At 46.2% G+C, this 509,170-nt stretch overlaps 4 protein-coding genes across 5 annotated transcripts; 3 read left to right on the top strand and 1 right to left on the bottom strand.

Moving 5' to 3' along the window:
* Positions 1–50,602: 50,602 nt before the first annotated feature.
* Positions 50,603–108,395, top strand: LOC137532113 (serine protease inhibitor A6-like). The gene is made up of 5 exons (XM_068252268.1): positions 50,603–50,631; positions 64,005–64,603; positions 78,958–79,231; positions 93,039–93,126; positions 108,126–108,395. Exons 2-5 carry the CDS (start codon positions 64,027–64,029, stop codon positions 108,315–108,317), a joined length of 1,131 nt encoding a protein of 376 aa, XP_068108369.1. The 5' UTR covers positions 50,603–50,631; positions 64,005–64,026; the 3' UTR covers positions 108,318–108,395.
* A 31,692-nt stretch (positions 108,396–140,087) lies between these two features.
* Positions 140,088–162,338, top strand: LOC137533624 (alpha-1-antiproteinase-like). The gene is made up of 4 exons (XM_068254967.1): positions 140,088–140,670; positions 149,065–149,335; positions 152,721–152,805; positions 162,070–162,338. Exons 1-4 carry the CDS (start codon positions 140,088–140,090, stop codon positions 162,265–162,267), a joined length of 1,137 nt encoding a protein of 378 aa, XP_068111068.1. The 3' UTR covers positions 162,268–162,338.
* A 28,496-nt stretch (positions 162,339–190,834) lies between these two features.
* ITPK1 (inositol-tetrakisphosphate 1-kinase) lies at positions 190,835–398,981 on the top strand. The gene is made up of 11 exons (XM_068254616.1): positions 190,835–191,167; positions 218,954–219,145; positions 269,089–269,113; positions 297,776–297,901; positions 323,536–323,653; positions 373,368–373,466; positions 377,349–377,389; positions 383,738–383,903; positions 385,283–385,350; positions 388,730–388,892; positions 397,764–398,981. The coding sequence occupies exons 2-11, from the start codon at positions 219,051–219,053 to the stop codon at positions 398,051–398,053; spliced, it is 1,191 nt and encodes a 396-aa protein (XP_068110717.1). The 5' UTR covers positions 190,835–191,167; positions 218,954–219,050; the 3' UTR covers positions 398,054–398,981.
* A 16,787-nt stretch (positions 398,982–415,768) lies between these two features.
* CHGA (chromogranin A) lies at positions 415,769–465,513 on the bottom strand. 2 transcript variants are annotated; one of them, XM_068254614.1, is made up of 9 exons: positions 465,445–465,513; positions 465,218–465,331; positions 450,656–450,702; positions 441,336–441,429; positions 436,419–436,487; positions 429,950–430,048; positions 423,153–423,536; positions 420,504–420,886; positions 415,769–416,393 (listed from the first exon to the last, which is right to left on the bottom strand). In XM_068254614.1, exons 2-9 carry the CDS (start codon positions 465,261–465,263, stop codon positions 416,310–416,312), a joined length of 1,206 nt encoding a protein of 401 aa, XP_068110715.1. In that variant the 5' UTR covers positions 465,264–465,331; positions 465,445–465,513; the 3' UTR covers positions 415,769–416,309. The 2 variants fall into 2 exon arrangements, with proteins under 2 accessions (XP_068110715.1, XP_068110716.1); XM_068254615.1 differs by having other exon boundaries at positions 416,304–416,393; positions 420,436–420,886.
* Positions 465,514–509,170: the final 43,657 nt, after the last annotated feature.

The following is a 509,170-nucleotide window of genomic DNA, read 5'->3' as shown; positions in this document are numbered from 1 at the left end:
TAGAGGTTAATAGCAAAGCCCCCATACAAGCTATTGCTACCAAGATTGCTACCGATGTTAACCAGGATAGTGGGTATAAGTCACAAAAATAATTTTTCAAAAAGATATTGTAGTTTTTGAGAAACTCGATTTTAAAAATGCAAAGACAAATGGTTTTTAAACTGTCATTTTTCTCAGTTTAAATACCATTTTTTACTTGCATATTTAAAATCGAGTTTCTCAAAAACTATAAAGTCTTTTTGCTAAATTATTTTTTCGACTTGTACCCACAATTCTCCTTAACATCTGTAACAATTTTGGTGTCAATAGCATGTATGGGGGCTTTGCTATTCACTGCTAAAGTCGGTACCTAATTATGTGAAATTTTGCGAAATTTTATGCGAAATTACGAATGACTACACAAAATCAATTGAATTTGCAAACCGTAATTACGTATAAACGTACATTTAGCGAAATCGTAATTTGTTGATTACGATCATCACTAGTATACAGATCCCTTACTACCTGGGATGATATGTTCTGGGGGTCTTGCGGCCCCCCTGCACACCTGGGCGGAGCTACATATAGCAAATCAGATTTCACCCATTCAACTCAATGGAAAAAATGGAAAAGGCTGCCATTCTCACAGTAATCAAGCCAGAGTCCCCACACTTGGCACAGTTGGTCACTTGGTGACAGAGGTTACAAATCCAGGGAAAGTGGGCGGAGCAAAAAACAGCCAATCAAATTTCAGTCATTCATTTTAAATGGCAAAATGTAAACTGCAGCCATTCTTAGACTGTTAGGGCCCGTTTCCACTATCGCGAATCCGCATGCGTTGCCCGCATGCGGATTCGCACAGCTAGTACAAGTGGATGGGACTGTTTCCACTTGTGCGTTTTCCTGCACGTTTTTCTGTGCAGAAAAAATCTGCAGGGTAGGGCCCTCAGAATTCGCCTGCGTGTGGAATGCAGGCGAATCGCACGCAATGTATTTAATAGGGAAATCGCATGCGTTTTCCCCATGCGTTTTTTGCCGCGATTTCGCATGCGATTTCGCATAGGTACCCATGTTAATTCACACAGACAGTGACATGGTTAAAATTGCATCACCCTAACCTATGCGAAATCGCATGCGAAATCGCGGCAAAAAACGCATGCAGAATCGCACCCGCATGCGATTTTCCTGCGGTGATTCGCCGGCGATTCCGCAACGCTATAGTGGAAACGGGCCCTTAATCGCAGGGTTCTCAAACATGACACCGTTGGTCACTGGGTGAATGAGATTAAGATTCAGGAAAGTGGGTGGAGCCTACAACATCCAATCAAAATTCATCTATTGATTTTCAAAGGGAATATTTAAACTGCTGCCATTCTTAAACTGTTAATGGCAGATGCTTCCAACTTGCTACAGTCGGTCATTGGGTGACTGGGGTCCAAATTCACTAAAGGGGTGGGGCTTCAAACAGTCAATGAGATTTCCTTGGTGGATAAACTGCTTCCATTCACACATTTTTGATGCCAGGAACCTGAAAGCTCATAAACTTGGTCATTGACTGACTGTGTGTCAAGGTTACAAAAAGTGGGCGGAGCAAAAAACAAATTTCCCTAGGAAAATATAAACTGCAGCCATTCTTACACTGTTAATGGCAGGGTTCTCAAACTAGGCAGAGTTGGTCACTGGGTGACTGGGATTATTATTCAGAAAAACGGGTGGAGCCTACAACAGCCAATGAAAATTCATATGTTGATTTTCAAGGGGAATATTTAATTTGCTGCCATTCTTACACTGTTAATAGCAGATGCCTCAAACCTGGTACAGTTGGTCACTGGGTGACTTGGGTCCAAATTCAGAAAGGGGGCCAATCGAATTTGTTTAATTTTAATGGGAATATACAAATTATTGATACCAAGAACCCCAAAGCTGATAAACTTGATAATTGAGTGACTGTATGTCAAGGTTAGAAAAAGTGGGCAGCGCCAACAACAATTACATTTTTACATGGGAAAATATAAACTGCAACCATTCTTGACTTACAATGTAAATGGTTGGGTTCTCAAACTTGACACAGTTGGTCACTGTACGAGTGGGATTCATATTTGGAAATGTGGGTGGAGCCTACAACAGCCAATCAAAATTCACCTGTTGATTTTCAAGGGGAATAGTCTTACACTGTTAATGGCAGAGGCCTCTCAGCTGATACAGTCGGTCATTGGGTGACTGGGGTCCAAATTCAGTAGGGGTGGAGCCACAAACAGCCAATCAGATTTGTTAGATTGATTTCAGACATTCTGTTATTGGCAGGGTTCTCAAACTTGACACAGTCAGTCACTGGATAGCTGGATTTATTATTCAGGAAAGTGGGTGGAGCCTACAATAGCCAATCAAAATTCACCTATTGATTTTCAAGGGGAATATTTACATTGCTGCCATTCTTACACTCTTAATGGCAGAAACCTCAAATCTGGTACAGTCAGTGACTGGGAGACTGGAGTTTAAATTCTGAAAAGAGGGCGAGCCACAAACATCTAATCAGATTTGTTTAATTTCAAAGGAAAATTGCAACTTATTGATGCCAAGGAGCCTAAAGCTCATAAACTTGGTCATTGAGTGACTGTATGTCAAAGTTAAAAACAGTGGGCGGAGTCAACAACAACTTTTTACATTGAAAAATACAAACTGCAGCCATTCTTACACTGTTAATTGCAGGGTTCTCAAACGTGACACAGTTGGTCACTGGGTGACTGGGATTACAACAACCAATCAAAATTCACCTATTGATTTTAAAGAGACTCTGAAGCGAGAATAAATCTCGCTTCAGACCTCATAGTTAGCAGGGGCATGTGTGCCCCTGCTAAAACGCCGCTATCCCGCGGCTAAACGGGGGTCCCTTACCCCCTGAAATCCCCTCCGTGCAGCCGGGGATCTCTTCCTGATTGAGGCAGGGCTAACCGCCGCAGGCCTGCCCCACGCCCGTCTGTCAGCGCGTATCTCCGCCTCTCCCCCGCCCCTCTCAGTCTTCCCTCACTGAAAGGGGCGGGGGAGAGGCGGCGATGCACCGCTGATAGACGGCGCTGAGAGGCAGGGCTGCAGCCGTTAGCCCTGCCTGAAGAGCATCAAAATCTATAACCAATTTGGTCGTTGATTTTGCGGGGGGGGGGGGGGGGGATTGGGGGTGAAGGGACCCCCGTTTAGCCAATGGATAGCGGCGTTTTAGCAGGGACACACGTGCCCCTGCTAACTATGAGCTCTGAAGCGAGAATTATTCTCGCTTCAGTGTCTCTTTAAATGGTAATATTCAAACTGCTGCCATTCTTACACTGTTAATGGCAGAGGCCTCAAACCTGCTACAGTCGGTCATTAAAGGGGCACTATTGCTAATTTGATCTTTTTCAGACCCTTTAAGACAAGACAAGACAAGACAAATAACATTTATATTGCGCTTTTCTCCTTGCGGACTCAAAGCGCCAGAGCAGAGCAGCAGCCACTAGGGCGCGCTCTATTGGCAGTAGCAGTGTAAGGGAGACTTGCCAAAGGTCTCCTACTGAATTAGTGCTGGCTTACTGAACAGGCAGAGCCGGGATAACATACATATGTCTCTTTGTAGTAATGTTATGGCACAGTATATAGTCCAAGATAAATGTAATTGTTCACTGCCACTAATGATTTATAGCCAGGCAGTCACGTCAGTAGCTTTCCCTTTCCGACGCCAATGCAGGACTATACCATTGTATAGTAGGGAGGCATCTGTTATTGATGGTAAGAGCTGCCGTTATTTGAAAGCTGCCAAAGCTTATTTACCTTTCTCCGCCTTGTAACTGCACTAATGTGCAGTTACTCTGCTCACAGCAGCTGCCGTAAAGCGTAGGACGCAGCCTCCTCCGTACAGCGCTGGCTGTGTGCGCTGTGTGGTGATTCGCTGCCCGGCCGCCAAGGACTGTGCAGTGCTGAAGCCGATCGGGTTGCCATAGAAACGGACAACAATAGGTGTCCGTTTCATTGCCAGCTTAGTGAAAGGGGTCCTTGGCGGCCGGAGGGTGCCGCTCAGGCCCTGCTGGGCCGATTTACATAATCTTCTTTTTCAAGCACGCAGCTAGCACTTTGAACGGGATTTCCTGATCGAAGCGGGCCTTGGGCTCGCTACATGATTTGAAAAAAAACAAAAAACTGCTGCGCTGCCTCCTGGCGGAATTTATTAGAGTACTGTGGCATAGATGGCTTAGTTCTCCAGCGCTTCAGCTCCTGCTTGGCTGGCCAGGGCTGGATTTACAACTAAGAGGCCCATAGGCACAGGCATTCCAGTGCCCTAAACTCCCCCCCCCCCCCTGAACACAGGCCACACCCCCAAGTAAAAATATTCTGAACTCTAATCCAGATATCCCTGAACCTCCCAGATGTGCATGTCACTGTTAACCACACTACCATTCGCCCTACCTCTCAAGCCCGCTGTGTGGGTGTCACCCTGGACTCCGAACTTTCCTTCACTCCCCACATCCAAAACCTCATAAAGTCCTGCAACTTCCACCTTCATAACATCTGTAAGATTTGCCCTTTCCTGACCTCTACCACCACCAAACTCCTCATGCATGCCCTCATAATTTCCCGCCTTGACTACTGCAATGCCCTTCTGTCTTGTCTCCCTATGACCCACATAGCCCCACTGCAGTCCATCATGAATGCGGCAGCCAGAATTATCCACTCCTCCCATCGCTCCACCAGGGTGGCTCCCCTCCGTGAATCCCTCCACTGGCTTCCTATCCAGTCCAGGATCAGATTCATGATATTGTGTCTGACCTACAAATCCGTCCACAAATCCTGTCCAAACCTACATTTCTGATCTTACTCAGAGGTACACACCTAGCCGCTCACTCCGCTCCTCCAATGAACTTCGCCTGACCGTCCCCCGCAACACCCAGTGCCATGCACGCCTCTAGGACTTCTCAAGAGCCGCTCCAACACTATGGAACGCCCTACCTCCACCCATTAGGGCAGCCACCTCCTTCAACACCTTCAAGAAGGCCCTCAAAACTCACCTTTTCAATCTGGCCTACCACCCCTCACAATTGCTCTAAACCCACAATGGAACTCTGGTCCTACCTTTCGTGTCTCTACCTCTCCTTTTAGATTGTAAGCCTTTGGGCAGGGTCCTCCTCCTTTTGTGTCCTACCTGATCGTGCACCTCCATTACTGTGAACCCATGCTATGCATCTGAGTGAACCTAACTTGCCTAATCTCCATGCTCCATCCAGCGACTGACGAAGCATTACCTGGTACTCATACTGTGCTGCGTGATCTGGTTTTCTTGTATTCCTGTACTGTCATATTGCTGTATGTCACCCCTAAATATTGTCTGTAACCTAAATTAATGTTCAGCGCTGCGTAATATGTTGGCTCTTTAAAAATACAATAAATAACAATAATAATAATCCCTTCTTTGTCACTAACTGTCTTTAGAATCTTGCACCCTAATCACTGTCTCATATTATCCTTAGTGACATGAGACAAGGATTAGAGTAAAAGTGTCTGAGGTTAGTGCTTTGAGGCAGGGATTAGACTGTAAGCTCCTGAGGTCATTGATCAGAGGAGGTTGAGGCCGCCTTTCCCACATAAGGCGCCTGTAGGCAAGTGCCTACAGTGCCTTATGGAAAATCAGTCCCTGTGGCTGGCAGAACATAAAGGATGTCCTTGGGGCTTTTTATGTCCATTTCTGTACTGCGAAAGGACAGTGTACCTCAGGGCTCAATGCTACACCCTCTGCCATTCACCATTAGTGATGATCATTAAATCAACTATTTATTATTTATTTATTTACTGTATTTATGAAGAGCCAACATATTACGCAGCGCTGGACATTAGTTTAGGTTACAGACAATGTTTAGGGGTGACATACAGCAATATGACAATACGGGAATACAAGAAAGACCAGATCATGCAGCACAGTATGAGTACAAGGTAATCACTGGAGGGGAGCATGGAGATTAGGCAAGTTAGGTTCAGTCAGATCCATAGCATGGGTTCACAGTAATGGAGGTGCATGATCAGGTAGTAGTGATGTCCGGTTCATGAGTGATTGGTTCATTTGAGCCGGTTCTTTCCTATGAGTTGAGTGATCTGACTCATCATCACACTGAACCGAATCAGTTCAGTGCATAAGACAGGAACTGCAGCTGAACAGGGTCCTTTTCCACTGCAAAAGGCATGTGTTTGCTTTTTTGGCCAATCTTGATGTGCGTTTTTTATGCGTTGGCGTTTTTGACCAATTTTGATGTGCGTTTTTTTGTGTTTTTATGCGTTTGCGTTTTTCTGATTGGCAAGTGTTGTGTTGATTTTTGAAAATAGATACTAGTAGTTAAATCAATACCAAACGCAAACACATTTCTATGCATTTTTCATGCGTTCCTATACTTTACATTGAAACGCAAAACGCATCATAATCACACAGACATGCGTTTTTTTTTTTTTAAATCGGAACACAGTAGTTGAAAAGGCATCCCAGGATTATCATTTTAAATAGGCTGCACTTAAAGGGAAGATCCACGGAAAATAAAAATACTAATCCACTTATCTGGGGCTTCCTCCAGCCCGTGGCAGGCAGGACGTGCCCTCGACGCCGCTCCAGAGGCTCCTGGTCTTCTCCGATGGCTCACCCGACCTGGCCAGGCCGGTTTCCTGGTCGGGCTTCTCCTTGCGCTCCAACGTGCGTCTCACACCGTTGCGCTGACGTCATCAGACGTCCTACGGACTGTACTGCACAGGCGCAGAACTACTGTGCATGCGCAGTACAGCCTGGAGGACATCCGATGACATCAGTGCAACGGCGTGAGACGCACGTTGGAGCACAAGGAGAAGCCCGACCAGGAAACTGGCCTGGCCAGGTCGGGTGAGCCATCGGAGAAGACCGGGAGCCTCTGGAGCGGCGTCGAGGGCACGTCCTGCCTGCCACGGGCTGGAGGAAGCCCCAGGTAAGTGGATTAGTATTTTTTCTCTCTGTGAACCCTCCCTTTAAGAATCAGCAAACGCATGCGTTTTTGGCAAAAAACGCAGCTAGTGGAAAAAGGGCCCCAACACACAGCTGAAGGAGAGGGAGCCAGGAGGAGGAATAATAGAAGTCTGGGCCAATTAGCAGGGGAGGGGAGTGACTAGCAACAAGTTACTGCTAGCCACACCCTCCACAGTGAAATGAATCAAATGATTTGGTTCATGATCCGGTTCTTTTTAATGAATTGAATGAAATGAATCTATTCATTGAAAAGAGCCGGACTTCCCATCACTATTAGGTAGGACACAAAAGGACTAGGACCCTGCCCTGAAGGCTTACACTCTAATTACGATTACGCAAAATTTCATGCTTGGTGTGATTTGCCTTCTTAAAACAAAAGGAAACTTGCAATAATTCAGCTATAAGTGAACATTTGTGGTTACCCACAATGCACCGCTACTGAATATGCAAATTCAGTGCAGCTCGGATACCACATTTCACTATCTGGATCTAATTCGGATCTGGATACCCAGATATCCGAAAGGGATTTTTGCCATTGAAGGTGATTTTGGCTTTTGCTCGGATATCTGAACTAACTATCCGCCCGGATTTCGGATTTCAGATGGGAAATCCAAGTTTGCTCGGATAGTCTATTCGGATTTTAAAAAATATCCGAATTGCTATTTAAAGTTCGGATAGTGGAAAAAGTTCGGATTATCTGGGTAGTTCGGATATCCGGAATCCTGATGAGCACCACTGTGCAAATTATCTCTTTTATGCCTCTGTAGCCAGGCAAGCATCCAGAACCACTGGTGTATAGCAAGCCTATAGCTTTGAATTTTACACCTGCAATTACCAGTGTAAGAATGGCTGCAGTTTACATTTTCCCATTGAAAAGGAATTGCTGAAATTTGATTGGCTGTTTTATGTTCTGCCCACAAATTTTTCATTTTGGTCACCAAGTGACCACTGACCAACTGTGCAACATTTGGGGACTGTGGCTTTATTACTGTGAGAATGGCAGCCTTTTACATTTTTCCACTGACATGAATGGGTGAAATCTGATTGGCTGTTTGTAGCTCCGCCCAAGTGTGCAGGGAAGATGCAAGACCCCCAGAACATATCATCCCAGGTAGTAAGAGATCTGTATACCAAGTTTCGTTGAAATTGGTAAAGGTGTTTTCGAGTGATCGCGGCACACACACACACACACACACGCACACACACACGATTTTATATATATATAGACTAGTAACCTTAGGGCTAGGTCTGCCTGCACTCCTACAGGGCGCCCGCATGCCGCTCGTGCACGTGCCCGCATGCCCACCGCTCATGCACGCGCGCACACGCCCGCCCCTTCTGGCCCCATCCTCCCTCCGCTGTACACACAGTTTTTGCGTCCCTGCCTGCACGGACACACACACAGGAAGTCAGGCACAGGGACGCAGAGACACTTGCATATTATTATAGAGGATCTGTTGAATGAATGTTCCCATTCATCGATCTAAGCCCCTGGTAGAAAAACGGCTTTTCAGAGGCCGCGGTCTTTCTGAAAAAAAAAAAAAAAACATGGCCTCCTTGTAGTTCCTGTGAGCGAGCGTGAGCGTGAAAAACAAAGACTCACTGTGGCCATCTTGTGGCCAAATACCGTATATACTCGCAAGCAAGCCGAATTTTTGACCCCCCAAAAGTGGGCCAAAAGTTGGGGGGTCGGCTTGCTTGCGAGTCATGGGTGGATAGGTGCTGTCCCTCCCCGCTCCCCCCGCGGCCGCCGCCGCTGCTATTACCTTAGGCGGCGCCGCTTCCTCTATCCCCGTCCTCCTCCGGTAACTCATTCACAGCAGCGTGCCCCCCGCTGCTGTGATGACGCAGGAAACCATAGAGAGCTGTTCCCATAGTAACGGCATCGCCGCTACAGGAAGCCGCTCTCTATGGTTTCCTCGTCATCACAGCAGCGAGCGGCGCGCTGCTGTGAATCAGTTACCGGAGGAGTACGGGGATAGAGGAAGCGGCGCCGCCTAAGGTAATAGCAGCGGCGGCCGCGGGGGAGCGGGGAGGGACAGCACCTACCTACCCACCCATACTGGGGCACTATGCTAGCTATATGGGGCACTATGCTAGCTATACTGGGGCACTATACAAGCTATCCTGGGGCACTATACAAGCTATAATGGGGCACTATACTAGCTATAATGGGGCACTATACTAGCTATAATGGGGCACTATACTAGCTATAATGGGGCACTATACTAGCTATACTGAGCACTATACTAGCTATACTGAGCACTATACTAGCTATACTGAGCACTATACTGGCTATACTGGGCGCTATACTGGGCACTATACTGGCTATACTGAGCACTATACTAGCTATACTGAGCGCTATACTAGCTATACTGAGCACTATACTAGCTATACTGAGCACTATACTAGCTATACTGAGCACTATACTAGCTATAATGAGCACTATACTAGCTATAATGAGCACTATACTAGCTATACTGAGCACTATACTAGCTATACTGAGCACTATACTAGCTATACTGGGGCATTTTACTAGCTATACTGAGCACTACCTACCTATACTGGGCACTATACTAGCTATACTGGGACATACTGGGGGGATCACGCGGCCAGCGTTTCCTACCCCCGGCTTACATGAGGGTCAATCATTTTTTCCTGTTTTTTGGGGTAAAAGTGGGGGGGTCGGCTTACATGCGGGTCGGCTTGCTTGCGAGTATATACGGTAGTAAAACTACATGCACATACATTGTTAATACAAAAAGACACAATGAGTTCCATTTAAAATTAACTGTTTACCTCCCACACCCAAAAAATACCCAAATAAAATTTTTAACTAAAAAAAAAAAAAAAATTTAAATTAAAAAAAAATTAAAATAGTTACCTAAGAGGCTGAACTTTTTTTTTTATATGCATGTGAAGAGGGAATACAAATAACAGTTTTTAAATTATAAGCTTTTAAATAATGATGGACGCAAAACTAAAAAAATGCACCTTTATTTCCAAATAAAATATTGCCGCCATACATTGTGATAGGGACATAATTTAAATGGTGTAATAACCGGGACAAATGGGCAAATAACATATGTAGGTTTTAATTATGGTAGCATGTATTATTTTAAAGCTATTATGGCTGAAAACTGAGAAATAATGATTTTTTTCCATGTTTTTCTTAATATTCCTGTTAAAATGCATTTAGAACAAAAGGAAACAAATTATGGCAGCCTCCATATGTCACTCCCTTCACGTGTCCTTTAGGCCTTTTTTCCATGAACTGTTGATAGCCAGTGCAATGCCTTTCAAACTCTCACAACTGCTTGCTGCGGCCTGGTAACTTAATGTATTTAGGTGACTATGGGCGCTCCTCAAGGAATAACTAAAAAACAAGTGTGACCTGTGTATACAAAGCATACAAATATATACCAATATGGGTTGCCACACACTGGAAGTGGACTCTCCCTTTAAACCAATATGATAAAAATGTGCAGGCGCTCTACATATGACACAACACGTATGTAAGTCCAATATATAAACAGTCAATGGTCGTCAGAAAAAAACTTCAGCTTCAAACAATGATTCCACTAAATCCCTTACCAAATGAGATGGCTGATATATATTACAGATCAGCATAACGGGCAGCTCATACAGTTCCACAAATCTTCTGGTTGTTGCAAGTATCTGAAACTCAAGCAGATGGTGTGGACATAGCGTAATACAGTTTCAGAAGATGGATAAATGTGACTGATATCCCTCAGCCTCACACCTGTGCCAAATTTCAAACCACTGAGTGTTCTCACCACCGTCGGTGCCAAAGGTATAACTGTACGCTCACCAGATACAGACGCTGAGTCACCTTACAGCAACATGCGCTTATTCAAACAAGACCTCCTTGGCTTCAGATTCCTTTAATGTCACTTTGAACTCAAACAAAAATGACAACATAGCGTAATACTGTATTTATTAAAAAAGTTAAAAGCACACCATTACACTCAGAAATTGGTAGATCATATGCGCATATATAAAAATCCTCGGAAGTCCCAGAGAAGAGCAGTCTGAGGCCTCTGATGAGTCACGGAGTGACGAAACTAGTAAGGCGTGGCCTCTGGCGGAAGTCGGACTGGGAGACGCGATAGGTCTAACCTGCAGGCTGCTCTTCTCTGGGACTTCTGAGGATTTTTATATATGCGCATATGATCTACCAATTTGTGAGTGTAATGGTATGCTTTTAACTTTTTTAATAAATACAGTATTACGCTATGTTGGCGTTTTTGTTTGAGTTCAAAGTGACATTAAAGGAATCTGAATCCAAGGAGCTCTTGTTTGAATAAGCGCATGTTGCTGTAAGGTGACTCAGCGTCTGTATCTGGTGAGCGTACAGTTATACCTTTGGCACCGACGGTGGTGAGAACACTCAGTCGTTTGAAATTTGGCACAGGTGTGAGGCTGAGGGATATCAGTCACATTTATCCATCTTCTGAAACTGTATTACGCTATGTCCACACCATCTGCTTGAGTTTCAGATACTTGCAACAACCAGAAGATTTGTGGAACTGTATGAGCTGCCCGTTATGCTGATCTGTAATATATATCAGCCATCTCATTTGGTGAGGGATTTAGTGGAATCATTGTTTGAAGCTGAAGTTTTTTCTGACGACTATTGACTGTTTATATACTGGACTTACATACGTGTTGTGTCATATGTAGAGCGCCTGCACATTTTTATCATGCTGCCTGGTAACTGCTCACTGCTGCCTGGTAACTGCTTGCTGAGCACACAGTTGAGCAGTCTGAGGAACTCCAGTGAAAATAATGTAATAAAAAAAGTGCTTCATTTTTACAATAATTGCGTATAAAAGATTTAGTCAGTGTTTGCCCATTGTAATATCTTTCCTCTCCCTGATTTACATTCTGACATTTACCACATGGTGTGACATCTTTACTGCTGGCAGGTGATGTCAGTGACAGGAGATGCTGCATGCTTTTTTGGCAGTTGGAAACAGCTGTAAACAGTAAAACAGCTATGTCCTACAATGCAACAAGGTTCAGGGGCAGGAAACTGCCAGGACTATGGTCCTCACAGTTTCCTGTGGGAGGGGTTTCACCACAATATCAGCCATCCAGAGACCCCTGATGATCCGGGTAGCAGCTACTGATTGGGATGAAGTTCAATTCTTGGTCACGGTTTCTCTTTAAAGAGACACTGAAGCGGAAAAAAAAATATATGATATAGTGAAATGGTTGTGTACTATGAATAATTACTAGAAGAATAGCAGCAAAGAAAATATTCTCATACTTTTATTTTCAGGTATATAGTGTTTTTTCTAACATTGCATCATTCTATAATATGTGCACATTACACAACACTCAGCATTCAAAATGATTCTTTCAGAGCAGTCTGTGAAGTAATGACCTCTCCTCTAGCAGAGAAAAAGTAAATAGTCCAGGAACAGTTGAGATAATAAAAGTCAGATAACAGCCCTCTCCACGACTAACTTAGTCGGAGAGCTTAATGGCTTGTTTGCATAGAGATAACAACTGGAGTTTCTCAACTCTTCCTGTACTGGAAACAATTACACTGATGTATCTGATCTTAATGTTTTATTTCTTAGCTGTGCTACACATACAAATCATAATATCATCATTTTTTTTTCGCTTCAGTGTCTCTTTAAGGAGTAAAAACACACAAGCGCATTTCTGTGTTTTTACATCTTAAAGAGAACCTGTACTGAGTAAAAATATTTAAAATAAACACATGAGGTAACTTCAAATGAACATTACATAGTTACCTTGCCATCAGTTCTTCTCAGAAGCTCACCATTTCCTTCTGACAATAATCCCTTCCAGTTCTGACAATATTTTGTCAGATCTGAAATATATCAGTTGCTGTCAGTAAAATATCAGTTGCTGTCAGTTATAACTGAGAGGAAAACTGATGTACCAGGTAATGTCCATGTTTCCCAATGGCTCAAGTGGGCGATGTTACAGTTTAACTGTGTGCTGACCAGAAAGCTGTTATGGGTAATGGTCATTTTCAAAATGGAGGTCGGAAAATTCCCTTGATCACAATGAACAAACAGGACGCAGGACAGGAGAAAGACACTGAGGAGTAGACTACATGGAAGGTAAGTATGAGTTGTGTATGCTTATTTTGACTTTTAATTTTCATTTAAGGTTTTCTTTAAGCATGCAGATCAGGTGCTCTTACTGAAGTCAGACTGGATTAGCTGCATGCTTGTTTCAGGTGTGCGATTCAGCCACTATTGCAGCCAAAGAGATCAGCAGGACATTCCATGGCAACAGGTATTATTTAATAGGAAACATCCATGTCCTTCTCAGTTTAGGTTCCCTTTAATTTGTAATGTCAATATGATATAGTACTGTTATTTTTTGAAACTAAGGGCTTGTAATTAGTGATGGACACGAAACTGAAAAAAATGCACCTTTATGCCATACATTCTATTAAGGAAATATTTTAAATGTTGTAATAACTTGGACCAATGGGCAAAAAATAGGTGTTTTTATTACAGTAGCATGTATTATTTTAAAACTACAATAGCCAAAAACTAATAATTTAAAAAAAATAAAAAATTCTTTTCCATTTTTTTTCTTATGATTCCCTTTAAAATGCATTAAGCATAAAACAATTCTTAGCAAAACATCCAACCCAAAGAAAGCCTAATTGGTGGCGAAAAAAAACAAGATATAGATCATTTTATTGTGATCAGTAGTGATTAAGGTGAAAAGTGCTGTAGTTCACATGAGGAAAAATCTCTCAGTGGTGAAAGTAATTAATTGTATAGGTATTTTACTGGGAAAAATCTGCATAAATGCAAAAAAAAAAACCACATTTTTTTTTCACTCTTCCTAATTTTCACACGACAAGTGCCAGAGTTAGATGTTGTGAACACAGAATTTTCCGTTCGCAAGCGTGAACCTCCACAAATGTTCGTGTACATGCGAACCGCAGTGGACTTCAATGGGCAGGCAAATTTTAAAACTGACAAAGACTATGGCCTCAATTCACTAAGCTTATCTCCTGTCTTTAATAACTCTTCTAGAGTTGTTACCATGGTGATAAGGCATGTAGTATTCAGGAAACATTTTACCTCAGGCAAGCCTAAAGTTAACTCTTCTGTCTTTAAATTAGCTCTCCAATCCTTAAAATAACTCCAGAGTTAAAGACAGGCTGTTAATTAACTGCGTGTGAAATTAACTACAGAGGAGGTAAATTAACTACAGAGGAGATAAATTAACTACAGGAGAGGTAACTTAACCCCCTTGGCGGTATGAAAAATACCGCCAGGGGGCAGCGCAGCAGTTTTTTTAAAAAAAAAAATTTTAAATCATGTAGCGAGCCCAGGGCTCGCTACATGATAGCCGCTGCTCAGCAGCATCCCCCCGCCCGCTTCGATCGCCTTCGGCGATCTCCGATCAGGAAATCCCGTTCAAAGAACGGGATTTCCTGGAGGGCTTCCCCCGTCTCCATGGCGACGGGGCGGGATGACGTCACCAACGTCAGCGATGTCGGGACGTCATTGGGAGACCTGATCCACCCCTTGGCGCTGCCTGGCACTGATTGGCCAGGCAGCGCACGGGGTCTGGGGGGGGGCCGCGCGCCGCACCGGATAGCGGCGATCGGGCGCGCGGCGGCGGTGATCGGGGTGCTGGCGCATCTAGCAAAGTGCTAGCTGCGTCCAGCAAAAAAAAAAATTATTTAAATCGGCCCAGCAGGGCCTGAGCGGCACCCTCCGGCGGCTTACCCCGTGTCACACACGGGGTTACCGCTAAGGAGGTTAAGGAATGAAGAGGTAAGATAACTCTCTCACGTGTGGAGGTAAGTTTTCTCTTGCTTTATTATCTCTAGCATGATCTTAGTGAATTGAGGCCAATATCTGGTAACAAAAGTGATGGAAAAGTTGTTTCAAGGGGTCTAACACCTGAACTGGGGCATATAGCGTGCCATTATTGCCAGTATATGCGTCTGTAGCAATTGCATATGATTGCCAGAGTGCAGAGTTTAGGGACCCCAGTGCTGTACATTTGCTAGGGAATAGGAATGCAATGCATCTGTACAGCATTGCGTCCCTGAACTGGCACGCCAGCAATCACATCCAATCGCTACTGACCATTACAGGTGTCCTAGAACATTAAGGTACAAGAGGTAGGGGTTAAAGGGTTACTTAACCCTCCTGGCGGTATGAAACATTCCGCCAGGAGGCAGCACAGCAGTTTTTTTTTTTTTTTAAATCATGTAGCGAGCCCAGGGCTCGATACATGATAGCCGCTCAGCGGCATCCCCCCGCCCTCTTCGATCGCCTTCGGCGATCTCCGATCAGGAAATCCCGTTCAAAGAACGGGATTTCCTGAAGGGGTTCCCCCGTCGCCATGGCGATGGGGCGGGATGACGTCACCGACGTCGTGACGTCATTGGGAGTCCTGATCCACCCCTCGGCGCTGCCTGGCACTGATTGGCCAGGCAGCGCACGGGGTCTGGGGGGGGGGCCGCGCGCCGCAACGGATAGCGGCGATCGGGAGCGGGGCGGCAGCGATCGGTTTGCTGGCGCAGCTAGCAAAGTGCTAGCTGCGTCCAGCAAAAAAACATTATGTAAAACGGCCCAGCAGGGCCTGAGCGGCACCCTCATACACGGGGTTACCGCCAAGGAGGTTAAAGTAGAGTGACCAGATTTTTGTAGGTCCAACCTGGGACTGGGAGGGGGGGTGCAGGGGGGGGGGGGCGGCGAAAAGTGGGGAGGACTGAAGAGTGCACAGCGATGAAGACCGGGGGGGGGGGGGGGGGCTGCGCGCCGCGGTGAAAATGGGCGTGGCCATGACATTGTATGGGCGGAGCTAACGTAATGATGTAACACCGAGGCATAAGAAAGCAGTGTTTACGCCATGATGTGGACAAATGAGACTTTGCATCATGGTTGTGCAGAAACTGTGTGATGCTAATAGTATACCGTAACCACAAAGCAGCAAACATAGCCACCTATGACCATTAAATAATAAATGCAGTAACAGTTACCCCGGACACCAGAAACTAAATGCAATGGGCAACATGTCAGCACAAAATAAACGCAATGCGGGCAAACATGTCAGTACAAAATAAATGCAATGCGGGCAACATGTCAGTACAAAATAAACGCAATGCGGGCAACATGTCAGTACAAAATAAACGCAATGCGGGCAACATGTCAGTACAAAATAAACGCAATGCGGGCAACATGTCAGTACAAAATAAACGCAATGCGGGCAAACATTTCCCCAGAAAAGAAACGGAATGCGGGCAAACATTTCCCCAGAAAAGAAACGCAATGCGGGCAAACATTTCCCCAGAAAAGAAACGCAATGCGGGCAAACATTTTCCCAGAAAAGAAACAATGCGGGCAAACATTTCCCCAGAAAAGAAACGCAATGCGGGCAAACATTTCCTCAGAAAAGAAACGCAATGCGGGCAAACATTTCCCCAGAAAAGAAACAATGCGGGCAAACATTTCCCCAGAAAAGAAACAATGCGGGCAAACATTTCCCCAGAAAAGAAACAATGCGGGCAAACATTTCCCCAGAAAAGAAACAATGCGGGCAAACATTTCCCCAGAAAAGAAACAATGCGGGCAAACATTTCACCTGAAAAAGAAAGCATTTACTCACCTGGCAGAAGTCTCCGGCCTCTGGCGCGCTGCTCCCGGGACCACCTTCCTCCTGAAGTCTCCCGCGCTGATAGCCTGGCAGAGCAGGGCTATGGCAAGATGGCGCCCGAAGCCCTGTACTGGAGACAAATAGTCGGGACGTTTCCCGGGACCTCATGCAGCCTGGGACAGCGGACCCCGAATCTGGGACGTGTCCCGGGCAATCCGGGACATCTGGTCACTCTAGTTAAAGAGAACCCGAGGTGAGTTTTAAGGAGGCTATTAGCATACAGAGGCTGCATATCATGCCCAGCCTCTGGTGCTATACAGTTCCCCCCCACAGGCCTCCCTGCGCTCTGCTTGCCCCCCATAAATCACACGCCGAGCTAGCGACACACAGACGCAGCCGGCTGTTTACCTCTTGATGTGTCACTCTCGCCACTCCCCCTGCCTCCTCCATAGCGCCGGTCCCCGCCCACATCCCTTCCCTCCAATCAGCAGGGAGGGAAGGGACTGGCGCTATGCAGGAGGTGGGGAAGCGGCGACCCAGCCTCTGTGTGCTAATAGCGTTCTTAGAACCCACCTCGGGTTCTCTTTGAAGGAGTCATCAGGAAAAAAAATCCTCCCCCCCCCCTGCTCTACTTACCCAGGGCTTCCTCCAGCCCCTTGCATCTGACATGTCCCATGCCACAGCTCCGCGCTCAGCCGCCAGCCCGGGGTCCCCGTCAGTGCAGAGGTTGACCTCCTCTAGTGCTCCTGCGCGAGTGCCGCTGTCAATCAAGTCCATGTAGTCCGCCGTGTACTGCGCAGATGCAGTAGTTCTGCACCTGCGCAGTACACCACAGACAACATGGGCTTGACTGACAGCGGCGCTCATGCAGGCGCAGTAGAGACGACCTCGAGGTCGCCCTCTGCACCGGCGGGGACCCTGGGCCGGCAGCTGAGCGCTCTGTGCATGCGCAGTAGAAATTTTTACATATTGCATATGTGCGGAATGCTCCCATGACTACGGAAGCACTGTTAGGGGGCGCATGGTCAGCCAGCTTTTTAGGGGTTGCCGGTGCTGGCTGGAGGGACTCAGACCAATGTTGTGGGCACAGAAGGAGTCCAGGGGGCTGCAAAACGCCCCAGGTAAGTTAACCTCCTTAGCGGTTAGAGTCCAGCTCGGAATGGAAAAAACAAGCTAGGAGCAGTTATCCCGAGCTGAACTCGTGGAAGCTGCCGGGAGGTCTATGCAAAGCAATGCATGCAGTGGGTGTTTCAACTCACCTCCCGGAGGATCCTGATGGCCGCTAAACTCATCCGGAGCTTATCACTGATTAGAACAATTGTGCAGAGAGCATAACGTTTTTCCTCTCATGTTGGGAATACATGGGCCGACTCTGGCGCTCGATTCTGCGCCCAATCATTTTGCCCACTCAATTCTCTTATATTCCGCTCATTTTTCTTATCTTTTTTTCAATACACTTCAATGATGAATCGAGTGACAATGCGATCGAACAGTGATCGGACATGTCGGAAATTATCTATCGAGCCATCTTAATGGCTCAAAATCGAGCCGTGTATTCCCAGCATGAGTGCCCTTAGTTGTCAGTCTCTCAGGACAGGGAAAAGACACTTCTACCTCCTGTGGCTTTTGGGCCCCCCTGCGGCTGCATCCTTTGCATGGTCTATTGTTACGCCTGTGATGTCAACTTGATGAATGTGATCAGCAAACATCAGATTGTATAAATTTAATGCTGGGAATAATCAGTGAGATTTTTCAGCAGATTTAAAGAGACTCCGTAACAAAAATTGCATCCTGTTTTTTATCATCCTACAAGTTCCAAAAGCTATTCTAATGTGTTCTGGCTTACTGCAGCACGTTCTACTATCACCATCTCTGTAACAAATCAACTTATCTCTCTCTTGTCAGACTTGTCAGCCTGTGTCTGGAAGGCTGCCAAGTTTTTCAGTGTTGTGGTTCTGTGATGCATCTCCCCCCTCCAGGCCCCTCTCTGCACACTGCCTACGTATTATTTAGATTAGGACAGCTTCTCTCTTCTCTTTTATCTTTTACAAGCTGGATAAATCCTCCTCTGGGCTGGCTGGGCTTTCACATACTGAGGAATTACATACAGGCAGAGCTGTCTGCACTCTGCAGAAAGGAAACAGCCTGACACTTCAGTGGAAGATAGCTGCAGGGGGAAAGAAACACACAAATGATCTCTTGAGATTCAAAAGGAAGGGTGTATACAGCCTGCTTGTGTATGAATGTATTTTCTATGTGTGGACATACTGTACATCAACCTACTTCCTGTTTCAATGGCCATTTTGTTTGTTTATAAACAAACTTTTTAAAACTGTTTTTAACCACTTTTAATGCGTCGAGGAGCGGCGAAATTGTGACAGAGGGTAATAGAAGATGTCCCCTAAGGCACTGGTATGTTTACTTTTGTGCGATTTTAACAATACAGATTCTCTTTAATGTCCCATCGCTTTTTTCCGATTGATTCTCCAACCATTTTTCCGATTGATTTCCAGTCACTTCTATGAGAAAAAGATCAGAAAAACGACCGAAATTCAGATCAGACATGTCGGAAATTATCTATTGAACCATCTATCTGTCAAAAAATCTCATGGTGCATTCCCAGCATAATTCTCACAGAGTTTTAGGTTCCTGCAGTACACAAAGGCATTGAGGCTTTCCTCACATCTAATGCTGGGAATACACAATAAGATTTTTCAGCAGATTTACTGTACGATCGTTTTTTTCGCCCTCCCGGCGCTCCACTGCGTGCTACAATTTTGTGCAATCCGTTTTGTCACTTTTGAGCGATTCCGTTTTGTCACTTCCTGACGTCAGTCAGGAAGTGAACTCTTTAACCCGGGGAAGAATAAATACAATGTATTTATTGTGAACGCAATCGCTGCATAAAGTGATTTCGTGAGCGTTTTGTGCTCTTTCTATACCTTCCATTATAGCCAAAATGCCCCAAAAATGGTACAGGCATCGCTTTGCGCAAAGCGGACAAAATGCACTGATGTAAACCTTCTCATGGAGAATCATTGCACAAGCGTTTTGTGGGCGATTTTAAAAATTGCCTCTGCTTGAAAAAAGGCCGAAAACGCCCCTAGTGAGAACGCGCCCTTACACTTGGCTATTGCCACTCGTGCGACTGCGCGCAGCAGAGAATGATTTGCTGTTGCTGATTTTTGTCCGGAGGTCCCAGCGCTGAATCCGGCATTTGAGGAGGATGAGGAAAGCCTCATTAGGACCCAGAGGCTTCCCCCTCCAGTGGTGTCAGATTTTTTTATTTTTTTGAAGTCACAGGTGTACTTTAATTGCCTGCAGAATTCAGCCATCCATAGCCTTCAATCCATAACCTTGATCTGTTATGACCACACCCACTCGCATTGCCCCCCCCCCCCCCCCCCCCACACACACACATTTATTCTGCACCGGGGCCCACTGTTGTCTGCCACTTTAACATGTAGATTCCCATGCAGAGGTCATGTCAGCAGTCACCCAGTGTGAAGGGTCATTTTGAAAGCATCACAGACTCATGAGCTTCGTTACCGTCTGGAACTGATTGTATGCGTTATGTCGTATGCCTCTGAAGAAGCGGCTTTGGGCCGTGAAACATGTGACCGGCTATCTTTGGCCTCTGCATTTGAAGCGTCATGTTATTCCTCATTCTGTATGAACTTTGAAGAATTTTGTGAAATAACGAAGGTAATGCTATTTGACTCATTTTGAATTTGATGCCATTTGAATCAGTGTTTGCTCCATTTAAAACCACAATTTGGAATCTCGTATGTGCTCCTACTCATGACCATATGTACGTCTGTACGCCAGATGTCTCTGTCAATCACTCCTTCTTTCAGCTGTTGCATAGGCATGTTCAAAGCTTCACATATGCCATCTATTCATCTTGGCATCTGCCGTCCTCTTTTTCTTTTGCCCTCAATTTTTCCAAGCATCAGGGATTCATCCAAAGAATCTGGTCTTCTCATTATGTGACCAAAGTTTTTGAGTTTTAATAGTAGTATCAACTCTTCTATTGACTGGTTAGATCTTCTGGCAGCCAGAGAACTATCAGTAGCTTTCTCCACAGCCACAATTCAAAAGCATCAATGTTGACCCTATTGATAGTCCAACTTTTACAGCCATGTTACTACTGGGAAGACCGTGGCTCATATACGATTAACTTTTTGGCAAGTTTTCTCCTAGGAGATAATTTTTCATCTCTTTAAAATTATTTTTCAGCATATCTCAATAAAAAAACAAAACAAAAAGTAGGTGAAAAAGTACTATCAAAATGATTTTGAGTATTTTCTTGCTTGCTGTGGATTCAAAGGCATTTTATTGACAATGGGCTTGATTCACTAAACCGTGATAATTCATATCGCGGGCGTTTTAACACAGACTTTGCGATAATTCGCAATTGCACGCAAACGCAGAAATGCACACGAAATAGCCCGTGTTATGAGTTATCACGGTTTAGTGAATCAAGCCCAATGTGTGAAAATATCACCTAGGAGAAAATGTAGGAGAAACAGTGAATTGCATATGGCCCCATGGCTTTAAACTCTTCAGCCTATCTGGACGAGTATACTCGTCCAGATAGGTGTCTCTCAAGTCTCACTGGACACATATCCGTGTCCAGTGTTTAAGTGCCAGGTGCGTTCTTATGCGCATGCGAACGCCACTCAGACTCAGCAGTGTTTCCATGTCAGTGGTTGGGGAAGGGATGCAAGGCTTCCCTGAACCAATTGCAGTGTGTGTAATGAATGGACATGACCCTGATCAGGGGCCATGTCTATTCATAATAAAGATTGTGAATAAAGGGAAAAAAATGAAACACTTCCTGGTAATCCAAGGAGTGTTTCTATCGCCATCTAGTAACGAAAAGTTAAATTACACACACCACATACACATATTTGTAATTTAAAAAATTATTTAATCAATCCCTTCCAACTCCCCCCCCCCCCCCCCTACACACACACACCACCACCCCCACCCCAGATACCAAGGAGTTGTATAAGAGAAAAAAAAATCCATAAATAGTTGCCTTAGGGACTTTGCTTTTTTATTAAATATGTATGTCATGAGGGTGTATTACTGTTATTTTAGTGCATAAGAGCTTACAAATGATGGGACTAAAAAAAAAACCTTTAACAGAAAAAATACACCTTTATTTCCAAATAAAATATTGGCGCAACACATTGTACTAGGAACATAATTTAAATGTTGTGATAGCAGATAAAATGTGTGGGTTTTATTTATAGTAGCATTGCTTATTTTAAAACTATAGGTGATGGAATTGGAGAAATAGTGTATTTTTTTCTTTTTTTGTGGATTTGCCAATAAAATGCATATAAAATAAAGTAATTACTGAAAACAAGTATTACCCACAGAAAGCTTAATTTGTGGCAAAAAAAAATAAAATAAAAAAAATAAAGATCATTTACTTGTGATGAGTAATGATAAAGTTATTGGCAAATGAATGGGAGGAGCGCTGACAGGAGAAAAATTGTTTCCGTCCTTGAGGAGAAAACACCTATAGGCTGAAGTGGTTAACTATCCTGATTTTTGTTGGTAACATGACATCCCTATCTGGTAGAAAACAAAAGAAAAAAATACACAGGATACATTATATGTAAACACAGCAGCTATGCATTAAAATGCAATAGCAGCTTGCACAGCAGATAAACTGTACTTTGGGTATTTGTAATTTGTAAACGCACAATAATACTTGTGCATAAAAGCAAATATGAAAACAGTACGATGTCAGACGGTGTCAGAGTTTAATCCTGCTTTAAATTTGGAGTTTATGCAATCAATTTGGTTGGCTTTGAATTACTGCAATTTCAAACATCTTTAAAAATAATCATAGGAATTAATATATAGAACAATAGATATATAGATATATAGAGGCACAGGGTTAAACGGTGTGCTATAGTCACCCCTTCCCCCCTCAAGAGCAATCATCCTGTTTGCTGAGACAGGTCATGACAACCTCTTATTGAATGTGATCAGCAAACAATTTCACAAACTGTATAAATGCCAGGATCACTGTTTATGCCAATTTCCAGACAAGTGCTAAAAAATAAACCGGCTCAATGCTTCAGCACTTTTGCTGAAAGCTGCAACTAGCGCAGGGCTTATGCATGAAATCTTCAGATAAACCAGGAAGAGATCATTATGTCATTATGGTGTGTATTTACTAAATACAAAGACGTAACCGCTTCCTCACTGCTGCTACGCATATCGATGCCCCTTAAAACTTCACTTGAAGATATGCGTGCATATACATAGTTACCCGTTCACTCGCAATTGCTGGTGCACTCTGGTTTGTTTCCGTTGCCATCCTGCCGGTCTGTGATTGGTGAATGGGAACATGAATTCCCAAAGCCAATCAAAGTGTAAGTTGTGAATGAAAACCGGTGCAATGGCAGCTTTGCTGCCTACTTCACTGCAATGTGCAGCATATTGTGCATGCACAGTGTATTCTCAATTACAGTTCACCTTAAACTCTTTAAATTGTAAGCCTCCTACACAAAACCAAATTTTTAGGGTATGGAGGGGAACACAGTTCCTATTCACCAATCTATGTCCCTGTGATCAATGATCACCAGCATCAATGAGATGCTGTGATCATTGACAAAAAGAAAGTAAAAACATACGCACATTACTTCCTGTTAGCGGTGTGTGTGTGTGTGGGGGGGGGGGGGGGAGGCATATAGTGGCAAAATAGTAAAAAATACTCCATACATACATTAAATTACACATACTACATATATTCCCATTAGAATTAAGGAATATATATATATATATATATATATATATATATATATATATATATATATATATATATATATATATATATTATTGTCACCATACATTATACTAGGAACATAATTTAAACATTGTAATAACCTGGAAAAATCACAAATAAAATATGTGGGCTTTAATTACATCAGCATGCATAATTTTAAAACTATTATTGCTGAAAACTGAGAAATAATGATTTTTTTTTCCATTTCTCTCTTAGTATTCCCATTAAAATGCATTTAAAATAAAATAATTCTTAGCAAATTGTACCCCCACAGAAAGAAGTTCGGTTCGCCCCATAATGCACTGAGGGTCAACTTTGACCCTCTACATCACAGTCAGCAGGCCCAGTGTAGCCAATTAGGCTACACTAGCCCCTGGAGCCCCACCCCCCCTTATATAAGGCAGGCAGCGGCGGCCATTACGGCCACTCGTGTGCCTGCATTAGTGAGAGTAGGGCGAGCTGCTGCAGTCTCTCATATAGGGAAAGATTAGTTAGGCTTAACTTCTTCCTGGCTGCATACCTGTTCTGTTCAGTGAGCCCTCAGCCCACTGCATACCTGTACTGTGATCCTGCCACTGCATACCTGTTCAGTGATCCTGCCACTGCATACCTGTTCAGTGATCCTGCCACTGCATACCTGTTCAGTGATCCTGCCACTGCATACCTGTTCTGTTCAGTGAGCCCTCAGCCCACTGCATACCTGTACTGTGATCCTGCCACTCCATACCTGTTCAGTGATCCTGCCACTGCATACCTGTTCTGTTCAGTGAGCCCTCAGCCCACTGCATACCTGTACTGTGATCCTGCCACTGCATACCTGTTCAGTGATCCTACCACTGCATACCTGTTCAGTGATCCTGCCACTGCATACCTGTTCTGTTCAGTGAGCCCTCAGCCCACTGCATACCTGTACTGTGATCCTGCCACTCCATACCTGTTCAGTGATCCTGCCACTGAATACCTGTTCTGTTCAGTGAGCCCTCAGCCCACTGCATACCTGTACTGTGATCCTGCCACTCCATACCTGTTCAGTGATCCTGCCACTGCATACCTGTTCAGTGATCCTGCCACTGCATACCTGTTCTGTGAACCCGCCACTGTATACCTGTTCTGTTCAGTGGACCCGCCACTGTATACCTGTTCTGTGAACCCGCCACTGTATACCTGTTCTGTTCAGTGGACCCGCCACTGTATACCTGTTCTGTTCAGTGGACCCGCCACTGTATACCTGTTCTGTTCAGTGGACCCGCCACTGTATACCTGTTTAGTGAACACGCCACTGCATACCTATTGTGTTCAGTGATCCTGCCACTGCATACCTGTTCTGTGAACCCGCCACTGTATACCTCTTCTGTTCAGTGGACCCGCCACTGTATACCTGTTCTGTGAACCCGCCACTGTATACCTGTTCTGTTCAGTGGACCCGCCACTGTATACCTGTTCTGTTCAGTGGACCCGCCACTGTATACCTGTTCTGTTCAGTGGATCCGCCACTGTATACCTGTTCAGTGAACCCGCCACTGCATACCTGTTGTGTTCAGTGAACCTGCCACTGCATACCAGTTGTGTTCAGTGAACCTGCCACTGCATACCTGTTCTGTGAACCCGCCACTGTATACCTGTTCTGTTCAGTGGACCCGCCACTGTATACCTGTTCAGTGAACCCGCCACTGTATACCTGTTCTGTTCAGTGGACCCGCCACTGTATACCTGTTTAGTGAACACGCCACTGCATACCTATTGTGTTCAGTGATCCTGCCACTGCATACCTGTTCTGTGAACCCGCCACTGTATACCTGTTCTGTTCAGTGGACCCGCCACTGTATACCTGTTCTGTGAACCCGCCACTGTATACCTGTTCTGTTCAGTGGAACCGCCACTGTATACCTGTTCTGTTCAGTGGACCCGCCACTGTATACCTGTTCTGTTCAGTGGACCCGCCACTGTATACCTGTTCTGTTCAGTGGACCCGCCACTGTATACCTGTTCTGTTCAGTGGACCCGCCACTGTATACCTGTTCAGTGAACCCGCCACTGCATACCTGTTGTGTTCAGTGAACCTGCCACTGCATACCTGTTGTGTTCAGTGAACCTGCCACTGCATACCTGTTCTGTGAACCCGCCACTGTATACCTGTTCTGTTCAGTGGACCCGCCACTGTATACCTGTTCAGTGAACCCGCCACTGTATACCTGTTCTGTTCAGTGGACCCGCCACTGTATACCTGTTTAGTGAACACGCCACTGCATACCTATTGTGTTCAGTGATCCTGCCACTGCATACCTGTTCTGTGAACCCGCCACTGTATACCTGTTCTGTTCAGTGGACCCGCCACTGTATACCTGTTCTGTGAACCCGCCACTGTATACCTGTTCTGTTCAGTGGACCTGCCACTGTATACCTGTTCTGTTCAGTGGACCCGCCACTGTATACCTGTTCTGTTCAGTGGACCCGCCACTGTATACCTGTTTAGTGAACACGCCACTGCATACCTATTGTGTTCAGTGATCCTGCCACTGCATACCTGTTCTGTGAACCCGCCACTGTATACCTGTTCTGTTCAGTGGACCCGCCACTGTATACCTGTTCTGTGAACCCGCCACTGTATACCTGTTCTGTTCAGTGGACCCGCCACTGTATACCTGTTCTGTTCAGTGGACCCGCCACTGTATACCTGCTCTGTTCAGTGGACCCGCCACTGTATACCTGTTCTGTTCAGTGGACCCGCCACTGTATACCTGTTCTGTTCAGTGGACCCGCCACTGTATACCTGTTCAGTGAACCCGCCACTGCATACCTGTTGTGTTCAGTGAACCTGCCACTGCATACCTGTTGTGTTCAGTGAACCTGCCACTGCATACCTGTTCTGTGAACCCGCCACTGTATACCTGTTCTGTTCAGTGGACCCGCCACTGTATACCTGTTCAGTGAACCCGCCACTGTATACCTGTTCTGTTCAGTGGACCCGCCACTGTATACCTGTTTAGTGAACACGCCACTGCATACCTATTGTGTTCAGTGATCCTGCCACTGCATACCTGTTCTGTGAACCCGCCACTGTATACCTGTTCTGTTCAGTGGACCCGCCACTGTATACCTGTTCTGTGAACCCGCCACTGTATACCTGTTCTGTTCAGTGGACCCGCCACTGTATACCTGTTCTGTTCAGTGGACCCGCCACTGTATACCTGTTCTGTTCAGTGGACCCGCCACTGTATACCTGTTTAGTGAACACGCCACTGCATACCTATTGTGTTCAGTGATCCTGCCACTGCATACCTGTTCTGTGAACCCGCCACTGTATACCTGTTCTGTTCAGTGGACCCGCCACTGTATACCTGTTTAGTGAACACGCCACTGCATACCTATTGTGTTCAGTGATCCTGCCACTGCATACCTGTTCTGTGAACCCGCCACTGTATACCTGTTCTGTTCAGTGAACCCACCGCATCAGTGCGCATACCTGTGCAGTTAAGTGAACCCACCTACCTACGTGAGTGCACGCAGTGTGATATACCACTCCGTGCATACCCAATATGGACAAAACAGGTAGAGGAAGAGGAAGAGGTAGTGGCAGAGGCAGAGGAAGGCCACCCGGCAGGTCTGCGCGAGGTCGTGTAAATGTAATTTCGTGTGGACCTGGCCCACAGTACAGTGCTCGGAAGAAGGCACGTCCCATCACCTCCCAAGATTGTCAGGACGTGGTTGAGTATTTAGCGACACAGAACACCTCATCTTGCTCAGCCACCAGCGCTACTACTAGCACCACTTCCGCTGCATTTGACACTTCGCAAGAATTATTTAGTGTTGAAATCACTGATGCACAGCCATTGTTGTTACAGCCAGATGAATTTTCACCAGCTAATATGTCTGAGTTACGCGGCAACACTATGGATGTAACGTGTCAGGAGGATGAAGGACCTACTGATGGTGCAAGTTTGGATTTGTCAAGCGAAGCTGGGCAGGATGACTACGATGATGACGGTAATAGGGATCCTCTGTATGTTCCCAATAGAGGAGATGAAGAGGGGGACAGTTCAGAGGGGGAGTCAGAGAGTAGTAGGAGGAGAGAAGTTGCTGAAAGAAGCTGGGGCAGCTCTTCGTCAGAAACAGCTGGTGGCAGAGTCCGGCACCATGTATCGCCACCTATGTACAGCCAGCCAACTTGCCCTTCAGCATCAGCTGCTGAGGTCCCCATAGTGCCCACATCCCAGGGTGGCTCAGCGGTGTGGAAATTTTTTAATGTGTGTGCCTCAGATCGTACCAAAGCCATCTGTTCGCTCTGCCAACAAAAATTGAGCCGTGGAAAGGCCAACACTCACGTAGGGACAAGTGCCTTACGAAGGCACCTGGAGAAAAGGCACAAACAGCAATGGGATGGCCACCTGAGCAAAAGCAGCAGCAGCACACAAAAGAAAAGTCACCCTCCTTCTCCTCTTCCTCCTTCAGGTGCATCATCTGCTTCTGCCGCTTTCTCCCTTCCACCTTCACAGGCACCCTCCTCCACTCCGCCTCTGCCCTTGAGCGGTTCCTGCTCCTCTGCCCACAGCAGCAGTCAGGTGTCCGTGAAGGAAATGTTTGAGCGGAAGAAGCCACTTTTGGCCAGTCACCCCCTTGCCCGGCGTCTGACAGCTGGCGTGGCGGAACTGTTAGCTCGCCAGCTGTTACCATACCGGCTGGTGGACTCTGAGGCCTTCCGTAAATTTGTGGCCATCGGAACACCGCAGTGGAAGATGCCAGGCCGCACTTATTTTTCGAGAAAGGCCATACCCCAACTGCACCGTGAAGTTGAGAGGCAAGTGGTGTCATCTCTTGCGAAGAGCGTTGGGTCAAGGGTACACCTGACCACGGATGGCTGGTCTGCCAAGCACGGGCACGGCCGCTACATTACCTACACAGCCCATTGGGTGAACCTGGTGGTGAACGATGGCAAGCAGAAAGCGGCGGACCAAATTGTGACACCTCCACGGCTTGCAGGCAGGCCTCCTGCCACCTCCTCTCCTCCTGCTACATGCTCTTCGCTGTCCTCCTCCTCCTCCTTGGCTGAGTGGCAGTTCTCCTCTCCAGCTACACAGCCCCAGCTCCGCAGGGCCTATGCTGCATGCCAGGTACGACGGTGTCACGCCATCTTAGACATGGCTTGTCTCAAAGCGGAGAGTCACACTGGAGCAGCTCTCCTGGCTGCTCTTAAGAAACAGGTGGATGAGTGGCTGACCCCGCACCACCTGGAGATAGGCAACATGGTGTGCGACAACGGCAGCAATCTGCTTGCCGCTTTGCATATGGGGAAGCTGACACACATACCCTGCATGGCACATGTCATGAATCTAGTGGTTCAAAGATTTGTGGCAAAGTACCCTGGCTTAGCGGATGTCCTGAAGCAGGCCAGGAAGTTCTGTGGGCATTTGAGGCGCTCTTACACAGCCATGGCACGATTTGCAGAAATTCAGCGTAAAAACAACATGCCGGTGAGACGCCTCATTTGCTATAGCCCCACTCGCTGGAACTCGACCCTGCTCATGTTCTCCCGCCTGCTAGAACAGAAGAAAGCCGTCACCCAGTACCTCTACAACTGGAGTAGAACGAAACAGTCTGGGAAGATGGGGATGTTCTGGCCCGACAACTGGACACTGATGAAAAATGCATGCAGGCTCATGCGGCCGTTTGAGGAGGTGACCAACCTGGTGAGCCGCAGTGAGGGCACCATCAGCGACTTAATTCCCTACGCGTACTTCTTGGAGCGTGCTGTGCGTAGAGTGGCGGATGAAGCTGCGAATGAGCGTGACCAGGAACCGTTACGGCAGGAACAGGCATGGGACCAATTTTCATCAGACCCAGCTGTTTCCTCAACACCTGCGGCAGCACAGAGGGGGGAGGAGGAGGAAGAAGAGAGGTCGTGTGCAGAAGACGAGTCAGACTCAGAGGATGATGAGCAAGGTGTTTCTTTGGGGGAGGAGGAGGAGGAGGGGACAGCGGCAGGAGAACAACCGCAGCAGGCGTCGCAGGGGGCTTGTGCTGCTCAACCTTCCCGTGGTATTGTTCGCGGCTGGGGGGAGGAGGTTGACTTACCTGACGTCACTGAGGAAGAGCAAGAGGAGATGGAGGGTACTGGATCCGACTTTGTGCAGATGTCGTCTTTTATGCTGTCCTGCCTGTTGAGGGACCCCCGTATAAAAAACCTCAAGGGGAATGAGCTGTACTGGGTGGCCACACTACTAGACCCTCGGTACAGGCACAAAGTGGCGGACCTGTTACCAACTCACCGGAAGGTGGAAAGGATGCAGCACATGCAGAACCAGCTGTCAACTATGCTTTACAATGCCTTTAAGGGTGATGTGACGGCACAACGCCAGCAAGGTACCACTGCCACTAATCCTCCTCCCGTGTCCACGCAGTCAAAGACAGGACGCTCCAGCGATCTCATGGTGATGTCGGACATGCGGACGTTCTTTAGTCCAACGCCTCGCCGTAGCCCTTCCGGATCCACCCTCCACCAACGCCTCGACCGGCAGGTAGCCGACTACCTGGCCTTAAGTGTGGATGTAGATACTGCTGTGAACAGCGATGAGGAACCCTTGAACTACTGGGTGCGCAGGCTTGACCTGTGGCCAGAGCTGTCCCAATTTGCCATCCAACTTCTCTCCTGCCCTGCCGCAAGCGTCCTCTCAGAAAGGACCTTCAGCGCAGCTGGAGGCATTGTCACAGAGAAGAGAAGTCGCCTAAGTCACAAAAGTGTTAAGTACCTCACCTTTATCAAAATGAATGAGGCATGGATCCCGGAGGGCTGCTGCCCGCCCCAAGACTAAGTCAGTCCCCGCACACACAGCATCTCTGCCTGCACGCCGTGTGACTGGCTGCCTGGCCTGCCCCAAAAAGACTAAGTCGCTCCCAGTCCCTCCACACAGCATGTCTGCCTGCAGGCCGCTTCACTACCTTCTCCGCCACCACCAACAGGGTCCGGGACTCCAGGCGGATTGCTGAATTTTTTAGGCCGCTGCTAGCAGCGGCCGCTGTAATAATTTTTATGGTGCGTGTACATGACTGCCTAATTTTTCTGGCTGCACTGAGGGCAGCTGCAACAACAAAAGAAAAGGCATGTACATGCGCCCATTCCCCTTCGTGATCATTACCTTGCCGTGGTGAAGGGGCTTGCGTATCACAATGAAGCAATGACCGGCGCCTAGATGAGTGTCTCGGGGGGCACACAAAAGATAATAAGGTCGTTGCTTCATTGTGGTCAGACCAAATTTGATCAGCTGGACAGTCACTGTTCTGTCATTCAGCTACATCAGCCAGGCCGACCATATGGGCTGTAAAGCCACCAAAACCTGCACTCTCGCCATGGTGCGCACCAGTCCAGCACGGCCGTCACTAGTACAAACAGCTGTTTGCGGTGCGTTACACGGTGAGTTTGGTGTGTCAGTGTGAAGCAGTACCTTAATTACACTACCTGATTGATGTATACACATGCAAGATGTTTGAAAGCACTTTAGGCCTGTCATTTAGCATTCAATGTGATTTCTGCCCTTAAAACGCTGCTTTGCGTCAAATCCAGATTTTTCCCGGGGACTTTTGGCGTGTATCCCACTCCGCCATGCCCCCCTCCAGGTGTTAGACCCCTTGAAACATCTTTTCCATCACTTTTGTGGCCAGCATAATTATTTTTTTTTTCAAAGTTCGCATCCCCATTGAAGTCTATTGCGGTTCGCGAACTTTAACGCGAACCGAACGTTCCGCGAAAGTTCGCGAACCCGGTTCGCGAACCTAAAATCGGAGGTTCGGCCCAACTCTAGTGATAAGTAGTGATAAGGTTATTGGGGAATGAATGGGAGGTGAACGTTGCTTGGATGCATAAGGTGACACTGTAGGCTGAAGTGGTTAACCTATCGGTTAATAGCGAAGCCCTTGTATGTGCTAGAAACACCACATTTTCAGGGTATGTTGAGGAAACTGGACACAAGATGAACTAATAGTAGTTTGTAGCTTGTAGTTTTGTGTCCTACCTGATCATGCACCTCCATTACTGTGCATCCATGCTTGCCTAATCTCCATGCTCCCCTCCAGTGGCTGACTAAGCATTACCTTGTACTCCTACTGTGCAGAGGGATCTAGTCTTTCATGTATTCCTGTATTGTCGTATTACTGTTTGTAACCCCTAAATATTGTCTGTAAATTAATGTCCAGCGCTGCGCAATATGTTGGCGCTTTATAAATACAATAAATAAATGAACCCCCCCATGGTGTCGTCGGGCCCCCACTTCCTCCTGGGGTACCAGAGGTGGGGAAGAACCCCTTGTCCATGGATTGAACAAGGGCTCTGGAGGAGAGGGGGAGGCTTGGCTGCCCCTCTTTTCCAGAGCCCCCCATACCATGGACCATGCTGGCTGGTAAAGACCTGGGTGCAAAGCCCCACGTGGCCTGGGCTCCGTAATTCTGGCTATCCCAGCCTGCATGGAGGACAAGGGGTTAAAGAGGCTTGGGAGGGAGGGCCCAACGTCATCTTGTCCTTTGATTTCCCACACTCGGAACATTTAAAAAAATAAATAAATACATTTATTTACATGTTGATACATTATTTGTCATTTTATCACATTTAAATATAGACTTTTATCCCTCTAACTTTAACATTGATTTTCTCAAAAACTACAAGGTCTTTTTTTTCCTCTTGTTCCCACTGTCCTCCTTAACATTCCCTGAAAATGTGCTGTCTCTAGAACGTACCAGGGCTTTGCTAATAATCGCTAAAGTCGGCGGGCATTGACTTAAATGTGAAATATGAACACAAATTTTTTATAAAAATGTTCGCATTAAAGAGAACGCATAAATGGCCAATATTCGCCAAGAACCATTCGCTAGCCATCATTAGTATGTATATTCCCCACAGCACCATCTAATCCCTCATCTTCAAATGGAAAGAACATTGTACCCCAACAAAGAGGGCCACCCACCAAATCTCACCGGCCAGACAACAAGGATGTTATTCAGAGAGGCAGCACAGAGACTAAAGGTAACCCTGCAGGAGTTTCAGAGTTCCACACCAGAGACTTCAGTATCTGTTCTTAGGACCACAAAAAGCCATGCACGCCCCAAATGTATGAAGGAAGGTGCTCTGATCAGAAGAGATTAAAAACAGAACATTTTGGTAACCAAGGAAAATGCTGTCTGGTGCAAACCCAACACATCCCATCACCCCAAAAACACAATTGTAACAGTGAAACATGGTGGTGGCAGCATCATGTAGTGGGGCTGTTTTTCAGCAGTAGGTACCGGGAAACTGGTCCGAATCAAGAGAAAGGAAGATGGTGCTAAATTCAGGGATATTCTCAAGCAAACACTGGCCCATACGCAATTATTTTTTCCTCCTGAGTTTTCTTCTAGGTGATATTTTAACACCTTGAAAATAAAATGCTTTTTAAACCACCGGTAAGTGAAAAAATACTCAAAATATTTTAATAGAAGTTTTTGATCTACCTTATTGCACTTTTTAAATTGCAAAGTGCAGAAAAGTTATTTTGAAAAGAAGTTGAAAAATTATCTTCTAGGAGAAAAAGTTAATTGCATATTGGCCCCCGTGTCATATGGGCCCCCGTGTTCCAGCAGCGAAGCAGGGCTTTTCAGCGCCTGCTGCTAGACCACACAGCACCGAATGCTTGGCGTGGCTATAGCAGTAATCTTAGAGTCCGCACCCCATGCACTGGGCAATTACAAAAAACAAATGACTTCTACCACCGAGTTGTGATGACTCAGATTGGGAATAGTATTTAATAGACACCAACCCTGTCCCCTGCCCACCAACCCCCCCACCTAGAGATGAGCGTAATGACCTAATTACGATTTCTTAGTGTAATTACGATTATGGCCGTAAGTACATAATCGTAATGAAGAAGGATTTCGCGAAATTTCGCGTAAGCGTAATTTTCACGTAATTTTCGCATTACAATGGTTATTTGTTCATGCCGTAATTTCGCATTAAACGCTACCGTAATTTCGCGTTAAACCGTAACGCTCCGTATAATATAAAAAAGCCGCCGACTTTAAGGGTTAATAGCAAAGCCCCCTTAAATGCTAAGAGCCTCAAATTTGGAGAATATATTAAGGAGATCAGGAGGAATAAGAGGAAAACATTTTTTTTTCAAAAAGACCTTATAGTTTTTGAGAAAATCGATGTTAAAGTTTCAAAGTAAAAATGTATACATTTAAAAACCCGCCGACTTTAACGGTTAATAGCAAAGCCTGCTTAAAGTTTAGGAACACCAAATTCCTAGGGTATATTAAGGGGATCAGTGGGAATAAGAGGAAAAAATTTTTTTTCAAAAAGACCTTATAGTTTTTGAGAAAATCGATTTTTAAGTTTCAAGGGCAAAAATGTCTTTTAAATGCGGAAAATGTCAGTTTTTTTTGCACAGGTAACAATAGTGTATTATTTTCATAGATTCCCCCTGATGGGAAGAGTTTTACTTACTTCGTTCTGAGTGTGGGAAATATAAAAAAAAAACGACGTGGGGTCCCCCCTCCCAGACCTCTTTAACCCCTTGTCCCCCATGCAGGCTGGGATAGCCAGAATGCGGAGCACCGGCCGCGTGGGGCTCCGCACCCTGACTATACCAGCCCGCATGGTCCATGGATTGGGGGGTCTCGGAAGGGGAGGGGCAGCCAAGCTTTCCCCTCCCCCTCCGAGCCCTTGTCCAATCCAAGGACAAGGGGCTCTTCTCCACCTCCGATGGGCGGTGGAGGTGGAGGCCGCGATTTCCTGGGTGGGGGGTTCATGGTGGAATCTGGGAGTCCCCTTTAAAAAGGGGTCCCCCAGATGCCCACCCCCCCTCCCAGGAGAAATGAGTATAGAGGTACTTGTACCCCTTACCCATTTCCTTTAAGAGTTAAAAGTAAATAAACACACAAACACATAGAAAAAAGTATTTTAATTGAACAAAAAACATAACCACGAAAAAAGTCCTTTAATATTCTTAATTAACCATTAATACTTACCTGTCCCTTTAAATAAATGATCCCACGCAATATCCTCGGACATGTTCTATCAGTTACAATGTAACAAAGTTATTACAATGTAACAACTTTGTTACATTGTAACTACGCCGCACCCGACGTCACTCGCCGCTCACCCGCCGCATACACTTACACGTCCTTGCAGGACGCTAAGTCCCCGCAGCTCCCGCTGTCCACCCCGCCCACATCTGGGTGGGAGAGGCGGGGAGGGCAGCGGAGCCGGCGGGGACTTAGCGTCCTGCACGGACCCGACAGAGCTCTGAGCTATATAGCTCAGAGCTCTGAGAAGCATCTTTGTATTTGGGCTCCAAGGAGCCCCATTGGTCCTTAGCAGACCAATGGGGTTCCTTCAAATCAGAAGGAACCCCATTGGTCTGCTAAGGACCAATGGGGCTCCTTGGAGCCCAAATACAAAGATGCTTTCGAGAGCTCTGAGCTATAGCTCAGAGCTCTGCCGGGTCCTGCAGCACAGACACGGCGGCGGCGGCGGCGGTGAGTGACGTCGGGTGCGGCGTAGTTACAATGTAACAAAGTTGTTACATTGTAATAACTTTGTTACATTGTAACTGATAGAACATTTCAGAGGATATTGCGTGGGATCATTTATTTAAAGGGACAGGTAAGTATTAATGGTTAATTAAGAATATTAAAGGACTTTTTTCGTGGTTATGTTTTTTGTTCAATTAAAATACTTTTTCTATGTGTTTGTGTGTTTATTTACTTTTAACTCTTAAAGGAAATGGGTAAGGGGTACAAGTACCTCTATACTCATTTCTCCTGGGAGGGGGGGTGGGCATCTGGGGGACCCCTTTTTAAAGGGGACTCCCAGATTCCACCATGAACCCCCCCACCCAGGAAATCGCGGCCTCCACCTCCACCGCCCATCGGAGGTGGAGAAGAGCCCCTTGTCCTTGGATTGGACAAGGGCTCGGAGGGGAAGGGGAAAGCTTGGCTGCCCCTCCCCTTCTGAGACCCTGCAATCCATGGACCATGCGGGCTGGTATAGTCAGGGTGCGGAGCCCAACGCGGCCGGTGCTCCGCATTCTGGCTATCCCAGCCTGCATGGGGGACAAGGGGTTAAAGAGGTCTGGGAGGGGGGACCCCACGTCGTTTTTTTTTTTATATTTCCCACACTCAGAACGAAGTAAGTAAAACTCTTCCCACTTGGGGGAATCTATGAAAATAATACACTATTGTTACCTGTGCAAAAAAAACTGACATTTTCCGCATTTAAAAGACATTTTTGCCCTTGAAACTTAAAAATCGATTTTCTCAAAAACTATAAGGTCTTTTTGAAAAAAAAAATTTTCCTCTTATTCCCACTGATCCCCTTAATATACCCTAGGAATTTGGTGTTCCTAAACTTTAAGCAGGCTTTGCTATTAACCGTTAAAGTCGGCGGGTTTTTAAAAGTATACATTTTTACTTTGAAACTTTAACATCGATTTTCTCAAAAACTATAAGGTCTTTTTGAAAAAAAAAAATTTCCTCTTATTCCTCCTGATCTCCTTAATATATTCTCCAAATTTGAGGCTCTTAGCATTTAAGGGGGCTTTGCTATTAACCCTTAAAGTCGGAGGCTTTTTTATATTATACGGAGCATTACGGTTTAACGCGAAATTACGGTAGCGTTTAATGCGAAATTACGGCATGAACGAAACGCGAAATTTCGCATTGAAAATTATTCTTACGGTATTTTCAATTACGATTTTAATGGCAATTTCGCTACGCTAATTTCGCATCGTAATCGCAAATTTCGCATGCGTAATTATAGTAATGCGAAATTACGAAAATTTCAGCTCAACTCTACCCCCCCCCCCCCTCCCTGAATTTTTGTGTGGCAGCAGGGTTAACCGTCAATCTGCGTCGCCCGGCTTCAAAAAGATTTGCCATGGACACCTTAACTTTGGAAACTTTTACTGACCGATCTTAGTTCTTACAAACCACCCCTCGAAGACAGAAGTGCACAGCTAAATCTTCTGCAGTCCGTCAATTGTTTTGCGCTACATCAGAGCATTTTCCATGACAAAACATTGATCCTTGTCCACTCAACGTGGTACTTCTAATAAGCTGACTCTCATTATTCGGAGCATAGGCTCCATCTAGTGGTGAGGAGAAATATTGCTTTCCCACATGGATTTAGGTGTAGTTACACGCTGAGGTCAATGGGTCCAATCCAATTCACTTTCTCCTAGGAGATCATTTTTATCTTCTGTTTAGAATAACTTTTTGCCAATCTGGAATTGAAAAGTACCAAAAAGTAGGTGAAAAAGTACTGTCAAAATTATTTTGAGTATTTTCTTGCTTGCTGGTGGCTTAAAAGACATTTTATTGAGAAGATATGAAAATACCATCCATGGGAATATTTAGAAGAAAAAATGAACTCAATAGACCCAATTGGCAATGGTCCATTAATGCCAGAAAGCTAAGTTCCGATGTACACATTTGAGACCACAGCTTTGTCTTTGAAAATGTGTGAAATCAGCATGAAACAATTGTCAGACTGCAGAAGATTTAGCTGTCTATTCCTGTCTTCAAGTGCTGGTCCGTAACACCTAAGGTTGCTCAGTAAAAGTTTTCACTGTTAACCGGGTGTCACAGATAAGAATCTTTGATAAAAGTGATAATTTCTCCTTTCTGGCTGTTCATGTGCGAAGTTTGATAAGTTATTGCTTTTTACATCATTTAAATATTTAAATATTGTAATGGCCTAGTCAAAGTCCAGACCTTAATCCAACAGAGAATCTGTGGTCAGACTGGAAGATTGTCGTTCACAAGAGATGGAGATGGAGCAGTTTTGCCTTGAGGAATGGGCAAACATCCCAGCGGCATGATGTGGCAAGCTCACAGAGATTTATCCAAAGCGCCATGCAGCTATAATTCCCGCAAAAGGTGGCCCCACAAAGTACTGAATTCAGGGATGTGGATGGAGACAGGTCATTTCAGCGCCCTCTCAGCGCCATGCTGGATTTGGGCATAATCCATGCTGGATTTGGATGTAATGTTAATTATGGCTATAACAGTGCAATGCTCAATGTATGCTCTCCGCCGCGGGCTCTTGGCTCAGTGCCAATCACTGAAGGTGGTTCATGTTTCATTGGTCGGCAGCGCTGCAGGGATCTAATTGGCTGTTGAGCTGCATTTAAACTCTAAGGGCGCATTCTGTCATTGCCTGTGATGCAGTGCTGGGCTGAAATTACGCATTAGCGTAATTACGCATCGTAATTCACTACAAATGCACCGTAAGCGTTACGTGTAAGGTTACGGTATTACACGTAATTAATTACGCGTAGACCGTAGGTTACGTTATTACGCGTAACAAATTACGCGTAAGACAGTAAACTCCTATTGAAATTACACAGTCTGCCGTAATCGCGTAATATTACGCTCCCGTATAATATAAAAAAGCCGCCGACTTTAAGGGTTAATAGCAAAGCCCCCTTAATTGCCTAGAGCCTCAAATTTGGAGAATATATTAAGGAGATCAGAAGGAATAAGAGGAATTTTTTTTTTTTCAAAAAGACCTTATAGTTTTTGAGAAAATCGATGTTAAAGTTTCAAAGGAAAAATATATACATTTAAAAACCCGCCGACTTTAACGGTTAATAGCAAAGCCTGCTTAAAATTTAGGAACACCAAATTCCCAGGGTATATTAAGGGGATCAGTGGGAATAAGAGGAAAAATTTTTTTTTCAAAAAGACCTTATAGTTTTTGAGAAAATCGATTTTTAAGTTTCAAAGGCAACATCTTTGTATTTGGGCTCCAAGGAGCCCCATTGGTCCTTAGCAGACCAATGGGGTTCCTTCAAATCAGAAGGAACCCCATTGGTCTGCTAAGGACCAATGGGGCTCCTTGGAGCCCAAATACAAAGATGCTTAGAGAGCTCTGAGCTATATAGCTCAGAGCTCTGTGGTCCGTGCAGGACGCTAAGTCCCGCCGGCTCTCGCTGCCCTCCCCGCCTCTCCCACATGTCACCTATATACATGCTGGCACCCATGGGTGCCAGCATGTATATGGGTGACAGGTGTGGGCGGAGTGGACGGCGGGAGCCGGCGGGGACTTAGCGTAAGTGTATGCGGCGGGCGGCGGGTGAGCGGCGAGAGACGTCGGGTGCGGTGGAGTTACAAAGTAACAAAGTTGTTACATTGTAACAACTTTGTTACATTGTAACTGATTAGCCAATTTCCGAGGATATTGCGTGGGAACTGGCTTTTAAAGGGACAGGTAAATATTAATGGTTAATTAAGAATATTAAAGGACTTTTTTCGTGGTTATGTTTTTTGTTCAATTAAAATACTTTTTCTAAGTGTTTGTGTGTTTATTTACTTTTAACTCTTAAAGGAAATGGGTAAGGGGTACAAGTACCCCTATACTCATTTCTCCTGGGAGGGGGGGTGGGCATCTGGGGGACCCCTTTTTAAAGGGGACTCCCAGATGCCACCATGAACCCCCCCCCAGGAAATCGCGGCCTCCACCTCCACCGCCCATCGGAGGTGGAGAAGAGCCCCTTGTCCTTGGATTGGACAAGGGCTCAGAGGGGGAGGGGAAAGCTTGGCTGCCCCTCCCCTTCCGAGACCCCACAATTCATGGACCATGCGGGCTGGTATAGTCAGGGTGCGGAGCCCCACGCGGCCGGTGCTCCGCATTCTGGCTATCCCAGCCTGCATGGGGGACAAGGGGTTAAAGAGGTCTGGGAGGGGGGACCCCACGTCGTTTTTTTTTATATTTCCCACACTCAGAACGAAGTAAGTAAAACTCTACCCACTTGGGGGAATCTATGAAAATAATACACTATTGTTACCTGTGAAAAAAAACCTGACATTTTCCGCATTTAAAAGACATTTTTGCCCTTGAAACTTAAAAATCGATTTTCTCAAAAACTATAAGGTCTTTTTGAAAAAAAAATGTTTCCTCTTATTCCCACTTGTCCCCCTTAATATACCCTGGGAATTTGGTGTTCCTAAATTCTAAGCAGGCTTTGCTATTAACCGTTAAAGTCAGCGGGTTTTCAAATGTATATATTTTTCCTTTGAAACTTTAACATCGATTTTCTCAAAAACTATAAGGTTTTTTTGAAAAAAAAAATTTCCTCTTATTCCTTCTGATCTCCTTAATATATTCTCCAAATTTGAGGCTCTAAGCAATTAAGGGGGCTTTGCTATTAACCCTTAAAGTCGGCGGCTACCTAACATTGATCCATGCGTCAACTTTTCCTCTTGGGAGCATGGCCTTACGCATTAATTGCTAGTAGGAAATTACGCGTAAGGCAATAACGTAACAACCTGCATTACGGTATTCTTACGCGTAATTGCGTAAGGGCTATGCGTAATTACAGACATGAACCGTAAATAAATGTCTACGCCGTAAGCGTAATTCCGTAATGCGTAATAGCGTAAAATTACGCGTAATGATCCGTAAGCGTAGTTTTTTCCATTACGCCCAGCACTGCTGTGATGGCGTTAAGGAGCTAGAACTAGCTGCTGGGCTACCTTGTGTTACTTGGTTTTCCTATTACTATCTGCCTGTATTCCTGTCTGACCATTTGCCTGGTACTTGACCATTCTTGCTTGCCTCCTAGACTGACCTTTGCTTCTGATAGATTGTATTCTTTTGTATTCTGATTTATATGCATGACCCCTGGCTTGTTGCCCCTGAGATTAGTTATGAATACGACTGACAGACACTTGATATATGTGTATGATTCCTGGCTTGTTGACTCTGAAATTGTTTATGGTTAAAACCAGCAAACATCTCATTCATGTACAAAACACTGTAGGAGGCGCCCATAGGTTTCAAAGTATATAGTACTGATACCAGTTTTTCAAGGAAAGAGTAATAGGTCTTACCTGATAAGAAGACTCCTAAACAGAGATAGTGGTAAACAATTTTTTTTTGCACTATATCTGTTTAGGAGTCTTCTTATCAAGTAAGACCTATTACTCTTACCTTGAAAAACTGGTATCAATACTATATACTTTGAAACCTCCAACAGTGTTTTGTGCTAGACGTTTACCCCACTTGGAGGGGTTTGCACCACTATAGAAATATAGGGTGTTCTTTTTCCGGGAGCAGCGACCTACAAGGCCGAGTGGAGACGGATATTCTCCACATGCACTGATAGTGGTTGCCTTCAAAAGCAACCCACAATTGTGAGTATATTATCTACGCTCGACTAGATATTTTTACGATAATACACGATAACGGGCTCCCGATGTCCTTGTGTTTTTTGTCTCATTCATTTGTACGACCCCTGGCTTGCTGGCGCTGAGATCATGTCCAACGGTGCTAACCACTATTATGGTAAATACATTTGCATTGTATTATGTGTCTCTTGAGCCTGAGTTTAGCTTTGTGGGGGCTAGCAGTTCTATTGTCTTATGGCCTTCAGTTCCTATACCTTGCGCACATCATTGCCTGGATGTAGCCGTGTGTTGGGATGACGCACTGGTCGTCCCTTGACTGACCGGAGATGCCACACATAGGGTTAGTGGCTGGCTAGTGTACTGGTTAAAGCGGTATTGTCACCATAAAAATCAAATTTCAACAGCAACTGGTCTGAGTGTATTAAGTGATAAAGATGCTAATCCTGCATTCAAAACGTTTTCTGCTGTTATGGTTTGGCGTTATCCCATACTTTAGGAGCACTGGCCCTAGTGCCAAACAGTTGAATGCTGGGAGTTCTTTTGAATGCTGGGAGTTCTTTTTATCTATAATATATTCCTCCTCTTCCATTTATTTCCCTGCCTAGCTGATCACTTGTTGTCAGGAAACGGCCCGCGGCACGCCTGCGTATACGGTTCCCGACTGCGGGTTTGACCAGATCGAGAGGGGAAGCAGCCTTAATCGAGCTACCACAAGGCTGTGACCCCTCAAACACTTCTCACTGCAACCACTAGCTGCTGCTAGACACACTCCTCACTCTGACGTTGAGCTACTCGCACTGGCGTTTTTGTACGTTGGGTCAGTTGCCCGCTTTAGGCCAACGTATGACACACGCCTCACACACACGCACAATTGCAATCCTACACTGTAGTGAAGCAAAACCACTAACAGTCATTCCGAACGATACTGTTAGCCACTCGGGACTTCCCACTCTGCTGTCGAGCGCAGAAGTGCCCCATACACACAATGCAATTACAATCTTGTACGGTAGTGTTGCTAAATCATACAATCAGGCATGGACTTATACACAGTTACACATCAGTCTCTTCTAGGCTATGAGTGTTAGTTTAGTACAGCAGAAGTCAAACTTATTAAATAACGAATTAATATTCCAGGAAAAAGAAGTGGAACAATGCAGAAAATAATATATACAAAAGATTTACAAAAAAACAAAGTAACAGTTACAAGATAAAAGTTACAAAGATACACACAAGGCTATTTGCTTACCAAAATAAACAGGGATCAAGGTAGAAGAACCTTGGACTTGTGTTTTGTGGACGGGCACAGTTCTGGTTGGACCAGGAGCCACTTAGCTTGGACCGGGAGTCCACCCAGCTTCAGCTACCGTCTACAGCGGACTGATTTTAGGTATCTGCCCCTGCCTTTTATGCTGGAATATTTGCCTTGAGGCTGCAAGCCCGTTTGGACGGGGGAACTAGTTTAATTAAATCTCAGACATAATTCAATTTCCAGAGATCTAACTTCCACATGTAAAAATTGTGTGTTTTGACCAACAGGCAGCCGTCTACATTAATACAAAAGATCAAAGCAATGCACAGCATTTGCAGTATGCCAGACAAAAGGGAACCTAATTACCTGACAAAAGGGAACCTAATTACCTGTTCCTGGCTGTCCAGAGGAACTGTATGCTAATGTCCAAGCTCCCTGCTTACAGAGGAATTCAATGTAAATGTAGGTCTATTGACACCCACACTCAATCATATTAACAGTCCATGAAGCTAGCCTGGCATATCTACACCTTTGACATAATACACAGCAGATAGAAAACTGATAGAATATGTTTCTGTATTATCCTAACATCATAACTAGCTGCTATATCATGACACTTGTGTTTACAAGCAAGGCTGAGGTGACTGGATGTGTAAATAAAAAAAAAAAAGACTCTGGGAGGAGGGCAGCTAATGAATAAACAATGAGCAAGAGAAGGGAGGGGGGGCAAACAAGAGTCAGGGAGGATATGATGTTAGCATTAGCTTGGCAAGATGGCCACTGCCTAGAATAGGATTCTCTGCTTTTCCATTGCAAAATTCACAGGAATCATTACGTGGGTAGCACAATACATCTGTTATGTAAGTAGAAGTAGTATTTATCTACTTATATACTGTATGTGTTTTTTATTTCTAGGTTAGCATGGGTGTCGCTTGTTCTTTAAGGGCACTGCCTGTGATATGGGAGACCAGAGTTTCGAATCCTGGCTAGGGTCAGTACTTATTCAGTAAGGAGTCCTTGGGCAAGACTCCCTAACACTGCAGAGTGGCCTCTTAAGCACGTCCCAGTCACTGCAGCTCTTCAGCGCTTTGAGTCCGACAGGAGAAAAGCACTATACAAATGTTTGTATTCATATTAAAGGACATCCAAGGTGACATGTGACATGATGAGATAGACATGTGTATGTACAGCGCCAAATACACAGATAACTATGCTGTGTTCCTTTTTTTTCTCTCTCTGCCTGAAAGAGTTAAAATTTAGGTATACAAGTGACAATTTCTGTGTGGGTCGGGAACAGGTCGGACTATAGCATAACCCTAACTGATAAGGAATTACAACCATAAAACACTTTGCTGGCAGTAAATGGCTTTTTATAGCAGGAAAGAGATAAAAAATGGTCAATAGATTCATAGATAGGTTCATAGATTGTAGCTCTGGCATGCCATTGAGAAGAGCCCATGAAACAGTAAAAACTTAAAAAGTAGATTTAAATTTAAAATAACACTATGGGCCCTTTTCCACTAGCAATCGCTAGCGTTCACGCTAAACGCTAGCGATTGCTGAATCGCAAGTGCAGGAAACTTCCTGGCGATTGCGTTCACGATTTTGCTATGCAATGCACTGCATAGCAAAATTGCGGCAAAGATCGCTCTGCGGTGCGATCGCGTTTGAGACAAAAACGAATCGCGGTAGTGGAAATTACCTACCGCGATTCCTATGTTAAAAAGCAAACCGTAGCGATTTCAAAATCACTAGCGGTTTGCGATTTTGCGATTCAGCATCGCAAACGCCGCTAGTGGAAAAGGGCCCTATGGGATAACTAAAAAAAGTCATTTTTAGAAGGAGGATAGATACAATTGTTTATCTCAGTTTATTTTCACTTTGGATGTCCTTTAAAGAGAATCTGTATTGTTAAAATCGCACAAAAGTAAACATACCAGTGCGTTAGGGGACATCTCCTATTACCCTCTGTCACAATTTCGCCGCTCCTCGCCGCATTAAAAGTGGTTAAAAACAGTTTTAAAAAGTTTGTTTATAAACAAACAAAATGGCCACCAAAACAGGAAGTAGGTTGATGTACAGTATGTCCACACATAGAAAATACATCCATACACAAGCAGGCTGTATACAGCCTTCCTTTTGTATCTCAAGAGATCATTATACACAGGCAGTGTGCATAGAGGGGCCAGGAGGGGGGAGATGCATCACAGAACCACAACACTGAAGAACTTGGCAGCCTTCCAGACACAGGCTGACAAGTCTGACAAGAGAGAGATAAGTTGATTTATTACAGAGACTGTGATAGTGGAAAGTGCTGCAGTAAGCCAGAACACATTAGAATAGCTTTTGGAACTTGTAGGATGATAAAAAAACAGGATGTAATTTTTGTTACGGAGTCTCTTTAAGACTGCATTGGGATATAGGAATTTATATAAGACAGTGGATCTGTTGGTTCTAACAGTTTGTATGTTTTGAAGCAGTTTCATACATAGAAGGGTAAGCTAACCTTTGTTCTTTTTGTCCTATCTTTATCTTTTCAGCCTTATCTTTTCCTGGACACTTTTTTGGCTGCTCCCCCTCTTAACCCCTGTGTTACACAGCAGCACTCCTGGACCTCTCATTCCTCCTAGTCCCTAGTTAGGTAGTTGTTAATTAACCTTCCGCCTGTTTGTCATGTACCGTTGTCTTTATATTATAATATTTTATATACTATGTTGTTGTTTTCTGATACACTAGCTGTACGGATCCATCTGAAAATGGCGCCTGCAAGGCTGCGAATAATGGCGCACGGTGTTGCCGCTAATCCGTTTGTCACTTATCGCTATTTAACGTTAAAGCCTTATCGTTATTTAGCTATGTTTATTTTATTGAAAATTAGCGTTAACATTGAATCGTTATTTATCTTTGTAAAAAGGGGTGATATAAAAGGTATACCTAACCCTACTCTCATACAGAACCCTCTCTGTACCTATCCCTAACCCCTAGACCCCCTGGTGGTGCCTAACCCTAACCACTCCCCTAGTGGTGCCTAACCCTAACCACCCCCCTGGTGGTGCCTAACCCTAACCACCCCCCTGGTGGTGCCTAACCCTAACCACTCCCCTGGTGGTGCCTAACCCTAACCACCCCCCTGGTGGTGCCTAACCCTAAATCCCCCCTGGTGGTGCCTAACCCTAAATCTCCCCTGGTGGTGCCTAACCCTAAGACCCCCCTGGTGGTGCTTAACCCTAAATCTTCCCTGGTGGTGCCTAACCCTAAGCACCCCCCTGGTGGTGCCTAACCCTAAGACCTCCCTGGTGGTGCCTAACCCTAAATCTCCCCTGGTGGTGCCTAACCCTAAGACCTCCCTGGTGGTGCCTAACCCTAAGACCCCCCCTGGTGGTGCCTAACCCTAAGACCTCCCTGGTGGTGCCTAACCCTAAGACCCACCTGGTGGTGCCTAACCCTAACCACCCCCCTGGTGGTGCCTAACCCTAACCATCCCCCTGGTGGTGCCTAACCCTAACCATCCCCCTGGTGGTGCCTAACCCTAAGACCCCCCTGGTGGTGCCTTACCCTAACCTTGACAGTGTTAAATTAAATCCATTCACCGTTTTGCAGTTAAATAACTTCTGCAGTTTGGCTTATGTAGGTTAGCTATTGGTAAATAACGTTACTGTGCGCAATAACATCTGCTGTTTGGCATATGAACAGCGCTATTGATAAATAACGTTACTGTGTGTCATTTTTCTTATTTTTTTTCCCTGTGCGCCATTATTATGCAGTACTAACGATAAATAGCGATAAGCATATCTTTTTAATGCGGTACCATTTTTATGCATATGCGCTATGCACCATTATTCACTGATCCGAGCTGTACTGATTATCTGCACCCTCCTGGTACCCAAATCCTTTGATTATATATCTGTGTGCACAAGGGAAGGAAGCCCCCCACCAACAATCACACACACGCACACACACACAAGCGTTCAATGGTGAGATGGTGAGAACAGGCAACAATCAATGGTAACTATTGATTAAATTAAAAATATGTTTATGTTAACAATTTACTGTAGTAAACTTACACCAGAAGACACCCAAGTTAGGCTTCACCAGACCTCCCCGCTGGTTCACACATAAAGGGCCTGATTCACAAAGCGGTGCAAAGTGTTTGCACGCCAGTGAAAAGCCCTTTATCACGCCTAAACTCAGTTTAAGCATGATAAAAAGAAACTCGCGCGAATTTTCCGCGCGCAAAGTTTTGCTTGCGCAGGCGCGCGCGCAGCGCCCTGCGCTTCGTGCGCAGCGCCCATTAAGCCCTATGGGACTTTGCGCACACGCATGCGCGTTTGCGCGTGCAAAACTTTGCGCGCGATAATCAGCACAAAGCGGTGCTAACTCAGCGGTGCAAAGGTTATCATGCCTAAAGTCTTTTAGGCGTGATAACTGAGTTATCACCGCTTTGTGAATCAGGCTGAAAGGGTCCTATCTGTTTCAACACACCCTTACCAGTCCCATCTACTGCCCTTTAGATCCGCCAATGCCTTTGCCTAACTGTCCAGAAACCAGAGACAGCATCAGTGCTGGCAGCGCACTACCCATATGTCGTGCTTCAAATCAAGTCTTATCATGACCACTAGGCACTAGGCAGCACTACTCCAATCCTGCTCTAGTCTCTTTGTAAACAGCAACCTCTAGTTAGTTAGGGAAAACCTCTCTACCCTCTACATAACCCACACTGTAGAGTAAGGATCAAGACTTCATTCTGGGCAAATCACCCCAAAAAGTTATGGCGCTCATTTAAGAGTGAAGGCTGCCCTGTAAAAGAACCCTGCTCAGCCACCCTGCCCAAGCCACACGGAAAGCAACATGGAGGAGACCTCCTGCCCACGATTCTTAATGCCTAACCCTTCACTTGGGCCTGCAGACTGAATAGGATGAAGACAGTCTGGTCACAGGCAAAAGAAAGTCCAAGGCACAGCAAGCCCCTAATTGCAGCTCGGACAAAATGGAGTCTTCCCCACCCACAGGCTTTCAAGAACACATCCAGGTGGCAGCCATGGCTTACCTGCTTCCTCTATGCAAATGGAGATGACCAATATTCATTTCAAGAGATACCACACATTTAAAAAAATGTACCTAGCCTTGAAGTAGCAGCGTCCAATGCTGGACATACATCTAGCGATTTTGAGGCCTGAACGCCCATCTGATTAGGTACATTTATTGAACCAGATTAAAATCGGTGAAGCAAGCATGCCTGTTTAATGACTATATCAATGGAGCATGATGGGAAATCTCAGGCCGACATGGTTGATCGGGTGCATGGCAGTATAAGCGTACAATATTGTGATGACTATAAAATGCGATGGTACCCACAGCCGCTGTCCCACCAAATGTAAATGTGCCCCTCCAGGTGCCTGTGCATTTGAATCTCACCTGCTCCTGCTGCTATGACTGTTCAGCTGCTCCTGGTCTTGTTTGCTGCCTCTCTGCCAACAGGAGTGTGTGTGTGTGTGTGTGTGTGTGTGTGTGTGTGTGCGTGCGTGCGTGCGTGCGTGCGTGTGTGTGTGTGTGTGTGTAACATCAAACACGTGCTACACGTGCCTCCTATGGCTATCATTCATAAATGTGTTGTCGGTAAAGAGAATCTGTGCGGGAAAACACCGCTGTCGGTGTTTTAGACTTCTGGCTGCTCATTCATTAAAATGTATCCAGTTGCGATAGCAGTGCGGAGATTCCCCGAACTAGGCTGGCGGTAGGCAGGCGGTAGGCTTGCGGAAGCACAGGAAGCTGCGGAGTTGATACATTTCTCCGTGTTCCGCTCTACTGCAGCTGCCTGGGAGGTCTGTCACTACATTCACTTTACATTAGAGGGAGCGGTACTTCCCGACCTCACACCGCTTGCGTAATTCTTTATGAATTAACATTTTGTTACATTTGTTACGAAAATCACCGCACAAGGCGGTGATTTATCGCTCTACTCGGTAACGTCAGCTTTTCATGCGGAAAGAGCCTTTATGAATGCCGAATTTGCTAATTGTTCGGTAAAGTCAGCTGTTTTAAGCATTTCCGCATGCGGAAATGCTTTATGAATGATAGCCTATGTGGGGCGCTCATGAGAAGCAGTGGACGAGACTGGGAGCAGCTGGGCAGCCATGGCAGCTGGAACGGTGAGATTTTAATGCACAGGCACCGGGGGAGGGCATATTAACATTTGGGGGGACAGCAGCCAGGCGGCGAAGGCACCATCAGGAGGCTGGTTTCCAAGAGATTTTATGCTGAAATTGATCAGGAATAGGTCTGCGGTGTTTGGGCAGGTAACAGATCTCTCTCTGATCAGGTTAGAGCAGAGAGAGATCTGTCTCTTGGTTGATCAGCCCATACATCGTTAGATGCATGGGCACTTTAACTCTCTCTATGTATGAGCTTGAACAGCTTAGCAAAGAGATGCACAAATTAGTCACTAGAACCAGTGAGCTAGAAAACTGCATGGATAATGTGGTCAAGCCATCAAGGCACAGGAGGAAGACCTCAAAAAGCGGTGTTGGTATTAAAATTAGGCATATTGCTTTCAGAAAGCTGAATACTTAAGCAACACAACACTTCAGCACTAATTCAGTAGCGAACAAGCAAACATGCCAAAGCATTGCCAGTTCCACCGGGTTTCCAGGTGGTCATTATGTACTGTGTACTGACCAGAGCCGGGATGAGGTCCCCCAGCACCCAAGGCTGAGACACCAAAGTGCGCCCCTCCAACCCTCCCACCCCAGCCAGCGTCGCACACACACACACACACACACACACACACACACACACACACACACACACACACACACACACACACACACACACACACACACACACACACACACACACACACACACACACACACACACACACACACACACACACACACACACACACACACACACACACACCTTAATCTCTAGTTATCTGGCTTGCAGTCGCTGCCATGTATGCCCTTTTCTTATTTCTCTCTGCTTCAAACAATAGGGGAATGATAGCTGAGTGAGCTGTGCACCCCCTCCTACACTGTGCCCTTAGGCTGGAGCCTCTCTCGCCTCTGCCTCGGACTGGCCGTGGTACTGACTACCTGGAAATCCTGGCAGGAAATTCACTACTCTTTCTTTTGATTTTACACTAAATTTACACGAATGAAAGGTAGAAACAACACATGTGTAATTTAACTGCATTTAAAACATTTTTTTCTTAACGTATCTTTAAGATTGCATTTTCTCAAAAACTATGATGTCTATTGAAAGGATTTTTTCCTCTTGTTCCCACTGTTCTCCTTGAAGGGGAACTTCAGCCTAAACAAACATACTGTCATTAAGCTACATTAGTTATGTTAATTAGAATAGATAGGTAATATAATCTCTTACCCACCCTGTTTTAAAAGAACAGGCAAATGATTGTGATTCATGGGGGCAGCCATCTTTGTCATGGGGGCAGCCATCTTTTTGGTTGAAAGAAGGTGACAGGGAGCAGGAGACACAGTTCCAGCTGTCCTGTGTTCTGATAACCTCTCCCAGCTGCACACTAGGCTTCAAATCTCAAATCCAAAATGTAAAAAAAAAAAAATTTGCACCAAAACAGCAGAACGAGAACAACAACATCAGAAATCCCATCATGCTTTGCACAGCATCAGGGGAAAAATGCCTGGGCAGTTTTCTTCTGTGCAGCTAAAAATGATGCTTTGGTAAGATAAACAAAGTTCTGATGCTGTGAAACTGTTAAAAAAACACCAAGCCTTTTCAGTTCTGCTGAGTAGATTTTTAGTCCGGAGGTTCACTTTAACATACAATGCAAAGGTGGTGATTCTTACATGTATGGTGGCTTTGCTAATAATAACTGCTAAAGTTGGCAGCATTGATGTTAACTCATTAGCAGCTTCAAAGTAATTATCTCGTGTGAGATAAGCGTGCTGCTTTTGATCTCAGCCAGCAGAACTCTTGCTGTAAATTCTTGGAATGCTTAGATGTCTCTCTACTAGCAGAAAATACAGAAACTGAAAGCAGAAGTCCTCTGTTATTGCCTCACACTGCCCTCTAGTGACAAGTGACCATAAATACACATGACACCAGTACTAATTAGTAGCAAGGAAATGTAATAAATAAGAAATAAAACATGTGCTAAAATATATTAGCCTGGAGCACTTGCAAGCCTCTAAAAAAAATTGGCCGCTAAAGGGTCACAAGGCGAACGAGAACATCTGGGCAACACCCGTTCATGTAAATGCAAATGGCAGAGCATTCTTTCGCCACAAACATGGCAAACATCTTCATCCATCACTAATGCTTAGCTATTCAAAAAAAAAAAAAAAAAAGGAAAAATGTAGATTTCAAATGTACGTTAATAAACACAATATATTGGCCCCGAGCCAAAGATCCAGACTTTTCTCCTAGAAGATCGTGTTTTATTTTCTGTTTAAAATAACTTTTCAGCACTTGCAATAAAATAAAAAAAAAATCAGTTAAAAATTCCTGTCAAAGTTAGTAGTATTTTCTTGCTTGCTGCCTGGCAACTTAAAGAGGAACTCCAGTGAAAATAATGTAATAAAAAAGTGCTTAATTTAATATTATTATTATAATAATTATGTATAAATGATTTAGTCAGTGTTTGCCCATTGTAAAATCTTTAAAATCCCTGATTTATATTCTGACATTTATTACATGGTGACATTTTTACTGTGGGCAGATGATGTCACCGGAAGTACCTGCTGCTTGCTTTTTTGGCAGTTGGAAACAGCAGTAAACAGCCATTTCCCACAATGCAACAAGGTTCACAGACAGGAAACTGCCAAGAGTACGTACTCAGAATTTCTTTGTGGGAGGGGTTTCACCACAATATCAGCCATACAGCGCCCCCTGATGGTCTGTTTGTGAAAAGGAATAGATTTCTCATGTAAAAGGGGTATCAGCTACTGATTGGGAAAAAGTTCAATTCTTGGTCGGAGTTTCTCTTTAAAAGGCAGTTTATTGATAAGACTAGTAAAAAAAAAGGCCCGCACGTTAAAAAACGGGCGCTAGGTCACAGCCGCTACCCCCCGCAATGCGCGCACATTCGCGTCCCGCTTGCTCGTTCCCCACCACTGTCTGAAGTACATGCACACCGGGAGCTGCTTGCTTGGCAGTTGGGAAAAGCTGTTATTTCCCACAATGCAATGAGAACCTCTGTAAACCACAGACAGCAGACTGTCAAGTCCGGCCCTGTGTCCTAACTGCCCTGGCTGCGCACATGCTCAGTACAAAAAAGCCAGGGACACACCGACAGGAAAGAGGATGACGCAGGGACAGTTAGGTTTTATTATAGAGGATGTGATATCACCTAGTAAAAAATGTAGGAGAAAAGGGCAATTGGATCAAACCCACTATATACTGTCAGAGTATTTCAACAGGAGGGGCTTGCCGCTGCTATAGCACCCCATAGCTAAGCAAATTTTTTTTCCCTTTAAAATGCACATAAAGAAAAATAATTCTCTTCTTACCCCCCAGAGCATCTCCACCATTAATGGAGATGCTCTGTAGGTAAGATAAAAATTATTTTACTTTATGTGCATTTTAAAGGTAATAAGAAAAAAAATATTTCTCAGATTTCAGCCTTTATAGATTTAAAATAAAATGTGCTATAATAGACACGTTTTATTTGCCCATTTGTCATGGTTATTACAGCATTTAAACTGTGTTCCTAGTACAATGCTTGCCGATAATACTTTATTTGGAAATAAAGGTGTATTTTTTCCATTTTCTACTATATCAATAATTACAAGCCTTTAGTTACAAAAATAACAGTAATAGCCCTCATGACATACATGTTAGAAGTTCCTGAGGTAACTATTCAGGTATTTATTTATTTATTTTTTAAATTGTGTAATTTTTTAGGGAGTAACTATGGGGTAGGGGTGAAAGGGGTTAAAAACTAATAAAAATGTATTTATTTTTATACATAATAGTGTATGTGGGTGTAGTTTTATTTTTTTGTCCACAAGATGTCACCACATGTAATTCCAGTGTATTGTGAACAGTAGAGATGGCCCGAACCTCCGATTTTAGGTTCGCGAACCCCGTTCGTGAACTTACGCAAAAGGTTCGGTTCGCAAACCGCAATAGATTTCAATGGGGAGGCGAACTTTGAAAACTAGAAACATTTATGCTGGCCATAAAAGTGATGGAAAACATGTTTGAAGGGGTCTTACACCTGGAGGGGGGCATGGATGAGTGGGATAGATGCCAAAAGTCCCGGGGAAAAATCTGGATTTGACGCAAAGCAGCGTTTTAAAGTGAACCTTAAGTGAGAAAAAAAAATTGAGTTTTACTCACCTGGGGCTTACCTCAGCCCCCTGCAGCTGATCGGTGCCCACGACGAGTCGCTCTGATGCTCCGGGTCCCGCTGGCGGCCACTTTCGGTTTCGCCGTCAGGACCCGTCAGGCTGGGGAACGCGGCTGATACTACGCGTTCCCAGCCAAAATAGCACCCCTATGCGGCCATATGTCCGCATAGGCACCCGTATGCGGACATATGGCCGCATAGGGGTGCTATTTTGGCTGGGAACGCGTAGTATCAGCCGCGTTCCCCAGCCTGACGGGTCCTGACGGCGAAACCGGAAGTGGCCGCCAGCGGGACCCGGAGCATTAGAGCGACTCGTCGTGGGCACCGATCAGCTGCAGGGGGCTGAGGTAAGCCCCAGGTGAGTAAAACTCAATTTTTTTTTCTCACTTAAGGTTCACTTAAAGGCCAGAAATCACATTGAATGCTAAATTGCAGGACTAAAGTGCTTTGAAACATCTTGCATGTGTATACATCAATCAGGTAGTGTAATTAGAGTACTGCTTCACACTGACACACCAAACTCACTGTGTAATGCACCGCAAACAGCTGTTTGCGTAGTGACGGCCAAGCTGGACTGGTGCGCACCGTGGCGATAGCGGTTTTCAAGGCCGTATGGTCGCCGGGCTGTGGTAGCTCAATGATAGAACAACAGTGACTGTCCAGCTGATCAAATTTGGTCTGTCCACAATGAAGCAACAACCTTATTATCTTCTTGTATGTAGGTAGGCATAGGTAGGTGCCCCAGTATAGGTAGGTACGCATAGGTAGGTGCCCCAGCAGTTAGCTAGGCATAGGTAGGAGTCCCAGTATAGGTAGGTAGGCATAGGTAGACGTCCCAGTATAGGTAGATAGGCATAGATAGGTGCCCCAGTAGTTAGCTAGGCATAGGTAGGAGTCCCAGTATAGGTTGGTAGGCATAGGTAGGTGCCCTAGTATAGGTAGGTAGGCATAGGTAGGTGCCCCAGTAGTTAGCTAGTCATAGGTAGGAGTCCCAGTATAGGTAGGTAGGCATAGGTAGGAGTCCCAGTATAGGTAGATAGGCATAGGTAGGTGCCCCAGTAGTTAGCTAGACATAGGTAGAAGTCCCAGTATAGGTAAGTAGGCATAGGTAGGTGTCCCAGGATAGGTAGATAGGCATAGGTAGGTACCCCAGTAGTTAGCTAGGCATAGGTTGGAGTCCCAGTATAGGTAGGTAGGCATAGGTAGGTGCCCTAGTATAGGTAGGTAGGCATAGGTAGGTGCCCCAGTAGTTAGCTAGGAATAGGTAGGAGTCCCAGTATAGGTAGGTAGGCATAGGTAGGTGTCCCAGTATAGGTAGGTAGGCATAGGTAGGTGCCCTAGTATAGGTAGGTAGGCATAGGTAGGTGCCCCAGTAGTTAGCTAGGCATAGGTAGGTGCTCCAGTATAGGTAGGTAGGCATAGGTTGGTGCCCCAGTATAGGTAGATAGGCATAGGTAGGTGCCCCAGTAGTTAGCTAGGCATAGGTAGAAGTCCCAGTATAGGTAGGTAGGCATAGGTAGGTGTCCCAGTATAAGTAGCTAGGCATAGGTAGGTGCCCCAGTAGTTAGCTAGGCATAGGTAGGAGACCCAGTATAGGTAGGTAGGCATAGGTAGGTGCCCTAGTATAGGTAGGTAGGTAGGCATAGGTCCCCGTATAGGTAAGCAGGTGCCCCAGTAGTTAGGTAGGCAAAGGTAGGTGTTCCAGGATAGATAGTTAGGCAGGGCCTGGCTGGCACAGTAATAACAATTACCAAGGTCCATCTGCAACAGATAGGGCTGTATAATGCAGTGTCAGTGGGCAACACAAAAAAAAAACACATTAGGAGAACATTAGCTCTCAAAAGAGCTGTTGTGGGGTGCTATTTTAGCAATAACAATCAGCCAGGAGCAAGCTAACAAGCCTACAAGAGCCTAACTAATCGTTCCCTATGAGAGTCTGCCAGCAGCTGTCCCTTCACTAAGTAATGCAGGCACACGAGTGAGTGTAAAGCCCGGGGCTGCCTGCCTTTTATAAGAGGGTGGCATGGCTCCAGGAGAGAGTGTAGCCTAATTGGCTACAATGGGCCTGCTGACTGTGATGTAGAGGGTCAAAGTTGACCCTAATGGCGCACTATGGGGGCGAATCGAACTTCCGCAAAAGTTTGCGTTCGCTGGCGAACGCGAACCACTGAAAGTTCGCCTGGAACCGTTCGCATGCAAACCATTCGGGCCACCTCTAGTGAACAGCCAGTCGATGCTACCCTGCCAGTGGATCCAGAAACTGCATAGTATCCTCAACAAAAAATTCCTGGAGCCTGTATTTCAACATTTTCCAAAGTAAACTCTTGCGATCACAGTAATTGATAATGACTGCTTTTAGCATGAATAGACAAAAGTCCGCTTTAATCATTATTATTATTTATTGGATTTATATAGCGCCAACATATTACGCAGCGCTGTACAATAAATAGGATTACAGACAATGATAACAGGAGTGGCAGCACAATACAGGTAATAGACATTAGATACAACAATACAGGTAATAAGCAATAAGGTACAGAACACAATGCAGATAGTAGTACAATACCAGATCATTCACTGGAGTGGTAAGGTCTGTACACACGCCAGACTGGAGGCAACGACTGGTCCGTCGTCACCTCCCGCTGGGTGGGCGTTCCAGCGACAGTCCGGCGTGTGTACAGTCTGTCTGCAGACTGATACGGCTGTTTACAGATCTTATCTAAGTGCTGTGGAGCGCAGTTCCCTTCTTGCCTCTTGGGGCATTATTGATTACATCTAATGATATCGGTGGAGCGGTGGAAACGAGCGAGTGAGAGGGATTTGAGAATGATGAACAAAAACAGTGATCATTCTGGTCGGACAAGTACGGATTGGTTTACGGGACCTCTGTCCCTGTCCACCAATCCCCCCCCCCCCCCCCCCCCCCGTCACCAGGAACATTGCGATTGCGGCCTTTCGCTCGCACGATCATCAGGCATGATCAGAAGAGCCCATTTCCGTCTCCGGGACAATTCCGCATACCGTCATATCAAAATTCCGCATACTGGCACATTCCGGCGGTATTCCGTGGTATTCTGCGGTATTCCGCATGTATTTTCCGTAATTTTTATCCGGACTTCCGTAATTTTAGAATGATTGTGTCTATGTTGTCTATTTGTCAATAAAGTTGTTGTATATTACGGAAACGTGATTGAAAAGTGTACTTTCGTAAATTTCAGCCTTTTTTTACGGAAATGCTGTTTTTTTTAGATGCGCACTGTTTGGGGGGTGGCGCCCAGGCGGAATTTCGCGTCCATGAGCTTGTTGTCATGATTGGTCAACTCATTCCGCATCTCCTGATTGGTCAATTCATTCCGATTCCGATTTTCCCGGGTTCCGCATTATTCCGCATTCCGGTTTGACGTTTCCGGATTCCGCGGAACAATGCGGAAACCCCAATTCCGGCGGAATTTCGGAATTTTAGCTTCCGCGGAATTTGGAAGCTCATGCCTGACGATCATGTGCACAGCTAGTGTTGGGCGAACAGTGTTCGCCACTGTTCGGGTTCTGCAGAACATCACCCTGTTCGGGTGATGTTCGAGTTCGGCCGAACACCTCATGGTGTTCGGCCTTTTAAGTTCGGGTTCGCCCCGAACTTCTGTATGCCCCCGAACAGGGCCGAACAGGGCCCCTGTTCGGGCGAACAGGGCCCTGTTCGGCCGAACAGGCCGCAATACGGCCCCCCTATGGGGTCGCAGGCATAAGGGGGGAGCATGCCCCGATCGCGGGGGGGGTCGGAAATTCCCCCCACCCCCTCCGCTAGCGCTCCCCCCTCTGCCCGCTTCCCCATTCAAAAGTTTCAAGAAGTACCTGTATAGCGGATGGCCTGGCAGTGGCACTGTGGAGTGAGGAGGAGGAGGAGTCCGGAGAGTGACGAGTTGAGGGAGGCCGGGCAGCGGGCGTGAGGTCAGAGAAAGGGCGAGTTCCGCCCTTTCTCTGACCTCACGCCCGCTGCCCGGCCTCCCTCAACTCGTCACTCTCCGGACTCCTCCTCACTCCACAGTGCCACTGCCAGGCCATCCGCTATACAGGTACTTCTTGAAACTTTTGAATGGGGAAGCGGGCAGAGGGGGGAGCGCTAGCGGAGGGGGTGGGGGGAATTTCCGACCCCCCCCCCGCGATCGGGGCATGCTCCCCCCTTATGCCTGCGACCCCATAGGGCCCCCAAAATAGGGATGTTCGGGAAGTTCGGGGTTCGGCCCGAACATGCCGAACATCTCGGCCATGTTCGGCGAACTTTCCCGAACCCGAACATCCAGGTGTTCGCCCATCACTATGCACAGCCCCACAGACTGCATGGACAGGAGTCTCACGTCACTGCAGCTACAGCAGCACCAGCCGGGGACGTGAGACTCATGTCTGTGCGGCTGAAATGGTTAAACAAAGAAAAAAGACATAAAATCACAAAATCACACTCACTGCTCACTTGTTGTTTACTTAACAGTTTTAAAAAATATCCTGAATGTCCTTTTTGCGGGGTCGGGTCATGACAACCTTTAAATGAATGGGATCAGAAAAAAATTAGACAGTAAATATAAACTGCAAAGTGCAAACTCGCAGAGATCCATTTTCTTTCAGGAGGAGAATCAAAGCATTTACGCTGGTAAGTGACTGAAATATGAGATGGGGTGAAAGATGGACAGAGAGGATTTGAGAGGCATGAGAAAAAGTTGTCTGACCTGATAAAAAAAACTCCACCCTCCCCCTTTATTTTTATTAAAGGACAACTGACCTTGGAGGGATATATATATTTTTATTGCCTTTTAATAAAATGCACATTGCCTGGCTACACTGCTGATCCTCTGTCTCTAATACTTTTAGCCATAGACCCTGAACAAGCATGCAGATTCGATGTTTGACTGTATTTTCTGAAGGCTTGTTTCAGGTGTGTGATTCAGACACTACAGATGCCAGAAAGCTCAGCAGGACACCAGGCTACTGGTATTGTCTATGGCAGCTTCCATATCCCTCTCACTTCAGGTGTTTCGGGTTATATTAGAAAATATTTGCGACTGTTACTCTTTAAATCCCAAACTTTTGTATATAACGTAGTCGGAGCCAGTCTAGCAAAGCAGAGGTGCGCTCTTTGCGTATCTCTGCAGCAGTGTATGGAGAGATACGTAGAGGGTGCATTTCTCCTGCGTAGCGCGGCTCCGATGACGTCAGCGACGGGAGCCGGTTCTCCTAGATGCGGGCAGCGGTGGACGGCGGCGTGCGAGCGATCCGTGCGTATGGGGCTGGAGGAAGCCCCAGGTATGTATAATAGCTTTTGTTTCCATTAGCTCTGGTTCCCTTTAAGTGGTTAAATCATGGTTTAGCTCTCCTTATCTATTTATCTCATGAATTATCTCTCCTTATTTGTTTATCTCCTGCATTAGCACTCCTTACAGTTAAGGTGAAAAATAAGTAACCTTTTTACGGAGTTTTCCGTTAAAGGTGCTGCTCATACATCTAGGTATGGGAAGATTCAACTAAGAGACAGATCTCTCTCTGATCGAACATGATCAGAGAGAGATCTGTTGGCTGCCCATACACTGCAGGCTGGTGCCTGAAATAATTAACAGATAATAAATTACAGATAGAATCGCTTTTCCGATTCAAATCCAGTTATGAGCCATTAAAACATTTCCCACACTCAGATCAAGAACTTTTAAATCAATTTTCTCAAAAATGACGAGGTTTTTCTTTCCTATTGTTCCCATAGTCCTCCTTAAAGGGACACTTAAGTCAAACAAAAAAAAAATGAGTTTTACTCACCTGGGGCCTTCCAATAGCCCCCTGCAGCTGTCCGGTGCCCTCGCCGTCTCCCTCCGATCCTCCTGGCCCCGCCTGAAGCCACTTCCTGTTTCGGTGACAGGAGCTGACAGGCTGGGGACGCGAGTGATTCTTCGCGTTCCTGGCTACAATAGCGCCATCTATGCTGCTATAGCATATATCATATACCATATAGCAGCATAGAGGGTGCTAATGTGTCTGGGAACGCGAAGAATCACTCGCGACCCCAGCCTGTCAGCTCCTGTCACCGAAACAGGAAGTGGCTGCCGGCGGGGGCCAGGAGGATCAGAGGGAGACGGTGAGGGCACCGGACAGCTGCAGGGGGCTATTGGAAGCCCTAGGTGAGTAAAACTCATTTTTTTGGTTTGACTTAAGTGTCCCTTTAACACACCCTGCACATTGGGTGTTTCTAGCATGTACAGGGGCTTTGCTATTAACCACTATACTGTATATATATATATATATATATATATATATATATATATATATATATATATATATATATATATATATATAAAATGGCAGTTATAATTACGTCTCGTAACTCGGAGTTACGGGTCGTATTTGAAAGAAATTACAGATGCATTCAGAATCGGCATATGTGATCACAGCAGATCATTATTATTATTATTATTATTATTATTATTAATAAAAATATTTATTGTATTTATAAAGCGCCAACATATTACGCAGCGCTGGACATTAAAGGGAAGGTCCAAGCAAAAAAAAAAAATGAGTTTCACTTACCTGGGGCTTCTACCAGCCCCATGTAGCCATCCTGTGCCCATAGTAGTCACTCACTGCTGCTCCAGTCCCCTGCTGGCAGCTTTCTGACCTCGGAGGTCAGGGCCACATTGCATACATTTTTACGCATTCCAGCTAGTGCAGGAACAAAAATTTACGTGTTGCACCACTAACGCGTAAAAATGTATGTGTTAATGTTCCTGCACTAGCGGGAATGTGTAAAAATGTACGCAATTCGGCCCTGACCTCCGAGGTCAGAAAGCTGCCAGCGGGGGACTGGAGCAGCAGTGAGTGACTACGAGGGCACAGGATGGCTGCATGGAGCTGGTAGAAGCCCCAGGTAAGTGAAACTCATTTTTTTTTTTTTGCTTGGACCTTCCCTTTAATTTAGGTTACAGACAATATTTAGGGGTGACAAACAGCAATATGACAATACAGGAATACAAGAAAACCAAATCACACAGCACAGTATGAGTACCAGGTAATGCTTAGTCAGTCACTGCATGAGAGCATGGAGATTAGGCAAGTTAGGTTCACTCAAATGCATAGCAGGTAGGACACAAAAGGAGGAGGACCCTGCCCAAAGGCTTACAATCTAGAAGGAGAGGTAGGGACACGAGAGGTAGGGGACCAGAGATCAGCTGTGGGTTTAGAGCAATGTGAGGGGTGGTAGGCCAGAGTTAAAAGGTGAGTTTTAAAGGGCCTTCTTGAAGGTGTTGAAGGAGGGGGCTGCCCTAATGGGTGGAGGTAGGGAGTTCCATAGTGTTGGATTGGCTCTTGAGAAGTCTTGGAGGCGTGTATGGGACTGTGTGACAGTCAGGCGAAGTTCATTGGAGGAGCGGAGTGAGCGGCTTGGTGTGTATCTCTGAGTAAGATCGGAAATGTAGGTTGGACAGATTTTATGGACGGATTTGTAGGTCAGACACAATATCTTGAATCTGATTCTGGACTGGATAGGAAGCCAGTGGAGGGATTCACGGAGGGGAGCCACCCTGGTGGAGCAATAGGAGTGGATAATTCTGGCTGCCGCATTCATGATGAACTGCAGTGGGGCGACCAGACAGAAGGGAGGGAGACCAGACAGAAGGGCATTGCAGTAGTCGAGGCGGGAAATTATGAGGGCATGGATGAGGAGTTTGGTGGTGGCAGAGGTCAGGAAAGGGCGAATTTTACAGATGTAACGAAGGTGAAAGTTGCCGGACTTTGTAAGGTTTTGGATGTGGGGAGTGAAGGAGAGTGCGGAGTCCAGGATGACACCCAGACAGCGGGCTTGAGAGGTAGGGTGAATGGTAGTGTGGTTAACAGTGACCTGCACATCTGGGAGGTCCAGGGATGACCGGGGTGGGAAGATCATAAATTCCGTTTTGTCTAGATTTAATTTCAGGAACCTAGCGGACATCCAGGAGGAGATGGCAGATAGGCAGGAGGAGACTTTGTCCATGGTAATGGTGGATATGTCAGGGGTGTGGAGGTAGATTTGGGTGTCATCTGCATACAGATGATAGTTAAAACCCATGGAGGAGATAACCTTGCCAATGGAGGATGTGTATAGGGGCCCAAGGACCGAGCCTTGGGGGACTCCCACTGAGAGGTGGTTGGGGGTGGACGAGGACTCATTGAAGGCGGTCATGAAGGAGCGGTTGGAGAGGTAGGATCAAAGCCAGGCCAGGGCGAGATCGTGAATGCCCATGGATTGGAGGGACTGGAGGAGTAGGGGATGATCTACTGTATCAAAAGCTGCAGAAAGGTCAAGGAGGAGGAGGATGGAGTATTTACCTTCGGCTTTAGCTAAGGCAAGGTCATTGACCACTTTGGTGAGAGCCGTTTCGGTTGAGTGGGCAGGCCGAAATCCAGATTGCAGTGGGTCTAGTAGTGAGTTGGCATTGAGGTACTGGGTCAGGCGTTTGTGAACCAGACGCTCAAGGAGTTTTGAGGTGAAGGGGAGGAGGGAGATCGGGCGGTAGTTGGAGAGTAGCGAGGGGTCGAGGGAGGGTTTCTTGAGCAGGGGCAGTACTGTGGCCTGCTTGAAGTCTGATGGGAAGGTGCCTGTGGATAGGGAGAGGTTAAACAGGGTAGTGAGGACTGGGGCCAGATCCGTGAAGTGAGGCTGAAGTAGATGAGAAGGGATAGGGTCAAGGGGGGAGGTAGTGGTATGGGAAGTCTGCAGTAGGTGGTTGACTTCCTCAGTGGTAGTAGGAGTGAAGGAGGTGAGGGGAGGATAGGGTGGAGGAGGAGTTGGTTGTGAGCGGGTGGGAGGTGAAGATTGAAGAATGGATATTTCCTGACGGATGGAGACTATTTTGTTGGTGAAGTGGGTGGCTAAATCTGTGGCAGAGAGGGAGGAAACAGAAGGTGGGGGGTGGGTTTAAGCAGGGAGTTGAAGGTGCCAAAAAGACGCCGGGGACTGGAAGCTTGTGCTCCGATGAGCTTGGTAAAGTATTCCTGCTTCACATGAGCAAGGGCAGTGTGGAACTGCAGCAGGTTAGTCTTGTACTGTAAGAAATCCTGGTTTAGTCGAGTTTTCCTCCATTTTCGTTCAGTGGCACGTGTTTCCCTCTGGAGGTTGCGAGTATGGGTAGTGCGCCAGGGCTGGGGGTTAGGGGATCGGTTGCGGCGGAATATTGGTGGAGCAGCTTTCTCTAGGGCTGCTGAGAGAGTTTGGTGATACTGAGCTGCAGCAAGATTAGGACACTTTGGGGTGGGGAGAGTGGAAGAGAGGCCATGGAGGGAGTCAGCAAGGACCAAGATCATGGATGACAATTCCGATGTAGTAATTGCTCAAATTGGCCCGTAATTACGAGGTCGTCATGAGCATCCCTGACGGTGTCTGCATTTCATATTTGTGGCAATGGTTTCTGCATTTCTTATATATTTAGCATAATGTTTTTTGCATTTCACATCCCTGATAATGGTTTCTGCGTTTCACATCCATGGTACTCGTAATGGTTTCTGCATTTCGCATCTGTGGTAACGGTTTTTGCATTTCACATCTACTGTAACGGTTTCTGCATTTGCAGTATGTGGTGTAACAGTTTCTACATTTCACATTTGTGTGATAACAGTTTCTGCAGTTGACATTTGGGGTAAATGTTTTTGCATTTCATATGTGTGGTAAAGGTTTCTGCATTTCACATGGGGTAAGCGTCGCTGCATTTCCCTTGTGTAGCAATAGTTTCTGTTTTTGACATTTGGGGTAAACATTTCTGCATTTCACATGTGTGGGTTTCTGCATTTGACATTTGGTGTAAACATTTTTGCATTTCACGTGTGGTAATGGTTTGTGCATTTTTTGGGGTAATCATTTCTGCATTTCATATTTTAGAGTTACATCTTGCTAGTACTGAATTGGACCCTTTTTGCTTTCAGAACTGCTTTCTTTCTATATGGCATTCCTCAGATTTTGGTCATAGGGACATGATAGCCTCACTCTGCATTGTTGAGTGTTTTTTTAATGGGGGAAATGCTATGCCGTCTTATTATATGTGTGGTTTTTAAGGAAAAATGTTGTCTAGTTACCTTTGGGTCTCTTTGCCTAAATGTGTTTTGGGAAAAAAAAACTTGGGTCCTTTTGCGTTACACTATTACATTACAGTTGGCTACAGCCACATCATGGCCACGCCCATTTTCCTGGTACCCATGGCATTTTTATACCTTTCTCCCTGGTGCCCTAAGGCAGGGGTCCCCAACCTTTTCCGGCCCGGGGACCACTTTCTGACCAAATTTTTCTCCGGGGCCAGCGGGGGGTGTAGCGTCCTAGTGGACAGCGTCGTGCACAACGGGTTACCGGGGGGGGGGGCATAGCTAGCATAGTTGCCCCAGTATAGGGAGTTTAGTTGCCCCAGTATGGCTAGTACAGTTACCCCAGTATAGCTAGTATAGTGCCCAGTAAAGCTAATATAGTGCCCAGTATAGGTAGGTAGTGCCCCAGTATAGCTAGTATAGTGCCCAGTGTTGGTAGGTAGTGCCCCAGTATAGCTACTAAAGTGCCCAGTATAGCTAGTATGCCCCAGTATAGCTAGTATAGTGCCTCAGTATAGCTAGTATAGTGCCCAGTATAGCTAGTATAAGTATAGCTAGTAGTGCCCCAGTACAGCTAGTATAGTGCCCCAGTACAGCTAGTAGTGCCCCAGTACAGCCAGTATAGTGCCCCAGTATAGCTAGTATAGTGCCCCAGTATAGCTAGTAGTGCCCCAGTACAGCCAGTATAGTGCCCCAGTATAGCTAGTATAGTGCCCCAGTACAGCTAGTAGTGCCCCAGTACAGCCAGTATAGTGCCCCAGTATAGCGAGTATAGTGCCCCAGTATAGCTAGTAGTGCCCCAGTACAGCCAGTATAGTGCCCCAGTATAGCTAGTAGTGCCCCAGTACAGCTAGTAGTGCCCCAGTACAGCCAGTATAGTGCCCAGTATAGTGCCCCAATATAGCTAGTAGTGCCCCAGTACAGCCAGTATAGTGCCCCAGTATTTGCTAGTAGTGCCCCAGTACAGCTAGTAGTGCCCCAGTACAGCCAGTATAGTGCCCAGTATAGCCAGTATAGTGCCCCAATATAGCTAGTAGTGCCCCAGTACAGCCAGTATAGTGCCCAGTATAGCGCCCCAGTATAATACCCCAGTATAGCAAGTATAGTGCCCCAGTATAGTGCCCAAGCATAGCAGCCCCCACCTCCCCCCCGCGGCCGCTGCAGTTACCTTGTCTTACATTCCCCTCTCTCTCTCGCCGGAGTGTAGGTCACAGCAGCGCGCCCCGCTGCTGCTGTGATGGAGAGGGAGGAAGCAGGAAAGAGAGAACGGTTCCCATAGTAACGGCGCGCCGCTACAGGAAGCCGCTCTTTCTCTCCTGCTTTCTCCCTCTCTGTCACAGCAGCTGCAGGGCGCGCTGCTGTGACTCACACGCGTCGCTGACAAGAGGGAGAGAAGGGGAATGTAAGATACCAAGCGGCCCGCCAGAGATAACAGCAGCGGCGGCTGCGGAGGGGGCGGGGGCAAGAGGACAGTCCCGCGGCCCAACTGAAAGCGTCCTGCGGACCACCAGTGGGCCGCGGACCACAGGTTGGGGATCCCTGCCCTAAGGTGCCCGGCATCTTTTAGGATCCTAGCAACGCTCCTGACTATCACTATCCTCCAATTAAACCTTTTACCAATTACACATTGCTCTTAATAAACCTGATCCCTGGGGCCTGGGAGCTCTGTAACGTATTAACTGCCCTGACTACAGGCATATCAGACCCTGTAGCATAATGAAAGTGGGTCTATCAGATACTTAGCCATGTGCCTATTGTCTACGTTCCAACAGGATTGAAACTGAAGAGAAAAAAATGAAGACCAATCTCCTACTCTGGGTAACCATTTGTCTGACCCTCGCGTATCACGCCAGCAAAGCGAATGAGAGATGTGTCCAAGATGACGTGTCCATCGCCATTGTGGAATTTGCTGTGGATTTATATAAAAACGTTTCTTCCCGAAATGCAATCAATTTAGTTATTTCACCCATCAGCATTTACACCACCCTGGCCATGATGGCCGTCACGGCCCGACCAGCAACCCGGAAGAACATTCTGGAAGCCATGTTTCTGAATCCGGAGAAGACCAACGAAGTGCTGCATGAAGACATTAGTCTGCTGATCAATTCAACCATCCGGCGTAAACAAAGCGTAGTCATCAGGTATAACAATGATATCTTCATGTCAGGAGATGTTCATCCAAACTTTGAGGGGAACGTGACCAAGTACTACAGGGCCAACATTCACAAGATCAGCTTCGACAACCCCAAACAAGCGGTGGATGACATCAATTCGTATCTCAACAAGACAACCAGGGGCAGAATAGAGAATCTGATGGAACAGCTGAATGAGAAAACGACTATGGTCCTGCTTAATTATTTCTTCTTTAATGGTAAGCTTATTTTTATTTTTATTGTTACCTAAGTTCCAGAGATCAAAACTAAATACAAAAAATAGTTAACCAGTTCCAGATCCTTGGTATGTGTATATAGATACCCCTGTTCACCTCGCTTGCAGATCAGGCGCGTATATGTATGCATTGTTTCCATTCACAATCGCTGTATACCCGTCCAGAGCCGGTACAAGGTCCTCCAGCACCAAAGGCTGAGACACCAAAGTGTGCCCCTCCATCCCTCCCACCCCAGCTGTCACACACTGATTGCTATTAGACTAAGAAGCGCCCCAGGGCCTCCAACACCTTAATCTCTAGTTATCTGGCTTGCAGTCACTTCCATGTATCCCCTTTTCTTATTTCTCTCTTCTTCAAACACAATAGTGAAATGATAGCTAAGTGAGATATGTGCCCCCTCCTACACTGCGCTCTGAGGCTGGAGCCTCTCTCGCCTCTGCTTTGGACTTGCCCTGTTCCCATCCTTCCATGATTGGAGAATGCGAAACAGCTGTTCTCAACCCCGATCACCATGCTTGTGATGAATGGGAGAGGGACGCAGCTCTCATTCATAACCAAAAGAAAACTGTTACACACACATTAGTTCCTACTCTTAACAGCAGACGGAGAACTAAGTGTAGTGCCATCCTGTGGCCAAAAAGTAAGATACACCCAAATACACTTTAAAGTGGACCTGAACTCTTGCACAGGACAGAATGAAAACAGAGAAATGCTGCCTGTATATATTTAGAGAGTTTAAAGTAAACACAGGAAATTCTAATGGGAAAAATTTAGATACTTACCTCGGGAGAAGAAAGGTGTACGTATTAGTATGCCGCCGGTGAGCTGGGCACAGGGTGAGTTGAATAAAGGCTCACCCTGCTGCCACTCAAATCCCTGGTGGCGTAAAGTACTATTCCCCCTCCGAGTCATAGCAACTCAGAGGGAGGTGTAATGGGGGGGCCAAGTGACAGGCACAATAAAAGTGCGGGGATCACGTCCTAGGAAGCCACCGGACCCAACAGGGTTTAGGGCTGGATTAAAGGAGCGGCCATTATTTTAAAGGAGCGCACGTAAGTTACCAGCGCGCACGCTACGCAGCACTACCACGCGTAGTGTGCGTGCAGAGAAACCCATATTGTTCAATTTAAGTGCAACTTAATGAATCAACCCCCATATTTGTTGAATTGTAGATCTAGAAAAATTAGATTGCAATGCAACAATTGGGGGTATTTTTAAGCATAGGCATTCCAGGCCACTGCTTGAAGTGCCATTGGTCCTGGGGGCTCCCCAGATTAGGCCCCGCATACCTAAGCATCATCTGAGCTAAGCCCCACCTACCAAATTAAGCCACGCCCCACGGGTATTTATGCCTCCTTTTGTCTCCCTTTGTGCCTCCTTCTGTCCCCTTGCACCTCCTTCAGTCCCTCGTGCCATCTCTGGCTTCCTGTGTGTCCCTCTGTCCCACTGTGCCTTCCTCTGCCCCCCTTTGCCTCTCTCTTTCTCCCTTTTGCCTCCTTTTTTCTTGTGCCACCTTCAGGCCCCCTGTGCCACCTCTCCCTGGATACCTACTATGCGTATTGCTGCCTGCCCTGACCTCTTGCCTGGATACCTACTATGTTTATTGCTGTCTGCCCTGACCTCTTGCCTGGATACTGACTATGCTTGTTACTACCTGCCCCGACCTCTTGCCTGGATATGGATTACGCCTATTGCTGACCTATTTTCTGGATACCGACTATGATTACTGTTCTGCCTAGAGCTGGACTTTGAGATGACTCTGCACTGAGGTGTCACCATTCTTTCAATCACTAGCTGAAGTTATCCTAGGTGTGACCTGGTTGGCACTTGGCTTCTAAGTCCAGGGCAATCCCCTCGGGTCGTTATTGGCGAAGACCCATGGTCACCTAGACTCCACACATGGGTAATGCTTTGCTCACTAGTGGAAGGTTTTACAGTACTCTAAATCCTAACAGATTAGATAGTCAGACCCATTCCCTTTATAGATAACCAGATGTGCCCCCAGTCCCTCCCCAAGTTAGATAGCCAGATCAGATCCAGGAATTAGCCAGCCCCCGGCATACGTATAGTACGGCTGTTGGTGAGTTGGGCGGAGGGCGAGCCAAATGAAGTCTCTCCCTGCTGCGGCTAAACTCCCCGGTGGCGTTAAATACTATTCCCCCTCTGAGTTGTACAACTTGGAGGGAGATGTAATTCAGGGTCTGTTGATTGCCAGATCCCCAAATTACTCTTGCGTGGGGCGTGCATCATAGCATTGCTGCTATGACGGCGTCCATCTTCGGCGCTTAGCATTAGCGCCGAAGTAACCCGCTTCGACCCCCTGTCCTTTCCCAGTTCAGATAGACAGATGTGTTCCCAATATTAGCCAGTCCCCTCCCCAGTTTAGATAGCCAGATGAGCCCCCGGTTTAGGCAGCCTCCTCCCTAGTATAGATCGTGACAGTTAAAAATGGCGCACAGCACCAGGGGAACGAAAACGGCGCCGCATAGACTTGCATTATATAACGCTATTTAGCGTTATAAGTGTTAAAAAATGGCGCAGGCAGTGTGCTTTATACTTATAACGCTAAATAGCATTATAAATCTTAAACAATGCAGAGGCCAGAGGGGATCGGGGGGAGAGAGACAGCGGGACACTGGAGGGAATAGGCATCGGGGGAGGCTGTGTGTAATATACATACATTACCTTGTCCTGGCCGCCGATCGCTCCTTCCCTCCGCTCCTGCACTTCTTCCATTAGTTTACTGTAGCCGGCCAATCACCATGTGGTTTCAGTCTCCGCATGGTGATTGACTGGCTGCAGGACTACAAGCAAACAAATGGAAGAAGTGAAGGAGCGGAGGGAAGGAGCGATCACCGGCCGGGACAAGGTAATGTATGCATATTACACACATCCTCCCCCGATGCCTATTCCCTCCAGTGTCCCCCCAACCCCCGCTGCCTGTACTAGCCACCAGCCCCCTGCATTTTTTAATGGCCCACCGTTCCACAATAAATGTATCATAAAACGCTATTTACCGTTTTAATGTATTTACATTAAACCGGTCAATTGCGTTTTATGATACATTTATCAGTAGAACGGTGCGCCATTTTTCTCCCTGCGCCATTTTTAGATGGACGCAGTATAGATAGCCAGATCAACCACCCAGTATTCGGCAGCCCTTTCCCCAAGTTAGATAGCCAGACAAGTCCCCAGCATTAGGCAGCCCCTTACCTTAGATAATTACATATATAATCATATAAGCCAACAGTATTATTCATCAGCCCCCTCCCCAGTATAGATTGCCAGAAGAGCCCCCCTGTATTAGCCAGCTCCCTTCCCAAGTTACATTGCCAGATGAGTCCCCAAGTATTAGGCAGCCCCTCCCCTAAGTTAGAGAATCATATTAGCGATATGTTTATTCTTCTGCTGTAGAGAAAAACCGTTACTTCTTCCCAGCAGGCCTGGTTTCTCCATGTAATGACTCCTTGGACATTCTCTGATACATACTTCCCAAGAATAGTGATAAGGATTTCAGGAAACCAGAAAAACAGATTCCTGTCATAAATTGCCATAGCAAAATTCCCCCATATCCTGTCGAGGGAAGAGATCGAATCAAATATTCTTTATTAAACCTAGAAAAAAATAATATTTATTTCTACTATATTTCTATCCTTTCTATAAATTCCAGTCACATCAAAATTATCTGGATGGTCGCTGGACTTAACCTAAAGGTGTGCAAGCAAGATGCGTTCGTCTTCCACCTTCTGTCACAAAGATATGTTTTTGTCTAAAATGCGACATAATAATTAACCCATGTCTGATATCTGTGAACATAAGAGAACATTCGGAATCCACTGCTACCATACTCTGTTTGATCGGATGAAATGCCCCAGAGATATGATAATTCCAGATATTTCATATCTCTTTCTCCCTCTAATGACAGGGGTGGAACTGGATCATGTGGCAGAGTCTGCCCATCTCTCATTACAATCTCCACCCCCCAGCAGAGAAAGGGTTATATTGCTGGACACAAAGACTGTCGGAGTTGATGCCAATCCATATCAGCATGGATTTGCTAGCCCAACTGGACCTGGGTTTTTATCTTTGGACTATTAACCACAAAACTTTCCTTCTTCTTTTTGGGCTTACAATTCCCAAAGGACATGGTAATTTCATAGAGTGCTCAAATTCTATCCAGTTACTATTTCAATTTTTATTCTAATTTTTTTTACTATATTATTCTGTTCAATGTTACATACATTTTGTCATTTTTGTGTGATCTTTTGTGCATGTATTTTACTGTAAGTGCTTGTTCTGAATATCCTCTGCAAACAATCCTGCCTTTTGGAGAAAACGTTACCATAACTGTTTTATTGTTATATATTGTTATCTCTAGAGAGGTTGTTGAACTAACCCCTTTTCCAACAGGTCCAGCTAGGTCTAGAACAGCATATTTGCATGCTTATGCGAATTGGTGGCAGTTTACCTAATCTCTATACGAGATTGTAGATTGTATCAACTGTACATACAATCCAAATTGTATTGTGTGTGGATTCACTAACCAATCCAAAAGGCTACTTTGCCTGCAGTGCTGAATGCCTTCAGAATTCCCTCAGTGTCTGAGGGTTGAATGGTGATCTGCGGGAAAGGGAACAGGAATTTTAGGGTGATGTCATAGGGGTGGGCACATAAGCACCCTCAGGGCTGTGTGTAGTGTTGGGCGAACACCTAGATGTTCGGGTTCGCGAACGTTCGCCGAACATCGCCGCAATGTTCGGGTGTTCGCGCCGAACTCCGAACATAATGGAAGTCAATGGGGACCCGAACTTTCGTGCTTTGTAAAGCTTCCTTACATGCTACATACCCCAAATTTGCAGGGTATGTGCACCTTGGGAGTGGGTACAAGAGGAAAAAAAATATTTGAAAAAGAGCTTAAAGTTTTTGAAAAAATTGATTGTAAAGTTTCAAAGGAAAAACTGTCTTTTAAATGTGGAAAATGTCATGTTTCTTTGCACAGGTAACATGCTTTTTGTCGCCATGCAGTCATAAATGTAATACAGAGAAGAGGTTCCAGGAAAAGGGACCGGTAACGCTAACCCAGCACAAGCAGCAGAACACGTGATGGAACAGAAGAAGGCGCAGGAGGAGAAGGCCACGCTTTTTGAGACACAACATCCCAGGCCTTGCATGAGGACAAATAGCGTGCGGATATAGCAATGCTTTTTGTCGCCATGCAGTCATAAATGTAATACAGAGAAGAGGTTCCAGGAAAAGGGACCGGTAACGCTAACCCAGCACAAGCAGCAGAACACGTGATGGAACAGGAGGAGGCGCAGGAGGAGAAGGCCACGCCTTTTGAGACACAACATCCCAGGCCTTGCATGAGGACAAATAGCGTGCGGATATAGCAATGCTTTTTGCCGCCATGCAGTAATAAATGTAATAAAGATGAGAGGTTCAATAAACAGGGACCGGAAACGCTAACCCAGCAGCAGCAGCAGCAGCACACGTGAGGGAACAGGAGGAGCCGCAGGAGGAGAAGGCCACGCTTTTTGAGACACAACATCCCAGGCCTTGCATGAGGACAAATAGCGTGCGGATGTAGCAATGCTTTTTGCCGCCATGCAGTCATAAATGTAATAAAGATGAGAGGTTCAATAAACAGGGACCGGAAACGCTAACCCAGCAGCAGCAGCAGCAGCACACGTGAGGGAACAGGAGGAGCCGCAGGAGGAGAAGGCCACGCTTTTTGAGACACAACATCCCAGGCCTTGCATGAGGACAAATAGCGTGCGGATATAGCAATGCTTTTTGCCGCCATGCAGTCATAAATGTAATAAAGATAAGAGGTTCAATAAACAGGGACCGGAAACGCTAACCCAGCAGCAGCAGCAGCAGCACACGTGAGGGAACAGGAGGAGCCGCAGGAGGAGAAGGCCACGCTTTTTGAGACACAACATCCCAGGCCTTGCATGAGGACAAATAGCGTGCGGATATAGCAATGCTTTTTGCCGCCATGCAGTCATAAATGTAATAAAGATAAGTGGTTCAATAAACAGGGACCACGCGGCAACGCTAACCCAGCAGCAGCAGACGTGATGGAACAGGAGGAGGCGCAGGAGGAGAAGGCCACGCTTTGTGAGACACAACAACCCAGGCCTTGCATGAGGACAAGAAGCGTGCGGATAGCATGCTTTGTACCGCCATGCAGTCATAAATGTAATAAAGATAAGTGGTTCAATAAACAGGGACCACGCGGCAACGCTAATCCAGCAGCAGCAGACGTGATGGAACAGGAGGAGGCGCAGGAGGAGAAGGCCATGCTTTGTGAGACACAACAACCCAGGCCTTGCATGAGGACAAAAAGCGTGCGGATAGCATGCTTTGTACCGCCATGCAGTCATAAATGTAATAAAGATAAGTGGTTCAATAAACAGGGACAACGCGGCAACGCTAACCCAGCAGCAGCAGACGTGATTGAACAGGAGCAGGCGCAGGAGGAGAAGGCCATGCTTTTTGAGACACAACAACCCAGGCCTTGCATGAGGACAAAAAGCGTGCGGATATAGCAGCAATGCTTTTTGCCGCCATGCAGTCATAAATGTAATAAAGATAAGTGGTTCAATAAACAGGGACCACGCGGCAACGCTAACCCAGCAGCAGCAGACGTGATGGAACAGGAGCAGGCGCAGGAGGAGAAGGCCATGCTTTTTGAGACACAACAACCCAGGCCTTGCATGAGGACAAAAAGCGTGCGGATATAGCAGCAATGCTTTTTGCCGCCATGCAGTCATAAATGTAATACAGATGAGAGCACAATTGAAGGTAAAGAGGCGCCCTGGTTGAAATAAAAGCATCTAAAAACAGCTTAAAATCGAGGAAATAATATGAGGTGGCTTACCTCAATAACGAAATCCTTGTATATGGCAAAAGATTTTTATTTAGCACAGGCAACGCGTTTCGCGGGTCCAAGCCCGCTTCATCAGGCCAATAAAAGTGCCAAATGAACAAGTCGATATGGCAAAGGGAGCCTCCCTTTGCCATATCGACTTGTTCATTTGGCACTTTTATTGGCCTGATGAAGCGGGCTTGGACCCGCGAAACGCGTTGCCTGTGCTAAATAAAAATCTTTTGCCATATACAAGGATTTCGTTATTGAGGTAAGCCACCTCATATTATTTCCTCGATTTTAAGCTGTTTTTAGATGCTTTTATTTCAACCAGGGCGCCTCTTTACCTTCAATTGTGCATAGCTATACCCCCAAACAATCTGTGTTTGAGGGGTGGTGACAGACCACCTGTGGGTGCCCCACAGTGGACACCTGTCCCTACTTTTTCAAGGAGAGCGACCACATCCAGGTCCCGGCTGGGACTACCCCGAGTGGAGTCGGGTTTATGGTCTCCACCTGCTTCCTACGGTTGGTTGCCCTTGCAACCTCCTTTTGTGAGTAGTAATTTATTGAAATTTCTTTTTTCAATTGCATACTAATATACTACACTATTGGGCTCCCGTATTTGTCTCCTATATTTTTTTCCCTGCAAGGTGCTGAGACACCCCCACTACACTACATACAGATGAGAGGTTCAATAAACAGGGACCGGAAACGCTAAACCATCCCAGATGTTCATTGGTCATGTTACTTGGTTGGGGTCCTGGAGTGTTGCGTAGTCGTTTCCAATCCAGGATTGATTCATTTTAATTTGAGTCAGACGGTCTGCATTTTCTGTGGAGAGGCGGATACGCCGATCTGTGACGATGCCTCCGGCAGCACTGAAACAGCGTTCCGACATAACGCTGGCTGCCGGGCAAGCCAGCACCTCTATTGCGTACATTGCCAGTTTGTGCCAGGTGTCTAGCTTCGATACCCAATAGTTGAAGGGTGCAGATGGATTGTTCGACACAGCTCCGTCATCTGACATGTAGTCCTTGACCATCTTCTCCAGGCGATCGGTGTTGGAGGTGGATCTGCATGCTTGGTGTTCAGTGGGCTGCTGCTGCATGGGTGTCAGAAAATTTTCCCACTCCAAGGACACTGCCGATACCATTCCCTTTTGGGCACTAGCTGCGGCTTGCGTTGTTTGCTGCCCTCCTGGTTGTCCTGGGTTTGCGGAAGTCAGTCTGTCGGTGTACAACTGGCTAGAGGAGGGGGAGGATGTCAATCTCCTCTCTAAAGTCTCCACAAGGGCCTGCTGGTATTCTTCCATTTTGACCTGTCTGACTCTTTCTTCAAGCAGTTTTGGAACATTGTGTTTGTACCGTGGATCCAGAAAGGTATAAACCCAGTAATTGGTGTTGTCCAGAATGCGCACAATGCGTGGGTCGCGTTCAATGCAGTCTAGCATGAATTGAGCCATGTGTGCCAGAGTCCTACCAGAATCCTCATCATCCTCTTGTGAGCGTTGTGATAGTTGTTGTGATGCATCATAGTCGTCACCTTCCTCCTGGTCTGCTTCTGCTGACCATTCGCGCTGAATTGTGGAAGTCCAACGTGCACCGCTCTGGCCCTCATCAGTGGTGGCAGGAAATTCCTGCTCCAACTCCAGCTTTTCCTCCTCCTCTTCTTCGTCATAGCTGCTGGGGCCAGCGTTCCCTGAGGCGGATGGCCTGATGTTGGTACCATCACGCTGATCGTTTTCTCCTTCAGATTCCCCCAGTTGCATCATGACAGCTGTTTCCTTGATTTTCAACATCGACCTCTTCAGTAAACACAGCAGTGGTATGGTAATGCTGACTGAAGAGTTGTCACTGCTCACAAGCAACGTGGATTGCTCAAAATTTTGGAGGACTTGGCAGAGGTCCAACATGTTGGCCCAATCGGATCCACAGAAGCTTGGCAGCTGTCCGGATGCGCCTCGGTACTGCTCCGTCATGTACTGGACCACTGCACTCTTCTGCTCACAAAAGCGGGCTAGCATGTGCAGCGTACAATTCCAGCGCGTAGGGACATCACACAGCAAGCGATGGTGGGGGAGATTGAAGCGCTCCTGCATCTTGGCGAGTGCCCCCGAAGCAGTACTGGAATTTCTACAATGTTTGGCCACTCGACGCACCTTCAACAGAAGATCGGCCACGCCTGGGTATGTCCTCAGGAACCGCTGAACTACTAGGTTCATCACGTGCGCCAGGCAAGGGATGTGTGTCAGCTTAGCCAACTTTAAAGCGCGAATGAGATTACTCCCATTATCACACACAACCATGCCCGGTTTCAGGTCCAGTGGTGCCAGCCACAAATCCGTCTGTTCCTTTATTCCCTTCCAAATGTCCTGCCCTGTGTGCTGCTTATCCCCAAGGCAGATCAGCTTCAGCAACGCTGCTGACGCATGCCAACAGCTGTGCTGCACTGCTTCCACGATCCTACTGCTGCTGGTGCTGGGTTAGTGTTTCCGGATGAGGTACAGCTTTGAGATGCGTTGGAGGAGAAGGAGTCAGAGAGGTAGGTGCTGCTGTTGTTATCCAGTGGGAGGGACGGCGGTGCAGCTGTTTGCGGCGTGGGCAACACCCGCGCCGTAGCAGGTGAGGAATCGCTGCCAGGCTCCACAAGGTTTACCCAGTGCGCGGTAAGGGAGATGTATCGACCCTGGCCGAACGCACTCGTCCAGGTGTCAGTGGTGAGGTGAGCCTTGCAGGCAACGGCATTCTTCAAGCTTCAGGTTATTTTGCTGACCACGTGCTCATGCAACTCAGGCACTGCAGAGCGCGCAAAGTGGTAGCGGCTGGGAACCACGTAACGTGGGATGGCCACTGACATCATGCCCTTGAAGCTGTTTGTCTCCACCACTCGATATGGCAGCATTTCGCAGGCCAGAAGCTTGGCTATGCTGGCTGTTACTGCCACGGCCCGGGGGTCATTTGCTGGCAATTTCCTCTTGCATTCAAACATCTCCGACACAGACAACTGAACCGTAGCGCTGCACACGGAAGGGCTGTTGGTTGTTGTGTTTGATGAACACTGGGAGACCTCAAGAGCACTACTCCGGAAAGTGACAGTGTCAGCGTCGTCTGATGTTTGTGAATGTTGTGAACCACGCAATGGCTGGGCTACTGCTGCTGCTGAGGCGGGTCTGGTGGTGAGTCTGGTGAACCCAAGGGAGGCAGTGTTGCTGGTACCCTGTCCTGCCGCGTTTGCCCACAGAGTGGGATGTTTGGATAGCATGTGGCGGCTCATGCTGGTGGTGGAGAGGTTGTTAATACTTTTCCCCCTGCTCAGGCGGGTCTTGCACACCTTGCAAATCGCCATGGTAACATCCTCAGTGCAGTCTTCAAAGAAAGCCCAGACTTTGGAGCACCTGCCTTGCTGGCGATTTCTGTTTGCTCCTCTTTTGCCTCTCACTTGAACTTCCACGCTTGTGGTGCCTGAAATTTCGCGCCGCCTACCTTGTGGCACAAGGCGAACTCGTGCAGCAGTGGGTTCTTCAACAGACTCATCTGTGCTGCTGCTACGACGGCGATGTTCTCGTTCACAAACAAAATCTGGGTCTCTGTCCACATTGTCCATACCCTCCTCTTCCATCTCCTCAAACTCGTCATATGTCATTGTGGGGGGCCGCCGCCGTGGAGTAGAGCTCCCCAGAACAACCTCTGCGCAGCTCACTCCAACGTCGTCTTCCAGATCTTGTCGGCCGACCTCCTGCAATTGCAACCCCTCCTGCCCAACTTGCTCTGGGATTTGGGTTTCTGAGTCCTCCTCGGACTCGCCTTGTATTTCAGTGCGCGGTGCATTTCCCACAGTTAATGGTTGTGAATCCGGGCACAACATTTCTGGCTGTTCCTCCATTGACCTTTGAAAGGTGGAAGTTTGTTGGGCTGGGAATAGCTCCTGCGAATACCCCATTGTGTCCTGAGGTAATTCATCGGACTGGTTATCTGGCAGTTGTGTGCGTGGTGTCGCTGCCGGTTGTGTCAGCTTTGTGCCCACTGGCTGCTTGTAACTGGCTGAGGACTCGGACCTCGTGCGTGATGTGCTGGTGCTGCTTAACCCACTGCTGGACGCTTGAGAGGTCATCCAGTGGCAGTACAGAAATGCTATACAGTGGCGGGTGAGCGGTGTACCACTATTCCCAGCAGCGACACAGAGCACAATGCTATACAGTGGCGGGTGAGCAGTGTACTACTATTCCCAGCAGACACAGAGTGGCGGTAAACAGAATGCTATATAGTGTGGCTGAGCGAGGTACACAGAGTGGCAGTAAACAGAATGCTATATAGTGTGGCTGAGCGAGCGGTGTACTACTATTCCCAGCAGACACAGAACAGTAAACAGAATGCTATATAGTGTGGCTGAGCGGTGTACCACTATTCCCAGCAGCGACACAGAGCACAATGCTATACAGTGGCGGGTGAGCGGTGTACCACTATTCCCAGCAGCGACACAGAGCACAATGCTATACAGTGGCGGGTGAGCGGTGTACTACTATTCCCAGCAGACACAGAGTGGCAGTAAACAGAATGCTATATAGTGTGGCTGAGCGAGGTACACAGAGTGGCAGTAAACAGAATGCTATATAGTGTGGCTGAGCGAGCGGTGTACTACTATTCCCAGCAGACACAGAACAGTAAACAGAATGCTATATAGTGTGGCTGAGCGAGGTACACAGAGTGGCAGTAAACAGAATGCTATATAGTGTGGCTGAGCGAGCAGTGTACTACTATTCCCAGCAGACACAGAACAGTAAACAGAATGCTATATAGTGTGGCTGAGCGAGGTACACAGAGTGGCAGTAAACAGAATGCTATATAGTGTGGCTGAGCGAGCGGTGTACTACTATTCCCAGCAGACACAGAACAGTAAACAGAATGCTATATAGTGTGGCTGAGCGAGGTACACAGAGTGGCAGTAAACAGAATGCTATATAGTGTGGCTGAGCGAGCGGTGTACTACTATTCCCAGCAGCGACACAATGACTGGGGGGACCCTGGCTAGTGTGGCTGGAGCGCGAACTACCCTGCCTGCCTACCCAAAGCTAAACCCACAGACAAATGGCGGAAATATGACGTGGTTCGGGTATTTATTTACCTGAACCACGTGACAGTTCGGCCAATCAGAGCGCGTTCGGGTCCGAACCACGGACCCGTTCGGCCAATCACAGCGCTAGCCGAACGTTCGGGGAACGTTCGGCCATGCGCTCTTAGTTCGGCCATGTGGCCGAACGGTTTGGCCGAACTCGAACATCACCCGAACAGGGTGATGTTCTGCAGAACCCGAACAGTGGCGAACACTGTTCGCCCAACACTAGCTGTGTGCCCAAAGGCTAGTGCCTTCCCTGCCTCAGCCTATCCCTGGTCATTCCCAGGATGCATCTCTTCTGGATATCATTTTCAACATTTGCTCATTTTCAATTGCTTAAATTCCGCGCAGGCCCGGATTCACCTCACAAGAGCCTATAGGCACAGATGTTCTGGCTTCCTGGACTTCGCCCTCCATGAACTTACAGACACCCACTGAATCGCACCGCAAGTGCACTGGCTGGCTCAGCTGTCACTTTTCCCTTATTTCCCTTGCCCATCATAGGTAGCTACACGTGCTCCTTAACCACTTGAGGACCGCAGTGTTAACCCCCCCTAGTGAGCAGGCCATTTTTAGTTCAATAGGCCAATGCAGCATCAAGGCCAAGCTGCAGGGCCGTACAACTCAGCACACAAGTGATTGCCCGCCCCTTTCCTCCCCACCAACAGAGCTCTCTGTTGGTGGGGTCTGATCGCCCCCCCAATTGTTTGTTTGTTTTTTATAAATATTTATTTATTTATTTGTTATTTTTTAATAAAATCTTGTTTTTTTTAAATTAATGTTATTACCCTCCCTCCCTCCCCCCACCAGCTAATCAGCACGATCGGCTATGATAGGCTTCAGCCTATCACAGTGGATCGCTTTCCTGTGTCCCAGGGGGACAGCCGTGTCACACGGCTGTCCCCAGTACAGGGTTTCTGCGGATTGCAGCGCTGTACAAAGTAATTAGACGGCGGTTTCGCCGTCTAAGTCTCCCGAGGGCGCGATCTCCTGCTAGCCCCATAGACAGCCGTTCACGCCAATGGGCGTGGAGCGGTCCTGGGGCTGCTGCACTGCTCACGCCAATTGGCGTGGAGCAGTCAGCAAGGGGTTAATATTGAGGGTACTTCTGGCTACCTAATACTAAGTAGCTAGAGGTGCCCATAAGTATTAGGTAGCTAGGGGAACCTCAGTACTAAGTAGCAAAGAGGTGCCTCTGACTGAAGGGAGATCTGTTTTTTTACACACGTCTGATTTTTACTATACACACAGTTGTGACCCTGTTTTGAGACAATATTAAAATATAACTTTTAATTCATAATAAAATAAAATAATCTTTGATATATAGTATTTGTTTATTTTTCCTTTTATTTTGTTTTACAAATATCTGGTTGTGCAGCAAAAATTGTGTATTCCCCCCATGGAGACCCTATGTACAGCTAGGTCGTCTGGGGTTTCTGCCCCTTACCAGATAGAAATGCTAATAAGATTCTACATAAATAAGAAAACCCTCCACCTAAACCAACATGTTTCGGCTCATAAAGCTAGAGCCGTCGTCAGGGCATGAATAAATAAAGTGCTAGGGTGCAAAGTGCATTATAGAGGAATCATATAGCCAGTTATAAATGCATAGATAAGGAAAACAACAAACAAGAGATGTACTCTCAGGCTAAGTCAGCCATCCTTAGCCTGAGAGTACATCTCTTGTTTGTTGTTTTCCTTATCTATGCATTTATAACTGGCTATATGATTCCTCTATAATGCACTTTGCACCCTAGCACTTTATTTATTCATGCCCTGACGACGGCTCTAGCTTTATGAGCCGAAACATGTTGGTTTAGGTGGAGGGTTTTCTTATTTATGTAGAATCTTATTAGCATTTCTATCTGGTAAGGGGCAGAAACCCCAGACGACCTAGCTGTACATAGGGTCTCCATGGGGGGAATACGCAATTTTTGCTGCACAACCATATATTTGTAAAACAAAATAAAAGGAAAAATAAACAAATACTATATATCAAAGATTATTTTATTTTATTATGAATTAAAAGTTATATTTTAATATTGTCTCAAAACAGGGTCACAACTGTGTGTATATGAAGGGAGATCTGGTCAGTGGAATGCCAAAAGCAGGGTAAGTAAATGAGAGGCATTTACACTCACATCAGGATTCTGTAAAGGGAAGGAGAGAGGCACTGTGGGAGAGGAGTGAGCAGCCTTTCCAGCATAATGCGCCTGCAGGCATGTGCCTACAGGGTGTTAGGGTAAATCCGGCCCATCGTGTGTACGTAGCCTTAGTAGTTTATGCAAAGTGTAAATATTGCAGTTTTCTGTAAAGTTTCATCACCAGAACAGATTATTTGTTTCTCCAGCTAAATTTACAAAGAAATTCGATCTGCATAAAACAAAAGATGGGATCTTCCAGGGGAGTGATGGCAAGAATGTCACCGTACCAATGATGCACGACTCAGGATACTTCAAAACGTACAGAGACTCTAGGAACAGCGACAGCAAGGTCATACAAGTGCCGTACAGTGACAACATAGTCCTCCTCCTCATTCTGCCACCAATGGGCCGCCTACGTGAAGTGGAAACCAACCTGACTTCTGGCACTATAAGAAAATACCTGCACTCATCACGTTACAGGTGAGCAGAAAGGCTGCTTAAAGTGTACCTGTAGTGAAAAAATGGGCACTTACGTAAGACAATCCAGTTTGCCCTGGCCCCCTCCACATTTTGTTCCAGCGTTGGGACCCCTTGAGGACCATGGACAATGGCTTGTCAACAGAGTCCAGCCTCACTGTATTTTTCCCCCGAACCTTAACGGTGCCCCCTACCTACTGTGCAGGCGTAAGTCATCCTGCCTCATCCTGATGTTATAGGTCTTTGGTGCTGGTCTGTGGGTCGACTCTGACTGTTCTCACCATTTGTCGCTTCTGTTTATCCGAGATTTTTCTTAGTCTTTTTTTTTTTTCTTAGTCTGACACTTCGAGCCTTAACTTGAACTGAGCCTGTAGTCTTCCATTTCCTCAATATGTTCCTAACTGTGGAAACAGGCAGCTTTCTGTATCCTTCCCCTAAATCATGATGGTGAAGAATCTTTGTCTCCAGGTCATTTGAGAGTTGTTTTGAAACCCCCATGTTGCTACTCTTCAGAGAAAATTAAAAGAGGAGGGAAACTTACATTTGACCCCCTTAAATACTCTTTCTCATAATTGGATTAACCTGTGTATGTAGGTCAGGGGTCACTGAGCTTACCAAGCCAATTTGAGTTCCAATTAGTTCTAATAGTTTTGGAATCAATAAAATGATACCTGCCTAATTTTATTTAAACAATTATTGCACACTTTCTGTAAATCCAATAAACGTCATTTCACTACTCAAATATCACTGTGTGTGTCTCCTATATGATATATTTAACTGACATTTTTTTACAACCCACGATTTATACAGGAAAATCATGACAATTAACAAGGTTGCCCAAACTTTCGCATCCCACTGTATAAGTAGATAAATACTTGATCTACTTACATAACACGGGCTGGATTCCCAAAGCGGTGCTAACTATTAGCATGCCTGTGAAAACCCCCTTAGCAAACCTTACGCGCGCACTGCACAGAGCGCAGGGCGCTCCGCGCGAAGCGCCCATTAAAGCCTATGAGACTTAGCGCGCACATAGGACTTTGCGCGTGGAAAACTTTGCGCACGGTACTTAGCACGCGATCTGATTGAGAAAACCGGTGCTAACCTACTCAGCACCCTGGTTAGCACGTCTAAAGACTTTAGATGTGCTAAGTAGGTTAGCACCGCATACTGAATCAAGCCCATAATGTATTGTACTGTCCATGTTTTGATTTCAGAGAATGTTATATAGTAAATGAAGAGAATACTGTTCCTGGTGGAAACCATGTCTTTTGCCCACAGTTTGAGGCTAAATACTGATGTCATTTCTTCCCTTAACTTTTTTTTCTCTTTTCTTCCAATTGCTGAGTCACCTCAGCCTTGCTTGTAAACACAAGTGAGCAGAGGATCATGTTTCAGCTAGGCAGCTAGGCAGGGAAATAAAGGGAAGAGGAGGAATATATTATAGATAAAAAGAACCCCCAGCATGCAACTGAATGGCAATGGCCAGTGCTCCTAAGGTATGTGATAGCTCCAAACCATAACAGCAGAAAAAGTTTTGCAAGTTTTGAATGCAGGATTAGCATCTTTATCACTTAATACACTCAGACCAGTTGCTGTTGAAATGTAATTTTTATGGTGATAATACCACTTTCAAGCGAAACTAAATAGTTAAAAAACACAAAGTGTTTCACTTACCTGGGGCTTCTGCCAGCCCCATGCAGCCTTCCTGTCCTGCACCGCTCCTCCACAATCCTCTGTTCTCCTGTTGCCAGCAAGTTTCAGGTTGGTTGATGCGGCAACTGCTCCTGCGCCCCGGGCCACGCGTATCTTGCTTTGAGTTCCCACCCACAATAGCATCCTGCGCTATTAGCGCAGGATGCTATTTCTGGCTGGAATGCGAAGAAAGATATGTGTGGCTCGGGGTGCGCAGGTGCAGTTGACGGTAACTAAACTAGCTAGCGGCGGGAGAACAGAGGATTGTGGAGGACTGGTGTGGGACAGGAAGGCTGCACGGGGCTGGCAGAAGCCCCAGGTAAGTGAAACACTTTGGGCTTGATTCACCAAAGCGTTATAACTGCTATCACAGCAGTTATCACTAGTGTTGGGCGAACACCTGGATGTTCGGGTCCGTTCTGCCGAACATGGGCTAGATGTTCGGCATGTTCGGCCCGAACCCCGAACTCAATGGAAGTCAATGGGACCCCCGAACATGCCGCTTTTGGGGGCCCTATGGGGTCGCAGGCATGAGGGGGGAGCATGCCCCGATCGCGGGGGGGGGGGGGGGGCGGAAATTCCCCCCACCCCCTCCGCTAGCGCTCCCCCCTCTGCCCGCTTCCCCATAAAAAAAGTTTGGGGAAAGTTAATAGTACCTGGTGGCTGGCTGGCTGGCTAGCTGGCAGTGGTGAGATGAGTGAGGAGGAGTCCGACTAGGAGACGCGTTGAGGCCGGGCAGCGGGCGGTTCAGCGGTAGTACCCTTGTGGTACTTCCGCCCTTTCTCTGACCTTACGTCCTCTACGTGATGACGCACGCGAGGGTACGCATGACGCGTCTCCTAGTCACTGCCAGCCAGCCAGCAGGTACTATTAACTTTCCGCAAACTTTTTTATGGGGAAGCGGGCAGAGAGGGGAGCGCTAGCGGAGGGGGTGGGGGGAATTTCCGACCCCCCCGCGATCGGGGCATGCTCCCCCCTTATGCCTGCGACCCCATAGGGGGGCCGTATTCGGTCGAACAGGGGCCCTGTTCGGGGGGCATTGAGTAGTTCGGGCGAACCCGAACTAAAAGGCCGAACACCATCAGGTGTTCGGTCGATCTTGAACAGCACCCGAACAGGGTGATGTTCTGCAGAACCCGAACAGTGGCGAACACTGTTCCCCCAACACTAGTTATCACGTACTAGCTGCTATCACAGCAGTTATCACGTACTAGCTGCTATCACAGCAGTTATCACGTACTAGCTGCTATCACAGCAGTTATCACGTACTAGCTGCTATCACAGCAGTTATCACGTACTAGCTGCTATCACAGCAGTTATCACGTACTAGCTTCTATCACAGCAGTTATCACGTACTAGCTGCTATCACAGCAGTTATCACGTACTAGCTGCTATCACAGCAGTTATCACGTACTAGCTGCTATCAGGGCCGGATTTGTACTTTTTACCGCCCAAGGCCAAATACAGTATACCATCTGTATGGTTGTTGTCTCTGTGTGCCCCAATGAGAAATCTACTTACTTTCTATCATTGGATGTTACAGACAATAGCTATTTCAGTAATATGTGTATAGATTATAAGTTATGTTTTCCTTAAGAACTCTTATGTTATGTTTGCCATCTCATTAATGATGGACCCATTGTGTCTCCATTTGAGTTAGGCTGATGTGTACCTGCAGGATAGAGCTTACAGGACTTGCAGGGATGACACAAGTACAGGACAGAGAGTTCAAAGGTTAAAGCTTTCCTTGTAGATAGGGATGGCTGCATAAAACAGCTTTACTGCCCCTCACTAAGCCGCCCCTAAATTTCTGGTGCCCTAGGCCATGGCCTATGTGGCCTTGCCAGAAATCCGGCCCTGGCTGCTATCACAGCAGTTATCACGTACTAGCTGCTATCACAGCAGTTATCACGTACTAGCTTCTATCACAGCAGTTATCACGTACTAGCTGCTATCACAGCAGTTATCACGTACTAGCTGCTATCACAGCAGTTATCACGTACTAGCTGCTATCACAGCAGTTATCACGTACTAGCTGCTATCACAGCAGTTATCACGTACTAGCTGCTATCACAGCAGTTATCACGTAATAGCTGCTATCACAGCAGTTATCACTTAATAGCTGCTATCACAGCAGTTATCACGTAATAGCTGCTATCACAGCAGTTATCACATACTAGCTGCTATCACAGCAGTTATCACGTAATAGCTGCTATCACAGCAGTTATCACGTACTAGCTGCTATCACAGCAGTTATCACGTACTAGCTTCTATCACAGCAGTTATCACGTACTAGCTTCTATCACAGCAGTTATCACGTACTAGCTTCTATCACAGCAGTTATCACGTACTAGCTGCTATCACAGCAGTTATCACGTACTAGCTTCTATCACAGCAGTTATCACGTACTAGCTGCTATCTCAGCAGTTATCACGTACTAGCTTGTATCACAGCAGTTATCACGTACTAGCTGCTATCACAGCAGTTATCACGTACTAGCTGCTATCACAGCAGTTATCACGTACTAGCTTCTATCACAGCAGTTATCATGTACTAGCTGCTATCACAGCAGTTATCACGTACTAGCTGCTATCACAGCAGTTATCACGTACTAGCTGCTATCACAGCAGTTATCACGTACTAGCTGCTATCACAGCAGTTATCACGTACTAGCTGCTATCACAGCAGTTATCACGTACTAGCTGCTATCACAGCAGTTATCACGTACTGGCTGCTATCACAGCAGTTATCGCGTACTAGCTGCTATCACAGCAGTTATCACGTACTAGCTGCTATCACAGCAGTTATCACGTACTAGCTGCTATCACAGCAGTTATCACGTACTAGCTGCTATCACAGCAGTTATCACGTACTAGCTGCTATCACAGCAGTTATCACGTACTAGCTGCTATCACAGCAGTTATCACGTACTAGCTGCTATCACAGCAGTTATCACGTACTAGCTGCTATCACAGCAGTTATCACGTACTAGCTGCTATCACAGCAGTTATCACGTACTAGCTGCTATCACAGCAGTTATCACGTACTAGCTGCTATCACAGCAGTTATCACGTACTAGCTGCTATCACAGCAGTTATCACGTAATAGCTGCTATCACAGCAGTTATCACGTACTAGCTGCTATCACAGCAGTTATCACGTACTAGCTGCTATCACAGCAGTTATCACGTACTAGCTGCTATCACAGCAGTTATCACGTAATAGCTGCTATCACAGCAGTTATCACGTACTAGCTGCTATCACAGCAGTTATCACGTAATAGCTGCTATCACAGCAGTTATCACGTACTAGCTGCTATCACAGCAGTTATCACGCGCTCTGCCGCTCGCAAAAGTTTACACGCGAACAGCATTAGTTCACGTAATAAACTAAGGTTATCGCGCGATCACGTGCGCGTTTCATGTGAAAAGCGTACGTGATCGCGCGCAAATGTTCGTTTATCTAGCTTGATTCACTAAACCCTGATAAGACAAATATCACACCTTATCAAAGTTATCACACCTTATCAAAGTTAACACGCCTTATCAGAGTAGCATAGCGAGCGCTACGAACCTGCAGGGGCTCAGGACAGGACGAGTGACATTGCCAATTAGCAGGCATAAGTTCGTGGTGCTCGCTATGCTACTCTGATAAGGCGCGTTAACTTTAATAACGGGCTTTATTCACTAAACCGTGATAACTCATATCATGGCTGCACCAGCGTTTTCTCGCACGTTTTTGCAAATTTTCTCGTGCAATCGTGGCCAAAAACTCGCAATTGCACGTGCGGCCATGATATAAGTTATCACGGTTTAGGGGGGAGGAGCTCACCATGAGGGAGTGATCGGTGTGTCTCCCTATCTCCCGTCCCAGCGTGATTCTAGCGTCTGATCCCCGCACCTGGAGCCGAGGTCGCTGAGCCTGGAGCTGGAGGCTGAGTCGCTAAGTTGGAGGGCTGGTGAAGTGTGGACCCTCGGGAAAGCCTGTAAGCGAAGGGCTGGAGGACCGTGGCAGTAGCAGGCGGAGAGCGGGAACTTCCGGTCGGGCGGAACACTAACGCCGCAGGCTGTTTCCAGTACGCCGGAATAGGCGCATGGACTGGGGAAGGCTGCAGACTGAGGAGCTCGCTGCAACGCCGGAACGGAGCACGGAGTGACACACGGGAAGAGTTGAGTGACCCCCCGGAGAGTAAGGCAGCCTGGAGACTGCTGCTGGCTGGCAAAGAGGAGGAGGCTTGTTTGTCCTGGCGTGAGTCCAGCGTCTGTCCCCCACACTTGGAGCTGGGGCTGTTGAGTCTAGAGCTGGGGGCTGGTCCTCAGGTTTGAAGAGCTGGCGGAGTGCGGTCCCCTGGAATCAGTGTGGGGGGCCCGGCAGTGAAGGGTTGGAGGCTGGAGGTTTCTTCTGGTGGGCGAGGAGGAGGAAGCCTGTGCTGTGTGGGACCCCTGTGGAGTGTGGGGCAAGAGACCAAGCAGCTGCAATAGCAGCAGTGCCTGTAAATCAGAGCTACAGTCCTGAGAATCCCCCTAAAGGAAAATGGGAAAAGAGAAAGAGAAGGAGAAGGAAAGGAAAGGGAAGAATCTCCCTAAAGGGACAACCACCCCAACGCAAAGACCTGTGAGTAAGTTTTTTGCCCAAGCAGATAAGTCTGAGTTGAGTGGGCATGGGGACAATTTATCTGTATCTGGTATAAGCTCCCCGGGTTCAGGGGCAGATCAGGGAAGGAATCTTGAGGAAATATGGAAATGTTTAAAGGATCTGCCAACAAAGCAGGACCTGGCGGCTCAAACTGAGAAGATAATGGCATTAATGAAAGATGAGATTAATGAGATCAAGGAAGACCTGAGCAACTTACAAGTAAAAACTGGAGCTATTGAAGACCAAGTTCTAAAGTTACAGGTGGAGGTGGCTGAACTTAAGAAGACAGGTGAGAAACAAAAAAACTGTAATATTGCCCTTAGGAATGAAATGGAAGATATTCAGAATCGTGAGAGACGTAATAATTTAAGGGTAAGGGGGGTCCCGGAGACAGTAAGAGAGGAGGACATTACTGGACATATACAGGCGATTTTTAATGTGATTTTGGGTCGACCAGAGGAAGCCACGATTAAATTAGAACGGGTACATAGGGCCCTGCGGGCCCCTCCACAGGAAAAGGAACCACCTAGAGACATTATATGCAGATTCCATAATTACAGAATCAAGGTGGACATCTCGACAGCAATAAGGCAAAAGGGGTCTTTGGAATGGAAGGGAAATACGATAACGATATTTCAAGATCTGGCCCCCTCAACGTTGTTACAACGTAAAGCTCTTAAACCACTATTGCTGGTATTACAGCAGAAGGGGATACCTTATAAATGGGGGTTTCCGTTTGCATTGATTATTATGAAAGATCATCGTTCATTAATCTTGAGGTATCCTGAGGACTTGACAAATATCTGTAAGGAATTATCTATACCGGAGATGGAACTGCCAGAATGGAAAATGGATGAACTGCAATGGGGGGGCCTTCAGAGGGGTAACAGAGATAGGCGCAAGAGATAGACTGTGCATGTTGGAGATGTGATGGGGGGGGGGGGTTGGTGGGGGAGGAGGGGGAGAGAGATTGAGGTTGGAATAATTGAGATGTATATATAAAAAAAAAAGTGTTTTTTTTTTTTTTTTCCCCTCTCTCTTCCCTGTATAATGTGGAATATGCATGATACATAGAAAGTGTATTATTGATCATGACAGGTCTGCGGATTATACATTTTGTTAAGTTAGAGGGAAAGGGGAAGGGAGGAGGGGGGAGTGGGATAGTCACTAAAAACACTGTTTTCTTGCACAGAGATATATATCCGCAGAGCTGGTCTGGATAGGGTATAAATGAGGGGGAGCTGGGGGAACTGATGGCAGGCCTCCAGTCCCTGCCCCTCCTTATGGGGATAGGAAATTGAACACATGAAATAATAAGAAAGTAGTGGTGATAAGGTAAAAGGATTGTATTAGATGATCTTAGTATATTGATGTATAGATATGGTGTTGGAAAAATGTATATAAGCATACTGAAGTAAATTCACAGAGTGTGGAGAGAGGGTATTGGGTAGGTCCTTCCCTATATAATGTGGAATATGCATGATACATAGAAAGTGTATTATTGATTATGACGGGTCTGCGGAATATATATTTTGTTAAGCTAGAGGGAAAGGGGAAGGGAGGAGTGGGGAGTGGGATAGTCACTAAAAACACTGCTTTTTTTGCACAGAGATATATATCCGCAGAACTGGTCTGGATAGGGTATAAATGAGGGGGAGCTGAGGGAACTGATGGCAGGCCTCCAGTCCCTGCCCCTTCTTATGGGAATAGAAAATTGAACACATGAAATAATAATGAAAGTAGTGGTGATAAGGTAAAAGGATTGTATTGGATGATCTCAGTATATTGATGTATAGATATGGTGTTGGAAAAATGTATATAAGCATACTGAAGTAAATTCACAGATTGTGGAGAGGGGGTGTTGGGTGGGTGGGGGGGGGGGGAGGCGGGAGGGATAGGTGGGAGGAGATGAGGAAAAGTGAAATGAATGGATTTGGTGCAAACTGAAGTATTAAGATAATTTATGTAAAGGGTTTCCCTTCCGCCCCCCCCCCCCCCCCCTTTTTTTTCCTTTTTTTTTTTTTTTTTCCTTCTTCTTTCTCCCCCCTCTCCCCCCCTCCCCCCCACCTCTTCTTTTTGTGTATTCGAAGTGGGATATAGAATTGGTGCTTCGCTGGGTACGGGAGGGGAGATGGGGTTATCGATTACTTAAGAAGAATGGTAGTTTACTACCCTAGGGTGTTGCAGCACACCAAGGGAACTGGGAATTGGTTCCCAATGGAAGGGTTCCATATTAAAAAAGGGGTATCAGAGGATAGTGGGTGGGACTATCAAATGTGGGGTTGCTGCAGGGTGGGGGTAAGAAAGAATGAGGATGAATGGGGGAAGTGTGTAGGGAGTTTGAATGGGAAGTGGTGTTGTGCCGGGTCAGTTCCAAGGATAAGCATAGGAAAGAAAAAAGAGAAAAAGGAAAAATAGAGATGGGAGATCTTAAGTTTCTGTCACTGAATGTCAGGGGATTGAATATTCCGGAAAAAAGATCGTCCATCCTCAGACTGTGCTATAGAGAACGGGCTGATATCGTATGCTTCCAGGAAACACACTTTAAGGGTCCTCGGGCATCACGAATTTATGATAAATACTATAGAACAATATATCTTAGTAGTTTACAACCTACGAAAGTATGGGGGACAGCTATCTTAGTAGCAAGGAATGTCCCCTTCATTATAAAGGAGGAGTACGCTGACCCACAAGGTAGATTTAACTTGGTAAAGGGTGAATTAAGGAATAGGATGATTACGGTGGGATCATACTATGCGCCAAACGACGGACAAGTCTCAGCCTTGAGAAGATTTATTAATAAATTGGAATGGTTTATGGAGGGAGGTGTAATAGTATGTACAGATTTAAATCTTCCCCTAGATACTAGGTTGGATACTTCGATGGGTAGAAGTTCGACACCCTTAATGGTCCAGAGGAGGAGTAGGGAATTGTTGCATAAGCTGCAGCTTGTGGACGTTTGGCGTGCGTGTAACCCCACGGTGAAGGACTATACATATTATTCGCAGGTCCATAAATGTTTTACTAGAATTGATTACATAATGGTCTCACATGACATACTCTCATTGGTAAATAACTCAGAGATAGGCCCGACGACTATGTCAGACCATGCACCTGTAATGATGAAATTAAAATGGGGGGAGAAGGTAAAAGGCCCTATAATATGGAGATTAAATAATTCCTTGCTGAGGGATGAGGAAATTGCTCAGAAGATAGAGGATGAACTTAAATCATATTTTCTTGTGAACTCCAGGGGAGAGGTATCAGAAGCAACAGTTTGGGAGGCCCATAAGTGTTACATCCGGGGTATATGGATACAGGAGGGGGCCAGGAGGAAGAGAGAGAGAGATAAAAAAAACATACAAAATTCATTGGAAAAAATAAGAATCTTGGAACAGCAATATAAAGAGCAAAATATAGAAGATACTATGATTGAATTAAATAAAGAGAGGGAATACCTTAAATCTTTGTTGTTTCAGGGGGTTAAAAATATGGCGCTTAGATGTAGACGATCTTTTTATGAGTATAGTAATAAATGCAGCTCTATGCTGGCTAGGGCATTAAAAAAACAGCAAAGAAATAATTATATCCCTTGTATAAAGGATAAAAAGGCTAAGTTGGTTTATGGTCTGGGAAAAATTGCTGAAGAGTTTAGAGAATACTATAAAGGGTTGTATAAGTTGAAGAATGGGACAATAGGGGTTAACCAAGGAAAGAGAAGAGAAGATATTAAAAAATATATAGAAGGTAGTGGTATGCCTAGGCTGTCGGCGGAAGATGCCATCTCCCTGGAGTCACAAATACATGAAGATGAGATTAGAATAGCAATTAAACAGATGTCACCGGGTAAAGTTCCAGGACCGGATGGGTTAACAACAGATTATTATAAAAGATTTAGTGGGCAATTAGTGGAACATTTAAGGGAAGCATTTAATGGAATGACAACAAAAGAAGGGGAGAATCAGGAATTTTCGCCCCGTATGCTGGAGTCCTATATTTCATTACTACATAAGGAAGATAAGGATCCAATGCAGTGCCAGAGTTATAGACCCATTGCCTTGTTAAATGTAGACTTAAAAATATTTGCTAAGATCATGGTTAATAGATTGGCACCGTTTATGAGTCAATTGATTCATGTTGATCAAGTTGGATTTATGGGGGGTCGGGAGGCCAGAGATGGCATTATCCGCACGCTGAACTTCGTGAATTGGACTAGAGCCCACTCCAACCCTGTCGTTTTTCTATCTACAGACGCTGAAAAGGCCTTTGACAGGGTGGAGTGGGCTTTTGTAGAAGGGGTATTAAAACATGTGGGACTATTGGAGATTATGCGTACTAGAATAATGAATTTATATACAAACCCTAATGCAAGGGTGAGAGTTAATGGTATTTTGTCAGAAACATTCGAAGTTAAAAATGGAACGCGACAAGGTTGTCCGCTGTCCCCACTGATTTTTGCTCTGGTGCTGGAGCCATTCCTGTGTAGGGTGAGGGGGGACTCCAGCATATGGGGTTTAGAAGTGGGGGGACAAGTACATAAGGTTTCTGCATATGCAGATGACATGTTGTTTTATTTGGTAGATCCCCACACTTCGGTGCCAAATTTGATGAAGGAATTTGAGACTGTGGGGAGGTTGTCTAACATGAAGATTAATTTTGATAAGAGTGTTGCAATTATATGGGGAATGGGAAGGAAACAAAGGGAACAGCTAATGGGATGTTTTCCCTTTAAATGGCAGAACAGAATGATGAGTTACCTGGGGGTGAAGATTGGATTTGATTTAAAAGAGATAGTGACTGAGAATTACTACCCCTTATTGGGGAAAATAAAACAGGATTTAGAGACCTGGGATCGCCCATGCTTCTCGTGGTTTGGCAGAATATCTATTATTAAAATGAACGTGCTTCCACGGTTCCTCTATTTGTTTCAATCTTTACCAATTTTAGTCCCCTCCTTATTTTTTAAGCAATTGAGAAGTATTATAGGCAGATTTATTGGGAGAGGACGTAGGACACGGGTTAATTATAAATTACAGACAGCAGATAGAGAAATGGGAGGACTTGCTATACCTGATTTAAAATTATATTATGAAGCTGCCTCCCTAGTCCGAATTATAGATTGGAACAGGAATGGAGTAGAAAAAAGATGGGTCTCCTTGGAGGAGGGAATCCTAGGGAGGCCCATTGGTGATATTCCCTGGACTCACGAGAAGTGTGGTAGAGGCATTCATAAAAAGGGGACTGAATTGATTAAAAATACATTGAAGATTTTTGGTAAGTGGAGAAATATACCAGAGATGTCGCCTTGGCCCACTCCATTGATCCCTATTTTTGGTAATGATAGATTTCCGGCAGGGATGAATTTTAATAACTATCCACATTGGAATAAGGAGCAGACTCTTAGGGCCAAGGATATTGTGGTAAATGCAGAATGGACCCCGATTAGGGATTTGGTAGATATTAGGAGAAAGGGATATTTGGACGATTGGAAATATGCCCAAATAAAATCTTTTTTGAGAAGTTGTGGAACCAGGGAAGAATTGGTTTCGGAGTTAACCATGTTCGAGAAACTATGTAGAGCAGGGGGACAGATAAAGGGGAGTTTGTCGAAAGTTTATAAGATCCTTAAGGGGAGGAGGGATAACACCTTGAAAGTAAGGGAGAAGTGGGAGAGGGAATTGAAGAGAAACTTCTCTGAGGAGCAATGGAAAAAGGTGACATCTCTGGCTAGTAAGTCAGCAATTCCAACGAAAGGACAGGAAGCTGGATATAAGATTTTTGTCAGATGGTACTACACACCAGACAGGTTGAATAGGATGTTTCCGGGTACCTCATCATTGTGTTGGAGATGTGGGGAGGATAATGGAAACATGTTACATGTATTCTGGGGATGCAGTAAACTTAAGAAATTTTGGAGGGAAGTTAGGGGTTTTGTTAACCAGATTATGGGATCAGAAACACCAGAAGATCCAGCTATCTTTCTACTTCATTGTAATGACTGGTCAAGTAAACAATATAAGAATTCGTTACTTAAACTTCTGATTAATGCAGCTAGGGTCTTGGTTGCAAGACACTGGAAGTCAACACAAAGCCCTGATATACATGAATGGTTTAGGGAAATAAATGAAATACAAAAAATGGAAGAACTGACCAGTTATGTGCAGGGAAGAGGAAAGGCGCATGAGGATGTATGGGCTCAATGGGAGCAGTTTAAGAAATCAGAGGAATATGAAAAAGAGATGTGGGTTGTGAGAATGTTGGAGGGAGCCGTGGCTTCTGTGACAGAGATAGGAAACTATTGAAATGTAGATAGAGGTATATGAGGACTGACCCGGTATATGAGTGAGTGGTGATGTGTATGGGGAGAATGGTATGAGGAAGTATTATGAAAGGTTTGTTTAGTATTTGAGGTTTTAAAAGAAAAGGGAAGGGGAGGGAGGGAGGGGGGGGGGAGGGGGGGAGAGAGGGGAAGAAGAAAAGAATAAGCAGATATAATAAATGGAATCCATAAGATATCGAGACGAGGATATGATGCATAGCAAGAAAATGTATACTGTATATTGTATCTAAGTCTAGCAGGGGAGATAAAAGAATTTGGTAATGGCTTCCCATTGAAAAGTTTGTTACTATATATTGCTTGTTGAAAAATTTTGTACAAATAAAGATATTTAAAAAAAAAAAAAAAAGTTATCACGGTTTAGTGAATCAAGTGATGCTTTCATGTGAAACTGTTTGCGAGCGCCAGTTCGCGTGATAACTGCTGTGATAGCAGTTATCAAGCTTTAGTGAATCAAGCCCTTTGTGTTTTTTAACTATTCAGTTCCACTTTAAAGAACAAGTGACACCCATGCTAACCTAGAAATAAAAAACATATATATAAGTAGATAAATACTACTTCTACTTACATAACAGATGTATTGTGCTGTCCACGTAATGATTCCTGTGAATTTTATAAAGGAAAAGCAGAAAACCCTATTCTAGGCAGTGGCCATCTTGCCAAGCTAATGCTGACATCATATCCTCCCTGACTCTTGTTTTCCCCCTCCATTCTCTTGCTCATTGTGTATTCATTAGCTGCCCTCCTCCCAGAGTCTTCAGACACTCCCACTGAGGTGTATACTAACAACTACACTGTCACCTCAGCGTTGCTTGTAAACACAAGTAATAAGAAGGTGTTTCTGATAAGCAGCTAGGCAGAGAAATAAATGGAAGAGGAGGAATATATTATAGATAAAAAGAACTCCCAGCATTCAACTCTTTGGCACTGTTTGGCACTAGGGCCAGTGCTCCTAAAGTATGTGATAACTGCAAACCATAACAGCAGAAAAAGTTTTGCAAGTTTTGAATGCAAGATTAGCATCTTTACCACTTAATACACTCAGACCAGTTGCTGTTGAAATTTGATTTTTATGGTGACAATCCCGCTTTAAACTAATGTAAAGTATTTAAATATTGACACAGATATCTGTCTTCTTCAACAGTTTAGTGGATCTCTCTTTGCCTCGATTCAACTTCAAGAACACAGTTGAACTCAAATCGGCTCTGGAGAGCATAGGAGTTGGAAATACGGTAAGTTGTTTTTCTTGTGCCCTGAAAATTGTTTTATTGGTGGCTTTACAGGTGAGGTACATATTTTTTTATTATTATTTTTAGTTCTCTCTATGCCCCAATCCTAACTATAGTTTATAAATTATGTTGTTATAAACCTCACTGACAGCAGAACTGTTGACCACTCTGTGCATCACATACAGGAGATGAGACAGCAAATATCGGCAATAATGTTTATTGAAAAGTACAATAAATATATACAACAGTGAAAAGTGGTCAGTATGAACAATGCAACCACAGTGAATAATTCCACATGCACACACCATACAACATACCTCCCAACTTTTTGAAATGAGAAAGAGGGACACTTATGCCACGCCCCTGCCATACTCTTGCCACACCCCTGATCATGCCCCCAGCACACCCCCTAGTCATGCATACCATAAAGATTTCATAAGAAAAAATATGTTGTTTTATAATTCAAACCACACTGGTCCTTTCTATCTTGGTGTCTTTTCCTTCATATTAACATCTGCAAATTAGAAATATATCAATTTAAAATATGGGAATACAGTTTAGAGACAATTAAACACATTTTTCAGTGGAGAAATACTTATATTTACATAGAAAGAGGGACAAAGTCCAGAAAGAGGGACAAATGAGGAGGACAGAGGGACAGGGCTCCCAAAGAGGGATTGTCCCTCCAAAAGAGGGACAGTTGGGAGCTATGCATACAAGGCTAAATACAGGGCAGTTTCCACGCTAAATTGCACCCAGGATGAGGGTGTAAAAATCGCATACCCCACCCCCCCACCTCTGTGGACTCGGGAACCCTTACTCTTTAGGGACAGTCACACAGCCACAGGTCACAAGTAGATCTGCCTACTTACTTAGTGACCAGCTGCTCATCCAGGAGGAAGCAGGGACCAGAAAAACCACACAGGTGAAGAGAGCCCGGGAAGCCGACTCCTCCATGGGTGCCGCGCACTGACAGCTGCAGTACCGTTACAGGACATCAGGTGTCATCACGCGGCGGTGATGTGATGATGACTTGACGTCTGACGCAGGCAGCCCAGGAGGAGTCAAGGAAGGTGATCACGCTGGTAATCTTCTTTCTTCTTCCATGTCGCTGCACTGCGCGTCACCAGCTCCCTAGCGGTTATGACCTTTTGCCTGAGCCCCTCTTCTTCCACTTTCCGGTCTGTGCCCAGGGCGGTCGCCCTGCCCGCACTGCTCAAGAAACGGAAGGGACAGGACTATATTTACAATATACAGATCCAAGAATGCAGTACCAAATCATAATGAAGAGCTAGTCGAGACAAAGCACAATATCACAAACCAGGAGAGCAATGCAGTACAAGATCAGAGTCCAAGATAGGTAACTAAACAGACAACAGGTCAGACCAGGGAAATCAGGAACAGGCAACGGGCTCAGGAGTTCAGGAAGCTAGCAGCAAGCAGAGGCCTAGTACAACTGAAGCTCTGGCAATGTCTGTAGCAGGGTGGAGTCTTCAAATAGGCTCAGTCACTGCATAACTGCAGAGGAAAGTCTTGCTGAGGACATCTGGTGGTGAGTAATGGATGTACCTGAGTCCTGACAATCCAAGTCCAAAATGCCATCCACAGATAGAACAGGGAATTGCAGTCTCCTGTAGCAGACTCATGAGAGCCACCTGCTTGTGCTGGTGAGCAAAAGTCCAACTGTATTTTAGGTATGCCATACCACCAGCAGGTAAGACAAGGAATTGCAGGTTTCCTAACAGATGCCTAACGTTAACCTTCCCTGCTTCTTTTGTCTAAAGCAGGCCAGGAGCACAACGATTTTCCTATTTCATTCTGAGTGAACAAATCTGCTGGGAATCTATTCGCAACATTTCGGATCAATTGGAATCCTGATCGATGTTGGGCCCAAATCTAATCTGAAGTATTGATTGGACAGTATGGGAAATCTTTGTTGATAGGGGCGGTGCGGAAGTGGTGGTAGACTGACACCCCATAGGATTGCACTGCATCAAACAGTGCAATGCTGTAATTGTTTGATGGATTTTCAATGCATTGAATCGATGTGCTGTGTGTAGGACTCGATCCCTCTATGATCAGATTCCAATGAAAGGTATTGATCGTTTACTCACATTTGATGGCAATCTGTGTGTGTATGGCAACCATAATGCTTCACTGTCTCTGCTAAAGGTGCCCAGTCAGTGGATTTCCAGCCAGATCTGACCATTATGCTAGAGATCAATGCCAATTTGATTGGTTTTTAATATAAAATCAGTTGCACCTGATGGAAGATCTTACTTCAAAAGGGGGCAGAAGGGTGCGCAACTATATCGGCATTCAACTGAATGAACCAGATGGACCCCCGGTCTATCCCCATGTAAAGTGTGCTTTCCCAGAGCTGTGTATATCTGCAGTGGCGAGTATACTCACCTATCCGCCAAAATGCATCCTCTTGTTTCTTCTCTCCATTGCCACTGGGACGACTGTACTCTGTAACCCGATGGCATGTACCTGGCCACATATGTGCCACCGCATCACGGGTTACAGGCGCTCTGGAAGCATTGGAGAAAAGACACAGTAGGAGGCATGCCAGCGGATAGGTGAGCGCAAGGTCCGTTGCAATACTCTGCACAGCCTGGGAGAGCACTTCAATGGGGGAGACCCGGGGAACCACCAGGCTGAGGCAGCTCCATAAATGTCCAATAGTTTGTGGCCATGACCTGACATGGGCGGAGCTAATTAATGTAACGATGTAACTCTGAGGCAGTGGGCCATAGTTTTTTCCCAAAACACAGTTAAAGAAAACCTGAACTGAAAATGAAAAGTCAATATAACCATATACAGGTCGATATAGACTCGGTCACGGTCCTGGAACCCCTTCAGGAAAACAATTCCTTAAATTGCCGGTGCTACACCTCACTCAGGTCACCCACCTGAGGGTAAAGTCATGCAAAAAGTGAAGAGGCGGCACACAAAAGGCTTGCTATTTAAAGCATGTATTGACGATGGAGCAACACTACATGTTACGAACCTTCACGGTTCTTCATGATGAAGAACCGTGAAGGTTCGTAACATGTAGTGTTGCTCCATCGTCAATACATGCTTTAAATAGCAAGCCTTTTGTGTGCTTTAACCATATACAGGTCATACATATCTCCTGTGTAGTCTACTCCTCAATCTCTTTCTCCTCTCCTGCGTCCTGTTTGTCCACTGTGATTAACCACCCTGGCGTTCTATTAAGATCGCCAGGGCGGCTGCGGGAGGGTTTTTTTTTAATAAAAAAAAAACTATTTCATGCAGCCAACTGAAAGTTGGCTGCATGAAAGCCCACTAGAGGGCGCTCCGGATGCGTTCTTCCGATCGCCTCCGGCGGCCAGAAGTAACACGGAAGGCCGCAATGAGCGGCCTTCCGTGTTTTGCTTACCTCGTCGCCATGGCGACGAGCGGAGTGATGTCATGGACGTCAGCCGACGTCCTGACATCAGCCGCCTCCGATCCAGCCCTTAGCGCTGGCCGGAACTATTTGTTCCGGCTGCGCAGGGCTCGGGCGGCTGGGGGGACCCTCTTTCGCCGCTGCTCGCGGCGGATCGCCGCAGAGTGGCGGCGATCAGTCAGCACACGCGGCTGGCAAAGTGCCGGCTGCGTGTGCTGCTTTTTATTTGATCAAAATCGGCCCAGCAGGGCCTGAGCGGCACCCTCTGGCGGTAATGGACGAGCTGAGCTCGTCCATACCGCTAAGGTGGTTAAAGGAATTTTCTGTCCTCCATTTTTAAAATGGCCATTACCCCCTAACAGCTTTCTGGTCAGCACACTGTTAAACTGTAACATTGTCCACTTGAGCCATAGGGAAGCCACAGTAAGCTTCTGAGAGGAACTGATGGCTAGGTAACTATGTAATGTTCATTTGAAGTTACTTCATGTGTTTATTTTAAATAATTTTACTCAGTTCAGGTTCCCTTTAAGCAAAGTTACCCTAAAGGTAATTAGTTACAGTATTTTTTAGCATACCATTTAGCAATCATGACCCCCCAAATGCAGTGGCGTAGCTTTGGAGCTATGGGCCCCGGTGCGAGTTTCACATGGGCCCCTCCCAGCACTCTATATATAACACTTGATACGGCGCAACAAAACCTGCCTTGGTCATACATAGTATTAGAGTTGCAAGAATTGGATGGGGAACAGTTTGTTAATCATTACTACGATTCAAAGCATCTATAGAGGTGATTATTACCACCACAGGACCAATAAACAGCTAATGCTTTGGTTGAGGAAGGGCCCCATGGGGCCCCTCTGGCCCAAGGACCTAGATGCGGTCGCTACCTCTGCAACCCCTATTGCTACGCCCCTGCCCAAATGCCAAATGCTGCAACAGTAACCCCAAAGTAACAAATGTAGCCACTATGACTATCAAAGTACAGCAACCATTACCTCCGAACCATGAAATGCACTGTTACCTCCGACACATAAAATGCAACAACTATTAACTCCGACAAACGAAATGCAAAAACCGTTCCCTCCGACACATGAAATTCAGCAAACGTTACCCCCCCAACATAACTCGTGATCCAACTGACACCCCCATCCTCACAAATCTGTCAATCACATTCACAAAGAAGTCACTGTTGTCATAAAACTCATCCACAATAATTTCATTAACCTCCTTGGCGGTAACCCCGAACGTAGTTCGGGGTAAGCCGCGCAGGAGGTTTTCTCAGGCCCTGCTGGGCCGATTTCCGTAATTTTTTTTTGCTGGACGCAGCTAGCACTTTGATAGCTGCGCCAGCACACCGATCGCCGCCGCCCCGCGCTCGATCGCCGCTATCCGCGCCGCCGTAGAGCCCCCCCCTAGACCCCTGCGCTGGGGTGGATCGGGACTCCCTTAGACGTCACGACGTCCATGACGTCAGTGATGTCATCCCGCCCCGTCGCCATGGCGACGGGGGAAGCCCTCCAGGAAATCCCGTTCTTTGAACAGGATTTCCTGATCACCTATCGCTGGAGGCGATCGCTACATGAGTAAAAAAAAAAGCCCCAGGCTCGCTACATGAGTAAAAAAAAAAAAGAACACAAAAAAACGGCAGCGCTGCCCCCTGGCGGTTTTTAATATACCGCCAGGGAGGTTAAACAATGTCTGAACTGTATAAGATATATCCTTTAGTCCAGTCAGGGTGGTCAGTGCCAAGCAGGCTCTGCCGTTTCCCAGGCCCCCATATGCTCTTCCAGCAGCAACGTTCGGGAACCACATATCTCAGGAAACTGCCGCTAGAGCTCCACACACCCTTCAGCCTCGGAAACGCCCCCTTGCCAGAGATTGGCCACCTTCAGGAGAGAGCTGACAGCGCGGCGACGTCACAAGGCGGAAGCTGCAGCACTAGAGGTACAGCCCACTGTACGCCCCTGTCCTCCCTGCCGCCATCTTGCTGAGGTAGATCACACAGCCACTCAGAATCCCGTGGCCGGGACATCCTGCGGGTTAAAGCGAGATGTAACCTGGGACATACTTCAGCCCAGGACAGGGGACCCCCAAATCCGCAAAGTATCCCAAGTAAATTGGGACATCAGAATCGGAATCGTTTTTGGCACAATACATATAGCTCAGGAAGAAGTCGTAGATAGAGACATAGATAGATAGCAGCAGAGGCATCAGTTAACAATACATTACGTTAAATTGCATCACATTGCATTATACAACAGAGTCCCCAATATGACATTTAGATGTCTAACAGTTAGTCTTGTGGGCTGGTTGGTTCGGTTGAACGATCAGCCGTGGCACAGCCCATCCCACGGCTCATTGGGGCTTGCATTGATGGTAGTATGTGGATGGAATTTAGGAGGCTGACAGCCGAGGGGAAGAAAGAGCTTCTGTGTCTCGCGGTCTTTATGGAGATGGCCCGTAGCCTCCGGCCCAGTGGCAGCTGTGATGAAACGCGGAAAAGCCGCTGCCTCTCAAGGTGAGGCGGCTGTTTCCGCGTCCAGCATGGCGTCACAACGTGGAAAAAACGCCGCATAGGCAGAGCGGCGGAATCCGCATTGGGAACGGCGGAATCCGCATTGGAGGTGGCTCCCGCACTCGGTTCACTGGATACATTGCAAAACAGTACTGGTGTGGCTGGGACTGATAGTCCACCTAGATTCAGAGTGACACGCGCGCGCGCACAGAGGCAGAGCTTAAATAACAGCCAGAAGGGAGTCGGCTGACCAGGCGGGTCAGCTGACATTTTCCACTACTCTCATTGGTCCAGCAATTAGGGAGGTCCTGGAGAGGTCCTTGTGTATATATACTGCTGGCTGTTCACTTGCTCTTTGTCTGGCGTTGCGAACACATACGTGGGAGCACTCAGACCCGTAGTCAGATCCTGAAGTGTGCCGGGACCAGCTGGAGCTGTAATCCTACACTTAGCTAGATTCTGTTGATAGCTTAAAGTACTAGTTTGATTGTGATTATCTGTTATGACCTTCTGCCTGCCTGACCATCCTTTTGTATTCTGATCTTGTACCTTGCTATTCTGATACTCTGTTGCCGAACCCCGGCTCGTCCTTAGACTCTGCTTCTGCCTCTTGATCTTGTACCTCGATATTTCTGATACCCTGTTGCCGAACTCTGCCTGTACCTAGACTCCGCCTCTGCCTTCTGAATCTGTACTTTATCTGTCCGTGTGTTACGATCTGGCTTGTCTGACCTTGAGAACCAACCTCACTATTGGAGGCGGTTCCCCGTTCTATTGGTGACACTTTCTCCTGAGTGTCACTCTCAGACTTACCTTCCTACTCGCAGCCTGACTCCTCCCACCTTGGAGAGTTGAGGTCTTCGGAAGGAAGCCGTGCAGTACTCACCACTGCACTGAGGCTAAGTCCTCTTAGTGTTACCGTTACACCAAACACTACACTCTACTCAAGTACAGAGGTTAGCTGGTATATCAGATTATCGGTGATACTGCAGATCACTTATAATCTGGTATACATCTGTATTCCCAGTGATACTGCAGATCACCGGTAATCAGATCCTCTCTGTGCTCCACCGTTCGTTACAGCAGCAGACTGAAGTAGCGGTGGCTTGGATGTAAGGGATCATTGGCAATCCTCAGTGCCCTGGATTTCAGTCTTTTGTTGTGTAGTAGTGCAAGTGAGGGGAGGGGGCACCCAATGATCCTCTCCACCAGAGCCGGGACAAGGTCCTCCAGCACCCAAGGCTGAGACACCAAAGTGCGCCCCTCCATCCCTGCCACCCCAGCCATCACACACTGATTGCTATTAGACTAAGAGGCGCCAAAGGGCCCACAACCTCCCCAACACCTTAATCTCTAGTTATCTGGCTTGCAGTCACTGCCATTTATCCCCTTTTCTTATTTCTGCTTCAAACACAATTAGGAATGACAGCTGAATGAATTCTGCGGCCCCTCCTACACTGCGCCCTGAGGCTGGAGCCTCTCCAGCCTATGCCTCGGCCCGGCCCTGCTCTCCGCTGACCTGATGACCCTTTGTAGATTTTCCTTGTCACTGGTGGTGGCACCAGCATACCAGACCAAGATGGAAGAGCAGAGGATCGACTCGATGGTGGCGGAGTAGAAGCTGGTTAGAATTTCTTGAGTCATGCCAAACTTCCTCAGCTGGCGGAGGAAAAAGAGTTTCTGCTGGGCTTTCCGTTGGGTGGCAGTGATGTTGGGCTTCCAGCTGAGATCGCTGGAGATACTAGTGCCCAGAAACCGGGCACAGGGCACTCTAGCTACCTCAGTGCCGTCATCTGGTCAGAGTAGCTAAAATGCCTCTATAAAGTAGCACCCCACTGTGAACAGGGCTTTAAATATTAGAGGCAGAGGATCAGCAGGACAGCCAGGCAATTTGCATTGTTTAAAATGAAAAAAATAGGGCAGCCTCCATATCCCTCACACTTCAGGTCTGCTGGATTGTGACCATAAAAAAACAAATTTCAACAGCAACTGGTCTGAGTGTATTAAGTGATAAAGATGCTAATCCTGCATTCAAAACTTTCAAAACTTTTTCTGCTGTTATAGTTTGGAATTATCATGTACTGTAGGAGAACTGGCCCTTTAATTGCCATTGCCATCAGCTGGCAAAACAGTTGCATGCTGGGGGGAGGGGGTCTTTTTATCTATATTCCTCCACTTCCCTTTATTTCCCCCTCCTTCTAATGACATAATACAGTGTACTTCCTGACCTCAGTGCGAGTGTCTGAAGACTCTTGGAGGAGGGCGGGTAACGAATACACAATTAGCAAGAGGAGAAAAAAGAGTGAGGGAGGAAATGATGTCAGGATTAGCTTCATTCAAAGATAACAAAGATGGAAACTGTCTAGAATAGGATTCTCTGCTTTTCTGTAAGGAAACGCGGAAAATCAGCCGCCTCCACTCAGCGTGAGGCGGCTGTTTCCATGGAGAGCATGGCGGAACGTGGAAAAACCGCCGCGTCTGACGCATGGCTCTGTTGCTGACACTTTGACCCAGCGTGGGGAGGCAGCCGCCGGTGCAGATAGCGGTGCGACCAACCCCGCGCATGGGTCAGCGGAGACATTGCAAAACAGTACTGGTGTGGCTGGGACTGATAGTCCACCTAGGTTCAGAATGACGCGCGTGCGCGCGGAGAGGCAGAACCTTTATGGCAGTCAGAGAAAGGTCAGCTGACCGGGCCGGTCAGCTGACAATCACAGCAACTTTCATTGGTCCAACACTTGAGGGAGGTGCTGGAGAGCACAGGTGTATATATACTGGGTGCTGGTCATTCTCTGATTGTCTGTCGTTGCGATCACTACGTGGTAGCACTCAGGCCTTGTCTGTATCTGTGTTCTAGCATAGTTTCCAAAGGTGTTGACGATCACGGACCTCACACCTTAGCGTTAGGAATATTGAACTGTATTATTTGTTATGACCTTCTGCCTGCCTGACTATCCTGCTGAACTCTGATTCTGAACCTTGCTATCTCTGATGTCCTGTTGCCAAACTCTGCTCGTTTCTGGACTCTGTATTTGCCTCTCGATTCGGTACCCAGCTATTCTGATACTCCGTTGCCAAACACTGCCTGTTTATTGGATTCTGTATCTGTCTCCTGAATCTGTACCATATTTGTCTGTGTGTTAACGACCTGGATTGCCCGACCTCGAGAACTGGCCTTACTGTTAGAGGCAGTTCCCAGACCTGTTAGTGACACCCTCTCTCTGGTGTCACTCACGTTCTGTCCTTCCTATCCTCAGCCTAGCTCCTCCCCGGGGAGAGTCTAGGCATACGGAAGGAACTTACTTCTGTGCAGTACTCCTTTCTGCTTCTGTACCTTCTCCTAAGATGCAATACTCAAAGTATTACTGTTACACCAAAACACTCTTATCCCTCAGGTGTCCAGAGGTTAGAATATATATCTGATTATCGGTGATACTGCAGATCACCAATAATCGGGTATATTCTGTATTCTCGGTGATACTGCAGTTCACCGGTAATCAGACCCTCTCTGTTACACCGATCGTTACAGAACGACAGACCAAAACAATATGGACGCACACACTTACCGTCTGGGCGCACTTGCCACTTCAGTGGATAACATCAACCAAGTGCTGGGTAATCACAAAGCGTTAATTGATGCCCTATCAGGGTCTGTACAAACCCTCCAGACGTCAGTGGACGAGGTGCAATCTCCTCCTAGCATTGACATACGTATGCCTGTACCCGAAAGATTTTCTGGCCACAGATCTGACTTTCGAAATTTTAGGAGTAGTGTGTTGTCTTAATTTGAGTTGAGACCACGATCCTCGAGGACCGAAACCCAAAGGGTCAGATTTATTAGAACCTTGTTATCTGGCGACTCTCAGACGTGGGCGTACAGTTTACCCACCGGAGACCTAGCCCTTACTTCTGTGGAGGAAGATTTTAAAGCTATGGCTGTAATTTACGACGATCCGGACCTTGCCTCGACTTCTGAGCGGAAGGCAAGGGTCCGGTCGAAGATTATGCAGCTGAATTTAGGAGGTGGGCAGTTACAGCTCGGTGGGACACTTATGCTCTGTTAGATTGTTTCTTGTCAGGACTGTCCGATGAGGTCTCTGATCTAATGCTAAGTCAGCCCGAGCCCAGAACAGCCGATGAGGCCATTTCAGCGGCCATCCGAATCGACCGCAGGCTGCGCTATCAAAGACAGACCAGGGGTAGTCACCGTGTCAGAGTAGTGTCTTACGCCACAACCCCAGTGACCCCACCTCTTTCTGCCTCACCTCCTCCCGTCTCGCCTCCACCCGAGCCAATGCAGATTGGTCGGTCTAAGCTTTCCCAGGTGGAGCGAAGACGGAGGATGTCTGAACAGCTGTGTCTGTACTGTGCTGAAGGGGGACATAGAGTACGAAACTGTCCTAATAAGCCGGGAAACGCTACCGCCTAGGAGTTGTAGGGGGTAACACCCTAGGCGCCCGACTCTTACCCCTAGAAGATAAACGGTTGCTTCTTCCCTGTACAGTTACATGGGAAGATAAGACCGAGGTCACTGAAGCCTTTGTTGATTCAGGCTCTGCAGCTAATTTTATGGATTTTGAGTTTGCTAAGAAACTGGGTATTTCACTCACCCCGGTAAAATCACCCATCCAAGTCACAGCTGTGGATGATTCCCCCCTGCAGAGGAATCATCCGTTATCCCAGACACCAGAGGTGGGAGTCACTATAGGGGTGCTGCACAGAGAAAGATTGCAGTTCTTCGTGTTACACATGACAACCTCCACAGTTATCCTTGGCATGCCCTGGTTGCACCTCCACTCCCCACAGATCGTTTGGGCCACCAAACGACTAGCTGGTCAGATCATTGTGTTCAGCAGTGTTTGAGGAAGGTGAAGTTAGGCCAAACCAGGGTTCATTTGGAGGGTGTACCCGTGCAGTATTCTGAGTATTCAGATGTGTTCTGTCCCAAAGCTGCAGATAAGTTACCACCCCATTGCCCGTTCGATTGCCCCATCGATCTCCGATCTGGTTGTATGCCTTCCAGGGGCCATCTTTATAATTTGTCTGGGCCAGAGAAAGTGGCCATGCAGGAATACATCCGTGAGAACCTAGCCAAAGGGTTCATTCGCCCATCCCGGTCGCCCACTGGCGCAGGTTTCTTTTTTGTTAAGAAAAAAGACGGTGGCCTGCGTCCCTGCATTGATTACCGGGGTTTGAATAAAATCACAGTGAAGAATCGCTATCCTTTGCCCTTGATAGACGAGTTATTCACGCAGATTACTGACGCTCAGATTTTTTCAAAATTGGATTTACGGGGTGCATACAACCTGGTGCGGATTAGAGAGGGTAATGAATGGAAGATGGCCTTTAACCAGCCCGACGGGCATTACGAGTACTTAGTGATGCCCTTCAGGCTGTGTAATGCCCCAGCTGTCTTCCAAGAACTAATTAATGAGGTATTCAGAGAGGTGTTGGCCAAATTCGTCCTGGTTTACCTGGATGACATCCTTATTTTCTCCAACAACCTCTCCGAGCACAGATCCCATGTCAAGTTTGTACTGAATAAATTAAGGCAAAACATGCTTTATGCGAAACTGGAAAAATGCACCTTTGAGGTCACATCTGTTGCCTTCCTGGGATATATAATTTCCACCTCGGGCCTGTCTATGGACCCTGCCAAAGTCTCTGCTGTTCTGGAATGGCCACAGCCAGTGGGGTTGAAGTCTTTGCAGCGTTTTTTAGGCTTTGCGAATTACTATAGAAGGTTCATAAAGGGGTACTCCACTGTCATTGCACCCCTCACCAGTCTCACTAAAAAAGGGGCAGATACCACCCACTGGTCTCCAGAAGCTCTGCAGGCATTTTCCACTTTAAAGGAACTGTTCTGCTCTGCACCCATTCTAAGACATGTAGACACTTCCTATCCCTTCATCGTCGAGGTGGATGCCTCGGAGGTTGGAGTGGGAGCTGTGCTGTCTCAGCGGTCTGGGTTGCAGGGAAGATTACACCCGTGTGCTTATTTCTCTCGTAGGTTCTCCCCAGCAGAGAGAAACTATGATATAGGCAACAGGGAGCTCCTAGCCATTAAACTGGCCTTTGAAGAATGGCGTCATTGGTTAGAAGGAGCAGAACATACGATCACGGTTTACACTGATCACAAAAATCTGGAATACATCGAGGGGGCTAAAAGGTTAAGCCCTCGTCAGGCTCGATGGTCACTGTTTTTCTCAAGGTTCAGATTTATTATTACGTACACGCCGGGTAGCAAGAATATTAAGGCAGATGCCCTCTCCAGGTGCTTTGAACCAGAGACAGCACAGCCCTCCGTTTCTGAGACCATTGTCCCACAGAAATTGGTGCTAGCTACAACTGAAACTTGGGAGGATTGGAAGGAGACTTTAAGTCCCGCCCAGCAGGACATCCAGGAAGAATGCGGGACATCCTGGGGCGTCTAGAACGCAAGATCTTGTGGCCAGGTGTGCTTGGTGGCCTTCTCTGGCAGCAGATTGCAAAGAGTTTGTTAGGGAGTGTACGGTATGTGCAAAAAGCAAACCCTCCCGGCTGGCACCTGTAGGTACTATGCAGCCTTTGCCCACCCCGAGTGAACCATGGACTCATTTGTCCATGGATTTTGTGGGTGAGCTTCCCAGGTCTGAGGGCATGTCGGTCATTTGGGTGGTAGTCGACCGCTTCAGTAAGATGGCCCATTTTGTGCCCTTGAAAGGACTCCCCTCGGCCCAGGAACTGGCCGATTTGTTCATCACCCACGTTTTCCGGCTGCATGGCATTCAGGAAAACATAGTGTCAGATCGGGGAGTCCAATTTATTTCTAGATTCTGGAGGGCATTTTGCCACCAAATGGGCATGAAGCTGTCATTTTCGTCAGGCTACCACCCACAGACCAATGGTCAGACTGAGAGAGTCAATCAGTCATTGGAGCAGTTTTTGAGGTGTTACGTTGCAGAGGCGCAGAATGACTGTGTCAAATCTCTGCCCTTCGCAGAATTTGCACAAAATAATTTGAAAAGTTCTTCCTCCGGATTTTCTCCTTTTCAAGTAGTGACGGGGAGATTGCCCAAGTTTTCCCCATTACCAGTGGCCTCGACTCTGTTTCCAGCTCTGGAGGCCTGGCAAAAATCTTTTAAAGACATTTGGTGGACCGTGAGAAATAATTTGGAAAAAGCGTTTCAGAGTCAAAAGGGTCAAGCTGACAAGAGACGTTCTTTAGAATGGAGATTACAACCAGGAGACTTGGTGTGGGTATCCACACGTCACTTGACCCTGAAACAGACAAGTTGGGCCCCAGGTTTGTCGGTCCTTTCCCGGTGGCTAGAAAGATCAACAATGTTACTTATGCCATTGATCTTCCTGCCAGCATGCGTGGCGTAAGATCTTTCCATGTGTCACTGCTCAAGCCAGCAGTCCATGTAGGTCCCACTCCTCCTCCTCCTGTGATGATAGATGACCAACCTGAGTACGAAGTAGAGAAGATTTTAGACTCACGTGTGGTGCAGAATTCAGTACAGTATTTGGTGCACTGGAAGGGGTATGGGATTGAGGAAAGGACATGGGTACCTGAGTGTCGCATGCATGCTGACAAATTGAAAAGGGAATTCCACGCCTTAAATCCTGAGAAGCCGGAAAGGAGCTGTCCGGAGTCCACTCCTCGGGGGGGGGGGGGGGAGCGGTACTGTAAGGAAACGCGGAAAATCAGCCGCCTCCACTCAGTGTGAGGCGGCTGTTTCCATGGAGAGCATGGCGGAACGCGGAAAAACCTCCGCGTCTGACGCGGCGCCGGCGGTTAGCACGCATGGCTCTGTTGCTGACACTTTGACCCAGTGCGGGGAGGCAGCCGCCGGTGCAGATAGCGGTGCGACCAACCCCGCGCATGGGTCAGCGGAGACATTGCAAAACAGTACTGGTGTGGCTGGGACTGATAGTCCACCTAGGTTCAGAATGACGCGCGTGCGCGCGGAGAGGCAGAACCTTTATGGCAGTCAGAGAAAGGTCAGCTGACCAGGCCGGTCAGCTGACAATCACAGCAACTTTCATTGGTCCAACACTTGAGGGAGGTGCTGGAGAGCACAGGTGTATATATACTGGGTGCTGGTCATTCTCTGATTGTCTGTCGTTGCGATCACTACGTTGTAGCACTCAGGCCTTGTCTGTATCTGTGTTCTAGCATAGTTTCCAAAGGTGTTGACGATCACGGACCTCACACCTTAGCGTTAGGAATATTGAACTGTATTATTTGTTATGACCTTCTGCCTGCCTGACTATCCTGCTGAACTCTGATTCTGAACCTTGCTATCTCTGATATCCTGTTGCCAAACTCTGCTCGTTCCTGGACTCTGTATTAGCCTCTCGATTCTGTACCCCGCTATTCTGATACTCCGTTGCCAAACCCTGCCTGTTTATTGGATTCTGTATCTGTCTCCTGAATCTGTACCATATCTGTCTGTGTGTTAACGACCTGGATTGCTCAAGAACTGACCTTACTGTTAGAGGCAGTTCCCAGACCTGTTAGTGACACCCTCTCTCTGGTGTCACTCACGTTCTGTCCTTCCTATCCTCAGCCTAGCTCCTCCCCCGGGAGAGTCTAGGCATACGGAAGGAACTTACTTCTGTGCAGTACTCCTTACTGCTTCTGTACCTTCTCCTAAGGTGCAATATTCAAAGTATTACTGTTACACCAAAACACTCTTATCCCTCAGGTGTCCAGAGGTTAGAATATATATCTGATTATCGGTGATACTGCAGATCACCAATAATCGGGTATATTCTGTATTCTCGGTGATACTGCAGTTCACCGGTAATCAGACCCTCTCTGTTACACCGATCGTTACATTTTCCTTTATAAAATTCACAGGAATCATAACGTGGACAGTGCAATGCATATTTTATGTAAGTAGAACTAGCATTTTATCTACTTATATATGTGTTTTTTATTTCTAGGATAGCATAGCTGACACTTGTTCTTTAAGGTTAATTTTTGCTGTGTAGAATCAGGCAGTCATCTTGTTACTGTACATTTATTGATGACTTATCATATATATTTTCTTCTTGATATATTTATTTTATATGTGCCAACAGATTTACCAGAAGACTTCTGTTAACATGACGGAAACAGAATTGGGGTTGAAAGGCGGGACAGTCGTGCAATTATCGGAATGCAAACCAAACCCTGAATTCAAAGTCGACCACCCCTTCCTGATGACCGTCTATGACAAGGATACTGACACCATTCTCCTAATAGGGCGCTTTGGTAGCCCGTCCGAGATATAATGCCCCCTGGTGGTGGGGTGGAGACATGTTTCTTTTAAACAGCAAATAAGAATCAATTGAGATGTATTAAAAATCGTCACCCCCACAATAAAGTGGATCAAATGTGCAAATTGTGTCTTGTACTGTAGTTTTAATTGAATTTCAGTTTTATATAGATACTATACAAACTTAGTGGATTTAAAGAGAAAACGTAACCAAGGATTGAAAATATTCAACAAAGAATTGAACTTCATCCCAAACAGTAGCTGATACCCCCTTTCCCACGAGAAATCTTTTTCTTTTCTCAAACAAATAATCAGGGGGTCTGTATGGCTGATATTGTGGTGAAACCCCTCCCACAGTGTGATGTCAGCATCAGTGTGATGTTTGGTCCTTTTTAATTTGCATAGTGCTGAAAAAAAATAGAAGATAAAAAATTATCTGGTAGGAGAAAACTTAGGAGAAAAAAATGAATTGAATAAGGGCCCATGGCCCATATGCAATTTTCCCTCCTCTATTAAAATAATTTTTCAGTACTTTGCAGTTGTAAAGGTAGCAAAAAGTAGGTGAGGACCATTAAGTCAGAAACAAGCTTTAAGTACATAAGGAATGCTCAGCTTTGGACGACATAGTTATCACAGAATTTAAAGAGAATCTGTACTCTAATATTCTTACACTAAAAAGCATACCATTCTATTCCTTATTTTCTCCTGTGCCCCTCTGTGCTGTTTCTGCCACTCTCTGCTGCAATCCTGGCTTGTAATTAACAGTTTTAGGCAGTGTTTACAAACCAGCTAACCAGCTTGTGATAGGCTCACATAAACAGAGTGTGTGAGTCAAACAGAGTGTGCAGGGGGCCTGCAGAGGGTGTGTATCGCTTCTATCCAATCACAAGCAGCCCTGCACATTCCACACATTCAAGCCTTAGCCCGACAGACACAACAGAGGAAAGGAGATAAGATTTATTACAGAGACAGTGCAATTAGGAAAGGCTGCAGTAATCCAGAGCACATTAGAACAGGCATAGGAACTTATAGGATAGAAGAACTAAGGCTGAAAAAATTTGTTACAGAGTCTCTTTAATGTCAAAATGAATTGAACGAGGGGTGATCATCGGTGGAAGAAGAATCGGTGCTAGCATCTCTGAAACGACGACTCTTTTAGGATTTTCTCATCCAACAGTAGTTTAGAGAGTGGCAGTTGAGAGAGAAAAAACTTCAAGAGATAAGGTCTATTCTGGTCGAAAAAGGCCTGTGAACGAGAGAGGTGAAAGGCGAGCGGCACGCACGGTCCGCAGCAACAGAAGGGCAACAAATTACAGCTGAATTCAATGCAGGTACAGCACAAAATATATCCTAATGTACAACAAGATGCACTTTGCAAAGGATGGGCTTTAGCAGCAGGAGACCATCAAGAGTGCCTTTGGTATCACAAAAAAAAATAGGAAAAGATGACTGTTAGGGCCCTTGCCAATGATCAGTCTCAAATTAATTTGAGGAACATCAGTGTTTAACTACTTTCAGACCAAGGTGATTGCAATCTATGTCCTGTTTGGGTGAGCTCCTGGCTGGCAGGATGTAGATTTCAATCACTGTCCGCATTCCTGTGTAATACAATGTAACTATGGAAAGATGGACATAATTTTAAAGCTCTCTTTCTCCTCTTTCTGGCGACACCTAAATCGTCACCCTACACCTTTTAGTTTTCTCTATTTTCGCAATCGAAATCGCGGCCGCAGCAATTTCAATCGCGAAAATAGCGAAAACTAAAAGGCGTAGGCGGTTTACATATCATTGGAAAGAGGAGAAAGAGAGCTTTAAAATGATATGCATCTTTCCATAGTTACTGCACTGCTCGGAGTCCCTTTAAAGAGGCTCGTGGGTGGGGACACCCCACGTCATTTTTTAAATATTTCCCACACTCTGAACATATATAAAAACAACATATATAAAAACATAAAAATAATACATTTATATACATGTTAATATATTATCTGTTATTATACCATTTGTCACAGTAACTTTGCTACTTTTTTCCTCTAAGTTAACCTGCCTGGCGTTCTGATTCCCGCGGCCCTGCGGCCGCGGGAACGTTTTTTGCAATTTTTTTTTTAAATATATCATGTAGCTAGCCTAGCGCTAGCTACATGATTCCCCCCTCCCTGCGGCATCCCTCCCAGGGCTTCCCCCGTCGCCATGACGACATCGACGGCGGCGACGTCGTGACGTCGTGACGTCACAGGGAGACCCGATCCACCCCTCAGCGCTGCCTGGCACTGATTGGCCAGGCAGCGTACGGGGTCTCGCCTGGGGGGGCCCTGCATCGCGGCAGGTAGCGGCGGATCTGCAGCGGCGATCGGACACAACAATGTTTAAACGTGTTTTAAAAAAAAAATTATTCAAATCGGCCCACTGGGGCCTGAGCGGTGACCTCCGGCGTCTCTGGACGAGCCTAGCTCGTCCAGAACAATTTTCTCAAAAACTATAAGGTCTTTTTGATAAAAATGTTTTCATCTTGTTCCCACTGTCCTCGTTAACATACCCTGCAAATTAAGCGTTGCTAGCATGTATGGGGGCTTTGCTATGAACCACAAGTCGGTGGCTGTTCACCTGCCATTTCATGGGAGGAACAATAGGGGATTGCAGCCCATGCGTCCGGGGGGAAGGGGGTGCGGGCTCAGGGCCGTTTTGGGGGGCTGGAAGGGTCGCAGCATGAGGGGAAAGCTATGGCCCTCACCTTGGGCTCTCCCCTCTGTGCTCCCCTCCAGCTTAAATAACCATATGTGTGCAGCGGCGGGCAGCAGCAGCTACATACCTTCCGTGTGCTCCAGCGTGGACGCTTCTCTCTCTAGCCTCTGACGTGACTTCCTGTATAAACAGGAAGTCGCGTCAGACACTAGAGAGAGAAGTGTCCGCACTGGAGCGCACGGAGGGTATGTAGCTGCCGCTGCCCGCCGCTGCACACATATGGTTATTGAAGCTGGAGGGGAGCGCAGAGGGGAGAGCTCAGGGACCGTCCCCCCTCCCCACCGAGTGTGGCCATAGCTTTCCCCTCATGCTGCGACCCCTCCAGCACCCCAAAATGGCCCTGAGCCCGGGCCCCCCCGCGGACACATGGGCTGCAGGCCCTCTTGTTACATCCATGAAATGGCAGGTGAACAGCCACCCAATGACTGACTGTATCAGGTTTTAGGCATCTGCAATTAATAGTGTAATGGTAGCAATGTAAATATTCCCCTTGTAAATCAATAGGTGACTTTTGATTGGCTGCTGTAGGCTCCACCCACTTTCTGAATAATAACTCTAGTCACCCAGTGGCCAACTGTGTCAAGTTTGGGAACCCTGCTTAACAGTGTAAGAATGGGTGCAGTTCATATTTTGCCATGTAAAAAATTTAGTTGGCATCGCCCACTTTTTCTAATCTTGACATACAGTCTTGAGCTTTTGGGTCCTTGGCATCAATAATTTGTATATTCCCATTGAAATTAAACAAATCTGATCGGCTGTTTGTGGCCCCCGACGCCAGTCACCCAGTGACCAACCGTACCAGGTTTGAGGCATCTGCTATTAACAATGTAAGAATGGCAGCAATTGAAATATTCTCCTTGCAAATCAACAGGTAAATTTTGATTGGGTGTTGTAGACTCCACCCATTTTCTTGAATATTAATTACAGTCATCCAGTGACCAACTGTGCAAAGGTTGAGAACCCTGCCATTAACAGTGTAAGAATGGCTGCAGTTTATATTTTTACAGTGAAATTTGTTTTTGGCTCCTCCCACTTATTGTAACCTTGGCAGACAGTCACTCAATGACCAAGTTTGTGAGCTTTCATGTTCCTGGCATCAAAAATGTGTGAATGGAAGCAGTTTATGCACCAAGGAAATCTGATTGGATATTTGTTGCCCCACCCCTTTAGCGAATTTGGACTCCAATCACCCAATGACCAACTGCAGTAAGTTTGAAGCCTCTGCCATTAACAGTGTAAGAATAGCATCAGTTTAAATATTCCACTTGAAAATCAATAGGGGAATTTTGATTGGCTGTTGAAGGCTCCACCCACTTTCCTGAATCTTAATCTCATTCACCCAGTGACTAAGTGTGGCAAGTTTGAGAACCCTGCGATTAACAGTCTAGAAGAATGGCTGCAGTTTACATTTTCCCATTAAAAATGAATGGCTGAAATTTGATTGGCTGTTTTATGCTCCGCCCACTTTTCCTGGATTTGTAACCTCGGTCACCAAGTGACCACCTGTGCCAAGTGTGGGGACTCTGGCTTGATTACTGTGAGAATGGAAGCCTTTTAAATTTTTTCCATTGACATGAATGGGTGAAATTTGATTTGCTGTTTGTAGCTCCGCCCAGGTGTGCAGGGGGGACGCGAGACCCCCAGAACATATCATCCCAGGTGGTAAGGGATCTGTATACCAAGTTTCACCTACTTTTTTCAATTGCAGAATCTTGTTCTGTTATTTTAACCTCTCCTTCACCACCACATCCTGTATCTACGCCCCTCTGGACTTCACTTAAAAAAACATGTGGGGGGATTTACGCGTATATCGCCGGTTTACGCGGCGCACACATCCGTGCACATACACCCGTTGGCGTCCACCACCTCCCCTCCTGTGGTAGAATAATGATGGTAGATGGGAACATGTGTTCCCAAAGCCAATTAAACTGCTGATCACCGGCATCAGTGAGTTGCCAGTGATCAAAGTGAAAGCAAACACACAGGAACACATTACTTCCTGTGTACTATTCAGTACACAGGCAAGTGTGGGGACATCTAGTGGAAAAAAAACTGACTGTCAAATTGGGCCACATGTACTGGAACTTGCCTGGGACCATCCGAGTGCCAGCACCCTGCAAATGTGCCCACCGCAAGCTGGCTTTCCTTATCGGGCAGTTCCTTCACCATGATCCTTCCATTCAGCTGTGTGATAACCTCATCTTTCTTTAAGTGTTGGCAAAAACTGGCATCTTTTTTTTTGGCTATCGCCCACAAAATAACCTTGCTACGAATAGCCTTCCCTTTTGGTTGCTCGTATTGTTCTGCCCAGGGATCATACTCTACATCTCCTCCAATACTTATTTCGCTTGAAATAGTCTTTTATTATAATTGAATTTTTATTTTTATTTTTATTTTTTTTTGGGGGGGGGGGGGGGGGGAAGTAGCAAAACAAAATAAAACCAAGCAACAGTTAATGTGTTGAGTTGAGTTGAGGAGTATCCCACTCAACTGGGCTTGGGCATCACAGTATGCTTACTAAGAGGGGCATACAAACATCAAGAGGAGTTAAAGAGACACTGAAGCGAAAAAAAAATATATGATATAATGAATTGGTTTTGTACTATGAATAATTACTAGAAGATTAGCAGCAAAGAAAATATTCTCATATTTTTATTTTCAGGTATATAGTGTTTTTTCTAACATTGCATCACTCTATAATATGTGCAGATTACACAACACTCAGCATTCAAAATGAGTCTTTCAGAGCAGTCTGTGAAGTAATGACCTCTCCTCTGCCAGAGGAAAAGTAAACAGTTTACTTACAGTTGAGATAATAAAAGTCAGAAAACAGCCCTCTCCACGACTTTGAAAGTCGTAGAGATTATTGGCTTTTTTGCATAGAGATAACAAATGGAGTTTCTTAACTCTTCCTGTACTGGAAACAATTAGACTGATGTATCTGATCTTAATGTTTTATTTCTTAGCTGTACTACACATACAAAACATAATATCATCATTTTTTTTCCGCTTCAGTGTCTCTTTAAGGGTGAGACCTCCGCTAACAGTTCCACCACTTTGTGCTTATGTGCTTACAGCGAGAGTCCAGTAGCGTTGCCACCCAGTACAGGTTGTTCTCCTTTAATGATTTTTATATGGGGGTCCCTCCCACAACAGACAGGAAAGCATGAAATACCCCATTTGAACAAGAATGGATGCATAGATGGCCAGCTCCTCTTCCTCACTGAGGTCACAAAAGGTCTCCTCCTCCCCCCAGCCCCTCAGTGACAGTGTTGTGTCTCTGAAGTATCACACAGATACAGAGCTATGCAATAGTGTAAACACAATACAATGATAACAGAGGCCTTGGAGCTCCACCATGATAACTAGTTAAGCGACCATGCAGCTGCGCGATATGGGGCAGTAACAGGTCTGTAAGGCCCTTAGCTCTGCCGGTGCTGCATGCGCCCTCAACTGAATGGACCAGCTTGGGCGTTGTTATTTATAAAAGAAAGTATTTGTTTTTTTGAAAAAAATGTCAATGTCATTTACCCCCCCCAAAAAAATAAGTAAGTTAGTGCGTTATGCTCAAGTAAACGGACCAGCGTAGCATCATGATGTCACGTGTACCAGAGGCCTAGTTGGGATGGAAAGTTAATTATCCGGTTCAGCACCGCAGTCCGAAAATCTCATGCATCCGAGCAACGTTCACCTCCTATTCATTCGCCTATAACTTTATTGCTACTTATCACAATGAATTGATCTATATCTTGTTTTTTCCGCCACTAATTAGGCTTTCTTTGGGTAGTACATTTTGCTAAGAATTATTTTTTTCTAAATCTATTTTAACAGGAAGATTAAGAAAGAAATGAAAAAAAAATCATTATTTCTCAGTTTTTGGCCATTATAGTTTGAAATTAATATATGCTACCGTAATTAAAACTCATGTATTTTATTTGCCCATCTGTTCCGGTTATTACACCGTTTAAACGATGTCCCTATCACAATTTATGGTGCCGATATTTCATTTAGAAATAAAGGTGCATTTTTTCAATTTGCGTCCATCACTATTTATAAGCTTATAATTTTAAATAATATAATAACATATTCTCTTGACATGCATATTTAAAAAGTTCAGACCCTTGGGTAACTATTTATGTTGTTTTTGTTTTTTTTTAATTGTATTTTTTTTTTTAATAAAAAAAAAGTGTATGTGGGTAATTTTTGGTGTGGGAGGGAAACTGCTAAAATAATATTTTTTTTTTTATTAAAAATGTATGTGGGTGCAGTTTACAGTGAACAAAGTCCTGGATGCGAACGATCTCGCATCCAGGAACTAAAATGCTGGGGTGAAGTTTCTTGGGGGCAGAAATACCGCGCTCTCTGGAGAGAAAGTGTCGGTATTTCTGCGGGGAAGTTAGATCGGTGAATGGGAATTATATTCCCATTCACTGATCGGGGGGCTAGCGGCGGGCAGCGGGAGCACGCGCGGAGGCGCGCCCGATCGCGCGCACCAGCCGGCGGCAGCAGCAGTGCCTATCTGGACAAGGAAGCTCGTCCAGATAGGCCGAACTGGTTAAAGAACTTTATGATGGTAGCAAGCAGACAGGCTCACCGCGCAACCTATTATTTTCTTCGTTTGTCTTAAAGCCTGTTTGACAGATTTAACAAAAAATAATTTCTAATGTTTTTTTGTGTGTGCTGCTTTTATTAACCCATTCAGGTTCCGTCGTTTTCACGTGAGAAATGTTCACCTCCCATTCATTAGCCTATACCTTTATCACTACTTATCACAATGCACTGATCTATATCTTGTTTTTTCCGCCACCAATTAGGCTTTCTTTGGGGGGTACATTTTGCTAAGAGCCACTTTACTGTAAATGCATTTAAACAGGAAGAATAAGAAAAAAATGGAAAAATTCATTATTTCTCAGTTTTCAGCCATTATAGTTTTAAAATAATACATGCCTCCATAATTAAAACTCACGTATTGTATTTGCCCATATGTCCCGGTTATTACACCGTTAAAATTATGTCCCTATCACAATGTATGGCGACAATATTTTATTTGAAAATAAAGGTGCATTTTTTCCATTTTGCATCTATCACTATTTACAAGTTTAAAATAAAAAAAATATAGAAATATTTCATCTTTACATTGATATTTAAAAAGTTTAGACCCTTAGGTAAATATTTACATGTTTTTTTTTTTTTATTGTAATGGATTTTTTTTTTTATAGTAAACATTTTATTTAGGTACTTTTGGGAGGGTGGGAGGTAAACAATAGATTTATAATGTAAATGTGTGTTAATTCTTTTTTTTTTTTTTTCAGTTGTAGTATTACTTTTTCGGCCACAAGATGGCGGCCATGAGTTTGTTTACCCGACGTCACTCTAAGCGTAGCACGCGCTTAGAGTGACACATCGGGAAGGGAACGGCCAGAAAAGGCGCAGCTTCCGAGAGAAGCTGTCGCTTTTTCAGCGTGGGAGAGGAATCAGTGATCGGGCTCCATAGCCCGATACATTGATTCCTTGGCTACCGAATCCGCAGCCGGGAGTGCGCGTGCACGCGCACGATCGGCCGCAGGAGCGCGCGGTAGCGCGCATGGTTCCTGGACGTAGAAACTACGTCCAGGAACCAAAATAGGTTAATGTGTGCATACCATTGGTGTTTGTATTTTGCGATCAGGTGCCTTTGCAAAGCAGGCGCATGTGCAGGGCGTTAATTCCGGTGCCAAGACTGTATAAAAGCAGCACTGGCCACTACTCCAGTGCTGCTCATTCTGACAGCTTGGCATAAGCCCCGTGGAAACTCTGCTCGCTGAATTTCTGATTGATCTCTGGTTTGACCCTTGGCTTATGACCTCGACCTCTGCTGATTGCCGCCTGCCCCGACTCTTGGATTGTGACCTCACTCTGCTTGTTTGCCGCCTGCCCAGACCTCTGGCTAGTGACCCGACTACGCTGTTTGCCGCCTGCACTGGACCTCTGGCTACTGTCTCACTACGTCTTCCTCTTCTCACACATTAGCGTCGTTGTTCTCCTGACCACTAGCTGAGGTTATCCCAGTAGTGACCTCGTGGGCACTAGGCAGCGAAATCCTGCACTCTCCTCAAGGGAGTGTGGGTGAAGACCCGTGGTCACTTAGACCCCACTACTGGGTAACCCCTCTTCCATCAGTGGGAAGGTCAACAGCGCCTGAAGATCACCGAAGCCGACGTTAACAACTGTGTACTTTAACACACACACAGAGATATCCTATATAGTACTTTCAATCACCAATACAGTTGCAAGCTAAACACTGCTTACGATAGACAGTGTGCTGGCTTGCTTGCAATAGTTAGAAGAGTATAGTAGAACTTAGTGATGGCATATGTCAAGTAGATGCAAATAACTTCAAGCTGATGCACATTTATGCAAATGTTTATGCAAATGTATGCAGCTTGTAAATGTAGCAATCAAATTCTGCTGAGGTAAAATTCAATTGGTTCATTTTCAAGCGGCATACATTTGCATAAATTTGCATCAACTCGAAGTTATTTGCATCTACTTGACCATCACTAGTAGAACTACAGGGGGCAGCAACTGACTGTGGCCTGTATGCAGTGTGTAACCTACACAGATATCAATAACAGATACAGTTGGAAGCTAAGCACAGCTTATGATGATAGACAGTGTGCTGGCTTGTAATAGATAGAAGATAGTAGAACTGCAAGGCCCAGCAATGACTGCGGGCTACCTTATATGTAGTGTCTGACACACACACACACACACACACACACACACACACACACACACACTATGAGCCCTCAAAAGGGTTTTTGTTTTGGGGTAGTTTCAGCAATAAAGAACAGCCTAACTAACTGTCCATGTCTCTTTGTGGGCTGTATGCAGTGTCACCCACGAAGGGAGCTATGGTATAGTACGTTCAATCACAGATACAGAGGAAAGGTATGCACTGGTATAATACAGTGTGCTGTCACACAGGTACAGAGGAAAGGTATGCACTGGTATAATAGAGTGTGCTGCCAGTGGTGGGACTACAAATCAAAATACAGTGGAAAGATATGCAATGGTATGGTAATACAGTGTGCTGCCAGTGGTGGGACTACAAATCCCAGCTGACCTGGCTGGCAACTTTCTGTGGGTTGTATCTATATGCAGTGTCACCCAAAAAGACAGCTATGCTTTAGTAAGTTAAATCACAAATACAGTGGAAAGATATGCACTGGTAATACAGTGTGCTGCCAGTGGTGGGACTACAAATCCCAGCTGGCCTGGCTGGCAACTGTCTGTGGGCTGTATCTATATGCAGTGACACCCACAAAGACAGTAAGTTAAATCACAAATACAGTGGAAAGATATGCAATGGTAATACAGAGTGTGCTGGGCCTGGCACAGTACAGCAACTAGGCCCAGCTGTGACAGACAGGGCTGTATCTATGCCTGTCTGTGTCACACACACACAAAAAAAAACAGATCAGAAGAATATTAGCTCTCAAAAGAGCTTTTGTGGGGTGCTTTCAGCAACAAAATTCAGCAAGGAGCAAGCTAACAACAGCTTAACTAATGCTTTCCCTAGCTCTAAATGTCTTTCCCTTCCTCTCACTACAGCAGCATTAGCAGACTGAGAACATGGCCGACGCTGCAGCGTTTTTATAGGGCGGCAGGGGTCCGTGGGTGGGTGCAGCCTGATTGCCTGCCATGTGTCTGCTGACTGTGATGTAGAGGGTCAAAGTTTAGCCCAATGACGAGGTATAGGAAGCGAGTCGAACGCGCTATGTATTCGCTACCCACCCCGTGCGCAGGTAGCTGGTATCCACGTGGACTACCCGGCGGGCGAACCGTTCGGGCCATCTGTATCTCTGAGAGCCAGCTGATGTTGAGATTAACAGTAGCAAGCAGAAATCCCAGAAAGACCTGCAGCCAGCGGAGGGGACAGATGAGGCACAAACAATGGAGGAGAACTCAGGGGACGCAGAGGGGACAAGTATCCCAGATTGGCGGCATGCGGATACCACCTGAGATCGAGAGCAGAGAGGCCAGGTGAAGCATGGACACTGGAGGGGAACTTGGGAGGCAGAGACGGGACAAGGTCCTCCAGCAACCAAGGCTGAGACACCAAAGTACCCCCCAGCCTTCACACACTGATTGCTATTAGACTAAGAGGCCCCCCAGGGCCCCCAACCCCCCCAAGACCTTAATCTCTAGTCATCTGGCTTGCAGTCACTGCCATGTATCTCTTTTTCTTTTTTTTCTCTGCTTCAAACACAATAGGGGAATGATAGCTGAGTGAGTTGTGTGCCCCTCCGACACTGCGCCCTGAGTAGTGTTGGGCGAACAGTGTTCGCCACTGTTCGGGTTCTGCAGAACATCACCCTGTTCGGGTGATGTTCGGGTTCGGCCGAACACCTGATGGTGTTCGGCCAAACTGTTCGGCCATATGGCCGAACTAAGAGCGCATGGCCGAACGTTACCCGAACGTTCGGCTAGCGCTGTGATTGGCCGAACGGGTCACGTGTAGTGTTGGGCGAACATCTAGATGTTCGGGTTCGGGCCGAACATGGCCGAACTCCGAACATAATGGAAGTCAATGGGGACCCGAACTTTTGTGCTTTGTAAAGCCTCCTTACATGATACATACCCCAAATTTACAGGGTATGTGCACCTTGGGAGTGGGTACAAGAGGGAAAAAAAAATTAGCAAAAAGAGCTTATAGTTTTTGAGAAAATCGATTTTTAAAGTTTCAAAGGGAAAACTGTCTTTTAAATGCGGGAAATGTCTGTTTTCTTTGCACAGGTAACATGCTTTTTGTCGGCATGCAGTCATAAATGTAATACATATAAGAGGTTCCAGGAAAAGGGACCGGTAACGCTAACCCAGCAGCAGCACACGTGATGGAACAAGAGGAGGGTGGCGCAGCAGGAGAAGGCCACGCTTTGAGACACAACAACCCAGGCCTTGCATGAGGACAAGAAGCGTGCGGATAGCAATTTGCATTTTGTCGCCATGCAGTCATAAATGTAATACAGATGAGAGGTTCAATAAACAGGGACCGGAAACGCTAACCCATCACAGATGTTCATTGTTCATGTTACTTGGTTGGGGTCCGGGAGTGTTGCGTAGTCGTTTCCAATCCAGGATTGATTCATTTTAATTTGAGTCAGACGGTCTGCATTTTCTGTGGAGAGGCGGATACGCCGCCGATCTGTGACGATGCCTCCGGCAGCACTGAAACAGCGTTCCGACATAACGCTGGCTGCCGGGCAAGCCAGCACCTCTATTGCGTACATTGCCAGTTTGTGCCAGGTGTCTAGCTTCGATACCCAATAGTTGAAGGGTGCAGATGGATTGTTCAACACAGCTACGCCATCTGACATGTAGTCCTTGACCATCTTCTCCAGGCGATCGGTGTTGGAGGTGGATCTGCACGCTTGCTGTTCTGTGTGCTGCTGCATGGGTGTCAGAAAATTTTCCCACTCCAAGGACACTGCCGATACCATTCCCTTTTGGGCACTAGCTGCGGCTTGTGTTGTTTGCTGCCCTCCTGGTCGTCCTGGGTTTGCGGAAGTCAGTCTGTCGGCGTACAACTGGCTAGAGGAGGGGGAGGATGTCAATCTCCTCTCTAAAGTCTCCACAAGGGCCTGCTGGTATTCTTCCATTTTGACCTGTCTGGCTCTTTCTTCAAGCAATTGGAGAAAAGAAGTACACAGGGTGGCACTAGATGCCCTGATCGGCAGCTCCAAGGGGGTAGCAAGGCTTGAAGGCTGTGCCACCAGATCGAGTGAGTGATGATTATGATAACCAGAGAAGTACATAGAAATCCGGGCACCAGCCAGCAGGATATGCTGCAAACACCTTTTTATTCCATCCCCAAGATCCCTGACAGAATGATTGTAGAGGCCTAACAGCCGTTTCACAGACAAAACTGCTTCTTCAGAGGCAACAATAAACAATACGGTGGCAGAAAACACAATTATATACATTTCGTAATAGATGACAGTCGGCTTACCGCACTTCCTGAACGCCCCACCGCCGAGCGCGCACCGAGTAACGGGCGCCGCCCCGAGCCGCTGATTCGCAGGCAGGCCGTGACGTCACCCTTTCGGGAGCGTCTAACAGGCAGCGCCTGATTGGTCCACAGGGGTTCCTGACGTATCCCTTTCGGGAGCGTCAGGTCAATGGAGCCTGATTGGTCCACTCTGAGTCAGGTGACACCTCCTCCACTTCCCCTAATCCAGTCTTGCGCAGCGGTATCGGTGGGGAATACGGGCTGGCGTCTAGTTGTCTAGGCGACCAGTCCAGAAGCGCGGCGTACCTGCAAGAAATACAAATACAAAAGGCAATTTAAAAACAATAAAATAGCAAGGCAGCGTGTATTACATTTAATTATCAACCTTAAAGGGATAGATCACATTACTAAATAGAACACGGAATTTACAGTTGTATATTTCGCTCAGTACCTATTAGACAACAAGAACTCCCTCCAGACTCATCCCTCCTAGGGAATAGCAGACACACCAGCCTGGGCAACGGGACAAAGCAAGGGGTACCCCCCTAGACTGGGAAACCCAGATTACACTGAGTATATATCCCACTTTAGTAAGCCCAGACATAGGTGGAACATGGCCTGAGAATCAGTATGCTTTACTAATTCCAGGGGTCGAGTCTAGTGGGGACCAAGGGGGGGTGGTGAAGTATTTAGAAAGAACAAGAAGGAAAGATGGTGAGAGGGGAGAGAGTTTAGGGAAAGAGGCAAGATTACAAGGCAGCCAGTATTAGTGTTTGTCCAGAAAGCACCATAGCTCATTTCGTTCATTTAGTCCCAATCTCCCACATGCCTCCGTTTGTGAAATAAGTCTAGCTTCTTCTCTACGTAGACACAACTCACGATTTCCACCCCTATGTGGGGTATCTACAGTTCTGAGACCACAGAAGCGTAGGCAATCAGCATTGCCCTCATGAGCTTCTCTCACGTGGGAAATCAGTCTACCTGCCCCCTTTCCAGTCTCAATCGATTTGTAGTGTTCTTGAAACCGTTGTTTGATTGGTCTAGTCGTTTCCCCTATATAGAATCTTCCACAGGGGCAGATAACCACATATACAACAAATTTCGATCCACAATGGATAAAGTCCTTAATTGGAACTACATGTCCTCCTAGGGAGATTGATTTACCTGGAATAAACTGGTGGCAATGTGTACAGTTCAAGCAACGGTAATTCCCTGTGGGCCTCATAGCAGTAAGCCAATTCGGTTCCCTTTTAATTAAAAATTCACTATTCACCACCCAATCACCAATGGTTCGGGCTCGGCGAAAGGCGACTAGTGGTCGTTCACTTAGGGTCCCCCCCCAGGTAGATTTTGACCTCAGATCGATCCAATGTTTATTGATCACTTCCTTGATCTTTGGAGCCATCGGGGAATAGTTGAATATAAACGGAACCCTACTCACAGTTCCTTTGCCCTGGTCCACACTAGGTGAGTTATTCCTATTCTTCTTCCTTTTCTTCAAGAGGTCTCCCCTTCTTTTTATATTGGCCCTATTAAAGGCCTCGACCAGCAGCGAGAGGGGGTATCCCCGGTCTAAAAATCTCCTTACCAGCTCCCTACTTTGTTCCAAAAAATCCTCCTGCTTACTATTGTTACGTTTTAATCGCAGGAATTGGCTGTAGGGTATCCCATCCAAAACATGTTTTGGATGGTAGCTGGAATAGGATAATAGGGAGTTTGTCGCCGTGGACTTGCGATATCCTTTGGACAATAACATCTCCCCCTCCACATACAGGTTCAGATCCAGGAACTCCAGTTTTTGACCTCCCCATACCCCTGTGAATCTCATATTCAGATCATTGGTATTCAACCATTCCACAAATTCATAAAACTGTCCTTCTCCTCCAGTCCATACCATCAGCACATCGTCCATATATCGATGCCAAGAGCCAATGGCGTGGCGATAGGGGTTCGCGGCCGAGTAAACATACTCTGCCTCCCAATGGGCCAAAACCAGTTGGCAAAAGTTGGGGCCACCGATGTCCCCATCGCCACGCCAGAGGACTGCCTGTACCATTGATTATTGAACAAAAAGGAGTTGTGAGTAAGCACAAAAGTTAAGCACTCACCCACAAACTTAACCCATTGCTCATCCTTCCCCTGTTCCATGAGGAAGGTTTCAATGACCTTCACCCCCTTCTTTTGGGGGATTCTGGTGTACAGGCTTTCGACATCGATCGAGACTAAGCTGTAGTGATCTTCCCATTTGATGGTTGGTAACAATCTCAAGACGGCCAGAGTGTCAGGCAGATGAGAAGGAACTCTCTCTAAAAACGGTCTAAGTAAATAGTCAAGATACTTAGACAGAGGTTCCGTAACTGAGCCTCTGGCCGACACAATTGGCCGTCCCGGAGGATTTTCAAGACTCTTGTGGACTTTTGGGAGGAAATACCACACGGGTTTCTTGGGGAAGTCAGGGAGGAGTCCCTCACCAAGTTTGCGGGTTAACCAGCCAGCCTCCACCCCCTTTCTCAAGAGGGAGGTTAATAGCTTTTTATATTGCTGTGTAGGGTCTCCCCGCAACTTTTCATAGAACCCCTCCACTCCCTCAAGTTGTCTCAAAGCTTCCCGTAGGTATCCCTCTTTCGACATTACCACAAGGTTACCTCCTTTATCAGCTTTTTTCAACACAATTTGATCATTTTGGCTAAGCCATTTCAAGGCTGCCATCTCTTTATCTGACAAGTTTTGTGTCCCTTTAGGGTAGATTAAAGCTTTGAGGTCACCCTGGGCAACTTTGTCAAACAGATCTATATCTGACCCAGGGGTAGGGGGGAAGTCCCTGGTGGACCTACAGGGGATAAATGGTGATCTTGCTTCCTCAATAGCAAAGTTCATTTCACTCTCTACCTGTATTTTTTCATTTTCTTGTAGGAGTGATAATAGATCATTAAATACCTGTAGATCTATCCCTGTATTCGGTCTAAAAACACCCAAGTCGTTGGGGGTACACAATGACGGGGTTACCTCAGAATATCCTTTGAAATGGAAGGTAGAAATGTTTAGCCTTCTGACGGCTTTATACCAATCCACTTCAAATTGGAATTTGTCAAACCCACAGCTTACAGAAAAGTTTAAGCCCTTACTTAAAAGAGTATCACACCCGTCGGGGAGTCTAACCCCTGAGATATTAATAATCTGGAGGTCATTCTCACCCATGGAAGAAGTTACTTCTTCCTCCAGAATTTGCGACCAGAAGTCCCCTGGCGCCATCTCACCCTCTTTTGTGGCGGTCCTGCCGGATTTCCTCCTTCCCCGCCTGATCTTGGGTCTAAAGGGGCTCCTGCACATATTTGCTGTGTGGGGATTGGTTTCTTTGGTGTGTCCCTTGGTTTCTCAGGGCTGGAGTCCGATCCGGAATCTGTGGTCCAGTATCCACCCGGCTTCCTTCGTTGTCGCTTTGGTCTAGATCCTGGGTGGCTTCTACCAGTTGGGCCGCCTGATTGTCCCCACTCAAAGATTCGTCCCCTTTTGAAATCTTCCTCGTCACGTCGAAACTTCCGAAGTTTACGTTCTTTTATGTTGTCCTGAAGTGGTCCCAGACGTTTGTCCACTTTTGCAATAATTTCGTTATATTGAGTTCCTGATGTTAATTGGTTTAATTCCCTCTTACAATCGTCTAGTTCCTGTGAGACCTTATTATATTCCACTTCACTCCGTCCCAGCACGATTTTCTGTAACTTGAGCGCATTGTCTAGTTGTTGCGCCTTCCATGTTTTCATAAATTCAGGATCGTCCCCATATTCAATCGCCTCGCTATACTTGCGAAAACCTCTTGCTGCAATCTGCTTGTCCTCGTATCTTTTCAATGTAGCAACAGTCCAGAACAGTTGCAGTTCTTTTTCGGATAGTCGATTGAGTCTTTGTTCTGCCACTCTCACGCCAAGGGCCTTGCTTGAATCCGAGCCCTTAGCAGTATCTGTCAGGAAGGTCTGCCAATCACAGCGGCCGGCTTGAACTGCGGTGGTTAAGGGTCCAGTCCCACTTGTGGACGGTCCTTGTATAGATTCATCACCACCGCCACGGTCCTGCATCTGTGCTCAACCCCAGAAACCAGCAGTAACACAATTGGAGAAAAGAAGTACACAGGGTGGCACTAGATGCCCTGATCGGCAGCTCCAAGGGGGTAGCAAGGCTTGAAGGCTGTGCCACCAGATCGAGTGAGTGATGATTATGATAACCAGAGAAGTACATAGAAATCCGGGCACCAGCCAGCAGGATATGCTGCAAACACCTTTTTATTCCATCCCCAAGATCCCTGACAGAATGATTGTAGAGGCCTAACAGCCGTTTCACAGACAAAACTGCAACTGTTCTGGACTGTTGCTACATTGAAAAGATACGAGGACAAGCAGATTGCAGCAAGAGGTTTTCGCAAGTATAGCGAGGCGATTGAATATGGGGACGATCCTGAATTTATGAAAACATGGAAGGCGCAACAACTAGACAATGCGCTCAAGTTACAGAAAATCGTGCTGGGACGGAGTGAAGTGGAATATAATAAGGTCTCACAGGAACTAGACGATTGTAAGAGGGAATTAAACCAATTAACATCAGGAACTCAATATAACGAAATTATTGCAAAAGTGGACAAACGTCTGGGACCACTTCAGGACAACATAAAAGAACGTAAACTTCGGAAGTTTCGACGTGACGAGGAAGATTTCAAAAGGGGACGAATCTTTGAGTGGGGACAATCAGGCGGCCCAACTGGTAGAAGCCACCCAGGATCTAGACCAAAGCGACAACGAAGGAAGCCGGGTGGATACTGGACCACAGATTCCGGATCGGACTCCAGCCCTGAGAAACCAAGGGACACACCAAAGAAACCAATCCCCACACAGCAAATATGTGCAGGAGCCCCTTTAGACCCAAGATCAGGCGGGGAAGGAGGAAATCCGGCAGGACCGCCACAAAAGAGGGTGAGATGGCGCCAGGGGACTTCTGGTCGCAAATTCTGGAGGAAGAAGTAACTTCTTCCATGGGTGAGAATGACCTCCAGATTATTAATATCTCAGGGGTTAGACTCCCCGACGGGTGTGATACTCTTTTAAGTAAGGGCTTAAACTTTTCTGTAAGCTGTGGGTTTGACAAATTCCAATTTGAAGTGGATTGGTATAAAGCCGTCAGAAGGCTAAACATTTCTACCTTCCATTTCAAAGGATATTCTGAGGTAACCCCGTCATTGTGTACCCCCAACGACTTGGGTGTTTTTAGACCGAATACAGGGATAGATCTACAGGTATTTAATGATCTATTATCACTCCTACAAGAAAATGAAAAAATACAGGTAGAGAGTGAAATGAACTTTGCTATTGAGGAAGCAAGATCACCATTTATCCCCTGTAGGTCCACCAGGGACTTCCCCCCTACCCCTGGGTCAGATATAGATCTGTTTGACAAAGTTGCCCAGGGTGACCTCAAAGCTTTAATCTACCCTAAAGGGACACAAAACTTGTCAGATAAAGAGATGGCAGCCTTGAAATGGCTTAGCCAAAATGATCAAATTGTGTTGAAAAAAGCTGATAAAGGAGGTAACCTTGTGGTAATGTCGAAAGAGGGATACCTACGGGAAGCTTTGAGACAACTTGAGGGAGTGGAGGGGTTCTATGAAAAGTTGCGGGGAGACCCTACACAGCAATATAAAAAGCTATTAACCTCCCTCTTGAGAAAGGGGGTGGAGGCTGGCTGGTTAACCCGCAAACTTGGTGAGGGACTCCTCCCTGACTTCCCCAAGAAACCCGTGTGGTATTTCCTCCCAAAAGTCCACAAGAGTCTTGAAAATCCTCCGGGACGGCCAATTGTGTCGGCCAGAGGCTCAGTTACGGAACCTCTGTCTAAGTATCTTGACTATTTACTTAGACCGTTTTTAGAGAGAGTTCCTTCTCATCTGCCTGACACTCTGGCCGTCTTGAGATTGTTACCAACCATCAAATGGGAAGATCACTACAGCTTAGTCTCGATCGATGTCGAAAGCCTGTACACCAGAATCCCCCAAAAGAAGGGGGTGAAGGTCATTGAAACCTTCCTCATGGAACAGGGGAAGGATGAGCAATGGGTTAAGTTTGTGGGTGAGTGCTTAACTTTTGTGCTTACTCACAACTCCTTTTTGTTCAATAATCAATGGTACAGGCAGTCCTCTGGCGTGGCGATGGGGACATCGGTGGCCCCAACTTTTGCCAACTTGTTTTTGGCCCATTGGGAGGCAGAGTATGTTTACTCGGCCGCGAACCCCTATCGCCACGCCATTGGCTCTTGGCATCGATATATGGACGATGTGCTGATGGTATGGACTGGAGGAGAAGGACAGTTTTATGAATTTGTGGAATGGTTGAATACCAATGATCTGAATATGAGATTCACAGGGGTATGGGGAGGTCAAAAACTGGAGTTCCTGGATCTGAACCTGTATGTGGAGGGGGAGATGTTATTGTCCAAAGGATATCGCAAGTCCACGGCGACAAACTCCCTATTATCCTATTCCAGCTACCATCCAAAACATGTTTTGGATGGGATACCCTACAGCCAATTCCTGCGATTAAAACGTAACAATAGTAAGCAGGAGGATTTTTTGGAACAAAGTAGGGAGCTGGTAAGGAGATTTTTAGACCGGGGATACCCCCTCTCGCTGCTGGTCGAGGCCTTTAATAGGGCCAATATAAAAAGAAGGGGAGACCTCTTGAAGAAAAGGAAGAAGAATAGGAATAACTCACCTAGTGTGGACCAGGGCAAAGGAACTGTGAGTAGGGTTCCGTTTATATTCAACTATTCCCCGATGGCTCCAAAGATCAAGGAAGTGATCAATAAACATTGGATCGATCTGAGGTCAAAATCTACCTGGGGGGGGACCCTAAGTGAACGACCACTAGTCGCCTTTCGCCGAGCCCGAACCATTGGTGATTGGGTGGTGAATAGTGAATTTTTAATTAAAAGGGAACCGAATTGGCTTACTGCTATGAGGCCCACAGGGAATTACCGTTGCTTGAACTGTACACATTGCCACCAGTTTATTCCAGGTAAATCAATCTCCCTAGGAGGACATGTAGTTCCAATTAAGGACTTTATCCATTGTGGATCGAAATTTGTTGTATATGTGGTTATCTGCCCCTGTGGAAGATTCTATATAGGGGAAACGACTAGACCAATCAAACAACGGTTTCAAGAACACTACAAATCGATTGAGACTGGAAAGGGGGCAGGTAGACTGATTTCCCACGTGAGAGAAGCTCATGAGGGCAATGCTGATTGCCTACGCTTCTGTGGTCTCAGAACTGTAGATACCCCACATAGGGGTGGAAATCGTGAGTTGTGTCTACGTAGAGAAGAAGCTAGACTTATTTCACAAACGGAGGCATGTGGGAGATTGGGACTAAATGAACGAAATGAGCTATGGTGCTTTCTGGACAAACACTAATACTGGCTGCCTTGTAATCTTGCCTCTTTCCCTAAACTCTCTCCCCTCTCACCATCTTTCCTTCTTGTTCTTTCTAAATACTTCACCACCCCCCCTTGGTCCCCACTAGACTCGACCCCTGGAATTAGTAAAGCATACTGATTCTCAGGCCATGTTCCACCTATGTCTGGGCTTACTAAAGTGGGATATATACTCAGTGTAATCTGGGTTTCCCAGTCTAGGGGGGTACCCCTTGCTTTGTCCCGTTGCCCAGGCTGGTGTGTCTGCTATTCCCTAGGAGGGATGAGTCTGGAGGGAGTTCTTGTTGTCTAATAGGTACTGAGCGAAATATACAACTGTAAATTCCGTGTTCTATTTAGTAATGTGATCTATCCCTTTAAGGTTGATAATTAAATGTAATACACGCTGCCTTGCTATTTTATTGTTTTTAAATTGCCTTTTGTATTTGTATTTCTTGCAGGTACGCCGCGCTTCTGGACTGGTCGCCTAGACAACTAGACGCCAGCCCGTATTCCCCACCGATACCGCTGCGCAAGACTGGATTAGGGGAAGTGGAGGAGGTGTCACCTGACTCAGAGTGGACCAATCAGGCTCCATTGACCTGACGCTCCCGAAAGGGATACGTCAGGAACCCCTGTGGACCAATCAGGCGCTGCCTGTTAGACGCTCCCGAAAGGGTGACGTCACGGCCTGCCTGCGAATCAGCGGCTCGGGGCGGCGCCCGTTACTCGGTGCGCGCTCGGCGGTGGGGCGTTCAGGAAGTGCGGTAAGCCGACTGTCATCTATTACGAAATGTATATAATTGTGTTTTCTGCCACCGTATTGTTTATTGTTGCCTCTGAAGAAGCAGTTTTGTCTGTGAAACGGCTGTTAGGCCTCTACAATCATTCTGTCAGGGATCTTGGGGATGGAATAAAAAGGTGTTTGCAGCATATCCTGCTGGCTGGTGCCCGGATTTCTATGTACTTCTCTGGTTATCATACTCTTTCTTCAAGCAGTTTTGGAACATTGTGTTTGTACCGTGGATCCAGAAGGGTATAAACCCAGTAATTGGTGTTGTCCAGAATGCGCACAATGCGTGGGTCGCGTTCAATGCAGTCCTAGGCCGAAGAGGTCATAGCCTAGGGTCACAAAACCTGTTTATTGGGCAATTTCAATGGTGGCGAGTCTGACGTACATAAATCGCAGCAATGGCCGTTAGCAACGTCTGAATCTCACGAAATGTCTCATGCAGGTAGAAGACATATTGTTAGACTTGGGCTCCAAAGATGGGTTCCCTACATCTCTGCAAACCAGAGTTACAGGGCTCCAAATTTGGTAAAATCCCCCATAGGCTTTCATTGGGCCTCCTATTTACAGTTCCAAAATCTCACATCTTTTCAAAGGGCAATTGCTCAGCAGTGGCAAATTTTCTAGCATTGTAGGGACCCTTAGGGGGAACATGACTGGTGAGTTTCGGGCCCCTAGGCCGAAGAGGTCATAGCCTAGGGTCACAAAAACCTGTTTATTGGGGCTATTTCAATGGTAGTGATGGTGACGTACATAAATCACAGCAATGGCCGTTAGCAAAGTCTGAATCTCACGAAATGTCTCATGCAGGTAGAAGACATATTGTTAGACTTGGATTCCAAAGATGGGGTCCCTACATCTCTGCAAACCAGAGTTACAGGGGTCCAAAATTAGTAAAATCCCCCATAGGATTTCATTGGCTCCCTATTTCACTTTCCAAAATCTCACATCTTTTCAAAGGGCAATGGCTCAGCAGTACCAAATTTTCTAGCATTGTAGGGACCCTTAGGGGGAACATGACTGGTGAGTTTCGGGCCCCTAGGCCGAAGAGGTCATAGCCTAGGGTCACAAAAACCTGTTTATTGGGGCTATTTCAATGGTAGTGATGGTGACGTACATAAATCGCAGCAATGGCCGTTAGCAAAGTCTGAATCTCACGAAATGTCTCATGCAGGTAGAAGACATATTGTTAGACTTGGATTCCAAAGATGGGGTCCCTACATCTCTGCAAACCAGAGTTACAGGGGTCCAAAATTGGTAAAATCCCCCATAGGATTTCATTGGCTCCCTATTTCACTTTCCAAAATCTCACATCTTTTCAAAGGGCAATGGCTCAGCAGTGGCAAATTTTCTAGCATTGTAGGGACCCTTAGGGGGAACATGACTGGTGAGTTTCGGGCCCCTAGGCCGAAGAGGTCATAGCCTAGGGTCACAAAAACCTGTTTATTGGGGCTATTTCAATGGTAGTGATGGTGACGTACATAAATCGCAGCAATGGCCGTTAGCAAAGTCTGAATCTCACGAAATGTCTCATGCAGGTAGAAGACATATTGTTAGACTTGGATTCCAAAGATGGGGTCCCTACATCTCTGCAAACCAGAGTTACAGGGGTCCAAAATTGGTAAAATCCCCCATAGGATTTCATTGGCTCCCTATTTCACTTTCCAAAATCTCACATCTTTTCAAAGGGCAATGGCTCAGCAGTACCAAATTTTCTAGCATTGTAGGGACCCTTAGGGGGAACATGACTGGTGAGTTTCGGGCCCCTAGGCCGAAGAGGTCATAGCCTAGGGTCACAAAAACCTGTTTATTGGGGCTATTTCAATGGTAGTGATGGTGACGTACATAAATCGCAGCAATGGCCGTTAGCAAAGTCTGAATCTCACGAAATGTCTCATGCAGGTAGAAGACATATTGTTAGACTTGGATTCCAAAGATGGGGTCCCTACATCTCTGCAAACCAGAGTTACAGGGGTCCAAAATTGGTAAAATCCCCCATAGGATTTCATTGGCTCCCTATTTCACTTTCCAAAATCTCACATCTTTTCAAAGGGCAATGGCTCAGCAGTACCAAATTTTCTAGCATTGTAGGGACTCTTAGGGGGAACATGACTGGTGAGTTTCGGGCCCCTAGGCCGAAGAGGTCATAGCCTAGGGTCACAAAAACCTGTTTATTGGGGCTATTTCAATGGTAGTGATGGTGACGTACATAAATCGCAGCAATGGCCGTTAGCAAAGTCTGAATCTCACGAAATGTCTCATGCAGGTAGAAGACATATTGTTAGACTTGGATTCCAAAGATGGGGTCCCTACATCTCTGCAAACCAGAGTTACAGGGGTCCAAAATTGGTAAAATCCCCCATAGGATTTCATTGGCTCCCTATTTCACTTTCCAAAATCTCACATCTTTTCAAAGGGCAATGGCTCAGCAGTACCAAATTTTCTAGCATTGTAGGGACCCTTAGGGGGATCATGACTGGTGAGTTTTGCCACTGCTGAGCCATTGCCCTTTGAAATGGTGTGAGATTTTGGAACGGTAAATAGGAGGCCCAATGAAAGCCTATGGGGGATTTTACCAATTTTGGACCCCTGTAACTCTGGTTTGCAGAGATGTAGGGACCCCATCTTTGGAATCTAAGTCTAACAATATGTCTTCTACCTGCATGAGACATTTCGTGAGATTCAGACGTTGCTAACGGCCATGGCTGAGATTTATGTACGCCACCATCACTACCATTGAAATAGCCCAAATAAACAGGTTTTTGTGACCCTAGGCTATGACCTCTTCGGCCTAGGGGCCCGAAACTCACCAGTCATGTTCCCCCTAAGGGTCCCTACAATGCTAGAAAATTTGGTACTGCTGAGCCATTGCCCTTTGAAAAGATGTGAGATTTTGGAAAGTGAAATAGGGAGCCAATGAAATCCTATGGGGGATTTTACCAATTTTGGACCCCTGTAACTCTGGTTTGCAGAGATGTAGGGACCCCATCTTTGGAATCCAAGTCTAACAATATGTCTTCTTCCTGCATGAGACATTTCGTGAGATTCAGACTTTGCTAACGGCCATTGCTGCGATTTATGTACGTCACCATCACTACCATTGAAATAGCCCCAATAAACAGGTTTTTGTGACCCTAGGCTATGACCTCTTCGGCCTAGGGGCCCGAAACTCACCAGTCATGTTCCCCCTAAGGGTCCCTACAATGCTAGAAAATTTGGTACTGCTGAGCCATTGCCCTTTGAAAAGATGTGAGATTTTGGAAAGTGAAATAGGGAGCCAATGAAATCCTATGGGGAATTTTACCAATTTTGGACCCCTGTAACTCTGGTTTGCAGAGATGTAGGGACCCCATCTTTGGAATCCAAGTCTAACAATATGTCTTCTACCTGCATGAGACATTTCGTGAGATTCAGACTTTGCTAACGGCCATTGCTGCGATTTATGTACGTCACCATCACTACCATTGAAATAGCCCCAATAAACAGGTTTTTGTGACCCTAGGCTATGACCTCTTCGGCCTAGGGGCCCGAAACTCACCAGTCATGTTCCCCCTAAGGGTCCCTACAATGCTAGAAAATTTGCCACTGCTGAGTAATTGCCCTTTGAAAAGATGTGAGATTTTGGAACTGTGAATAGGAGGCCCAATGAAAGCCTATGGGGGATTTTACCAAATTTGGAGCCCTGTAACTCTGGTTTGCAGAGATGTAGGGAACCCATCTTTGGAGCCCAAGTCTAACAATATGTCTTCTACCTGCATGAGACATTTCGTGAGATTCAGACGTTGCTAACGGCCATTGCTGCGATTTATGTACGTCAGACTCGCCACCATTGAAATTGCCCAATAAACAGGTTTTGTGACCCTAGGCTATGACCTCTTCGGCCTAGGACTGCATTGAACGCGACCCACGCATTGTGCGCATTCTGGACAACACCAATTACTGGGTTTATACCCTTCTGGATCCACGGTACAAACACAATGTTCCAAAACTGCTTGAAGAAAGAGCCAGACAGGTCAAAATGGAAGAATACCAGCAGGCCCTTGTGGAGACTTTAGAGAGGAGATTGACATCCTCCCCCTCCTCTAGCCAGTTGTACGCCGACAGACTGACTTCCGCAAACCCAGGACGACCAGGAGGGCAGCAAACAACACAAGCCGCAGCTAGTGCCCAAAAGGGAATGGTATCGGCAGTGTCCTTGGAGTGGAAAAATTTTCTGACACCCATGCAGCAGCACACAGAACAGCAAGCGTGCAGATCCACCTCCAACACCGATCGCCTGGAGAAGATGGTCAAGGACTACATGTCAGATGGCGTAGCTGTGTTGAACAATCCATCTGCACCCTTCAACTATTGGGTATCGAAGCTAGACACCTGGCACAAACTGGCAATGTACGCAATAGAGGTGCTGGCTTGCCCGGCAGCCAGCGTTATGTCGGAACGCTGTTTCAGTGCTGCCGGAGGCATCGTCACAGATCGGCGGCGTATCCGTCTCTCCACAGAAAATGCAGACCGTCTGACTCAAATTAAAATGAATCAATCCTGGATTGGAAACGACTACGCAACACTCCCGGACCCCAACCAAGTAACATGAACAATGAACATCTGTGATGGGTTAGCGTTTCCGGTCCCTGTTTATTGAACCTCTCATCTGTATTACATTTATGACTGCATGGCGACAAAATGCAAATTGCTATCCGCACGCTTCTTGTCCTCATGCAAGGCCTGGGTTGTTGTGTCTCAAAGCGTGGCCTTCTCCTCCTGCGCCACCCTCCTCTTGTTCCATCACGTGTGCTGCTGCTGGGTTAGCGTTACCGGTCCCTTTTCCTGGAACCTCTTATATGTATTACATTTATGACTGCATGCCGACAAAAAGCATGTTACCTGTGCAAAGAAAACAGACATTTCCCGCATTTAAAAGACAGTTTTCCCTTTGAAACTTTAAAATCGATTTTCTCAAAAACTATAAGCTCTTTTTGCTAAAAAAATTTTTCCTCTTGTACCCACTCCCAAGGTGCACATACCCTGTAAATTTGGGGTATGTAGCATGTAAGGAGGCTTTACAAAGCACAAAAGTTCGGGTCCCCATTGACTTCCATTATGTTCGGAGTTCGGGTCGAACACCCGAACATCGCGGCCATGTTCGGCCTGTTCGGCCCGAACCCGAACATCTAGATGTTCGCCCAACACTAGCCCTGAGGCTGGAGCCTCTCTCGCCTCTGCCTCAGCCAAACCTTGTTGGGAGGACACAGAGAGAGTGGAAGTCTCATTTAACTTAAAAAAAAAATTGATGAACCCTGTAGTGCTAAAAGTTGGCCTGGAGAATTGTGTGTTAAATGCAAAAGGGGACACCTGTTGCTGGCCCTCCCTAAATTAAAGAGGAACTGAAGTAAGAGGTATACGGAGGCTGCCATATTTATTTCCTTTTAATCAATACCAGTTGCCTGGTGGCAGCCCTGCTGGTCTATTTATCTGCAGTAGTATCTGAATAACACCAGAAACAAGCATGCTGATGCAGCTAGTCTTGTCAGATCTGACTTTAAATTCTGAAACACCTGATCTGCTGCATGCTTGTTCAGGGGCTATGGCTAATAGTATTAGAGGTTGAGGATCAGCAGGGCTGCCAGGCAACTGGTATTGCTTAAAAGGAAATAAACATGGCAGCCTCCATGTACCTCTCTCTTCAGTTCCCCTTTAAGCAAACAAATAAAAGCAACCAAAAAAAAAACACACTGCTCACTTGATGTTTACCTATCAGTTTTAGAAAATGACCTGAATTTCTAGGTCGGGTCATGACAACCTCTTATTGAATGGCATCAGCAAATAATATAACAGTAAATATAAGTAGCAAATTCACAGAGATTTGGTTTTATTTTAGGAGGAGAATCAAAGCATTTATGCTGGTAAGTAGTGACCTACGGTAACTATGAGATGGGGTGAAAGACAGACAGACAGAGGACATGAGAAGCAATGTAAACAAAGGGCAGAAAGTAGTCTGGCCTGGTAACATCACCCCCATTCATTCATTTTTAGTAAATCTGATTCAGGTTATTGGATAAAATATTTGTGACTGTTACTTTTTAAATCTCAAACTTTTGGATATAAGGTGGGAATTTTGTTTTCTTCCTCTTTGAGTCATACTATGAACCTAAGGCAAAAATATGTGCAAGGAAAAACAATCCTGACAGGTGTAAAGTATCAGAGTTAACAGGCCAAGGTACAGGATATGAATAACAATTTAAAGAAAATCAGTTATTTAAAAAAAAAAAACCTCTGGGGGATACTTACCTCGGGAGGGGGATCCTAACAAGGCTTCCCCCATCCTCCGATGTCTCGGCAATCCAGCGCTGCGACCCCCCGAACAGCGACGAGGTTAATATTTACCTACCGCAATCCTGCGCAAACACAGTAGTGGCTCTCCATTCGGGTTAAAGCGGTATCGTCACCATAATAATCAAATTTCAACAGCAACTGGTCTGAGTGTATTAAGTGATAGAGATGCCAATCCTGCATTCAAAACGTTTTTCTGCTGTTATGATTTGGAGTTATCACATACTTAAGGAACACTGGCCCTTTAGTAGTTGTTGCCAAAGAATTGCATGCTGGGGGTTCTTATCTATAATCTATTCCTCCTCTTCCCTTTATTTCCCTGTCTGCTGCTTATCTGAAACCTGATCCCCCTACTCACTTGTGTTTACAAGCAAGGCTGAGGTGACTCAGCAATTGGAGGAGACAAGAAAAAAAGTAAAGGGCAGAAATGACATCACGAGTTAGTCTTAAAGAGACTCTGTAACAACAAAAACCTCCCCTGGGGGGTACTCACCTCGGGTGGGGGAAGCCTCCGGATCCTAATGAGGCTTCCCACGCCGTCCTCTGTCCCACGGGGGTCTCGCTGCAGCCCTCCGAACAGCCGGCGACAGAGCCGACTGTAGCTTCAATATTTACCTTTGCTGGCTCCAGCGGGGGCGCTGTGACGGCTTTCGGCATGGAAATAGACGGAAATACCCGATCTCCGTCGGGTCCGCTCTACTGCGCAGGCGCCGGAAACTTGCGCCTGCGCAGTAGAGCAGACCCGACGGCGATCGGGTATTTCCGCCTACTTCGGAGCCGACAGCCGTCAGAGTGCCTGCGCAGGAGCCAGGAAGGTAAATATTACGTCACCGCTGCACGGAGGGCTGCAGCGAGACCCCTGACGGATGGAGGACGGCGTGGGAAGCCTCATTAGGATCCGGAGGCTTCCCCAACCCGAGGTGAGTACCCCCCAGGGGATGTTTTGTCGTTACAGTTCCTCTTTAACTGTGGGCAAAAGACATGGCCCCCACCAGGAACAGAATTCGTGTCATTTACTTACTAACATATACTGAAATCAAAACGTGGACAGTATAATACATGTGTTATGTAAGTAGATCAAGTATTTATCTACTTATATATACTGTATGTTTTTTTTCCCTGGCATAGTATGGCTGATCCTACTGCTTTAAGGCGGAAATAGTCTGACTCTTTGCGCGGTAGAGTTGATATGATCAGGTTTGGCTATTTCCGCCTTACCCGAACGAAGAGCCGCTAGTGCGAGGTAAATATATAACTGCTTGTCAAGCTTGTTGGGGGGGGGAGGAATGCGGGAGGATTCAGGGGAGCCAGCGCTGGATTCCTCGCAGCTACAGGGGACGGAGAAACTTTACTGGAACCCTGAGGCTTCCCCCAGAGGTAAGTATCCCCCAGAAGGCTTTTTTTAGTACAGGTTCTTATTAAATGTTATATTTATTTGTACAGTAAGTATTAGGCTACGTTCACAGTGCACAAGCAGTGCATTATCACATAATGTGTGTGTTAACAGTGACAGTGAACCATACATTTCATTGACTGTATTCACAGTGGGGTGTTGAGGTGTGGTGTAATAGCCACATTGTAACATGAAATGACACACTGCAATACAACACCTATGCGACGTTCACAGTTTGGCCAGTGCGGTCTAAATATCGCCATGGCTTCTGATCAGTGGGGGGTGATGTCAGCTTTCATATGAACGCTTAATTTTCTCATTGGGGTGCACACAATCGCGTCAGGAGCACGTGGACGGCAGGTATTGAAATCTACGCCCTGGCAGAGATAACAGCACCACAACAGGGGGTAGATTCCAATCACTGCCATCTGCAAGTGGTTACAAATATTATTCCTTGGCATTTTTGAAATCTATTTTCTCAAAAACTGCAAGGTCTTCCTTTTTTTATTGCATTTGGAACACCAGAATTCTGCCAAATACCACAATATTTCAATACCTGAACAAGCGGACAGGGTCATGGTGAGTTCATTTGCTCGTACTTAACGGCGCATTTGGCATGACTCCGATTCTTCCTCCTTCAGGCTTTGGGAGAAGGGAGCATCAGAGAAATGTGAAATGTGCTGAGACATGTGAGTAAAAGTGAACTAATTCTGACCCTATCCCCTTGTTCAGTACTAATTTGGTGCTGAAGTGTGGTGTTTGGCAGTATTTGAGTGTTCTGAATTCGATATGCCAAATTCAAGGTCCAACCTTGCTATCCAGAAATAAAATAAAGGTGTTAGACCTTTTAAAGTGTACCTGAGACGAATACAAACATTTTTTATACATACCTGGGACTTCCTCCAGCCCCGTTCAGGCTGATCAGTCCCTTGCCATTTTCTTCCGCAGCCTGGATCCTCCACTAGGTGGGCCAGTAATTCGGCCAGTCTGCGCCAGTCGGTGCAGACGCAGTCCGGCCTTGTGCACTCCAACGTCACACTCATGCGGCCAGGAGTATTCGGCATCTGCTCAGTAGTACTGTGCAATTGCAGAACTCTCCTGGTGATGTGAGCGTGATCGGGGGGGGGGGGGGGGGGGGAGTATGCCTTAATTGGTGTTACCAGGCTACCTAGCAGAGGATCCAGGAGGCAGAGATGGGCGGCGAGGGACTGATCAGCCTGAAGGGGGCTGGAGGAAGCCCCAGGTATGTATAAAACTGTTTTTATTTCATCTCAGGCAGGGGCATAACTAGACACCACTGGGCCCCCCTGCGAAACTTTGGACGTCCCCCCCATCCCCCCGCCTTCCACCTCCCTCGCTTTCTGCACAGGAAAACTGAGGACCAATGTTATTCAATTGACTAGGGCACACTTGAAATGTGTTTTCCCCATGCACAACAATGACATGCTGAACATAAGAAATAGTATTCACTGTAACTTAGGCAAAGCATTCAGAATGTCACTGATTGCTACTGTTATTATAGGATCTTGGAATCAGTATGAGACAACAAGCTCTCAATGAGGCAGCGACAGTCAGGCATCAATCTTACCCACTCCACTGTGTCCATAAAAGTAATCAGACACCAAAAGCTCACTAGCCTGTATATGATAAGAATCTAGGAATCACCTCTGAGGTATTAAGGGCCAGTCTACAACTTTTTTTCAACCTGTGACTCCTTTGTTTGTAACATTGTACATGACGTCCTCAGAACATTGCTGCAGGCTGAGACAGATATTATTTATGAGCCCTAGGGAAGAGGGAAAGTGTACAAATTCCAAAGTGTCTATGATTCCTTATCTGTGTGGTGGACACATGCAGTCAATAACAATGGTACAGAGAGCAAAAAGCAGAAAGCTTTTTTTCTCTCCATGCCCTTAGTTGCCAGTCTCTCAAACTTTTCCCCCAAGGGGCCCATGTGGCTTCTGGGCCCCCCTGTGGATGCATCCCTTGCAGGGTCTATTATTACGCCAATGATCTCAGGTTTACTTTAAGGGCGTTAGAGCATTACTATCAGAACTAGAATAAAGGGCACACTCAGGAGGTCACCCCATAGCAATAGCAAGTCTTGCCCAATGACTCCCTAATGAACAGGTACTGGCTCCAGCCAGGATTCAAACTCTGGTTTCCAAAGTCAAAGGTGGTGTCCTTAACCAGTACACCATCCAGGCACCCCTGAAAATTAAAGGGATACTGTAGGGGGGTCGGGGGAAAATGAGTTGAATATACCCGGGGCTTCTAACGGTCCCCCACAGACATCCTGTGCCCGCGCAGCCACTCACCGATGCTCCGGCCCCGCCTTCGGTTCACTTCTGGAATTTCAGACTTTAAAGTCTGAAAACCACTGCGCCTGCGTTGCCATGTCCTCAATCCCGCTGATGTCACCAGGAGCGTACTGCGCAGACACAGACCATACTGGGCCTGCGCAGTATGCTCCTGGTGACAATAGCGGGCTCGAGGACACGGCAACGCAGGCGCAGTGGTTTTCAGACTTTAAAGTCTGAAATTCCAGAAGTGAACCGGAGGCGGGGCCGGAGCATCGGTGAGTGGCTGCACGGGCATAGGATGCCTGCGGGGGACCATTAGAAGCCCCGGGTAACTTCAACTCATTTTCCCCCAATCCCCCTACAGTATCCCTTTAAGGCAGAGTATTGGCTGGAGTGTGGCAAAGTACTTCTGTATTCCACCAGGGCTCACTGGCACGTGTGGTTCATTAGGTGCAGGTAAATATCAGACTCTGTAGCATAATGAAGGGTGATCTATCGGGTATACTAAAACACTGATGGAGGCGCCCTGACTGATATATGACTGGCAGATTTGACAATGAGAAGTGTTACCTTCTCTGAAGAACACACCATGAGTAATGGAAAACAAAGTTTATTCATGCACGTTAGACAACGCATTTTGCGGGTCTCAGCCTGCTTCCTCAGGTCAATAACAAGTGCCTGCAATGATTTGAACATATGCTGGGGTGCCTATTTTTATGCGATCTATCAGGTACTTAGCTTCGTGCCTATTGTTTTTTTTCCAACAGGTTTAAAGCTGAAGAGAAAAAATGAAGACCTATCTCCTCCTCTCGGTAACCATCTGTCTGATCCTTGCGTATTATCCCAGCAAAGCGAAGGAGAGATGTGTCCAAGACGACGTGTCCATTGCCCTTCTGGAATTTGCTATGAATTTATATAAAAACGTTTCTTCCCAAAATGCAAGCAATTTAGTAATTTCACCCATCAGCATTTACACCACCCTGGCCATGTTCGCCGTCACAGCCCAATCAGCAACCCGGCGGGACATTCTGGAAACCATGTGCCTGGATCCGGAGAAGACCAATGAAGTACTACATGAAGACATTAGTCAGCTGCTTCAGACCTCCTTCGACCATGAAGAAAAATTAGAAGTCAAGTATAGAAATGATATCTTCGTGTCAAGAAGACTTTTTGATCCAATCATCGAAGGGCATCATCGAACCAAACACTACAACTCCACCTTTCACAACATAAGCTTCGATGACCCCCAACAAGCAGAGAAAGAAATCAATTTGTATCTAAGCAAGACAACCAGCGGCAGAATAGAGAATCTGCTGGAACAACTGAATGAAAGAACGACCGCAGTTCTTATCAATTATTTTGTCTTTCAAGGTAAGCTAATGTTACTGCTAGCTAAATTCCAGTGATCAAAAAAAATAAATGTAAAATGAAATCCTTAGGCTACTTTCACACAGAGCTGGATCATCCACAAGGCAAACCTAGGCACGTGCCTAGGGTCTGAAGAGAGACTAGGGGCCTGGTTGCCATTAGCCACCACCAAATCCTACAAAAAAGGCTAGATGGCCATCAAAGTTAGTATTTGGCTTCACAACAAGACAGACCGGGCACTGTGACTGTAAGCGCTTTAATCCTCTTCATGCCATAGATATAACAAACATCTTGTTATACAGCGATACATCAAACCTGTCCATGCGGTGATGCGGGGGTGTGCTGGGTTCGGGTGACCAGGGAAAGAAGGACGGCACTACAGCCGTTTCATGCCAGACTGGCGCTTGCTCAGGTGCGTGTGTCCTAGTATTTGCCTAGGGCCCCATTTCACCATGATCCTGTTCTGCTTTCACACACTAAGGGCCTGATTCACAAAGCGGTGCTAACCCAGTTAGAGACTTTAGGCGTGATAACCATTGCACCATGCTGGTAAAAAGCCAGTTTAGGCGTGATAAGTTTAGCCGTGATAAGTTTAGGCATGATAAGTTTAGGCATGCTAAGTTTAGATAAGTTTAGATCGCACGCAAAGTCCCGCACGCAAAGCAGCGCCATTAAACTCTATGCGAAGTGCACCAGACTTTTCTAGCGCAAAACTTTTGATCAGCTGTGCACTGCGGTGCTAACCCATTTGGTGCTTAAACTTATCATGCCTAAACTTATCACACCTAAACTTAACATGCCTAAACTCAGGGTCGGACTGGGCCACAGTAGTACAGTTTTTTCCCTCGGTGGGCCCCCCTCCAGGTCTCTGGTGCCCCCCCCCCCCCCCCTCCTTGTCTGACAGAGCTTCAATTGCTGCCTGCAGCACAAACATTTTCTTCTCAGTGCTGTAATCACTCATGCTGAGAGCAGTGGCGTAGCTAAGGAGCTGTAGGCCTCGATGCAAATTTTACAATGGGGCCCCCCAAACACTCTATACATAACTACTGATATGGTGCACCAAAACCTGCCAATGGCAACTACAGTGTCAGAGGGGCAAGAAGGGGATGGAGAACAGTTTGTTAATGACAGGGGTGCCTCTAGTCATTTTGTCACTCCAGGCGAGAAAACGTGTGGCGCCCCCCCCCCCCCCCCCCAAGCCCCTACCCCCAGGAAAATAATCATAATGCAGCATCGTTTCACCAGAAAATAATCATAATGCGGCAGTGTTTCATCAGAAAATAATAGTAATTATCGTAATTCAGAATCGTAATTCACCAGAAAATAATCGTAATGTGGCAGTGTTTCACCAGAAAGTACACTTATTACAGCAGCAGTTCACCGGAAAATATTCGTAAGGTGGCAGTGTTTCACCAGAAAATACACTTATTGCAGCAGCATTTCACCAGAAATTAATCATAGGGCAGCAGCGTTTCACCAGAAAATAATCGTAATGGGGCAGCGTTGTCAGAAAATAATCGTAATGTGGAAGCATTTCACCAGAAAATACACATAATCCGAGAGAGGGAGAGGCAGCATAAGATGTAAGAGGGGGGTAGAGGAACAGAGAGGGGGAGGGATAGACAGCATAAGATGGAAGAGGGTGCAGAGAAACAGAGGGGAGAGGGAGAGACAGCATAAGATGGAAGAGAGTGCAGAGGAACAGAGAGGGGTAGAGACAGCATAAGATGGAAGAGGGGGCAGAGGAACAGAGGGGAGAGGGAGAGACAGCATAAGATTGAAGAGAGTGCAGAGGAACAGAGAGGGGTAGAGACAGCATAAGATGGAAGAGGGGGCAGAGGAACAGAGAGGGGAGAGGGAGAGACAGCACAGCACCAAAGCACATGTTTACAGCTTTACCAGCCTACAGCCTAACCAGCTTTCAAAGAAAACTCTAGTATCAAAAGAGCAGGGCACATTCTAGCAGTTATAACAGTACTGGGAGTCTGCACACAGGACAGGAAGTGTTCTTAGCAGCCTGCCTGCATACCTTCTCTTCTGCCTGTGCATGCAGCTTATCATCTCTGTCTGGAGCAGAAACTTCCCTTCTCCCGGGCTGTGTTGCTGTCTTGTGTGGGGGCGGGGCTCCAACACGGACACATCACATTCTTCTCTCTGTGACTGCATCTGTCCCCTGGCTGTCTCGCTCCAGTGTCTGTGTGCAGCCAGTGACACAGGTGGGGGGTCAGACTGTCGGGGGCATAAGCTGGCTGGCCGCTGGCTCCTGGTTTGACTGGCGTGGGGCGGAGTTAAAGGCTGGGCCACACGAGGTAAACACTTTACCTGTGTGGCTACTGAGAAGAAGGGGCACGGCTTTAAAGAAGGAGCCTGGCAGAGAAGAGCAGTATTGATTGCTCTATTGGCTGGGGAGAAGTGGAGGTGGAGGCACTGCTGAGCACATGGTAGCGTGCCGAGCACCGGGAACTGAGTCGGGAGGTAATATAATATAAAAAAAAACAAAAAAAAAAACATGGTCACAGTAGCAGCGGCGGGGGAATGCGCCTCACCACCTCATGGCGCCTCACCACCTCATGGCGCCCCAGGCAACCGCCTATACTTGCCTGGTGGGTGAGACGTCCCTGATTACCACTGTTCAAAGTATCTATAGAAGTGATTATTATGAGCAAAGGACCAATAGAGAGGTAATACTGTAGTTGAGGGAGGGCCCTTCAGGGCCCCTTTGGCCCGAGGGCCCCGATGCGGTTGCAACCTCTGCAAAATAGGGCATTACTTTATACTAGCCGACCCGCGTCGTAGCATACGCCGCATCTTCTATCTATCTAATAGAGTATGTGCCTCAACCTTGAAGCAAGAAGAATAAAGGTGGGTACACATCAGATAAGTATTTGGAAAATGAAAGATCACAGACCAATGTTACCCCCTTCCATGTAGTATGAGAGCCATACCTACACAGTCTATTCTATTGAGCTGAACTCCCCATCAGATAAAAATGTTTGCAAGATGCTGCACACACAGATGCTGTACACATGCAACAGATCAGTATCTGCAAAAGATCAGTTCCCGCAAAATGCATTCATAGGGCTTGATTCACAAAAGAGTGCTAACTGTTAGCACGGCCGTTTTCGCGCGAATTTTCGCATTGCGCGCGGTCGCGAATTTTCGCGCAAAACGATAACGTTTTAGCGTGCAAATGCAAATTTTTGCCCGAAAATGATATCGATTTTGTGCGGAAATTAGCGTTTGCGCTCAAACGTTATCGGTTTGTGTGAAAATTCGCGATTGCGCGCAATGCGAAAATTTGCGCGAAAACGGCCGTGCTAACAGTTAGCACTCTTTTGTGAATCAAGCCCATAGTCTATATCTGCAGATTTCATACACACCTTGTTTAACGGAGAGTCATCTGCAGATCAGATCAACCAGGATGGATTTTTGGATCTGCAGATGATTGTCTGATCTGCAGATGAATGTCCGTCAAACAAGGTGTTTATTATGCTGGGCATACATGGTAGGTTTTCTACTGTGTAATCGAGCCGCTGGCTCGATTCCCGCTCGTCCCCGCGGGCGCCCGGATCTATTCCCGCTCGTCCCTGCGAGCACTTTCTTATTTTCAACTCGTTTCTTCTTTTGTCCTGCCCACCGGTATCGAGCGCAGAATCGATCCGGTGGGGTATCGGACACATCGGAAATGATCAATCGAGCCATCAGCGGCTCGATTACATGGTAGAAAACATACCGTGTATGCCCAGCATGAGATCTGCAGATATCATAGACTATGAATGCATTTTGCAGAAACAGATTTTGCACAAACAGATTTTTTTGCAGGAACAGATCTTTTGCAGATACTGATCTGTTGCATGTGTACAGCATCTTTGTGTGCAGCATCTTGCAAAAAATGCAAAAAATTTTATCTGATGGGGAGTTCAGCTCAATAGAATAGTCTGTGTAGGTATGGCTCTCATACTACATGAAAGGGGGTAAAATTGGTCTGTGATCTTTCATTTTCCAATGACTTTTATCTGATGTGTGTACCCACCTTTATGCTGCGTACACACTGGCGACTATGGTCGTTTGAAACAGCTCATTAACGATCGTTGCGCCGACAATCGGGGAAAGAACTTTACCCAACGATCATTAACACGAACGACAAAAGAACGACATCGGGAAGATGGAAATATCCAACCTGACGGATCATATCTACCGACAACCGTTACAAAACTATAGTGTGTACAGACATCGACCAAGAACGATCGTTACAAGGGCCAATGCGCCTGCGTTGAATTCTGCCCAGCTTCAGTACTTCCTTTGTAGCGCGGCCGTAAAGATTGTTACATTGCTCATTTCAATTAAGCTTTGTTTTCAAGTTAACAATCATATATTTGTATCTATTGTAACTCCATGTCAGTGGTTTTTTTTTATTTTATATAAATATGTACGCAACATTTCCTTCTGATCGTTCTTTTCTGCGAGAACTATCGTTAAAATGTGTATGCTGATCGCTGCATCCCATCGTTGCATACCAATCTTTCCAATATCGTTCGTCTGGTAACTATCGTTCTTTGCAAACGATAGTTATCGCAAGTGTGTACGAAGCATTAGGCTTTCCATTAGAAAATGTATGCGTGCTCAAACACCAAGTTTAACCCTAGCAAGTCTGGCTTTCCAAATCTGGCCTAACTGGCTATTCATGAGGCAATACTCATGCAAATATGCATTTGCTTTCGCATGCCAAACTATGCAGGGTCAAAAAACTATACAATGAATTTTCGATGCTGGTCGAAAATGCAAATATTTCTGAAGATTTTCATGAAAATTCGCCAAAAACGAAAACGGGATTTTCGATGCGAAAATGACTTAGGCGAAAATTTGCAAGCAACACTGCTACATGCTACATTAGCACTATCCAGGAGCGCCACGGGGAGGCTTCCCAATACCCCCTTTTTATACAATCTGGGGGAACCACGGGGTCCCAGGCTCTCTTAGGGCTCATTTCCACTATCGCGAATCCGCATGCGTCCAACGTATGCGGATTCGCACATGTAATGCAAGTGGATGGGCCTGTTTCCACTGTAGCGTTGTTGAGGTGCGTTTTTTTCAGCGGTAAAAAAACGCACAAAAGAGCCAACGAATTTGCCTGCGAGTGGAATGCATGCGAATCGCCGCTAATGTATTTAATAGGAAATTCGCATGCGGCTATGGTATGCAAATTTTCATGCGAATTTGCATGCGAATTCGCATAGGTACCAATGTAATTCAAACAGGCAGTGACATGGTTAAATTCGCATATACCCTCACCTATGCGAATTCGCATGCAAATTCGCGGCAAAAAACGCGCAAAAATTTGCATCCGCATGCTATTTCATGCAATTTCAACAGCGGTGGAGTCCAGGCGATTCTGCACCGCAATAGTGGAAACGAGCCCTCACTGCCTGGGAACCACAGCGGCATCCCTCGCTGTTTGTATCCTTTGGAGGAAGGTGGTGGATGGCTTGCTCCGGTGGTGTGAGCCCTGGAGTTAGTTGTCTGCACTTGTCCTTCATTTGCATGAGCATTGCCTCATGAATAGCCAATTAGGCCAGATTTGCAAAGCCAGACTTGCTAGGGTAGGCCTCTTTTCCACGGACAGTTGATAGGCAGTAAAATGCCTCTCAAACTCTTACAACTGCTCACTGCTGCCTGGTAACTGCTTGTTGCTGCCTGGTATCTGCTCACTGCTGCCTGGTAACTGCTTGCTGAGCACATAGCTCAACAGTCCGTGGAAAAGAAGCCTTAAACTTGGTGTTTGAGCACGCATACATTTTCTCATGCAAAGTACTTCTTCTTGCTTGAAGGTTGAGGCACGCCCTGGGGGCAGGGCGCTACTTCTTCTTCTTGCTCGAAGGTTGAGGCACTTACTCTATTATATATATAGAAGATTGAAGAAGGGGACTCTATGGCTATGCAAAGTTTTGCTGGGCAGCAGTGTCTCTGAATTACAATGCTGCTAAGTATGTACATTTGGCCCTGTCCATAATACATCATGACCACGCCCACCTTCCAGGCATGGTCACCCCCCTTTTTCGCTGCAATCATGGGATGTGTGGGCCCCAGGTTGAAATGTCTTTGGTGGGCCCCCAGTGTCCCAGTCCGACCCTGCCTAAACTTATCACACCTAAACTTATCACACCTAAACTTATCATGCCTAAACTGAGTTCAGGCATGATAAAGGGCTTTTCACCAGCGTGCTAACTGTTAGCACCGCTTTGTAAATCAGGCCCTATATCTGGAAAAATGGGATCAGAGCACAACAATAATTGAAACACAAAGTCACATTGCCCAATTTCAATGCAAAGCAATACATACAGTGCAGCACACAGTATACCGCACCCAGAACCATGCGCGCTGCCCCCGGTAACACATTGCAAACAGTGTGTCACTCCACACTGCACACACCACATGCGTCACACCACATGGAAACATGCAAGTTTCGATGTGCTTATATTCTCCGTTGCGACGCAATAGACATACAGCTTGATTCACTAACCGGCGCTAAGCCGGTTAGTGAGCCTTAAGAGGTAGTGGGCGCAATCCATAGAGTTAGGTGATTTGCGCCCACTCATCACGCACAGCCCCGCCTGTAACAGTGCGCAGTAACGTCTCACCTTGTGCGCCGGAAACGGTGCCCCCCTGAAGCAGTACATTGATGCGCCGTTTCGGACGCATCCGATGCACCGTTTTTAGCACGCACGGGTGCGTCGTTTACAGGGTAGCGGGTGCGACGTTATCGTTGCACCGCGCACTACTACCGGCGCACCGCGCTGCTCGCACACTGAGCGGGGCTGTGCGCCAAGTAGCTTTGTGTGGCAGTTAGTGCGCGCAAAGCTACTTTTGGAGCATAAGTGGCTTTTCACTAGCGTCGGTTAGTGACTCATGCCCATAGTGTGAAAGGAGACAAAAATTGCTTTGCCAGGGGCACTAAAATGGCCAGACCTGTGGTCTGAGACATCACCAATACTGCTACATGTTCATATGATAACTTACAGCAGAAGAAGAAACACTAGGAGGAGGTCCCTACCCTTGTGCATAAGTGTAACAATCACCCCTGCAACCTCCGTCATTGCAGGGGGCCCAAAGGCCTCTCCCCAATCACAAGTGCAGCCAATTAGAGAAAAAAGATCCTTGTTTGCTCACAAAACCCATCCCCACCACCTCCTCCCACCATACAGGGTAGCGACTCTGCAGGGAGGAAGAATTCCAAAGAAAGGACAGCATAAACCAGCATTGATCTTGAGGGTAGTGAGGTAGAGACATTAGGGAAGGAGACAGATGAGTTAGTGAGCCTTCAATACCACCCACTGCAAATTATAGGCTTTGTCCGAACAGGTGTGTCTTGCAAGGCGTAAATATTTCAGTTGCCTGTAAAGTACCATCACCAGAACAAAGTAGGAGGCGCCCGGAAGGAGATGTACAGGTCTAGATTCAAAACTCTATATGGTGGTATCCCACAATAATTATAATAAAATGTAGTCATACCTTAAAGGTGTCCAATTAGGGATAAAGACAAGTGGAGGTCAAATAATAATGGTCAATTTTAGTGATGCATTAGGACAACGCGTTTCACGGCCAACGCCGCTTCCTCAGGCAGGGGCGTAACTAGATCCCCCCGGGCCCCCCTGCAGAAATTCTGAGAGGCTGGGGGCCCGCTTGGGGCTGTTTTGGAGGGCTGGAGGGGTCGCAGCATGAGGGGAAACTCATGGCCGCATATGGCGGGGAGGGGGGATTGTCCCCCTTCCCTCACCTCGGGCTCTCCCCTCTGCACTCCCCTCCAGCATCAATACCATTGTGTGAGCAGCGGCGGGCAGTGGCAGCTACATACATACCTTCCGTGCGCTCCAGCGAGGACATTTCTCACTCTAGTGTCTGACGCGACTTCCTGTTTATACAGGAAGTTGCGTCAGAGGCTAGAGAGAGAGGAACGCGAGGGCAGGGCCTGCAGGGCCGTCAGTGTCCTCAGGTCAATAACAGTGCCTATCAACAGGGAGATCTGAGTGTCCGGGCGCCAAGTAATCTGCACCTGTGCATCTCCTTCCGGGCGCCACCTACTTGCTTCCCAAATAACGAACACCCCTCTTTGGTAGTAGGGGAGATTTTGGCCGACGACCATCGACCTACCAATCTACTTTTGGAGCAGCGATTGCTTAGGAACCAAAGGCCGAGTGGGGACGGTATTTTTTCCCCACCAGCGAATACGAGTGGTTGCCTCCTATAGCAACCTAATTTTGTGAGTATAATCTCTACTATTTATCTACATACCCCGATCTACTAACAATATTGCACCAGATTGGGATCCCGGATCTCTCTGTGTGTTTTTTTCCTCTTCTGCCACTCTACATCACCAGAACAGTTAATTTGTTTCTCCAGCTAGATTTGCAGAGGGATTCAACCAGCAAGACACAAAAGATGGGATCTTCCAGACGAGTGATGGCAATAATGTAACCGTACCAATGATGCACGGCTCAGGATACTACAAAACATACAAAGACTATGGGAATGGCAACGAGGTCATACAAGTGCCGTACAGTGACAACATAGTCCTCCTCCTCATTCTGCCACCAATGGGCCGCCTACGTGAAGTGGAAACCAACCTGACTTCTGACACTATAAGAAAATATCTGAGCTCATCACATTACAGGTGAGCAGAAAGGCTGTTTAAAGTGTACCTGTAGTGAAAAAAGTGCCCCAATGGTTACATATCTTGGTAGAGGAAAGCCTCTGGATAATCTAGAGGCTTCCCCTGCCCAGGGCCGGTTGAAGCCACACAGGGGCCGTGGGGCAAAATTAACCTTAGGGGCCCCGTCCCAGAGCCAACAGCTGCCCCCCCCTTTCTGTGGCAGCTTAATCATGTCCACACTGGGGCTGGGACCCCTATCAAGTCTCCCCCTCCTTAAAACACATCCTCACCAGACCCCTGACATGGCTGCCCTGTTTGCCACTTGATTTAAGTATGCCCTTCCGAGGTCCCTGCAAGGTTTTGTCACCAATGCCAACTAACATGCCCCGGCGTGTGGTCCCACCGAGAGAGAGAGTTGACAAGCATGGACAGATAGCGACAGGAACTCAGAGGGACGTGTGAGTTGGCATTGGTGACAAAACTTTGCAGGGGCCCCGGAAGAACATACTTAAAGCAGATAAGAACGTCAGTGGGGAACAACAGCCGTCTCAGGGGTCCCGGGGAGGATATGTTTGAAAGGAGGGGGAGGCTTGATGAGACCCAGCATTGCTCAGGGGCCCTGAGGAACTTACCCCTTTGCCTCAATGGGAGCGCCGGCCCTGCCCCGGCCCCATTGACATTTTACTGTTGGGACCCCCCTGAAGACCGTTGATGAGGGCTGGACTCTGGAGCTTGCCCACACTGCGGCGGCTTCTTGCTACTGTGCACTGCAGACACAAGCTTCAGTGGTCACGGCCCTGGAACGGTAAGGTGGAGGATTTAGAGGTTCCAGTCTACCTAGGTAAGTATCTACATTTTTCCCCTAATTACCTCACAGGTTTGTAATACTTTTTCCCCATCACCAATCATTTTTACCATTTTTCTGGTGGCGGGGGAGAGAGATATGAGTGACTGGGGAAAAGGATCAGCAGCAGGTATCAGGAGACTCTGGAGCTCCTCGCACTAGAGCAAGGAGGTGACATGTCGGTGGCGGGGCACCTGCATAGTTTCATTATCACGCAGCAGGGGACATTGTCAGACACTTTGGTACACATAGGGGAGTTCTCTGCCGATCAACCGGCTCCTACAATTTCCCCTTCGATCAATTCTGGGAGGCCCCAAAACAATTGTTGGGGATATGGCTTATTTGACACACTGGGTGTTTCAACCACAAGAAGGATTCCTAGTAAGAACATTCCTCCAACACCAACATTACAAATAAAAATCTACCACAGGTGCCCAGGTATATTACTCTGCATGGGGAAGGAAATAAGGAGAGAGGCAGCTGTGGCAATGGGGAATGCTCCTGAGGTTGGGTTCTGTACTGGAAGAAAGAAAGGTAAGAAGTTGCCCCTCCTTATGTTGGTTGGCTCTGCTCACGCAGTAGTTCCATCTGTGGATGGTGTAGGAGTAGCATTGAGCGAACTTAGAACTATCCAGATTGCTGGATGAATCTAATGGGGCAATTGCTTGGGTTCAATTTCCCAGCTGACCGGCGAACATGAAAGCTAGCACTCGGGAGTTCACAAACCCAAACATCCTGCCTCGAATGCAGGTTTGCCTGATGAAGCACAGTGCTCCAGTTCTGGCTGCCAGTCTGGTCACCTCTCCCTACCTTTACCCTTCTTATTATCCTGGAGCATTAGCTGACTGGTCAATCAGTCTACCCTTCCGGTGCAGCACTCCCCCAGCCCCCAGTCCACATAGCATTGGATAGGACTGCCCATATACACAATAGTCATACTCCACAGCCGCTGCCAGACACCATAGATGGTAATTTCAGTATTTAACATTGGCGTAAGGGGGGGGGGGGGGCAGATTGGGTATTAGTCACGAACCTTTATATCCTGTCTGAAAAGCTCACCATGGGCTGTCAAATTTGCTCACCTGGGTCACCACTCCCCCCCCCCCCTTCCTTTACCCTTATTATCATCCTGTAGCAAGAAATACAGTACGTTTTTATTTTTCTTATGCCCTCACTATTTTTCCTTTTTTTGTTGGTGGTTTCAGTGAAGTCATGCAGATAAGGTACATCATTTTTTTTTTACTTTTCCTTGTTCCCTAATTGTTGAAATGTGTATTTAGCAATAACAGTCTATTACTTTATGTGTTTGGTGTACTGTATATTCTGGTGTTTAAGGACGTCTTATACGCCGGGTGCCATTGATACAGGATGATACGTCCTATCCTGTTACCGCATTTCAGATCTCGCTGCTGAGGACTGTAGTAATGCAGCGCAGGCGCACATGTGCGAGATCTGAGAGGCAGAGAAGGAGGTAAATAGGATACAAGGGCGGGGCCAGAAGGGTGAAAGAGGCGTGTTTTATGGGCACAGCGCAATCTATTCTTCCATACCGCTCTGATAAACAGGGAGAGCTCAGCTGACCAATCGGCTTAGGGAGAGGGAAAGATGACCAATCCTACCAGCCAATTGTCTATATACTGTTATATACTGGCCTGGGTACCACATACAGTACAGCACCAGTATCTGTTCATACATAGCACCAGTATATGATGTTTTTTAAATATTTATTTAGTGTGCGTTGGAAGAGGGGTAGTCTTATACGGCGATTATATATCCCAAACTATATTTTAACTTGAAAAGTTGGGGGGTCTTCTTATACTCCCAGTCGTCTTATACGCCGGAATATACGGTATTTCTATGCACTACGAGCTATAAACACAGGGTGGCAGTGTGCTTTTAGTAGCAAAGGTCGTACTACAGCCAGTGTCTTTAAGAGGAAGTTGTGAATAAACTTGTTTGTAGTCCTCATGATTTGTAATAGCTAAAATAACCTGTATATCCTGTCTAAAAAGTGGATTCGCTCACCAAGGGCCACCTGGGTCCCCTCCCCTCCCCCCCCCCCGGCCACCCTTACCCATCTTATCATCCTAGAGCTTTGGCTGCCCCATCCTCTCTTTCGATGTTTCACTGACATCACTACCTCAGACCACAGAGAGCTGGATGGTAGACTGCATGAGACTGCCCATCTAGCCTCCCATCCAGCTCTCCATGGCTCCAGGAGACAGTAACATCACTGCAGCACCAGAAGACAGGATGGCATGTTGCGTATTTCCAGGCAGCAGCCAGCCAAGGATGGTAAGTCGGGGGGGGGGGGGGGGGGGGAAGGAGAGAAGAGGTGATGTTGGGAGATTGTAATGGTCAAAGGCACAATCATTGTGTGGTAAACCCTGTATCGAGCACTTGGGGATTCATAGACTCACAAATTCCCAATGGAAATGTGGGTTTGGAAACAATGTTCAATTCCGCTATCTGCCCTTAGGGCTAAAGACAGGCACATCAGACTATAACAGCCCTGCCCATGGGGTGACTAATATTGACACTAATATCTGTCTTCTTCATCAGTTTAGTGGATCTTTCTTTGCCTCGATTCAACATCAAGAACACAGTTGAACTCAGCTCGTCTCTGTGGTATATAATAAGAAATATGGTTAGTTTTATTTTTCTCATGCTCTTAATAATTTTTTTACTGCTGGTTTTGGTAAAGTCAAGCAGATGAGGTACATAATTGTTTTTTTTTTTGTTTTGTTTACTTTTCCCTGTACATAGTTACATAGTTATTTTGGTTGAAAAAAGACATACGTCCATCGAGTTCAACCAGTATAAAGTACAACACCAGCCTGCTCCCTCACATATCCCTGTTGATCCAGAGGAAGGCGAAAAAACCCTTACAAGGCATGGTCCAATTAGTCCCTAAAGGGAAAAATTCCTTCCCGACTCCAGATGGCAATCAGATAAAATCCCTGGATCAACATCATTAGGCATTACCTAGTAATTGTAGCCATCGATGTCTTTCAATGCAAGGAAAGCATCTAAGCCCCCTTTAACTGCAGGTACTTTTATTGTTGGAATGTGTATTTAGCAACAACAGTCTATTATGTGTTTAGCTATGCTTTACCAGCTATAACCACAGGGTGGCAGTGTATATTAGCAGCTAAGGTCTTGCTTTGCTACTACAAACTTGTTTTTATTTATCATACATAGTTTGTTATAGCCAAGAGAGCCATTACCATGAGGCTGATTAATATCTGGTTTTCCTGAATTCTACATTGCTGCTGTAACGATTGTGGAACTTTCTCCGTGATCAGCGCACAACGCGTGCGCTGACACGGCGGAAATCCTCCACAAGCGTGTAATTGCAGGCACCCAGCAAAAGGTGCTACGCACCTGTAGAGGGTAATTCCTGTCGGCAGATGGCGCTGGGGAGTGCAGAGGAACCAATCCTCTGTACCTCCACAAATGCCAGACAGGAATTGTACGAAGCGCAGAACGCAATCGCAAGAGAGGCGATTGCGAATGAGAACGAGCAAAGGGACAGGTTGTATGTGTGTGCGCCAATCCAGTCGCCACCCCGCGACCGCGCACACACAACAGCAGATATGAAATAGGAACGCGATCGCGAGAGGTGCGATCGCCAGACGTGACACAAGGCAGATCAGAATAGAATACGTGGGTAGCAAAGGCACAGCAAATAATACAATGAGAAGATGCAGAAAATAACAAACGCTAGCTAACTGCGAACACCGCACTCATTTGCAACAGTGCACGCGGTTATGCGCGGTTTCCACGTGATAAGCAAAATAGAGACAAGCACACCTAACTAACCATCGACAGACGAACATGAAACAGAGGACGCGAACGCTTGCTTAACGGTTACCTCACCGAGCCTCCAGCAAGCGGTCGTAGCAGACAAGACAGACACACGAAAACAGGGACAAGCGAGAGATAGGATCCACAGCACTAGCGAAAAGTGGCTAGCACGATCCAGGTACAGAGTAGCAGAACAGAAGGATCCACAGCGCTAGCGAAAAGTGGCTAGCGCGATCCCAGGAGACAGAACAGAAGGATCCACAGCGCTAGCGAAAAGTGGCTAGCGCGATCCAGAGAGGCAGTACAGAAGAGATAGCTGGTAGCAACCGCTGCACCAGCTATGCTCCAAGAACAGAGATCAGAACGACTTCCTATCGACCACCGCTGGGACAGGACAATCGCAACAGACAAACAAAACAGATAAACAATCCTAACTGCACTAGGGAAATCTGCCTAGCACAGTTTCCAGGAATTACTCTAAGCTGAACTTCAAACAGAGAGTAAGGCTGACACCCCACCAGGAGTGTTACATAGGACGAAATCCTTATGACCAGCGAAGCACTGTGGGAAAGACATAGTACTTATAGTACACGCCTGCAATGAATGTGGCCAGGCAATTTGCATGACAACGTATGCAAATTCCTCTGCAAGCACAAGCTGCAAAACTGACAGAAGCTCTTCTTTCCAGAGTCCTGCAGCATGCAAACCTACACAATGGTCAAAAGGCTGCCTGCTTGCACAGGCAGCTGAGCAAATCATCACAGTACCCCCCCTCCAGGGTCGAATTACAGACGACCCTCAAAACTGCTATTAGCAACAGACTCAAACTGAAGACTCATGAAGGTTGGGGCAGCCCGACAAGGTCCAATTCCAGAGTCAGTCCACCCGAAACCGACCTCATCGGAAACAGAAGCCACCGAAACATGCCCATCAGTACTACCAGTCTCAGTATAACACCCATCAGGACTGTGAACGCCAGAGAAGAAGCCATCGACACCCTCCAGACAATACCCACCACCTTCCAAGGAGCGTCCGAAAATACCAAACCTGCCACAATACCTGTTCGAAGTGTCCCTTACAATACAAAAGCCACCGTTGATCTTATCCAGGGTACCAAGCAAAATCTCTAACGGAATCTCCCAGAACCTTTTGAAGCTCCACAGATGCCAGACAGGAATTGTACGAAGCGCAGAACGCAATCGCAAGAGAGGCGATTACGAATGAGAACGAGCAAAGGGACAGGTTGTATGTGTGTGCGCCAATCCAGTCGCCACCCCGCGACCGCGCGCACACAACAGCAGATATGAAATAGGAACGCGATCGCGAGAGGTGCGATCGCCAGACGTGACACAAGGCAGATCAGAATAGAATACGTGGGTAGCAAAGGCACAGCAAATAATACAATGAGAAGATGCGGAAAATAACAAACGCTAGCTAACCGCGAACACCGCACTCATTCGCAACAGTGCACGCGGTTATGCGCGGTCTCCACGTGATAAGCACAATAGAGACAAGCACACCTAACTAACCATCGACAGACGAACATGAAACAGAGGACGCGAACGCTTGCTTAACGGTTACCTCACCGAGCCTCCAGCAAGCGGTCGTAGCAGACAAGACAGACACACGAAAACAGGGACAAGCGAGAGATAGGATCCACAGCACTAGCGAAAAGTGGCTAGCACGATCCAGGTACAGAGTAGCAGAACAGAAGGATCCACAGCGCTAGCGAAAAGTGGCTAGCGCGATCCCAGGAGACAGAACAGAAGGATCCACAGCGCTAGCGAAAAGTGGCTAGCGCGATCCAGAGAGGCAGTACAGAAGAGATAGCTGGTAGCAACCGCTGCACCAGCTATGCTCCAAGAACAGAGATCAGAACGACTTCCTATCGACCACCGCTGGGACAGGACAATCGCAACAGACAAACAAAACAGATAAACAATCCTAACTGCACTAGGGAAATCTGCCTAGCACAGTTTCCAGGAATTACTCTAAGCTGAACTTCAAACAGAGAGTAAGGCTGACACCCCACCAGGAGTGTTACATAGGACGAAATCCTTATGACCAGCGAAGCACTGTGGGAAAGACATAGTACTTATAGTACACGCCTGCAATGAATGTGGCCAGGCAATTTGCATGACAACGTATGCAAATTCCTCTGCAAGCACAAGCTGCAAAACTGACAGAAGCTCTTCTTTCCAGAGTCCTGCAGCATGCAAACCTACACAATGGTCAAAAGGCTGCCTGCTTGCACAGGCAGCTGAGCAAATCATCACAGCTGCGTACTAAGAAGCTAGTTTATATAGACTTTCTAAGAGGCTATGAAGCCAAGAAATACAGAAGCTTCCAACAGATTTTGAGAGCAAAACAAAATCCTGGCTCAGTGTTTTCAGCAAGGGATCATTTTACTTGTAAATGTTTAAAAATAAAATTAAACCATGGGATACAAAAAAGGTCATTTTTAGGAGTAGTAGAATACATACAATTGTTTATCTCATCAGTTTTCACCTTGGGTTACTTTGACTTCAGGAGGACCAAGACAATTTTCATAATTCTGCTATGACTTTGTTTAAGTTGATAGATCTCGTGCAATTTTTAGTCTACCCAAACATATTTAGGCCTCGATTCATCAACACTTAGCAAATTTGTTAACAACAGTTTGGTAAAATACCGAATTTGTTAACTTCATTTCAGGATTCATCAAAGTTATCTACAGCTGTTAGCGAACATTCGGTAACGATTCAGTAACGATTCGCTAAAACGGAATAAAGTGCAATTCATGAAAAAGAAAGTGGGCGTGGTTTAGCGGTACATTTAGGATTAGTTATCTCCTTCACTGCTGTGTCGTTATTCCTGTCAGATCATTGCTGACAGAGAAGATGGAGCTATTTGAAGTGGTTATGTATCAGCTGAGAGTGATTCAAAGGCGCAGAAGGGCAAGAATAAGGTCTGCAACCACAAATTTGTAAGAGAATAGATTTATTTGCTATAACACGACATCTGCATTTCTCTTGAATCATCTTGTAAGAGAACACAGGCAGTCTCAGGGTTAACTAATTTGCTAGCTGCACTATAATTTTTTAGAAAAGGCTCCTATCAAATAATTGTGGGATTGTCCCAACCACTTTCAGAATCCTGGTCCAGGTGTAAAGCCCTATTCAGAATGTTGCTACGTAGTGCTCAAAGGACTGCCTTTTACCCACAATTCCATTGGAATCTTATGGCCTTGTGTTAAAGTACCACTGTAAAATGGAAATATCGACACGTTACCGAATGGTTACCGAATTGTTATCGAATTCACACCGAATGAGGAAAAACCTTGATGAATACAACAAGAAATCGCTAAACTTCGAATTCGGTAATTTAACAAACTGGAAAAAGTTATCTCAAAGAGAATGATGAATTCGATAACAATTCGGTAACCATTCGGTAACGTGTCGATATTTCCATTTTACAGTGGTACTTTAACACAAGGCCATAAGATTCCCATGGAATTGTGGGTAAAAGGCAGTCCTTTGAGCACTACGTAGCAACATTCTGAATAGGGCTTTACACCTGGACCAGGATTCTGAAAGTGGTTGGGACAATCCCACAATTTGATAGGAGCCTTTTCTAAAAAATTATAGTGCAGCTAGCAAATTAGTTAACCCTGACACTGCCTGTGTTCTCTTACAAGATGATTCAAGAGAAATGCAGATGTCGTGTTATAGCAAATAAATCTATTCTCTTACAAATTTATATGGTTGCAGACCTTATTCTTGCCCTTCTGCGCCTTTGAATCACTCTCAGCTGATACATAACCACTTCAAATAGCTCCATCTTCTCTGTCAGCAATGATCTGACAGGAATAACGACAGAGCAGTGAAGGAGATAACTAATCCTAAATGTAACGCTAAACCACGCCCACTTTCTTTTTCATGAATTGCACTTTCTTCCGTTTTAGCGAATCGTTACCGAATCGTTACCGAATGTTCGCTAACAGCTGTAGATAACTTTGATGAATCCTGAAATGAAGTTAACAAATTCGGTATTTTACCAAACTGTTAACAAATTTGCTAAGTGTTGATGAATCGAGGCCTATGTCTTGATTTTTAAGGACAAATATGGATTTCTTTTGATATCACTTATTTATAGTAAATCTGGAATTTGCCTGTGTTTTAAAGCGAAATTATGCTTACGAAATGAAAAAAATTGAATTTTCTGAATTTTTCTTTTTAAAGAGGAGCTGTCAGCCATACTATCTCAGGAGAAAAAAAAGCAAATATATAAGTAGATAAATACTTGCTCTACTTACATAACATATGTATTGCACTGTCCACGTTATGATTCCTGTGAATTTTATAAAGGAAAAATAGAGAATCCTATTCTAGACAGTTTCCATATTTACTCGTGATGTAATATCCGCCCTTAGTCTCCTCTGCCTGATTTGCCTGCCCTTCAATATATAAAGTGCATTGTTTCAGCCTCAGAGATGTTGGCCAATCAGAGAGGTGTGGGAGGGGAAAACAGGAGGGAAAGAGGCTTCAGCCAATCAAGCTGCATTAGTTAAGTCTGAGGGGAAGTAGAGAAGCAAAAAAAGACAACCCAGCATGCCCTGCAACTTCTCTTTTGTGTACCAAATTTTCTGTGTACCAAATAAGAGTCAGATACACTGGGGAATGATAATTTATCAACAAGAAAGGTAATAGTGATTTTAATTTTTGGATTGCCTGATTAGCATCCTCATTACTTGTTTACCAGATGAAAATAAATAATTGATTTTTAATTTTATGCCCGACTCTTACTCTTTAACGACACATTGCGGCAGTAAAACTTTCAGAAACTGGTTATTCTATATGTCGTGTATGCAGAGATCTCAAAATTATGTAGATTATTTATTTTTAGGTACACTTCAAGGGCACTAAATAGAGGTGGAAATTAGGATTTTAAGAGCGAAAAATAATTATGCAATCCTAGTGATCAGGAGTAGTGTTGGGCGAACAGTGTTCGCCACTGTTCGGGTTCTGCAGAACATCACCCTGTTCGGGTGATGTTCGAGTTCGGCCGAACACCTGATGGTGTTCGGCCTTTTAAGTTCGGGTTCGCCCCGAACTACTAATTGGCCGCCGAACAGGGCCCTGTTCGGCCGAAAACTGCCCCCCTATGGGGTCGCAGGCATAAGGGAGGAGCATGCCCCGATCGCGGGGGGGGGGGGTCGGAAATTCCCCCCACCCCCTCCGCTAGCGCTCCCCCCTCTGCCCGCTTCCCCATACAAAAGTTTCAGGAAGTACCGGTCCGGTGGTAGTGGGTGGCTGGCAGTGGGCGGCACTGTGAAGTGAGTGACTGAGGAGGAGGAGTCCGGAGAGTGACGCGTTGAGGGAGGCCGGGCAGCGGGCGGTTCAGCAGTAGTACCGTACTACTGCTGAACCGCCCGCTGCCCGGCCTCCCTCAACGCGTCACTCTCCGGACTCCTCCTCCTCAGTCACTCACTTCACAGTGCCGCCCACTGCCAGCCACCCACTACCACCGGACCGGTACTTCCTGAAACTTTTGTATGGGGAAGCGGGCAGAGGGGGGAGCGCTAGCGGAGGGGGTGGGGGGAATTTCCGACCCCCCCCCCCGCCGCGATCGGGGCATGCTCCCCCCTTATGCCTGCGACCCCATAGGGCCCCCAAAAGCGGGATGTTCGGGGAGTTCGGGGTTCGGCCCGAACATGCCGAACATTGCGGCCATGTTCGGCGAACTTTCCCGAACCCGAACATCCAGGTGTTCGCCCAACACTAATCAGGAGCCAATCAAAATCCCTCCTCATTTATTCCAGACAGGACCTCTATTTACAGCAGATGGGCGTGGCAATGGGTTCGCGATTCGCACCACAGTATGCAAATCTCTTCATGGCCAAAATCGAAGAGGAATACCTCAATGCATGTGGCATAAAACCCATGGCCTACTTCCGCTTCATTGATGATATTTTAATCATCTGGTCCGCAAGTGAGGATGATCTTCTCCAATTCCACAGGAACTTCAATGCCTTCCATCCTACAATTAAATTGAAACTTACCTACTCTCACACAGAGATTAACTTTCTGGACACCGCCATATACATCAGGGGTAACAACATACAAACCTCTGTGTATCGTAAACCTACAGACCGTCCCACATACCTAAGATATGACAGTTTTCATCCCAAGCACATTAAGAACTCTATAATTTACAGCCAAGCTATAAGGTACAACCGGATTTGTTCTGACAGGATGGACAGAGACAAGCACCTGGATCGTTCTAAAGAGAGTCTGAAGCGAGAATAAATCTCGCTTCAGACCTCATATATAGCAGGGGCATGTGTGCCCCTGCTAAACCGCCGCTATCCCGCGGCTTAACGGGGGTCCCTTGACCCCCAAATCCCCCTCCGTGCAGCGGGGGAGCGCTTCCTGGTTGGGGCAGGGCTAACCGCCGCAGCCCTGCCCCACGCGCGTCTGTCAGCGCGTATCTCCGCCTCTCCCCGCCCCTCTCAGTCTTCCTTCACTGAGAGGGGCGAGGGAGAGGCGGCGATGCGCGGCTGATAGACGCGAATGGAGGCAGGGCTGCAGCCGTTAGCCCTGCCTCCAGGAGCGACCAAGCCTGCGACCAAGTGTCGCAGTGGGGGGTTTGGGGGTGAAGGGACCCCCATTTAGCGGCGCGTATGCGGCGGTTTAGCAGGGGCACGCGTGCCCCTGCTAACTATGAGCTCTGAAGCGAGATTTATTCTCGCTTCAGAGTCTCTTTAAGAACACTTTCATTAAACAAGGTTACAGTCCTCCTATGGCTGAGGCCCAAACCAGGAAAGCCAGCAACATCCCCAGGACTGAACTCCTGAAATATAAGCAAAACTAGAAAGAGGACCGTGTCCCATTGGTTGTCACCTACAACACACACCTGGAAATTTTAAGGAGGATTGCTAAGGAACTTCATCGCATTTTAACCAGGGATCACAGACTGAGAAAGATATTCCCTAAACCTCCACTCTTGTCATATCGGCAACCACACAATCTATAACAGATGATTGTCAGGAGTTCTTTGAACAGGCCTCAACAAAACGGAACATCACCTTGCCGACAAAAAATATGTGGAACCTGCAGACACATTTACTCCAGTGACAGGGTAACGATACCAGGTTCACAACAGGAGTACAGAGTACAAGGTACATTTCCCTGTGGTTCCACCAATCTGGTATATCTGATCATGTGTGCTAAATGACCCAATGTGATGTACGTGGGAGAAACTGGACAAACTCTGCGCAAACGTATGAATGGATACAGGCACATTATTAATGATACCAAATCTGGACTCCCAGTTGCTACACACTTTCGGTCCAACGGACACAGCATGGATGATCTTCGTGTCACTGTCCTGAAGAGTGGCTTCAAAATGTCAAATGATCGATTAATAGCAGAAACAAAATTTATAAATTGGTTCAAAGCTGTGCAGAACGGTTTGAATAAGGACAACAACTTCTTATATTGGTATGAGGCGGATGATATTTAAACTTTCCCAGCCATTCTAGCTGAACTTGTGAACTAAGAATTTTGATACCTCTGGGTCAATCCTAATCCAGGTCTGTGAGCATGGCGTAAACAAGGATGCTTATCTTAGCTAACAACCTTTAACCCCATTTAGATGGTCTGTTTGAATTAAGGCATCTTAATGACATGTATTTATGCTTGAAAAAAATATCTGTTTTCCCTTTTGATGTTGCATGTATATAAGCTGTCTGTACCACCAGCCTGCAAACTAACAGGATATAAGCCCGAGGAAGGCTGAATGGCCGAAAGCTTGCTTATTTTTATTCATTTTTAGTTAGCCAATAAATGGTATCATCCTGATTTAAAACTTCTTGTTATTCCAGAAGGTGTCAGCTGTCAAAGTACACAAGAATGCTGGAGTAAATATCTACAATGTGTCAGAAATAAGAATTCAAAGACAGGATATAGATTTGAATATGCATGGTCCTGAAGTGTTAAGTTTAATTTTCCTTCAAGGAACCATGACGTTTGTGAAATATTTTTGCTGTGTGGAATTATTCAGTTAACTTGTTATTGTATATTTATTGATACTATATATTTTCTTCTTGATATATTTATTTTAGTCCTACCTACCAATTTACCAGAGGACTTTTGTAAATATGACTGAAGAGGAAACGAGAGGCGGGACAATCGTGCAATTATCGAAATCCAATCAAAATCCTGAGTTCAGAGTCGACCACCCCTTCCTGATGACCGTCTATGACAAGGAGACTGACAACATTCTCCTAATAGGGCGCTTTGGTAGCCTGTCCGAGATATAATGCCCCCTGGTGGTGAGATGGAGAAATGTTAATTTTAAACAGCAAATAAGAATCAGTTGACATGCATTAAATCTTCAACTCACAATAAAGTGGATCAAATGTGCATTTTCTATCTAGTATTTTTCGTTTTCATTAAATTTCTGTTTTTTTGTTTTTTTTTCAGATTTTTATTTTTTGAAAAAAAAAAATTCAGAAAGAGCAAATATAAAAATAAATACAGTTAACATTCAACAGGCATCTCTGTTTTTATATAAATATTGTACAAACTTAAAGTGGTATTAAACTCAGCATTTATTCTTTGCTGTAAAAGTAGTACTACCACAAGAAAAAGGGGGGGAAATGTAGCAGAACAGCATTCAAACAGTTAAACACAGCACTTCTTCAGTGGAAGGCTTGTTGCCAAATCCGAAGAGGTGATAATATTATCTTTTCTTTACATTCCTTTGCCAGCCCCAATTAGCAAACATTTGCAGCAGTGCTGAAACTGAGCTGCACACATGGTAGAAACAGACAGTGCTGAGAACTGATCACTAGATCTATTCAATAAAATTTAATGGCAGTTTTCAGAGAAGATAAACTGCTTTGGGAACAGACAATATAACTTACTTACACAAAAGCAAATATGGATATGGTTACTGTATGGGTAATAAAACTAGGAAAACATGTTTATTGAATAATATGTCAGTTTTTACTCCACTTTAAAGGGACTCAGAGCTGACAAAAGGAAAAAGATTTATAGATACCTGGGGTTTCCTTTGACCCCATTCGCTCGGATCGCTCCCACGCCGCCGTCCTCTGGGTACCGTCACTTACGTCAGTCGGCTCCAGTCTACTCAGTCCCACTAGATAAAAAAGGTACCATTTCTGCATCAGATAAACAGTCTGCACTTGTTAGTCTGCAACTGGTCTGTTGCGGTAATGCAAATTTGTAACCTGCACAATAATTCCTGGGTTGCCACTTGCCAATGAAGAGGATGCCAAATAGGGTTGCCGCGGTATACCGGTATGATGATATACCACAGTTTGATTGTGTATGGTAATCATACCAATCACAATCTCGTTTTACTGGTTTTGGGGGCGGGGCGACCGGGGGCGAGGGGCGACGTAGCGGCGGCATACGAACAGCGGTGGGGATAAATACTCACTTGCCGGCAGCCAAGTCCGTACTCCACGTTGTACTGGGTTTCATTCTTCTTCCTGTTCTTGCATCACATTTCCCTGAAACAGCTCCACCTGGACGCTATTACAAGGAGATGATGCAAGCAAGAACAGGCAGTAGAATGAAGCCAAATACATGCGTGAGGACCTGGCTGCCAAAAAGTGAGTATTTACTTATCCCCGCGCTGCATCCTCCCTTACCCTTCCCTGGCTCTCTATGCTGCATCCACCTACTACTGGCTACACCTATCCCTGGCTCTCTATGCTGCGGCCACCTACCACTGGCTACACCTATCCCTGGTCACCTATGCTGCGGCCATCTACCACTGGCTACACCTATCCCTGGCTATCTATGCTGCGGCTACCTACCACTGGCTACACCTATCTCTGGCTACCTATGCTGCAACTACCTACCACTGGCTACATCTATCCCTGGCTATCTATGCTGCGGCCACCTACCACTGGCTACCTATCCCTGGCTACCTATGCTGCAGCCACCTACTACTGGCTACACCGATCCTTGGTTACCTATGCTGCGGCTACCTACCACTGGCTACACCTATCTCTGGCTACCTATGCTGCAGCTGCCTATCACTGGCTACATCTATCCCTGGCTATCTATGCTGCGGCCACCTACCACTGGCTACCTATCCCTGTCTACCTATGCTGTGGCCACCTACAACTGGCTACACCTATCCCTGGCTACCTACCACTGGCTACACCTATCCCTGGCTACCTATGCTGCGGCCATTTACTGCTGGCTACACCTATCCCTGGCTACCCATGCAGCAGCCACCTACTGGGTGGGGGAACATTGTTTAATTTTGCGGGGCGGCCCGGGTCCAAATAATTGTATAATACCGTATACCGCAATACCATTGTAACCCTCTAAAAGAGGGTCCCAAAGGTTTTGCTAATGCATTTCTATGTGTGAGGTACTGTAACTTTAGCATCTAAGGGTAAATTTCGCCTTAGATGCTTGCCTGTGGAACCAAAACGGCGCATGGAAGAGGAGAGGAGGTGCTGTACTGGTCGCATAGACTGTTGCTAAGCGACCAAAGCACACAGAGCAGTAAAACTTTCCAGAAGCCCCGCGCGGCCTGTCAGAAGCTACAGCGCATGCGCGAAGGGGAAGTGCTAGAAGGGGGTAGCTGGAGGGAACTGGCTGAAACTAGCCAGAGCGCGCCAGAGAGGGGAAGAGAGCGGAACTTAGTAAGGCGGCGGAGAGAGCAGGGAGGAGGCCACGAGGAGGGCGTCCGTGGCAGTCACCCCAGAGCGTAAGAGGGGACCCGGCGGCCGCGCAGCTACCTGAGCAGAGCAGAGAGACAGCGGCAACCAGGCCAGACAGTGACCGGAGGCCAGAGGCAGCGTACACAAAGCCAATCCGAGCTAGCCCGGACAGAAAGGAAATCCGATAGTCAGAGGAGTATGGGCCCTAGAGCCAAACCGCAAGCACAGGGTGTGTTCAGTTAGTAGCCAGTGTCCAGCAGAGGCTTGCTGAGATAGAAATATAGCAACCCAGAACCTGGAGAGGCCAGGCCTGTTCATATTGCTGCTACTAGAGACTGTCTGTGTGCAAAAGGCCTTGAATATACTGAGACATTGGCTATCATTCATAAAGCATTTCCGCATGCGGAAATGCTTAAAACAGCTGACTTTACCGACCACTTAGCAAAGTCAGCATTCATAAAGGCTCTTTCCGTATGAAAAAATGGCACTACCGAGCAGAGTGATAAATCACCACCTTGTGCGGTGATTATCGGAACAAATGTAGCAAAATGTTAATTCATAAAGAACACCGCAAGCGGTGTGAGGTCGGGAAGTACCGCTCCCTCTGATGTGGCGATACCAATGTAAGTGAACAGAGACACAGACCTCCCAGGCAGCTGCAGCAGAGCGGAACACGGAGAAATGTATCAAATCTGCAGCTTCCGTGTTTCCGCCTGCCTACCGCCTGCCTACCGCCAGCTTAGTTCGGGGAATCTCCGCACTGCTACCGCACATGGATACTTTTCTATGAATGCCCACCCAGAAGTCTAAAATACCAGCAGCTGTGTTTTCCCGCATTGATTCCCCTTACCGACAGCTCCTTTATGAATGCAATGGCGCACAGAAGGGGGTGTTCCGGGTGTCTGAAACCACCCCCTCGCACCTAGACCCGAAGTACCTCCTGAATCTGAGCAGCGGCAGCCACTGTTATAGTGCAGCTGCCGCCTGCTCATGTGTGTGCACCGGGATTCCCATCGGCCGCAGGGGGGCCCGCCAGCCATGTGTGGGGGGGGAGCGCTGACTCCCTCTCAATTGCGGGACCCCCCAGCCAGGTGCAGAACTTCTTCCCCGCAGCCCCGCACTCTCCCGGGAGGCAGAGCAGGGCTACGGCAAGATGGCTGCCGAAGCCCTGCTCTGGAGACTATTTGTGTCTCCAGTACAGGGCTACGGGAGCCATCTTGCCGTAGCCCTGCACTCTGCCTGTCAGCGCGGGAGATGTGCTGCAGGAGGACTCGGGGAGCTGCGTGCCAGATGCCGGGAGAGGAGAAGACTTCTGTCAGGTAAGTGAATTGTTTTTTTTTTCACAGATGCATTTTTTTTTCTGGTGCCTGCTGCCCACATTGTGATTTTCTGGTGCCTGCTGCCCACATTGTGATTTTCTGGTGTCTGCTGCCCACATTACAATTTTCAGGTGTCTGCTGCCCACATTACGATTTTCTGATCACTGCTGCCCACATTACGATTTTCTGGTGTCTGCTGCCCACATTACGATTTTCTGATGTCTGCTGTCCACATTACGATTTTCTGGTGTCTGCTGCCCACATTATGATTTTCTGGTGACTGCTGCCCACATTACGATTTTCTGGTGACTGCTGCCCACATTGCGATTTTCAGGTGACTGCTGCCCACATTACGATTTTCAGGTGTCTGCTGCCCACATTACAATTTTCTGGGCACTACTGCCCACATTGCGATTTTCTGGTGCCTGCTGCCCACATTACGATTTTCTGGTGCCTGCTGCCCACATTACGATTTTCTGGTGCCTGCTTCCCACATTACGATTTTCAGGTGTCTGCTGCCCACATTTCGATTTTCAGGTCTGCTACCTGTGTGATAAATGGGGGTCATCTGGTCACCTATACTAAAGAGGGGTGGGGTAATTTCGTTATCCATAATAAAGGGGGGTTATCTGGCTACTTAATCACTGCCACATTATATATATTTTGGCGAAACGCTACTGCATCATGTGTATTTTGTAGGGAAACACTGCGCATTGTGTGTATTTTGTGGAGAAATGCTGTGCATCATGTGGATTTTGTGGGCAAACGCATGCGCGGTAGTGTGCGGCTTGCCAAAAGAGACCTATCCGGAATCCCCCCCTTGAAAATCCTGGATTTGCCCCTGGAATGATAGCCAATGTGTTGATGATACAGTTGTTGCTGCCATCTAAAGTGAAGGAATCTGCTTCTGATTAAGTAAAGTGTATTGAGTGTGAAGTCTTTTCTGTTACAAGAGACATTATCAGCCTCCATTAAGTACCCTGCTGAGCTGACACAGCCACCGCTTGCTTAAAGAAACCGGAAGTTACTAAGTCCGTGATTGTAAAGAGAACTTTTCAGTATTAAAAGAAGATAAGTGAAAAAGGAGGAGTTGCATTGTGTCTTGTGATACTAAAGTGTGCTATAGTAAAAAGTGAAGTGTCATCTGACCAAGATACAGAGTTAACTTACTTGGATTACAAGTTTTTCATCAACTCTAAATTAGAGCTTATTCAGCTTAAAAGTCATAGTGCACTATAAGAGAGTTATATTGTGGGAGAGTGATTTGGGTGGCATAGCTGGGTGCATTGGTCACTTTATATTTTATTTTTGTTTACTTTTATTTTCCCACCCTTTTTGTTTATTTGATTTAAATTGTATTTTGTTTGTTATTTTGGGAGGCCCTATCCAGACAGGTGTGTTGAGAGTAAAGTGGGTTTGAGGTGAGATCTTATCAAGGGTAAAGAGTCTAAGAGATCTTTGAGCAAAGTGAGCATGCTTTTGGAATCAACCAATGAACTGTGCAACTATACAGTACCATCTTAAAGGGGAACTGAAGAGAGAGGTATATGGAGGCTGTCATGTTTATTTCCTTTTAGACAATACCAGTTGCCTGGCAGCCCTGCTGATCCTCTGCCTCTAATACTATTAGCCACAGCCCCTGAACAAGCATGCAGCAGATCAGGTGTTTCAGTGGTTCAGACTTATAAGTCTGATCTGACAAGACTAGCTGCATGCTTGTTTCTGGTTTTAATCAGATACTACTGCAGAGAAATAGACCAGCAGGGCTGCCAGGCAACTGGTATTGATTAAAAGGAAATAAACATGACAGCCTCAATATACCTCTCTCTTCAGTTCCCCTTTAAGAACTGTCACGAGTTCCCCCAAGGTTTTGCTGAGCAATATAGCTTGGACTTGGTTGCAAGGGACTGAGAAATGTTTAGAAACTGAAATTGCTCAGTAGACCATCCCCTTTCCCCAGCCCACGCCCCCAACAGTGGTACTGTGATGTACACATGCTGTATAATGATTGATTATTGTACAAGAGGACCTTTGTAGCTCAAATTTCTTATATAATTTGTATGTCGCTTGACCTTTTTATTCCGTAGCATTTACCGGTGCACCGGCTGTGAAGACTTGGGGATTGTGTATTTTGACCTGTGATGTGCAAGGGAGGTGTATTGAGTTGTTGAAGTGTTACAGGTCGATTCAAGCTGACAGTGACTACCGTTAGGTTGCAAATAAATCTTTGATAATTTCATCTGAATCAGTGTCTGGTGGATTCCCCTCAGCCGGATTGTGACGGTTATCATACCGTGGAAATTCATCTCTGGTTACAGAGGAAATAGTCAGGTGTTCATAAATGCCAGACTAAGACAGGTGGCTTTTCAGTTTGGACCTAAATGATTCCAGGGATGGTGTATAGCAAGCCTATAGCTTAGCTATACCTTAGCTATAGGCTTGCTATACACCAGCGGCTCTGGATGCTTGCCTTGCTTATAAGGGTGAAAAGGGATCATTTGCATATTCAGTAGTGGTGTATTGTGGGTATCCACAAATGTTCACTTATAGCTGAATTATTGCAAATTTCCTTCTGTTTTAAGAAGGCAAATTCCATAAAAAAATTATATCATTGTAGTAAAGTAAAGAATATGGCCCAATGCCTCCAGCAGTGTTACTATTGGCAAAGAATCCTGCAGAAGGTAAAGCATTACAGGGTTTTGTCGCCATCTAGTGGTGATTTTGCAAATGGGAAAATCAAGTTCATATTTGCTATGAAATGCAACATGAAGAAGTCTCATCATCATGAAAACAACACTCAATACCGGGGCAATATGTAGAATAATAACCCCAACCAACATCCCAGAGCTCATCTATAGACACTACTGCTAGATTAACATATAAAAATGCTGGGAGGTCACATGACAGAGCAGTGATTTAGGGACAGTTACTATTTGGGGGAGAATAATTGGAGAGAGAGGGAGGAAGCTGAAAGCTGGACACAGGCAGCTGCCAATGACAGTGGGTGAGCTCCTCACTACCTGATGTCTCCGGGGGTCTCGACTTTATTTACATATATATTTATTTATACAGTATAATATCATCATAGTAAACTCCAAGGGACCAGGATACATTGGCTTACTATATCATAAGTTTACTATCTATTGTATTTATTTATTTATTGTATTTATAAAGCGCCAACATATTACGCGGCGCTATATCAGAAATTCCAACTTATACTGATTATAACACTACACAGATTAAAAAGTCCAATAAAACAAGTCCACATCTGCCAAGGAGTCACGCTGATCACAGCTTCTATTCTTCCTATCACCCCCACCAGCATCAGCACCCAGATGAACAGACACTCACCAAATGTTAAGACCTCCAATTAGGTCTATCAGCGCTTTGGGACACTTCGGGCCGTCCCCCACCACACCGAACTGATGATAGCCGCCACTAGGTACAGGGCCGGCCCGCTCATGAGGCGGGGTGAAACTTTTGCCTCAGGCGGCAAACTTCTAGGGGCGGCATCCGCCCGTCCGTGGGTGCGGGGCCGCCGAGCCGGAGGGGTAGCGGGCAGGACGGGGGTATTGGGCCTAGCGGTGGGGAGGGGGGGTCGGACCCCCCCTCCCTCGCCTGGGTCCCCCAATCTGCGCTCCCCTCCAGCTGCAAATAGATAGCAGCCGATGCCCGATAGTAAGAGGCACGGGCGGGGAGGACTCACCTTTTCCACGTTCCAGCGTGCGCTCCACTGACGTCACTTCCTGCAACGCCGTCCACTGACAATACAGTGGGCGGCGTTGCAGGAAGTGACATCAGTGGAGCACAAAAAGTCTAGGGCCGGCCCTGACTGGGTACCAGATACTCCTTATTCCTTGCAGAATGGTTTCCAACCTCACATGAGAATTACCTCAAAACAAACACCTCACATAGCATAAAACCAGTGACATTTATTGTAAAAAAGCATAAAAATACACTCACAATCTCCTCTCCTTTGGTATCGGCATAGAGTAATTTGGATACGGGCTCTCCCTCGTTTTGTTGGGCCCCGGCTGGCACCTGTAGTCCCTCTATTGCAGTCGGAATGACGTGCACCTCCACTTCCAATACAGTTCCGGACACCGCTCGGCCCGGGTACTCCACATGTATCTGCTCTGTTACTTCCGTGTCTCGCCCCGCCTTACATGTTTCATCATAATTGACTCATCAGAAGCTGGGCGGCACAGGATAGTACAGAGCTATACATGTTCCCCATACGCCTTCCCCCTCATATGCCTGCCACCTCATTGCGCGGCCACTTGCTAATGACATATCGTACGGGCATTACGTCACCTACTTGCCAGTGCTTCAGGGTGTGGATGAGCGTCATTCTTCTCCCTTGCGCAGGCGCCGTGTGTTCACCGCTGACCAATCAGCATATGGTAAACACTCCAGGTGCCGCACTTGCGTACAAATGATGCGGCCTAGGCGTCACGCCAAGGCTATGGATGCCCGCAGACTCCATTTCGCGCCAGGCAACTATCCGGCCTGCGTGTCACCAGCGTTTCACACCTGCGCCCACCAGCCCAGTTTGCGGCTGCGCAGTTGAAGTAACAGACGGTGCCTTAAAGGGGAATGCGTTTGCATGCGGTTGCCCTTTACCCTGTTGCCGCTGTGCATCATAGTTTATACAAAAGTGGAGGTGCGCCCCAGGGATACAATGATATTAAAAGGTTACACATTAAAATTAAAAATATATAAGTTATCATTGTTTTTCCTTACCTGGCCTGATCCCTACTTATATATGATGGGGCCCAATGACATTGTGGGAGACTCCGTTTACAATGTTACATCTTATATTCAGGGATGCATTATATATTCATAATACATGCACAAATGCCTAGATTTAAACTGACACTCTCTAGGTTCCTCGTCTACCCCCCATTACCATCTCCACTATCCAGACCCCAAAAGGTAAAACCCCTACTGTAATTTCCCTACCTCAATTTCAAAGGAGCAAGTTCACTGTTCCCCCAGAAAGCTTACAATATCCGCATCGATATTCCATCCTCCTGGCACTAGAGTGCCAAGGTTGAATATCCACTTAGTTTCCTCCTGTGAAATGGCTCGCAACTTGTTGCATCCCCTCCAATTAGGGGTGAGTTTGAATATACCACAAAAAGATTGGCATCACACGAGTGGGTCTCCCCAAAATGTGCCGATAGGCTATGATTTGAGAAACCTTTTCTCACATTACGTGTATGTTATTATTATTATTATTATTTATTGTATTTATAAAGCTCCAACATATTACGCAGCGCTGGACATTAGTTTAGGTTACAGACAATATTTAGGGGTGACAAACAGCAATATGACAATACAGGAATACAAGAAAACCAGAACACACAACACAGTATGAGTACAAGGTAAAGCTTAGTCAGTCACTGGAGGGGAGCATGGAGATTAGGCACGTTAGGTTCACTCAGATGCATAGCATGGGTTCACAGTAATGGAGGTGCATGATCAGGTAGGACACAAAAGGAGGAGGACCCTGCCCAAAGGCTTACAATCTAGAGGGAGAGGTAAGGACACGAGAGGTAGGGGACCAGAGTTCAGCTGTGGGTTTAGAGCAATTGTGAGGGGTGGTAGGCCAGAGTGAAAAGGTGAGTTTTAAGGGCCTTCTTGAAGGTGTTGAAGGAGGGGGTGCCCTAATGGGTGGAGGCAGGGAGTTCCATAGTGTTGGAGCGGCTCTTGAGAAGTCTTGGAGGCGTGCATGGGACTGGGTGATGCGGGGGAGGGTCAGGCAAAGTTCATTCCCCAATCCGCTCCTTTAAGGTGCGTGTGGTACGACCCACGTATTGCCATCCGCAAGGACACCAAGCTAAATATACTACATAGCGGTCATTGCATGTTATAAATTATAGTAGGTATCTGACTTACCCCCTAGACCACCAACCACACTACATGCTAAAGCCAGCCTAGCATATACCATTAGCAACCACCATGTGGTTGGTGGTCTAGGGGGTAAGTCAGATGCCTACTACACACTGAGACCTGGGTTCAAATCCTGGCCAAGGTATTTAAGCTGGCTTTTGAAAAAGTACAAATCCTTAAGCATGCTACTTTTTCAATTGGATTGATCATAATGGTACATGCTAGGCTGGCTTTAGCATGTAGTGTGGTTGGTGGTCTAGGGGGTAAGTCAGATACCTACTTCACACTGAGACCTGGGTTCAATTCCGGGCCAAGGTATGTAAGCTGGCTTTTGAAAAAGTACAAATCTTTAAGCATGCTACTTTTTCTATTGGATTGATCATAATGGTACATGCTAGGCTGGCTTTAGCATGTAGTGTGGTTGGTGTTCTAGGGGGTAAGTCAGATACCTACTACACACTGAGACCTGGGTTCAAATCCCGGCCAAGGTATGTAAGCTGGCTTTTGAAAAAGTACACATCCTTAAACATGCTACTTTTTCTATTGGATTGATCATAATGGCACATGCTAGGCTGGCTTTAGCATGTAGTGTGGTTGGTGGTCTAGGGGGTAAGTCAGATACCTACTACACACTGAGACCTGGGTTCAAATCCCAGCCATGGTATGTAAGCTGGCGTTTGAGAGGTTTAGCAATTTCGTTCTGACTATCGGAATTGACCTAATTCTGGCCAGAATCACGGAATTAACAATTCTGCGGAATCCGGCGAGCATCCCTACAAAAGAGGCAGTGGAATACTACATGAGAAAAGATGGGAATTTCAAAGACAAACAAATTGATTATTTGATCAAACTCTTGGATTTTGCTCTTAAATCTAGTTATTTTTGGCACAATGGGGTCTACTACACTCAGCACAAAGGCTGCGCAATGGGAGCTAGCCATGCACCCAGTGTAGCCAATTTACTCATGGGGAAGTGGGAGGAGGGTATAGTGAACAATATTAATATTAAAATTTGGTATAGATTTATTGATGATTTGTTCTTTGTCTGGGGGGGGGGGGGGGGGGTAGACACGTTGGAAGTGTTTTTGAAATCACTTAATAATAACAATTTGGGCATTTCACTGACGGCTATCACAAGTAAGGAAAAAAATCCAGTGACCTAGAGCTTATAGTTAAGAATCACACTTTTTATACACGGTTAATTATTTTAAACCCACGGATAAGATGGGTATATTCCCACTAGTAGCTGCCACCACCCCCAATGGAAAAGCAATATCCCCAAAGGGCAGTTTCTGCGTATTCCCAGAAACTGCATGGATGTAGCCGATTATGAAAATCAAGCCCTGGTATTGAAGCAAAGATTTGTGGTAAAGGGGTATGGGGAGGAAGGAACTCGAGAGGGAGATTAGCTGGGGCTAGGGATAGGAATAGAGCAGATCTTGTAAACCAATATAGGAACAAGGAAAATGGGGATAGAAAATATGAATGTGCATTTATATCAGGATATAATGAACAATATAGGACCCTCCAGAGTATTATATACAGACACTGGGGGGTATTGAAAACTTACCCCACGCTCAGAGGTATTATCCCTGACAGGCCCAAATTTATATATAGAAAGGCGGAAAATCTAAGAAACAGGATAGTGCCCAGTTGCGTGGAACCACCTAAGAACAGCCTTGTCCCCAAAGAATGACAGAAACCGGGGTTTACCCCATGCAGAGCATGTAAGACGTGCAGGGAATGTAGCCCTAAAAAAACTGACAATTTTGTATCCTTTACGAATGGAAAGTCATTTAGGATCAGACAATTTATAACATGTAATGACCGCTATGTAGTATATTTAGCTTGGTGTCCTTGCGGATGGCAATACGTGGGTCGTACCACACGCACATTAACCACCTTGCCGGTTATCCCGCGCTCAGCTCGGGGTAACCTGCGCAGGAGGATTTCTCAGGCCCCGCTGGGCCGATTTGCATAATTTTTTTTCCTACATGCAGCTAGCACTTTGCTAGCTGCGTGTAGTACGCGATCGCCGCCGTTACCCACCGCGCCGAGCGGCCTCTCCCCCCCCCCCCAGACCCCTGCACAGCCTGACCAATTAGGGCCAGGCAGCGCTGAGGGGTGGATCGGGATTCCCTATGACGTCCCGACGTCGATGACGTCGGTGACGTCATCCCGCCCCGTCGCCATGGCGACCGCGGAAGCGATCGTAATGGCTGCGGAGCTGCCGCTGCTCAGCAGCCATCATAAAGCGAGCCCTGGGCTCGCTACATGATTTAAAAAAATAAAAATAAAAAAAAAAGTGCTGCGCTGCCTCCTTGCCGGGGGAATTAGACCGGCAAGGAGGTTGAAGGAGCGGATGGGGGAACATACACGTAATGTGAGAAAAGGTTTCCCAAATCATAGCCTATTGGCACATTTTGGGGAGACCCACTCGTGTGATGCCAATCTTCAAACTCACCCCTAATTGGAGGGGATGCAACAAGTTGTGAGCCATTTCACAGGAGGAAACTAAGTGGATATTCAACCTTGGCTCTAGAGATGTAGCGAACGGTTCGCCGGCGAACTTCGGTGGTTCGCGTTCGCCTGCACCAGACGAACTTTTGCAGAAGCTCGATTCGCCCCATAATGCACTATGAGGGTCAACTTTGACCCTCTGCATCACAGTCAGCAGGCACATTGTAGCCATTCAGGCTACACTAAGCCCTGGAGCCCCACCCCCCCTTATATAAGGCAGCCTCCGGCGGCCATTAGCCTCACTCGTGTGCCTGCTAGAGACAGACTAGGGACAGCTGCTGCAGACTTGTTCTTCTAGGGACAGATTAGTTAGGTTCATGGCTGCTTAGCTTGCTCCTGGCTGATTATTATTGCTTGTATAGCACCCCTCAACAGCTCTTTTCAGAGCTAATCCTGTTCTTTTTTTTTTCTGTGTGTCAAACTGACACTTTTGTTGCATGCACAGCCTTGCTAATTCATAGTGTGTGTGCCACTGCCAGCAGCCCAGCACATTCAGTGACTACCTGTGTGTGTGACAGGGAGCTGCACATTGTACTACACAGTACAGCATATACCCAGTACCTGTTGTGTTTACTTAACCCACCTCATCACTGCATATACCTAGTTTTGTGTTGAGTGAACCCAGCTCACTGCATCTAACTACCTGTTGTGTTGAGTGAACCCAGCTCACTGCATCTAACTACCTGTTGTGTTGAGTGAACCCACCTCACTGCATATAACTACCTGTTGTGTTGAGTGAACCCACCTCACTGCATATAACTACCTTTATTGTTCAGTGAACCCACCTCACTGCATATAACTACCTTTTGTGTTGAGTGAACCCACCTCACTGCATATAACTACCTTTACTGTTAAGTGAACCCACCTCACTGTAACTAACTACCTGTTGTGTTCAGTGAACCCAGCTCACTGCATCTAACTACCTTTACTGTTCAGTGAACCCACCTCACTGCATATAACTAACTACCTGTTGTGTTCTGTGAACCCACCTCACTGCATATAACTACCTGTTGTGTTGAGTGAACCCACCTCACTGCATATAACTACCTTTACTGTTAAGTGAACCCAGCTCACTGCATCTAACTACCTGTTGTGTTGAGTGAACCCAGCTCACTGCATCTAACTAACTGTTGTGTTGAGTGAACCCAGCTCACTGCATCTAACTACCTGTTGTGTCGAGTGAACCCAGCTCACTGCATATACCTAGCATCCCCCCGAGATGGACAAAATGGACAAACCAGGTAGAGGAAGAGGTAGAGGCAGACCCAGAGGAAGGCCACCAGGCACCGGCAGGTCTGTGCGAGGTGGTATTGCTGTGATTTCGTGCGGACCTGTCCCAAAATACAGTGCTCAGAAGAAGGCACGTGCCATCACTTCCCAAAATTGTGAGGACGTGCTTGAGTTTTTAACACAGAACACCTCATCTCCCGCAGCCACCAGCGCTACAACAAGCACCACATCCGCTGCATTTGACACTTCGCAGGAGTTATTTGGTGGTGGTGAAATCACTGATTCACAGTCACTACTGCAACAAGAATAAGAAGGCGCAGGTACACCACCTCATACGTCTGAGTTAGGTGGCGGTAGTATGGACGTAACGTGTGAGGAGGGGGATGATGAACCACCTGAAGTTGGTGCAGTTGAGGAGGTGTCTGAGGAAAGCGAAGCTGGGCAGGAGGATTATGATGACAATTATACGGATGCCACGTATGTTCCCAGTAGAGGAGATGACCAGGGGGACAGTTCAGAGGGGGAGTCAGAGAGGAGTAGAAGGGGACGACTCCATGATAGAAGCAGAGGGAGCTCATCCTCAGAAACAGCTGGGGGCAGTGTCCGGCACCATGTATAGCCAGCTATGGACATCCAGCCAACATGCCCTTCAACATCAGCTGCTGATGCCACCGTAGCGCCATCACCCCAGGGGGGCTCAGCACTTTGGAAATTTTTTAACATGTGTGTCTCAGATCGGAGCAAAGCCATCTGTTGTCTCTGCCAGCAAAAATTGAGCCGTGGAAAGGCTAACACTCACGTAGGAAAAAGGAGAGGAACCGAGAGCCCAATATGGTGTAGTATGTATAGGCAATTGGATAATGGAACGAGTATAAATGAGGTACTCACAAACCAGGGTTACCTCCAGGCAACCACTGTATAAGCAGGTGAGGAGATTGTCCTGTCCTCACTCAGGATTAAGAAGTCGCTCTCTGTAGACTGGAAAACAAGAAGGGGTATCCCCCTCCACCAGGAGGGATAGAAGACGTGTTTATATTTGAGAACAGAGGCGCCAAAAGAATAGAAAGTACTGAGGCGCCAAGTGCTACCTAGACATACTGCTGTTGTGTGCGCCTTCCTGTATTTGCCTGATGAAGCAGGCTTGACCTGCGAAACGCGTTGCGATCTACCTTTGGAGTATACCAATAAATATTCCCTTTTTTGAATACACAGTTGTTGTGCCTGCTTGCGGGAGGTAAGTCCACCACTGCCTCCTACGCAATTTTTAAAACTTTTAAATACTGTTTTTATTCTTTTGGCGCCTCTGTTCTCAAATATAAACTCTCACTCCTTACGAAGGCACCTGTAGAAAAGGCACAAACAGCTATGGCAAGAACACCTTACTCCTTCAGGTGCATCGTCTTCATCCGCTTTCTCCCTTGCACCTTCACAGCCACCCTCCTCCACACCGCCTCTTCCCTTGAGCGGTTCCTTCCCCTCTGCCCACAGCAGTACCCAGCTGTCCGTAAAGGAAGTATTTGAGCGTAACAAGCAATTGTCTGCCAGTCACCCTCTTGCCCGGCGTCTGAGAGCTGGCGTGGCAGAACTATTAGCTCGCCAGCTATTACCACACAAGCTGGTGGAGTCAGAGGTTTTCCGTAAGTTTGTGGCCATTGGTACACCGCAGTGGAAGATACCAGGCCGCAATTATTTTTCACAAAAGGCCATGCCCAAACTGTACCGTGCAGTTGAGAGGCAAGTGGTGTCATCTATTGCGAAGAGCGTTGGGTCAAGGGTCCACCTGACCACGGATGCCTGGTCTGCCAAGCACGGGCAGGGCCCCTACATTACATACACAGCCCATTGGGTCAACCTGGTGACCGATGGCAGCAAGCAGGGAGTATGTGGCTGCGCAGCGAACTGACTTGTCACACCTCAGCGGCTTGCAGGCAGGCCTCCAGCCACCTCCTCTCTGCCTGCTACCACCTCTTCGCTGTCGTCATCCTCCTCCTCCTCCTTGGCTGGTGCCGCGATCTCCTCTCCAGCTACACAGCCCCCGCACCCCAGGGCCTATTCTGCATGCCAGGTACGACGGTGTCACGCAGTGTTAGACATGTCTTGCCTCAAAGCGGAGAGTCACACTGGAGCAGCTGTCCTGGCTGCTCTTAACAAACAGGTGGAGCAATGGCTGACCCCGCACAAGCTTGAGATCGGCAACGTGGTGTGTGACAAGACAACGGCAGCAATCTCATTTCCGCGTTGAATTTGGGAAAGCTGACACATGTACCCTGCATGGCACATGTGCTGAATCTGGCCGTGCAAAGATTTGTGTCCAAGTACCCAGGCTTAGAGGACGTCCTGAAGCAGGCCAGGAAGTTGTGTGGGCATTTCAGGCGGTCTTACACGGCCATGGCACGCTTTGCGGACATTCAGCGTAGAAACAACTTTCCGGTGAGATGCCTGATTTGCGATAGCCCGACTCGCTGGAATTCCACCCTGCTCATGTTCACTCACCTGCTAGACTAGGAAAAGCCTTCACCCAGTACCTGTATCATTACAGTACAAGGACACAATCGGGAAAGTTGGGGATGTTGTGGCCCAACAACTGGACACTGATGCGAAATGCATGCAGGGTCATGGAGCCCTTTGAGGAGGTGACCAAACTGGTGAGTCGCGCTTAGGGCACCACCAGCAACTTGATCCCCTACGCCTACTTCCTGGAGCGTGCCGTGCGTAGTGTGGTGGATACAGCTGTGGAGGAGCGTGAACGAGAACAGTTACGGCAGCAGGAGTCGTGGGAGCGATTTACATCTGAACCCGATGTTTCCACAACACCTGCGGCAGCACAGAGAGGGGAGGAGGAGGAGAAAGAAGAGGAGTCGTGTGGGGAAGGAGAGGAGTCAGACTCTGATGATGATGATGAGGAAGGTGTTTCCCTGGAGGAAGAGGAGGCGGAAGAAGAACAACCACAGCAGCCATCACAGGGGGCTTCTGCTGCTCCACGTTCCCGTGGTATTGTTCGTGGCTGGGGGGGAGAAAGAGGAGTTGCGTCCCATCACTGAGGAAGAGCAAGAGGAGATGGAGAGTACGTCTGCATCCAGCTTTGTGCAGATGGCATCTTTCATGTTGTCCAGCCTGTTGAGGGACCCCCGTATCAAAAAACTCATGGCGAATGACCTGTACTGGGTGGCCACGCTACTAGACCCTCTGTACAGGCACAAAGTGGCGGACCTGTTACCAACTCAACAGAAGGCGGAAAGGATGCAGCACTTGCAGAACAAGCTGTCGATGATGCCTTACAATGCGTTTAAGGGTCATGTGGCTGCAGCCCCGTTTCTTGCCCCGTGCGGAGCGTGCCGCCGCCCGGGGCGCTGTTGGGAGGGGGGCGCTATAATGGAGGGGGGAGCCGGAGCCGCGGGGAGGGCAGCCCGACCTCTCCCTCCCTCTCCTCTCCCGGGCGCCCTCCGTGCTCCCCCCTCAGATGCAGAGTCCGTGAGCAGCAGGGAAGCACTGTTTACAACTCACCGGCTGCCTGGCTCCAAGCGCTGCTCTCTCGCCGCTGGTCTCCTCTCTCTCTCTGTATACGTACTGATACACGCTGCTTCCTGTAGCCGGAAGCAGCGTGTATCAGTATGTATACAGAGAGAGGAGACCAGCGGCGAGAGAGCAGCGCTTGGAGCCAGGCAGCCGGTGAGTTGTAAACAGCGCTTCCCTGCTGCTCACGGACTCTGCATCTGAGGGGGGAGCACGGAGGGCGCCCGGGAGAGGAGAGGGAGGGAGAGGTCGGGCTGCTCTCCCTGCGGCTCCCCCCTCCATTATTGGGGGCATCTACCTATCTAACCTATTCTGGGGGCACCTACCTAATCTAACCTACGCTGGGGGGCAGCTGCTAATCTAACCTACGCTGGGGGGCACCTACCTATCTAACCTACACTGGGGGGCACCTACCTAATCTAACCTACACTGGGGGGCAGCTACCTATCTAACCTATACTGGGGGCAGCTACCTAATCTAACCTACGCTGGGGGGCAGCTACCTATCTAACCTATACTGGGGGCAGCTACCTAATCTAACCTACGCTGGGGGGCAGCTACCTATCTAACCTACACTGGGGGGCACCTACCTAATCTAACCTACGCTGGGGGGCAGCTACCTATCTAACCTACACTGGGGGGCAGCTACCTATCTAACCTACACTGGGGGGCAGCTACCTAATATAACCAACACTGGGGGGGCAGCTACCTATCTAACCTACACTGGGGGGCAGCTACCTAATCTAACCTATACTGGGGGGCAGCTACCTATCTAACCTATACTGGGGGGCACCTACCTAACCTATACTGGGGGGCACCTACCTAACCTATACTGGGGGGGGCAGCTACCTTATCTAACTTATACTGGGGGGCAGCTACCTAATCTAACCTATTCTGGGGGGCACCTGTCTAATCTAGCCTATACTAGGGGGCACCTACCTAATCTAACCTATACTGAGAGGCACCTACCTATCTAACCTAGGGGGGGGGGCGCAATTTTTACACCCTCGCCCTGGGTGCATTTTAGCCTAGAAACTGCACTGTGTGGCTGCACAACGCAATCAAGGTACCACTGGCAGTAACCCTCCTCCTCCCAAGTCCACGCAGGCAAGGACAGGACGCTCTAGCGATCTCAGGGTGATGTCGGACATGCAGACATTCTTCAGTCCAACTCCTCGCCATAGTCCTTCCGGATCCACCCTCCACCAATGCCTGGACCGGCAGGTAGCCGACTCCCTGGCCTTGAGTGTGGATGTAGACACTGCGAGCAGCGACGATGAACCCTTGGACTACTGGTTGCGCAGGCTTGACCTGTGGCCAGAGCTGTCCCAATTTGCTATACAACTTCTCTCTTGCCCTGCCGCAAGCGTCCTGTTAGAAAGGACCTTCAGTGCAGCTGGAGGCATTGTCACTGAGAAGTCGCCTAAGTCACGACAGTGTTCAGTACCTGACCTTTATCAAAATTAATGAGGAATGGATCACGGAGGGCTACTGCACGACTGAAGACTAAGTCAGTTCCCACACACAGCATCTCTGCCTGCAGGCCACTTGCCTTCTCCGCCACCACCAACAGGGTCCAGGACTCTAGGCGGATTCCTGAATTTTTAAGTCCGCTGCTAGCAGCGGCGGCTACACTCATTTTTCTGGTGCGTGTACATGCCTGCCTAATTTTTCTGGCTGCACTGCAGGCGGCTGCAACAAAAAAACAAAAGGCATGTACATGTGCCCATCCCCCTTCTTGATAATTACCTTGCTGCGGTGAAGGGGCTTGCGTATCACAATGAAGCAATGACCGCCGGCTATTTCAGTGTCTCGGGTGGGAGTGGGACACAAAAGATAATCAGGTCGTTGTTTCATTGTGGTCAGACCAAATTTGATCAGTTGGACAGTCACTGTTGTTCTATCATAGAACTACCACAGCCCGGCGACCATATGGGCTTGAAAACCGCCACGGCCTACACTCTCGCCACGGTGCGCACCAGTCCAGCACGGCCGTCACTACGCAAACAGCTGTTTGCGGTGCGCTACACAGTGAGTTTGGTGTGGTATACCCATGCAAGATGTTTTAAAGCACTTTAGGCCGGCAATTTAGCATTCAATGTGATTTCTGCCCTTAAAACGCTGCTTTGCGTTACATCCAGATTTTTCTTTGGGACTTTGGGCATGTATCCCACTCCGCCATGCCCCCCTCCAGGTGTTAGACCCGTTGAAACAGGAGCAGGTAAAAATGGCGCACAGCTCCACTGGATCATTATGGTGCCGCCATTCAAATCAATGGTAAACGATGTTTGCGGTTTTCGAGTGTTACATTATGGCGCACGCATCAGATCCAGAAATTATGGCGCAGGCCAAACAATATTTATCGTTTTCAGGATATGTAGTACCAGTGACTTTAAAATGTTATTCATGGTTCCTCTGACCCCCCAGACCCCTTTCCCCCCCAGTGTACATTCTCTGCTCCTGGTCTGGAATATAATCCTACACAAGCAGATCTTACGAGCAGCTAATGGATGTACCTGCAAGCTGGAAGCTGTACTGATCCACCAATCATGCAGGGGGCATTGCCCCAGAACCGCCAATCACAGCTACTCATATCTCTGCTCCGTCTCCTAATTGGACGCGCTGGTCTCGGAGGCGGGAGCATTGGGTCCAATTAGGAGATGGAGCAGAGAAATTAGTTGCGGTGATTGGCGGTTCTGGGGCAGCGCCCCCTGCATGATTGGTGGTTCAGTACAGCTTCCAGCCTGCAGGTACATCCATTAGCTGCTCCTAAAATCTGCTCGTGTAGGATTATATTTCAAACCAGGGGGGCACGGTTAGAGGAGATCACCGGGAGACAAAGGAGATCACCGGGAGGCAAAATTGGACATGCGAGGGTTGGAGGCTGGACATGCGAGGAGGGGCAGAAGACGGTAACCGGAGGCCACACTGGGACATGGGGGGGAGGAATAAGAGGAACGATAAATAACGGTTTAAAGTTACTACATATCCCTAAAACGATAAATATAGTTTTAAAAGATTTATCGCGGCACGATACACTATTTTTTCTGCCGCGCCATTTTTGACTGTTCCCCTTGAAACATCTTTTCCATCACTTTTGTGGCCAGCATAGTTTTTTCTATTTTTCAAAGTTCGCATCCCCATTGAAGTCTATTGCGGTTCGCGAACCGAAGATCGGAGGTTCGCGACATCACTACTTGCCACTCTAGTGCCAGGAGGATTGAATATCGATGTGGATATTGTAAGCTTTCTGGGGGAACAGTGAACTTGCTCCTTTGAAATTGAGGTAGGGAAATTACAGTGGGGTTTTTACCTTTTGGGGTCTAGATAGTGGAGATGGTATTGGGGGGTAGACGAAGAGGAACACGCTGAAACCAGCGCAGGAGATTTGGGCGCAGCAGCGCAGGAAACTTGGGCGCAGCCGGCGCCACCATAGGCCGTAATAGGAATTACAGCGATAGCTGCGCTCAGTGAGTAACGTCGGCGCTGTCAGAAGACGGAGATGAAGTTGCTTTTAAAACAATAATTCGGCTTCCAGCAGTAGCTGGAAGCCGAATTATTTCATTCCCCCACTATCCATGGCGGCCTGGAGGGGGAATAGTAATTAACACGGCCGGGACTTGTGCAGCAGCAGGATCAGCCATATACCAGCTGTATCCTGCGCCCAAGTCTCCAGCGCCGTTCTCTCTCGTACGCGATGAGGAACCTAGAGAGTGTCAGTTTAAATCTAGGCATTTGTGCATGTATTATGAATATATAATGTATCCCTGAATATAAGATGTAACATTGTAAACGGAGTCTCCCACAATGTCATTGGGCCCCATCATATATAAGTAGGGATCAGGCCAGGTAAGGAAAAACAATAATTACTTATATATTTTTAATTTTAATGTGTAATCTTTTAATATAATTGTATCCCTGGGGCGCACCTCCACTTTTGTATAAACTATGATGCACAGCGGCAACAGGGTAAAGGGCAACCGCATGCAAATGCATTCCCCTTTAAGGCACCGTCTGTTACTTCAACTGCGCAGCCGCAAACTGGGCTGGTGGGCGCAGGTGTGAAACGCTGGTGACACGCAGGCCGGATAGTTGCCTGGCGCGAAATGGAGTCTGCAGGCATCCATAGCCTTGGCGTGACGCCTAGGCCGCATCATTTGTACGCAAGTGCGGCGCCTGAAGTGTTTACCATATGCTGATTGGTCAGCGGTGAACACCCGGCGCCTGCGCAAGGGAGAAGGATGACGCTCGTCCACACCTTGAAGCACTGGCAAGTAGGTGACATAATGCCAGTACGATACGTCATTAGCAAGTGGCCGCGCAATGAGGGGACGGGCGTATGCAGAGCTGGATTATCCACCAGGCAAAACAAGCAGTTGCTTTGATCTAGTGAAAGGTCAGGGGCCCCGGCAGCCCCAATAAAGATGTATTGCCCCTGTTGATGTAACTCTTTATGGTCCATTGTATCCAGTGATATGGTGGCTGCCATATTTATTTCCTTTTAAACAATTCTAGTTGCCTGGCAGCCCTGCTGATCTATTTGGCTGTAGTAGTGAACTGAATTACACCAGAAACAAGTATGCAGCTAATCTTGTCAGTTCTGACAATATTGTCAGAAACCCCTGACCTGCTGCATGCTTGTTCAGGGTCTATGGTTGAAAGAATTAGAGGCAGAGGACCAACACGGCAGCCAGGCAGCTGGTATTACTTAAAAAGAGATAAATATGGCAGCCTCAATATTATTCTCACCTCGGGTTCCCTTTAAAAGTGCAACGCAAAGACAGAGGGCCCAAGTTTTGGTGACCCTTTTCCCAGAAAATTCACATAATTGTGCAGGTTTTCTCAAGAAAATATACGTAATGTGAGCAGATTTTAACAAAAAACACGTCCAATGACCCCAATATGCAAAATCGTTATCAGATATGGCTCCAATATGCACAATCGTTATCAGATATGACCCCAATATGCACAATCGTTATCAGATATGGCCCCAATATGCACAATCGTTATCAGATATGGCCCCAATATGCACAATTGTTATCAGATATGGCCCCAATATGCACAATCGTTAGCAGATATGGCCCCAATATGCACAATCGTTAGCAGATATGGCCCCAATATGCACAATCGGTAGCAGATATGGTCCCAATATGCACAATCGGTAGCAGATATGGCCCCAATATGCACAATCGGTAGCAGATATGGCCCCAATATGCACAATCAGTAGCAGATATGGCCCCAATATGCACAATCGGTAGCAGATATGGCCCCAATATGCACAATCGGTAGCAGATATGGCCCCAATATGCACAATCGGTAGCAGATATGACCCCAATATGCACAATCGGTAGCAGATATGACCCCAATATGCACAATCGGTAGCAGAAATGACCCCAATATGCACAATCGGTAGCAGAAATGACCCCAATATGCACAATCGGTAGCAGAAATGACCCCAATATGCACAATCGGTAGCAGATATGACCCCAATATGCACAATCGGTAGCAGATATGACCCCAATATGCACAATCAGCATCACCTGAAAAAGAAAAGAAAAACCCATTTACTCACCTACAGCCAGAAGACCTTCTTTCCCGACCTCCTTGTGGCGTGCAGCGCCCGCGCGCCCACGATCCTCTCCCTTCCCGACGTCACGACGAGACTTCCTGCCTGCATGCAGAGAGCAGGGCTACGGGAAAATGGCCGGACTAAGTCTGCAGAACAGGGCTTCGGGCGGCCATCTTACCGTAGCCCTGCCTGCTGCTCCGTGCTGCCGCTGTGTGAACTGACTTGGCGTCTTTTAGACGCCTGAAGTCAGTTCACTCCAGGGGGTGCTTTGGGGGTGCTTGGACAATTCTAGGGGGTGCTCGAGCACCCCCAAGCACCCCCCTGGCGCCGCCCCTGTTCTCCACTAATAAAAATGTTTTGAAAACAAAAAGCAGAACTACTTGCTAGCAAGGGCCAAGGCTACAGGTACATTATTCTATGATAGCATCATCATTAACCCTTAATTTTATCACCCAAGTTATACCTGAGCGTGGTCACAGCCATTGCTCAGACGTGAATGTTGTTAGTTTGACATGCTGGCAGCAAAAAAGGTGCAATTTTCAGAGTGTGAGCACCTCTCCTTCAGGACCTACTTCAAAGAGTCCTCATCCACCCCCAGCCAGGCAGCCACCTCTCGGTGGAAGTCCTCCAAGTGTCGGTCCTTGGCCCCCTACTGTTCAGGGATGGTCGTAGTCAGCCAACTTCGCTACGCTGGAACTACATGTAGTTTTACGCAATTACGCTATAGCCAAACTACGGCTTCGAAATCAAATATTTGTTTCGTATGCAATTTGTAGACAACGTGTTAAAAATACGCAATTACGCGTAGTGGGAAGCATAGTGTATGCGGATGCTTATGCTCGTATGAAGAAAATTGTACACATGAATTCCTCCGGTAAATGCTTATACCGGGAACTCTTCTATGCGTACATTCCCCTTTCCAATGCGTAAATTTGTAAGCATACAATCGCATGCAGAAAATTAACGGCGAGTAACGCATTCGTAGTTCACTACGCAATACACATGTTAACTACGCATAGTGGGCGTAAGCTACGCGTAGCGGTACTTTGCTACACGTAAATTCGTAAGCGTAGTTTTGAAATTTCACCTACGAACTACAATACGTAGATGCGAACTACGATGCGTAATTCGCACTCGCGTAGTTTCTGCTCATCCCTGGTACTGTTCTCCCTAATACACATCCTCCATTGGCAAGGTTATCTCCTCCATGGGTTTTAACTATCATCTGTATGCAGATGACACCCAGATCTACCTCCACACTCCTGACCTACTCACCACTGTGGCTGCCTAGCTATCAGCCATCTCCACCTGGATGTCCACAAGGTTCCTGAAACTGAACCTGGACAAAACGGAATTTATGATTTCCCCGCCCCGGCCATTGTTGACCCTCCCGAACGCGCATGTTACTGTTAACCACACTATCATTCCCCTACATTTCAAGCCCGCTGTCTGGATGTCACCCTGGACTCCGCACTCTCCTTCACAGCCCCCCCCCCCCCCCCACATACATAATCTCAAGGAGGTCCTGCAACTTCCACCTCCATAACATCTGCAAAATCTGCCCTTTCCTGACTTCTGCCACCATCAAACTCCTCATCCATGTCCTCATAATTTCCCACCTTGACTACTGCAATGCTCTTCTGTCTAGCCTCCCTATGACCCGAATTGCCCCGCTGCAGTCCATCATGAATGCGGCAGCCAGAATTATCCACTCCTCCCATCGCTCCACCACGGCAGCTCCCCTCTGTGAACCCCTCCACTGGCTTCCTATTCAGTCCAGAATCAGATTCAAGATACTGTGTCTGACCTACAGACAGGGCCGGCCTTAGGTTTCACAGCGCCCTGAGCGAAACCTGATTTTTGTGCCCCCCCTTCATCCTCTTCCCACGTGCGCACACACACAGGCCTATATGCAATTCAGCCAGTGGCGTAGCTAAGGAGCTGTGGGCCCCGATGCAAGTTTTACAATGGGGCCCCCCATGCACTCTATACATAGCAATTGATAAGGCGCACTAAAAGCTGCCAATGGCAACTACAATGTCAGTGGTGCAAGAAGGGGATGGGGAACAGTTTGTTAATGATTACCACTATTCAAAGTATATATAGAAGTGCTTATTATGAGCACAGGACCAATAGAGAGCTAATACTGTAGTTGAGGGAGGGCCTTTCGGGGCCCCTCTGGCCCAAGGGCCCCGATGCGGTCGCTACCTCTGCACCCCCTATTGCTACGCCCCTGAATTCAGCTTTTCTCCTGAGATATCTCCTAGGACAGTGGTTCACAAACTTTTTGACGTTGTGACACATCACACCAAATGCTCCGATCTCCGTGACACGTCACATATGTATAATAGAAAAAATACTATTAAAAACCACGAATAGATGGAAAGAGTGCATCATCCTTAATGCACTTAAAAATGAAGGCTAGAACCTTTTGGGAATATTAATAAAAACAATCAGTGGGACAGTTAGCCCCCCCCCCATTTAGAATGATAGCACAGCACCGACAATTTGCACCACACGTTCTAGCCACAGTGCGCCCCCCAAAAAAACGCCCTCAGACTCGGTATAGGTAGGTAGCCAGGTATTGGCGCCCCCAGTATAGGATCTCATGTGTAGGTGCCCTCAATATAGGTTGCCAAGCACAGGTACCACCAGTATAGGAAGTCAGTTGAAGGTCTCCATCCCCTCCCTAGGTAGCCAGGCATAGGTGCCTCCAGTATAGGTAGCCAGGTGTTTGTGCCCTCAGTAAAGGTAGCCAGCTATAGGCACCCACTTGGAAGCCGGCGCCCTGAGCGACCGCTCCGGTCGCTCAGGTCAAAGGCCGGCTATGCCTACAGATCTGTCCACAAAACCTGCCCAACCTACATTTCCGATCTTACTCAGAGGTGCACACCTAGCCGCTCACTCCGCTCCTCCAATGAACTTCACCTGACCGGGGAGCCGCATCACCCAGTCCCATGCACGCCTCCAAGACTTCTCAAGAGTTGCTCCAACTCCAACACTATGGAACTCCCTACCTCCCTCCATTAGGGTTGCACCGTCATTCAACATCTTTAAGAAGCCCTCAAAACGCACCTTTTCACCAAGGCCTAACCCCTCCCCCGCCTCACTGGTGCTCTAAACCTGCAGCTGAACGCTGAACTCTGGTCCCCTACCTTTCATGTCCCTACCTCTCCCTCTAGATTGTAATCCTTCAGGCAGGGTCCTCCTCATCATGTCTCCTACCTGATCATGCACCTCCATCAACGTACACCCACCCTATGGATCTGAGTGAACTCATCTTGCCTAATCGTCATGCTCCTGTCCAGTGACTCCTGTGCGCATACTGTGCTGCGTGATCTGGTTTGCATGTATTCCTGTATTGTCTTATTGCTGTATGTCACCCCTAAATATTGTCTGTAACCATAACTAATGTCCAGCGCAGCAGAATATGTTGGTGCTTTATAAATATAATAAATAAATAAATAAATACCTGGGGCTTCCTCGAGCCCTCTGTAGACCATCTGCTCAAACTCTGTCCGCCCAGCCCCCTCCATTCTTCTACAATGGAGTCCACGATCCAGCCGTTTTGTGGGCAACCGTGCTTGCCTGGTCCAGCTCACGTGGACCCCCCAATTGCGCTTCTATTGCCAGGACCATTCTGCGCAAGCACAGTTACAGTCTTAGCAAGCCGCCCATGCGCAGAACTCAGCCACAGAAGCGTGATTACGAGGTGCGTACAGCCAGGACTACATATGTGCAGTGGCCCCCGATTGGGCCAATCTGTGAATTTACCGTGCCAGACTGGGGTAGATCGGAGGGGACCAGAAAGATGGCGACTGAATGCCTACAGGGGGCTGGAGGAAACCCCAGGTAAGTATATATATATATATAAGTATAAATCCTTACCTACATGCTTGTTTCAGGGGTGTGTATTTCAGATACTATTGCAGCCAAAGAGATCAGCAGGACAGCCAGGCAATGTGCATTGTTTAAAGTACAACTGAAGAGAGAGAGGTATATGGAGGCTGCCATGTTTACTTCCTTTTAAGCAATACCAGTTGCCTGGCAGCCCTGCTGACCCTCTGCCTCTAATACTTTTAGCCATAGACCCTGAACAAGCATGCAGCAGATCATGGGCTTGATTCACAAAGCGGTGCTAACCTACTTAGCACGTCTAAAGTCTTTAGACGTGCTAACCAGGGTGTTAAGTAGGTTAGCACCGGATTTCTCAATCAGATCGCACGCTTGGCCCTCCAGCTGTTAAGGAACTACAAATCCCACAATGCATTTGCCTTTATGACGAGTCATGACTGTGGCTGTCAGACTTCTGCAATGCATTGTGGGACTTGTAGTTCTTAAACAGCTGGAGGGCCAAGTTTGCCCATGCCTGGACTAGCTGTATGCTTGTTTCTGGTGTGATTCATGCAGTACTGCAGCCAAACAGACCAGCAGGGCTGCCAGGCAACTGGTATTGTTTAAGAGGAAATAAACATGGCAGCCTCCATGGTCGCTTCAGTTGTCCTTTAAAAGCAAATCAATATGTCAGTCTCTATTTCACTCTCAGGTCTGGAACCCACTACAAAACACTATCGCTAATTGCAATTGCTAGCGTTTTGTATGAGCGGTTTCTAAGCGATTTCATGAGCGTTTTTGTTAGCGATTTTGAAAAGTGTAAAGGGCCCATTTACACTTGAGCGGGAATCGCATGATTCCCGCTCACGGCAAACCGCTAGCGGTTCTGCAAGAACCGCTACACAATGTAGCGAGTGGCAGTGTTCTCACTGCTGCGGTTGCGGTTAGCAATAACCGCAACCGCGCTGCATGCAGCGGTTTGCCGGCGACGAGCGTTCCGCGATTTGCGATCATGATTAGCATGCACAGCACGCTAGTCGCGATCGCTCCAAACCCGCCACAGTGTCCAGTGATTTTTCCGCGCTAAACGCCGGCGGTAATCGTAATTCTAAGTAAGAACGGGCCGTAAAAGTGTTTTGCCAGCGATTGTGTAGCGATTGTGTAGCGATTAGCGTCTTTAATTCTGATTGGTCCTTTCAATTAATTTTAATTTTTTTACAGTGTGATATAACTTCAAAACCTCTGTGTAGGTTTTGAAGCGCGATTAGGCCAGCGTTTATATACTTTACATTGCAGAAACGCTAACGCTAAGTTCCAAAAATGCTGCATGTCCTGCGTTTTGTATCGCTCCAGTGGAATTTGGCCCATCCAGTAACATTAGCCGAGCGTTTAGGGAAATCGCTAGCGGTTTGAATCGCTCCCTAAACGCTCATAAAATCGCTCTAGTGGCTTCCAACATAATATTAACAACAATAAATAATAACAACAACAATCATTCATTATTATGCATTTTTTGGCCTTAAAGAGAACCCGAGGTGGGTTTGAAGAATATTATCTGCATACAGAGGCTGGATCTGCCTATACAGCCCAGCCTCTGTTGCTATCCCAAACCCCCCTAAGGTTCCCCTGCACTCGGCAATCCCTCATAAATCACAGCCATGCTGCTGACAAACAGCTTGTCAGAGCTGGCTGTGTTTATCTCTATAGTGTCAGTCTGCTGCTCTCCCCGCCTCTTGCAGAACTCCAGTCCCCGCCTGCATCCCTTCCCTCCCTGCTGATTGGAGGGAAGGGACGGGGGCAGGGACCGGAGCTATGCAGGAGGCGGGGGAGCAGCTGAGACTGACGCTACAGATGTAAACACAGCCTCACAGCACGGCTGGGATTTATGAGGGATTGCAGAGTGCAGGGGAATCTTAGTGGGGTTTGGGATAGCAACAGAGGCTGGGCTGTATAGGCAGATCCAGCCTCTGTATGCAGATAATATTCTTTAAACACACCTCGGGTTCTCTTTAAATTAGCATTTAGGATAATTCTAACTGCAGGAAAGGAAAAAATAATAATCGTGATATTAGTGTTCTTCCTTTTCTCATTAGTCCAGTTCTACAAACAAATACACAAATGCCAGTAGTTGTGACATGTAGAGGGCTGTGTATCTACTGATCACCAGCACAGAACCAGCACTTGTTTGTCTTTTGTTTCATAAACTATTGAAAACTTTGGCAGCTGCACTGAGCCAGCAGCGGTCACGTGTCAGGTGAAGGCTGGGGACGGGCTCCCTCTAGCGGCCCGCCAGCGGTACTGCTTCCTCTCACTTCCTCCCTGTGTACAGAAGAGCAGGCAGTGCTGCTGCTGCTGCTGCTGAACCTCCAAGTTCCAGGCTTCGCTGCTGCCGCTTCCTCCTCTGTCCCCCTCTCAGGCCCGAGCAGAGGGTGTGTCTGCCAGCCAGGGGCTCTCCTCAGTGCCTGGGCACCCAGCCTGCCAGCAGAGACACCAAGGGAGGGACCCAGCTGAGCAAATGGAGCTCTGAGAGAGGGGGAGGGAAAAGCAGAGAGAAGGAGGGAGACAGTCCAGGAGAGACATCACAGCAGCCAGAGGGAGACCTGCAGCTCACCACAGGCGGCACCCACTCACCAGGTCAGTATGGAAGGTGCTATGTGTCTGGGAAGGGGGTGGTGGTGGGGTGCCTGACCTAGATGGCCAGTGCATGGCTGGCAGGGGAGAGGGGAGGCATGGGCAGCACAGGGGCTCAGCCAGCCTCACATGGCATCACCAGGGCTGCTGGATGTGCCATTCTCACCGGCCTGGGGGCAGCACAGGGGCTCAGCTTACATGGCATCACCAGGACTTCTGGATGTGCCACCCTGACTGGCCTGGGGGCAGCACAGGGGCTCAGCAACCCTCACATGGTACCACCAGGACTTCTGGATGTGCCATTCTCACTGGCCTGGGGGCAGCACAGGGGCTCAGCCAGCCTCACATGGCATTACCAGGGCTGCTGGATGTGCCATTCTCACTGGCCTGGGGCAGCACAGGGGCTCAGCTTACATGCCACCCCCAGGACTGCTGGATGTGCCATTCTCACCGGCCTGGGGGCAGCACAGAGGCTCAGCCACCCTCACATGGTACCCCCTGGGTGCTGCTATGCCCAGGACTGCTGGATGTGCCATTCTCACTGGCCTGGGGGCAACACAGGGGCTCAGCCAGCCACTCATGGTACCCCATGGGTGCAGCCATGCCCAGGACTGCTGGATGTGCCACCCTCACTAGCCTGCAGGCAACCTGAGCTCCCTCCTGCCCTGCTCTGCTCTGGGCCAGTGCTGTCACCTGCTGCTGCAACCTGCTGCCCACCAGCTGCTGGAGAACTACAGACCCCAGCATGCCCCCGCCAACAGGCCTTCGATACAAGCTGATGGCTAGAGCCGCTGGTCAGGTGTAGGTTACCTCCAATGAATTAGTTATTTTCCTGAGTTGGCAGCGGTCGGCCTCTGGCATGCTGGGACTTGTAGTACTTCAGAGACCGGGAAGTTTATTACGTATAAATGTTTTGTGTTAGTATAGGTGACAACTTTAACTGTTCCTGGGCATGCTGGGACTTGTAGTTGTTCAGTTTTTGAAGATCTGGCTGTTTATTACGTCTAAATGTGTTGTGTTTGTATAAATGACTGCTTTCGTTATTCTGTGGCATGCTGGGACTTGTAGTTCTTCAGTTTTTGGAGATCTGGAGGGTTAATATGTATAAACTACTGTTTTAGTTATTCCGTGGCATGCTGGGACTTGTAGTTCTTCAGTTTCTTGCGATCTGATGGATTATTGCTTATAAATGTGTTGCCTGTATAGATGACTATCTTAGTGACTCCCTGGCATGCTGGGACTTGTAGTTCTTCAGATTTTGGAGAGCGGGCAGTTTATGACTGTGCTGCGTTTGTACAGATGACTGCTTCAGTTATTCAGTGGCATGCTGGGACTTGTAGTTCTTTCAGCTGTGGCATTTTTTTTTTCAATTGCAGCAGAAACCTAAAGTTTTATTGTGTTGGGAACAGCAAAGGAAATAAACATTAGTTTATTTTTACTATTTAGTTTAGTAATATTTTGTGCTTATAAATTACTTCCTAAAGTTTGTCGCCTGCAAAAGAATTAACACTCAGTAGGCCTCATGCTTATCCTATATAATAAAATCCAAGTGTGTGTGTGTGTGTGTGTGTGTGTGTGTGTGTGTGTGTCTGCTCATAACGAACTGCGCATGTGCGCAGAGACACTGAGGGGGAGTGACGTGCGGCTTCAAGGGGCGGATGGGTCCAACGGGTGCGCACGGCGAGCGCACATGCAGTGACAGACCTAGAGCCCGTTTTTAAACAGGCTTAGGTCAGCTAGTGTTAGATAATCTTCTTCTGTAATAATTGTTCTGCAATGAAATCTATTGTGTGTACAGCCTCCTCATGACATCATTTTTGTGAACCGCCATGGCGAATCGATAAACGGCAAGCGACGATGGAGCGCACTGTGTCGTTACGTACACTGCAGGACACTGCTCGCTTGTATGCTGCTAGTCGTTCTCTCCCTGAAGCGGCACAGGCTTCTTGGCTATAGCTGAACAGCGCATCAGTACAACCTTCTTTCCTGAAACTGTCATTCTAATGATCCACACGTGTATGTGTGTTTGCCTTGCAGCCTTTCTCTCTGTAGTCAGGCTCTGTCATACATGTGACAACTGATGTCAGGGATTGGGATCCGGTCCCCTTGAGCGACATCACTGGGCCAGCCTGTACAGACGCTTGTCAGCTGTGTAGCGGACAATGCTAGTTGTTGCTGTTGGGGGAGCGGGGGCCGGTCGTGCGTGATGTCACGCAGCAGGTGGGGGAGCGGGGGCCGGTCGTGCGTGATGTCACGCAGCAGGTGGGGGAGCGGGGGCCGGTCGTGCGTGATGTCACGCAGCAGGTGGGGGAGCGGGGTCTAGTTGTGTGTGATGTCACGCAGCAGGCGGGGGAGCGGGGTCTGGTTGTGTGTGATGTCACGCAGCAGGCGGGGGAGCGGGGTCCGGTCATGCGTGATGTCACGCAGCAGGCGGGGGAGCAGGGTCCAGTCATGCGTGATGATGTCACGCAGCAGGCGGGGGAGCGGGGTCCAGTCATGCGTGATGTCACGCAGCAGGCGGGGGAGCAGCGACTTCAAAGGAGTTGGCCGCTGCTTGACCAAGGTGATCCACCAGGCTGATCGCTTGCTGAGCGGCTGTCACTGGTTGGGGGTCTCTGGACACACGCCTGACTATCAGCTGAGGTGGTCCTTATCGGACGCCTTGACCAACTTTATGTCTGGTACACATGATGAGATTTTCTGGGAGATTTACTGCTAGATCGTTTATTTCCAGCATGTCCAATATGACTTCAGAGTGATTTTTCAAGTGAATGTAAAATCGATTGGAAAATCAGATTGGACATGTTGGAAGTAATCAATCTGGCTGTAAATCTACCAGATATTCTCATCCTGTGTACCTGGCATTAAGGTGGCCACACACTTATAGATTTGCAGCAGATTTGACCATCAGATTCCTGTCAGGTTGAATCTGACAGGAATCTGATGTGTGCCACACACTAGGAACAGATTTCAGGATGAAATCTATTGGAAATCGATTTAAAGGGGCCCATACACCTAACCATTTTCTCGCCGATATACAGCAGATTCGATCACTGTGATCGAATCTGCTGTGAAATCGTTGCGCAAACGCTGACCGAACGATCGATTTCTGTCCAAAATCGATCGTTCCCGTCAATCTGTGCGGAGGATTTCACTCGATCGCCGGCGGGTCGGGAGTGCGTCGATAGTGGCGCTCGAATGTCCGACGACCTGCGCTAGCAGCAATACATTACCTGTTCCGCCGGCTCGTGTCCCTGATGTCACCGCTGCTCCTTCTCCGCTTTGCTCCGGCAGCCTTCACTTCTTCCTGTCCGGACAGGAAGTTTAAACAGTAGAGCGCCCTCTACTGTTTAAACTTCCCTGGACAGGAAGTACAGTGATGCTGGAGCCCGGAGCGGAGAAGAGACAGTGGAGACCAGGGGACTCGTGCCGTCCGGATCAGGTAATGTATTCAGGGGGGGGAGGGTGGGCGGTGGCTGCGAGAGGAATCTATCTGTTGGTCGATCTAATGGCAAATCGACCAGTGTATGGCCACCTTAAAGTCATTATTGAACCATTAGATCCAATGCAACTCTATGGGCCATCGATCTGCCGCCAGCAGCATACTTTTTTGGTCAAGGGCCGGGTCAACATACTTCAGACTGCTAGGGGGCTGGAGTATACATGAAATGATGTAGAAAAACATAACATTGAGCCTAGGTATTGTAGATAGCGCCTATTAACATGGGCAGCCCTCATGCCTACAATTTAACCAGAGCAGATGTTATGCCCCCAACTCAGCAAGTACAGATATTATGTCATCAACATAACATGTGCAGATAGTATGCCACCAATACAGTGCAGATATTGTGACCCTAACATGGCAAGTCATATGTGAGCCATAATGTCACCCAATGGCCTGCAGCACAACCCAGTAGCCAGCAAATGACTGCTTTCTGGCATCCATGTGGAAGGTTGGTGCCAGAACTGCTATTCTATATGCAGGCCACCAATATTTAAAGATGCAGCAGACCGCATACTGTTAAGGAAATAAATCAGTGAAACATTTGTTCCAAATTGTAAAACACATTACCTCCACCTCCCCGCCATTAGGGCAGCCCCCTCCTTCAACATCTTCAAGAAGGCCCTCAAAACTCACCTTTTCACTCTGGCCTACTACCCCTCACAAGTGCTCTAACCCTGCAGCTGAACTCTGGTCCCCTTCCTTTCATGACCTTACCTCTCCCTCTAGATTGTAAGCCTTTGGGCAGGGGCCTCCTCCTTTTGTGTCCTACCTGATCATGCACCTCCATTACTGTGAACCCATGCTATGCATCTGAGTGAACCTAACGTGCCTAATCTCCATGCTCCATCCAGTGACTGACTAAGCATTACCTTGTACTAATACTGTGCTGTGTGATCTGGTTGGTCTTGTATTCCTGTATTGTCATATTGCTGTATGTCACCCCTAAATATTGTCTGTAACCTAAATCAATGTCCAGCAATGTTGGCGCTTTATAAATACAATAAATAAGTAATACATGTTTGTGAGTGGGGGGGGGGGGGGGGGGCGCTTTCGGCCCGCGAGCCTTAGTTTGAGATCCACTGACCTAGATTTTCCATTTTTGGCTGCAAATCAATGGATTTGAGAGAATTGATTCCATAAAATCGTTCGATGGCTGAAATCGACCAGTGTGTGGGCCTCATTTAGTCAGGCATGTGTAGGAGGCTTCAGATCTGATTACATTGATCTGTGAGGTAAATAGAGGGAGAGGTAAAAAGACAATGGTATTATCTTTAAAGACAATAGAATGGGTGGGGTTGTTTCCAGGAGTAAACTGAAAGCTTGTGTGTAACTCAGTCAGACCATTATGCTCGGTACACCTAAAACAATTTTTAGATAGGAAATTATCGGTCTGATAGTAAAATTTACCAACAGGTCTGATCTGATTTCCGATCAATTTTTCATTCACTTCCATGGAAAATCGATTGCAGTCAGATCAGACCTGTTTGTAATAATTGATCTGACAGTAAATCTGTCAGAAAATTGCATTATGTGTACCTGCCCTAGCATAGAGGGGCCCATATACTGGTCTATTTCAGCCATCGATCGATTCTATCAAATTGCCCATTTGATCGATTTGTGGCCGATTTCGATGGACTTCATCTATATGACAGGATGGAAAATCCAGGTCTATCGGTTGCTGGCAGCAGATCGATGGCCCATAGAGTTGCATTGGATCTAATAGTCCAATAATGCATTTAGATAGATTTCCAATAGATTTCATTCTGAAACCTATTGGAAATCTGTTCCTAGTGTGTGGAACACATCAGATTCCTGTCAGATTCGACCTGACAGGCATGTGACAGAAATCTATCTGATGGTCAAATCTGCTGCCAATCTATAAATGTATCGCCACCTTAATGCTGGGAATACACGGTTCGTTTTTGCCTTCGTTTAAACCTTCGTTTCGATTGTGCCTTTTGTCCTTTTCGATCCCGAAATAATCGGTCATACGGTTAATATCACCACCCACAGTTTCGTTTTTTTTTTTCGATTTTGATGGTTTAGTTTTTCCAATGATCGAAGGCTGCAAAGAAACGAAACGAAAATCCCTTTTTACAGGGACGGACGGCATAAACGAACATATAATCGATCTGAACAGCCATCAAGCCTACCAATGGCTCGATTAGATGGATAAAGAGAGATAATATCAAACATGTTCGATCACTAGTCGTTCGTTTTTGGGGTCTATTAATCGAAACTATAATGAGATTATGACTATTTTCACATACGTTTTCAACACTCGATTCGTTTACCGAACGAATCGAAGGTTTAAACGAAGGCAAAAACGAACCGTGTATTCCCAGCATAAGAGATGATCAACAAGGGAATGAACCTATGAACAGAAAAATGGGGAAAAACGTCTATTATCAGGGAATGCCTCTTATTTAACAAATCCTCTAGTTTTATTCAATAATGTATTGTTGTATTAGGGGGTCAATAGGCATGTGTTGCCGACATCTTCAGTAGTACCGCAGTCAGTCTAATATCCTTCATCATTATTATTATATTTATTATTATTATTATTATTATTATTATTATATAGCACTGACATCTCCAGCAGCACTTAACAGAGCACATAGTCATGTCACTGACTGTCCTCAGAGGAGCTCACACTCTAATCCTACCATAGCCATAGTCTAATGTCCTACCATATTATTATGTATTTATATAGCACTGACATCTCCTGCAGCACATTACAGAGTACATAGTCATGTCACTGACTGTCCTCAGAGGAGCTCACACTCTAATCCTACCATAGCCATAGTCTAATGTCCTACCATATTATTATGTATTTATATAGCACTGACATCTCCTGCAACACACTACAGAGTACATAGTCATGTCACTGACTGTCCTCAGAGGAGCTCACAATCTAATCCTACCATAATCATAGTCTAATGTCCTACCTTATTATTATTATTATGTATTTATATAGCACTGACATCTTCTGCAGCACATTACAGAGTACATAGTCATGTCACTGACTGTCCTCAGAGGAGCTCACACTCTAATCCTACCATAGTCATAGTCTAATGTCCTACATATTATTATGTATTTATATAGCACTGACATCTTCTGCAGCACATTACAGAGTACATAGTCATGTCACTGACTGTCCTCAGAGGAGCTCACACTCTAATCCTACCATAGTCATAGTCTAATGTCCTACATATTATTATGTATTTATATAGCACTGACATCTTCTGCAGCACATTACAGAGTACATAGTCATGTCACTGACCGTCCTCAGAGGAGCTCACAATCTTATAATAGTCAGTCCTTTGTCCTACCATGTTGTTGTTGTTGTTATTATTATTATTATGTGTTTCTATTACATAGTTATTTGGGTTGAAAAAGACATACATGCATCAACTTCAACCAGAAAACAAAGTACAACACCAGCCTGCTCCCTCACATATCCATGTTGATCCAGAGGAAGTTGAAAAAACCCTTACAAGGCATGGTCCAATTAGCCCCAAAAGGGAAAAAATTCCTTCCCGACTCCAGATGGCAATCAGATAAAATCCCTGGATCAACATCATTAGGCATTACCTAGTAATTATAGCCATGGATGTCTTTCAATGCAAGGAAAGCATCTAAGCCCCCTTTAAATGCAGGTATAGAGTTTGCCATAACGACTTCCTGTGGCAATGCATTCCACATCTTAATCACACTAATGCTGGGAATACACGGCTCGATTCTGAGCCATTTCGATGGCTCGATAGATAATTTCCGACATGTCCGATCTCCCGCCCCGATCGTTTCGCCGCTCCATTCTGCATTGAGGACAATGGGAAAAGATAAGAAAAACGAGCGGAAAATAAGAGAATCGCCTGCAGAATCAAGCGCGGAAAGCGATCGGGTGCAGAATCGAGCTGCAAAATTGAGCCGTGTATGCCCAGCATTACTGTAAAGAACCCTTTTCTAAATAAATGGCTAAAACCTTTTTCCTCCATGCCCAGATCATGTCCTCTAGTCCTCTGAGAAGGCCTAGGGACATAAAGCTCATCCGCCAAGCTATTATATTGCCCTCTGATGTATTTATGCATGTTAATTAGATCCCCTCTAAGGTGTCTTTTATCTAGACTAAATAAACCCAGTTTATCTAACCTTTCTTGGTAAGAGAGACCTTCCATCCCACGTATCAATTTTGTTGCTCGTCTCTGCACCTGCTCTAAAACTGCAATATCTTTTTTGTAATTTGGTGCCCAGAACTGAATTCCATATTCCAGATGTGGCCTTACTAGAGGAATTACTATATAGCACTGACATCTTCTGCAACCCTTTACAGCAGGGGTAGGGAACCTATGGCTCGGGAGAGAGACAGATGTGGCTCTTTTGATGGCTACATCTGGCTCCCAGACAAATCAGTAGGGATTGATTCACTGAGCCACACTGCTCAAGTAGCATAAGTAGAATTTTCTAAGTAGGCACGCTACAGCTGTAGCATGCACTGCTAACTTTCTCGTGCCCCCCCCCCCCCAAAAAAAAAAAAAAATGAACAGCTGCTTCAATTGTCCCACTCTGGACCCTGTCAGGTCCAGTGACTTTGTAGGACGAGATCCCCGTCAAGTGACAGGCAGCCTATTGGGCCAATCAAAGTGCAGGGATCTTGTCCTACAAAGTGAATCAAGTCAGCTAGCTAATTGTACAAGCTGTTAGTCGGTATTTCTCCTGTCTGGCTCTTGGTGAAACTTCTGATGTTGCTGAAACCCAAGAAAAACTGAAGACGTGTCTGACACTTCCGCTGCCCAGCGGATCAACTGTATACACATCACCATGGCAACAGGGACATGAGCCCTCTGCTGCACGTGCGCACTGTCCCAGTTTGAAACCTAGTGTATGGCTCTCAGGGAAATACATTTTAACATATGTGGGGTTTATGGCTCTCTCAGCCTAAAAGGTTCCGGACCCCTGCTTTACAGAATACATAGTCATGTCACTGACTGTCCTCGAAGGAGCTCACAATCTAATCTGAGGCACTCAGGAAGACCCATCTCGAAATTAGTCGCATTGTCGGTCGGGCATGCACTTGGCGGCACAGATTTTTTATCCAGTTCGATTATAATAATCGGATGGTCGATCGGCCTCCAAGTCGCCGGATGTATGGCCGCCTTAATTTGATCTCTCAGCTGTGTCAGCTGGCTGCCACGGCAGAGCAGCTAATTTGTAAACGCAGGATGTTAACCCTATGTCTGCTTCCATGAAAGCAGGAAGTTGCCGCACTGCAGATTTATAGCAGGATTTGTATCAGCTGTAACAAAGCAATGTTTTTCTTTAAAGGTTATTATGCTGCTGTGAATCTTTTAGAGCAGAGGGGAAGTTCTGAGTTCAGATCCACTTTAAAGGACACCCCCTCCCCTGCTGTCTCTTTGCTAAATGGGCACATTAATGATCCAATTTCCCAAATCATCGACTGTCCAATCCAATCCTGGTTATTGATCGAAAACACCAACGGAGGGGAAGATGATGATAAGCTATCCCATCAAGCTAAAAAAAATTGTTCTGAAATTCATAGAATGATAGTTCATCAACGATTGGTGTTAACGGTACCAATCGATTATTCAGGAGATTGTATTGTTAATGGGAACCTTAAAGAGGAACTCCAGTGAAAATAATGTAATAAAAAAAGTGCTTCATTTTTACAATACTTATGTATAAATGATTTAGTCAGTGTTTGCCCATTGTAAAATATTATAAATCCCTGATTTACATTCTGACATTTATTACATGGTGACATTTTTACTGTTGGCAGGTGATGTAGCTGCTGCATGTTTTTTTTTGGCAGTTGGAAACATCTGTAAACAGCTATTTCCCACAATGCAACAAGGTTCACAGACAGGAAACTACCAGGAGTACCACAGTACTCAAGAGTTTTTTGTGGGAGGGGTTTCACCACAATATCAGTCATACAGCGCCCCCTGATGGTCTGTTTGTGAAAAGGAATAGATTTCTCATGTAAAAGGGGGTATCAGCTACTGATTGGGGTAAAGTTCAATTCTTGGTCGGAGTTTCTCTTTAAGGTTCAGTTCCCACCTACAGCGGTCCATTCAGCACAAAGCAGAGGGAACCAGTTCAGTGGCAGCTGTGTTTTCTTGGCGGGTGCGTTTCCAACATGGTTCTCTATGGGAAACGCATCCATTGGTCAAAAAAAAATGCCATTATTATCATTATTATTTTTTAGTATTTATATAGCGCCGACATATTACCCAGCACTGTACAGAGTATACTGTCTTATCACTGACTGTCCCTCAGAGGGGCTCACAGTTTAGTCCCTCCCATAGTCATGTCTATGTATGTATTGCGTAGTGTATGTATATTAGTCTAGGGCCAATTTTAGGGGGAAGCCAATTAACTTATCTGTATGTTTTTGGAATGTGAGAGGAAACCGGAGTGCCCGGAGGAAACCCACGCAGACACGGGGAGAACATACAAAATCTTTGCAGATGTTGACCTGACTAGGATTTGAACCGAGGACCCAGTGCTGCAAGGCGCGAGCACTACCCACTATGCCACTGTGCTGCCCAAGAAGGAGGCCTTTCCTGACCGGGAATCGAACCCGGGCCACAGCGGTGAGAGTGCCGAATCCTAGCCACTGGAACGCCAGGAAAATGCCATTTGGACCTGTTTGCTCAATTTTGCCCTGAGGCTGTAGTGTGGCCGTCATGCTGGGTCATGTGACGTGGTGTGGCCGTCATGCTGGGTCATGTGACGTGGTGTGGCCATCATGCTGGGTCATGTGACGTGGTGTGGCCGTCATGCTGGGTCATGTGACGTGGTGTGGCCGTCATGCTGGGTCATGTGACGTGGTGTGGCCGTCATGCTGGGTCATGTGACGTGGTGTGGCCTTCATGCTGGGTCATGTGACGTGGTGTGGCCATCATGCTGGGTCATGTGACGTGGTGTGGCCATCATGCTGGGTCATGTGACGTGGTAGGGGGAGACCACCTTGTGATGGGGGTGGAGGGTGCACAGATCTGACAATCTCAACTGTAATATTTACTGTCTGAGCTCCATTCAAGAACCTGAAGTGGTCAAAGCTGAAATTCCAGTTTTGATTGGAATCTCCCTTGAAAGGACCGGGCGACTCCAAGTCTGCGCTGACTCCTGATTTCTACATTTACTGTGTGTGTGTGTGTGTGTGTGTGTGTGTGTGTGTGTGTGTGTGTGTGTGTGTGTGTGTGTGTGTATATGTATATGTATGTATATATACAGTGTATATAATTTTTTTTTTTAAATCAACACTAACATTTCCCGATGGCTTAAATTGTACCACTTTGCACCCATAGCAACAGTACTCAGTTTTGGAGTACAGACAGCCTTTAGAAATAAATTCCAAGTACTTCTGAAGATAAGCGCTCACCCCTCCCCAAATCTGCACTGTCATAGCTGCTTGCTTGTTGCTTTGTAAACGTGAGCACAGCAGGATCAGATTTCAGCCTGAGCCTGTCACACTGAACTGCCCTCAGTCAATCAGTGAGGAGCAAGAATGTAGGGGGGACAACAAGCTTCCTTGTCGTCGGCAATGTACCAAAATAGAGCCAGACTGACATACGATTTATTACAGCAGAAACATTTCTGATTAGATTGGAGTGCTTGCAATGCAGGGTGAGGTTGCAGGCTGCACAATGAACACAGGGCAGTGGGTAAATAGAATTTAATTTTGTGTCTGATAATCCCTCTTTAAAGAGAAACTTTAACCACTTCAGCCTATCTGGACGAATATGTTTGTCCAGATAGGCTGTGCTGCTGCACAATGCACACGATCGCGCACGCTCCCGTGTGCTCCCGCTGCCTGCCGTTAGCCCCGCGATCAGTGAATGGGAATATAGTTCCCATTCACTGATTTAAGTCCCCCGCAGAAAAAGCGTCAGTCTCTTATCAGAGACCGCCACCTTTCTGCAAAAAAATTAAATTCCCCTCCTCTTTCTAGTTCCTGGATGCAATTGTTCGCATCCAGGACTTTTTTGACTGTGGCCATCTTGTGGCCAAATAGTAAACTACACCCACATACATTTTTTATTAAACAATTACATTATGTTACATTTAAAAGTAGCTGTTTCCCTCCCACACCAAATATTACCCAAATACATTTTTCAATACAAAAAAAAAAATAAAAAATTACAATTAAAAAAACACAATATAAATAGTTACCTAAGGGTCTAAACTTTTTTTTTTAAATATGCATGTCAAGAGAGATTATTATTATTATTATTATTGTTATTTTAATTGATGGGCTTGTAAATAGTGATGGACGCAAATTGAAAAAATGCACCTTTATATCTAAATAAAATATCGGCGCCATACATTGTGATAGGGACATCATTTAAACGGTGTAATAACCGAGACAAATGGGCAAGTAAAATACATGAGTTTTAATTACGGTAGCATATATTAATTTCAAACTATAATGGCCAAAAACTGAGAAATAATAATTTTTTTTCATTTCTTTCTTAATCTTCCTGTTTAAAATGGATTTAGAAAAAAAATTCTTAGCAAAATGTACCACCCAAAGAAAGCCTAATTAATGGCGGAAAAAACGAGATATAGATCAATTCATTGTGAGAAGTAGTGTCAAAGTTATTGTCAAATTAATGGGAGGTGAACGTTGCTCGGATGCATAAGGTTTTCGACACTGTGGGGCTGAAGTGGTTAACCAAGGATTGAACTTCATCCCAATCAGTAGCTGATACCCCCTTTCCCATGAGAAATCTTTACCTAGATCATCAGGGGGCTCTGTATGGCTGATATTGGGGTGAAACCCCTCCCACAGTGTGATGTCATGACCATGGTCCTGACAGTTTGCTGTCTGTGCACCTCATTGCGTTGTGGAAAATAACAGCTTTTTTCCAACTGCCAAACAAGTAGTATCTCCCTCTGTGTGTCGCACTCTCAGTAATGAACATTCCATACAGATCACCTGGCAGAACTAAAGCATTGATACATTTCAGAATGTAAATCAGGGAGAGGTAAGATTTTACAATGGGCAAACACTGACTAAATACTAGATCTAGCATGTTTACAAAGCTATGGAGTTCAGGGTGACATTTATCACAAGGAGCTGAAGATGGCCATCTCCATACCTGGGGTGTTCAGTGAGATGCCAGTAATTCAGAGTTGATGCCGGTTTTCTGCTGCGTCTTTTGCAGCGCGGAAACAGACCATTTCAATGTTCCATTGCATACAATTAGCATAATATTTGCATCAACTTGAAATGATTAGCGTCTGGCTGACCCTCCCCATCAGGGTGTACTGTCAGTATTTCAGTATTTCTGGCTGAGTGGGTAGCACTCTGACCTTATAGCACTTAGTCCCCGGAGTTGTATCGCTGCCAGGTTATTAACTGCATGGACTTTGTATCTTGTTCTCGCTATGATTGCATAAGTGTCCTGCAGGTGTTCCTGCTGCATCCAAAAACGTATCAGCTGTTTAACTGGCTCCTCAGTCAAAAATTCAGCTTTAATGCAAATCTGAACTGAAGGTTAAAAGACAAAATAAACATACACACGTCATACTTGCCTCCCATGTAGTCGACTCCTTGATCTCTTTATCCTCTCCTGCGTCCTGTTTGTCCACTGTGATCAATGGAATTCTCCGTCCTCCATTTTGAAAACGGCCATTACCCCATAACAGCTTCCTGGTCAGCACACTGCTAAACTGTAACATCACCCACTTCAGCAATAGGGAAGCATGGACATTACCTTGCACATCAGTTGTCCTTTCAGTTATAACTAACAGCAACTGATCTACAACTGACAGCAACAGATATATTTCATTTCTGACAAAATCTTGACAGAACTGGTAGGAATCGTTGTAAGAAGAAAATGGTGAGCCTCTGAAAGGAACTGACGGCAAGGTAAGTATGTCATATTCATTTGCAGGGACATCATGTGTTTATTTTAAATAATTTTACCCAGTTCAGGTTCACTTTAAAGGAAACCTGTAGTGAGAGGAATTTGGAGGCTGCCATCATCATTCTCTAATAAACCGTTCCAGTTGCCAGGCTGTCATGCTGATCTTTTTTGGCTTTAGTAGTGTTTGAGTCACAGCCCTGCAACAAGCATGCAGCCAGTGGAGTCACAGCCCTGCAACAAGCATGCAGCTAGTGGAGTCACAGCCCTGCAACAAGCATGCAGCCAGTGGAGTCACAGCCCTGCAACAAGCATGCAGCCAGTGAAGTCACAGCAACTAGTCTGCATGCTCATTTTGGGCCAGTGACCTATAGTATGAGGCCCCTTTCACACAAGCAACTGATCCACGGCCTTTCAGCTGCTTTCCTGCACCGGCCGGGAGCTTGATACCGCTTGGTACTAGACACGTACCCTCCCCCATGGAGTCCTATCTGAGTGCGGCCGCGGCTGTGCTCCGACGCGACATGTCACACTCCTCTGCCGCCATCTTAGAGCCCGTTTCAACTTAATGGGAGCCGATGCGGCTACGCATCACTTCCGCTCCCATTCACGCCACTTCCGCTCCCATTCACGTCACTTCCGCTCCCATTCACGTCACTTCCGCTCCCATTCACGTCACTTCCGCTCCCATTCACGTCACTTCCGCTCCCATTCACGTCACTTCCGCTCCCATTCACGTCACTTCCGCTCCCATTCACGTCACTTCCACATCTCCCGATGCAAAAGAGAATGGAGGAGACGGGGGCGGATGCGGCCCCCCGTCTCCTCCAATCTGCAGCATGCATCTGCACCAATCTGGGCCAATCTGCAGCATGCATCAGAATCCCGGAGTGCTCCACAAAACCAGCAGAAGCTGTTCCATTGCTCTGCATTGGTTACAGTACAGCCGCAGTGCGATGCATCTATGGAGCCGCATCGCACTGCTTCTAATGCATACATGTCCCGCGGGCCAAATTTGTCCCTCAGAGCCATTAAATGGGAACTGTATAGGGGAGGGAGGGTGACCACTAGACGCCAGGGAACTGTATAAGGGAGGGAGGATGGCCACTAGACACCAGAACACTTTATAAGGAAGTGATATGGCCAGTAGACATGGAGGTTGGACCATGACTTGGTCCCAGTGTACAATTCAGGGCTGTGGAGTCGGTCCAAAAATCCACCGACTCCGACTCCTCAGTTTAGGATTCCACCGACTCCGACTCCTCGACTCCGACTCCTCTAATTTGCATATTACAATTTTGTTGATTAAAAGTATGTAACATGAAATTCGTCTCTTAACTGCCAACGCTTAGGAATTTTACAAGACAACTGAAGTGAGAAGGATATGTAGACTACTATATTTATTCCCTTTAGACTAAAACTAGTTCTTGGTAAGAGTACTTGTAAAAGGTACAAACCGGAACAAAGAACATCTATCAGGCCCTAGGCAATGTAAGTGTGGGTACATGTAAGAGTGATGTGCAAGTACTCTGCAGGGGAATGAGGGGATTCTTCCTCTATTACACATTCTTCATGCACAATCTGAACAAGGTTTATGGGTGACAGACAACACCTCTGTGTTCAATGTGCACAGCATTCTCAGCGGATTCCCTGCAGCTCTGTGGGGAGTGTATATGTAGAGTATAGTACTACTGTGTAACAAAGTAAACCTGAGACAGATGAAATTAAAGTTTTATACATACCTGGGGCTTCCTCCAGCCGCCTTCAGGATAATCAGTCCCTCGTTGTCCTCCTCCACCACCTGGATCTTCTGCTATGAGTCCAGGTACTTGAGCCAGTCGGGCGTAGTGCGCATGCACACACTCCGCCGCCAGGAGCATACTACACCTGTGCAGCACTATTGCGCAGGTGCAGAATGTTCCTGGCTGTGGGAGCGGCATGCGGCCGGAGTGCGCTGACTGGCTGAATTACCAGGACTCATAGCAGAAGATCCGGGTGGTGGAGGACAGCGAGGGACTGATTAGCCTGAAGGGGGCTGGAGGAAGCCCCAGGTATGTATAAAACTTTACTTTTCATCCGTCTCAGTTACCCTTTAATCACCAAACCAAATTTTAACAACATATCAAATTATTTGATTTCATCAGCAAAGGGAGTGTATACATTTGCTTAAATCAGCATCAATGCAGAATTATTTCCATCTCGTTGACCATCTCTATTAGTGACACAGCTACACATCAGGCTTTATTCTTACAGCATAGATGTTATTTAGTATATATAAGAGATTCCTGTGTACACATCATATATACTGTCACAATCAGATGTGTATATCTGACCTTAAAAATACGGGAACTGCTTTAATGAAGCAGCACAAGTAACTAATTTTGATTGGTTTATTTCATTTTTGTGGACTAAGCACAGCTATTACTGTATGTATATATGTATATGTATATGTGTGTATATATATATATATATATATATATATATATATATATATATATATATATATATATATATATATATATATATATATATATACATATATATATATACATATACATATACATATACATATACATATACATATACATATACATATACATATACATATACATATACATATACATATACATATACATATACATATACATATACATATACATATACATATACATATACATATACATATACATATACATATACATATATATATATATATATATATATATATATATATATATATATATATATATATATATATATATACATATACACATTATTTTTAATGACTATTATCTGAGAAATAGAACATTTTATCATATTTTCTATTTTAATTACAGTTACAAATTAATTAGGAGTCGGAGTCGGTGCATTTTTTACCGACTCCGACTCCAGGCACCCAAAATTGCCCGACTCCACGACTCCGACTCCACAGCCCTGGTACAATTTTGACCCACTTTGTATTCGAGTTTGACACCTCTGGTTTAATGGAAACGGGCTCTTCGGCTGGGTTCACACATCAGGTGTCCAGTCCTGTCAGTTTTTGACAGTTGGCATCAGTTTTTGCATGTGTTTCTATGGGCGTGTTCACACATAAATGGTGTACTTTTTCGGTCCAGTCAGCTAAAACTGATAGAAAACTGATGCATAACTTGACAGGCCAGTACTTGACCGGAAATGTGCAGATTTATGTGTGAACCAGGCCTAACACCACTGTGTGTCAGCACTTAAAGCGGGATTGTTGCCATAAAAATCAAATTTCAACAGCAACTCGTCTGAGTGTATTAAGTGATAAATATGCTAATCCTGCATTCAAAACTTTCAAAACTTTTTCTGCTGTGATGATTTGGAGTTATCACATACTTAAAGTGAACCTCCGGACTAAAAATCGACTCAGCAGCACTGAAAAGGCTTGGTGTTTCTTTAAGGCCTCGTTCACATTACAAACGCGGACGGGCACGCACGCGAAACGCAACGCGTACGAACGCACGCCATCCGCGTTTGTATGCGTTGCGTGGCTGATCCCATCACTGAAAAGTGAATGGGACAGCCACGCGTTTTTGCAAAAAATGCGTGCAGCATGCGTTCCCGGACCGCACAGGTCCGGAACGCATGCAGTGTGAACATCAGACATTGCACTCTATGCACTGTCTGATGTCGTGCGTGTCGGCCACCTGCACGCATTTCCAAAACGCAGCTGGAAACGCGTTCAGTGTGAACGGGGCCTTACAGTTTCACAGCATCAGAACTTTGTTTCTCTTATACAAGCCTCATTTTTAGCTGCACAGAAGAAAACTGCCTGGGCTTTTTTCCCCTGATGCTGTGCAAAGCATAATGGGATTTCTGATGTTGTTCTCGTTCTGCTGTTTTGGTGCAATTTTTTTTTTTTTCATTTTTGAATTTGTCGTTTAAAGCCTAGCGTGTGCAGCTGGGAGGGATAATCAGGACACAGGACAGTTGGAACTGTCTCTTGCTCCTTGTCACCTCCTTTCAACCAAAAAGATGGCAGCCCCCATGAATCACAAACATTTGCCTGTTCTTTTAAAACAGGGTGGGTAAGAGATTATATTACCTATCTATTCTACTTAACATAACTAATGTAACTTGATAACAGTATGTTTGTTTAGGCTGAAGTTACCCTTTAAGGAGCACTGGCCCTTTAGTAGTCAGTGCCAAACAATTGCATGCTGGGGGTTCTTTTTATCTATAATATATTCCTCCTCTTCCCTTTATTTCCCTGCCTAGCTGCTTATCTGAAACCCGATCACTTGTGTTTACAAGCAAGGCTGAGGTGACTCAGCGATTGGAGGAGAAAAAAAAAAGTAAAGGGCAGAAATGACATCAGGATTTAGCCTAAACTGTGGGCAAAAGACATGGCCCCTACCAGAAACAGAAGTCTCTTCATTTACTATATAGCATTCACTGAAATCAAAAGGTGGACAGTACAATACATGTGTTGTGTAAGTAGATCAAGCATTTATCTACATATGTTTTTTTTGTCCCCTTGCATAGTATGGCTAATCCTACTGCTTTAAAGTGAATGGGAACCGCATTTAAAAAAATGAGACAGATACTTGCCCAAGGAGAGGGAAGGCTCTGGGTCCTATAGAGCTTTCCGGCTCCTCTCTGGTCCCCTCGTTACGGTGCTGGCTCGCCCGGTCGCAGTATTTGACTAAATTAGTCAAATACTGCTTTACCCAGCCAAAGGAGGCTTCAGAAGTCCTCAGGGAGCCCGAGTGCTCCTGAAGAAGGGCGGCCCTGTACTGCGCCTGCGCAAGCACGCTCTCTTGCACGCTCACGCCTGTGCAGTATGGAGCCACACGTCTTCGGGAGGACATGGCTCCCGAAGACTTCCAAATACCCTTTCGGCGGGAGTTTGAAACGGGGGGAGCCAGCACAGGATAGAGGGCACCGAGAGAGGAGACGGAAGGCTCTATACGACCCAGAGCCTTCCCTCTCCTTACGTAAGTATTTGCTTCATTTTTTTTTAAATGCTGTTCCCATTCACTTTAACATGCGTGTATTATTACTACCACTGCAATTCCGCTGCATTTAAATTGCACTGGCGGGCGGCAGACCGGAAGCTGACCTGCTCTGCAAGTGCGCAGTTCAGCCTCCTGTCGTCTGGAAAAGGCCTTAGAGGCGGAGCGTCAGCACTGAAGTCAGGCAACTGGCATTATTGCCGAATAAAGATGGCCGCCTCCCTTCAGCCAATCACTGCCCGCCCTCCTTCACGTCACCTTATTGTATAAAGTTTGGGTGTATCCAGACACTTTTGTCTCTTGCTATTCTCTGACAACAATAAGCGCTGGTATTTAGAATAATCGCATTTGGCATGTTGCTCATTGTGGTTTCGAGCGAGGCTAATTGTGCTATTATTGTTATTACCGTATACATCTACAATACATGGCTCTGAAATACTTTCCACAGCACTTCGCAGACGACCATTCTCATCACAGCAGATTAGTGGGGCTCCTATTCTGTCTTGGGCTGGTCCTAGTCGGTCGTCCTCTATTCTTCTTCAGTCAGGACAGCAGTGCCACCTCCTCCCTTCTGCTGTGTAAGTCAAATGAAACACTGCTGCTCTCCTGCCTCCCCCTCCTCACTCACTGTCAGAATCCTCACACAGCACAACAAGCTGCTTTTCCCCAATGATGACCTCTTCACCTCGCTTTCCTCTCCTTTCACCTCCTCCTACTGACTGCATGCTGTTAGTGTAAACACACAGTACAAACATGCTGCCCCTGTAATCTCTGCGCCTGATGCAAGTCTTTCACCTTGCTTCACGAGAGAACCGGCCCTGATTCTGTCAGGCGATTTTGTAAAAAAAAATCCCCAGAAAACAGATAAGGCAGATAAAATAAGCGCCTGGCTGGTGGGACGGTAGCAGTTGACAGATGAGCTCGTGAAAAAGAGGATATTGGTGTGTCTATGGCCACCTTTAGACTGCCCTCCAGCGAGCAGTGGCGAGCCCATCAAAGCTGGTTGGTCGTGGCCAGTCGGAGGCTATTGAGCATGCACTCTGATCTCGCTCCTGTTGCCATGAACATTCTGCAAATGCCCAGTAATGATTTTCCCATACTGCCCATGTGCAGAACCCTGCCATGCTCGGGGACGCGATGAGGAGGCGTGTTGCCGGCCTGCTTTGAGGGGGTTGCCGCTACTGTCTGGAGGGTCTCAGGAGGAATGGTGCGGGCACAGGATGACTCCAGGGGGCTGCAAGAAGCCCCAGGTAACTTAATCTGCTTTTTTTTTCTCTTTCAAATTTCCTTTAAGATCTTAAGGTGGTCACTAACTATCCAATTTCTAGCGAAAAATCATTTAAGCGATCAGAAATTCTGATCGGATTGGTTGTAAATAATCTCAGTTGATGGGCACAATCAATTACGGACGATTATAAAAACAGTTGTCTGATTTGGCTTTTCGTCTAACCAAAATTTGGATTTTCTTGTCAGTTGTGATAGATGGGAAGCAAAGATTGGTTCGTTGATGGTGTAGTGAACGATATCGCTTCCGATCAGAATTATCTAATCGCTCAACGATTTTCACTAGAAGTTGGATAGTTAGTGGCCACATTTAGCAACCTGGCTATACGTGACCACTAAACTATCACCAGAAGCGATCACTTTGGGTGATGGTAATCTAGCTCCTGTAGGAGTCTTTAGTAATTTGCCCCCTTTGTCTGGAGATTTGTAGCAGCAGATCCTGCTAATGACAGGTAGCGCATCTGCTAACAGCTATGTCAGGCCAGTAGTAGCTTGTAGCTGTACAGACTTGGATTATACGCTTCTGTAAAATGAATTGCCTGTTGGCATGCTGTAAACCGGCCCTTCTGGATGCGGGCCTGGCTCTTCAGGCTTTTCAGGCACATAAAGGGATGATTTGCGTTTTCTCGCTCTCTCTGACCTGCAGTGATACATTTTGGGAGGAACTTTTGGTGATGTGAAGCTAAAGTTATGCAAATGCCTTCTCTTTTAGGAAGAGGGAAAAATAGTTTTTTCGTGTGACACAACCTTAAGTGCCCATTCACACTTGCTGTTAGCAAAACGCTAGCGCTTTTGCTAGCGTTCGTTTTGGCTCTGGCGATTTTTTTTTTTTTTTTTTTTTTTTTTTTTTTTTTTTTTTTTTTTGGTTAACGCCAAAAAATCGCTGTTCACACTTGGCGATTTTTTTTTTTTTTTGATCGCGTTTAGCACTTCTATAGCACTGAAACGCGATCGCCGGTAAAGCGACTGACAATGGTGCAGGCGACGCATTTGGGTTTCGCGGTTTTGGGCGATTTGCTGCGATTAGCGCAAATCGCCCAAGTAAGAATAGGCACATAGACTTTTATTACACTAGCGCTTTGAAAAGCGCTAGCGTTTGAGCGTTTTGCCGAAATCGCCGGCAAAACACTCAAGTATGAATGGGCCCTACAGGGAACCTGAACTGAGTAAAATTACTTAAAATAAACACATGATGTACCTGCAAATGAATATTACATACTTACCTCACCATCCTTTCCTCTCAGAAGCTCGCCATTTGCTTCTTACAGTGATCCCTTCCAGTTCTGACAAGATTTTGTCAGAACTGAAATATACCAGTTGCTGTCAGTTATATATCAGCAGCTGTCAGTTACAACTGGATGTGCCAGGTAATATCCATGTTTCCCTATGGCTCAAGTGGCCGATGTTACAGTTTAACAGTGTGCTGACCAGGAAGCCGTTATGGGGTAATGGCCATTTTCAAAATGGAAGGCGGAGAATTCCATTGATCACAGTGGACAAATGAGACACAGGAGAGGAGAAAGAGATTGATGAGTAGACTACACAGGAGGTAAGTATGACCTATTAATGTTTATTTTGACTTTTAATTTTAAGTTCAGGTTCTCTTTATGGAGACTAAGCGCTGAGCCATATTGCCATTTTTTTTTACTTACCCGGGGCTTCCTCCAGCCCCATAAGCACGGATGTGTCCCTCGCGCTCCTAAGGCTAGATTCACAGTGGGACGTTGCGTTTTGATGCCACGTTAAAGTCGCACCGCAAGCTTACAATGCAACGCGCCCAAAAAGTGGCAACGCAGCGTTACCGTCACATACAGCAGATACAGTAAAAAATACAGGCAATGAAAAGTATGCATCCAAGTCATTACTGAGCATGTGCAAACAGTCCAACGCAGCTAATAACGTGTATAACGCACTGCATGCAGTACTTTTACTTAACATGCAGCGTTAGGCACCAACGCAACGTGTGCACTGTGAATGGGGCATTGATTTTTCAGTTGTTTGTTAGTTAGGAGGTGAAGAAAGCAGAAAGAGGATGCCCCCCCGCGAGCACCGCTACAGCGCTCCAAAGAGGGCCTCCACTGAAGGGATGCAAGGGTGGTGAAAAGTGTGGGGAAACGGAATCCGTCCAGCTGATTCCGGAATCTGGTGTAAAGTGCGGTATGAAACATGCCCCGTAGAAGCCGCAGTGGTGGCGAATCGCGAAGGCACTTCCCGGACACACCACGCTTCCACCCCACCTTCCAGCAGTTGGTAAGCTTCCTACTTGGTTTACACGTTGGTTTAGCTGGCGCTGCCCAGCTTGGGTTTCATACCGCAGTGGAGGCCCTCTTTGGAGCGCTGTAGCGGTGCTCGCGGGGGGGGGGGGGGGGGGCATCCTCTTTCTGCTTTCTGCTTTCTGCTTTCTGCTTTCTGCTTTCTTCACCTCCTATTTTTTAGCACTGTTCTTGCTTGCACTCTGCACTTTAGCTACCTATTGTTGGCATTGCTATTTTGATTCATATTAGTGGGTTGTATTGGAAGCTGTTGCATTGCAATATTGTCAATTTGATTTATTATTTCATTAGGTGTGATTCCTGGAGATGTATTTTTAATTGTTTTTATTATGGTAACCTATTGTGACTAAATAAAGCTTTTGTATTTTTCCAACATGATGTGGTGCGGTTCTATGGGGACAAGTCCTACTGTGAACCTAGCCTGAGCCTCAGAAATCCAGCGCTGGGTTCCCCCCAACAAGAGCCGACAAGCTTGTGCGCAGGCACAGTAGCGCCCGGCAATATTAACAATCTGCGCTCCTGCGCAGGGGCAATATCCGCTTACCGATCGGCTCAGGCAGAAATCGCTAAGCCTGATCGGGTGCACCCTCCTGAGCAGACTTGAGTCGCCTGAGCCGTAGAGCAGACCCAATCGGGCTCGGCTATTTCTGCCTGAGACGATCGGAAAGCGGGTACTGCGCCTGCACAGGAGCGCAGATTGTAAATATTGCCGCACGTGGAGTTCGGGGGGTCCCAGCGCTGGACCCTGGAGGGTGAAGAGGACAAGAAAAGCCTCATTAGGATCCAGAGGCTTCCCCCTCCTGAGGTAAGTACCTCCCAGGGGCAGTTTTTTTAAAAACATTTTTTATTACAGATTCTCTTTAAAGAGACTCTGTAACAAAAAAAAGTCCCCTGGAGGTTACTTTAGGGTCCCAATGAGGCTTCCCACACCCCTGTAGCTGCAGGCAGTCCAGTGCTGGCTCCCCCGAAGCGTTCCGGAAACCTCCATCGACAAGCCTGACAAGTGCTGATTTATTTACCTTCCCTGGCTCCAGCGGGGGCGCTGTTGAGGCTCTCAGCATGGAGATTGGCAGAAATAGCCCATCTCCTTCGGGTCCGCTCTATGGCGCAGGAGACTTGCACCTGCACAGTAGAGCAGCCTGACAGCGATTGGCTATTTCCACCTATCTCCGAGCGGAGAGCCGATACTGCGCCTGCGCTGGAGCCGGCAAGGTAAATATTTACATCCCCGCTGTTCGGAGGGGCACAGCGAGACCGCCGTGGGACACAGGAGGACGAGGGAAGCCTCGATCGGATCCGGAGGCTTCCCCCACCCAAGGTGAGTACCCCCCAGGGGAACTTTTTCTCGTTACACTCACGGTTTGCACAAGTTGATGTTGGACAGGATTTTATGAAAAATAATTTATAGCAACAAACCTGTCCGATACACATAAGTGTATGTATATATTTATATTGTGTGGTGCAAAGATGGCAGCCTCTATCCCCTCAGTTCACATTCTCTGTAAAGCCATTTCCTATTCCTGAGAAGGTTGAGCTGTTTTAACTTGTCCTAAACCAGGAGTTCATTTATCAGCCGGCTGTGATAATACACCCCAGGGAGAAAACGCAATAAATTCCTAGCATGCTGAGACTTGTAGTTATCAACTAATAAGAGACACAGACCTGAAAGGGAACCCGAGGTGAGAGTGATATGGAGGCTGCCATGTTTATTTCCTTTAAAGCAGGAGGATTAGCCATACTATGCCAGGGAAAAAAAACACATATATAAGTAGATAAATACTTGATCTACTTACATAACATGTATTGTACTGTCCACGTTTTGATTTCAGTGAATGTTATATAGTAAATTACGAGAATTCTGTTCCTGGTGGGAACCATGTCTTTTGCCCACAGTTGAGGCTAACTCGTGATGTCATTTCTGCCCTTTACTTTTTTTCTTGTCTCCTCCAATCGCTGAGTCGCCTCAGCCTTGCTTGTAAACACAAGTGAGTAGGGGATTAGGTTTCAGATAAGCAGCTGGCAGGGAAATAAAGGGAAGAGGAGGAATAGATTATAGATAAAAAGAACCCCCAGCATGCAATTCTTTGGCACGACTACTAAAGGGCCAGTGTTTCCTTAAGTATGTGATAACTCCAAATCATAACAGCAGAAAAAGTTTTGCAAGTTTTGAATGCAGGATTAGCATCTTTATCACTTAATACACTCAGACCAGTTGCTGTTGAAATTTTATTTTTATGGTGACGATACCGCTTTAAAGGGACTCTGAACAGAGCAAAAAATGCCATACTAAACTTACCTGGAGCTTGAGCCACTGCTCAATGTTAGTATGTCGGAAATTTCACAGTTATTTTACTAGCGGCTTTGTCTGACGCCCAGAATTGCCGACACCCCTTTTCAGCTTACACGTCCGCCAGTCCTCCCCTTCCCTCCTCCCACTACTTCCTGGACTAACATTTAGCCACAGTGTCTGCCTTTTTTTTCCCCTTCAGCTGCAAACCACACAATGCTTACAGTGCACTGCGATTGTGCATTGGGAAGCATTATGTGCATTTTTCGCAACACGAAAATGCCCGCGGTTTTTGTCAAGGGTGACCCCTAGCCTTACTGATGAATAGATCAATATGTCATCTATAAACTGCTGGAAATCAGTTGGAAGTTAAAGGAAACCTGCACTGAAAATTAAAAGTCAAATTTACCCGTCCTTCATTTTAAAATGTCCTCATCAGCACACTGTTAAACTGTAATATCGTCCACATGAGCCATAGGGAAACATGGAGATTACCTTGCACTTCAGTTGTAACTGACAGCAAGTGATATATAACTGAAAACAGATATATTCCAGTTCTGACAAAATGTTTGATGACGAGGTAAGTATGTAATATTCATTTGCAGGTACATCATGTGTTTATTTTAAAATATTTTTACTCTGTTCAGGTTCCCTTTAACTGATCAGTAGTTTGAGGATCTATAGATCGTTTGTCAGATGTGCTGGATGTATGGCCCTGCGTGTGCCGTCTTCTCTGCCCTGGGGGGGGGGGGGGATAGCCATGATGGGACGAGTGTTAGGAAAGTGTGAGCTGTTTATCTTCCTTTCTTGCGAAGTTTGATGTCATTTGCTCTTTGCATCATCCGCGACCGCCGTCCTCTGCTCGCTCTTCTCCTTCCTGTGACTGAATCGTTGAGTAACACTACTGAATAATTTATGTTTCGGTGCAATTACACCCCCTCTGCTTTTGTAAACGAAGATCCTTTTTGCTTTTTTTTTTCTCCTTCCTTCCCTTTAACCCTTTAAAGGGAACCTGAAGTGAGAGGGACGTGGAGGCTGACATGTTTCTTGAATTTTAAACACTACCAGTTGGCTGACAATCCTGCTGATCCTCTGCTTCTAAGGCTGGCTTCACAGTGGTGCATTGCGTTGTGTTGTAGCGGCCGCGTTGTAACTTGGAACGTTGCATTGTTATACAAAAGCAAGGCGATGTTCACGGCGCGGCCGTTGCGGTGCGTTTGGTCGGAATGCCGTACTCTAAGGCACTTCATGCAATGTATTTATTGCATAACACCTGTTTTTAAAGCAGACTTGAACTCTTGCACAGGACAGAAGGAAAACATCGAGAAATCCACTCAGTATGTATTTAGAGAGTTTAGCCTGTCTAATTTCCCCTCACCTGTGACTGATCACAACTGTAATTTGATAAAACTTCCCATACTTTAACCACTTCGCATCCAGACCTTGTTTCCCACTTATGGATCAGAACAGTTTTGACAGTTTAGCAATGTCCTTATTTAATCAGAAATAACTTTATCCCTACTTAGGCTTTCATTGTATGCCATTTTTTCCCCTCGAACAATTTTGTTTTCTATGAATTTTAATGGGAAAAAAATAGAAAAAAAACCCACATTTGTTCTCAGTTTTACCAATTCCCGTTTAAAAATAAAAAGTGCTACTGTAGATAAAAAACACATTTTGTTTGGCTATTCTTACCGCTTATCACAAAACTTAAATTATGTTCCTGTCACAATTTATGGTGAAGATATATGATTCTGAAATAATGCTACAGAGTGTATTTTTCACTATGAACTGAGAAAATAAAGTATTTTTATCAGTAAAAATCAATCTCATTAGCTCAGGAAGCATATATTCCCTTTCACCAATTAGTGCGGCATCAGATAGTGCCAGAAGTGTGCACAGGAGCAAGCCCAATGCTGCACAGCACTGCTTCTGCTACAAGACGTATATCTACTGACTCGTGGCTTAGATGAAGTCACAGAGGACGTAGATATACTGCAGTGGTGGATAGAGTGGTTAATCAAATATCTTCATAAAACATAGGCAGCTATAAGAAAGTGATACTTATCAATTCCAAAGGCAACTACTGTATAGCAGCAATATAGGTTGAGGTCAACAGGAGGTGCAGAGATTAGTCGGTCGGCGATTGTTTCGCCCCGCTATTGGGGCTTTATCAAGACCATCTTGATAAAGCCCTAATAGCCGGGCGAAACGATTCTCGACCGACTAATCTCCACACCTCCTGTTGATGACCTCAACCTATATTGCTGCTATACAGTAGTTGCCTTATTGTTTCATAGTATTACTGTATCTTTTTTTGTATTTTGTCACTAATTATGTATCTTGTTTATTAGTGTACACCATTGTCTGTATTATGTACCCCATGGTTGTTTCTTAGTTTGTACAGCACCACGGAATATGTTGGCGCTTTATAAATCAATAATAATTATTGCTGCCTAGGTTTTTTGAAGATATTTGATTGAAGTATTGCAAGTTTTATCTTACAAGCGAGTTGCTCCTGGACTCTGTCTTATGTTGAATATCCTATGAATCTTTACTTAACTGAATGTTGCACGACTTGGGAAAGTCTCTATAAGCAATTTCAGGCAGATAACTGGTGTGCGCTCACTTTTGCTCTTTATGCGGACAATTGTAATTTAATCTCTCAGCTGAGTCAGCTGGCTACCTCGGCAGAGCAGTTAATTTGTAAACACAGGATGTCAACCCTATGTCTGCTTTCGTGAAAACAGGAAGTAGGCAGGATTTGTATCAGCTGTAACCAAGGAATTGTTTTTCTTTAGAGGTTATTATGCTGTTCATTATCTTTAAGACCAGAGAGGAAGTTCTGAGTTAAAGGTTCGCTTTAACCGCACAGTGAAGCATACTTTCCATTGGCTGTATGCTTCATTGTATGCGACTCAACATGTGGATAACACTCCTCAGTTCTTTCCTGATCCGCTGCCTTTCTGCTGTCACTCACGGGAAGAAAACACAACTCCCACTAAGAACCTAGCCTAAGGCCACATTCACAGTGACCGCTGCGTTTCGTGTTACAGCAGGAATGCAATGGATTGGGTAAGTGGCACCACACGTTATCCACCCGTTGCACCGCATACAGTCAATGCTTCACTGTAACAACTTGTAACATTTAACCGGCGCTTTTTTCTGTAACGTGATGCAACACTATGCCGCGCCTTATTTACCTGCTGCACTGTGAGGGTGGCATAGGTAGCATATTACAGTGCGTCGAGCTGCGTTAGAGTGGAGGAGATGCCACCCCACAGTAAACGTGGCCTTGTACTTTTAGCCGCAGCCCCTGAACAAGCATGCAACAGATCAGGTGCTCTGACTGAAGTCTGACTGGATTACCTGCATGCGTGTTGCAGGCATGTGATTCAAACACAACTGCAGCCACAGAGATCAGCAGGACTGCCAGGCAACTGGTATTGCTTAAAAGGAAATAAATATGTCAGCCTCCATATCATTCTCGCTGTGTAAAAAAGCTTGCAGTTTGCACATTTCTTGAATTGCACAGTGCGGTTTCTGAGCTGTCTTCTCCTTCCTGCAGGTGACTCGTGGAGGAGGCGGGGGTCTCGCCCCAGGCTGTGTTTTGGACTAACCTCCGCTGACCTCTGGTGGGCGCTGTGGGGAAGCAGGCACGAAACATGCAGACTTTCCTGAAGGGGAAACGGGTCGGGTACTGGATGAGCGAGAAGAAGATCAAGAAACTCAACTTCCAGGCCTTTGCCGACCTCTGCAGGTGGGTGTGAGCCGAGGCAGTCAAGTAGATGCTGATAAAATGCTGATAAATCCAGCTTGCATACAAATTAAATGCAAATTGTTTGAGGCTTGGAACTGGGCCAATGAAGATAAGCAGGAAGTGAGTTTTGATTGGACCAGTTTCAACCTGCCTACGATGTACATAAAATTCACATGTACATCAAATTATTGGCTTTCCACTGACCATATTTTGATCTGTCTATATGTTTTGCTAGCAGGTTACTTGTGACCATTTCTAAAAGGAGGCTCTCTGGTTTGAGCCCTATAGGTTAAATAGAAACACTATCACAAATAATTGCAATTGTAAAATCCATGTGTACTTTTCCCATGTTGCTAGCACTTACAGTAAATGGTTAAAATCTGACAGCTTTTGGACTAGCCCATCTCCTCATGGGGGGATTCTCAAGAACTCTTTTATTTTCAAAAGCAGTTACTAAATAGCAGTTGCTCACTCTGACTGCCATCGGGGATCGCCTGAACCACTATCTGCTATTGCTGAGAGACACTTGTCAGGTTGCAGATCGGAATGCGTTTTAAGCGGATCCGTTTTTCTAAAAACAAATCAGTTTTCCAAAATGTTGTGCTTTTGCAGCAAACGTTTCCAGTCCGTTTAAACATATATGTCAAAAACGTGTCCTTCCTTCCTGTGTGTTTCTATTGGATAAAGAGGTCTGCAAAGATAACGCTGAGGGGAGGCGCAGGCAGTGGGCAATCTGCTTTGGCATCCGTTTTGTGTGCAAAAGTTCTCTGTGTGGAGGGAGATGAGTTTTTGTGTTCGTGGCTCGGTGAAAATTTGCAAAATCCGGACTCTCCGATGGATGGATCCATATTATTATTATAATTTTTTTTTTTTTTTTTAAGTGTGTGAAGACGGCGGCTATTTTTAATGTTGTTATCCGTGGCTCTGTTTTTGTCAAGGGCAAAAAAAACCGGTGCCACAGATATGGTTTTGAAACGAGTGTGAAGCGGCCCTTACTACTATGCAACGCACACATAGGCCTCAATTCAGTAAGCTTTATCAAACGTTTGATAATTTTACCTCATGGGTAAAATCTAATTTTGAATTCACTAAGGTGTTAAATATATAACTCCTTAGCGAATTCAAAGCGAGATTGTACCCATGAGGTAAAATTATCAAACGTTCAATAAAATTTTTGATTAAGCTTAGTGAATTGAGGCATAGAGGTGTTTATTACCAGCATGGCACCAATGAAAAGCTACTAGGATGGATGGAGAGCCCTCAGTGGACTCCTTTTGGTCCAGGGGGCCCGGTGCGGTCGTGACCTCTGCACCCCCTATTGCTACGTCATAGATGGGCAGGCAGAAGCTTATAGGACAGGCTCTGTTTGTATTTTGGCTGGGCACACTAAACTGCTGGTACCGATTCTGCCATTTTGATTGGCTGATGAATGATAAATTCCTGGACAGTGTTGATAATGAGTCATGTGACTGAGGGGATCAGAGCCTGCAGGGGAATACGGATTAATTCATTGTGACAGGAACTATAGACATAGCATGTTGGGAGAAGTCACTCTACACATTATAGTGATGTTGCTGAGTCATCTAATGTCACAACATTACACTAATTCTGGTGCATAGCGCTCTCGCCTGGCAGCGCTGAGTCCCCAGCTCAAATACCAGCCAGGGCACTATCTGCATTGAGTTTGTCCATTGTTCTCACCGTGTCTGTGTGGGTTTCCCCTGAGTACTCCAGTTTCCTCCCACATTTCAAAAACATATAGATAATTGGCTTCCCCTTAAATTGGCCCCAAACACTGAGAAAGGTATGAAAAGTGGCATATGGGCACCAATAATTACCAAGAAGACCTACGGCAATTATCATAAAAATCATGCAATGCATTTGCCTTTATGAGTCATGACTGTTGCTGTAAGACTCCTGCAATGCATTGTGGGACTTGTAGTTCCTTAACAGCTGGAGGGCTAAGTTTGCCCATGCCTGGCTTATACTGTACATACTGGGGGTAGCAGAGATCAGCACACTGCAGCTAATTTACTATCAGAATAGGCACAGTGTAACCGCTTATACTGTACATACTGGAGGTAGTAATGCTCAGCATACATTGCAGCCAGTTTACTATCACAATAGGTGCAGAAAAACAGCCTATATTGAAGGTGACTATTATGGTTATAAACAGGGCTAAAATCAGTAATAAAAGTATATTAATTTCTGATCGGTGCACTTTTTTTTTTTTGTAGTACATTTAGGTACATGTGATAAACAAGCACCTAGTGTGATGCTGTCCTTTAAGGCACCTGTTTTAGTGGGATGAGTCTGGTCTTAGTTTATGCAGAAATTCTTCTTCTAAACAGAACGTTGGCTGTGGACAAACACTGAACATCTGACATGCATGTGGCGCGTGTGCATACAGCTGAAGTCAGAGATTTACATACACTCGGGGAATGCTTTAAAACTCGCTGTATAACCCTTCTGCAGATTCTATAGTAACCAACTAGAAGTTTGGTATATTGTTTAGATATCGACCAGATATGGAGAAAATTATACATACCTGGGGCTTCCTCCAGCCCCCTCCAGGCTTATCGACCCCTTGCCATTCTTCTGGGCTGTCTGGATCCTCTGCAATTCACTTAGAAAGTCCTCCGGTGTATTGCGCATGCCCCTGTCGCTGCGCCTGCCCAAAAGGTGAGCACGCGCGGCTGGATTGCGTCAACTGGAGCACTTTCTGCGGCAAATTGTGGATGATCCAGACAGCAAAAGAGGAAGGCCAAGGCACTTTCAGACAGTAGCAAGGGCTCATGGGAGCTCAGTCTGGGCAGGAGGAAGGGGATGTAGTATACAGAGGCGCCAATACAATAAAATTAGTACCAATTAAAATCAATAAAAGTGTGAGTGGTATGGGTGGAACTACCCGCCCAACAACAAACACAAGCACTGCTATGTGTATAAAGGTCGATTTAATAAGAACTCCCAACAGAATAATACAGTTTGCAACGCGTTTCACGGGTCCCAAGCCCGCTTCCTCAGGCAAAAAAACGTATACAAGCAGGAGCAACAGTGTCCTTGTGCAGACGAGTGTGGCGCCTATGCGGAGGAGGGGGAGGTATTACTAGCCAGATATTTCAGAAGCAGAGGGGAGGAGGAGGGGGATTAGGTCTTTTCTGCTCAAGATGCAGATAAGCCTGCCTCTGTGTAATGTTTACAAACAACATGGCTGCCCTCATTGTATCACAGGAAGAAATAATCATATTCTATTAAAGCTGTTTGCAGATAGATTTGCTGTGTAAACTATCTAAGCTTTAGTTAAGATATATATATATAGACAAGTTACTTGTTATAGTTAGTTTTTCATCTCGGATCCGCTTTAAAGTGGCCACACACCAAACCTTTTTTTTTTTTTTTTTTTTTAAATATTTTTTCAATTCAAGAATTGCAATCATATTTTCTGACTGATTGGTCAAAATTTTACAATGTACCACACACATGTTCAATTTCCTCAATTATGAAAAAAATGATTGAAAAAAATTTGCTTGGGTCTGTATATCAAGTAACTGACAGTCTACCCTACACCATTCAATATTCAGATTTAGGACAAATTTGACAAATTTATCAGAAAAATCCAACACTCCCGATCTTCTTCTTTTATTGAAAAAAAATTAGGAATTCGATCAGATTTCTTGAACGAATAAAAAAGATTTCAATTCCTCTTTATAACTGATCGTTTTTTTAATTGCCACAGAATTAGATCATTTTATTGTATTGTGTATGTGTGTGTGTGGCCACCTTTAGTGTTTTAGGTCTTTTTTTGGGGTCTTTTGAGTACAATTCTTTTGGCTGCTTTTTTAAAGAGTCTATCTTTTTGCGTTGTATTGCCAATTGATATTACTTTCTTACCATAGCTGCTGCACACTATTTGAGTTGTCTTTTATGAACTGTAACAAGGGCTTGTTTTTGCAGGAGGGCTTATATTTCAAGCATCCTCAAGAAACCTGAAAAAGTCATGCGGGGCTTATATTTGGGTAGGTCTTATTTTCAGGGAAACTGGTACTATATTCTAGAACCTCTTTGGGGAGAAGTCATTTTACCTACAAGTATGTTTTCGGAAACCAGAATGGCCAGAGGAAACCCATGCAAATATGGGAGATCATATAAACGCCATGCTGGTAGAGCCTTGGCCTAGATTCGAACCTGGGGCTGTAGCGCTGAGCGGTGAGCATGCTATTCTTTACACCATTGTGCCACCCTTTGCTTATAATTCCCTAAAATACTTACCATATTCATATTACTTTATCCGAGTTATTTTTTCATTTTCAAATTGTCTAGAATTGAATAACAAACGTAAATACCCCCGAGCCAATAAAACTATCCCAAGGCCACATGAACCACGTCAAGGGAGCCGGAAGCCTAAACTGTTCTTTAAACATTGGTTCAGTTCTGCAAGTGTTCTTCTAAATTGCAGAGAAGTTCTGCAGAGTAAGACCCGGAAGCACGGCCGAAGGAGGGTGTCGGCTATAAAATCAAATTCCATTTACCCACTGCGCTGTGTTTATTATGCAGTCTACATCATGACCCTGCATTACAAGCATTCCAATATAATACATGTTTCTGTTGTAATAAATCATATCTCCATCAGCCTGGCTCTGTTTTGTTACATTGCCGGGGAGAGGGAAGCTTGTTATCTCCCCTCCAACATTCCTGCTCCTCACTGATTGGCTGAGGGCAGTTCAGTGTGATACTAGTCTGAAAAGGGACAAGAGGCTGAAATACGATCTATGCTGATCGATGCTGTGCTCACGTGTGTTTACAAAGCAAACTAGATATGATGGTGCAGTTTCCAGGAGAAGAAAAAAAGAGTAAGGGAGGAAATGACATCAGGATTGGCTTCAGTCAGAGGCAGCGAAGATGGAAAATGCCTGAAACAGGTTTCTCTTTATATACTATGTAAAATTCACTGAAATCAAAACTTGGACAGTACAATACATATGTAAGTAGAACAGGTATTTATCTACTTTATATGTGTGTTTTTTTTCTGGGATTGTATGGCTGATCCTACTGCTGTAAAAGAAACAAAAATAAACTATAACAAATCTATTAGTGGTGGAGAAGCCATTTTGGCTTTAAATATAATTTTAAAATGACCAGTCCACTTTGTTAGGCTTTGGTTTTAGGAGGAGGTTACTGGTGTATGTGTGTGTGTTGGGGGGTTTGAGTTAGGAGTTGGACAGTAATGTAAGCATATTCTGGAGAAAGACATTTCTAATACCTATGTTTAAAGGACAACTGAAGTGAGAGGGATATGAAGGCTGACATATTTATTTCCTGTTATTATTATTTAGTATTTATATAACGCTGACATCTACAGCAGCGCTGTACAGAGTATTTATTGTCTTGTCACTAGCTGTCCCTCAGAGGAGCTCACAATCTGGTCCCTCCCATAGTCATATGTCTATGTATGTATTGTGTAGTGCATGTATATTTTTGTCTAGGGACAATTTTAGGGGTAAGTAAATTATCTGTGTGTTTTTGGGATGTGGGCGGAAACCACGTAGGAAACCCACGCAGGCACGGGGAGAACATACAAACTCCTTGCAGAAGTTGGCCTGGCTGGGATTCGAACCGGGGACCCAGCGCTGCAAGGCGAGAGCGCCAACCACTACGCCACCGTGCTGCCCTGTTAAACAATACCAGTTGCCTGGCAGCCCTGCAGATCTATTTGGCTGCAGTAGTGTCTGACTCGCACGCAGCTAATCTCGTCAGATCTGATAATAATGTCAGAAACACCTGATCTGCTGCATGCTGGTTCAGGGTCTGTGGCTAAAAGTATTAGAGGCAGAGGAACAGCAGGATTGCCAGGCAACTGGTATTGTTTAGAAGGAAATAAGTATGGCAGCCTCCCTATCCCTCTCGCTTCAGGTGTCCTTTTAAAGCTTAAAATCTCACATGACTTAAAGTGACTTAAAGTGGGTCTATAAGTGGGTCTATAAGTGCATTGTTTACTGAGCACTTATAGTGTACATCTAATGTTCCTCCTGAAGGGAAACATTTATATTTAAAGAGGCCCTGTAGTGAAATATAATGGGATGAAGTAAATTATGCAGGATACCCACTTTGGTAATTATCCTGGTTTCCGGATCAGAAACACTTCCTTGTCAGCTGTGGTTTTAGGGGAGCCAGTGCTGGAACAGAGGGGCAGAGGACAGGGGAAGCCTATTAGGATCCTCCCCCAGGGGCTGTCTTTTCTTACAGTTCCTCTTTAACTTGCCTGTAGCTACAGGCCCTCCATGCCATGCGATACTTGCCCTAAGACACTTTTTACTGGAGGAAGAGGTTGACACCCATGACATACTTTTTTTTTTTTTTTTTTTTTTTTTACACCATAAACTATGCGTCATCCTGAGGTAAGTTCCTCTTACCTTTTTAAACTGTTTTTTAAAGAACAACTATCAAAGAAACGGTTCTTCTGTAAACCCCACAGAGCCAGCAACACTAGAAAGCTTTTCAGAGGTCTCTCATCCCAGCCTGTGTTTGTTTCTGCCCTGCCCATACACACTGTTTTCTGACAGATCATATGAGAACAGCTGAGGGATTGTTTAGATACAGCGAAGGATCCGAAGGGAATGAGGCTTACTTTATTTCTGTCCTTGGATGCTTACATCCCTAATTTAAAAATAAGCTTGTCCCTGCTCTATTTACTTTACAATGCGAGGCAGAGAGCGAGAGACACAGGAACACACAGAGCTGCAGCTGATGAGTTATATACACACTGTTTGAAGCTAAATTTCTACTTTCTATCATTCTAAATAGATTCCAGTCACAGTTTCACTGCTAGTGAGGACTGTCTTTGTATGCTGGATGTGCTGGACACAGGCCTCCATAGTAATGCACACAGTGAAAACTGTTCTCTGTAAATGGCATCTTTTCTTCACATAAAACATGAAAAGAAGCCGTTGCACTGCTATTTGCTAGTAGTTACTGCAAATACTGTATATGTGGCATTTAGAACTTTAGTTAACTTTGATAGCGTTTAATATTCTTATACTTTGTGGGGTGCCTCCCTCCCTGGTTATCAGTTTGGCATACAAAGTAGTTAGGGTTACACCTTCCACCACCACCCCTCCATCTTGGTAACCCTATCTACACTTGTTCTGGAGAGCAACCTAACCGTTTCAAGATGTGTACAACCGCAATTATGCGTCACACTCTAAGCTTTTACACTGTTGTTGCATATGTAAGTACACGTCGCTGGTGAGTTGGGCGCAGGGTGAGGCGAATGACAGCTCTCCCTGCCTGCCGCTAAAGCTAAACTCCCCGGCGGTGGTAATACTATTCCCCCTCCAAGTTGTCACAACTCAGAGAGAGATGTAATTCAGGGTCCGACCACTGCCAGAGCCATTAATTATCCTTACGCGCCCCGCGTAGCATTGCATTGCTGCTATGGGCTGCCTAGTTTTGGTAAATGGCACTCGCCATGGTTGCCGTTTGTGAGTAACACTTTTATTGGTCTTCTTTATATAATTTGCATCAAATAGTACACCATTAGGGGCTACTGGTCTCTCCTGTGGTTTTTTTTTCCCCCCTCTATTTAAATGATCCCAGGTGATCCAGACCTCCGCCAACAAAACCATATAGTTGGGCGGGACACCAGTTGTTTTTAATGCAAACAAGATCTATAATAAATTGTCAAGGTTTGGAGCTAGAGATTGCACGTTGTTTCCTAAGGGAGAAAAGCACTGTGCAAATTTGTTGTTCTTGTGTTTCTGACTTGCTCCATTCAGAGAGTGTTTGTTTGTATGGCAGTCTAAATCAGGCACCACAGGATGGTTCTGCGAGCTGCGATTTCAGGCTCTGATTCATACATGTCAAACCAAATCTGGCCCATAGAGCCATTACATTTGTCCCGCAAGTGGTCTCCCCATGTTGCATTGTGTTTAGCCCACTCTGGACCACCAGGGAAGCTATATTGGAGGTAAAGCCTTAGATCACTAAGGAAGCCATATAGGAGAGGGAGCAGGAAAGCACCATAACCCAGGGAACTGTGTTGGGAAGGGAGGGGGCCACTGGACACCAGGGAACTGTATATGGAAGGGAGGAGTCATTAGAAACCAGGAAACTGTATAAGGTAGAGAGGAGGGCAACTAGACACCAGGGAACTGTAATGAGGGGGGGGGGGGGGTGGATTTTACACCAAGGAACTGTATAGGGAAGATGGGGGGGGGGGGGGGCACTAGACACCAGGGAACTGTATAGGGGAGGTAGGAGGGCCAGTAGACACCAGGGAGCTGTATGTAGAGGGCATTTTACAGGGAACTTTATAAGGAAGGTAGATGGCCACCAGATATCTAGGTTGGCCCAAAACTTGATGCCATTGTTAATTTGCAGCTCACTTTGTATTTAAGTTTGACATCCCCGCTCTAATGAGATTGTTTTGTTAGAGGTTGCAGATTTCAGTCTGGCCTCAGTGAAAGCCGGGACGTCCCATATCTTCGGCCGGAGTCTCACTTTAATTCATGACAGATGCCGATACGGTGTTCAATTTTTTCAGCATAACGGATTGTAGGGAAGGATTGTCCTGCTGGCGTCCATCCAACGTATACTCGGGAGATCAGAGCAAAGTAATACATGATAACATAACCTTACATGGGTGGCAACAGGTGATAGATGGGGCGTTACAAGATTTATGAATTACGAGTGGCGTGTTTATAGCCCCGGGGCTGCCGCTTAACTCAATGAAGATGGGAGGAAAGGGAGATTTTACTTTAAGACAAGATGTAAAACCATTGCTGTGTCTGCAGTGCCACGTTAAAGGGTTACTCCACTCGCAATACTAAAATCTGCATAACATGGGTCATTGCTGCACAAGTCATTGTGTAACTGAAATCCACTGAATATTAACTTTAAACTTTCTTTGGAAACTTTCTTAGGAAACTTGCTGGAAACATTATGCAACTTGGCACAGGGGAGGGAGGGGGGCCACTAGACACCAGGGAACTGTATAAGGGAGGGAGGGGGCCACTAGACACCAGTGAACTGTATAGAGAAGGGAGGGGGCCACTAGACACCAGTGAACTGTATAGAGAAGGGAGGGGGCCACTAGACACCAGGGAACTGTATAGAGGAGGGAGGGGGCCACTAGACACCAGGGAACTGTATAGGGGAGGGAGGGGGCCACTAGACACCAGGGAACTGTATAGAGGAGGGAGGAGGCCACAAGACACCAGGGATCTGTATAGGGGAGGGAGGGGGCCACTAGACACCAGGGATCTGTATAGGGGAGGGAGGGGGCCACTAGACACTAGGGAACTGTATAGAGGAGGGAGGGGGCCACTAGACACCAGGGAACTGTATAGAGGAGGCAGGGGGCCACTAGACACCAGGGAACTGTATAGGGGAGGGAGGGGGCCACTAGACACCAGGGAACTGTATAGAGGAGGGAGGAGGCCACAAGACACCAGGGATCTGTATAGGGGAGGGAGGGGGCCACTAGACACCAGGGTCTGTATAGGGGAGGGAGGGGGCCACTAGACACTAGGGAACTGTATAGAGGAGGGAGGGGCCACTAGACACCAGGGAACTGTATAGGGGAGGGAGGTGGTCTTTATACACCAGGTAACTGTATTGGGGAGGGAGGGGGCCACTAGACACCAGGGATCTGTATAGGGGAGGGAGGGGGCCACTAGACACTAGGGAACTGTATAGAGGAGGGAGGGGCCACTAGACACCAGGGAACTGTATAGGGGAGGGAGGTGGTCTTTATACACCAGGTAACTGTATTGGGGAGGGAGGGGGCCACTAGACACCAGGGATCTGTATAGGGGAGGGAGGGGGCCACTAGACACTAGGGAACTGTATAGAGGAGGGAGGGGCCACTAGACACCAGGGAACTGTATAGGGGAGGGAGGTGGTCTTTATACACCAGGTAACTGTATTGGGGAGGGTACTAGTTCAAGCAATTCAAATTCACGCTGTTATGTGACCAGGATGCAGGATCAGGTAGGATACACAAGGAGGGAGGGCCCTGCCGAAGGCCATGAAATCGCATAGGATTTGCATCAACTCAGACCTATTATCATCTCATTGACCTGACCCAACAGACATATCCAGAGTACGTGTGTTTTTCCTTACAGTGTGCCCTAGTGAAATCCTATAATGTTCTCTATACAGGCCTTCCAAACAAAGACCCATCACACCCCCTACAACCTCAATTCAAAAGGCTCTAATAAATTTGTCACCCCCAGAGTCTCCCTCAAAACCTTTGGAGACGGAGCCTTCTGTCATGCTGCCCCTACACTTTGGCACTCCCTGCCACACCCAATCAGGACATCTCCATCCCTGGCAGCATATAAGTCCAGACTGAAATGCCACCTGTTTAGTCTGGCATTTATGAACACCTATTTCCTCTGTAACACAGTCCAGCCTGCAACCCTGTGTTGATCTGAGACACAACTATGTGCTTTGAGTCCTGTAGGAGAAAAGCACTTTACAAATATTATTGTATTGTAAGCCTTATATATAGCAGCACAAAAGTTTTTATTTAAAAGTGAGGCCTTGTTCACATTATAAAATACAGCGTTATCGCAAGCGCTGAGCGATTTATGGAGCAAATTTGGAAAGCGTTTTTCTAAGCACTTTTGTGTATGTTTTTTTTTTTTTTTTTTTAATCTTTTCCCCTGAACTGAATACGGTAAATGCCATGTATTTATTAATTCAAAGCGCTCGGGAAATCGCTTTTCAAAGCACTTTTTCAATTACATTTTTCCCCATCATTTCTATTGAATCGTCAACGCTCAGAAAATGGTGCAGAGCCCGCTGTTGCGATTGGATAGAAAGCTCATCGCTCATGTGAGAACACTCACATAGAGCAACACTGCACAAGCGCTTTTATGGCGATTTCAAAAATTGCGCTTAATAAAACAAAAATGCTCAGTGTGAATAAGCCTTCACAGTATATAAGAAATATAGACAGGGCTTACACTTATATACTAAATAAAGTGTCACCGAAAACGGGTGACTGTCGTATTTACTTTATAAGAAATGAAATGAAAATCAATCGGTCAGTGGTGCTTAACGGATACCACAACTGACATGTGGCATAATGAGATAGACATGTGTATGTACAGTGCCTTGCACACAAATAACTATGCTGTGTTCCTTTTTTTCTTTCTCTGCCTGAAAGAGTTAAATATCAGGTATGTAAGTGGCTGACTCAGTCCTGACTCAGACAGGAAGTGACTACAGTGTGACCTTCACTGATAAGAAATTCCAACTATAAAACACTTTCCTAGCAGAAAATGGCTTCTGAGAGCAAGAAAGAGATAAAAAAAAGGGGGAATTTCTTATCAGTGAGGGTCACACTGTAGTCACTTCCTGTCTGAGTCAGGACTGAGTCAGCCACTTACATACCTGATATTTACCTCTTTCAGGCAGAGAAAGAAAAAAAGGAACACAGCATAGTTATTTGTGTGCTAGGCACTGTACATACCCATGTCTATCTCATTATGCCACATGTCAGTTGTGGTATCCTTTAAAGGAGCGACCGCACTGATTGCACACAGCAGCCAATCACCTTCTCCGCCGGCGGTGTGTACGAGAAAGGGACGGCCTCTTTAAACAAAGGATTGTAAGCAGTGATTATGAGGAAGATGATCCGATAATCTCGTCAGGGAAATCTTTCCTGGATGATGATACAAACTGCACGTTCTGTCCTTGCCTCTACTTCAGTGAATTCGGCTGTTCCTGCAGCACCTGTATGTTGACTGTGGGGAGATCTGCCTTAAAATTAGGGGTGCTTTGCTTTAAGGAGTACTGTAACCTTAGCTGGGAGGAGTTCAACTTACCTGGGGCTTCTACTGCCCCCCGCAGAGGTCCTGTGCTTGCGCCGGGACTAAACAATCCTCCGGTCCCTGCCGCGGCTCGCTTCCAGTTTTTGCTTTTTTTCAATGTGTCAAGGAGCTGCACTTGCACGGCCCTGGCTTTGCATGTCTTTGCACCTTCTGACGTCACCGGGAGATACCTGCGCAGGCATAGTACGCTCCAAGCGGCGGAGTCGAGGATACGCGCAAGCACGGTGCCCTGTGAAATGAAAGACGCAAAAACTGGAAGGAAGCTGGGGGAGGGGGGGGGGGGTATAGCTTGGTCTGGGAATAGAGGATTGTTTTGTCCCGGCGCGGGTACAGGACGTCTTTTTCTGCCTCTTCCATCCAGGGCTTTGGAGTCGGTACAAAAATCAGCCGACTCCAACTCCTCAGTTTACGAAACTCAATTCCAGGGAGGACATATTCTTCTGGCGCCATTTAGATTGGCGCAGGGAGAGCCGAATGATGGCTCTTCCTGCTGCTGCTAAACTCCGAGACAGAGTTAAATATTCCCCCCACTGACTTGTCTCAACTCAGAGGGAGCTGCAATTCGGGGCTCGGGCGGCCACGGTAGGGCGCTGTGCGGGGAGCGCAGCATAGCATTGTTGCTATGACGGCACCCAGCTATGGTGCTCAGTGCCGTGAGCTGAAATAACCTGCTTCAACTCCAGGTACCCAAAATTGCTCTGACTCCAGGGCTATGGCGTAAGTACAAAATAATCAGATGACTCTGATTCCTCAGTTTATAAAACCACCAACTCCTACTCCAGGTACCCAATAATTGCTCAGACTCCTCAACTCTACTGCCCTGTGCCTATAGAGACAACACTTTGCATTACTGTAAAAGTTTAGTTCCTCCATGTCACAAGAGTTTTTTTCACACGTTGCTTTCTCTTGATGTTCCGGTAGAGGTCTGTAGAGAGGTCCGCCGTTTATTATCCAGGCCTTGTGATTTTCTGAAATAGAAGTAGTCAGGAAGGTGGCGCGGGTGACCTGGAGATGTAGGGCAGGAGTGGTAGGTTCTGGTCGGAGATTGAGGCTGCGGTTAGGTAGGTGGCGCGGGTGACCTGGAGATGTAGGGCAGGAGGTGGAATGTTCTTGTTGGAGATGATGACTGTGGTTAGTCAGGAAGGTGGCGCTGGTGACCTGGAGATGTAGGGCAGGAGTGGTAGGTGCTGGTTGGAAATGGAGGCTGCGGTTAGGAAGGTGGTGCTGGTGACCTGGAGATGTAGGGCTGGAGTGGAACGTTCTGGTTGGAGATGGAGGCTGCAGTGAGTCAGGAAGGTGGCGCGGGTGACTTGGAGATGTAGGGCAGGAGTGGTAAGTCCTGGTTGGAGATGGAGGGCTGCGCTTAGGAAGGAAGGTGGCGCGGGTGATCTGGAGATATAGGGCAGGAGTGGAACGTTATGGTCGGAGATGGAGACTGCGGTTGGTCAGGAAGGTGGCGCGGGTGACCTAGAGATGTAGGGCAGGATTGGAAAGTCCTGGTTGGAGATGGAGGCTGCGGTTAGTTAGGAAGGTGGCGCGGGTGATCTGGAGATATAGGGCAGGAGTGGAACGTTATGGTCGGAGATGGAGACTGCGGTTGGTCAGGAAGGTGGCGCGGGTGACCTAGAGATGTAGGGCAGGATTGGAAAGTCCTGGTTGGAGATGGAGGCTGCGGTTGGTCAGGAAGGTGGCGCGGGTGATCTGGAGATATAGGGCAGGATTGGAAAGTCCTGGTTGGAGATGGAGGCTGCGGTTAGTTAGGAAGGTGGCGCGGGTGACCTGGAGATGTAGGGCAGGATTGGAAAGTCCTGGTTGGAGATGGAGGCTGCGGTTAGTTAGGAAGGTGGCGCGGGTGACCTAGAGATGTAGGGCAGGATTGGAAAGTCCTGGTTGGAGATGGAGGCTGCGGTTAGTTAGGAAGGTGGCGCGGGTGACCTAGAGATCTAGGGCAGGATTGGAAAGTCCTGATTGGAGATGGAGGCTGCGGTTAGTTAGGAAGGTGGCGCGGGTGATCTGGAGATATAGGGCAGGAGTGGAACGTTCTGGTCGGAGGTGGAGGCTGCGGTTAGCTAGGAAGGTGGTGCGGGTGACTTGGAGATGTAGGGCAGGAGTGGAACGTTCTGGTCGGAGATGGAGACTGCGGTTGGTCAGGAAGGTGGCGCGGGTGACCTAGAGATGTAGGGCAGGAGTGGAAAGTCCTGGTCGGAGAGGGAGGCTGCAGTTAGTTAGGAAGGTGGCGCGGGTGACCTGGAGATGTAGGGCAGAAGCGGAAAGTCCTGGTTGGAGATGGAGGCTGCGGTTAGTTAGGAAGGTGGCGCGGGTGATCTGGAGATATAGGGCAGGAGTGGAAAGTCCTGGTCGGAGGTGGAGGCTGCGTTAGCTAGGAAGGTGGTGCGGGTGACCTGGAGATGTAGGGCAGGAGTGGAAAGTCCTGGTCGGAGAGGGAGGCTGCGGTTAGTTAGGAAGGTGGCGCGGGTGACCTAGAGATGTAGGGCAGGAGTGGAAAGTCCTGGTTGGAGATGGAGGCTGCGGTTAGTTAGGAAGGTGGCGCGGGTGACCTGGAGATGTAGGGCAGGAGCGGAAAGTCCTGGTTGGAGATGGAGGCTGCGGTTAGTTAGGAAGGTGGCGCGGGTGACTTGGAGATGTAGGGCAGGAGTGGTAAATCGGAGAGGGAGGCTGCGGTTAGGAAGGTGGTGCGGGTGACCTGGAGATGTAGGGCTGGAGTGGAACGTTCTGGTTGGAGATGGAGGCTGCGGTTAGTTAGGAAGGTGGTGCGGGTGACCTGGAGATATAGGGCAGGAGTGGAAAGTCCTGGTCGGAGAGGGAGGCTGCGGTTCCCAGCAGGAAGTCACGGAATACATTGCGAGATAAGCAGATTGTATCTCACTGATTTGTGTATGTTCCCTGGGAGATTCTCTTCCCGCTTAACTCCTGGCCAGATAATTACTGGTCCAATTAAATGTGTCCCCCGAGGGAGTCCCCCTCCTCTGTGGGGTCACGTTCCTGCGTTTCCCCGGGCGGCCTGTGCCAGATTACTCAAAATTAGCTCATGATTTATAGGCTTTACAGCAGACAAGACTCTTACAGACTGTTAAATGCCCTAATTTTAGTATTGCAGATTATTATTTAGTATTTATATAGCCTCGACATTTTCCGCAGCGCTGTGCAGAGTATATGGTCTTGTCCATCAACTGTCCCTCAGAGGGGCTCACAATCTAGTCCCTTCCATAGTCCTATGTCTATGTATGTATTGTGTAGTGTATAAATCGTAGTCTATGGCCAATTTCAAGGGAAGCCAGTTCACTTATCTGTATGTTTTTAGGATGTCGGAGGAAACCCATGCAGACACGGGAGAACATGCAAACTCCGTGAAAATAGTGTCCTGGCTAGGATTTGAACCAGCGCTGCAAGGCGAGAGCGCTAACCACTACTCCACAGTGTTGCATTACATTTATAATCCTCATAACATGTACCTGCAAAATCACATGGCGTTTGATTGCTACTTCTGATCAAGGGATTCTGCGATTTGGTTGGGGGCTCTCAGACATATTTAATTCAATGCTCTATAAGCCTGGAGCCCACCAGCAGCACTTGCCAATCGTCCCGATCCGCAAAGAGCTTCAATAATGAAACCGTATGGAGGTGGTTCCACTAGAAGCATGGCAGTCGTGGAGAGATTGCAAAGTGCTGCATGCAGAATTTTGGGAGAGATCTCGGAGCAATTACATTTAATGTCTGCAGAGCCAAACTGCGACTGCTCTGAGAATTGTGGTCAAAATAGTGAGACTTCCACATTTGGGAAGTCTAGAAGAGGGGTTTTGACTTCCAAAAAGCACTGCCAAGCCTAAACCTCGTACACACACATCATTTCTGTTGTCCTTGATGATCATTAAGGGGTAACAAGCGTTCTACAGACATGCGGTTTGGGTGTAGCTGAGCAGCATGTGCTGCTCACTGGAGAGGAGGAAGGGCAGGTGGCGCACATACAAAGGGAGCCCTGTGGTGCAGGGGAAAAAAATAAGGCCGCGTTCCACATAGCTGAACCGCCTAGGCTAAGCATCACTGGGAGGGCGGGACTACATACTTATACACAGCCTAAAAGTGGGTATCCGGAATAATGTACAGCATTCTGCTATAGGTCACTACAGGGCCTCTTTAACCACCCTGGCATTCTATTAAGATCGCCAGGGCGGCTGCATGAGGGTTTTTTTTAAATAAAAAAAAAACTATTTCATGCAGCCAACTGAAAGTTGGCTGCATGAAAGCCCACTAGAGGGCGCTCCGGAGGCGTTCTTCTGATCGCCTCCGGCGGCCAAAAGTAACACGGAAGGCCGCAATGAGCGGCCTTCCGTGTTTTGCTTACTTCGTCGCCATGGCGACGAGCGGAGTGACGTCATGGACGTCAGCCGACGTCCTGACGTCAGCCGCCTCCGATCCAGCCCTTAGCGCTGGCCGGAACTATTTGTTCCGGCTGCGCAGGGCTCAGGCGGCTGGGGGGACCCTCTTTCGCCGCTGCTCGTGGCGGATCGCCTCAGAGCGGCGGCGATCGGGCAGCACACGCGGCTGGCAAAGTGCCGGCTGCGTGTGCTGCTCTTTATTTCATCAAAATCGGCCCAGCAGGGCCTGAGCGGCACCCTCTGGCGGTAATGGACGAGCTGAGCTCGTCCATACCGCTAAGGTGGTTAACCACTTTACCCCAAAGCAGTTTCTACCCTAACGGACAAGAGCGATTTTCACCTTTCTGCGCTCATCCCTTTCATTTGCCAATAGCTTGATCACTACTAATCACAATGAAATTATCTATATCTTGTTTTTTTTCACCACAAATTGGGCTTTTTGGGGTTATTTGTTTTCAGTAATTACTTTATTTTCTATGCTTTTTAAAGGGAAGAAAAAGGAAAAAAGGAAAAAATACACTTTCTCCAATTTCATCCCCTATAGTTTTAATATAAACACTGCTACTGTGCATAAAAACCACACATTTGCCAAATTATGGTGACAAATTATTATTTGTAAATAAAGGTAGTTTTTTTTTTCACTAATCTCACGTTCATGTGCGCGGGAACGCACGTGCATGTGCACATTCACACGGGAGCGCGCATACGCGCAGGAGCCTGCGGGCACGCACGCGCACAGCTGCAGCAGCACTGCTTGACTTATAAAAACGTCCTGGAGCAGTTGAGAGGCTCTAGCAGAACGTTTTTATAAGTCTGCTTGTCATTGGCCTCAATTCACGGAGCTTTATCAAACACTTCATCAAACGTTTGACAATTTACCTCATGGGTTAAAGGCATCAGAGGTGAAAATAAACTGATGAGATAAACCATTGCATCTCTCCTCCTTCTCCTAAAAAGGCCTCTTTAAGATATCCTACAGTTTTATTTTATATTTAAATCTAGTTTTTAAGTTTTTACTGTTCCATTGTATCTGCTCAATGACGCATGCATGGAAGTATGCTAGAGTTCCAGTCTGTGAACTATTGACTCTTGTTATCTCTTTGCTGCTCTCAGAAGCCATTTACTGACTGGAAAGTGCTTTATGGCTGTAATTACTTATCAGTGAGGGTTATGCTAGAGTCCGACCCAGTCTCGACCTGGACAGAAACTGTCACTTGCATACCTGATATTTAACTCTTTTAGACAGAGAAAAAAAGAAAGGAACACAGCACAGTTATTTGTGTGCTTGGCACCGTAACACGCACATGTCTATCTCATCATGTCACATCGTTTGTCCTTTAAAGGAGAACTGTAGAGAGAGGTATATGGAGGCTGCCATATTTATTTCCTTTTAAGCAATACCAGTTGCCTGGCAGCCCTGATGGTCTATTTGGCTGAAGTAGTGGCTGAATCACACCAGAAACAAGCATGCAGCTAATCTTGTCATATCTGTCAAAATTGTCAGAAACACCTGATCTGCTGCATGCTTGTTCAGGGGCTATGGGCTGAAAGTGTTAGAGGCAGAGCATCAGCAGGATAGCCAGGTAACTGGTATTGCTTCAATGGAAATAAATATGGCAGCCTCCATATACCTCTCTCTACAGTTCTCCTTTAAGGTTTGCTTTTGAGGCCAATTTTTGGTTTGGAATCTAGTTAATTTGTTAAAAGGCATGTTATTGGACATGGGAGGAAACTGGAGTTCCCAGAGAAAACCCACCCAAGCACAAGGAGAGCATACACCATGTAGATGGTGTCCTACTGCTGCATGACACAAGTGCTATCCGCTATGCCACCTTGCTGCATATACTATCCCCCCCACCACACTTCCTGCATGAAGTGATGACTCTGCAGACTCTGCCTGTACTGTGCGGTCTCCATTGTCATTGTACAGAGGTGATTTACAGCCACGCATGTTTGCCTTTTATGATGAGCAGCACAAGGACTGTTTACTGCCTTAAAGCTGTGACATTTTAGGACCGTCTGATAGGCAAATGCATTTTTTCTCTGAGTGGACCTGAGCTCTTCCACAGGGCAGAAGGACAATATAGAGAAATCCACCCTGTATGTATTTAGAGAGTTTAACCTGTCTAATTCCCCCTCATCTGTTACTACTTACAAGTTGTAATTTGATCTCTCAGCTGTGTCAGCTCAGGAATCTCCTCTGCCATGGCAGAGCAGCTTATTTGTAAACACAGGATGTTAGCCCTATGTCTGCTTCTATGAAAGCAGGAAGTAGACACACTGCAGATTTATTGCAGAATTTGTATCAGCTGTAACAAATGTTTTTCTTTAAAGATGATTATGCTGTTGCTTATCTTTTAGAGCTGAAAGGAAGATCTAAGTTCAGGTCCATTTTAACTATGTGACTGATTCCTGATTTCCATGTTGGCTTATCCACCTGTCATGCTTCTTCTGATCCCTGGAGAGTAGAGCTAGTTTAAAGGGTAGCTTAAAGGGGCACTGTGGCGAAAAATTTTAAAATGTACAATATGTGCAAACCTAAACAAATAAGAAGTATGTTTCTTCCAGACTAAAATGAGCCATAAATTACTTTTCTCCTATGTTGCTGTCACTTACAGTAGGTACTAGGAAATCTGACAGAAGTGACAGGTTTTGGACTAGTCCATCTCTTCATAGGGGATTCTCAGCCAGGCTTTTATTCTTAATAAATATATTCCCTAAAATGGATTTAAACAATAATGCTGGCCAGCTTCCCTGCTCCCTACACAGTTTTTTGGCAGTTGGACTGAGCAACTGCCATTCAATAAGTGCTTTTGAAAATAAATAAATAAATCCCTGAGAATCCCCCATAAAGAGATGGTCTAGTCCAAAACCTGTCGCTTCTGTCAGATTTCTACTACCTACTGTAAGTGACAGCAACATAGGAGAAAAGTAATTTATGGCTCATTTTACTCTGGAAAAAACTTTCTTCTTATTTGTCTATATTAACACATATTTTACATATTTTTTTTTTGCCGTAAGCTTATTGGAGGAAAGGGATACAGGCGGGGAGCCGCGCTGTACAGGAGGCAGGGCAGACAAAAGGTAAACGGCCAACTAGCGACAATCTGTGTGTTGCTAGCCTGTCGGTTTTTCTATTGGGGGACAGCAGAGCACGGGGAGAGACTGGGGCGACACTGTATGGACACAAATAAGAAGAAAGAGGGACAGACGGACTGGGTTCCCAAAGAGGGACTGTCCCTCCAAAAGGAGGACAGTTGGGAGCTATGTGTTGGCTGCAGCGCATACGCTGCTCCGTACCTCCCCGATCGTGCACCCATTGCCGGGAGCGTTCTGTGCATGCACAGATTCAACTTTTGTGCAAGCGCAGATCGCGATCGAGGAGGCGGGCAGCATGGGGCCTAACATGCAGCTTTCGGAGAGCACAGCGGCTGAGTGGAACAGAGCGGAGTGACCACATAGGAGCAGAATGCCTGCAGGGGTCCTGGCCCTAAGGTAGCAAACACTTGTCAGCCTCACCTTTCTCAGTGCAGATCATAGTAAAGATTCCTGAAGCTCTGGTCATCAGGGATTGTCAGAGAGATGCTAATAAATTAGAGTTGATGCAGATTTTATGCTAAGTTTATAAAGTTTAACCCTTTAGCAGCCAATTTAATTAGCGGCTTGCAAGTGTTCCAGGCCAATTTATTTTAGCACATTTTTTTTTTAATTTTGTATTTGTTTCATTCCCCTGCTTCTAATTAGTACTGCCTGCTGTCATGTATATTCATGGCAACTTGTCACTGGGGGGCAGTGTGAGACAACAGAGGATTTCTGCTTTCAGTTCCTATATTTTCTGCTAGCAGAGAGAGATTGAAGCATTGCAAGAATTTGCAGCACGACTAGTTCTACCAACTAAAGTCAAAAGCAGTGCACTTATCTCAAACGAGATAACTCTACTGAAGTTAAGATCAGATCGTTTTTATCGAATTGCCATAAAATCTTATCATTTTATTGTATTGTGTGTGGTCACCTTAAAGTGTACCAGAGATCATTAAAGAGAATCGATACTTACCCGGGGCTTTCTTCAGCCCCATAAGCACGTGTGAGTCCCTTGCCATCCTCCCGCGGTCTGCCGTTCAGCGGGAATCAGCACCGGTAACTGGCTCAGTCGCGTCAGTCGCGGTCTTCTGCGCATGCGCGAACCTCCCTGTGACTGCCACTGAACGGCAGACCGCGTGAGGACGGTGGCGTGGGACTTGCGCGTGTTTATGGGGCTGGAGGAAGCCCTGGGTAAGTATTAATTCTTTAGATTTAATGATCTATGGTTGGTCAGTATTTGGCCAATCAAAATCGAATGTCTGTACCAGGCTTCGGTAAATCGTCATTTCTCAGACTCCTTTACATCGCATCAGAATTATACTCTTTCCTTCCTTTCCAGTAATCTTTTAGTAGGACAGGAATACCAGAGTGCAATAGCTGGATTTGGAACAATGAGGCGGCTAAGAAGGCTTAATGCCCCCGTCTGTGAACCGTACAATGTAAACATGCAGAAAATGCCACGGCGCACCTGTCCACCTCGCCAGAAGCGCACTAATGGACGGGGCTTAGGAACGCGCTCGGCTGAGATCCTGCCAATCGCGTAATGACAATAACACCATACAGAACTCCCCAGGACTCGCAGTGTCCCTTCTATGCTTTCATTTTCTATTTTTGATTTCCTACTTTTTTACGCATAAGCCGGAGTCTGTAGTTTTCTTTGTCTTGGTCTGTTTTTGCTTTATAAGTTTGAAATATACAATACAGTATAATCTTGTTATAATAAACTCTCATAAAGTAAACATTCGGGTATAGTAAACTTACCTCTCCAGGTCCCGGCCAATCTCCCATTATAAGTCTGTGGGAGTAACACCTGGTATAGTAGACTTGGATATAATAAAACTTCTGTTAACTTCTTTGAGTCTAGGGATGATGCAGCTCTAAAGGTGGCCACACACCATACAATTTTTAAAAAAAAAATCTGTTCAATTTAAGAATTGCAATCAATTTTTCTGACTGATTGTAACATTTCAAAAATATGACCAATGTGCAACACATATATGTTCAATTTTTCCCCAATTATGATAAAAATGATTGGAAACTCTGACAAAATTGCTAGGATGTGTATATTAATAAATTGACAATCTAACACACACCATACAATCTTTAGTAAGATTGAAGAAAAATATCTGGCATTCCGGATCGATAAAAAACGAAGAAAACGGGAAATCCGATCGGATTTTTCAGTCGAATGGGGAAAAAAAAGCTTTCGATTTTTTTCTGGAGATCTGATCGTTTTTATCAAATTGCCGAAAATCGGATGATTTTATTGTATGGTGTGTGGCCACCTTAAAGTGAACCTAAAGTCACCCCAAAAAAATGAGATGAACTCACCTGGGGCTTCCCAGGAGGCCGCAATAGCAGCATAGGGGGCGATATACAGGCTGGGAACGCGAACAATCACTTGCGTTCCCATGCCTGTCGGCCGGTGACGGCGAAACTGGAAGTGCTCGCCGGCGGGTCCTGGGACATCGGAGCGGGGCTGCGAGGGCACCGATCGGCTGCAGGGGGCTGAGGGAAGCCCCAGGTGAGTTCATCTCATTTTTTTGGGGTGACTTTAGGTTCACTTTTAGCCGAGCTCACAGACAACAGTTCTCAGACTCCCAGTTTATTGTATAAATTTCCCTTCTATGCTGTTATTTGTTGTACACCTGAGGAAGAACGGGTAGCTCGAAAACGTTTGTGTACTGTTGTGTACAATATATGGTAAAGTGCAGAGTGCTTCCCCCGTTTGTTTGTCCCAATTTATTTTGCCTGAAGAGTTTTTTTTTTTTCCTGTGAAACCTGTTGCATAGTAGAGTTTTGTCCTGAGCGGTATGGACGAGCTCAGCTCGTCCATCACCGCCGGAGGCTGCCGCTCAGGCCCTGCTGGGCCGATTTTCTTCAAATAAAGTGCAGCACACGCAGCCGGCACTTTGCCAGCCGCGTGTGCTGCCTGATCGCCGCCGCTCTGCGGCGATTCGCCGCGAGCAGCGGCGAAAGTGGGTCCCCCCAGCCGCCTGAGCCCTGCGCAGCCGGAACAAAAAGTTCCGGCCAGCGCTAAGGGCTGGATCGGAGGCGGCTGACGTCAGGACGTCGGCTGACGTCCATGACGTCACTCCGCTCGTCGCTATGGCGACGATCTAAGCAAAACAAGGAAGGCCGCTCATTGCGGCCTTCCTTGTTTATTCTGGGCGCCGGAGGCGATCGGAAGAACGCCTCCGGAGCGCCCTCTAGTGGGCTTTCATGCAGCCAACTTTCAGTTGGCTGCATGAAATAGTTTTTTTTTAATTAAAAAAAAACCCTCCCGCAGCCTCCCTGGCGATCTCAATAGAACGCCGGGGAGGTTAAATAAAGTTTTTGTTCTTTGAATGAGAGCAGTTGTGTCCTTTGGAGCTCCTTTGGAGGCAAGTCCACCACTTCTAAATTACTTTTAGCATATTCTATACTAATAATAATAATTTGGATGCTTCTATCAAGTGTGCATTTCTGTAACCTGATGACCACAAAAAACTTACTAGCTTTTGGGCATGTTTTTTTTTTACTGCTCTGTTCTTCAATACTACACCTCCTCTCCCCCCACCCACGCAGAATGTGTTGATCGACTGGGTAACTGACTGCCCATTTTTAACCACTTGAGGATCCAGCCTTTACCCCCCCTTAAGGACCAGCGCTGTTTTTTGTGATCTGTGCTGGGTGGGCTCTGCAGCCCCCAGCACAGATCAGGTTGCATGCTGAGCGATCAGATCGCCTCCCTTTTTTCCCCCCTATGGGGATGATGTGCAGGGGGGGTCTGATCGCTCCTGCCGGCTGGCATGTTGCGGGGGGGGGCACCTCAAAGCCCCCCTCCGCGGCGAAATTCCCCCCTCCCTCTCCTACCTGTCCCCCCTGGTGATCGGGGCTGCACAGGACGCTATCCGTCCTGTGCAGCCTGTGACAGGATGTCCTCTGTCACATGGCGGCAGTCCCCGGCCGCTGATTGGCCGGGGATCGCCAATCTGCAGACAAACGTCTCCTGCGTTTACATTTAGTCTGCGAGCCGCGATCAGCGGCTCGCAGGCTATTCACGGAGACCCGCTCTGTGATCCAACAGGAAACGGCCGCTCGCGCGAGCGGCCTTTCCTGATTAATTAGGGAGGCACCTGGCGACGCAGATGTGCGTCGCTGGTCCTCCAGCTACCACTTTGCCGCCGCATGGTATGAGTGTGCGGTCGGCAAGTGGTTAAACTGTACCCAAGGCGATATGACCTTATGAGATAGACATGTGTATGTACAGTACAAAACATATTCATAACCAGGCTGTCTTACTTGTTTTATTTTGCTGCATGAAAGAGTTAATTTTCAGGCATGGAAGTGACCGCTTCTGTCTTGTTGATACCTTGTTGGGAATATAGTAAACAACACTGATAAGCAAATTACAACCATAATAGTTTTCCTGGCAGGATACAGCTTTTGAGGGCAGGGAGAGAGAAAATACATGTGACAACTAGTGACCTTTTGCTAGCTCTGGGACACTTAATAGCGTGCCACTGATTAGAGACAATAAAACATTCAGCCTACTTTGTAAATTTTTAAATATAAAAGAAAACCTTGGGATACTTTAAAAAGTAATTTTTAGGAGTAGGAGGATAAATATAATTATCTCATCAGTTTATTTTCACCTCGGGTTCAGTTGTTCCAAAGCCACCACTTTTGCGACACGGGTTTAAAGTGCACATGGGCCTTTTATCCAGATTTGTGGGTGGCCATCTATCTTTCTTGTTGGTCTGAAATGATCAAAATAACTTCCTGTTGCACTTTTGGCCGTGGTTTAGGAATAGCCATTAGAGGTTCTCTTCAGGTTTTTAATGACACTGGAGAGAAATGTCTGTTTATAGATGATGGGGTGAGTTTACGTAGAGTGTGACAGCAACACTCTAACATGCTTTCCTCTGCCAGTTGTGATGCCAGCCCGCTGACCGCAGAACCGTTCTGCTGGGAAAGAGATAGCGATCAACCCTTAAAAAGTGAATGGGCTGTCCACCGGGGCCACCGAAGGGAACGTTTGATCCTGAACAGACCTCACATCAGCTGCTTTTAGACCGCAAACTGACTTTATTCTTTCCAAGCGCTACATCTCCATCTGGACCAAACCCAAGACTTTTTTGGGCACGAATTACTGATGGGATGTACGAGTTTGAAGTCTGGATCAGCCTTTCTTCCTGAGCACGTTTGGAAATTGCGCTCGATGATTCATATCTGCTTTATTCAGTATGATAGAGGGTGATGGGCAAAGTGTGGTAAGCCCTGCCGGCAACCAATCCTCAACCGGTTTCTTTCCCTGGTGAAATTCCGTTGAAGGGAAGTCTTGATTGGTTTTTACCTTACCAAGCATTGATTTGCCTTGTTAAAGAGTCCCGTTGGTGCTGTCCGTCTGCCGTAAAACACTTCACTCTGTCAGTTCTAGCGACACTCCAGCAGACGTAGGTAGGGACCTCCACCACACCCAATAAAACGTCACTCACCAGAAGATGAGACCACCAGGGCCTAGATACGCCTTGAGGATATTACCAGCCAGGTCCCCCCTGGTTATGTATTGATGGGGAATTAAAGAGAACCCGTGATGGGGGGGGGGGGGGGCAGATGGGACACAGTGGCATGTTCTCTGCCTCATGACATGTCTCTGTGTCCCCCCTAAAACATCTCTGCCCTCCCACCATCGCACTATAACCCCCACCACCTCCATGCTACAGTGTTCTCCCCAGAATCGGTTTCCAGCCAGGTGGTGTGCGATGGGATAATGCAGGCCTGGTGCAACTCAGTTTATAGCATTGGAGAAGGTGATCCGATGACAGCCGGGTGCTCCACCAAAATTAGCCGAGTGGAGCACCCGGCTAAAAGAGCCTGGGGAGAACACTGCGCTATAGCCCCCCGAAATCTCGGAGGGTAATGGGAGGAGAGGGATTCCCTGCTCAAACACCCACTAGGGGCGTTCCTGCAGGCTTTCAAGAGCTGCCATCGGACAGCTGTCTCTCCCTGGCTGCACCCCCTGCCGCTCCCCCACCTCCCTGCGCTCTAAGAGAGAGATCTCTCGCTTTCCAGCGACCCAGAGTTCACAAAAGTGAAAGTGGTCCCTAGCAGGCCTCAGAAGCGGCATGGGTGGTGGAATTCTGATCCACCCAGCCCGCCGGGTCAAGTAGCCTAGGTGTTTGTCTTTAATTATATGAGCTCACCTTGGGCTCTCTTCACGGTTTAGAGATCAAATCTCAGCTGTTGTGAAACATTCCTTTTTTTTCCACCTCAGGAACATTGCAAAAATTAAGCATCTCATTCCTACTGAGGATCTTCCAACCCTAGTTCATGCCTTCATCACCTCACGGCTGGACTACTGCAATGTTGTAGATACAGGCTTTCCAAAAGAAAGACCTGCATCGCCTGCAATTAGTACAGAATGCCTCTGCAAGACAAGGCAACCCTGCCATTGCCACATAACACCAACTCTTTGCTCACTTTACTGGCTACCAGTGAAAAGAAGAATTGTGCAAGGATTTGAATGTCAATAAGCCAGTCATACGAGCAACGTCATGGGATGGAACTGTGAGGTATTTAAAGGGTGTCTAACGTTGATGGTGTATACTATAAAAGTTAGGCCGCCCAGTAATTTGAGAATGCCTTAATAAGTACCCCTGATTGGCATTACACGTGTGGTCTCATTAGCCTAATAACAGGGTAGTAGCTTGAATGAATGAGCTAATCATTTTTGTTTAGTTATTTTTTTTTTGTCTTGACAACGATGCTTTCCGTGACTGTGTAATGTTCTGCACTCGTGCACAACAAACAAAATATAAGTTACAAGACTCCACTCATGCACAGCAAAATGTACATAAGCTATTAAAGTCCAACAAACTGTTGCTCAGCTGGTGTTCCTTTCCGTTCCATTAGGTTATTGACCGAAAAGTACGTTGACATGGAGAAATATTTTGTTGTTGAAACGCACATTTAACTGAGTTTGTCTTGTCCTTTTGAGGCATATAAACCTGTCACTCTGTTTGGAGAAAGTTGTAAAGTGCAAAAGCCACCCAGGACATTTCAAAGCTTATAGTAAACACAGCGTGTTATGTGCTATGGCATTTAAGCGGACCTGAACCCAGAACTTCCTCTCTGCTCCTCCTGTCTTCTTTCCATCGCTGCTGGGGCGTTTGTACCCCCTGACGCGGTGGCAGATCACTAGCTTACAATAAACACTGCGCAGGCTACACAGACCGGAGATAGATCTACAGCTTATAGCGTTGCTCCACATCGGACATCGCAACGTTTATTTATTTTTATTTATTTATTTATTTGTTGTATTTATAAAGCGCCAACATATTACGCAGCGCTGGACATTAATTTAGGTTACAGACAATATTTAGGGGTGACATACAGCAATAAGACAATACAGGAAAACAAGAAAACCAGATCACACAGCACAGTATGAGTACCAGGTAATGCTTAGTCAGTCATTGGAAGGAGCATGGAGATTAGGCAAGTTAGGTTCACTCAAATGCATAGCATGGGTGCACAGTAATGGAGGTGCATGATCAGGTAGGACACAAAAGGAGTGAGGTTGGATCGACTTTCAATAGATTCCCTGCTGAAATCTATTAAAGATGAATGTGTGGTAGATGGTGATGATCGTTGTAAGAATCAATATGTTGGTTGCTATTGGCAACAACACTACACCATCGTTCGGCACCATATCACAGGAAGTGTGATAACAGCACAGGAGATAGAACTTCTTAGACGTCGTCAAAGTTTCAGGAGTTTATTCAGTAAATCTGCTAATTGCAATTATGCAAAATTTCACGTGCATTTTCGCAATTACGGCTGTACGTAGTTGTAATTGGGACATTCAACTGATTTCGTAAAATCCATTCGTAATATTCATGTAATTTCGTGCCGACTTCAGTGATTAATACCAAAGCCCTCATACAAGCCATTGTCACCAAAAATTGCTACATACAATATTTTTATTATTTAGCATTTACATAACGCCAACATCTTCCGCAGCGCTGTACAGAGTACATAGCCATGCAGTGTTCTCCCCAGGCGCTTTTAGCCGGGTGCTCCATCTGGCTAATTTTGGGGAGCACCCGGCTAGCCTCCTCATCCTCTTCCAATGCTGTAAGCAGAGATGCGCTTGCCCTGCATTTCCCTATCCTGCTCCACCCGGCTAATTTTTCATGCCGCCCGGTTGGAAAAAAAAACCTGGGGAGAACACTGGTCGTGTCACTTAACTGTCCCTCAGAGAGGCTCCCAATCTAATCCCTACCATAGTCCTATGTCTATGTATGTATCCTGTAGTGTATGTATCGTAGTCTAGGGCCAGTTTAGGGGAAAGCCAATTACAGTAACTTACCTGTATGTTTTTGGGATGTGGGAGGAAACCAGAGTGCCTGGAGGAAACCCGCAAGACATGGTTAGAACATACTCCATGCAGGCAATCGAACCGGGGACCCAGTGCTGCAAGGGAAGAGTGCTAACCACTACGCCACCGTGCTGCCCTATATATTAAGGAAAAAGGTGGGAACAAAGCAAAAACATTTTTTTTTCAAAAAGACCTTGTCGTTTTTGAGAAAATCGATTTTAAATATGCAAAGAAAAATGTTTTTTAAAACCAGAAAAATGACGATTTGAAAACTATTTTTCCTTTGCATTTTAAAATTGATTTTCTCAAAAGCTACTTTATTTACCTTCCCTGGCTCCAGTGGGGGCGCTGTTGCGGCTCTCCGCACGGAGATAGGCGAAAATAGCCGATCTCCGTCGGGTCCGCTCTACTACACTTTCTTTGCAGCATTTTACAGATAACATTAAACTAATCGCCTCGCTGTCCTCTGTGAGTCTCCCCAGTCTAATGTACAGCCATCCAGCAGTGGCTTTTACAGATCTTTATGGCAGGGCAGAGGTTCTTTGCTTAATAGTACAGCTCAGTATTCATCCATTTGGCTGGCTTCCTTTGTAAATGCTTCCTTTACATAAAACTGACGTAAACACTTAAGGTGGATTTCCGGCCAGGTAAATGGTTTGTGTACACAGCCAAATAGCGAGAATAAAAAAGCAGCAGCGATTAGGGATTGTACATATGCCACATATGCAATGGTAATCCCCTGCTAATCCATCCAGTATCTTCACATGACAATGCAGCCTATCCAATCGCTAGACAGCAGTGACATCACTGAGTGCAGCCTATCCGTTCACTAGAGAGCAGTGACATCACTGAGAATGCAGCTTATCCATTCACTAGAGACCAGTGACATCACTGAGAATGCAGCCTATCCGTTCACTAGAGAGCAGTGACATCACTGAGAATGCAGCCTATCCAATCACTAGAGACCAGTGACATCCCTGAGAATGCAGCCTATCCATTCACTAGAGACCAGTGACATCACTGAGAATGCAGTCTGTCCATTCACTAGAGACCAGAGACATCACTGAGAATGCAGCCTATCCATTCACTAGAGACCAGTGACATCACTGAGAATGCAGCCTATCCATTCACTAGAAACCAGTGACATCACTGAGAATGCAGCCTATCCATTCACTAGAGACCAGTGACATCACTGAGAATGCTGCCTATCTGATCACTAGAGACCAGTGTCATCACTGAGAATGCAGCCTATCCATAGAATCCCTCATCCTGGGAGATGGGGGACATGGGCAGTTCACTCTCAGGTGCTCATTGTGTTAATCAATGTTTTGAGTTTCAAGCAGGCTGTAAAATCAGTACCAGTTGGTTTAACCACTTGAGGACCACAGTGGTAAACCCCCCTAAAGACCAGGCACATTTTTTACTGAAATGGCCACTGCAGCTTTAAGGCCAAGCTGCAGGGCCGCACAACACAGCACACAAGTGATTTCCCCCCCCCCCTCTGTTGGTGGGGTCTGATTGCCCCAAGTTGTTTTTTTTTTTTAAATAAATATTTATATCTTTATTTTGATAATATTTTTTAACATTTTTTATTTTTTTACAAATCCCTCTCTCCCCCCAGCCGGCCAACACGGCTGTCCCCAGTACAGAGCTGCTGCTGATCGCAGCGCTGTACTAACAGAAAAGACGGCGTTTCACCGTCTAACAGTCTCCAGGCAGGGCAGAGCTCCCCAGGCAGGAGATCTGCGCGCGTTCTCCTGCAAACTGGACTTGATGCCAATTGGCGTTAGGCGTTCCTGGGGCTGCCGTCGCGGCCACGCCCATTGGCAAGGGGGCAGTCGTATAGTAGTTAAAGCACACCTGAACTCAGAACTTCCTCTTTGCTCTAAAAGATAAGCAACAACATAATTACCTTTAAAGAAAAACTTTTTGTTACAGCTGATACAAATCCTGCAATAAATCTGTAGTGTCTACTTCCTGCTTTCATGGAAGCAGACCTATTATTAACATCCTGTGTTTGCAAATGAACTCTTTGCCATGGCAGTCAGCTGACACAGCCGAGGGATCAAATTACAACTTCCGATTAGTCACAGGTAAGGGGGTATTAACATGCTAAACTCTCTAAATACATACAGGGTGCATTTCTCTGTTTTCCTTTTATCTTGCGCAAGAGTTCAGGTCCACTTTAAACCTGCCCGTCCTCATTCCTGTGATGCAGTGTAACTTGTGTGTGATGTCATTAAATTGCTGGTGCTCATTTCTTTTCTCTGCGATCAAACAGTGTAAAAACAAACAAACAGGTTTTACAGTTCAGCTAGTTCTGCAGTCAGTAAAGTTATATTCTTTCATGGACACTGTCCAGATGTAAAGCACAGCAGACCCATAGAACAGATCACTGCTATCACATGTCACAACACATGTCGTCAAGATAGCCGCATTTCTTTATTCATGTTAAAGGACCCCTGTAGTGAGAGAGCTATGGAGGCTGCCATATTTATTTCCTGTTAAAGAGGATCTGTAATGAAAAAAAAACCCTCTGTGGGATACTTACCTTGGGAGGAGGAAGTCTCTGGATCCTAACAAGGCTTCCCCATCCTCCGGTAGCCCGACAACCCAGCGCTGTGTCCTCCTGAAGTGTGGCGAGGTAAATATTTACCTCTCCGGGATCCTGCGCAGGCGCACTACCGGCTCTTTGTTCGGGTAAGGCGGAAATAGCCAAACCCGATCTTATCCGCTGTACTTCGCAAGCGCGAGTCCATTTATACATTACCTGTTTTACGTCGCCCACCACAAGGTGCCCATACGTCTTTCCGCTTCTCTAGTCGTGCTATACATGCCGTCAGGCGTATAGCACGTGGCAAGTGTGTGATGTCACGCGCAACGTGCTATACGCCGGCGGTGTGTTTATTGCTAATGGTAGAGCGAGGGTTTCCTTAGATTGATGGGCACCACCCAGTGGGCGACACAGGGCAGGTAATGTATATGGTAGATAAGAATTCTGCTGCACCGATCTCAGGATAAAAGTCTAATTTTTTTTTTTTAGGCAATTGTGGACAAACAGCAATACAGCTCACGCGTATCGGAGAAAACGTATGGCTCCTTAGTCATAGTCAGCTATGACTAAGGAGCCATAATGCTCCGTTATGCGTGAAATGTATTGCTGTTTGTTCACAATTGCCTCAATAAAAATTGGACTTTTATCCTGAGATCGGTGCAGCGGAATTCTTATCTACTATATACATTGCCTGTCCTGTGTCATCTAATTCGATAATTATCAAATCGGATGGTCAATTGGCCACTAAGTCGAGAGATCTATGGCCACCTTAAGTGTATGACCACTTTGACGTTTTCTGGTGTATTTAGCTGAGATAGCCAGAGGCACCCAATAAGCTTTTATGGGCATTTCGAAAAGCGGCGGTGTGAACTTGGCTGAGCTAAACAAGGTGTTGTGGTACGACGAAGCCGTCAGACAGAGTCATAAAATCTGCCCCTGTGTTTTATTGATGCTGGATTCCTTTGCTGGCACTTCGTATTCTTCCCTCGTGTTGATCCAGCGCACGTTGCCCCTGCGATGAGCTCTGCGCCGCGGCCCGGACTTGTTTTGTGGTTGCGTCACAAGGAAAGACTTATCTGTCCTCTCCGAAGACCGAATTGAGCAAGCGGCATTTGTGTAATTAGTTTTCCTGTGTCTAAACACGATGCGGCTGTGTTCCTGTCACAGATCTGTCACCGTCTACGCAGGAAAGACCGCAATGAACCTCGTGCCCCCCCCCAAAATCTCGATAACAGATGGGTGAGCGGCCGCCCCATCTGATGAACTCTGGCTATGAAATACTTCACAGGTTCACTGCATTTCAGACTGAGGCCTTGTTTTGGTGGCCGTGGCAACCAGTCCACACCACAAGGCTGCCTGTATTACACCCCCCTCCCTCTGCCTGCTACCCTTGATGATTTTGCATTTGTGTAATATTTCCTGTTTAGCTATCTTTTTTTTTTTTTTTTCCCGCTGTCTAATCTGATTGTCGATGGTGCATAAAGTCTGACTCAGATTAAAAGTGTTTTACTTTAACACTTTTTAGAAACCAAAGTAAGAAAAACTTTATTTGTCTGCAGGGATACATTTTTCCTTAGGCCCGAATTTACCTTACCTGACCTATAGGCACAGATTATTATTATTATTATTATTATTATTTATTGTATTTATAAAGCGCCAACATATTACGCAGCGCTGGACATTAATTTAGGTTACAGACAATATTTAGGGGTGACATACAGCAATAAGACAATACAGAAATACAAGAAAACCAAATCACACAGCACAGTATGAGTACCAGGTAATGCTTAGTCAGTCACTGGATGGAGCATGGAGATTAGGAAAGTTAGGTTCACTCAAATGCATAGCATGGGTGCACAGTAATGGAGGTACATGATCAGGTAGGACACAAAAGGAGGAGGACCCTGCCCAAAGGCTTGCAATCTAGAGGGAGAGGTAAGGACACGAATGGTAGGGGACCAGAGTTCAGCTGTGGGTTTAGAGCACTTGTGAGGGGTGGTAGGCCAGAGTGAAAAGGTGAGTTTTAAGGGCCTTCTTGAAGATGTTGAAGGAGGGGGCTGCCCTAATGGGTGGAGGTAGGGAGTTCCATAGTGTTGGAGCGGCTCTTGAGAAGTCCTGGAGGCGTGCATGGGACTGGGTGATGCTGGGGGCGGTCAGGCGAAGTTCATTGGAGGAGTGGAGTGAGCGGCTTGGTGTGGTCCCCTGGGACCCGATCATGTCATATCATGTGAGATGTTCTGGCACTTTAGATGTTGCCCTCCATGAAGCCTACAAACACCCTCCAAACCGCACTGCAAGTGTGCTTGCTGTCTCTTATCCCTTACTTCCCTTGCCTGTCAGAGGTAGCTACGGGTGCCTCTTCATATTAGGTATCTGGAGGACCCTCAGTATTAAGTAGCTAGAGGTGCCTTTTACTGAAGGGAGATAACCTCTCATTTACACCCTCACCTGGACTCTGCATAAGGAAAGAGGCACTCGGGGAGGGGGAGTGAGCCGCCTTTTTATTATCAGGCGCCTGTAGGCACGTGCCTACGATGCCTTATGGTAAATCCGGCCCTGGGTGGCAGGGAGCTCTTATACGTACCTGTCCAGACGGCTGGATCGGCTGCTTCTTCTTCCCTCTCTGTGGCGGTGATGTAATCCTGACAGGTCTTCTTGGTTCCAATCACATGATATGACATCAAGATCCAGGGGACTGTTTCAACATTACAGCGCCACCCAGTGGTGGAATAGGGGTGATTGAAGAGTCTCATCCATCACCCCTCTTCCACCATTGGGTGGTGCTGCAACGCTGACACGGTCTCCTGGACCCCAATCATGTCACATCATGTGATCAGATGTAATCAGGACCCAGAAGACCTGCCGAAAGTTCAGAGCCGCCAGTAGAGGAAGAGAAGAAGGTAACTGTAACTGCTCCCTGCATTAGGCAGTCAAACGAGATATGCCGACAGAGGCTTGAAGTGCGCAGGCATCTTTCAAACAAAGCATTTCGTTTGAAGCTGCCATTAGCATAAAGGACCACCGTCGCAAAAAATTTTAAATACATGTAAACACATACAAATAAGAAGTATGTTTCTCCCAGAGTAAAATGAGCCATAAATTACTTTTCTCCTATGTTGCTGTCACTTACTGTAGTTAGTAGCAGGGCTGTGGAGTCGATACAAAAATACTCCGACTCCTCAGTTTAGGATTCCTCCGACTCCTCGACTCCAACGCCTCTAATTTGCATATTACAATCTTGTTGATTGAAAGTATGTAACATGAAATTTGTCTCTTAACTGCCAACGCTTAGGAATTTTACAAGACAACTGAAGTGAGAAGGATATGTAGACTACTATATTTATTCCCTTTAGACTAAAACTAGTCCTTGGTAAGAGTACTTGTAAAAGGTACAGGCCGGAACAAAGAACATCTATCAGGCCCTAGGCAATGTAACTGTGGGTACATGTAAGAGGAATGTGCAGGGGAATAAGGGGATTCTTCCTCTATTACACATTCTTCATGCACAATCTGAACCAGGCTTATGGTTGATAGACAACACCTCTGTGTTCAATGTGCACAGCATTCTCAGTGGATTCCCTGCAGCTCTGTGGAGAGTGCATATGTAGAGTATAGTACTACTGTGTAACAAAGTAAGCCTGAGACAGATGAAATTAAAGTTTTATACATACTTGGGGCTTCCTCTGGCCCCCTTCAGGCTAATCAGTCCCTCGCTGTCCTCCTCCACCACCTGGATCTTCTGCTATGAGTCCAGGTACTTGAGCCAGTCTGGCGTAGGGTGCATGCACACATTCCGCCGCCGGGAACATATTACACCTGCGCAGCACTATTGCGCAGGTGCAGAACGCTCCTGGCATGCGGCCGGACTGCGTTGACTGGCTGAATTACCAGGACTCATAGCAGAAGATCCAGGTGGTGGTGGAGGAGGACAGCGAGGGACCGAATGGCCTGAAGGGGGCTGGAGGAAGCCCCAGGTATGTATAAAACTTTTCTTTTCATCCTTCTCAGGTACCATTTAATTTGTAGTCACCAAACCAAATTTTAACAACATATCACATTATTTGATTTCATGAGCAAAGAGAGTGCATACATTTGCATAATTTAGCATCAATGCAGAATTATTTCCATCTCATTGACCATCTCTATTAGTGACACAGCTACACATCAGGCTTTATACTTACAGCATAGATGTTATTTAGTATATATAAGAGATTCCTGTGTACACATCATATATACTGTACAGTCACAATCAGATATGTATATCTGACTTTAAAAATCCAGTGACTGCTTTATTGAAGCAGCACAAGTAGCTCATTTTGATTGGTTTATTTTATTTTTGTGGACTAAGCACAGCTTTTACTGTATATATACACATTATTTTATTGTTGTGGACTAAGCACAGCTATTACTGTGTGTACAGTAGAAATTATTTATGGTGACTATTATCTGAGAAATAGAACATTTTATCATATTTTCTATTTTAATTACAGTTTAAATTCATGGGAAGGGTCTATACAAAGATGCCGGCCGCATCCCAGTCCTCTCTCTTACTTGTCTGCACACTGTTTTGGAAGTGCCATTTACTAAGGGCTCATTTCCACTATCGCGAATTCGCATGCGTTTTTCGCATACAAATTCGCATAGCAATACAAGTCAATGGGACTGTTTCCACTTCTCAGGATTCCTTTGCGTTTTTCTGTGCAGAAAAAATTCGCATGGCAGAGCCATCAGAATTCGCATACCGCATACCGCTATGCAAATCGCATACAATGTATTTAATAGGAAATTCGCATGAGGTTTGGGTATGCGAATTTTCATGCGAATTTTCATGCGAATTCGCATAGAAACAATGGAAAAGCACACCAGCACTGCCATGGTTAAATTCGCATACATCGTCATCCATGCGAATTCGCATTTAAATCGCCTTGTCCCGCATGCGAATTTCGCATTCGCATGCGAATTTTTACCGCGGCGATTCGCACCGCACAAGTGGAAATGCAGCCTAAGTGCTTTTGAAAATAAAGACAACCCTGAGAATACCTCATGAGGAGATGGACTATTCCAAAACTTAGTTCAGTCAGATTTCTTCTACCTACTATAAGTGACGGCAACATAGGAGAAAAGTCATGTATGGCTCATTTTACTCTGGGGAAAAAACGTACTTCTTATTTGTTTGTGATGATATGGATTTAAAATTTTACAATATTTGCTATAGTGGTCCTTAAAGTGAACGTGAAACAAAGCACCCTTATGTATTTTACCATATATATCTGTAGGAACATTAGAGAAAACACCTACCCTGCTCTCTGTTTCATCCTTCACTGCTCAGCTTGCTTGTTATCAACCCTGATAAAATTCAGTCTGGCTTTGCTCAGGAATCATTATAGCGGAGTCATTATAGCAGAGCCAGAAGGGGGCAGGCTTGGGCTTGAAAAGACATCAGAGAAGACAGATTCAGCTATAATGATTCCTGAGCAAAGCCAGACTGAATGCTTAATCGGGGATTTTATCAGGGCTGATTAGAAGCAGGCTGAGCAGTGAAGTATGAAACAGAGAGCAGGGTGGGCGTTTTCTCTAATGTTCCCACTGATATATATGGTAAAATACATGTGGGTGCTTCTTATCTAGTTCACTTTAAACATATCCTTACATCACTCAATGTAGGGCAGGTCGACCATGAGACTGATCCCTCTCTGATCTATTGCCTGCCCATACACTTCACTCCGATTTTCGATAGATTTCAGCATGACATCTATCAGAAATTGGCCTAGCTCTTCCGCCTGCCTGGCTGTTTCCCAAGTTTAAAAGTGTCCCCCCAGTGCACGCTCTTGGTGAAGTCTCACCTGTCCGCCGGCAGGACTCCTGGCCTCCTCTGATGGACGTCATCACCTCATGCACCTGTACTACGTAACTACATGCGCCAGTGTCAGGTGGTCCTGGATCTCACAGTGCTGCCAGACACAGGAGTCAAGCAGCTAGAGAGGTGAGACTGCACACGGAAACACTTTTATACTGTGGAACGAGGGGGGGGGGGGGGGGTGTGGCTATAGCTCCTATGCTATAGTTTGGCACCCAAATTACAGCTGCACGGTCTTCTCCTCGTTCCCCCTGATCCAAATAATCACATCTTGAAAAATTTGACTTTTTTCTTCCTGCCATGTTCCCTCCAAGTGCCCTCCCCTTCCATCCTCTCCCCCGATCCATTCACTCCCCTTCCCTCCTCCTGCCACTGCACTTGTGCAGCGATCGCGAGAGGCACACGAACGCTCCTGCACATGCGCAGAAGATGCTGACCTGACCAGGTCGCCCATAATTGGGAAGAGGACAGCTGGAGAGTAAAGTACATCCGAACTGTGGGGACACAGATACTTGTAGGGGCTGGAAGAAGCCTCATGTGAGTAAAGTTTTACATGCAGCTTGTCAACTCATGTATTCTTTAAGAGGAAATGGGAGGGAACATTGCAGCAAGCCTGCCTCTTCCTGTCTGACAATTTGACTGTAGCCAAAAGTTACATTTTTCAAGGCAGGATTGGGGGGGATGGGAAGGACAAGGATAGGAACGGACAATGCACAGTTGTATGTGGATCCAGCATGAATGCTCCTCTGCGCTTACCTTTCGTACCTTTGCCTCGGGTCAGATGTGCTTTAAGGCCAAACTAGCTCTAACTCTCCCCCAATCTATTCAAAATCGGACAATGTGGGCTGGGCTGTTGCTTTAGGGCCTTTTTCCACTAGCGCGATTGCGTTTGTTGAATCGCAAAAGCCCAAATCACTAGCGATTTTAAAATTGCTAGCGTTTGCTAAATAACATAGGTTATTTCCACTACCGTGATTCGATATTGACACAAACGCAATCGCGCGTCGGAGAGGTTATTGCCGTGATTTTGCTAAGCCCTGCAGTGCATAGCAAAGTCGCAAACGCTATCGCCGGGAAAAAAAAAAGGATTTTGCTAAAACGCGATCGCTAGTTTTTTTATTGCTAACGCTAGCGATTGCAAGTGGAAAAGGGCCCTTAGCCAAAGTTTTTTAAAAATACTGAAATGCTTTTGCATGTGTCCTATCAAAGCTAAATATTCCTAATGCACTAAGTCTTGCCTTTCCATGTCAAAAAGTCTTGTTGTTTTAGCTCGATAACTGCAAGTCAAAATATATCAAGTGTATGTGTATTTTTGTAACCCCATAAAAGTAAACTTTGATTCTGGGAATTCATTTTTGGAAGCTGTAATCATTTCTAAGGGCTCTTTTCCACTACGAAACGCTATCGCAATTGTGCTGCAATGCGATTGCTTTTCAAACTAATTTCCACTAATGCGATTGCAGTCCCGATTGAGCTATTATACTCAGTATAGGAGCTCAAATCGCATGCAAAACGCAAGAGGACGATGATGGCGTTTAGGACAAAATTGCAACGCAATCTGATTGCTCTAATGGAAATGGCCAAAGCCGTTTCCATTAGTTTTACTGTACCCTGCGTTTTGCGATCCGTTAGCGATAGGAATCAGATCGCAAAATGCGGGTTAGTGGAAAAGGGCCTTAAATCATCTTTGAGTCCTGTTTATATGTTCAGTTCTTCTTTGGTAGGGTCGGTTTACACTTGCAATAAAAACGTACCCGTTCCATACGCCTTTTTGGCGCTGACAAAAACTGAGGAATGGATTGTAATGTTAAAAATATTGGCCATTTAGACAAGTAAAAATGGATCCATTGGATATGTTTGTGGAAACTGGGCAGAGAGTCCGAACTTGGCACTTTTTTCCTTAGAGCTGATCCCCACTGAGACAATGTAAGCCGATGCAAAAACAGAACTTCCGTTCACTCACAGAGCTGCACACAACTCGTATGCCAAAGCGTATTGCCTAAACTTCCTGCTCCTCCCCTCAGCACCATCTTTGCGGACTTCCTGTTACAAACAGGGCTTCACACATGCTGACCAAGTGGTATTTTAGGGGGTACACTAACTAACCACTTGTGTACCAGCAGTCTCACATTAACATTCAGTATAGTAACATTAAACAGCGTATTAAACGGTACATTAAAGAGACTCTGTAACAAAATGTTCAGCCTTATTTCTTCTATCCTGTAAGTTCCTATACCTGTTCTAATGTGGTCTGGATTACTGCAGACTTTTCTAGTTGCACTGTCTCTGTAATATATCTAATCTTCTTTTATTTGTCAAGCTTTGTCGACCCATGGAGGAATGGGCTGCCTCTGTTGTAATGAATACAAGTTATGCACGCCCCCTGCAGGCTCTGTGTGCTTTTACTCCTGCTCTGTTTCAGGTTGTCTGCAGTTTGTGAGGCTGAGGGGGGAGGGAGCTGCCCGTTAAATGCTGAGAAACTGTGAGAATCCCAGACTGCAGTACATTCACTATGTAATAAAACACACACACACACACACACACACACACACACACACACACACACACTCACACACTCACACACACACACACACACACACACACACACACACACACACACACACACACACACACACACACACACACACACACACACACACACACACACACACACACACACACACACACACACACACACACACACACACACACACACACTCATACTCACACACACACACACACACACACACACACTCACACACACTCACACACACTCTCACACACTCTCACACACACACACACACACACACACACACACACACACACACACACACTCACTCACTCACTCTGTGTACACACACACACACACACACACACACACACACACACACACACTGTATACACACGCACACACACACACACACACTATTTGTAAACGACTGCTTAAAAGGGCCTCTGACGTAGGAGGCCTGGGTTTGGATCTCAGCTCTGCCTGTTCAGTAAGCCAGCACCTATTCAGTAGGAGACCTTGGGCAAGACTCCCTAACACTGCTACTGCCTATAGAGCGCGTCCCAGTGGCTGCAGCTCTGGCGCTTTGAGTCCGCCAGGAGAAAAGCGCGATATAAATGTTCTGTGTTTGTTTAAAACTGGCGATTAAAAGCCAGGATCGCGGCGGAAACAGCAAAGCGGGATCCAGGAGATCACAGTGACTCGATTGGTATGTTTATTATTGTAGAAATCGGACAGTACAGATTCTCGTTAAAAATAAAGTGGTACAATAAACAAGGACATATTGGTAATAATTTGGTACAGCACAGCCACCGCCAATTCCTTCCTATTGGTCAAAAAAATGTACACTGCCATAAAAACACCCATCACGTTTTTACCATATGTTAAAATGTACTGGAAATGTGTGCTACAAAAATACAAGATTGTAGAAAACTGATCAGTTTTCAGAAAAACTGATCCGTTTTAAATTAATCTTTTTTGATCCGCTGCAAGTGTAAACTAGCCCGGCTATAAGACTGAGTGTGTATGCTTTAAAGGGTACAGGTAGTGGATCCGTAGAAAGGTAACACATGTTGGTAGTAAAAGCTTAGTTGCTGTGTTACCGCTATAAACCTTTCCTTGCTCTGATATCGCCACAAGAAAGCTGCAGTGACCTCAGTGTACTCAGTCATACTGCTGACTCCTGGCATCCTATGTGGAAAAATAAAAGGGAGACACCGAGAGCCCAATATAGTGTAGTATGTACAGGATAACGTGTAAATGATAAACAGTGAGATATATATACTCACAAACAAGGGCTACCACTCAGGCAACCACTGTAAATGCAGGTGAGGAGATTAGATCTGTCCTCACTCAGGATTAAGATGTCGCTCTCTGTAGATCGGAAAGGTAGGGGTAGGTCACCCCTCCACCAGGGGTATTTGCTAGAGAACAGAGGTGCCAACAGGATAAAAAGTGATAAAAACTTTAACATTGCTAGGGACGCAGTGGTGGACTTGCCTCCGGAAAGCAGACCCGAACAACTGTCCGAATCAAACAATTGAATTTATTAAGAGTACCCCAAGAAATGCAACGCGTTTCGCAGACACAGCCCACTTCATCAGGCAATAGAATAGGGGATGAAAAACAGTAGCTCGGTAGAAACACTAATAGCGCCTCTGTGGCATCCTATGTGATCAGTTGTGACCCCATTCCTCCTGATCGGTCATGCTGTCAGTGCTTAGTGACTTTAGACATGACTTGCGCTCTGAATGTTTCTAGGAATCCCATTAGAAAAGACAATGACAACATCATAAGGAGAGAGCTAGTCAGGGATGATCACATGGACAGCCAGGAGGCGTGGCTGACCTGCATACGTCACTATTTCACTAGTTGGTTTTCACTGTAGCTTTCCTGTCGCTGAAGGCGAAGGGGTAAAGGTGCATCATGTTTTATTGTTATTTCGGAACCTCCCTTTAAGCTGAAAACTCACCTAACAATGGATCGGGAAACCTCACAGTGACGCCTACCAACGAACGAGGTTCCCTGATCCATCCTAGTAACCGCGGGAACACGCGACGGGCACGAACAAGAGATCAAACTACAGTGGTGCTTAGCGTGGGAGTTGTCGGAAATCTTAAAGATCTGATCCGTCGTGACTGTCGCTACCTCCGCGCGTCACCAAACGTCATTCATGTGATCGGACACATGTACCTACGTCGCAAGATTGCAGAAGCGATTGCTCGTCGCTCAAAAAAATTGCCGTTTGTTGAAAACATCGAGTGGTGGGTACAGGCCTTTACAAGTGACATCACACTACACCACAGCCACAATCAGATCAGCGGATCGGAATTACAATCTGCTGTGTCAATCCACCTGCGTTCTGGTCTGCACTGGTGTAGCGTAGTCCTCCTCTGCTTGGGGCGAGGGTTAAGTATTTTGGAAAGAATGTCTGATAATTTCCTTCCAAACCACAATAATGTGCAAATAAAGTGAGAAAAAGGCAGTAACTTCCTCTCACACCTCTGATTTTTTGGCACTCCTGCCTGTTCATTTTTTTTTTTAGATAAAAGGCGTAGTGAGAACGACTGTTGTCAGTCTCAGTAGACTTTCATGGTTTCCATCCGCATAAAGGCTGTTTACATCTAAAATCGAAATTGCTGATGCCATCGATTTCCTATTTTTTGCACTTCTACACCCCCCCCCCCCCCCCTCCAGGCACTCCACTGCGCGCTACGCTTTTGTACAAAGCGCTTTTGCAGAGCGATTCCGTTTTCTCCTTTCCTGAAGTTAGTCAGAAAGTGAACTCTTTCACCTGGAAATGAATAAATGCAATGTATTTATTTGCGCTTTTCCTATTCCTCCCATTGCAACAAAATTGCCCCAAAAATGGTACATGCAGCGCTTTGCTGAGCGGAAAGTGGACAAAACGCCCTGATATGAACTGTCCCATAAGGAATCGTTGCACAAGTGCTTTTAAGGCATTTTTAAAAATCGCTGGCACTCAAAAGAAAAACACAAAATGCCCTGGGTGTGAATAAGCCCAAAAAGTTTTATGAGGCATTCGGAAAAGTTGTGCATGACTTGAATTTTTACGTTTTGCAGCGGAGACAACCAGTCCCTTTTTAAAATTGACATGTCTGAAGTGGTCCTATAAGATAACATTGGCTCCATCGACCTCTTCATTTAAGCCTAGTCCACACAACTGATTTTGGATGTTAGCCTATGATTGGCTAAAGGTGTCCATTAACGATACAAACCTATGGGTGATCGATCTTCCGATTTGATTTTAACGCTCAATTGGAAATGATTGGTCGTGGCCAGTGGTGGGCCGAAATTTAGCATTGAAATTCGCAATTATGCATCGTAATACGAAATTTCAGAGAAAATTGTAATGAATTTCGTATGTAAGAGTAGTATTTCATAATTTCGCGTAATTTTGTGCCGACTTTAACAGTTAATAGCACAGCCCCCATACAAGCTATAGCTACCAAAATTGCTACATATGTGAAAGAGAACAGTGGGTGGTACAAGTCAAACAAACAAACAAATATTTCAAAAATAACTTGTAGTTTTCAAAAATGCAAAGAAAAATGTTTTCTTAAACTGTAATTTTTCAGTTTAAAAATTAATTTTCTTTGCATTTTTAACCACTTGACCACTGAGGGGTTTTACCCCTTGAACACCAGTGCAATTTTCACCTTTCAGCGCTCCTTCCAATCATTCCTCTATAACTTTATCATTACTTATCGCAATTAAATGAACTATATCTTGTTTTTTTCGCCACCAATTAGGCTTTCTTTAGGTGGGACATTATGCCAAGAATTATTTTATTCTAAATGTGTTTTAATGGGAAAATAGGAAAAAATGTAGAAAAATATTATTTTTGAGTTTTCGGCCATTATAGTTTTTAAATAATGCATACTACTGTGATTAAAACCCATGAAATGTATTTGCCCATTTGTCCCGGTTATAAAACCGTTTAAATTATGTCCCTATCACAATGTTTGGCGCCAATATTTTATTTGGAAATAAAGGTGCATTTTTTTTCAGTTTTGCGTCCATCCCTAATTACAAGCCCGTAGTTTATACAGTAACAGTGTTATACCCTCTTGACATTAATATTTAAAAAGTTCAGTCCCTAAGGTAACTATTTTTTTTTTATTGTATTTTTTTTTTTTTTTTTTTTATTACAAAAAAAATAAATTGGGGAGTGAGGGAGGTAATTAGTTAATTTATTGTGTAAAACTAATGTATTTGTATATGTAAAATGCTTTAGGGTGTAGTTTTACTATTTGGCCACAAGATGGCCACAGTGAGTTCGTGTTCATGCGACCTGTAAGCGTCCAGAAGGACGCTTACAGGAAGCAGTATGAGGCTGGGAGAATCGCAATGATCGCGCTGTTTCTCATAGAAGCAGCAGATGATTGCGGGGGCTTAGATCAAGGAACGGGAATGGATTTTCCTGTTCATTGATATCCAGGCGAGCGGGCGGCGGCGCGCACCAGCGGCAGGAGCGCGGACAGCGGCGAGAGCATGGGAGGTACAGATTTCTCCGTCCCTTGGTTTTTTAAGGGGGGGGAAAGGGACGGAGAAATCCGTACCGCGGGGGATAAAGTGGTTAAAATCTATTTTCTTAACTACAAGGTCTATTATTATTGTTATTATTATTCATTTATATTCTCAATATATGTGGCAATTTTGGTAGCAATAGCATGTATTGGGGCTGTGCTATTAATTGTTAAAGTCGGCACAAAATTACGCAAAATTTTGAAATAGTACTCTTACATACGAAATTCATTACGATTATCTCAGAAATTTTGCATTACGATTACGATGCATAATTGCGAATTTCGATGCAAAATTTCGGCCCACCACTGGGCACGACCAAGTCGGCATGAAATTACGCAAACATTACATGAAAATAGGAATGACAATGCGAAATCAATTGAATTTAGAAAACGTTATTACGTGTGGGCATAGTTGCGAAAATGTACGCAAAATTTTACGTAATCGTAATTAGCTCATTACGATTATCACTAGTCGTGCCCACTAACGGAAGGAGCTCTGCCACCCAATTTGATCAGATGAATGGAATCTACATCATATACTGGTGCTGTGTATGAACAGATACTGGTGCTGTACTGTATGTGGTACCCAGGCCAGTATATAGTCAATTGACTGGTTGGATTGGTCAGCTCTCCTTGTCTCCCTGTTTATCAGAGCGGTATGGAAGAATAGATGCGCTGTGCCCATAAAACACGCCTCTTTCCCCTGTCTGGCCCCGCCCTTGTATCCTAGTTACCTCCTTTTCTGCCTCTCCGATCTCACACATGTGCGCCTGGGCCGCTTCACTACAGTCCTCAGCAGCAAGATCTGAGAGGCGGTAACAGGACAGGGCAGCCAGATGGGTGGAAGAGGCGTGTATTATGGGCACAGCGCGATCTTTCTTCCATACCCTGGGCTTCCCAAAACTTGCAGCCTGAGCAATAAGCTCCCCCCAGCCTATGCGGCGACCGCTGAATCTCCAGCACCCGGTAATGAATCATCATCAGCATGTCGCTATTGCGCATTGCATAAACACCAGCATGTCCCATATGCGCATTGCATATCAGCATCGTGTATCACCCAGCATCGAAGACATCAGCGTATAAGACGACCCCCAACTTTTCAGAAGATTTTCAAGGGTTAAAAAGTAGTCTGATACGCCAGAATATACAGTACATGTTTTTTCTGTCCTATGCCTTGACAAAGGGGACTCCAGGGGCTCGAAACGATCGTCGGTCATTTGGTCAGATCTTTATAGCATGTGTGTGTAATGGGACAATACACTTGCTGCTTTGTTCCTGAAGACTGTTGTGCTGAGCCCTCATTTCTGATACAAGATAGTGACACCACACTAGGCACATAGTGAAATGGCAGGATAGCCATTTTGCACATTGGCCGGCCAACGTTGGACTTTGCCCAGAGATGTTACAACTAAATTGCCCATTTTTAAAAAAATGACTGGCCAGTTCCCACTTTAGCCGACTTCTGGCTTTGGCCGTTACAAATACATTGAACATAATGGGAAAGAAGACACCCCCATTCATTTTAATGCCTTTGCAAAAAGTAGCAAATATAGGTTTGTTTGTTTTTTTTTGACAAAGCAGAACTGGTCATTTGGTGATGCGGAGGACAAAGTCTCTGGTCTTGGCAGTGCGCTAGTCACACGGGGTGACACAGGACTGTCAGATGACTCAGCTGGCATGTCTCTTAGTAGTGTGGTGTCATCTAATCTCATCACAGGCTGCAAATAAGAGATGATTTACAACAAACAATATTTGTAAAGCGCTTTCTCTCATAGGACTCAAAGTGCATAAACATGGCTCAGACCAGTAAGGGCCCGTCCAGACTGCACGTGTTTTGGAAACGCATGCAGGAGCCCGACACGCACGATGTCAGACAGTGCATAGAGTGCATTGTCTGATGTTCACACTGCATGCGTTCCGGACCTGTGCGGTCCAGGAACGCATGCTGCACGCAGGTTTTGCTAAAACGCGCTGCTGTCCCATTCACTTTTCAGTGATGGGATCAGCCACGCAACGCACACAAACGCAGAAGGCGTGCGTTGCGTTCCGCATGCGTGGCCGTCCGCGTTTGTGATGTGAACGGCCCCTAAGGCTTGGTGTACAGAGGCGCCAGAGTAGAATAAAAATGTTTAAAAATCGTCTAAAAGAGGGGGATGTTCAGGTGGACTTACCTCCCTCGAAAATATAAAACTCAATTGAGTCACAATATATCAATACAAATATTTTATTCAACTCCACGTAGTGCAACGCGTTTCGCCGGTGTGGTCCCGCTTCATCAGGCAAACAGGAGTATAACTATAAAACAAACAAATATATACAAACATAATGACCCATAGAAATAGCTTAAAATAAAGGCGCAGTTTAAAAACATGAGAAGACATGATAAAATTGTAACATTTTTGGTCGCAGTGTAGTAAAACTCGCTCTATGTCTAAAAATTGCATCTAATTGATCATAAAATATCTCTAAAAAAATCCAAAGGATAGTCAGTTTAGTGAGTATAACATATAGTACTATTTTATGTTATACTTGCTAAACTGACTACCCTTTAAGCTTCTTGCACACAGGGACGTTACAGGCGCACGTTAGTGCAGCCTGTAACGCTCCCCCAACGCACAGCAATGTAACACAAGTGGGCTGTTCACACTGCCCACGTTGCGTTACATTGTAACGCAGCAAAGTGCTGCATGCTGTGCATTCTTGGCGGCTAAGCAGCGTTAGACTGCTTGCACATGCTCAGTCATGTTGGGAGGAGGGGAGAGCGGCCGGGCACATGGCTAATTAATATTCACTGCACGATGTGACGTGCAGTGTTTACTTCCTGGAGCGGCCGCTCTGTGCGGCGATTGGCCAGGCGGGACCACGTGATGCCGCATGCGTCCAAGAGTACGCATCACAGCATCACGGACGCCAGAGTGAGCTGCACAACGCGGCTCACTCCGACGTTCACACCAGAGAGCACCAGGCGTTGCGTTAGAGGCACGTTATATGCCCTATAACGTCCCCTAAACGCAACGTCCGGGTGTGTTACTAGCCTTAATCTAGAAGCTGATGAACTTTAGCATATCAATCATGGATATTTATTAACTTTTGTGTACACTTTGGATTTTTTTAGATATTTTATGATCAATTAGATGCAATTTTTAGACATAGAGCGAGTTTTACTAAGCTATTTCTATGAGTCATTATGTTTGTATATATTTGTTTGTTTTATAGTTATACTCCTGTTTGCCTGATGAAGCGGGACCACACCTGCGAAACGCGTTGCACTAAGTGGAGTTGAATAAAATATTTGTATTGATATATTGTGACTCAATTGAGTTTTATATTTTCGAGGGAGGTAAGTCCACCTGAACATCCCCCTCTTTTAGACGGTTTTTATTCTACTCTGGCGCCTCTGTACACCAAGCCTTGCTGAAATCTTGAGTCCACCCTCGGTGGAGGGGTGCAACCCCGTTTCCTGTCTACAGAGAGCGACATCTTAAAGACCTGAGTGGGGTCAGGTTCTAATACTCCCCACCTGCACTTGAAGTGGTTGCCTATGGGTAACCAGGGGAGGACTGGGGCTTTTTGGCCTGGAGGGAAAACACAAACTAGAGGCCCGTTTTCACGGCAGCCCCAGCCCAAATTATATCACACATGCGCCCCACGTGCTATATGCCGACGGTCACGTGGGGCGCCAATGCAGAAATACAACAAGGACACTTGAAGGACAGAGTGACAGGTAAAGTATAATGCACAGGCATCGGGGGGCACATAATATATTTTGAGGGACAATGGCCCGGGTTTCCATCACATTCATCGTTCGTGATTGCTGCACTTGATCGACCACATGGACCTGAGATTTCCCAGCATCTCAGATCAATACATTCAACTAATTTCCACCCGAAATCAGTCAAATCGTTGATTGGGCATGCTTGTGGCAGCACAGGTTTTGATCTGATTCAATAATAATTATCGAAAAGATTGGTGGATCGGCCAGCCCTAAATCAATAAATCAGAGGCAGCCTGGGGGGAAATCTCCCCCCTCCCCCCCTGGCCAGTCCTCCCCTGTGGGTAACCCATGTTTGTGAGTATATCTAAATATTTTGCTTTAAACCACAACCAACTTAACAATACTACACCATATTGGGCTCTCGATTTCTCTTTGTTCTTTCAAGCTTGACTCAGACCAGTGTTTGGTTGACTGGTAAATTGTGGTACAGAGGAAGGATTCTATAAGTCTGCAAATGCCAGGCTAAAGAAATGGCTTTTCAGGCTGGATTTGAACAACTCCAGGGAGGGGGCTGTCTTTACTGGGTGTGGTAGGGAATTCCAAAGGGTAGGGAGAGCATGACCGAAAGCTCTGGCTCTAAAGGTTTTTGAGGTGCACTCTGGGAGTGACAAAGTTTATGGATCCTGCAGATCTGAAGTTGTGAGAGGTGTGGTGCAGTTTCAGCAAGTCCTTTAATCATTTATCCAGGGACAAGAGCTCCACCTTTTGGCAATTTATGGTACATGTGTAATATTTAGAGCAAACCTGTAATTCCCCGGGGGGAAAAAGTGAAATGTTTATGGAAGTAGAGGGAATGCTCTGGTTGCTACATGTCCACCTCGACCCCACCGCTGCTGGCAGGGACCCTACTGTACTCCACGCTTCCTTTCATGTACCAGCGAGGCTGCACTGCGGATGTGCAAGCATGGCAGAGTCTGCGCAGTAGCACAAAACCACTCATACATGTAGTGGAGCGCGGCCACGAGAACATATCCAGCAAGCTTTTGTCAGATCTGTTCGGAGGGACCATTGCCGGAATGCTCAAACGTTTTATTTTATGGGTTCACGCTCATATATCATGTTTGCTCTATTACAAAACAATGGTGCACATATTTGCACTATTAAAAAAATTTTCCGGGCACTAAATTAAAATAATAGCAATGACTGCATTCTATTTTATTTTTCACTACAGATGGACAATGGGGTGCAAATAATTCTGCCTTGCATGCAAATTGAATTCAAATTGTATGCACGCAATAAGAGAATGGGTTTAAAGTGTTTTGCTGCTGATAACTTAGAAGATAAAACTTTTAAAAGACAAATGTTATCGCTGTTTAACTTCCCGGTGTGCAATGTCTGCTGGATTCCTGTGCAAAAGGTGGTTCAATTATTTTTCATGAAATTTTTGCGTGTAACTAACCAAGCAAGGGTCTAGTATACATTTTAAGTATAATAAAAGATAAATAAAAAATACATTGAATTAAATTCTTCTTTTCGGTCTGGCCACAAGTTCCCCACTCTTCAGCTTTTTGGCAAAAAATGTGCAGTTTTTTGCAGGCCGTTTTGTGCATTAAAATTCGCTTTTGCAAGCAATTTTTCACATGCAGGTTTCCAGAGCATGCGAAAATTTCCATACAAATTCAACATTTTTATGCAAAAAAGAGACACGTCTCTCTCTCTGATCGGATCTGATCAAATAATTTTTTGGCCGTCCATACACTGCAGGTCGTTTCCCGATCTGTTTCAGCAGGAAAACCTTCAGAAATCGGCCACATGATGCGGTCTGACCGCCCCAGAAATGTTAATGTCCTCCACTCCACCCCCCTCCCCCGGTGCCCATGCATTGTAATCTTAGTTGCTCCAGCTGCACCGACTCCCAGGGGAAGACAGCGGAGGAGACCGGGAGTCGGTACAGATGGAGTAGGTGGAATTTACAATCCACGGATACCGTGGATGCACAACGTTATTGCTGCGCACCCAATCCATACATTCGACTGCTTTCAGCCTGAAATCTGACATATCAGCAATTGGGCATGCTTGTTATGGCACCAATGGATAAATTGGTATTGCCAGCTTAAAACACAACTGAAGTGAGAGGAATAGGGAGGCTGCCATGTCCATTTGCAATACCAGTTGTCTGGCAGCCCTGCTGATCTACTTGGTCTATTTGGCTGCAGTAGTGTCTGAATAAAACCAGAAACAAGCATGCAGCTAATCTTGTCAGATCTGACAATAATGTCAGAAACACCTGATCTGCTGCATGCTTGTTTAGGGTCTATGACTAAAAGTATTAGAGGCAGAGGATCAGCAGGATAGCCAGGCAACTGGTATTGCTTAACCAGCCTGGCGGTATGGACGAGCTCAGCTCGTCCATAACCGCCGGAGGCTGCCGCTCACCTGCTGGGCCGATTTTAATGAAATAAAAAGGTGCACACGCAGCTGGTACTTTGCCAGCCGCGTGTGCTACCTGATCGCTGCCGCAGCGCGGCCATGAATGGGGTCCATGATGTCACTCCGCTCGTCACCATGGCGACGAGGAAAGCAAAACAAGAAAGGCTGCTCATCGCGTCCTTCCTTGTTACTTCTGATCGCCGGAGGCATCAGGAGCACCCTCTAGTGAGCTTTCATGCAGCCAACTTTCAGTTGGCTGCATGCAATCGTTTTTTTTTTTAATTAAAAAAAAAAAACGTCCGGTCGCCAGCCTGGCGATCTTAATAGAACGCCAGGCTGGTTAAAAGGGAATAAATATGACGTTTTTGTGAAATGTTGTCAATGCATTACCTGCTATTGCAATTTTGTTGTAAGTTCCTTATATCCTCTTCTTTCTATTGTATAAAATCTGCAATAAAAATGATTGAAACAAAAACAAAAAAAAACAAAAAAAAAAAAAGGGAATAAATATGGCAGCCTCCATATCCCTCTCGCTTCAGTTGTCCTTTAAGGTAATTGTACAAGTTGAGCCAGTGTTGTGTAATAAGCAGTGTTCTCTTTCCTCCATGCTTGGTGATCAGTAAGTAACTTGCTGTTCTCTTTCTCTTCCAGGAAACGAGGGATTGAAGTCGTTCTTGTGAGTCATTTTTCTTCTCATTTCTTCTCTTTGTAATGAACGTTGTTATAGAATGCTTTTGAATAATGTCTCGTCCAGCAAGCTGCCGATCGTTGCCGCACATGTGACCTGCGATTTCAGGATAACCGCTGCTTTATCTGCACACGCCAGATATTACTCAGGATTTTTATACATTTTATTTCTTTAATAACATAGCACAGGAACGCATGAAGGTATTAAAAAATGGTTATGTATATGTGGGCATAAATATCCGCTCTTAAAGGAGAACTGTAGAGAGAGGTGTATGGAGGCTGCCATATTTATTTCCATTTAAGCAATACTAGTTACCTGGCTGTCCTGCTGATCCTCTGCCTCTAAAACTTTCAGCCATAGACCCTGAACAAGCATGCGGCAGATCAGGTTTTTCTGACAATTTTGACAGATATGACAAGATTAGCTGCATGCTTGTTTCTGGCGTGATTCAGCCACTACTTCAGCCAAATAGATCAGCAAGACAGCCAGGCAACTGGTATTGCTTAAAAGGAAATAAATATGACAGCCTCCATATACCTCTCACTACAGTTCTCCTTTAAAGAGGCAGCACATTGACCTATAATAGAATGTAATTAAAGGGGCGCTATAGCAAAAAATTGTATAATTTTAAATCTGTGCAAACATATACAAATAAGTATGTTTTTCCCAGAGTAAAATGAGCCGTAAATGACTTTTCTCCTATGTTGCTGTCACTTACAGTAGGTGGTATAAATATGACAGAGGCAACAGGTTTTGGACTAGTCCATATCGTCATGGGGGGATTCTCAGGAATTTATTTTCAAAAGCACTTAGTGAATGGCAGTGGCTGTGTCCAACTGCCAGAAAAAACTGTGTAACGAGCAGGGAAGCTGGCCAGCATCATTGTTGAAATCCTTTTTAGGGAATATCTTTATAAAGATAAAAGCCTTGCTGAGAATCCCCTGTGAAGAGATGGACTAGTCCAAAACCTGTCGCTTCTGTCAGATTTCTACTCCCTACTGTAAGTGACAGCAACATAGGAGAAAAGTAATTTATGGCTCATTTTACTCGCCATAGTGCCCCTTTAACGATTCAGGATATCCAATTTAGCCGTTAATTCGGTTCTTCCTGCCCCAAAGTGACCGGGCAGCAAAGTGCCATGTTCACATATTCCCCAAGCAAGGGTCTTGTATACATTTTGAGTATAATAAAAGTTTTTAACACAAAATCCTAATCAAAAATAAACCTTAAATAAACATAAAATCAAACATAAAATCTGTCAATCTGCGCTACAGAACTCCTGCTCGTCCCAGCTCTACTCGTTGGCCATTTTACACCTGATTCATTTGGTTTCAGCTCTTTTGGGGGGTTTCCTGCGGATAAGAACAAGCTAAGCTGGTGAGTATGTGTGCTTGGAGGCGGGAGTTAGAGATGTATAGATCACAATGGCCTCAGTAGTAGCTGTGAGATAAATATTTTTTTGTAGGTACCTCATGAGGTATTTTTTTCTTTTTAGCAATTATGAAAGATTTTTCTCCATTTCAGAACATGAGGTAAAACATGAGGTATTTCAGCGGTAAGCATGCAGTAAATAAATAATAGTACTATATCAATTTGTCTTCCATAAGTTAGGATAATCTTTGGAAGATGTTTTTTTTATTTTTATTTTTTTGAGGTGGGAAGGTGTATTTGATTATGTAACAATCTATGAAAAGTATATTTATAGGCATCCCTTATATAAAAAAAACAAAAGACAAAATCCAGTAAATATTTGGAGTTTTATTTCTACTACTCTTTTCTAGTACACATCCTAAATAGAAACAAAACTAAAACAGCAATAGGAACTCCACTAAAAACTTCAAAATGCATACAAGTTGACTTTAGCTTTAGGTACAGGCAGGTCTTGAACGGATTGGTAAATTATGTGCTAACATGCCCCCCAATTTCCATGGGAATAGCTATTTTCGGTAAATTACCTCATAATTTACCTCATGAGGTAAAACATGACTAAAATCTACCAGAATTGCTAAATGTCACTACCTCATGAGGTAAATTACCCCACATGAGGTCATTTGTTTGATAACCCAACCAGAATTGAGGCCAGTATAGCAGAGAAGTAAGATCACAGCGGCAGAGTTCAGCAGGAGTGGCCGCGTGTTTAGTCTCGGAATAGTACATGATACGGGTGTGTGTTGCTGCGTCCTCAGCATTCGCGCTCACATCGAGGTCAGTCCCATTATCCGGTATTGATTGGCTGCAGCTTAGCAGAGGCGGGTAGGGCCCTGTGCTGAGAGCTGCGCACACATTAGTGATCTATTATCTCGGGTTACATGCTGTTGTCTCTGGAGGTGTGTGTGTCTGCCATACAGTCATCACCAGACGTGGCTACATCCAGCGCTGTATGTTGTGTGTCTGCGCACGTCCACACGCTGCTGCCTTCTCCTCTGTCTCATCAGAGGTGATCAGTCTGTTGGCATGCTGTGACGTAGTGTGCAGCGATTGTCACTGGATTCCTCCTCTAAGTCTGTGGCATGCTGTGATGTAGTGTGTAGCAATTGTCACTGAGGGTCTCTCCTCTGTCTGTGACATAGTGTGCAGCGATTGTCACTGTGGATTCCTGCTCTCAGTCTGTGGCATGCTGTGATGTAGTGTGCAGCGATTGTCACTGAGGGTCCCTCCTCTCAGTCTGTGGCATGCTGTGATGTGGGGGGGGGGGGGGGGGGGCACCGTCCGCGAGTCTGACGTTTTATTCCAAATGCTGTTACTGCTGTGCACCCAATTGAGCTCTTGTGACCCAGATTTTCTGCCATGGCATTTCCTCCGATTCGATACAATTATTAGATTGGAAGGTGGATTGGCCCATAAAATCAAGTAATGTATTGGCACCCTAAAGCTGGCCATACACTGGCCCGATTTGCCGCCGTTTCGACAGCAGATTCGATCACTGGAATCGAATCTGCTGCCAATCGTTCGCGCTGCACGCCGAATTTCTATCCATTTGGTCCGATCCCGTCGATTGCTCCGTGCGGAAAATTACCGTCGATCGCCTGCGGGTAGGGAGCGCGTCGCTAGCGGCGTTCGAGTGCCCGACGACCAACGCAATAGAGCGGCAATACATTACCTGCTCCGCCGGTGCGACTACCCCCGGTCACCGCTGCTCCGTCTCCGCTCTGGTCTCCGGCATGCTTCAGTTCTTCTAGCCCGGCTGGAAGTTTAAACAGTAGAGGGCGCTCTACTGTTTAAACTTCCTGCCGGGCAGGAAGAAGTGAAGCATGCCGGGGCCGGAGACCAGAGCGGAGACGGAGCAGTGGTGACCGGGGTGAGTCGCGCCGGCGGAGCAGGTAATGTATGCGGGGGGGGAGCGGCGGCAGCACCACCACCACCACCACCACAACAGATTGTGAACGGTTTCAGGCTGAAATCTGTTTGCAGTAAAGGCAGCCATACAATCCCTCTCTGATCAGATTCGATCAGAGAGGGATCTGTCTGTTGGTCGAATATGATGGCAAATCGACCAGTGTGTGGCTACCTTAAGTCTATCTCTTGCTCCCCCCCCCCCCATCTCTTTCTCCTTCCCTCCTTATCTCTCTATCTCTCTCCCCCTTCTCTTCCTGCACACACACTCTCTATATCTCTCTCCCTCACCTTGATCTCTCTTCTCTCTCCTCTTTTCTCTTCATCTCGCCATCTCTCTCTCCATCACCCCCCTCTTTCCTCTCTCTCTCTCTCCCCCCTCACCCCCCTCTCTTTCTCCCCCTCTCCTCTTTCCTCTTTCTCTCCACCAACCTATATTTCTCTCTCTCTCTCTCTCTCTCCCCCTCACCCCCTTCCCCTCTTTCCTCTCTCCCTCTCCCCCTTACCCTTACCCTTACCCGCACCTCTCTTCCTCACCCCCATCTCACCTCTCTCCCTCACCCCTCTCTCTCCCCTCTTTCCTCTCTCTCTCCATCTCTCTGTTTTCGGCAGTTGGGCTGGGTAGAGATTTCCTCGTTGGCCGTTGCCAGGGAACTGCTGTTTTCTGGAAACACAGAAGATGGTTTATTTTCACATGAAGTATTAATGGCGAGAGCGTACAATCCGGGGAATCGGGAGAATGTGAGACGCTTCCAACGCTTTGCCAGAAAAAGCAACAAAGACGTCAGGAAAGCAACTGACGGGGCAACTCGCTGTGCTTGTCAGAGCTGGCCTCAGATTACTGCTGTGGCATCCTAATGCCGGAGGCAGAGCCCTGCGCAGGAGCAGACCGGGGACGGTGCCAGCGTGACCCCAGCCATTCGCTCGCCTCTGTGATTCAGAAGCTGGGCCCCGGACTGAGCATCAGGAAACTTTAAATTAGTCCATTTCCTGTCCTGACAGTTTTGCATCAGTTTTCTATCAGCTTTTGGCCCGGTTCACATCTGCGTTTTTTACGGAATGTAACCGGAACGTATGCTGTACAAACGGAACTAATGTGAATGGATCCAATGTTAACTTATTGGACCGTTTACATGCGTCCATGGTACGGATACGTTCCGTTCCCTGGACCAAAAAAATGCTGCAGGCCCTAATTTTCCGGACCGTTCTGCCCAGCAGAACGGAACCGGACAAGAGATTCTGCTGCATTGGGGCAATGGGAAACAAAATGTTTCTTCACACTAGTGGAGAAACGGACCGCTCCAGTGGGATGGGGGGATGTGGTGACGCAAACCTGTGCGGCGGGAGGGTGCAGCAGCCGCAGAGTGAGGGTGAACTGAGCCAAAATACATACCTGGAGGCCGGCGGTAGAGGCTTCCGTCGTCTTCTGCGTCATGTGACTAGTCACATGACGCGCTGTGTAATCACAGCACAGCCTTTGCCGCTGCCATTAGGTATGTATTTGGGTGAAAACCGATCCGATCCATCGGTGATCAGATCAGTTTTCACAATCCGTTTGCCAGTGTGCACAGAGCCATCCGGATCCGGTGAAGCGGAGACCGGATCAGCTCACCTGAGCAATATTTCTAATGTGAACCGGGCCTTAGGGCTCGTTTCCCTTTCTCGCTTTCAGCCGCACTTATGGAAACGCGATCACAGGGACATCAGACAGTGCATAGACTGCACTCTGTTTCCATACATGGGCTGCAAGTCACCACTGAATCGCAGCGCGTGGTTGCATGCGTTCTGGGCAATTTTGCCCGTGATCCCATTTATTATAATCAATGGGATCGCAAGCGCCACCCCCCGGGGAGTCACGTGCGTGCAGAGCTTCGCTGACGCACTGCTCCAGCGTTGCATAGTGGAAACGAGCCCTAACCTGACAGGATTGGAACGATGCAGCTTTATATGTGTGAACACACCCTTAGAAAACTGATACAAAACAGATGCAAAACTGACAGGACTGGACCGGAAATGTACACCTTTTGGCTAAGGTCACACTTGTCTATGCAGAAAACTGCATGTTTTTTTCATGTGTTTCCGGTTTTAATCAATATTCATATTTAAAATTGTTATATCACAGGCTGCGCCACTTATGCAAAGATTAAATGTAAACCATCACCAATGTCTCTACTACAAATAAGTTCTGTGACTTCCCTGTGGGAATATCCTAATCGCTGAAATAAGTAGAAAAAGTCCACTGCGCTCTCACTTGCAATCAATGTAACCTAGGGAGAAAACAGACTATACATTGCGTGATTCTGCCTTCAACAATGCACTCCTACAACACGACCCGTGCAAGTGTAAAACGTGCCCTCACTCGTGACACCACCACCGACATCAAAAAGGCTCACCGGATGCAAACCACCTCACTTTCCAGGTGGATCTCTTGCTCAGTATTATGGTTCACTAGGTCCCTTAGTGAATCATACCACATAGCAGATGCAAACTTGTTTTATTCTTCATAAAAAAAACTTCAGATAAAAACAATAAAAAAACTTCATTGCGCAGCATTCTATTACAAATTGCTTTACAACTGAGCTTCTCGCGCCAATCGCTTACTTACAGACTAAAAAGAAGTGGCATATCTTAGCGGTGATCCTAGGGCCCTCTTAAAGTGAACCTCCAGACTAAAAATCGACTCAGCAGCACTGAAAAGGCTTGGTGTTTCTTTAACAGTTTCACAGCATCAGAACTTTGTTTCTCTTTCACAAGCCTCATTTTTAGCTGCACAGAAGAAAACTGCCCTGGCATTTTTCCCCTGATGCTGTACAAAGCATGATGGAATTTCTGATGTTGTTCTCGTTCTGCTGTTTTGGTGCAATTTTTGTTGTTGTTTACATTTTGAATTTGACATTTGAAGCCTAGTGTGTGCAGCTGGGAGGGGTGATCAGGACACAGGACAGTTGGAACTGTGTCTCATGCTCCCTGCCTCCTCCTTTCAACCAAAAAGATGGCTGCCCCCATGACAAAGATGGCAGCCCCCATGAATCACAAACATTTGCCTGTTCTTTTAAAACGGGGTGGGTAAAAAATTATATTACCTATCTATTGTAATTAACATAACTAATGTAACTTGATGACAGTATGTTTGTTTAGGCTGAAGTTCCCCTTTAAGCTTGTGGATGGCTCCTGGGCGGCGTCCCACACTTTGAAAGTCCCCACACTGCTCCGGCACCCTTTCGCTCACCAGAGTGCATTGTTGAAGGCAGAATCACGCGATGTATAGTCTGTTTTCTCCCTAGGTTACATTGATTGCAAGTGAGAGCGCAGTGGACTTTTTCTACCAATATTCATATTTAACAAGTAAAAATAAATAACTTTCAATTTTTTTTCCTTATTTGGGCAAAAATGCATTTTTTCATCATAGAAAAACATTGCATGCAGGGCACATGCGTTCTTAAAGGATACCCGAAGTGACATGATGAGATAGACATGTGCATGTACAGTGCCCAGCACACAAATAACTAAGCTGTGTTCCTTTTTTTTCTTTCTCTGTCTGAAAGAGTTAAACATCAGGTATGTAAGTGGCTGACTCAGTCCTGACTCAGACAGGAAGTGGCTACAGTGTGACCCTCACTGATAAGAAACTCCAACTATAAAACACTTTCCTAGCAGGGAAGAGATAAAAAAAGGATCAATAGTTCATAGATTTTAGCTCTGGCATACTTCAATTAATGTGTCATTGAGCAAAAACAATAACAGTTACAACTTAAAAAGTAGATTTAAACATAAAACTGGGGAATATCCTAAAAATTCATTTTTAGGAGAAGGAAAGAGGAATTGTTTATTTCATTAGTTTATTTTGCTTTGGGTGTCCTTTAATACAGTATGCAGAAAGAAGAAACTTGTTGAGCGTTTTAAAAGCACATCTATAAACGCATACCAATGTGCTTTTTGTGCGGCCCACAGACTATCGTTATCTGCTTTTTTACATGCTTTTTCTAAAACGCATGCGATCCAAATAAGGGTGAACCAAACCATAGAACACTCATACAAAACAGGACAGGACTGGACACCTTTTATGTTAGCAGGGGCGTAACTAGGGAGTTCCTGTGAGTGCAGGGGGGCCCAGAGGTGCAAACTATACTAACCTTCCCTCTTGTACTCCAGATCATAGGTTTTTGTGGCTACACTTGTTATGGGTGTGGTTACACTCGTTTTGTGACCCTTGTAAGGTGGGCCCAAGGGATATGGGGGTCACCAAGGGGAGGCAAAGGAAGTACAGTGTTCTCCCCAGAAATTTCTTCCAGCCGGGTGACATGAAAAGGTAGCCGGGTGGGGCGAGATGAGAGAATGCAGGGCAGGTGCTTCTGTGCGCAACTCTGCTTACAGCAGAGAAGGAGGTGAGCTGATAACAGCCGGGTGCTCACCAAAACTAGCCGGGTGGAGCACCCGGCTAATAGATCCTGGGGAGAACACTGAAGTATTGTGAGCATGGAGGGGGGGGGGGCATGATTTGTAGTTGCACACTTGTATGTGTGAACCCAGCCTTACCAATGACACAAGGGCTGGAGTGGGAGGTGGTCACTGCGGGGCCTTAAAGAGGAACTCCAGTGAAGATAATGTAATAAAAAAAAAAGTGCTTCATTTTCACAATAATTTTGTATTAATAATTTAGTCAGTGTCTGTTCATTGTAAAATCTTTCCTTTCCCTGATTTACATTCTGACACTTACCACATGGTGACATTTTACTGCTGGCAGGTGATGTCACTGGAAGGAGATGCTGCTTGCTTTTTTTGGCAGTTGGAAACCGCAACAAGATTCACAGAGAGGACCACGGTTTCCTGTGGGAGGGGTTTCACCACAATATCAGCCATACAGCGCCCCCTGATGATCTGTTGGTGAAAAGGAATAGATTTCTCATGTAAAAGGGGGTATCAGCTACTGATTGGGATGAAGTTCAATTCTTGGTCACGGTTTCGCTTTCATTTCTTCTCTGTGCTGCTAAAATTCAGATTTATTTGCTGAGGTGGTCCCTGATGGACCCCCTGTGAGAGGACACCATGTGATCCATAAAATCTGGGCTAGAATGTTCCCCTAACTGTGGATGAATTGTTACTTTATCATCATTGTTTTAATCTAGCTAATGGGCGGCTCAGCTTTGGAAAAATGTAACCCCCTCAGCTGAACTATTGATCTGGCCGTTCTCGGCTGGTCCACAGTCCATCGTACGTCACAATAGCCCGCGAGAAGGCCTGAAAGGCAGCAGCGCGATCAATATTATCCGTACGTGAAAGCCTCTTCTGCAGCGCTCCACAACGAATTAAAAATAAAACCATGCGCGTGGGCCCGGAGCAGACGAATTTAGCTCCGTTTGACATCATATTTCACAATAACCGCTACGGAATTAGGATTTCAGCGATCGCAGCATAAACCCTCTTCAAAGGGGCCCTTCCCTGTGTATATATCCCGCCTGGAACTGTTTATGAATGGAGTTAAGAGGATCTGTTGCTAAAAATCACACTTTGTACAAGTGAAACGAGGGAGATCAGATTCATCAAATCGAGTTATTTGCAGCAGAAACTCCGAACGAACTCTAGTTGAGGTAGTAAAGAAACCCGTATAAGATCCATCAACATTTCTGTGCCATTTAGTGGTTTAAAGCAGATCTGAACTCAGAACTTCCTCTTTGCTCTAAAAGATAAGCAACAGCATAATAAAAGTAAAACATTTTTGTTACAGCTGATATAAATCTGCTGTGTGTCCACTTTCTTCTTTCATGGAAGCAGACATAGGGTTAGCATCCTGTGTTTACAAATTAGATGCTCTGCTGAGGCAGCCAGCTGACACAGCTGAGGGATCAAATTATACTTGTGATTAGTCACAGATGAGGGGAAATTAGACAGGCTAAACTCTCTAAATACATACAGGGTGCAGTTTTGTTTTCCTTCTGTCCTGTGCAAGAGTTCAGGTCTGCTTTGAGGGCCCGTTTCCACTATCGCGAATTCGCATGCGTTTTCTGCATGCAAATTCGCATAGGTGATACAAGTGGATGGGGCTGTTTCCACTTGTCAGTTTTTTTTGCGTTATTCTGTGCAGAAAAAAAATCTGCACTCTGAGCCATCAGAATTCACACACCGCATTGTGTGCAATTTGCATACAATGTATTTAATAGGAAATTTGCATGCGTTTTCACTATGCGAATTTTCCATGCGAATTTGCATACGTTTTTGCCTAAAATCAATGTAAAAGCACACAGGCACTGACATGGTTAAATTCGCATACATTCAAAACTATGCGAAAACCTACACGAATTTACGGTAAAATTTGCATCCACATGCGACTTTGCTTTCGCGTTTTCTGCGCCAAATTCGCAACGCACAAGTGGAAACGGGCCCTAAAGGACATGTCTATCTCATGATGTCACATGTCACTTCGGTTGTCCTTTAACCCCTTGAGCCTAACTGGACAAAAATTTTCATCCAGTTAGGCTGCGCGCACTCCCGCGGGTCGCGCGCGTTCCCGCGGGGCCCCCGTGCGTGCTCCCGCCAGTGGCCGTTAGCCCAGCGATCAATTAAAGGGATTGTAGATCCCTTTCATTGATCAGACCCCCCCCCCCCCCCCGGAGAAAAGCCGACAGCGTCTCTTCAGACGCTGCGACTTTTCTGAGCTTAAAAAAGTTCCTGGTCTTTTTTCGTCTTCCTTGGAGCGAGATCGATCGCTCCCAGGACTTTTTGACTGTGGCCATCTTGTGGCCAAATAGTAAAACTACACCCCAAACCACATTTTATTAAATAAATACATGTTTAAACATTTAAAATCCCCTGTTTACCTCCCACACCAAAAAATACCCACAAAAGTTTTAATAAAAAATAAAATAAAAAATTACAAAAAAAACAAAACATAAATAGTTACCTAAGGGTCTGAACTTTTTAAATATTCATGTCAAAGGAGTAAATCAATACGATTTATTAAATTATGGGCTTCTAAATAGTGATGGATGCAAATTTAAAAAATGCACCTTTATTTCCAAATTAAATATCGGCGCCATACATTGTGATAGGGACATAATTTAAATGGTGTAATACGCGGGAGAAATTGGTAAATAAAGTACATAGGTTTTAATTATGGTGGCATGTATTAATTTCAAACTATAATGGCCAAAAGCTGAGCAATAATGATTTTTTTCCATTTCTTTCTTAACATTCCTGTTAAAATGGATTTAGAATAAATTCATTCTCAGCAAAATGTATCACCCACAGAAAGCCTAACTGGGTGCGGAAAAAACAAGATATAGATCAATCCAATGTGATGAGTAGTGATAAAGTTATTGGCAAATGAATGGGAGGTGAAAGTTGCTCAGATGTAAAAAAAAAAAAATCTCAACCCTGTAGGCTGAAGTGGTTAAAACGTCATATTTATATATTTACCGTATTTATTGTACTTATAAAGCCCCAACATATTAGATCTGAGGGAGGCTGAGAGGTATGTAAATTAGCAGCTGTGAGATTGTAGTGGAGAGTGGCACCTACAGCTACAAGAGAATTTTTTTAAGCTGTGGTTTGCTTTTATATTTATAATTGCATTCCCCTCTCTGTCCATCCTAAACACTGGCATGGGTAAGGTCCTTGAGGACTGGAGTTCCACACCTGTGCTTTAATCACATATAAAACTGGCCATACATGTATCCATTTTTTTTTACTGCCATATTAGTAGGGATAGGCGTTCTTGGTGCCCTAAACTCCGCCTCTCAACAGACCACACCCCCAAGTAAAAATGTCCTCCGCTATAAACCATGCATCATGTCACTAACGGTCCTTAGACTCTTAGGAGGAAACTCTGGAGAAAAAGTTAAAAGGCAACTGAATTGAGAAGAATATGGAGGCTGCCATATTTATTTCCTGTTAAACAATACCAGTTGCCTGGCAGTCCTGCTGGTCTATTTGGCTGCAGTAGTGTCTGAAACAAACCTAGCATGCAGCTAATCTGGTTAGATCTGACAATGTCAGAAACACCTGACCTGCTGCATGCTTGTTCGGGGTCAATGGCTAAAAGTATTAGAGGTAGAGGATCAGCAGGACAGCCAGGCAACTGGTATTGCTTAACCACTTAAAGGGAACCAGAGACGGCCAGAGAGGGAAAATGAAAAAAGATTTTATACATACCTGGGACTTCTTCCAGCCCCATAAGCCTGGATCGCTCCCACGCTGCTGTCCTCTGCTTCCTCTATCGGCGGTACCGGGTCCCGTCACTTCCGGCGGACGCGGCCAAATGTCCGCATGCACAGGGGCTCCCTCCATACCATTACGCGTGCGGCTGCGCAGTAGGGAGCCACACGCGTACGGGTATGGAGGGAGCCCCTGTGACGCGGACATTTGGCCGCGTCCGCCGGAAGTGACGGGACCCGGTACCGCCGATAGAGGAAGCGGAGGATGGCGGCGTGGGAGCGGTCCGTGTGTATGGAGCTGGAGGAAGCCCCAGGTATGTATAATAGCTTTACTTTATGTCATCTCTGGTTCTCTTTAAGGATCACAGGCTTAACAGGGCTGTACAACTCGACACACAAGTGATTTACCCCACCCACCCTTTTCTGCCCACCAACAGAGCTTTCTGTTGGTGGGCTCTTATCACTGCTGCAGTCAGTTATTTTTTTTTTTTAATTTTCTTATCGTTTCTCATTTCCCCGATCCTTTCCCACCCGCCAGCCAATCAGTGATCGGCTCTCATAGACATCAGCCTATGAGAACCAAACACTTCCTGAGCCTCCAGAGGGGACAGCTGAGTGACACGGCCGTAGATCGCAGCGCTGTACAAAATGTTTCGGTGTCTAACAGTCTCCAAGCGTCAGAAGGAAATGGCAGCGCTTCCAAACAGACGCTGCACCTGAGTTGACTACTTGCACAAGTATGCAGAGGTCGAATAACGGACAGATTTACACACCTTGCACTCAAAACAGGTACAGTAAAAGGGGCGTTAGCTTCAGCATAAGTTGTGCACAAATTATCCCTAATAGACTCTCCTACAGCGGTGACATGCCCCCACAGGAGAGAAACGAACCACTAATCTAGCAGTGAAACATAACAAAAAGTGAAGCATGTTCAAACAGTGAAAATTGTCAAAAAAAAAGGGTTAAAACCTCAAACTAATGTAACAGTGAAGCATATTATACAGTGAAACATATCCAACAGTGAACCCTAGCTAGTCTCCTAGCGTCAATCGCTGCTGGGTGACTAATGGCGAAGCGTGCGATCTCCTGCAAAACCCCATCCCAGGACTTCACACCAATTGGCGTTGAGCGGTCCTAGGCTGCCGCTGCATCCACGCCAATTGGCGTGGAGCAGGCGTAAAGACGTTAAAAAGAAAAAAATATGGCAGCCACCATATACCTCTCACTTCAGTTGTACTTTAATTGCATATAGGCCATGATGTAGTATGAAGCAGGTTCTGTTCCATGTCTGGAGATGACGCGGGCGATCGTCATTGGCTGCCGGGCTTCGCCGCTCCCCAGTCGGGTTCCCATGTCTTGCTGTCTCGCCACATGTGACAGTCAGAAAGTTGTGAGCGACATGAAACCTGCTCGGGGCAGCCTCTCCCCGCTTCCTGTTTATCGTACGCTATCTGCCGGCCTTTTAATGTGGTTTTTCACGCGGCTCCCTGCGATTAGGATAATGTCTCGCAGGGTCCTTTTCCGTGGGATCCGAGGCAGCTGCGAGAAACGAGAGGGGACATTTCTGAGCTGCTTCCGTCTCTTTATTCTATGACTTTACTCCTCTCAAAAGACCACCATCGCAAAAAAAATGTAAAATACATTTATACATACTTTTTTTTCTAAGTTAAACGCGCTATAAATGACTTTTCTTCTATGCTGCTGGCACTTACTGTAAGTTGTACAAATTTGACAGGTTTTAGACTAGTCTATTTCCTCATGGGGGATTCTCCATATTTCCTTTGTTCTTTACAAAAACCCTCCCTGGAAAGGATCTATACGAAGATGCCAATTTCCTTCCCTACTCATTTGCACACTATTTTGACAGTTGGACTAAAACAATTTCTTTAGAGCTTTGAAATAAAAAAACAAAAACAAATAAAAAAAAACTTGAGAATCCCTCATGAGGAATTGGACTTCTATAAAGTGGATCTGTCAGATTTTTGCTGCCTACTGGGTGACAGCGACATCTGTCTACCGTTATCTGGGTGCCACTGTGTATACTTTTAGCACAGCACAGTGATAATTTCTGGTGTAAACCAGACTGTGGAATGTTTGCTTTGCTCCCTGCAGGTAGTTACTCTGCTCGAGTCCCTCTGATGCATTCAGACGATCGATCGGGAGATATTGGCCGGGCTTCTTATCTGTAGGTTTGCCCAGGGTGGCGCTGGGATCCGTGTGTCAGACATGATGTCAGATGCACAAAGTTCATTCCTTCCGGAACAATTATCCAGTTAACTCACCAGGACTCTCGTCAAGTATGGATTAAAAGACAATCCCAAGAAGTCTTTTTGGATTGGTCATTTACCATGAATGCATTTTTTATTTGTCTAATGCCAAATGTCTGTAAAACTGCTCACCAGTAATGACCCCCAGCGAGTATTAAGTTCTGTTTTGCAAAACAATCTGTGTGTTGGTGGGTGCAAGCTGCAGCTAAGAGAGTTAATTCAAATCAAATCTAGCTTTATTGGCATGACCAAGCTTCAATACAGGCATTGCTAAAGCAGGGGGAATGAGGTACATGGGATGGGATGGGGTGGGGATGCAGTGAGTTAGCAGTTCGTGGACATTTGGGGGGGGGAGTTTACAGTTCATTTATGCTCCTCTCAGTCTGTGGCATGCTGTGACATAGTGTGCAGCGATTGTCACTGTGGATTTCTCACCTTTGTCACTGCTTATGGTCATTGCACTGCACACTGCTGTCTATCTCTCCGATACTCCCGCCTTCACAGCTAGAAGACAGAAGTGTCAGGAAGATGGGAGAGCAGCGTGCAGCGCATCGGTGAGAGGTGGTAACACAGGTGTGTTAACACTTCACCAACACTGATTTTCATAGCCGCTTGCTCATATGTACTACCCGTTTATCCAGCTCAAGGTATATCCAAATGCATAGAACATACTTTCAGCTGAACAGCTTTTTGTATTCTACTAGATTTTTCCACCCATCTTTAGGACTCATTCACACAGAGTAACACACTTCTGACAATGAGGTGCAAATCTCTAAAGAATAGTAAAACCACAATGGGCTCTATTTACACTCATTTTCCGCATGCGGAAATGCACTTGCGGTAAATTCCCGACTGAAAAAAGACCATCTTGACATTTACAAAATTTTACGCATGTTTATTTACTGCATTGTTTACCCGCATGCGTAAAAAGTGCAGTAAAAGTCCGCAAAAGTCGGTAATTCCCGGAAAAAAATATTTCTGACTTAACTACCGATTTTATATCACCTACTAGTACTTGGTGATAGATTTCGCTTCCCATTGACTTAAAAAGACTGTGAAGCGAGTCTGAAAGCCTTTCATTACTGTAAAGCACTATAGATGCTAAACAGCCGCATCCCCGTGGCAAAACGAGGGGTTTATACTCTCGAAATCCCCTCTGCAAACTTCCTGATGAGGCAGAGCTTATGGCTGCAGCTCTGCCTCTTAGCGCGTCAATCCAGGCTGATCGCCGCCTCTCCCCGCCCCTCTGTCTTCCTTCACTGATAGGGGCGGGAAGAGGTGGAGATCCGTGCGGCGATTGACGCACATGGAGGCGGAGCTGCAGCCCATAGCTCTGCCTCCAACAGCAGCAAATTCCACGACCAAGAAAATCGTGGATGTAGAGGGAATTTGGGGGTTATAAACCCCTTGTTTTGCCGCGGGGATGCGGCGGATTAGCACTATCTAGAGTGCTTTACAGTAATGACATGCTTTCAGACTCGCTTCGGAGTCTGGAGCCTTGACTGCTGTGTTTGCTGGACTTTAATTTTTTTTAATTTTTTTTTACACTCTTTTTATGCCACTTTTTTTACGCATTGTTCCCGCATGCAGAAACATGCAGAGATTTTTAGTGAATGTGGAAAATATGCAGTAATTATCACTGGCGGTAATATAGCGGTCAAAAATCTCTTACCGCATGTGTGATTGTGAATAGAGCCCATTGTAGGTAAAGAATAGACCAATTCTAAAGGTGCATAAACACATCAGATTATAGTCTTTGGAAAATGAAAGATCACAGACCAATCTTACCACCCTTCATGTAGTATGAGAGCCATACTCTACACAGTCTTTTCTATGGAGCTGAACTCCCCATCAGACAGAAATCTTTGCAAAATTCTGCACACACAGATGCTGTACAGACACAAAAGATCAGTATCTGCAAAAGATCTGTTCCTGCAAAATTCATTCATAGTCTATGATATCTGCAGATCCTCATACACACCTTGTTTAACTGACATTCATGTGCAGATCAGACAATCATCTGCAGATCTGAAAATCCATCCTGGTGGATCTGATCTGCTGATGAATGTCTGTTAAACAAGGTGTGTATGAGGATCTGCAGATCTCATAGACTATTAATGCATTTTGCAGGAATGGATCTTTGGCAGGAACAGATCTTTTGCAGATACTGATCTTTTGTGTCTGTACAGCATCTGTGTGTGCAGCATCTTGCAAAGATTTCTATCTGATGGGGAGTTCAGCTCCATAGAATAGACTGTGTAGAGTATGGCTCTCATACTACATGGAAGGGGGTAAGATTGGTCTGTGATCTTTCATTTTCAAAAGACTATGGTCTGATGTGTGTATGTGGCAAGGAACCTCAACGCTGGTGAATTGGTCCAGTTCAAAATCACTTCAGTCCATTCTTGCAGCCAAATACGATTTTGCACTACTGTGAGTTCCAGCTGCCTGTAAGTGGGTTGAGTGCGGAGGTTAAATGATTGCTTGATAGTGAGACCCATTTTCCTTCTCCTCAATGGTGTAGATTACTTGAAATCTCACTTGCTTGAACCACAATAGATTTGGCCAATTTTGACAGCCTGGTCCCCGCCACACAGCCTTTGTTTTCTCTTTTATGCAGCTGAGATCGTCGTTATCGTCTTGTTTTTTCGCACGCCCAGATGTGTATAAGTGGCGTCAGCGTCCTAAAAGAACGGCAGAGATCGCGGGAGCCAGCCGGCGCTGTTACACAGAGACATCCAGCCAAGGGTTCGCTTCCAGCCCAGCCAAGAAATGCGGCGTTTATGCAAACTTCCGTAGCTCCGTAAGCCGCCACCAACCTCTCGCTGGAGACTTTAATCCGCAGAATTTGCTGCATCAAACAAGGGGGGATTAAATGTGTTGTCATAACTTGTTTTGGTTTGCTATCACGGTTGTGAGGGTGAATCGCACTTGCCAGTGTTCTAGGAGAGCAGGGGAAGGTTCTAGATGCCCGGAGGCCAAGGAGTCTAACCACTAACCTGCAGGGCAAATTACAGCGGTTTTTGGTTCACTTTTTTCCCCTTAATCTACAAGCCTTATTTTTTTTTCTTTACTCTCTGAAAATCATTTACGTCGAAGCAAACTCTTCATCCAACGTACAGCCATGAAGCTCCTCTTGCTAAGCATGCTGGGCCTTCCGTTTAGAAGCCAACACTTTCTGGAGAAACTCCATCGGGCCATACACACCCTGGATTAATGTTAGCGCATACACAATGAGTCTTTGCTTAAGCAACATTATCCCGGCAAAAAGAAACAAGTCTTTTAAGCCAGGGCTTTTCAACCTGTGGTACGCGTACCACCAGTGGTACTTTGCTGTTGACCAGGTGGTACACTCAAAGTTTTCTTGCCACTAAATTGCCCATCTGCCACTTGTCCTGGTCCCATTCTGCCTTCGCTACCCCTCGCTCACTCCTTGCTGTACTGCCCTACGGCTTACTTTAGACCTCAGATCAGCGGTGAGGAGACAGCCAGGCCAATGGTGCACAGTGGCGGTGGGTATTCTTGAAATACAGGAAGTGACATCTCTGCTCACTTCCTGTGGTTGAAGTGTATGTGCTATCACTGTGCACCGTTCGCCTGGCTGTCTCTTTACTGTGGCACTCCAGCACAGCACAGACCCCCGAAGATCTTGTCAGCGTGAGCGCATGCACAGTAGCGGCTCTCCCCTCAGGCTCCGGTGAAAACAGCCGAGCCTGATCAGGTCAGATCTACTGAGCAAGCACACTGTTGGTACTTGAAATTTTTCAGGCGATAAAAGTGGTGCAATTAGTGAAAAGGTTGAAAAGCCCTGTTTTAAGCGACATTGTCCACACTAGGGATGGTCCATGAGATGCAAATAATGGCAAGTTGATGCAGCGTTATGCAAACATCATTTTTGTTTTATGTCATTTGGCTTCCTTTTTTTTTTTTTTTACAACGATTGATGTTCTATAAGCCGATATCTGTCGTTCATTAGATGTTTCAAACTACTTAAATCTGGGGTATGTACAAGGTTTAAAACGAAAGTGAACTTGAGTCTTCTTTGCTCAGCTGGGAAAGTGTGTGTGTGATGGGGGGAGGTGATGTTATTGATTGTACCCAGCTTGCATGTCATTTACATTAGATTTGCATGCAAGCAAAATGATGTGCGTCTCATTGGCTAGCTTTGTTTTACGCCTTGAGGGGAAATAACAGTTTGTCCACACAGGATCTGCGCACAACTGGAGACGGGGATTTGGGATTCTGAGATACTTTTAGTTTTCCTTGCCGATCGCAAAAAAAACCCCAAACCTGTAAAATACATATGTGTAGAGGCAGGGCCGGTTCTCTCATGAAGCAAGGTGGAACACTTGCATCAGGTGCAGAGATTACAGTGCGGCATGTTTGTACTGTGTGTTTACACTAACAGCATGCAGTCAGAGTAAGAGGAGAAGCAAGATGAGAGAGAGGTGAAGAGGTCATCATTGGGGAAAAGCAGCTTGTTGTGCTGTGTGAGGAGTCTGACAGTGAGTGAGGAGGGGGGAGGCAGGAGAGCAGCAGTGTTTCATTTGACCTGCACAGCAGAAGGGGGGAGGTGGCACTGGTGTCCTGATTGAGGAGTAATGGAGGACGACCATCTGGCTGAAGATGAGCAGTTTTTGTAACTGACTCACAGCCAGCCAGTGTTTTATTGTTTTGTTATGTGAGAGCATTAAATGAATCAGAGTTAATTGTCAGGTACTGTGCAAACATTCCAAATGGGGGGGGGGGGGGGGGGGCACATCTTTACAAGTTTGCCTCATGCAGCAAAAAGTATAGAACTGGCCCTGTGTAGAGGACAACTATCATGAAAAATGTTCCATATATCCTTGAATAGACAGTAAGTCAAACTCGTGTATAAGTCGAATCCAATATTTAACCCTCTTAAGCTGGAATTTTTTATTGACTCAAGTATAAGTCTACCCAGAAAAGTTAGTGGCTGCACTTGGGGCTCAGGAGGGGTTAATGACTGCACTGCATACAGTATTGCAGCCATTAACCCCGCCTGGCCTGTAAGTGCAGCCAATACCTCCTCCAGGCCCCAAGTGTAGCAATGATTCACTCCCCTTCCTGCAGCCCAGTATTTGCCTCCTGCCCCTTTCCTTGTAAATTGTTGTGGCCAGGACTTTCACACCTGTGTTTTCTTGGCATTTCCTTTTTCTAGAGTGTCACTATTGCTGCAAATGGGAGAGTCTCTATTAGTACACACATTACTCAGTGTTGCCTGTGACTCGTGTATAAGTCGACCCCCATACTTTAATTCAGTGAGTCAGACCTACAGTTTTAGACTTATAGTCGAGTATATACAATATATAATTTAACATGCGTGCACATAAATGTACATTTCTCCTAGAGTATAATGCTCTATAAATTATTTTCCTATGATGTTGCTGTCACTTATAGTAGTTAGTGTAAATCTGACAAATGTTGTACTAGTCCATCTCCTCATGGGGGATTCTCAGTATTTCCTTTATTCTTTACAAAAGCAATCCCTGGAAACTCATCTGCACGCTATTTGACTGAGCAACTGCAGTTCAGTAGGTGCTTTAGTTAATTAAGATATCCCTGAGACGCTTCCATGAGGAGATGGACTAGTCCAAAACCTGTCCGATTTTCACTGCCTACTGTGTGAGAACGAGGTAAGAAAAAGTAATTTATAAAGCATTTTACCTTGAGAGATATCTAAAAAAAATTGTATGCATTTTTTTGAGTGATAGTTGTCCCTTTAAAGTGGACCTGAACTCTTGCACAGGACAGAAGGAAAACTTAGAGAAATGCATCCTGTGTGTATTTAGAGACTCTAGCCTGTCTTATTCCCCCTCATCGATGACTTGTCACAAGTGTAATTTGATCTCTCAGCTGTGTCCGCTGGCTGCCTCAACAGAGCAGCTAATTTGTAAACACAGGATGTTAACCCCATGTCTGCTTCCATGAAAGCAGGAAGGAGACAAACTACAGATTTATTGTAGGATTTGTATCAGTTGTAACAAATAAATGTTTTTTCTTTAAAGGTTATTATGCTGTTACTTATTTTTTAGAGCAGAGGGTTCAGATCCGCTTTAACACCTAACCAAGTGGTGAACTGGTTACAAAGAAACGTAACTTGGATCTTTCTACCGGGCTTAGAAAATCCATTCTGTCTGCAGGCGGAGGGACAGGAAGGCCATTTGTAAGGATATAGGTTTACAGATTGGCGGTGAACTGTGACCTGCCCGCATTTTAACGAAAGCGGAGTCGCACCTTAAAAGCAGATGCCGGATTAGCGGTTATTTATCCAGATCTCCGGAGCTCCTGCTTTTCCTCCTCTGACACTGAGCAGAGCTGGAGTAGCGGAAGGGGAGAGCGGACCACCCCCCCCCCCCCCCCCCCCCCTCTCCAGATCCAGGCTTGCATAATATGGAGAGTCTCTGACTCACCGCTGACCGGCATTCTATCCCATTTTCTGCACGAAGGACTTGCTAAGCATAGTGGCCAAATTCTTCATCCCCGAGCGCATATTTCTGTGTAGTGTCAGCTGCAACCCTCCCGTTACTGGCGGCAGCCTCCCGCGGACACTCCGCAGGGTGGAGGAACTACAGGTCCCAGGCTGGCAGGGGCGTAGCATTAGGGGGTGCAGAGGTTGCGACCGCATCGGGGCCCTTGAGCCAGAGGGGCCCTCCCTTAGCTGCAGTATTAGCTGTCTATTGGCCCTGTGCTCGTAATAATCACTTCTATAGATACTTTGAATAGTGGTAATCATTAACAAACTGTTCCCCATCCCCTTCTTGCACCTTTGACACTGTAGTTGCCATTGGCAGGTTTTGGTGCGCCGTATCAACTGTTATGTATAGAGTGCTTGGGGGGCCCCAATGTAAAACTTGCATCGGGGCCCACAGCTCCTTAGCTACGCCACTGCAGCCTGGGAAGGGGGAACCTAAAGAGGAGGTACATCTGGTTAATTTATCTGCAAGGGTGTTTCGATCTAGGCATACACTAAGGTCTCTTTAACATTAGCTAATGCAAAGGACTCGCACCTGCACAGTAGAGCGGATACGATCGGGCATGGCTGTTTTCACCATAACCCGAACAAAGAGCCGTTAGTGCGCCTGCGCAGGATCGCGGTAGGGGGGGGGCCTGCAGCGCTGGATTGCCAGGACACCGGAGGACAGGAAGAGCCTTGTTAGGATTCAGAAGCTTCCCCCCCCTCCTGAGGTACATATATCCCCAACGGACAATATTTGTCAGAACTGAAATATACCAGTTGCTGTCAGTTATATGTCAGGAGCTGTCAGTTACAACTGAATGTGCAAGGTAATGTCCATGTTTCCCAATGGCTCAAGTGGGTGATATCTCAGTTAAACAGTATGGGGTAATGGACATTTTTAAAATGGTTGACGGAGAATTCCATTGATCACAGTGGACAAACGGGACGCAGGAGAGGAGAAAGAGATTGAGGAGTAGATTAAGTGTAGCACCGCCTTCCATGATAACTAGACTGATAATCTTCGCTGCAATCCTTTTAATAAGCTGTGGGATGCAGACAAACTTGCTGCGCTCTGCAGACAGCCTAATAATTCCCGGCAGTAAATTCCTGGCAAGACCTGACTGGGAATTATTAGTCTGCACAGAAATGTGGGGCGTCGGCACAGGTGTGTGTGTCCCCAATACCCCTACAGACGTGCGCTGCCTTACGCCTGGAAGCCACTAGTAGTGCTTTTCTGAGCGCTTTGTGATTTGAACAGCTCTTGCTAATGTTATGCTCTGGGTGTGATCCGACTACAGCAATGTGATTTTATAAAAATCTCCCATAGCATTGCATTAGCAAGAGCTCTTCAAATCGCTAGCACTTAGAAAAAGCTGCTATTGGGTTTGAGCCCTTACACTGCCTATGGGCCTGTTTCCACTACACACAGATTGGATGCAGAAAAACGGACTCCAATGAATGCCTATGGGCCTGTTTCCACTAAACGCGATTTTTCTGATGCAGATTTTCCCCTAGGCATTCATTGGAGTCAGTTTTTCTGCATCCAATCTTCATGTAGTGGAAACAGGCCCTATCTGTGGTGATGTTAGTAACTCGCCTGAAGGACAGCTGGGGAGTCCTTATTTTTTGGTTGTTTACTACATTGACCGACTTATTACACACGGATGGAAAGTACAGAAAAGTAAGGAACCCCTGTCCCTGCAGGCTCCTAACTTGTGGAATAATTGGGTCAGTGTAGTAAGCTTCACAAAAGTATGGAATCCCTGACACCCCTACAGGGTAATAAGTCAGTATTCCCTCTCCTTTCACACTTAATAGGGATTTTGCTTAGATGGTGGATTTTGCTTCTATTCTAAAATATGAGTTCATCACAACCATTCACAACCATTATTTACAATTTGATAGTATTTCTGTTCTCCCATACTTGGTGTTTACAGTGTTTTTAGCTCGTTGGTGGTGGGATAATAATGAGTGGAAGGAGTCTTAATAGATGTAGAAGCAGTTGGGGAAGTTTGGGATCAGCACACACTGCAGGTAGTTTACTGTAAAGGTGACTTGGCAGCCGATCGACCATCCGATTCGATTAATTAATATAATTGAATCGGATGAAAATCAATGCTGCCAACAGCATGCCTGGTGGATGATGCAACCAATTTCGGCTTGAAGTTGGTCGCATGTATCGATCGTAATGGTGTGCGATATCGAGATGAGCTGCAACCTCGACGGAACCCCCACTGCGCTGTCCTCACTAATGTTCAGTGTGCACCGTACGTGTGTATTTTACCTGTCAGTATCCGCCGCTGGATCCCAACTCCGCCCTCTGTCCACATACACGTACACCTTGTGGTTGCCGATGTATACGTGGGCACATGGGTGACGTCACACACGTGCCCACATTACCTTGGCAACCACATGGAGCACGTGTATGTGGACAGAGCAGACATCGACAGGTAAAGACTGCACGCATGGGGCGCAGGGGGTCACATTTAAAGTGAACTAAACATCTACTCAGCAGGACTGAAAAGGCTTGGTGTTTCTTTAACAGTTTCACACCATCAGAACTTTGTTTTTCTTACCCAAGCCTCACGTTAAGCTGCACAGAAGAAAACTGCCCGGGCATTTTTCCCCTGATGCTGTGCAAAGCATGATGGGATTTCTGATGATGTTGTTCTCCTCCTTCTGCTGTTTTGGTGTAAAAACATTTTTTCTTTTTATATTGAATTTGAGATTTTAAGCCTAGTGCGCAGCTGGGAGGGGTGATCAGGACACAGGACAGTTGGAACTGTCTCATGCTCTCTGAAAAAGATGGCTGCCCCCATGAAATCACAAACCTTTGCCTGTTCTTTTAAAACAGGGTGGGTAAGAGATTATATTACCTATCTATTTTAATTAACATCACTAATGTAACTCAATGACAGTATGTTTGTTTAGGCTGAAATTCCCGTTTAACACTAACACTAAGGGGGACATCGGCCTGAGGCGGCGGATGTGGCATCACAAGGCCAATTGCTGAGGGGTTTCATTCTAAAATCGATCAGGAATTGGCCTGCGGTTTATAAGCTGCATAATGTCAGTAATTTTGCTGTAAGTCGCGGTTCACATTTGTTTCCAGTGTCCCAGCCCTGTCTGTGGGTGGGGCCGCCATGCTCGAGGGGGTAGATGGCAGGGAGGGGGGTCGGACCCGCCCTCCCTCACTTGGGACCCCCCCCCCCCTTTCCCTGCTCCCCCTCCAGCGGTTTATGAGCTGTATAATGTCAGTAATTTTGATGTTAGGCTCGGTTCACATTTGTTTTAAAAACGTATCCGTGGCTCTGTTTTTAGGCCCGGACCAAAACCGGAGCCATGGATACAAATGTTAAAAATAGCGGCCGTCTTCACCCACTTCAAAAACGCACCCGGGGGATCCGCTTTTAAAAACTGAACGGAGGGTCTGGAATTGCAGGGTTTTCACGGACCCTGGAGACACGCAGGGGTAGTGAGAACCAATGTAAAAGTTGATCTCCCTCTACACAGACAGCATTGGACACAGAAATGGATCCGTTTCCAGTGTCCCAGCCCTGTCTGTGGGTGGGGAGGGGGCCGCCATACTGGAGGGGGTAGAAACTGGATAGACCAGCACCCAAATGGGGACAGACGTGTGCTAAAGTGGAGAGACCCAGTAGCCAGAAAGACCCAGAGAGAGAGCCTGATACAGCTTGAGGAAGGACCTTGTCCGAAACAGCGTCTGTCGCTGTTATGGCCATCTCTTTGTCTTTTTAAACAATAAAAGAAAAAGAGCTATATATTACTGACGTGGTGCTGTGGACTCTTCATGTTATACTGGAGGGGGTAGCAGGCAGGAAGGGAGGCAGCGGGCACAGTGGCGGGGAGGGGGGTCAACTCCCCCCCCCCTCTCCTGGGTGCCCTCTTCCCCACTCCCCCACCAGCTAGTTTCTTTTAAAATCAATCGGGCAGTGGGGAACTCGCTCACTTCCTTGCTTTCCACGGCTCACCTCATCATTTCCTGCAATGCCGCCCTCTGTACTTCAGTGGGCAGCATTGCAGGAAGTGACACGGCAAGCGGTGGAACAAGGAAGTGAGTGAGTTCCCCGCTCGCTGCCGGATTGATTTTTAAAGAAACTAGCTGGAGGGGGAGCACGGAAGGGGGCACCCAGCTTTGCACGCTGCCTCCCTTCCTGGCTGCTACCTCCTCCAGCATGGCGGCCCCCTCCCCACCCACAGACAGGGCTGGGAAACGCAAACGGATCTGAAATGTATGCTGCAAAAGGGCAGCACGGATCAGTTTGCGTTCCGGTTTTAGAAAACCGGAGCCCGGACCACAGATTGTGTTCTGCAACTGTGCCTAGTGTGGACTGAGCCTAATAGTCATTAAATGGCTGATCTCTCCTGTCTGCTGGTGATATCTGTGCTCCAGTCCTTGTGCTGAGAGATGTCGCCCTTCTGATAGTCGTAGGCTCCAGGAGGGATCTCTGGTGCTCAGGGCCGGGCCGAGGCAGAGGTGAGAGAGGCTCCAGCCTCAGGGCGCAGTGTAGGAGGGGGCGCACAACTCACTCAGCTATCATTCCCCTATTGTGTTTGAAGCAGAGAGAAATAAGAAAAGATGATACATGGCAGTGACTGCAAGCCAGATAACTAGAGATTAAGGTGTTGGGGGCTCTGGGTATGCCTCTTAAGCAGGCCATACATGGTACCATTTTTTCATACAATCTTACCATTTCTATGTAATATAAGGGAACTGCCTAAATTATCCTTTCAGCATTTTCACTTAATTTAACCTTATACTACATAGAAATGGTAAGATTGTATGAAAAAATTGTACCATGTATGGCCACCATTAGTCTGTAATAGCAATCGGTGTGTGACGGCTGGGGTGGCAGGGATGGAGGGGCGCACTTTGGTGTCTCAGCCTTGGGTGCTGGAGGACCTTGTCCCTGCTCTGCTGGTGCTCCTAGAGAGAGTTTTTCAGCATTTCTGTACATTCCTTGCCAGTCCGGGAGGCTGGGAAATGCCATTTCAAGCTTTTCTTCTAAACAAATTAAAATGTTTGTGTAGTAGAATCGGCCTCCCCTGAGATCTCTCTTCAGCTGTTGATTTAGGATGCGGTTCCCATTCGCTCTGCGACTCTGCGCTAAAAATACAAGTTGTAGCAGTACCAGCGATTGGGTCCATCCGGGAGACTGTGCGTCTCCCGTCTGCTCTGCCTCCATCCAAACCATTTACCGGCTCAGAATGCGGTTCAGGAAGGAATCCCCATTCTGTCCTGCAGGACTGGTTCAGATGATCAGCAAGGCTGCAAAGCGGGGTTTTCAAAAAATAGGGCGCAGGGTAGTTGTTGGCAACATTTTGTACGGTTACTAACCAAAAATACTATTTTATTTACATAGTTACATAGTTACATAGTTATTTTGGTTGAAAAAAGACATACGTCCATCGAGTTCAACCAGTATAAAGTACATTATATTACAGTAAAGTACAGTATTAGTCTTGCTAAACTTATATGCCATTCCTTAAAGAGGACCTGTAGTGAAAATAACATAATTAATAAAATTGATTCTTTTTTAGAATATTAATTTTTATAGATTCAGTCAGTGTTTGCCCACTGTAAAATCTTTCCTCTCCCCGATTTACATTCTGAAATATATCACTGTTGCTGACATCTTTAGTCCTGCCAGGTGATCTCAACGGAATGTTCGTCACTGAGAGTTATATGCACAGAGGGAGATATTGCTTGCTTGGCGGTTGGGAAAAGTAGTTATTTCCCACAATGAGGTTCACAGACAGGAAACTGTCAGGACCATGGTCATGACATCACACTGTGGGAGGGATTTCACCACAATATCAGCCAAACAGACCCCTCTGATGATCTGTTTCAGAAAAGGTAACGATTTATCGTGGGAAAGGGGGTATCAGCTACTGATTGGGATGAAGTTCAGTTCTGGGTAAATTTCCTCTTTAAAGAGGAACTTCAGCCTAAACAAACATACTGTCACTAAGTTACATTAGTTATGTTAATTAAAATAGATAGGTAATATAATCTCTTACCCACCCTGTTTTAAAAGAACAGGCAAATGTTTGTGATTTCATGAGGGCAGCCATCTTTTTCATGGGGGCTGCCATCTTTTTGGTTGAAAGGAGGTTACAGGGAGCAGGAGACACAGTTCCAACTATCCTGTGTCCTGATTACCCCTCCCAGCTGCGCACGCTAGGCCTCAAATCTCAAATTCACAATTAATAAAAAAAACAAATTTGCACCAAAACAGCTGAACGAGAACAACAATATCAGAAATTCCATCATGCTTTGCACAGCATTAGGGGAAAATGCCCGGGCAGTTTTCTTCTGAGCAGCTAAAAATGAGGCTTGGGTAAGAAAAACAAAGTTCTGATGCTCTGACACTGTTAAAGAAACACCAATCCTTTTCAGTGCTGCTGAGTAGATTTTTAGTCTGGAGGTTCACTGTAAGGTGTTAATATCCCAGCCAATAACTTATTTGGGTAGACAGGCGATATCAGCATAGAGGTGGCCACACACGATAAAAATGATCCAATTTTACGGCAATTTCAATAAAAACGATCGGTTGTACAGATGGGGGGCTTGGAACCCACTACAGATGGTTGATCGCAGTTGCAATCAGTCAGAGTTTTTGCTGGTATTTTTGAAAGAGATTTCAGCAGCGATCCCTGGAGTTATGATGTAGCCATTTTATTTTAGTGCTAGTAATTGCAAAAGTGATTGCTATTAGCGATTTAAAGTGGATCCGAGATGAAGTTTTACACATTGCATAATTGTGTTCCTTTCCTATTGTTTATAGGGCATTCCTCAAGACAAATACTTTTTTGTTTTAATACTCTAATTCCCTATAAACTAAATAAGCCTCACCCACAGTTTTCAGAGAGCCTTGGCAGTAGCAAGGGCTCATGGGAGCTCAGTCTGGGCAGGAGGAGGGGGAGGTGTTACTAGCCATTGAATTCAGAGGCAGAGGGGAGGAGGTGGGATTAGGTTTTTTTGAGTCTGAGTGCTGATTGTGCATATAAGCCTGCCTCTGTGTAATGTTTACAAACATGGCTGCTGTCATTGTATCACAGAAAGACATAATCATATTCTATTAAAGCTGTTTGCAGCTAGATTTGCTGTGTAAACTATCTAAACTTTAGATAAGATATATAGACAAGTTACTTGTTATAGTTAGTTTTTCATCTCAGATCCGCTTTAAGTTTTTAAGATCAGCAATGGATTTGGGGTAACCTGGTGGTTCTTATTTATTACAATCACTGCAAAATCGCTTTGATTTTGATATGTATAGCGATTGCAAATCAATTTTGCGGCGATCCTATAACATAGAATCATGATCGCTAGAAAAACGGTGCAGGCATAGTGATTTTTGGAATCACTGATTTTTAAAAGCGCTAAGTTTATTTGAATGATGATGTGTGAATACTGCACACCGGCCAAGTGCACGGTATCTGAATTGATTTGCCGGTTGAATCAGGCAGAATATCTGATACCTGGCGCTCGACATTGTCATTTGTCAATTAGCTAAATTTTTTTTGTAATGATGGTTGTTGTCCAGATGCTGAGATCTGTCGTTCGTTGGACCTTTCAAAGGACATTTATCTGGCATGTGTACAAGACTTTAGATCTGATTCAATAGCACACACCTGCTCTTGGACCACTGGAATGGTATAGAGCAGGGGTAGGGAACCTATGGCTCGGAGCCAGATGTGGCTCTTGTGATGGCTGCATCTGGCTCACATACAAATCAGTAGGAGTTGATTCACTAAATTACACTGCTCAAGCAGCACAGCTTAGTGTGGCAGCGCAAGTAACATTTTTAAAGTAGGCACGCTACTGCTGTATGCAATGCTAACTTACTCGTGATACCCCAAAAAGAACGGCTTCTCCAATTGTCCCACTCTGGACCCTGTCAGGTCCAGTGACTGTAAGATGAGATCCCTGCACTTTGATTGGCCAAATAGGCTTTCTGTCACTTGACAGGCAGCCTATTTGGCCAAAGTACGGGGATCTCGTCCTACAAAGTGAATCAACCCCCAAGTCAGCTAGCTAATTGTACAAGCTGTTAGTAGGTATTTCTCCTGTCTGGCTCTCTGGGAAATTCCTGATGTTGCTGAAACCCAAGAGAAGCTGCAGACGTGTCTGACACTTCCACTGCCCGGAGGATCAACTGTGTACACATCACCATGGCAACAGGGACGTGAGCCCTCTGCTGCGCATACGCACTGTCCCAGTTGGAAAAATATTGTATGGCTCTCACGGAGGGGTGGGGGGGGCGGGGGAAGCTGCTCCTTGTATTAGCCATTCACCAGGGGACGTTGTTGGCTTATTTGTGGTTATATTTCCAATGCCACGTTCAGTATTCCTATCAGAGGGTCACAAATCCTCACTGCCTCTTTCTCCTTTCAGCTTAATCTCTCCAAGCCGATTGAGGAGCAGGGGCCGCTGGACCTCATCATTCACAAGCTGACCGATGTCATCCTGGAGGCAGACCAGAATGAGAGCGAGTCCGTGCAGCTGGTGCAGAGGTTCCAGGTGAGAGAGATTTATACTTCTTATTACTGGGCCATTCTTTAATAAAGCACACCATATCCAGAATTTCCCCAGTAAGGGTTTACTTGGAGCAAACAAACAGTCTTACACGTTTCGTGGCTAGAGGCCGCTTCTTCAGAGGCATATGAAATCTTACATGCGATGGGATCCAGAAGACACTTATGGCCTATACTCGTGCGCGTGTTGTGGTGACAGGTCGCCCGTGAGTATGCAGCGTTGCACGGGCGCGCACCCCGAACTGTCGCCCGTCGCTGATGTCGCCAGGCGATTGAACCGCTCAATCGCCTGGCGACAGTTGCCGCCGCAACTCCGCCGCAACTGTCGCTAGTCCGCGTGAGTACGCGGACTAGCGACAGCAACATACATAAAGGAATACGGAGCTTCCGGCGGAGGGAGGAGGAACGTCGGCAACAACTTCCGTCGCACCGCTGGTCCCTCTTCCGCGTGTGTACGTGGAGGGACCTGGCGAGGAGCTGTCGCCGGCCTGTCGCGCACATGCTCTCGTGTGCTGGCGACAGGCCAAAAAGTAGTCCGTAAATATGGGCCATAAGTCCTGAGGTGCAGTTGCTTGTCTCCGTTACCAGCATCACAGTAATTTAAATCACTTGTGTCTTCTGAATCTGATTGTGTGTACCATTGCCTCTGAAGAAGCGGCCTCCAGCCGCGAAACACATTGCAGGTAATCTGTGAACTCTGTAACTCTGCGTACTGGTAAGGTTGTTGCCTTTGATGTGGGATTTGAGCCCTTTGACAATTATTGTACATCCAGATTAGACATCCATCAAGCATCCTTTCCATCTGACCTGATAAGACCTAGACCAAAGCTGGTCACTGGATGGGTATTAGGTCATAACTTTGAGTGAGTATGCAGTTGAATGGCTGGGGGCCGTCCTGTCACAGATGGCTGTGGTGGCCCTTCTCGATGTCTGGTGTGGCTCGTAGGAGTGCCCTCTAATTTGCATATCTAATTTGCATATTCAATACTATGCTTTTATAAACCTGTTGTCACAACTATTAAAACTTCAACCCTCTGCCTCTGAAGAAGCGACCATTCTAGAGGCCGCGAAATGCACGTCAGTCATAATTTTGATATCCAATATCAGAATCGTTTATTTTGCAAAGCATGACTGGGTCATGCCTGGGAATGGGTTTGGCACAATACATAGCTAACACATGTTACACATGTTAACACCTGGACTTTTATGATATTTGTTATATGCACTGTCCTATTTTAAGCTTATAATTTACAAGCTTTAGAAGTTATGTTTTACAAATTCCACTGTGTTGGATTTGCTGCTGACCTGTTAAACCCTCACTTTAAAGGATACCCGAACTGAAATGTGACATTATGAGATAGACATGTGTATGTACAGTGCCTAGCACACAAATAACTATACTGTGTTCCTTTTTTTCTTTCTCTGCCTGAAATAGTTAAATAGAAGGTATGCAAGTGGCTGACTCAGTCCTGCCTCAGACAGGAAGTGACTACAGTGTGACCCTCACTGATAAGAAATCCCAAGTAAAAACACTTTCCTAGCAGAAAATGGCTTCTGAGAGCAAGAAAGAGGTAAAAAGGGGGAATTTCTTATCAGTGAGGGTCACACTGTAGTCACTTCTTGTCTGAGTCAGGACTGAGTCAGCCACTTACATACCTGATATTTAACTCTTTCAAGCAGAGAAAGAAAAAAAGGAACACAGCATAGTTATTTGTGTGCTAGGCACTGTACATACACATGTCTATCTCATTATGTCACATTTCAGTTCGGGTATCCTTTAAGTATAGGTGTTCTGGTGTATTTACTCACCAGTGGTGTAACTAAGGAGCTTGGGGCCAGGGTGCAAATTTTACATGGGGCCCCAAGCACTCTATTGAAATGAAACCCCAAAACCTACCAAAGACATCTGTAGTGTCATAGGGGTGTATTTAGAGTAAGGAAACAGTATGCCACTGTGCAATGCACATATAGAGGTGTTCATTACCAGCAAAGCACCAATAAAAAGCTAATAAGATGGTTGGAGGGTCCCTAGTGGATCCCTCTGGTCCAGGGACCCCCCCCCGATGCGGTCACAACCTCTCCATCCCGTGTTGCTATGCCGCTGCCAGCAGTTTTGATTTGCTAGCTCATCCTAGGAGAATTTCTATAGCTGCAAATCAGCTCGTCATTTTACACCTAATAAAGGTTTTCTTGTACCCGTCAGGCCTGGCCACACCTCCGTCTGCCACGCTTGTGTAATGAGTTAGACTGGTTAGACCACATGTTTGAAAGCTGTGCCCGTCTGTATAAGGTTACATAAAGGTATTCTGCGTTTACAGGTATGCTATATCTTATATCTTCCTGCACAAGTTGCTGTCGGTACGGCCGCACTTCCTGTGTAGGGATGATAAAAGGTGTTAGTTACTGATTCTCCTCCTTCTGTTATCCCCTGATACCTGCAACAGCTGCAAACTGACATACTGACTTACAAACTGGCATACTGGCTTACTAACTGACATACTGGCTTACAAACTGACATATTGACTCACAAACTGACTTACAAACTGGCAGACTGGCTTACAAACTGGCAGACTGGCTTACAAACTGGCAGACTGGCTTACAAACTGGCAGACTGGCTTACAAACTTACATACTGGCTTTCAAACTGACATACTGGCTTACAGACTGGCATGCTGGCTTACAGACTGGCATGCTGGCTTACAGACTGGCATGCTGGCTTACAGACTGGCATGCTGGCTTACAGACTGGCATGCTGGCTTACAGACTGGCATGCTGGGTTATAAACTGATATACTGAGTTACTGGCTTACAAACGGGCATGCTGGCTTACAAACGGGCATGCTGGCTTACAAACGGGCATGCTGGCTTACAAACGGGCATGCTGGCTTACAAACGGGCATGCTGGCTTACAAACGGGCATGCTGACTTACAAACGGGCATGCTGGCTTACAAACGGGCATGCTGGCTTACAAACGGGCATGCTGGCTTACAAACGGGCATGCTGGCTTACAAACGGGCATGCTGGCTCACAGACTGATATACTGACTTACAAACTGATATACTGGCTTACAAACTGACATGCTGGCTTACAAACTGACATGCTGGCTTACAAACTGACATGCTGGCTTACAAACTGACATGCTGGCTTACAAACTGACATGCTGGCTTACAAACTGACATGCTGGCTTACAAACTGACATGCTGGCTTACAAACTGACATGCTGGCTTACAAACTGGCATGCTGGCTTACAAACTGACATACTGGCTACATAGCTGCATCGCACCGCAGGTGTCCTGAAACACATGCACGCCAGTGGAAGAGTTTCCACTGCATGCATGTTGTGCGGAGCGATGCGATCCGAAAATCTGCACCATGCTGCAGATTATCGCACGCCCGCAGCCGCGTCCCATCTCCCCCGTGGACTTCCGCATCGGGAGATGCGAAGTGATGCGATGCGGCTACGTAGCCGCATTCGCATCATTTATAAGTGGGAACCCGCCCATAGTGACTTACAAACTGGCATACTGGGTTACAAACTGACTCACAAACTGACATACTGGGCCTGATGCAATTGTCTGACTTGCTAGCGTTAAACACTGGTGAGTCTGATAATAACGGGACGATAACGTCTTCTGATCTAATTGCACTTAGCCCTAAGGCAGGGTGTAAAAATACCCTCTGTGTGTTTACACGCTATCCTGTTAACCTTTTCTTGCTGCCAGGAAGCAGTGCTTCCCGTCAGACATTAGCGTTAACTCAGGCCTGGTTTCCACTAGTACGTTTTGTGTCAGATTTTTCTCAGAAAATGTGCATTTATTTTGCAACTAATGGTAGAGAATGGGGCTGTTTCCATCCAATGCGAATTTTCGTACGCCTGAAAAAAATCTGAGGTCCTGTATAATTTTTTTCGGACATCGCGTACGATTCGCGTACAATGCTTTGTATAGGTAATGCGAATCTTCACGTTATTTGCCTGAAAATTCACATTAGATGCATGGTTACAGGAAGTTGTCAGCAGTCATGACTAAGCTGTTACTAGGCATATTGTTATATTTAAATAATGCAAATTTTCGCGTAAAAAATTTGCATAAAATGCATAAAAATTTACATGCAAATTTTCACCAATCAGAAAAATCTTACACGATTTTTTGCCGGCGAAAATGTCACGCTACAGTGGAAACGTAGCCTTAGACCTGGAAAAAGCAGGTCAAGACACACTAACGCACGTCTTCCGCCGCCCGTTGCTGCAACTCGCGTTGCTGTAACAGTCTCTCCGGCAAAGCATCTTTGAATCTCCCGCTGGGTCTCCCCATTCTTCCACTCTCTGGATCAATGAAAATCCTCAAACTATTACAACGACGGGGGCGGTGACAGATGTTCGGCGGCGCTGCCAGGTGAATTGCTCGGCTGGGGGGGGGGAGGGGAGGGGTTCAGCGCTGCACGGATGCCTCAGCAGGAAGCTCTGGGGTTCTCCTTATTAAAGAGAACCTAGCTGTAACAAAAAAAAACTTCCCCTGGGGAGTACTTATCTTAGAAGGGAGAAGCCTCAGGGTCCCAATGAGGCTTCCTCCTCCCCTGTAGCTGCAGGCAGTCCAGCGCTCTCTCTCCTGAAGTGTCCCGGAATCTTCCCTCGACAATCCTAACAACCGCTAATAAGCGCTGATATATTTACCTTCCCTGGCTCCAGCGGGGGCGCTGTTGTGGCTCTTCCCACGGAGATAGGCGAAAATAGCCGATCTCCCTCAGGTCTGCTCTACTACGCAGGTGCAGGAGACTTGCGCCTGCTCAGTAGAGCGGACCGACAGCAATCGGCTATTTCTGCCTATCTCCAAGGGGAGAGCCGATACTGCGCCTGTGCTGGAGCCGGGAAGGTAAATATTTACATCCCCGCTGTTCCCGGAGTGTTATCGCTGCCGCCATGGGACCGAGGAGGAAGGGGAAGCCTCAATAGGATCCGGAGGCTTCCCCCACCCGAGGTGAGTACCCCCGGGGAGGTTTTTTTTGTTACAGGTTGTCTTTAAAGGAGACCCCCTGGTGCAGCAGCAGATGTTTGGTGGATGCGCGCGCATGTGTGGGGAGCGAGGCCGTGGTGCTGAAGGACAGCACCACAGCGCAAAACCTCGCTCAAAACCTTCCCATCGTTCGGTACATGGGAACGCCACTCAGGCTTTGACTTCGCTTGACTAATGCTCCCCAACGATCGGTCATCGAATGAGTTAAACCAGCAATAGGATTTGCAGGTGATGCGTGCGATGGCAAGGTGATAAGTAGCTTGCATCTGCAGGCTACTTATCACCTGGTATAGAATATGGCCCACTGATTTAGAAACTGACATACTGGCCTACAGACTTGCATACTGACCTGCAACCTCACATACTGACCTGCAACCTCACATACTGGCCTACAAACTGACATACTGGCCTACAAACTGACATACTGGCCTACAAACTGACATACTGGCCTACAAACTGACATACTGGCCTACAAACTGACATACTGGCCTACAAACTGACATACGGGCCTACAAACTGACATACGGGCCTACAAACTGACATACGGGCCTACAAACTGACATACGGGCCTACAAACTGATATACGGGCCTACAAACTGACATTTTGGCCTACAAACTGACATTTTGGCCTACAAACTCACATACTGGCCTACAAACTCACATACTGGCCTACAAACTCACATACTGACCTACAAACTCACATACTGACCTACAAACTCACATACTGACCTACATGTAATTGATTAATTTCCAAGCTGCAAAAATGTGCACAAAAAATTGTCAACGCCGTGTCGACTATTTCTAACTGAGCTCTCAGCTGAGTAAAAGCAGTGAACAGTCACTGCTAGGAATCATGGGAACCGTTGGGGCGATTTGCTCCAGGGACCAAGAGCTGGCTGGAGAGTTCCCCCAGGTCTCCCCCCAACTCTATTGTGGTTCCCGGGGGCCCCTGCAAAGTTTTCAGCATTGTAGTGATCCTCGTTGCTCCATGTGTTCCTGTCTTCATCCCTGTTGGCCACATTTTCTCAGTGACCCGGTGGCGTATGATGTAATAACGTGTGCCTGGTCCTGGAGGAGTGGCGACCCTTCAAGGTTGAAGACGGAAGTGTTTGGACCAATGAAGGAGCGCACCTACCAGGACAAGTGAAGTGCTTTACTGCCAAAACTGTGCCTATATCTTAAAAATACCAATATTCCCTAAACTGGGCTTGTGACCTCTATTAGACCAAAAAGAGGGGGCTGCAGTCCCCCAAAAAAACCCTCATGCGACATATATGGACTAGCATGAAGCTGTGTTGATCCATTGGATCAACACAGCTTCATGCTAGTCCATATATGTCGCATAGTCCTGTTACTTATCCACCACATTGGACTGCCTAATCATCCCATGAGGGTTTTTTGGGGGACTGCAGCCCCCTCTTTTTGGTCTAATAGAGGTCACAAGCCCAGTTTAGGGAATATTGCTATTTTTAAGATATTTAGGGGGGTATATGTTGTATTGTACGTGTTTTTCAACTAATTTGTAATAAAGTTTATACAATAATTATTCATGCACCCAAGAGCCAATTCTCTTCTTTATTGTTTCCTATTTACCTTTGTTGGCATTGTGCATGAGAAATTGTTATTTATCACTTTTTCATTTAAAGATTTTTTTGCTCAAATTATTAATTTATTTGCCTGTCCACTGATCCTCCACACTGAGTTATTTATACAATGTTTCATATTTTAAAGGGTACCTGAGACGAAGGGTGGGGGCGGTATAGAGTAATTTATACATACCTGGGGCTTCCTGCAGCCCCCTCCAGACTGATCGATCCCTCGCTGTCCTCCTGCGCCGCCTGGATCCTCCGCAATTCGGCCCCTGAAAGTCCTCAGTCTGGGGCGTACTGTGCAGCCCGGCCACACGTGCACCCGCCACCGAGAGCATTCTACGCCTGCGCAGTACTACTGACCCTGAACAAGTATGCAGATCATATATTTGACTGAAGTCTGACTGATTATGCCGCATGATTGTTTCCGGTGTGTGCTTTCACCAGAAAGATCAGCAGGACTGCCAGGAAACTGGTATTGTTTAAAATAAATATGGCAGCCTCCATATCACTCTCACCTCAGGTTCACTTTAATTCTTCTGGTTGCCCCAAAGCAAAATTAAAATTGGAGACTGCACGCAAATGGCTCAGCAATCAAACTGTATTGGGAGCGCACACAGGACACATGACATGTTTTGGGTGTTGCCCTTCCTCAGGTGCCCTAATTGTATCTAGAACCAGCTCTGGTTAGGCAGATGGTATAGGAAACTGCATCAATCCCTCCCAATGCCCCTGCTGCTAGGATAGTGCCGTGGGATGAGTGATGCCACCAGGATCTCAAAATCTACATTATGCTAACTTCAAGCCTATTGGTTTCTTTTTTTAAGTTTCCAAGTGATCCTAATCAGAGGAGGGTCAGGAATGTGTATGGGGGGGATTCTGGGAACCCGGAGGGGGGTGTTCTTTAATCTCCAGAGAGTCTGATATGTTTTCCCATGAATGCCGTTCCCCCGAGATTCCTGCCAAGCATCGGAGGGTAGCGGGACACTGGCGAGTCCCCGGGCCCTGGATCTGTCAGCGTGCGTAGGCCGCGCCGTGGGGAGCTGTGCCAATCGGCTAAAATAAGTACTTCAATGTGTATTTATTATGCTTGGAATGGACGCCTCCTCCGCCTTCCCTTTCCCGAATCTCTGACCTTCCTGATCGGAGCGGATTCTCCGCAGAGCAGCTCACCGATGACTAAAGATAGCGTCGCTCTCAGCTCTGCTAATTGCAGCGGCCAATCAGGGGTTTGTAACACAAGCTGCAGAATTTTCTCCACTTGAACCAACTGTGGGAAAACGTCTACAGTAGTTTATGAACTACTCAGAATATCTTCTGGATTTAAATTGACGCCATGTCAAAAACTGAAGTGACAGGTAAATGGAGGCTGCCATATTTACTTCCTTTTAAACAATACCAGTTGCCTGGCTGTCCTGCTGGTCTTTGGCTGCAGTTGTATCTGAATCACACACCTGAAACAAGCATGCAGCTAATCTTGCCAGACTTCATTCAGAAACCTCTGATCCGCATGCTTGTTCAGAATGTATTATTATTTAGTATTTATATAGCGCCAACATCTTCCGCAGCACTGTACAGAGTATATTGTCTTGTATTGTCTTGTCACTAGCTGTCCCTCAGAGGGGCTCACAGTCTAATCCCTACCATAGTCCTATGTCTATGTATGTATTGTGTAGTGTATGTATTGCAGTCTAGGGCCAATTTAGGGGGAAGCCAATTAACTTATTTGTATATTTTTCGAATGTGGGAGGAAACCAGAGTGCCCAGAGGAAACCCACACAGACACGGGGAGAACATACAAACTCCTTGCAGATGTTGACCTGGCTAAGATTTGAACTGGGCATCCAGCGCTGCAAGGCAAGAGTGCTATCCACTAAACCACCGTGCTAAGAATATTAGAGGCAGAGGGTCAGCAGGACAGCCAGGCAATGTGCATTGATTAAAAGGAAATTAAGCAGCCTCCATGCCTTTTCCACTTCAAGTGTTTAACATGAAATTTCTTCTTGTTTGTTGAGAAAAACAATCCCTTCAGTACATCTTTATCCATAACGAGCAGACCTGCATCGTTATCACCCTTTTGTCTGTGTGTACTAAATACATCCATTCCACAACCATCCTAACCTGGAATGGGGGGTGTGTCAGGCCTGCCACCAATCAGGAGGCTAGCACAGCTGTTGAAAAGGAATAACAGGGACCCCTGCTCTGTCCATAAAGCCCCATCTACACGATACGATTCTTTTGTACGATTCGATTACGATTCTATTTACGATCCGATTAAATCCGACATGTCCGATCGGGATTCAATTCAATTTGCCATTGCTCTGCAATGGCAAATCTAATTGAATCGAATCCAAATCGGACATGACGGATTTAATTGTATCGTAAATCGAATCGTAATCGAATCGTACAAAGAATCGTATCGTGTAGATGGGGCTTAAAGTTTATCATGCTGTGGCTAATCTTGGTTCCCCTCCTTTGTGCTGCTGTCCAGCCATTTAAAGTTTGCGACCCGGCTGACGTACGCACTGCAGGCCATGCACTGACACGTGCTTGTTGTCTCAGAAACAGTCACACACAGAACCGCACATTTCAGAACCAGAGTTGTTTTATTGGCCAAGCGTGACAGGGTCGACCCCGGAATTGGTTTTGGCACTTGGGTGGCTCAGATCAGAGTAGTGTAAAAGATGAGAGATAAATAATAAAAGTGCAGTAAAAACAGCAAACCGTAAAATGTACGGTAAAAAGCAGAAAAAAAAAGCAAACAAGAAGATTTAGTGAAAAAGCAGCAGAAACCACAAACAAGAAGGTGCATAAACAGCAAAGTTCCACTAGACCAGTGATGGGCAAACTTGGCTCTCCAGCTGTTAAGGAACTACAAGTCCCACAATGCATTTGCTTTTATGAATCATGACTGTGGCTGTCAGACTCCTACAATGCATTGTGAGACTTGTAGTTCCTTAACAGCTGGAGAGCCAAGTGTGCCTATCACTGCGCTAGACCAGCCATCATTCAATCAATCAACACCTGCAGCCATTTTATTGCTACGGTTTAAAGAGAAACCGTGACCAAGAATTGAACTTCATCCCAATCAGTAGCTGATACCCCCTTTCCCATGAGAAATCTATTCCTTTTCACAAACAAATCATCAGGGGGCGCTGTATGCCTGATTTTGTGGTAAAACCCCTCTCACAGGAAACTCTGAGGACTGTGGTACTCCTGGCAGTTTCCTGTCTGTGACCCTCATTGCATTGTGGGAAATAAGAGCTGTTTACAGCTGGGTCCAACTGCCAAAAAAGCAAGCAGCATCTCCTTCCACTGACATCACCTGCCAGCAGTAAAAAATGTCACCATGTGATAAATGTCAGAATGTAAATCAGGGAGAGGAAAGATTTTACAATGAGCCAACACTGACTAAATTACCTATACATAATTATTGTAAAAATTAAGCACTTTTTTATTATAATATTTTCACTGGAGTTCCTATTTAAAGGGGGGCTGTGGATGGGGGAGGGCGTGGAGAGAGCTCAAGATGTTGACAGTGGAGGGGGGGAAAAAAATAGTTCCTGTGCCTTGAGGGCTTGGTGGCGATGGCCAAAAACCTATGGCCTGGTGGGAGTCTACTGAATAGCTGTGGCCTGGGTGAGAGGGATCGTTGGTGAACCACAACGCTCTGGAGCCCAGTCTGGAGGTGAATAGAAGGTCAAGGGGGGGGGGGGATTCCCTGGTGACCCTCTCCGCTGATCTGATGCCCCTCTGCAGTTTATATCTGTCCCTGGGGGAGGAACCCGCTTACCAGACCAGGGAGAACAAGCAAGTGAACACCGGCCCTAACTTTATTGACAAAGATGATATTTTTATATAATAGTCAAAGCAGTAGGATCAGCCATACTATGCCAGGGAAAAAAACACATATATAAGTAGATAAATACTTGATCTACTTATATAACACATGTATTGTACTGTCCACGTTTTGCTTTCAGTTAATTTTATACAGTAAATTAAGAGAATTCTGTTCCTGGTGGGAACCATGTCTTATGTCATTTCTGCCCTTAACTTTTTTTTTCCTTTTCTCCTCCAATCGCTGAGTCACCTCAAGGCCCATACACACGGGCTGCAACTGTTGCTGGAAACACATGACGCGTGCATGTTGCGGCAACAGGTACTCCGTGTGTATGAGGTGCCCGCAAGGAACTGTTGCTAATCAGAGCTGTTGCCAGGCGATTGACTTGGCCAATCGCCGGCAACAGCTGTTGCAGGAACCGTCGCTAGTCGGAAGTCGGTGCGGTCGTGTGTATGCTAGTCTCTAGCAACTCTTGTGAGTCCGACAGTTCATTGAACCTGCGACAGAAGTTGCTGAGCAACAGTTTCCGCTATGTTGCAGACATGTTTTTGCCGCGTGTATACAATCGTCGCTTGTATACAACTGTCGTTGCTGGAGACTTAACTGTTGCTTGTCTCCATGCAACTGCAGACATCCGTGCCTCGTGTGTATGTAGCTTTAGCCTTGCTTGTAAACGCAAGTGAGCAGAGGATCAGGTTTCAGCTAGGCAGGGAAATAAAGGGAAGAGGATGAATATATTCTAGATAAAAAGAACCCCCAGCATGCAACTGTTTGGCAATGACTACTAAAGGGCCTGTGCTGCTAAGGTATGTAATAACTCCAAACCATAACAGCAGAAAAAGTTTTGAATGCAGGATTAGCATCTTTATCACTTAATACACTCAGACCGGTTGCTGTTGAAATTTTATTTTTATGGTGACAATCCCGCTTTAAAAACTGCTGCGAGGAGTTGTGCTTCAGAAGATGCCTCAGGGATTGCGTACAGCAGCGTTCTAGGAAATCGATGTAATGACAGATGTGACGGCTGCATCTGCATTGCATTAGCGATCGCGGCTCATGCTGCGGCTTGTACATATTTCCACATTTATATTTATTTGCCGCATGTATGAGCAAGCCCAACGATCGCGATTACGCAGCGTTTAACCTGTATTACCGTCTACCAGTTCGCGCTCTGTTGTTTTCAATACATTTTCACACGCCAGCTGGAATGCTGCAAAATAGGACATGAACAATAAAATCCATTCAAACTCTTAAACTAAACTCTTATTACGCCAGGCCTTAAATGACCGACTTCGAGGCCATCTAGGGGCAACACATCGTTTGAACGTAGGGTTAAAGTTTCATTGAAAAGTAATGTTACTCAATGACAAAGTTCTTCATACTGAAAAAAGTTGCACTGAGGAGAAAGATGTGACATAGCTAGAAAAGTTAGTGCTATCAACAAGTCTTCAAAAGTTTGGTCTAGGTGCCAACATGGAATTAAAGGACATCCGAGGTGAAAAAAAAACTGTTGAGAAAAGCAACTGTATCTATCCTCCTTCTCCTAAAAAAGGACTTTTTTAGCTATAGCACTTTTTTCTTTTATATTTATATCTAGTTTTTAAGACTTTACGGTTTCATATCATTCATAAAAGTGTGGTCGGTAAAAAAATCCATGCTGGAAAATACCGTATTCGGTATTTTAGACTTCTGTGTACTCATTCTTAAAAATGTTGACAGTTGCGATTGCAGTGCGGTGATTTCCCGAACTAGGCTAGCTCTAGGCTGGCGGGAGGCTGGTGTAACAGGAGAAGCTGTCCCTCCGTGCGCTGCTCTCGCTGCTGCTTGGGAGGTCTGTCTCCATTGACTTAGCTGTAATCCGCATGCTTATCGCTACTTCCAAGGGAGTGGTAATCCCCCTCCGCATACCGCTTGCTCTAATCTTTATGAAATTTAGTAACATTAGTTAAGATAATCACCGCACATGGCGGTAATTTATCGCTCTGCTTGGGAATGTCGGCTTTTCATGCGGAAACAGCCTTTATGAATGGAGATTTTGCTAAGTGGTCGGTAAAGTCAGCAGTTTTTAGCATTTCTGCATGTGGGAATGCTTTATGAATGATAGCCATTGTCTCTGTTCAATGACACCTCAATGACAATATACCCTTTTTGTCTCTTTTCTGCTTTCAGAAGCCATTTACTGACAGGAAAGTGTTTTATAGCTGTAATTCCTTATCAGTGACAGTTATGCCATAGTCTGACCCAGTCCGACCTGGTCCTGACCCGGAGAGAAACTGTCACTTGCATACCTGATGTTTAACTCTTTCAGGCAGAGAAAGAAAAAAAGGAACACAGCCTAGTTATTTGTGTACTCGGCACTGTACATACCCATGTCTATCTTATCATGTCACATGTCACCTCGGGTGTCCTTTAAAGGATAGGTCCAGGCAAATAAAAAAAACAAAAATCCACTTACCTGGGGCTGCCTCCAGGTAAGTGGATTTTTGTTATTTGCCTGGACCTATCCTTTAAAGCAAACCTGAAGTGAAAACAAACAGGGTGAGTTGTATGTGTAGAACAGCTAAGAAATAGAACATTAGTATCAAAGAAAAGAGTCATATTGTTTTCCAATAAGAGTTAAAAAAAAACAAAAAACCTTCAGTTATCTGCAAAATCGCTTATCTGAGCTATTTCACCCACTGGGTCCAAAACAGTCCTGTTTTCTGGAGCACTTAAACAGCAGGGAAACAGTGAGAGACAACTTGAGATAAGGCTTTACTGCAGGAAAGTTCAAAGGTCGTTATTCATGCTTTGCTTTATAGTTTAAAAGAGTGTGCTTTTAAAATTGCAACTGTAATAGTATGATCCAATGTTATAAAAAAAGCTATATAACTAAAAATAATATAAGACTATTTTCTTTGCTACTAATGTTCTGATCATTATCTGTACTACACCTACAATTCATTATATCCTGAGTTTTTTTTTCGCTTCAGGTTTGCTGATAAGGCGATGACTTATCTTAATGCATCTCTATGGTAAATTGTTTGGGTACCTAAAGTGAAGGAAGCACAGGTGATGCCTGATCTTCTGTTATAGCTGTGGCATTTACATGCAAATAGTAACTGTGTAGTTAAAACAGGTCTGCTTGTCATGGTTTATGTTGTAGTTTTGTGGTGGAACTCTGGGTTAAAATAAAATCAGCCTGTAGAGGGAAAGCTTTACTCACCTTCTCCACACCTGCTCCAGCGCTGATAGCTCTCTGCCCCCTTCTGCCCTGACCTGTGTGTGACCTATGACTCACCACTGACCACACTCACAATCTCTGCATCTGCTTTCTGATTCGCTCCCTCTGATGCAGAGGTAATGGGTGGCAGCAGAAGTGGTTCCAGCAGAAGCCTGTGGTGGGGATTGGGGAACACAGAGGAGTTCAGGGCTGGAGGAAGCATCAGGTATGTTTTTTTTTTTTTTTTTTTTGCTGTGGCCTCATCTCAGGTTTCCTGTAACCATTATCCCTTTCCAGATTCATGTCCCAGTAATCAAATCCTTCCAGACTCCACAGGATCTCCTAATATCAGTCAGTTGCAGAAGTGCAATAGTTGCAAAGTGTGTGCAAAACAGAGAAACTCTTCTAAGCGTAAACCGTTTATTTAACAACACGCTTTTAATCCATGTCACAAAACTTCACACAAGAACTTACAATGAGGCCAATACAGCTCATGGACCCTACATAAAGTCAGCGTGTTGTAAAACATCTCAATAAACAGAACCTTCTTCAGTTATCTCTGCTCCGCCCAACTGGTTTCGTTTTGTCCGTTGAGTTGTACTGTATATATGTAGTGATCAACTTTGTGAATAGAGAACACAGAAACTCTGGCTGCCTTTGTAGACTTTATTTTGTAGCCCTGATGCGCCTTTTTGTGGTTTTGTACGCCTAAATTATTAACAGCTTTCAGACTGGGGAGGCTCCCTGGAGAAGGTGAGTATACTTTTTGTTCTGCTCTGTTATAACTGCATCCGGTGAGCCAGTGAGGATATTTTCCCCTCTTAGAACAACAAGACGTGAGCAGATCTGAGTTTTTCCTGACGATTCCTTTGTTCATTAATCATTAGTCCCTTTTTCTGCAGCCGTTTAATCCCTTGTCACTCGCTGATGCAAAACAGGCAATGGTCTGTTGGGAAATAGTTGCTGTGACTGCGATGTGGATTGTGTGCAGGTTTGTACCGCGTCCGTTATAGAAACTGTTCTAAAGGGAACCCTAATATACTGCCAGCAAGGACAGCTTCTGAGGTCTTGTTGACAAGTTTCTAATAAAGGGAACCGGTCCCCATAGCTCACAACTGTCCATCTTTCGGAGGGACAGTCCCTCTTTGGCAGCCCTGTCCCTCTTTCTTCCTCATTTGTCCCTCTTTCAGGACTTTGTCCGTCTTTCTATGTGAATATATGTATTTCTTTGCTGAATAATGCGTTTGATTGACTCTAAACTTTATTCCCAACCTTTAAATTGATATATTTTTTATTGTTAAATATTGTTCAATTGTTAATATGAAGGAAAATGAACCAGGATAGAAAGCACCAGTGTGGTTTGAATTATGAAACATCATAATTTTCTTATGAAATCTTTATAGTGTGCTTGATTGGGGGTGTCAGGGGCGTGGTTAGATGAGTGACAGGGGTGTGGCTTACGTGTCCCTCTTTCTGATCTCAACAAGTTGGGAGGTATGCCGGTCCCCGATATTCGGTTATAAACGTGAGGTGCAAACATTGCTGGGCGATCGGCGTTCTGTAGCAGGGCTGGTTCTGGGTAAAACGGGGCCCGCTGATTGGCACCCTCTCAAAGAAGTATTAGGGGCTGCCAAGTTTGCCCCATTTAGGGCTTTCCCAGGTCTAAATCCCAACTTTTGTTGTGGTCCGAGTGGCCTCTTCAGTTTAGCAGCTCACCTGTTCCGGCCGACGCTCCATGTGTCCGTGCCTCTGTGCAGTCCAGTCTTGATCCTCGCAGGGGTCCCTCTCCTCCATGACCCAGCGTATATTATTACTTAAAGTAGGATAAACTCTGACACAACATTCAAACAAAATTTTTTCCTACTTTTTGTTACCCATGCAGTTATCCTATTTGCTTTTGTGCGCAAGTAGTATTGTCTGTTCACAAATTCCCAAAGTGCAGTGTATCTGCTGTGAAAGCTGCTGTTGTATTTTAATGCATAGCTGCTGTATTTATATGTTAAAATCTAGCTAGTGGTCACTTCTTAGCTCTTTGTGCTTGTCAGCTCAGTACAGCTCAGTTTTGGCAGTTTGCTAATGCCTGGTATACACAATGCAATTTTCTATCAGATTGACCATCGAATCGATTATTTCCGACAGGTCCGATCTGATTTTCGATCATTTTTCTGATTGATTTTGTATAAGAGGACTTGGAAAATTGATTAGAAAAACGATTGGAAGTCAGATCGGACCTGTCCAAAATCATCGCTTCACCTGTCAATCTGATGGAAAATTCCATTGTGTAAACTGGGCATTTTGTTTACTAAATGTATCTGACAAAGGAATGTAAACAAAAGAGAATGTTATCACCTCTTCGGATGCGGCCAGAAGCTGCCCACTGAATCAAGGATGCAAAAGTCTAGGCAAAGAGAATGATTCAAGTCACAAATCTTCCGGATTGCAGATACAAGGTGTAGGCATAATTTAGAAATCTAATTCACAAAAAGACTGCCTGACAAGTGTTTCACTGCCAAAAGCCGCTTCCTCAGAGGCACACAGTGTACATGAACATCGGGTGCATATCATAGAAAAAATGCCAAACCACAATTCGTGATAAATTGTAGAGCAAGCAATCATTGCGGAATCCGCGCTAGGGATAGTGCGCTAGCGCGGCTTTGATTGCTTGCTCTACAATTTATTACAGATTGCCCTTTGGCATTTTTTCTATGACCTGCACCTGTTCATGTACACTGTGTGCGCAAATCAAGCAATGTATGGGCACCTTAAAGTCTCCTATTTATTTTTACTACAATTTAAAGTGGACCTGAACCCTTGCACAGGGCAGAAGGAAAACACAGAGGAATGCACCCTGTATGTATTTAGAGAGAAAAACAAAAGTTTGCTTTCTTAAAACAGATAGAATTTGCGACAAATCAGGTTGGAGTGAGCTTGAGATGTCTCCTACAATGCATCACTGCTGAATATATGCAAATTAACCATTGTTACCTTTAGAAGCTAAACACACCTCCAGAACCGCTGGAATGCAATGATGTGTCAGCTTGTTAATTTGTACAGAGCCATAATAATCCAACATGCATACAGACTGTTTCGGATTGCTTGATCCTTATCAGTGCATGGCATGGATTAATTTGGCTCTATGCAGTAGGGCTTGTAACACCGAGAGGCACAGACTAACCAGCAAGCTCATGGTGACCCAGAACTCATTGGAGTGTGTGAGGGGTTACAATGGTCCTTACACACTCCAATGAGTTCTGGGTCACCATGAGCTTGCTGGTTAGTCTGTTCCTCTCGGTGTTACAAGCCCTACTCCATAGAGCCAAATTAATCCATGCCATGCACTGATGAGGATCAAACAATCCAAAACAGTCTGTATGCATGTTGGATTGTTATGGCTCTGTACAAATTAACAAGCTGACACATCATTGCATTCCAGCAATTCTGGAGGTGTGTTTAGCTTCTAAGGGTAACAATGGTTAATTTGCATATATTCAGCAGTGTTGCTCTGGGAGACATCTCAAGCTCACTCCAAGCTGAATTGTCGCAAATTCTTTCTGTTTTAAGAAAGCAAACTTTTGTTTTTCTTAGCATTTTAGTAAGGGGGCTTTTAGGACCATTGTAGTTTCTTACACACTCCAATGGGTTCTGGGTCACCATGAGCTTGCTGGTTAGTCTGTATTTAGAGAGTTTAGCCTGTATAATTCCCCCTCATATGTGACTAATCACAAGTGTAATTTGATCTCTCATCAGATGGCTGCCACAGCAGAGAAGCTAATTTGTAGATGCAGGATGTTAACCCTATGTCTGCTTCCATGAGAGCAGGACGTAGACACACTGCAGATTAATTGCAGGATTTGTATCACCTCTAACAAATGTTTTTCTTTAAAGGTTATTATGCTGTTCCTTATCTTTTAGAACAGAAGGGAAGTTCTGAGTTCAGGTCCACTCCAGGGAGGTGAACTGCTGCTTTTAAAGTTAATAAAATAAAATGAATAAAAGAAGCTCTGCTTTTTATGCACGGAGAGATATTACCGCTAGAAAGGAAAATCTTGTCCTGGGTTAGACCTGAACACAGTCAGCCTGGTGACCGTTTAACCAGCGTTCTTGCATTGCGAATCCAGAACTCGTACTTCCAAAGTCCTTCTCTTCCAGATCAGCCGCTGCTCTGCCCCTGACCCACATTCTCCAGCCTGGATTAATATTTAATGTATTACAGCCGAGTGTAAAGACTTCACCTGCGGCTGCTACTCCAGCCTGTCTGCTGCCTGCCTGAGCAGAGGGGACACCCAGCTTCATACATCACTCACTATATACAGCACTGCAGACACCGACCTGTCTGCTGCCTGCCTGAGCAGAGGGGACACCCAGCTTCATACATCACTCACTATATACAGCACTGCAGACACCGGCCTGTCTGCTGCCTGCCTGAGCAGAGGGGACACCCAGCTTCATACATCACTCACTATATACAGCACTGCAGACACCGGCCTGTCTGCTGCCTGCCTGAGCAGAGGGGACACCCAGCTTCATACATCACTCGCTATATACAGCACTGCAGACACCGGCCTGTCTGCTGCCTGCCTGAGCAGAGGGGACACCCAGCTTCATAGATCACTCACTATATACAGCACTGCAGACACCGGCCTGTCTGCTGCCTGCCTGAGCAGAGGGGACACCCTGCTTCATACATCACTCACTATATACAGCACTGCAGACACCGGCCTGTCTGCTGCCTGCCTGCCTGAGCAGAGGGGACACCCAGCTTCATACATCACTCACTATATACAGCACTGCAGACACCGGCCTGTCTGCTGCCTGCCTGAGCAGAGGGGACACCCAGCTTCATACATCACTCACTATATACAGCACTGCAGACACCGGCCTGTCTGCTGCCTGCCTGAGCAGAGGGGACACCCAGCTTCATACATCACTCACTGTGTACAGCACTGCAGACATCGGCCTGTCTGCTGCCTGCCTGAGCAGAGGGGTCACCCAGCTTCATACATCACTCACTGTATACACTGTGTACAGTACTGCAGACACCGACCTGTCTGCTGCCTGCCTGAGCAGAGGGGACACCCAACTTCATACATCACTCACTATATACACTGTGTACTGCGCTGCAGACACCGGCCTGTCTGCTGCCTGCCTGAGGAGAGGGGACACCCAGCTTCATACAGCACTCACTATATACACTGTGTACAGCGCTGCAGACACCGGCCTGTCTGCTGCCTGCCTGAGCAGAGGGGTCACCCAGCTTCATACATCACTCACTGTATACACTGTGTACAGCACTGCAGACACCGGCCTGTCTGCTGCCTGCCTGAGCAGAGGGTACACCCAGCTTCATACAGCACTCACTATATACACTGTGTACAGCGCTGCAGACACCGGCCTGTCTGCCTGCCTGCCTGAGCAGAGGGGACACCCAGCTCCATAAATCACTCACAATATACAGCACTGCAGACACCAGCCTGTCTGCTGCCTGCTTGAGCAGAGGGGTCACCCAGCTCCATACATCACTCACTATAAACACTGTGTACAGCACTGCAGACACCAGCCTCTGCTGCCTGCCTGAGCAGAGGGGACACCCAGCTCCATACATCACTCACTATATACACTGTGTACTGCGCTGCAGACACCGGCCTGTCTGCTGCCTGCCTGAGCAGAGGGGACACCCAGCTTCATACATCACTCACTGTATACACTGTGTACAGTACTGCAGACACCGGCTTGTCTGCTGCCTGTCTGAGCAGAGGGGACACCCAGCTTCATACATCACTCACTATATACACTGTGTACTGCGCTGCAGACACCGGCCTGTCTGCTGCCTGCCTGAGCAGAGGGGACACCCAGCATTATATATCACTCACTATATACGCTGTGTACTGCACTGCAGACACCAGCCTGTCTGCTGCCTGCTTGAGCAGAGGGGTCACCCAGCTCCATACATCACTCACTATAAACACTGTGTACAGCACTGCAGACACCAGCCTCTGCTGCCTGCCTGAGCAGAGGGGACACCCAGCTCCACACATCACTCACTATATACACTGTGTACATCACTGCAGACATTGGCCTGTCTGCTGCCTGCCTGAGCAGAGGGGACATCCAGCTTCATACATCACTCACTGTATACACTGTGTACAGTACTGCAGACACCGTCCTGTCTGCTGCCTGCCTGAGGAGAGGGGACACCCAGCTTCATACAGCACTCACTATATACACTGTGTACAGCATTGCAGACACCAGCCTGTCTGCTGCCTGCCTGAGCAGAGGGGACACCCAGCTTCACTCATTACTCAGTATATGTACAGTGCTGCGTAAGATGTCAGTGCTATAAAAATACAGAATAATTATAATATGGTAGGACATTTGACTATGACTATGGTAGGGATTAGATTGTGAGCTCCTCTGAGGACAGTCAGTGACATGACTATGTACTCTGTAAAGTGCTGCAGAAGGTGTCAGTGCTATATAAATACATTTATAATAGTATGGTAGGACATTACATTATGACTATGGTAGGATTAGATTGCAAGCTCCTCTGAGGACAGTAAGTGACATGACTATGCACTCTGTAAAGTGCTGCAGAAGATGTCAGTGCTATATAAATACATAATATTAATATGGTATGACATTAGACTATGGTAGGGATTAGATTGTGAGCTCCTCTGAGGACAGTCAGTGACATGACTATGTACTTTGTACTTTGTAAAGTGCTGCAGAGAAGTCCACCCTGTGTGTGTTTATAGAAAACAGCCTGTCTAATTCTCTCTTCTCAGAAAATAATGAGCTAGTGTAATTTGAGCTCCCAGCTGTCTCCCGTGTTAACCCTTTCTGTGCTCCCAGCAAACCAGGAAGTAACTACACTGCAGCATCTCTGAAGCCGTTCTTTAACCACTTCCGGGTTTCGGGTGGTTTGGATGATCTGTGCTGCGGGGGCTCTTCAGCCCGCAGCACAGATCAGATAGCAGGCAGGGCGATCAGACTTCCCCCCCCCCCCCCTTTTTTCCCCACTAGGGGGATGTCCTGCTGGGGGGGGTCTGATCGCCGCCGCGCTGCTGTGCCTAGCGGGGGGAGGGCTCCTCAAAGCCCCCCTCCGCAGCGCTATTCCTCCCTCTGCCTCCTTCCCTCCCCTCTTCATTATGGGCTGCGCAGGACGGAAATCCGTCCTGCGCCGCCTCAGATAGGCTTCAGCCTATCAGATGCCCGCGATCCCTGGCCAATCAGAGGCCGGGAATCGCTGATCTCCTCTACGGCGCTGCTGCGCAGCAGCGCCGTATGTATGTAAACAGCGGGGAAGATCTTCCGCGTGTGTTTACATTTACCCTGCGAGCTGCGATCGGAGGCTCGCAGGGTGTGCATGGAGACACCCCCCCGTGAACTGACATGGAAAGGCCGCTCATACGAGCGACTGTTTCCATGGAAACCGCTTCAGGATTCAGGGGCGTACTTATGCGTACCCAGAATCCTGAAGTGGTTAAGCTCTTAATGTTTTTTTCTATAAAGGTTATAATGCTGTTGCTTATCTTTTAGAGCAGAGAGGAAGTTCTGAGTTCAGATCTGCTTGAAGTCTGACTGGATTAGCTACATACTTGTTTCTGGTGTGTGATTCAGACACTACTGACGCATGAAAGATCAGCGGGGCTGCCAGGCAACTGGTATTGTTTAAAAGGAAATAAATATGGGGGCCTCCAAGGCCGGATTTTCCATAAGGCAGTGTAGGCACATGCCTATAGGCACCTTATGTGGAAGAGGCATCCCCTCCTCCTCAGATCACTAACCTCAGGAGCTTACAGTCAAATCCCGGCCTCCTATCACTGACCTCAGGCACTTACACCCTAATCCTTGTCCTCGTGTCACTAAGGATGATGTAAGACAGGGATTAGAGTGTAAGATTCTAAGGACAGTGAGTGACATAAGGAAGGGATTAGAGTTCAGGATGTTTACTTGGGGGTGTGGCCTGTATTCAGGGGTGGAGTTAACGGTACAAGAACGCCTGTGCCTATGGGCCTCTGAGTTGTAAATCCGGCCCTGGTGGCCTCCAAAACCCTCTCACTTCTGGTTCCTCTGAAGCTCTGGTGGAGACATCACCGAACTTCAGTTTCCAGGTCTTGCACTTCATATTAGGTGGAAACAGAGGGGACATTTATTTACAGTGTCTGAGACAAAATATTGGTAGATTTTTAGAAATCCGTGCAGAACTGTCTCAGGCATCCTAAGAAATCATTAGATAGTGAAGATTCCTTCAAAGCTGTTGTAAAATAGGAGGAGCTAGGAAGGTCTCTCAGACTGTGCAGTGTGTGATGGGAATCGCTGTTGCTGAGGTAACCAATACATCTGCTGCATTGATACTGGCATGCTCTGAGGAGGAATTCAGCAGGGGAGAGGAGCGCCTCACAAATCATGTCTAGCCTGCACTCTGCACTATCTGTAGAACTGCTATTAAGCACTTCTTAATCTGCGACAGTCTAGGGATGGATTTGCACTTTTCTTAACTGTAGTGCAGCTCTAGAAATTCATGCTAAACTGCCACTATTACCTAGGAGGTTCTTATTCTCATGCAGAACTGTTTTCCCTGCTTGTTAGAACAGATTAAGAAGAACAAACTGTCGGTAATGCATTGATAAATCTCCCCCTGTGACCCACACAGAAGAGTTTGATTGTGGTAGCTTGCTCGAGACTTTACACAGATGACTCATAGCAGAGATTTGTATCCGGAGACCAACACAAGACTATGTAGCTACAGGCAACAAATAGTAACTAATAACAGACAATAATAAGCATCTTCTGCTACCGATGCCTCTGATGCCATCACTGGGTGCTGCGGAGTCTCACTAGCTGGCACTTGTATAGAGAGCCACTAACTTGGCAACTGATGAAATACATTTAAAGAGCACCTCTCTCGGAGTAAAGATCTCAGTACAAGAGCACTTCCGTCCCTAGCAGAATGGAGGTTAGGCAGCACACAAGCAGCAGAAGGATCACTTGCCATTCTAGATGGACACTTTCAAATTCTTTCAAAAATAATGGATCAGAAATTCCAGTTTGTGCACACCTGCTGGTCATGAATAGTAATAAGGTATCATCCACAGGCGAGCTTATTACTCTCTTAGATTGTAAGACTAACAGGACAGGTTTTCTTCTCCTTCTACTGTATCCTGTGTTAACCACCCCTTAGATTGTATGGCTGATGGGACAGGTCCTCTTCCCCTCCTGCTCTATCCTGTGTTCCTCACCTCTTATATTGTAAGCCTGATGGTACAGGTCCTCTTCCCTCCTGCTGTATCCTGTGTTCCTCACCTCTTAGATTGTAAGCCTGATGGGACAGGTCCTCTTCCGTCCTACTGTATCCTGTGTTCCTCACCTCTTAGATTGTAAACCTGATGGGACAGGTCCTCTTCCCTCCTACTGTATCCTGTATTCCCCATCTCTTATATTGTAAGCCTGATGTGACAGGTCCTCTTCCCTCCTACTGTATTCTGTGTCCCCACCTCCTAAAATGTAAGCCTGATGGGACAGGTCCTCTTCCCTCCTACTCTAGCCTATGATCCCCACCTCTTATATTGTAAGCCTGATGGGACAGGTCCTCTTCCCCTCCTACTGTATCCTGTGATCCCCCACCTCTTAGATTGTAAGCCTGATGGGACAGGTCCTCTCCCCTCCTACTGTATCCTGTGTTCCCCCACCTCTTAGATTGTAAGCCTGATGGGACAGGTCCTCTTCCCTCCTACTGTATCCTGTGTTCCCCCACCTCTTAGATTGTAAGCCTGATGGGACAGGTCCTCTTCCCTCCTACTGTATCCTGTGTTCCCTCACCTCTTAGATTGTAAGCCTGATGGGACAGGTCCTCTTCCCTCCTACTGTATCCTGTATTCCCCATCTCTTATATTGTAAGCCTGATGGGACAGGTCCTCTTCCCTCCTACTGTATCCTGTGTCCCCCACCTCCTAAAATGTAAGCCTGATGGGACAGGTCCTCTTCCCTCCTACTCTAGCCTATGATCCCCACCTCTTATATTGTAAGCCTGATGGGACAGGTCCTCTCCCCTCCTACTGTATCCTGTGTTCCTCCACCTCTTAGATTGTAAGCCTGATGGGACAGGTCCTCTCCCCTCCTACTGTATCCTGTGTTCCCTCACCTCCTAGATTGTAAGCCTGATGGGACAGGTCCTCTTCCCTCCTACTGTATCCTGTGTTCCTTCACCTCTTAGATTGTAAGCCTGATGAGACAGGTCCTCTTCCCTTCTACTGTATCCTGTGTTCCCTCACCCCTCAGATTGTAAGCCGTATGGGTCAAGTCCTCTTCCCTCCTACTTTATCCTGTGTTCCCCCACCTCTTATATTGTAAGCCTGATGGGACAGGTCCTCTTCCCTCCTACTGTATCCTGTGTTCCTCCACCTCTTAGATTGTAAGCCTGATGGGACAGGTCCTCTCCCCTCCTACTGTATCCTGTGTTCCCTCACCTCTTAGATTGTAAGCCTGATGGGACAGGTCCTCTTCCCTCCTACTGTATCCTGTGTTCCCTCACCTCTTAGATTGTAAGCCTGATGTGACAGGTCCTCTTCCCTCCTACTGTATCCTGTGTTCCTCACCTCTTAAGCCCCATCTACACGATACGATTCTTTGTACGATTCGATTACGATTCTATTTACGATCTGATTAAATCAGACATGTCCGATCAGGATTCGATTCAATTCGATTTGTCATTGTTTTGCAATGGCAAATCGAATTGAATCGAATCCCGATCGGACATGATGGATTTAATCGGATCATAAATAGAATCGTAATCGAATCGTACAAAGAATCGTATCGTGTAGATTGGGCTTTAGAATGTAAGCCTGATGGGACAGGTCATTTTCCCTCCTACTGTATCCTGTGTTCCCTCACCTCTTAGATTGTAAGCCTGATGGGACAGGTCCTCTTCCCTCCTGCTGTATCCTGTGTTCCTCCACCTCTTAGAATGTAAGCCTGATGGGACAGGTCCTCTTCCCTCCTACCGTATCCTGTGTTCCCTCACCTCTTAGATTGTAAGCCTGATAGGACAGGTCCTCTTCCCTCCTACTGTATCCTGTGTTCCCCCACCTCTTAGATTGTAAGCCTGATGGGACAGGTCATCTTCCCTCCTACTGTAGCCTGTGTTCCATCACCTCTTAGATTGTAAGCCTGATGGGACAGGTCCTCTTCCCTCCTACTGTAGCCTGTGTTCCATCACCTCTTAGATTGTAAGCCTGATAGGACAGGTCCTCTTCCCTCCTACTGTATCCTGTGTTCCCCCACCTCTTAGATTGTAAGCCTGATGGGACAGGTCATCTTCCCTCCTACTGTAGCCTGTGTTCCATCACCTCTTAGATTGTAAGCCTGATAGGACAGGTCCTCTTCCCTCCTACTGTATCCTGTGTTCCCCCACCTCTTAGATTGTAAGCCTGATGGGACAGGTCATCTTCCCTCCTACTGTAGCCTGTGTTCCATCACCTCTTAGATTGTAAGCCTGATAGGACAGGTCCTCTTCCCTCCTACTGTATCCTGTGTTCCCCCACCTCTTAGATTGTAAGCCTGATGGGACAGGTCATCTTCCCTCCTACTGTAGCCTGTGTTCCATCACCTCTTAGATTGTAAGCCTGATAGGACAGGTCCTCTTCCCTCCTACTGTATCCTGTGTTCCCCCACCTCTTAGATTGTAAGCCTGATGGGACAGGTCCTCTTCCCTCCTGCTGTATCCTGTGTTCCTCCACCTCTTAGATTGTAAGCCTGATGGGACAGGTCATCTTCCCTCCTACTGTAGTCTGTGTTCCCCCACCTCTTATATTGTAAGCCTGATGGGACAGGTCATCTTCCCTCCTACTGTAGCCTGTGTTCCATCACCTCTTAGATTGTAAGCCTGATGGGACAGGTCCTCTTCCCTAAATAAATAAAGAATAATAAAAAATTTTGTCCATGTGGTTTGTTCTCACCCAGGTTTATTTCCTCTTCTCAGGAATATATTGTGGCCCACCCCGAGACCATCATCCTGGACCCCCTTCCCGCCATCCGCACCTTGCTGGACCGCTCCAAGTCTTACGAGCTCATCCGCAAGATTGAATCCTACATGCAAGGTAAGACTGCCTCGACTCCTTATCTGCAGCCTTTTCGTGTAGCTTGTTGCTGCCCCACGGCATGCTGGGATGTCTGGTTTCCTATCCTACTTCATCTTCTTTTCTCTGCAAATAGCAAAACTGTGTCTGGCCAAGCAGTGGAACTATAGAGAGAACACATACAATTGTACTGAATAGATTTATTGTTAGAGAAAATGTTCTATTGATACTTTGTTTTATTGTTTACCCAACAGATAGTATTGCCCCAGAACTAGCAGACAGCCCGCCCCCCCTGGTCTCTCCGCCCCCCCCCCCCCCCTCCCTCCAAAATGAATATTGCTCCACCTAGGCCCCTGAAGGGTATTTGCAGCCAGACTTGCCCTGGAGAGAGCACTATCCAAATCCAAAACAGCTTTATGAGCAGTACCAAATACATTTAGCATTGCCAAAGCAAATGATTAGCATTAGCATGGAAGGGGGTAGATGTGGGAATAACGGAAGGGTGTAGGTGGGTATACAGTCCATAAGGGTGGAGAGGATATAAGGGACAGTACGGGGGTATATGTAGTCCATAGGGGCGGCTGGGATATGTAGTCCATAGGGGCGGGGAATGGTATAAGGGGTATACAGTCCATGTGGTATCATGTTCCTCTCAGTTGATGGCAGGCTGTGACATATCAGGCAGCTATTTGCACGATTGTTTCCTCCTCCCCAGTAGGATGTAGAGTTTCCTCTCCTCTGTGGAGGTGAAATCCAGGATGTAGGGGGAGACTCTCTGGAAGTGGGCGGTCCTTTCGGTGCATATTTGCCACAGTGTAGCAGGAAGTGGGCCTCATCCTCCAGGCCCCCTGGTCACACGGCTGTCTCCTGGCTGCACGTACGCACGGGGGCAATCACATAACATGCCACGGGTCACGGAGAACGGGCATCTGCATTCAGGGATGAAGAAGGAAGGACACTGACTGGAGGGAGTGCGCTGGTATCAGAGATGCAAATATTTCAGAGTTCATGCAGAATTATGTAAAGTTGTATGCAAATTTGTACAGCTTGAAAATGGACCAATCTAGTCCCACACCCGGGGTTAAATTGATTGGTCTATTTTAAAGCTGCATGAATTTGCATACAAATGTACATAATCCTGCATGAACTCAGAAACTCTTCTCATTGTCTCCCTACTGTTACAGGGCTTCCGTTGTGAAGTAAAAATAGATTTTTTACTTCGTATCGGAAGTCCTTTAACCTCCTTAGCGGTATGGATGAGCTCAGCTCGTCCATTACCGCCGGAGGCTGCCGCTCAGGCCCTGCAGGGCCGATTCAGACCAAATAAAAAGCAGCACACGCAGCCGGCACTTTGCCAGCCGCGTGTGCTACCTGATCGCCGCCGCTCTGCGGTGATCCGCCGCGAGCAGCGGCGAAAGAAGGTCTCCCCAGCCGCCCGAGCCCAGCGTAGCCAGAACAAACCGTTCCGTCCAGCACTAAGGGCTGGATCGGAGGCGGCTGACGTCCGGACGTCGGCTGACGTCCATGACGTCACTCCGCTCTTCGCTATGGCGACGAGGTAAGCAAAACAAGGAAGGCCGCTCACTGCGGCCTTCCTTGTTAAGAGTTACGCTTTCGGAGCGCCCTCTAGTGGGCTTTCATGCAGCCAACTTTCAGTTGGCTGCATGGAATAGTTTTTTTTTTTTATTTAAAAAAACCCTCCCGCAGCCGCCCTGGCGATCTTAATAGAACGCCAGGGTGGTTAAGGGATTGTCAACGACAAACTAATTATCTTGAGATCTGGAAACTGAATCAACTTGATCATTTGGAAACTTTGATGGTTTTTTAGGTTTATTTCTGGTCTGTTAAAAATAAAAAAGTTTAAGATTAAAGGAAGAAATGTGAGCGCATCAGTTATCCGCAGCAAAAGGCCGCTCCCCACCACTCCTGTGGGCCACACTCGCCACTTTCACTTTCGTGACCTCTGGGTCACGATGCTGGAAAGAGGGATTCATTCTCTCAATTACAGCATGCAGGGAGGTGGGGGAGCGGTAGGGGGCGTGGCCAGGGAGAGAAAAGCGTAATATAAATGTTCTATGTCGTGTCTTGTCTAAAAGACTGGCTTACATGTTCTACAGCTGAAACTCAAAAAATTTGAATATTGTGCAAAAGTTAATTTATTTCAGTAATTCAATTTCGCTCCAGAATAACCTAGGTTTAGAAGGCAAAAACCAGGGGAAAAATATTAACTAAACCTGGTGCATCCATGTTCCAGGAGCGTCTTGTAGATGTTCTCACCCAATTGGTTTTCTCCTGTGTCCCCATTCTAACCCCCTTCTGCCCCTAGGTGTCCCCCCTTCTGTCCCCTGTGTGTCCGCCCCCCCCGTGTCTCCTGCCCCCCCATAAAGGTAGTGAAGTGTAGCGTCATCTGTCTTACCTAATCCATTGGGCCCGCAGGGATCAAAGATCTCTTCCCTTCTGTCACCAGCACACGCCGTTCACTAGAGGGAGCAGCGTGGAAGTGAGGGGATCTGTGATCCTCGCGGGCCCCAGGGATTAGGTAAGACAGATGACGCTACACTTCACTACTTATATAGGGGGGCAGGAGACCCAGGGGGAACAGACATACAGGAGACAGAAGGGGAGACAATGCAGGGAATACCCTACATGACTGCGGTGCGTAATTCTGGAACTCTTTTGGGGAGAAAAGAATCCCAGTGCTTCTTATAAGGCGGCAAATGCAGTAATATATGAAACAGGAACCGTTTTTGAGATGAATTAGCCAACTTACACTTTGAGCTGAGAATATTGAACATTTTCACAATAATCTAATGGTCTGAGATTTTGATTTTTGGGGTTCTCATAAACTTTAACCATAATCATCAAAATTATAAAAAATAAAGGCTTGGCATATCTCGCTTTGCATGTAATGAGTATTTCATAAATTCGTTTCACCTTTTAAGTTACTGAAATAAATGGACTTTTGCATGATATTCTCATTTTTCGAGTTTCACCTGTACCATTTCTGGTTTGGGATAAACAGTTGGTTTGCGCCCATTAGAGAGGATTTCTCATCTTGGAAGTTATAGTTAGAAACCTATGTTTTGTGTACATATTACAAAGAGTGTACGCAGTCTGTGGAGCACAAATAAAGCACTGATGTTGGTGAAATGTAGAGTGTCCCCAGACCATGGGCCTCGATTCATCAAGACTTATCGAATCAATTACCGACAGCTCGGTAAAACTCCCGAACTCGATAAGTTGATTTCAGGATTCATCAAAGTTATCTACAGCTGTTAGCGAGCATTCGGTAATCATTCGGTAATGATGCGATAAAGCGGACGAAAGTGCAATTAATGAAAGTGGGCGTGGTTTAGTGTTACATTTAGGATTAGTGATCTCCTTCACTGCTCTGTGGTTATTCCTGTCAGATCATTGCTGACAGAGAAGATGGAGCCATTGGAAGTGGTTATGTATCAGCTGAGAGTGATTCAAAGGCGCAGAAGGGCGAGAATGAGGTCTAGAACCATATAAATTTGCAAGAGAATGGATTTATTTGCTATAACAGGACATCTGCATTTCTCTTGAATCATCTTGTAAGAGAACACAGGCAGTGCCAGGGTTAACTAATTTGCTAGCTGCACTACCTTTTTTTTTTTTAGAAAAGGCTCCTATCAAGCCGTAGCTGGCGAAATTGTGGGATTGTCCCAACCACTTTCAGAATCCTGGTCCAGGTGTTACGCCCTATTCGGAATGTTGCTATGTGGTGTTCAGAGGACTGCCTTTTTACCCACAATTCCACGGGAATCTTATTGCCTTGTGTTAAATTACCGCTGTTAAATGGAAATGACATGTTACTGAATGGTTACCGCATGGTTATCGATATTTTATTGAAGTCACACCGAGTGCGGAAAAATCTTGATGAATACAACTAGAAATCGATAAACTTCGAATTTGAGAATTTAACGAACTGGAAAAAGTTATAGCAAAGACAATGATGAATCGGGGCCTATGCCTGAAAATCACACTTTTACTAAAAAAAAGGGAAAAAAAACGCCAGTGTCCTTTTCTTTCACAATGACAGAACAATGTTGCTGAACCGTCCCAGCTCACGTGATGAGGCAGCTGAAAAGCAGTCGGTAGAGCTGCTCTGCCCGGCTTCTGTGGAGGTGTTTTGGAAACCCCGCCCTCCCTCCAGATCGTGCTGCTTTGTGCATCACAATAACCGCTCTGATTAGGTCAGCGCGAGTCGGGGATGGGATTTTGTTGACAAAACGCACTGTGGCGGCCGGCCAGGCTGACCCGCTCAGCCGTGACTCGTGAAGGTGCCGAGGTGAACGCGTCCTCTGATTCTGCTTTTTTTAAACAAAGGAATGTAACTTTCACCAGCCAGAGACTTGCAAAGTATTGTGTACAGTGTAAACAGGCGCATAGCGGCAACAGGAAGAAAGGGGGGGGGACCGAATGTGGCAATATTGTGAGAAAAACAAACAGCCATGAAAGCTGAGAATAGATCCCCTGTGAGTCTGTTCACACGGGCAGCTTTTTACGAAACATTGTCCCAACCGGAGTCACGTGACACAGCTGTCCTCTAGAGAGGATGCCAGCAGTCTTGTATCGCGACCCATTCCCTGTTGGATAGTGTACCGGTTACGGGCTCTGCCTCTTTCAAATCTCGGCTCTTCTGGTTCAGTAAGCCAGCACCTATTCAGTAAAGCTAAGTACCCATGTCATGTGATATTGCGACGTGGGTACAGGCGCATGAATAGGCAACGTCGCTTAGTATCGCGTTGCAGTAACAACGGCACATCCGATTGCTAAGATCCCCGACGACTCCTGCGCAAAGTACCGCAATTGCTTGAAGTCTCGTTCACTCGCGGCGAGTAGCATTGCGTGACGTTGTGCAAACCCGCTAACAGGAAGAGGCATCACTGCCGACTGTCGTCAAAGGGGGCGTCGCAGGACCCGTCGGGTGGTGAGTTCGTAGCTTAAAGAGACACTGTAACATCAAAAATATCCCCTGGGGGTTACTCACCTCGGGTGGGGGAAGCCTCGGGATCCTAATGAGGCTTCCCACGCCGTCCTCTGTCCCGCTGGGGTCTCGCTGCAGCCCTCCGAACAGCCGCCGACAGACCCGACTGTCAATTCAGTATTTACCTTCCCTGGCTCCAGCGGGGGCGCTGTGGCTGCTTTCGGCTCCGAAGTAGACGGAAATATCCGTTCTCAGTCGGGTCCGCTCTACTGCGCAGGCGCTGGAGACTTGCGCCTGCGCAGTAGAGCAGACCTGACGGCGATCGGGTATTTCGGCCTACTTCGGAGCCGACAGCCGTCAGAGCGCCTGCGCAGGAGCCGGGAAGGTAAATATTACGTCACGGCTGCACGGAGGGCTGCAGCGAGACCCCTGAGGGACGGAGGACGGCGTGGGAAGCCTCATTAGGATCCTGAGGCTTCCCCCACCCGAGGTGAGTACCCCCCAGGGGACATTTTGATGTTACAGATTCTCTTTAACCACTTCACCCCAGAGGGGTTTTTACCCTAACGGACGAGCGATTTTCTCCTTTCAGTGCCCATCCCTTTCATTTGCCAATAGCTTAATCACTACTAATCACAATGACATGATCTATATCTTGTTTTTTTCACCACCAATTGGGCTTTTTGAGGTTGATATTGGTTTTCAGTAATTACTTTATTTTCTATGCATTTTAAAGGGAAAAACAAGGAAAAAATGAAAAAATACACAATTTCTCCAATTTCATCCCCTATAGTTTTAATATAAACACTGCTACGGTGCATAAAACCCACACATTGTATCTGCCTATTTGTCCTGGTTACCACAACATTTTAATTATGTCCCTAGTACAAAGTATGGTGACAATATAGTATTTTCAAATAAAGATGTATTTTTTCTTTGTTTTTGTTTTTCAAATGCACACGCACAGCGGCAGCAGCACTGTCTGACTTATTAAAACGTCCTGGAGCCATAAAGAGCCTCTAGCAGGACGTTTTTATAAGTCAGCTTGTCATTAAGTGGTTAAGGAGACCTTGGGCAAGATTCCTAACATTGCTACCGCCTATAGAGTGCCCCCTGGTGGCTGCAGCTCTGTCGCTTGGAGTCTGCCAAGAGAAAAGTGCAATATAAGTATTATTTGTCTTGACTGTAGTGAATGGGAGATGGCGTGCGCATTGCGTTCCGAATGCACCGCCATTCTGCCTTAAGGATGCGAACGAGGCCTAAGAGTCATAATCTTGATAAAGTGAAGTGGAGGTATCTGGATACAAAGACCCAGTCGATAAGCTTCCTTGCCTGGATCCCACCTATCCAGCCCTCGCCTCCTCCATCTCATGTTGCCTTATTCTCCACAAAGCTGCCCATTATCTGGGAACAATGTGGCGGCCTCTGTGCCTCGCAGTGCGAGTGATGGGAGAGAACAACAGAATAGCTTCCCTCCGCGCGTTGCCACAATGCAGCCCTTTAATCGCATTACCGCGACCGGGATATGTGACAGGATGATACGGCTCGCCCGGGCGTCAGCTCACCCGCCCACGGCTGCACAGGAATATTCTTCAAGTGTATTAAAGCAAATCTGAGGCAAAAAAAAAGTAGGATATAATGAACTGTATGTGTAGTACGGATAATTAATAGAACGTTAGTAGCAAAGAACAGAGTCTCATAGTTTTATTTTCAGTTACGTAGCTTTTTGTTTATTGTTTTTAACATTGCATCATCCTGTCACAGTTGCAGATTTAAAACTGCTCCCTGTCTTTTAAGATATATAGATATAGATATATATATATAGATATATCAGAAATAATGACCCTTTTAACGTTTCTGCAGTAAAACCTCATCTCAAGCTGCCTCTCGCTGTCCCCCATCCTTCTAAGCCTCAGCGATCCAGCGCTGGCAGCCCCCAAACAGCAGGTCTGCACGCTGTAGCGAATCCGATCACGCTCGGGCTATTTCCGCCAGGGCCCATCAGAAAGCTGCTCCTGCGCTGGAGCGGGGAAGGTAAGTATTGCAGGCGCCTGCACCGCAGCTGACAAGCTTGTCAGTTAATTTTCCGGGGGCTGCCAGCGCTGGATCCCTGATGCTTAGGAGGATGGGGGGAAGCCTCATTAGGATCATCTAGAGGCTTCCTCCCTCCTGAGGCAAGTACCCCTCAGGGGCTGGTTTTTTTTTTTTTTTGTTTCAGTTCCTCTTTAACCCCTTTCCGACTGTCTAACGCCGATTGGCGTCGGGAAGGTGGCATCCCCAGGATTGCCTAACGCCGAAAGGTGTCAATTCCTGGGGTGGGGTTTTGCAGGAAATCACGTGCTCATCTCTGCTTGAATGAGCTCCGCTCCGTCATCAGTCTCCCAGCGGCGATCGTCGCTAGGACACTGTTTATTTACTTTGTACAGCGCTGCGATCTACTGCAGCGCTCTACTGGGGACAGCCGTGTCACTCGGAGCCAACCAACAGAAATCTCTGTTGGTGGGCAGAAAAGGGGGGGAGGGGGAGATTCACTTGTGTGCTGCGTTGTATGGCTCTGCAGCAAGCTTATGAAGCTGCAGAGCACAACATTTTAGAAAAGAGCCTGGTCACTAGGACCTGAAGTGGTTAAAGTAAACCTGAGACGGGCGGAACAAGTTCTGTTGTACTTACCTGGCGCTTCATCCAGCACCACCGTATCCTTACAGGTTTTCTCCTGTTCCGCTCTGTTGTGTGTTCCCCCCCCCCCCCCCCCCCCCGAAAAAAAATCTACTGTAACGGTCAAGGAGGCGGATAATGTGATCAGTTGGCGAGCTCTGAGCGGCAGCGCGGCACAAACAAGCGGGCTGGGAGGAAACCAGGGTGCTGGAAGAAGCCCCAGGTAATTATAATTTTTGGGTTTTTTTTACTGGCTTTGGAATTCTCAAAACAAACCATATAACTCTGGGTGAGGGAACGCTGACTAAATAATTTATACATGTATTTTTTAAGAAATAAGCATTTATTGTAAGCAAACCCGTCATTTAAGTAAATACGAAATAAGCAAATGCGTCATTTTGCCTGGAGTTCCTCTTTAACCATTGCTGAGAGTTTTGCTTACCTTTTGTCTGTCTTTACTTTGTGCTGGCATGTTTGGCTCCTCCCCTCCTGGCCGCCCTGTGCTGTTCTTCCTGGGATGGGGACAGATCTTGCCAGCTTTTGTCAGGATTTGCGTTTGTGGACTAATCTTTAACCAGTGATTTGTGTAGCTGGAATGTTGAGTCAGACTTCCTGTGCAGCGGCTGTGTACTCAGTGAACACAATGCTGATCTCGGCCCTGGTTATCGCAAGGTGCTTGGCAATACAGGAATAGTGCTTTTTATGTTCACATTGTGTAATGAGGCATTAACCACTTCACCTCAAAGAGTTTTTCCCCTTGAAAAAACCACAGCAATTTTCACCTGTCAGCGCTCCTTCCATTCATTCTCCTCTAACTTTATTACTACTTATCACAACGAAACAATCTATATCTTGTTTTTTGCACCACCAAGTAGGCTTTCTTTGGGGGGTACTTTTTGCAAAGAATTATTTTATTCTAAAAGTGTTTTAAAAGGAAAAAGAAGAAAAAAATGGAAAAAATTGTTATTTCTTAGTTTTCAGCTCCAACTCCGACTCCTTAGTGTAATACTTACCAGAGCTATGGATTTGGTACAAAAATCACCCGACTCCTCAGTTTATAAAACTACCGACTCCAACTTCGACTCCAGGTACCCAAAATTGCTCCGACTCCAACTCCACCGCCCTGGATTATTATATGCTACCCTATACCGTATAACGTACAGCACAGTTTACACAGCATGAAATCATCGCAACTGAAAAGGAAGGAAAAATATATACGGTATTTCTGACACCTATTACATTATTAATACATCCAGTTTGGAAATTCCTTTGGCAAAAATTCTGCAGTTTCCATAGCTTCACATTAAATATATACATTTAAAGAGACTCTGTAACAACAAAAAGATCCCCTGGGGGGTACTCACCTCGGGTGGGGGAAGCCTCAGGATCCTAATGAGGCTTCCCACGCCGTCCTCTGTCCCACGGAGGTCTCGCTGCAGCCCTCCGAACAGCCGGCGACTGTGCCGACTGTTCAATTCAATATTTACCTTTGCAGGCTCCAGCGGGGGCGCTGTGGCTGCTTTCGCTCCGAAGGAGGCGGAAATACCCGATCTCAGTCGGGTCCGCTCTACTGCGCAGGCGCCGGAGACTTGCGCCTGCGCAGTAGAGCGGACCCGATGGCGATCGGGTATTTCCGCCTCCTTCGGAGCGAAAGCAGCCAGAGCGCCTGCGCAGGAGCCTGCAAAGGTAAATATTACGTCACCGCTGTACGGAGGGCTACAGCGATACCCCTGAGGGACGCAGGACGGCGTGGGAAGCCTCATTAGGATCCTGAGGCTTCCCCACCCGAGGTGAGTACCCCCCAGGGGCCGTTTTTTCGTTACAGTTCCTCTTTAACACACAATAATATTTAATTCTCTCCCCAATGCCAGAAGGAATACCTCTCACACGCTATACATTTTACATACCTCCACTCACAGCTCTGAACGATTTCTACATGATGTGCTTGATTCACAAAGCGGTGCTAACTGTTAGCACGCCTGTGAAAACCCCATTAGCACGTCTAAACGAGCTTTTCGCGCGCAAAACTTTATGCGTGCACTGCGCAGGGCGCTCCGCGCGAAGTGCCCATTGAAGCCTATGGGAATTAGCGCACATAGGACTTTGCGCGCGGTACTTAGCGCGCAATCTGATTGAGAAAACCAGTGCTAACCTACTTAGCACCCTGGTTAGCACGCCTTTAGACATGCTAAGTAGGTTAGCACCGCATAGTGAATCAAGCCTGATGCCTATCCGCTCCTACACACTGCAATCTGCATTCGCATTAACTCATGTGGTTTTCAGCGCACGGCGCTGCATGCATTTATGTATGCGATCATGCTTGCTTTTGCATATTCTGCTGCTACCATTGCCATTAAACATATGGATTGAAACATATGGATATGGAGATAATCGGACACCGGGACAGCCCAATGTGGTGCATTATCGTAGGTTCTTAAACGATATCCGAGGTAAATATCAACTGATGAGGAAAACAAATGTATCTGTCCACCTACTCCTAAATTTTTTTTTTTTTTTTAGATAACCCACAGTTTTATTTTATATTTAAATTTAGTTTTTAATTTTTTCTGTTTCATGGTCTATGCTCAACGACGCCTTCATTGACGTATGTCAGAGCTCATATCTATGAATTATTGACTTCTTTTGTCTCTTTCCTGCTTGTAGAAGCCATTTACTGACAGGAAAGTGTTTTATGGCTGTAATTACTTATCAGTGAAGGTTATTCTATATAGTCTGACCCAGCCCGACCCAGACAGAAACTTGCATACCTGATATTTAACTTTTTCAGGCAGAGAAAGAAAAAAAAGGAACACAGCAGAGTTATTTGTGTGCTAGACACTGTACATACCCATGTCTATCTCATCATGTCACATGTCACTTCGGTTGACCTTTAAGCCGCATCTACACGAGTAGATGCGGCCGCGATGCTCCTTATCAATCGAGCCGCTGATGCGGCTCGATTGATAAGATCCGACAATACGGATCTCCGCACCGCCGATTCCCTGCTCGCTCCCCGCGAGGGGACAATGGCAGGGAATCGAGCGGAAGATAAGCGGCGCCGGCGGGGACGAGCGGGCATGAGCGGGGAATCGAATGCGGCGCACGCGCGGCAAGCGGGGACGCGGTGGGCACGCGGAAGAGGCGATCCGGCGGCTAATCGAGCCGCCGGATCGCTGCAATATGGCATGGTGTAGATGGGGCTTTAAAGAGGACCTTTAACCCCAGATTGTACTTCCTCCCAATCAGTAGCATATATCCCCTTTCCCATGAGAAATCTTTACCTTTTCTTGAAAAGATCATCAGGGGGGGGTCTCTATGTCTGATATTGTGGGGAAACCCCTCCCACAGTGTGATGTCATGACCATGGTCCTGACAGTTTCCTGTCTGTGAACCTCCTTGTATTGGTGGAAATATACTGACAAAGCTGGGTTGCTACAGGCGGCAATTACTCTTTTGATCGTGGGGTGGGGGGGGGAAGGTGGGGGGGGGAGAGTATCATCCTCACGCGGCCTCGCAGATGAAGTGTGGCAGTGCCAGCTCTAAAACGGCCCACTCTCAGGCCTTGTTCAAATTAGGGGCTATTTTGTTTCCTTTTTTTAAGCGCTGGTGATTTTTAAAAATCGCCATAAAAGCGCTAGTGCAATGTTAGCTTATGTGAGTGTTGTCCCGTAAGCGATGAGCTTTCTATCCAATCGGAAAGCGACTCCTGCACCATTTTCTGAGCGTTTGCGATTCAGTAGAAAGGAAAATCGCTAAGCGTTTGAAAAAGCGATTTCCCGAGCGCTTTAAATGAATAAAAACATTGTATTCATTTCCGGGACAAAGAGTTCACTTCCTGACTGGCGCCGAGAAGTAAAAAAAAAAACATTGCTGCGCAAATTGCTCTGAAAGCGCTGTCAAAATCGCTCAGCGTTTGCGATTTTTAATGTGAACAAGGCCTTAGAGAGGGCTTCCCCCTATTCAGAGGTAACATCAAAGCAATATACAAAATTGCTGGAGACGAGAAAGAAAATGCGTATGCAAAAAATGTATCCTCCCAGTGATGTCACAGCCTGGGCTGTTTAGCTATGCAGAACTCTCCTACCCCAGAGTATTATGGGAGATCATGTATTGGGGCTTGTTCATACTATCCAGGTGGCTGGATGGTGTAGTGGTTGAGGGCTCTGCCTCTGACACGGGAGACCTGGGTTCGAATCTCGGCCTGTTCAGTAAGCCAGCACCTATTCAGTAGGAGACCTTGGGCCAGTCTCCCTAACGTTGCTACTGCCTATAGAGCGCGTCCTAGTGGCTGCAGCTCTGGCACGTTGAGTCCACCAGGAGAAAAGCGCGATATAAATGTTCTGTGTTTGTTTGTTTCATACGACAAGAGCATTTTAAGCGCTGCTAGTGATTTTTGAAAAGCTCTTGCTAGTGCAGTGCTATGGGGGCTTTTTATAAAATCGCATCGCTCCAGTGAGAACACTCACATAGGTTAACATTATCAAGAGCTTTTAAAATCACAAAGCACTTAGAAAAACTCTTGTAGTGTAAACCAGCCCTTATTTGTACTTGGCTTCAGAACTCTCAGTAAATAAACATTCTGCAGAGCTGCACCTGACAAGAGTAAAGAGGTCAACACCAGTAATAAATGTCAGAATGTAAATCAGGGAGAAGAAAGGGTTTACAATGGGCAAACACTGACTAAATAATTTTTAAAAAATACAGTGTTGTAAAAAAAAAAGTGTTCATTACGTTATTTTCAGTACTGTTCTTCTTTAACTCCTTGGTGACCACACATCTCCGCTTGGATGATGGAGTCCGGACAACCGTGTGACACGGCTGTCCCCCTAGGAGACACCAAAGCGATCCGCTGTCATAGGCTGAAGCCTATGACAGCCGATCGCACTGATTGGATGGGGGAGGGAGGGACACAAAATGACAAAAAAAGTCATATTTAATAACCCCCTTGGCGGTACGCAGTTTCTGAGGCTGCGTCCGCCAGGAGGTTTTTTGCCCCCCAAATTTTTTTTAAACGCTTTAGCTAGCTTTTCGCTAGCTAAGCGTATGCCCAAAGTTGTTCCGGTCCCCCCCATGCCCCCCACACCTCGCCACGATCCCACGAAAAGCGCAGTTTCCCAATCGGCTTCCGGCATTGCTATGGCGACGATCGGAGATGATGTCATGACGTCAGCCACAATCCCGATCGCCGTCATCGCGAAGCCTGGAGCCGATTGGGCGGCTACGCCGGCGTGGGAACGCTGGGGGGTACGTATACCACAAGATATTGCGGGTGATCGCGGGGGACCAGAGCAACTTTGTGCATACGCTTAGCTAGCGAACCGCTAGCTAAAGCGTATGCCACCATTGAAAAAAAAACGTTTTGGGGCCATGTAATCCTCCGCGCCGGCTACCCCGTATGTAGTACGGGGTTACCACCAAGGAGGTTCATAAATAAAACAAATATTTATAAGAAAGAAAAAAAAAACACTCCAGGAGCGATCAAAGCCCACCAACAGAGAGCTCCCTTGTGTGCTGAGTTGTGCGGCCCTGCTGCGAGGCCTTTAAAGCTGCCGTGGCCTATTTTGTAAAAAATGGCCTGGTCATTAGAGGGGTTTAAGCCCGTGGTCCTTAAAGGGGAACTGAAGTAAGAGGTATACGGAGGCTGACATATTTATTTCCTTTTAATCAATACCAGTTGCCTGGCAGCCCTGCTGGTCTATTTCTCTGCAGTAGTATCTGAATAACACCAGAAACAAGCATGCAGCTAGTCTTGTCAGATCAGACTTTAATGTCAGAAACACCTGATCTGCTGCATGCTTGTTCAGGGGCTATGGCTAATAGTATTAGAGAGAGAGGATCAGCAGGGCTGCCAGGCAACTGGTATTGCTTAAAAGGAAATAAACATGGCAGCCTCCATATACCTCTCTCTTCAGTTCCCCTTTAAGTGGTTAAATGTTAGCAGCGGTACATTTGTATCGTTACAATATTACCAGTTTGAAAAACCTTGTGAAATTGTCCATGTAGAGTACTTGCTTCTGACTGCTGAAATGTTTCCTGCAAGATACAAACCTCCGGACGCTGTGAGGCCTGCGTCCCTCCCGCGTGTGTCGTTCTGCAGTGCAGAGTCATCTGATCTCATAACAACATCTGCTGGACAAGTGCATGAACAGATAACCAGAGACCGTGCAGTGGTAACAGCTCCACCTGCTGGCTGCCAGTGGCATGTGTGTAATGTTCATGGGTTATCCTATTTATCTAAATTTAAAAAAAGAAAATAAGACGTTCAATCATTTTCAACATGAAAAACAAAACAAAAATAGCTTAGGTACGGCCCAGTGACCAGTAATTTATGATTCATGATTGTTCTCAGTTTGTGATAATGGTGGAGATCCACCCATATTTGTATATGGAGTCTAAAGAACATCAAATAACTGAGATCATCTATTGACCTTTCGTCCCAGCAGCTTGGCAGCGAATACCTCCGTCTGCCCATACAATGCATTGCAGATATCTACAGCCGTGCATGCTGCAACTAGCAGATTGCTGTGAGATAAAAGTTCACCTGTCGCCCAGGAAAACAGACTAGGATGCTAGGGTAGTTCTGTTTATGATTAGATCTTTAGCTACTGAAACCTCCTGCTCTGCAGCGTACCAAAATACTGACTGGCACCTCTCCAATCCCTACTGAATTCTGCTGCCTGTCTTCTCCACCTCTCCTCCCGCTCCTCTGATGCTGCTCCTCTCTGCCAATCCCTACTGATCTCTGCTTTCCATTCACTCCACCTCTCCTCCCGCTCCTCTGATGCTGCCCCTCTCTGCCAATCCCTACTGACCTCTGCTGCCTGCCTCATCCACCTCTCCTCCCGCTCCTCTGATGCTGCTCCTCTCTGCCAATCCCTACTGAAGTCTGCCTCCAGTCTTCTCCACCTCTCCTCCCGCTCCTCTGATGCTGCCCCTCTCTGCCAATCTCTACAGAATTCTGTTGCCAGTCTTCTCCACCTCTCCTCCCGCTCCTCTGATGTCACCCACCCCTCCCTGCCAATCCCTCCTGAACTCTGCTGCCCGTCTCATCCACCTCTCGTCCTCCTTCACAGATGCTGATCTTCTCTGTCAGTGCTGTGACTATGGAAGGAATAGATTGTGAGATCCTCTGCGGACAGTCAGTGATATGACTATGTACCATGTAAAGCGCTGCAGAAGATGTCAGTGCTGAGACTATGGAAGGAATAGTTTGTGAGCTCCTCTGAGGACAGTCAGTTACATGGCTATGTACTCTGTAACATTCCGCAGAAGATGTGAGTGCTGTGAGTAGGGTTAGATTGTGAGCTGCTATGATGCTGTAGTGATCAGTTTAGGGGATTGTTAGTCCATGAATCCTGCGCGGTAGCCTGCTTCTTTGCTGGGCACTTGGCTTGGACTGCTGTTAGGCAATACACCTGTCATTCTATCAAAGTGTTATTTGTAAATCGCTCAAAGCCCGGGAACAATGAGGAACTGGCTTGTAGCCGCATGTTATTGATTGGCGAGATAATCATTGTGTGGTTTGATATCGTTTTCATTACATGCATGAATACTTTTTACATCTAGAGCAAGATGATAATCTGCTGTCAGAGTGATTACTTTACAGTGTTTGCTCAGCTCATAAGCAGCAATGAGGCAGCCGGGTGTGCAGACTTCCAGCAGACTTTGCACCTGGCAAAGCTCATAAGTGTTAGATTAAGTGACAGCAGCAGGCGGATGTATAGACCAACCTGAATTGTTGTCCGATTGAGTTCAAGGTAAATAGGTGACGTTATTGTAAACAGCACAGAGTATATCAGGAGAGGAAAGTGTACCTGAGCCAAAGCTTGGGTACAAAATGAGATACTTACCTAAAGAGAGGGGAGCCTCAGGATCCTATTGAGGCTTCCGTAAGTACTCTAATGTCCCCAGTCGCTGAGTTTTCTCTTCTGGGGGGACAGGGGTCTGTCGCATACATTGGTTGTCGCAATGTTGCATGCCGTTACCGTCCAGAAACGGATTGACCAGGTCAGACTGAGACTTTACCAAGAGTTCCACATGACTGTACCACGAGATTTGGCACGTCTAGTGGCGTCACACTTGCGCCAGTGTCGCTTGTAGCAGGCGTTTATGGCAGGGCTGTGGAGTCGGTACAAAAATCTTCCGACTCCTCAATTTCTGAAACCACGACTCCAACTCCGACTCCGGGTACTCAAAATTGCTCAGACTCCGACTCCTCGACTCCGACTCCTTAGTCTAATACTTAACAGGGCTGTGGATTTTGTACAAAAATCATGCGACTCCGACTCCTCAGTTTCTGGAACCACGACTCCGACTCCGGGTGCCCAAAATTGCCCCGACTCCAACTCCGACTCCACAGCCCTGGTTTATGGTGACACTGAGGTAGGAGGAGCCGTGATGCCTGCTTGTGGCCTAGTTATGTATGAGCAGGGCCAGTACTAGACTTTTTGCTGCCTGAGTAGCCGGGTGGGGCGTGATGAGAGAATGCAGGGCCAGTGCTTTTGTGCACAACTGTGCTTACAGCAGAGGAGGAGATGAGCTGATGACAGCCGGGTGGCTCACCAAAACTAGCCGGGAGGAGCACCCAGCTAAAAGAGCCTGGGGAGAACACTGATGTTATATAAGGCAACTGCCTAAATTATCCTTTCTGTATATTCACTTAATTTACCCTTATACTACATAGAAGTCGTAAGATTGTACCATGTATGGACACCTTTAGGGCCGATATTTGACTCTACCAACAATCTGTTGTGACCACACCCAAGACAAGACGCAGAAACATTTATATAGCGCTTTTCTCCTGGCGGACTCAAAGCACAAGAGCTGCAGCCACTAGGGTGTGCTCTATAGGCAGCAGCAGTGTTAAGGAGTCTTGCCCAAGGTCTCCTACTGAATAGGCGCTGGCGCTGGCTTACTAAACAGGCAGAGCAGAGAGTCAAACCCTGGTCGCCTGTGTCAGAGGCAGAGCCATTACACCAGGGGTCTCAAACTTGCGGCCCGCGGGCCATTTGCGGCCCTCGATACAATATTTTGTGACCCTCGCCGGCAAAAGCTTCCTTATAGTTCACTTCAGTGCTCCCAAGTTATCCGCCGCTAAACGAGGGCTAAACGAGCCCCCAAATCGCCCGGAGGGCAATCCGCCGGCATTTCCTGGAAGGGGCAGAGCTTTCAGCTTCAGCTCTGCACCTCCTGACGTCAATCGCCGCACGGATCGCTGCCTCTCCCCGCCCCTCTCTGTGAAGTAAGAGTGAGAGGGGCGGGCAGAGGCGGCGATGCGCCGCGATTGTGAAATTCCATATGCAGCCCAGCCTCATCCTGACTTTGCCACCTGCGGCCCCCAGGTAAATTGAGTTTGAGACCCCTGCATTACACTATCCACAATCCACTTTCACCCATGCTGCCCGGGGCCTGCTTCACTCATTCTGTACAGGAGCCCCCTGCTGTCGGAGTCTGGGAAGGGCAGCCGAGATACACCACGTTCAGCCATGCAGGTGTGTGGAGATTGTACTGCGGTTATTATATGTTCATGGATGCCTGTTTCGTGTAAACACGGTTGTTAACCAGATCTGGAACCTGGATAGAAGCATCGGCAGATGTTGTGACAGAACCGTAGCCTCAGTCTGTAGTCAGACACGGCCTGAAGCCAGTCTGGAGAACCTTCTATTGAAACGCAAACACGTCAACCAGAATAATTGTGATGCAGCACAGAATGTTCTGTGTGTTCGCCTGGGGATAAATGCTGAAGATTCTCACCGCAGCCTGCATGGAGATCACTAACGTCCCAGAAATGTCACAGCGTGTCCGGATAAACCGCCGGCTGCGAGAGAGACTGTTCTTATGCAACAGTACTGAGAACTGGAACTAGCATACAACACAAGCGTACTGAGCCCCGGAACCAGCACAAAACAAGCTCACGGAGTACCGGAACCAGCACTAAACAAGCTCACTGAGTATCGGAACCAGCGCAGAACAAGCGCACTGACCACCGTAACCAGCACAGAACAAACGCACTGACCACCGGAACCAGCACAGAACAAGCGCACTGACCACCGGAACCAGCACAGAACAAGCGCACTGACCACCGGAACCAGCACAGAACAAGCACACTAAGCACCGGAACCAGCACAGAACAAGCGCACTGAGCACCGGAACCAGCACAGAACAAGCTTACTGAGTACTGGAACCAGCACAGAACAAGCGCACTGACCACCGTAACCAGCACAGAACAAGCGCACTGACCACCGTAACCAGCACAGAACAAGCGCACTGACCACCGTAACCAGCACAGAACAAGCGCACTGAGCACTGGAACCAGCACAGAACAAGCGCACTGACCACCGGAACCAGCACAGAACAAGCGCACTGACCACCGGAACCAGCACAGAACAAGCGCACTGAGCACTGGAACCAGCACTAAACAAGCGCACTGAGCACTGGAACCAGCACAGAACAAGCGCACTGAGGACCGGAACCAGCACAGAACAAGCTTACTGAGGACCGGAACCAGCACAGAACAAGCTTGCTGAGCACCGGAACCAGCACAAAACAAGCGCACTGACCACCGGAACCAGCACAGAACAAGCTCACTGACCACCGTAACCAGCACAGAACAAGCGCACTGACCACCGTAACCAGCACAGAACAAGCGCACTGACCACCGTAACCAGCACAGAACAAGCGCACTGACCACCGGAACCAGCACAGAACAAGCGCACTGACCACCGGAACCAGCACAGAACAAGCGCACTGACCACCGGAACCAGCACAGAACAAGCTTACTGACCACCGGAACCAGTACAAAACAAGCTTGCTGAGCACCGGAACCAGCACAAAACAAGCTTGCTGAGCACCGGAACCAGCACAGAACAAGCGCACTGACCACCGGAACCAGCACAGAACAAGCAAACTGACCACCGGAACCAGCACAGAACAAGCGCACTGAGCACCGGAACCAGCATAGAACAAGCTCACTAAGCGCCAGAACCAGCACAAAGCAAGCTTACTGAGCACCGGAACCAGCACAGAACAAGATTACTGAGCACCGCAACCAGCACAGAACAAGATTACTGAGCACCGCAACCAGCACAGAACAAGATTACTGAGCACCGGAACCAGCACAGAACAAGCGCACTGAGCACTGGAACCAGCACAGAACAAGCAAACTGACCGCCGGAACCAGCACAGAACAAGCGCACTGAGCACCGGAACCAGCATAGAACAAGCTTACTGAGCACTGGAACCAGCACAGAATAAGCAAACTGACCACCGGAACCAGCATAGAACAAGCTCACTAAGCGCCAGAACCAGCACAAAACAAGCTTACCGAGCACCGGAACCAGCACAAAACAAGCTTACTGAGCACCGCAACCAGCACAAAACAAGATTACTGAGCACAGGAACCAGCACAGGACAAGCTTACTGTGGACCGGAACCAGCACAAAACAAGCTTACTGAGTACCGGAACCAGCACAGGACAAGCTTACTGACCACCGGAACCAGCACAGAACAAGATTACTGAGCACCGAAACCAGCACAAAACAAGCGCACTGACCACCGAAACCAGCACAAAACAAGCGCACTGACCACCGTAACCAGCACAGAACAAGCGCACTGACCACCGTAACCAGCACAGAACAAGCGCACTGACCACCGTAACCAGCACAGAACAAGCGCACTGACCACCGTAACCAGCACAGAACAAGCGCACTGACCACCGGAACCAGCACAGAACAAGAGCACTGAGCACCGAAACCAGCACAAAACAAGCTCACTGAGCACCGAAACCAGCACAGAACAAGCGCACTGAGCACCGGAACCAGCACAGAACAAGCGCACTGAGCACCGGAACCAGCACAGAACAAGCGCACTGAGCACCGGAACCAGCATAGAACAAGCACACTGACCACCGGAACCAGCACAGAACAAGCGCACTGACCACCGGAACAGCACAGAACAAGCTTACTGAGGACCGGAACCAGCACAGAACAAGCTCACTGAGCACCGAAACCAGCACATAACAAGCGCACTGAGCACCGGAACCAGCACAGAACAAGCTCACTGAGCACCGGAACCAGCACAGAACAAGCGCACTGACCACCGGAACCAGCACAGAACAAGCTCACTGAGCACCAAAACCAGCACAGAACAAGCGCACTAACCACCATAACCAGCACAGAACAAGCGCACTGAGCACCGGAAACAGCACAGAACAAGCGCACTGAGCACCGCAACCAGCACAGAACAAGCGCACTGAGCACTGGAACCAGCACAGAACAAGCGCACTGACCACCGTAACCAGCACAGAACAAGCTCACTGAGCAAAGGAGCCAGCACAGAACAAGCTCACTGAGCAAAGGAGCCAGCACAGAACAAGCTCACTGAGCAAAGGAGCCAGCACAGAACAAGCGCACTGAGCACCGGAACCAGCACAGAACAAGCGCACTGACCACCGGAACAGCACAGAACAAGCTTACTAAGCACCGGAACCAGCACAGAACAAGCGCACTGACCACCGTAACCAGCACAGGACAAGCGCACTGAGCACCGGAAACAGCACAGAACAAGCGCACTGACCACCGTAACCAGCACAGAACAAGCGCACTGACCACCGTAACCAGCACAGAACAAGCGCACTGACCACCGGAACCAGCACAGAACAAGCGCACTGACCACCGTAACCAACACAGAACAAGCGCACTGACCACCGTAACCAGCACAGAACAAGCGCACTGACCACCGGAACCAGCACAGAACAAGCTTACTGAGCACCGAAACCAGCACAAAACAAGCTCACTGAGCACCGGAACCAGCACAGAACAAGCTTACTGAGCACCGGAACCAGCACAGAACAAGCGCACTGACCACCGTAACCAGCACAGGACAAGCTTACTGAGCACCGGAACCAGCACAGAACAAGCTCACTGACCACCGTAACCAGCACAGGACAAGCTCACTGAGCAAAGGAGCCAGCACAGAACAAGCTTACTGAGCACTGGAACCAGCACAGAACAAGCTTACTGAGCACTGGAACCAGCACAGAACAAGGCTCACGGAGTACCGGAACCAGAACAACACATAACAACTTTACCTAGTACCAGTACCAGAACCAGCATAAAGCTTACTGAGTACCAGAACCAGCACAATACATAACCAGCTTACCTAGTACTGGAACCAGCACGATACCAGAAAAAGCACAATGCCTAACCAGATTATTAAATACCAGAACCAGCACAATACATAACCAGCTTACCTAGTACTGGAACCAGCACGATACTAGAAAAAGCACAATGCCTAACCAGATTATTAAATACCAGAACCAGCACAATACATAACCAGCTGACCTAGTACTGAATCCAGCACAATGCATATCCAGCTTATTAAGTACCTGAACCAGCATAATGCATAAAGAGCTTACGAAGTACGGGAACCAGCACAATACATAACGCACATACTGAGTACTGGAACCAGCACAATACATAAAAAGCTTAACTAGTACTGGAACCAGCATAATACATAACCCACTTACCGAGTACCGGAACCAGCACAATACATAACGCACATACTGAGTACCGGAACCAGCACAATACATAACGCACATACTGAGTACCGGAACCAGCACAATTCATAACCAGCTTACTGAGTACTGGAACCAGCACAATACATAACAAGCTTAACTAGTACTGGAACCAGCATAATACATAACCAGCTTACCAAGTACCGGAACCAGCACAATACATAAACCACTTACCTAGTACTAGAACCAGCATAATACATAACCAGCTTACTGAGTACCGGAACCAGCACAAAAAATAAGCTTATGGAGTACCGGAACTAGCAGAATGGATAACTAGCTTACCTAGTACCAGAACCAGCACAATACATAACCAGCTTACCTAGAACTGGAACCAGCATAATACATGACCAGCCTAATGAGTACCAGAACTTGCACAATACATAACCAGCTCACTGAGTGCCGGAACCAGCATAACACATTACCAGCTTACTAAGCAAAGTTATAATGTGATACACGAACGCCCTGATTAATTACTAATGGAGAGCCTGTGTGATCCCGGATCAGGGCTAGATTTTTGTCTAGTGACACAAGTATCCCGCTCTCTCCTGAGTCATATCACATCATAGTACGGAGTGCTAAAACATTAGAAAAATAGCTGACATGCATGGCAGACCTAGGTCCTGACATCACACTGTAGGAGTCTTGATGCATTGTGGGAAATAATGTCTGTTTCCAACTGCCAAGCAACCAGTATCTCCCTCTGTGTATATGTATATCCATAAAAAACAACCTTTTAGCCTATAGCATTGTTAGGTGGTGTTATAGATAAGGGCAGTTGGTGCCACAAATTACATGGCAAATATCAATCCTTTCTTGAGCGCTCTTCAATTTTTTTAACTTGTCACTTATTTGTCTTTCCCTTTTTGCTGAAGTTCCGCTTTAACAGGGATGTGTAAGTATTAGGACTCTAAATATTGTCATGTATCAGTTCAGGTGTCCTTTAAGAAGTGAGGAAGGTTTAGTGGCAGGCAGAGTGTACCGCAGGACTCGCGGTCGCAATGAATCCGGTATGGCTTTGTCCGCCTGCGCTCTGTAGGGGGCCTGGCCTGGTGGTGTCTTGGTCGTCCTCCAGAAACAAACAGAATTCACTTTTGTTTCTTGAAGCTCTTGTGCTAAACTGCTTGAAATAAAAACTGCCTGAGCTGCTTACACTAATCCGCCATGTTCCAGCTCTCATTCTGTCGTTCTCCACCCCAAAACTCTACCGGACTGGCAAGCCCCCACCCCCAGGAGGAAGCCTCTGGATGCTAATGAGGCTTCTCCCGTCCTTTTCACCCTTCAGGATCCAGCGCTGGCAGCCCCCAAATGCAGGCGAGGTAAATATCTACCTACCGCGATCCACCGCAGGCGCAGTATCGGCTTTCCTACAGAAATGGCCGAGCCCGATCGGGTCCGCTCTGAATAAAGCTGGCCACTAACGGTCCAATTTCTAGCGAAAAATCATTACAGCGATCAGAAATTCTGATATTCTGATCGGATTGGTTGTAAATCTCCGTTGATGGGCACAATCGATAATGAACGATTATAAAAACAATCGTCCGATTTGAATTTTCGTCGAACCAAAATTTGGATTTTCTTATTGGTCGTGATAGATAGGAAGCAATGATTGGTTAGTTGATGGTGTAGTGAACGATTTTTCACCCGATCAGAATTTCTGATCGCTCGAACGATTTTTCGCTAGAAATTGGACCGTTAGTGGCCACCTTAAAGTGGACCCAAATTAAAAATACAAGATTTCAGAAATAAAATCTATTTTCTAAATTATAATAATAACTAGCAGCCTTTTTTCAGCTGCATGATGACAAATATAAAATATTTTACATTTATTGGAGGAACCCCTTCCTTCCTTTCATATTGCCGGGACAGAATCCGGCAAACTGGTGGAGTAGATGGTGTCCGGCAATGGAGGAATTGCTAATGGCTGCCCCCAGTATAACCCTAGTTATGAAAAGAGGAGGGTGAAAAGAAGGCACTGAAATGCTCATAGGCTTGAAGGAGTGATTATTTATCTTTGTATAAGTCAGAGTGGTGCAACTAAATAGCGATTGCGATAGAGGCTCGGCTACTTCTGCCTGTGCCCGACCAGAAAGCTGTGCTGGAGAAGGTAAATAACGGGGGGGGGGGGGGGGATTCTTACAGTTTCTCTTTCAAAGGATAATATGGAGGCTGCCATGTTTATTTCCTTTTAAACAATGCCAGTTGCCTGGCATCCCTGCTGATTAATTTGGCTTCAGTAGTCCCTGAATAACACCAGAAATAAGCATTCAAGATGGGAGCATCCATACTTGTACTGCGCTATAAGTACTTGTGCAGTATGGATCCCCTCGTCTTCAAAAGTACTCAGGGACACGCGGACAGAGGACTTGAAAGAGCTTTTTTTGGGGGGGGAGTTGCTTCAATTTTACTTTAAAGGATACCCGAAGTGACTTGTGACATGATGAGATAGACATGTGTATGTACAGTGCCTAGCACACAAATAACTATGCTGTGTTCCTTTTTTTCTTTCTCTGTCTGAAAGAGTTAAATATCAGGTATGTAAGTGGCTGACTCAGTCCTGACTCAGACAGGAAGTGACTACAGTGTGACCCTCACTGATAAGAAATTCCCATTTTTATCTCTTTCTTGCTCTCAGAAGCTAGGAAAGTGTTTTATAGTTGGAATTTCTTATCAGTGAGGGTCACACTGTAGTCACTTCCTGTCTGAGTCAGGACTGAGTCAGCCACTTACATACCTGATATTTAACTCTTTCAGACAGAGAAAGAAAAAAAGGAACACAGCATAGTTATTTCTGTGCTAGGCACTGTACATACACGTCTATCTCATTATGTCACATTTCAGTTCGGGTATCCTTTAAACTTCTGTTCTGTCAACCAATCAGCATCTGTGTGCAGCACAGGAAGACAGCTCTGCAAATCCAGCTAAACTGCTAATAAAGAAATAATGCCGAAGACTTTGTTCATTGCAGCTGATATCTATTCTGCACAATGTGCATCCTGAACGAGGGCAGTAAGAGGTGCGCAGAGATCGCTGCAGGTCACACTGACTCGCTAGAAGAAAGGATGAGAGAATTCTACACAATAATAGCTGCCTGCAGGCCTGACAAAGCATTCCGGCAGACAGATCATTCCAGCAGCTGAGAGAATAATGAAAAGCAGCAAACTTAGCCGGGTCACACCTCTGCCGCTCCGCGCCGGATCCCACACTCATTATTATCTATAAATAAAGTCGTAAGCCAGGTGCAAGGTTTCACAGAGCGCTTACATGCAGGATTTCATCCAGAATAAGCCAGAGCTGCCAGCGTAATCCTTTAAACGGCGAGATTTATCCAGGAGAGGAGGCCTGACGGTCTGTAGCGTGCGAATGGTCGGGGGCCCTATTCCTCACAGCTGGGGGGCAGCATTGTCAGTGGGCAGTAGTGATCAGCTGTAAGCATGTACTGCCTCCATCAGCATTAACCCCCTTCCTGGCACCCAACGCTAACCTCCCCCCTCCCAACACACACGCCATGAACCCAATCCTGGTACCGGACTATAACCTCCCCCCAATTCTATCCTCTCTATGGTGCCTAAGCATCCTGCCTCTCCCCTCTCCATAGCTCAGTACATGCAGCCTCCTGCCTCTCCCCTCTCCATAGCTCAGTACATGCAGCCTCCTGCCTCTCCCCTCTCCATAGCTCAGTACATGCAGCCTCCTGCCTCTCCCCTCACCATAGCTCAGTACATGCAGCATCCTGCCTCTCCATAGCACAGTACATGCAGCATCCTGCCTCTCCCCTCTCCATAGCTCAGTACATACAGCCTCCTGCCTCTCCTCTCCGTAGCTCAGTACATACAGCCTCCTGCCTCTCCTCTCCGTAGCTCAGTACATGCAGCCTCCTGCCTCTCCCCTCTCCATAGCTCAGTACATGCAGCCTCCTGCCTCTCCTCTCCGTAGCTCAGTACATACAGCCTCCTGCCTCTCCTCTCCGTAGCTCAGTACATACAGCCTCCTGCCTCTCCTCTCCGTAGCTCAGTACATGCAGCCTCCTGCCTCTCCTCTCCGTAGCTCAGTACATGCAGCCTCCTGCCTCTCCCCTCTCCATAGCTCAGTACATGCAGCCTCCTGCCTCTCCTCTCCGTATCTCAGTACATACAGCCTCCTGCCTCTCCTCTCCGTAGCTCAGTACATGCAGCCTCCTGCCTCTCCCCTCTCCATAGCTCAGTACATACAGCCTCCTGACTCTCCCCTCTCCATAGTACAGTACATGCAGCCTCCTGCCTCTCCATAGCTCAGTACATACAGCCTCCTGCCTCTCCCCTCTCCATAGTACAGTACATGCAGCCTCCTGCCTCTCCCCTCTCCATAGTACAGTACATGCTGCCTCTCCCCTCTCCATAGCTCAGTACATGCAGCATCCTGCCTCTCCATAGTACAGTACATACAGCCTCCTGCCTCTCCCCTCTCCATAGCTCAGTACATGCAGCCTCCTGTCCCCCCTCTCCTCCCCTGTCCATAGCTCAGTACATGCAGCCTCCTGCCTCTCCCCTCTCCATAGCTCAGTACATGCAGCCTCCTGCCTCTCCCCTCTCCTTTCCATAGCTCAGTACATGCAGCCTCCTCCCTCTCCATAGCTCAGTACATGCAGCCTCCTGCCTCTCCCCTCTCCATAGCTCAGTGCATGCAGCCTCCTGCCTCTCCCCTCTCCTTTCCATAGCTCAGTACATGCAGCCTCCTCCCTCTCCATAGCTCAGTACATGCAGCCTCCTGCCTCTCTTCCCCTCTCCTTTCCATAATAGTACATGCAGCCTCCTGCCTCTCCATAGCTCAGTACATGCAGCCTCCTGCCTCCTCCCTCTCCATAGCTCAGTACATGCAGCCTCCTGCCTCTCCCCTCTCCTTTCCATAGCTCAGTACATGCAGCCTCCTCCCTCTCCATAGCTCAGTACATGCAGCCTCCTGCCTCTCTTCCCCTCTCCTTTCCATAATAGTACATGCAGCCTCCTGCCTCTCCATAGCTCAGTACATGCAGCCTCCTGCCTCCTCCCTCTCCATAGCTCAGTACATGCAGCCTCCTGCCTCTCCCCTCTCCATAGCTCAGTGCATGCAGCCTCCTGCCTCTCCCCTCTCCTTTCCATAGCTCAGTACATGCAGCCTCCTCCCTCTCCATAGCTCAGTACATGCAGCCTCCTGCCTCCTCCCTCTCCATAGCTCAGTACATGCAGCCTCCTGCCTCTCCCCTCTCCATAGCTCAGTGCATGCAGCCTCCTGCCTCTCCCCTCTCCTTTCCATAGCTCAGTACATGCAGCCTCCTCCCTCTCCATAGCTCAGTACATGCAGCCTCCTGCCTCTCCCCTCTCCATAGCTCAGTGCATGCAGCCTCCTGCCTCTTCCCACTCCATAGCTCAGTACATGCAGCCTCCTGCCTCTCCCCTCTCCATAGCTCAGTACATGCAGCCTCCTGCCTCTCCCCTCTCCATAGCACAGTACATGCAGCCTCCTGCCTCTCCCCTCTCCATAGCTCAGTGCATGCAGCCTCCTGCCTCTCCCCTCTTTTTTCCATAGCTCAGTACATGCAGCCTCTTCCCTCTCCATAGCTCAGTGCATGCAGCCTCCTGCCTCTTCCCACTCCATAGCTCAGTACATGCAGCCTCCTGCCTCTCCCCTCTCCATAGCTCAGTACATGCAGCCTCCTGCCTCTCCCCTCTCCATAGCTCAGTACATGCAGCCTAATGCCTCTCCCCCTCTCCATAGCTCAGTACATGCAGCCTCCTGCCTCTCCCCTCTCCTTTCCATAGCTCAGTACATGCAGCCTCCTCCCTCTCCATAGCTCAGTACATGCAGCCTCCTGCCTCTCCCCTCTCCATAGCTCAGTGCATGCAGCCTCCTGCCTCTTCCCACTCCATAGCTCAGTACATGCAGCCTCCTGCCTCTCCCCTCTCCATAGCTCAGTACATGCAGCCTCCTGCCTCTCCCCTCTCCATAGCACAGTACATGCAGCCTCCTGCCTCTCCCCTCTCCATAGCTCAGTGCATGCAGCCTCCTGCCTCTCCCCTCTTTTTTCCATAGCTCAGTACATGCAGCCTCCTCCCTCTCCATAGCTCAGTGCATGCAGCCTCCTGCCTCTTCCCACTCCATAGCTCAGTACATGCAGCCTCCTGCCTCTCCCCTCTCCATAGCTCAGTACATGCAGCCTCCTGCCTCTCCCCTCTCCATAGCTCAGTACATGCAGCCTCCTGCCTCTCCTTAGCTCAGTACATGCAGCCTCCTGCCTCTCCCCTCTCCATAGCTCAGTACATGCAGCCTCCTGCCTCTCCCCTCTCCATAGTACAGTACATGCAGCCTCCTGCCTCTCCCCTCTCCATAGTACAGTACATGCAGCATCCTGCCTCTCCCCTCTCCATAGTACAGTACATGCAGCCTCCTGCCTCTCCCCTCTCCATAGCTCAGTACATGCAGCCTCCTGCCTCTCCCCTCTCCATAGCTCAGTACATGCAGCCTCCTGCCTCTCCTTAGCTCAGTACATGCAGCCTCCTGCCTCTCCTTAGCTCAGTACATGCAGCCTCCTGCCTCTCTTCCCCTCTCCTTTCCATAATAGTACATGCAGCCTCCCCTCCCCACTGAATAGTATATGTCCCTTGGTTGTCACAGCCTGCCAGCGGACTATCAGCTGTAATGATCATCAGTGATTGTCTTGAGCCAATAAATTGCATATCTAGACTCTGTTATAAATAGCGGGCTGCCCGCTGAATGATGGAAGTGGCATCTATTTGCATCTCTTCCCTTTGCAGGCATATTGAGTGGCAGCAGGAGGGTCGCTCATGAGCTGCGTCTGTCGGGCGGGACTTGTCCGCCTCGCTCTGTGGCATATGGCGGATTCCAGGCTGGTACAGAATGGCGGAGAATAAATTGGGTCTGTGACATGAGCAGGTGTTGTGGTTACAACCTGCGGGCACCGGTGTCACGTGCCAATTACCCAGCACAAGGCAAACTGCGTGCCTACTCATGTCATTTCACCCGCGATCTGTGGAGACTCGCACCATTGTTCTGCCCGCCGAGCACCTGGCCTCGTTTAAAGTAAAACTTTACATCCTTTCTTTAGCCAGGAATGTGTGTCTGCTGGGATATATACAGGTAGTCCCCAGTAGGGACTTTAGAGTTGTTCTTACCCTGAATTTGTAGGCAAGTCAAAACACTGTGCTACCTCTGTCCCTTGTGCCTACAGTGTCCCCCTCTAAGCCACCTATGTCACCCTGGGACCCCTCTGTGCCATCTCTCTCCCTTTCTGTCCCCCTGTGCTTCCAGTGTCCCTGTGTGAGTTCAGTGTCCCCTACTATCCCCCTGTGCCGCCTCGGAACTTGTTTGCCCCCTAAATGCCTCCACTCAACCTTCTGTGCCTCGTTCTGAACCCTGTGCTTCCTCCTCTGCCTACTTCTGTGCCTCCTATCCCATGTGCCTTCTCCTGTCCCCCTCCGTGCCCCCCTTCCATCCCCCGTGCCTCCTCCTGTTCCCCTCTGTGTCTTCTTCCCTCCCCTGTGCCGCCTCCTGCCCCCCTCTGTGTCTCCTTCCCTCCCCTGTGCCGCCTCCTGCCCCCCTCTGTCTCCTTCCCTCCCCTGTGCCTCCTTCTGCCCCCCTCTGTGCCTCCTTCTGTCCACGTGCCTCCTTCCATCCCCTTTGACTCCTTCTGTTCCCCTCTGTGCCCACTTCCACCCCCCTATGCCACTCCCCTTCTGTGCATCTTTCCCTGTGCCCTGTTCACGTCTCCGACAATTATTATTAGTATTCTTATTTAGTATTTATATAGCACCAACATCTTCCGCAGCGCTGTACAGAGTATATTGTCTTGTCACTTAACTGTCCCTCTAAAGAGCTCACAATCTAATCCCTCCCATAGCCATATGTCTATGTATGCATTGCGTAGTGTATGTATTGTAGTCTAGGGCCAATTTATGGGTAAGCCAATTAACTTATATGTATGATTTTGGGATGTGGGAGGAAACTGAAGTACCCGGAGGAAACCCACGCAGACACGGGGAGAACATACAAACTCCTTGCAGATGTTGACCTGGCTGGGATTCGAACCGTGGAGCCTGCTCTGCAAGGCGAGAGTGCTAACCACTACGCCACCGTGCTTCTCCCATGTTCCCATGCTTCTCCAGGAAGTTCTCTACGGTGGCGGCCCCATCGCCTTTGTTGCAGAACTGACATCTTCGCAACAGCTTGTTGTGTTTGTAAACCATGGACTACCTGTACAGTGCAGGGATAACAACAGGGCCCTTTTCCACTAGCGCGTTTGCGCTAGCTGAATCGCAAAACCGCAAACCGCTAGTGATTTTACAATCGCTACGGTTTGCTTTTTAACATAGGAATCGCGGTAGGTCATTTCCACTACCGCGATTCGTTTTTTACTTGATCGCGATCGCGCCGCGGAGCGACTTTTGCCGCGATTTTGCTATGCAGTGCATAGCATAGCAAAATCGCGGCCGCAAACGTCGGGAAAACGGCGGAATTGCGATTCAGCAATCGCTAGCGTTCAGCGCGAACGCTAGCGACTGCTAGTGGAAAAGGGCCCTTATGGTCAGTTTGGCCTATTCCTATTCTTCTGTAAATACTGAAATTGACCAGTAAATTGATTGTATTAACCTCCCTGGCGGTAAGCCCGAGCTGAGCTCGGGCTATGCCGCGCAGGGAGATATCTCAGCCCCTGGTGGGGCGATTTGTGCCATTTAAAGTGCTGTGCGCGCAGCTAGCACTTTGCTAGCCGCGCGCACAGCTTGATCGTGATCGCCCGCACGCAGCGGCAGAAGAGGGCCCTCCCCCGCCAGAGCCCTTCGCTGCCCGGACCAATGAGTTCCGGGCAGCGCTATGGGCTGGATCGGTGGCTTCTGACGTCAGGACGTCGGCTGACGTCCATGACGTCATGCCGATCGTCGCCATGGCGACAGGAGAAGCCAAACGGGAACGCGTTATATACGCGCTCCCCTGTTTGCTATTGATGCCGGCAACGATCGCACTAGAGGGACACATGCGCCCTCTAGTGGTGTTTCATGTAGCTACCACTCTGGTAGCTTTACATGAAACAAAAACAAAAAAATAAAAAATAAAGTTTTTTTGCCCATTTAAAAAAAAAAATTAGCCCCCAGGGAGGTTAAGAAACTTTAAGAGCGTGGAACCCCAAAAACATCAAGCAGCTTGAGGGGTGTCAGGTGTAGGTGGTCTTGCACCCCATGATTTGTATTTTACAGTTTCAGCACACTTCAGGTGTGCTTTCACAATCTTTAGGGTGACCGTTTGGGGAGTGAGCCCTGTACAGGCGTGCTGTTAGGTTTTGACCGAGCAGCAGGTACTGTACAAAGGAGAAGGGAGGAGGTACCATTTTGAGGACTCTCCAATGCTGGTCACGTGACCTGTTTGCCTCTTTACTCAACTGTTTTGGACGAGCTCCCTGGGAGTGTTTTCGATTGACTCACCCAGCCTGTTGGGTTTTTCTACAACTCCGCCTGTTAGTTTGTTCCATGGTGAGTAAGGAAAGGTGTGGCCAACTCTGACTCCTCCTTCCACTTAAAGGATGCCTTTGGCTACCTAAAAAAAAAAAGGCTGATCCTAAGAAGAGGGAAGGCGCTGGAACCGAACCTATGGAGCCTTCCTGGTCCTCTCTCTTTGTCCTCATTCCCTGCTGTGCTCCATCCCTCTAGGAGAGGTAAGGCCAACTCTGGCTCCTCCCACCACTTAAAGGGTGTTTGTAAACTAAACTTCAAGCAGTCATAAGTACTGCTACTCTGCTATATATGCTGGGCTGTTTTCATCATAGCACCGATTTAAAGTGGACCTGAACTTTTGCACAGGACAGAAGGAAAACCTAGAAAAATGCACCCTGTATGTATTCAGAGAGTTTAGCCTAATTCCTGCCATCTGTGATTAATCACCACTGTAATTTGATCTCTCAGCTGTGTTAGCTCAGGATTCTCCTCTGCCATGGCAGAGCAGCTAATTTGTAAACACAGGATGTTAACCCTATGTCTGCCTCCATGAAAGGAGGAAGTAGACACACTACAGATTTATTGCAGGATTTGTATCAGCTGTAACAAAGAAATGTTTTTCTTTAAAGAGACCCTGTATCTAAAAAAAAAAGTACTCACCTCGGGAGGGGGAAGCCTTAGGATCCCAATGAGGCTTCCCCCTCCCCTGTAGCTGCAGGCAGTCCAGTGCTGGTTCCCCCGAAGTGTCCCGGGATCCTCCCTCGACAAGCCTGACAAGCGCTGATATATTTACCTTCCCTGACACCAGCAGGTGGCGCTGTTGTGGCTCTCCGCACAGAGATAGGCGGAAATAGCCGATTCCAGTCGAGTCCGCTGTACTGCACAGGTGCAAGCGTCTTACGCCTGTGCAGTAGAGCAGACGCGACTGGAATCGGCTACTTTCGTCTATTTCCAAGACCAAAGCGGCAACTGCGCTGGCGCTGGAGCCGGAAAGGTAAATATTTACGTTCTCGCCATTCTAGGGCCCGCAGCGAGACCACCGTGGGACACAGGAGGACGGGGGAAGCCTCGATAGGATCCAGAGGTAAGTACCCCCCAGGGGCATATTTTTTTAACACAGGTTCTCTTTTAAGCTTATTATGCTGTTGCTTATCTTTTAGAACAGAGAGGACGTTCTGAGTTCAGGTCTGCTTGAAGACACATTCAGTGACCTGGGTTTCTTCGTAAATACCCCTCATTGCATAGAAGGGGATAGACTATGTATAGCTGATAGAATGAGCAGCTCACTGCAGCCACTGTTCACAGGACGCGCGTGACACGTTTATGAGAAGTCGGGGAGATTTGTGCGATAACGCCATCTGTAGGCGCAGCCTCTTAAGAGCTTGTCTTCCTGTGGATATACACGGCGGACGGAACGCAGATCTGCATGCTTCATTTACTGCCTAAGCATTACAAGATGACAGATTTAAAGTACAATAAATCGCACAGCATCTGATCACCATCATCTGTCCTGCCGAGGGGAACACCGGGGAAAATAGGGCCCTTCTGTACAGGCAGGCCTGGATTCACTGCAGCTGTACTGTGGTCAGTTGTGCTGGAGCAGAAATTCTCAGCATTTCTTATAGCATGTACCCTTTATTAAAGTGGAGCTGAACTCTTGCACAGGACAAAAGGAAAACAGAAAAATGCACCCTGTATTTAGAGATTTTAGCCCAGGCATGGGCAAACTCGGCCCTTCAGCTGTTACGGAACTACAAGTCCCACGATGCATTGCAGGAGTCGGACAGCCACAGTCATGACTCATAAAGGCAAATGCATTGTGGGACTAGTAGTTCCGTAACAGCTGGAGGGCCGAGTTTGCCCATGCCTGGTTTAGCCTGTTTAATTCCCCCTCGTCTGTGACCAATCACAAGTGTAATTTAATCTCTCAGCTGTGTCCGCTCAGGAATCTCCTCTGCCTCAGAAGAGCAGCTAATTTGTAAACACAGGATGTTAACCCTATGTCTGCTTCCATGAAAGCAGGAAGTAGATGCACTGCAGGATTTGTATCACCTGTAACAAAGAAATGTTTTTATTCAAAGGTTATTATGCTGTTGCTTATCTTTTAGAGCAGAGAGGAAGTTCTGCGTTCAGGTCCGCTTAAATGAATGCGATGCCCAAGAACCTTTGTACCTGTTGGTGATATCATATATTTGCTCGGGTAATCCATAATTGGTTATAAAAGCTTACTGGTTTTATAGAACTATGAATAAAGTGTACCTGTGGCGGCAGGGCTGTGGAGTCGGAATCGAGGCATCAGAGCAATGTTTGGTACCTGGAGTTGTAGTCGGTGGTTTCATAAACTGAGGAGTCGGAGTTGGATGATTTTTGAATACGACCTCACAGCCGTGTGTGGGGGAATAAGTGCCCTTACATACCGAATGCTTCACGTAGCGTTAAATCGCATTGAAGCAACTTCTTCTCTGTTGGCAGCCCACACCTATTACCGTGTTTTTCGAACTATAAGACGCTCCTGACCATAAGACGCACCTAGATTTAGAGGACAAAACCCAGGGGGGAAATTATATATATATATCTGGACTATGCCCTTTGTACCTCATGCCCCCTTATACCTCTTGTGTCTCCCTGTGTCCTCCCCTGCCCCCTTGCTCCTTTGTCCCCCTTGTGGCCTTCTGTGTCCCCCATTTGTCCACTTGTGCCCTCCTCTATGCCCTTTTGTGCCCCCCTTGTGTCCTCCTCTATGCCCTTTTGTGTCCCCCTTGTGTCCTCCTCTATGCTCCTTTGTGTCCCCCTCTGCATAGACACAGTACAGGGAGTCCCTGACATTGCAGCGGGTTGGAGGTTCGTATTGGCAGGCGTTCACAAGTCAGGAACTCCCTGACTATAAGGCGCAGTGACTTTTTTCCCCACTTTTGAGTGAGAAAAAGTAAGTCTTATAGTCCAAAAAATACAGTATGTTGTGATGTGACCAAACGCTGCGCTGCAACCCAACGCCCAGTTGCCATGCGTTGAGCATTAACAAATGGCAATGTGATGCGACTGAATCGTGGTGTGCATGTGCCTTTTTGTGAAGCTTGCGCTTTTTAAGTAGCACACGTGCATGCATAGAGGTGAAATTGGCATTCAAATTTGATTAGCTGTGCGCTGTACTGCTGTACTACCCCCGTCTCCCCTCGCCTCCACCGATCCAGCGTTGGGGACTCCCCCACACACACACCTCTGACAAGGGCTTATCGGAGAGGTGTGCGCAGGCGCACTTCCGTCTCTGAACATGTGCGGTTGCACAGTGCACTGCTCCATTTCTGTATCGACTGCTAGAATCTCAATGGTTTCCGCTCCTCCAAACATTTCATCTGAGCTCGATTTTTTTCGCCTCACTCTAACCCTGCCAGGAAAATCGCCTTCTCCATCATCTATATTTAATCCCAGACAGACGTAAAGATGATTGAAGTCCCGGCTTCAGCTCGCTCATACTCCACCGCGGCTCACGTCAGATTTCCTCTTACGTCTGTAGGAGAAGACCGGAGACCCGTGGGAAGAGATTGACCATCTATGTCCTGCAATTTGAAAAATGCCTCGGCCGGTCGGACCTCCGGGTGTTCGCGTTTGCGAGCGTGGAAGGGGTTTTGCACGCCGTCGCCCTGTCAGCCGGAGATTTTTTTACAAGTGGAGACAGACTGTGAAAGAGAATGGGATAAAAGACTTCTTAAGAAGTCATTAAACATTCCAGATGGACATAAAAGAATGGGCCTGTCTAGTAAACGCCGCAGCCCTTTCTATAAACCCGGCGGGGCCGCGCGGCCTCCTGACAGCCTGTTTGTGTGACTTCGCCGTGTCTAAACTCCCCAGCACCATTTTACTGGTAACATTTCAGCCACCCACCTCTTCTCTTGGCAGATCGCTGAATCATTGTTTTTATTAACCCTGCCCTGCGTGGCGCTTAAAGCGAACCGGAGGTGAAAATACATTGATAAGATACACAATTGTCTTTATCCTCCTACTCCTAAAAATGACTTTTTCTTAGATATTCCATGGTTTTGTTTTATATTTAAACATTCACAAAGTACATTGAATGTTTTGTTGCCTCTGCTCAGTGGCAGCCTAATAAGTGTCCTAGAGTTAGGAAAAGGTCAATAGTTCTCTCTCTCTGCCCTCTGAAGTTTTATTCTGCCAGGAAAACTTTTATGGCTGTAATCAGCTGATCAGTGATGTTTACTACATTCCCGGCAAGGTACCGACAAGACAGAGGCTGCCACTTCCATACCTAGAAATTAACTCTTTCAGGCAGCACAATAAAACAAGTAAAACAGCCTGGTTATTAATACGTTTTGCACTGTATATACACGTTTATCTCATCATGTCACATGTCTCCTCGTGTACACTTTAACGGATTTCTAACAGGATTCTGTCCATCGCTGTGACCTACGGGTGGGAATGTGAAAGAGGAACTTAATAAATAGAGGAGCTTGCTTAAATAAACCTAATGAATAATTTTTTTTATTTTTATTTTTTATTTTTTTTTTACAATATTCATTTATAAATTATATAGCCAGTATTTGCAAACTGCAAAATATTTCCTCTCCCTGATTTACTGAAACTTGCCACAGGCAGCGACATCTTAAAGAGAACCAGAGATGACGCACCCTCTTGTATTTTACCTTATAAATCAGTGGGAACATGACAGTAAACACCTATTCTGCTCTTTGTTTCATTGTTCTCTGTTTAATCTGACTGTTAACACCTCTGATAAGAATCCCCGACTGAGCACTCAGTCTGGCTTTGCCATGGTATGATTATAGCTGAGCCTGTCTTCTCTGGTGTCTTTTCAAGCCCAAGCCTGCCCCCTTGTGGCTCTGCTATAATGACTCGGCTATAATTATTCCCTGCAAAGACAGACTGAATGCTCAGTCTGGGATTCTTATCACAGCTGTAAACAGACACTTTTAGCAGTGAGGATGAAACAGAGAGCATGGTAAGTGTTTTCTCTAATGTTCTTACTGATATATAAGGTAAAATACACAAGGGTGCTTTGTCTCTGGTTCCCTTTAAGTCCTGGCAGGTGATCTCAGAGGAATGTTTGTTTACTGAGAGTTCTAATGGCAGTAGAAAATATCTCTTATGTTCTGGAATGCTCAGGGTGGGAGAGGGGGATTCTGCATAATAAACAGCCTAAGCTAAGCCTCAGTGGGAGGTCGGGGTTAAAACACAAGTATCCAACAATCTGTAGCTATAGGAAGAGATTCTGGTGCTGAAACCAGGATAATTAAGATAAAAGTGGGTATCCTGAATAATTTTTCTTCGTTCTACTACATGTCAATACAGATCCTCTTTAAAGCAGTCCAGCATATAGCAAATTCATAATGGTGACTAAATTTAGCTTTTATTTTATTTATTTTAGTATTTATATAACGCTGACATATTGCACAGCACTGTACAGAGTATCTTGTCACTTAAAGAGAGACTGAAGCGAGTATAAAACTCGCTTCAGCTCTTATCTATAGCAGGGGCATGTGTGCCCCTGCTAAACCGCCGCTATCCCGCGGCTAAACGGGGGTCCCTTCACCCCCAAATCCCCTCCGTGCTGTGCTGGGATCTCTTCCGGATTGAAGCAGGGCTAATGGCCGCAGCCCTGCCTCACGCGCATCTGTCAGCGCGTATCTCCGCCTCTCCCCCGTCTCTCTCAGTCTTCCTTCGCTGAGAGGAGCGGGGGAGAGGCGGCGATGCGCCGCTGATAGACGCGCTGTGAGGCAGGGCTGCAGCCGTTAGCCCTGCCTCCAGCAGCAGCAAAATCTACGACCAAGTTGGTCGTAGATTTTGCAGGGGTGAGATTGGGAGTGAATGGACCCCACGTTTAGCCGTGGGATAGCGGCGTTTTAGCAGCGGCACACATGCCCCTGCTGAATATAAGCTCTGAAGCGAGATTTATTCTCGCTTCAGAGTCTCTTTAAAGAGGAGCTGTTAGCCATACTATCTCAGAAAAAAACCCCACATGTATAAGTAGATAAATACTTGCACTACTTACATAACACATGTATTGCACTGTTCACGTTTTGATTTTAGTGATTTTTTTTTTTCTACAGTAAAAAAAGAAAATCCTTCTTAGCGTTTCTGTGGCTATTTGGAAGCCAATCCTGGTGTCATTTCCTCCCTAAAGGTGGCCATACACTAGTCGATTTGCCATCAGATCGACCAACAGATAGATCCCTCTCTGATTTAATATGGCTGCCTTTACTGCAAACAGATTGTGAATCAATTTCAGCATGAAATCGATACACCATCTGTAAACTTGCCGCTGCCCCACGGGCCCCCGCATACATTACCTGATCCAGCCGGCGCGAGTCCCCCAGTCTCTGCTGTCTTCTTCTCCGTGCTCGGCTCCAGCTTCACTTCCTGTCCGGGGAAGTTTAAACAGTAGAGGGCGCTACTGTTTAAACTTCCTGCCGGGACAGGAAGAAGTGAAGCCAGCCGGACTCGGAGCCCAGCGGAGAAGAGGCAGTGGAGAGAGCGGGGACTCGCGCCGGTGGAACAGGTAATGTATTGCCGCTAGCATCGGTAGTCGGGCATTCGAATGCCGACCCGCCGGCGATCGAGCAAAATCTTCTGCATGGACAGGGACGACAGAAATCGATGGGAACGATCGATTTCAGACGGAAATCGATTGTTCGGTCTGCGTTTGCGCAACGATTTCACAGCCAATTCGATCACAGTGATCGAATCGACTGTATATCGGCGGGAAAATCGGTAAAGTGTATGGGCCCCTCTACTCTCCTCTGCCTGATTGTGTATGCATTGCCCACCCTTCAAAGTGCATTGTCTCAGCATAAAAATGTTTGGGCCAATCAGAGAGGTACAGAGATGTGGGAGGGGAAAACCGGAGGGAAAGAGGCTTCAGCCAATCAGGCTGCATTAGTTAAGTCTGAGGGGAAGTAGGGAAGCAAAAAGGACAACCCAGCATGCCCTGCAACATGTCCTTTTTGTGTACCAAATTTTGTGTGTACCAAATAAGAGTCAGGTAAACTGGGGAATGATCATTTATCAACAAGAAAAGTAATAGTGATTTTAACTTTTGGTTTGCCTGGTTAGCATCCATATTACTTGTTTACCAGATAAAAATAAAGTATTGATTTTTTATTTTATGCCCGACAATTACACTTTAACTGACCCTCGGAGGGGCTCACAATCTAGTCCCTACCGTAGTCACATGTCTGTATATATTGTGTAGCCAATTTTTTAGGGGGAAGCCAATTAACTTATCTGTATGTTTTTGGGATGTGGAAGAACACTGGAGTGCCCGGGGGAAACCCACGCAGACATGGGGAGAACATACAAACTCCTTGCAGATGTTGACATGGCTGGGGTCGGAACCGGAGACCCAGCGCTGCACGGCGAGAGCGCTAACCACTACACCAGTGCTGCACGCTAGCTGACTTTCAATTTAAAAAAAGACAATAACACTCCATGTACAGGTACTTCAAACAGTCACAATATTAAAACTACGTGCCCATGCTAGACTAGACTAGACTCGGTCAGAACAGTCGATAAAAACGGCCTTGGGTGAGAATCTAGAGAGTATCTAGTGTGTGTGTACAGTGGCCACCTGGCACCTCCTAAAGAGCCAGCATGTCAGATTTTTAGCGACACCTGAGTGACCCCTGATTGCACTGTTCTCTTCACTCACTCGCCTGTGGAAATTCATGTACCACGCGCATTCATACCCCCACTATCCGTAATAAAAGACGCATTGCTAGCCTGCAGGCTAGTGACACAGCTATACTACATCAAGCCCCAAACTGTCGCCAGAGAGATCGTACCATATCGGGTGACACTCTTCTTATGTCTGTAACAGGCTTTATAGGTGAAGTGAGAACATTGGTTGTTAAAATGGCACTGGCAATTGGTGGGCATATACCGGGGGGGATAGAAAAAATTATTTTGGAATTGCACACCTGAGTTCACATAAGCAAGAAGTAGCCCGATTCATACAACTGGGTGCTGTGTCAAAACCCACACAACCTAATTAAATATACGGACACGCACACCATGCCAATTTTACATGCAATTAAATTTGTATTCAAAAAAGTTCACATGAGTAAGTTACAACATGAATGTACATAACAAATCACAGGGGTCATGCAAAATTATACATGACAAGTAACAATACATTTAAAGGGACTCCGAGCACCTCTCATGGGTATGCCTTTAAGACTGCGACCAGTACTGCAAAGTACTTAAAGATGCTTACCTTTCTGTAGCTTGTGCTCTCCTCTTTCATTTGATCCCTGAATCGCCGCTCTACACCAAATGGTTTTTGTTCGATTTCAATTTAAAAATCGCGGCTGCCATCTTGGCTCTGTGATAACTTCCGGGTCACCCCTGTCTTCTCTGTTAGAGAAGTGCATCACTGAATGAAGCAGGAAGAGGAAGTGACACGCATGGCCATTGCTAGAGACTCCTCCAGAGGGGTCACAGCACAACTTTGACATGCCGATGAGAGGAGCTCGAAATCCCTTTAAGACCAGGTGATAACGGGTGATAACGATTATCACCTGGTCTTCAATACCTGGTTACTTGTCATGTATAAATTTGTATGACCCCTGTTATTTGTTATATACATTCATGTTGTAACTTACTCATGTGAACTTTTTTTAAATTTATTTGCAAAAAATTGCACCAATTGTTATCACCAGCATCCTGTCTTCTAGCCCGGTCCAGCCTTGTGCAGGTCTACATTCTTGCCCCTGATCTCCTTGCCAAACACAAAAGAAGCGATTGCTCACCCCCGCACAGCACTTAGATGTTTAAATTGGTCCGCAGACAGCCTGTCAGCCAATAAAAAGTGCAAATACTTGAAGCGGTGTCTGTAATGCCAGATCCCTGAGATGGATGGTTGTAGACAGGAGAGAGAGCTCCGTTGCACACAATCGTAGATTATGCAACCAGCAGGGGGCGCCACATGCAGGTATCCATCTCCAAGCCCCTCTCCCTACATAGACCCGTACACTAAGAGCTGCAAAAGTAAGATTTTAAATCACAAAAAACTCGGGAGCATGAGAGGCGGGGGCCCCAAGTATTTGCACTTTTTATTGGCCGACAAAACTGTCTGCAGACCAATTTATCGACTGTACTTCTGTACTAGGGATGCTCATTCGGATTCCGCGGAAATGCAATTTCCGAAATTCCGATCGGAAATTGCATTTCCGCATCGGAATGCGGAAATCGGTAATGCAAGCGCCGTAGGCGGATTTCCGCCGGAAATCGCCGAAATTTCCGCCGGGAAATCGCAGAAATTCCACCCGACTTTAACATCTATTTTCTCAAAAACTATAAGGTCTTTTTGAAAACTTTTTTTTGCATCTTGTTTACAAGATTCGGTTTAATAAACCCTGAAAATTTGGTGTTTCTAGGACTTAAGGGGGCTTTGCTATTAATTGCTAAAGTCGGCGGATTTTTACTGTAATGTAAAATGCAGAAAACCTGCATCTGCCTATTGTCAGGGTTTATTAATCAGAATCTTCTGAACAAGATGCAAAAAAAAGTTTTCAAAAAGACCTTATAGTTTTTGAGAAAATCGATGTTAAAGTCGGGCGGAATTTCCGCATAGGAATGCGAAAATTGGTAGCGGAATCGGTAATCGGTACATCACGGAATGCGGATTTACCGCGGAATCGGAAATTGGCATTCCGACCATCCCTATTCTGTACCAGCAGTCTCTTGCCCCTTGAGGACCAGAGACTGCTGCTACGGTAAAACGGCACTTACTGACAAATCGCCACAATCATCCATCGCCCCCGCCGACGGTCAGGAGCCGCTTTCATTGGCTCTTGACGCCGTCAATGGGATTGGCTTACAGTGATGACAGGGCCAGGAGTCAATGAAATCTGCTCCTGACCGGCTCACACAGTTCTGCCATCATATAGATGGCAGGGAGACAGCAACGCGATCGGCGGGAGCAGCGGAACCGCGCAACGACGAGTGTTGAACTCTACGCCCTGTCAGATCCGCAGTGCCACATGCAAGACGTAGATTTCAACTGCATCGGTCCGAAACCAACCGAAACTGTGGCAGGGTGATTCCCCTGGTGGTGGTAGCATTGGTGTCCACCTGCGCAGCCCTTTTGGGGTTGCATGTGGAGTGGGGATCCCGGGAGGTGGCAGAGCCCAGGACTCTGCTTCCCTGATATCTTTGGACAGCTCTTTGGTCTTAGCGATGGTGGCTAGTTTGGAATCTGATTGTTTGTTTGTTTTTTCTGTAATTTTCCAAGTTCCCCCTGATGGGATGGACAGCTCATTGCGTTGCTGCACACAAGTAGCTGACAGTAAAATGATCAGGTGTACAGAGGGCGGAAGATGAATGCGTGTTTCATGTAATTGAGTCTGATCCGCCAGCTATGGATAGTGTCAGCTGTATTCTCGGCCCGGCTATAGGCTGTCACGGTACAGAGAGTGTTTCCGCTTGATGTTAGCCAGGCCAGCTTGACTGCTGCAGATGCTGTAATGTCTGATGTCTGTATTATGATTCCCAGAGTGGCCTGGGCTGTATAGAGCGTTACCTGCGTGTTTATATTCCTATAGGAATGGTGAGTGTCTGCAGAATACTCTGGCTTCGCTGTGCTGTTTTTAGGGTCACAGTTGTACGATGAATAAAACGTAGCATTTAATTAAAGTTTAAGCTCATCGTACGCATATGATACATAGGGGTGGATTCACAAAGGTTACTTATTTTTCACCTTGACTATAAGGAGTGCTAACCCACGACTTTGCAGGTCGCAGATTGTGCTGCCCAGGGGAGGCAGAGCTTTGCGCAGTAGCTCTGCCTCCTATCCAGTCAATATCTGCCTCTCCCCACCCCTCTCAGTGAAAGAAGACTGAGAGGGGCGGGGAGAGGCGGAGATTGACTAGAGAGGAGGCAGATCTACAGTGCAAAGCTCTGCCTCTACCAGAAAGACAAGTCTGCGAGCCTTGGAACTTTGCAGGGCTATTTCTGGGCCATAAATCATTTGTTCTGCTGCAGGAATGTGGCGATTCCACCTAGAATTTAATGCTGAGGAATACTTTATAAGAAAATAAGGTGAAAAAAAAGACTTCAGTGTCTCTTTAAGTCATCCTTTCAGAATTCTGTCTATTGCACATAATGTTCAAAAAACTACCTATAAGAACTCAGTTAGTGCTGTTCTTAATTGTCGGGAATACCCAGGATCTGAATAATTTGTGTTTTATTAGATAGCGATGGGTTAACTGTAAGCTCTGCAGCAGATGGCACAGAGACAGGCCTGTCACAACATATCCATGCTTGTTCAGGGTCTGTAGCTAAAAATATTAGACGCAGAGGATCAGCAGGACTGTCAGGCAATCTGCATTGTTTAAGGTTACGTCCAAGGACAAAAATCCACTTACCTGGGGCTTTCTCCAGCCCGTGGCAGCCAGCCTGTGCCCTCGCCGCAGCTCCGGTGGCTTCCGGTGTCCTCCGCTGCAGATGCAGACTTTGCCAGGCCGGCTTCTTCTGCTCTTCACTGTTTGGGTCACGTGGTCATGCTGACGTCATCAGGACGGCCCTGATGACGTCAGCGTGACCACATGACCCGCACTTTGGAGCGCAGAAGAAGCCAGCCTGGCGAGGTCGGCATCTGCAGCAGCGGAAGGAGACCAGGAGCCACCGGAGCTTGGCGAGGGCACAGGCCAGCTGCCACGGGCTGGAGGAAGCCCCAGGTAAGTGGATTTTTGTTTTGTATTTTCCCTGGATGTATCCTTTAAGAGGAAATGAATATGTCAGCCTCCATACCTCTCTAGAGGGCGCTCTACTGTTTAAACTCCCTGCCGGGGCCGGAGGAAGTGAAGCCTGCCGGACTCGGGGCCCAGCACGGAGAAGAAGCAGCGGTGATAGCGGGGACTCGCGCCGGCGGAGCAGGTAATGTATTGCCGCTAGCGTCGGTTGTCGGGCATTCGAAAGCCGCTATCGACGCACTCCCGACCCGCCGGCGATCAAGTGAAATCTTCCACACTGACGGGAATCGACGGGAACGATCGATTTTGGATGGAAATCGATCATTCGGGCAGCGTTTGTGCAACGATTTCACAGCCGATTCGATCACAGTGATCGAATCGGCTGTATATCGCTGGGAAAATCGGTAAGTGTATGGGCCCCTTTATGTTGATTAGAAGCCTTTATTTGCAAAGTTACAGGGAAGACGGTGGTGGAATTCCGCCCTCCAGCATCCTATCTGGTGAACGAGGGAGGAACAGGTTACAACCTGCGAGAACTGGAGCTGCGGACGTGGAGTCGCGTTTCTGTGCCGCGCGGTAGCGGGAGGTCGGGTTACTGTAACCTGTTACTCTCTGCTGTCCTCAAAACAGGTTCAACATGTGTCTCCGTACCCCAAACATGAACAAGACAGTATTGCTTTACACACCCCATAGCCTTTATAATAATAAATGATAAAAATACATTTTATTTTCATTAGAACCTAAAAGTTTCAGCTCTGATCTCCTTCTGTCTGACCTCCTTAGCGGTAACCCCGAGTCAGGCTCTGGACAGAAATCCGCAGCTCAGTGCGGTAACCCAGGGCTGAATCCATGGGAAGGGAATAACGTGCAGGGCTGCAGCAGATCTTTCTAGGGGTATGATTTTTTTTAGGGTCTAAAAACTTGTGTAAAAATTGCAGGGCTTTCAGACACTAAAATCCAGAAATTGAAGTAGTGGACCTGAGCTCTTGCACAGGACAGAAGGAAAGCATATAGAAGTTCTCTCTGTGGGGTTGATTCACTATCACTATAGCTCCCCTTACTTCATGCTTGGCATGCCTTATCAGAGTTAACTTACCTTATCAGAGTAGCATAGCGAGCTGTACAAACTTATGCCTGCTAATTGGCATTGACGAGAGCTCCACTCGTCCTGCCCTGAGCCTCTGCGGGTCCAATCACTGTAAAGGACATTATCCTAGCACTTTGATTGGCCCAATAGGCTGCCTGTCGCTTGCCAGGAAACTTGACAGGCAGCCTATTGGGCCAATCAAAGTGAGGGGATAATGTCCTGTAAAGTGATTGGACCCGCAGGGTCTCAGGGCAGGACGAGTGGAGCTCTCGTCATTGCCAATTAGCAGGCATAGGTTCGTAACGCTTGCTATGCTACTCTGATAAGGTGTGTTAACTCTGATAAGGCACGCTAAGCGTGCAGTACGGGGTGCTATAGTGATAGTGAATCAACCCCTGTATGTATTTAGAGAGTTTAGCCTCTCTAATTCCCCCTCATATGGGACTAATCACCATCATAATTTGACCTCTCAGCTGTGTCAGCTCAGGAATATCCTCTGCCACAGCGAAGTAGCTAATTTGTAAACACAGGATGTAAGTTAACAATATGTCTCCTTCCGTGAAAGCAGGAAGTAGACACACTGCAGCTTTATTGCAGGATTTGTATCAGCTGTAACAAATAAATGTTTTTCTGAGTTCAAGTCCGCTTCAAACACCCATAGTTCAGTGTTCTCCCCAGGCTGTTTTAGCCGGGTGCTCCACCCGGCTAGTTTTGATGAGCACCCGGCTTTCACTGGCTCACCTCCTCCTATGCTGTAAGCAGAGTTGCGCAGAGAAGCACCAGCCCTGCATTCTCTCATATCGCCCCACCCGGCTACTTTTTCATGCCACCCGGCTACTATTTCATGCCACCCGGCTGGAAAACATTTCTGGGGAGAACACTGCATAGTTATAAGTTGCCCCGCAAGCTCATGGTAAACCAGAACTCCTAGGAGTGTGCACTCCAACCTGAATAATCACAAATACCTTCTGTTATAAGAAGATTTTACATAGCATTTTATTGAGCAGTTTTTTTTGTTTTGTTTTTTTATCCCTTTCAGCCCCTTACACATTGCTGGGAGTTCTGGTTCCCAATGAGCTTGCTGGTTAGTCTGTAACTCTGGGTGTTTCAAGTCCTACCCCATAGAGCCACATTAATCCATGCCATGCACTGATGAGGATCAAACAATCCAAAACAGTCTGTATGCAGGTCGGATTATTGTGGCTCTGTAATATTAACAAGCTGGAGCATCATTGCATTGCAGCGGATCTGGAGGTGTAGCAAGCCATCAGGGACAACAAAGACAGAAATACCTTCTTAATTGTGTATTGCTACATTAGTACTATTCTTGTTCCTGTAATTTTGGCGTCTGGTGACGGCAGGAGAGCTCTGGATGCTGGATTGTGATGACAGTGGAGGTCAGTAGCTGCTGTTTTGCAGCACAAGATCAGATTTGTAGGGAGGCTGTGCTGTCTGTATCCTGCAGACAATACCGTGAGATATTACTGTGAAGTTTGCCTGCACTAGGACACAGCTTTCATGTTTTTACATGCTTGTTCCATAGAAGCTCTAAACTTCAGATAGCAAGTTGTGAGTGTTTGTTATTCCACTAGGTGGCAGCATTGCACAGCCCGAGAGATCCCCAAATTCTATTTACTGATAGTTATTATTATTGCTAAGTATTTATACTTCCATAGCACTGAGTATATCGCCTTGTCACTAACTGTCCCTCAGAGGGGCTCACAATCTAATCCCTGCCATAGTCCTATGCCTATGTGTCATGTAGTGTATGTATCATAGTCTGGGGACAATTTGGGGAGGAAGCCATTTTTTTTTTTCTAACTCAGCTCTGTATCCGTGCTGCCAGACTCAACAAATAGGCTTCATCGAAAACCTCTTTATATCTGGTAAATCAGTTTGCATCATAGTTTGACACTATATGTATACTTTCCAATTACAGTTGTGTTCAAAATTATTATTTTGAGTGTTTTGGCCAGTTTGACATTGATTTTGATCATTTCAGTCATCTTGTTTACAATTAAATCAAAGAGGCACTTATAAGTCAGACAAATATAACATTTATAATGAAATAACCACAAATGTCTTTTCTGTGCTCACATCATTATCAGTTTTATTCAACCCCCAAGTGACATTCATTCTTAGTACTTATTACAACATCCTTTTCCAGTTACAACAGCTTTTAAACGTGCAGCATAGCTTGACACAGGTGTCTTGCAGCGATCTACGGGTATCTTAGCCCATTCTTCATGGGCAAAAGCCTCCAGTTCAGTCACATTCTTAGGCTTGCGCGCTGCAACTGCTTTCTTTAAAGGGACTCCGAGCAGTGCAGAAACTATGGAAAGATGCATATCATTTTGAAGCTCTCTTTCTCCTCTTTCCAACGATATATAAACCGCTACCCTACGCTTTTTAGTTTTTGCTATTTTCGCGATCGAAGTCGCGGCAAATGCGATTTTGATAGCGAAAATAACGAAAACTAAAAGGCGTAGGGTGGGGGTTTAGATGTTGTTGGAAAGAGGAGAAAGAAAGCTTCAAAATGATATCCATCTTTCCATAGTTACTTGTATTACATAGGACGACACTTTCCCCAGTGTCAGCAGCTCCATTCAGCAGAAAAAGTCACCCTGTGTAATACAATGTAACTATGGAAAGATGCATATCATTTTGAAGCTCTCTGTAACAAAAAAAAAGTTCCCCTGGGGGGTAGTTACCTCGGGAGCAGGAAGCCTCAGGGTCCCAATGAGGCTTCCCCCTCCCCCGAAGCGTCCCGCAATCCTGGCTCGACAAGCCTGACAAGGCTTGCTATATTTACCATCCCTGGCTCCAGCGGGGGCGCTGTTGCAGCTCTCAGCACAGAGATAGGCGGAAATAGTCGATCTCTGTCGGGTCCGCTCTACTGTGCAGGAGACTTGCGCTTGCGCAGTACAGCGGCCCGACAGCGATCGGCTATTTCCGCTTATCTCCAAGCAGAGAGCCGATTCTGCGCTGGAGCCGGGAAGGTAAATATTTACATCCCCACCGTTCGGAGGGCCAGAGCGAGATCGCCGTGGGACACAGGAGGACAGGGGAAGCCTCGTTAGGAGAGGCTTTTCCCACCCGAGGTGAGTACCCCCCAGGAAAACTTTTTCTCGTTACAGGTTTTCTTTAAAGTAAACCTGAGACGAAGGTGTGTAAATGTTATACACATACCTGGGGCTTCTTCCATCCCCTCCAAGCAGACTTCTCCCTCACCGTCCTCATCCGTCTCCTGTATCTTCTGGTAAATGCCCCGGGCCATACTGCGTATGCACACCCTGCCATGCTCCCACTGCTGGGAGCATTCTGCGCTTGCGCAACACTACTGTGCAGGTGCAGAACACTCCCAGCCATAGGAGCGCAATGTAGGAGTGTGCGCACAGGTGGTCTGCGCTGACTGGCCGGAGATAACAGGGCATCTACCAGAGCATCCAGGAGGCGGATGAGGACGGCGAGGGAGCAATTTGTCACGACCAGTAAGGGCACGTTTTCACTATCGCGAATCCGCATGCGAATTCGCATAGCCAATACAAGTGGATGGCCCTGTTTCCACTTGTCAGTAATCCTGAGCATTTTTCTGTGTGGGAGAAATCTGCACGGTAGACCCCGCAGAATTCGCACACCGCTATGCGAATCGCAGCTAATGTATTTCGTAGGGAAATCGCATGCGGTTTTGGCATGCGTATTTTACCGTGATTTCGCATACGAGCTAATGTTAAATCACACAGGCAGTGACATGGTTGAAATCGCATCAATACTAACCTATGCGAAATCACATGCGAAATCGCGGTAAAATATACATGCGGAATCGCACCCGCATGCGATTTCGTCAGCAGGGAATCAGCAGCGATTCCGCACCGCACAAGTGGAAACGGGCCCTATGAGTTCTGGAACTGCTGCGTTCAGGCAACGGCAATAAATCCTCCGGACGAGTTGTAAGCATTTCTCGCTTCTAAACCGTTAGCCGTCCCGGAGACGAGGAGCGTTGTCGGTGGGAATAAACTTCTGCTCCTGTTTTTACTTTATTTGGCGTTTCGCTTCCAGATGTTTGTTTATTTCTGCGTTGGTCGCATTGCCAGAAACGGGGCTCTCCCAAATTCCCTGCGATCCTTTTACAGTAAACTTTGGCTGGCACCATGCGGATCCCGCAGCGAAGACTGAGGCACGAGAGATGGGGGGGGGGGGGGGGGGGATTTATTGCGGTAGTTAATTTCAGGAAATGCTGATTGATGATCCGTCACATATGAGGACTTTGTTCCATCTCACTTTTATCCTCCTGCCAGTTCCGCTGCTGCAGCGTGAGATACTGATGTGTATAGTATGTTATTGTGTGCAGCTGACTGAACGTGACAGTTTATGAAAGCAGTCATTGCAGACCCGCCTCCCCCCTTTCATAGCATGGCGGACTGCGCACCCCAACCTGTAATGGCGGACTAGGTGGGCTTCAGGGGTCATTCTGATCACTGCAGGCCACCGTAGCCATCTGCCTATTTGGCAAAGCTGGGCAGGGAACAAGGAAGCAAGACCTGAATACGTGCACAGGACAGAAGAAAAACAGAGAAATGCACCCTGTATGTATTTAGAGAGAAAAGCCTGTCAAATTCCCCCCTCATCTGTAAGTAATCACAAGTGTAATTTGATCTCTCAGTTGTCAGCTCAGGAGTCTTCTTCCTCCACAGACACAGCTAATATGTAAACACAGGATGTCAACCCTTTGTCTGCTTCCATGAAAGCAGGAAATAGACACTGCAGATTTATTGCAGAAGTTCTGTAAGCTGTAAAGAAATGTTTTTCTGTAAAGATAATTTATGATGTTGCTTATTTTTTAAAGCAGAGAGGAAGTTCTGAGATCAGTTCTGGATACACACCATGCAATTTTTCACACTCCAGATCTTATTAGAGCAAGTGATCAGATTGATATTTAGATCTGACATTGATTGAATATAGAAGAAAGATGGAGTACACATGTAGGCAATAATTTGAATCAGATTTCCAATCATTTTTCCAATTGGATATGAAGATGAGTCGAAAGGATATACAGATGGAACCAAAGTCAGTATTTTTGCTCAATAATTCCCAGCATGTGTGATCTGCTTCTGATCGAGAAATAGATTGATTTTGAGCTTGGGGTCGGTCGCTGGCAATCAGTGGGCTGTATACTTTTCTTCCCAGATCTGATCAATCTGATATATGCCTGGTACACACGGTTTAAGGCCTGGAACCCAATGCTGCATGCTACACGTTTGCGATTGGTGTTAATCGCGGACCACCCGCGATTGGCGCCAATCGCGGCAGTGAGAACGCTTCCATAGAGTAATTAAGCACTAGCGATTAGTGGGAATCGCTCGCTAATCGCCTAAGTGTGATAGGGCCCTTAACGCTCAAAGCGCTCGAGTGGGTTCTAGGCCTAAATTCTGATTGGCCAATCACTGACCAATTTTAGCAACTCCATGTAGTATCAGAGTTTACCTGCACAATCTGCTCATAGTATCCAATGTATATTGCCCCTCATACTACATGGAGATGGTAAAATCGGTCAGTGATTGGCCAATCATAATTGGAAGTGTGTATTAGGCTATAGGATCAGAATTTAAAATTGGATGGTGTGTACCAGCCTTTAGGCCTTTTCCAAAAGCCATAAGGGCCTCTACTTCTCCAACATTTCAATGTGTTCCCCTGTAACAAGTACTGTAAAGTACTGTATTTTTCGGACTATAAGACGCTCCTGACCATAAGACGCACCTAAGTTTGGAGTACAAAAACCAGCGGGAAAAAATATATACTAAACCTGGAGCATCCATGGTGAAGGGGCATCTTGTGGATTATGCCGTCTTTGTACATCATGCCCCCTTGTACCTCTTCCCTCTGTGCCTCTTTGTGCCCCCCATGCTTCCCCCTTGTGTCCTTCTCTATGCCCCTTTGTGTCCCCATGTCCCCTGTTTTTTCCCCTGTGTCCTCCTCTGCATGGGCACAGTACAAGGTAGTCCCTAACATTGCAATTGGTTGGAGGTTCGTATTGGCAGGCGTTCACAAGTCAGGAACTCTCTGCACTTGGACTTTAAGACGCAGTGACTTTCTCTCCCACTTTTGAGGGGAAAAAAGTGAGTCTTATAGTTCAAAAAATACGGCAATCCATGCCTGTAATCCTGCTACACTGCATGCGGGATCTGCACAGTGCTTTCTGCCCTCTGTGCTGTTTGCTATAAATGGAATGTATGCACGAGTCCTATGTGCTCATTGATCTGTATACGTAACCCCTGCCTTGTCCTTGTATTACAGATGAGCGGCTCTGCTCTCCACCCTTCATGGAGCTGTCCACAGAATGCGGGGACGACACGCTGACGCTCATAGAGAGGAACGGCCTGCGCTTCCCCTTCAGTATGTTATCTCAATATTATTATTATTACTGTATTATTTAGTATGGGGCAATTGCAATGCGATTATATTGCCTGGTGCCTTGCAATGTGTCAGTGTGAAAGTAATCTTAATATTTCCATTTCCAAGCTGCTTTAAATTTGCATTAATTTGAAATCATTAGCAACTCGTCTGCATGTCATTCTTAAAGTGCACCAGAGACGAAGCACCCTCATGTATTTTACCATATACAGGATCTTCTCAAAAAATTAGCATATTGTGATAAAGTGCATTATTTTCTGTAATGTACTGATAAACATTAGACTTTCATATATTTTAGATTCAAATACACACAACTGAAGTAGTTCCAAGCCTTTTATTGTTTTAATATTGATGATTTTGACATACAGCTCATGAAAACCCAAATTTCCTATCTCAAAAAATTAGCATATTTCATTCGACCAATAAAAGAAAAGTGTTTTTAAAAAAAAAAAAGGTCATCCTTCAAATAATTATGTTCAGTTATACACTCAATACTTGGTTGGGAATCCTTTTGCAGAAATGACTGCTTCAATGCGACGTGGCATGGAGGCAATCAGCCTGTGGCACTGCTCAGGTGTTATGGAGGCCCAGGATGCTTCGATAGCGGCCTTAAGCTCATCCAGAGTGTTGGGTTTTGCGTCTCTCAGCTTTCTCTTCACAATATCCCACAGATTCTCTATGGGGTTCAGGTCAGGAGAGTTGGCAGGCCAATTGAGCACAGTAATACCATGGTCAGTAAACCATTTACCAGTGGTTTTGGCACTGTGAGCAGGTGCCAGGTCGTGCTGAAAAATGAAATCTTCATCTCCATAAAGCTTTTCAGCAGATGGAAGCATGAAGTGCTCCAAAATCTCCTGATAGCTAGCTGCATTGACCCTGCCCTTGATAAAACACAGTGGACCAACACCAGCAGCTGACATGGCACCCCAGACCATCACTGACTGTGGGTACTTGACACTGGACTTCAGGCATTTTGGCATTTCCCTCTCCCCAGTCTTCCTCCAGACTCTGGCACCTTAATTTCCAAATGACATGTAAAAGTTGCTTTCATCCGAAAAAAGTACTTTGGACCACTGAGCAACAGTCCAGTGCTGCTTCTCTGTAGCCCAGGTCAGGCGCTTCTGCCGCTGTTTCTGGTTCAAAAGTGGGTTCATTATTCCATCTGATGAAAAGCTTTATGGAGATGAAGAGTTCATTTTTCAGCACGACCTGGCACCTGCTCACAGTGCCAAAACCACTGCTAAATTGTTTACTGACCATGGTATTACTGTGCTCAATTGGCCTGCCAACTCTCCTGACCTGAACCCCATAGAGAATCTGTGGGATATTGTGAAGAGAAAGTTGAGAGACGCAAGACCCAACACTCTGGATGAGCTTAAGGCTGCTATCGAAGCATCCTGGGCCTCCATAACACCTGAGCAGTGCCACAGGCTGATTGCCTCCATGCCACGCCGCATTGAAGCAGTCATTTCTGCAAAAGGATTCCCGACCAAGTATTGAGTGCATAACTGAACATAATTATTTGAAGGTTGACTTTTTTTGTTTTAAAAACACTTTTCTTTTATTGGTCGAATGAAATATGCTAATTTTTTGAGATAGGAAATTTGGGTTTTCATGAGCTGTATGCCAAAATCATCAATATTAAAACAATAAAAGGCTTGAACTACTTCAGTTGTGTGTATTTGAATCTAAAATATATGAAAGTCTAATGTTTATCAGTACATTACAGAAAATAATGATCTTTATCACAATATGCTAATTTTTTGAGAAGATCCTGTATATCAGTGGGAACATTAGAGAGAACACCTACCCTGCTCTCTGTTTCATCCTTCACTGCTCAGCCTGCTTCTTACCAGCACTGATAAAATCCCCGACTGAGTGTTCAGTCTAGCTTTGTTCAGGAATTATTATAACTGAGTCATTATAGCAGAGCCACAAGGGGCAGGCTTGGGCTTGAAAAGACATCAGAGAAGACAGACTCAGCTATAATAATTCCTGAGCAAAGCCAGACTGAATGCTCAATCAGGGATTTTATTAGGGCTGATTACAAGCTGAGCAGTGGAGAATGAAACAGAGTGTTAAGGCAATAGGGTCTAGATTGTATAGAATGGCTAGCATTTTATGAAATAAATCTATCAGCCCATGTCCAGTTAATGCGCTTCTTAATGCGAAAATTGATACATTCTCCCAAATGGAAAATTAATGATTCGCTAAGTTTGCCTCAGCAGTTAGAATATCCATCGGACCCAAATGACTTTCTAAAGATCTCGATTGGAATTAAATTGTGGCCAAAATTAACTTAATTTGCCAAAATAAATCTCTTACGAGTTGTATCCAGGACACCTTTAATACCTTTTCTAAAATGTGGAATCCTTGGCTCATTCCTATGTATGGTTCTCATTTACTTCTTTTACGTATCCAGATTTGACACCCAATCTTTTTTTCTCAGACTTTGGCCTCAATTCACAAAGATCATGCTGGAGATAATAAGGCAAGAGAAAACTTACCTCCACACAGTGAGAGAGCTATCTTATCTCTTCATTCCTTAAGTTACCTCCTCTGTAGTTAAGTTACCTCCTCTGTAGTTATTTTCACACGCTAGCCTGTCTTTGACTTTAGAATTCTGGAGTTATTTTAAAGGGAAGGTTCAGGGAGGGGATTAAAAAAATAAAAATAAATTTCCACTTACCTGGGGCTTCCTCCAGCCCGTGGCAGGCAGGAGGTGCCCTCGCCGCCGCTCCGCAGGCTCCCGGTGGCCGACCCGACCTGGCCAGGCCGGCTGCCAGGTCGGGCTCTTCTGCGCTCCAAGGCCTGACACTTCTGCGTCCCACGCCGGCGCTCTGACGTCATCGGACGTCCGCAGGGCTGTACTGCGCAGGCTCAGTAGTTCTGCGCCTGCGCAGTACAGCCCGGAGGACGTCCGATGACGTCAGCACGCCCACGTGGGACGCAGAAGTGTCGGGGCTTGGAGCGCAGAAGAGCCCGACCTGGCAGCCGGCCTGGCCAGGTCGGGTCGGCCACCGGAGACCACCGGGAGCCTGCGGAGCGGCGGCGAGGGCACCTCCTGCCTGCCATGGGCTGGAGGAGGCCCCAGGTAAGTGGAAATTGATTTTTATTTTTTTACTCCCCTCCCTGAACCTTTCCTTTAAGGATTGAAGAGTTAACGTTAGGCTTGCTTGAGGTAAAATGTTTCCTGAATACAACATGCCTTATCACCATGGTGACCACTCTAGAAACGTTATTAAAGACAGGAGGTAAACTTAGTGAATTGAGGCCAATGTCTTTCTTTCTTCTCTCTGGATGCACAATTATCAGAGAATTTGTATGTTGGTGACCTCAACTACCTTCTCTGTTTATTTTGTATCGTATTGTTTTAAGATTGTATTTTCTGTATTCTACTTTGCACAGCCTATTGTTTACTCCATTGATATTCACTCTTCACTTCAGTTCCCCTTTGTTATGACTGTAGCGAAGCTCTAATAAGTATGCACTGTTTTTCTTCACTTTCAATAAAGATGTCTGATAGCAAAGAATGAAACCGAGAGCAGGGTAGGTGTTTTCTCTAATGTTCTCACTGATATATATATACATACATACATACATACATACATACATACATACATACATACACACACACACACATATATATATATATATATATATATATATATATATATATATATATATATATATATAGTAAAATACATGAGGGTGCTTCGTCTCTTGTTCACTTCAAAGTTTTTTTTTGGGGGGGGGGGGGTTCTACTTGTTTTTTCAATTGTAAATATTTTGCAGTTATATTAAATGTAGTTTAGTAAATCGGCCATAGTGAGGCGCTCTGACACCTCTCTTCTCTGTCCTCAGTCTGCAAGACCCGAGTAGCTCACGGCACCAACTCCCACGAGGTAAGGCCACCGGCGTTCTGTACTGGGTGTCTTTCCAGGGAGTCATGAACTTTATAAAAACCGGTATATGGTTTCCATTTTAAGCATCTAATTGTCATGTTAAAGTGGACTTAAAGTTTGGTTGCAGCGGAAACACAGCATAAAATGGAACAGTATTCAGATATACATTTACAGTTCACATTTATCAAAACCATTTAACATTTAGGGCCCATTCACACTTGGGCACTTTTTGCCCGCAATTTGCTGATCACTGGCGATCAGTGAAGCGCGACTGCACAAGTAATCCTATAGGGTTACTCCCACTGCAGTGATTGAGGTGCGTCTGAGATTATCGCTGATTGCAAATGCGCTGCATCCAGCGGTTTCCCGGGGAACGTGTCGCAATTTGTATTCACTGGAATGAGAATTGCAAGACGCAATCGCCCAAAAAAGTAATGCAAAAATCACAATCACTAGTAATAACCCACTAGCAGCAACTATCAATCCTCAACGTTGTTGTGACAGTGCTCCTCCCAAGATCTACAAACTAGAACACAAACAAAGGCCGAACATAGTGCATTACTGCAGTCTCAGATTGCAAACTGATGTGATGTCAATGTGCTCCACTCTGTGCTGGACATTAACCCCTTCAACCTAGCAGCTCACAAGATGGACACCACCTCACAATCCAGGTGGGTCTAGCGCATAGCTTTAGAGCGGCAAACTTCAAATCACAGCCTCCACACTGCTTTTTGTTCAAAGCCGAGTGTATCCACTTTTAATAACACAGTTCCACATGTAAAAAATATATAAAAACAGACATAGCGTAACACAGTTTGGTTAATCAAAAAGGCCTGCGCAGTTCCAGCGCACTCACGTGTGTAAATGGGTATAGGGCATCTCAGGCATTACAGCCCAACAGTATCTTTCCCCCTCTGGCGGTGCCGGCGTCCCGATCCTCCGCTCTGCGTTACTCCCAGTTACTTTGCGTGCGCCTCTCTCCCGCTGCCCAGTGACGTCAGCACTCCTAGTCCCGCTGACGTCACTGGGGGACGTCAGCGGGACCAGCGGCCGCGAGCGGCCGTTTCCATGTAAAACCACAAACGACCAGCCGCCGCCTATTGGCGTTAGGCGTCGTTATGTGTATAAAAAGAGAGTCTGAAGCCAGATTAAAAATGGCTTTTTATCTTATATTCAGCAGGAGCATGTTTGCCCATGCTAAAACGCTGCTCTCCCACGGCAGAACGAGCGGTCTTTACCCCCCAAATCCCCCCTGCAAAATCCACGACTTTCTTGGTCGTAGATTTTGCTGCCCCTGTGCGCTTCCGTGAGAGGCAGAGCTATGAGCTGCAGCCCTGCCTCACACGCGTCCATCAGCGGCGGATCTCCGCCTCTCCCCCGCCCCTCTCAGTGAAGGAAGACTGAGAGGGGCGGGGAGAGGCGGAGATCCGCCGCTGATGGACGCGTGTGAGACAGGGCTGCAGCACATAGCTCTGCCTCACACGGAAGCGCTCCCCGGAGCTAGCAGGGGGGATTTGGGGGTAAAGACCCCTTGTTATGCCGCGGGATAGCGGCGTTTTAGCAGAGGCAAACATGCCCCTGCTGAATATAAGCTAAAAAGCCATTTTTAATCTGGCTTCAGACTCTTTTTAGGCTAGTTACACACCGGGACGTTGCGTTATAGTGGACGTTATGGTCGCATAACGTCCCCTAATGCAACGCCTGCCGGTGTTGGTAGAGGACGTTGAGTGAGCCGCGTTAAGCGGCTCTTTCCGCATTAGGGCAGTGAGAGTGGCGCTGATTGGCCGGCGGGACCACGTGATGCGGAGTGAAACACTCCGCATCACGTGGTACTGCCAGCCAATCAGCGGCCACCAGTGCAGTGCATATTGAGTAGCCATGTGCGCGGCTACGTAGCGACCTCTCCCCGCCTCCTCTCCGTCCCAACACTGAGCATGTGCAAACAGTCTAACGCGGCTTAAGCCGTTGGAACGCTATAGTATGCTGCACGCTCTGAAGAACGTGCAGCGTTACGTGTAACGCAACGTGGGCAGTGTGAACAGCCCCATTGACTTTGTATTGCTGTGAGTTGGGGAGCGTTACAGGCTGCACTAACGTGCGCCTGTAACGTCCCTGTGTGGAAGCAGCCTTAAACTTCCCTGCAATAAAATCTTATCTAAAGCTGCCTGACACTGTTTCTTTGATGTATAAATGCTTCAGAAAGTAGCACTGTTCTGACTAAATTAGTCGGAGAGCTCAGAGAAGCTCTTTTGCATAGTTAACAAGTGAAGTTTCTTAACGCTTCCTGTACTGGAAAATATGACACTCATATCGGGCAGCACGGTTAACTAGTGGTTAGCGCTCTCGCCTGCAGCGCTGGGTCCCCAGTTTGAATCCCAGCCAGGTCAGCATCTGCAAGGATTTTGTATGTTCTCCCCGTGTCTGCGTGAGTTTCCTCCTGGCACTCCGGTTTCCTCCCACATCCCAAAAACATACAGATAAGTTAATTGGCTTCCTCCTAAATTGGCCCTAGACTGATGCATACACTACAGAATACATACATAGACATATGACTATGGTAGGGACTAGATTGTGAGCTCCTCTGAGGGACAGTTAGTAACGAGACAATATACTCTGTACAGCGCTGCGTAATACATCTGCGCTATATAAATACATAAATAAAATATCTGTGCTACTAATTTTATATTTCTTAGCTGTACTACACAAACAATTCATTAAACCATAAGTTTATTTTCACTTCAGTTTAAATATCAAATGAGTTGGTTATTAGTCTAGAGTAGATGGCGATGCATAAGGGATGATTCATGTGAAGCAGATTTCTCTTAACATTCTAAAATAATATGTAAATTATATGCAGATTGAAATTGATCAGAATAACTTCCTGTCAGTTTTTATTGGCCCAAGTAAAGCTGCATAACGTTTACATGAAATTTGAATGTTTGGAGAAACTATTTTCATCTCGTCATTCATCCCTAACAAAAAGTGAGCATTTGCAAAATATTTTTGAAGTCGGCAGAGTAAACAAGATTGTGAGTTTAAAGCCCAATCTACACGATACGATTCTTTGTACGATTCGATTACGATTCTATTTACGATCTGATTAAATCCAACTTGTCCGATTGGGATTCGATTCAATGCAATTCGATTTGCCATTGTTTTGCAATGGAGAATCAAATTGAATTGAATTGAATCCCGATTGGACATGTCGGATTTAATCGGATCGTAAATAGAATCGTAATCGAATCGTACAAAGAATCGTATCGTGTAGATTGGGCTTAAAATTGCATAACTGTGCTGTTAGTTTTATCCGTACGAAATTTGTGTTGCCATCAATTCTGCATGTCTAAATTGTCTCTATACACTTTGTCTCTGTGGTGTTATCACTGTTTATAGTAACCCATCATCCCAACTGCTGTTACTGCTGGGTAAACACCATTCAATTTCCCGCCAGATCGACAGGTCGCGACGATTATTTCTCACATGTCCAATCAGTTGTTGTGATTTGGAAATCAATGGGGAGCTGATTGGACATTCCGGAAACAAATGTTTCAACTCAACGATCTTCCAGGAAATGCTATGTACCTAGCATTGAAGAGAGAGGTATATGGAGGCTGCCATATTTACTTCCTTTTAAGTAATAACAGTTGCCTGGCAGTCCTGTTGATCCTCTGCCTCTAATACTTCCAGCCATAAACCCTGAACAAGCATGCAGCAGATCAGGTGTTTCTGACATTATTGTCAGATCTGACAGGATTAGTTGCATGCTGCCAAATAGATCAGCGGGCTGCCAGGCTACTGGTATTGTTTAAAAGGAAATAAATATGATATAATATATGGTAGCCTCCATATTCTTCTCACTTCAGTTGTCCTTTAAGTTGCAGGAGGTGATGGGAATACACTATGGGCCTGATTCACAAAGCGGTGCTAACAGTTAGCACGCTGGTGAAAAGTCCTTTATCATGCCTAAACTCAGTTTAGGCGTGATAAGTTTAGGCGTGATAAGTTTAGGCGTGATAAGTTTAGGCGTGATAAGTTTAGGCATGATAAGTTTAAGCACCAACTGGGTTAGCACCGCAGTGCACAGCTGATCAAAAGTTTTGCGCTAGCAAAGTCTGGTGCACTTTGCATAGAGTTTAATGGCGCTGCTTTGCGTGCGGGACTTTGCGTGCGATCTACACTTATCTAAACTTATCACGCCTAAACTTATCACGCCTAAACTTATCACGCCTAAACTGGCTTTTCACCAGCGTGGTGCAATGGTTATCATGCCTAAAGTCTCTAACTGGGTTAGCACCGCTTTGTGAATCGAGCCCTATGAATTTTTTCGGCAGATGGATGGCTCGATAGATCATTTCCGACAGGTCAGATATGATTTTTGGTCAATTTTGTGATCGATTTGTATAGCAGCGATCAGAAAATTGATCAGAGTGAAAACAAATGAAATCAGGTCGGACCTGGCGGAAATTATCTTATCAAGCCAGCTATCCACCGAAAAAAACTCCTAGCATAATACTTTCAGCCATAGACCCTGAACAAGCATGCAGCAGATTAGGTGTTTCTGACATGATTATCTGCATGCTTGTTTCTGGTGTCTGATTCAGACATTACTGCAGCAAAACAGATCAGCAGGGCTGCCAGGTAACTGGTATTGTTTAACCCTCCTGGCGGTTTGCAAAAAAATCGCCAGGGGGCAGCAAATCTTTTTTTTTTAAATTTTTTTTTTTTTTTTTTCATGTAGCGAGACAAAGTCTCGCTACATGATAGCCGCTGCTCAGCGGCATCCCCCCAGCCCCTCCGATCGCCGCCGGCGATCGGAGATCCGGAGATCCCGTTCAAAGAACGGGATCTCCCGGAGGGCTTCCCCCGTCGCCATGGCGACGGGGCGGGATGACGTCACCGACGTCGTGACGTCAAAGGGGATTCCGATCCACCCCATAGAGCTGCCTGGCACTGATTGGCCAGGCAGCGCACGGGGTCTGGGGGGGGGGCGGCTGCGGCGCGACGGATAGCGGCGGATCGGCGGGTAGCGGCGGCGATCGGGCACTGCACGCAGCTAGCAAAGTGCTAGCTGCGTGCAGCAAAAAAAAATTATGCAAATCGGCCCAGCGGGGCCTGAGCGGTGCCTTCCGGCGGCTTACCCCGAGCTCAGCTCGGGCTTACCGCCAGGAAGGTTAAAAGGAAACAAATATGGCAGCCTCCATGTACTTCTCACTCTAGTTGTCCTTTAAAGACACCTGAACCGAGAGGTATATGGAGGCTGCCATATTTATTCCCTTTTAAAGGGAACCTTAACTGAGAGGGATATGGATGTTTCCTGTTAAACAATACCAGTTGCCTGGCAGTCCTGCTGATCTCTTTGGCTGCAGTAGTGTCTGAATCACACACCTGAAACAACCATGCAGCTAATCCAGTCTGACTTCAGTCAGAGCACCTGATCTGCATGCTTGTTGAGGGGCTGTGGCTAAAAGTATTAGAGACACAGGATCAGCAGGCGATTCAGGCAACTGGTATTATTTTAAAAGGAAAAATCCATATCCTTCTCAGTTTAGGTTCCCTTTAAACAATACCAGTTGCCTGGCTGCTCCACTGATTCTTTTCTTCCCATACTTTTAGGCTCAGTTCCCATTTGCGATGGATCCTTTTGGCACAGAGAGGACAGTTCTGGGTCCGCTGCGCTCTGTTTTGCCACATTTGGGGGCGGATGCGTTGCACCAGAGTTGGCTGTGGACAACGCATCTGCTCATCCAGAAAAAGGCAGCAAGTTCGGACTCAGCGTTCCATTTGCTGAAGTGTTCCAAACCATTTTATTTTTTTTTAACAACTGGAAATGAATCCTAACGGGTACATTTTGGTTATAAGTGGGAACCGATTCTAAGCTTTAGACGCTGTTTCAGGTGTGTGATTCAGACTCTACTGATGCATGAAAGACCAGCAGGACAGCCAGGCAACTGGCATTGTTTAAAGGGCAACTGAAGTGAGAGGTATATGGAGGCTGCCATATTTATGTCCTTTTAAACAATACCAGTTGCCTGGCAGCCCTGCTGATCTATTTGTCTGCAATAGTAACTGAATCACACACCAGAAACAAGCATGCAGCTAATCCAGTCAGATCTGACAATAATGTCAGAAACACCTGATCTACTGCATGCATGTTCAGGGGCTATGGCTAAAGGTATTAGAGGCAGAGGGATCAGCAGGGCTGCCAGGCAACTGGTATTGCTTAAAAGGAAGTAAATATGGCAGCCTCCATATACCTCTCATCTCCGTTGTCTTGTTTTGGGCTCAGTTGCTCACTGCGGGTTCCTCTCCAGCCGCTCCTCATACACAGGTCTTCTGTCTCTCCTGTAGATGGCGATCATATTTAACGCGGAAGGCTTGCGGAGGATACAGCCGCCCTGCGTCATCCAGAGCTTCATCAGTCACAACGCCGTGCTTTATAAAGTCTTTGTGGTCGGAGAGTCGTACACGGTGGTGGAACGGCCATCGCTGAAGAACTTTTCCCAAGGAGTTTCAGGTGAGGAATTTTTAAGTGGACCTGAAATGACAATGATGACTTCATAGGAAACGCCAGCGAGGCGGCCTTGCTCAGCAGTCACACATTCTTGCCTCTTACAAGTCTCTCCCACTGAGTTGTCCTCCTGTACGGTCACCTGAAGAGATCAGGACCTGATCCTTCTAGTAGCAGTTTGGGATCCAAGACAAGACAGATAACCTTTATATTGCGCTTTTCTCCTGACGGACTCAAAGCGCCAGAGCTGCGGCCACTAGGGTGCGCTCTGTAGGCAGTAGCAGTGTTGGGATATATAGCCCAAGGATTCCTTACTGAATAGGTGCTGGCTTATTAAACAGGAAGAGCCGGGTGCTAGACGAACATGTTGCTAGCATATAGTAAGCATATAGCAGCACCCGGTGGTCAGGGTTAGGCGTCTTTTACGCTGCAAATAGCAATTCCAATCTACAAAGTGCCCCATGTGCTGCGATTGCTAACACTCAGTCTGGACATGACTGTGTACTCTGTAAAGTGCTAGAAGATGTCAGTGCTATATCAATACATAATATGGTAGGACATTAGACTATGATTATGGTAGGATTAGATTGTGAGCCCCTCTGAGGACAGTCACTGACATGACTATGTACTCTGAAAAGTGCTGCAGAAAATGCCAGTGCTATATAAATACATAATAATAATATGGTAGGACATTAGACTATGACTATGGTATGGTTTAGATTGTGAGCTCCTCTGAGGACAGTCAGTGACATGACTATGTACTCTGTAGTGTGCTGCAGGAGATGTCACTGCTATATAAATACATAATAATAATATGGTAGGACATTAGACTATGATTATGGTAGGATTAGAGTGTGAGCTCCTCTGAGGACAGTCAGTGACATGACTTTGTACTCTATACAGTGCTGCAGAAGATGCCAGTGCTCTATAAATACATAATAATAATATGGTAGGACATTAGACTATGACTATGGTAGGATTAGAGTGTGAGCTCCTCTGAGGACAGTCAGTAACATGACTATGTACTCTATACAGTGCTGCAGGAGATGTCAGTGCTATATAAATACAGAATAATAATATGGCAGGACATTAGACTATGACTATGGTAGAGAATAGATTGTGAGCTCTGCTGAGCACAGTTAGTGACATGACTATGTACTTTATAACGTGCTGCAGAAGATGTCAGTGCTATATCAATACATAATAATATGGTAGGACATTACACTATGACTATGGTAGGATTAGATTGTGAGCTCCTCCGAGGACAGTCAGTGACATGACTATGTACTCTGTAAAGTGCTGCAGAAGATGTCAGTGCTATATAAATGAACACATGATCATTTTCCATGGAATAGGTTGTGACAGTTTCTCTTTTCTGTGTTCAGACAGAGAATCCATCTTCTTCAACAGTCACAACGTTTCCAAGCCGGAGTCCTCCTCTGTTCTGACTGCGGTGAGTGATAGGCTTGTGTTGTCTCCGCCTCCTTTGAGTGTTACTTAATGGCATCAACCACTAGGTGTTAAGGTCCATACACACATCGGATTTTTTTAAACGACCCGTCGTTTGGACGGCCGGTCGTTCAGTCGTCCGGCCGTCAAATCGGGCGTGTGTACAGTCCGTCGTTCAGCTGATAAGGCGGATCGTTCAAGACCAGTCTTATCAACTGAACGACGGACTGTACACACGCCCGATTTGACGTCCGGACGACTGAATGACCGGCCGTCCAAACGACGGGTCGTTTAAAAAAATCTGACGGGTGTATGGACCCTTTATAAGGGGGAAATTCTGGATTGGGGGTTGATGTTTATCAAATCCGATATCAGCAGTGCTTATGCTAAAATGTAAGTACAGAAAATGTTCAGCTTTTAAAAAGTTAGGAGTTTTGGGGTGCTGGTCTCAGGGTCTCACCGGTGTTCCTGAGAGGAGTATATCCGGTGAAGATGGCACACCTGAATGGAGAGGTAGATGGAGGCTGCCATATTTATTTCCTAAAGGATACCCGAGGTGACATGATGAGATGGATGTGTATGTATAGTGCCAAGCACACAAATAACTGTGCTGTGTTCCTTTTTTTCTTTCTCTACTTGAAAGAGTTAAACATTCAGGTATGTAAGTGGCAGTTCCTGAGGGTACGTACAGACATACGATAACGATCGTTCGTTCTGAACGACGAACGATGTTAAAGGAGGTATCGGCCGATGATCGTTTGAAGAAAGGCTACTTTGAACATCGTTCGTGTACGAATGATCTTGGAACGAGCGTTGCGTGCGCAACATGATGTATAAACTGATTTCAAACACAAGTGTCAAAAAGAACTGTTTGAGCATGTGCAAAGCTTTGAGAACGAACGATCAACGACCGATCGTTGTACAGACATTACTTTTTGAACGATGGTCGTTGGAAAAGATCTGGCAGAATGGATCGTTCTTTACCAACGACATATCTCGTTGGTCGGTCGTTTTAATGATCATTTGTGCACTTTTTACAAACAATCGTCGGGCAATGCCGTCGGTAACGATCGTTTCAAACGACTATAGTCGCATGTCTGTACGCACCCTGAGTCAGGACTGGGTCAGACTACAGTGTGACCCTCACTGACAAGAAAATACAACTATAGAACACTTTCCTAGCAGAAAATGGCTTCTGAGAGCAGGAAAGAGATACAAAGGGTCAATAGTTCATAGATGTTAGCTCTGGCATACTTCAATGAATGCGTCATCGAGCAAAAACAATAAAACAGTTAAAAGTAGATTTAAATATGAAATAAAACTGTGGACTATCTTAAAAAGTCATTTTTAGGAGGATAGATACAATTGTTTATTTCATTAGTATATTTTCATCTCGGGTGCCCTTTAAACTGAATACTCACCTGAAGATGGATCGGGGGAGCTCACAGCGACGCCTCCCAACGAATGACGTTCCCCGATCCATCATCCTACCCCTCAAAAACACGTGTTGGCATACGACAGGTGCAATTGAGAGGTCAAACGATCGTGGTACTTTGCGCAGCAGTCATCGGGGATACCGTCCGTGTAATCTGATGCCTGTACTCGTGTTGCGAGATCAGGGAAACAATCGCTCGTCACTCAATCAATGGTCGGCGGAAAAATCACCATAAAAATTACGTAGTGGGTACGGGTCGTTACTCTGCAGAAAAATCAAATGCTTTTCTGGAGCTTTTTAAGAAGATTTTGTTAAAATACACCAGCTGATCTGCAAAGCAGAGCTGGATCATCCACAAGGCAATTCTAGGCATGTGCCTAGGGCGAAGAGAGAGTCTAGGGCAGTGCGGTGGCGTAGTGATTAACGCTCTTGCCTTGCAACGCTTTATCCCTGGTTCAAATCCCAGCCAGGTCAGCATCTGCATGGAGTTTGTATATTCTCCCCGTGTCTGCGTGGGTTTCCTCCGGGCACTCTGGTTTCCTCCCACATCCCCAAAACATACAGATAAGTTAATTGGCTTTTCCATAAATTGGCCCTAGACTACGATACATGCACCATATCATACATACATAGACATAAGACTATGGTCAGGGCTGGTACTAGACTTTTTGCTGGCTGGGGTAAACTTGTGAGGATGCCCTCCCCCGATTTGAAATGATCGCACAGCACCCGACAATTTACTCTGCTTTATTTAATGTTCACACATGACATGCCGCAGCTCAACACAATAGCACACTGGCTGGCTGTGAGTGTCGTTCTCCTCCTACTCTGACTGCATGCCGTTAGTGTAAACACAGTACAAAAATGCTGCCCCTGTAATCTCTGCCGCCTGATGCATATGTTTCACCTTGCCTCATGAGAGAACCGGCCCCAACTATGGTAGGGATTATATTGTGAGCCCCTCTGAGGGACAGTTAAGTGACAAGACAATATACTCTGTACAGCGCTGCAGAAGATGTCAGTGTTATATAAGTACTCAATAATAATAATTGGGGCCTGGTAGATGATAGCCCCCACCAACTCTAACTAAAAAAAAAGCCAGGTGACCATCAGCGCTGGGCAAAAATTGCTATCTTGCCTAGGGCTCCATTCCATTGTAATCCTTTTTGCTGCTAAGGCTATATTTTATAATTTCTGGCAGTTGCTGAGAGTTGCCATCTCTTTATGTCGGGGTACGGTGAGCGCCCCTTAATCCTCCCATCATTCCATTGGCTGCCCTTTTCTCCGACTCTTAAAGAGAACCAGAGACGAAGCACCCTCTTGTATTTTACCTTATAAATCAGTGGGAACATGACAGTAAACGCCTAATCTGCTATTTGTTTCATTGTTCTCTGTTTAATCTGACTGTTTTCACCTCTGATAAGAATCCCGACTGAGCACTCAGTCTAGCTTTGCTATGGAAAGATTATAGCTGAGTCTGTCTTCTCTGGTGTCTTTTCAAGCCCAAGCCTGCCCCCTTGTGGCTCTGTTATAATGACTCAGCAATAATCATTCCCAGCAAAGCCAGATTGAATGCTCAGTCTGGGATTCTTATCACAGCTGATAACAGACACTTTTAGCAGTGAAACCAAGAGCATTGTAAGTGTTTTCTCTAATGTTCTTACTGATATATATGGTGAAATACACAAGGGTGCTTTGTCTCTGGTTCCCTTTAAAGAAAATGAGTCTGACATTCCTGTTATTGAAATTCTTGGGAATGAGGTCTTAAAATGTCATAACGGAAATATCATGCTGCAAATTAAGTTCATTGTTCTCTTTAATATTCTTTCCATTTTATGATGTAAATTGCCTTCTTCACATTCGTAGAACTGTTCTTGCGCTCGAAGCTGCCGTGAATCCTGCCAAGTCCAATTCAACTTCTGAAAACTTTATTTCTGTCTTCTCACAGCTGGACAAGGTGGAAGGCGTCTTTGAGCGGCCCAACGATGATGTCATCCGCGCCATCTCCAAGGCTCTGCGGCAAACTCTGGGAGTCTCGCTTTTCGGCATCGATATTATTATCAACAACAAAACCGGGCAGCATGCGGTTATCGACATCAACGCCTTCCCGGGTGAGTCTGCGCCCTGCGTACAAACTGGGCTGGAGATGGTTGGGGGACGTTGACTAGAATATCAGCGTGGTAATAAGATTCATCAGATAACAGCAAAATATGAAACTGTGCACCAATTGAACAATGGGAAAAGATTTACAGTGAGCCTTAAAGGAATACTATCGATACCCAAGTGTTCTAAAATGACAGTGTGCAAATAATGTCTAAGTAGCTGTGTAAACATTTTCCTACTTTTCATGTTAAATATCAGAGGCAAAAGCTGTAATTTATTGAGGGTAGGATTTAGCTATATTGGGACAAATCAATTGCAGAAGGGGTGTCTGCTTCAATGCACAGCCAGAGTTGCAGATCAGACTACAGTAAGCAAATATCAAACATATCAAACTCTGAAAGCAAAAACAGTATGAAAAAGCTGTGACAATTAGTTACGTTTCCTCTGCTCTCTTCATACACTTCAGTCAGAAACACAGGACACAGGAGCTGCAGCTGTTGGGAGCTCTCTTCTCTGTCACACACAGAGCTACACATAGTTAACTCAGTGCTGTCCAACTTCACGGGCATGAAGGGCCTTTTTATTTTCAGACCCCATGGTGGAGGGCCGAAGGTTCTTGCTATTCTCCTCTACCGGCTGCTCTGCCTGGCTGGCCTGGCAATACTGTTTTTGGCCGGATTGGGGATGATGTGTGGGCTGAAAGGCCTTGCGGCGATGCTGTGGCCGGGCTGGCGGTGATGCTGTGGTGTGGCCGAATGAGGTAGTGACAGGTGCCCCGCAGTTGAGGTAGTGACAGGTGCCTCCCCAGTTAGTGACAGGTGTCCCCCCAGATGAGGTAGTGACAGGTGCCCCCCCCAGTTAGATAGTGACAGGTGTCCCTCCCCCCCAGCTGAGGTAGTGACAGGTGCCCCCCCCCCAGTTAGATAGTGACAGGTGCCCCCCCAGTTCGATAGCGACAGGTGCCCCCCCAGTTCGATAGCGACAGGTGCCCCCCCAGTTAGATAGTGACAGGTGCCCCCCCCCCAGTTAGATAGTGACAGGTGCCCCCCCCCCAGTTAGATAGTGACAGGTCCCCCCCCCCCCCAGTTAGATAGTGACAGGTGCCCCCCCCCCCAGTTAGATAGTGATAGGTGCCCCCCCCCCCAGTTAGATAGTGACAGATGCCTCCCCAGTTAGTGACAGGTGCCCCCAGGTTAGATAGTGACAGGTGCCCCCCCATTTAGGTAGTGACAGGCGCCCCCCCCATTTAGGTAGTGACAGGCGCCCCCCCCCTTCCCAGTTAGATAGTGACAGATGCCCCCCCAGTTAGATAGTGACAGGTGCCCCCCCAGTTAGATAGTGACAGGCTCCCCCCCCACCAGTTAGATAGTGACAGGCGCCCCTCCCCCCCCCCCCCCCCCCCCCCAGTTAGATAGTGACAGGTGTCCAGAGCCTCCAACCATCCAAACCCCTGTTACCTCTACCGTGCGCTGCCCGGCCGCCAATGCCTTCTCCTGTATCCCCGCTGGGCTTCCGCTGCCTCACAGCTCAGACCTCACACATCGCGGCGACTGAAGCAAGGAGAGCGCGCATGACACCCGCCCGGCTGAACTTCACATGCGGAAGTGACTAATGATGTCACTTCCGCATGTGTCGCACTCCGTGTATGCGGGTACCGTGCGCACCCTCCTTGCTTCAGTCGCCGCGATCTGTGAGGTCTGAGCTGTGAAGCAGCGGCACTGGGGACATAGGAGAGGCCACTATATGAGGGAGCAGGCATGGCACCCATAGCGCAAGCCATGCCTGCATCTCAGGGAGAAGAGCGGGACGCAGCAGGAGGCCTGGCGGGCCGCCAGTTGGACAGCGCTGAGTTAACTGATCAAGTGTGAGGGGAATTTCCCCTCTCCTCATGGCTCAGTCAGCCCTCAGTTTTGTCATTAAAGTTTGAATGTATTTTGATAACAGTAAACAAAAAAGTTGCTTCTAAAATGTATACACCAGTACTTAGCAGCACTTCCCAAACAATTCCTGTGTCAATTGAAACAAATATGTGAATCGATAGTATTCCTTTAACCACTTAAGCCCACAGGGTTGAATTTTTTTTTACATCCGAGCAACTTTCACCTCCCATTCATTTGCCAATAACTTTATCACTACTCATGACAATGAATTGATCTATATCTTGTTTTTTCCGCCACCAATTAGGCTTTCTTTGGGGGGTACATTTTGCTAAGAGCCACTTTACTGTAAATGCATTTTAACAGGAAGAATAAGAAAAAAACGGAAAAAATTCATTATTTCTCAGTTTTCAGCCATTATAGTTTTAAAATAATGCCTCCATAATTAAAACTCACGTATTGTATTTACCCATATGCCCCGGGTATTACACCGTTAAAATTATGTCCCTATCACAATGTATGGCGACAATATTTTATTTGGAAATAAAGGTGCATTTTTTCAATTTGCGTCCATCACTATTTAGGAGCCCATAATTTATTAAATCATATTGATATACTCCTTTGACATGCATATTTAAAAAGTTCAGACCCTTAGGTAACTATTTATTTATTTTTATTTTTTTATTGTAATTTTTTTTTTTTTTAATTTAAACTTGTATGTGGGTATTTTTTGGTGTGGGAGGTAAACAGGTTTTTTTTTATGTATTTAAATGTGTTTATTTAATACTGTGTGTTTTTAATTTGCTATTTGGCCACAAGATGGCCACAATCAAAAAGTCCTGGGAGTGATCGATCTCGCTCCCAGGCAGAAGAAAGGAGACCAGAGCTCAGAAAAGCTGCAGCGTCTGAAGAGACGCTGTCGGCTTTTCTCCGGGGGGGGGGGGGGGGGGGGGGGGTCCGATCAGCGAAAGGGATTTATAATCCCTTTCACTGATCGGTGGGCTAGCGGCCAGCAGCGGGGGCGCGCACGGGGGGGCCCGCGGGAGTGCGCGCGACCCGCGGGAGTGCGCGCAGCGTTAGGCTTAAATGGTTAAAGGGACACTGTAGGGGGGTTGGGGGAAAATGAGTTGAACTTACCCGGGGCTTCTAACGGTCCCCCACAGACATTCTGTGCCCGCACAGCCACTCCCCAATGCTCCGGCCCCGCCTCTGGTTCACTTCTGGAATTTCAGACTTTAAAGTCTGAAAACCACTGCACCTGCGTTGCCGTGTCCTCGCTCCCGCTGATGTCACCAGGAGCATACTGCACAGGCCCAGTATGGTCTGTGCCTGTGCCGTGCACTCCTGGTGATGACAGCAGAGGACACGGCAACGCAGGCGCAGTAGTTTTCCGATTTTAAAGTCTGAAATTCCAGAAGTGAACCGGAGGCGGGGCTGGAGCATCGGTGAGTGGCTGCGCGGGCACAGGATGTCTGCAGGGGACCACTTCCACTTCACAATCACTGATAAAAGTATCGTCACAGTCCTCCCACAGGGTTCTACGCACTCCCGGGTATCTCTTCTCTTATTAGCAGTGACGATCCCGGTAGCATGTGGAGTACAGTACAGGCTACTTTTACTTGTAGTGCAGATCAGAGCGGGCCTTCTCATTGCAAAACTAAGTTGAGTGGAGAGGAGAGTGCTAAGCCCTGCCTACGGAGATCTCAGAGCCACTCGCCTTACAGTTGCTAGTGGTTTAATATGATTGGCTGCATTTTGAAGAGAGGCTTCATGATTGGCTGAAGTGTGAGCAGAAAGTTTTGTATGACAAGTGCTGCAAGTCCCCCCCGCGGAGGTATCTGAGCCACTCACAGGAAGCGAGTAGCTGCCTCTATTTCGTGACGGCTGTAATTTTGAAGGAGCCCTGGATACTATACTAGTGATTTGTCCAGCCTGGCTATGCAGCCCCAAGACATACTTAGCCTTGTAATCCTCCAAATGTGCAAGTGCCTGTACTGTACCTCCAATGGAAGGACAGAGCTGCTCCTGTGCAGCAGAGAATGTACCAGGGCATGCTGGGCCATTTCTAGGACAAGTGCTGGTACTGTACCTCCAATGGAAGGACAGAGTTGCTCCTGTGCAGCAGTGAAGATACCAGGGCATGCTGTGCCATTTCTAGGACAATTTCTGATATAGTAAACCACTTTTTCTGGAGTTTAATATAACAAGATTGTACTGTATTCGTACACTATCGTTCAGAGCTCAATCACCACAAGCCCGCAAACATTGCAGCTCCCCTGCGTGCTGTGTGCAGTAACTCATATCAGGAAGTATAAGCTGCGTTTAAAGGGGGCGGACCTAAGGACCGGCAGAGAGGAGGAAGAACTGACGCTTCCTCCCCACCCATCATCGACGTTCTGCTCAGTCGAAGATGACTGCTGAGCAGAATGGGGGACCGGGAGTACGCTGAAGGGGGAGGAAGGTGCTGCGTCATATGTCACAGCACCACACATAAAAAAAGTATGTTTAATAAAAATCAGTTCAGGGGTTAAAAAAAACACTCCATCCATCTGCTCTACCACCTCATCTGCTAGCTTCTTGGCAAAGGCTACCCTGACCCATCCGACACCCCCTATAGATTAATGCATGAAGCAGACATTGGCTAAGGCTGTGACCTCTTCCACGTGGAACGTCTGATCTCCAGCATGTATTCATTACATACGTACTCAGCAGCTGCAGCACCTCAATGCATGTTAATGACCATCACCTTATTAATATACAAAGATGTCCCCGCGTATCTCCAGACCATCCATGAATACATTTCCAGCCGAGCCGCTTCTCCTGCCAACTGTTCCATGTATTCCATAAATATGCAGCCATCTCCATCCTGTCTGATCATCCATTTATACATCACTCTTCCCCATCCCGGCTGGCCTCACAGGACAACACTGGGAATCTGTGATTAGCTCCATATGGCAGCGGATCTAAGACAGAGAATTCTATACAATGTTTCAGAAAAAGAACTATACAGATCGTCCCCTACTTACAAACAAGTGATTAGTAGTATTCTTGTTTTGATAGGCAGCACTCAGCAGTGCTTTTCCATCCACCATCATACACCTCAGGAGGGAATAGACTCATCCCGTATGTGTGACCGCTGCGAGATTGGTCATTGGGTCTATTTCTCTGCTAAATATCACTCGTTCTGCCACGGGAATGCGGTCAAGGTTTATGGAGGGGCCTGCCGCGGCCAACATAGAGCGCACCTGTGTAGAAACGTTTTATGTACTAATATTGGACTTTTATTTATATATATATATTTAGTCTGATTGTGCCTTCTTAACCTGCCTGGCGTTCTGATTCCCGCGGGGAACGTTTGTTTGTGCATATTTTTTTTATAATGTAGCTAGCCTAGCGCTAGCTACATGATTCCCCCCTCCTGCGGCGTCCCTCCCACTCCTCCGATCGCAGCCGGCGCAAAGACCCGTCCGGAAATCCCGTTCTGAACGGGATTTCCTTCAGGGCTTCCCCCGTCGCCATGGCGACGAATGGAGTGACGTCATAGACGTCGTGACGTCACAGGGAGTCCCGATTCACCCCTCAGCGCTGCCTGGCACTGATTGGCCAGGCAGCGCTCGGGGGGAGGGGGGGCCTGAATCGCGGCAGATCGGCGGCGATCGGGTAGGACACGCAGCAAGCAAAGTGTTTGCTGCGTGTTTTTTAAAAAAAATTATTCAAACCGGCCCAGCGGGGCCTGAGCGGTGACCTCCGGCATCTCTGGACGAGCTCAGCTCGTCCAGAACGCTAGGGAGGTTAAAGGGAACCAGAGACGAAGCACTCTCATGTATTTACCATATATATCAGTGGGAACATTAGAGAAAACCCCTGATAGAATCCCCTTACTGAGCATTCAGTCTGGCTTTACTCAAGAATCATTATAGCTGAGTCGGTCTTTTCTGATGTCTTTTCAAGCCCAAGCCTGCCCCCTTCTGGTTCTGCTTTAACGACCCAGCTATAATGATTCCTGAGCAAAGCCAGGCTGAATGCTCAGTGGGAGATTTTATCAGGGCTGATAACAAGCAGACTGAGCAGTGAAGGATGAAACGGAGAGCAGGGTAGGTGTTTTCTCTAATGTTCCCACTGATATATATGGTAAAATACATGAGGGTGCTTCGTCTCTGGTTCCCTTTAAGGATATTTATTGTAGCGCTCTCAAAATAATTTGTATTTGTTATCAGTATTATTATTATTGATTTATAAAGCATTAACATATTCTGTGGCGCTGTACAAAGTAAGAAATAAACATGGGGATACATAATGATAATACAGACAATGGTATATACTGTACACCAATATAGAAAATACAGAGTTGGTACAAAGTACAGAATTGGTAATCACAGTGACAAAATTAATATGGATAAATTTGTAACAAATTACAAGACACAAAAGTGTGAGAGAGCTGTGTCCTTGTGAGCTTACAATCTTAAGAAATAGGGGGGAAACAAGAGGTGAAGTAGTACACAATAAACATGCCTAGAGGCAGGTTATCTAGTAGGAGAGCAACTTGACCTTAGGACAAAGTGAGAATGGCCTAAGGTAGAGCGTATGCTTGTCGGACAAGTGAGTTTTGAGGGAGCATTTAAAGATATCAAAGGTTGAAGGGTGACGGATGTGTTGTGAAAGGGGATTCCAGAGGAAGGGTGAGGCACGTGAGAAGTCTTGTATATGTCAATGTGAGAAGGTACTGGAATTCTAGAGTAGGACAACAGAAGATCGTGTGCAGATGTGAGATTGTGGTTGGGTTGGTATCTGGAAACTAGTGAGGAGATGTACGGGGGAGAGAGATTGTGGAGAGCTTTGTAGGTAAGAGTTAAAGAGAGTCTGAAGCGAGAATAAATCTCGCTTCAGACCTCATAGATAGCAGGGGCATGTGTGCCCCTGCTAAACCGCCGCTATCCTGCGGCTTAACGGGGGTCCCTAATCCCCCAAATCCCCTCCATAATGCGGGGGAGCGCTTCCTGGTTGGGGCAGGGCTAACCGCCGCAGCCCTGCCCCACGCGTGTCTGTCAGCGCGTATCTCCGCCTCTCCCCCACCCCTCTCAGTCTTCCTTCACTGAGAGGGGCGGGGAGAGGCGGCGATGCGCCGCTGATAGACGCGACTGGAGGCAGGGCTGCAGCCGTTAGCCCTGCCTTCAGGAACGACCAAGTCTGCGACCAAGTGTCGCAGTGGGGGGTTTGGGGGTGAAGGGACACCCGTTTAGCGGCGGTTTAGCAGGGGCACACATGCCCCTGCTAACTATGAGCTCTGAAGCGAGATTTATTCTCGCTTCAGAGTCTCTTTAAGAGTTTGAATTGGATCCTCTGGCTAATTGGCAGCCAGTGGTAGTCAATTTGTCAAAGAGGAACAGCAGAGAAAGAAAGAGCAAGAAGAGAGATGAGATGAGCAGCCGAGTTCAGTACAATTTGGAGCGTTTGGTCTGTTAGTTGGTACATTTCACAGATACAGGCAAAGTTGACTTCATGCACAAAATATACATTACTGTTTTTTTAATTACGTATTTTTGTAATTAAATGTTACAGTATTGTACAGTAGAATGTCTTTATCGTAAACGCCCAAGGGCTGGGCAAAGTAGTTTACTATATCAGAAATCGTCATGCTCAGCAATTAACGTATACTATAGCACTGGATCTTAATTCAGTCAATAACTGGGAGTCATTTTCACTTTTCAATGCTTCAGCAAGCGAGCCCAGAAAGTGTCTAAAGGTGGCCACACACAATACAATAAAATTATCCGATTTTACAGCAATTCGATAAATAAGATCGGATTTCCCAAAAAATCAAAACCGATCGGATTTCCCGTTTTTATTCAGTAAACGTTGATTGGGAGTGCTGGATTTTTCTGATCAATTTTTAGGAAAATTGTATGGTGTGTGGTAGATTGTCAATTTATTAATATATACACCCTAGCAATTTTCCCAGATTTTCCAATTATTTTTATCATAACGGAGGAAAAATATAACATAGGTGTGTGGTACATTGGTCAGATTTTTGAAATGTTACAGTCAAAAAATTGGTTGCAATTCTTGAATCGAACAGATATTTAAAAAATTGTAAGGTGTGTGTGGCCACCTTCAGCTAGATCACAATGCATCGTGCTCAATTTGCAGGGATTTCCATGCAACAATCACACAACGGCTTACACAGGAAGCATAGGTCTGACCAGTTAATTCAGATACAGTATTGAATGTGTGCTCCTCTGTACACATTTCTGTGCAGCCTGGAAGACACTGTAGCATTGCAGCCATGCACAAGCAAGTCACAGACGATAAACCATTCCCTCAGTATTCAGGCAGGCTGAGGCAGAGGCTTGCACAGGGAGCATAGGTCTCACCAGTTAATTCAGATACAATATTGAATGTGTGCTACTCTGTACACATTTCTGTGCAGCCTGGAAGACACTGTAGCATTGCAGCCATGCACAAGCAAGTCACAGATGATAAACCATTCCCTCAGTATTCAGGCAGGCTGAGGCAGAGGCTTGCACAGGAAGCATAGGTCTCACCAGTTACTTCAGATACAATATTGAATGTGTTCTCCTCTGTACACATTTCTGTGCAGCCTGGAAGACACTGTAGCATTGCAGCCATGCACAAGCAAGTCACAGATGATTAACAATCCCCTCAGTAATCAGGCAGGCTGAGGCAGAGGCTTGCACAGGGAGCCTAGGTCTCACTGGCTGGTGCTTTTGAGGTAAACCTTGCAGGCCCAGAGTAGTGTGCAGATAGTGAGCATGTTAGAAGTGGCTGCCAGCTCCGCCCACCCACCAACCACAGAACAAAATAAACTTACAAAGCATCTCCCTGAACGGAACCTGTTTGTAAGTAAGGGGCAGCTGTAGTCAGATTGTATGTAATGGAAAAAATGAATGATTTCAACTTGTCTCCCTTTTATGTTGTTCAGGAGGTTTGGTTCTATAACACGTTAGTTAGAATTAATGAAACCATACCATTTTTGTGTTTCAGGTTATGAAGGTGTTCCGGAGTTTTTTGGCGAGCTCTTAAATCACATCACCACCCTCCTTCAGCGACCGGAACCCAACGCCAACCATTCCCTGTCAGAGCAGACCGTTGGCTTGCTGGGGGACCGCCTCTGCTGTGCACCACCCCCGAGGATAGACCCATGGATGGTGGAGAACGACTCCAACGGTTCGGTAAAACTGCAGAACCAACGCCTAGCCTGCAACTCCTCTGTCTCCACTAGTTTCCAGCAACACTGCGTCACGTCGTTGGCGACAAAGGCCTCGTCTCAATAACACACCCAGGGCGAAAAAGACACTGGATGGAAGAGAGGAAGGGGCGGGAGAATTTTACAAAGACTGAAGGGACAGCTGGGATTTTTGTGATGTCAACTGAAAAATCTTGAATTTTATTCAGAACCCGAGTGAGTGTGCTGTTGCCATTGAGTCTAATGGAATTTTGAACGCCACCAAATTTTTTTATTTCTTATTTTCGTGAAAAACAAGACCACTTTCATCGAGGGTCCCCCGAAAAGACCCTCCCACCCCCCTCTTTACTCAGTGTTTTTTGTTCTGTGCAAAACTACCCAATATTTGCTAGAGCAAAAACAAAAGTGCACTAATGAAATTGACAAAGGTACTGCCGCTGGATGATCGTCACAGAGCGACCAGAACCCAAATTTTTTTTCAAAATGCTTTAGAGAGAGAGAGAAAAATTAATTATTTTTTAATGAAGATTTTATTATGTAAAAATAGAAAAAAATTTAACTGATAGTGACTAATATCCGGTCCAATCGCAGAGTCAGCCACTGGTGATGTAATTATAAAACTTTCTTAAAATTGTCTTTTATTTTATTTTTATTCTTTATTTTAATTGTTTCTATTGCTCTGTCTAGTACTCCGCACCTTGCTTTCTTGAAATAGTTCAGTGATAGATCTTTAACTGAAACCTCGATAATTAATCACTAACCCTTCCTGCCGCTGGGAGAGGTGGGGCGGTCCATCGCGGCTGCTCTCGGGAGGGGCTGTGGGCGGAGCGACACGCAGCAATGAACAAGCCACACCTCCGCGGAATAAGCAAGCACTTCCATTTCGTCCTTATGTACAGATGGGCTTTTTACTCTTGTTTTAAGTGCAAGTGAAAAAAAATCGACTTCATTTTTTTTATATGAAAATGTATATACCATTGGAATTGTCCTGCTGATTAAAACGGATGTACTCCATGGCTCGTAGTATAGAGTGGACATTTTATTGGGGTAGACATAAGTCGGGATTCCAAGATAATTATACAAGCTGAAATGTCAATTTCTTTGCTAGAGGATAGGAGTTATAGATTGCCCAGCAAGCTCATGGTAAAGCAGAACTCCTGGGAGTGTGTAAGGGGGCTACAAGGGACCAAAAAGCCTCCTTACTAAAATGTTATGTAAAACAAAAGTTTGCCTTCTAAAAACAAAAGTAATACAGTTGAACAGAGGTGCCAGTAGTATAAAAAGATAACTTTAAAACATGGGGGGTTAGCGGTAGACTTACCTCCCCAAGGTAGACACAAGATGCTGCTGTTTTTTCAACAAACAATTTATTTATATACTCCAGACAAGTGCAACAGGTTTCGTGGGCATAGAGGTGCTAAGCTGGCTACTAGACTGCAGGAGTTATACTCCTTTTTATAGCCTGATGAAGTGGGATATGCCCACGAAACGTGTTGCACTCGTCTGGAGTATGTAAATTGTTTGTTGAAAAAACAGCATCTTGTGTTAACCTTGGGGAGGGAAGTCCACCGCTAACACCCCATGTTTTAAAGATTTTATCTTCTTTTTATACTACTGGCGCCTTTGTACAACTGTATTACTACTGTGCCCACCCCTGGTGGAGGGGATTTGGCCCCTTTTATTACGAACTACAGAGAGCGACTTCTTAATCCTTAGTGGCGAGAGGTCTAATACTCCCCACCTGCCTTCACAGTGGTTGCCTGGATGGTTGCCCATATTTGTGAGTATAACCTTATGTGGCCACACACCATACAATTTTTTTAAATATCTGTTCTATTTAAGAATTGCAATCAATTTTTCTGACTGATTGTAACATTTCGAAAATATGACCAATGTACCACACACATGTTCAATCTTTCCCCAATTATGATAAAAATGATTGGAAACAACTGCCAAAATTGCTAGGGAGTGTATATTAACCCTCCTGGCGGTTAATTTTTTTTGCCATATAGGCAAAAATCCTTTTTTTTTTTTAAATTTTGTTTCATGTAAAGCTACCAGAGTGCTACATGAAACACCACTAGAGGGCGCATGTGTCCCTCTAGTGCGATCGTCGCCGGCATCAATAGCACCAAACGCCCTCCCCTGTCTGGCTTCTCCTGTCGCCATGGCGACGATCGGAATGACGTCATGGACGTCAGCCGACATCCTGACGTCAGACGCCTCCGATCCAGCCCATAGCGCTGCCCGGAACTCATTGGTCTGGGCAGCGCAGGGCTCTGGCGGGGGGGGGCCCTCTTGCGCCGCTGCATGCGGCGATCAAGCTGTACGCGCGGCTAGCAAAGTGCTAGCGGCGCGTACAGCATTTTAAATGGAGCAAATCGCCCCACCAGGGGCTGAGATATCTTCCTGCGCGGCCAGGAAGGTTAATAAATTGACAATCTAACACACACCATACAATCTTTAGAAAGATTGAAGAAAAATATCTGGCATTTCGGATCGATACAAATTGAAGAAAAAGGGAAATCCGATCGGATTTTTCAGTCGAATGAGAAAAAAGCTTTCGATTTTTTCCGGGAGATCCAATCAGTTTTATCGAATTGCTGTAAAATCAGATCATTTTATTGTATTGTGTGTGGCCACCTTTACTCCTCCACTCCCATATTTCCAGTACATACTACACTATATTGAGCTCTCAGTGTCCCCCTTTTTCTCACTTTCTAAAAACAAAAGGTATTTGTCATTTATTCAGGCTGGCGTGAGCTCTGAGGTGTCCCACAATGCATTACTGCTGAATATGCAAATCATCCCGTTGGTTTCCCTGTGAGCTAGCCACACCTCCAGATCCGCTGGAGTGCAATGATGTGTCAGCTTGTTAATTGTTCAGAGTCACAATAATCCAGCATGCATCCAGACTGTTTCGTATTGTTTGATCCTCATCAGTGCATGGCATGGACTAATATGGCTCTATGGAGTAGGACTTGAAGCACCCAGAGTTATAGATTACCCAGCAAGCTCATGGTGAACCAGAACGCCAATGATGCGTTGTTGGAGACATCATATGCTCACTCCAACCTGAATATTCGCAAATAACTTCTGTTTTAAAGAACAAGTGACACCCATGCTAATCTAGAAATAAAAAACACATTTATAAGTAGATAAATACCAGTTCTACTTACATAACAGATGTATTGCACTGTCCACGTTATGATTCCTGTGAATTTTATAAAGGAAAAGCAGAAAATCCTATTCTAGACAGTTTCCATCTTGGTTACCTTTGAATGAAGCTAATCCTGACGACATTTCCTCCCTCACTCTTTTTTCTCCTCTTGCTAATTGTGTATTCGTTACCCGCCCTCCTCCCAGAGTCTTCAGACACTCCCACTGAGGTCTGTACTAGGAAGTGCACTTCCTTCTGTCATTCTCAAATCTCGGCTCTGCCTGTTCAGTAAGCCAGCACTAATTCAGTAGGAGACCTTTGGCAAGTCTCCCTTACACTGCTACTGCCAATAGAGCGCACCCTAGTGGTTGCTGCTCTGCTCTGGCGCTTTGAGTCCGCAAGGAGAAAAGCGCAATATAAATGTTATTTGTCTTGTCTTGTGTTTATTAGAAGGAGAGGGAAATAAAGGGAAGAGGAGGAATATATTATAGATATGCATGCAACTGTTTTGCCAGCCGATGGCAATGGTAATTAAAGGGCCAGTGCTCCTAAGGTAGGTGATAACTCCAAACCTTAACAGCAGAAAAAGTTTTGAATGCGGGATTAGCATCTTTATCACTTAATACACCAGTTGCTGTTGAAATTTGATTTTTATGGTGACAATCCCGCTATAAGAAGGCAAACTTTTCTTTAGTGGACAGGACAAATGGTGAGAACGCGATGGCCAATGAGATGGTAAAAATTTGCTTGCCTTAAAATGTTATGCATGTTGGAATTGGGCCGATCATAATTGTCAGGAGGTAGATCTGACTGGCAAGCATTAAGCCTGGTACACACCTTCAATTTTGATTGTCCAACTGTACTACCTCCAGGTAGTATGAGGGCGAATGTACACTATAGTGTTACGGTAAGTTTTTTTTTTTTTTTTATTTTTTTTTATTTTTTTACTGCCCAGCAGGGAGTACGTCACTGAGCGGGGCGGTGCTATGCACATGACTCTGTCAGCACACTCTGCCCAGCAGGGAGTACGTCACTGAGCGGGGCGGTGCTATGCACATGACTCTGTCAGCACACTCTGCCCAGCAGGGAGTACGTCACTGAGCGGGGCGGTGCTATGCACATGACTCTGTCAGCACACTCTGCCCAGCAGGGAGTACGTCACTGAGCGGGGCGGTGCTATGCACATGACTCTGTCAGCACACTCTGCCCAGCAGGGAGTACGTCACTGAGCGGGGCGGTGCTATGCACATGACTCTGTCAGCACACTCTGCCCAGCAGGGAGTACGTCACTGAGCGGGGCAGTGCTATGCACATGACCGTGTCAGCACACTCTGCCCAGCAGGGAGTACATCACTGAGAGGGGGGTGGGGCTATACATATGACCCTGTCAGCGGACTTTGCCCAGCAGGCAGGGCCGGAGCTACCATAGGAAAAAATGGGAAATTGCCCCAGGGCCCCAGAGCCTGTAGGGGCCCCCAAGGTGTCCCTCCCCCATCTTAACTGTTGCTCCCCAGGGACTCTGCAGAGTCTGTTAAGTTGGGAGGTGATTGGGGGAGGGTCAGAAGACAACTCAGGGGCCCAGGAGGGAAATTTGGCTGGAACATAGGGCCTCTAATGACGCTTTTTGGTTGGGGATGTCTGCTGGGGGGCCCCCAGGCTAATTTTGCCCTAGGGCCCAATTGTTACTTGAACCGGCCCTGCCAGCAGGGAGTACGTCACTGAGGGAGGTGATGCTATGCACATGACCCTGTCAGCACACTCTGCCCAGCAGGGAGTACGTCACTGAGAGGGGGCTGGCGCTATATATATGACCCTGTCAGCGCACTCTGCCCAGCAGGGAGTACGTCACTGAGGGGGGCAGTGCTATGCACATGACCCTGTCAGCACACTCTGCCCAGCAAGGGAGTACATCACTAAGTGGGGGGCGGGGCTATGCATATGACCCTGTCAGCGCACTCTGCCCAGCAGGGAGTACATCACTGAGTGGGGGCGGGGCTATACATATGACCCTGTCAGCGCACTCTGCCCAGCAGGGAATATGTCACTGAGCGGGAGCGGTGCAATGCACATGACTGTCAGCGCACCCTGCCCAGCAGGGAGTACGTCACTGAGCGGGGGCGGTGCTATGCGCATGACTCTGTCGGCTCACTCTGTCGCAGCTGGGAGTTTGTCACTGAGCAGGGGCGGTGCTATGCACATGACAGTGTCGGCACACTCTGCCTAGCAGGGAGTACGTCACTGAGGGGGGCGGTGTTATGCACATGACCCTGTCAGCACACTCTGCCCAGCAGGGAGTGCGTCACTGAGCGGGGGCGGTGCTATGCGCATTACTCTTTCAGCTCACTCTGCCGCAGTGTCACATGAAGTACAGATTTGTGCGGTGAGCTCTGGGCAGGCTCCCGTACTACAGGTTCACTGCACAAGTATAGGAGCAACCTTAAGGCTCATACACATGTCCAACTTAATGCATAACCAAACCGCACAACATGACCAACTGCACAACAAGTTGTTTACCTTACAAGTATGTACACACACGCCAACCAACTATACAACCAACTCACTTAAATAACAAAAACCACACAACAAAGTTGTTCAAAAGACTTCTACACATGTTCCAACCTGCCTGATAGTTGGTCAGATTGATCTGGCAAACAACCTGTTATCGATTGGACATCTGCTTGTTTGCCAGCTGTACACATAGTTGGACAGATTGTTGGTAGGTGTGTATGAGCCTTTAGGGTCAACCGATTTTGAATAGCATGAGAAGATTGTGCAGGTAATCTCTCATACTACATGGAATGTGGTAAAATTGGTGAGTGATTGGCCAATCAAAATTGAAGGTGTGTGCCAGGCTTCTCATTGTCCATCTCTAGCAGGAAGCACATCTTTCTTTCTAAACAAATCTGAGCAGTAGAAGCTAAATAAATATACAATGGAAATGCACAGGTTATATTGAGGTAAACCTATTCTCCTTGCAGAACTCCATCCAGAACTCGGAAGTAAGGGAGATGCTTTCCACGCTACACTTCACTTCATTCCCACTGCTGAATATGGGAATGAGGCCTTACACTACCACTATTGGGAAACATTGTACAATTTAAAATGCATACATACAAAATGTGCCATACATTTATGACTATAAGACGCTCTTGACCATAAGATGCACCAGGTTTAGAGGACAAATACCAGGGGAAAAATGTATACTAAACCTGGTGCATCCATGGTGAAGGGACATCTGGTGGATTATGCCCCCTTGTACCTCTTGTGTCTCTGTGTCTTCCTCTGCCCCTTTGTGTCCCCAGTGTCCTCCTCCTATGCCCCTTTGTGTCCTCCTCCTATGCCCCTTTGTGTCCTCCTCCTATGCCCCTTTGTGTCCTCCTCTATGCCCCTTGTGTCCTCCTCCTCTATGCCCCTTTGTGTCCCCCTTGTGTCCTCCTCTATGCCCTGTTGTGTCCCCCTTGTGTCCTCCTCTATGCCCCTTTGTGCCCCCCTTGTGTCGTCCTCTGTGTCCCCCTTGTGTCCTCCTCTATGCCCTTTTTGTGTCCTCCTCTATGCCCCTTTGTGTCCTCCTCTATGCCCCTTTGTGTCCTCCTCTATGCCCCTTGTCCTCCTCTATGCCCCTTTGTTTCCCCCCTTGTGTCCTCTATGGCCCTTTGTGTCCCCCTCTATGGCCCTTTGTGTCCCCCTTGTGTCCTCCTCTATGCCCCTTGTGTCCTCCTCTATGCCCCTTGTGTCCTCCTCTATGCCCCTTGTGTCCTCCTCTATGCCCTTTTGTGTCCTCCTCTATGCCTCTTTGTGTCCTCCTCTATGCCCCTTTGTGTCTTCCTCTATGCCCCTTTGTGTCCCCCTTGTGTCGTCCTCTATGCCCCTTTGTGTCCCCTGTGTCGTCCTCTATGCCCCTTTGTGTCCCCTGTGTCGTCCTCTGTGCCCCTTTGTGTCCTCAGTTTGTCTCCCTGTGTCCTCCTCTGCATGGGCACAGTACAGGGAGTCCCCGATATTGCGGTAGGTTGGAGGTTCCTATTGGCAGGCGTTCACAAGTCATGAACTCCCTGCATTTAAATGCAGTGACTTTTTTCCCACTTTTGAGGGAGAAAAAGTGTCTTCTAGTTCAAAAAATACAGTACTTTTCTCCTACAGAAAAATGAACTCTAAATTACTTTTTTTCCTATGTTGCAGTCACTTACAGTAGGCAATAAAAATCTGACAGATCTGTTATTTTTTTGGACTAGTCCTCATGGGGGATTCTCCGTTAATTTTTTTTTTTAACAAAATCACTTACTGAACTCAAGCCAACTGGCAAAATAATGTGCGAACGAGTAGTCAGGCTAGATTGCATCTTTTTTATAGAGCCTTTCAAAAGAGTGCTTTTGGAAAGAATAAAGATAATACAGTGCTGAGAATCTCCCATGATGAGATGAGCTAGTCCAAAACCTGTTAGATCTGTCGGCTTTCTGCTACCTATTGTAAGTGACAGCAATATAGGAAAAAAAATTCATTTATAATGCATTTTACTCTGGGAGAAGTGTGCACTTTCTACAATCAGGTGTGATCATGTGACTACTTAAGCAGGAAGAACAATGGGCGTCATGACATTCTCCAGCATCCCTGCGTTACAGAAGAAACCATGTGTGATCTATGTCAAGAGGCGGAACTTGTCTATATAGGAAGTTGATGGTGAGGAACCTGCTTTGAACAAACTACTTATGGCTCTGACTCAGACTCTGAAGCCTCCAAAAAATGAGGTTTATACTTTAAAAACCTCTTTAACATAATTGGCCCTCCTAAAACACTGCATCCCCGCAGCTGAAAACGTAATTGATCACCCTTAACTCCCGGGGCAAAAAGCCATGACTTTCCTGGTCGTGGATTTTGCTGCCTGGGGGAGGCAGAGCTTTGGGCTGTAGTTCTGCCTTCTTGAGCGTCAATCTGCGCTGATCGCTGCCTCTTCCCGCCCCTCTCAGTGAAAGAAAACAGAGGGGCGGAGATCCGCACTGATGGACGCGAGTAGAGGCAGAGCTACAGTCCAAAGCTCTGCCTCTATGTGGAAGGAGCCCCGAAATCAGCCCCAGAGAGTTTGGAGTGATCGAGTTTTCAGCCGCGGGTATGCGACGTTGCAGGTGGGGCAATTTTTTTAAAGTAAAAACCTGATTTTTTTTTTGTAGACTTCAAAGTCTCTTTAAGTTCAGTTCCAAGGTTAATGCTTATAAATAATTTACATTAATTTGATTGCTTACAGAATTTACTTTTAGTGCTGCGTTTTGTGGGACTTTTACATTTTCAAAAGTTGTAGAATTGTTATCCGTTTTGTCTCTTGAGGTGCGTACACACATGCGACTATAGTCGTTTGTAACGATCGTTCCCCGATCTTTACCAACGACGATCGTTACAAAAAACGAACCACCGACTATTAAGGCAAACGACGAACGAGCCAAATCGCTACAAAAGAAAGTTCTGTCTCGGCGGATTTTAACCAACGACAATCGTTTACAAAAGTAGTACATCGTTGGAAACGATCGTTCGTACTAGGCTTGACATGCGCATTTCACTATTTCTTCGTGAAACTTCTCATTTTTATGCGCAGGCGCAATAGTTGCTTTTTTTGATGTAACGTTCGTTCTAACGATCAGATCGTTACACACCTTTTAAAACTAACTTTACTTAGGTCGTTCTTTCATCAATTAAAAGTTCGTTCGTCATTCTCAACGAACGATCGTTGTCGCATGTGTGTACGTAGCATTGGACCTAATTAGTACAATTAACATTTAGCTAATCATCATTTTCCAATCCCTTCTGTACACTACCCTGACTAAGCTTAATCTGATCTTGATTATTGAAACTGGTTTTTCTGTTTTTACTTTTTGTAAAGTGAAGTGTACTTTAAAGACCACATGATGTAAAAATAATCCTAAATGGGACTTTCCTACTGTTGCTCTTTATGGTTATTCAGCTCCCATACAGAGTAATTATGACCTGTTCTGAAATTCTTTCCTCTTGCCTGTTGTCTGGAGTGCTTGTTGTCACAGTCACACTCAAGTTAAGCCACTTTACCACCCTAATAAATTTACTTTGCTTAGCCACCGTCTTCTCCTGATCCTCTTGGTTTGGCCACCATCTTCTCCTGATAAACCTACTTGGTTTGGCCACTGTCTTCTCCTGATAAATTCACTTGATTTCACCACTATCTTCCCCTGATAAATTTACTTGGTTTGGTCATCATCTTCCCCTGATAAATCTACTTGGTTTGGTCATCATCTTCCCCTGATAAATCTACTTGGTTTGGTCATCATCTTCCCCTGATAAATCTACTTGGTTTGGTCATCATCTTCCCCTGATAAATCTACTTGGTTTGGTTTTAAACCCATATGGCAGTAAGAAGGTGCACAAATTAACTATCTGCTAATAAGCAGGGAATTTACATGTAATAGACGCAGAAAGAGTAGAGGAGCAATTGATATGCAAAAAATGTGGATGTTGTACCATTTGTGAATATGTGCAAAAAAGAACCGAATTCTATAACCATGATCGTTTTAAATCGTTCTATGTCGATGATTGTATTACTTGTTCAACGGAAGGAGTGGTGTATGACATACGCTGCCTGTGTGACCTAATTTACATCAGGAAAACCTACCCTCTAAATATAAGGGTAAAAGAACACATGGCCAACATAAAGAATCCAAAGGAAAAGAAGTCCAGTTGCAATGCATTTTAAAGGGGAACTTCAGCCTAAACAAACATACTGTCATTACGTTACATTAGTTATGTTAATTAACCACTTGCCGACCGCACGCTTATACCGTGCGTCGGCAAAGTGGCAGCTGCAGGACCAGCGACGCAGTTCTGCGTCGCCGGCTGCAGGCTAAATAATTAGGAAGTAGCCGCTCGCGCGAGCGGCTGCTTCCTGTCAATTCACGGCGGGGGGCCGATGGCGGCTCGCAGGCTAAATGTAAACACAAGCGGAAATAATCCGCTTTGTTTACATTGTACGCCGCTGCAGCGCCGTAAGGCAGATCAGCGATCCCCGGCCAATCAGCGGCCGGGGATCGGCGCCATGTGACGGGACGTCCTGTCACTGGCTGCACAGGACGGATAGCGTCCTGTGCAGCCCGGATCACTGGGCATGACAGGTAGGAGAGGGAGAGGGGAATTTCGCCGCGGAGGGGGGCTTTGAGGTGCCCCCCCGCAACATGCCTGCAGACCGGAGCGATCAGACCCCCCCTGCACATCATCCCCATAGGGGGAAGGAAAGGGGGGCGATCTGATCGCTCTGCGTGCCCGCTGATCTGTGCTGGAGGCTGCAGAGCCCACCCAGCACAGATCCCAACAAACAGCGCTGGTCCTTAAGGGGGGTAAAGGGTGGGTCCTCAAGTGGTTAAAATAGATCAGTAATCTAATCTTTTACCCACTCTGTTTTAAAAGAACAGGCAAATGTTTGTGATTTTATGGGGGCAGCCATCTTATTGGTTGAAAGGAGGTGACCAGGAGCATGAGACAATTCCAACTGTCCTGTATCCTAATCAAACCTCCCAGCTGCACGCACTAGGCTTCAAATCTCAAATTCAAAATTTAAAAAAAAATTGCACTAAAACAGCAGAAGGAGAAAAGAAACATCAGAAATCCCATCATGCTTTGCAAAGCATCAGGAGAAAAATGCCTAGGCAGTTTTGTTCTGTGCAGCTAAAAATGAGACTTGGGTAACAAGCCTTTTCAGTCATGCTGAGTAGATTTTTAGTCTGGAGGTTCACTATACAGAGCTTTGGGGTATGAAGGTAAAGGGAATTTATAAATTAAAGTACACCAGTAAAAGAAAACAAAAAAACCAAACAGCCCCTATATGGTACTTATCTTGGGAGGGGGAAGGCTCTGGATCCTATAGAGGCTTCCCTCGTTCTCCTTCACCAGCGCTGGGACTCCTGAAGATCCACTTGTTAGGAGTCTTGCACAGGCACAGTATTGGGCTCTGGCGGAAATAGCTGAGCCAGATTGGGTCCGCTCTGCTAGGCAGGCGTAAACCATCTGCACCTGCGCAGTAGAGCAGACCTAGTCGGGCCCGGCTATTTCTGCTGCTGATCGGAGAGCCGCCTGCGCACATGCAAACATTATTGCTGTGGAGTGTTCAGGGGAGCTAGCGTTGGATGCTGTTGGCTGAGGAGTATGGGGGAAGCCTCCTTAGGATCAGGAGGCTTCCCCCTCCTGGGGCCAGAACCCCCCAGAGGCACTTTATTTTCCCTACAGGTTTACTTTAAAGAGACTCTGAAACAAAAATGTCATCCTGTTTTCTACTATCGTACAAGTTCCTAAACCTATTCTAATGTGCTCTGGCTTACTGCAGCACTTTCTACTATCACCGTCTCTGTAATAAATCAACTTATCTTTCCCCTGTCGGATTTGTCGCCCTGTGTCTGGAAGGCTGCCAACTCTTCAGTGTTGTTGATTTGTTATGGCCATTTTGTTTGTTTATAAACAAACTTTTTAAAACTTTTTTTGACTAATTTTAATGCGGCGGGGAGCAGCGAAATTGTGTAACGCACTGGTATGTTTACTTTTGTGCGATTTTAACAATACAGATTCTTTTTAAACTTACTTTATATGTCTAACTTTTTGTATCTGTGTCCTCGGCGATCCAGCGCTGTCTACCACAAAAAGTCCCCAGACAAGCACTGCACAGGCAATATTTACCTACTGCAATCCAGCGCAGGCATAGTAGCGGCTTTCCGATGGGCTCCGCCTGAAATAGCCGAGCCCAATCGGATCCATTCTACTGCGCAGGTGTCTCGAGCAGACCTGATTGGGCTGCTCTATTTACTTCTGTGTCATTCCGGGGCTTCCAGCGCTGGATTGCCGGTACGGAGCAGGACTGGGGAAGCCTCGTTAGGATCCAGAGGCTTCCCTCTCCTGAGGTCTGTATCCCCAAGAGGGTTTTTTTCTTTTTCTTACAGATTTCCTTTAAGTATAACCTTATAGAGAACCAGAGGTGTGTTTAAAGAATGTTATCTGCATACAGAGGCTGGATCTGCCTATACAGCTCAGCCTCTGTTGTTATCCCAAACAACAACAACAAACAACATTTGTAAAGCGCTTTTCTCCCGTGGGACTCAAAGCGCATAAGCATGGCTCCGACCATCGTGGTACAGAGGAAGAATTTTATAAGTCCAGAAATGCCAGGCTAAACAGGTGGCTTTTCAGTCTGGATTTGAATAGCTCCAGGGATGGTGCTGTCTTTACTGGGTGTGGTAGGGAGTTCCAAAGAGTAGGGGCAGCATGACAGAAGGCTCTATCTCCAGATTTTTTGAGGTGCACTCTAGGAGTGACCAAGTTTATAGAACTTGCTGATCTGAGGTTGTGAGAGGTGTGGTGCAGCTTCAGCAAGTCCTTCATGTATCCAGGGCCCAGATTGTGCAGGGATTTGAATGTCAGCAGTCCAATCTTGAAGAGTATTCTCCATTCTACTGGTAGCCAGTGCAGTGAGCGAAGGATCGGTGTAATGTGACAGTGGCGCGGCTGGTTTGTTAGCAATCTGGCAGCAGCATTCTGAACTAATTGCAGGCGACGCAGGTCCTTTTTGGGGAGGCCAGCATAAAGGGCATTGCAGTAGTCCAGCCGTGATGTGATGAAGGCGTGGACTAACCCCACTAAGGTCCCCCTGCACTCTGCAATCCCTCATAAATCACAGCCGTGCTGTGAGGCTGTGTTTACATCTGTAGTGTCAGTCTCAGCTGCTCCCCCGCCTCCTGCATAGCTCCGGTCCCTGCCCCCGTCCCTTCCCTCCAATCAGCAGGGAGGGAAGGGATGCAGGCGGGGACTGGAGTTCTGCAGGAGGCGGGGAGAGCAGCAGATTGACACTATAGAGATAAACACAGCCAGCTCTGACACGCTGTTTGTCAGCAGCGTGGCTGTAATTTATGAGGGATTGCAGAGTGCAGGGGGACCTTAGGGGGGTTTGGGATAGCAACAGAGGCTGGGCTGTATAGGCAGATCCAGCCTCTGTATGCAGATAATATTCTTCAAACCCACCTCGGGTTCTCTTTAAGCCAAGGTGGACTCGGCGTGATAAGCAATGAATTTGAAGAAGAGTCCTGTAGGATTTTTGAATGCAATAGCCCTTTCCACAATGGGCTGAATATGGACTTAAAGGGAACGTCCGGCAAAAAAAAAAAAAAAGAGCTTCACTTAGCTGGGACTTCTACCAGCCCCATGCAGCCATCCTGTGCCCTCCTAGTCACTCACTGCTGCTCCAGTCCCCCCCTCCACCAGCTAGTTTTGTTTTTGCCGACCTCGGGGTAAAAAATATGTAAATTTTTACGCATTCCCGCTGGTGCAGGAACATTAACACATACGTTTTTATGCGTTAGTGGTTCAACGCGTAAAAATTTATGCGTTGAACCAGTAACACGTAAAAACGTATGCGTTAATGTTCCTGCACCAGCGGGAATGCGTAAAAATGTACGCGATGCGGCCCGCCGACCACCAAGGTCGGCAAAAACAAACCTAGCTGGTCGAGGGGGACCCGAGCAGCAGTGAGTGACTAGGAGGGCTGCATGGGGCTGGTAGAAGCCCCAGGTAAGTGAAACCCATTTTTTTTTTTTATTTTTTTTTTTTTTGCCGGACAATACCTTTAAAGTGGATTTAAGATGAAAAACTAACTATAACAAGTAACTTGTCTTTACATCTTATCTAAAGTATAGATAATTTACACAGCAAATCTATCTACAAACAGCTTCAACAGTATATGATTATTTATTCCTGTGATACAATGACAGCAGCCATGTTCTGCTTGTCATTGCACACAAGCAAGCTGCTCTGCATCTCCACCCCTCAGCCTGTGAAAATTCCCCTCCCCTCTCCTTCCCTCTGCCTCTGAAATTTCTGGCTAGTAACCTCCTCCTCCTGCCCAGACTGAGCTCCCATAAGCCCTTGCTACATGGGTCTCAGAGTGCCAAGGCGCTGGAGAAGCTGTGGCTTGAGGAATGCCCTGTAAGGAACACAATTTAACACAAAGTTTATCTTGGATCCACTTTAAATCTGAAAGTCTTCTTCTGAACTTTTTCTCCTATGAAATCTCTGCTTACTGCTGTTATGGATGGTTCCAGTGAGTCACTGTTAGGTATTTTTGTTCATCGATTGCAACATCAAAAACTTAAGAATTTCTGAGCTCCCTATTTCTGTGAGTTTGTACTTAGCTACCATCTTTTCCTGATAAATCCACTTGGTTTGGCCAACATCTTCCCTGATAAATCGACTGTATTTTTCGCACCATAAGATGCATCTAGGTTTAGAGGGCAAAAAACAGGGAAGAAAACCTATTAAGCCTGGTGCATCCATGGTTTGGGGGCATCTTGTGGAACTTTCCCCCCCCCCCCCCCCCCCCCACGCTGCCTCTAAGTTACGCTGCCCAGCTACACTAAGCAATCTACAATAATACCTGCTGCCCCGCCAGCTACACTAACAACTGCAGAGTGCAGAGGGAGCCATACTCTATCCAGCCAGAGTGCTCCAAGTCTCCCGTCTCCTCCATCTCCATCTGCTGTAATGACTGATTCTGCTGCTTTACACACTCAGTCTTCCTGGTTTACAGGTGTCCTATCACTGCATGAACTGATGGCGCTGGCGTCACACAGCGAGGGGGCACCAGTAAACCGTGGAGGACTCGAAGCATGTAGAGCTGCAGAATCCTCTGTTAGGCCCGGTGCACACCAGAAACCGCTAGCAGATCCGCAAAATGCGAGCAGATTTTGAAACGCTTTTTCTTCTTTTTCTGTAGCATTTCACCTAGCATTTTGCGGTTTTGGGAAGCGTTTTTGGTGTAGTAGATTTCCTGTATTGTTACAGTAAAGCTGTTACTGAACAGCTACTGTAACAAAAAACGCCTGGCAAACCGCTCTGAAGTGCCGTTTTTCAGAGCGGTTTGCGGTTTTCCTATACTTAACATTGAGGCAGAAACGCCTCCGCAATCCAAAATCTGCAGCAGCCCGGGAGTATGCGTTTCTGCAAAACGCCTCCCGCTCTGGTGTGCACCAGCCCATTGAAATACATTACCCAAGCGTATCCGCAGCCGCAAGCGGATCGCAAACCGCAGCGGAACCGCTCCGGTGTGCACTAGGCCTAAGGGCTGGTGCACACCAAAACCCGCTAGCAGATCCGCAAAACGCTAGCAGATTTTTAAACGCTTTTTTTTATTTTTATGAGGCGGTTTGCTAGCGTTTTGCGGATTGCTGCTGCGGTTTTCAGTATAGTAGATTTCATATATTGTTACAGTAAAGCTGTTACTGAACAGCTTCTGTAACAAAAACGCCTGCAAAACCGCTCTGAACTGCCGTTTTTCAGAGCGGTTTGCGTTTTTCCTATACTTAACATTGAGGCAGAAACGCATCCGCAATCCAAAAAATGCCTCACCCAGGCATTTTTCGTTTCTGCAAAACGCCTGCCGCTCTGGTGTGCACCACCCCATTGAGATACATTGACCAAGCAGATCCGCAGCCGCAAGCGGATCTGAAAACGCCCAAAAAGCCGCTCGGTGTGCACCAGCCCTTAGGCCTGGTGCACACCAAAAACCGCTAGCAGATCCGCAAAACGCTAGCAGATTTTGAAACGCTTTTTCTTATTTTTCTGCAGCGTTTCAGTTAGCGTTTTGCGGTTTTGTGTAGCGGTTTTGGTGTAGTAGATTTCATGTATTGTTACAGTAAAGCTGTTACTGAACAGCTACTGTAACAAAAGACGCCTGGCAAACCGCTCTGAAGTGCCGTTTTTCAGAGCGGTTTGCGGTTTTCCTATACTTAACATTGAGGCAGAAACGCATCCGCAATCCAAAATCTGCAGCAGCCCGGGAGTATGCGTTTCTGCAAAACGCCTCCCGCTCTGGTGTGCACCAGCCCATTGAAATACATTACCCAAGCGTATCCGCACCCGCAAGCGGATCGCAAAACGCAGCCGAACCGCTCTGGTGTGCACTAGGCCTTATTACAGCAGATAGAGACGGGAGGACTTTGTGCGCCTCGGATGGATAGGTAATGGCTTTCTCTGCATTTGGCACATTCTGACCATAAGACACACTGATTTTTCTCCCCACTTTCGGGAGAGAAAAAGTTTGATCATATGGTCTGAAAAATACGGTAATTGGCTTAGTCAATAGCCATCCTCTTCCTCTGATAAATCCGCCTGGTTTGGCCACCGTCTTCCCATGATAAATCAATTTGGTTTAACCACCAACCTTTTGGCCCATGCAACCTGCTTACAGTGGGATACAACTCTGACATAACATTCAACAGAAATGTGTTTTCCTACATTTTATTACCCATACAGTTACCATATTTGCTTTTGTGTGCAAGTAATATTCACTGTTTTTACAAATTACAAGTCTCCAAACTACAGTTTATCTGCTCTAAAAGCTGCTGTTGCATTTTATTGCATAGCTGCTGTATTTATATATTATAATCTATCTAGTGATCACTTCTCAGCTCTTTCTGCTTCTACAGCAGAGAGATCTCATTTTCAGCATAGCTAGGAATGTATCCTAATTGTAGTAGACAAAGGAATATAAACAAAAGATAATGTTATCGCCTCGCGGAAAGGGGAACTGAAGTAAGAGGTATACGGAGGCTGCCATATTTGTTTCCTTTTAAGCAATACCAGTTGCCTGGCAGCCCTGCTGGTCTATTTCTCTGCAGTAGTATCTGAATAACACCAGAAACAAGCATGCAGCTAGTCTTGTCAGATCTGACTTTAAAGTCTAAAACACCTGATCTGCTGCATGCTTGTTCAGGGGCTATGGCTAATCGTATTAGCGGCAGAGGATCAGCAGGGCTGCCAGGCAACTGATATTGCTTAGAAGGAAATAAACACGGCAGCCTCCATATACCTCTCTCTTCAGTTCCCCTTTAAGAAGGAAGAGCTGTGTTTAACTGTTTGAATGCTGTTCTGCTACAATCATTTTTGTGGTAGTAGATTTTATGTGGAAATAATCTTTTAGAGCAAAGAACAAATGCTGAGTTTCATATCACTTTAAGGCTTCTTGCACACCAAGACGTTGCATTAGGTGCCACGTTAAGGTCGCATAACGTGCACCTAACACAATGTATGGTGCTGCAAGAGCCGACGGTAGAGTGAGCCGCGTTAGGCGGCTCGATTCCTATAATGTCTCCCAGAGTGGCGCTGATTGGCCAGCGGGACCACGTGATGCGGAGCGAGACACTCCGCATCACGTGGTCCCGCCGGCCAATCAGCGCCCGCCAGTGCAGTGAATATTAAGTAGCCATGTGCGCGGCTACTGTAGCTGGCTCTCCCCGCCTCCTCTCCGCCCCCCACTGCGCATGTGCAAACAGTCTAACGCGGCTATAGCCGCTCCAACACCGTAGCATGCTGCACTTTGCGCAGAACGTGCAGCGTTACATGTAACGCAACGTGGGCTGTGTGAACAGCCCACTTGTGTTACATTGCTGTGCGTTGGGGGAGCGTTACAGGCGCACTAACGTGCGCCTGTAACGTCTTGGTGTGTAAGCAGCCTAAATCTAACATACAAGTAAAACGAAAAAAAAATCACTTGTTAATTTTAATATGTTCTCTAGAAGTTATGTATTTTTCTGTTTAACTTCCCATTTTTTTTTAACGTTTTTATTTCTTATAAAAAGCCAATAAAACGCATAGCAGAAATAAAGGAAAAATCTTACGTTTTTTATTTCCCTGTCAGTTATTTTTATAACAGAATAGACTTCCATTCCCAGATTTAATCAAAAAAAGGAACAAGTTATTGCAATATGTTAATCTAACAAAAATTTGTCATACTAAAAAAAAAGCATGTAACGTCCCAAATAAAGCAGTAAGAAAAAAACATTTGTAGAGATGTCAGCAGATTTTTTTTTCCCTCTCCTCGATCATCGGACGTGTCCGAATTGCCTGTTGACGTTCTTGAATACGGGCTGGAAAATAATTGTGCAAAGCAGATAGAGCTAATTTACATCCACAGAAAAGAAGACGTGGCGATGGCTTTTTCCCCTTTCCTACGTGGCAGACGTGTGAAAATGACAAAGAGCTAGCGTGCGTTTAGCCCCGCCCCTGCCGCAAGAGAGGGCAACGTGTCCCCTTCTCTTGCGGAAGTGGGCGGGGTTAATGTAGGACACACGTAGAAGGTGCAATGGCGTGTATTTTTATTTTTTGATTATTTTTTTGTGTGTGTGTGAGATTGATTGGTAGTTCATCCCCTTCTCAAGTCATGCAGTTTGTGGGCGACGTTTTCCAGTTCTGCTTCAATAGCGGCCAAGCTTTCCAGCTCTTGGTCCTGTGGAAAGGCCAAAAAAAATAAAAATATGGCTTTATTCGACAATTTTACCAACATTTTCTAGCTAAATGAATGCAGCCCAGTAAGCGGATGCATAGTTTAAAGGGAACCTAAACTGAGAAGAATGTGGATTTTTCCTTTTAAAATAACACCAGTTGCCTGACTCTCCTGCTGATCCTGTGTCTCTAATACTTTTAGCCACAGCCCCTCAACAAGCATGCAGATCAGGTGCTCTGACTGAAGTCAAACTGGATTAGCAGCGTGCTTGTTTCAGGTGTGTGATTCAGCCTCTACTGCAGCCAAAGAGATCAGCAGGACTGACAAGCAACTGGTATTGTTTAAAAGGAAACATCCATATCCCTCTCAGTTAAGGTTCCCTATAAGGCCTCTTTCACAGTAGGACGTTGCGTTTTTGATGCGACGTTAAAGTCGCAACTCAAATTGCAAAGCCCCGAAAAAGTCGCAATGCAACTTAATGCCCTGTTATGGTCGCATACAGTAGAGCATACAGGCAATGAAAAGTATGTTTCTGAGTCATTACTGAGCATGTGCAAACAGTCCAACGCAGCTAATAACGTGTATAACGCACAGCATGCAGCACTTTCTAATAACGCTACACGTTACACACAAACGCAACGTGTGCGCTGTGAATGTCGCACAGACTTAGTATTGCTGTGCGTTATTCTGCGTTAAAACATTTTCTAACGTGCGACTTTAACGTCGCACTGTGAAAGAGGCCTTAATGCTTTGGTTCAACCTGCTATTTTTAATGCATAGGATCGTACATTTGCAGTCATCAGTAGTGCACAAAGTTTTCTACATTGCATGTTTGTACTTTTTGCAATAGATATACTGAAGTTCCCTTCCTGGTTTCATACAGGTGCTCCTTATTGCCACCAGAGTGAGAATTCCCTCCCCGTCACACAGCAAGTCACCTGACCAAGCCCAACTCCGCCCACTGCAGAAATACAGCTCTGCACTTCCTCCCTGCATTTAAAGGACAACTGAAGCAAAAGAAATATGGAGGCAGCCATATTTATTTCCTTTTAAGCAATACCAGGTGCCTGGCAGCCCTGCTGATCTTCCGCCTCTAATGCTTTTGGCCATAGACCCTGAACAAGCATGCAGCTGAACAAGTATTCCTGACATTATTGTCAGATCTGACAAGATTATCTGCATGCCTGTTTCTGGTGTTATTGTTACTATTGCAGCCAAATAGATCAGCAGGGCTGCCAGGCAACTGGTATTGTTTAAAAGGAAATAAATATGGCAGCCTCCATATAACTCTCACTTTAGTTGCCCTTTAACCCTTCTCGCACCCCGTGTTTTGTGTTTAGAAAAGCCATGTGTACCTCTGATCAATGTGTTCTGCCTGCAATAAAAAACAAAAAATGTTTCACTGCATATTTATCTATTAAACTTTGTTTTAATTCGCATACATGGGATTGTGTGGGAAGGGTAAATGCTTTATTCCACAATGAACAGAGAGAAACTAGACAGTAGTTGATGGTCCGCTGCAGAGCTGGCTACAAAGAGTTACTGCAATCTTCCAACAGCAGCAGAGGGAGGAGGTGGGGTCGCTAGTGCCACTGGGGATACGTGCCGCTATGCCAATGGGAACCCTGACAAATGCAAATTAATACTCTCTCCCAAAAAGGGAGTAGGAATCGCCACAAATTCTAGGCAGTTATCATTACCATTCATTTAGCCCCATTATATAACAAGCACTAGAAAACAGTGGTGCATCCGCACCCACCCCCTTCCCCTTTGCCCCGCTAGTTGCCTGGCTATCCAGCTGATCCTCTGCCTCTAATACTTTTAGCCACAGACCCTGAACAAGCATGCAGCAGATCAGCGGTTTCTGACATTATTGTCAAATCTGACAAGATTAGCTGCATGCTTGTTTCTGGTGTGATTAAAACACTACTGCAGCTAAAATATACCAGCAGGACAGTCAGATAACAATTCTTAAGGTGGCCATACATTACTTAATCTGCCACCAGGTCAACTATTAGGGCTCAACCCCACTAGCAACGCAAGGATTTTGCTTTGATTTGGAAAAATCATGGTGATTTTACCACTATCCCCATTCAAAGAGCCCTTGCGACTAATGCTACGTACACATTTGCGATAACTATCATTTGCAGGGAACGATAGTTACCAGACGAATGATATTGGAAAGATTGGAATGCAACGATGGGATGCAGCGATCATCATACACATTTTAACGATCGTTCTCGCAGAAAAGAACGATCAGAAGGAAATGTTGTTGAACATATTTATATAAGATTAAAAAAAAAACCTGACATGGAGTTACAATAGATACAAATATATGATTGTTAATTTGAAAACAAAGTTTAATTGAAATGAGCAGTGTAACAATCTTTACGGCCGCGCTACAAAGGAAGTACTGAAGCTGGGCAGAATTCAATGCAGGCGCATTGGCCCTTGTAACGATCGTTCTCGGCCGATGTCTGTACACACTATAGTTTTGTAACGATTGTCGGTAGATATGATCCGTCAGGTTGGATATTTCCATCTTCCCGATGTAATGCTATGGGGTTGTTTACAAAACCTCATTGCTCCAGTGTGCACAAACACATAGGATAACATTAGCAGCAGATTTAAAAACTCAAAACGCTCAGAAAAACTCCTCTGGTGTGTTTCAGGCCTAACAGGTAACTGGAAAGTTAGCCAAAGCTGACAGAACAATTAGCACACTGTGCAGACTGAGGCTGCCTTTTATGCTGGGCATACACGGTCAGATAATTCTTATCAATCGAGCCGCTGATGGCTCGATTAATAGGATCCAACCGGTCCGATACCCCGCCGGATCAATACTGCGCTCGATACCGGCGGGGAGAACAATGGGAAGAAACGAGCGGCTGATTAGCAGCGCCCGCGGGGACAAGCATGAATCGATCCGCGCGCACGAGCGGTGACGCGCCGGCATCGAGCCGCTGGCTCGATACCGGCGCAAAAACTAACCGTGTATGTCCAGCATTATATAAACTGACCCTTTGTTTTGGTGCCAAACTCCACGCACTGTGCGACCGGGCCTATTTCCACTATACGTTTTTCCCGTATGCAAATTTTCATGTGCATCTAACAATCATTACATGGTAAACGGATGCAGCATGCAATCCATATTTTTTTCTGCATCGCACCTGCATGTAAAAATTACATTCAATAGTAATGACTCCATTGAAATTCATTTGCTTCATATTTTTTTATATCGCACTTAGTGGAAACGGGCCTTTAGAAACTACATTTTTGCTGTGAAAAAACTATTCACAGCAGCTATTTAGTAAGAATGCTGTCTGCGCTGTCTGTAGCGGACTGTACCCATCATCAGAGGCAGAGACTATAAATCTGTATGGTAACATATTCATGTGCATAAGCCTTAGGAAGAAAGTAAAAACGTTAGAGACATATAAATTAAAGTAAACCTGTAGGGAAAATAAAGTGCCTCTGGGGGATACTGGCCTCAGGAGGGGGAATCCTCTCTGGATCCTAATGAGACTTCCCCATACTCCTCAGCCAACAGCATCCAACCCTAGCTCCCCCGAACACTGCACAGCAATAATGTTTGCATGTGTACAGGCGGCTCTCCGATCGGGCTCCAGCGGAAGTAGCCGATCCTGACTAGGTCTGCTCTACTCGCAGGTGTGGATGGCTTACGCCTGCCTAGCAGAGTAGACCCAATCTGGCTCCGCTATTTCCACCAGAGCCCAAGGGAGGCGCTGATACTGTGCCTGTGCGAGACTCCTAACAAGCGGATCATTAGGGCTCCCATCGCTGGGTCCCGTCTGGTGAAGAAAAACGAGAGAACCTTCTTTAGGATCTAAAGGCTTCACCCTCCCGTTGTAAGTACCCCCTGGGGAAATTTTTTTTCTCTTCAGGTATTCTTTAAGATAAAATAATTTAAAACTTGTATTAACAAAAGCTATAGTTTCCCTCTTAGGTGCTGGTCTACGGAGGTGACAGGATGGCCATGTGATGGTGATGGCATAGTGACATGTCATGGCTTTGGTAAACGTACCATTGCGTAGCAGACAATGGCACGAGCTGCCGCGTTTACTTTGACCCTTGTGTTGTTATAACACCAACCTCGATCTTCCTGTTGGCACTACCCTCTTCCTCCTTCCTCTCCTCTGGCCTTTTGGAAATTTGAGGTTCATTCACTTCTCTGGAGCTTGCCTGCTCTTGCCTGTCTCCATGCTCCTCATTGGCTGGCTCATACTTTTGGTCTTTGGGTGAAATCTTCATGGACCGATCTGGATCCTCCTCGCTGGTGTCACGCTTGGAGCACCTCTTGGCCCGAAGCTCTTTGGCTAGCTCATCCATTTTGTTCCATCGTTTGGAGTCGTCCTGGTCTTTGGGTGAGGTTTCTTCCTCGGAACAGTCTGTTTCAACATCATCTTGTTTGCTTTCCTTGCTGGTCTCTGATCTGAGATCTTCTTTGTTGAAGTCTTCAGGACTCCTCATGGAATCTGAAATGGGAAGGAAAAAATTATCTTCAGTGTAGGACTGTTGCAGCGTAACATATACACAGGGTGGTCCATTTATATGGATACACCTCAATAAAATGGGAATGATTGGTGATATTAACTTCCTGTTTGTGGCACATTAGTATGTGTGAGGGGGGAAACTTTTCACGATGGGTGGTGACCATGGTGGCTATTTTGAAGACAGCCATTTTGAATCCAACTTTAGTTTTTTCAATAGGAAGAGGGTCAAGTGACACATCAAACTTATTGGGAATTTTAGAAGAAAAACAATGGTGTGCTTGGTTTTAACGTAACTTTATTCTTTCATGAGTTATTTACAAGTTTCTGACCACTTATAAAATGTGTTCAATGTGCTGCCCATTGTGTTGGATTGTCAATGCAACCCTCTTCTCCCACTCTTCACACACTGATAGCAACACCGCAGGAGAAGTGCTAGCACAGGCTTCCAGTATCCGTAGTTTTAGGTGCTGCAAATCTCGTATCTTCACAGCATAGACAATTGCCTTCAGATGACCCCAAAGATACAAGTCTAAGGAAGTCAGATCGGGAGACCTTGGGGGCCATTCAACTGGCCCACGATGACCAATCCACTTTCCAGGAAACTGTTCCTGAAGCTGGCATGTTCTCTGAGTTTTTCCAGCAAGATGGTGCACCATCACATTATGGGTGTCAGGTCCAAGAATTCCTAGATGAACAGTTTCCTGAAAAGTGGATTGGTGCCTCCAACCCTTGTTGTTGCATCGTAAGGCAGCTTGTTCTCTCATCTTAATACTATCTATGGTTAAGGGCTCTGCCTCTGACACAGGAGACCAGGGTTCGAATCTCAGCTCTGCCTGTTCAGTTAGCCAGCACCTATTCAGTAGGAGACCTTGGGCAATTCTCCCTAACACTGCTACTGCCTATAGAGCGCGTCCTTGTGGCTGCAGCTCTGGCGCTTTGAGTCCGCCAGGAGAAAAGCGCGATATAAATGTTATTTGTCTTGTCTTGTCTATCTAAAGCTACATACACATTTTTGTTGCCTAAAACATTACTCTACCCCTCAGATCCTCCTCCTGCAGGTTAAATTGGTAATTTCATACTTTAAATTCTAGGGAACTGGTTAATGCAAGCCTCCAACCCCCACCCCTGGCTATTTCTATTGTTATTTTTAAGATTTTCTTTCTCTTTTAACATTTTAGTACAATGAAAAAAAAGCATCATTCTGCTCCCTTCACACACCCCCACACTCAAATTTAAAAATGTTTTTTTTTTCCCAAGGACCTGAGTAACTTTAGAATAGCAGTTTTTTTTATAGTGGGAATGGATATAAGTACCCCTATATTCATTCTCCTGGGAGGGAGCATATTGTATATCTGGGGCCCATTGTCAATGGGGGTGTGCAGATTTCTCCACAAGTCCCCCTATTACCACCATCTCCTCCTGGGCACCTGAAGGGGGAGTTAACCCCTTAACGCTAACATTGGCCAAGGGAGTGGGATTTCCCTTCCTCACTTGCAGAGACCCCATCCCCTTCCCGATGTCGAGAACATTGCTGGTATTGTTGAGGTGGTGGAACCCCACACTTACCGGTTCAGTCTTCTTGGCAATTCCAGCTTGCATAGGGGGTTATTGGGTTTGAGGGAGAGGACAATTTATTTTTTATTGAAATGTTAAAAATGATATATGTAAAAAAATATAAAAGCAAAAACATAATTAACAAAGTGTGGTAGGTAGACTGTCACTAGCCCTTAATGCTAGTAAAAGTTGCAATTGAATCAGATCCCTAAAGTTCTTAACAAAGGAAAGAAACTGGTGACACGACTTTAATAAAAGCTGAGTTTTGAGCAGACTAAGATTTTAAAATCCAGCCAGCATCCGACTAGAACTTTAGGGCCCTTTTCCACTCGGCACCATTCAATCCAAAAATTAGATCGCACCTGTTCTGTAGATCGCAACAACACAGCGATTAACATGCAAATTGCGGTGCTGTTTTTCCACTAGTGCAATTTTTTCCCCACAATCGCAATCGCCGGCCTGCACGATTTTCCTTCTATATTTGGATTCGGTAAATTTCCCGGCAAGATTTTTTTACTCCCATTGGAAGCTGCAAACACATAATAATCGCGCCGTGCACACGATTGGATCGCAATGCAATCGCGGTAGTTGAAATGGAAGAAAACTCTACTGCATGGCAGCACGATTGTGCATGCGATCGCGTTTCCTAGGGGAAAAGGGCCCTATTCACACTTACTCAGCTTTATAAACTTACTGTCCTCTCTTTGGGTGTCATCCTCCTCGTTCTCAGTTTCATTACTCTCTTGCTTTAAATCTTCTTTATCATGGTCTCCAATGTCCTCATCCTCCCGGTCTTTCTTGGAGACCACCTCCTTCTCCTCGGATGTCCCATCACTAGTGGCCTCCTGGTTGTCTTTAGGAAGCTCCATCTCATTGATCTCATCGGTGATGCGATTATCAATCTCTTCATCTTCTGGTGCATCTTCTCTCTTGCTGATCTCGTTACTCTCCAGCTCCTCCCCGCTGTCACTATCCTGAGTGCGTTCCGAGCTCATCTTCTCCACCTCATCGTCTGGCTGCCTCTTGCCTTCCTCGCTCTCTGAAGATTTACCCTGAAGAGGAGGTTCCTCTGATTTCTCTGTACGATAAATTATATGTAGAATAAAGTTATCCCATTTGGATTAAAGAATATAGTCATGGCACTCTATCCTCAGAGGAGCTCACACTCTAATCCTACCATAGACATAGTCTAATGTCCTACCATATCATGTTTATTTGTTTATATAGCACTAACATCTTCTGCAGCACATTACAGAGTACATAGTCATGTCACTGACTGTCCTCAGAGGAGCTCACAATTTAATCCTACCATAGTCATAGTCTAATGTCCTACCATATTATTATTTATTTACATAGCACATTACAGAGTACATAGGCTTGTCACTGACTGTCCTCAGAGGAGCTCACACTCCAATCCTACCATAGTCATAGTCTAATGTCCTACTATATTATTATTATGTATTTACATAGCACTGACATCTTCTGCAGCACTTTACAGAGTACATCGTCCTGTCACTGACTGTCCTCAGAGGAGCTCACAATCTAACCCTACCATGGTCCTAATCTAATGTCCTACAATATTATTATGTATTTATATAGCACTGACATCTTCTTCACCACTTTACAGAGTACATAGTCATGTCACTGAATATCCTCAGAGGAGCTCACACTCTAATCCTACCATAGACATAGTCTAATGTCCTACCATATCATGTTTATTTATTTATACAGCACTGACATCTTTGCAGCACTTTACAGAGTACATAGTCTAGTCATGTCACTGACTGCCCTCAGAGGAGCTCACAATCTAATCATACCATAGTCCTAATCTAATGTCCTACCATATTATTATTACGTATGTATATAGCACTGACATCTTCTGCAGCACTTTACAGAACACATAGTCATGTCACTGACTGTCCTCAGAGGAGCTCACACTCTATTCCTACCATAGTCATAGTCTAATGTCCTACCATATTATTATTATGTATTTATATAGCACTGACATCTCCTGCAGCCCTTTCAGAGTACATCATCATGTCACTGACTGTCCTCAGAGGAGCTCACAATCTAATCCTACCATAGTCATAGTCTAATGTCCTACCATATTATTATTATGTATTTATATAGCACTGACATCCTCTACAGCACATTACAGAGTACATAGTCATGTCACTGACTGTCCTCAGAGGAGCTCACAATCTAATCCTACCATAGTCATAGTCTAATGTCCTACCATATTATTATTACGTATGTATATAGCACTGACATCTTCTGCAGCACTTTACAGAGTACATGTCACTGACTGTCCTCAGAGGAGCTCACAATCTAATCCTACCATAGTCATAGTCTAATGTCCTACCATATTATTATTACGTATGTATATAGCACTGACATCTTCTGCAGCACTTTACAGAACACATAGTCATGTCACTGACTGTTTTCAGGGGAGCTCACAATCTGCAGATGAAGAGTCCTGGCTCCAAGGAAGCTTGGTGGCATAGTGGATAGCACCCAAGGAAGCGCTAGGTCCCTGGTTTGATCTATCTGCACGGAGTTTGTATGTTCTCCCTGTATCCACGTGGGTTTCCTCTGGGCACTCCGGTTTCCTCCCACATCCCCAAAAAACATACAGATAAGTTAATTGCCTACCCCTAAGTTGGCCGTGGACTACAATGGATATATGACTGTGGTAGGGATTAGATTGTAAGCCCCTCTGAGCAGGGCCGGTCCTGGACTTTCTGCTGCCTGAGGCAAAGATCGTAAAGGCGCCCCCCCCCAATATTTCTACAAAACATGAGCGGCGGCCGGCGGCAGCCGGCGGCAGCCAGCCAGCCTTATCATCATTATCGACACGTCGGCGGCGCTCGCTGCTCAGTGACTGACCGTGACAATCAGCCGCAGCCAGGGCAGCAGAGCGGGCGGCAGCCGCCGCCATCAAATCAGCAGGCTTAGGCACTAGGCAGCGTCACCAGCATGCAGCCTTGGAGGAGACAGGAGAGGCCGCAGAGCTCAGAGTCATCGGACTCGGAGGCCGGCGGCAACAGTGCAGTTTCTAGGCTAAAATGCACCCAGGGCGAGGGTGTAAAAATTGCGCCCCCCCGGTATAGGTAACCAGCTATAGGTCCCCCCAGAGTATAGGTGGCCAGGCATGGGTGAGCCAGTAAAGTTGCCCCCAGTATAGGTTAGCCAGGTAGTTGCCTCCAGTATAGGTAGCCAGTATAGTTGCCCCCAGTATGTTAGATAGGCAGGCACCCCCCCCCCCCCCCCCGGTATAAGTTAGATAAGTAGGTGCCCCCAGTACAGGTTAGCTAGGTAGGTGCCTCCAATATAGGTAGCCAGTATAGTTGCCCCCAGCATAGGTTAGATAGGTAGGTACCCCCAGTATAGGTTAGTTAGGTAGGTGCCCCCAGTATAGGTAGCCAGTATAGTTGCCACCTGTATAGGCTAGCTAGGTAGGTAGGTGCCCCCAATACAGGTTAGATAAGTGCCCCCAGTATAGGTTAGATAGGTAGCTTCCCCCCAGTATAGGTTAGATTAGGTCGCTGCCCTTCAGTATAGGTTAGATTAGGTAGGTGCCCCCAGTACAGGTTAGATTAGGTAGGTGCCCCCAGTATAGATTAGATAGGTAGCTGCCCCCAGCATAGGTTAGACAGGTAGCTGCCCCCCAGCATAGGTTAGATAGGTAGCTGCCCCCCAGTATAGGTTAGATAGGTAGCTGCCCCCCAGTATAGGTTAGATAGGTAGCTGCCCCCCAGTATAGGTTAGATAGGTAGCTGGCCCCCAGTATAGGTTAGATTAGGTAGGTGCCCCCCAGTATAGGATAGATAGGTAGCTGCCCCTAGTACAGGTTAGATTAGGTAGGTGCCCCCCAGTATAGGATAGATAGGTAGCTGCCCCCAAAACAGGTTAGATTAGGTAGGTGCCCCCCAGTATAGGATAGATAGGTAGCTGCCCCCCAGTATAGGTTAGATAGGTAGCTGCCCCCCAGTATAGGATAGATAGGTAGCTGGCCCCCAGTATAGGTTAGATTAGGTAGGTGCCCCCCAGGATAGGATAGATAGGTAGCTGCCCCCCCCCAGTATAGGTTAGATAGGTAGCTGCCCCCCAGTATAGGATAGATAGGTAGCTGGCCCCCAGTATAGGTTAGATTAGGTAGGTGCCCCCCAGTATAGGATAGATAGGTAGCTGCCCCAGTACAGGTTAGATTAGATAGGTGCCCCCCAGTATAGGATAGATAGGTAGCTGCCCCCAAAACAGGTTAGATTAGGTAGGTGCCCCCCAGTATAGGATAGATAGGTAGCTGCCCCCAAAACAGGTTAGATTAGGTAGGTGCCCCCCAGTATAGGATAGATAGGTAGCTTGCCCAGGTAGGTGCCCCCTCATAATGGCGGAGGGGGGAGCCGGAGCCGCGGTGAGGGCAGCCCGACCTCTCCCTCCCTCTCCCCGGGCCGCCCTCCATGCTCCCCCCTCGGACTTTAGGCAGCGTAGGGAGTTAGCGCGCAGGGAAGCGCTGCTGTACACAGTCACAGCCTGTTACTCACCTCCCTGGATCCGATCGCCGCTCCCGCCCTGCTGGTCTCCTCTCTGCCTAGCCGGCTGATACACACGCGGCTGCTTCCTGTGTAAACAGGAAGCAGCCGCGTGTGTAATGTATCAGCGGCTACATTGCAGAGAGGAGACCAGCAGGGCGGGAGCGGCGATCGGATCCAGGGAGGTGAGTAACAGGCTGTGACTGTGTACAGCAGCGCTTCCCTGCGCGCTAACTCTGCTGCCTAAAGTCCGAGGGGGGAGCATGGAGGGCGGCCCGGGGAGAGGGAGGGAGAGGTCGGGCTGCCCTCACCGCGGCTCTGGCTCCCCCCCCCCCCCCCGCTCAGTCACAGCCATTCATCTGGTGCCGCCCCTCCACTTCCTGCCGCCTGAGGAACCCGCCTCACCCCGCCTCATGGGCGGGCCGGCCCTGCCTCTGAGGGACAGTTAGTGATAGTAATATAGTCTGTGAAGCGCTGCGGAAGACGTTCGTGCTGTATAAATACTAAGTAATATTAAAGTGGATCCGAGTTAAACTTTTTCTCATTCCATAATTGTGTTCCTTACATATAGTTTATAGGGCATTCCTCAAGCCAAATACTTTTTTTGTTTTGTTTTAATACTCTAATTCCCTATAAACTAATTAAGCCTTGCCCACAGCTTTTTCAGAGTAGCTTGGCACTCAGCGCCATGTAGCAAGGGCTTATGGGAGTTCAGTCTGGGCAGGAGGAAGAGGTTACTAGCCAGAGATTTCAGACGCAGAGGGGAGGAGGGAGGAGCAGAGGGGACTGAATTTGTCACAGGCTGAGGGCTGGAGATGCTATCAGCTTGCCTATGTGTAATGTGACAAACAGAACATGGCTGCTCTCATTGTATCACAGGAATAAATAATCATAAACTTTTGAAGCTGTTTGCAGCTAGATTTGCTGTGTAAACTATCTAAACTTTAGATACGATATATAGAGAAGTTACTTGTTATAGTTAGTTTTTCATCTCGGATTCGCTTTAAAGGAATACTTAAGTCAAAAAAAAAAAAATGACATTTACTCACCTGGGGCATCCCTCAGCACCCCGAAGCTGGATGGTGCCCTCGCAGCCCCGCTCCGATCGTCCTGTCCCCGCCGGCGGCTACTTCCGGTTCGGCGACAGCCGCCGACAGGCTGGGAACGCGGCTGATTTTCCGCGTTCCCAGCCGCTGCTATCACTCTCTATGCTGCTATAGCGTATATATGTCGGCGGCTGTCGCCGAACCGGAAGTAGCCGCCGGCGGGGACAGGACGATCGGAGCGGGGCTGCGAGGGCACCATCCAGCTTCGGGGTGCTGAGGGATGCCCCAGGTGAGTAAATGTCATTTTTTTTTTTTTACTTAAGTATTCCTTTAATCTACTGCAGCTAGCTGCAGCAACCAGAGTGACCAGGAGATGGCAGCACCTCACTTGAGTACATTCCAGCCCAAAGAAATGAAAAACTTACACGTCTCACAAATTTGGTAAAAATAGAAATTCTATTAAAGTGAACCTGAAGTGATAGGCAAGTGGAGGCTGCCATATTTATTTTCTATTAAACAATACCAGTTACCAGGCAATCCTGCTGATCTATTTTGCTGCAGTAGTGTCTGAATCACATCAGAAACAAGCATGCAGTTAATCCTGTCAGATCTGACAAGCGCTCGGCAAGCACTAATTATTATTATTATTTAGTATTTATATAGGGCCGACATCTCCTGCAGCGCTGTACAGAGTATATTGTCTTGTCACTAACTATCCCTCCGAGGGGCTCACAATTTAATCCCTACCATAGTCATATGTATGTATCGTGTAGTGTATGTGTCATAGTCTAGGGCCAATTTTCTATTTATCTGTATGTTTTGGGGTGTGTGTGAGGAAACCGGAGTACCCGGAGGAAACCCATGCAGACACAGGGAGAACATACAAACTCCTTGCAGATGATGACCTGGTTGGGATTCGAACCGGGGACCCAGCGCTTGCAAGGCAAGAGCGCTAACCACTACGCCACCGTGCTGCCCATCAAACGCAAGTGCTCATAAAAGCACTTATACCGTTTTACCCCTAAAGTAAGACATCCCCTGAGAATAAGCCCTAGCAGGAATTCCTAGCATGCTTAAAATATAAGACCTCCCCCGAATGTAAGCCCTAGCAGCAGCCCACATGACACCAGCAAGTCACACTCAATACAAAGCCTGGATACAGGAGAGCAGCAGTATAATGTTAGTTCTACAGTCCTGTATATGTGTCAGGCTATTTGTATTTTTGTTGGAGCCAGCCCTCCTGATCTGTGGTGATAAGCATTAGCAGCAGCACTTCACCTCTTCACCTTTTCCCAGGACACACAGCTTATTCTATCATAGCTTTGGAGAGCCTGACAGAGTTCTCTGCCTACAAGAAATAGACTCTTACCCACATGAGCAACAGAATCAATTTCTTGTAAGTGAGAGCCAATATCTGCAAACCACAAGCTCTGTGCATGCTGCTTGTGTTTCAGCATGGCATGCAGTATATACATTCTGTATAGGAAAACTACCAGTGTTTCCTCCCAAAAATAATACATCCTCTGAAAATAAGCCCTAGCACATCTTTTGGAGCAAAAATTAATATAAGACAGTGTCTTATTTTCGGGGAAACACGGGTAGTGTGGATCCGGCCTTCGGGTTTCCCTTAAATATGGTAAATCCTCAGCAGATTGTTGGAAACAGTTGTGTATTTCCGCTCTGGTGATGAATTTCCCTTTAAATGTCCCATTTCAGATGATCAGAAATGATTGTGTTTCAGATGGTCATCAGGCTAAACAGGATGTTAGAATCCAATCTAATGATTTATCACGCTATGCCTCTCTGTGTTCGTATTTGTAAAGCTCTGCGGAGTATCAAATAAACGCCTGCCTGCAGAATGCCAAGGTTATCGGATAAAGCGAGATGGATTTCAGAGTCACGGTGACACTCACCGGAGGACGAAGCTCGGCTGTTCTGCCTCTCAAGGACGCCGCTGAGCTCCTCCTCGTAACCACGGCTCTTCTTCGTCTTCTGCAGCCTCTCCATGGCTCCTGTGGACGGCACAACGACAGAAAAAACCCACCTTTATTCTGGAACACGAGTCATGTTATTATTTTATGTCACTAAAAATGATCTGTGCTGTTCAGGTGGCAGCCTTGTGTGGGTGTCTTAAGGACAGGGCCAATTCTTGGGCAGTGTGGGGGGGGCGACCACCCTGGGCGAACACTGGCAAGTAGAAGAAGGGGTGCGCAGACAGAAGGACAACCGCTAGCCGGTGACGCAAAGTGCTGCCGAATGGAAGAGGAAAGAAGAACACCAGTGTGATCACCTTCCTTGACTCCTCCTGGGCTGCCTGCGTCAGACGTCAAATCATCAAATCAACCGCATGATGATGACACCTGTTGTCCTGTAGCGGTACTGCAGGCTGTCAGGGCATGGCACCCATGGAGGAGTTTGCTTTCCAGGTTCTCTTCGCCTGTGTTTTCCTGGTCCCTGCTTCCTCCTGGATGAGCAGCTGGTCACTAGTAAGTAGGCAGATCTACTTGTGACCTGTGGCTGTGTGACTGTCCCTAAAGAATAAAGGTTCGCGAGTTCACGTGTGAGGGGGGGGCGCAATTTTTACACCCTGGCCCTGGGTGCAATGTAGCCTAGAAACTGCCCTGCTTAAAGAGCACCAGAGATGTTGGAACCAGAAGCATTTATACTTACCTGGGGCTTGCTCCAGCCACATACAGCCAGGGGTTTCCCTCGCTGTCCTCCCAGGTTGCTCCACTGTCTTACGGTCAGCTCCAGTAAATTGGCAGAACACACCCAGCGATGTAGTCCCTTCCCATCTGAGTTTGATGGGGGGGGGGGGGGAGGTATGGAGAGTGCACTGCCGGGTTGTGCATGTGCAATTGAGCGTGACTGGCTGATTTACCGCGGGTGACCGTGGGACAAGGGAGGATCCTGGGTGGACAGAGAGGGAACCCACTGCCTGCATGGGGCTGGAGAAAGTATAAATGGTTCTATTCCCAATGAAAAAAAAAATGCTTCTATTCCCAACATCTCAGGTTTCATTTAACTACTTCCCGATCGCCCATAGGTGGCAGAAAGCGGCCGCGCACATGTGCGTGTGTGCCCCCACCCGCGGCACCCGTATATTTGTTACTCGTTTTGTAGCTCGCACTCTGTTCTACATTTTAGTCATCATGTTACATCTGTCATTGTAACCACCAGCAGGGCCGGGCCGAGGCATAGGCTGGAGAGGCTCCAGCCTCAGGGCGCAGTGTAGGAGGGGACGCAGAATTCATTCAGCTGTCATTCCTAATTGTGTTTGAAGCAGAAAGAAATAAGAAAAGGGGATACATGACAGTGACTGCAAGCCAGATAACTAGATATTAAGGTGTTGGGGAGGTTGTGGGCCCTGTGGCGCCTCTTAGTCTAATAGCAATCAGTGTGTGACAGCTGGCGTGGAAGGGGTGGAGGGATTGAGGGGCGCACTTTGGTGTTTTAGCCTTGGGTGCTGGAGGACCTTGTCCCAGCTCTGACCACCAGTTCTGTATATTGCATCAGTGTCCATATTTGATGCATATCATAGTCTGCATCATTAGCAGTGATGAGCTTCGAATGGATTCCGAATTGATTTTGACTTGAAATCATTCGGAATCCAAACGTTAATTAGTGCACCTGAGCGGGTGGGTGAGGGAGGGTTAACTTACCCGGGCTGACGTCTTCTTTAATCCGCCTCCAATTGCGTCCCGCGTTGCGTTCCAAGTCCCGTCACATGACTACCATGCTTCCTCCTTCCGGGTTAAAGGAGTAAGCGTGGGAGTCACCTCACGTGACGTGGGACACAATTGGAGGCGGATTAAAGATGGCAAAGAAGACGGCAGCCTGGGTAAGTTAAAGGACACCCGAAGCGAAAATAAAATAATGAAATAAATAATTGTATTTATCTTACTTCTCCTATAAAGGATAAAGGACTTTTTAAGATATTCCACAGTTTTATTTTATGGGTAAATTTACTTTTTAAATTTTAACTGTTTTATTGTTTTTGCTCAATGACACATTCATTGAAGTGTGCCAGAGCTAAAATTTATGAACTATTGACCCTTTTTATCTTTTTCCTGCTCTCAGAAGCCATTCTCTGCCAGGAAAGTGTTTTATAATTAGAATTTCTTATCAGTGAGGGTCACACTGTAGTCACTTCCTGTCTGAGTCAGGACTGAGTCAGCCACTTACATACCTGATATTTAACTCTTTCAGGCAGAGAAAGAAAAAAAGGAACACAGCATAATTGTGATGATTTGCTCAGCTGCCTGTGCAGGCAGGCAGCCTTTTGACCATTGTGTAGGTTTACATGCTGCAGGACTCTGGAAAGAAGAGCTTCTGTCAGTTTTGCAGCTTGTGCTTGCAGAGGAATTTGCATACGTTGTCATGCAAATTGCCTGGTCACATTCATTGGAGGCGTGTACTCAGAGCTGGGACAAGGTCCTCCAGCACCCAAGGCTGAGACACCAAAGTGCGCCCCTCCATCCCTGCCACCCCAGCCATCACACACTGATTGCTATTAGACTAAGAAGCGCCACAGGGCCCACAACCTCACCAACACCTTAATATCTAGTTATCTGGCTTGCAGTCACTGCCAAGTATCCCCTTTTCTTATTTCTTTTTGCTTCAAACACAATTAGGAATGACAGCTGAATGAATTGTGCGCCCCCTCCTACACTGCGCCCTGAGGCTGGAGCCTCTCCAGCCTATGCCTCGGCCCGGCCCTGCGTGTACTATAAGTACTATGTCTTTCCCACAATGCTTGGCTGGTCATAAGGAGTCTTCCTGTGTGAAACACTGTAGAGAGTGTCAGCCATGCTCTTGGTTTTAAGATCAGCTTAGAGTAATTCCTGGAAACTGTGCTAGGCAGATTCCCTAAGTGCAGTTAGGATTGTTTATCTGTTTGTTTGTTCTGTTGCTGTTGTCCTGTCCCAGCGGTGGTCGACAGGAAATGGTTCTGATCTCTGTTCTTGGAGTATAGCTGGTGCAGCGGTTGCTACCAGCTATCTCTTCTGTTCTGTCTCCTGGGATCGCGCTAGCCACTTTTCGCTAGCGCTGTGGATCCTTCTGTCTCCTGGGATCGCGCTAGCCACTTTTCGCTAGTGCTGTGGATCCTTCTGTTCTGCTACTCTGTACCTGGATCGCACTCGCTTCTCGCTAGTGCTGTGGATCCTATCTCTCGCTTGTCCCTGTTTTCGTGTGTCTGTCTTGTCTGCTACGGACGCTTGCTGGAGGCTCGGTGAGGTAACCGTTAAACAAGCGTTTGCGTCCTCTGTTTCATGTTTGTCTGTCGATGGTTAGTTGGTCGTGCTTGTCTCTATTGTGCTTATCACGTGGAGACCGCGCATAACCGCGTGCACTGTTGCGAATGAGTGCGGTGTTCGCGGTTAGCTAGTGTTTGTTATTTTCCGTATCTCCTCATTGTATGATTTGCTGTGCCTTTGCTACTCTCGTGCTCCGCCTTGCTGTAGCCTTGTGTCACATCTGGCGATCGCACCTCTCGCGATCGCGTTCTTTTTCGTATCTGCTGTTGTGTGTGCGCGGTCGCGGGGTGGCGACTAGGTTGGCGCACACACATACAACCTGTCCCTTTGCTTGTTCTCATTCGCAATCGCTTCTCTTGCGATTGCGTTCTGCGCTTCGTACAATTCCTGTCTGGCATTTGTGGAGGTACAGAGGATTGGTTCCTCTGCACTGCCCAGCGCCATCTGCCGGCAGGAATTTCCCCTCTACGGCTGCGTAGCACCTTTTGCTGGGTGCCTGAAAATATACGCTTGTGGAGGATTTCCGCCGTATCAGCGCACGCGTTGTGCGCTGATCACGGAGGAAGTTCCACAATCGTTACAATAATTATTTGTGTGCTCGGCACTGTACATACCCATGTCTATCTCATCATGTCACATGTCACCTCGGGTATCCTTTAACTATCCCTCACCTGCCTGCTCTCTGCACTAATTAACGTTTGGATTCCGAAATGATTTTTAAGTCGAAATCAATTCGGAATCCATTTGAAGCTCATCACTGATCATTATGTACCCCTTGTTTGTTTTCCTATTTTGTACAGCGCCATGGAATATGTTGGCGCTTTATAAATCAATAATAATACAACATTTAAAATGTCTGCTTTGCACTGAAGAGTGCAAAAAAGATGTTTTAAATCTCCAGTTTTGCTGGAAGTGGTTAAAGGGGCACTGTAGTGGCATAGGGGGTGATGCACAAATGTGTGGTAATATTGGGGTGCACAGACAGCGCATGGCAATATTACCATTACTTTCGGCAGTGTGTACCGCAAGTTACTTTATCAGGGGGGGGGGGGTCCTAGGGTTAGGCACCACCAGGGCGGGTTTTAGGGTTAGGCCCTACCAGGGGGGTTCTTAGGGTTAGGCACCACCGGGGGGGGTCTTATGGTTAGGCACCACAGGGGGACGGGGGGTCTTAGGTTTAGGCACCGTCGGGGGGGGTCTTATCTTAGGGTTGGGCACCACCAGAGAGGGTCTTATGCTGGGAATACACGGTTTGTTTTTTAGGTGATTAGCTGATTCGATAATTTCCGACATGTCCGATCTCCCTTTCAATTCTGTTGCCGCTCGATTTCTGATAGAAGTGAATGGAAAAAGATAAGACAAACGAGAGGAAGATAAGATAATCGACTGCAGAATCGAGCGGCAAAAACGAACCGTGTATTCCCAGCAATGGGTTAGGCATCGGTAGAGGGAGGGTTCTGTGTGAGAGTAGGGTTAGGTGTAGTTGTAGTAAAATATCGGTAATATTTACCAATGTTTTACTATGCATATTACATCTGTAAATATATTTTCGGTTTCATTGGTATGGACGATATTTTGTGATTCCGGGTTCACCCGGCGTGTTATTTTATCATATTTATTATTCTATCTCAGATAAAGAGAAAGAAACAATAAAAATAGTTATAAACAATATCAACATTTCGGCTATACCCCACGCCCTTTTTTCCTGGTGCCCCTATTTGATGTACGAGTGTAACAGAAGGTAAAGGTGGAGTGACAGGCTGCAGGGAGTGGATAAAGATGGAGTAAAAGGCTGTGACAAACACATAAAGGTGGAGCAAACAGCAGCTCTCTCCAGCAGATTGTGCGTCTATTAATATCCGCCGCGTCTCTATGACAATCTCCCGCGTCCGTCTCCCTGAGCCGCTGGGATTAAGGCTGAAATCTCAGAGGAGAGAGCTGAGAGCTACAGCCAGCCTCAAGTCTCCACTTCCAGGATGATGCAAAAGAAATGCCAAAATACAAACAAACTGGATAAAAACAAAAATCAAAGATGTGGGAGAAAAGTAAAAGTAAGAAATGAATCGGTATGATCACCGGTGTGGTGAAACACATTGCGACCTATAACATTTGGCAACTTGCCCTACTGGGCATGTGCGCCTTCTTTCATTTATCCCCGCTGTAATTATGTGCAATCACCGGTGTTTAGTTCCAGGGAGGGTTATTAGTTGTCCAGCAGAGGAGGGTTCTGTGTGAGAAAAGGGTAAGGCCTCGTTCACATCATTTAGCGCAGATGGCCGTGCCTTCGGAACGCAACGCGTACGATCGCACACCATCTGTGTCGCTATGTGCTGCGATGCTGATCCCATTCACTACAGTGAATGATTCAGCACTGTGATTTCTGAAAAATGCATGCAGCAGTGTGATAGCGCATCGCATATGATGGGAATGGCAGAAGTGCTGCTTATACACTTTTGCCGTTCTTACATGTCGCACATCATACGCGCTGCCGAAATGCACATGCAAGCGCTTATAGTGGGAACGAGCCCTTAGGCCTGGAACCCATTACAAAACGCTATCTCTAATCGCAATCGCTAGCGTTTTGTATGAGCCGTTTGTAAGCGATTTCATGAGCGTTTTAGGGAGCGATTTTAGAAAGTGTAATTTGCCAGCGGTTGTGTAGCGATTAGCGTTTTAAAGTCTGATTGGTCCTTTCAATTATTTCTAATTTTGTTACAGTGTACATTAAAACGCTAGCAAAATCGCTCCCTGCAGGTTTTGATGAGCGATTACGCCAGCGATTATATACTTTACATTGAAGCATTGAACAAAATGCTGCATGTCCTGCGTTTGCGATTTTGCTAATCGCAATCGCTTCTGTGGAATTTGTACCATCCATTTACATTGGCTAGCGATTTCTCACGCTCCCAAAAACGCCCCAAAAAATCGCTCTAATGGGTTCCAGCCCTTAGGGTGCGTTGCATTTTGCTTTTATAGTAATAGCTTGAACTTGAAGTCAATGGTTAGGTTACACTTAATGATAGTAATAGCTAAAAATAATTGCAACCGGTTGCAAAATGTGTGCAATAACGCAAAAACCAAACCAACCATCTGAACTAAAAATCACTGAATAAAATAATCTTACCCTGGGAGGCCAATTCCTGCAGCTCCTTCAGCAGATTCTGGTGTCTTAGAATGGAAATAATTCTCTCATCTGCAGGAAAACAGACATCACATGGGCTTTACATTAAGGCCTCTTTCACAGTGCAACGTTAATTTGGAGTCGCACGTTAAAACAACATTTAATGCAGAATAACACTGCAATGAAAAATCAATGCCCCATTCACAGTGCACACGTTACGTTAGTGACTAACGCTGCACGTTAAGTAAAAGTGCTGCATGCTGTGCGTTATACACGTTATTAGCTGCGTTGGACTGTTTGCACATGCTCAGTAATGACTCGGAAACATACTTTTCATTGCCTGTATGTGACGATAATGGGGCATTAAGTTGCATTGCGACTTTTTTTGGGGCGTCGCGTTGTAATTTGCGTTTCAACTTTAATGTCGCATCAAACTGCAACGTCCTACTGTGAAAGAGGCCTTAGCAGGGAGAGTTCAGGAGATATACGGAGGAGGGCATCACTCAATGCCAGGCAGCAGCTGCAAGCCGTGGTTTATTTTAGTGGTACACGGCTCAGTAGTGACTTGATTATACAATCACTGACTGTCCTCTCTGATTGAGAGCATCACTTAATGTCAGGCAGCAGCTGCAAGCCGTGGTTTATTTTAGTCGTACACGGCTCAGTATTGGCCTGATTATCCAATCAATGACTCTCCGCTCTGATTGATCCTCCATCAGGGTGAAGCAATCAATAAATCACATCTTGAAAGCAGCTATTTTAAAGGGACTCTGAGCAGTGCAGAAACTATGGAAAGATGCATATCATTTTAAAGCTCTCTTTCTCCTCTTTCCAATGATATATAAACTGCCACCCTACGCCTTTTAGTTTTCACTATTTTCGCGATTGAAATTGCCACAGCCGCGATTTTTATCGCGAAAATAGAGAAAACTAAAAGGCGTAGGGCGGCGGTTTATATATCATTGGAAAGAGGAGAAAGAGAGCTTTAAAATGATATGCATCTTTCCATAGTTTCTGCACTGCTCGGAGTCCCTTTAAGTACCAAATTTAATTGAAAAAAAAAAAAAACCTCAATTTTTTTCCAGCAAGATCAACGGAGAGGAATAAGGCCACGTTCACATTGGCTGGTGCATTCCCTGTGACAGCTGGAACAAACCGCAACGGATCAAGATAGCAGGGCTGCACACTATGCTCTGGTTGTGGCAGGTACAGTGAAGAATACAGTCAATGAAAAGAATGCTTCACTGTTACTGTTATCAAGCATGTTTAACGGTAACGCATTGCATCCAGGGTGCTACGATGCTGCAACCTGTTACACCGCAATGCTCCTGCCGCACTGCGAACTTTGCCACATAGGTGGCGCATTGCAGTGTGGTAAGCCATGGTATAGCGTGCCCGTTACATCACAATGCACCTCTGTGAATGAGGCCTTAAGCAAACAGAACGTTCACAAACATGGAGCATTTGTTGTTATAACTGTCACTAGAGATGGTCGATAAGATGGTAATCATTTGGCTTCCATGCAGGCATAATGCTAATTGTATGCCACAACTGGGACCAGCACAGACATCAGATAGTTTACTATCAGTACAGGCACAGAGTAACAGCTTATACTGTACGTAGCACAGATCAGCACACACTGCAGCTGGTTTACTATCAGTACATGCACAGAGTAACAGCTTATACTGTACATACTGGGGGTAGCAGAGATCAGCACACACTGCAGCTGGTTTACTATCAGTACAGGCACAGAGTAACAGCTTATAGTGTACATACTGGGGGTAGCAGAGATCAGCACACACTGCAGCTAGTTTACTATCAGTACAGGCACAGAGTTACAGCTTATACTATACATACTGGGGGTAGCAGAGATCAGCACACACTGCAGCTAGTTTACTGTCAGTACATGCACAGAGTAACAGCTTATACTGTACATACTGGAGGTAGCAGAGATCAGCACACGCTGCAGCTAATTTACTATCAGTACAGGCACAGAGTAACAGCTTATACTGTACATACTGGGGGTAGCAGAGATCAGCACACACTGCAGCTGGTTTACTATCAGTACAGGCACAGAGTAACAGCTTATAGTGTACATACTGGGGGTAGCAGAGATCAGCACACACTGCAGCTGGTTTACTATCAGTACAGGCACAGAGTAACAGCTTATACTGTACATACTGGAGGTAGCAGAGATAAGCACACGCTGCAGCTAGTTTACTATCACTACAGGCAGAGAGTAACAGCTTATACTGTACATACTGGGGGTAGCAGAGATCCGCACACACTGCAGCTAGTTTACTATCAGTACAGGCACAGAGTAACAGCTTATACTGTACATACTGGAGGTAGCAGAGATCAGCACACGCTGCAGCTAATTTACTATCAGTACAGGCACAGAGTAACAGCTTATAGTGTACATACTGGGGGTAGCCGAGATCAGCACACAATGCAGCTAGTTTACTATCAGTATAGGCACAGAGTAACAGCTTATACTGTACATATTGGAGGTAGCAGAGATCAGCACATGCTGCAGTTAGTTTACTATCAGTACAGGCACAGATTAACAGCTTATACTGTACATACTGGAGTTAGCAGAGATCAGCACATGCTGCAGCTAGTTTACTATCAGTACAGGCACAGAGTAACAGCTTATAGTGTACATACTGGGGGTAGCCGAGATCAGCACACACTGCAGCTAGTTTACTATCAGTATAGGCACAGAGTAACAGCTTATACTGTACATACTGGAGGTAGCAGAGATCAGCACATGCTGCAGCTAGTTTACTATCAGTACAGGCATAGAGTAACAGCTTATACTGTACATACTGGAGACAGCAGAGATCAGCACACACTGCAGCTACATTCCTATCAGTACAGGCACAGAGTAACAGCTTATACTGTACATACTGGGGGGCATCAGAAATCACATGTTGCAGCTAGTTTACTATCAGTACAGGCAGAGTAAAAGCTTATGCTGTAAATACTGAGGATAGCAGAGATCAGCACACACTGCAGCTAGTTTACCATCAGTACAGGCGCAGAGTAACCGCTTTAATTACTGTACATACCGCAGGTAGCAGGGATCATCACACACTGCAGCTAGTTTACCATCAGTACAGGTGCTGAGTAACCGCTTTAATTACTGTACATACTGCAGGTAGCAGGGATCAGCACACACTGCAGCTAGTTTACCATCAGTACAGGTGCAGAGTAACCGCTTTAATTACTGTACATACTGCAGGTAGCAGGGATCAACACATACTGCAGCTAGTTTGCAATCAGTACAGGCACAGAGTAACAGCTTATACTGTACATACTGGAGGCAACAGGTCAGTATTAAAAGGGAGGTAAAATTAATAATCCAAGCTAATTGCACTGAAGCTCTGGCCTCTGGGCCCTATTTTAGGATATTCAAGCACCCCAATGCTATGAGATTCTTGCCTAGTAGTGCACAGTTACAGAGTCATATATTATTAGTTGCTGCACTTTTTGTATGAGGATAGAAATGGTTAAGTAGCTGGCATCCCCAGGATACTGGCATTAATTCCCAGCAGGGCTCTGCTTTCACGGATGCTCTACATCCTCTTGGAGTATAAAACAAACCTAAACCCAGTGTTCTTACGTGTGTGTGCGTGCGTGTACGTGTGTGTGTGTGCGTGTGTGTGTGCGTGCGTGTGTGTGTCTGTGTGTGTGTGTGCGTGTGTGTGTGTGTGTGTGTGTGTGTGTGTCTGTGTGTCTGTGTCTGTGTGTGCGTGTGTGTGTGTCTGTGTGTGTGTGTGCGTGTGTGTGTGTGTGTGTGTGTGTGTGTGTGTGTCTGTGTGTCTGTGTCTGTGTGTCTGTGTCTGTGTGTCTGTGTGTGTGTGTGTGTGTCTGTGTGTCTGTGTGTGTGTGTGTGTGTGTGTGTGTGTGTGTGTGTGTGTACAGAGTGTGTGTGTGTGTGTGTGTGTGTGTGTGTGTGTGTGTGTGTGTGTGTGTGTGTGTGTGTGTGTGTGTGTGTGTGTGTGTGTGTGTGTGTGTGTGTGTGTGTGTGTGTGTGTGTGTGTGTGTGTGTGTGTGTCTGTGTGTGCGTGCGTGCGTGTGCGTGCGTGCGTGCGTGTGTGTGTGTGTGTGTGTGTGCGTGTGTGTGTGTGTGTGTGTCTGCGTGTGTGTGTCTGTGTGTGTGTGTGTGTGTACAGAGTGTGTGTGTGTGTGTGTGTGTGTGTGTGTGTGTGTCCGCCCGCGTTGGCCGGTTTCTTGAAGAAGTTTTTTTTTTTTCCGATTTCTTTGCATTGGACGGTTTTCTAAGCGTTTTTGCAGAGCGATTGCGTTTTTTGATCCGGAAAAGAATAAATACAATGTATTTATTCTTAAAAACACAAACGCAATCGCTGCACAAAGCGATTTTGTGAGCTCATGCATTTTCCTGTACCTTCCATTGAGGCAGAATCGCATCAAAAATGGCCCTTGCACTGCTTCTCTGAACGGATCGGAAACGAACCACTCAGATGTGAACTCTCTCATAGTGATTAAAAATTGTCAAAAATGCCCCTAGTGTGAACGAGCCCTTACTCTGGGAGAAATGTACATTTTATAGGGTTCTATTTTAAATTTTACAATTTTTTGCTATAGTTGTCCTTTAATTAAAAAAAACAACAACAAAAAACAAACAACAAGAAAAAAAAAAAACAATGACTATAATCACCTTTAAAGTTGTGCACCAATGCCATAAATCTGTCATTGTAATAACCCTTTGTCAGTGCTGTATTTAGTAAGCCAGGGAGCTGCTCTGTGTGTTGCTGATTCTGCACAGTGAGGTGGAAGGACTCTGCAGTGCATGCTGGGTAATGATGGATCGGGCTTCTCCCGCAATGTGCCTCCATGGAAGCATAAGCAGTGATTTCTCTAGTGGCTCCTGGGCTGGAGAGAAGCATCTCTTACCTCCTCGGAGAGTCTCCAGGCAGTCCTGAGTGATGGGGACGGGATTGGGTTTAGACAGCGTGTCAGAAATCACTTCCACAATGCATTTCATCACCTGTCAGGAGGCAAAGAAGGAGAATCAGCCAGCGGAACCGGCCTTGCACAGCGCAGACGCGAGCCGACTGCTAAACAGGATCTGTCACCGTGCAAAGCAGCAGGCTCGCGGGAGCTCGCTACTTCACCTCATACCAGACCTCGGCTAGACCACGTCAGGGGCTGGCTCACCCACCCTCAATGCTCTACGGCAGAGTTCCCCAACCCTGTCCTTAAGGCCCACCAACAGTACATGTTTTGCAGAAAACCACAAACATTCACAGATGAGGTAATTAGTGTCTCAGCAGAGCTGATTATCTACCTGTGTGGATTTCCACAAAACATGCACCGTTGGTGGGCCTTGAGGACAGGGTTGGGGAACACTGCTCTGCGCTACCTCTCCCCTAACCCCCAGAGCCACCGTCAGACATTTCTGAAACCCGGCAAACCTGCTAGGTCCCCTCACTCCCCTCTACCCCACAAACATTTCCTCCAAAAAATTAGCCAAAGCGATGGATTAAAGGACAACTGAAGAGAGAGGTATATGGAGGCTGCCATGTTTATTTCCTTTTAAGCAATACCAGTTGCCTGGCAGCCCTGCTGATCCTCTGTCTCTAATACTATTAGCCACAGCCCCTGAACAAGCATGCAGCAGATCAGGTGTTTCAGACTTTAAAGTCAGATCTGACAAGACTAGCTGCATGCTTGTTTCTGGTGTTATTCAGATACTACTGCAGAGAAACAGACCAGCAGGGCTGCCAGGCAACTGGTATTGATTAAAAGGAAATAAATATGGCAGCCTCCGTATACCTCTTACTTCAGTTCCCCTTTAAGACCATACAGGGTCCTACACGTGGCAATACGTTTTGCCCCTTGCACTTCTTCATGGTTGCCTAAGCCGGCGAACTTGACTGTTAGGGTTGTGAGAAATCTCGTTAATGATGCGCACACATGATACCATTTTTTCATTTTTGTTGATTAGATAATTTACGGTATCCATACACGGTACAATGAAAACGTTCGATTTTCTTGTTTATTCAATCAAAATGATCTAATCGAATGAAAGCAGAAAATATTTTTTTTCGATCAAAAAAATCGAAAGATTATCCAGTTTTTTTCTATAAAGATCTTATCGGACGTGTTGGAAAAATTTTTATATTCGATCTAACGCAATAATCAAACAAAATTATCTGATTGAAAAAAAATGCAAAATTGTACCATGTATGGCCACCTTTAGCATTTTTTTCCAATGAGATAATTTTGTTTGATTATTGTGTTAGATCGAATATAAAGATTTTTCCAATATGTCCGATTGGATTTTTATTGAAAAAACAGGATAATCGTTAATTTTTCTCGATTGAAAAAAATAATTTTTTTCACTTTCATTTAATTTGATCGTTTTGGTCGAATAAATGGGAAAATTAAACATTTTTATTGTACTGTGTAGCAAGATTGAGGCTTATTCACTGCAAGACCAAACTTGTCAATTTCGCTTGCTCATCCCCACTAGTCATACACAGATCAATTATGGCCCGATATGCCTAGCCTATCGATCTTTATTCCATTAGAATTTGATGGTAGAAAGGATCCAGCCGGCACCATCCAATATATATAATGCTCTTTTATTGTTCAATGGCCGTCATATAGATAGCAATGTTTCGGAGCAATGTGCCCCTTTATCAAGCCATGACAGCCTCAAAGTGCAATGAGTAACAGACATCTTATATAGTACATCATATTTTCAAATTAACCTATCATAAGGCCCCAAAGTTCAAGGAGCCACTCGTATTCCGCCTTATCAAATGCGGACCTGATTGGAGACTTATTCTAAATATAGTGAGCCAGCTGGATGCCGGCTGGATCCTTTCTACTGTTACACTCAGGTGGTATCTGAGTCTGCCGTGGCACATCCGCACATGAAATCTTGGGGTTGTGCTTTTCTACATTGTTTCTTCTATTAGAATTTGATGGGATAGGGAAGAGGCATGAGGGGGAGAAACACTGGATCCATCTGAAAATGGCGCCTGCGAATAATGGCGCACGGTGTTGCCGCTAATCCGTTTGCCGCTTATCGCTATTTAACGGTAAAGCCTTATTGTTATTTAACGTTAACACACAGAGCCCTCTCTGTACCTATCCCTAACCCCTAAACCCCCCCTGGTGGTGCCTAACCCCTAGCCCCCCCCCCCCTGGTAGTGCCTAACCCTAAGACCCCCTGCCCTGGTTGTGCCTAACCCTAACCCTAAGACCCCCCTGGTGGTGCCTAACCCTAAGACCCCCCTGGTGGTGCCTAACCCTAAGACCCCCCTGGTGGTGCCTAACCCTAAGATCCCCCTGGTGGTGCCTAACCCTAAGACCCCCCTGGTTGTGCCTAACCCTAACCCTAAGACCCCCCTGGTGGTGCCTAACCCTAAGACCCCCCTGGTGGTGCCTAACCCTAAGACTCCCCTGATGGTGCCTAACCCTAAGACCCCCCTGGTGGTGCCTAACCCTAAGACCCCCCTGGTGGTGCCTAACCCTAACCCTAAGACCCCCCTGGTGGTGCCTAACCCTAAGACTCCCCTGATGGTGCCTAACCCTAAGACCCCCCCAGTGGTGCCTAACCCTAACCTTGACAGTGTTGCATTAAATCCATTCACCGTTTTGCAGTTAAATAACGTCTGCAGTTTGGCTTATGTAGGGCGCTATTGATAAATAACGTTAGTGTGTGCCGTTTTTCTTCTTTTTTCCCTGTGCGCCATTATTATGCAGTACTAACAATAAATAGCGATAAGCGTATCTTTTTAATGCGGCGCCATTTTTATGCATAGGCGCTGTGCACCATTATTCACTGATCCGAGAAACACTGTGTGTGTAATTCCTTATCTTAGTAGCTAAGCATTGCTGGAGACTAGAGCTTATATATTACAGACAGGAAGTTATGAATCAGGATTATTATCGTGATTCAAAACTTTCTGTCTGTAAAACACAAGCTCTAGTTTACTGGCTAATTTAAAAGAAAAACAGCAAGCTTTCAGCTAATAACCCTTCTTCAGACTCTATTCTAAAGTTCTATGTTAAAACACACAATCAGAAGGAGGAAGAGAGATTTCTTTTGCAACTATAAGTGTCATCCAGATACATTAATTACAAGGGATCTTGCAAGGATTGTGAGGTATTTATGGCAAACAATTAAGACCCTTGGCTTACTTAACACCTACATTGACTCAGGCTGACATAGAGAGTTCTTTACAGACCCTATCTTGTTCACTGTTTGCTGCTGGAGCCTGGAAACAGTTAGCTTAGCTGTATGTTACTGAGCGAAGGGGGGGGGGGGGGGGAGGGGGGCATTCAATGGGGCACAGTGATTCCCAAGGGGGGCCAGTGCCCCAGTGTAGCACTGCCCATGACCCTCACAGGACTTGGTATCCTCCCTCAATGAAGGTGCAGCAGGCAGCAGCCAGGAGGGCAGTCCGGCCTGCAGCCAGCGGATCTCGGCTCCTCGGCCCCGAAGAGGTGTACGACATTGCATGATCGCTGCTCAGCCTCAGCACTCCATGCAGCAGTGTCAGAGCCCAGTAAATAATTAAGCACACAGGTCTGTGAATGATTTATAAGCAGACCGCGACCCAAATTGGTGAGAAGACAAAGCAATGCTCTAAATATCTCGAGTTTTTAGGTCAGGTTAAATAATGAGTACGGCTTTTCAGCCGAGATAAAGATGAAGTGTTGAGCTGCTTCTCACACCTGGCAGGAGCCACAAAATCAGGCCTCATGTACAGCACATGGCTTCAGCCAAGTGACAAGAACTTTATAAAGCAGGAGGAAAAAAGGGACGAGGGGATGTGGGAAGAAACCAAGAGCCAATATAGTGCAGTAAGTTTGTGACACAAACATTAACCACTTAACGACCGCCTAACGCCCATAGGCGTCGGCGGGTCGTTAGTGGTATAGCATGGAAGCGGCCTTTCCATGACAGTTCACGGAGGCTGTCTCCGTGAACAGCCGGAGAGCTGCCGATCGCGGCTCGCCAGCTAACTGTAAACGGGCGGGGAAGAAATCCCCGCTGTTTACATCACACGGCGCTGCTGCGCAGCAGCGCCGTGACGTAGATTGGCGATCCCCGGCCTCTGATTGGCCGGGGATCGCTGGCATCTGATAGGCTGAAGCCTATCCTAGATGGCCCAGGACGGATATCCGTCCTGCGCTGCCCATAGCCTGCGGGAGAAGCAAGTATGGGCAGAGAGGGTGGAAATCGATGCGGAGGGGGGCTTTGAGGAGCCCCCACCCCGCTAAGCAGAAATAGCAGGCGGCGATCAGATTCCCCCCAGCAGGGCATATGATAGGCTGAAGCCTATCCTTCAATGCGCAGGACGGAAATCCGTCCTGCGCAGCTCATGGAGGGAGAGGGAGGTAAGGGGAAGGAGGGAGCGCCGAAAATGCTGCGGAGGGGGGCTCTGAAGTGCCCCCCCCCGCAGATCACAAACAGCCGGCGGCGATCAGACCCCCCCCAGCAGGACATCCCCCTAGTAGGGAAAAAAGGGGGGAAGTCTGATCGCCAAGGCTCACTCCTGATCGGTGCTGCGGGCTGGAGAGCCCACGCAGCACCGATCAGTGCAGAAAGCCCTGGTCCTTAAGTGGTTAAAGTGAACCTAAAACATTTTAAATAAAATAAAAAAAAACAGATAACTTACATAAGGAGAGGAAAGGCCTTGGGCCCTATAGAGCTTTCCCGTTCCTCTCTCGGTCCCCTCGTTCCAGTGCTGTCAACCCCGTTAGCCGCTGCTCTATTCTGCCGCAGGAGGCTTCAGAAGTTTCGGGACTCTAAGTGCTCCCATAGAGGGGCGGCTCCATAGTGAGCATGCGCGAGTGCACTCACTCTCTTACACATGCGCAAGAACGGAGCCGCCCGTCTTCAGGAGAGCTTGGGCTTCCAAAGACTTCTGAAGCCTTGTGCAGCAGGAGATTTGAACAGGGGTAACAGTGCTGGAACCAGGGGACCGAGAGAGGAGCGGGAAATCTCTATAAGACCCAGAGCCTTCCCCCTCCCAGGGCCGGCACTACCATAGAGGCAAAGGGGGCAACTCCCCCAGGGCCCTGACCTCTGCTGAGGCCCCCACAGAGCCTACCCTGCTATATTCTGTCTGCTCCCCGGGGCCCTGCAAGTATAATAGCCATAATTAATTGTCATGTGTAGAGTGGGAGGGTAACAGCGTGTCTCAAAGTGCAGCCGCTGCCCGTCCGCTCACCCACTGGGACTAATAGGTAATTCATTATGGCTAATATACTTGCAGGGCCCCGGGGAGCAGAGGGGTGATGGCTATGGGAGAGAGAAGCTTTGTGCTGGGAGGCCCCAACTCTAGTTTGCCCCAGGGCCACAGGGCCCCTCAAACCAGCCCTGCCCCCTCCTTAGGTAAGTATATGTTTATTCTAAAAACTCTTCAGGTTTTCTTTAAAGTGTAACTGTCGGGCATAAACTCAAAAATCAATTATATATTTTTATCTGGTAAACAAGTAATAAGGATGCTAACCAGGCAATCCAAAAGTTAAAATCTCTATTACTTTTCTTGTTTATAAATTATCATTCCCCAGTTTACCTGACTCTTATTTGGTACGTTGCCGCACAAAGGAAGTTGCAGGGCATGCTGGGTTGTCCTTTTTTTGCTTCTGTACATTAGTTAAGTCTGAGGGGAAATAAAGAAGCAAAAAAAAGACAACCCAGCATGCCCTGCAACTTCCTTTGTGCGGCAACGTACCAAATAAGAGTCAGGTAAGCTGGGGAATGATCATTTATAAACAAGAATAGTAATAGAGATTTTAACTTTTTAATTGCCTGATTAGCATCCGTATTACTTGTTTACCAGATAAAAATAAAGAATTGATTTTTTATTTTATGCCCGACAGTTACACTTTAAAATGATGTGAATAATTATACTCACATTTGTGTCACACAGCTGGTGGGGAGAACAAATCAGACCCCACTCGGGTTAAAAAGTAGCTCTCTGCAATTACGGACAAGACAACAAAGAGATATGTATGCCCTCCACACGAGGGGGTGTGAATATATACAGGGATCAGAGGCACCAATGTGAAATAACATATTTAAAAACAGTTTAAAAATAGAGGAGGTAATAGTAAACTTACCTTTTCCCAGGGGAAGAACTCAATGAAGTCTTACTTCCCAACTCTCTGAGATAGGAAAGAGGGACACGCCCCTGCCACACCTCTAACCACACCCTCACCATGCATATCACAAAGAGTCAAAAGATGTAGTTTTATCATTCAAAGCACACTGGTCCTTTCTATTACCATTAGTTTTCCTCCATTTTTACAAGTGAAAGTAAGAAATTTAAAGGATTAAAATAAAGCTTGGAGCCAATTAAACACATTTTTCTGTAGAAAAACATATATTTACACAGATCTGTACATCAGTCCTGAAAGAGGGACAAATGAGGAAGAAAGAGGGACAGAGGGATTTGGTCCCCAAAGAGGGACAGTGTGTGAGGATCCGCTCGGCTGCCTGCGCAGGCAAGCAGCTTTTTGACCACTGTTCAGGTCTGCATTCTGCAGGTCTCTGGAAGAGAGACCTTTTGTCAGTTTTGCAGCTTGCTGCTGAGGAATTTGCATACGTTTGTCATGCAGATTGCCTAGCCACATCCTTTGTAGGCTTGCTCTATATATACCATGTGATATCACAGACCTGGGCTGGTCATAAGGGTTAGTCCTGTGAAACACTCCTGGAGTGTCAGCCTTGTCATTGTTTAAAGATTAGCTTAGAGTAATTCCTGGGACTGCACTAGGCAGGTTCCCTAGTGCAGTTAGGATTGCATATCTGTTTTGTTTGTCTGTTGCCATTGTCCTGTCCCAGCGGTGGTCGACAGGAAATCATTCTGATCTTTGTTCTTGGAGTATAGCTGGAGCAGCGGTTGCTACCAGCTATCTCTTCTGATCTGTCTTGCCTGGATCACACTCGCCTAGCGCTAGTGCTGTGGATCCGTCTGATCTCCATCTCTCTTGCTGTACTTTGGATCGCACTTGCTCTGGCAGAAAGAGCAGTGGATCCAACTCGCTTTGTTTCTATACTTGGATCGCACTCGCTCTGGCGGAAAGAACAGTGGATCGTACCTCTCACTTATTCCTGTTTTCGTGTATCTGTCTTGTCTGCTACGAATGCTTGCTGGAGGCTCGGTGAGGTAACCGTTAAGCAAGAGCTCGCGTCCTCTGTTTCATGTTTGTCTGTCGGTGGTTAGTTAGGCGTGCTTGTCTCTGTTGTGCTTAACACGCGGGGACCGCGCATAAACGCGTGCACTGTTGCGAATGAGTGCGGTGTTCGCGTTTAGTTAGCGTTTGTTATTTTCCTTATCTTCTCATTGTATGTTTTGCTGTGCCTTTGCTACTCTTGTGCTCTGCCTTGCTGTAGCCTTGTGTCACCTCTGGCAATCGCCGCTCTCGCGATTGCGTTCCTACTTCATATCTGCTGTTGTATGTGCACCGTCGCGGGTTGGCAACTAGATTGGGGCACATACATACATTCTGTCCCTGTGCTCATTCTCTTCCGCAATCGCTTCTCTTGCGATTGCGTTCTCACTTGGTTTCTTCTGTTGTGTGTCCACCTTCGCAGGTTGGCGGCTAGATTGGTGGACATACATGCATTCCTCATCTGTGCTTATTCGGTCTTGGGTAGCTGTTAGCAATCGCCATCTCTGGCGATTGCCTTCTCACTTTATCTTCATGGTTGTGTGTTCATCGTCGCAGTGTGGCGACTAGTTTGGTGGACACACATACCCTCTGTCGCTTTGATCTCTCTCTCTCTCAGGGCTATCTTGCCCTGCGTTTCTTCCCTTCGTACAATTCCTGTCTGGCGTCTGTGGCAGGGCAGAGGAGCTGTTCCTCTGCACTCCACAGCTCCACCTGTCGACAGGAATTTCCCTCTACAAGTGCATTGCACCTTTTGCTGGGTTCCCTCAAATTATTCGCTTGTGGAGGATTTCCGCAGTGTCAGCGCACGTATTGTGCGCTGATCACGGAGAGAATTCCACAATCGTTACACAGTGCCTCCGAAAAAGGGACAGTTGAGATCTTTGGTGGAGTTAAAGGACCTTGTTCACGAAAATCTTAAAATTGTAAATACATGTAAACATATACAAATAAGAAGAACATTTCTTCCAAAGTAAAATGAGCCATAAATTACTTTTCTGCTATGTTGCTGTCACTTACAGTAGGTAGTAGAAATCTGACAGATTGTGGACTAGCCCATCTTCTTATGAGGGTTATCAGGGTTTTCTTTATTTTTAAAAGCACTTAGTGAATAGCGGTTGCTCTGTCCAACTGCCAAAATAGTGTGCAGCGAGCAGGGAGGCTGGCCAGCATTTTTGTATAAATGTTTTCAGGGAATGTCTTTATAAAGAATGAAGGTCATGCTGAGAATCCCCAATGAAGAGATGGATGAACCCAAAACCTGTCAGTATGTAATCTCAGATTTCTAATACTCACTGTAAGTGCCAGCAGCATAGGAGAAAAGTAATTTATGGCTCATTTTACTCTGGGAGAAAAAGAACTTCTTAATTGTATGTGTTTTTAATTTTAAGATTTTTGCGACAGTTCCGCTTTAAGAACTGTAATTTTATTGATCCACTAGAGACTGGGGTTCTAGACTCTACTAAGGCTTATTGGAGATTTGACTCTCTTTACTTGCCTGAAGAAGCGGGAACCTGTCCTTGAGAAACGTGTTGCAATTTATGAATGCTTTGTTCATTTGGATCAATAAAATTGCAGTTCTTAACCTCACCATTGAGTTCTGTTTCCCAGAGTGGAGGTAAGTTTACCTTTATCTCCTCTATTGTTAAATTGTTTTTAATCATTTTATTTCACCTTGGTGCCCCTGAACAAAAAAATGTATTGAGTCGGATGGTTGATTGTGCTGCAAAATGTGTATTGCAAAGTGAGGAAACCACACAAGGTTTTCCTATCTACTCTGATGATTCCTGGTTACACCTCTTTGCGCTGCATTTCACTCTGAGCAACAAGCGCATTAACCACCCTAGTGGTAATGGCGGATATACACGTCAATACAAAACATGCTGTGAACGGTATTGCCCTGCTTACACGCCAATACTCTCCTGCACGGTATACTAGACCCCTGCTTGACACATTTTGGCAAGTTACAGGAAAAAAAAATCCCGAGATAATTAAACGCCAGGGAGGTTAATACATCACAAACGCTAACGAAAAGTCCAGCGTAAAAGAAATAAGCCAAAACAACTCCTTACCTTAGTGTCATCTTCACTTTCTAGGCTGGATACCGGCAGGGCCAAAACTGAAACAGAAAAATAACATAATTATAACACCACTTCATACCTCCAGACTTTTGAGATGAGAAAGTGGGACACTTAAGCCCCACCCCTGCCACACCCCTGCCACACCCCTGATCACGGTCCCATCACACCCCTAGTTATGCATACCATAAAGATTTCATAAGAAAAATATGTTGTTTTATAATTCAAACCACACTGGTCCTTTCTATCCTGGTTCATTTTCCTTCATATTAACATTTTAAAATTTGTAATATATCAATTTAAAGGATGGGAATAAAGTTTAGAGTCAATCAAACACATTTTTTAGTAGAAAAACAGGGGCGGCACCAGGGGGGTGGAAGGGGGTGCTCAAGCACCCCCTAGAATTGTCCAAGCACCCCCAAAGCACCCCCTGGAGTGAACTGACTTCAGGCGTCTAAAAGACACCAAGTCAGTTCACACAGCGGCAGCACGGAGCAGCAGGCAGGGCTACGGTAAGATGGCCGCCCGAAGCCCTGTTCTGCAGACTTCGAGTCTGCAGTGCAGGGCTTCGGGCGGCCATTTTCCCGTAGCCCTGCTTTCAGCATGCAGGCAGGAAGTCTCGTGACGTCGGGAAGGAAGAGGATCGTGGGCGCGCGGGCGCTGCGCGCCACAAGGAGGTCGAGACAGGAGGTCGGGAAAGAAGGTCTTCTGGCTGTAGGTGAGTAAATGGGTTTTTCTTTTCTTTTTCAGGTGATGCTGATTGTGGTCAAAACTGCTGAGGAAGGATTGTGCATATTGGGGTCATATCTGCTACGGATTGTGCATATTGGGGTCATATCTGCTACGGATTGTGCATATTGGGGTCATACCTGCTACGGATTGTGCATATTGGGGTCATTTCTGCTACCGATTGTGCATATTGGGGTCATTTCTGCTACCGATTGTGCATATTGGGGTCATTTCTGCTACCGATTGTGCATATTGGGGTCATATCTGCTACCGATTGTGCATATTGGGGTTATTGAACGTGTTTTTTGTTCAAATCTGCTCACATTACGTGTATTTTCTTGAGAAAACCTGCAAAATTATGTGAATTTTCTGGGGAAAGGGTCACCAAAACTTGGGCCCTCTGTCTTTGCGTTGCACTTTTAAAGGCAACCCGAGGTGAGAATAATATTGAGGCTGCCATATTTATCTCCTTTTAAGTAATACCAGCTGCCCGGCTGCCGTGTTGGTCCTCTGCCTCTAATTCTTTTAACCATAGACCCTGAACAAGCATGTAGCAGGTCAGGGGTTTCTGACAATATTGTCAGAACTGACAAGATTAGCTGCATGCTTGTTTCTGGTGTAATTCAGTTCACTACTACAGCCAAATAGATCAGCAGGGCTGCCAGGCAACTAGAATTGTTTAAAAGGAAATAAATATGGCAGCCACCATATCACTCTCACCCTGGGTTCACTTTAAATTACAGCTAGCCCCGCCCTCATCCGGTCATGACCACACCCATTTTTTCGCCGCGGCGCGCCGCAGGTCGTCAGCTCCCCCGGAAATTAGTCCAGCACCTGCATAGCACCCCCTAAAAAAAATTCCTGGAGCCGCCACTGTAGAGAAATATATATATATTTACATAGAAAGAGGGACAAAGTCCTGAAAGAGGGACAAATGAGGAGGAAAGAGGAACAGAGGGACTGGGCTCCCAAAGAGGGACTGTCCCTCCAAAAGAGGGACAGTTGGGAGCTATGCTACTTTGTCTTTCTATGGAAGAGGGGGCTGCACATGGAATGAGAGGGGTTACTGCAGCACATGGAAGGGCACCCTTAAGGACAGCAGATCTCCATGGAATCGTTTTGTCCTCAGAATGTAATGTTCCTGTCTTTATCGCTGCTCATTGCAGAAATACAAAACCTTATTTGAAAGAAATATTGTGAAATCATTAATTTGGTAGCGAAGAATTCCCTATTGTTTCAAACCATCTGCAGATACAGAATTTTGCTGGGCATTTGCAGAATGTGCTGATTTTTGCTGCTGACTAAGGAAATTCTTTTGGATGCTGCCCAGAAAGTAACAAAAAGAAAACCAGTTCCTAAGTTAAATTCATCCGCAGAGGTGCACAAGTGTTACTGCCAGTTCTGCACCCTCCCCCACCCATTGCTGGTTCTGGAGGGAACCATGTGCTACATGACTGACATGTGACCCAACATTCTAATTATCCCTGCAGAGCTGGGAGAGGTGGGGATATGCCCACTGTAGCCAGCAAGAGGGGACAGGCTTAGCACCAGTAGCACTGTGATCAGAGGCGTCCGAGCCATTAGGCAGCTATAAATTTTCGCCTAAGGCGACAGGAAGAGGCAAGGGCGCTTCTGCACTGAGTAGTGAGAGAAGAAATGCCTCTCAGCTGACTCAGGTGTCAGTTTACACAGCAGCAGCGGGGCTGACTGGACTTCAGCTCAATGATTCAAAGAACCACAGTAATGAATGAGTCAGTGAGAGAAGGCACTCATCCTAGTCAGGGATCTGAGGAGTACAGCATCATCAGCTCCTGAGTCCAACTCCTGAGAATTCAGTCCCTCTCTCTCTGCTACTGCTAACTGCGTGGATGTAGAGACTGTGTAGCAGCCAGGCATTGACTTCCCCCCAGGCCGCCTTTCATTCAATGATTTAGGGTTGGTCCTGTGTCTGCTGTATTCAGGTTTGTTGATGTAAGGCAATGTAAAATACTAGGCTAGCTGATAAAAGTGCAATTAGAGGGCAGGCTAGCTGGTAAATATACACAGCATGATGTAGAACTCGTCTGGAGGGTCAGTGGGAAAAAATCTGTCTGGTCTCTCTCCATTGTTATAATGACTGCATGTGCAGATAAGGTCTTAAACAGGTTGAAAAGTTTTGACAGTCCCTAGACTCCAGGAGGGCTGCTTGCTGACTTGTGTAAGAGATTGGCAGGGACAGCAGTCCTATTACCAGAAACTAGTCTCTGTGTAATGTGGGACTGCAATACAGATAAACTGCTCCATCTCAGGCTATTCTCAGTCTCACTCCACTCCTCCTATTTCTGTATGTTTATAGTGTATGTCTACTGTGTGCTGTGTATAGTGTGCTGTGTGTGTGTGTGTGTGTGTGTGTGTGTGTGTGTGTGTGTGTGTGTGTGTGTGTGTGTGTGTGTGTGTGTGTGTGTGTGTGTGTGTGTGTGTGTGTGTGTGTGTGTGTGTGTACTGTGTGTGTGTGTATGTTGTGTGCAGTGTGTGTGTGTGTGTGTGTGTGTGTGTGTGTGTGTACTGTGCTATGCGTGTCTAAAGTGTGTGTGTGTGTGTGTACTGTGTATAGTGTGTATGTTGTGTGCAGTGTGTGTGTGTGTGTGTGTATGTTGTGTGCAGTGTGTGTACTGTGTGTGTGTGTGTGTGTATAGTGTGTGTACTGTGCTGTGCATGTCTAGTGTGTGTGTGTGTGTGTGTGTGTACTGTGTATAGTGTGTATGTTGTGTGCAGTGTGTGTACTGTGTGTGTGTGTGTGTGTACACTGTGTGTGTGTGTGTATAGTGTGTGTGTGTACTGTGTATAGTGTGTATGTTGTGTGCAGTGTGTGTACTGTGTGTGTGTGTGTGTGTGTGTGTGTATGTTGTGTGCAGTGTGTGTACTGTGTGTGTGTGTGTGTGTGTGTGTGTATAGTGTGTGTACTGTGCTGTGCATGTCTAGTGTGTGTGTGTGTGTGTGTGTGTGTGTACTGTGTATAGTGTGTATGTTGTGTGCAGTGTGTGTACTGTGTGTGTGTGTGTGTGTGTACACTGTGTGTGTGTGTGTGTGTATAGTGTGTGTGTGTACTGTGTATAGTGTGTATGTTGTGTGCAGTGTGTGTACTGTGTGTGTGTGTGTGTGTGTGTGTGTGTGTGTGTGTGTACACTGTGTGTGTGTGTGTGTGTGTGTGTGTGTGTGTGTGTACTGTGTGTGGTGTGTGTGAGTGCATGCCGCAATAAGTATATTTTATGGTGAAACGCTCTGCTGCATAACAACTATTTTCTGGTGAACCCATGCCGCAATAAGTACATTTTCTGGTGAAACGCTGCTGCATTATGATTTTCGGGGGTCTTGGGGGTTCACTACAGGAGTGGTGTTCACCATGAGGGGTGCGGGGTATGGGACTGGGGGCAATCACGGGGGGGGGGGGTGCCACAGGATTTCTCGCCTGGAGTGACAAAATGGCTAGAGACGCCCCTGACTGTGATACCCTAAAGCTTAACAGTTTTAAGATTTCAAGTCCCCTTCTCCCACTTTCCCAACACAGACTCAGAAACCACCTGTCAAATACAATTGAAAATAAATATAGCTGCAAATTATCTTTTAACCATCTGAATTCATGGTCATGTGACCACTAATCCACATTTTTCCTGCATGCCAACTGGCTATGCAGAGCACAGTCAGACCCGTGCTGTATTATATGACCCGACTTTAGGCTTTAATAAGCTAAAATAGTTGTGTGGGCCAGTTATTAAACACCAGGTTTGACCAAGTGGCATATACTGTCCTTTTAAGGCACTGGAGAAGCAGGAGGCTCCCCACATCAGATAGGGATAAAGTGTCCAGTCAAAAGAAGATGGAAGATCCCAGTACAAATACCAGACTGACAAAAGGGTAGCAGAAAAAAAGGGCGCCGGCTGAGGGTGGACGAAAACTGTGCCGCGATACATTTTAATGCAATTAGCGAAAAAAGCACAAAAAAGGGTGCCGCAATAAATATCATTAACAACATTAGAACATTAAAGTTTTTGAAGTATGTTATTGTTTTAGAAGCTTGCAACGTTATAGTTTTTGTCATATTTTGTTTGTATGTACAGATTTTACGTTATCAAAGATATTATTGTTTCTATGTGGAAAAGGGTGTTTCTGCAGAGGGAGTGATTAGTGTTAGGCACCACCAGGGGGAGTGGTTAGGGTTAGACACCACCTGGGCGGCGGTTAGTTTTAGGCAACACGTTTGGTTAGGGTTAGGCACCATCAGGGGGTTAGGGTTAGGCACCACCGGGGGGTGGGTTAGGCACCACCAGGGGGAGTGGTTAGGGTTAGGCACCACTGGGGGGGGGTTGGGTTAGGCACCACTGGGGGGGTTGTTAGGGTTAGGCACCACTGGGGGGGTGTTCTGTGTGAGAGTAGGATTTGGTTAAGCTGTATTGTTGAATTACGTAACGATTCTTAACGTTAATATCTTTTTGTTATTATTTCCCGTCTGTTTTACAACGGTATTTATCGTTAACCAAGTTTGACAACGATGTTTATTGTTATCAGATTTCATTATCCACCGGGGCCATTTCGTTATTCAGCCGGGCCCTTTTTTCATGCACGCAACAAAAGCAATCACAGGTGATCATTTCAGATAAGAAATGAGTACCTACCGTAATGCCATGAGAGACAGCAACATGGAAGTGGCTGGAATGGTATAGTGGTTAAGGGCTCTGCCTCTGACACAGGAGACCTGAGTTTGAATCTCGGCTCTGCCTGTTCAGTAAGCCATCACCTATTCAGTTAGGAGTCCTTAGGCAAGTCTCCCTAACACTGCTACTGCCTATAGAGCGTGTCCTAGTGGCTGCTGCTCTCTCTGGTGCTTTGAGTCCGCCAGGAGAAAAGCGCAATATAAATGTTCTGTGTTCCTTTAGCTGATGTCCTAGCCTATCCTAAATATCCCAACTTTTTTCTAATAGTCTGGTATTGTACTGCAATCATCAAATACACCAGGACATCACCATGAGCAGGTAAGACTTCAGCACATCATTCGATCAGCAGAAATAATAATTTGCTGTAGCTTACATTCCCTGTAGGACATTTATGCTAGCAGGTGCAGAAAAAGAGCTACCAAGATTGCCTGTGACCCCTCTAACCCTGCTCACTCCATCTTTCCAAGATTTCCTCTGACCTGATCTCTGACCCCTCCCCCCTGCTCACTCCACCTTCCAACTTATGCCTTCAGTAGTGAGATACCGGTCAGTTGCAACAAAAACTTACAATCACAGGAACAGCTTCTGCCCTCAGGTGGTGGTAACCATGCTGCAGAACCACTCTAATCAATCCAGCACAAACAGCAATGCTGGGACCACTAGGTCTTGATAGCATTACAGCATAGAACTGAAGAATGATTGCTTTTCACCCTGTTTGCAACCAATTCACTCAAATTACTGTCCTTGTCATGTTATATCTATACTGTATGTCTTTGTATTATATTGTCTGTGTCCATTAAAGGAAACACAATGAGATAAACAATTTAATGTATATTTAATCTATCCTCCTAAAAATTACTTTTATAGATATCCCATGGTTTCATTTTTAATCTACTTTTTATGTCTTTACTGTTACATTGTCTCTGCTCAATGATACATTCATTGACGTATGCCAGAGCTAAAATCTACTAACTATTGTTCCTTTTTATCTCTTTCTTACGCTCCAAAGCCATTCTCTGCAAGAAAACAATGTTTTATGGTTGTAAATCCTGATCAGTGAGAGTTACGCTATAGTCCCACACGGCCCGGCTATAGTCTGACCCAGTCCTGACCCGGACGTAAACTGTCACTTGCATACCTGATGTTTAACTCTTTTAGGCAGAGAAAGAAAAAAAAGGAACGCAGCCTAGTTATTTGTGTGCTAGGCACTGTACATACACATGTCTATCTCATCATGTCACATTTCACCTCTTGTATCCTTTAAAGGGACACTTAGGCAGAAAAAAAATGTTTTACTCACTTGGGGCTTCTACCAGCCCCCTGCAGCCATCCTGTGCCGTCGCAGTCTGGATCAGATCCTCCTGTCCTCCGCCGGCAGCTACTTTCGTTTTTGGCGACAGGCCCGACAGGCCCGACAGGCCTGACCATGCGTCTGCTTCTACGCGTTCCTGTCCGTAATAGCGCCCTCTATATGCTACTATTGCGGCAGAAACGCGTAGAAGCAGATGCATGGCCAGGCCTGACGGGCCTGTCGCCAAAAACGCCTGCCGGCGGAGGACAGAAGGATCCGATCCAGACTGTGAGGGAACGGGACAGCTGCAGGGGGCTAGTAGAAGCCCCACATTTTTTTTCTGCTTTAAGTATCCCTTTAAGCAACTGCAAAAGTCAAAATCCTTGTAAGTGCAAATGTATTTGGCCAAATAAAAATGATTCTGCCTCTGATAAATGAGATTTGCATAGAAGGCGTCCATGACCAATGGTTATATTCATCTAGGGAGGGGGGGAATGACACAACTGGTCAGGTGGTAGCAGCCCATACACTGCATCACCGTTACCAGATTTCACCGTGTTTTGGACGGATTGTACTACATGTTCACCTTGGTTTTACGGGCAGTCAGTGCAGGTACAGAAGGAGCTATTTTTGTAACATCGATTCCCATGCGCTGACTTAAATATTAGGTTTCTCAGAAAGGTTGGATCTAAGCTTTCAGTAAATTAGCTAAGAAGAAAATGCAACCGGAGAACCCTTTCACCTCCTCTTGCTGGCCACTCGGAGCGTTTCTCATTGATCCCCCATCCCTGGTGATTTATTATCTAGAGTGCCATTATCTAGGCAGCCAGTCACTATTTCAGCACTGGGCAGGAGTGCGCTGGACTATGCGAGCAGCAGGAGAATGGAGGGTTAAATTATACCATTAATTGAGTAGATTACAATAGCAGCCGTTCAGCCAGATGAGGTCTCTATACACCGACAGCATGCCTGAGTCCTGACGAAGGGGCCTGAGCTGTCTGAAAGTCTATTACAATGATGGCCATTAATGATACAGTTTTCCGGAAGATTCTTCATCCGTTTTGATTGTAATATTGATTGTAAACCATTGTTCGGACGAAGGTTATGCGATTCGAATAGAGGTGAATATACAAGACAAATAACATTTATATCGCGCTTTTCTCCTAGCGGACTCAAAGCGCCAGAGCTGCAGCCACTAGGACGTGCTCTATAGGCAGTAGCAGTGTTAGGGAGACTTGCCTAAGGTATCCTACTGAATAGGTGCTGGCTTACTGAACAGGCAGAGCCAAGATTCGAACCCAGGTCTCCCACGTCAGAGGCAGAGCCCTTAACCATTACACCATCCAGCCGCTAAATATAGAGAAAACTGTGTCTATGGCAAACACCTAAAAGATGCAACCAGGTCCCAGAATGTTCCCAGATAAAAACTAGTGTCTGTATGGAGAACACCAAAGATGCTATGCACCTCTTAAGATACGCCACTGGATTTGATCAGATTAATGGAACTGATTCGTATTTGACTTAAATATTTCGATTCCATCAATCTGATCTGATCAGTTAGCAGCTTTCCTACCATTAGTGGGCCTGAATGATTGCTTCCATTCGATTTTAAAATTGAGTCAGACGATCGATCGTCCTGAGGATTGTATCATTAATGGCCACCTTATTCTACTCAGTAAGCTGTTATGATACAATTTTAAACCCAAGTTCAAGCACAGTCTTAAGGTGGCCATTAACAGTATAATACTTTCCTCAGATGCAATCAATCAATCGGATTTTTACATTAGAATTGTGCCGAAAACCATGCAGTGGAGCGCAGGATGTGGAGAAAATCGATTCTATGGTCGATTGGAACACAGAATTTTGACAATCAGAATGTTACATTTTAGGATCGTATCGGAAGAAAGAAAATACCCTAATCGACCTGTTTATGAGCATAATCGATAATTACCTTACGATTACTTACTATCCCGCAAACTTGATCAAATGATCGCATCCAAAGAAAATATTGTACCATTCAATGGGCTCCATTATAGACCCTTAAAGGGAACCTGAGATGGCAATTACAAGAGAAAACATACATATCTGGGGCTTCCCCCAGCCCCCTCCGGCCTTCGGCGCCATCCTCCAACTCCCCGTTCATCCGCAATTGGCCCCGGAAAGTCCTCCTGTCCGGGCCAACTGTGCATGCACAGCCTGGCTGGGCGTGCGTTCCCACCATATGTACGTCGCTGGGAGCGCCCTGTGCCTGCGCATGATTATCTAGATGCAGCTCTACATGATTATCTAGATCCCCATAGAGGTCTGGTGCACACCAAGCTTTTAAAAATGTTAGTGCTTTGAAAAGCGATTGGCTAATGTGTTTGTATGGGTTGGATCACACCAGAGCGATTTGATCTTTTTCCCAACGTAGGTCCTGCAGCATTGCTGAGGTGATTCAGCCTCAATGTTAAGTATAGGAAAGTGGAAAAAGCGCTTTAAAAAACGCTATAGCAGAGCGATTTTCCAAGTTTTGTTTTGTTTTACTTTCAGCTCTACTGCACAAAAAATAAAAAAGTGCTACACCAAAACATTCCAAAACTCGGTAGGTATAACTAGAAATTCGCTAGGCACATGCCTAGAATCGCTTAGAAAAATAACTTCTAAAAATGCTTAGCGTTTGCGATTACGCTAGCGTTTATAGGTGTGCAGCAGCCCTGAGCTCTGCAGTGAGTAATTTATTCCTGCTGGTTGGATTTTTCACAGCTAGAGGTATGCCACAGACTGCTTAGCCATTGTCCCCCTACCTCCCCCCCTTCCATGTCCCCCTTTTCCCCTTGCTTTGGCAATACCTTTTGATTTTGATTGATGTTTGATTTTAGATTTTTTTGATTTTGATATTTTGATTTGTGATTTTAATTTTGATTTTTTTTATTTTTATTTTTGATTTGATTTGATTTTTGGTATACCAGGATTTCCTATGTCCTTTTACAGCCCTTTTGCATTGCCCTGTCAGTTCCCAGCTAGGATAGACAAAGCAGGAGAAAGGGCTGGAAGCCACTAGAACGCTTTTTTGAGAATTTAGGGAGCACTTTAAATCGCTAGCGATTTCCCTAAACGCTCTGCCAATGTAAATAAATGTAAAAAATTCCACAGTAGCGATTGCGATTAGCAAAATCGCAGGACGTGCAGCCTATTGGGAGCGTTTGCGCTCCAACGTAAAGTATTGAAGTGCTGACAAATAGCTCATGAATTGCTACACGTAGCGATCTGTGTGTGATTTTAAATGACTGCAAACTGTAAAAAAATGTAAATAATTTGAAAGGACCCATCAGAATTAAAAACGCTAATTGCAAATTTGCTATCACAATCGCTGGCAAAAAGTTTACACCTTTTAAAATCGCTACCAAAATCGCCAGAAATGGCTTACAAGACGCTAATAAAAAACGCTAGTAATTGCATTAGTAGTGCTTTGCGATTTGTAGTGGGTTCCAGGGCAAAGAGATGAGCTACTTCAGAAATATTTGTTGAAACCTTTGCTATGCGTCTACGCATCAATTATTTTACTGTTCAGGGCATGTGAAGCTATACTCAGTGATGTGAAAAACTATTTGCCCCCTTCCTGATTTCTTATTCTTTTGCATGTTTGTCACACTTAAATGTTTCTGCTCATCAAAAACCGTTAACTATTAGTCAAAGATAACATAATTGAACACAAAAAACTCCACCTCTGAATGGCTTAAGAAAAACAAAATGAAGACTTTGGAGTGGCCTAGTCAAAGTCCTGACCTGAATCCTTTTGAGATGTTGTGGCATGACCTTAAAAAGGCGGTTCATGCTAGAAAACCCTCAAATAAAGCTTAATTACAACAATTCTGCAAAGATGAGTGGGCCAAAATTCCTCCAGAGACTCGTTGCAAGTTATCGCAAATGCTTGATTGCAGTTATTGCTGCTAAGGGTGGCCCAACCAGTTATTAGGTTCAGGGGACAATTTCTTTTTCACACAGGGCCATGTAGGTTTTGAGTTTTTTTTCTCACTAAATAATAAAAACCATCATCTAAAACTGCATTTTGTGTTCAATCATGTTATCTTTGACTAATAGTTAACGGTTTTTGATGAGCAGAAACATTTAAGTGTGACAGACATGCAAAAGAATAAGAAATCAGGAAGGGGGCAAATCGTTTTTCACATCACTGTATATCCCTACATTCAGCTGCTGATTTCCATTCATCACATGAAGTCTTTGCTTGCTTTGCTTTGCATTCTTCTGGCATACAACAGGATATAAAAAACATAAATCAAGAAATGTATTTTACCCACTTATAAGCTTTGGTAGCCAGAACGAAAGTGAGCAATGGGGCTAAGATAAAGCAAGACATGACAATGAATGATTGCAGGCCATTCTGTACACCATATATGTCATGTTATGTCCTTACAATACATAGGGACAGAGTTAGGTCAAAAAAAGATAGGCAACCATATTGTGGGAGGGGGATATGAAAGTGACCTAGAATGTCTTCCAGGAATGGATGATTACTAGAGAGGACAATAAAAGTAGAGGGGGAGAGACAAAGGGGGAAAAGGATGTATGCAGTGGCGTAGCTAAGGAGCTGTGGGCCTCGATGCAAGTTTTACATTGGGCCCAATTCCTCCCCCTCCCCCTCAAGCACTCTATACATAACAATTGATACGGTGCACCAAAACCTGCCAATGGCAACTACAGTGTCAGAAGTGCAAGACCGGGATGGGGAACCGTTTGTTAATGATCACCAATATACAAAGTATCTATAGAAGCGATTATTATCAGCACAGGACCAATAGAGAGCTAATACTGTAGTTGAGGGAGGGCCCTTCTGCAACCCCTATTACTATGCACCTGGATATATGGAGAGGGTAGAAAGATGAGTGAAGAGGGATAGTGAAACAGAAGTAGGCTTATGGCTGGAGGCACCCCAAAAAGAATATCATACTATAGTGAATAGGGAGGTCCTGAGTGTACTGTTTGTTTTTAAGTGAAATTATTTGACCTGAGGCAGTGGTTTACGCCGTGAAATGCATTGTCCACAAATGCTTAATAAACTATTTTTTCTACTTCCAAAACGGGAGATCTGCTTATTCCAAGGTAAAACCTTCCAACTTACTTTTATACATTTTATTAAGATATATTATTTTATTCGTCACGTCCAGCTATGCAACTTCCGCCAGGCCTGGATTTACATCACAGGAGCCTATAGGCACCCTAGACTTCCCCCTCCATGAACCTACAAACACCCGCCGAACCGCACTGCAAGTGTGCTGGCTGACTCCCAGCTGTCACTTCTCCTGTACTTCCCTTGCCTGTCATAGGTAGCTACAGGTGCCCCTTAGCATTAGGTAGCCAGAGAAACCTTAGTAGTAAGTACTGGTAGCTAGGGGTGCCCATGTCTGAAGGGAGATCTGGTCAGTGGAATGCAGAGAGCAGGGTGAGTAACCTCTCATTTACATTTCCCTCAGGACTCTGCATAGGGAAAGAGTGAGGGAGGTGCTCAGGGAGGAGAATGAGACGAATTTCCATCATCAGGTGCCTGTAGGCACGTGCCTGTAGTGCCTTATGGTAAACCGGTCCTGACTACCGCCGTTAACCACCCTGTAACAGGGGCATCACTCCTCGAGAGTGAAGATTCCTTTTGTAGCTGTGAACTTCCTGCCCACAAGGCCAAGTGGAGACGGTACTTCAACGCGTGCTCGGAAGAGTGGTCGTCTCATCATCTACCCTCTCTGTCCACATTCCTCGATACCCTCCAACAGGGGTCTGAGGTCTGAATGAAAGGGAGGCATGGAGGCAGGCATGGTGATGCAGCACAGGAGCAAACATTGAGCCCATGGTGCTGTGGCGCCCATGGCACAATCCATACCTGCACCCCTCTAGATACGCCTCTGGGGGGCAGAGACAGCAAATGAGAGCAGAGTGAGAGATGGGGGCAGCAAATGGAAGGGATGGGCCAGAGAGAAGGGGGCGAAATAAGCAGAGACAGTAAAGGGCCAACAGAGAGAGAATGGTGAGCAGAGACAACGAAGGGGGGAAGAGAGAGAAAAGTGGGGGGGGGGGCAGAGTGAGAGAAAGAAGAAGGAGACAGGTACATAATAGATGAGTGAAAGAGACATGAGAGAGAGATAAGGAGGCAGACAGTGTGTGGTGGTGGTAGTGGTGGTGGGGGAGGTAGTAGATAGGAAATGAGAGAGACTAGTAGGTGATGAGAAGTTGGAGTGAAAATGATGGGTTGGAGGATGGTGGCCTGGCATGGCTGGTTGGGAATGAGGGATGGGGGGCAGAGACCCCTAAGACAGTGTTCCCCAACCCTGTCCTCAAGGCCCACCAACAGTGCATGTTTTGTAGAAAGCCACAGAGGTAGTTAATCAGCTCTGCTGAGACACTAATTACCCCACTTGTGCATGTTTGTGGTTTCCTGCAAAACATGTACTCTTGGTGGGCCTTGAGAACAGGGTTGGGGAACTCTGCCCTAAGATACACAGGTTATAAAACAGGTTAATAAAAATATAATAAATAGGGCCTAAGAAATTAGATTGGTGTAGGTGTAGATCATGCCATCTTCTCTACCTATTCTGGCATATCTTCATAATCACTACATACAGTTAAAACCCCTAGAATCACATCTAGGGATATAACACCGTATGAGTGTCCCCCCATCTATCTGGTGTCAGCACTCAGAACAAGGTGGGCTGCAGGCAGGACCTCAGTCAGCACAAGGTGGGCTGCAGGCAAGACCTCAGTCAGCCAAGGTGGGCTGCCTGCCAGCAGGACCTCAGTCAGCACAAGGTGGGCTGCAGGCAGGACCTCAGTCAGCACAAGGTGGGCTGCACTGCAAGCAGGACCTCAGTCAGCACAAGGTGGGCTGCCTGCAGGACCTCAGTCAGCACAAGGTGGGCTGCACTGCAAGCAGGACCTCAGTCAGCACAAGGTGGGCTGCAGGCCGGACCTCAGTCAGCACAAGGTGAGCTGCAGGCAGGACCTCGGTCAGGACAAGGTGAGCTGCAGGCAGGACCTCAGTCAGCACAAGGTGGGTTGCAGGCAGGACCTCAGTCAGCATGAGGGGGGTTGCAAGCAGGACCTCAGTCAGCACAAGGTAGGCTGCAAGCAGGACCTCAGTCAGCACAAGGTGGGCTGCACTGCAGGCAGGACCTCAGTCAGCACGAGGTGGGCTGCAGGCAGGAACTCAGTCAGCACAAGGTGGGCTGCAGGCAGGACCTCAGTCTGCACAAGGTGGGCTGCAATAAGGACCCCAGTCAACACAAGGTGGGCTGCAGGAAGGACCTCAGTCAGCACAAGGTGGGCTGCAGGCAGGACCTCAGTCTGCACAAGGCGGGATGCAATAAGGACCCCAGTCAACACAAGGTGGGCTGCAGGAAGGACCTCAGTCAGCACAAGATGGGCTGCAGGCAGGACCTCAGTCAGCACAAGGTGGGCTGCAGGAAGGACCTCACTCAGCACAAGGTGGGCTGCAATAAGAACCTCACTCAGCACAAGGTGGGCTGCAATAAGGAGCTCAGCAGAAGGTCACCTTGTTCCCTGCTCGTCTTTTCTGATTCCTAGATTTGGCTCCAGGCACAGACTTTCCTCCAATCCCCCCACCTCAGTAAACTCTCCTCCATATAATCCTATTTAGACTTGTCTGGCTCAGGTCATCCCAAGGAAAGCGCAGCAGAGAGCACAGCCGCTGTCCTCGGTGCTGAAAGCACAGCCGCTGTCCTCGGTGCAGAAAGCACAGCCGCTGTCCTCGGTGCTGAAAGCACAGCCGCGGTCCTTGGTGCTAAAAGGACAGCGACTGCAGAGGACTGACCGCCTGACGCCCCCCATGCCACTTACCTTGTGCCGCACACAGGAGAACCGACAAGACCCCTACGGAGAGCATCCTCACGGCTGGCTGGCTGCAGTCTGCTGGGAAAAGCTGCAATCACTCCTTTGTTCTGTATGCAGTCCCTGCAGCAAATAGAAAAGTGGATAACGTTACTGGAGAGAAAGGGGCGGGCAGCAGAGCAGCATAGAGGGGCAGATTAGTGGCATCTGCTTAATAGGATTAGGAACATAAGCACCTGCCACCCGTCCCTGCTTGTCCTGGATGCCTAGTGAGCACTGCAGCACTGGGTTATATATGCCAGAGCTGGTGGAAGTGACATCATACACCCCCCCTCCTTTCTGCTGTCACTCTAGAGGGGGAGGGGAGAGGTAACAGCTTCTCTGTTTGGTATGGGTGACATGTACCTTATCACCCAGGGGGCTCCTTCCAGACATCATGGAAAACTCTGGTGGAAAGAGGAGGCTGAGAGAGGGTGTAAGTGGTGGGTGCACTACATGTCCCAGCTTGCAACACATATGAGTGCTTTTATACATGTATTAATAATATCTTGTTATTATCATTTTATATAGAGACAGTATCACCCATGCACTCTCTCTCTCTCCCCCAGAGAAGCTCACAATCTAATCATACCATAGTTATAGTCTAATGTCCTATATTATTATTATTATTATTATTATTATTATGTATTTATGTAGCACTGACCTCTTCTGCAGCTTCTGCAGCACTGTACAGAGTACATAGTCATGTCACTGACTGTCCTCACAGAAGCTCACACTTTAATCCTACCATAGTCATAGTCTAATGTCCTACCACATTATTATTATGTATTTATATAGCACTGGCATCTTCTGCAGCACGTTACAGAGTACATAGTCATGTCACTGACTGTCCTCAGAGGAGCTCACACTCTAATCCTACCATAGTCATAGTCTAATGTCCTACCATATTATTATTATGTATTTATATAGCACTGACATCTTCTGCAGCACGTTACAGAGTACATAGTCATGTCACTGACTGTCCTCAGAGGAGCTCACACTCTAATCCTACCATAGTCATAGTCTAATGTCCTACCATATTATTATTATGTATTTATATAGCACTGACATCTTCTGCAGCACGTTACAGAGTACATAGGCCTCGATTCATCAACACTTAGCAAATTTGTTAACAACAGTTTGGTAAAATACCGAATTTGTTAACTTCATTTCAGGATTCATCAGTTATCTACAGCTGTTAGCGAACATTCGGTAACGATTCGGTAACGATTCGCTAAAACGGAATAAAGTGCAATTCATGAAAAAGAAAGTGGGCGTGGTTTAGCGTTACATTTAGGATTAGTTATCTCCTTCACTGCTCTGTCGTTATTCCTGTCAGATCATTGCTGACAGAGAAGATGGAGCCATTTGAAGTGGTTATGTATCAGCTGAGAGTGATTCAAAGGCGCAGAAGGGCAAGAATAAGGTCTGCAACCATATAAATTTGTAAGAGAATAGATTTATTTGCTATAACAGGATATCTGCATTTCTCTTGAATCATCTTGTAAGAGAACACAAGCAGTGTCAGGGTTAACTAATTTGCTAGCTGCACTATAATTTTTTAGAAAAGGCTCCTATCAAATTGTGGGATTGTCCCAACCACTTTCAGAATCCTGGTCCAGGTGTAAAGCCCTATTCAGAATGTTGCTACGTAGTGCTCAAAGGACTGCCTTTTACCCACAATTCCATGGGAATCTTACGGCCTTGTGTTAAAGTACCACTGTAAAATGGAAATATCGACACGTTACCGAATGGTTACCGAATTGTTATCGAATTCACACCGAATGAGGAAAAACCTTGATGAATACAACTAGAAATCGCTAAACTTCGAATTCGGTAATTTAACAAACTGGAAAAAGTTATCTCAAAGAGAATGATGAATTGAGGCCATAGTCATGTCACTGACTGTCCTCAGAGGAGCTCACACTCTAATCCTACCATAGTCATAGTCTAATGTCCTACCATATTATTATTATGTATTAATATCACGCGCGGGACTCAGGAGAGCCATCAGAAGCAGGTATTTAGCTACCCCGAGCTGAGCTCCAGATTACCGCTCCTGCCTCTTTTTTTCCTACTCAGGAGGTTAAGAGAGAAAAGCATGTCTTATTCCGCCTCATCTTCAAGTAATCACGAGTGTAATCTGATATCTCACTGGTGTCAGCGCACATATTCGGCAGTCCTCGGCAGACACAGCTAATATGTAAACATAGGATGTTAACCCTTTGTCAGCTTCCTTGAAAGCAAGAAGTAGACACACTGCAGATTTATTGCAGGAGTTCTGTAAGCTGTAACAAATACATTTTTTTCTCTTAAAGGTTACTATGGTGTTGCTTATCTTTTAGAGCAGAGATGAAGTTCTTAGTTCAGGTCGGCTTTAAGATAGGGTAACTCCATAGAGGATAATGGGACCTGGTTATCAGACTCCAAGTCCTGGGACTTTGCTCTTATAACTTCAGTATACATATACACCATTCATTACATATTGTTCACTGATAGGGCAGTACCCTTAAAGGGAACCAGAGACGAAGCACCATCATGTATTTTACCATATATATCAGTGGGAACATTAGAGAAAACACCTACCCTGCTCTCTGTTTCATCCTTCACTGCACAGCTTGCTTGTTATCAGCCCTGATAAAATCCCCGACTGAGCATTCAGTCTGGCTTTGCTCAGGAATCATTACAGCTGAGTCTGTCTTCTGTGCTGTCTTTTCAAGCCCAAGCCTGCCCCCTTGTGGCTCTGCTCAGGAATCATTATAGCTGAGTCATTATAGCAAAGCCAGACTGAATGCTCATTCGGGGATTTTATCAGGGCTGCTAAGAAGAAATCTGAACAGTAAATAATGAAACAGAGAGCAGGGTAGGTGTTTTCTCTAATGTTCCCACTGATATATATGGTAAAATACATGAGGATGCTTCGTCTCTGGTTCACTTTAATGTATTTGCACACATATGATATTTCCGAACAACTTGTCGTTCAAACCGGCCGTATGAATGACAGTTGCACGTGTGTACGTTCGATGGTTAGACTGATAGCAGCAGTTTTGACTGATCCGCTCGGCAGATCCATGGACTAACTGTTGTTCAAACGACAGGTTTGTACATGTGTACAAACAACTTTGACACTAAAGGTCCGTACACACGCCGGACTGCAGGCAACGACGGGTCTGTCGTCACCTTCTGCTGGGTGGGCGTTCCAGTGACAGTCCGGCGTGTGTACAGTCTGTCGGCGGACTGATACGGCTGTTCCTGAGCGATCCGCCGGGCGGATCACTCAGAAACAGCCATATCAGTCTGCAGACAGACTGTACACATGCCGGACTGTCGCTGGAACGCCCACCCAGCGGGAGGTGACGACGGACCCGTCGTTGCCAGCATTCAAACAACAAGTCGTTTGATCATTCTTTTTACTCTGGTCCATTGTTCTATCCAATCCATTGACTAGTCAAACGACATTGAAATTAGCTGTAATTAGCATTTCAAACGTTTTGTCATCTGTGTGTACAAGGAGTCTGAACGACTTTTTGTTTGAATGAGAAGTCGTTCAAACATCCGGTTTGAACGACAATCGGGCATAAAATCAGACGTGTTGTAAGAGGTATAAAGTAATTAAAAACACTTTAGAAAGTAAGAAAACATACCTCAAAGATTAAAGTATAGAAAGAGTAAAAATTAAATCTACTTAAAAACACCAGACAATGCGTTTCACGTATCAACTCTCTTCCTCAAGACAATAAACAGATGATGAAGGTAAGTATGGTGTGGTGTTTATGAGGTTCTGCTTTCTGTAGTGATTTCAGATGAAGGTAAGTACAGCAGGGCCTGTAGTCACTTCTCAAGAACCCAACAATTTTTTCATCAGTTTTTTTAAATATTTTTTAATATACTCATCATATCTCTGAGGCAGGGAACACTCTTGCCAAAATCGCACCCTTTTTCTCCTCCACCTCTGGAACCACATAGCAATGTAAGTCAACGGGAAGAATCGTACTTGCCATGCGATTTCCAATGTGGGCGGAAAAAACACGCAGGCTGCAGGATAATATTGCACACATCTGGGGGATGCACATGTTAAAACAAGCATTATAAATGAAAAATCATTTGAGGAAACCCACCTAAGTCTATCTCCTGCCTAAGACCCCCCTGTTGCACCCTGTCTTTGGAGTCTCTCCAATAATTCAAATATTTTCCATTACAGACAGCCCAGGTACTTCCGCCTTCCTGCAGGAGTAATCAGCTGCACAGACTAAAAATTCTTGTTATTTGTTTTCCCCACCTGCATAGACTGGCAGGAAGCGTTAAACTTCCCAGTCTGGACAGCACCTGTTTTGATCAGTGTACAATATCTGGCATTTAAAGGACAACTGAAGTGAGAGTTATATGGACGCTGCCATGTTTATTTCCTTTTAAACGCTACCATTTGCCTGGCAGCCCTGCTGATCTATTTGGCTGCAGTAGAGTCTGAATACCACCAGAAACAAGAATGCAGCTAATCTTGTCAACTCTAGCAATAATGATAGAAACACCTGATCTGCTGCATGCTTGTTCAGGGGCTGTGGCTAAAAGTATGAGAGCCTGAGGCAGAGGATCTGCAGGATAGCCAGGTAACTGGTATAGCTTATAAGGAAATAAATATGCTTCTATATACTTCTCACTTCAGTTGTCCTTTAACCATTTAAGCCGCCCGGACGTGATCCTCAAATCCATGCGGCTGCTCTGCTGCAGAGTCGCGCTTTGGCACACTGTGATGTACATGTATACTGTATGCCTCTGAAGAAGTGATCCTTGATCGTGAAACACGTGTCAGGCAGTCGTTTTATTTGTGATTTGGAAATCTGAAAACTGTGTTTTTCTGTGTGTCCGCAACTGTGAAGACGTTGATAAGAAGAATAAAGAGACTATATTTGTTCATTTAAAGCCCCATATTTATTTGTGTGTAAAGTTGGTATTTAATTCAGGGGTGGAACTGCACTATTGTGGTTTTATCTGTAAAGTGTTGTTTTAAGCCCCACCCACTTTTCTGAATATTAATCCCAGTCACCCAGTGATCAACTGTGTCAAGTTTGGGAACCCTGCCATTAACAGTGTAAGAATGACTGCAGTTTATATTTTCCCATTTAAAAAGTTAGTTGTTTTTGTCTCCACCCACTATTTCTAACCTTGACATACAGTCACTCAATGACCTAGTTTATGAGCTTTGGGGTCCTTGGCATCAATAAGTTGAATTTTCCTATTGAAATTAAACAAATCTGATTGTCTGTATGTGGCTCCGCCCCCTTTTCAGAATTTAAACCCCAGTGACTGACTGTACCAGATTTGAGGCCTATTCACCTTGAAAATCAATAGGTGAATTTTGATTGGCTTTTTTAGGCTCCACCCATGTTTCTGAATATGAATCCCAGTCACCCAGTCACCAACTGTGCAAAGTTTGAGAACCCTGCCATTAACAGTGTAAGAATGGTTGCAGTTTATATTTTTCCATGTAAAAAATATATCTGTTGGTGCCGCCCACTTTTTCCAAACTAGACATACAGTCACTCAATTACCAAGTTTATGAGGTTTGGGGTCCTTGGTATTAATAATTTGTATCTTCCCATTGAAATTAAACAAATCTGATTGTCTGTTTGTGGCTCCGCCCCCTTTCTAAATTTGAACCCCCAGTCACCCAGTGACCAACTGTAGCAGGTTTGAGGCATCTGCTATTAATAGTGTAAGAATGGCAGCAATTTAAATATTCCCCTTGAAAATCAGCAGGAGAATTTTGATTGGCTGTAGTAGGCTCCACCCATTTTCCTCATTATTAATCCCAGTCACCCAGTGACTAATGTGTCAAGTTTGAGAACCCTGCCATTAACAGTGTAAGAATGGCTGCAGTTTATATTTTCCCAGTGAAATTTGTTTTTGGCTCCACCCACTTTTTGTAACCTGAACACACAGTCACTCAATGACCAAGTTTGTGAGGTTCCTGGCATCAAAAATGGGTGATTGGAAGCAGTTTATCCACCAAGGAAATCTGATTGGTTGTTTGTGGCTCCACCCCTTTAGTGAATTTGGACACCAGTCACCCAATGAACGACTGTAGCAAGTTTGAAGCCTCTGCCATTAACAGTGTAAGAATGGCAGCAGTTTAAATATTCCCCTTGAAAATCAACAGAAGAATTTTGATTGGCTGTTGTAGGCTCCACCCACTGAATATTAATCCCAGTCACCCAGTGACCAACTGTGTCAAGTTTGAGAACCCTGCCATTAACAGTGTAAGAATGGCTGCAGTTTACAGTTTCCCATTTAAAATGAATGGCTGAAATTTGATTGGCTGTTTCATGCTCCGCCCACTTTTCCTGGATTTGTAATTGTGGTCACCAAGTGACCAACAGCGCCAAGTGTGGAGACTCTGGCTTGATTACTGTGAGAATGGCAGCCTTTTACATTTTTTCCATTGACATGAATGGGTGGAATCTGATTTGCTGTTTGTAGCTCCGCCCACGTGTGCAGGGGGGACGCGAGACCCCCAGAACATATCATCCCAGGTAGTAAGGCAGTGGTCCTCAAACTAAGGCCCGCAGGCCGAATGTAGCCCCCTGAAGATTTTTTGCCGGCCCTCCATACACAAAATGTATTATAGATATAGATCAGCTACATCAAATATTGGCAGTGTTCTCCCCAGGATTTTTTTCCAGCCGGGTGGCATGAAAAAGTAGCCGGGTGGGGTGCGAGGTGGGAATGCTGGACCAGTGCAACTCTACCTACAGCATAAGAAGAGGATGAGGAGGCGAGCTGATGACAGCCGGTTGCTCACCAAAACTAGTTAGATGATGCACCCGTCTAAAAGAGCCTGGAGAGAACACAGAATATGGGTGTTATAGTTGCTATTCATACTGGGGTGATCATTACATTAAATATGGGGGGGGGGGGATAATTTCACGTTTCATACAGGGGTGTTGCATTTCATAGAGGGGGTGATTTTTGTTTATCATATGGTTGTGATTTGCTGCTGGGGTCAAGCGGTATTGCAGATCAGTATCATACTAAATTATCTGCAATACCCCTCTACCCCAGCAGCAAATAACATGATCCATATGAAATAACATGAATGTGAACGCTGCAAGAATCACCCCCACACACTGTCCTTTCAAGGCACTTGCACATACCCTCAACACTTGATCTATGTTCCATTTTTACTATTTTTGCAGCAGCAGCAACTTTTAACATACTTTGTCCAGCTAGTACAGCCAGGGCCGGATTTGTAATTTTTACTGCCCTATGAAACTTTTCACAACTGATCTCTGGCAGATTAAATCACTGTGATTGAATCGGCCAGTTGCTAAAAATCAAGTAATGTATCACATCTTATGGGCAACCAAGCAGGCAGATGAGACAGACAGCATTCAGCAGCAGCCTCCATCCCCAGCAAGTCAGCTAATCCACATTGCAGCCATTGTTTGTTTTCACAGGTCCCCTATCTTGAAAGCTTGGTGTACTAAGCAGACTATGCATGATATCAGATAAGAAGTGAAGATTAGAAGATGTCTCACTCACACCAGAGGAAGGATGATTATCCACTCATGTGCAGTGCTCTGAACTTTTCCCGGCATCAGTGTGGCATGCTTCAGAGGAGCTCGTGTTGCAGAGAAGCAGCCAGGAAACAGACGGGGCGGGGCATCAGAACTCCTTGCCGTGTACAGTATCTAGAGCTGAAGATTCATGCTGCCAGGGCACAGGAGAGACTCTGTGTGGATACGATCGCTAGGTGGAGGAGGGAGAGAGTACAGCTTCAGGTTCTCTCCCAGCCGCCCTCAAGTAACTGTGACAGGACTAGTTTCCCTGCACTCTGTAGTTGTAACTGGCGGCTGCCTCTGCTAGCTGAGCTGCCTGCAAGCTACCAGACACAGGCAACGAGCAAAGCGGGGCATAGGAGAGGCATTCAGTTATGGCGGTGATAGACAGTTACCCAGCCCTGCCCCTTACAACCCGCCCAGCCAATCACTATACAAGCAGGAGGTCACACAGGCAGATGAGCGCTCCTGCACTACAATGAATGTATAGCGAGAGCTGAGCACTGATTATAGCAGGCAATGGACCGCTCTGCCAGCGTGACATCAGCTGTAGCAAGGTAGGCGGGCGGGATCTCAAACCAGCCGGGCGGCCCGCCCACTTAAAGAGCCCTGGGGAGAACACTGATTGGTTTTCCACATATAGAATGAAGCCAGAAAGCGGTAATTTTGCTGGTTTCCAATCAAATTCCAAATCAGGTGATACTGTTGTCCAATTGGACTGCAGGTTGTCACCTGGGTATGCCTCACTGTCTGGCCCGCAAAGACTTCTACATCATTTTATGTATACTCCGGCCCCCCAGCAGTCTGAAGTATGTTGACCCGGCCCTCGACTAAAAACGTTTGGGGACCCCTGTAGTAAGGGATCTGCATACCAAGTGTCGTTCAAATCGGTCAAGGCGTTTGAGTGATCGCGGCACATACACACACACATACACACACACACAAATACATCTGATTTTATATACGGTATATAGAGCGATTTTCTGGGGGGGGGGGTTTGGTTCAGGTTCACTTTGAAGTCAAATAGATTATACAGTAGATAAGCATTTTGAAATAATATGTTTCATCAATCTGAACAAAATGTAGAGCTGAACTTAAAGGGGAACTGAAGTAAGAGGTATACGGAGGCTGCCATATTTATTTCCTTTTAATCAATACCAGTTGCCTGGCAGCCCTGCTGGTCTATTTCTCTGCAGTAGTATCTGAATAACACCAGAAACAAGCATGCAGCTAATCTTGTCAGATCTGACTTTAAAGTCTTAAACACCTGATCTGCTGCATGCTTGTTCAGGGGCTATGGCTAATAGTATTAGAGGCAGAGGATCAGCAGGGCTGCCAGGCAACTGGTATTGCTTAAAAAGGAAATAAACATGGCAGCCTCCATATACCTCTCTCTTCAGTTCCCCTTTAAATAATTCACTATTTCTTTTTTTTATTAGCTTTAGCATAAAATATTTGTATACCTTTTTGATTTAAAAATATGAAATATTACAAATAGACTATTTGTAATATTTCATATTTTTGAATCAAAAAGGGGTATACAAATATGTTATGCTAAAGTTAATAAACAAAATTAAAAGATAAAATAAACATTGCTGTGAATTTATTCCACCTTTAAAAATGCGAGCATGCCATGTGTGAGCCTTCACCCACTGCACTGAGTCACTTGAAGTTGTGACTTTTGCAAACATGAAACCCGCCTGCAAAGTCATCACTGCCAAAGTTTGGTGACTGTTCTGAAGTAGTGAGATGTTTTCAGTTTCTCTCAGAGGAGTAGCTATGGGGTGTGCAAGTGGGGACACATGTCCCCAGGCGCAGCACTGTGAGGTCGCTCAGCACGGCCATTACACCCCCACGTGCATGAGAGGTGGCTCACTGCCTGCCCAAAGTGCCCCTGCTTCTCTCCCTCCAGCAGCAGAATAAAGGGGCCCATACACCTAACGATTTTCCCGCCGATATACGGCCGATTCGATCACAGTGATCGAATCGGCTGTGAGATCGCCGCGCACACCGCTGACAGAACGATCGATTTCCGTCTGAAATCGATCGTTCCCGTCGATCCGTCCGTGAGGAAGATTTTTCTCGAACGCCGGCGGGTCGGGAGTGCGTCGATAGCAGCGTTCGAATGCCCGACGACCGACGCAATACAGCGGGTATACATTACCTGTTCCGGCCGCGCGAGTCCCCTGATCTCTGCTGTCTTCTTTCCGCGCTGGGTTCCGGACCGGCTGCAGCTACACAGAACTTCCTGTCCCGGCAGGAAGTTTAAACAGTAGAGCGCCCTCTACTGTTTAAACTTCCCCTGGACAGGAAGTTCAGTAGCTGCAGGAACGGTCTTAAGCCCAGAGCGGAGAAGAAGATAGCTGGGACCAGGGGACTAGCGCCGGCCGGAACAGGAAATGTATGCAGGGGGGGGTGGCAGCAGCGGCAGGCGGCAGCTCCACAGATTGTGATCGGTTTCAGGCTGAAATCGATTCACAATCTGTTTGCAGTAAAGGCAGCCATACGATCCCTCTCTGATCAGATTTGATCAGAGAGGGATCTATCTGTTGGTCGAATCTGATGGCAAATCGACCAGTGTATGGCCATCTTAAAGGCCCATACACACGTCTGATTTTTTCGAACGACGCGTCGTTTGAACGTCCAAAACGTTTGAACGTCCAAACGTCCAAAACGTTCAAACGACCCGTCGTTCGCGAAAATCAGACGTGTGTATGGGCCTTTAGGCTATCTAAAGGGGGCACATCTGGCTATCTAAATAGGATGAAGGGGGGGGGGGGGACGCATCTGGCTAACTAAAGGGACACTCATTTAGCTATTTAAAGGGGGCACATCTGGCTATCAGAATGGGGTAAGGGGGCACATAGCTCTAAATAACTTTTGACTCCACCCATGACTATGACCACATTCTGATGTGTGGCCACAGAGGGGGGGGGGGGGGGGCGCAAACACAGTCTTTGTCCCCAGGCGCTGAAAACCCTAGCTATGCCTCTGGTTTCTCTCTGTTGTCCTGTAAATTTTGTAACGGAATGACTAAAAGGAAATGCTACTTTTATTGTGAGGAGATCAGTGCTATGCCAATCTCTTTTGTTGTTTATTGTTTTTTGGATTTTTTATTTCAAAATTATTTTTTTACTTCTTTACTAGTATTCTGCAAAGAGTGGGGGCCCTTGCTACTTATTTTCAGTATTGCACAAATCCAGTGACTGGCTGCAGTATTTGAAATTCACGACCACTATTTGAGTTAAATCCTACCTGCTTGGCAAATAAAATTGATTATGATTCTTAAAGTGGTATGAACTTCAGCATTTCCTCTTTGTTTTAAAAAGATTATTTACAGCATAAAATCTACCACTACAAAAAAATTGCTTCAGTGGGCAGCATCCAAAGAGGTGATAACATTATAATTTGTTTACATTCCTCTGTTGTTACAATTAGTATACAGCCAGCAGCGTGAGCTGAAACGGAACTGCACTGAGCTGAGAAGCAGAGAGAACTGAGAAATGATCAATAGATAGGTTTTAATAAATAAATACAACAGCTATGCAATACAAATGCAATGGCAGCTTTCAGAGCAGATAAACTGTACTCTGGGAACTTGTAATTTGAAAATAGGAAATATTGCCTGTGCACAAAAGAAAATGTGGTAACAAAAAGTAGGTAAACACATATTTATTGAATGGAATGTCAGAGTTTTATCCCACTTAAAGTGAAAACAAAAAACTAGATGCTTAACTCTGGAGGGAAGCCTTTAGGTGCGTACACACATGCGACTATAGTCGTTTGAAACAATCGTTCCCCGATCGTTTCAAACGACGATCGTTTAAAAAAAAGCAACCAACGATCATTAAGTCTAACGACGGACGAGCTAGATCGTTAAAAACGAACGATCTAGCTTGGCGGATTTTTACCAACGACGATCGTTTGCAAAAGTAGTACATCGTTGGAAACGGTCGTTCGTACTAGGCTTGACATGCGCATTTCGCTATTTCTCCATGGAACTTCTCATTTTTATGCGCAATCTCAATAGTTGCTTTACGTGATGTAACGTTCGTTCTAACGATCAGATCGTTACACACAATTTAAAACTAACTTTACTTAGGTCGTTCTTTCATCAATTAAAAGTTCGTTCGTCGTTCTCAACGAACGATCGTTGTCGCATGTGTGTACGTAGCATTTGGATAGTCCAGAGATCCAATCTTTCTATGCCCCTCTGTTACAGCACTTGGACCCTTGAAAATAGTTGACAATAGTCTTGAATATGTTGCTTGTGGCCATGCTCCCCTCTGTATGAACGTGGCCGCACTGTGCAGGCAGAAGGTATGATCCCAGTCTGAACAGTAGTATGGAGCGGCTTTGTGCTACTGCACAGGCGCAAATTCAACTGGTGCCTGCTCTCATACACAAAGGGGGTTGGTTGCTAACAGGAAGAGGGTCCTGACCAGCAGTGGAGGAGTCATGGGAGTATCGGGGGAGCCAAAAATAATGAATGCTGATCTACTTACCTGGGGCTTCCACCAGCCCCTTCAAGTCTCTGTGTCTCCCGGTTTCGGTTGGCAGCCACTCTTCTGGCGTTCCCTCCGTAGCAGCCGCTGACCTGGAAGGCAACATAGTTGAGGCACAGGTGTGGTAGTGCTGCACCTGCGCAGAACGCTCCCAGCCACGTGAGCATGGCCGCAAGTAGCGTGTGCGTGCACTCGAGCAGGGGCAGAAGTCGCCTACCTGACTGGGTTGGCGGCTGCTATGGACGGAACCCCAGAAGAGTGGCTGTCAGTGGAGCTGCGGAGAGATACACAGAGACCTCAAGGGGCTGGAGGAAGACCCAGGTAAGTAGATGGTGGTGGCCAGATACAATCAAATAAAAAGACTCCAATTTCAAATGTTTTGATAAAATGATAAATTGTACAGAAAGCTTAAATATTTTCAATTTTTCGACTGATAAATGTTAGCAGATTTTTATTTGTTTTTTACATAAATCATCACAAACGCGCCCTGTGCTATATGCCGGCGGTGTGTATACTGCTAATGGAAGAGCAGGGGGTTCTGAACACCGCGTGGTGGGCAACACAGCAAAGGTAATGTATAAATGCCCACACAAAGGTTTTTGTAACAGTGTGTAGCAACCAGGATCTGAGTACTGGTGATCTGCAGTATCACCAATAATACAGATACTATATCTGATTATTAGGTGATCTGCAGAATCACCAATAATACAGATATAGTGAGAAGAGCGATATAGATACCAACTTTATTGTACGTGTGTGGAGTGATTGGTGCACACAGTAGTACTCTGAAGATTCTCACACTAACCTCCCAGGCGGGAGAGATCAGTTGAGGACCTCAGGAGTAACCTCACCAGTGGCAATCGGCCCACTGGTGAGTAGGAGAGTCAGGCAGAAAAAGGTCGGCAACACACAGGCAGATAAGATACAAAATCGGTAAGCAGAAATCGGAGTGAGGGGCAGGCAGAGATTCGGCAACAGAATCAGATGGCTGAAGTACAGAATCAGAAAGCAGGCTCAGAGTCAAAGGTCAGGCAAGGTTCGGCAACGGTATCAGATTGGCGGAAGTACAGAATCAGAGAGCGAGAGAATAGTCAGGAACGAGCAAAGGTCAAAACAGATAATCAATACAATATAATACAATCCTAGTCTAAGACTCCTTCGGGGTCCTGCCGGGTCAAAGTACACACAAAGGATCTATCTGGGACTGGAGGGCTAACACGAAATAAACGCGACAACAGACAGCGAGCCACTGACAGCTCGCTGTCTTTATGCCGGCAGGGGAGCCCTTAGGGACGCCCCCGCCAGCCGGCCAATCAGGGGCGAGGAGCGCTCCCTGTGACGTCAGTTGACCTGCCGGTCAGCTGACTCGCCTCCTAGAGGCGTAAATACCGTGACGCTGGCTGCGTGTGCGCACTAGTCTATTATTGTGCGCGGCCGAGAGGCCAGCGCGCCGGGAAGCCGAGAGAGCGGCGGGGAGGGAAGAAACGGCGTCCCCACCGCTCGTTACAGTTTTGTAGCGTTTGTCGCTGGTCATGATATCGCATGGCATTACCGCCGTGCACCCAATTCACCATAACGGATTGACATCTTGCAGCCCGTCTGATCAATACATACAACCAATTTTGGCCTGAAATTGGTCGCATCGTTTGGCGGTGTGGTTTGGTGGTACCGAATTTCATTCAATTGGGTAATAATTATGGAACTGGATGGTCAGTGAATTGCCGAGTCGAGACAGGTATGGCCACTTTTATACTGATCATTGTTTTACTTTTATTGATGATCCTATTTGCACCATTCTGGCTATGTTCAAAAGTTGGGTTCTTTTCCCGAACCCATGTCGCATGTTATGTATATCTGATGATCTTTCTCCAATAAAAAGTTTTTGTAACTAAAAATTGTATGGTGTGTAGGTGGCCACCAGAAAAAACTGGAATGACTGCATTTTATAGGTAGCGGTCATGTCTAGGAGAACTCATGGAGAAGCATGTGATCAGTTTGGTCAGGTGACAGATATGTAAGTCTCTGATTTGCTAGTCATGAGCATGTGCTAAAGCAGGAGGTGATCACAGCCAATCAGAGCTTTGCAAATCAATCAGCTGATCAAACAAATCACATGCTTCTCCAGGAGTTCTCCTAGACATGCCCATGACTATTTATAGGCACATAAAACAAAGGGAAGGGGCTGTCATGACATTTCCTGTCCACAGAGCTGAAATACGTGGACGGATGTTTTCTCTACAAAGGTGGCGTCCCCCTTCCATCGACAGATCAGCGCCGAGCATGTGAGAGCCAAAAATAAATGTTTAACTTTGCTATTTAGTTCAATTGCCCTAAAAACAAAGCCGGCACTGCTGATTGTGCAGAGCTTTCCACCGTTTTTCGACACTTCAATAACACAGCGTAGGATCCGCATGTAACATAATATCGGCAACAAACAACTGGCCGGATTAGGCACCCCGTGTCCTGCCTTGTGGCCATGCCTCTGCCTGGGATAATCATCTTCCCTATGAAAAATACACCATGGGCAGCGCAGTGGCTGATGTCCCCCCATGTGTGCTGGTCCACCCCTGGCCTAATGTCCCCAGTTCAAAAATATTCCCAGAGGCTCACTGGCTACCCCCTGAACTCTTGCAAAGGACACAAGGAAACATAACAGAAATCCACCCTGCATGTATTTAAAGAGTTTAGCCTGTGAAATTCCACCTAATTTGTGTCTAATCACTAGTTGTAATTTGATCCCCCCCCCCCGTGTCACATGACTGCCAATGGCAGATAAGCAGATAAGCATAGCTCCCAACTGTCCCTCTTTCGGAGGGACAGTCCCTCTTTGGGAGCCCTGTCCCTCTTTTCTCATCTGTCCCTCTTTCAGGACTTTGTCCCTCTTTCTATGTAAATATTTATATTTATCTACTGAATATATATAGTTTTCTACAAAAAAATGTGTTTGACTCTAAACTTTATTCCCATCTTTTAAATTGATATATTACTAATTGTAAAATGTTAATATGAAGGGAAATGAACCAGGATATGAACCACCAGTGTGGTTTGAGTTATAAAACAACATATTTTTCTCATGAAATCTTTATGGTTTGCGTGACTAGGGGTGTGATGGGGCGTGATCAGGGGTGTGGCAGGGCGTGGCTTAAGTGTCCCTCTTTCTCATCTCAAAAAGTTGGGAGGTATGGGCCCATTTGAAAGCACAGGCTGTAAACAATATGTCTGCTTCCATGAATCAGGAAGTAGAAACTGCAGATTTATTTTAGGATTTGTATCAGCTCTAACAAAGAATTGTTTTTTGTTTTAAGCTTATTATGCTGTTGTGTATTTTTTAGAGAAGTGATGAGTTTTGAGTTCAGGTCCACTTTAAATTGTCCCTAGATAGTGACAGTGACATTAGAGACCTCAGATGGACAGTTTGCTCTGAGAAGCACTGAATAATAAGTATGTACTATGTAAATTCAGGAAGTACCTTATAATAATAAAATATTCGCTTAAAGGAGAGCTTTTTAAAAATATATTTCTTATGCATATAAACTATCTAAAATATCTCTGAAATATCTCCTGTGCATCATGACTTGTCTTCCGTCTCTACCCACATCAGGACCGTAGGCTTACACCCACCTAGTGACCAAGCTATTTCTTACAATTCAGGCCACTGCAGCTTTAAGGGCTTGCTGCAGGGCTGTACAACTCAGCACACAAGTGATTCCTCCTTTTTCTGCCCACCAACAGAGTTTTCTGTTGGTGGGCTCTGATTCCTCGTGCAGTGTTTATTTATTTTATTTTTTTTTGTATTCATTTATATATATTTTTTTCAATAAATGTACCGTACTTATTTTTTTAATTTATTCCCCCTCCAAACCCTCCCCCTGCCAGCGAATGACAGCGATCAGCTGTCATAGGCATCAGCCTATGAGAGCCGATCGCTCTTGTGCCTCCCCTGGGGACAGCTGAGTGTTACGGTTGACCCCAGTACAGCGCTGCCATAGATCGCAGCGATGTACAATCTAACAGTCTCCTAGCGGCAATCGCCGCTGGGTGACTGATGACGGAGTGGAATCACGCCCCCAGGACATAACGGCAATCGGCGTTACGAGATCCTGCGGGAGTCGCCGTGTGCATGCCAATCGGCGTGAGGCGGTTTTAAAGAGGAACTCCAGTGAAAATAATGTAATAAAAAAAGGGCTTAATTTTTACAATAATGTATGTATAAATGATTTACTCAGTGTTTGCCTATTGTAAAATACTTTTTAATTCCCTGATTTACATTCTGACATTTATCACATGGTGACATTTTTACTGCTGGTAGGTGATGTAGCTGCTGCTTGCTCTTTTGGCAGTTGGAAACAGCTGTAAACAGTTATTTCCCACAATGCACCAAGGTTCACAGACAAGAAACTGCCAGGAGTACCACGGTCCTCAAAGTTTCTTGTGGGAGGGGTTTCACCACAATATCAGCCATACAGTGCCACCTGATGGTCTGTTTGTGAAAAGGAATAGATTTCTCATGGGAAAGGGGGTATCAGCTACTGATTGGAATAAAGTTCAATTCTTGGTCACGGTTTCTCTTTAAGGTAGTTACAGTAAACCTGAAGCAAAAATACACGTGTGAGATAATGATGAACTGTATGTGTAGTACAGCTAAGAAATAGAACATAAGTAGCAAATAAAAGAGTTTCAGATTGTTTTCCAGTACAGGAAGAGTTGAAAAAAATGTATGCTGTTATCTATGCAAAAGAGCTTCTCTGCGCTATTCCACCCACTGGGTTGAATTAATACAGTCCTATTTTCTGATGCACTTAAACAGCTAAGAAACAGTGAGAGACAGCTTTGAATAAGGTTTTACTGCAGGAAAGTCAAAGGGTCATTATTTCTGCTTTGTTTTGTAGCTTAAAAGACAGAGTGTGGTTTTAAAACTGCAAACGTGACAGTATGATGCAATGTTAAAAAAAAGCTATATAAAACTGAGAATAAAAATATGAGACTTTTCTTAGCTACTAATGTTCTATTCATTATCCATAATACACATACAATTCATTATATAATTTATATTTACTTTTATTTTTTTCACTTCAGATTTGCTTTAACCACTTCGGGACCAGCACCCTCTGCCCCCTTAAGGACCAGAGGGTGCTGGTCCATCGCTGCTAAAATCCATCGCTCCCGCCGGACACGCCGCTCTGTCCCCGCCGCAGGCTGCTCTCTCTGCCGTCGCTATGACGGCAGAGCGCTGTGCGCCGGTCAGGGGCCTCTTTCCTTGGCTCCTGACCCTGTCACTCCATGTAAGCCAATGGGATTGGCTTATAGTAATGACAGGGCCAGGAGCGAAGCATGAACGTTTGCAAAGAAGAAGCAGTTCAACACCGGATCAGTGAATAATGGCGCACAGCGCCTATGCATATAAATGGCGCCGCATTAAAAAGATACGCTTATCGCTATTTATAGTTAGTACTGAATAATAATGGCGTACAGGGGAAAAAGAAGAAAAATGGCACACACTAACGTTATTTATCAATAGTGGCACACACTAATGTTATTTATCAATAGTGGCACACACTAATGTTATTTATCAATAGTGGCACACACTAATGTTATTTATCAATAGTGCCGTTCATTTGCCAAACAGCAGACGTTATTGTGCCCAGTAACGTTATTTATCAATAGCGCCCTACATAAGCCAAACAGCAGACGTTATTTAACTGCAAAACGGTGAATGGATTTAGGCTGCTTACACAATAAGACGTTACAGGCGCACGTTAGTGCAGCCTGTAACGCTCCCCCAACGCACAGCAATGTAACACAAGTGGGCTGTTCACACTGCCCACGTTGCGTTACATGTAACGCTGCACGTTCTTCCGAAAGTGCAGCATGCTACGGCGTTACAGCGGCTTAAGCCGCGTTAGACTGTCTGCACATGCTCAGTCGTGTTGGGGAGGAGCGGAGAGCGGCCAGGCACATGGCTAATATTCACTGCACGTTGTGACGTGCAGTGTTTACTTCCTGGAGCGGCCGCTCTGTGCGGCGATTGGCCGGCGGGACCACGTGATGCTGCATGCGTCCAAGAGTACGCATCACGGCATCACGGACGCCAGAATGAGCTGCACAACGCGGCTCACTCTGACGTCCACATCGAAGAGCACCAGGCCTTGCGTTAGGTGCACGTTATGCGACCTTAACGTAGCACCTAACTCAACATCTTGGTGTGCATGTAGCCTTAATGTAACCCTGTCAAGGTTAGGTTTAGGCACCACTGGGGGGGTCTTAGGGTTAGGCACCATCAGGGGGGTCTTAGGGTTAGGCACCACCAGGGGGGTCTTAGGGTTAGGCACCATCTGGGGGGTCTTAGGGTTAGGCACCACCAGGGGGTGGTTAGGGTTAGGCACCACCAGGGGGGTGGTTAGGGTTAGGCACCACCAGGGGGGTGGTTAGGGATAGGTACAGAGAGGGTTCTGTGTGTTAACGCTAAATAACGATAAGGCTTTAACACTAAATAACAATAAGGCTTTAACGTTAAATAACAATAAGGCTTTATTGTTAAATAGCGATAAGCGGCAAACGGATTAGCAGCAACACCGTGCTCCATTATTCTCAGGCGCCATTTTCAGATGGATCCGTTCAACACAGCATAGTAATCTCACCCAGTCCGCAGATGGTCCTTGGCTGTAACGCCAACTGTTGCTCACAGCATGTAGTATAGCGTGAGAGTCCAGGGAGGGATTCCACTCTGTATGCCAGGTGACAAGGTTAGCACCTGGGAAGTTTGATGCAGCTCTGCGGGGTGATAGGTCGTGACTTCAATAGAGGGAGTGTGGAGCAATAGGCCAGAGTGTGTAAACAGCCCAGACAGTGAAGGACTGGCGGCGTTCAGCAGTACATCCCCTCACAGTGAAGAGAGGGGAAAGAGAGCGGTGCCAGGAGGGTGCGGAGGTCACTGGCGGGTGGCCGTCTCAAAAGGTCCACAGCCCTAAGTGGGCTTGGCTCTGTACATACTCATGTCTATCTCATCATGTCACATGTCACTTCGGGTATCCTTTAGGTCTCTAACCTGTCTAATTTTAGCTGAATAGTGTCTTTAAACAAACTTTAGATAAGTGTTTAAAAAATAAGCAACAATTTTCTGATCAGGTGACAGATTTGGCAGGCTCCAATTTGCTGGTCAAAATCATGTGGCTTTTTTTCTGTATAGGCTAAAGCAGGAAGTGACTGTAACAAATCAGAACCTCACAAATCTATCACCTGACCAAAACTGATCACATGCTTCTACCGAGTTTCACCTAAAGTAAGACATCCCCTGAGAATAAGACCTAGCAGGAACTCCTAGCATGCTTGAAATATAAGACATCCCCGAATGTAAGCCCTAGCTAGCAGCCCACATGACACCAGCAAGTCATGCTCAATACAAAGCCTGGATACAGGAGAGCAGCAGTATAATGTTAGTTCTACAGGCAATTTGTGTTTTTGTTGGAGCCAGCCCTCCTGATCTGTCATGATAAGCAGCAACAGCTCTTCACCTCTTCCCAGGACACACATCTTATCCTATCATAGCTCTGGGGAGCCTGACAGAGTTCTCTGCCTGCAAGAAATAGACTCTTGCCCACATGATCAGCAGAATCAGTTTCTTGAAATGAGAGCCAATATCTTCAAACCACAAGCTCTGTGCATGCTGCTTGTGTTTCAGCATGGCATGCAGTATATACATTTTGTATAGGAAAATTACCAGTGTTTCCCTCAAAAATAAGACATCCTCTGAAAATAAGCCCTAGCACATCTTTTGAAGCAAAAATTAATATAAGACAGTGTCTAGTGTTTTCGGGGGAAACACGGTATGTAAGTTCTCCTACACACACATAGCTGGGAGCTTATAGACGGCCATTACCTTTTATGTCCTGTGTGCCTGAATATAATCATGAGAACATTTATTACATCCCGGGATTAGGCCTTATCCGGGTCAAATTCTGTATCGAGTGGAAAACAGTTGCTAATCTATTATTCAAACACTTTTCTCATTAAGGCTGCTGTGATTGCAGCTGGTCAAGGAATCGCCCTTTGAGGTCAGATTACAGACAGGAGGCAGAGGAGAGCAGGAGGAGGACAAAGAGCAAAATTAACTTATGTAAAATGAGGCGCAGCAGCACGGCCGGGACATGGACCACCGGAGGCTGAGACGCCAAAGTGCACCAACCCCTTCCTCCCCCCAGACGCCAAAGTGCGCCAATCCCTTCCTCCCCCCAGACGCCAAAGTGCGCCAACTCCTTTCTCCCCCCCAGACGCCAAAGTGCACCAACCCCTTCCTCCCCCCCAGACGCCAAAGTGCGCCAACCCCTTCCTCCCCCCATACACAGGAGCTCCATCATGCTGCCCTAAACTCCCCCAATTTCAAACCTCCCCCCATACTAATTGTGTAACCACAAATACCACATACTTTTCAAAGTGGACCTGATCTTCGAACTTCCTCCCTACTCTAAAAAAATAAGCAACAGCATTATAAACTTTAAAGAAAAACATCACTTTGTGAGGCCTGGAACCCACTGAAATCAGCAAACGCAAAACGCAACCGCTAGCGTTTTGTCTGAGCGGTTTGCAAGCGGATTCATGCGCGTTTTTGGTAGCGTTTTGCAACATTGTATTTTTTTGCCCAGCGGGTGCGTAGTGTTTTGCGTTTTGCGTTTTTATCCTGATTGGTCCTGTGAATTATTTTTAATTTTGTTACAGTGTGCTGAACCGCAAAACACTAGCAAAACCACTCAGTTTAGGTTTTGCTGAGCGTTTCTGCTAGCATTTCAATACTTTACATTGAAGCGCTAACGCTCCCAAAATGCTGCAGGTCCTGCGTTTGCGTTTCTGGGAAACGCAAACGCTCCTGTGGAAGTTGCCCCATCCATTAACATTAGCCTAGCGTTTTGGCAAACTGCTAGCGTATCGCAGTGCTGCCAAAACGCTGCCAAAAGCTCTCCTGTGGGTTCCAGCCCTTACAGCTGATATAAATCTGTAGTGTGTCTACTTCCTGCTTTCGTGGAAGCAGGCATAGGGTTAACCTCCTGTGTTTACAAATTAGCTGCTCTCCCAAGCCAGCCATCTGACATAGCTGAGAGATCAAATTACAACTTGTGATTAGTCACAGATGAGGGGGAATTAGACAGGCTAAACTCTCTGAATACATACAAGGTGCATTCCTCTCTGTTTTCCTTCTGTCCTGTGCAAGAGTTCGGGTCCACTTTTTGAAGTTCTTGAACAAAATGACGCATTTCTTTTTCTAAAAGTTTGCTTATTGTGCATTTGTGCATCGAATATAAAGAGTTTTCCAACATGTCCGATCGGATTTTTATTGAAAAAAATGGATAATCGATTATTTTGTTGTTATGTCGTCAGGTACATCATGTATTCATTTGAAATAATTTTACTCAGTTCAGGTTCCCTTTAAGTTTTTCCCTAAAGCTGCATTCACAGTGGGACATTGCGTTGTAATGTGATGTTAAAGAGAACCCGAGGTGTGTTTAAAGAATGTTATCTGCATACAGAGGCTGGATCTGCCTATACAGCCCAGCCTCTGTTGCTATCCCAAACCCCCCTAAGGTCCCCCTGCACTCTGCAGTCCCTCATAAATCACAGCCGTGCTGTGAGGCTGTGTTTACATCTGTAGTGTCAGTCTCAGCTGCTCCCCTGCCTCCTGCATAGCTCCGGTCCCTGCCCCGTCCCTTCCCTCCAATCAGCAGGGAGGGAAGGGATGCAGGCGGGGACTGGAGTTCTGCAGGAGGCGGGGAGAGCAGCAGACTGACACTATAGAGATAAACACAGCCAGCTCTGACAAGCTGTTTGTCAGCAGCGTGGCTGTGATTTATGAGGGATTGCAGAGTGCAGGGGGACCTTAGGGGGGTTTGGGATAGCAACAGAGGCTGGGCTGTATAGGCAGATCCAGCCTCTGTATGCAGATAATATTCTTCAAACCCACCTCGGTTCTCTTTAAAGTTGCAACGCAGCATTACAACGCAACACAAAAAAAGGAGGTAACGCACATTACGGTCGCTTACAGTAGGTACAGTAAAGCATACAGGCAATGAAAAGTATGCTTCCCTGTACCTGGTAACATGTGCGATTAGACCAGGGGTAGGGAACCTATGGCTCTGGAGCCAGATGTGGCTCTTTTGATGGCTACATCTGGCTCACATACAAATCAGTAGGGTTGATTCCCTGAGCTACACTGATCAAGCAGCGCAGGTTAGTGTGGCAGCGCAAGTAAAATTATCAAAGTAGGCACGCTACTGCTGTAGCCTGCACTACTAACTTACTCGCGCTACTCCAAAACGGAGGGCTGCTCCAATTGTCCCACCCTGGACCCTGTCAGGTCTAGTGACTTTGTATGACGAGATCTTTGATTGGCCCAATAGGTTGTCTGTCACTTGACAGGTAGCCTGTTGTTGGGCCAAAGTGCGGGGATCTCGTCCTACAAAGTGAATCAACCCCCAAGTCAGCTAGCTAATTGTACAAGCTGTTAGTCAGTATTTCTCCTCTCTGGTTCTCGGGGAAATTGCTGATGTTGCTGAAACCCAAGAGAAGCTGAAGACGTGTCTGACGCTTCAGCTGCCTGGAGGATCAACTGTATACACATCACCATGGCAACAGGGACGTGAGCCCTCTGCTGCGCATGTGCACTGTCCCAGTTTGAAACATATTGTATGGCTCTCAGGGAAATACATTTTAAAATATGTGACGATTATGGCTCTCCCAGCTAAAAAGGTTCCTCCTGACTAGAGTTGGGCCGAACGGTTCGCCTGCGAATGGTTCCATGCGAACTTCCGTGGTTCGCGTTCGCGTCCCGCAGGCGAACCTTTGCGGAAGTTCGGTTCGCCCCATAATGCACATGGAGGGTCAACTTTGACCCTCTACATCACAGTCAGCAGGCCCAGTGTAGCCAATTAGGCTACACTAGCCCCTGGAGCCCCACCCCCCCTTATATAAGGCAGGCAGCGGCGGCCATTACGGTCACTCGTGTGCTGCCTGCGTTAGTGAGAGTAGGGCGAGCTGCTGCAGACTGTCTCTCAGGGAAAGATTAGTTAGGCTTAACTTGTTCCTGTCTGGCTGCATACCTGTTCTGTGAACCCACCACTGCATACCTGTGCTGTGAACCCACCACTGCATACCTGTGCTGTGAACCCACCACTGCATACCTGTGCTGTGAACCCACCACTGCATACCTGTTCAGTGAACCTGCCACTGCATACCTGTTCTGTTCAGTGGACCCGCCACTGTATACCTGTTCATTGAACCCACCACTGCATACCTGTGCTGTGAACCCACCACTGCATACCTGTTCAGTGAACCCGCCACTGCATACCTGTTCTGTTCAGTGGACCCGCCACTGTATACCTGTTCAGTGAACCCGCCACTGCATACCTGTTGTGTTCAGTGAACCTGCCACTGCATACCTGTTCTGTGAACCCGCCACTGCATACCTGTTGTGTTCGGTGAACCTGCCACTGCATACCTGTTCTGTGAACCCGCCACTGCATACCTGTTGTGTTCAGTGAACAGTCACTGTTCTGTCATTCAGCTACATCAGCCAGGCGACCATATGGGCTGTAAAAGCCACCAAAACCTGCACTCTGGCCATGGTGTGCACCAGTCCAGCACGGCCGTCACTACACAAACAGCTGTTTGCGGTGCGTTACACGGTGAGTTTGGTGTGTCAGTGTGAAGCAGTACCTTAATTACACTACCTGATTGATGTATACACATGCAAGATGTTTGAAAGCACTTTAGGCCTGTCATTTAGCATTCAATGTGATTTCTGCCCTTAAAACGCTGCTTTGCGTCAAATCCAGATTTTTCCCGGGGACTTTTGGCGTGTATCCCACTCCGCCATGCCCCCCTCCAGGTGTTAGACCCCTTGAAACATCTTTTCCATCACTTTTGTGGCCAGCATAATTATTTTTTTTTTTCAAAGTTCGCATCCCAATTGAAGTCTATTGCGGTTCGCAAACTTTAACGCGAACCGAACCTTCCGCGGAAGTTCGCGGACCAGGTTCGCGAACCTAAAATCGGAGGTTCGTCCCAACTCTACTCCTGACCCCTGGTTTAGAGGTAATGCACCACAAGCAGTGTGTTACCATAACGCTACACATTACAATGCGACACTAAGGCTTCTTGCACACTGTAAGCGATTCAGATTCAGATTCCGCTTTTTAATCAGTTTTTACATCAGATTCAGATTCCGATTTGCAGTGTGCAGGGAGCAAACTGCAAATCTGAATCTGAATCGGAAGTAAAAACAGATTAAGGCTCCCTGCACACTGCAAATCCGTTTTCCGATTCCGATTCCGATTCCGTTTCCGATTTTCCTTGAATACATTCAACAGAAAAACGGATCAAAAAACGCAGCATGCAGTTAAGATTAAAAATCTGAATCGGAATCGGATGTAAAAACAGATTAAAAATCTGAATCTGAATCTGATTTGCTTGCAGTGTGCAAGAGGCCTAAAAAGCGGAATCTGAATCTGAATCGCTTGCAGTATGCAAGAGGCCTTACATCGCACAGTGAACGACGCATAGGATTAGCATTGCAGTGCGGTAATCTGCGTTATAAGTTTATAGCGTAGCTCCGCAACGTCCCATTGTGAATGTATCCCGAGTCTTTTCTTTTTTTACACATTTGATTTTCACCTTAGCCTGTCTGTACAGGTCCACATTCACCTGAGTGAGACCTACGAATGGGAAATTGCGGGTTTCTTTGCTCCGTTGCTTTGTATAGAGCTGGCTGCTCATCTTCTATAAACCTCACCTATATGTCTCTATTATGCATAACATAAGCTTGTGTAACCAATACTATTTTGGGCGATTTTTTACTTGTATACTTTTAAAAGAATCGGAGTCGTGTTTTTGTCCTCCTAGATTTTTATAGCACACACCATTCATACAGCTCTGGTGACCTCACAAGTCTATAGGTTATTGAATATGGGCAGACAATAGTTTGTGTATGTGTTTCCATCATGATAGATCGCCATTCTGTGCGGTGCTTACCCAGCTGCTGTGTGATGTCACCACCGCTATATTCACCATTGTATGGATGAAGCCACAGACCTGAGCTCCCATTGTCACTTATCTGATTAGCACAGCCTGCAGGAGGCTTCTGGCTCAATAGGACAGGAAGACAGACTGATGAAGGTAAGGGGTCAGGTGATAAGGCTAAAGTGAGACTTCTTTGTTTTTTAATTCCTGCTTTTGGAGTGGAGAACTTCCACCAGGGTTGAAACTTCAGTATATGTTTCAGAAAGGTTGACCCTTTCAAATAAATAAATTATTAATTCATTACAAAAAAATACTTTATTAACCACTTCACCCCCAAGGAGTTTTTACCCTAACGGATCAGAGCAATTTTCACCCATCAGCACTCCTCCCTTTCATTCGCCAATAACTTTATCACTACTTGGCACAACAAAGTGATCTATATCTTGTTTTTTCACCGCCAATTAGACTTTCTGTGGGTGGTACATTATGCTAAGAATTATTTTATTCCAAATGCATTTCAACAGGAATAATAATAAGATGTAAAACATTCATTATTTCTCAGTTTTTGGCCATTATAGTTTTAAAATAACACTTGCTACCGTAAAACAACCACACATTTTATTTGCCCATTTGTCCCAGTTATTAAAATATTTCCCTAGTACAATGTATGGCCCCAATATTTTATTTGGAAATAAAGGTGCATTTTTTCCCATTTTGCATCCATCCCAAATTACAAGCCCATAATTTAAAAAACGAACAGTAATATACCCGCTTGACATACATATTAAAAATGTTCAGTCCCTAAGGGAACTATGTTTTTTTTTTTTATTGTATTTTTTTTTACTTTAAATTTTGGGGGGTACTATTGGGGAGTGTGGGAGGTCAGAAGTTATTTTAAAATGTTTAAAAGAATCCATGTATGTCGTTTATTGAAAAAGAAAATTAGATGTAATTTTACTTTTTGGCCACAAGATGTCCTCGCCGCTCCCTTTCTTATGCCTAGTATTACTACGCTAAGAGGAAGCACTGTGTGGACGGGATTTGTAAATGACGGGCGTCGACGTCTAATAGACAGCTGCAGTCATTCCCACGGGGACTTAGATCAATGAATGGAACTGTGCTCATTCATTGATCTCCTGGCTAATGAACAGCGGCAGTATTGAGCACAGGAGCGCGCGTGGCGGGTGGAAGCAAGCGGGAGCGTGCAGCAGTATCGATGTCCCTGTTTACTAAACACGGACGTAGATACTCGTGCTGAGGGAGGGGAAGTGGTTAAACAATGCACATAGGACCTTATAGGACCCAGAGCCTTCCCTCTCCATAGGTAAGTATCTGTTTTATTTTATTTTTCAGGCTTAACATTAGCTTTAAGGGAAATAAATATGTCTGCCTCCATATCCCTCTCACGTCCTTTACATACCCATCTGTGCAATGCTTACCCATAGCTAACAACTGTCCCTCTTTCGGATAAAACAGTCCCTCTTTGGGAGCCCTGTCCCTCTGTCCCTCTTTCCTCCTCATTTGTCCCTCTTTCTATGTAAATATATATATTTCTCTACTAAAAATGTGTTTGCTTGACTCTAAACTTTATTCCCATCCTTTAAATTGATATATTACTAATTTTAGAATGTTACTATGAAGGAAAATGAACCAGGATAGAAAGGACCAGTGTGGTTTGAGTTATAAAACAACACATTTTTCTTAATAAATCTTTATGGTGTGCGTGACTAGGGGCATGGTGGGGGTGTGATCGGGGGTATGGCAGGGGCGTGGCTTAAGTGTCCCTCTTTCTCATCTGAAAAAGTTGGGAGGCATGTGCTTACCCACCATCTTCTTTGCTCCATCCCCTTCCTTGGACCAGGGCTGTCCGAGGCAGAGGCTGTGGAGGCATTCATTACACCTCAAACCATCTCCTCGATTAGGCAGATAAGAGATGGTAAAACAGGAATGAGCATGTTTTTAGTCTGCGATATCAGAGTTCCCCTTTAAAGTAGACCTGAACTCTTGCACAAGACAAAAGTAAAACAAAGAGAAATGTAATATTAAATACTTAACGCAGGAAGAAGTGAAGGCAAGACTAAATAAATTAAAAATAGACAAGGCACCTGGCCCGGATGGCATGCATCCTCGGGTCCTAAGGGAATTAAGTTCAGTTATAGATAAACCCCTTTATCTTATCTTTTGTGACTCTCTTTCAACTGGCAGAGTCCCAGTGGATTAGCGTACAGCCCACGTTTTCCCATTATTTAAGAAGGGCAAAAAATCAGATCCAGGAAATTATAGACCTGTAAGCTTAACATCAGTTGTATGCAAACTATTTGAGGGGTTACTAAGAGATACTATACATGACTTCATAGTAGAAAATAATCTTATTTCTCAGCATCAACATGGGTTTACTAAAGACAGGTCCTGTTTGACTAACATGCTCAGCTTTTATGAAGTAGTGAATGCTAATATGGATATTGGGAATGCTGTAGATGTGATATACTTGGACTTTGCAAAGGCCTTCGACACTGTTCCCCACAAAAGTCTGGTGCAAAAGATGAGGATGCAAGGATTGGGGAAGAGTCTGTGTGCATGGATAGGGAACTGGCTAATGGACAGAAAACAAAGAGTTGTGGTCAATGGATCGTACTCAAAATGGGAGACTGTTAGCAGTGGGGTCCCACAGGGGTCTGTACTGGGTCCAGTGCTCTTCAATGTATTTATTAATGACCTAGTAGATGCAGTAGTGAGCAATGTTGCTATTTTTGCAGATGATACAAAATTGTGTAGAATCATCAACTCTCAGGAAGATAGTGTCATATTGCAACAGGATCTGGATAGGATGGCTATATGGGCACATAAATGGCAGATGAAATTCAATGTTGAAAAATGTAAAGTCATGCATTTTGGTCGTACCAACGGTCTAGCACCATACAAAATAAATGGGATACAGTTGGGGACATCAAACTTGGTAAAGGACTTAGGAGTACTCATCGACAACAAGTTAAATAATCGTACTCAATGCCAAGCAGCTGCAGCTAAAGCTAACAAAATTTTGGGATGCATTAAAAGGGAAATAAAAACTCGAGATGCTAGCATAATATTGCCCCTGTTTAGCTCTCTAGTAAGGCCACATCTGGAATATGGAATTCAGTTCTGGTCACCACATTACAAAGAAGATATTGCAGTTTTAGAGCAGGTGCAGAGACGAGCAACAAAATTGATACGTGGGATGGAAGGTCTCGCTTACCAAGAAAGGTTAGATAAACTGGGTTTATTTAGTCTAGAGAAAAGACGCCTTAGAAGGGATCTAATTAACATGTATGAATACATCAGAGGGCAATATAATAGCTTGGCGGATGAGCTTTTTGTCCCTAGGCCTTCTAAAAGGACTAGAGGACATGATCTGCGCATGGAGGAAAAACGTTTTAGCCATTTATTTAGGAAAGGGTTCTTTACAGTAAGAGTGATTAAGATGTGGAATGCATTGCCACAGGAAGTCATTATGGCAAACTCTATACCTGCATTTAAAGGGGGCTTAGATGCTTTCCTTGCGTTGAAAGACATCCATGGCTACAATTACTAGGTAATGCCTAATGATGTTGATCCAGGGATTTTATCTGATTGCCATCTGGAGTCGGGAAGGAATATTTCCCTTTTGGGGCTAATTGGACTATGCCTTGTAAGGGTTTTTTCGCCTTCCTCTGGATCAGCAGGGGTATGTGAGGGAGCAGGCTGGTGTTGTACTTTATACTGGTTGAACTCGATGGACGTATGTCTTTTCAACCATAATAACTATGTAACTATGTAACTATGTAACAATGCACTCTTTATGTATTTAGAGGGTTTAGCATCTCTAATTCCCCCTCATCTGTGACTAATCACCACTGTTATTTGATCTCTCTGTGCTGTGTCATCTCAGGAATCTCCTCTGCCTCGGCAGAGCAGCTAATTTGTAAACACAGGATGTTAACCCTATGTCTGCTTCCATGAAAGCAGGAAGTCGACACACTGCAGATTTATTGCAGGATTTGTATCAGGCCTCTTTCACAGTGCGACGTTAAAGTCGCACGTTAAAAAATGTTTCAATGCAGAATAACGCGCAGCAATACTAAGTCTGTGCGACATTCACAGTGCACACGTTGCGTTTGTGTGTAACGTGTAGCGTTATTAGAAAGTGCTGCATGCTGTGCGTTTAGCAATTAATCTGCTTCGTTATTTGTGTTGCGCATGCTCAGCAATGTTTTTTTGTTTTTTTTAAATGTAACGCATGCGCCATTTTCGTTCCATCGCTGTGCAACGAAAACGGCGCACCAAGAGACGCATAAAGAAAAGGTCCAAGTTAAAGTCTATATACGTTGCATTAGGGCCATGTTAACGTGCGACTTTAACGTCCTACTGTGAAAGAGGCCTCAGCTGTAACAAATAAATGTTTTTTTTCTTTAAAGGTCATTATGCTGTTGCTTTTATTTTAGAGCAGAGAGGAAGTTCTGAGTTCAGGTCTGCTTTCATTCGGCAGCATATTTGCTCCTCGGCGTACGTTTCTGTCTCTCCGCACTCCTCGCTGTCTTTTCCTGGGAGAAATATTTACATTTAATATCGCATACAATGAGGTATAGAGCGTTAGCGGTTTACATTGAGCCGGAACACTGTGGCAGGATGGAACAGATGGTGCGGTAATATGTGTTGAACATTACTGTGTAAATTGTAGGAACAGTTCCTGATGCTGTCAGATCTGATAATTACACGACAGTCGCGTCCAAATCTCGATCAGTGCAGGACGTGGCTGCCTTACTGCACGGAAACAGGGTGGTAACCACAGGGGAGCAGCACCTGCGACTGCAGGGGAGTCCTCGCATACATTTGAAAAAGTTGCGAGCTAATTTAGACGCAACATTAAGTAACGATATTACTAAAAATATCTGTAAATAACAAACTGAGCGCAACGTTAAATAACAAAAATGGTAAATAGCGGTAAACAACATTATTGGTAAATTTACTGATAATGTTGAACCTAACTATAACCTAACCTCTCCCTACTCTCACACAGAACTCTCCCCTGGTGGTGCCTAACCCTAACCAACCCCCTGGGGGTGCCTTACCCTAAGACCCTACTGGTGGTGCCTTACCCTAACACCCTACAAGCCTAACCCTAAGTCCCCCCTGGTAGTGCCTAACCCTAAGTCCCCTATGGTTGTGCCTAACCCTAAGACCCCCCTGGTGGTGCCTAACCCTAAGACCCCCCCCTGGTGGTGCCTAACCCTAAGACCCCCCCTGGTGGTGCCTAACCCTAAGACCCCCCCTGGTGGTGCCTAACCCCAAGTCCCCCCTGGTAGTGCCTTACCCTAAGACCCCCCTGGTCGTGCTTAACCCTAAGACCCCCCCTGGTGGTGCCTAACCCTAAGACCCCCCGGTGGTGCCTAACCCTAAGACTCCCCTAGTGGTGCCTAACCCTAAGTCCCCCCTAGTGGTGCCTAACCCTAAGATCCCCCTGGTCGTGCTTAACCCTAAGACTCCCCTAGTGGTGCCTAACCCTAAGATCCCCCTGGTGGTGCCTAACCCTAAGACCTTCTGGTGGTGCCAAACCCTAAGACTCCACTAGTGGTGCCTAACCCTAAGATCCCCCTGGTGGTGCCTAACCCTAAGACCCCCCTGGTGGTGCCTAACCCTAAGACCCCCCCTGGAGGTGCCTAACCCTAAGACCCCCCTGGTGGTGCCTAACCCTAACCACCCCCCTGGTGGTTCCTAACCCTAAGACCCCCCCCTGGTGGTGCCTAACCCTAAGACTCCCCCTGGTGGTTCCTAACCCTAAGACCCTATGCTGTTGCTTATCTATTAGAGCAGAGAGGTAGTTCTGAGTTCAGGTCTGCTTTAAGAGGAAATAAATATGGCAGCCTTCATATCACTCTCTGGTCAGATTCCATTTAAAGTATTCCTCTCTCTCTGGTATGTCTTTCATAACTATAAAAAACAAAACTCTTTATGAAGTGCTAGATAAATGTTTCAGCTCCGTACTGTAAACAATTGATTATGAGAATCAATCTGAGTATTATCTGCACCTCTTTCATGAATGTGGTCCTTGAATTCTGTTTTTTTTTTTTTTTTTTATCCAATTTTAGCTCAACATACTGAAAAACAGAATGGGATCTGCTTCGATTTTCCTCCCATAGAGCCAAAATCCGCTCCCTGGATACATTGGCCGCTTCTGGTAGACAGGAGGTGTTGAGTCATCGCACCCCAGCCAATCTCACAATGTGTTCTCCCTTTTATGAGAATCGTTAAATGAGTTTACTCAAATTTTAAACGACACAGGAGTTTAATCAGAGAACATAAAGCAGAATTGAGTGAAGGTCTCGCTGTGGAAGGCTTGTAATGAAAGATAAACAGAAGTTATTGTGATGTGCCAGCAACAGGTGTGAAAGGCAAACATACATCTATACTGACAGGTCTGTCGCTGTTTCTCCACATTGACCGGCTTGTCCACAAGTGGCAATTTTACTTCAGGCTCTGACCTCCTTGTCATCTATTTTATCCTCACAATAAAGGTCAAGAACTACATGCGATACTATTTTATTTTGCACTAAACAGACATTTCCTGAAGGATTAACTTTTGAGAGCAAAGGTGGCCATACATCTAGCATAGGGATGGCCCTGCTCAGGAGAATTCCTGGAGAAGCATGTGATCAGTTTGATCAGCTGATAGATTTGTAAGGTTCTGATTTGCTGGTCCTCATCATGTGTTACACCAGGAAGTCATCACAGCAAATCAGGACCTTACAAATCTATCAGCTGATCAAACTGGTCACATGCTTCTCCATGAGTTCTCCTTATCATGGCCATCCCTTTCTAGCAATTTGGCTGAACGATCGACCATTCTATTAGATCATTTTATAGAATTGTGAGAGAATCGAGTGTGAACCAGAATTCCCAATCGATGAAAAGTGGCTGATTCATGTCGAATCAGTCAGCTTTGTCAATCGAGAAGGATGCAACATATAGATCAATCTCGCAGGAATCGGCTACTGTTTACATGTCATTCGATCTACTCTGAATCGATTTTTGCATTCAGAGCATGGAGACACAACATCAGTCAGATCGAATGTAAAGGTGAATCGTATAGGATATTGTTTGTAGTGTGTGGGTCGATAGTCAATCCACTTTTGATCAACCATACTGAAGTTGATTCCTTAATGAAGTGGATCGCTTTGTCGATTGAATCAGAAGCGCTAGGTGTACGGATAGCTTGAAGGTGACCTTACATCAGACGATGTATAAGCAGATCGACCAAGAGACAGATCTCTCTCTGATTGTATCTGATCGAAGAGAGGTCTGTCAGCTGCCCATACACAGCAGGCCAATTCCTGATCGAATTTCAGCATGAAATCTCTCAGTCTCAGGAATCGACCTTGTGACACTACATTTGCCACCTTGCCGCTCCCCGCGCTGTCCTCCTAATGTAAAATGTGCCCCGTGCAGTATATTTTACCTGTCGGTGTCTGCCGCTGGCTCTGTGCTGCGTCCAAATACACACGCCCCACGTGCTTGCCGCCGTATGCAAATTTTTAATGCAAATGTATGCAGCTTGAAAAATGGAATTTGATTGGTCTTCTATCACTTGGAGACTCCAAGGGTGAGAGCTCTGCCTTCCTCAGTCCCCAGATCTGCACCAATTGTTGCACCCGTTATCAGGAGCTGCCCTCCCCTTTTGTGTCTTCAGTTTCCTTCTCTGCACACGTGCCACACATTACCAGGTTCTCACCCAAACCTGCTGGATACTTCTATCACTTGGGCACACCAGTGGTTAGATCTCTGCACCCCAAGTCCCCAACTATGCATACTTGGCATAGGCAAACGCAGGGGGGGATTACAGCTGCCCAGAATCCCCCCTCAGACCAGGGCTGGTGCAGTGTATTGAGACAGGCACAAACTGAGACACCAGAATATCCACATGCACCCTGCAGCTCACAGCACTGCCCCCTTTCTTTCTCTGCTACAGTTGACTTTGGATGTAGCAGCAACGTGTGTAAAGAGCATGGAGCAGCAGCGTGTGTACAGAGCATGGAGCAGCAGAGTGTGTACAGAGCATGGAGCAGCAGCGTGTGTAAAGAGCATGGAGCAGCTCTGGGGAACTTAACAGAGTCAGGTATGAGCACAGCCCTGTGCTCTGCTGTATGAATGCTTCACTTTCCCCTACATTACCAACATCAGCTGTCCTCATTATTATCTGTATCCAAACTGTTCCTGATCGATCTCGTTGTCGATCGGTCGGGAAATTGCATTATGTGTACCCAGCATGATGTCCCACCATTTTATTATACTGTATTGTGCGAGGCTGAGGGAGACCTTTCAGGAATCCCTCCCTTGAAAATCCTGGGTTTGCCTCTGCTTGGCATAGGGTTTTTTCTTTGTTGATTCTTGTAAGGGCCAAGAATACCTAGGTGAGAAGTAGGGAAAGACCGGGAGCCCAATGGTGCAGTATCGTCCGGTATAGGGAGGATAAAAAATGTATATTAATATTTACTCACAAAGGTGGGCTGCAGTTCCTGCAACCACCGTATAGGCCTGCAGGGAATTAAACATGCCTACATCAAAAGTCAGCGCAGGTTTAGAAAGTCATTATATATAGGGAATGATAAATTCTTCAACAATATATCAAATGCTCTGAGGTAGGTATCCACCAAACATCCAAACAAGAAAAGGCTTACCAGCTCCCAACAACCCACATTATAAGGTTGTAAAATGGCTCAGGTCACAGATAACGTCCAGGGAACATCAGACGTCATGAAGATCCAGTGGACATCCGTATGGAGGTAAAGTTTCAAGAATTTATATAGGAAAACAAAAATGGCAATATCTAAGCGTAATCTGTTTATTTAGATACAATTTCTTTAAAAGGTAGTAGATATAAAAACAATAACTCACATACGGGGCCCATAAACTGGGAACCCCGGAAGATTAGCGCGCATGTAATGGTCAATCTTAGATCAATAGGCAATGGTGCCGCCTGTTACCTTCCCGACCGGTTTCGCAGTCTTGCGTCATCAGGGGAGAAAAGGCGAATAGGCGGCAGGCACCAAATTTATAGCTTTTAGTCTGGGACAAAAGGGTGGAGTGAAAGAAAACTCCCTCAGAAGGGCATCACTAATCAAAGTAGGAAAGAGTCACCCAAATGTGTAAATAAAGTGAAAAACAGAACAATATGCAAATAGCATATTAATAGCAAAGAGTGGTGTAAAAAAATATATTGATATTAGGGAATTAAACATGCCTGCTCGGTACTCCAAGTCCTGCTGGATAATGGATGGTCGCTCTCCTGTAGTCCTGCTCGGTATTCTCGGTCCTGCTGGATACTGGATGGTCGCTCTCCTGTAGCCCTGCTCGGTATTCTCGGTCCTGCTGGATACTGGATGGTCGCTCTCCTGTAGTCCTGCTCGGTATTCTCGGTCCTGCTGGATACTGGATGGTCGCTCTCCTGTAGCCCTGCTCGGTATTCTCGGTCCTGCTGGATACTGGATGGTCGCTCTCCTGTAGTCCTGCTCGGTATTCTCGGTCCTGCTGGATACTGGATGGTCGCTCTCCTGTAGCCCTGCTCGGTATTCTCGGTCCTGCTGGATACTGGATGGTCACTCTCCTGTAGTCCTGCTCGGTATTCTCGGTCCTGCTGGATACTGGATGGTCGCTCTCCTGTAGCCCTGCTCGGTATTCTCGGTCCTGCTGGATACTGGATGGTCACTCTCCTGTAGTCCTGCTCGGTATTCTCGGTCCTGCTGGATAATGGATGGTCGCTCTCCTGTAGTCCTGCTCGGTATTCTCGGTCCTGCTGGATACTGGATGGTCGCTCTCCTGTAGTCCTGCTCGGTATTCTCGGTCCTGCTGGATACTGGATGGTCACTCTCCTGTAGTCCTGCTTGGTATTCTCGGTCCTGCTGGATACTGGATGGTCACTCTCCTGTAGTACTGCTCGGTATTCTCGGTCCTGCTGGATACTGGATGGTCACTCTCCTGTAGTACTGCTCGGTATTCTCGGTCCTGCTGGATACTGGATGGTCGCTCTCCTGTAGTCCTGCTTGGTATTCTCGGTCCTGCTGGATACTGGATGGTCACTCTCCTGTAGTCCTGCACGGTACCCCTGGTCCTGCTGGATAGTGGATACTGGATGGTTGCTCTCCTGTAGTCCTGCTCGGTATTCTTGGTCCTGCTGGATACTGGATGGTCGCTCTCCTGTAGTCCTGCTCGGTACTCCAGGTCCTGCTGGATACTGGACAGTCACTCTCCTGTAGTCCTGCTCGGTATTCTCGGTCCTGCTGGATACTGGATGGTCGCTCTCCTGTAGTCCTGCTCGGTATTCTCGGTCCTGCTGGATACTGGATGGTCACTCTCCTGTAGTACTGCTCAGTATTCTCGGACCTGCTGGATACTGGACGGTCGCTCTCCTGTAGTCCTGCTCAGTACTCCAGGTCCTGCTGGATACTGGATGGTCGCTCTCCTGTAGTCCTGCTCGGTACTCCAGGTCCTGCTGGATACTGGACAGTCACTCTCCTGTAGTCCTGCTCGGTATTCTCGGTCCTGCTGGATACTGGATGGTCGCTCTCCTGTAGTCCTGCTCGGTATTCTCGGTCCTGCTGGATACTGGATGGTCACTCTCCTGTAGTACTGCTCAGTATTCTCGGACCTGCTGGATACTGGACGGTCGCTCTCCTGTAGTCCTGCTCAGTACTCCAGGTCCTGCTGGATACTGGATGGTCGCTCTCCTGTAGAACGATAGACTTTCCAGAAAAATTAGAGACGCCTACATTCTATCCCCTATGCTATCAAGGCATGTTGTATTGACCTGAGGAAGCGGCCATGACCCGTGAAACGCGTTGTCAGATTGCTTTTTGAATAAAAAAATGTTTCCAGTTGAACTGGTGTCTATATCTTCTGGAGAGGTAAGCGATTACCTCTCTTTTTATTGTGTATTTTTTTATTTGTATTTAAAAATACTAAAATAGAACACACATTGGGCGCCTCCATCTCGCCCATTATGCATACCTGGTACACCCATTACCAGTTTTCGTTTCATGCTATGTTATGTACAGCGCTACAGAAGATGTTGGTGCTACATAGATAAAAAAAAAAAATTAATAGTTATAAAATGTTATGCACTCTGGAGTGAAGGAGCTGATCTGGGGGCGGCGCTGTGCCGATCGTTTCGACGCCAGCGCTGCGTGGCTGATTTGGGTGCCCAGACTTTCAGCCGGGCAGTGCACAGAACAACTAAGAAAAAAAAGAAAGGTAATTCAGTCACCAGCAATATCACCAGCCACCAGCATGGCATGAGTGTGACATCACACACGTGCCGCTGCTATGCGCCGGCTGCGTGTATGGGACTAAGGGAAAAGTAGCGGATTCGGAAGATGGACGGGCACAGCGGCACAGGGCAGGTAATGTATAAATGCACACATACATGCACAGTTATACACTGCGGGTAAAGCGCCGGGGTTTCGTTATCGCTCGCCGTCAGCACAGCGCACCCGAACGCCCACGACAAGCTGACATCTTGCAACATATCCGATCAACATGCTGAGCCCGAAATTGGTTCCATCATCAATCGGGTATGCACTTGGCAGCACCGATTTTTATCTGATTCAATAATAATTATCTAATCAGATGGTCGATCGGCCGCCAAGTTGCTAGATGTATGGGTACCTTCAAACAGAAATATCAATTTTGTTGGAGTCATCTCTTAGGCCTTGTTCACATTGCGTTCCATTCGTGTGTCCGTGGTTGGGCTGTTTTTGAGGCGTCTTTTTTTTTTCCCGATTCCCGGCGCTTGCGTGGGCGATTCGTTTTTGTGCTTAGCGGTTTTCTAAGCGTTTTTTTCCGAGCGATTTTGTAATTCACTCCCTGACGCAGGTCAGGAAGTCAACTCTTTGACCCGGAAAATAATAAATACAATGTATTTATTCTTAAAAACGCGAACGCAATCGATTTTGTGAGCGTTTTGCATTTCTCCTATAATTTGCATTGAGGCGGAATCGCCTCAAAAATGGTGCATGCACCGCTTTACTGAACGGACAGTGCACGACCTGCGTCGATATGAACCTTCTCATAGTCCACATGGTCGGGGGGCGTTTTTAAAAAACGCACGCGGGGCGAAAAAAGCCAAAAACGCCTGCAGTTTGAATAAGCCCTCAAAAATGGACCCAAATCTGATTCTAGAAGTCACAGAAAAGGGGAGGGGAGCGACGGTGGTAAACGTGGGGAACGACGGAGTTTAATTTCCCTCTTAGGATCTGTGGCAGAGATAATGTATTCAGCTCAGGATAATCGAGTGACTCTCAGAATGAAATTGACATGTTGCCTGGTAACCTGCTAGAATCTGCAGAATCAACGCTGCACATTATCAGCGCTGCTAAAGGCTGTCATTATATACTGCGGCTGGTCCTGCAGTCATAGCTCCGCTCCCGTCCCCTAATCCCCCCCCCCCCTTCCTGCCAGACTGTCACCGGTGCCTAACCTGTCACTGTGGCATCACCCACACTTGTCTGGAGCATATGCAGACATTTCAACTGTTTTATTGCATTCTGTACCCACTGCTGGGGACCGGGGGGGGGGGGGGGGGGGATGCCAGATAATTGGACTACATAGCCCCCAACTGTCCCTCTTTGGGAACTCTGTCCCTCCTCAGTAGGAGACCTTAGGCAAGTCTCCCCAACACTGCTACTGCCTATAGGGCGCTTCCTAGTGGCTGCAGATCTGGCGCTTTGAGTCCGCCAGGAGAAAAGCGCGATATAAATGTTATTTGTCTTGTCTCCTTCTCCCTCATTTGTCCCTCGCTCAGGACTGATGTACAGATTGATATAAATATATGTCATTTTTCCTACTGAAAAATGTGTTTGACTCTAAACTTTATTTCCATCATTTAAAGAGAACCTGTACTGAAAAAAGGGCCTCCTGGGGGGGTGGAAGTCTCTGGATCCTATTGAGGAGTCCTGTCCTCCTCAGTCCCACGGTGGTCTCGCTGTGCCCCTCGTAAGCCACAGCTGACAATTTGTCAGGCTGTGGCTGGCTGTAGCGCAGGCGCAATAGAGCAAACAATATTTACCTTACCCAATCCCAGTCATGTCTGCTTTACTGCGCAGGTGACTTGCGCCTATGCAGTAGAATGGACCCAACTGGGGTCAGCTAGTTCCACCTGATCTGAGCCGAGAGCCGCTATTGTGCTTGCGCTGGAGCCAGGGAAGGTAAATATTTACATGGCTGCTGTTCGGAGTGGCCTAGAGAGACCACCGTGGGAAGGAGGAGGACGGGGGAAACCTTGATAGGATTAGAGATGGGCCGAACCTCCGATTTTAGGTTCGCGAACTTCCGCGGAAAGTTCGGTTCGCGTTAAAGTTCGCGAACCACAATAGACTTCAATGGGGAGGCGAACTTTGAAAAAAAAAAAGTATGCTGGCCACAAAAGTGATGGAAAAGATGTTTCAAGGGGTCTAACACCTGGAGGGGGGCATGGCGGAGTGGGATACACGCCAAAAGTCCCCGGGAAAAAACTGGATTTGACGCAAAGCAGCGTTTTAAGGGCAGAAATCATATTGAATGCTAAATGACAGGCCTAAAGTGCTTTAAAACATCTTGCATGTGTATACATCAATCAGGGAGTGTAATTAAGGTACTGCTTCACACTGACACACCAAACTGTTCACTGAACAGAACAGGTATGCAGTGGCAGGTTCACAGAACAGGTATGCAGTGGCGGGTTCACTGAACAGAACAGGTATACAGTGGTGGGTTCACTGAACAGAACAGGTATGCAGTGCCGGGTTCACTGAACAGAACAGGTATGCAGTGCCGGGTTCACTGAACAGAACAGGTATGCAGTGGCGGGTTCACTGAACAGAACAGGTATGCAGTGGCGGGTTCACTGAACAGAACAGGTATGCAGTGGCGGGTTCACTGAACAGAACAGGTATGCAGTGGCGGGTTCACTGAACAGAACAGGTATACAGTGGCGGGTTCACTGAACAGAACAGGTATACAGTGGCGGGTTCACTGAACAGAACAGGTATACAGTGGCGGGTTCACTGAACAGTACAGGTATGCAGTGGCAGGTTCACTGAACAGGTATGCAGTGGTGGGTTCACAGTACAGGTATGCAGTGGTGGGTTCACAGAACAGGTATGCAGTGGTGGGTTCACAGAACAGGTATGCAGTGGTGGGTTCACAGTACAGGTATGCAGTGGTGGGTTCACAGAACAGGTATGCAGTGGTGGGTTCACAGAACAGGTATGCAGTGGTGGGTTCACAGAACAGGTATGCAGCCAGGGACAAGCTAAGCCTAACTAATCTTTCCCTATGAGAGAGAGTGTGCAGCAGCTCGCCCTACTCTCACTAATGCAGGCACACGAGTGACCGTAATGGTCACCGCTGCCTGCCTTTTAGTAGGGGGGAGTGGCTCCAGGGGCTAGTGTAGCCTAATTGGCTACACTGTGCCTGCTGACTGTGATGTAGAGGGTCAAAGTTGACCCTCCATGGTGCATTATGGGGCGAACCGAACTTCCGCAAAGGTTCGCCTGCGGGACGCGAACGCGAACCACGGAAGTTCGCATGGAACCGTTCGCAGGCGAACCGTTCGGCCCAACTCTAGATAGGATCCAGAGGCTTCCCCCTCCTGAGGTAAGTACCCCCCAGGGGAACGTTTTCTCGTTACAGGTTCTCTTTAAATTGCTACATTATTGGCTGGATAGCATAATGGTTAAGGGCTCTGCCTCTGACACCGGAGACCTGGGTTCAAATCTAGGCTCTGCTTGTTCAGTAAAAACCAGTACCTATTCAGTAGGAGACCTTGGGCAAAACTCCCTAACACTGCTACTGCCTATAGAGCGCGCCCTAGTGGCTGCAGCTCTGGGGCTTTGAGTCCGCCAGGAGAAAAGCACAATATATATAATGTTCTGTTTGTTTATTTTCAAATGTTAATATTAAGTAAAATTAACCAGGATAGAAAGCACTAGTGTGGTTTGAATGATAAAACTATATATTTTTTCTATGAATTCTTTATGGTTTGCATGACTAGGGGGGTGTCGGAGAGTGATTAAGGGTGTGGCAGGGGTGTGGCTTAAGTGTCCCGCTTTCTTATCTCAAAAAAGTTGGGAGGTATGAGACTGTGTGATAAATTGTGGAACACACATAGTCTATGAAGATATCAGGTAAGTTGAAAAGACACAGAACATTTATATCGTGCTTTTCTCCTGGTGGACTCAAAGCCCAAAGCTGCAGCCACTAGGGCGCGCTCTATAGGCAGTAGCAGTGTTAGGGAGACTTGCCTAAGGTCTCCTCACTGAGTAGGTGCTGGCAGGAAGAGTTGAGGTAAGACTGGTCTGCCTATGGAATGTGGGGAAAATAGTAACTGGTCTTATATATCAAAGTATATGAGTAAAGCTATGTGCATGCTTCAAATTACCTATCACCCACAAGGATTAGGACTTCATCCCTTGTGCAATAGGCTGCCATATTTATTTTCTTTTAAACAATGCAGATTGCCTGGCTATCCTGCCTCTAATACTTTTAGCCATAGACCCTGAACAGGCATACAGATCAGATGTTTCTGACTCATGTCTGACTGGATTTGCCCCATGCTTGTTTCAGGTGTGTTATTCAGACACTACTGCCGCCAAAGAGCTCAGCAGGATGCTAGGCAACTGATGTTGTTCAGAAAGGATATAAAATTGGCAGCCTCCATACAGACCGGCCAAGTGTCACGGTTTCTCCGTGGCAGTAACGATTTGCAGCCTCTACCACGGCATCACGGGGCACTGGTCAAATGTCCCGGCCTCTTCACAGAGCAGGAGAGTTTGCAGTTAACTGTTTCACTGCCCAGCGTCTTTGCAGAGAACACTAAAATACATGCATCACATCACACTCTGCAGCTTTGCCTCACGCTGAACTTCATCAGCAGCACAACAACATAAAACTCTAAGCTCAGCAAGGAATGTCTCTGAAGTTGAAAGAGAGTGAAACAGGGATCTCTACCCTGGTTATCTGGTTACAGTGCATCGAAATAGTGAGGTGGATTTCTTATCTTTCAATGTGCTTGTGAAGTGGTAGAAATCTTGTATGTATCAATCATATTGGTTGCATTCCTCTGTGCTATTGCTCTTATTAATAACCCATATTGTGATACAAGATCCTTAATTAGGGATAATTGTGTGATTTTATGCATTTACAGTCCTGGGACTAGAGTTATGCACTTGTAGGCACGGTGTTCTGATATGTGAAGTTTTTTTGCCAGAAATAAAGAATTTATTATTTTGCACATTTCAGTCTTTATTTTCTTATTTAATATATTCATAACTCTTCATGTAGAGCTGTTTACTCTGATTTATATCCTTTATGACATGTGTGCTGTGATTATTTTTTAAATAGCTTGCCTACCATCGCTCCATGCGCCAATCTCTGCATAGGATGGAGGGGGGAACTGTATAAGGGAAGGGCGTGGTTTTGAAAAATGGGGCGTGGTTAAAGGTGTAGCAGGGCGTGTCTTAGTGTCCCTTTTCCCTGGCTCCAAAAGTTGGGAGGTATTTCCATATTCCTCTTGCTTCAGTTGTCCTTTAAGATAACATCCAAAGATGACCTGTTGAGAGAATGCCTGAGACAGAAGCAGGCATGGGGGAGACAGAGCGAGCAAGTGCATAGCAAGGCAAGAGCCTGCACAAGATGTACCAGCAACAGACAACTGATGTGGCTGAAATCGGAGACCCTACCAGTGGATGGAGCACTAAACTTACAGGCTGCACCATGGTACTGATCATAGTGTTGCAAATTTAGGCGCTAAGCATCAGATCCATGCATACAAGCTGCATAGCTCCCAACTATTCTTCTTTTGGAGGGACAGTCCCTCTTTGGGAACCCAATCCCTCTGTCCCTTTTTCATTCTAATTTGTCCATCTTTCAGGACTGATGTACAGATTTATGTAAACACTAGTAAAAAGACCCGCTTGTTTAAAGTGGTTTTAGAAACTTTTACTCATTGCATAATTGTGTTCCTTTCATATAGTTTATAGGGCATTCCTCAAGCCAAATACTTTTTTGTTTTTGTTTTAATACTCTAATTCCCTATAAACTAAATAAACCACTCCCACAGGTTTTCAGAGTGCCTTGGCATTTTCAGACAGTAGCAAGGGCTCATGGGAGCTCAGTCTGGGCAGGAGGAGGGGGAGGTGTTACTAGCTAGAGATTTCAGAGGCAGAGGGGAGGAGGGAGGAGGAGGGGGGATTAGGTTTTCACAGGCTGAGGGCTGGAGATGCAGATCAGCTTGCCTGTTTGTAATGTTTACAAAGAACATGGCCGCCCTCATTGTATCACAGGAAGATATAATCATATTCTGTTGAAGCTGTTTGCAGCTAGATTTGCTGTGTAAACTATCTAAAATAAGATAAATAGACAAGTTACTTGTTATAGTTAGTTTTTCATCTTGGATCCGCTTTAAAAACAGGAGCTAGGCCACGGCTGCTACATCCCCCCACAATGTACGCACAGACGCGTCCCACCAGCCATGTCCCCCACCGCTGTCTGCAGGATATGCACACAGGGAGATGTTACTTGCTTGGCAGTTGGAAAAAGCTGTTATTTCCCACAATGCAATGAGGTTCTAAGACAGCAAACTGTCATGTCTGGAAACACGGACACAGGAAGGCGCAGAGACACAGGGTTTTACTGTATTATATAGGACATGGATTTTTCTACTGAAAAATGTGTTAAACTGACTCTAAACTTTACTCACTTCCTTTAAAGAGAAACTCCGACCAAGAATTGAACTTTATCCCAATCAGTAGCTGATACCCTCTTTTACATGAGAAATCTATTCCTTTTCACAAACAGACCATCAGGGGGTGCTGTATGGCTAATATTGTGGTGAAACCCCTTCCACAAGAAACAAGAAAAGTACATACTCTTGGCAGTTTCCTGTCTGTGAACCTTGCTGCATTGTGGGAAATAGCCGTTTACATCTGTTTCCAACTGCCAAAAAAGCATGCAGCAGCTACATCACCTGCCAACAGTAAAAATGTCACCATGTAATAAATGTCAGAATGTAAATCAGGGGTTTAAAAGATTTTACAATGGGCAAACACTGACTAAATCATTTATACATAATTATTGTAAAAATGAAGCACTTTGTTTATTACCTTATTTTCACTGGAGTTTCTCTTTAAAATGATATATTTCTTATTTACAAATGTTAATATGAAGGAAAATGAACCAGGATGTAAAGGACCAGTGTGGTTTGAAATAGAAAACAACATATTTTTCTTATGAAATCTTTATAGTATGCGTGACTAGGAATGTGTCAGGGGTGTGGTTTTAGATGTGACAGGGATGTCATCCTTAAAAAGTTGGGAGGTATGAAGCTGGGTTCTCCGCCTGGAAAAAAGGTACCAGCAGGACAGAGTGGCCACACAGAGAGTCCAACATACAGAGGCAAAGGGTGTAAGAATCAGACAGGAACCCGTCTACTTCTGGATGGGAGATTCCACAGAAGGTCACAGGTATGCTGTGGAACTTGAAGCTAATGTGAAATGAATATTAAAAAAAACTCACTAATACTTACCTATGGTCCCTATAGAGTATACATGTCAAACTCCAGCCCGCAGACCAAATCTGGCCCTCAGAGCCATAAAATTTGGCCTCCAAAGGGATACCCCACTTTGCATTATGTTTGGCCCACTCTAGACCACTAGGGAAGCTATACTGGAGGTGAAGCCCTTGATCACTAGGGAAGCAATTTGGGGGAGGTAGGGGGGGGGAAGCACTAAACACAGGGAACTGTATAGGGGAGGGTGGGGGCCACGAGACACCAGGGAACTGTATAGGGTATTGTGAAGGACCACTAGACACAGTAA

The sequence above is a fragment of the Hyperolius riggenbachi genome, chromosome 9 (genome assembly GCF_040937935.1).
Source record: "Hyperolius riggenbachi isolate aHypRig1 chromosome 9, aHypRig1.pri, whole genome shotgun sequence".
Classification (NCBI taxonomy): Eukaryota; Metazoa; Chordata; class Amphibia; order Anura; family Hyperoliidae; genus Hyperolius; species Hyperolius riggenbachi.
Note: the sequence above shows the minus strand (reverse complement) of the source record. Positions and strands in the feature narration are given on the sequence as shown.

Bases quoted from the DNA above. Each gene is read 5' to 3' on its own strand.
- LOC137532113 (XM_068252268.1), top strand. From the start codon at position 64,027: ATGAAGACCAATCTCCTACTCTGGGTAACCATTTGTCTGACCCTCGCG. The intron at 64,604-78,957 runs GTAAGCTTATTT...TTGTTTCTCCAG, and splicing joins TAATTATTTCTTCTTTAATG to CTAAATTTACAAAGAAATTC. The intron at 79,232-93,038 runs GTGAGCAGAAAG...CTTCTTCAACAG, and splicing joins CTGCACTCATCACGTTACAG to TTTAGTGGATCTCTCTTTGC.
- LOC137533624 (XM_068254967.1), top strand. From the start codon at position 140,088: ATGAAGACCTATCTCCTCCTCTCGGTAACCATCTGTCTGATCCTTGCG. The intron at 140,671-149,064 runs GTAAGCTAATGT...TTGTTTCTCCAG, and splicing joins CAATTATTTTGTCTTTCAAG to CTAGATTTGCAGAGGGATTC. The intron at 149,336-152,720 runs GTGAGCAGAAAG...CTTCTTCATCAG, and splicing joins CTGAGCTCATCACATTACAG to TTTAGTGGATCTTTCTTTGC.
- ITPK1 (XM_068254616.1), top strand. From the start codon at position 219,051: ATGCAGACTTTCCTGAAGGGGAAACGGGTCGGGTACTGGATGAGCGAG. The intron at 269,114-297,775 runs GTGAGTCATTTT...TTCTCCTTTCAG, and splicing joins GAGGGATTGAAGTCGTTCTT to CTTAATCTCTCCAAGCCGAT. The intron at 383,904-385,282 runs GTGAGGAATTTT...TTCTGTGTTCAG, and splicing joins CTTTTCCCAAGGAGTTTCAG to ACAGAGAATCCATCTTCTTC.
- CHGA (XM_068254614.1), bottom strand. From the start codon at position 465,263: ATGCTCTCCGTAGGGGTCTTGTCGGTTCTCCTGTGTGCGGCACAAG. The intron at 441,430-450,655 runs GTAAGGAGTTGT...GCCTCCTGACAG, and splicing joins AAAGTGAAGATGACACTAAG to GTGATGAAATGCATTGTGGA. The intron at 423,537-429,949 runs GTGAGTGTCACC...TTTATCGTACAG, and splicing joins CAGCCGAGCTTCGTCCTCCG to AGAAATCAGAGGAACCTCCT.